The sequence below is a fragment of the Neodiprion fabricii genome, chromosome 7 (genome assembly GCF_021155785.1).
Source record: "Neodiprion fabricii isolate iyNeoFabr1 chromosome 7, iyNeoFabr1.1, whole genome shotgun sequence".
Lineage (NCBI taxonomy): Eukaryota > Metazoa > Arthropoda > Insecta > Hymenoptera > Diprionidae > Neodiprion > Neodiprion fabricii.
Window position 1 is genome coordinate 15,929,122 of NC_060245.1, and position 447,091 is coordinate 16,376,212.

Here is a 447,091-nt window from a genome sequence, read left to right on the forward strand (position 1 = left end):
TTTGAACTAAATGACATACTTCTTGCGCCCACTAATCGATTTCATTGGTCAAATCTAACAGAATAGGCCAATAAAATCGCTTACAAGGAAGGTTGATCTCTCCGATTTTATTTCTTTTGTAATAAGTTATAGTGGAATAAAAATACTAAGCGACATGCTTTTTCTTTTCGTCCGACATTAATAAATTAATTAATTTTTAAACAAATCCGACTGCAAAAGTTTTCTCATAATAAGAAATAAAAAATATCATTTTCTCAATTGGAAAAAAAATTTAAGGCGGTGAGCGGCGCCTAAATATAATTATATTTGTACCAGAAATGATCTAATTCAAGACTCAAAATCTGAAAAAATATATGTTGCGTATGAAAACGAAGGAAATACGACGTGTCTTTCAATTTTCTCGAAAATCAATATCGGGCTTCGAGTCTACTTCTGAACGTTGTGTATATCTTGCCTGTATGCAACAACTAGTCAAATTCAAGTGTCGTGTGTTGCGAAAAAATTTACATAAGAGAAAAGCGGTCATCATGAACGGGCTCCTATTTTCCTAAAAATTTTCTCATTTAAGTATGCCATATTTACCGAAACCTGACCTAACCTAACCTAACCTAACCTAACTGATGGAAGAGGTTATCCTGGATCACGTGTGTGCTTTTATACGTTCCTAACTCCCTTTCAGACGTGAAATAAATTCTGAAGTCGTAGAAGCGGTGAATATTCAAAAGTCGATAATTCCAACCGGTCATGTTTGATGTGTCGTGATTCTACTTATTCATCATTATTCGTAATAAACATTATCAGCGATATACGTTGGAAATTACTGAATTAGGGATGTACACTTTTATTCAAATCACGATTTAAACATCTCTCCAGTCAGTTTCTCACCCCCGATTTCGCACACTTTAATGAGGTTATTTCCCCACTTGTGACGTCACGAAGTATGTATATGAGAAGCTAGTTTAGCGGCGCCTTAATGATTCGTATTTTTTAAAAAACCTTATCATAAAAATTTCACGTAATAATGGTCAAGACACTATAAAACTGATCATATTTTATCAAAATTCTATAGGAATTTGCTATGGGGATTCTCAAAATCCTATAAAAATTCATGAAAATCCACGCGATTCTCATAAAATGTATTAGGAATGATCCACCCTCGTTTCACACACCATAAAAGGTCTAAAAATTTCGAAAAAGAATTTCCAGAAAGGAATTGCGACAACAATGGTGGTGGTGATATATTTGCATAATAGGTTCGGTTAGGTTAGGTTAGGAATTTCCTGAGCGGAAGTACTGCAGCAATGGTGGTGGCGATATATCTGCGTAATATGTTAGATTAGGTTAGGCTTTGTTAGGTTAGGTTAATGTGATGAGCTTGAGTGATTCGAAACGAGCAACGCATATAATAACTCAACACGACGCGACGGCGTGACTTCAAGGCTTATTCGGTATTTGTTTTTCATTATGATCAACAATTGAAAAATGTCCAAGGACCCTGAAGTAATCTTTATTAATTTTATGCACAAATATTTGAACGCTCAGGCTACAGTATACGTTGATTACGATTCAAGATGTTCACGGAATCCGGCGAAGTTTAGGACGTAAAATTTTTATACTCTCTCAAAGAACCGTAAAGCGGCTTTTAATTTGAACAAAGATGAGTTAGTATTAAGTATATACTTTCGTACCGTCCACAGGTACGCCTGTAATCGTAATAGTCAGTATTTCCGTTATATACATCGTGTCGGTAGTTAAATAAACTCTGCAAGTGGAGTTGAGTATTCCAGGGGTATAAGATCAGACGTTGTAAAATAGTTTATTATAATGCCGCTCATTTTGTTTTATCATTTTATTAAAATTCTTTTGAAACATTGCGCTCGGTCAATTAATTTTAATCGAATATCGAAACATTGATCGATCATCGTTTGAGAATCCATGATAAACAAATTACAGTTGAGTATACTAGTAAATATCACAAGTGAAAAATGAATTTATGAGATATATGCAAATTGAGTTGAAGTGGACACACTATACATTTATTTGCTTGCATATTAATATAGTGTTATGAAAATAGGTCACCATGTTATCATCGACATTTTGGAAATTCTTATCGTACGTCGTCGCAACGAGTCTAAGATATACTAAAAACCTGATTAGAACTTGCGAAATTTTGCAATATTTCTATAAGATGCCTGAAAAAATTCAATGATTCTTCGTAAAAGTTTTCCCTCAATATCGAAGTGCACAAAAATTCTTTTCGCAAATCATTACATATTTCGAACTCACCAAGTTCTTTGAAATGACACCCAAAAAATTTTCCTCTCACAATATCTCGAATGCTATTAAAATTCTGGTAATCCTGAGAAATTTCCGTTGAAATTCCTCATCAAAATTTTGAAAAATCCTGAACTATCATAGCATTTACGTAGCATACTAGCAAAAAAAAAAATTTCCCAAGTATTGAATTCGCGTAAAAATTCTTGTGGTCTCCAACTTCCGGGTAATTCTGTTTTCTGATAATAACACGATTCCACGATTTCCGAGAACTTAACCCGTAAGTGCCGCGGGAGAATATAAATTCTCGGTGAAAAAAATGTTCAATTAAAAATATTGGTAGGTGATTTGAAAAGGTGACAGGTAAATGGTATCAAACCTTACGTCAATTCGTTACTCAATAATCGGCCCGCGAGAATTGATCCGCAACAATTAAACACCGCGAAGATTGATCATCGTGACGATCAAACCCTGCGGTGACTGAACCCTGCGACAATTCATCCCTTGCATAAATTGAAACTTGCGGCAAATCATCCCCTCGACAATAATAGGGCAAATATTGAATTATAATTACAACAAACTTAATTTAACACACGAGCATCGGTGAACAATAATTAGCATGATGAATATATTCTTTTTGTATGGAGTGTAGAGATTGAATAATGCATGCAAAGCTGCACAGTGCGAAATCACAATATGAAGAATCGAATGAAACTCATTGAAATAATGAAACCCAAATAACTGTCTTATTATCTGTAACGTAATATGTGAGGGGAACATTTTTTCAATTAATAGATTCGTGTATTGTGGTATGAAAAATCGGAAATTCTTTGCGGTGAGAGAAATTTGGTGGTTACACGTGTACTGTAAACACATTCATCACACAATTTTCGTCACGCATTCTTCGTTACATTTTTAAATTCGAGGATTAAGGAAACCTGGACTACGTGGCGCACTTTTGGGAATTTCAATTTTAGTGTTTTTTTTTTTTTTTGCGGCCAAGTTGATTTTTTTTTAGCTACAACCTTTCATAGTTCAATTTTCTCAATCTCTTAGAAGAGATGAGATATATTCAAATATCTTATCGGATAATTTTCATTTTGTGTTGAACCTTTGTTGATTACTTATGTTGATGTGCAGGTTGATGAGCGAATAAATTTACGGCTACATGTAACATCCGAAGAAATACAAAAGTATTGTGTTTGAGATATGCTCTTAATACGCGCCAACTTACTCCGAGCTTACTGCGGAGCTTTCGAGTTTGTTTTGAAAACTAAGAGTTCGATTTTGTCGTTCAATGTATTCATGGCTGTGATAAACGGTAATTAATTTCGTTGTAACTTTTTACCATCGAATTCCATTTCGTACTTCAGTCGAAGACTAACTATACTGACAACCAGCCAAGAATTCTGCTTAATTTGCTTAATTCAATAAAAATGTGTTTGATTTACGGTTTGTTTTCGTATCCACCTAATTCAAATAACATTATCCTAATTTAGGTGCATTTTACACAGCTTAAGTAAATTTTATTCGAATAAGAGTGATACACCGTCGAAATTTCCACTCTTTTCGTTCATTTGTTTACTTAATATAGCAAGAAAAAGGGTGAGTTTACTCGGTCGGTAAAGGTAGGACTGCTAAATGACCTTAACCGCTGGAATACGCGAATGAAAGTTGAATGACCATCTGTTAGCAAATATTTATGGAACTACGAGTACCCATCGACTTCATTCGATTATCACTGGTCTGCAAGAACAAACTGTTTTCGTCTGCTTGTTATTATTGTGTGTAATTATAATAGATTCGATGCTCTTGAATCGAAATATAGTAATAAAAAATATGTACCACGTATACTTCTTACGTAATATTTTTTTGCAAATAAAACGCTATTTTCGCTTACTTATAATTAAACGTTAATGGTAGCAACGATATTTATAAAAAAAATGTTATAAAGTTGACAATACTAACATTAAAATCGTCAGAAAATCCATCTACCAGTAAAATTCTAGTTATTTTGTAGTTTTCTTTATTTTCATACGATCGATCGGAGTTTCACCGTGAATCTCTTCTCTTTCTAATTTCTCCTTCACAATTTCTCTTTCAAATTCTCTTTCCACGAGTTCGAACTGGTTTTCTGCGTACAGATACTATTTGAATATATTAAAGCAGTGTAAACCCAAAAACCAAACACAGTAAATTCTGAATTTTGAAAAATAAAAAAAAATCATATCGTGTAATATATACGGGTCAGCAAAAGATGGAAACCAGATATAGATTCGGTACATCAAAATCTTCATATCTATAATTCTTTTTTTTTTTTTTGAAGAAGCATTCAGACGCAGATCTGTGTTGTTATATCACACTTGATAAAGTAAACAACGTGTTTAAATTGTATCTTTTATTACGCCATGTTTTAGATTTTCAAAATTACTCATGGATCATTTTGGAGGTATGGTTCTCGACTCATTTAGGGTCAAAAGCATGCGAATCAAGAGGTGAGAAAACAGAAGGAAACAACAATATGCTATCGTTCGTCATTGGCGAACAAATTGAGCACCAATACTTAACCTGTGCAAACGGAGGTCATGCACGTCTGTTTGCCTCGATCAATGAATATGAAATATTATAGTCAGTAGATATATGTAGATACTTGTAATAGCAGCATGGAATAAAATATAGGGATAGGAAAACAGGAAACAAGGTGAATAAAAAAATTTAGTTTCAATCAGCTGCTCGTCAACGAACAACTCAGTGCGGCTAAATAGTTCTCGCGGGGAATCGTCGGAGTATTATGCATATCACAGCATAAAATGTACGTATAATATTTATGTTCTCAGAAAGCTTTCGCCACGGAATTACTCGCAAAAAATCATAAATTCTCGAATTTAATTCACCGAAGATAATCGCCGGGTCTGCAAAATACAATAGACGAGTGAACAGTGATTTTTAGTCACGTGTGAAACCTGCGATCTAGACTCCATTATTGGAAAAAAAAAAAACAGCCACATGTTTCACAGAATCGTAGGCCGTTTGTTTGTGTCGTTTATCGTCGCTGGTCGCATGTTACAGATAAAAAATCAGATGGAAAATTCGACAGGAAATCCAAATCCAAATTATGGGTATACTAAATCCAATTATAGTACAATTTGTTTCGATCCCATATGAACGAATTTGTGTAGTCGATCAGATAGTGTTCTTTTTTTCTTTATCGTATTTATGTGCATATTTTGCATATTTTGTGACCTATCGTTGGTAGTACATGGAGTTAATAATCTTACGTACATATGTATAAAAAAAGTCTGATGCAAATCGTACATATGAGCTGTGGATTATCGCTTTGATAAATTGTAATGTGAAATGTAGATTCTTTGATGATCTTATTACAATAAGATCAGAACTAACATTATGTCTTTCCGGGTATGATGATACACATACCTACATTGTAAAATCTGAAATTATATGCAGGCAGGTGTAATCGAGTCTGACCCTGTACAATTGAATTGAACCGGATTTAAAACAGTATCTAGATATAGATTCGATGTTGTAAAATGGCCGTACAGGTATAACACGGTCTAGTCAGATGTAATTTCAGATCTGACCGTTTATAATTTTATGTGATGGTACATGATCGTATTTCACGACATTCCCTCGGGTGGTTATTGTATTTGATAGCTCACGAGTTGAGCAAAGTATTTTTTTTTTTTTTACCCCGACACTCTTTCTCTGTATTTGCATTATCAAAATTAATATGATCGTTGTTTTAAGACCAACCATTTTGGCAATTCAACGCAGAACTTGAGAAATTTGTGATCTTGTGATTTTGTCTGGTTGAAACGATCGGTTATCCTGCAAACGAAAAATAGCGTGAAGTATTTCAGAGTTATTCTACTTCGAGCTGTCGGTTTGTCGTGTCGAATTGATATCGCGCAAATAATTCACACGTTAATGCACGCCTTGTTGCAAAAATCACTTCGTCATTGTATTTAATGGTGAATTATTGGAAGGAAATACATCGAGGAGTTTGTACATTAAGCCTGTACAAGGTTTTGCTCACGGTCGTCGTCGTGGAACCCGAACCGGTCTTTACTTGTTAATGAATTTTTGATTCGTTGCGTTACGTTTCAGTCGCATGGTATATTCACACGGCATTGGTCTTCGGCTCGACTGTGCAAATGGAAGGCGAACACGTGGGACTAAAAGCGTAACCAGAGTAGAAGGTGGTGAGTAGTTCCGGTGGAATTTTTGGGCCAAGTATGAAATATTCAGAAGAGGAAACCCGGAGAACGGCAGAAAACAACCGGGAAACGTGGTTAGAGTTTTAGTGTTGAACTACGCGAAACGAGATTCTGTCTCCGCTGGATTTGAATTATCCAGGGATTACATCCCTCGGAGAAATTATCCTGCGGTTTCCAGTGACTTGAAGGACGTTGAATATTCGCATAACGGTCTCTTTGCCGCGGATAATATGCGGAGTGTAAGCGGAACGATCGATCCTCCAAAAATCAACGGCTGGATTCGTCCAAAAAGGCGTGGACAAGTCCGACATAGACCATTTGTTAAAAAGCTCAAACTCTACTGTGAAAATTCAAGCTTGAACGGCTGCAAGTATTTCACTGAACCGGGGCGACATTGGCTTGAGAGGTGAGATGATTAAAACGACGTTTACTTTTAGCGGGATAAATTTCGATCCGATTCAAAGAAATAAAGTTAAGGTAAATTGACTCACCGTGCGGCACTTATGCACCTTGGTTTCGTAACTATACGTGTATCGGTATTTGGCACCGTGTGAATTGTAATTAACCGATTTTGATTACAGATTACAGATTACGACACGTGCGTGGTTTGCAATTAAAGTCAAATGAAATACAAATTAATTTTGTATTTTTACAAAAATTGTATTCCATATATTTTGTAATCAAGAGAAAATAGAATGCAGATTACATTTGTATTTCGTAATCGGATAGTAATGAAATATAAGATACAGTTGCAATTAGGAATTGATTTTTGTGATAAATACGATAGTAAAATGAATTTCTAATTATTTTTTCAGTTTTTTGAAAATTGTATTCTATATTCTGTACTCGGGAGAAAATAGAGTTCAGATTACTTTTGTATTTCGTAATCGGATAGTAATGAAATATAAGATACAATTGCAATTAGGAATTGATTTTTGTGATAAAGACGACAGTAAAATGAATTACTAATTACTTTCTCACGTATTTGAAAATTGTATTCTGTATTTTGTACTTAAGAGAAAATAGAATGCAGATTACATTTGTATTTTGTAATCGGATAGAATTGAAATACAAGATATATTTGCAATTAGTAATTGATTTCTGTAACAATGACGATAGTAAAATAAATTACTAATTACTTTTTCAGTTTTTTCAAAATTGTATTCTATATTTTTTACCGGGAGAAAATAGAATGCAGATTACATTTGTATTTTGTAATCGGATGGAAACAAAATACAAGTTTCCGAACTATATGTGTATCACTATTTGGCACCGCGCGATTTGGAGTTAATTGCATTTTTATTACGGATTACAAATTACAACACGTGCATAATTTGTAATTGAAGTAAAATGAGCTAAAAATATTTTTTAATATTTAAAAAAAAAATTGTATTCCATATTTTCTTACTCAGACGAAAATTGTATGCAGATTACACTTGTTCTTTGTAATACTGAATTATTTTATCTCTCATTTCGCCGTAATTACAATGTAATTTATATTTCACTTGGAACTTAATTTATGCAAAATATAATTCATATTTTATTTCACTTCGATTATGATTTCAAAATGTAATTGGCATTTTCTTTTTTCCAATTACAAAATAGGAATGAATTTTCTATTTTACGACTACGTTCAATTGCAAATTATATACGTGATCTGTATTTTATTGTTATTTCAATTACAAATTGTAGTTGTTAGTACATGTCACAATTTTGCTCATCATTGCCTCTAATCTATGTTCAATTTTCCTAGAACAATTTGGGTCTTTCTTTACACCATGACGATTTGTGGGGCGGCTTACGTCGTCTTTGATGTATACGCCGATTACAAAAGGTCTCCAATTATAACAACCGAGGACAATGATCCGTATCCCACAAGTAACGTTGCATTTCCTGGTACGCACTTTATTTCACGCTCTGTTTCTACCATATTTTGTATGCTCGAAATCCGAGGAGCATAGTTTGTAATTATTATCATCTCTGTGATGCAACCATTGAATAAGAATTAACCGAAGCTCGGGTAAATTGTTCTTCTGACACCTTCAGCTATAAATGGTGTCGAATTAATTCTTTTGTCGAAGGACACTGACCATAAGGACAGTAATGGTCATTCACCATCATCTTTATGATCGTCATCGAAGTCGGCGCTTTATTTAGGTACAGGAAGAAAATAACTTTCTTCGATTGTTCCATTAATTAAATATATTACATATTTTTTATCAGGCTTTTTCAGGCTTTGTAAAAATGACAGTCATCCGAGGAAAAACAAGTTTTTAGATTATTACTGAATAAGTTAATATATCGTTACTTAAATTTTGGACACACAAGAAAAGTTTTTTTCACCCGATTCTTGAACGCCGACAATTTCAGAAATAATCGTGACATCATCTAAGGAAGATATTTTTCATACCTGCATGAGATCTGATGAAATTCGATGCCTCGTAAGCATGTGAGGAATTATCCTGATTTTTATGAAAAAATTCAAAACAAGTATTCTATTTTGTCAAAAAAGGCTTTTCTTCTTATAGCATTTGAATTTCTTTATTGCCGATACAATGCATTTTGTAACAAAATAGCTACCAAATATTCTTCATTGAAATGAACTTCTTTCTGGAAATGTTGGCATCGAATGTGAATCATCGGGTGACAAAATAGTTCTTAACGTATCTGAAACGCTCTATCATGACCTATAACGTTGGAATGTTTAATTTTTTTAGATCGGTAAACTGTGACCATTTACTTGTTCCTTTGTTTTTCATCATGAAGGACCGAAGGTAATGAAATTTGGAAATTTGCAGCGTTGGCCTTGTGTACTTTGAACCGAATTAGTTACAAATCTGCAAGCTCATTAGCCGAATCGATGTAAGAATATAATTCGTACCGTAACACACACGGAAAATTATCTCCCTGAATCCCGTCAAGTGAAAGCGTCGTAATCATTTTCTGCATTACAGTTTCAGAGCAAATATTTCAAACTCATCGTCAGAAGAGATTCTGGGGCTGCTCAGGTACTTGGGAAATTTGTACGATTACGACTACGTGTCATTTGAAAAACAGCATCAAGCTCTCCATAATATGCTCAAGGTTTTTTACAACGGGGAGTATGATCCCAATGAAATAATGAAAAATGTTAGTAGCTTCATGAAAATATACATTAGTGTAAGCTTTATCTATCTGTAGTGATTCTGAACAAAAGAAGGTTAATTTAGTATATTAAGGTTACGTAGTACTCCTACCTTTATCGACCGAGCAAACCGCCTATTTTTCTTCCTATATTAAATGAACAAACGAGCGAAAAGGGTTCAAATTTCGATGAGCGTTTGTTTGGCCGTGCGTTGAGCTGATTGTGAGAGCATCTTTCATTTACGTAATTATTGCAATTCCTAGTACAAAAACAGTCTGACGATGGCTCAAATTTATCCACGATTCTTGCCGCAATTGCTCAAAGGATCTCAGCTATGCACTTTTTGCCCTTAAAATGCGGGAAATGTGAGAATAGCAACACGTGTCAAAAAATCACACGTTTTTTTTAACGATTTTCGGGATAGCTGTGACTTTCTTGAATTTCGCTACAAAAGAGGGACACACCGTCAAAATTTGAACCCTTTCCGTTCGTTTGTTCATTTAATGTAGGCAGAGGAACGGTGAGATTGCTCGGTCGGTAAGGGTAGGCGTACTACATAATTCTGCTGTATAGCAATCAATTTGTTGTTGTTTTTACTTCATGTTTTGATACATAGAAATGAAAGTGCACGTCGTTAATTTATGAATTCGATCTTAGCCTCCGAACATAATTGGCAATTTTATTATATGTTTTGTTTTTGTAGCTAAAAATTGAACTTACAATTACTGCAAATTTTCGGCTAGTATAAAATAGTAAATTGCTTTACCATTTACAGCTGCCTTTAAACATTTCTCATAATTTTTGTTCTTCCATTTCGTGTTTTGATATTGTTACATTCAATTTAACTTATTCAATCAATGCGATTTTTATCGACAAGATAAGAAAGTATCAGTAAGAAAACATATTTTTTTGGTGCGATCGAACCCTTATTTTCGAATGATTTTCGTTACTCGGGGTGTTTTCGGGGTTGCTGATCACGAATCTGAAGTCAGAATTTGATAATTTCTAGATCCAAGATGGCGGAGCCAATATGGCGGACGTAAAACCGAAAAACTATCAAAATTCAATGAAACTTGTTACTCGAGGGTTTTTGGAGTTATAAGAATTAACAACGATCATTTGAAGTTGTAAATAAATTGTGATAAGGCTACGACATGGAAGTTTTAAAGGTGGGACGCTGAGAATCCCACCGTGACTGAAAGGGTTAAAATAACGACTCCGTTGATTTTTGTCTCGGGTTGTTGCTCATAATCAGATACAAAATTTCCGTGCCGTAACAGTTTAATATTCGTTTCGTTCATTAAAAATTCATCCATTTATGGAGCCATTCGTCAAATACGTTCACTTTTTTGGACGATTTTAGACCCCATAAAAAAATTGTCCGATGAGCTACTTTGTTAAGTTTCATATTTCCAGCTTCCTACCCTTTCTTAAAAATTCAAGTCATGCCGCGATGAGTTCCAGTGTCGAAGCATCCAATTGGAAATAGGACAATGAGAAAAAAATCGCACAACTTACGAAGCAGGACTTCCTGTTTGTTGCAGGACTGCAAATCAATCGTTTCATTGTCGGACGTAATTTTGCGCATGTTTTGTTTGTTTCACCAGTTAACGCCGAAGTGTCACGAGGTTATTTTGGGCTGTACTTACCGAGGGAAGCAGAGGCCGTGTACGAATCTTTTTACTTTTCGAAAAACCCAGGACGGCTACTGCTGCACATTCAATTACGTTCGTCAGAATGACGAGTTTATACCGTGAGATATTATATTATATATTGTGAACTAATTGCACATTGACTCGTTTCTGATGCATGCAGTTATTTCAGTTAATACCAAACTCTTAAAATTAGGGCATCTGATTACAACAAAACCGAATATCAAAGCAAAGTTTTACGAGCGATAGCACCTGGAGTTGCTACTGGTCTAACTATTTTGATCGAACCATTGCTTGACGATTACTACTACACAATACCACCAGGTAAAGGTTGGAAGGTTAGTGTTGGGCATTGTCCTATTACAATTTGTAATTACATACAATAATTATATTTCAATTTAATCTGCATGTTAATTAAAATTACATGGGTGATTTGTAATTGGGGCAAAAAAAAAAAAATCAAAATTACTTACCAATGTTGTATTGAGGTTGAAGTAAGATGACGGAAAAAATTGTAATGAGTTAAATACAAATTGTGTTTGTTCCTTGCAATCGGAAGTGCATATGGTAAAAATTGTGTTTGTAATTTTTGAGGGATATGAAAAATCTGTATCTGCTAAAAAATCCGTTCAAGCCCTAAATAAGGATCACCCTATTATATACCTATCGGTGTACTGTATTTTGTATTGCATTTAAGCCACGTAGAAATGTGATTTGTATTTTATGCATTTCCTATAATTTTCGAATGATAAAATTTTTCGCCCATTACCATAAAAGCTGTAAGTTTCAATTTCAGCGCTAATCCTTAGTATTCACAATATAATCATAAAAACGCGGCTCCATAAACACTGATCACTGAAATTCAGTAGATTCACAGTAATTCGTTGACTTTAATTTTCTCCATTTATTGAGTCACCAAATATTTACGATTCACGTACATTTTTTTGTCCTTAGATAATTATATTCAATGCAGAAGATTATCCTGATAATCCAAGTGGCGGGGTAATTGAACAAATGATATCCCCGTCAACTGAAACGTATTTAAGGCTAGAAGCGATAGTGTTTTTTACACCTGATGAAATAATCAGTTATCCTGTACGAAAGCGGAAATGCATATTTAATACGGAGCTGCAAAAATTATTCACCGGATACACGTACAGCGATTGTATCGTAAACTGTCGCGTTGACGATATATGGGAGACGTGTAATTGCCTGCCCTTTTTTTTCCCTAAGAGAGGTGAGTGTAGATTGATATTTGTAAAAAAGCTTTGTGCTTTAACGTTCTACTTTTTCAACAAATAAAAAAATTGCTAATAAATAGGTGTACAAAGAGGAAGATAGAATATAATTTTAAGACCAATTGTAGACACTGCAGGAAATTGTGATTGATTGTTTACACGCGATTTCGATTTACAGATGGTCGTAGAACCTGTGATATGACTGACCTTCCGTGTTTGAACAGCAATAAATGTAAGCCTGAACAATTATGATTGTCTAGAACCTACAATTTCGTTCGTTGTAGCTGTGAATCATATGAAACGTATACTAGAACGGAAAATTCACCAGCAATAGTCCTTGTGATTCGGTTCCAAAGTTTGTAGATTTGTTAGAGGATCAATGAAAATGAAAATAAGTGCCTTATATTCTGGAAATTAAGGGTAAAAAAAAATGAAAATTGAAAATCTGCCAGGCATTTCTTTTGGGAGTTTCTAATCGTGTAAGATTTGAACGCAAAATTCACTTTTTGACGGTTCTTACGATGCTGATTTTTGTTTATGAACATTTTTTTACTCCTAAAACTATTCCTTACACATTTTAACTAAGTAAACCTTGAAAATGATTTATATCGCGTCGATCTGAAGAGTGAAAATTTTGAAAAAAACCCCAATAGAGATATCTTCTTTCATAAATCACGAGAGTAACCTTCAATTTAAGATTATTTGCAAAACAAAATAAAAATTATGAAAATTGGTAAACAATATGTACTTGAAGTCCGTTTTTTATTTTCACTTTCAAAAAAAAAAAAAAAATAAAAAAGAAATCATTTCACCAAAATTCCCTAGATGCCGTCGATAAGTAGAATTTCTTTTTTTTTAATAAAGAAATTACTTCACAAAAATTCCCCAGATGCCGTCGATAAGTAGAAGTTCTTTTTTCTTAATTTGTTGATCCGACTCCATTTTCGACATACGAAAACATAATTCGATGTAGAATTTTCCGCTCTACACAACGGTCAAGTCATTTTTCATTTATCTATAGCAGTTTTCGAGGAAAAAGCCAAAAACGTTGAATTTTGTTGTTTTCTTGAAATTCCGGTTATGCAGATCGAAAACGACTTCAGGTTTGAGTACATGAGGGTCGAAAACCCATGGAAACAAAAATGCAGCCAAATCCTGAATATTTTTAATTGGGCTGATTGGTAAGAATTTCAAAAAGAAATGACAATCTCCCCGCGTTATTTAGATGAAAAAACTTCGAATAGTGAGAGCAACTTTTCAACATTACATTTGAAACCCGGGAACAACTTTGAACATGTTGAGTTTTCAAAACATTAGTAGTAGGCATGTGTTTTCTCTACTGAATATTTCTCAAACCGTCCTACAGTCACGAAGTAACAATCTTTTGGTAATAGTGCATCGTTGCATTAACGGTACGCACTTCAACCTGATATACTATCTTTAGTATAATAATTCTAAAAAGACAAGAATCGGACACAATACCTTCAATCGCTAATTCCTATTTTAACTGGACTGGAAACATTACTTTCGAATAACTTAAATTTTCACACACGTACATAGTTTTCGGAACGGCAACCACATCAGGTTAATATCTGCACCAGCTTGCGTATAACAGAGTTCCTAATATATTTTTCTTTGCGAAACATTGTGCATAATACTCTATTCAATATCAGTGATTGGAGACTTGATTTTCTCCTCTCGAGACCAGCTTCCTCAAGGCAAGTGTAAGTATTGAGGAAAAGTTTCCCCATGCAGCGTAGTGTTTGTCAAAATTGTCCCGGGTCCATGAAGGGTCAAGGTGCCGATTGATGGGTCAATCGAACGAAACGAAGCGATTCATCCAAGTTATAGCCGTCAGAGGGAACGAAACCACTTTTCGATTTGGCCAAATTCTCGCATCCATCGATCCGAGGGAGAAAAATAGGCGTGTAGTCAGAGGGTCAAAAAGTTTCCCGTCAGGGCGCTACTTCTGGTTCTGCTCTCATGGCTTCGGTACTGAGCGAAACTTGCTCCATTTCAGCGAAATGGTGGGTCCTCTTTCCTCACGAAGTTCCTGACGACGAAACAAATCTCAACAGTGAAAGGTACTACGGACCGATGAAGTACGAGGCTGTCACAGGCATCGACTGCAGCGAATGTTATCCAGACTGTAACGATGTCCGTTACTTTGTTTCGAATAGTGTCACCAGCCTGCCCACAGAAGCGGATTTTCCCAACAACATTACGTAATTTAAACATTTCTATCTTTGGGAAAGTTCAACAATTTTGCCGGGAGTTTCCAAGTAAACATGGCAGTATCTTGGATTGCCTACCACTAAGGGGAACAAATATCGGTAAAACAGATCAATCGAGTCATAATAATTTTAACATGACCGCGGATCGCGATCACTGAATGCTTCGGCATAGGTTATAAACAACGAGACAACTGCTTGGCCAAATCCACACAAATTGGGAACACGGGCAGTTCTAGCTCACTCGCGAGAACTTTAAAGGCGCTAACTGCCGTTAACTCGGTAGGTCTGTATTACCGATATTTATTTCCCTTAGAGGTAGGCTACCCAACATACCGCGACGTTTACTTGGAAATACCCAGTGTAATTATAAGATGCTAAAATCTGAAAAGTTTTAAACCTTTAGCTCTTACGGTACAGGAGAAACGCTTCGATCAATTTTCAAATTTTGTACAAACTGAGTTTTACATGGCTCGAAGTTTCGACGTATCCTTATCACGAAAAAAATATGAACCAGCATGTGATCGATGTAAAACTGTCGGATTCTTTTGGTCACGGAATCAGTTCTAGGCCTAGTGCTCAGGAAAAGTCAAAAACACGTGTTTTCAGAGGAAAAAATTTTATGTTCTCCAGCTTCGGTCTTAAATTCAAGATTTTTATCGAAAGTTTGTATTTTTTTTTTTTTTTTTGTGAACAAATTTTCTTGTCAAAACTCGATTTCCGTTACGATCAAAGTTTTCTGGATACTATTTCTATTGATATTGGAAAACTTGGTGAGAAAAAATTGGCAGACAAAATTTGAAAAAAACCATTTGATGGGAAAATTTCAACCTATAGAACGGCTGCCTTAAAAAAGAATTCTGTTCATCGCGTGTGATCGCGCGAAATCGAAGGTTCACATTACAAATTTCAAACGGGTGAGGTAAGGATAGGACCATAACAGAAAAAATTCGTCGATCAATAAACAGGGAAAATGGAGCATGAAGCCAAGATTTGCAGCCTCAAAATCCTTTTTGATTCAACTTTCTACTTGCAATTTACGCAAAGTTACAACGTTTCAAATTCGAACCTCTTGTCAGCCAAAAATAGTAGGAGCTTAATTTTTATCACCAGTATATTTCGAAAGCTGTGCAGCGATGAGAAAAAGTTGCATACCAGGTTCTATAAAAATGCATAAAGGGTTCCAACGGAATTGAATTTTCAAAGAACTTGTGTGGTTTTCTTTGAAATATGAAATTCTCTGAAGATTAAGCAGACTGATGGTAGATCCCCACCGGGTACCGAATTAAGCACTTCGATATCACACTGGGTCAAATAGTCCCGTCGTTTGACTTTGGAAATAAATATCTGTAACTGATGAAGAAAGGGTAGAAATTGATCCTCTTCTTCCATCTACCAAACTCGGGTGTCAGAACGAATATGCTCATGTCATCCATCAATTTTGTAAAATAATATTAAAACTTGATAAAGTTTAAACTTTTTGAGTAGGACATTTCATTTTCCCAAAACTAATTATGGATCCTTATTCTAGAATGTTCGAAGTGTGTTCCGTATTTTTTTACTTGATGTCAGACTGCTAGTTTTCATGTAACAGCCTTCTGAAATCCGATGTGGATCAATTTGACCCAGTGTGACAATGAAGGATTAATTTCCATCCAAATTTTTTCAGAATTTCTTCCTTCGGAATTCTTAATAAAGGTTACAATCGATGATATGATACGTTGAAAACCCTACATTTTATAACCGAAAATATTCGAGATCTAATTTTGTCCTACTCTACGTAGACTAAATGTACATTCGCTTAGGCCAGACCGTCTGAATCAAAAATGATTGAAATCTGTTGTTTTTGAATCCAATTTCGATGTTTTGAGTTCGTGTTTTTCACTACAAAGATCTGCAAAGGTTCCCCGAATTTTTGTTTCTACAGATAGCTATCTCCGGAATGAAAAAAAAAAACAAAATACACAAGTAAAGTACAACAGATGTTCGACAACTGTTACATTTTTGAGGTACGATGTTACTCTAACGTAACATTTATCGCGTGTTTTTCAGTCCACTTGTGGGAAATTCATCAGTGAGAAAAATGAGTTTAAAAATATTAAAATCGGATGAAAAACACTTGAGTTTGACCATTTTAAGCCTTTTAATTGTAAAACCTTCTTTCGAATTTTTGATATGTTGCGTTGGGTTATAAAAATTTTTTCAACTTCATTTCCATCACAAATTAGGAATGTTGTTCAATTTGTGCGATTCATCCTTTTGGGATCCTTTGAAACACGTCAAGCCTTAGTTATTATCCTCTTTTTTCGTCCTCTTTCAGGCAGTCGATGCTATTACATTTCATGTCTTCTAGGAATAACAGTAACTCGTCAGATCGCAGCATCATCCACATATATTTTGGCGATGACTCTGTACCCAGATTGAAGCAGGACATCACATATTACTGGTACGAGCTGCTGAGTGAGTGAGCCTTTCCAGTTTTTTCCTCTCTTGCCACATTCGACACTAACAATAAGTACATCATAACAATCACGTACATTAAGCTTGTCAGGACTGCTCTAATCGATGATTTCATTTCATAAAGCAAACGAACGAATTAATCTCGCTTATCCCAAAAAACGACACGATTTTATCAGGAGACCGAAGACCTTTTTTCCGTCAACTCATCCTCCACGTTGAAAATCCACAAGCACTCGCTTTTATTGTAAATTAACAGACATGTACTTGGAATGTGATTCGAATCTTTTTTTATAAAGGTTGAGGATATTTATTCACGTAGAGTGTTCCCGTGAAATGAGTTTTTTTGCGTAAAATAATTGAACGGATCCATTTTTGATCAAAGTAAGGTATTATTACTGGTAATGACCATAAATGGAGGTGATTTTTTGGGTGATCACATGTTTTCTCGTAATTTCAACAATGTTTAAACCATTTAATTGTAACGATACCGGTTTTACTAGAATTTTCCGGTTACTTTAGAAATGAAATTTAATGTCTACTGGAACATTTATTCTATTTGATTGGTTCGCAACATTTTTCAGTCGAAGAAGGCGTCATATTATCACAATATTTCAAGTAATTTACCACCTATTTTTGGTATTTGCTCGCAAGATTAAAACTTGAAATAACAGTTACATGTATGTTTCTCAAATTAATTCAATAGAAAAAGTTTATCACGCTACTATAAAAAATGATAGAAAAATCATTCGTTAGAATCAATCACAGGATTACAATTTTGAAAAAAAAACTTGTAAAAAAAAAAAATTTTTCGATTTCGTTTCTGAAAGCCAGCTCGCAAGTAAAGGAGACTTGAAGACTGCAGAAAATATTCTTAAATTATTAGGTAATATAAAATCCGTGTCCCAGATAGTTCCAAGGTGCTCAGATTAATATACTCGTATTTGGACTCGGTGTTTGTATCGTTTCATGCTTAATATGCAATAACAGCTGCTTGAGCAAATCCAGGATTAGCTTACAGGCACATCGCTTATCACATCTTGCACGGATTGTTCGGAATATTCAGTCGAAATAGAATCATATTTCAATGCTATTCAATTGAAATCCGGATGCATCGACTTTCATCCCATGCGTAGAATTGCGGATGGATTAAGCTGCCACGTTGCTTCAATTGCAAGACGATCGATGTTGTCGAATAAAGTTTGAACTTCAAGACAGGCGAACCATTTACTTGGCAAGCAAATTAATGGTTTCAATTCGTTAGCATTGGTTTCAAGTGATTTTTATTGGCGTCTACCTAATCCAGTAATTTTCGCTGATTCCAAATGTTGTCCATGATTTCTTATAATTTCCAGTGATTTCCGGACAAGATAGAAATCACAAGAAATCACAAAATCACCGAAAATTACACGATGATACGGAAATCAATAGAATTTTTAAAAATTGAAACCATTTATCATTCACGGCAAAATTTACAACGATTTCTATAATTTCATGCAACGCTCCCACGAAATTTCTTCAACTTTCCAGTATTCGTAATGATTTCAGTTAACGCGATCAGTTCCTGGTGATTTCACTGTGAAAAATGATGCGTGTTAAATCAACAAAATATATTTTTTCAAGGTCACGTTTTTCCAACCTGCATCGTCGCCTCCGATTTAACTGAAACTTAAGTTCAATCAATAGATTCAAATTTCTCGACTCAAGCATATTACAATTCGGTGATAAAAATTTTTCGAACCGACACACAGAGCTTTTGATTCAACAAAATATCACGCTCGGATTAATCACGAAATAAGTGATATATTCGACTCGATGCTTTTTTTCTGACAATTTATTCCTGACATTGAAATAAATCAGTTCGAAATTCATCCCTCCGACTGAACATACATTTACTTTACAGATATATATAAATTCCGAAATGAATCAATCGAATACATCTCTCTTTTATTTTGTTTCGACAATTATCGTTGCATATTTTCACAAGATCTATTAACGTCATTTGGCAACAGCTTCTTATTATTGAGATAAACCGCGGCTTGTTAACTAATGGAGATAAAGTTGACAAAAATTCTGCGTGATTTGCGAACAATTAATAAGTAGTTTCGATGTCAGAAAGCATGTATGGAAAATATTAAATAACAATTGGTGGACTTGGACTGAAAATGATTTAGTCCATTCGATTATACGTACGATTCACGTCCATATTTCATTCGTGATACGATATTTTCAAAAAAAAAAAGATTTTGTTCAACGAACACAAGATTACTTTTTTCACCACCCGCAAAGAAGAGATCAAATAACGTAAAGTTGAGTCATTCAAGTTCCGTTGATTTATAGAATGTGATTTTTAAATTTTCTCAAACTTGTGACATTTTTGAGTCAATGACCGTTCATCCAAGACTCGAATCATCCGGCAATGATCATCGCCGTAATGATGATTTCGCCATCAATTCATTGCGATTACAAAGTGAATGGTATTCATATCCGATTGTGTCTCACGATTCGACAACGAATTATTTATTTTAAACGGGTATTCCGGACGTTATGTTTGTGAATTCGCCAATGATCATCGGAGATTTGAATTGAATCAGTACACAACTGGGTGTTCATAATAAATTACGATCGGCTGCTCCATCGGTAATTAAAATACCGAACACTGATCAATCGAGGTTATAAAATAGGGCGATTTGTCGCGGATGAAAATGAATTCATAATTCATCATCACCTTTTTGAATGCAAAGGTTCTTTGGTTAGAAAAGGAAATATCTTAAATATTGACAATATATTATCTGATTTTTAAATAACAAAGTCTCATTGCAGATTCGGTGTCGTTTGATCAGCGTGATGTAAGAATTCCATAGAAAATTTTTGCTAGTCCTTAAACTATTTTCTGACGTTAATAGTAAAACAACAACAACAAAAAAAAAAAAAAGAAAACACAAATCAGTTGAAAAGATGTAATAGTATAATCGTAAATGCTACATAATTAGAATGATTCTTCAACGAGTGGAATTAATGAATCGTCATTTCTCTATATTCGAGATATTCTAGATTATCAAATTATTGCGTAAGCGGTGATAAAAAGAGACGCGAATGTACGTAATTCATTCACATATATGTAGTGTCTACGCCAGGGTGTTTAAAAAAAATAAATAAAAAAAGAATTTGATCTATTTCGAAAAAAAACTATTTTTTCTAAGAATAACACAGGAAAAATAGTTTTTGATCATTCTGATTTTTATAATTAGCTTAATATTTTTGTAGAGAATTGAACGCCTTAGAAAAAAGGTCTCTTGTCATTTTATGGTCAATTTACTCTTTCAAAAGTATGTCTGGGATAAAAAATTATTTACGAACTATTTGGATAGATATTAAATTACTGTAAGTGAAAGAAAAAACAAAACACAACAAATTCTGAATTTTGAACAATAAGCGAAAAATCATATCATGCAATATACACGTGACAGCAGATATAAATTGGTCGTTCGACTTTATTGTTATTATTTTACGTTTTTTGTACGAACTGCCCTGTCGGCCAACCGTTTTTTTTTTTTTTTTATGCTTGAAGGTAACATCGGTGGAATTTGTGGTGTATTCATGGGATTCAGTCTGATAAGCATACTCGAGCTGATCTTCTTCCTCTTAGTTCCGGTATTACCGACGAAGAAGGAAAGTGGGAACAAAATTCAAGACGTCGCTCTCTATTGGGAAGAACTGGGCTCGATGAGGCGGTGGAGAAAACGAGCAGAAAAAAACTGCGGATAGATATGTACAATTAAATCCAGACACGATGCTTTGTGATTCTCAACTTTCGAGGGAATCGGAAAGTTTTCAACGAGCAAAGACGGGATAGAATTAAAACGGCGAATAATCACACCTACGTCAATTTTTCAAGCAAATTTATTTTGATCGCATTGATCGCTGGTTGACGTTAAAAAAAAAATATTAATCATCAAGAGAGGTATTAATAATGCGGGTGAATGAAATTGGCATTTTTTTTAACTCCCCTCACAAACTGTAGCTGAAATTTGTGAGAAAAGGGCAAGGATAAAAGAACGGCGACTAAAAATGAAAAAAAAAAAAAAAAAAATAACTTCAAACAATTCGGTTTAATTGTTGCTCAAGTATCTCAAATAATTGATTTTCATTCGCAGACGTCGGTTCAGTTTTTCTGAAATTTCGTTAAAAACTGATGGCGTTATCTCGCAGAATTTTGATACTTTTTTCTGTCCTAGTTTTCTGTGTTGATGGTGGATGCAACAAAATTTTTCAAACTCACGCATTGAGTCCAATTTTCGAATTTTTTACTCTTTTCGAATACGAACTCGCTGAAAATCTTTTATTCGGACGAGTTTGGGAATTGTAACTCTTTGAGAATTTCAACTTTAAATGAATTTTGCGTTAATTTTTGATTTTTCAAATTTGCACGTAAGGTAAATTTTTAGACGTCGTTTTTTTTTTTTTCTTATTTTTTTTTTTCAAGTATCGTACACACATTGTCACAGGATTTTGCCTAAACTCTCACCTCGGAGTGAGATGGCCTAAATCTTATATTGAAAAAGGGCTAATTTTTTTGTCACGATTATAAAAAATGATCGTTTCTCTTTCAAAGTGTAGCTATTGAAAAAATTCTGTGACGATTTGTCAGCATTTGCGAGTAGATTATGCCAGAAAAATCCGTACATTATGCTACAAATATGAAGTGAAAAACCTTGCAGGCAATGAATTTTCATCCATTTACACTCTGTCAAAATTGCACTCCGTGCGTCGCCCTCGTAAATTTAAACGATGATGTAACAAGCCAAATTTACTCTGGAATACCTCAGAAACGCGTAACTAGAATCTACTAAAATGTTTAAACATTTCCTTTGTGAAAGAAAAAAAAAAATAAATAAAAAAAAATCAACCGAAATTCCCGAAATGCCATCCTAGAGGAATTCACCAATTGCAAAATAAATGCCTGCAATATTCCACTCTGCTCAAGAAATTTTCGACGAATGTAAACGGAGACAAGGTCGTCTCACAATAATCAGAGTCGAGTCGTAAGACGGCGAATGAAATTAGTCGCCCGGTGCAGGGTGCGTAATTCTGACCACTGAGCAACGGGAATTTGGTTAGTTAATCCGATATTAATTTGGACAAATCGTCATTGCGTATGTGGGGTATCCCAAGTATGTTTCGGGAGAAATGGGCTTCGAGTCGCCTCGCTGAGCACATCGCGATTCTCACCGAAACGCGTGCATCGGTTACACGATGCAAGAATTCCTGCTATTCCCATCGTCGCTACGTAATCGCCGATTTCCTCTTAAGTGGCCTGAAACTATTTCAACCAGCGACTTTGACGGAGAACTTCTCCTCCTCCACGCTTCGGCGCGTCGCTGTACGGAAGGATCGATGATCGCGTAACTAACGTTTGTAGTAAAGCTGTACGGATGGATCACGATCGACGAAAAATATGCCCAACATCTTTTTCCACCGTTCGTAAAGCAAGGTGGAGAACAGGAAACAAGCTAAAACTAACATTCTGACGATACTAAAATTTGCTGATATGAAATTTGGAACAGTTACACTGTTAAATATGATTACAAATTTTTTACACCATTTACCGTACGACAGTGTTGTCAAGTTACGAAATCAGGTTGCAATTTTACAAGCTCGGTGTGGTGATGTAAATTCATTACTATGTATTTGCCTCAAATTTACGTTAAAGATGTTTGATTTTACTGAAATTTATAAGGAAACGCAGAAACTTGTTTAAATTAACTACACAATTTACTAATTTGTTGCGTTTGTAAATTAATTAAACAGTGAACTTATGGTCGATTCACTGATCCGTATCCGAATGAAACTTACAACAGAGTGTGGGAAGTTTCGTACAGAAATTTTTCGCAAAGTAGATTCAAAAATGGTTTGTTTTTTTAATATTTTTGTAATATTTGTAGTCGTAATCAGTTACGCTAGTTCCACATAACAATCAACTCTTCAAGCGTCACTAATTCGAAAAGTTTCGCACGTAATACTGGGCCCGAAGAAAAAGGTGGTTGTGAGCTTTTTGCAAAGAATGCTGATTAAAATTAAAAATGTAATCCTTGTAATAATTTTGTAATCAATACAATATTTCTCCAGTCTTAATCACTTACGCTAATTTCACATAACAATTACTACTCGTTCGAAAACTTTCGAAAATAATGCTGGGCCCAAAGAAAACGGTGGTTGTGAGCTTTCAGCAAAGAATGCTGATTGAAATTAAAAATGTAATCCTTGTAATAATTTTGTAATCTATACAATACTTCTCTAGTCTTAATCACTTACGCTAATTTCGCATAACAATTACTACTCGTTCGAAAACATTCGAAAATAATGCTGGGCCCGAAGAAAAAGGTGGTTGTGAGCTTTTTGCAAAGAATGCTGATTGAAATTAAAAATGTAATCCTTGTAATAATTTTGTAATCTATACAATACTTCTCTAGTCTTAATCACTTACGCTAATTTCACATAACAATTACTACTCGTTCGAAAACTTTCGAAAATAATGCTGGGCCCGAAGAAAAAGGTGGTTGTGAGCTTTTTGCAAAGAATGCTGATTAAAATTAAAAATGTAATCCTTGTAATAATTTTGTAATCAATGCAATATTTCTCTAGTCTTAATCACTTACGCTAATTTCACATAACAATTACTACTCGTTCGAAAACTTTCGAAAATAATGCTGGGCCCGAAGAAAAAGGTGGTTGTGAGCTTTTAGCAAAGAATGCCGATTGAAATAAATAATACATTAAATTTTTAACGCACTGTCATTTCCATTTGTCATTAGTTTGAATTTCCATTTACCAATGAATTCATTTATTCATTTCTTTTTTTTTTTTTTTCTTACGGACAACAATTTTCACCAAAGAACGAATGGTCAGGGGGGTTATATTTTTTCATTAAGAATTTTACGACCCTGCCGAAGGTAGAAATTTGGTTCACGCATCATTAGGCAGGTGAATATAGGCCGATTACATCGAAGTGGTAGCGCAGGCTGTGACGTCTTTTGGTCATCCGGCACACACGCCACGGGACGACGTCAAGTTGATGCTGGTTCGGATGCCTGAGAGAATCATTAATATCGCAACATCTGTGCCGGAGGTCCACAACCCAACCCTCGGCCTTCTCTCCTTCGCAAAGCCCGAAACTTCTTGGCTCTCTGAGCGAAAACCCGCCAACGGTTCGTTCTCTTCCACCTACCCTTTGGCCAACGACCCGAAATTCGAATATCAAGTAGTCGCGATATTATGTTAGACATGAAAGCACGCGACGCTTATACTGCATCTCTGCTACTACTCGACGTTGCGATAACGCAGGTTTCTTCAATATTTAAGTTAAAAAAATGTTTCATCGTGTCATGTGATGTGAAAAAAAAACATTGTAAATATTACCTCTTATCTTACCATATCAATTTTATAGCAATAGCCGAAAAACACGTTGTGTATATTCGATCGCTCACTCGTTCAATACACGAATTACCTGTCAAAAGGTGTACAATGTAAAAATTGTAAACGTAAATTGCCTTACATTCGTTATGATTGTTTCTCTGATTTTTCCTTATTCATTTTAAATACTCTCTCACTGTAATTTTCGTATGTTTCGATGAAGTTTGTTTTTCTTTTTTTATTTTTTTAATTGTTTCCCGATATCATTAACTATTGTCGAAGACAATTCACAAGGTTTATGCTTTACTGATCACTGACTGGATTGTGTTGTAACGAAATCCTTGCCGAGAAAATTTATATTAAAAAATTTTTCAAAGAAAAAAAGACAATTATCGGGAAAGGAATTTTTATGTGTGTTGCTCTGAATAGAGGTTTTTTTACAACGTGTAATAAAAAACATGAAAAAAATAGTCATTCTGTTCTGATGTCAGTATGTTTTATTGTATAGTATACTTTAACACCAGTTGATTCGAATTACCATCTCATTCTATATTTTCTTACCTACTCGTTTCTTTTCTCGGTAGAACGATTTAAGGGTTACTGCATCAATGTCTTGTAATACGATGCAATAGCTGTTCGAATTTCAAGTTTTTTGAGAAACGAATAAATTTCATTTATCAATCCACACTCAATCACATTTAATATCTCGAAAACTAATATAATACTGTGAATGCAATCGTAAGAACGAACAATTTCACTCTGAATATCTTTTCTACCATGGCCAAAAAGAGATTGTAAAATTTTAGGGTCTTGAGAATTCCCGACCTAATTCTTATAACCTCGTTTGTAACTGAGCGGTGCTAAAATACAGTGATGGAAATTATTGCATCGTTTAATTTAAAATCAACATAATCCGATTAAAGCTTACAAGTATATCCAATCAACTTCTCGCCCCGAATTTTTCTCCTTGAGCGATAAACTTTCAATTCTTACACCCCTCGAAAATGACAGGGTAGTACCCAACAACTTTGAGCACCGACGACAAATGAAATCCCCGTGAGGCAATTTTTCTTCATTATTCATTTCGGTAATCGACAAGGGTTCCAAGGTATGTACGTACATACATTCAGGAAAATCAATTTGCTTGAAAGAAAAATCACTGTGACTAGGAAAGTATGCATCTTTCAAGGACATTTGTATAGAAGAAAACGTATGTAATGGCGAAAGTTTACTGTATATGAATGTACATATGTGTAACGTATATAAGGTACCGATTCAATGATTGTGTAATTATGAGCGTTATGGATTTGGAATATGGATATAAAATGATGTAATATCTTTGATTAATGTAAAGCAGAGTTTCAAAGAGAACCTTGTCAAGTTTTACGTTGTCAAATCAACGAGCGACAAGATTTTATGGTAAGGATAAATTTGTTACCGTGTTCGAAGTTTCCCACAGGATGATAATGATAATACTGCACGTCTACTCAAATATAATGAATGCGTATAGAAGTCGAAACCTTACACATTAAAACTCTTACACATCATTCAAACGTCGATTGATAAGGAAATGAACAAAATATTAAAGATCGAAAGTTAAATAACTGTGAAGATATGAAATGATGAAACGAACACGCCATTTTTTTGACATACTTTGTCAACCGCAAATTATATCCGAAGTTGACATAATTATTGTCAAATATATATCGTAAGTTACATTCTGGTATTACGTTTTAATCGACGAATTTTGAATTTAGGGTAAACTTTAGAAGGATGGTCATTTGTGATCAGTGAAAGTGTCGATGCGGTTCGTATTTAATGAGGTGTTGGTTGTCCAAAACTTGATACGTTTCATCATTTCAGTTACGAGATGATCGTACAATTATGAGATTCGAAAGCTACGATAATCATTTTAGAAATACAAAAATACAAAGTACTGGAATTACAGAAAAAAAAATGTCGGTGATTCACTTCCAGAGACTCAAAAGTCTTTCAGTGTCATTCGATTTCATTCTACGATGGCCCGTTTAAAAAGAAGGAAAATCCGTTTCAATGACTTTGTACAGAATAGTCGAATATCTCGTAATATAATTAACACAAAGTATCAATTTCCGGCTAATCAACCTTCTTGTCAACAAACTTTAGCTTCGAGTATCCCAGACGTGCGTTAAACAAGTTAAAGCGGCCCCCATACCTGTAATAAATTTTCTCACCAAGTTGTAAAATATGTCAACGTAAGTCAGTATTTCATCGTTATAAGCAACAACGCCAATTTCTTATTCCAAACATTATACATTTTTCGATCACTAAATTTATCGAGGTCGGAATCTGTGCGAAGGATTTACTTAGTTTGATATAGAGGGGTCATTGATAATCTGCAGGTCGATGGATAATATCTGGGCCATGCGCCACTGCGTCGATTTCTTTTCTTTTCTTCCTGCAGCTAATCTTTTTTCTCACTTTTTTCACTCCATCTCTCTGCTTGGCGCCATAAATTCAGTGCCACCATTTACACTGTCCGGAATAGACCTACGGAATTGTGGGACGGCGATGAAACGAGCCTTGGAATAATGTAGTAGGCTCCTGCGTAAACTGAATGAACGAACGTTGTGCACTTATACACACAACAATAGGGTGTTTCCAAGTGAACACCGCTGTATGTTGGATTGCCTACCACCGAGGGGAGAAAATATCGGTAATACAGACCAACCGAGTTATCGGTAGTTAGCGATGTGAAATGGAAAAAAATATAAAAGTTCGATGATTCTGGTAAAAACTTGATCCTCGGGGATTTCTGGGGTCGCTGATGATGAATCTGTTATCGGAATTGAAGAATTGCAAAATGGAGGATCCAAAAAGGCGACGTTGAAGTAATGAAAACTTAGCTATAGTCTGAATAAAACTGGATACCTAAATCTATAATTAACAATAAAACTAAAACTAACCAACCAACCAGCCTTCTCACCAACGTCAGCCTGATGCCAATATAAAATAAGAAGTGAAGCAAATTTATGACTAGTTTCTTCGTATGCTGGGGAACATTTTTCACCCTCGGGGGGTGGCAGACCCAAAGAATAACTTTCGCAATGAAATCAGAGACCCTAAAAACCCATACCGTTGTATCAAATTTCAAATTTGAATATAACAATAAAATTCATAATAAAACTGAAAATTCACCCCGACTCACCCATAATTTCACCCTCAGGGGGAGGTAAATTCAAAAAATAAGTTCTGAAATTAAATCAGGGTCCCAAAACAACCCCGAGTACCAATTTTGGTGTTATTTGGCTAGTTGTGTGTGGCTACCAGTTTTGGCACGAAAACTAGAAGAACTCGTACCAGTCAACTGGCTAAAGTGATTGTATAAGACTCGACTTGACCCAAGTGATTATGACCGGGTAGGTCTGTTTTACCGATATTTGTTCGCCTTAGTGGTAGGCAACCGAACATACTGCGGCGTTTACTTGGAAATACGCTATACGGATACATAATGTATTTGAAAACTCAGATATTTAATTTCAATCATTTCTTACGGGTTTGAGAGTACATTGATGATATACATAAGTATGCGTATATACGTATGCACATACGTGTAGGTTTGCTTGTTTCTTTTATTCTCCTTTCGTAGTGTTGGGGCGGGTTCCGTTCGGAATTTAAATCAGTTCGATATACCCGGTACGATGCATAGGAACGAGACGTGCCTCCAATATGCTCCTTTGTCTTGTTCAGCGATATAAGTACACGTAGGTGGTATACCTATACATACACCTACTAGAAAGGTATCCATATGCAATGTGCCGCACGTGAGGATTTCTATACGAGAATATGAATCCAAAATGTAGACTCGCTGACTTGGCAATTCGCATATACCCGTTATGTTGATCACGAACGATCCTGGCGACCTTGGCTGCCAAAAATAATGTATTTCGTTCGAAGATCAAGGGAAAAGAGATATGAAAGCGTGTGAGGCATGTAATTTTAGGATCCGGGGATAATAAACAGGCGAAAAAAGGAACATGTTTTCATTTTACAGACGTAGCGATATTTCATAAGATAAATAGAGTTTGGACTTTGTTACGAATAGACTCTAGAATTATACACGCAGAAGTGAAGTGATGCATGGTGTTACTGCTAACTGATGATATCGAGGGCTAAAGTGTATTTTAAGTCAAATGTGTATATATAATACACCATCTTCATCTTCCTTTGTACAGTGTTACCTCGTTGTAAGAGTTCGCGTTATTGGGAAATGTCATCATGAGGTCAGAGCCTGGTTGTCGGCACCATTTTATAACCATATAATCTAAGTTTTTAATTTCAATGGAGGCAAATCGTAATTCCAGGGGTGTGAAATTATTCACATCACATAAGTCAATTAAAAATAATAAATAATGTACCAGTTCTACCATCCACACGTGCAAAAACACGGTCAACGATCAGCTGTCAGCCTGGTTGCATTAGTTTGATTTTTCTTCCACCAGATGACGCATTGCAAAGTGACAATACAACGAAGATCGGTGATGGTTATCGACTTACACTTACACACGAAACGCTCCGGTGACGAATTTCTGGGAAGTCTCTTATAACGAGGTAGTAGGTAGTCGACTTCCGCACATATTTTATCATACTTGAATATCGATACAACACATGATTACAGGAATTTAAGCTATTGAAACGATATAACTAAATACAATAGTCAACAAAAATTCACTTTTTGTTCGTAATATGAAAACTTTTAACTGATTATGTGAGGAACAAGGTTTAGTGTAATAGAATTGATAATTGAACATTTTAGATACGAATAGTTTTATTGTAATATGATTTTTCAGTTTTTGAAAAATGAGATTATATATATATATATATAGTGTTACACTACACTAGTCAACAATATTTTGTAACAAGGAGATTGCTTACTAATTTTGAAATACCCATCTAACCTCATTATAAAACCATATTTATTTTGATTTGATCAGGTCTAGTTTTTGTGTACTTACAATAAATACCAGTTAGTGAGTTAAAATAAATGACAAAACATCCTGAATCAAAAAAAAAAAAGAAAAAGGTAACTCCAAACGATAGACATTCAATTTTACTGGTAGTAACTGCAATACAAAAATTAGACCTGATCGAATCAAGTTGAATATGATTTTACAATGAGGGTAGATAGGTATTTCAAAATTAGTAAGTAACTTTCTTGTTACAAAATTTTATCAACCAGTGATATCATCGTTCTTTCCAATCTAACTTTGAATTTAGATTCCTGCTACGCTCTTTAACATTCGCTGCAATTCATTGAATCCTATTACAGTGTTTCGTACAAATCACAACACAGCAAGCCATTTCTAAAAAAGAAACGCGCATCTGATCTTCACCTGTATGTATACTTGTGGAGAACGAATCTGAGACGGCTAATTTTTTTACACTAGACAATTATGTTGGCAACACAGAGAAACCTACAGCGCCGTAGTCGGCCGAGCGTGAAACAAACTCAATCTCAATAATCATAACGTAACCCATGACCGTCGAATCTAACCTTTAGAATGATGTATCAATCCAACAAGTCATCATCCCCGAGGTAATCTAAGGTTAGATTCGACGGTCATGGGTTATGTTATGTTTATTGAGATTGAGTTTGTTTCACGCTCGGCCGACGGTGGCGCTCAGGTTTCTCTGTGTTGCCAACATAACTGTCTAGTGTAAAAAATTAGCCGTATCAGCTTGATTGTCCCCAAGTATACGTAGGAGTCTAATTACACAATTTTGGTATTCTTAACCGACACATTCTCTGAGCAGTAAAATATTTCCGTAGCTGTTGAAGAAATGTATCTGAAATATCGTTGGATTACATTAATAATGAACCGTGTAGGTACTGGTGGAATATTTCCATACTACCATTATATGTATACTATATGTCTGACGTCCAACTCGAGCCCAGATGCGACGCCGAGAGAACTGCATATTGCTCAGATTATGATAAAACTCTGGTTGTGACGTAGGCGTGCATGCAAAGCGGATACGAAAACGGAAGCGCTTCAGCGAGACACGGATAACAAAAATGCTGGAAAGCCATGCGCCGCATTCGGGGCATTTCACGTGAATCTACTTCCGGACCTCGAAAGCTTCGATTTTCTTTCTCTTGCAGGGTTTCGTTACACTATGTGGCAGTACCTTCACCAATTTTGAAAATAGAAATTACTTCTAAAATGAGGTTACTGTATAGTTTTATTGTAATGTGCATTTTTTAGTTAAGGGGGGTTACGACAGAGATTTCATACGACAACGACACAGCCACTGATTCTGATCGGTACACGTGTAAAAAAACCATCCATTTTTTGGACGGTTTTCGAGATACTAGTAACTTTCCTGAATTCCACTAGAAAAGAGCGATGCATCGTCGAAATTTGAGCCCCTTGCGTTCGTTTGTTTATTTAATATAATAAAGAAAAAGGGTGAGTTTGCTCGGTCGGTAAAGGTAGGAGTACTACATGATCTTAATTTACAATAAATTGATATTTTTAATCGGTTTTTTTTCTTGTTGTTATATCGAGTGTTCCATATCCTTCACTTTCTACCAAAGTTTCACTCTACCAAATTCTAAGTAACTGAAGTGAGTATTCCAGATAAAGCAACTTGAATATACATTATATATGTATATTTATATATGTACGCTTCGGTGAGTGCGTACTTCAAATTTAAACGGATCCATTCATATTGGTTAGACTTTGTGATCGGAGAAAATCAACTCGGCGGTCAATTCGTGAAAAGGCTTCGCTTCTGACTTCTGTATAAATTTTCAACAGGTACGATGTCCGTAAATTATTTATCACCCGAGTTTACGACGTGGGGTAAAAACTTGCCGATGCACTTCCATCACGAATGTATAAGTGCATTGAATTGTATACATGTCCGTGATTTTAACCATCTATACTACACGAGGCTTGCCATTCTAACTGTCGACTTTTCTAAGACTTAGTGTCGATTTTTGAAAGACTTAAACATTTCTTTTTTCTCATAAAACTATTCGATTCCATAACTAATATGTTAAAATGGTTTCTTGTTCTGTAATCGTATTTTCGAAAGCTCGAATTAAAAATCAATTTTACCTTTCACTTAACTAGCACATGTTTGTTAACGGAGGGACAATTTTTTTTTGAGAGATTTCTGAAAACATTTCGAAACCTTCAAGTATTCATTTTTGTAAATCCAAAATATGCGAAATATTTGAAAGAACAGACAAAAAATTATTCCATCGGTGGATTAATCTTACAATAATTCCGACGAAAAATGAAAGTTTTGAGAGCTTTGTGAGTATTTTAAGTGGAACTGTGAAAATTTTTTAATAATCGGAATTTAACTCACTAATTGATTCGAGTTCGATTCCTCAATTCACGTGAATCTACGTCTAGTTGCATATTTCTTATCCTTCAATGATATCTTGGAACATTTATGCAAGAAATGTTTAAATGTACTATCACAAAAGTGAATTTATTATTACTGTCTTTATTAAATCGTGAGAATAGTTCTAATGACACGAATCTTGTGCAAACGTATATTGACTCCATGGAAAAATAGGCTTTATAGTGCATTGTTAAGAAAGTTTGTCTGAAATTTAATACACATTTGTTCGAAGCATTTTTGCAGATGCAGTCTATGAACATTCAAACACGGTATTGACAATCAAAGGAGTTTAAGTGTATTTTGTCAATTACATGTATGAATATAAGGATATAATAAGATATAAAGGCATTTCAAGTTGCATGTATATGAAAATTAATAAAAATTGTGAATATCAAGTTAGGGTTATATATTAAATTTACTTCATCGCCAAATTGGTTTCAATGAAAAGTTGTGAAACTCAATATCAATTTGTCTTGTTATCGTCGGAGGCCATAGCATAGAATTAATATACTTCTTATACTCAGTGGGTCGAGTTAATTAAGAAAATTGGAAAAAGTTGATTCAGTCCGGAGAAAAGAATTCTAAATTGTTTCACGTCGAAACAGCCCAAGTCAAGGTGTAATGAAAATGTAAAAAACGACAATATTTGGGGCAAGAGGCTGCTTGCTGTATAAAAATGGCGTACGTAAATTACGATTACAAAGATATTACAAAATGGTTGCACAGGTTGCGGGTATTACAAAACTAATACAAATATTCCATGGTTTTGCACGGATTACAAAGACCACAACTGACTGCAAAATTTCACAAGATTATGAAAAGTTTGCCAAGATTATAGCAAGGTAACATGTATCATAACAAGACCAGTAATATTACAGGGATTACATGGAATACAAGAATTACCAAAAAATGAATGCAAAGATTAAAAGAGATTACAAACTTAACAGGCGATTGTAACGGTTACGGGTATTAAAAGGATTACAAAGATAATATGAGCAACACAAAAGTGTTGTAAAAGGTGAGGAGGAATTACAAAGACGATAAGAAGTAAACGAGGCAACAAAGACTACAAGATTACGGGGCATATACAACATCAATTAACGCCTCGATTAGTGAAGAAAATAAATGACGGTGAATGAAATATCAGTTGCAACGAGGTTGATTTACTCAAAGATTTTCAACGCACATATTTATCCATTGAAATAAGATTCATTGCAATGTTGAAAGAGCGTTTTACAATATTTCAAACTTTTGAATTCAAGGACTTACAATTCACACAGCACTTTTGTCGTGTGCACCGTTTCAACGGATTCGATTTCGCATGGACATTAGCGCGGGAATTTCAAAGCATTTGAAATTACAAAACTCTTTTCGATAAAAATAAGACTTGGGCCAATAATATAAAGACACGTGTCGTAGCGAATGATAAGCAACTTTTTCTTTCAAGACTTGTGTACAAGTAAGTTAAGGAATCTCGGCTTCTTGCACGTCAAAACACATTAAGAATGATTTGGGGATAAACGGGATGTTTGTGCGTGTAAAGAAAAGTTTTTTACGAAACATTTTTAAGAAACAGAAGTAATCAACATCCGGAAAATAAGTATAATACGATAAACTACTTTCGTTAGCTGACATGATAAAAATCCTATTTAAATCCGATTTTTCGTTTTCCAGTTTATGTTGGTACGTATATACGCCCCGTATAAAATGATGTGCTGAAAGTTCAGGGTTTATTCGATCAGCTATAAACTCTCCTGTGATGTGACCTATAAACGGTGTCGCTCCAACGTTGGGTGTCCACTCGAATGTGAATTAATGGCGAATGTTTCGCTGCGTGAAAAAGTTCTCAAATCTGCGAATACACGCCTTTTCGTCATTACTCATCCGCTTCTCTTTAAACCGTTCTGATCTTTTATGCACGTCGTTATAATTGTGCCGTGTGAAAATAATCTTTTTTATTCAACATATTCGTCACTGCCGTACTTTGATTTGCAACATTTCACTGCGTTAATGACAATTTATTTCATTGATCTCCAAGCGATAGGGGCAAAATAATTATGTGGCGTTAGTTGAGTCAATTGATGCTATTAATCTAACAAGCTTCTGAAATAATTCTTCTGTCTCAAACCATTCAACATAAAATCTATTGATTTCACTTATGGAATAAGAAATGGTGTTGAGTTGAAGAAAAAAATGACGGTGAATTGCTTAGAGGTGATACTACTTGAAATATTTCGAAATATAGACGCACAGAAATTCTTTTTCAAGTAATCTGTTCGTTTTTTGATGTTGTTATGATGATTTAAAGATCATCAACAAAGAAAATGATGATAGTTGACGATGCGGATAGACAAATACACCTTTGCATATTCCAGTATTAGACGTATACTAAAAGCAGTGCTGCTTTATCTGTTTCGTTAGCGTTTGAAGAAAAACGTGCAGCGATTTAATGGTCCGTGATAATTTAATTATCTGAAAACGTTCTTGGTAACTCCGATTCCGAAGAGGCTAATGAGCTGCACTTTTTCTTCTTTCTTCATCGCGTATATTCCTGTCGATAATCGTGGAGCAATGTGGGTTAATAATAATCAACAGTGTACCAATTAATAACGCAACAGTTAGATTTAATGATCCCGCTTTAATATAATTATCAAGTTACAAACAATCGTCGGTGTTGTTGCAGAGAGAACTCCGACCACGTGAACATAAAAACTTGTGTATTCCTCGAGTTAAGTATAGTCGGTGAGAACTTATAATGTACAGTGTTTACTACCGGCTGACATCAGTCGTAAATATGTATCATTGACATTGGATAGCCAGTCGTAAGGTACACACGTTGGTTGCGTACCTTGGCAAGCATCGTATGCACGAATGCTCTTAAGGTCAGGTAGTACTCCTACCCTTACCGACCGAGTAAACTCACTTTTATTCTTTCTATATTAAATAAACAAACGTACGGATAGGGTTCAAATTTCCGCCGTTGGCCAGCTGATCTTGAGAGCATCTTTTATTTACGAAATTATTGTAATTCGTAGTTCTCGTTTAGCAGCCGCAATATTGCATGAAAATTCTCATGACGGCCCATTTTACTCCTCATTCTTTCCGGAATTGCGCAAAGTATTTCAGTTATGCACTTTTTGACCCCTGAAATGTGGAAAATGTGGGAAATGGTAACATGTGTCAAAAGGTCAGACATTTTTTTTTAACGATTTTCGGGATATAATTAACTTTCCTGAATTCTGCCAGAAAAGAGCGATGCACCGTCAAAATTTTAACCCTTTCCATTCGTTTGCTTATTTAAGGTGGGGAGAAAAGGGGTGAGTTTGCTCGGTCGGTAAGGGTAGGGCTACTACATGATCTTAAATCCCAGTCTTCCCACTTCCGAAGGTACGCGACAAGCGTTTCAGTTGTAAATATTCAAGTTTTCTTTTTTTTCCTCAAGTTTCCGTCATCCCACGAGGAAATGTGTTTATACAACACGAGCATGTTTTACGCGTTTCTTCACGCGTGTTTTATGTACACGAAGTACCCGGTTATCTAACGGTAGATAATGCCTGGGAATCTTGGAAGTAAATTGTGATTTTTCCTGTACTCCGCGCATGCGCAGTTGCAAACAAATCTGACATTATGCAATCCTAACCTCAGTTTCGTACTTCGTGAAAAAAACGCGTAACACACTCTTGTCATATATAAAAAATTGTGACACTATATATATATACTATTGTGACGATTGAGTCTTACAGGTATTATTATTATACATGTATTATTGTACATGTAGTATCGAATAAACAGATTTCAGATGCGGGAATTATTATACTTAGCATTTAGAATGTAATATATAACCCCCTCATTAATTCCTTATATTCAATTAAATTTACAATAATATAGTGACAACAACAGAATAACAGAAGTACATCTACATGTATGTTCATATCTATTATATACATATACATATATGTATATCATGTATACTAATTTACAAAGAAATATAATTATTCTTAAATTGCTTTACATTAGTACACGATATGATAAAATCTTCACTGTTTGCGACACGAAAGTTCGTCAGACGCGAAATGTCTTTGTATTGTTATTATTAATATACTTTTTCTTCTTCTTATTCTTCTTATTCCTATTATTATTATTGTTATTATTATTCATATTATTATTATAATCATTATTATTCTCATTGTAATTATATTGTATTGTACATAAATACGCACATGCATCCTATAGTATATTCCATGAATGTATTGTATATACATGCGTTGTGCGTAAGACGTGAATTTTTTTCACTTCTTCGAAATTCACTCCTCCAGGTAACATTTAATACGTTGGTATAGACACATAAATATTTATCAGGTATTATCCGAAGGTAGCTCCAGGGTACATTTTTCTGACATTTCTTTTTTTCTACTTGACTGATACGGAAATTGCCGACAGTAAACAAAAATGAAACCAGTATTGCAAAGCTCTTGACATTTGACAAGAGGAAGCTTTTATATATTTGCACTGCGGAATTTAAATCAAGACTTTTAGAGAATAAAGTATGTGGGTAATTATTCGAGAAATATAGTGACGTGAGAATATGTTGTTAAATAAAACCACCCGTGTTCTGAAATTGTGAAAATAAAAAAAAAAACATTTACAAATAAAAATGCAAGGTTGAAATTTAAGGACAGATCTTCTTAACCCTTTGAGTCATAGCGGTAAATATTCGTTCCGTTTATTTTATAACCATTTTTGTGTACATTTAGAGAACTTTTCAACATATTTCTCTGCGATTTTTTTGCTATGTCTGATAGTATACTGATAGGTTTTCAGTACTCGAGAACAATTATTGCGATATAATGTGAATTACTGTTAGAAACAAATAATTTACATCCGAGAAAGTTACCCGTCTACACACATTCATGTTTTACATAAATTATCAGTTTTTGGGGTCACTGATTACGAATCTGAAATCAGCTTTCGAAAATTCAGTATGACATATCGAATCAGCGATCCCGAAAACCCCTGCACGGAGTTTTTTGACCACACTCGATCGAATTTGAAATTTTCGTCCTCCATATTGGATCCGCGATCTTGAAGTTTTTAAACGTGATTTCAGATTCGCAATCAGTGTTTCCAAAAATCATAGAATACTATCACGACGTAAAAGTTGACTCGGTGCAATAATATGCTAATTAAAAGGTCAAGTTATGGTCCACCAGATGAATTCGTTCGATCGGCCTAGCAACGAACTATGATGTAAGGTTAAAAATTAACAGCAGTAAACAACAAATTTTATCTGCGTAATAACGTTTGAGTGATAAACTTAACTGATATGATACGATTGCTTGGAAGCTTTTGTAATTAAACCAAACCACCCGCATCGCTTTCATCAAGAAATATGTAGCCAATGTTGACATTCGCGGAACACCCTGTACGTGTAGTGTTTTCGTACGATCAGCTAGGTAAGTGGTTTTTTTCATTGTAATATATAATATACAATATACATATATGATACCATGTAATAGCGTATGTATACCTATACTGTAGTTCAATTAAATCGATAGCACCAACGATGACGTCAGCTCTGCATGAAAATTCTCAACTAAATTGTTTTTATTGGTCATTGGTCCGAGTCCTGACCTAGCCATAATTCCATATCACTTTAAATTTAACTGTTATTAACTATTGAAATCGTTACTGTAATTATCATCAATTTTAATATTAGACATCTCTTTGATCACACTTGTATAGGTATGTAATGGCGGTAGCAACAGGCTGAGGTGAATTGTAGAAAGCTCTCGATCCGTTGCCAACTTCTCTCGTCCCGTTCTTTATCACACACCACAGCTATGTGTTTATATGTATATATGTATATATAAATTTCAGTTCACTCGATAAGATCGAGCAAACGAATGGACTAGTATCGATACGAGTTTGAATGTATATATATATATTATTTATATTTATTATTATTATTATATATATATATATATATATATACCTACATGTAATAGGACAGACCTGAAATTTTCTTTAGTAGTCCATATCTGTCCAACGATTTAAGTACGTTGCTTTGTCTACCCGCGCGGCCGAAGAGTTTAGCCACCGTTCTCTGAAACAAAAAAGAAAACAAGGATCGCTTGATTATTTTACAGCTTCACCGAGGTCGAAGTTGAAGAACGAAGAATCAACATCGCCGCGAAGCGAAGAGAGAAAAACCACGAGATAAAAAAACCAAAAAAAAAATATATATATGTACCTTGAAACGGAAAGAAGAAAGTAGCGAGAGATGATGTACAAAAACTTTTCTACACTTTTACCGCATTTGCGGCAGCTGCAAAATCAACTAGAGGAATTTGTATTCGCGGCGTGGGTGAAACACAATACGCGTATATAGACATCGCTGCCGCCTGTGGATGGTTTTGTATAACGTGTTACTTCACACCGGAAATCGGAAATACAAAATAACAATGGTGTGAATTGTGGGTTTTTGACTCGTGCAGTGCTTCGCATAACGGAATTTACCACCAGGCTGAATAATATCCCTTTGTCTGCACCGACGCCCATGCTTTATGCATCGTGACGGTACCTACTAGGTAGGTACAGCAGTGCAGCCTGAATATCTAAAGGTGTGTATGTAATTGTTTACGACGGTAATACTCGTACCGAATCGGGAAATAATACTAGAGTGAGATTTAAAATTAGCACATAAACATTTCAGAATTATTACAGCAATTTGTCTTTTATCTGAGCTTATGTATGCAGTTCATTGATGTCATTTTTTCTTCCTGAACCAACAAAATAGATTTTCTTGGAGCCCGTTAGCTTTAATATAGTATCCCTTAATTGTTCCAAATACGATGACTTCAATTCGAAAATTTCGATGTATTTAGTTTGTCAAAATGATTTAGCTAAGCGAGTTCCTTGATTAAAAAAAAGCCTTTCTTGCCGCAATCAATTCAAGTATTGATTCGAGTGAACCTTTGCCATGCGTATCCGAAATTGGGTCAAATGAATATCATTTTCTGAAGTTTATTCATTGTTCCTCCAAATCGCATGTTCGTTGGAAAAAACAATTGGGTACATTGAATAAAATAAGTACAAACGAAGATTTTACATCGATTGAATGCCATACTTTGTTCATCTAATCGAGGCTTGTAATGTGATAGGTTGAATGGTACTAGTAACATAAACGGCCACTAGGCGGTAAACTCTCTCGCTATGGAAGTAGCTTTAGAGATGATTATAAAACCGGGTAGTAGGTTGGAAAGTCGGATACAGATACCCTGAGATAAATCTGCGGTCAGATCTATTTCAAACGAAGAGAAAATAATACCAAGTTTCGAATCATGGAAATTGATATTGACGACATATAAACAAAAACTATTGATACATATTCGACTTATACTTTTACGTGCAGAATAAGTTATGGTGTTTTACCTGATTAGCACTGAGTAAATCCCACAATGTTAGGAGTCATCAGATTATAAACGATATCATTCGAAGAATACGTTTTGTGTGCTTGAATAACTTTAATGTTCAGTCAATGCAAAAGGTTTTTGAAACAGAAAATATTATCACCTGCTTCAAACCATTGAACTTTTGACCCAACAAAACATGATTTAGAATGATCTCAATTTGTTTTGATACCAAATTTTTGGTCACTTCGATCACACATTTTGTTAATACAAAATTCGGATTAATGCGACGAACTCACGCTGTGTTGTCTCGAATAAATTTATCGTCAGCAGGATCATTCAAACGCTTGATTCAATTCTATATTAGATTATCACAAGTATTCTTCTGTCCGACAAAAGTATTTCGTTGCATTAAGTGTTGTGTTCGCTGCATTTGACTGTATCTGTGTGACAGAATAATTATTTGCCTTCGATGGACCAAGCATTCGCAAATCGAGGGCTTGCACGTCGCGGATTATGAATCTGATCGCAAAGTTCGTGGATTTGGAATGGCAAACCCAATACCGCGGACGAAACGTAAAAGATTACGCATTTTGGATGAAACTCAGTACCTACATACCCTGTAATTTTTCAGAACGCTACGTAGCTGCGTCTATAAATTTCAAAATAACGCAACTTTGAGGTAGATCAAAGAATCGATCATTCTGATTTTCTCAACTTTGAGTTCTGATTCGTAATTATACAGACTGGGAAACCACCACGCATCAATTCTAATCCCAATCAAGTGACTTTGCACTTTCATCCGTCACATTAGAACCTCGATTAAAAATTCTCAAATTTTAATTTAAACTTCTTAATCACCGCGACGTTGGAAACCTTTGTTTATGAAATTTCGAGTTCATCAGAAGTGAGACATATGGTTTGCCTCGAATGGTCAAATCACTAGCTTCAATTTTCACTTTTCAATTTTCACTTTTACTTAACCATCCTCATTCCTTATCTACACATTGCAACGGTCATACTGTTCATGAATCACGGTACACCCTGTTAAGTTTTGTTTCAATCAGTGGACTGCGGTATGCGTAGTAGAAAATAATGGATATGAGGACCAGAAACTGGTTTCACGCAACTAAACAAAAAGCCTTTCACGCCGAGTGCACAACTGCCTTCAAATGTCTCTTTGCAATCTCTTAGATTTTCCAAATCTTTGAAATCGTTGGAAATCTCTACAAGTTTTTAAGTCAGGTGTTATGTTTCGTGAAATTTTGTAATATTGAAACCTGTGGCACGTACAAACATTCCGTGCTCGTTATATGTCATTATAGGTGAGTATGAATATCCAGAAATGGAAATCATGTTTTTCAGTCCTGCATTATTTTCCAAGAACCTACCAATGATTACATATGCTGAGGTAGGAAATAAAAAAGCAAGAAACGTGAAATGACCATCCGATAAAAGGACGAAAATTCATCTTACTCATAAAATCGATAAACCGCTTGTGCCTCTATTCATGTACATTTTCCACTCAGGTTGGCATCACTGTTCCACGTACAGATACATGCTTCACTGCGCCATTGAAACGGATGTTGTCACACGCATGAATGATGCCCATCCGTCAAAAGCGATATCAATTGTGATTTTGGAGCCAAGAATTGTTGAAATTTGGTCCACCAGTGTGGCCGCCAAAGTTGAAAACTCAATTTCTTTTCACGACGGATAAATTACGTGCTGAAAGTCTGAATAGTCTGGCAGACCAGTGATTTCATGTGTAACCGCAGACCCAGTCATACGCCCAGTTATTTTACCGTTCAATGCAAGCTTCTTACATTTTTTGTCTGCTGAAATTTAATGCGCACGCGTTACAATCAATTTCTGACTGTTGGTCATCCTGGCAAACAGCCGCTCTCGGATTGCAGCGCGTGCGCGTTAAATTTTAGCAGACGACGGACTATGTGATTGTTGATAAAAATTCACTTTGTAGGTATAAACGTCCGGAAGGTATTACGCTATTCACTACAACCGCGTTTCAAAGATTACCGCAAGTGGCAAGTTTGAAATACTTTTCAAATCGCAAATACATTTCGCTGAAATACATAAGCACACGGAAAAAAAAATTCAGCTCGTGGAACTAAATATTAGATAGTTACTTGTAAACAGTTCGTCGAACTAAACGTTCCGTGTTTGGAAGAGCACTGCATGGTTCGTATAACTGACTGTTAGTCAGCTGTCATAGCTGTACGTTGTTCAGCTCTCTCAGCTAAACAGCTTCGTTCGAAGAGCTAGACCAGAATTTTTCGGCTCCGCTCACAGCGCTTATTATTAAATAGTACAATTATATTGCTATTAGTATTATTTTTCATCATTATTATCATTATTCATTCAGTGTCATTTACATATTTGAATGGACTATTTAAACAGTTATCTATCAATTGTATTTAAATCATACTCATGAAATTTGAAGGTTATGAAATATGTCAACGCACCAGAGCACAGCGCAACTTACAGCTCTTAGAGCAAAACCATTCAGCTGTGAGAGCTGAACAACTTACAGCTATCAGAGCTGACTAATATATAGTTGCTGTAACTACAAGATAGACCGTAGAGTGCGTATAGTTACTGGAGCTGTAGAATACAGCTCGCCGAACAGAATTTTTTTTTCCGTGCATGGTAATCTGGCAGTTCTCAAGTTTCGACTGATTCGTGCCCACGCACATATTACAGATTCAGATACCCTTTGACAGGTGAACTCGTTCTTGAGCCGTGACAGACACGTGATACGCACGCGCAGCCGGTCGGTAAACTCATACCCCGGTCGGTAATCGGATTAGTTGCGAATTCAGTGATATTCATCGTTCCCGAGGCTGGCGAGCCGAGCCGTTGGATCGATTCGATATCCAACGATACGCGTATGTGTTTGTTCGTTTTTTTTTTAGCCACCCACCTGACCGTGTCCATATAGTCAATACGTTATAAAAATCCCCACAGCTTCACAGCCGTCAAATGTGCCAACTTTGAATAATATTTATGTAAGCCGCCTCGGGCACCGAAGGTATTTTAGCCTCGCATGATGCCCGGGACGTTATTAGCGAATGTAAATCAACGGGAGGACTTCTATTCGCAAAAATATGTATCGCTGGAATAACGATGAAATCGTTGGGTACATCGCGATGACGTCAACGTCAATTTTCGACGAACAAACATACCTATAAATAAAATAAAAACGATCCGGAATAAATGAATTCTCGTAAATATAAACGAAGACTAGTGCTGACTCGAGGGTGGGGAATTAAATGAATAATAATGAAAACAATGAATATTGAACGACTGTCATCGATAATTGCCTTATTTCATTCCAACTCCTGTAAACTAAAATATGGTTCCAGTTTTTATCGAGAATTAGCTAAACAGATACGTTTGATAAGGAAATCGTCCGTCGTTTTATACGACCATATATGAGGGATTCTCCGTCAACTCGGCCACTTTTTTTTCGACCATCTCGGATCTGCCCCATAATTGGTTATATCAAAGTACTACTAAAAGGTACTCTATGTGAATTTTTTCAGATTTTTTAATTCGTTACTTGAGAAATTGCCGTTTTTTTTCAAATGAATATATCTCGGAAACTTGAAGTGACTGAAAAAAAATTACTACATAAAAGTTGTAGTTTGTTTATAGCTTTCGAGAAGAATTTTTGAAAAAAATTTTACGTTCCGGTAACGCTGATTTTTTACCAAAAAAGGAAGAAATTATTTTTTTTTTATTCAAAAAGGACCCTTTTTTTTGCTGAAAAAATTACAGTCTTCCAATACGTGTGACAATATCGCCAAAAAATTGCCAGAGTGGCACGGATCGAGGTTCTAGGGTAAAAAAATAAAGCCAAACAAATTAATTTTTTTATACCGGAACCTCGACTCGAAAAAAAAGTGGCCGAGTTGACGGAGAATCCCTCATATGTAGCAAGTTGTTTCGAGTATTAAAATATAAGAAATGCTTTCCACTGAATAATAGGTACCTGGTACAGGGACGTTGCTTTGTATTTTCCTGCTTTCAGAGCACCTCTTGTTATCTCCTTGGTACCTTTTGTTCTTTATTCTATCGACTGCAGGGCTTACGCTCGGTTCTCGAACGTGATCCTATTTATTTTTCAATTCGAATCAACAGATTGCATTTATATCAAAGGAACATCGCAGGCAATGGAATATCCAGCCTAAGGTTATTCACATCGATAGTCTTGATTCGGTAGGTAGAGAATGCTGGAGTGCCAGACATTCGGACTTAATCCTTGACTATTTTTTTCAAAAATTAACAAACCTCACATCAACATTTTACATAACGAAGACAGAACTCGCGCTTGTGAAAATTTGACAGTCTGACCAATATATCTTTTCCAAAACTTTTCGCAAAAACATAACCAATTATACAGCATTGCCACTGCATTGAACATTGTTCACCTAAGTTCCAATATCAAGATCCTTCCAACTATCTTTAAAAATAACGGCGAACAGTCGATAGAGAGCTTAATCGATTCGCAACGTTTTAAATATTCAAAAAACACAGCTGCTCAAGTATAACAAGTAACTTCGAAACAGCGCACTCCGCGTTTCGATCATAAATGATAGATTGGAGCGACAGCCGATTTTACCTGGCTAAACTAGTTTGGCCGACAACTCAATTCTTGTGAAATCCCTAGAGGACCCAGTTTCCCAATAATCTCTCGACGTATCGGCTTATATAATGGTTCTAGGTAAGCCGTAAACTATTATTTTGAAATATGAATCGGAAAGAGGTGAAGATGAAAACGCAAAAATGTGCAAATGGGGATTTAGCGTGACTCGTGGAGGGGGGAGAAAAAGAAGGGACGAATGGGGATGTTAATTAAGTTAATTTTATGAATAATTGCGCGAACGACAATCTCAGGTGTGTAACTTCTTTGCAAATAGTGATGAGACCTTCCCACTCTGTGCTCTTGCATTTTTTCTCAAAACTGATGTACCAAGCTGTGCTGCAATAGTATATTTCTGAGGGCTGCAACAGTCATTGGGTATTAGCACCGTTTCTGATTTTGATGTTTTTGGTAAGATTCCAATACCTTCGGGCTCATTTTCTTAAAATACATTCAACACGTCTTACATTCCAGTTCATTTATAAACTGATTCAGTCGGTGTAGCCAATTCGTCCTCAATTTGTCAAAGCTTCATGCATGTTCCGCACGAAGTTTACCGACACTCTCGATCCTTTCTTTATGTCCTATTTTAGTGCATCCACTATTCACTAGTCTCTCTTCCAACTACTCGACTCCACGATTCCAGCTCTTGCATCGTCGCTAGGAAGACTTCCGGTGAGGTGTTTCCTGCCTAGTACTGGCCCTCTCATGAGCAGGACGTAATTGCGCCAGGCAGGACGAGTGGAAGCACAGTTCGCGCTGCGTTATTGGCTTTGCTCAACCATCCGGTAAGCTTAGCTGGGAAAAGCCACAGCTGAGCCTCCGTCAAAGAGGATATCAAAAAGCAAGCTATTTATGTCCGCCACAGCGGACAACCTCGAGTGTACTTAAGCGGCGATCCATTGAGTCAAATTCGAATATTCACTACGGTAGATTACTTCGGAATACTTAATTATGTAATCACGCATGGTGTTTTCTTCCCATGACAAGCGATGTGCCATCGGAGAAGTAACCAGAGTTCAAGCTTTTCGAGTTCTCGAACCAGAAGCGATGATGCCTATACATCGGCAAAGTAGGCTGACGCTACGAGGTACACTGGAAATCGTTCGAAGAGGTAAGTTGAGACATTTCCTGGCCCGCGGCCGAATGGATGAAGTTTCAAATTCCTAGAGTGCCACAAACGCCCCGAGTGCCTTTGTAAATGCGTCAAAGGAGAGAGAGGAACTTTTATCGTGACGTTGGCCGGTGCAGAACGGTTGAAGCGAAGATAAAATTGGCGCCCAGGGAGATGCGGGCCTTTCTGCCAGATGTTATATTCATCTCGACATTTCGCAGCTATGATACCTCGACAACTGTGGGTGAATATGACACGTCAATTCACGTCGTGAAACGCCTACACAGAGTCCGAGTTAATAGAGCTTATGAAATAAAAGTGTCGCGTATCCTCACGAAGTGCCCTTATATTGTGTATTCAATTTATCGTGATATTTTTCACATTCATGAGTACCCTTATCAAACTTTGGAAGCGGTGTTTCTTCGAAACTTTATCTCCTTCTATTCAGGGGAGACATTGAAGAGATGAAATAAAGGGCTACAGGAAGTTGTTATTCGGCAGGGAATCTAGGAATGCAAGAGTTTGCATCTCTGAATCGAAGTCCGTGCAGTGTCGTTGGATGAATAATAAACACATTCTTGTGAGTCCGTCAAACTACTGTGAGGTTTGTTTTTCTGGTACAATTGTAGTTGTTGTTGGCACAGCACTGCTGTTGTAGAATAAACCGAACATACTATGTACCTGGGGAACTATTGCAAAGTTGATGGATATTTTACATGTGAGATATTGGTGCATTTCTTTAAGATCTTATGGGACGTATATTCTGAACCAAAAGTGATTATCGGTTAGAGTATTGAATACTTCGCGATGAGAATATAATCTGAAAAACATCAATCATAACCAAGATCACAATAAAATTCGATTTGAATAATAATGATGCACAAAAGTTAATAGAGTGTACAAAAAAAAAAAAAAAAATCTCAAGTGATTTTTTTTTTATTTCATATCAAATGAATTCATTTTTTGGAATTTTTGGCGATTTTGAATATTCTATTTCCCAAAATTTTCCAACACTCTATTTATGAAAACGTTCGTTGTTCCATGCCTCTGAAACTTCTTCAATGTAATGTATAACCGTTTCACGGAAACCGGTCCAAAAATTCAGGCCTTCATCCATTTTTTAAAATTGAAAAAATTCTCGCGAACGGGTTTTTCAAGATCTCCGAAAATTCTAAAAGAATGCATATATATATATTTAGAAAAATCAGTGAATTCATTTCATATGAAACAAAAAAAATTTTACTTGAGATTCGAAACATAAATATTTGTTTAAACAATTTATTTAATTGTTACAATTTTTTGGTATTATTATTATCCAAAAAGGCTTATCTTATTAACTTGGTTATGATTGATTTGTTTCAGATTTTAATCTCATCACGAAGTGATCAACATTCTTACCGTGAGTCACTTTTCGTTGAGAATATGCGTTTCATAAAACCTTGACCAATCTTCTGAATATCTTGATCCAATTAGTACATCGTTACACATATTGCCATAGCAGACCCAATTCCGGAGCGCTTTCATTGAATATTTTTCATATGCAAGCATTGCATATCGTCCTTCAAATCAAGCTCTCAGTATCTGAAATTATATTGGTTCCAATGTACGCGAGAAAATATTTGCTCAACGGACATTAATAGTACTACTTTATGTGGCATGCCCGTAAACCGAGTGTTTTTAGGTGAGGATGATGGCGAGCTGAAGCAGAGCCGATGGCGAGAACTCAACACATCATTAGAGCCAAAAACAGTTTACGGGCCTACCCCATACATTATTTTTTACGGCATTCGCATGAAAAAGTTGCTCAATGTTGCCCATTTTCGATATACGAGACGAGGTGATTGAGGTTATGGTGACCTGACAGTTCGGCGACGTTATAGCAGTACTACGCGCATGCGCGCTTCAGTGACTACTTCATAGTGTAGTTTCCACGCGTAGTTCGAACTTCGCATGAAAACTGACATAAAAAGGACTATTTATAGCAGTTCTAACATATACTATCTGAAGTGGCACTTTGCCGATCGAAAGAAAAGCGTCGGAAAGCTTCTTATCCATACCTGAGCCGCAAAAGATATATGAAAGATCGATATTCAGTTTTGAAGACAAAAATTACGTTGTATTATGCAACTTTGCAAACATTCTTAACCCTTTCATGCAAACCTCTTTCCTTACATTCGATTCACTTGAAATTTTGAATGCATTGGCGTTTGGGGTCGCTGATTACGAATCTGAACTCGAAATTTGAAAACACAAAATGGCGGATTCAATATGGCGGGCAATCAAAACCAACAGGAAGAAAAATTTCAAAAAAGTCTGTCAGGTATTTGGTGTGTGTTAAGTTTGTGTAAAAATTTACATTTGGATTTTCATGGTTAATTAGCAGGAAATGTTGTTTTTTTTCGTGGAAAAGTACGAATTTCGACCATTTGTTTACGTGTACTATTACTGAAATAATTAAATAAATAGATTGTATATTTTTTTTAGAATTATAAATATTTCAGGGACCATGTGGAACCGAAAAACTCGGTTGTTGTTACTAACAACGTAGTTGAATAAATAAAAAGTTGCAAAAAGAAGGTGGGACGCTCAGACTCCCAACATAAATTAGAGGGTTGAGGGATTCGGAGAAGCTTTAGGTATGTTTTGTTATTAGAAGTGTGAAGAAAAGCGTTAATCAATCAAACCAGATCGCCCTTTTCAATAATCATTTCTTAGAGAACTAGCTGGCCCTAAACTTATTTTATTAGACTAGAAATTGAATGATCAAGTTGTTGCGATGACGCACTGACGATGATTTTACTTTTACAACAATTCTACCGTCACAAATTTTATAATCTTTATTGCGAAATGATTAAATATTCTCTCTGACTAATTAATTATGAAGTTACGCACGATTGATTTACAATAACAGACTATTCTTTAGAAATCTCGATGCCTTTTGGAATGTGGATGATCGACTGTAATGCTTTCCTAGAAAAATACAGTAACTAGGTAACTACTAATTTGAAAACCGAATAAAATGAAGCAAGATATACTAAATTTTAATATAGTCACTGATCTCAGCTGATCGTTCCGCTGAATCTTCGACTTCCAAGATCGTATAATCTTGAGTAGACGCTAATTTATGCTTCTATATTTAGCGGGTCACAAAAAGTAGAGATGATAGTTGAAAAGTTGCAATTATAGTATTGGTGTTTATAATAATGTCCATAAAGTTTTTACCGACGATCATGCTCGATTTGAAACTTTCATAGACTCTAGTCCCAACGGTCTTATTGCAAAAGTTGGCAGTCAAATCAACGTTATCAGAAGCCTTGAATAAGAATCGAGACGTGTTTGTAAAGTATACGAATTTCTTAAACACTCCATACTGACATCTTTACCCTCCAAGAACCGATGGATGTATCCAACTATAACGAAAAAGGATAGACGCACCGATTACGTACAACACGTCAGGCAAAATGGGATTTTTTTTTACAGCTAATCAATTAATCACAAAGTTTTGAAACGGTATTTTTTTTCACCCAGCAATACTTGAGAATAAGGAATGAAAAACTTCGAGACACGTCGGTTCAATTTGGGAAGTAAATTTGAATCGGGTTTATTCGAATTGGCTTCCCTTCTGGGAACCATCGTTGGATCCACCTCTTCGTGGGATCCACAAATAAGAGCTAGAGAAGTTAAGCAAGGATTTCTTCCTGTCTCTATTTCCCGCTTTCTCCTTTCTCAAGATCGCATGATTAACAGTCTTGAGGAAACTCAGATTCCCCAAGACTTTCAGAGTAATTGCAGAAGGGAGCTTCCACCCCTCGTTTGCGAGTCGAGGATATCCAAGTATATATTTTCGCTTTTCATGGAACGAGGACCGCGTATCTACCATAAACGAATCTTCCGTACCGAATACCTAATATTCCCAAGCACGTTTTCGCCTCAGTATATCCTCGTTGAAACTTCGAATTCAACAACGCCGAAGGTGAGCCTACGTTTGAAATTTATGAGAAATTACTATCTTTGCAGTTATCGATATTGTACGTCCACGCATTCGATATTTGTCGCGCCGTGTTAAACCGAACGCTCATGAAACATTGCCAGTTTTAATTTATACCTGATTGTTTCCGTTCGTTTTACACCGAGAAAAATTCAGTAAAACAGGTGTCGTTAAAAAAACTGTTTAAATATTGTTGGAATTACGAAAAACGAGGTACACGTAACCATTTTGCGATATTGTCGATCCTTTTTTGGTAATTGCAACGCAAAATCAGTTTTCGAGGTTTACTGTACTTTTTTAGTTAAATAAGGATTTATGGTCAATTTATTGTTGCACAAGCATTAAATTTTCCCAACAGTTGCAAGAAAATATAGTAACAGCGATCGTGATGGGAAAGAAAAATAACGGATACTAGACTTTCCGGTAACAAAACTAACTTCATTTTGTACCTAGAACTATATTTTTCGAATGTGGTAAAAAAATGAAAATAGTCAAGGACTGAGCGGTAACCGGAAATAAAAATTTCTCTCAGTGTATTGGCGAAAAGAAGAGATATGTGTCGGAAAAAAAAAATTTACTACCTTTCCATATTTTCAGTATTAGAATTTAATTTCAAAAAGGTATTTTTTTCAGTGTGTGAAGTTTAATTTTTGTAAAAAGAATGAATTAACGATTTTTACGATATTTCATTATTTTTAACGTTTTTAATACGGAATTTACGACGAGGATGTCGCGGGGTCATTTTGACCCCGGTACGCGGTACGAGGGTTAATGCTTTAACCTTCCAGTGAACTTGCTTTCGGTCCGAAACAAAATGCGACTTCGTTTGCTTACGAATTATGTGACAATGCGTTCCATTTTCTCACGTCAGTCGCATCGCCGTTCATTGTCACATAATTCGTAATAGAACTGAACTCGCATTTTGTTTCGGACCGAAAACAGGTTAACCGGAAGCTCGAGGCATTAATGAACATTACTGCACCTCGTCCTGAACACGATCTATATTTTTTCATAAGCTTTGGAGTTTTTTGGATGTCAGATTCTAATATCGCTTATTTGTTCATTTTTTTGAATTCTGCAACGAAAAAGCGATACCCTGCCGAAATTCGATCAAATTCCAATTAATAGTTCATTAACGGAACGTGAGGTTCATCTGGCTCGGTCGATAAAATAGGACTATCACTCGTCCTTAACGGTGGATTCGAGAAAACCAATTATTGACACTCAATCATATCATTCATTTTTACCTATTGCTGAAATACTTACCAACATTTTTTTACAATTAATTCATAAATTTAATCGGTTTCACGTGGCTTGTACGAGCTGGATGCTAGTGAAGAAGTCACCGCGGTTAACTAATCATCAAAAATGAAATTTCAGTCATCAGCATAAAGTATTTCCCGGGTAAAATTTAATCCGACGTGATTTAGGTGAGCCAGCAACTGTTGTTTATTATTGTTGAAAATGAAAAATATTGCGAAGTCAGGGAAAATTGAATATCGTAATCGTGCGAAGATCTCACACTGTCAACACTTTTGTTAATGAAAACTTGCTGTGCGCTATTTAATAATTATAGGAAATTCCTAACGGTTGGAAACCTTGGGATTCTTTTCGGTTGGTAATCTCTCTTGTTAGATAACCGATGAGTGCTGACTGGATAAATTAATTGCGGTAGAACTGACATTGAATCACGGGCATAGCTGTCCAAGCCTCGTGCGTCGTCGCTGATGATTTATACTGACCAATGTAAAATCACAAGCTGCGATAACAATGAGATTCTATAATCGATATGTATATCAACCATATATCATAAGCTAGTTGAGGTGGAACTCGTGGTAATATCGAGAGAGAGAGAGAGAGAGAGCTTTTGAACGCGCGCATCGCTGAATCATTCAAAAACTAATTTGTCCAGGTTAATCTTGACTCTGGCATTATTAGGTATTCCTGTTCATAGCTGGTTTTGCAACATCTGAAATCATTCGCTAATGCTTCTGGTGACAATTGCAAATTAATTTTCAATTTCATCACGTATCAACGGAGTGAATTTACAGCATTATCGATTTTGCATAACGAGCACAGTAAGTCAAACCCCGCAAAAGCACTTAAGGAACTCATATTTGAATTTCGAAATTTAATTTGTCGATTCTTCGTTCGCCAATTATACTGATATTAAGCTTAAATCGAAGCTTCTGACACCTTTGATACGAGATAAATTCTCGAGTCTCTTCAACATTGACCATACGAGGGAAAATTGATGTGAGGATCGCGGACGAGTGCTGGATAATTATTGTTGCGGTAAAAAGAGACCCTGGTAGCTTGCCTTGCTGTACCGAATTCAATTCGGTCCGAGAAATACGAGCAAAAAATGTCTGGCAGTCCTGGCCTCGCTGTCGGCTCGTCAATTCCTTTCTCATCAAAAGTTGATTGAGAAAACATTTTTAAAAGATTTTTAAAACGAAAAAAGGTGCAATCGCGTTGAGCAAAATATTTTTCCACCCAGCTTTAATTAAGCAATTTAATTAATTCTTCCGTTACATATTCATGAACCGCAAAGTGAGTTAGTCAGTGTTAAAATTACTTGACAACTCTCGTCCTCCCCAAAGACTTGCGAATTTGTTACCTACTCAAAAGCTTGATTATCTGTGAAAGTTTCGATAAATCGTCAGTACGTGAATTTTGTTCACACCCTGTCCATCAGCTACAGTGTAATCGTTCGCAAACTATAAAACTAGTAGTAAAGACGACTCACTATAAAATATACGTAAAATTTTCACGGTTGCCTTATTTCTCGATTACCGATCGCGATAAGTTTTATGTTTGTTCGATCAACCGATTGTTGGGAATCGCGATCCCTTCAATTTTACTCGAGATTTGTGCAATTCAAAGGATTCAGATTCGAATACACTTGATACTCGTAAGGGTAACGAACATGCTTATCCGTTTATCAACAACTTGTAACTAGTATGAGTATTGAATAACAGACAGAGTTGAATTTCTGATTGTCGATATCACCGAGTATCGGTATCATTCGAAGAATACGTTTTGTGTGCTTAAATATACTTAACGTTCAGTCAATGCAAAAGATTTTTGTAACAAAAAATTTCATTACCCGCTTCAACCGTCGAACTCTTGACTCGACAAAACACGATTTAGAATAAGCTCAATTCGGTCTGATACCACAATTTCATATCTTTAAAACAAGACGATCGAGTTGCGATCGATCTAATTTTTGGTCATTTAAATCACACATTTTCTTTTACCGCCGTGTAAAAATAAAAATCATTTCGTGATCGTCTTTGCTAAGGCTATGGCTATTTTATCATACAACCGTTTGAGGTAACGAAAGTTGGATTTTGTGACAACGTAATGCCAGAAATATGTTCAATATTTACCGATAATAAATCTGTCTTTAAATTCTGCGCTACGATCAGAATTTTAATACTTTATCCTTGCGTTGTGCGATCGATGGCTTGGTCCAAAGTTTCTCGTGTGAAAATACATAATCGTCATTTTCAGTATATATATATTTGCATTTCAACGTGTTTCCTATTCTCAACGATTTCATGTCACCGTGTGACCTTCTTATCTAACGATTCCGTATCTTCTTCCTGCAAGTTGTTTGCGGCGATAGCAAACGTCGAAGGTGCAGTAGTTGAGAGTCCATTAAGTACGAAACTTGGTACTCTAACTTGAGTAGAACCCGAATACCAGCCCAGTACCTACGATACATTCAACTTAGCACCAGACTCCATACTCCAGACCATCCAAACTCTAAGACTGAATATGCCGGTGTGTATTTCCGTTAGTCCTCTTCCTCCGACGCCCTCGGCGCAATGCACACCCAAAGCTAAAGTCGAGCAAAAGAGCCTGGCGTGTCGGGCACGTTCCAGAATAAGGTCAGACGTGCTGGCGTTTCGTCTGCGTATGCCGATGAGTTACGGTACGTGTGTGTCTAGCATGTCGCACAATCGGTACGATCAAAGATAAGAACTCGAGGCTTTGCGCGTTGGTACTTGAAAATGTGTACGTATAAATGAGAATTTACTTGAAACGCCGGGTTTCATAAAAGCTTTTCTGCGAATTGTATCGTTGGACTTCTGAATACAGGCTCCGACGGATGAGTATTGAGAATATTTAATCGTTCTGCAAAGAATTCGAGCTTTATTCTCAGCATATTTCGTTACAAGTATACGCCAAGCGATCGGACTTTGAGATGATATTTTTGTCGCGGAACGTTTGGGAAAGTTGACTGAATTGGCGTTTTATAAGAGGAATCTCAAGCTCTAACAAAAAAAAAAAAAAAAAAGAAAAAGAAAGTTTTCAGACAGCACGGAATGGAAAACTTGACACTTACTGAGTTGTATTTTGGTAAATTTAACGTAAATTCGTTTTAACAAATTATTTTTTTCGAAACATTCGTAATTTCTACGGAGCAAGGCACATTAGCTACCCAGGTGAGAAAAATGCATGAGATTCTAGTTTTTTGAAAAGCAATTGTAGTTTTCGAAAAGAATTTTCGATATAATTTCATGGTTTTTCATACATAGTTATGGAATATAATGATATCTCGGAAGAAATAGATTCACTGCGATTTTATAATTTTCAGTGTTTTCGTAGAATATTGTGGGAATTAGTTTTACGATGATGGTGTCGGTTGAAGCAAGGTCGAAAATGTCGAGGGAAAAGATTGACTCCGGAGGGTGAATATGGCTGCGCATTATTCCCCTAGCTGTTTATCGCCTGCAGCAGGGTTGGCTCCATAAAAATTGATAAAACGATAGGAATAAGAGCCGAAGCACTTTTACGAAGGTTAGTTTAAAGATGTAAAGCTAGGGATAAGTAGGGGAATGAATAAGTGAACGTGTATCTTCTAGAGTGGGTTGGCCGCAGTTTACCGTCGCCCAAAGCGACTCTAGTTTCTGAAACCGTGATATACTTGCGTCTAGATATGTTACGTATTATATACATATAATGCACATAGACAAATAGGCACAAATAAGTATACAAACCATGGTCTTATATAGTCTAGTCAAAATAGGTGTGAATCAAAAATATTCTGGCGTTAAAAAAAAGAAATTATTTCATCAAAATTCTTCAGATGCCGTCGATAAGTAGAATTTCTTTTTTCTTGATTAAGAAATCATTTCAAGAAAATTCCCCAGATGCCGTCGATAAGTAGAATTTCTTTTTTCTCGATTAAAAAATCATTTCAAGAAAATTCCCCAGATACCGTCGATAAGTAGAATTTCTTTTTTCTTAATTTGTTAATCGTACTGGTTTCCGACATGTAAGGACATAATTTAAGTAGAAGTTTTCGCTCTACACGATGGTTAAGTCATTATTCATCTATCGATGGCAGTTTTTGAAAAGAATGCAAAAAAACGTTTATTTGTCCAGTTTTCTCGAAACGCCGGCTATGCAGTACTCAAATGTCTTCAGACTTCAGTTCCTGAGGGTCAAAAAGCTCGGTACACAAAAATGAGGCTATGTTACGAATATTTTTAATTCAGACCTATTTTGACTGGACTTATCCGCACAGAAGTGAAATGAAGTAGGAAAAATACGTTTGGAAATTTCTTGATTGGGACAATTTGGAATCGAGCACGCGAACGAAGTGAACCTTGAAGAAAATAGGAACAATAAGACTCGTGTTATATGTTCGAAAGCGCAGACTTAGCCGATTTCGAAACCCTTCGACGTGCGCTGATATAGACACGTACGTACAGTACCGTTCAAAAGTTCCGGGCCATTCTTCAAATGTCATTGATAGCTTGTCATAACCCGGCAAAAATGGTATAAACAAATGATAAAGGTGGCATTTTTCATGCCTTCTTTGCACTCACTATATAGACGATGTAGGACACGGTTTTTTTCTTTTTTTTTTTCGACATTCGTACTCTATGGATTATCATTATCTAGCAGGAATTAAGCAGTAAAAGAGATCAAAGAGCAGATTTTTGATCAGAAATCGTATCGAGAGTGATCAAATTGTTAAAATTAAAAAAATACAACCGATCTGTTTCAAGTAATTTTATTTCAAGCGCTGTATGAAAAAAGAAATGACTTTCCGTAGGAAAATTTAGCAAATCCATGTTAAATATCGCCGAGTGAGTGCGGAAAAAAAAAAAAAAAAAGAAATCGTTGAATAATTTTTTGGAAAATGATATCAAATTTTCAGGTTTCCTCTACGTTCGAAGGTTCAAACCTGACATTTTGTCTTTTGTACGAAAATTTGGAAAGCGATCCCGAACTTTTGGAAGGTGCGATATCTACAGGGATGCATACGCGTAGATAGGTATCGAATGCTGAGAGGACGTGTAGAAACTGATGCCTCTTTTACGTTCGAAAAGACCTATACCTAGACACGATTTTACAAAGTTTAAATTTTCAGCTCATGTCTCAAGCCGACTTAACCGAGACTCTTGAGACAAGGAGAACCTGGCTACTCAGCGAAGTTAGATTATCAAGTTTGCTCGGCTCAAACTTTACCCCGTATTTTATAAGGAGACCCTTAATTTTTTCTTAACGCCAGACCGCCTCACGCGTCTGATACAAACGATGCGGTAAAAAATCTTCTAATCATTTTCTCCCTACAGGGAGCAGAGACTTTGTTTTCAGGCTTCCGATCTCGGTTTCGCGAAGAACCTTTTCGTAATTATTATTTTACCACTTTAGTCTTGACTTGAGAGATATTTTACGATTAAGCTTGGGTTCCTAACATACTACATTTGTCTGTACACCGTAATCATATGGGGTAGAGTTTCAAGACGATGATTGATTCTTCAATTCACGTAGGTTTCATGTACAACGTATAACATGAGAACCTGCACAACGATCGGTACAATTCTCTAACGGAATTGGTGTGAAATAATATCCGAATATAATTAGAGCGAATGCGCCGATACAAGTAAACGCCAATAAACAAACAAGCCGTATATTTTTGCATTCATGTTGTAAAACATCCGGAATTTCTGTCTGAAACAAGTAATTGGCAGTAGTTGCGTTTTGCCTTTAGAAGCATTTGGATTCGTCGCTGAATATAAACACAGTATAACATTATCCTATGTTTAGTAACTGTTTCATTTGAAAATCACATCGAGCACTAGATAAAGTATGCATATAAGGATTGGGGTGAATTGTTACAGAGCATTAATTCTACCAATAAGAGAACAGCGCATTTGTTATATTCGAAGAAATCATAGCTTCCTGGTTCAATTTCGTCCGAAATCTTTCGTATGACTACCCAGATTACCAAAATACTGTTTTCAAATATTTTTAATTCCACCTATAATGCCTAATAATATCAGACATATGGATATGAGATTTCGAGTAATTTTGTATACTTGCTAATTCGTTCTGTTGATTTCAAACATAATTGCGATTATAACCAACTCATTAATTCGAGTCGCTTGAGTACACTTTCAAATGTCGGATACACTATTTTTGAAATCTAGTGTACAAAACCCATGAAATCTCTGAAAATCTTTTAACATCTTGAAAATCACGTGGAATCTTTCAAAATATTAAAATATCCTCGAAATCGCGTGAAATGTCTGAAATCCTATGAAATCCTGTAAAACCCGTCGAAATCCTGATAAGATAAATCGAAACGTCTGAAATCTTGAAACTTCATAAAATCCTCAACACTCTACGAGCATCCTTTGAAATTTCTTAAAAAATCCTTATGAATCTTACGGAATCGTTTTGATTTTCCGAGGTCTTTGAAATCACGTGGAAGCTTTTGAAATCGTGCAACTTTCGAATCAGGTGTTTACAGAAACTGACGAACGACCGGTTTTCTAATTCTTTTTATCAATTTCATTGGGAAATAATCTCTGCAACGCATTGAGTGCACTCTTCGCATAATCAGCGTTGCGAGTGGCAAGTTGTTGAAAATTTTCATTAAAAACATGGCGCCGTATAATCTGGGAATTTATATATAAATATAATATACGGGGCTGCTGCGTCGAGCGAGATTCGATGGGTGACTGCCGGCATGTTTTGTGACGAGGGACGAACGGATGTGACGTCACGAATCCCGCCGGATGACGTATGGGTGCTGATAATGAAAGCATGTAATACAAGAGATATGCCTCTTCGCGCTGTTGGCTATTATACGAGAGCTGTATATTATATGGTACAGTTTCCGTTTTGACCTGGAAACCGCCAACGCTTCGCACATTCGTGGTGGGACTGTAAGCCGTGTATTCGCAGAACGGCAAAGCGATACACCAGAAATTATCTCCGCATATCCCGACTATAAATTACGCCCATAGTCACTCACACGGAGAGAATGGAATCGTCCGCAAGCGATGCGGGATACGAACTCATCCCATTTTGACTCGCCCGATGCCTGCGGTGTTCAAGGAGGTTGGTTGGCCAAAAAGTCGATACTTCGTATTAATTTTAGGAGAGGAGTAGTTCTTGAAGCAACAAAATAGATTTTGTTTCAGTCCATTCGCTTCGATCAAGTATCCCTTGTTTGTTTCAAACGCGATGACTTCGATTCAAAAATTTCTATCCAGTTAGTTTGGGAAAATGATTTAGTCGAGCTAATTCCTTGATACAACGAAAGTCTCTCTTGTCACGATCCAAGTAATTGATTCGAGTGAAACTTTTCATGTGTTTCAGAAATCGAGTCAACTAAATATCATTTCATTCCAAGTTTACGCATTGTTCCACAGAGTCGAATGTTCGTTGACAGAAATAATTAGGCAGTTGAAATAAAATAAGTTCATGAATCTAGCCGACAAAAAATTTACATCGAATTGCAAATTTGCATTTAAATTTTCAAAACTGCTTACATCGAGATACTTGGAATCACTGACTCTAGATTGGATATCGGATTTTCAATTTTCAAAATCGCAGACTCGCATGCGAAAAGTAACCTGATTTGTACGACCATGAATTTCACCATAAAGGCAATTTTATGACCTCAACAAGATTCTTCAAATTTCGTATTAACAATTTTCTCAGAAAGTTACAGGATTGCAAGAAGGAATTCGTGAATTAACTTTTGAACGTTACGTTTTACTTTAATTACCTTCATTCGGAATGTTTTTGGCTGCATTTGAATTTCATGTAGATTCTGATCGATTCGACATCCCGACGACCGGCTCATTTTCTGTTTGCTTACTTTTTTTATTCTCATCGAATGTATTCCCGAACAAATAAGCAATTTATCACCCTAAATAATTTGGGAGCAAATAAAATCAGGCATAAACGAAGGGTATCAAACAAGTTTTTTTCACGGCAATCGGCACACGTGATCAGCGAACGAAAAAGCTAACAGAAGTGAGTTTAAAAAAGAAAGTCAATAGAACCAAATCATCCGAACATGTGGATAATATTGATCGCAGTTGTACAAGGGACATTCCATGCCGAATAAAGCAATTTTAAAGTTATTTATTTTCACGTTTATTGCATGCTTTTAAGCTTGTAATAATAGTGTCAAAAACCAACAGATCCTTAAAAAAATTTTCGAGCCATATCGCTTTTAGGTTATAAATATAATTCCAACCGTTTCAAAGCTTCCCCTTTTTCGAAATTTTCAGAGGTTTCCAAAAAAATTTTGTTTTCCTTTTGATTAATTTAATATTTTGCCAATGATCGAATGATTTGTTTTCTGTTCCTTTTTTTTTAAACACCGAAAATCTTGAATGGACAAAAATTGATGCCTTATGTTTTGACAACATCGATAAAATTGCAAGGCATTTCACTCCCTGTGAAAACTATGTTAAAATGTTGCAAATGAAGGGATTGATGATTTCAATTTTTTTCCAAAAGTTTGGATACCAGAATGCTGAATAAACAAAAAACTACATTAAGTTTTTGAGTAATGATTTTTTTGCAAATCTGATGTAATATAGTAAAGAAATCGGCTTGACCTTCTACATAATTTCAGCATCATTTTTATACAGTGAAGGTTGTTTCGAATTTTTCTGAAATCTTGGATGCGTGAAAAATTGAAACTTGTTTATCTGGAATGCTAAAGAGGAGTAAAAAAAGAATGGGAAATAATGATTCCGTTATGAAATCGTTCTCAAGATATTTCAAATAAGAATCAAATTCTTAAAAATTTTCAGAGAATTTCAAAAGTGGCAGAAATTTTGAGTGTTTGTAACTTGAAAGTAATTCCATAAATACTAAAATCTAAAAACCCATCACCTAAAATTATGTCAACAGAATTAAACATGGCTGATTTAGTATGGAATGCATGACTTATTGATATAACAACTGTGAAAATCAGTTTTCTTTTCATCGTAATCAGCTCTCATGCAAAGTGTGAGACTTCTGAGTAAAAAGAAGAAACGCAAATAAAAAAAGGACATACGATATGAAAATTGAATTTAAAAAGAAGTCCAACAAATAACAACGGTAGCAGAAATTTTGAACAGGCAGTTTGACGGCAGGAAAACAAGTGGAAAGAAAAGTATGGCAGGCGTTCATACCTGTCACGATGATAGACATAAAAATTCGTAGTAGATAATAACTGCCGTTGAGAAACAGGGAAGTGAAAACAAACAGAGGGTTGCTTGACGTTTTAGCACTTTGGGGCGGGCCCGTCTCAAAAGCTGCGAGGAACAGATTATTCATATTTGGCATATATACAGCAAACAATAAATATTTTATTCATATTCAGCATACATAGCGAGTAAATAATAAATATGAATAAACTATTACTAGCAGCTTCCCTTCCGGAGGAAGGACTGAAACGTATAGTTGAGCAAAAGCTCCGTTTGTTTCCACTTCTCTGACCTTTGGCATCAAATATTGGTCCAATCAAAATAGGTCTGAATTAAAAATGTTCAGGACATGGCTGCATTTTTGTGTTGCGGGGTTTTCGACCCTCAGTAGCACAGATCTGAAGTCATTTTGAGCTGCACAGCGAAAGTTTCTAGAAAAAAAATAATTTGACTTTTTTGGGTTTTTCTCAGAAAATGCTATCGTTAGATGAAAAATGACCTGATTATCGTGTGGAGCGGAAAATTTTACATCGAATTATGTCTTCGTGTGTCGGAAACGAAATCGGATCACCAAATTAAGAAAAAAGAAATTCTACTTATCGACGACATCTGGGGAATTTTCGTGAAATGATTTCTTAATCGAGAAAAAAGGAATTCTACTTATCGACCGTACTTGGGGAATTATCGTGCAATAATTTTTTTTTTTTCAATTTCACGATGCCTAACAATTTTTCGGCAACCTTTGATTTTCAAATGAACTTTGTATATATGTAGTGCTTGTTATTTCATTGAAATAATCAGAACTCATTGTCACTCAGGAATGCAATATTCTTATTTTGCGAACAATATCGTATAAATTTGCTTCTATAATTACGATTTGTTTATAAAAATTATATCCTTATAACCGGAATTTTTTTCAACACTCCACACGCTTTTCATTCATGCAACATCTGATGAACACAGGAAAAAGTATAGTTCATTTAATCTATTATAAATGTGTTTAATTGAGAAATGTTCTTTCTGGTATCATATATTTGAAATTTTAATTTTTACATTTCAGTTATTTAATTGCATGCAATATTTGATCATTCACATATTAACGAATTTCATTCTCAGCTTCATACGATACGATCCAAATCATCACGTTAATTATGAAACGATCACCCGCTATTTTTCTTTTTTTTTTGTCATTTTTTCAAATAATTGTTTACAATGATTACGTTCAACTTTAATTTAGTAATTTATTTTTTGATGTAGACTATAGGCAAATGGAATTCCATCCGCCATTACGGATCTTCTTCAATTTCACTCACTAAATTTCAATACCCGCGCTCTGAGGAAATACACACGCAAATCAATACGACCAGACGCATATAATCGAAGTCTTCTGAATCTTGAACAAAATATTCCTACTCGTGAATGATCGTTCAACATCACTTTTCATCGATTATATTTTACAAAAAGTAATAACCATCAAGTTGTAGTATGAAATTTTCTACCCTTAAGTGCCGTTATTCCTCAACGGAGAATATGTACAACTTATCCATGATTGTTGAATCTTTATTTTAAGGATTAAGAATTCCGGAACGCAAAAAAACTACAACTCAATCAGAAATATTAGTCTTTCAATGTGCATACATCTTCATATGTGAGTGAAAAAAATGTCATTAGGTTTTTATCAGGACAGAATAGAAGTCAAATATTATAAGTTATGAATATTTAGCATCCAATAAACGTAACTGTTCCCTTCTAAAATTGTTGTGTATCCAGATAATCATGTTTTTCGGATAATTTAGAGTAATTTTATTATGTATCAGAGTTAAAAGGTCAAGTGGGGGTTCCTAACCTGCAAATCATGAAAGTTCCGACAACTATGTTGAATTTTCTATTCAAGGATTTGCAAGGAAGGTATTCCAAGCCGATCTCTCGATTTCATTTTTTTTTTTGTAACATGTTTTAGCAGACTAAAAACTAAGCGACACGTATATTTTTTTACCTACCATTAAACACTGTAAGGGGGTGATAGCACTCTCCATGGTAAGGCATGTAAAGGGGCGATTTGGCATTTTCACCGACGAAAACATAATATTTCTTAACCAGTTTAACTGGAAAAGTTTCCTCATAACGAGAAATGTAAAAATGTAAGCTTCTCAATTAAAAAAAAAGAAGACTGTCGAATCGCCCCTCGACATGCTTTACTTCGGAGGTTGGTTTCACCCTCTTAAAGTGTTTAATGGCAGATGAAAAAAAAATAAGTCTGCTTAGTTTTTAGTCCACTGTAACGTATTACAAAAGAAATCGAATCGGAGAGATCGACCTGGGATACCTTCCTCGTCAGTAATTTTGGTCTTGACAAAATATTCATGATGTTAGCAAATGACCGTCACATCCAAGAGTTTTTATCCTTCCTTTTAGGACAGAAGCAAAGAAATCAGCGCTATTATTCGGGGTGCAAATGGTCAAAACCCAGCAGCTGCAACTGTTCGAAAACTCATTAATAACTGAAATCATCAGAGAACGAATGAGAATAGTTGAAAGGTGGATAATATTGGAAGAAATCCAGAAGTTTGGAAGACTTCGGCAACAGAGGCTTCGACGCTGTCGCACTTTGAACAGTCGCAACTTCCGTAAGAATTGTGTTCGGCGACGCTCGTGAAAATGAATTTGAGAGACCTGCTTCTATACGTCTCAACTCTCGGGGTAAACCACAGAAAACTTTGAGAAGGTTGGACAAGGACATAAATGTCGTCCTTTCTCTCTCCTTCGCTGCGGTACGGACTCCTCCTTGTTTCTTTAGGGTAGGACTTCAGGGTGATTGTCTCTCCCAGACACAGAACACCACTTTGCAGAGTTGCCGAGATCGTAGTTGAGGTTTTCCTCGAAAGTTGCGGGGTAATTCCGAGCTCGTTATGAATCGATCTCCACCAACTTTTCAGTCTCATAGTCAAAGTTCTAGTTTTATTTACACACGCGTCTTACATATCCTTTTTGTGACCTGTGTTCTATTCTGCTTCTTTTTTTTTCAAATCATAATTTACATTCGTACGACTACGGGGAACGACCTTACCTTAATACTGTCATCTCGAGAAAACGTAGCTGATGGTAAGGTGAACCAACCATAGATTGAGGACAGCGTGAGAAACTCCGTTTCCGTCGTGAACAGCGGCTGGAAGCTCACCTGAAATCAGAAACGATGAAATGTTGACAATGAGTTGGAATAACGGAACATGGCAAGTATGCGGCCAGAGTGAAAAGATTTTGGTAACAGATACTGGTAAGTCGGTTTCCGATAATTGTTCACGCCACGGACAGACACCGTCTTTGTATGGCCAATCCGAGTTGAGGATGAGGTGAGTAATGCAAATGATTGCTAATGAAATGGGACACCGTTTGATGCAAAGAAACTTGAAGTATCATTAGTAGTATTAGTTGAAACTTGACAATATTTGTACGACGAAATTTCGAAGTCGCGCTTATTTTGACCAAATTCTTGATCTTTGAAAATGATTTACAGTAACTTGAGTATTGGTCATAGTTTTGAAATGCAAGACAAGTATAGTTGACGGTTTGAAGAATTACGGTAGACTTGTTGTTGGTGGTTGTTTCGAAGGAACATTCGGAAAGAAAATGGAGGGGTGTAGAAGTTTGATCGTTTGTATTATTTGGTGGATTTTTGGAATCGGTCGAAAAATGTCTACCGGAAATGTGATATGAGAGGAGGAGTATTGGTGTATGTGGCTTCTTGGAAAGGATATGTGGATAGAGATCGTAGAAAAAGAAATGTAGGAAAATCCCGAAAAAGACGGGGTTGTGATAACGAAGTCTGGGAAAATTGTGTTTTACGATTGCACATTTGGTTGCCAAATGTGTCGGTCGAAAGTAGAGAAAAAGGATTTTCCTTTTATGGCTGTTTTGTTCCATGGCCACCCGGCTGATGTACCAGCCACTGTCTACGGCGTGCATTATTCTCGTTATTGAAATTATCAAATCAAATTTAAGAATCTATAGGTACGGCATCTCGAATAGTAATAATGTTAGAAAAAGGATTAAATTGATCTAGAACCCTGTGACATGGCACACAACACTATTGAAGAATAATTGTGAACTTGAAGACAAGGTTGCGTAAGTTTGTTTCGTTGAGATCAAAAATTCTTTCAAAGAAACTGCTATACTCTTATCCTACGTTGGAAAATTGCGGATCAAGTGTTCATGTGCATACCAGATTTAGAGACCACACGATTTTGAAAGACATCGTATGACTTCACAACATGTTATAAAAATTCAAAACATTCCGTAGAATGTCGAGGATTTCACAAGGTTGCACTAAATTTTACAGGACTTTTCAAAATTTCACGTGATTCGATCAAATTTTATTGCTTTTTATTGATATTTTTGAAACGAATTATTCGTGGTTGCAGTCCATTTTCAGATTTCTTAAGTTGCCTTAATTGTTCTCGGTGACAATTTCGAGCTGTGTCAGAGTAGCTTCGTCCTTAGTTGCAGCAGATGCTATTGCATCGAGGGGTTATTGATCACTATTTCAGCAAAATGGTGTAGTACGCACCGTAATATTACATGATTTTTGTAATCTCATAAGATCCTGGCACTTTTTACGAAATTCATTGCAATCGTTGGAACCCTTAGCATTCTTCGCGTTAATTTTGTAGCCCTTAAAATCCGTGAAATATTTGTAAACATCATTTTTGCAATTCCTCGGCATCTCTTTGCATTCTCACGTTTTCCTTTGAAAACCATGCAACCCTTACTCCTGCCATTTGTGGTTCATTTTCATCTCGTGTAATCCCTGAAAATCTTTCTGTGATGTGTGTAATCGTTGTATAATCTAAATAACCTCGTTGTAATCTTATCAATTTCCATGTAATTTATGTAATCCTGTTATAATCTGATCAATTTCCATGTAATATATGTGATCACCTTGTAATCTTATCAATTTCCATGTAATATATGTAATTTTGTTGTAATTTTATCAATTTCCATGGAATCTATGCAATCCTGGTGTATTCTTATCAATTTCCATGTGAATATATGTGATCTCGTTGTAATCTTATCAATTTCCATGTAATATATGTAATTTTGTTGTAATTTTATCAATTTCCATGGAATCTATGCAATCCTGGTGTATTCTTATCAATTTTCATGTAATTTCTCCAATCCCTGCAATCACTTGTGATCTTTGTAACCCGTGCAATCTTGGTAATCGTTTGTAATCTGTGTAATTTTACCTACCGTGGTCTGTGCACTCTCTTCGCAATGCCATTCATCTCGGTAACCAACTTCTATTCTTTTTAGTTCTAATCAGTGCTTGCAATGTTGACACAGTGAATAGAAGGCCTCGAATCTTACGGATAATTTGCAATGACATTACGATAAGGCGAGTGAAATTATGTTACATCTACAGAGAGATGTGGAAGCAACGCTACAGTGCAACATAATTTCTGTCCAAAGCCTCCAGGAATCCAGACGAGCGAAGAAGACAGGCCATTAGTGCCAGTTGATGCTCCGCTCTCGAGTAAAGTCGTCTCATCAGGGTGAGTCTGGTTGCCCTTAATACGTGCACGATATCCGGTTATTCGTAAGCGGCTCTCCGTAAATCGATGTAATCGGTGCACGCCGCTCTACCAATTTCTCAAATGCCAATATCGGATTTCTCCTGCTTCGTACGAAGTAATTGTTACCGATATATCTAGTTGCATGACGTTCCATTTTTATAACGAACAAACCCATTCCGCTTGTCGTTACCGTGTGCGGCTGAACACGCCTGGAAATGTTGTTACTGCACAGTCTGTGGTTGTATCAACTTTGTACAACAAGTTTAACCGCACATTCGCAATTCTGTTATTCGTTACGGAATTTTGCTACGGAATTCAACGCACCGCGAACAGAACGAGCGAAGAGAAACGAATACTCAGAAAAATATAAAGCAGTTCGGGGAATTGAATTTCTACTGGTCTCTTATTCTCATTTTCTGCTCCAAAAGACACGTCACTGAAACTTTAAGCTCCTCAGATTGAAGTGAAATCTTAACTGTCTAGTGTAGGGTATTAGTTCAAACAACTTTGGTGTTCTTCACAAAGCTCATTATGCGATAACAATAACAATTCATGTAAATATTGTCTCTTACGAAGATCTAAAATACTTCCACAACTATCCTTGTAATATAAAGTAATATGAGGAACAAAAGCGGATAGTTAAATTTTAATATGTTTATTATATTCTTTTCTCATTTCAGATATTTTACGTAAATTATTGTTATAATGATTTTGCAATTCAAATTCTCGTCAGAAAAATTATGACATCCGGAGCTTTCTTGAAAACGCCAATAGTTTTGACGCTACTTGAACCGATATCTAGGCTCATGGTGAATATTCGGAGAGAGTTTTGGTATCAATGTTTGCTTTATTACTTGAACAAGACAACAAGCCGTGGAATGTACGATTGAAGAGCCTTGAATTCAAATGTCAGCTTCATGTTTTCGGTTTTAAAATTTCTGTTAGATAATATGGGAAACAAGTAATTAATTTGTCTGGTCTGGGATGGGTTAGAAGTGAAATCTATTTTTTTCATTAAATTTTGTCATTCAAATAACTCGAGGCTAGTTGACGAATCAAATCTAAAATCTTTCCGAATTGAGAACAGTCGCATAAGTTGAAACCAAAATCATCAATTCAACTTTCATTCATTTTCTTCGGTTATTTGTGTAACTTGAAAATTACTTAACCCTGCAATTAAACCCAAAATTTAATTGCTCCCGCATTGAGAACAGCTGCGTTTATTGAGACAAAAATCATGAAAACCCGACGATCATTCATCTGTGATGATTATAGTAACTTTCTTAGTCACATATTTTCTCCGAAAAATAGAGTAATCTGCAAAAAAAAAAAAAAAAAAGAAAAGAAAAGTGATTCGTGGCCATTGCCGGTCGTCGAACAAGATTTCCCCGTAAGCCAGATTTGGTGGGTTGATCCTATATCGGACCGAGCAGGGTGATGGGATAAAATATGGAAGGCCGAACACCCGGCTCTAGTCATTAATAACAAAATGGATTAATTCGAGGTACGCCGTAAAGTGCGCCAAACATAGACTCCGTTCGATATAGAGCAGGAAACTGCACAATCGAGGCCCCTGAATTTTGAGTCTCAAGTTTCAAGTTTCGAGTCCAGAGTTTCGAGTTCAGAGAGCGAGTCTCGAGGCCCTGAAGGCTTACAGACGACCGAGGGGGAAGCGAGTTATAATTGAGGGTTAAGGTGGGCGGGAGCCACGGGACAAGAGTAACATCTTGAGGTCTCCGTCAACGTTCACACAGATGTTTTAGACGACAGGCTAGTTGTCTTCGTAAATTAATTATACCAATCTCGTGGCTTGATGCGAACTACCTTGTCTAAGGGTTGCTCCTGGTTAATTCTGCGGAAAACACGTAAGCTCGGTGCCAATAGACGGGTGGCTGTGGAAACGGGGCGCGGAGTGAGAAATAGTCCAATCAAAGTAGGACTGAATTAAAAATATTCCGAACGTGGCTGCATTTTTGTGTAAAGAGGTTTTCGACCCGCAGGAGTTCAAATCTAAAGTCGTTTTTGAGTAGCAAAGCCAGTGTTTCGAGAAAATAGCAAAGTTTGCCCTTGTTCACGATTTCCTCAAAAACCGCTATTGATAGACGAAAAATGACTTGACTATCGCAACATCGAATTATATCCATGCATGTCGGAAACGGAGTAGGATTAACAAATTAAGAAAAAAAATGATTGTTTCACCAAAATTCCCTAGGTACGGTTGATAAGTAGAATTTCTTTTTTCCTGATTAAGAAATCATTTCAAGAAAATTCCCCAGATGCCGTCGATAAGTAGAATTTCTTTTTTCTTAATTTGGTAATTCGATTTCGTTTCCGCCACGAAGACATAATTCGACGTAGAATTTTCCGCTCTACACGATAATCCAGTCATTTTTCATCCATCGAAAGCGTATTTTGACAAAAATTTTTAAAATTGAAAATTTTGCTGTGTTGGCGAAACGCCGACTATGCACCTCAATATTGACTTCAGATTTGAGTTTTTGAGGATCGAAAATTATATACCAAAATTCAAACATTTCCCGTATATTTTTAATTCAGACATATTTTGACCGGACTAAAAGGTGGCGAACCTGCGGCGGCAGAAGGTTAAAAAGGAAAATACGGAGCGTGGAGGAGAGAATAAAATGTGAGGGAAGAGGGAAATTCGTTTTACTCGTGAAATATTTCCATTAGAAGTCGCTCGTCTACTAGACTGCATAATTTATTCCAACGCTGCTGCAAATGCAGGCTGCAGCTGTGCCGAACCGAGAAACGGGAGGAAGAATTTTCGGAATTCCATTCATGCCTCGGATAAAAATGCATTCTATTTCGAGATTTGATCGGATTTATTCAAACTTTCCAACTTTCTCTCTCGACTACAAACATTTTCACATCCATCAAATTACGCACGTATAAAAGTTCATGCGGGAAAAAGTGCTGTACGGCAATCTTGATAATATAACGGGCAATGAAAAACAACCTGAAGCCTTTGATGTAAAATAAAGCTTCGGTGCGATTGAGTCTTATTTTATAAATTCCTACATATTTAACTTTGTAAATTTTTACCTTCGGATGATAGCGGGAAGTGATGGTATAAGAGGTTTCACCAAAGTGGTCGAAATAAGATGTGATTCATATTTACGAATTCCATAATCCGAAAATACGTAGCAAATTTACGTTGAAAAAGGAAAGAAGACTTTGCAAATCTTGTTTCATAAAATTTCCACAGACGTAGGTACAACTTGAATGTATAATTTTTGTTAAAAACTTCACAATCACGATTATTTTCATCGTACTAGGATTTTGGTTCCTTGAATTTTTCGAATTTAATGTACTGATTGAGGTTAGTGAACCTTGCAATCCATACCTACAACGCATTATTGAATTAAAATCTGGAATCCGTATCCATGATAAAGCGAGACGTACTTTTGTAAGATGCATAATACGTCATCCAATCATCAGCAGTAATTTTTAAAAATGGTAATGATAAGTAGAACAGTTAATGAATAGATAAAGCTTATGTTAATCAAAGTGTGCAATCATTTATTTGGCTCGCTTCACTATAAATTGGATAATATTTAAGGCCAAGTTTTTCTTGAGCTTCATTTTTTGAAGTACATATGTACGTACATTGTATAATATCTGTTAAAAGAATCATTCATGATTTTTTTCAAGTTTTTATCACAATTTGTTGTTGAGTTATGAATTTTCGACAAACCAAATATAACTCGAAATAGAAAATTTATACGTTACGAAGATCACCAACTTATTTCAATTACAAAGAAGATTTTTTCAGTTGATAATTGTTCATTTAATTCAAAAACTATTTTCATTTGAAATTCAGAAAAGTTCATGATTTTTGTAAGACCTAATCTTGTCATATTCTTATTCTGGATTCACGGTTCAATACGATGACCTACGGAGCTTGAATATTGTTTATATCTCACTTCCTATGTCTCATGGACAAGCTGAGATAAAATTTTCAAAAAATTCATAAATTCATAATAACAAAGACATTCCTTATTATATTTTCAGTAATTGTAGGATAGCTTATCCGTGCTAAATATATTTGCGGCAAAGTGGGTATAAGCGAAAGTTGGGAATAAGTAACCGGAGGTGAAGATAGATTGAGGAGAAGAGAGAGTGAGAGAGAAAATGGAGATTGGGGTGCGAATGAATGTCTAGATTAGGTTGAGTGCCCGAGATTTCAAGATCCGGAGATATTTCAAGGTTTCCAGACTCTCCCCTAGCGCATTCAAACTCAAGATAAAGAGAGAAAAAGAGAAATAGAGAAGGGAAGAAAGAGAGGTTGGGATATGACGTGCGAGAAGGGAAAGGAGCTCAGGGAATTGACAAATTCCCCATCGATCTTGGACACCAGCCAAACCAACTATTCCTTCTTTAGTCTGTGCCGCGGCAAAAATAAGAGATATATCACTTCCCGCAGCTCGCGGTATCATTGTAGAGAACGGAGGGTCGAGAGTGATCTTTCCCTTAATCGGGGGGCTTCGCTTCGGAGTTTCTTTCTTCCGAGCTACCGCATGTGATCAGTTTCCTCTCTCAATCATTCGGTCCTTGCATGCGTAATTTTCCGTAGAAAAAATATGAAAAAGGAAGAAACGAGAAGCGAATACTGGGTCGGATATGCAGAGTGGAGTCATACCGACTGCACGTTCCGTCGTCTGCTAAAAATTAATGCGCACGCGCTACGATCCGAGCAGCCGTGACGACGTGTGTAACCTCAAAAATTTTGACAGTTGTCACTGGCACTCGTGCTCAACGTCGATAGCTATGAAAATTTTCTAGGTTATGTACATCGCGGTGAACTGTCGCCGAAATTTATGACGGTTGGGCAAACAGCCAGGTGATGTCAGTAAAAAATATTGACATCGAATTATCGATATTATTCTGAAAACATCGAAACATCGATTGTTAACATCGATGGTGAAAACAAGCGCAAAAATTTAAACATTCCAGCTACGGTTGTGAAATGAAAGATGGGCACGAAAAAGTTGAGTTTTTAAATTATCATCATTATTGAAAATAATTATAAAATATGAGAATTTAATATAAATCAAATTAAGAAAAACTAAATTAATTAAATATTCTAATTAACAGTGAGAAATTGAGTAGATGATACAGATTTATTATCAAACTTAGTAACGTGTATTTAATTTTTACAAATCAATTACCGACAGATATTGGAACAGAAATTCAATTTATTCCCGAGTTGACGGTGTCGATAGTTCAATATTTTGCATTGACTATCGACTTTAAAAAACACCGATCAAAAACATCGATAGTCGAAATAACGATGTATATCGTCCATTTCTAGCTCGAGCGCAATAAATTTGAACAGACGACGGCACGTGCAGTCGTTAAGAAATCACTTTGTATATTATGTACAGGTATGCATGTACACAGTATGTATATTTAGAGGGAAGAAAAAGACAAAGGAAAAGAAGTAAGAGTCTGTGACCCGAAGGCTTGTAATTTATTCAGGCAAACTTTTCGTTTCCCACGCAGTTCATTTGCATGATGAGAGAAAGACGGAGAGAAAAATAGATGGAAGTAAAATGAAAAAAAACAAAAAACGAAAAACAAAAAAAAAAAAAAAACAAATGAAACCGTGACGTTATCAACCTCTCCGCGCTAAAATATATCGACGGCCATTTAAACAGCTCCACTCGAATTTTACATGCCATGAATTTGATAGCGACTTTGTCATAACCGTCAGCCGGAGTTATATTTTAGATTTACAACCCTTCATTCCGGTTCGGAGTTTTATCTTTGCCGAAATTGAATTTCTTCCATCGTTTCGCAGCAGCTAGATTCAGGCCGAATCGATTTCCGCAGAATCCGAGAATCGTTATATACGAAATTTTCCGAGGCAGAGAAAACTATTGGATTTCGGAAATTTGAAATTCACGAAAAGTACGTAGTAAGCTGCATCAGGTTAGCAATCGACGTAATAATGTTGTTTTTTCACACAAGTACGTAGAACATTACAATTATTTTTTTTATAGATTTGGTAACTAAGTTTTGACGAGGTAGAATTTATTCACCTCTATAAAAAGATTAGTTGTATAGCCGATCACGGTTAAAGTTTAAATATAAAATTTTCCTAGTGCCCAATACACGATTATACGTAGTTATAATTTATAGGCTATATCGGGATTTGAATGGTACTTTTTGAGGTTTAATTAAGTATTAACTAGTATCTTAATAGAATAATGTAAAGTGTAATTTACGTGCAGAATTTATTTTATTACAAAAGTTGCGTTTGTCGAGAGAGTCAAGTCAAGATTATTGTATGTGTCGGTAAGTAGGAGCGCGTTGTGCGCGGTAGATGACTAGAAGTGTGTACCAACTTGAGTCTAGACAAAGTAGCATGATCGTTGCAGTCCGAAACCGCGCAATTCAACGTAATTCAATTAACTCAGTGAGATAAACGACGCATGAATTTTGACGATCCGTGCTACGAAGTTTGTGCTATTCATACTTGATTGTAACGTTTTGTCATAGATTGAAACCGCAATCAATTACTAATTACAAATGTCATTTGTATCTTACTTCAATCTAATAATAAAATGCAAACATCCAGTTTGCATTTTATTTCGATTTTGTGAGTTCATGGTGAAACGATTTCTTACATAACTCGAGCATGTTTTACACCTTTTCCCATATGTGTTTCCCGTACACGAAGTACCCGTCTCTACGACGGTCGAGTGAGTTTGCGAACGCGTATGCGTGGGGTATACTACGCGCATGCGCTTTCGCGACCAAATCTGACATTACGCAACCCTAACCTCAACTTCCTGATGCGCGAAAAAACTTGTCACATACTTTTTTTATACAAAGAATCGTACGCAACAAAGCGGCAGCGGTCTTTTCGCCTCCCGTATTTACAATAAGCGTTTTCGGCTCAGGGACGTAACCGTGCTGGGGCAACCGGGGCAATGCCTCAGGGCCCCCAAAGTAAGAGGACCTCTAGAGACGGGGGTTAGAAATTGAAGTGGTAATATTTCATTCGGATAATGATAAAAAACACATGTTGTCAGTGATTATGGTGAGCAAAAAATTCTCGAAATACTTTTCAAGAAAAAAAGAAAAAAATTACTCTCTCATGGGACATATCGTAACATGATCGGAGCAAAAGATAAAATTTTGGAGGACTTTTCAAAAACTTGAGGAATAAGTTTACGTAAAAGGGTTTGAATATTTGTAACTCAAAAGCGATTTCATAAATAAAAATAGGATAAATTAATAAAGGGCTTCAGAAATACTTATATTAAGCTAAAAAAAGTTATCAACAAAAATGAAGTGGTAATATTTCATTCGGACGATGATAAGCAACACATGTTTACATTGTCTCTATAAATTTATAGAATTTACGAACTTATATAAAATAATTATTGGATTTCTGTTTCTTTCATTATCCTTATAATTTCCATGACCTTGTTACGTATAAGATTATGCTCCTGATATTTTCCATTTCAAATGTTTATTTCAAGTTAACATTGTAACTGTATCAATAGTCATATCGACTGTATAGTCAAAAATGTAACATATCTTCTTTGGTTAAATGGTAATTTTAGTTTACAGTGTACAGAATGCATAAATCGAATATCTTATTGTTTTATATTGGGAACAAATTTATGAAGCGTGGGAGGGGAGGTTCCAGAAAAATATATTTCATTATTTACCCGGGGGACCCAATTTGCGTATTTCCCTCGGGGCCCCTAAATGCCTAGTTACGCCTCTGCTTCGGCTCACCTACGTCTCATATTGCAAATTTGATCTCGTCCCGAAAAAATCGAGTTTACTTCTTTGTTATACAAATATACTATTCTAACTGACGGTTTTTGCGATAGTTCCTAGCAAGTTATAGACGAAGACTTGTTCCAATTTTTCTTACAAATTTTCGATTGCAATATTATAATAATGGACGGAAGGCTCGTCTTCTTATTATTATTCCTAAGCAGTTCACTTTCGATCGAATTCAAATCCTTCGCTGCTAAGTCTGATCTCACGATTGCCTCTGTTCGTGACTGTTTTACTAAACTGCGGTGACGCTGCTGTCAAACGAATTTACTGAAAACAAGTGACGTGCACGTGTCTTTACAGCGAAAGCAAAGAGCGGTTCGAAAAGTGGTGGGTGGAAAAAAAAACCTGTGTGGGTGAAAATGAATTACCGACAGAGAATATAAAAAGTGGAAGGAATGTAAAGACGGACAAGAGAGAGAGAGAGAGAGAGAGAGAGAGAGAGAGAGAGAGAGAGAGAGAGAGAGAGAGAGAGAGAGAGAGAGAGAGAGAGAGAGAGAGAGAGAGAGAGAGAGAGAGGGAGGGAGATGGAGAAGGGTTTGCTCGATAAATTGAGGCAGTAAGCGACAAAGCAAAAATATGCATTCCCATATTAGAAAATTTTGAAACTTATACCGCCATCTTGGACTTACTCAATTTAAACATTTGCTCATTTATTTTCCAAAATCAGTTATTGACCACTCTCGCGTTCCTCCCATGATTGTTTTAACATATTAATGAATAAATTAGAAATTGGTGCGGACATTTTTTTCTTTTTTAATTTTTACCGACGCATCGCTAATGATGTTTAAATTAAGGCTACTCTATAATTAACTAAGTTGTAACTCTGACTGTGTACGTGATGAAAAAGTAAACAGTGCCGATGCATTAATGAATTAATAAAAAAATATGTTGCTCTTAACACAGACGCTGAAGAGGAATCACCTCCTTTTCTTGTTGTAATTCGAACGAGCACCGGATATGGGGCATTCCGTGTTAAATTAGCAAATTTCAATCCTCACCATTTTAAAGTTTGTTGAAATTATTATTAGAAGACAATAATAAGCCTAGGACCTTCAATTAATTCTATGAAATTCATTCGTGAAATTACTTCTCAGTTACAAATATTTTTCATTTTCTGAAGTTCCACCTCATTACACCCTTAAATATATGACAACATTTGTGATTGATTGTCGTCAGTAAAAAAATCTTAAAATCCTTTTTAAAAGAAGCATAAAAAATCATTCCGCCATGAAGCAAAAGATAATACTTTTGAGTCCTTTTTAAAAACTTTAGGAAAGGTAAAAGGGTTTCAATATTTGTAACTCGAAAGCGATTCCATGAATAAAATTAAGATAAATTAATTAAGGGTTTCAGAAATACTTAGACTAAGCTTAAAAAAAAATCTTTTAAAAAAGTTAAAAATAGGCATCAGGATTTAAATTGGTCGATTTGGCATGGAATCCCCCATAGGTACCCGACTCCAGTGACACGGCTGAATGTACAAGGAAAATAAGTAGCCCTCTATATTACGCTGGAAATCCTGGGTAGGCTAATTAAGAATCAACTATACAGAGTCATCGTTTCATTTTATTGGCAACGTTAATTCAGCCTTCCGTATTTTTTTTTCTCATATTGTGTAAATTATTACCTGAAAACAATATCAGATAACTAGGGCAGGGTTTTAGGCTTGTGTTTTGATTTTTTCTCATTTGATACATTATTACAACATGAAAATGATTTGGTAATGCGGAAATTTTACCCTTTCAATTGCTGTGAAATCGAATATTTATGGAAAACATATTTAGATCAAAAAATTTTGCTTACTGGTTTCTGACCGAAGTGGACTAACTTTTTCATCAAAATTTCACTAAAAGTAATTCGTTCGATACAGGAATATGCTATTTTATTTTTAAAACGTTATTTGAAAAATTGTTTGTAAAAACACCGTTAATTTTTATACTGAGAGAGAAAAATTTTGCCCGCCAGCCCATTACAAGAAACTTGAATGAATGTTAAGAATCAGCGAATAAGAAAGAATAAGAATATCGCAGTTCTAAAAAATTCAGACTCTCTTTAAATATTGAATGAGTTACTTTCAGTAGAATGCTCGTGAAATTTATTCTTTTTTTGGACAGAAACCGTAAACCGATATTTTCTTCGGTCAACAATGTTCAATACCATAACTAATCCGAATGAGCAGGAAACTCTACATAGCCTGACACATTTAGGAACCAACCGATATTATGAGAAAGTCGGTGAAGAGATTATACAAGAATTTCATACAGCATTATAGGGTAAACATATGAGTAGACGAAATCGAATAAAGAATGTAGAGAATGAAATCCGTTTTCCAAAAGCCGTTGCTAACAATCATAATTTATATCCATAAAAAAAGTGGGGCACTAAATTACAGCGTATAGATTGAGATATAAATTCAAAAATTCTTGGGAATCTAAAGAAAGCAAAGAAATAAAGAAAGGAATGAAACACAAAACTTCACACACAGGTATTTGACAATAGAATGTAAAATCCTGAGAAGAAACAAGTAATATAAAATAATATCAGCTAAGCCGTGACTAATTATACTAATGAAAAACCTACACGTATGTTCAGGTATACGTGTACACTCGGGGACAATGAATCTGAGACGGCTAATTTTTTACACCAGACAGTTATGTTGGCTACACAGAGAAACCTACAGCGCCACAGTTGGCCGAGCGCGAAACTAAATCAATCTCAATAAACATAACATAACCCATGACCGTCGAATCTAACCTTAGATTACCTCGGGGATGATGACTTGTTGGATTGACACATCATTCTAAGGTTAGATTCGACGGTCATGGGTTATGTTATGTTTATTGAGATTGAGTTAGTTTCACGCTTGGCCAACTATGGCGTTGTAGGTTTGTCTGTGTTGCCAACATAACTGTCCAGTGTAAAAAATAAACCGTCTCAGATTCATTGTCTCCAAGTGTACCATGATGTATTTTATTCTTACCAAGTATTTTCTTGAGAATACATAACCATCAAAATCTCTTGACCCTTCCAACAAAAATTCATAATTTTTCTATCCCCTTTTTTTAATCTAAATTTTTGAATCCATTTCAAGAATGAGTGAATTGATATTTAAAAACATAAAATACAAATATTTGATTTTCACCTTGTAAATTGATCTCACCTAAAATAAGGGTGGATCTACGTTCTTTTTGTTTTTTGTACTTATCGTGAACCCGGGTAAGTGATACACATCCACAAATGTAGTAGTGATCAATCGGAAACGTCATAATTTTTTTTTTTTTTTTTGTTTTACACAAATTTATTTCCATGTCGCAGTTTCCAAACTGAAAATTGAAAGTTTTTATTTTTGGTTTTCAAGGGTCGCAATATCACAGTAAAAATTCTTGACGAAGATAAAAAACTGTGACAGTGAATCTGTTTACCGAGTTGACACCGGAACGCCCCATATACGTCCATACGTATCTCCGCTCTGTTAAAAATTACGTCTCTTTTTCACCCTTGAACACGAAACCAGGGTCGCATTAGCGTGCGACGTTCGTCAGGGGGAAAATAGGCCGTGAACAAGGCAAAAACCACCTTCCTGCACCCCCGGAGCTGCTCAAACTCTATCCTTATTCCTTAGCCTGTGACGCGAATCTCGAGGGTAGAAGCAGCAGCAACTAAGATGAGCTGTAATTTACGTTATCATCTCTTTTCGTGGCGACTGAAGGAGCTGAGGCTCCCTGTGAAAAGAGGTCACCCTCTCATTTATCTAAACGACAATTTTGCCCCCTCTCCCCCCCCCCCCCCCAAACCCTCGCTGCCTCCTTCTTTTACTCTCTTCCTCTCTCTACACTTGTTCTTTCGTCGTTCTTATATTCTCGTGTTTGTCGTCATTCTCGGATAAAACGGCTGCGGAAAGACAAGAAAGAAACCAAAGAAACAACGAATAAATTTCAAAGAATAGATTTAAAAATTTAGTTTTACCTTCGTAACAAAGCTTGTACAATTTTGTCATGATACATGGTGTTTCCGCCAAGGAAAAGGGGAACATCCGGGTTTAATGAAAGATAGGGGGTTGGCCATATTGCTTTCCATACTTACCTGTTTCCTGTTACTTCTTCCTGTTTGTGATTCTTATCGTTTTTATACCCATGACGTAATGTTATAAAATATCAGAATTCGAAATAAAGTTTCCGTACGTTGAGCCAAATATTAACAACAATACAAGTAAAAAGAAGTATTTGCTGTGTACAGGATACAAGAAAATTGTTTTTGTTTGAAGCTTGATTCGTTTGTAAAAAGCAATTTGAATAAGTGGAGAAATTCAATAATGGTTGAAAAGGGAGAATCGATGTGACATTTGAGACTAAAATCTTTCGGGTGGTTTTTTTTTTTCCACGGCAAAAAATTAATGCTTAGATTTTGCTCCGAAGAAAAAATGTATTTTTAAATTTGAAATAATCTAACATATGTTGACGTCTAATTTGACTAGTAAAATAACAGATCGTTTTCTTTTACTTATACGTGGATACAAATAGGGGTTTAACGGTCTATGAGTTCAAGTTTCCGAAGTAACGGAAAGCTGATGGTCAAATTCCGCACGATGATTATCAACTGTGGTGTCAGACTAAGTTTGACTCAATCATTATTCTTTCGGTAATCTAATCTCTATAAAAAATACATTATATCCAAGAAATTTCTTCACCGCTTTTTGGGTATAATCAAATTCACACGTCAAAAACTGCAGTTTGCATTCATACAACCAATTAACTGTGCATTCAATACAATGAAAAAATGGTTATTAATATTTGATATTGGATTAAATTAGGTTTTACAAAATTTGTATTGCGTTGAAATTAATATTCCAAGGTTTGATGAAATAACTGTGTAAAAAATAATTGAATAGACGTTTAGTTGGATACATCCAGTGACATGGATAGCGAATTTAATGCTGAACCGACAAGGTTGTCATCACAAGATTTTTAATTTAGTTGTAACCTGTTTAGATGATACCACCACTGTGAAGACTAACAATTTTCTTCTTTTTCATGCAACCATTATTGAATCATAATCCTTCTAACATCGTCAAAATTTTCAAAGTTTCCACTTTTTTTTCAGGTTATTTTGAGAGCAGTTCAGTTGTGCAGCTGTCATTTCTGCAAAAAAAAAAAAGGTTGGCTCTTTCAAAAATTGTGGATTTCGAAAAATTAATGCTTGAAAGTTTTACAAATCTCATAAAAAAACTCAAATTCCTTGCGAGAACTTTGAACGCGCTAGTTATTGATAACTGGGTAGGTCTGTATTACCGACATTTTTACCCCTCAGTGGTAGGCAACCCAACATATTTTTGAAATTTATGGCTCAACGCATCGAAAAATCTATTCTGTGAATCATGGGGAAGCAGAAGGTGGTTCACTCACCGTTCAGCACGTGGACCACAACGGTTGATTTGGTCCGTCCGGGGACAGAACAGCTGTAGTTTCCAGCGTGCCTTGGCGTAGCTTTATCGACGGACACAGTGCTCACGACTACGTGGATTTCCATCTCACCGATGTACTCCATCGTTTTATTTTCACTGGAAATAAGTTCATGTTCGATTCATGTCACGATCAGTTCCGATTCTTTGCTCTGCTGACATTCCAAGTTCTGACTCAGCATTGGCAAGTTGCACAAGTTTCATTCAGTATGGCTTACATTCTTAAATATATATAATTTAAGAAAACATTTATATATAGAGCGATCAAAATAAATGTATAATTCTTAAATTCTAAGGGTTTTGAGCTTATTTTCCTCACAGTAGAGATCTTCAGAGATAGTATAAAAAAGATTTCACAAATATTTATTTTTAGTTTGGATAAAAATGTTCGTTTTTCAGACAAATTTCGGGGATCTAGTGAGCTAGAAAAATGTTCAAAGATTTTGCTGTATTCGTGTTCATTAGCATTGGTGTAAGCATCATTGTTGAAGATTTTTTAAATCATGTTTACTCATTTCCTAATTTTTTATTCAGGTCGTGGGAGTGATTTATTTCTCAAGACGACACGTTAGTGAATCTACAAGTTTGACAATTAACATGAAATCTCGCTAGGTATTCTATGAAATTCTGAGTCAACAAAATGTAATATATAAGAAAATTCACGAAAAAGTGAAACGTTTTTGTACATGACGGCCAACTTTGCTCTGTATTGATCTATAATTTACGAGTTGTATTCGATTGAAACTTTCACATTATCGATGTTACAATTAACGTCGTATCAACGTCTTCGGATAACACTGTACGATAGATCATTCATGCTTCTATCAATTTTACAAATACATCGCACAAAGTGTAAACCAATTCTGAGAGGGCCAGGGTTTCGGTCAGGTCGATTACACGTGGAATGCACCGTACAGGGAACTGAGAATAAGTGAATAAGCCGGACTTGTTTACCTGACGTTTTCGGTGAGGGTTTCATCCCCCCTGGTCCACACAAGAGACTCGCCCTCGTCTTCGCGAACATCTCTAGCCTCGCAGCTGAGCTTCAAAACACTTCCGGCTTTGAGGTGTCTTTCCCCAGCGGCGACGACTCTTCCAGCATCGTCGACTATTGTTAAGACCGGTGCTGTAATGATACACAATTCGATGTTGAGTCGGCCTGCGAGTGAATAGTGGCCAAGTGTAGGTATTCCCTTACTTCCCATCCCAGTGGCACTTTGGATTTCTTTGTTCATTCTTTTTGGCTTTATTCTTTCCCCGAGGTAATCACGAACTCTACACTGCCAACGGCAGCGCTACGCCGACGACCCCTTCGTTTGAACCCACTATTATCCCATCGCTGCCCACACGGACAACCTTTTGCCTGACAGAATTTCAATAGGAAAAAAAGGGTCGCAACGGACAATGGTCACTCGGGCAATCCGTTTCGCCTGACGTAATTCTGGTCTACACCTTGTTCTCTCGCTTCGACCAGAGGGCTGGCAATTAGTTGTACCGTAAATAAATCAAAGCGGTTCAAAATAGCTGGAGCTTATCGTCATATAACATCGAAATGTATTTAAAATATAAGTTTTCAAGTGATGATCAGAAGATGATCCATGAATATCTATCACTCGACGAAACTTCGACGCTCAGTTCTTCAAGACTCGCAATCCACACACGGTTTGCATATTTGAATTTATGAATCGAAAATCGCGGAAGGTTGAAATCCCAATAGTACGCTAACAATAAGAAGTTGAGGAGAATGGTGAATCAGGAATAAACACTTTTTATCAATTTTTTTCAGAATAGTAGCATAGTGAGTGATCAGCAAATTGTTTTATTCGTATCACTCAACTACGAGTCGATTGTGCTGCTATTTTCTCACCAGACTGTATGAACAATTTGATCTACCGAAGGTCAAAACTGCGCTTTCTTGTCAACAAAATCTCTCCGCTATCCCTCGAACGTCGGTAAGGGGGGGATGACAGCAAGATTGTTGGTAAAGCAGCATGATTTTGACCGTCGATCAATAAAATGAGTCAGCAGATTGTTGGTAAAGCAGCGTAATTTTGACCTCTGATTGATAAAATTGTTGGTAAGGCAGCGCAATTTTGACCTTCGGGTCGGTACAGCAAGGGTTGATCGCGATGACGTGATCGCGAAGAAGGTTTTGAGTCTGGCCAAGGTATCGGTAAGTATCGGTAGTAGAAATCTTTATCCAGAACTCTCCTTGTATTACTACTACTCACTGTTCTGATTGGGTTCTAAATCCACCAGCTCTGCAGTTAAATTTGCGATTCAGGATAACGCCATACAGAAACCTTTATCGTGTACGTTTTTCATAATTTTACCGAATGTCAGCTCGCTTTTAATTCATAAATTACAGAATTCACTTTGTATATGAAGTATTCAAGTCTATGAAGAAACTACATATTGAAATAGAATATGTCTTAAATTGATTCATTACAACTATAGAATGGTTTCCATGGATTTAAACTTAAACAAAAATAGAATTTTATTCAAATTTTGAAGCTTAATTTAAACATACAACTAGCATGTTTCAACTGTTTGCTTTTTATTCCATTATTTTTCAAAGAGAAGCTTATATCGTTCCAGAGTATAAATCGCAGATTTTGTGGGCATCAAAATAATAATTTCCGAGCTAGTAGCGAAGAAAAAAAGGATCAAATTGATGTTGAAAATAATTAGTGCCGTGTCGAGATCGCGTTTCACGCGACGCGGCGACGTGACGGTTCAAAGCTCGTTCCCGTCCATTCAGCCATTTCTGTTCTTGCACCTCCTACTCGACTCACACGTGCGTCAAATTCCGTCGATAATGGTGCGTGATTATATATCAATTACCAATATTGCGTGATCAATCAACTCTTAGGTTTACACTTGCTGGATGATGAATGACCAGATCAGTCTCAACACTCGACGCCCGGTCAACCGTTGCTACGCTGCCCAGAAGCGTGTCGTAATCATTCAGAATATCTGCACCACTGGTAACCGAAATTGCAGCTTGTCAAATAAATCAATTATTCGGATATGTTTATTTCAAGTACTCGTATTAAAATCCTCCCTCGTTCGAGCTCGTGAATGAAGTGCAGCCGATTGGACGATTGGATGTCAAGTTCACGAATCTAAATCTCAAACTGACGAAAATACGTCAGGTTTAAAACTAGAAAAACATGACGGCAGCTATGCTAAGATATAGTAAAATCCATAAATGCCTAAACCTTCCGGCTAACTTGTTTCAGTCCAAAATAAAATATGAGTTTACGGATGTATGAATTATGTGAAAGGAATTTGATTTTTTGTTTTTTGCGATTTGTAAAACGTTCGAGCATACTTTTTGGAAATCAACAATTTTTGAAAGGTCAAACCCTTTTCACATGTAGAAATGAGAGCTGCATAACTGAACCATTCTTGAAATAACCTGAACGAAAAGTGGAAGTTTTGAAAATTTTAACGAGGTTAAGAGAATCATAATTCAGTAACGGTTGCATGAAAAAGAAGAAAACTGTCAACTGCTGTCAGATGATTTTATTTTAGATAAAAAGGTTACAACCATTTTGCAATTTTCAAGTAAACGTTGCAGTATTTTGGGTTGCCTTCCACTGAGGGGAACAGGTATCGGTAATACAGACCTACCGACTACTGATAACTGGGTGGATCTGTTTTACCGATATTCGTTCGCCTCCGTGTTAGGCAACCAAACATGCTGTGGCGTTTACCTAGGAACACCCGGTATATATCCATTCGCCTATTCGACGATCAGGAACACCGTTACCAGCATTGTTCTCCTATCCTGTAACAGTTCGCCACAACATTTCCTAGGAGTAATATCATTTGCTGTAGCGGTTAATCGTGAGCCTTACGGCACCCCCTTCAGAAACAATACAATTTATAGGCACGTGTCATCTCTCATCTTGCGTGAGATTCGATCAAATAGTTAGCACGCGTGTGTAACTGTCATCAACTACCGGGGCCACTCGATTCATTAATTATAATCGTCGATTTCGCCTCCGGAGGCAATCGCACCGTTTCCCCAGGGTCGAGTCTGTTCCCCACCGTCTATTAACGCCTCACAATTCGGAAAGCTCGACACATACGCATATCGCCAGGATACCACGGCGTTTGATGTTTGTGTACGGGGCATTCCTTGCCAACTCTATCCACGCCTGACCGTCACTACTTTGGATCCGATCCATACGCTGTGAAAAACTTCATTTGTCATAGTTACCAGAAAATTCTAATGAAATATTGCAGTGACAATTGAGTTTAAATATTTTTGCAATTACTACGTAATTAAGTGATTAGAAGAGTAAGTATTTGGTGTGATTATAGTTGCTGATACTAGATTTTCTAGTTAATACAATTTCAAAACTAGGCCGTAACGTCAATTCATCGTAAGCATTGTACGAGTAGTCTTTATCAGAAAAGTAACAACAAATACTAGATCTTCTGATTGAAGTTACGAAATTTATCATCACTTTGTCACCAGAACTATTATACTTTGCGGTTATTCAAAATAATGAGAATAGATCATTTCTGTGTAGTAACCATAACTAAAAATTCTTCCGGCATATTTTTTTACGCTATTGCGACTTACGATTTTTTCAAGTATTCGGACAAGTGACCATTTTGTGGCCACGGGAAAAAAACTACAAAATTCTGTGTTCCACCGTGATAGCTTTCTCCAATTTTTTCGAAGTAAAATTCATACAGAAATTCATTGTGATCAATTTCACAAAATTGGGTTCAGCTGTGCGCATAACGTTGTCGGTTTATCCTAATACGAGCAAGTTTTTCAAAAATAGAAATTTCCAAGGAATGTACAAAATGTGTGGATTTAAAGTGTGAAACAATCGAATAAAACATCCTTCGAGGATCTTATAAATATATTTCGAATTTTTTATTAATTCATGTCATAGTTACTTTCACCATGTAGGTAAAAAAAATATAAAACAAGCGCTTGTTACAATTCACTTTGAAGTTGTTTACGTGAATTCAAATTGTTTCGACACTATTACGACCGCTTTTCATGTAAACAAATTTATTTTCAAACCACTTTTTCCTATGAAATGAAACATGTGATCTCATTTCAATCTCAAGAGCGAACTTTTACCAGATTTCGCAGCAACTTTCAATACGTTAGATATAAACGCACAGTTTTCATCTCACGCAGAGATAGCTGATTTTGAAAGGAAACTAACACAAAAAGTATTCTACTTTCAAATACACGGAAGTTATGACACTTTGAAATTTGAAAAATAATGCAATACGGAATCACCTCTTTTGATGACAAGAGATAGAGGGGCCATATTTTTATATAAATGAAAAAACGGTAAGTTTGTATTTTAAGTATTGCAAGCTGCTTCGAGATCTGATAAGATCGTAGGTACAAAAATTTCGAAACATTACCATCGAGAGACTTCCGTCGATATTTTGAAACTTTTGCAGAAAACATATTTTTCTACGACGTTATTTTTTCGAGTAATTTTCTTGCCTTTATTAAAACGGAACACTCTGTATATATCGAAGTCAGTTAAATTAAATTTTAGAAAGTAGATTGTATATATGGAATAAGATCTGACACTGAATTTCAGAAATTTCTTTCAGAATCTACAAAATGGGTACTTTCCGGAAACAAAGTAAGAATAAACGAAAGAGTCTTGAAAAATGATAGAGACTGTTTTGGACTCAGGGCCAAGGTAAGAAAAAAAATTTGGATCAGATCCAAGTGGTGAGGGTCCGCTGACGGAGTTTGCATGGAATGCCGTATACCTAAAAGTGGAAGAGAGGGAGATGAAAATAAAACATTTTACACCTTTGAGGCTAGACTGAACTGCACGAAAGTATAAATGACCTGCGTCATCGTTCTATTCATTTACCGAACACAAAATACCACATTGATTGTATTCTCATATGTGTAATACCACATGACGTGATCCACCTACGTCAAGGGTGGAGCCTTTTCAAAATTCATTGACGACCCAATTCAGCTTAGCCTATATAAAAAGGTCGAATCCACGAGTTGTATGGAAACCATCAGGTGGGAAAAAATTTCGATTTCAACGCATCTTCGTATAAAGAAAGTCTGATCATTCCAAATAACAAAATAAATTTCTAGATAGATTTTCAGCATCGGCCAAAGACCACGTTTTGTTGCTGGAGAAAGCGGATGGCTTGTTTCAAAGTTTCGCAAACGAAAAAAGCATTTTGATAATATACGGATTATTTCATCAGCAGTTCTGATTATCATTGGACTGGGATCGCGTCTCATAAATGAATTTTGCAGGATAGGATTAAAAGTAAAAGAAAAAAATGGCATAAAAGTGAGTAACGCGGTATTTCAACTCGATGAAAACGGTATTTGAATCTGTACCGCAGGAGTAATAAATGTTGAATCAATTCATAGACCGCAATGGTCATTCGTTCAAATCGACACACAATTATTATTCACGAATTCATCACGGTCCAATACGAAACAGGAATTTAGTGTATTTCAATGTCACAGACATGTTATTTTGCTACTACGATGAATAATTGATTATTACGAATGCGAATGGAAGAGCTGACTGAATTATAGGACTTTGTAACATAAAATATAAAGTAAAATTTTAACTTCAGACCCAAAGTGTTTCTTTCGTTTCTCAATTTCAGGTCGGTTAGACATTTTACGTCGATCACTGATTCTCGCGAAGGCATAAAGAAACTCAATTTGATAGCATAAAAAATTTTGATGTTTCATCTTATATCTCGTTACAAAGAAATGCTTTTCAAGTATTACTAGTCGTTCCAAATTTTCCTACCTCGAGTTTAGAATCTATAATAATTCGATTACTATTTATATTTGTTCAGTTAACGAACAACCGATTACGTTTAAATTGAATCGTCAATCCAAGAGAATGAATATATTACAAATAACGATTTTGGGAAAAAAATTACCTGACAAAATCGTTTACAAATTACAAACTTAACAATAATTTGTCATTGGAATGTTACCGGATCCTGCCTAACATTGGTTTCGAAGTGTCCAGCATAATTTCAAACGAAAAAAATTACCCATTATACCTATGGAAAAGAAAGGTTATAACATCTGAACCAAATTGGTATAAACGCAATATCAAAGAGATGATCCATATTAGTAAAAATACCAATACCGTTAATAGACGTACAGACATGCAAAAGTTATCTATATGTATTTTGATATACTGTAGTTTAAAATTTTAGCGCCTAATAACAATATGGTAATATCTCGCTTTTGACTCTTGACTATCGTATTGAATTATCGATTTTGCTAATAGATCGCAATCCATCCTCTTGTCACTTCCTTCCATCATACCGTTTAATTAACATCTTAGCTGAAAAGGTGGTCACTTATTTGTAAGTAATTTTGTAACATCACTCTCCTGTAACTTAAATTCCATTTCTAAACCTTGTAATTGCCTTTTCTAACATATTTGTATGTATTCATTGACAATATTTCGTCAAAGTCATAAACTGTTATAGTTTCATGCAACCTAATCTTCAAATACATTCTGTCCTCAATAAATTGACGGTATATCGTTCGGAATAACAAATGTACTTATATTCAGAATTTACTAAACAATTTTACTAATCAATACACTGTCTAAAGATGAAGAAACAAATTTTTAGCAAAACATTTCTGTATCTTTTTAACCTGAAGATAGTCGGCGAGGCCCGACCGAAACGTCGATTTTACATGTTGTAAATAAATTAAATTGTTTGACCTTCACTCGACGAAAATTCTTCCTTTCTCTAGAAAAGAAGATTGGAAAAGCTTGAATCAATACCGAACATGAAAAAATATACATTTTGCAAGAGTGAATGTGTCACATTAAAATACATATCAATGGAAAGGATGTTTGCGGATCCCATTCACTTTGAGATTCATGGTATTCCGCTGTCCTTAAGCTACGTAATTCTTTTGGGACACTTTTGAACTTCCCTTTCTCAAGAAAAGCACGTACTTGAAGAGAAAAAAGTTTAAAGCATTAAAAAATTGATAAACAAGTAGTCCTTTTTAAATTTTTATCACTCTAAGACATCCAAAGGAACAACTAACGAGACTGACCACGCATGCCAATCAGCACCAGTAGGAACAAAACTATTCTCAAATTTTTCGTGACAATCAAATTGATTGTTAGTTTCAAGTCTACCTATTACGAAGGTACGTCATGGAATCTCGTGACTGCAAAAGAGATTATATTGCGGGAAAAAATATTGAATTAGAACGCGTCAATTATCAGTTGATCTAACCGGAGCTTGATTGTCGTAACTGGTTGAATCTGTTGCACTGAATTCTGTACGAGGTAAAAGAAACGCCATATGCTTTGAAACAAGCAGAGAATACATTGATCGTAAGCATTAGTATATTAGTATTATAAACGGCCACTAGGCGGTGAACTTTCTCGTTACGAAAGTAGCTTCAGAGATAGTTATAAAACGGGGTAGACTGAAAGAAGTCAGATACAGACAACGTGAGACAAGTTTGTCTTAACATCTATTATAAACGAAAAAAGCATAATACCAACACAATTATAAATGATATCGTTGTAAGAATACGTTTTGTGCGCTTGTATAAGTTTAATGTCCAGTCGATGCCAATGATTTTTGTAATAACAAATTGCACCTACTACTTCAACCATTGAACTCTCGACTTAACAAAACATGAATTGAAACAAGCCCAATTTGTATTGATACAACAATTTCATATTTTTTAAATAATTCGATTGAGGTACGTTCAATAAATTTTCGAGTCAGATCAATCACACATTTTCTTGATGCAAAATTCACTTCGACGCGAGGAACTTGCGCCGTGTTGCCTCGAATAAGTTGATACTCGGCATGATCACTCAAAGACTTGATTCAATTTTAAGTTGTCACAAGTATTTTGTTTTTAATTAAGTAAGCATTGTGTTCGCTGCATCTGACTTTAGCATTCAGTTTGAGTAAAACGAATATCACTCGACTCAAATAACCCTTTTCCGCCGTGTGATACATATTTGAATTGAAAACTATCGAACGTAGTCTTCCGTATGGATTTAGGTCACCGCAGAAGTTAAAAATAAATATATAAAGAAGCAACTCTAACAGGGGACAAGGAAGAACATAAGTATATTGTGTAGAAAGTACCTGTGTATATTAATTTAAGGAAAACCTGCAGGAAGGAAACAACAGAGTTGGAAACAGCAGAGCGTATAAATTGAATAAGATAGTTTCTAGTTGTCCGGTCACGTTGCAGCGCTATACGCGGCGAAATGTGTGTTGGCATTACTTTTTTAGGTTATATAACGTCCGGCGATCATATTCGGCGGCTGCAGAGCCAGCATCGACGAGTATAGCGTTGGTCTACCTACCAATAGGAGAATTATACGCGGTGAGAATAGCGAGGCTGGGATTGCTGAGGATCCCCAAGGATGTGAGATGATTCTCGAAGGCGGAACGGTTATGGTCGAAATGGGGAAAGTCGAAACTGCCATTACCGACCGCGCAACGAGGACACAGCATGAATTTGCTATCGAGACCACGCGTGCAGTGCAGCCCGTTCAATTTGCATACAGGGAGCAGAGATATGCGCCGGGAAAATTCACCTCGCCTTGCCATTATAATATCAACTTTTTTTAACCCTCCTGTGCACCGTTGCATTCTCTGCAGGGATTCGAGCGCCTCGGTGGTAAAATTTCCCCGTTCGCTCTATGCGCGGCAAATAACTTCGCACGCCTTGTAATTCATGCATAAGGACGCGCTTTTTGTAACGACCACTTAGTCACGGAACCGTGATTTCCGCGTGCCTGTATAAGGTATGGAAGTTTGTCGAAACGGAAACACGATGACGCAAAGGTTTTGAAAGTGATCAACCGAAGCTGGTCGAGTTAAATTTAACTAAAAGAGTCTTTGGAAACGTTTTAAAAACACTAAGTTTCGATTGTAATTTTTTTGTAACACTTGTTAACGCTTTAATTCACGCTTTTTTGCGGCTTTTTTTATTTATTCAACTACATTGTTGGTGACAACTGCCGAGTTTTTCAGTTCCACATGGTCCCTGAAGTAGTTCTAAGTCTAAAAAAAAAAACATAACATTTATTTATTGCGAAAACTGTAGGACGTGGTTGAAATTCGTACTTTAACACGAAGAAAAACATTTTCTGCTAATCTACCACGAAAATTCGAAAGCCAATTTTTTCGTAAACCCAACACACGTCAAAAAATTTTACGAAATTTTTCTCAAAGTTTTCTCCTTGTTGTTTTTGTTCGTATGTCCACCATATCGGATCCACTATTTTGATTTTCGATTTTCGAGTTCAGATTCGTAATCAATGACTTCAAAAATCACGTAAGATAAGGTCTTATCAAAATCAAATAACTTTTTGAATTTATGTTCGCCATATTGGATCCGTTATTTTGAATTTTAGAATTTCGAGTTCAAATTCGTAATCATTGCGGCCAAAAGCCGATGTGTGGTAAGTTTCAAGTGAATCGCATTTAAGAAATTTATGCATGAAAGGGTTAAAAAGAAAATTACCGCATTTTAGAATGAGCCTACCAGTGGCGCTTGAGTGGCTAATTTTGTATATAGACTGTCCAGATTAGTTTTTATGCTCGAGTTTTAATCGCCTTACGAGACATATGCGATAAATGTGCGATAAACATAAATTACACCATTTAATTTTCGGATTTTAACTAAAACGCCGGGAAATGTTATTGTCCCTTAAAAGTTTGTATAAAAACATTTTGGGCACAACTCGTTGAGTTTACAATTACTTATAAGGAATTTGTTTTCAAAGACTAGTGTTTCTCTATCTTTAATTCAGGACTAAATTAAGCTACTGGAAGTCATTGGATGTTCAATTCAAAGCTAATGACCTTGGCTACAGAAAAATTAGATCGTATAAAATTATCGGAATAAGTTTTGCACATATCGATAGAGTTTAAAGAATAAACAAAAATCTGTTGTCAAGACGCTGACTTCGCTTTTGCTAATCGCCTTGTATCACGTAAGCTGTATCATAGGTTTAAGATTTCCTCACAGGCAGCTAGTTCTTCGAGGGTTGTCCCCTTCAATATTTCTGTAGACCATTCATCCTTCGCGTACATGATAATATTTGAACTAGCTGCTGGGTCAAAGAACTCATCCTTAATCATAATGAATGCTGGGAACTTGAGGGATAAACAAACACGAGTGTTCAAAGCATGTCTTTGAAGCGTATCTTACCTCGGAGATGGAAATTAGGACGTTGAAAGGGTTCGTGCCTAGCTCATGTTTGGAAGAAGCGTAAGTGTAACTTATATACATATACACGTAGCATCAAGTGAAAATTAATTCCGTTGCAGGACCGAAAGCTAACGTATTTAAGGAGGTTACTTAGAAATGTAAACAGTATGTACTTATTCATAATATACAACCATCTACAGGATGTCCAACTTTGAGCAACTGCAGAGATATAATATTTCGAAAACCAAGCAATCAAGATAATCATGAAAACATGCTTAGGGCAAAAGTTGAAGGGTCTTGAACCACTGGAGAGAAATTGTAATGCCAAGATTTTTTAGAAATTGAAATAGACTTTTTTCGATCGTAACTACAAGTGTAACTGTTCTCAAGACTCACTCACTGTATTTGAATTTTGCTATTTGGATAGTTTCAAATCACCCACCTCGGCACGCTTCGAACTGTCACAATCATTGTCGGAAAACGACAAGTTTCTGGCTCATATACTTATTCCCGATGAAAATTCCAGCTATGACGAGTTTACCCATTCTTGTTTTTCATCACTGCGATGATTTTGATGATTTTTGATTTTTGATAATGACTGGGAGTCTGCGCAAGGCGTTATAAGGCGAACGTCATTTCACATGATCGTCACGTTTCATAACTGAAGTGGTGAATTGCGGCACGCGAAACAATTCACTAGTTAGACGTAACAGAAGTGGCGATACAGTTTATTGAATAACGATAAAAGTAGGAGGTAGTAACCACACAATCGCGTTAAAGAAACTTCTATGCCGACTTAAATAACGAGGTTTATCATCTATCGGTGCAGTTTGGAAAACACTCGTTGGAATGTTGTCCAAAGTTCGATTCAGTTCCTCCCGGTAGTAGTCAATATAATTTATTAGATTAACGAAACTATACCCTCATCCGCTACTTGCAGCGCCTTTATTTCTTGTTTCAAAGTTATAGAATGAAAGGACTTTGAAAGTTACGACCGGATTACGCCGGTTTAAGCTGCACTATAGCTCTATGCTGTAATTTCTTAGTGGTAACAGCACCTTCTTTTCTTACCCTGTGCCTGAATTACGATTAGTACATGGACGTTCTGACGTTAATGTTGAAAGAAGTATAGAACGGTGTATAGTATCGAAGATTATTATTGTTATTAAAACTACGACGCTTTCCCCGATGCATCTCAATTTTCTTTAACCCTTACACAACTCAATTTTTACATGGAATAGATCAGCCATGAATTACTTCAAATTTTGTACATCCCGGATTTTCTTATAGCTGCAGCATGTTTTGACAAATTATTATCTGTAATTTCCAAGCTGCTGTTCAGCCTTCGGAATTCACGTAAAAATACCTTTGGGATTGGAAAGGTCATGATGCACGTGAATGCCATCTAAATTTTTGGCGTTACACACGATTTGCACAAGCTTCAGGTGAAAAAAGAAGCTCTTCGAAACTGAGGAAATATTTTTATAACAGTAATACAAAATTTTGGTCAAAGCCGCAAAACTTTTTTACAGGAACTATCTATATATGACACTCAATTTTTGAGCTATACGTTAATTCAAAACATCTATGCGCTGTAGAAATATAGTTTTTCGAATAGTTGTAGTTAAAAAATTCTTGGTTCGAATAATCTAAAAGTATTCGTGGAACTGATCCATGCAATAGATACTTGATTTGAGAAAAGTGGCAGGAAGATAAAAAAAAAATAAATAAAAATCATCGGGAAGAGAATTATGTGAAATGTCAGAATTGTTTACTTAATCACGTGGCGAAATACAAAAAATTATAGATTTTCTAAAACAGTTCTAAAAATGTTCACCGTTAGTATTTTTTAATCAGAAAAGTTAGCAATCTTCAAGGAGATTGTCTCGCTCAAAATTGATACTGTTGACTAATTTTATTACAAGACAATCGTACATTGAGTGTTTATCGAATTATTATATTCTCAAGGTAAAAAAATCTTTTTGAAAACACAAGAATTATAAATATTGGAATTGCAAGCAAAAGCTTAGATAACGATGGTTCGTTTCAAAACGCTTTAAAAGGGTTGATAATATAGTATATACATTAGGGTGATCCTTACTTAGGGTGTTGACGATTTTTTTTCAGACCATCCCCGAAATCAACTACAAATAATTCAAAAACAATTTCCTAATTCTTTCAGATTTTTATGTCAATTCTAACCCGTGCCAGTAACTGGATGGATATCACCATTTAAAATACACCTGTTTCAAATACATTCTCAGCATATAATTTATTGTAAGAGTAACGATTTTCGAATCAATCTGTAATTGCGAAGATTTAGTGAGTATTAGTACTACTATCTGAGAAAAAATCCCCATCGTCATATCAACCAATCTCGACGAATTGAACACCCTAGAAATTTGATTTTTTCTTTTTATTTATAAGATATGCAATTGTCTAAATTGCTTGGTATGATGATGTGAATTTTTTCTCAGATAGTAGCACTCATGCTCACTAGAACCTCACATTCGTGGATTTTTTCGATCATTATTACTCGTACAGTAAAATATATACTAAGAACGTGTCCGAAACACTTGTATTTTAAATTGCGAAATCCTTCCTCTTACAGGCACGGGTTACAGTTGATATAAAAATGTGAAAAAGATTGTGAATTGTTTTTGATTAATTTATAGTTGATTTGGTGGGGTGATCCGGAATAAATTTGTCAATATTCTAAATGAGGACCACCCTAATATACATTAGATTTCACCCTATGATTGCTCGTTTTATTGAAAAGCCTATTTTCTACTCAATTACTGAAAAAGATTTCCTTTTTTTCGCTAGTTAATTCCGTATTGCCATTTTTTTGTAAACATCAACAAATCGGTGCAATGCTGTGAAATTAAAAATCCAACGATGCAAACATGACGATAATTGCGATTTTAGGGCAACCAACCAGGGGTAGGGATTCATGGATGACTGGAAAATGTTGGCACAAAATAAATTATGCGAATAAAATGAACCTTTGCTGTTAATGAAAAAGAGCTTGCACAAAGTGGCTCAAAATTCAACAAAGACGAGTCGATCGTTAACGTCGACGAAGTGCAAGATACGCTCGAACAATCATCGATAATGTTGAACTTTTGGTAATCAATGGATCCCTTAAATATTTGCCGTTCAAAAAGTATTTTCTCATGTGTTATGGATGGTGTCGATACTATGGAACTTATCTTGCGTAAGCAATCTTCAAATCAAATCAAAAGAAGCTTCGTTTTAACTGTACAATTTTTACCAGTGTTGAGCGAATTTGTAACTGAATAATTACAAATTACATATTACAATTTTGGTCTGGATAAAAAAAAATCAATTACAAATTATCAATTTTAACTGTTCCACATTGGATGAAATTATTTATTCTTATGTTCTCTAGGGAGGGGCAAAAAAATGTGGCAATTGCTAAACTCAGTCTTCGTTGATTCCTAAGAAGAAGGAAATGAAAAAAACCTAACCTAATTAACAAAAAACAAGCTTAACCGCGCTGTATATTTTGCTGTTCCCTAGCTTCCCGTCATCTCGAGGTCCGTGTTCGAGATACTCGAGAGACTTGTTAATCAAGATCTGACTGATTACCTGAAGGCCGATACGCACCTCAATAAATTCCAATTAAGGTTTTGTAATGGTTCCCGAGGTACTCCAGCTGCTCTTACTTATCCTCGATTAGCCTTAAATACACTATCAAAAATCGCACAGTGTCATTACTTATTCCATTCGACGTTACAAGTACCAGGCCACTTCATTCCTGTATGAAAATTATCTGTCTCGACAACGATACCTTATCGTTGGCCACTTTGCTTTATAGGGTCTCTGACATGCTAACAGGATGCATATTAGAACAAGTGCTATTTTTTAAAGAAAAAAACAAAACAAGGGACGTCATTACCCCAAGGGAAAAGAATTTTTGAACCAACAAAATAGATTCTGTTGGACTTCATTCGCTTCGATCTAGTATCCGTCGTTCGTTCCAAATACGATGACTTTGATTCAACAATTTCGATTTAGTTAATATGTCAAAATGGTTCAGTCAAGCGCATTCCTTGATTAAACAAAAGCCTTTTTTTTTTATCGCGATCGAGTCAAGTGTATTGATTCAAGTGAAACTTTTGACGCGTTTCCGAAATTGAGTCAATTAAATATCATTTCACTTGAAGTTTATGTACTGTTCCTCCGAGTCGCATGTTCTTTGACAAAAAACAATTAGGTACTTCAAATAAAATAAGTGCATTAACATAGCCAATAAAAAATGTACATTGATTAAATGTCATATCATGGCGATCTGACCGGAGTTTTTTTGGCGTAAGCGGTTGAATCAGTTGCACTAATTTGTTTACAAGGTAAAAGAAGCACCACATGCTTTGAAACAAGTAGAGAATATATTCATCGTAAACATCAGTATACTAGTACTGTAAACAGCCACTAGGCGGTGAACTTTCTCGTTACGGAAGTAGATTCAGCGTTAGTCCTAAAATCGGTTTTCAGAAGGTGCTCTGCAAGGTGCGTACCTAATCAATCATTGTAAAACGATGCTTGAGAATAAACTGATGGTTTTCGACGACTTTGGTCTCAATCGACTCAAGTCTTCTTAACCTATGATTGTCATGATTTTGAATCACATTGGTTATACAGTTTTTCAGTTATTCCGATCGCCTACCTTGACACGACTACAGACACCGATTTAATGCCAACAAAGTTTGAATCTGAGGTCAAAGCACATTCGCTAACATCACGTGACGACATCCAATATGCCTTTTAAGAATACGAAAGCCACGAGCAAATGGGGCAACAACGATGACTCGTATCTGAAACCTATCAAAAGGAAACAAAACTTATCATTCAGTTCGCAGATAGCTTCTGTATAAACATGACTTGCGGGGTGTCTTCAACGGCCGTCTCGAGTGGCTTGGTTATGTGTTTGCACACGATCCATGCCTAATGTAGGCAGCTGAGAGGAGAACGTAGTGTCGTTGAAGAATGGGCCGCTCCATCTTGTGCGCTGCCACGTATTTATTATATTCCTGAATGGTCAGCTGAAGCACCTAAGGCGAGTATTCTGGACGGGCACAACGAAAACCCCGAGTTTGACCTCCCGGAATTTCGGTGAGCTTCTGTAGAGTGAAAGAGGGTGAAAAATGTACGAGCGCTCATTTTGGCTGTGGATGTAAACAGTCGGTCCCTTTCGAGAATATCGCTGTGGAAAATTTCTGGCACGGTTTTTGCAAACAATTTCCCCGAAATGATGATAAAATTAGATGAAACTTGTTCGAAATGTATTTTGAAAACGTGCTTGGGTATTCTGTGATAATAGACCTCGGATCTTCGTGAAAACAAGACTGGTTTGTAACGTTTGTTACGTATTCACGAATAATAATGTTCGCGGTTGAAATGAGAAAGTGGTTGGAACGGAAAAAGAAATTCGTAGAACAAGAAAGTTTATCAGTGGGATTCCGATACAAGCGTAGGAGACATGCAACATTTTCACCACAAGCCCGTGAACACGTTAATTCAAAGAGATCCGTGGAATAAAAATCAGCCTGATAAATACAATATTTGTCAAATTTATTTGATTATATGATTGTATAATTCGTGAGCTACGGTAATTCATGTAAAATGCAGAAGCAGAAACAATATTACAAACAAGCACTTGGATATAAATTCTTACAGATATAGAATCGCTTTGGAATGGTGAAAAATGTACAAGACACACTTCTGTTTCAATGTCTCGGTAATAATGGAATATTTGATTTTTCAAGATTACACTGCTGTCGCTTTTGATAAACGAATAATAAAAATATGGACTTGACTGTTGGGGAAAAAATCTGTTAAGTAAAATTGCACGAATTTAATGAATTGCTTGCTATTTTCGCGCGAGTTGTAGTAAAAAATAATATTCAAATGTGAGCTCTACTTTATAACTTTAGAATTTGTTTTGTTCTTGCATTCTTGTGTAAATTATCGTAGCTTATGTTTTTTTTCAATATCTTCCATTTCTTTTTTTTTTTTTTTGAACCCTAACTGCCTCAATTTTTTTTTTTTTGATACAACAATTTGATATTTTCAAAAACGACACGATTGAGATACGTTCTATCTAATTTTTGGTCATTCCAATCGCACATTTTCTTGTCAGAAAATTTGCATTATCGAAAGGAACTCACGCTGTGTTATCTTGAATAAATTCATAGTCAGCTTGATCGTTCAAAGGCTTGACTCGATTCTATTTTGAGTTGTCACAAGTATTTCGTCCGGCAAAAATGTTTCGTTGAATTCAGTAAGTATTGTGCGCCGCATTTGGCTATAGCATTTAATTGCATCTTCAGTTGCACGTCTGGTTTTATATTCTTATCCATGTGCCGCATGCTTTGTGTAAAACAAATTTTACCATCACTCACAATCAAATAAAATTCACCAGGGACCAATGGGGACCAATTCTTCCGACTAAAAGAGATATGGAATTGTACAAAAAAAAAAACTGAAATTATAACGACTAAATCCCATATTTGGATGAAAAGTGTATATAAATAATCCAACGATTCCTTTAGCACTGGAGTATTATGCCAGGTCTGCGAACACGTAATGTTCTTGTTCTAGGATATATGAATGTAGTGTAAGTTTGCTGGGTGTTACACAATTTTTTTTTATCTTTTCGACAATACAATTTGCTATTGTCATTGACTGCCACCAAACAAGTTTAGTGGCGTGTCTCCAAAATAGTTTCTTGGAAACATGGTTGGTTTAAAACGAAAACCTCACATATCGCATCACATACGCTTGGCAGATTTGTATACATTTAGAGTTACGTAACGCTAAGGATTCGGGTATACAAACATCTTTGAAGCTACTTTTCAAGCGGGAAAGCGTGCCATCTAGTGACCGAGATCGGTATTACTGTGAATAAATTGTCATTTCGTTTGAAATCGTGAAACATGCGCATCAAAGAATCAAAAAACTATCGAATGGACAAAAATTTTATTTCAGTGAAATAATGTTCATTTCGTAGGAATAATAATTCATTTGTTACAAGCGCGTGTGCAATGGCATCGAGAGTTCTTGAAATCAATTTCAAGGCCATGTTTGCAATTTATCAACTATACGTGATTGTTTAAAACTTTAAATGTGGTATATTTCGCAACTCAAGACCTTTTTCATGGTTTCACTCAAACAAATCCTCATTTACTTGAATGGAATTTTTTTTTTGTTTGAAGTAGTTATGTTATTTGATGAACAAAATAATTTTTTTAAATGAATATATTCAAACCTGTCTTGTGAAACAAATTCTTGTTTCAACGTATTACACATTTCTTTGATCATACTTATCATCGATTATATCGGACTAACATAACATTGAGCCAAATATACTATCTGGCAATAACGTTAATATTTCAGCAAGCGTAGGATTATTGTTTCCAAACTTCCGGTACTTTCGAACCGACGTGTTCAGCGGTTGAGGTTCTATTTCTTTTACGAATTAAACGAGGTTTGTTGATTCAAGCGAAGTTTCCGTTCCGAAAGTTCTAGTTTAATTCCATGAAGTAAATATGTACTTGTTTGAAGTACATTAAACTCGAAAGCATATAGAATTCACATCAATGCATCAATATTTTTGTTTAAACTAAAAAGTGGTTGGTCTTAGTGAGAAATTGTTCGAACCATATAAACTGGAAGTAAAAAAAAAAAAATTAGCTATTCGGCTCGATACCTTTTTTGTCCTCAGTATACAAGTCGAATATATTTTCACGCACGTTTGTAACGTTCATCCGCGTGCTGAACCTCGACGAACCCGACTCGTTGGTCATAAATAACCCTCCATCTTACTTTTACTCTCCCCCAAAATCACCTCTCTCCTTTCATCGTCTATCTCCTCTTCTCAAGCGTTTGAATTCGCGATAGAAATACGTTTTTAATTAGTAGACTTTTCCGAGGGGCCAAAAGTGAACGCGACTGAAAGCGAGAAGGTTCTTTCAAGCAAACGTTCACGGGGCGTGAGTTTCCAAAGAGTTCAGGAAAGGCTACGGTGACCGTTTCATGCGGAGGATAAGATGCCTGAAAAAGAGGTTAATTCGCAACCCAAGACCTCCGGTCCTTGTGTAATCTTTTGCTCGACGGTGGCGGAAAAATGGGCCAAATTTTGTTAGGCCGGATTTCCCACGATTCAAAGTGGAACGAGCGATGCTGCAAAGGGAAGCGAACCCCACTAAAGAGCCAACGCGGTTGCTATTTTGTTGAAGAAAAACAGGACGAGGATGAAGAAGGTGAAGGAAGAGGAATAAAAAGAAGATATCAAAGGTAGAGAAGAAGAAGAAGGAGAAGGAGAGAAGAAAAGACGGAAAGAAGCTCAGGGAGGGAGGGTGGGTGTGTTTATTCGGTGCTTAGGGCCTCGAGGCTCGCAGATAAGGAACTGCCGGTGAATTCTCGCTGGAATCTGGGCCTTGAAATACAAGGCAGTAACCGGAAAATGTTGGATGTTCGGCCCGCGCCGCATTCTACGCAATATAAGTTACCCACCTTCTTTGTATTTATTGGTCGAATAGCGCGTTCCATCTCATGCCTTGCATGAGGCCGTATACCTTGCCCTGCTCACTTATAACCGCAAGAAAATACACCAAAGGCATTTCTTACTCGCTTACGTTCTAATGAAACTTTGTTAAGTCCCTTATACGTGTCGACTGCCCGTCGACGTGAGGTTTTCTCAATTACACTGGTCAACGGTGGTTTTGTTCCCTTTGATATTTGACTGGTCTTGGTAAGATTTGATGTCAACGACCCCAGGAGTAAGCTTAGTTTTTCGAAATTGCCTCCAGTTATTTATTTTGTCGAAATTTTCATACGTGACTCAAAAATCCAATATTGGGATGAAAAATTCGATATCTTTTTCAATATCTGAAGTTTAGGAAGAAATAAAAAAAACATGTCACACATCTTAACGGAGAGAAAGGATTTTTTTATTATTTTTTTTTCCCCCGAATTTTGGTGTTTGAGAACGCAGAATTTACGAATAAAATCATGATTATTTTATAAACCATCCCTGCTCCTTACACGATCAAAACAAATGACATAAAAACTAGAGCCAATCCAATATAATCATGATTTATCAAACACGAAAATTAACGAAAAAAAATCAGGGCGACGGAAGAAAAAAACTTCTTCTCTTTGTTGAGTTGTGTTATCATTGCAACAATCTGACGGAAATGGTTGACGCTTATTGTCATTATTAATTAATTCTAGTGATACAAAGCTGGGAGTGAATCTCGGCCTACATACTTTTGGATGAAACACATCCCGATAATATTATATGATGAGTTACCGAGGTATAGATTCAAAAAAATTGACCAACTTTTCTTTACCTTAACCCATTAGGGAATAACTCACGCGAAAAGTACCCGGTTTTCGACCAGTATCATTCTGTGATATATTGTATTACATCGGGGAATATTGTAACCCATTCGATCTTTTGTACACTATAGTGCACAATCTTGATTTTCGTTTTTCACGATTTTCTCGAGATATACTGCAGATTAAATGATCGCCGAATACATGAAATACGGGCAAAAGTTTTTGACAATTTGACAGCCGCTATTTGTTTCATAGAATTATTCTCATATAACGAGAAAAATGCAAATTTTGAATTTGAGACATGTCCAAAATATCTCAAAATCGTTCAGAAAGTTTTTCTTTACTCAAATAAGGACAATTTGAGTCACTATTTTTATTTTAAAGTGAACAGGTCAAACTTGTATTCTTTCACGCACTAATTCGGCCATTCCAGGGGTAAGAAACACCCTTAAAGTTTTCCTCCAAACATAAGGAATGCAACTCCGAAAGGTCAAAATACCGAGCAAACTATTCTCTATCAATAATACGTTTTCCTTTATTATTTCATTCTTAGAGAAATGTTACGATAGAAATTACGACGTAATTACACCTATGGTATTGTCTATGGTATATTAATTCGACAAGATTTCTCCAGTAAGTTGTACGAGTTTCTTGAGTAGCTTATGGCTTGGTTTTTACAAAATGAAGAGTAAGTCAAGTTCTCCGTTGAGTACTGGCAAGCTTTGTTGAATTTTTATTTAACTGCACGCGTATAACAATCAATTAGTTTTCAAAGTAGATCATTCGTCTTGCATCACCTATGACTGTATTGGGTATAATCTATTTTCAACACCGTTGCGTCGATAATAATTCTAGAATATATGTTACTTATTAATCTAATTTGCGCTATTATTTTCTGTCCTCTTAATCGAGAATTCATAATATTGTCTATTAATGGCGAACAATGTTAATTATAGCACTAATAATAACCTTTTCGGGTACCTACAATTCTATAATCGGATAGTTAGTGCCCATCATTATGGGTGTGCAACCGTCCGGAGATGATCAATAGAAACAATTATGTCAAGCAAAAAATACAAAGTTATTTTTGAGAAATTATACAATGCGGATTTGTGCAAATCAGCTTTAAGGGTGGTTCTTAGCGCTTAAAGGACAAATGAGCGGGTGAGGAAATACTTGTTTGATGTTGTCCAATGCTCTACGGAACATCACAGGACAAAGAAAATCGATGAGGTACACGTCGAGTACTTTAATTTCCTTGTCAGACAAGATGAAATGGTCACGTATTCTAACAATATTCGAACGAATCTATGCGTCCGAACAGAGGCACTTGAATGTCTTCTTTTCAATATCACTGTATGTGGCTTAATGCAGTGTATTGTTCAAAATAAGGACGAACCACTTCTTTACGGTTGAATAGCCGCAAAGGGCTTCGGGAGAGACTTAAAAACAGCCGGAAAAAAGTTGTCCAATTCAATTGTGCTCCTACAATAATATCAAATAATATCCAATCGTTCTTTGGGCACGAAATCTGAGATAACGGAATTGTAAAACATTTTTTTCTTTCTATTAAGGTATGCTGGAAAGGGGGTGGGGGCGGGGGGGGGGGGGGGGGGGAGGGGGTGGTTACCGCTGGACGGTCTAAAATTATACCTATTTTTTAGGTTATTTAGGTTTTTTTTTTTTTTTTTTTTACCGAAAATGAAAACACTTGGCGCAATATGAGTTTGAGGGCCTTTTTTATTTATACTTACAAGAACAATTCAGAATTTTTTCATTAAAATTATTAACAAAATGTAACAGTATCGCGCAGATAAGTAGCGAACGACCACGGTTTCAATCCGGTGGCGTAGATTCCTCGATCAATTTGATACGGTCGACTTCAAATTTTGACACAATCTGTAAAGTTTATTTATCGATTTCAGCTTGCGACTAGATTTTTGTACTTGAATTCCATAATTTTCTTTGTACAAATTTTTTTAACAATATTTTCGTCCAAGAATGACATTTTTTGTTCACAATGATATATATTGTATTTTTTTTATTTTTATTTGTAACATTTGAGCCACAAGCTCCAACCCGAAAAGGTGAATGAAATCCAAAAAGAAATTTCTATCCGTTATAAGTTAGCCAGTGATTTTACGAGATTCTCCAAGCTCTCAAATTTGGCGTCGTTCGCTACTCATATGCGCCATTTTGTTGCTAATTTCAATGAAAAAATTCTGAAATTTCATTGAAAGTATAATTAATAAAGCCCTCAAATTCAAATTACTCTAGGTGTTTTCATTTTCTTTGCAACAACTTCTAAATATACGTACGAAACATATGTACGAAAAATCATCGAATCAGAGTTATTTCAACTAGTATGGTTTTATGATAACGTTCCTATGATCCTATAAGTAGTAGATACGGTATTTAGGAAAATTGTGTTGACCACGTTAGAATACATCTTATGTGTCAAGAGTGTCGGATGACTCTCTGTAGACATTTGAAAACATTGATGTGAAACTGAATAACTGAAGTTCTCATATCCAATTAATGACGGGACTAAACTTCGATGTCATCGTCAGATGACCAAGTTGACCAAGAAACTGGAGTGCGATTTGTTCTCAAGGGACTGAAATCCGTTCGGGAAATTCTCTGTCCTTGTAATCGATTTACCGTACAAAATGAAGACACGCAGAAGTTATTATTGTGTGTCGTTCTCTTGCACAACTGTCTCGCGAGACGTGCGAATCGCTTCGCCTGTTCGACCCACGAGCTCTTCTGTTCTCTTGTACCCACTTCACTGTACGAAATGTAAAATAGTTTTGTGCGAAGATCAGACGCACTGCATAATTGACCATACGACTTTGAACATGGGCACTCTTACAATCAGCAAGACTGGTTCTATGTCTAGGTGGCTTGTTTCATTTGACAATTGGATAAAGAAATTCGAGAACGAACCTTGCCAAGTGTACAGATCTAGTTGGTTATTCGGAAAGCGTTTAATTCCAACTCCTATGGGACAAAAATTTGTTCTATCAACTTAGGCTGTATGCAACTTTGCAATGGGATTGTAGGAAACTCGTTAAACATTCGGAAGTAAATTCATTCCACGTTGAAATTGGGTTGTGCTTTCTTGGGACTTCGGCAGAGTCTATAGTTATAATTGCCTTTCTCAAAGCATGTAACACATCTCCACAAGTCCATGTTCCACATCTTGATACTGTAAATTTGTGCAGCGTGATATACTTTGAGAAATGTGTCGAGGCAGATGTGCTCATCAATGTTCGTACTTACCAGTTACAATCAAGTTTATTTTTTTTATCCTAGGTGGATGCGTCGCGACTTGACATTCGTAAAGACCAGAATCCCTGAGCGATGCGTACTGTATTTGCAGCCTCCAGTTACTGGGATACCTGGAATTGAAACTTGTTGTAATCGCAACAGAAGTGTAAACTTCCAAGTCGCTTCTGTCCGCGCAAATTCGCTCAGCAGAATGGATATATGTGGTGGAACTTCGCAGTGCGGTGCTAATCCAGGGCGGATGAAATTGACGATAATTGAATTAAGCCAAGCTTGAATGCTTTGGTGACATTCCGTACATTATACAAAGGGTGAATTCTCTTACAACTTAGTGTAAAACACATCAACAAAAGCGTTTGCTTTCCGAATGTACAATTGGACAACGTGCAGATACAATTTACGCTAGTTTCTCATGAATCACGTTTGTCTTGACACAAGCAGAGTAATTTTTCAAGTGGTGAACTCCAACGAATTTCGATGGATTCTGGGTACGACAATTTGTACTCATTTCATGAAAAATTTGAATGTTACAGTAGTTCGTATCAACATAGCTTCGTGTGTAATAACACTTTTTCGATATCATGACAAAAAACACGATAGCAAACATTCATTCCATTTTGGATAAGTATCAATTGAGTACCGCACAATAAGCTCAGGAGGAAGGAAATAGCTTTGAAGAAATTACAGCACCGGAGAAATATGATCACCTTACCGAAAACTGAGGCTGACTCGCTGATCGGCGCTGTAAACCTGCCTGGCGACTGTTAGAAGGTGAATCGAATCCTTGATGTGCTGCACCCAGGTCACCTGTAATCACATCAATTGGTAAAAAGAAATGAGAGTCATTGGCGCCCAAGATAAAGTGACGATACGGATAACTCGATAATGCACCAGGGGTAATTGCCTTCTGCAATGTGGGCGACTCTCTGCTGCGTTGCACTGAAGTGACCATTACAGAGTTTGGTTATTAGATAATGGAGACTGTTAAGCGATATGGTTGCTTAATGGACACCACAACGCCCTGCAGGGAGACATAGGATGTTACCATGAAGCGTTCGCGGTATACGGAACATCGGCCTCTTTCTATGCAGAATTTATATTGATGCACATGAAAAACGATTCGAAATATCATGCAACATGTTTTGGAATGAATTATACTTCAATAAATTACCGTAAATTCCAGCACGTTAAAAACTGAAGGTACTGTATCGATTCATATCCGTTCTGCCGTTTGTTCGAAATTAAGGAAATGCGTAACCGGAAGTAGGAGAATTTTCAAAAGATTTGTGACACGTCTTTATCGAATTCTTAACGAATCGGCAGACGTTTGTTTAAATAAGTCCTGACAATACTCTGTAATTTATGGCATTTTGAAGGATTGTTGAAGAATTCAAAAATTCGACATTCTGCAATCATTGGCGACTACTGTGGAACAATTTTTGTGCTTAAATCAGAATTTCAATCTCAGATAGCGTTAGATTGACAACAGGTTGTATTAGATATAAATCAAATAATGTTAGAATGTCACCGAAAAATATTCTACAAAAGTCCAAGCCGCATATATCTTACGATTCATTCAAATCGCTTGTAATAACCGGCAATCATAGTCAACGAAATGTGATCCACAAAGTTACTAATCCATCTCAAATTTCACAAAGTCAACTCTACTTCTCAAAGGTTTCAAAACTTGGAATCAGCTATGGATTGAACGAGCTGTCACTCGGCTATTAATGCAGGCTTAACCAGCATCCAATTACGAACTGTCAAATTAGCTTTCGACAAAGTTTCTCTCTTCATTAATTATTCATCAAAGTCATGATTTACCCTCATAACCATACGATATTCATAGCCATCTCCAATCGTGATTTACTTCTAGAACGTTTCTCTTCAAGTGACGTCTATAAGTATGGACCAATTGGGAATCGTAAATTCAATTCAAAACTCGTGATGTACATTTTTAGTGAAAGATAGAAATGAATATTCGTACTTTGCAAATGTACAATTTTTTAATCCTTGTAATTACTTTTTAAACAAACGCAATAATTGAAGTCAGCAGTGAGATGCATGTTCGTGTTTCCAAAATTGGTAGGGAACGTTCTAATACAAACTACAAATTTCTCATTAGCATAAAATGTGCTAAGATCGCAGTGCACCGAATAAAGTGGATCAGTGACAGTGTCTGAAATGAGAGATTTTTACTACGAAATGCACGTGTGAATTCCTTGATGACAATAAACAGGAACGCCAAGCTTCTTCTGCAAGCTTTTTCATTTTTATGTGTATGAAAATTCGCGCGATTTATATGGAATATGGAAGCACTTGGAAGCGTGTCGTTTTCTGCCTCATCTCTCTCATCTTTCTGCTTTATCTCAGAGAGCTCGAAATTTCGCACTCTGGACAATAGCGTGCGTGTCTTGAAGAAAATGTACTGAACAAATGAAAAGGTTGTTAGAAAGTGTATCCCAATTGTTACTCTCTATTTTTCTTGCATCGTTCATTTTCAATGAAATATTATTGGCTTTGGAAATCCGGAACGGATTCATAAAACTAGATGATAAAGGCATTGAGCCATATGAAAACGTTAAAAAACTACGTATCACAATTCGAAATGCTGAGCCATAATTCTGTCTCACACTTTATAATATTATAATTCATACTAGTGCAATGCTACGTCGACGTGAACTCTAGGTACATAATAAGACCTCGAAATATGGGAAACGAAGTTTCAATTACCTTGGTCAATTTGGTTGAGGAATTTCATTCACTGTCGAAAATGAGACTTTTTCACCTTCATGACCTTTGATCATTGATCGGTAGACTACTTCAATCATGTGTACCGACGTATTGAGTTTCTATTGCACTGTGATCTATTTTCATCAAGCTGCCGCAGACAAAGACTATGTAGATATCCTCTTACACTGAAGGCTCAACGTTATTACGCCAAGATACTTCGGGATATTTACTTACATCAGTGGGCGAATAAGAGACATTAAAGTTTAACTATTCAGGTAACATACTGCAGTAATTCAATTTCTTATTTCTACACTCTGAAACAAGCTATACTTTTTTCAATTGATTACGGTTTCGTATAGTAATATCTTGAATATTCTTATCTCAATTCCGTAATTCGTCTGTTAGTGATACAAAATATTTCACCGGAACTGGAATAACGGAAGTTTTTGTAACGTTGATAAGGGTTCTACAGAATCATTTGCTGAAACGATACGCGAAAATAGAAACGTAACGAAGCAAGTATCTGTTAGAATGGTTCAAAAAACGAACTCAGGAAAGGGAACTGCTTTGTCTGTTAAAAAATTATTGATTTGTCGTGAATATTTACTGACGAATCAAGTAAAAGTGTAAGATACGTTGGAAAGCAAGTATGACGGAAAAGTCGGAGCTCTGCATCAAATTGGAAATAATTTATGAAAACTGTTGTGATTTATTCGTATGGAATTACGAGTAATACCACTATACGGATCTTAAATGAACAAACGCAAGGGGGAATGTCTTCAGCGTTGATCATGGTCGAGGGGTGAGTCGATGAAATACGAGAATGTGTGAAAAATCTCGGTGATTGAGTAGCTAGACGTGGGCGAGACATTATTTTGGCTCAAGATATGATGGATCTTTTCAACAGTCCAAGAAAGACTTGAAACCCGAATAGTTCTTGATGCGTGAAGATGATGTCGAGAACATCGACATTATATTATCCCGCCCAGACTTTACTATTGCAGTTATAGGTATGAAAAAAAAAAAAAAATTATCCGCCTGAACAATAAAATGTTGAGACGAAATCAATAGAGACATATCAAACCAACAACTAAATTTGCAAATGCAAAATGATAATACTTTGATCCCGAAAAGATTCGTCTGCTGTTCCAAATATATGTAAGTACACTTTCTTCACGTGATGTTCAATGTAAGTGCTTACAGAACGGTTTTAATAGCCGAATGCTCCAGGTACATTTGATTGGAAATACGCATTTTATGATACGCAGGACGATGTTTTAGGCAATGGATACATGATAAACAAAACTGAAACCAGGTAGAAGCACTTTTACTCGTATCGCTGAATTTCGTGATACTCATGGTCGGAATTTTGTGGCAATGATAGGATTATTGCGACTGGTGCTGACGCGTTACTGTCACGATGAAGCCATGTAGTGAACGGTTTGGTCTACCAGTTTCCCAGAGGGAATGAGTCAAACTTGACCATTTCGTCCTTCAGCAAACATTGAACGGGATATAAAAGAGGCGGTGTTGTGTTTGGAAGGCTGGCAGCAGTTTGGTAAGATATTATTGGTTTCCGATAATCGAACGAGGAGGACACGACGCGACGCCCCGAAAAGGATGTTATCAAGGACCTCTAACAAAAAATGAAGCAACCTCCAAGGCACCTAAAACCATAAAATGAAAAATAAATGCCAAAAATTATATATTAGTAATCGCTCCATCAGGTCTTGCGATGGTCGATTAAATGGCTGATGTAGCATCTCTCCTTGTACCAAATTCTCGTAGGTTTAGACGAATCTTCAACGTACAAGTGAAGGTTACTTTATGAATGTAACAATTCGTGGCAGCGGTGGGATGAATATACATGTATTTGACACGTAGCAGGGAAATTCAAGGTCATGTAGTACTCCTACCTTTACCGACCGAGCAAAATCACTCTTTTTCTTCCCAAACTAAATGAACAAAGAAACGGAAAGGGTCCAAATTTTGACGGTGCATATTTAATATAGAAAGAAAATGGGTGAGTTCATTCGGTCGGTAAAGGTAGGAATACTACATGACCTTAAGATGAAAGCCACAAATTTTTCATTGGCATAAGATGTGCTAGGATCACGGTACGCAAAACGAACTTTGCATTGGAATACTTCGCATGTCACGTACCATCACTCTTTGTATCAAATGGCGGTGGGTTTCAAACAAATGCTCAACCGATTGACGATAACGACATGGATCGATCATTTTACCAAAATTCAGCTTTCAGTTTTCCATGCGGTTATAATATCTCACCGAAGATTCAAAAAAATATTTAAACCTCGTTTCAGAGTTATATCGACACACAACTTTTGAGTTATTGGAGGTAATATATTGATGCGTATATAATTTGTCGTGAATCGGAAGCATCGACAACCGCTATTCTCTTTCTATTCATCTCTTGACGTCCATTGATATGAGATTACGTTTGATCGATTTACACGCGAGCTTCTAATAGAAGCAGATTTGCCTTTGAAAATTCCCGACAGAAAATTTTATAGCGAATTCAGCCTGTATGGATGTTGCCTTGTATTTCAGAATTGTTTGCCAGTCAATCGCGGTACTACGAAGTGTAGTGAGAATGGTGAGTGGAAATGATTTTTTTAAATTGAAATATTGCATCTTGACGATTACGTGACGATAAGCACTAAAACTCTTCAATTCCGATGCCGAAACCAATCATACGGACTAACGATAAGCCGTCATCTGTTTCAATAAAATTCCATTTTTGCTGAAACTCCGACCGGTTTCATGGAATTAAAACGAGTTTCATTTTATATGCATACTCCACTGGTCATCGGACAGTATGAGTGATTTCTATGTATTGCATATTCTCCGGTTACACGGTTACAAGAATGGACCATAGCCATGATGCATCTGCGATTTTCTACACGCAATTCAAATTTCAATCAAATTGAGCGATATATACTGGAGGATAAACTTCCGATAAGAATTTGTATCACGTTCTAGTTATCGAGGTGAGGTTTAAGTCAAACAGTGTACGGGATGGTGAAGATACGTCGAAATGTTTACCATTTCCGTAAACATTATAATTTCCCGTATACAACTAGATACATATTTATTTATGTATATTTACGCGCGCAAGTTTGCGTGGGTAGGTATATATATATATATACTTGTATAAATATGTGCATACAAATGTGTGGAGAGGCAGGATGCCGTGTCGGAAACTGTAACTATACATTGGTTAGTCGTTTCAAGGATTAAAATACTCGCGCAGAAAAATTGGTTCTATTGTTAGCTGGTGAGTAAGTTCAACTATTACTAAAGTGTTCACATCTGAAAGATACGATAAGAATAATAAGACCAGAAGATTTCACCAACATATATAGATACAAGTTCATCGACCATCCGAATTTCTGACCTTATGATTAATTGAACATCGAGAAGATTTTGAGCTTCCTTTTTACTCGATTGAGATACTTAAGACTGTCAGTTAAACTCACAATCGGCTGAAAATTTTCATATCAACGAGGTAAGTACCGTATTAATATTCAGACCCACCTAATTGATTTTATCAGAGATTTTAATCGGCACTGCAATACCGAAATTATACTCTTCGGAATTACCAGTGATCAGGGGTGGGAATTTTATGGTATCTTCAAGCGAGGCTAAGGCTAGCAGTCAAAATTAACAGCGAAACGTTCTATGTTCATTCGAATAAAGTAGTGACGTACGAAAATCGAAATTTTGTGAAATATTTTGAACCTCCAACACTTTTATAGAATTATGAAGATAAAACTGAAGTGTATTTTTCTATCTACGAAAAGCTTAAACACGCTTCGCTGCTGACTCTGGCATGGCAGGTGGATTTAGCTTCATTATACATGAAGGTACCGGAGATGAATTTGCTGCACTCTCAATGACTTTAGTCATCACTTGACACAATGACTTAGCTCATTATCGCACCCGTGAGTAAGATCACGTAGTTTTCAACAGCTGGTGGTTTCGTGTTAATGACAACGAGATTCAGCCATTTTAATGCTGTTCAACAGATTTTCCTTGCTAAGCCTGGTTTCAGTATAGAAATAGATAGACGTATCGAAGATATATATGTTTTCTGCGTCCTATCGTATTCTACGAATATTATTCAAAAACTATGCAGAGTGTTTTCGCGTACACGCCGAAACATGTTGGGTTGCCTACCACTGAGGGGAACAAATATCGGTAAAATAGACTTACGAGTCATAATCACTTTAGTCAAGTCAAATCGTATAATCACTTTAACGTGACTCTGGAACACGATCACTGACCACTTCAACATACGTTATAAATATCGAAACAACTACTTACCCAAAACCACACAATTTGACAATACGGGCAGTTTCAGCTCACTCGCAAAGACTTTGAACCCACTACTTACCGATAACTTGGTAGGTCTTCATTACCAATATTTGTTCCCCTCAGTGATAGACAACCGAACATACTGCGGTGTTTACCCGGAAACACTTGTTTAAATGTGTAAAACTTGTTTATGTAACGTGAAGTACACTGTGAATGTGCCACGTGTTATTATATTATGAAACCGCAGCAACGTTGCAACGTGGTAAAGAAGTGGAGTCTTTCTAAGAAGTTGAAAATGTTTTTCAGGCAGTTGATATAACATCCTAAATAGGTAATTTAGACGTTACTACGACATTCTCGACAAATTTTTTAGCATGTCAGGTTCTTTGATAGAAATGTTACATAGCTAATTTAGTTAATATAGGATAAGTCTGCCAATATTTTCACATTTCGCCAAAATCTGCCTGCATTTTGACAACTGAGTTTATACTTTTGCTAGATGCTTCTTAAATTGCGTGAAAACAGACGAATTTCAGTAAAATATACCGTGAATTGCGTCAATGTAAGTGGATCAATCCGATGTTAAATTAACCATATAAAATTTTCTCGAATTAATACGATAATTAGGATTCGTAAGGTTACAGCTATGGAAATATATGATTTTGAGTACTTTTTAAAGAACAGTTGTTACATCTTGATTATATTAATTGCGTCATATTTAGTGGTGAAAGTTACATTCCCAATATGATCTCATTCATCAATTACAGCATTTCTCAAGGAGGTGACCAGTTGGCGATTACGGTAAATTTTACAAATTACCATAGAATGATTGCAACCGATTGGGTATTTCAAATTAATGCTACTCAATGCGACAAATATTACATTAGTTAGGTATAAAAAATGTGCGATAAATTCATTAGGAACTCGAATCGTGAAAATCAAGTAAAAACTTCGCTCCTATCGAACTGAATAGTCCACGAACCTCTCGCATCACGCAAAAGTAGCATTGCACATAGACCATAAGATACACTCATTCAAACACATTTGGATCAAATAAAAATCAATGACTGCTATCCACAAGAAAGAATTCGTCTGCAAGTATGCTCGTAGACGGATAAAAAATATCTATGGCCGCGTATAAATCATTGATAGATAATAGCAATGATGGCTCTCTGACCACATTTAAGATATCTATGTCTGAGGCGGCAAAAGCCTATTATAGACGAGGTCATAAGTGTGATAGATTTTTCGACAACGAATAGCTTTCCGTGATGTCCGTTATTGTCATTATCATTATTATCATTACACATGCTATGGACGGAAAAAATTATCATGAGAATGTAGACGGTACATTCAAGACATCTACATTACAGCACTTTGTATCGTTATTATTATGCTGTTTCATGAAAGCATCTTGTATTCGTGAAAATACTGTACGTGATGGAGGGAAATGGTAGTCATTTTTGCATTCGTCATACTCGAAAAACTTGGTATTTACCAGGAAAATCCCGTGAAGCTGAAATAAAATATTTTTTTCGCAGACCTATGTAATTTTAATAGTATTTAAAAAGAATCTCACCGTTTTGTCGTGCAGCATGCCAATTTTACAGTCGAGAAGCACCGTTGAGCCGATTCTGGCAGTGATATTTGTGTCCCCGGGTCCGTCCTCGAAATACGGTCCATATTTTCCCATGGCACTGGCCATCCACGGTATGGTTGGAAAAGTAAACTTTCGTGGATTAGCGTGAGTGCTGGGATCATGAAAATTGTCAGAGTCAATGACGGCCTCAGTAGTCATCGAGGACTTAATTTCGTAGAATGCCTTCGCTGACTTTGGGATGATCTGGTTTTTCTGCTGCCCCGAATGGTCACCGCTCTTTCCCTTGGGATTAATCCCCTCAAAAACTATCTTCGAGTAGGACCCTTTGGACCCCGAAGTCCGTCCGATCTCCTCGGAATCCGCGAGTGGTTTTTTAATCTCCGTACCGAAATCGGAGACACTTTTGCGTTCGCCACCTGCGGGATTTCTTTCATTCGTGCCCCTGGATCCCGGGATTTGAAAGGATATCGCCCTCACGTTTTCGGGCAGCAGAACTGTATCGAGACTTGGAGACGCAGTCCATTCTGTGTTAACCTCCAAGACGGAGAAGGAAACACCGGAGTTGTTTGCTGGTTCGGAAAATCCTCGATTCTCCGAGTCTAAGTCGCTCGGATCACCGGCAAGAATTTCATTCTGCTGATCCCGCGACAGTCCGGAATATTCCTGGTGGTCAAAATCGCGCGTGATCAAGTCCAGAGAAAGTTTAGTCGCTCCTGCATCCGTCGCTGAATTATCTATCACGGAATCAGTGCCGGGGGACAACGTTGAAAGGATGAATTCGTCGCTCATCGACTTTTCCGAGCTCGAATCCTGTACCTTGAAATATTCCTCAAAGTCGGTTTCGATGGTTGAGAAGCCGGTCGGCCCGTATTTTTCATCCGTTTTCTCGTTCGTTGAGTGACCGATGTCCCCAGGGACCTCACCAGTTCCCAACTCTGAAGCAAAAATGAAAGACCTGGTAAACAACTATCATTCAAGCCTTAGGAAGAATCCTTACAACGTTTTTCGATCGATGGCAGACTATTCTTTGGATTGATGTTCCACTTACGAAAGATCGTCTGTCAATTTCAAGAAGGTAACGAGTTGTGGTGACGTGCGGAAAAGAGAGAGACAAGAAACACACAAAAGCAAACCCATACTTGCTTCGGCAAGAATCTCGCTAAAGATAAAAAAGAAAGATGCGATATCACAGTTAGTGAAATAATTGAACACGTTGTTTTTACACGTTCGACATTATCATACTCGGAACAAGAAATTCATTGACATTGATTCATAATGGATTCGAACCAAGCACCTTAATCCTTGATTAACTTGAAAAAACTTCATCCAACTCATAGAAATGGGTCATTAATCATTAATTGGGACTTTTTTAGGCACTGTTTGAAATAAATTCGTAAGAGCGGTAAAAGTGTCTTCAATTTGAATTCACGTTATGTTCTGTGAAGAAAGAAATTCTTATCAAGCGCAGAGAGACTAGGAAGTTTGACATTGATTTATCTAACACTGTACAACTGATGTTTCACTCTAGGTATTCGAGCTTTGGACAAAATATAATAGGGACTTAACCACGTCGTGGATTTTGTGACGAGTTCGTTTATGAGCTTAAGCATTTATAAGCTCACTTCCGTTGACATCGGCTTAAGTAGCTTAAGTGGCTCCCATTTTACTCCCTCAATTCTCTGCTTGCGGTAAACCAAGCATTTATTCAAATTCCGTTGCGAGAAATTGCACACGTCGACCATTACCCCTTTCGGTTGAAAGCCATTATCAGTACGTCACGAAATAAAAAGCCGCTGTGAACCACAATATTATACTTGTTTATAACCGGTTGTGAACGACTAATAACATCCGCATGTTCTTTCATCTATGTCAGTACGATGTACAGGGTGTTTCCGAGTAAATGCCGCAGTATTTAGGCTGCCTACCACTAAGGGGAATGAATACCGGTAACACAGATTTACCGAGTTATCGGTAATTAGAACGTTTAAAGTCCTTACGAGAAATACAAACAGAATATCGGTAATACACACCTACCGAGTTATCGGCAGTTGGCAAATTTAAAGTCATCACGAGTGAGCTGAAACGGCCCGTGTTGCCAAATTGTGTGGATTTGGCCAAGCAGTTGTTCCGTTGTTTTCAATTTATACCGAAGCGTTCGGTGACCGCGTTCCAGAGTCACGTTAAAGTGATTATCCGACTTGACTTGACTAAAGTGATTATGACTCGGTAGATCTGTTTTACCGATATTTGTTTCCCTCAGCGGAAGGCAAATCAACATCTTTCTGCGCTTACTCGGAAAACCCTGTATGTATAATTGTAAGGCTGCAGTTACAGGTAAGGAATTGATAATTGCAGTCCGAAGGGGCACACCCAACTTTTTGCTATTCCTGACAATTTATAGTACCAAAAGAATGGCTGAACAAATTGAGTAGAATCTTGAAAGTATTTTATGTAAAACCTGTCGCTAAACCTTACCTAAGAAAATGAAACTGTGATTTTCACCACCCACCCATTGAACCATAATTCTGTTTTTCTTACAGAAAATTCGTGATACGTGTGTACACGAGAGAAAAATTACAAATAAGTTGACATTCAAAAGCAAGGACAACCTTGTCCCAGTAAGCCGCACGCACTTAGAATTTACGATGCTTTTGTTGGGTTCATCAGGTGGCATAATTCATGAGCTCGTGTGCTGTTCACGGGCTTAGTTCCCTTCCCGAAGGCAATATTCCTGCCTCATATCCTCAAGAAAGGTAGTTTTCAGGTCGGGATAAAATGTTTGCTCATTGTGTTTATTGGCTTAGATTTTGGGAAACTGGGAGCTCGTTTAGTTAATGAAGGATTAAGCCTGCCCTAGCGAAAGACTAAGCCGTTTATACGGGGCAATAGGTAGCCGTCGTCGATTGCGCCGCGGGTAAGGATCTGGACCAATATCACCGCGAGAAGACCGAATTGACTTTCGTCGCCGAGACATATATTAGAACCAGAGTCACGCGACGCGAGACTGGACTGAAGGAAACGAGAAGAAACAGAAACCGTGGAACAAAATTACTCGGCAAAGTAGAAGAGAAAAAAGTGTTCCGAGTATTTTGAATCACATTCGACTAGCTTCGGTGATAAAACCACGAATGAAAGTGAATTGGTAAATTGCCCGTCGCTAGCAGGTGGCCTCTTTTCACCACAGGCAAAATCATAAACTTGAGGAAATGTTCTCTTAAGGGCAAAAGGGAGACCATTTCCCTCGAGGTTGTGCCTAACGATTACCGAATGGTTTGGCTATTGACCAAGTTTTGCAAGTTTGTTGATTTCGAAAGTTTCAACAGTAGTTTGTTAGCATCAATTTTATAAACAATCTTCTAGGGTCCGTCTGTCTCTGTGTTTCATTCTGTGCACTAAGAAATTTCAATAATTCCAGATAATTAAACTAACCTAACCTAACTTAACTTGAGGATTGCCAAATGGTTTGGCCATTCACCAAGTTTTGCAAGTTCATTGATATCGAAAGTTGCAATGGCAGTTTGTTAGTATCATTTTTATAAACAATCTTTCAGGGTCCGTTTGTGTCTCTGTGTTTCGCTTTGTGCATAAGGAAGTCTCAAGGAGAAACCTGACACCTCAATGATTCCGAATGATTAAATCAGGAAGTTGTCGCAAGATCTTTTGGCAGAAGTTTTAGTGTATTGAGTTATTAGGCATGAAGTCTCTCGAGAGTTTCAATTAGATACTAATAAGAGTAACTATCCAAGAAGATGAAAGCAGTTGTTTTAAAGAATTTTTATTGAACGAATTAGTAATCAAGCGCATCGATGTTTTTTTGCAACTCTTTGAAAATTACAATACAATTTTTCAATTACAGATAACAAAACCTATTTGGCTTTTTAGAGAAATGCTGGAAAGCTATTTAGTCATAGATGATCATAATCATATCCTAAACATAATTGTTATTTGAAAGATCAATTTTATCGACCGAGGATTTTTCGTCTGCTGTCGGTAATGGATTTTGAAAAAAAATCGTTCGAAAAGTAAAGTATTTCTCTTAAAGATTAACTACGAAGAAAATGACGTACAGATAATGGAAATGAAAAAAAAAAAATCATTCATAGAACAAATAGCGATGAATAACTCAGTCTTCCTACAAGGACTCCTTCTTTTCATTGTACATTTTTCATTGTTCTAAACAAGTTTTTTCGCATCTGTACTATTTAAAAAAGAGAGCCGTCGTCTTGTGAGTAATTTATTGCAAGCTAGGTCTCAACTCAGCGGTGGAATCTTTTTATTTTGAATAAATAATCGTTCTCTTACTTCCATTAAAGAAAGATCCCAGGCCGTTAAAAAAATCCCAGAAATAAAAAGAGGGTATAAAAGAAAGAAACGGCTCGGAAATGAATATTTTAATTAAAGGTATTACCTGACGCGACCGTCGTCATAGCGGTCAAAATGACGAAAACGTCTAAGACTCGAAGAGCTGTGCTTGGCCACATCTCCGCGCCTTAACGTTCCGCGCTCAGCCCTCAGGAGGTCCTTCTGTCCCGTTCATCTTGACCCTGAAACAATAAACTTTTATTACTCAAGGATCAACGACTACTACGAGTGTTTCCCGAAGTTGGAGTTCATTAAGGGGGCAGATCGATTTTTGGTTTTTTTGCATTTTTGTACACTTTCATCCCTCCTCCGAATGGGTACCATTTGGGTACTAAAAAAGTTTTTGGGGGTCGAAAACTTTTCATTTGCACGACTTTAAACCCATTTTTCTTCACTTTTGATTTGTCAAACTTTTCTAATAATTTCTTGAAATTTCTGTAACTGCCCCACAATGTTGTGTTTTTTTTTTTCGTCTTTTTTGACGTATTAAAATAACATCCGTTCAACGAATGACGGTGCTATCCTTTGTTTTTATTCAATTCTCATTAATTTCCGTACCAATAATCATTTTGCCACCTGATTTCGCCATTTCACTGATGATTTTCCGTGAAGTAACGAACCTGGCTTGAATGGACCAGGTTTTGCAGAAATCGGTACTAAATTCGATACACATTTTGTACGATGGGAGCTAGCGGGGCTTGTCGTTTCACTCAAGGACAGATAAATATTGTGCCTCGCTATGTTATTCTATGGAAATATCCATACGACTTGAAAATATTTCTGTTGAAACCTTCTACTGGTTAAGTACATTTCTATGTTTCAACTTTATTGTTTTGCATCCACGATGAACCATTTTTGAAAACAACCGAGCTCGGATAACGAAGTTAACTGAATTGAGTCGCCTTGCTACAGGTTGTGATGCTGTGGTTTAATTTATCGTAACTGCAACCGTCTGTCAAGAAAGTTTAACTTTGCATTCGAATAACTTTTATCCGAAAGTAATAATGAACAACAAACTACAAATGTAGAAGAATCGACAAGTAAAGAAAGTCAATATTTCTCGTACTTCTTCTATTTTCGAATGGTCTTTCTGGTATCAAACCCCAAACGTATCTAATCTCTCATCATGATTTCATTATACTGTCCCTGATAACGTTAATAACGATAAAGTCCGTCACATTTTGGAGAAAACGTTATCCTTTCTTACAAACAAACTCTATAAGTAATAAATAAAGGTTTTGATTATTATTTGATGCGTAGAATGAAAATTTTTCGATATCAATAGAACCTCAGAAAATAATTTTTTTTTCCTTCGTTGACCTGTGTAATTGTTGTAATTCGATGTACGTACATAATCTGATACGAAATCCATTTTATCTCTTGTGATCCTTTGTCATATTTGCGATCACTTGTAATCTTTGTAATCGTTTGTAACGCAGTATTTCACGGTAATTTTAGCAATCTTTTTGCAATCTCTGTAATCTTTGACGCATGCATCAATTCTTTGTAATTTCTTTGTAATTTACGTAATCTTAGAAATTATTTCTTAATGCGTGTAATCTCGCTACAACCTTCTGCAGTCTGATTGCAGCCGTTGTAATCTCTGTATTAATTTTGTAAGAATTGTAATTTCAATCAGCGCACGCCACTTTCACACGGTGTATAACACTACGGAATACTTTACGAAGTACAGTTCGTCTCAGTATAACGAGATGACAGGTTGAACACACATTCGCGTAAACTTCCGTCTGGGCAAATTGAATGAGAAGAGACAATCGACAGCGAGATTCAAGTGTTCAAATGTATCTGGAGCAACTCGAGCTTCGTTGAAGCTTTGTTGGAAAGTTCCGTTCGCGCAAAGTGGGAGAGTGGCGAAGCAACATTTCATTAACGCTAGTTAGCCAGCTGGAAGCATCCCCTAATGAATTAAACCGTATCTACGTCGGCTAAAGATATCGGGGGCTGGAACCTGTGGACGTTGGATTGTCCCGCTGGTTGAATGGAAAGTTTTCACGAACCCTGCCCGTGCTGTTCTCGGGTAGTCTATTGTCTTAGGCTTGAACCGAAGGAAGCCGAACGCCTTGGACGAGACTTGGCACCCATATTACAATAAGACCGAACTCTTGCCGGGAACGAATAATCTACGTTTCCTCAGGGTTAATGAGTCGACCGTGCATTAGTCGACGAGAACGTGAAGAAATAATAACACAGGCCTGGAAAAAAATATTTCATTTCAGTTTCATTGGATGTTTTTGGTATATGTTATGTTTTCGAGTCTGATGAATAAAAAAATACAAGGTGTAGGCATAAAAAAAGCATAACGGTTATGAGAAAAACCACCGTTTCATTACAATGAACTAAACAATATGTCTTATAAAATTAAACAAACAATTTCTTTATGAAATGTAGGTAGTTAACTTTCCGTGTTGATTTTTTTTTCTTTTGCTACGAAACCATTTCTTCTTCTATTTATGTGACTTCGGTATCGCTTTCCGTTGTCTCTTTTCGTTTGTATTTATTCTCGAGTCTGACTCTGATTAATGTTCACTGAAACTAAGAAATCACTTTTGCATAGGATTTTTAGAATCAAGAATAAGATACCAGGTATCGGGTTAAACGGGAGTTTCACTCCAAATGAAACTACAAATGCGAGTTCAAAAAAAAAAAAAACCTAACGTCATGGAATTTTTGGAATATTTTTCCCAAAAAAGAAAGTGTGAACAAGTATAATTGAGGTTAATAAAGTTGAGTCAAGTCAAAAAAACGTTCCTTCGGTATAGAGAAGTGGGAAAAATACATTCGTTTTCCATGGAAAAGCTCAATTATTAACAACGTTTTAGACACAATATTGTTCTACTTTCTTTCGATAAGAAAACTCTACCGTATATCCGATTTCAAGAAATCACAGTTTATTTCGATCATAATTGAATTATCTACTTTTCTTGATACTAGCTACTTTTCCGTAAATCAGGAAAGGTTCTGAAGTTTTTTCATTCAAACATACTTTTACAATTACGTCAGATCAGTTGTAGACATACCCCCTTTAGTTACAGTAGATTCCAATTCAGACATTTTTCCTCATTTTCAGGATAGAACCGCGCCAAATCGTAAAAATATTGATAACGTAAACTAATTTTCCCGTCGAGCGTCGACGTCTTTTTACAGTTTCTCATTACAGTTATACAATCTTTTGAAATTCCCTTCGAAGGTGTCTTCCGACACACTTACTCGATATCTGAATCATATCATCGTATAATTGTTTTATCCTGGAAAAATGTTGTGAAATCAAATCTGAGTTTCGTTGTAAATCCCCAGTTTTTGAGTTTCGTTTCGGTAATTAGAGAGGATATTGCATTGAAGTTTTTTGGTCGAAAATCGATACGATTTATTAATCTCATTATGAGATAGTCGTACAATGAGTAGATATACATCGAATAATCATATTGGTAAGCTAGGAAGATCTTTTTGAATAAAACAAAAATAAAAAAGACTGCAACTGTCGAAAAGATGAAGCTTAATAAAAAAAAATAAAATGATGAAATACCGATACTAGATTTATCTTGAAATCTAGTAGATTCGTTCTACTTTACTCATTAGTTCTTTTAAAGTCGGTAAAACGCTTTATCTTCTCACGTGGACAACGTTGAATATTTAATTTTACAACATTGCACCGAAATGGATTACGATCAGCACATGTCAATGATGAATTAACTATAGAAGCTGAAGAAAACCTATTTCAGTTATATTGTGTAATATACTAAAATAGTATTTTGAGCTATTGAAAAACCGAGTTAATTTCTAGTCGTTAATCGAAGAGAATCATATTTCTTCACACATACATGTATATGTATACGCTATAAACTATTTGAGCTGCTACTTAATATATTATAGGTACACGGAAAAAAAAATTCAGCTCGTGGAACTAAATATTAGATAGTTACTTGTAAACAGTTCGTCGAACTAAACGTTCTGTTATTGGAAGAGCACTGCATGGTTCGTATAACTGACTGTTAGTCAGCTGTCATAGCTGTACGTTGTTCAGCTCTCTCAGCTAAACAGCTTCGTTCGAAGAGCTAGACCAGAATTTTTCGGCTCCGCTCACAGCGCTTATTGTTAAATAGTACAATTATATTGCTATTAGTATTATTTTTCATCATTATTATCATTATTTATTCAGTGTCATTTACATATTTGAATGGACTATTTAAACAATTATCTATCAACTGTATTTAAATCATACTCATGAAATTTGAAGGTTATGAAATATGTCAACGCACCAGAGCACAGCGCAACTTACAGCTCTTAGAGCAAAACCATTCAGCTGTGAGAGCTGAACAACTTGCAGCTATCGGAGCTGACTAATATATAGTTGCTGTAACTACAAGATAGACCGTAGAGTGCGTATAGTTACTGGAGCTGTAGAATACAGCTCGCCGAACAGAATTTTTTTTTCCGTGTATGATTCATGCTAGTCTGAAACAGATTTAATCGTGTCTCGAGTGAAGCTACTCCAATAGATTGGTGCCTACTCACCTATTTTTTAAATTAATCCAACGGATCATGAGTTTTTACATTTTTTCTTACGTAAAAAACAGATATGCACAGTCAAAAATGACTAAAAAAAAGGGAATTTTTCTCATTTTAAGAAATCTCTAGTTTTTGAGTGATGATCTCTAAAACGGCGAGGTGAAAAAATCTCTGATCTACAGGATTTTTGATTTAGATGATAAGCACGAAGATGAATTGGTGCAGTTATACTAAGTCGTTTTTTTCAACTTGTTTTTGTTTCTTCTTACGCTTCATTCGAGAAGTTAGTTTTTAGCCTCAAACGAAGACTCGTGAAACTGGAAATCGGTAGTAAAATTCTAAAAGATGCCTCATTTGGTTTGAATTTTTTAAACACTCTAACCGAAATATTTCGAACACTATACAAATTTGAAAGCTGTTCTTTTTTGGTTTTCCTAGATAGTCAAATTTTCTGTAAACTAGAAGATCGAGAAATTATTTGTATCAGCTTAGAACACAGTCGAGATTAAAGTCTACAAGATAATAAGCAGTTTCATTCATTTATTCAATGCACTCAACTTTAAACGTTTGTATGAAAAAACAAGACGAAGATTTAGGTATATAGTAGTTTCGACTTTTTCTACAAAAAATTTGATCATCTGCAAAATGAAACAAAAGACGCAATTTCCCAAGTTCTATAGTTTGGAAATTTAGAGTATTTCCAAAATTCAAACCGGACGATTTAACTTTCAGAATTCTGCTTCGTTTGAGGCTAAAAACTATGTTTTAAGAGAAAAAAAAAAGTTTGAAAAAACTGACCCGATACATACATATTGATTACTACTTCATCGATTGTATTTCAATATTTCCGCAATAAGTCGATATTTAACGGCGGTGATTGGTAGGACTTTCTTTTTATTGAGACTCGAGTACAAGATACAGCATTCGGTGATAATTAAATTAGCTGCAGTGTAAAAATCCGATTCGTGGCAGTGCAGTGCAGCCAATATAAATCACCACGACGTGCTGGAATAATCTTCCGACGTATGTACGTCTAGTTTCAGCTGCTTGCACTTGTAGGATAAACGGAGATAGGATTAGTCGTGAAATCGCGACGGGCGCAGACGATTCTTGGGACTAGAGGAACACCCGACTGATGTATTCCATCCGAGGGTTTCGAGGGAAACAAAGCTCGCGACAGCCGGGATCCCGCTATCGTCAAATCGCGACCGATCCTCTTTAAGGTAGTACCGTGATAGCAGCAGTCCTCAACTTCCAGAGAAATATCCCCCGTATAAAACATTATAACTAAAGTAAAAAGTAGGTGAGATACAGTACACCTTTGCGCCTCCTCTCACATGCGCAGAAGTATAAAAATTTTCCCATTGCGTCTTTTGTCTGACTTGGCAACGTTGCATTCTAACTCGGTATCTCTTGCCCCTCAAGCACGTGTTGTAGAGAAATGTATTGTTATGAAATCAATTTGAGGTTAGTTATAATTGGAGACTGAAAATAATACACAATGACTTCGCGATTAAAACCTGTACCGTAACCTATATCCGCAAAGTTCCGACATTTATTTCAATTCGTTGGGCCTTTGTGGCATTTTAAACTTCCCGCGTAGGGCAACGTTGCCAAGTCACTATTTCTCACGGGTCAGGTTATGAGAGAAAGTTTGAAAATCATTAAAAGCAACAAACTTTAGGAATTATTTACAAAAAAATGAATACGGCTTGTTTATGTTTTTTTTTGAAAAAAATTACTTGTTATATCCTCAACTAATAATTCTCAGTTTTTAAAAAAAATTCTAAGAAAAGTATGGCTGTTATTAAATAAAATGCTCACTCTAACTACGGTCGGGATAGGGAATACATGTAAATTGTACGAATTTTGATCGCTAATATTGTAAAATTTAGTACCGCAAGGACTGTTAAAAAAAATTCCTACGTATAAAGGACACTTCAAATTATGTGTATTCAAAAATTGAAAGATATTGTAAGAAAAGTGATTTATCACGGTACTACCTTAAGGCCGGGTAGAGTGACCAGCTTGTAACATCCGACCGGAATAACGATACTTGTTATTCTTTATTACTATTTTACATCACTGATACTAACTAACCCAACTTCAAGTGTGAAAATTTTCTGATCAGAAGCTACCGAACAAGTTAATTAGCTATTTAAAATATCCCTAGACGGAATACTACGGTAAGATGCAATAACTAGAAGTTCAATCACGTGATCAAAAGAAAAAAATAAAATAAAAAAATAAACAATAACTCGAATTCCGACCCGAAAAACTAAAGACTTGTGAAAAAAATAGTAAATACTGAGATTCCATTGATATGAATTTTTTCAGACTTTTGATAATGGCTTTTCCGGAATTGGTTCTTCGATTTTTCTAAAAAATTAATGACAGTGAAAGAAATCTAATAAATATAAGAACATCGTACTAAACAGAATCAATCAAGTACTTTGAATGGACATAAGTACGTGAATCTAGCCAACAGAAAATATACATTTGTCGATTACCATACTTTGTTGATTTAACCGAAGTTAGATTGGCATAAATGGTTGAAGCAGTTGTACTGATTTGTTTACGAGGTAAAAAAAACACCGCATGCTTTGTAACAAATGGAGAATACATTCATCGTCAACATCCGTGTGCTAGTACTGTAAACGGCCACCAGGCGGTGAAATCTCTCGCTAAGAAAGTAGCGTCAGAGATATTTGTAAGACCGGGTAGTCCGCTGGTAATTCGGATACGGATAAGGTGAGATAAATTTGTCATTGGACATTTTGCAAATGACAGATAGCACAACACCAAGTTTCAAATCCTCAAAATTGATATTGACGACAAATCAACGAAGAATAAGTGATGTGCGCTTGACTAACTTTAATGTCCGGTTGATGCGAGAGGTTTTTGTAACAACAAATTTCACTACATGCTTGAAACCATTGAAATCCCTTGATTCAACATGGATTAGAACAAGCTCAATTTGTTTTGGGACAACAATCTCATATTTTGAAAACAAAACGACTGAGGTGTACGTTCAATAACAGATTTGGTCATTTCAATCACACAATCTTCTTGTTACGAAATTCACGTTAACGCGAGAAACCCACGCCGTGTTATCTTGAATAAATTGATAGTTTGATCATTGAAAGTCTTGATTCGATTCTATATTAAGTTGTCACAAGTATTTCGTCCGACAAAAGTACTTCGTTGAATTAAGTAAGTATCGCGTTTGCAGCATTTGACTTTTAGCATTTAATTGAATCAAACGAATCCAACTTCACTTGAATAATCCTTTCCCTCCGTGTATTTGCTAAGTAGAAAAAATCAAGGAAGGGATTATTTTGGGCGACAACCGGTCCCCATAAATACGGTCACAGAATCTAGGACAGGATCTCTTTGTTCGTGACTGCAGACACTATCTCTCAGCACGGTCCATTTACTCTTTCACATTTCTCATCTCTTGTTACGCGTTCAACTTTTCCATTTTATTCTCCAAAAAGTCGCTCTGCCCAAGTAATCAACCAATTTTCTAGTTCCAGTACTCAAATATCAGTTTAGTAACCCCCAAGTTTAACCAAGTCAATATTGACCGAATAAATTCATCTAAATAAACATCAAAATTGTCTTTCAATATCCTTCAAAGTAAATATACAAATTAATTATAACTTGGCAAAGTTCCAAAGTCGAATCCTTCCTGCATCGTTCACTCGCCGGACATTCGACTCCATGGGAATTCCCGATATTTACAAAGGGTTAGAAAAACATGAATCATTTATTCTTCAAGTATAGTCCTTTTCTCGGCTTGTGTGACGATAAAACTAGCGATAGAGTCACGGTCGAATAATGAAATTCAATGCTTAATCAGTACTTGGTGACCCAAACTATGCTATTAACCGTGTGTCTGATTACATTTTGCTATAGATTTTTGTGTCTTTTTAATCCAAACTTGCCAAATTTACTTCACGGTGATTGGTTACCATTTGGTATAAAACTAAGGTTGAAATTAAATTATTTTCATAAAACACTGTGTATCGCAAGAATTACCGTATCACCCTGGTCAAAAACTAAGGAACAAGAAAACAGCGTTTGGAAAATGTCCAAAAAAAATTCCTAGCACAGTTATCAGTGAATGCCAATAAAACAACATAATTTCCACTGCGCGTGAAAAATGAACCGAAATAAATTCGAATAAGCTAAATTTACGGTCAGATATCGACAATTTAAAACAAATGCTTCGCCAGAACGTTCGGAATAATTAAGCCCTGAATTTTTGTACACAAAACGAATGTTTGTGGGCTCATTTTGTTATCATGAAGATCTTCACTAATAGCGACAAAAAAATTTTACAAACGGTTATCTCCGACGTTGATGAAGTTGTATCGATTGGAGGTCGCGATTCCACGCTTGTTTTTGAAGTTGGCTTTGAATATGCAAAGGTTTGCGAATAACCAACGATTACGTGGTTAAATTTGAAAGTTGAATCGTCATTTTAAGATTTGATTTTTGAAAATGGTCTATAATTGCTCAAGTATTATGTCATATTTAACAGGTAATAAAATTCGTCATTACGATGTTGTGTTAAAAATTTTACTCGTAGTTATCGTCAGAGCAAAAAACTTTGAGGTCATTGTGGCCCGGTCTTAATTTTTTTAATACTTGTTTAGAAATTTCATCGAATTCCAACAACTTTGATTCGTAACTCATAGAGCCGAGTTTGGACATAATTGATTTTAGTTTCAGCGGAAACTGCGTATCGTAATAGATTGCGTATCAAACTTGACCAAAATTGTACGAACGGTTTTCATGTCATTGAAGTGAAAGTGTTCAAAAGTACGTTTCCAGCGGAATGAGTGACTGCTGGAACAAATATAGACCGTCAAACTTAAATTTCAAAACTTAAAATGAAAATAAAATCATTGTCATTGAACTCTATAATCATTGGTGATTTACGAACCTTACCCTATTAGTCGCAGCTATTTAAAGTCAACTCGAAAATCTAGAGCAGAAAATCTGACCAATCCCGTTAAATGAGAACAATAAAACAGTTCTCTAAGTAACGTAAAATTGCTTGAATATTATTGGAGAATTTTTGGGGGTCTAGCCAGAATAAATAAGCCGAAAACCATCACAATTGAATGAAACAAAATACCTGAGTTCAATTGTTTTTAATTTTCTAATTATAAAACTTTTTCCGAAGTTATCGATGTCTTAGCTTGTGTTATTCGTATTTGCATTGCAAATTTCATTTCATTCACACTAACCTTCATTGGCACAAATGACACTGTTAAAGATTTTTCAAACGTAACTTTTCATTTCAACGATACAGTTTAACCATCCGTTAATAAACATATATCATGCACTCGGTGAAGAGTCCTTCCATCTGTTTTTCTTATCCGGTATTCTTGCTTGTCTGTTTCTCGATCCTTATCATCATTTTATCATATCAAAATCGTCATTTTGTTCCTATGATTGAAATGCAGGGATTTGAATCCTGTCGTTCCGTCTTACGCTTAACAACTCAGTTCAAAACTCTTACTTTGTACGTCAGTCCCGTGCGAATGGATATCAGTAGAAACTGTACTCCCAATTCAGCCCAGACTAAGGAAGAGTAACAGGAAAATGGGAATCCTAGCTCGCGGATTTCCTTGGTTTGTAGCCGACACGGCTACCAAAACCAAAGGAGTCTAACGTACGTCTCTCCGTGTTCCCTGATCCAAGTTACGGCGAGGAATAATTCAGGGAACAGTTCCTTCCGCCGTCTCGAAATGGGATATATTCAAGTTGAACGCACCCACGCGATATTATCTAACAAGTTCGTGCGAGATCTTGGCGCATGGAATAATTCGTCCTATCTGCTGTGTAGAAAGGCGAATCAAGTAACAGGTGCTAGTTCAGATTTTCATGATAATTACCCAGCTAATTAAAGCAGGAAGAACAATTAAAATGAACGATCACGGTCGAGGAAAGTTTCAAAATATTGTCCATTATTATTCGAGTAATGTGATATTATATTATAACTTTTTGACGTTATACATACAAAGCAACTTTGAATACAGAATCTCGCTCTCATGAATAACATCCGCCATTTTTTCGTCGCTCAAAACTTACCGTCGTAATTTCATACCTCTGACCGTTGTCGCGACGCCTTAAGGGAGCTTTCCAGTGTGACAGCCCCAAAAATCGCTGTTTTTCGCGATTTTTTTTTTTAAAGAAAAAATAGTCTAATCGGTCTGGTTTTTTTTTTGTATATCAATTGGGTATTGAAGAATACAAAACAATTTTTTGAAGATCGATTTATTTATTAATTAATATCTATAAAAATGATGAAACAATTGTTGCAGAAAATGCACTCGGATGTGGTGTCCACGTTGGGGGTCACAATTTTGATCTGAAACAAAAAACACAAAAAGATTATTGATCGGTATATAATTGGCTTTCGTGCTATGGAAGCTTTTTTCTTTTTTTTTTTTTTTGCAAAAATGGCGCCGGTTTGAAAAAAAAGTATCGATTTTAGAATTTTTTTTGGCAGTTTTTTTTACAAAAAAATAGGAAGATGTCAAAAAAAAAAAAAAAAGCTTCCATAGCACGATAAACAATGACGTTAAGAATATTGTGTAAAAAATTCAACTCGATAGCTTTAAAACTCTGCCCTCCAAGTTGGACACCGTTTTGAAAAATGCTGTTTCGAGAAAAACGCGTTCAAAGTTTCAAGTGAGGAAATTTTAGGTAAATCGTTTACTTACGGCCAATCAGCGATGCCAGGTCCGTACAATATCCCTTCTGCTTCTTCGAAAAGATCGTGCTCAATGGATTGTTCAGTCCGACGAGCTGTCCTCGCCTCTTTGCTATCCAGAGACGCCTGGCGGTTTGCTTGGATGATGCGCGCATTCTTGTACTTAGCGGCGAAATCTGCGGCGCTCGGCCCTATCGTGCATCCCATCGTCTTCAAAATTTTTAAAATTGGGTCGTAACCTTCATTGAAGGTGCACACAGCACACTGCGTAGCGATTTCTACTATCTGCTTGCCGCAGAATACGTGCTTTGGGGCTAGTTGCCACACACAGTGATTGATTGATTTTCAAGAATTTAGCACGCCATTCGCTTTTTTTTTGAAAATTGAGTGCGACAAAAAAATAAGTCGCGCGACTAATTTACGGCTAATTAACGGCAAATTATGCAATAGTCCGAATTCACATTTTCGACAATTGGCGAGCCAAGTTCATGTACGTGCAGGTAGGAACGAGACAATAGAAATAACAGTCGCACGGGCAGACGACCGACGCGGCAGCTGTAGCGCTCCGTTGCCTTCTTCCAAAAAATGCTGTACAGTAACCGAAATAATCTGAATTTCGGCATGAAAATTTCAGGGAATATTCGGAAGAGTGTATACTATTCGATAAAGCAAAAAAAAAAAAAAAATCGATTTTTTGAAAATTTCACACTGGAAAGCTCCCTTAAACGACAACTTTTAACGATACAAGTGTAGCTATAATTCGTTCGTGTAGAGAAACTAACAACGTCAGTGGAGGCCGATCCAGCATGAATTCCAAAAATCAATTTTGAAAATTCATATTGTGACAACCGATTATTTGATTCAAGTCGGGCTTATTTCACTCAAAAGTACGTAAATCAAGATTCGTTTACACAATTTTTTAATGGAATCAGTCATTAGAAAGCATTCCTATTGACAATAATGGCAACCATTTTGCTGAGTAACATATTTTGTTGTGTAGCCGTTATTGACCTTTTTCGATTGTATCTGTTTGATCCTTAGCTCTCAAATTACCAAAAAATAAATTTTTAGTGTCCAACGCTCTGTAGCAATTTATTTTAGCCATCGAGAAATTCACAATTTGTGCTGCTAATTTATAATTTTGGAAAATAAAAGTGTCAGTAATTGGGTCTAACCGTGTCAATGACTGGTAAACTTACCTTATCTCGAAACGGGTCAACTTTTCAAAGGCGACGAGTTTGGAGATGAATATTCTTGGATAATTTATTCTGTTAAACCGAGAGAAATTTTTAGTTCCGGTTACCGCTCAGTCGTTAACTATTTTCATTTCTTACCACAATCGAAAAACATAGTTCCAGGTAGAATGTGAAAATTAGTTTTTTAGCTGTTGCCAAAAAGTCTAGAATCCGTTACTATTCTTTCTCATTACGATCACTGTTACTAGATTTTCTTGCAACTGTTGCGAAAATTTCTTGCTTGTGCAAAAATAAATTGAGTGTTAAAGCCTTGCTTAGCTTAAAAAAGTAGAGTAAATCGAAGAAACTGATTTTGCGTTGCAATTACCAAAAAAGAATCGACGATAGCGCAAAATGGTTACGCGTGCCTCGTTTTTCGTAATTCCAACAATATTCAAACAGTTTTTTTTAACGATACCTGTCTGACTGAATTTTTCGAGCTACTGTAACGAATGAAATTTTTCTCAGCGTAGAGACTGTTACACATCTTTATAATTTGGTGTCAAACTAATACTGTATAACGTTGGTTTTCCGAATTGACCTCAATAGATTGTAAATAATTTTATGGCCGAAGCGTCCATTCTTTCTGCAAATAAGCGCTAATTATTTTTGTGGCAATGAGACGGGAAGGCAGGTTTCAATTTACATTCTACCCCATCACGCGTTGTAGTCAATATTGATTTCCAAGCATGACGCATTGAAGTTGATTCAGTCTCAAAACTGCATGATAATCAGGAAATGACTTCGGATAAAATGTACTCGAAGAAAAGGTATCAAATTGTCGTTACCTCCGACATATTTTCTTTCTCTCTCGTTCCTTCTCAACTGGAACGAGAAGTGGAATCAGCTTGGAAATCGAAGCTCGGTTTGGCGTCGTGTTCTATTCTTTGTACGATTTCTTCCTCGAGTTCGTCGTATCGCTCGTTGAATTCGTCTTCCAAGTCGAGTTTGGATGAATTCGGTCCAATAAGAAATTGGTGCGGGTGAAACTCGAGGGATGACCCGTAGACAGAGATGAATAGATGCGACTGTTCTGCCTCGGAGTGATTAATCGCCCTCATTAACTCCTGATTCTTCCGTGCTAACCGCAGTGTGGATTTTCATGGGGGAGAAAAAAATTGGGACCGTGGACAACTAGAAAAAGTTGCTTCCAATTATCAGGTCTGTCAGATGTGTAAAAAAAAGCCGAAGTCAGTAATTGTTACATGTAATGCACCATACATTGTCGTATTTCACTATTTTTTATGTGTTATTCAAGTCGCGAAAACGAGAAGTCGATCAATATCGTGATTAAAGTAAGCTCGGGATGTTTGTAATACTATACTGGCGTCACGCGTACTTCTCTTAAGGTCATGTAGTATTTCCATTCTTACCGACCGAGTGAACTCGCCCTTTTTCTTCCTATATTAAATAAACGAACGAACGAAAAGAGCGACGTACCGTCGAAATTTTAACCCTCTCCGTTCGTTTGTTTGTTTAATATAGGAAGGAAAATGGTGAGTTTGCTCGGTCGGTAAGGGTAGAAATACTACATGACCCTAAATCAACGAGTGGATCCAACACAGTGATGAACTCGGAAACCGGAACACAAAACTTTTCGCCACATGGGTATACGTTATATGAAGCTATACGTGAACTATACAGCCTGCATCCTTTTCTCGGGACTTTCTTTTCTCTCGTTTGATAACGTAGGAAACTTCTGCCTCGAGGCAGTTTTCCCGCTGTGGATTTCCTTTCTTCTCGATATTATTTATTTATGTGGTAATATTTTTCCCTCGTGGCGATTAGAATCTTCCGTTTGGAAGAAATATTTTCATTTCTTTTACACCTGAAGAACTTGTCGTATAATATAACAAAACTATATCCTTCTCGCGGAACGATTTCTTTCTATCAAGTTTCGAAAAGTCGCTCTTGGAATTCGAACATTTCTTGTGTCGGTAAGGTTGGTAAAATGTCATATTATTCAAAATAATTCCATTCAATCGCATTTAATGATGTGAACTTGATCCTGCAAGTAATTTGCAGAGAATTTAACAGATCAAACATTTTTTTGAACTGTTAGAACGTAGATATTAAATCGGATTTTTTCAATTCGGAATTTGTACCTAAATTTTGCTTTCACCGGTTTTCGCAGAAATTCAGTAACTTGTTTATTCGATGTACTTTTGGCACAACCTTTTTTAGATTTTTCACGACGCTCAGGGCGTTGGCTGAAGAAATCATAACACTCAAGATGTTGATCGCAGAACTGTCCGTTTGAGAAACTCACAGACTTCCACAGCGTTGAGAGTTTAACACAACCGACGAGACTCTTTTAAGGATACCGTCAACTTTATCTGCATTGAAAGTTCCATTGAACAATAATTCTGAGAAATAACCGATGTATGAAAACCCTAATGGATCCTAAATCAAAAACTTTATAACAGCTGTAAAAATGAACACACTTTGATGAATATGTGTGGCAAATGGAGTTGAGAAAAACGGAAACAAGCGATGCAAAAATGGAAAAAATATGTTTTGGAAGAGAGAAAATATTGCCATAAATTTAGTGAATTCGCGAAATTTGTTAACGGATTGAGACACTCGTGACTAATTCTGCAAGTCACATTTGTGCGCAGTGTGATGGCATTATAGCGCGTTCTTATCTTTCCTATGAAATTTTACTAATCAAGTGTCGAAGTGTAATTGAAGATACTATTTGATAGATATCAAATTCGTCTTTCAACCTGCAGTTGAGATAAATAAATTGCTCTTATTTTAATGGGATTGTGAACCTGAAGTCAGTCGAACAAAACACACTTCGTTTATCGTATGAAGTGTTCGTTGCAATGTTGAATGTCAAAGAAAAGGCGCCTTTTCTTATTTTTACTCCTCTTCTTACAACGTTTTCAACTCCAGGATGACATTCTATTTCTATAACTACCGAATAAAATGAATTTTACACACAAAATGATGTATGTAACTCTAGAGTCGTCAGATCATCTTTTATTTACCAAAGCGACCTCAATATTGCACGAAAACAGTCTCACGATGGCTCATCTTACGCCTCATTCTTGCCGAAATCGCGGAAAGTATCCGTTTCCGTTCGTTCGTTCATTCAATTTTGAAAGAAAAATGGTGATTCTGCTCGGTCGGTAAGGGTGGGAGTACCAGGTACACAACCTTAACACAAATGCTTCGACGACATGATCATGGCTCTAGCTACCTTGTACCGGATATTTCTCATGTTACACACCCCGAAGTATCCATGAGCCTGATAGTTAGCGATTGGTTACGAATAAAGTCGAAGTCCAGCAAAGTTAATTCTGATACCGATCAGATACGTGGAATAGCTTCGGAAAGTTGTACGTCTTGAGCTAGCGCTGCAACGTTGGAAACTCTACGAAACCCACGTCGACTTCCTGCAGTTCACGGGACGACGTCAAGACTGGAGCATCTGCGGTTACCAGTTCGGATAATAGAAGTTATAATTCGCCGAATGGATGCGGAATAACTTCGGTCATCGCATATAGCGTCAGTTTCAATGGGCAACCAACACCGAAACTTTCGTCAGCGGACCGGGAGAAATTTCTAGTTGCAGATACTATACAGTCTTTTATTGTTTTCATTTAATTTAAAAATCCAGATTTTGCATAAATTTACAATAAGAACATTTTCAACATATTCTGCACTGAAATACTTCTTTTAAAAATCACCTTGGCACCGTTACATATTCAATTTGACAACATTTCACGGATATTATTTATAATTTTAAAATAGCAATACTCAATTAGCTTACGTATTAAAAAATCTGTTCACGCGACTATATGTAGAAAATGGAAATTCCGAATAAAATGATCAATGATAAAGTGAAACGAGCGAATTGACCAAATTTGTAACCATTTTAAGGCAATTTGCAATAAACCATCGATATGTAAGTACTTGTTTACAATTTCATTATCTTCTATTTCTTTATTATCAAAGAGATCTTCGCATAGCTTAACTTAAACAGATTTAATAATTTATGCGCGACCATCTCGTGGTAAAGTTATTAAAGAGTATCAATTTTTGAGTCAACCAACCTTTTCATTACCATAAGCGGCCTTATTTCGCAGATGACTCAATATTTGATGCGACGTCGCCGGTTAATTCTCCAAACATCGTCTTATCAAAGTGGCGTCTATAATCGCCATCAGAATCTCATTTCGTGTTTAAAGGGTTTCTGGGATATGTCACGATCAGCAGAATGTCAAGTTATTTCACGAAATCTTGCCTGTCGATAAGTAAATGAAAAGAAACTCGATGAAAGAAAACTGTGGTATAATAAAAACGAAGGTATTTAATTCCAAGTTCTTATCCTGAACAAATTTTAATGTCAAATTATCACAGAACTAATACCGACGTTCAGAATTTCATATAAACGAGTAATTTATTGATTGTATTTAATTTTATGTTCCACAGAAATTAGAATGAATCGGTTGGTTTCGGACACTTAGAATTCAATCACCGGAATTTGAACGAAGTTATTAAAGTTATAAAACTTACCGTTGCCATATTATTTTTGTGATCAAATGCAAGATTAAAATGAATCAGCCTAATTATAGTTTATTCATTTAATTGGATCTAACTGATTTATATTTAGAAAGTATCGTTATCTCTCCTTGTTACTGCTATTTCGACCTGCGAAAACTTGAACCAAGTGGAATTCGAATCTACAGTTATATCATATTTTGAATACGTTTTGAAAACTTTGGTTGAAATAAATTCTTGCATGTATTTTATGAATTAAACAGAAATGAAGATAGATCCAATTAAATTATACTAATTTCCAGTGAGCAATTGACATTTGTAATTGGTTCTGGTTTGTTCATATTCGCTCACTGGCTTCAATTTTTCATTTGAATTTCGTCAATGGATTCTTGAATTAGCAAAGAATCTTCGATGGGGTTTGGATTTTTATAGAAGATAATCCGAAAAGGAGGAAATAAATTAGATATAGGAATCCCAACGACCGATGGAATTCGATAATGCGAATTGAGAGGAAGAAGTGGAAAAGATATATACCGAATTTTACATGATCCTCCGGAGTCAGAAGAACAGAATAATTTGAGAGCTATTCAAAATATCCCCTCGAGACATTCAGACACGAATCCTCGAGAGCGAGCACGAACGATGATGAGGATAAGGGTGAACCGACGAGAAGGATATGGAGAAAAAAAAAAAATAAAGCCTACCACTGAGTAGAACGGATTCTCCGATAAGAGGAGCCGAAAGGTTTGCTTAAGATGAATATGGGTAGACGTTCGAATAAACCGCAAGGTTATAAATATACCTGCCCACTCCACGGTCACGTCCTCCCTCCACGCAAAGCGTGGGACTTGAGAAAGTTATGTTCGCCACTTCCATTTCCATCCTTGGATTTTCGAAAATTTAGCTTATTTGCGATTTTAACGCGATTGTCACCCATTCGCTTTTGAACAGAGCCGTGTCGTGGTCTCAGGTAAATTTTCGAAGACTCGTTTTACTTCTACGTCAAGTTTGCACAAGTATTTCGCCCGACAAAAGTATTTTATCCCAGCATTGAGTTGAATCGAGCGAATATCAGTCACTTGACACAAATAATCTTTTCCTTCCGTGCAATAACCAGAAATTATGCCGCTGGAAGATCTCGGTTTTATCCTGATTTCGTGGTTTGAAATTTGGAAAATATTGGACAGTTGTTCAATTCGTGATACAGTTGCTTCGTTACTGGAAATCTTGAGTCTTCTTAATCATCAGCAGCGTTTGAAAGAGCGACCCTAAAATCGGCCCCTAATATCGAGCCCGATATAACTTCTCGGGCAAAAGAGATAAATGAACGAAACAAGATTCAAAATAATCGTTGTTCCATGCTGTATCCGTGTTTTCTGTCAGTTTACCCCCTATCAACCCCTAAAAATGGAGAAACTACCCCTGTAATGGGGTGTCAAGTTTTAAATGACTAAGAGCCTAGATAAAGTATTTTTTAATTTAAAACCCTAAAAGTTCAAAAACTACCCTTATCAGAGGGTGGAAAGCAATTCATGACCAAAAACATTTATGATATAGTATTAAATTGTATTTTATCATTATAATATAGTAACTAACTTATTACACGTCAACACGCCCCAACACTTGGAAATAAAAAATTGCACCTATTAAGGGGTGGAAAGTACAGTATGTACAAAAAATATAGAAAAAAGTATTGGATATTTTTTTATCCTTACAGTATAATACCCATATTGTTATACTTACTCAATGCGCCTCAACTCTTAAAAATTAAGAAACTACCCCTAGAGAGGGAAGAAAATAATGCACGTGAAAAATAATTGAAAAGTATTTTATCTACCTCTCTGGTATACAATTACAATTTAATACTATATCACAAATGTTGTTGGTCATGAATTGCTTTCCACCCCCTGATAAGGGTAGTTTTTGAACTTTTAGGGTTTGGAGTGATGATGAGTTAGTATAACTGATGTAGGCAATAAATAATTAAAAAATACTTTGTCTACGCTCTTAGTCATTTAAAACTTCACACCCCATTATAAGGGTAGTTTTTCCATTTTTAGGGGTTGATAGGGGTCAAACTGACAGAAAAAAACCCGGATACAGCATGAAATAACGATTATTTTGAATCTTGTTTCGTTCATTTATCTCTTTTGGTTCAGAAGTTATACTGGGCTCAAAAATAGGGGCCGATTTTGGGGTCCCTCTTTTGGATAACAATTCTGGAGAACGGATTGTACAATTTGCTGATTTGAAAATGACTCTTTTTAACGGTCCGTGAAAGCAATCTGTTAACGATACGCCAAGGTCGAACTTTTTTAACAGACAATCGGCAATTTTTTCCACGAACGTTTGGGAAAAGTGATTTTTCGCATTTTGCGTGTGTCCGACTCGGGGTTTCATGGGCTGTATTTATTTGCGACAAGGTCAGGCAGCCCGCGTGAACAGCTGTGGAGAAAGTGAATGAAAATAAAACTGGATTGGTTCGATTGGTTTTAATTTAGGCGAGGCGTAGGTATAAGTAGAGGAGGAAAATTGGCTATAGCAAGTTGATTGCACACTTGGGTCACATTTGTTCGAATCATTTTTCGATGAATTATTACTCCATGCTTAATCAAAGTTTTAACGTCACGTGATACGCAATATACCCCCAGGCATTCCCGATTGGCTCGAATTATTGGAAAGCAGTCACTGCTGCAATGAAATGAAAAACGTTAGCTGGACATAAATTCGCAGAATATTCGACTAAATTTTTATTTTCTCTGTATATTAATGCTCCCGGAATCATGATGACATTCAAAATGGCTACCGTGTAGGACGATTTGCGGAGGCTTCATTTAAATACGGACAGCACGAGTTGTGGTTCATCGAAATCGGACAAACTTGTCACCTTTTACGTTCAAAAAATGATTCAACTTTGACTCGATCAATTTCACTTCCGACTTTCAAACCTCATACACAATATCAATGTAAGTAAATAAATATACGACAGATGTAAATATTATGCCCTTGACACAAGATTAAAAATGCTCCTCGTCTCATGAGACATGCAAAAAATTGTCTACATAGTTTCAAGAATAGCTTCGTCCTTGTTCTTGAGATATATTTGATATTGAAAATTTCCCGCTGTGAATCTTTGTTATGTATGTACAAAATTGCATGGCTAGGTACTTCAATCATTAAATAAATTATATCCGAATTCCGAAACACCTGTTTCATTTTTTACATTGCTGGGCGAAAAGGGTGAAGAAAATCGAAGACGAATCACGTAGCGAAATGCGTACCAATCTCACAAATCGGATATAAACTGTTTCTAACGATGAAGTAATTTTGTAAAAGTATTCAATGCTCTGCCATTCGTGGAAGTAATTTGATCGAGTTTTCGTGATCAGGTATTGCGCGACCAGCGGATCATCAAAGTTGTCAAGATAAAACACATCTGAAGCAAAGATCTTAAAAGGAACGTAAAATTGGCAATACAATCCGGAAAAATAAAGTTAAGGTGACACGTCCGTTAGAAGATGGAAAATTTTATGGACGCCACAACAAGTTTTTTAAACATAAAATAGCTGGATAATACTTAATCATTTAGTTTCTTAACATGTAAGACTCATCAGAAACTATTTGATTATCTTCAAACAATGTAACTGGTCCAATTCTCCTGAAAATCATGCGCAAATCATGCAACATAACCTCACTTTTTACTTTCAAAGTTGAATATCTTTTTCTGCCGTTTCGCGTGCCGATGCTGTTCTATTAAATCTGGTAATCTTACGAAACGCGCTACGTGAGCTTCGTTTTTTGGTAATACCTACTATTCAGAAATGTCTTCATTCTGAAACAAGAACTTGAGTACTTTTTCTTTGTATTATTTCTTTGGTAACTTGGTCTGAAGTCTAGCATTTAGAAAGGTACGATTGTCAGTTATAACATCATTCGAATTTGAACTGTCCAATTTTCGTCCGGTTTTGCGACAGTGCCACCTTGGTTCATTTTTGAGATAACATAAAAACAAAGAAACGCATTTCTCGTGATTCTGAAATTCGATTCACGCATCACACACACGTATAACAATACACACTTGGGGATGATGAATCTGAGACGGCCAATTTTTTACACTAGACAGTTATGTTGGCGACACAGAGAAACCTACAGCGCCGTAGTCGGCCAAGCGCGAAACTAACTCAATCTCAATAAACGTAACATAATCCATGACCGTCGAATATAACCTTAGAATACCGCGGAGATGATGACTTGTTAGATTGAACCGTCATTTTCGACGATTCGACGGGCATGGGTTATGTTATGTTTATTAAGATTGAGTTAGTTTCGCATTTGGCCGACTACGGCGCTGTAGGTTTCTCTGTGTTGCCAACATAACTGTCTAGTGTAAAAAATTAGCCGTCTCAGATTCGTTGTCCCCAAGTGTACGTTACAGATGTGATATTAAATTAATATGCATGAATATACGTAGTGCAATATCGGCCCAGTTTTCTGATTGTTCGAGACGACGTTTGCTTAATGACGTTACGTCACACAGTTGAGTTATCACAAAGGATTCCCAACTGATGGTTATTACGAAGACCTCCGGACGGATGGCGGATAAATTATTGGCCCTGTTCCCACCGTTCCATTTGAATTACATATCTGGTCAATAATATTTAAGTCAAGCTCTAAGCGCTTCGCTCTATGTACAGTCTTCTCTTTCGCACCGCATCCTTCATTCTTGAGCACGATAAATTACCCACTGCAAACGAGACAAAGCACGTCTGTATACACAGGCATATACATGCATGTACAGGTGTGTATATACCCAGGTGGTTTATCTGCAAAATAGGTAATTTAGCAACACCAACATTTCACAATTACTCTCTCGGAGAGTTTTTGTATGACAGTGCGGTATCTGTCTATGGCTGAGGCAGATTCCAACCACTAAAGGATCATCTTCGTCTTTCCCTCTCCAGAAATAATATACTTGCACGTCGGTGTCTGCGACATTTGGAATGTCATCATGAATATGAAATGCGAAATGTACATTGACAGATATACATTAGAATTCAGACTACGAGATCTCGTTTGCTTTCAACCTGCAGCGAGTACTCTTCAATTCAAATTACTTTCCAATAATGTGTCCAAGTAATTCACCTCAAGGAAACATCCTCTCAGGCGTGAATCCAAACCACGTTTATAAGAGGTGCGAGATGAGAGGCGATTATACTTCTTTGCGGTCACATTAAGCGTATCGAGAACCACTTCAAATATCTTTTCTCGACTGGAAAACTTGTTCGCCTGCGATATTATCATTTACTTTTCACCCCGGTCATAATGTCCCTTTCAAATACAAACGACAACATCTAAGACACTATGAGCAGTAGAAATAATAACAATGACGGTGAAGTTAGGGTAAGACAATTGTTAAGGGAGGTGCACGACACCTTTCCACTCTAGATTCTCGAGTAAACTTTGGAAAAGTTGCGGCCACTTATGCAGAAGGCTTCGCAAATTATCAAAGTCTACACGATTGAAATATGCACCTTTTATTTCAACTTCAAGCTTTGAAATTTTAAAAATGCTCTCTAACCGTTTGAGTTCACACTGATTTTGCTTGAAACTTCGAGACGATGGTTGGTGATAGGTATCATGTCCAAAATACTGAAAACTCATACCTGCATTGAAGTCAGCTAAAACAATACCGAGGAAAAAGACGGTACCTTGGATGAATTGCATCCTTACTAATAGGAACAGAAGTATCGTTATATAACAGTAATATCAACGTCTAGCTAGACGAAAGAACTAGACTAGTTTTTGAAGAGTAGAGAAGCAAGCGTGGAGGTTTGAAGACTTGGGTCTCTGCTGGTTAGGGTATAAGCTTGCATTTCGGGCAAAGCGAGGGCGTCTAACCAAGTAGTGGACGGTCAAAGGGTTCTGCAAATTCAAATTGGGTGCAGTAATCCTAGATCGCGAGGTGGAAGGGTAAGTCACAGTAATACCGTTACAGACTTACGAATTCTATGGTATAACCAAGCCTACGCTCAATTATTCTCTCTGTATTGATACTTTCGACTTACTCTAATCCTCCTTTGTCTCTTTGTCTTTCGAAATGAGATTAACTATTAATTGAGGGATTAAGATTTTAAACTGGCACGATTTCAAAAGATCTTACGTAATTTTAAATATTTCAAACAGATCCAATGAGTTCGTGAGAGTTCACGAAATCACTAAGGATTTTAAAAAATTTCATGGCATTTCCGTGGTTTTAGACAATTTCAAATATTTCGGCGATTTCAGGGGTAGCACGGATTTCACAGGATTTCCATATATTTCATAGGATTTCACAAGATTTCAAAAGATTATACAAATATTTCGTATGATTTTAGTCAATTTGTACGATGTCAAATATTTTTAAAATTTCAGGGGATTTCATAGCATTTCAGAGAACTTCTTGGAAAAGTTTCGTAGAATTTCATGAGATTTAGAATATTTCACAAGGAATCAGGGATTGCAATATTACATGTGATTTCAAAGATTTAAGAACTTTTAAATATTCGGATGATTTCGCATAATTTCCGAAGGTTTCACAATATTGCAGAGATTTCGAGTAATTTTATTCATTTTACGAGTGGCATACACCAGATTTCAAGGGTGGTCAACCCTTCAATTTTCGATTTCCTTTACTCCTTTCTCGCTCCCTCTTTTTAGCCAGCTCGATCGATCTCTGATGAATGGACTCATCTGTTAGATAATATTTTAAAAACGCTGAACTCTAAGTTTTCTTACGCATCACCTTCGATTTTTTTATAATTGCAAACTGGTGAAAATAAACAACGCCAAATCATCAATTGGTCGGTATATTAAGACGGTTGAATGACCGATTCAGCATTGAAAAATACCTAAGAGCAATCACATGTCAACGTGTACGAACGGAAAATTTTAAGGATACCAATTTTCTACAGAATATTTTTTATTATAATTATCGATGTTGATTGATGAAACATGGTGCATGGTAAAATAATTCTTGAAAATAGTTCAAGTAGAGATATACTGTCTCAAAATTAAAAATAACTCGGCTGAGCCGTTTTTGAGATATCTTGGGCACCGCAAAATATATCATCGAGCAAATTGGGGTTAATGGTATTGTGAATAAATATGCTTACTATTAATTGATCCTAACAAGAAAATCTTCTAAATGTAAGCTCGACTTATATATTTTGAAATAACACAAACCCCGAATAAATTCAAGAATTGCATATTGTCGAGGTATAAATTCCCGAAGGGCACCCAGTTGTTTACCCCCTTATAATCTGTAATCTATGGAGGACACATAGATTTGGCTCGACGTCGAAAACCTATTTACAATAACGTTCCAACAGCCAATTTACGCCGAGTATAACCGGAGAGAGCAACTGGAGACACTTTGGCTGAGAGAGGGTCCAACGGCTGGGTGCAAACAGGAGTTTACCGCAAAACCCAAGCACAGCAGAAGGTAACTTGGACTTTGGAGTCAGCCACCCAAGGGTCGAAAAACTGGTGTAGGCGCAATCTCTCTTCCATCGATCTGCCCAGCAGCTGCTGATCCATTCATCAGGGAGAAAAAACTTGGACCCAAACTACAAAGTACAAATGGTATGCAATTCGCTGAGGATGAACGGCTTGTACGAAAAAAAAGGTTACTCGACGAGTTCAGGAAATGAATTAAAATTTGTAAACGCTGTAGGTAAGCTGTATTTGTGGAATCAAGTGGATATCATAATCCTGTAATCAAGATTCACGACTTTTGAAATAAGGAGTATATGTACAAACGAGATGATCTATCAAACCCAGATTTCACGGGACAATGACTTCCACCAGTCAAGGATGAACTCAAAAGAGTGATTGGTAGCTGTAGAGATGCGTGACAGATGAACAGAGAGTGATATCAGCGGCTATAAATACAACAAAGGATGTGGAGGAATCCATTCGGTTAGTGACGATCACCCCGATCACAAACCCCTCAAGTCGGAAACACGTCATAAGGTTGAATGAGCTCCACCGTCTGAGTGAAGAGTCAAGGACAAATTTCCAACAATGTAACTGGGGGCGATGATAGCAAACATCAGTGAAACAACGTACCTACTATGTAATACAAATCAATTTAAACAAATCGGATAACATAAGTAATGATGTTAGTAAGTCTAGAGGTTTTACAATTGAAACGTTCGAAATTATTGAACTCTGGTATTATTTTATAGATATCACTCTCTTTCTCTCTTTCTATATACATTTATGTAAGTATAAAATCTTTTAATTTCATAAATCAACAAATTTCTATATGTTACCCGAAAGACTTTTTGTAAGTTCATATCTTCATAGTCGAAAATCCACAATATTTGTTTAAGGGAATAGTCTCAGATCTGAAAGAATTTTTCTAATAATTTTTTTTTCTTCTTTTTTTTTCCATGGTCAAATTCATTTCACAATTTCCAATATTTTACACATTACATACGTTTTGAAATGAAGCATCAATATCCGTACAAGCTTTTGTTTATAATTCCCTGACTTCCGGTATACTTTATTTTTATATTTCTGAACTAATTTTCTTGTGTGTAACCTACGAATATAATAATTTTATCAATACCCAATGTGCACTTCACCGCAGTGATTCTGAGACAGTTCATTTTTTCAACGTGTCGGTTACGTTGGCAATGCAGAATAAGCCCACAGCGCCACCGCCGGCCGGCCATGAAACAAACTCAATCATTCTAAACATAACATAATCCATGACCATTGGACCTAACCTAAAAATACAAAATTTGACGTTTACAAAGATTGAGCCAAGCATAACATAACCCACGATCGTTTGATCTAAACCAAAAATACAAAATTTGACGATTACAAAAATTGAGCGAAGTGTAACACAACTCACGACCGTCGAACCTAACCCAAAAATACAAAATTCCACCTTTACAAATATTGAGCCAAGCATAACATAACTCACGTTCGTTGAACCCAACACGAAAATACAAAATCGGACGTTTACAAAGATTGAGCCAAACTAAACATAACTCAGGACCGTCGAACCTAACCTAAAAATATAAAAATCGGCAGTCGTGGGTTGTGTTATGTTCAAACAAATATTGAGCCTGTCTCGCATCCGGCTAGCTGAGGCACCGTGAGCTGATTTTGAACCACCTCTTCGAAAAAATGAGCTCAGAATTACGGCGGCAAAGTGTACTATCTCATAATAATATCAATAAAAAGTATCGGTTTTTTGCCGACCAGCCTCCTCAAAGACCCCGAAATACGAGAGAGACGGCCATCAATCGAACTCATTGTTAGTTCGACCGGACGACGCGTGGTAGGGAATAGTAAAAAGTAGCAAAGGGGATGTTTTACCCTCATTTTGCCATTTCCCACCGTCCCTGAAACCCCGTGCGGTAAAAAATTCCTCCACGATGTGTGCAAAGGCGGAAAATGACACGTATGAGGTACACACACACGAAGAACGGCTTGATAATTTTCGGTGTATTATATGTATGCATACATGCCTATAAGAATCTCCGTGGGAAATCAACTCGCGCGACGCAGATGACAAGAGCATTTGCTTTGTATCTTCAACGAATGGAGTTGGAGTTGAAATGGTTCCCATTTCAGCTGTTTGAATCGGACCAATTGCCGAAAAGAGGTGCCGGAATCGCTGTTGTATGCATAATATCACGCCTCAGTGAGCGTGCTTCCTACATTCGTAGGGGGTTATTCCTTTTTCACATTCACATCCGCTGTCCGGAATCTACATAATTACCTGAATCCGTTACAAAGTCACCCAGACGAAAAATAAGCTTATGAGCTTATCGTGAATTGGAAAATTAAAGGGTATCGTTACTGAAACTCCATACTTTTTTATGTACACGAAACTCAACTGTATCAAAAGTTTCGTGAAATAAATATTCTACCGTTTGGTCCCATTGAGTGTATCCGGTAAACACCCTAGATATTTTTTCGAAAAATTTCCAAAATATTGCTATTCTTCAAAAAGCTCCCAGCATCAGACTCTTCCTCATAAAATTTTTGGTAATTACACGACAATCCTGATAGCATAGAAACTGGAAGCTGTTATCCAATTTGGAATCAGATGAATAACTATAAAATTACCTGAATTACCCGCAATTGACAATGTGCATATAAATTTTCAGATAAAAAAAGGTTGATGTGTTGGAAAAACGCACTTCTAAAAATTTGTCAATATTCGGGTGTTATGTCACTTTTTCATTTTGGCATTTTCTTGAAATTTTATTTTTGATTCCCAAACTGCAAATCGGATGGCAGATTTTAATCCTCACACCGCACGAGGATATAGTTGAGGAATGATTTCAAATTGTTATTTGAATAACTTTTTGAATAACACAGTTTCAACGCTATTTTTATCATTACGTCTAATTGACAGAAAAATCCTTGTTCCGCGAAAAAAATGTTGATGTACGTAAAGTTTCGACTCAATAAAAAAAAAAAAACATACACGAGATAATTTGACAGCCAAAGTTGAAACAATGGGTAGGGCACTAATTTTTTATCTGTGAAAGTGGGTTTTGGCAAAACGAGTTCAAGCAATCAACGAAAGATATGTAAATTATTTATAATGCTTTTGAATTGTGTGGCTCGCAAATGTAAGAATATCCGCTGAAGCTTTATTGAACAACTGAATTCTTGGAGCTGGATGTTGAATATACTTATAAGTTTTTAAATTTAGACCACCAAAAGAAGACGACATAACGAACTAGACGAATTTCCAAACCACGCAGGCATTATTAACGACAAGCGTTGTTTTGGATTGAATAATCATCGTTCCACGAGTGGAATAAATTACGTTAATCGGCTGGATTTTATGTTCAAAGAGCGGCGTATATATGCATAATAGCAGCGTGGGCAATGGGAAATAATCGAGTGAAATGAAGCCTGAAGAATTGCCCATTGTTCCCTTTGCTGAGAAAAGAATAAATTCGGCATTGAATTCTGCGGGAGTTTTATTTGGTAATGACAAGAAGCTTTTTTTTTTCACTTCCTCTAGGATGACAAATGGTGTCGTATAAAAAGTCAAAGATATCGCCCTCGTAAATGAACATATATCATGTTTTTTTTTTTAAAACTCTGAGTGATCTCAAGTGTCCCTATAATATGACAAAAAATAGATCGTTCAACGGCCTCGAATCTTATCACGTTTTTCCTGTGAAAAAACTCGCGAATTATGGCCGTCCTCACATCAGACATGCGATAAATTCGATTGCCAAATTTTTCTTCTGCATTTATTTTCGACCAAAAAATCAGAGAACATCGTCAATCTTCGATACATATGATATAAAAACGAATATCAGCAAGACGATTAAAACTTTTGTTAGACAGGTTGCGGGAGCAGAAAAGAAACTGTCACGTATTCTTTGAACGTAGATTTTTTTAATGTTACAAAATTGCAACGTAAAAGGCACGGGTAACAATACTATCTCTACATCTAACTGTTGTGGCTAAGTATTTAAAGGATTACTCTGTCGGTAAGGTCATTAATGGCATTTCCGACAGGTTTGATCATTTTTTTTTTTTTTTTTACACATAAGTTTTGTTAGTGTACAAAACCTCCGTCACATCATCGGGATTCGATTACTTTTTCCAAATCTCACCGGTCTGCCTGGGCTAACCTCGTTTTATGGCAAAGAGTCCGATGCCACATTCTGCGTCTCCGCGAAGCACAGAGAAATTTCCAGCCTTTTTGTCTTTCCGTTTGATTAAACTTTGCGCGCTGAGCACTGTCTGCAATTGCGTATATATATATATATATATATATATATATATATATAGAGAGAGAAAGAGAGAGATACCAATTTCTACGTGGCATGTTCTTATTTACTTTATTCTATTTTTGCAATTTTGCCCTTTTCCATTTCTACTCTTCGCCTTGTCCCTCTTTCGTTTCCTTATATTGCGCTGCTGGGAAATTAAAAACGATGTCCAGGGAAAATATCGATGCTGGGTTTCATTTTTTTTTTTTTCTTACAACCAGGAACCAATTATCGACGCCCGTGTTACCACTCTTCGTGTATCTGCAACTCGATCCACTAGCCATATTGCATTCGCAGCTCAGCCGACTCTAATGATCGTCACAAAATTACTTCGACTGCGTCAGTCGAACGCGTCGGTGGAATGTAGGAAAAATTTCGTTGACGGTGATCATTTTTATGACACATATCGCAACTGCTTAAATCCCTCGTTACGCGTCTTGCTTCATTTCATTCAATTCACTGCAATATCTCTGTACGTAATAAGCATATGTCGGAATTGCTTGAAAATGATATCAATACTTGGATTATATGGTGCATGATTACGATTGAGCACCGATTGTGAGACGACAGAATCTCACAAAGAGCGTTTTGTTTTTCCAGCAAAAGCGTATGTTTGCAAATCAGTCGTTTTCAACAAGTCATGAAAGTTTGATGGTTAAAAATCAATACTTTCTAATAAATTGACTATTCGATAGTCACACATCAAGTATTTGTGAAATTATTATATCTGTAAGCTACAAAGATCTTTTCAAAAATATACATAGGAAGAGACAAATGTAGAGGAAATGATTAAAAATTTTATTTTTTAACATGTTGTTCCGAATAAAGCTAGCCAGTAGAGTAAAACGTAAAGAATCTGATAGATCTTTAGACGTTTTGAATCGACTTAAAATAAAGCATTGTATCTAATCTTTTGTTTCCAATTCCAGCGAAATCATATTTTTGTATTTGTGACGAGACTTTCAAATATTTTTCGTTAAAAACTTTTACTAGTCTCTATTTAGAAGACCACGCTTTATTTCCAACGATAGAAATCGCCGGAAAGTAGTTTAGTTTGTCAAACTGTCGTTTGAGATTTTGTTGAAAATACGCTTTTCCTGCGTTCGGTTCAAGTTTTAACGAATTCACGACCCACGGCAAACTGATTATTTTATTCAGATTCCATTATTGCAACGAGGTGTCAGAAATATATTTCCTATTGATCACACGAGCTATTTGCTCGTCATGACTCGAAACCATTCAGCCCTTTGATTACAAATTGAAATAACCAAAGCACTGTGTTCAGCCGATAATAGTCAAGAGACTGAGTATGACAAGCCGGTAATTGATTCTCAGTAACCACGGCTCAACTAATAACCTGAGCTTGGAGAACGTTGTGCCACGCCATCCGTTAGGTAATCCAGAGAGAAGAACGTATTATTACCTTTTATAGTAGAAATCGTTCGTCACGCAATTCAATAACTGCGAATAATACGCATTCGAGCGCATTACATTTAATCGATCACTCTGTGCAGCTGTGGTTAAATACACGAAAAACTAGAATTATGAAAACTAGGATTTCGGAGATAGATAGCTTGAAACGTTTTGTCGTTATGCGTTCGGTTTGAAACGTTTGTTCCAATCGTAAGGTCAATTTGGGTACTCGAATACATTCCGGTTCCATTTGTCTCATCCATCAACCGTACGGACAAAGCGTGAAAATTTTTTCTCTACATCAGCTATCACATTATTATCCTGATGCTGGAAATGTTCCCAGGAAGCATATGTGAGTCGATTTCCATCTTACGATCACTGATGGATAAACTTTTGTCTGCAGTAGGTACGTAGGCTTCGTGAATGATAAAAACGACTTGGGTGCTGGACTTAATAGAGTGAAAATGAGCAACGGCTCCAGAATTCGGTCTTGGTGATCGTTCATCAGTCTTCTGGGTGAATTCAAGTTCAATTTAACCCGAGGTCAAACGCTGGATAGACTGAATTAATGGCACGCAGGTATCTGAACAGTAATTAACGGTGAACAAGTTTCACAAACGCGGGCGAGGCAATAAAAGATGTAATCCTACGGCAAGGAACTAACTAATGCGAAAATTAATTAGAAATCGATACAGCAGCGTTGGGCTTAGAATTGATAAGGACTGCAAATTGCGATTCGGTATATAAAGCCAGTGACGGAAAATCTACCTTCAAGTATTATCTAGAGCATGTTCCAAGCTTTTGAAATTCCTGCACCTACTGCCAAATTTTACTCTGCATGCCTGAAATTTGTCAAGCAGAGTTTTCGACGCGATTTAGGGGAGATTTATATAGTATAGGTTAGGTTAGGTTAGGTTATGATTTATGCGGGTTACGTTATGTTAGGTTAGGTTAGGTTAGGTTATGATTTATGCGGGTTACGTTATGTTAGGTTATGTTAGGTTAGGATTTATGCGGGTTAGGTTAGGTTAGGTTATGATTTATGCGGGTTAGGTTATGTTAGGTTATATTAGGATTTGTGCGGGTTAGGTTAGGTTAGGTTATTTATACGGTTTGCTAAATTATCGGCACTCGATTCATCGACTTTTATTCGCTCGGACAATAGCGCTCATAGTGTTCTTTGGAAAGTTGTTGGAGTCATTGTATGTATACAACTCGTCCAGTTAGGAGAACCGTCGACCTCCGGGCAATAAAACTGAAGTTCCACTTTGATTCGGAAGTCGCATGGGACGAAGAAGAATCTAGTACTAAAAAAAAAAAAAAAAAAACTAAGGAAAGTTCGAGGGAGAAACTGAGAAAGAAAAACAAAGTGTATCAGTGTACTAGAATACTCGAAGGAACCATGATGCCTGATTTATGTAGTCCCCATTGTCAATCCGTACTTCACGGTGAATCGATGACTGTGCAAAGAAAAAAAAAAAAGAAAAATAAAACACAAGTCGTTCACTACGGACAAGTGCTTTCGACACAGGCGAAGAATTTTTCAGATCGTCAAATTAGAAAAAAAAAAGATTTTACGTCAGGCAGGGACACTTGGCCGACGAAAAAAACGACCGAATCGCGACACGCGCTCGTTCATCAAGTTTGTGCAATCAATTCCAAGATGGAAGCTGGAGTCTTGACGTAAGGCGATCCCGAGAAATGGATCTGGCGCCTGGTATGGCGTAACGAAACCTGATTATAAGGGTGAAATTAGTATTTCGGATTATCCTTTAATTAATTGGTAATTTAAAGCCACTTTAGAGGCTTGTGCTTAAAGCGGTCCTTGTAGTCCAGAAGCATCTGTCTTTCCGGATGCGACAAACGCAGATCTACCGCGTGATCTCAAATTTGATCAAAGTCTTCTGCTCCCTTCGATACGGATTCCAGGTTTTTCTCGTGTCTCTTATCAGAAATAAATCCAAGGTGGCCTAATTCAAAAACCGGTGAATTTCATGAACGCCACAGCAGGACTCAGGTATTATTTAAATTCCTCCATTTTCAACTACATTCTGTAAACAGTGTTTGATATCAATTAGCCAATCCTTTGCTTTCCCAAATTGACAATTATTTTTCTACAAGTCAACGTTTCGTTTCTGACCCATAGTTTTTCGAGACTTTTTACTTTAAGAATAGAATTTTTTCAATTCAACCGAAATTCGACCCTTGTTGTGTGTCAGAAATCTAATCGAAGTTGATTTTCGCGGAGCTTTGTGAAACTTAATTTTATGCCACCCTGTCCGATATTTAAATTTCACCAATTCACAAATCCGTAATAAATTGTGCGGAGAGATCATTGGACTCGAGTTCCATCCGGTCTGCATTGACGGTATTACGTCTAGCACATAATTCTCTCCCACAAACTCGGGCAAAATTTGTAGTTATATTTTCCCTTGTGCATATAAACGGTATTATACATAAATTATTCACAAGCCTGACAAACGTGCGCATTTAATTCTTTGATCAATTCATAGATATACAATTTCACTCCGAAATAATATTCAATAACGGTATTCGAGTGCACGTGAAACGAACCAATTCAATTGGGCTGTCTAAATCCACGACGTGTATTTTAGTTCTAAACATTCAATGATTATGATATTCTCATAATCCGTTTGGATTTGTAAATAAATTTTCGAATAAGTTCTTACATCAAGCGAAAATATGTACGACATTTTATCAGGTTTCTGTGAAAGATTACTAAAGTATACTTGTGATCACTCGATATATCAGTAGGATTTTAGTTGTTTATCCACAGAACGATCGGTTGATTTTTTGGCAACGATGGTGAATTCAACATCTCCTTTTAGATCTAATGCCTTTGCACTATGAAATTTACACATTGCGATATGAAAACCTATGAAATATATTGTAGTTTTTATTATTAGGAATAATTACAATACCGTATTGTAACCATACATCTTTGCAGCTAGTTTTGTATTCTAGTCTTGCTAGAAACTATTACCAAAAAAAAAATAAAAAATGGCTATTTCTACCGGTTTGGTACTTCATGTCAGCGTATCATCAAAAATGGTGATCTTTGGCAGCAATCTGGTAAAATTCTACACATTTTTTTCTCGCGACGTATCGGCAGTTTGAAATAACATACCAAATGACGTGAAATTGAGATCAAAGCCATTGAAAGAATTGACGGTACTTCGTTTCAAACAAACGAACGTCTCCTATGTTAAATGCACACTTTGAAAGTTCCCCAAACTGCACGTGTATTAAAATCTTTTGCGATCAGGTAAATTCGACAACGGTTATGGCACAGATGGCCTGACAATGCACGGAAAAATTTTTCAAGCATAGTTAAAACTTTCGGACGAAATTTGACGAGCTTCAGATAGGATATTAGCAGTGCTGCGGGGATTTCGACTTGAAAGTTATGTCTGAAAGATTTTTGGTACCGTAAAACGTCCTTCCAGTTCGTGAATTTGTTTTATAGTTTTAATTGCACCTCGTTAAAATCTGCGTGTAAATATTTCACAAGCAATCCTGCCACAGATTGTTTTTTGTTTATTTTTTTTTCGCTACGGGGCATCTTGAAAATTATAAAAATTATTCCGTTATTCCATTACCGAGAACAAAAAGCTATGTATCACAATTCCTGCAACTTGCTCAAACTGTGATCTTTATATTTATGCCTAGATTGTTATAGTCTCGCTAAGCGAAAACTTGCTTGATTATTTTGTTCTTTGTGGTAGCCATTATCGATTAAACATATCGTTCCTTCAAAACTCGGGTAACTCATTTAATCGCTGATCGAAAATCTCTTGAAATCACGTGATAAAACTTTGAAGTAATAAAAAATCTTTCAAAATTATACAATCACGGAATCTGTCCTCCACCCAAGCTAACGAATGACGATGATGATGATTGTTTATCCCCTGCACGCGATCCTCATAACTAGCGAGATTTTAAAGAGATATTACACGGAAAAAAAAATTCAGCTCGTGGAACTAAATATTAGATAGTTACTTGTAAACAGTTCGTCGAACTAAACGTTCTGTTATTGAAAGAGCACTGCATGGTTCGTATAACTGACTGTTAGTCAGCTGTCATAGCTGTACGTTGTTCAGCTCTCTCAGCTAAACAGCTTCGTTCGAAGAGCTAGACCAGAATTTTTCGGCTCCGCTCACAGCGCTTACTATTAAGTAGTACAATTATATTGCTATTAGTATTATTTTTCATCATTATTATCATTATTCATTCAGTGTCATTTACATATTTGAATGGACTATTTAAACAATTATCTATCAACCGTATTTAAATCATACTCGTGAAATTTGAAGGTTATGAAATATGTCAACGCACCAGAGCACAGCGCAACTTACAGCTCTTAGAGCAAAACCATTCAGCTGTGAGAGCTGAACAACTTGCAGCTATCGGAGCTGACTAATATATAGTTGCTGTAACTACAAGATAGACCGTAGAGTGCGTATAGTTACTGGAGCTGTAGAATACAGCTCGCCGAACAGAATTTTTTTTTCCGTGTACGTATTCAACGGCGTTGTACGGTAAAGTGGCCCAAGGAAACACGTAACAATAAACATGAACCAGAGAATAAGTGTAAGTGAAGAACGTCAAAGAATGGTAGGTACTGTTGCCAGTGATGCTAAACCGCCGGTGCATAACAATAATTCTTAAAGTCATAAACGTCTGAGATTCAACTGTATTCTTCCGTCTGAGCTACGAATATACGTGTAGGTAACCTAACCTGCTTGCACAAGCTATTCAACGGTTCACGATCCAGTAAAAGGAACCGCAAGCGTATAAATTTTCCGTGTTCTTAAGCCCGACGTAGGGGTTAACTAACTAATTTCGCATCTCGTACGGCAATGCCGCAAATCCTTAGTTTCATCCGCAAGGCTACCGCAACTCTGTTGGAAGTTTAAAATTTCGCTGTTCTACCCATAACATAAAATAGTTGGCACTTGGTGGAAGGGATGCAGTTTATTTCATGTATTAAGGGGGGGGGGGGGGGGGGGGGGGGGTGTAAGGGTTTGCACTTCCGAAAAATCGAATTTTTTTTTTGCCTCATCTTATTGTTAAACATTTCAAGAATATATTCTCAAAATTTTAAGTCGATCTGAGCAAAACTCTTGAAGTTATTGTCTAGTTAGTCTCCTGCCCTTTAACACTATAGCTCTGACAGCAGGTATACAGCTTATTCACTTCTATCGTTCCGGTCCGTTATCCTGTTTTGAGAATATTTTATTTAGTAAAGACAGGTAAGTAAAGCCATAATGACATATTTTATATTTGTATGTATACCGTACACTGTACGATATTTTAAAACGAGAGACGAGCGTCGGTTTGTCGTTGTAGATTCGATGGTGCGCTTGTGATTTTTTCTCAAAACTACCTTTTCAAAGTCCGTGTTCACTGCCATTTAGAAACTACTTGACCGATTCATTTCAAACTTGGTACACATTTTCTACACATAAAACACCTCCCACCAACGTTTAGTTAAAATTTTTTTTTTTACATTGAGGGGGTTTCCCACCCACAAAATGGCGGAATTTTTCGTGGAAAATAGCAGTTTACACTTTAGATGGCCACCAACAATTTTTGAATGAAAAAAAAAAAAAATCATGGAACGTTGGGGAGAGGATTTGATGATACTTTGACTAAATTTCAATGGTTTTTGATTTCAGATAATTTCCGACCGAGATATAGTGGACACCGCAAATTGTTTTTTTTCTAAGACGTTCTGGGGCAAGCTCTGTCACCGGCTTGTTTTTCAATATTTCCGCATGAAAAAATTAAAGAACATTGATAAAAGTATGCTTAATAATGTACAAAAGGTTTGAATACATTTTCTAGATCCAAACTTAAAAAAAAAATTCACAAATAAAGTATTTTTTTTAACACTAAAACCCTTACCCCCCACCCTTAAGGCGCACGGTTCGTTGCTCGGTCACCTTAAAGAGACCCTCGCGAAAAATAAACCTTTTCTTCGACTTTGGCGCAACCTTTTACTTCTTCCTCGTAGCGGTTTTTCCGCAACATAAAAACAGCGAGGAATATTTCGAACAGTATTTCATTTTACGTTATTGCTTCACTACTGCACGGAAAAAAAAATTCTGTTCGGCGAGCTGTATTCTACAGCTCCAGTAACTATACGCACTCTACGGTCTATCTTGTAGTTACAGCAACTATATATTAGTCAGCTCCGATAGCTGCAAGTTGTTCAGCTCTCACAGCTGAATGGTTTTGCTCTAAGAGCTGTAAGTTGCGCTGTGCTCTGGTGCGTTGACATATTTCATAACCTTCAAATTTCATGAGTATGATTTGAATACGGTTGATAGATAATTGTTTAAATAGTCCATTCAAATATGTAAATGACACTGAATGAATAATGATAATAATGATGAAAAATAATACTAATAGCAATATAATTGTACTATTTAATAATAAGCGCTGTGAGCGGAGCCGAAAAATTCTGGTCTAGCTCTTCGAACGAAGCTGTTTAGCTGAGAGAGCTGAACAACGTACAGCTGTGACAGCTGACTAACAGTCAGTTATACGAACCATGCAGTGCTCTTTCAATAACAGAACGTTTAGTTCGACGAACTGTTTACAAGTAACTATCTAATATTTAGTTCCACGAGCTGAATTTTTTTTTCCGTGTAGCTTTTCATAATTCATCAATGGTACAACTAATGTGTAATCAAACCTGCGTAATGTAAACGTTCTGTAGATACAAACTATTACTTAGCTCCACCGTAACTCGAACATGCCGATGTCGCAATTGACTTGAGTTGCGACAAAGTTAAATCGAATCACGGTTTTCTCCCTCGTTCAATCCGTATTTATTCGCCAACAGCCGAATGTTTTCCCTAACTAAATAGCACCTTTTGGGTTACTTCAATTCCTCGCCCTTTTCAGCACCAAGTTTGACTTGTCGAACCGAACTTGTGATACAAATTCAGCGCATCGATGTACGTTTTTTAAACCTTTCTCTATTTTCGTAATCATTCTTGCGATGATTACGGATTGCTTGATTTTTCCTGAAAATAGGTGAGATGGATTAAAAAAATTTCACCCAACAGGGTTTTTGAAAACATTTTAAAATCCCAATTTAATTGAGATTATCTTCAATCAAGTGTTTGCCTATTTTAAAGATATACGTATCAACTATCAACAATGACGACAGGTTCGATTTTGGTCGTTTGATCGTTGAAGGTTGTCAATCCCATGCGGTGTACAAATTTTATACGATAATTACTTTCGGTCGAAGTTACTTTCAGTTTGCTACTGAGGTTCCATTCCAATTACAGGAACAGTCGATGTTTATGCGCTGCAAATATTAGCTGATACGTGCGACGAGACTGAATGTTATTTTATACCGATCAATATCTCTCGTGATAATTGGCACGAGATTAACTGCTTCTGTATTGCGATTGCGTGTAAACGCTGTGTTTGCAAATGCTTTATATTAAAGCAAAATTTGCTTCATTCAAATATTTAATCCCCAGTGTATACAGTGCAGAGGCAAAAAGCTAAGGGATTGAACGTTAATTTGCAGAAAATCAAGAGATTTAGAACAGTTTTAGACAAAGTGAAGCAAAGTAATTAGATTTTGACGAAAATAATCCATTTTTCCCCGATATAACGTCCAATGAAGACAAAGTAAGTTTTATACAAATCAAAACGGTATTGATACAAACTAAAAACGTACAAAATAAAAAATACAAAATTGAGTAATCCCTATAAAATTTCGTTTTGCATTCCAGTCCACAGTTTTGAATTTTTGAAAATTTGATATCAACTTCGGATCCGTGACCTCAGAAACCGTTTACCGAAATCTTCGAGCAGTTTTAAGAATTTTTTTCGAACGCATTTTTTCTGGGTGGAAAATACTTTACCGTATTTCCAGATTCTATAAATCTAAGCTGATTGTGCCGAACGTATTATTGATTCATCTTGAAGTTTTCAATCAATCGGAAATACAACTCATGTAAAATCCACATGGGTTGCAGATGATGAACGAATATCTTATTTGCAAACATGTTCGTGTTATTTGAAAAATCGTGTAAATAGTGATTTTTTAACAATTCGTTGACGAAAAAATAAACTGTTATTAATTGAAACTTGACAAATTATACTGATTTAGCAAAAATGAAGGTTAGTCGATTATGCGATCCGTCCGAGATTATTAATCACTGAAGAACAATGGATAGTTTTCCGATATCTAAAACCCATCAAAACCTAGGTCAGTAATCCATTTTGCTAATAAACTTGATGTATTTTATAGAATATCTTCATTCTTACACTTCTTCGACTGTTTTGTGCACCTGTTACAACCTCAACTGATAAAATGAATATTAATTACTAACCGCAGAATTTAACGTTATTAATCACTAGAGGTTCAACATAATCTGAACATGTTTTTGGATGGCTTGGCTAGCATTTACTAACAGCTCCGAAAACCGTTTTGTCAGGCCTTGAAGCAATATTTTCACCAGCCAGTATCAGACTGTCTTACGCATTCGAGCCAAGAGAGTGCTTTTCACTCTTGAAACACATTTCATATCGAGGCCTTACTACGAGACCCCGAAAACAAGCGAGCAGATGTTGAATAGTCCGTCATTTTTCTTCTAGAACAAACGAGGGAGACTAAAGCTGCACGAGAAGGAGCGAAGCCGGAGGTTAGTAGCAACCTGGTACTCAGAAAATTCGGCAAAGAAGGGAAAGTCACTCTAACGGAAACTATAAACAATAGTACTGAACTCAGGAGTTAATCACTATGTAAAACTGGCGTATACTGATTGAGATTACAAAGATTACAAATTGATTTGCGAGATGATAGACCTTGCATGGAGTTCGCAGAGTTTACAGCAAGATAACGTGGATTACGAAATAATTACCGCGATTACATGTATTACAGACGTGACACGTGATTGATGAGATTACAGGAATTGTAAAAAGATTGCTGAATTCACAAGGATTTTAAAGATGTCACAGACGTGACAAGAGATTTTTTAAAAATTACAAGGATAACGAGAAGATTACAAAGGATTACAGATATTACAAAGATTACCTTACCGATTTCATCGATTGAAAAGACAAGACGTGGAATACGAATTACGAAGGTTACGGAGATTTCAAGTATTGAAAAAACGAAGTGAAAAACAGCATGAGATTACAAAGATTGAATGCAGAACACAAAAGGTTTACAAAAGATCATGACGATTTCAAAGATGAGAATAATAACACGAAGAATAGAAAAAGATTACAAGGGGTTATAAAATGTTTCAAGGATTTTACAACGGATTACATGGATTGAAAGGATTTCAAGGATTGCACAGAAAGCATGCATGATACAAAAAAGTTAGAAACGATCAAGAGCACTGAAAAAAAATTCAACTGATTGCAAGGATTGCTATGATTTCAAGGATTAGCAAAGCGCCATGAACAGACAATGGAGGATGATCACAAAAGATTACATATGCGTTACACAGATTACAAGGGTGTCAAGGGTTGTAAAAATAATACGCAGAATTTAAGGGGATCAAAAAAGATTACAAAAAGTCACGAAGATTACCAGTAATTACAAATATGACATCAAGAATACAATAGCATTGCAAAAGATCACCGGCGGTTGAGAAAATTACAATAGTTCCAAGGATGGCCTATATAAGGTACATAATGTAAAGAAATTGTAAACGATCACAAGATATTTCAAAGAATGCAAATAATTACAAGAATCAATAGGATTTCAAGGGTTAGAAAAACGCCATGAATAAACAATGAGGCACGATCGCAAAAGCTTACGTGTGTTTTGCAAATATTACAAAGATGTCAAAGGTTATGAAGACAGCATGCAGAATTTGATAGAATCAGAAGAGATTACAAAAAATTACGAAGATTATCAGTAATTACAAAAATGTCATCAAGAATACAAAAGCATTACAATAGATTACCAGTGATTGAGTGAAATTACAAGAATTTCATGGATTACAAAAATTGTGAGTCATGCGTGATATTAAAGAGATATCAAAACAGATTGCATAAGATTACGGGGCGTAGGTATGTTGACCAGATTTCAACAGTGATTAACCCTTCACGCTGATCGTATTCTCTTATTCTGTTCTCTGCATTACGGTTCTTGCTGACTTTCCTCAAAAAAAGAAAAGCGTTCGAAAAATTTTTCGAATCACTTATCAAGAACAAGTTATCGAAGATTAGGGAAGAGTGTCAAATTCAAATGCCCCAGGAACGTAATTTGATGGAACTGAAATGAGCAGAATTAGAGTTCTCATTCCCGTGTGGTTGGCTGGTCGATGCAAAGCAGATATCGCGATGCGGGTGGAAGTCTGACGGATAAATACGAAATGCTTTCACTGTGGCACGTTTGAGTTGATTCATGCGATACATTCGCGATTCGGGTCCCCGTGGAATTCCCTTATCAGTAGTCAAGAAGTATATCCGAAAAATTCACACTCTGACAATACGAATGACGCCCTGCAACGTTCCTACATTTTGCAATTCTTGAAAAGTCGGGGTCCATAAATTTTCTTCATCGATCTGAAATCCTCGCTCGTGATATATGTTTGTGAATATGTGTATTTCGTACCGCTTTCTCATCCCCGTCACGCGATTTCAAACCATCACGTTTTCACAACATATACATAGCTGATTCACACCAAATAAATTTATTATTTACATACTACACAAAGTTAAACAGTTTCGATTTTTTTAAGACTATTAAAAAGATGTTGGTTAATAAAACGGATTCAATGCCGTACCTCTTAAAACAATTAAGAAAACAGAAATTAGGTGTGATTCTTGAAATAGTAATAGTGAGACAAAATAATATCTTGGAACGGAACACTTCGCGAAACTTATATGAAATATAAATATGTTTCTCACGATTAAATAAAATCGCTTTACGTAATATTGAAAGATCTCAAAAACTCAAAAGGAGATGAAATAACTATTCTACTATAAGTAGTTTTTTTTACAGTTTACATACCAATTCAACTGGAAATGCTACAAAGTATGATTAAAATCTTTTGCGGTTAATACTTCCTTTTATTCCTAAAATGAATTTTTCATTATCCATAAGCTTGTTCCTGGATCATCCCGGAAGTTTGTCGAGACAGACTTATTTTTCGGATACAAGTGTTTCGAAAACGTAGATCCATTGAAGTTGTAAGAAATCATTTTCAACCGAAATCAATAATTTACTCACATCATCAAAGATGACGAAAAGTAAAAGATGCAATTAGAAGACTGGGAAACCCAATTAGAAAATATTTCCCGACAATTCACGTGATTGACCACACAAATACACATATCCAAGATGTCTATAATGTCGAAAAATTGATACGTTAATTGTTCCCATAAAATAAAACTGCTCAGAAAATGAAACGAGAAAAGTTCGACCCGATTGCGTTGAAAAAAAAAAAAAAAAAAAAACAGAATATTTGTACGTAGCTATTTTTCGAGAAGCAGAAATTTTTTTTTCTTGTGGAAAATCAACATTTGTTTCACAACTTAAGCTCCGGAAATCGGTGCACAAGTGGAGGAATCGCGGATGATCCGCGGCGCTCACTGCAGAATCAGATTCAATTTTCGTTTCTGTTCGATTGAACATATTTGCGTCGTTTCTGAGGCGTGTAGACCGAATTTCGTATCCTTCGAGGTGCCTTAGCTACCTTGCTCAGCTTAGAGCACGTCTGAGGGACATTATATCAAGGACTTTATTGGCCAAGGAGTCAAGAAAATATTGCCTCGACCCAGCGAATTACCCAGTGCGTTCGAAAGAACCGAGGACCCCAAGAAAGGTGAAAAAAGGTATTCGGAAGATGGATGTGGGTATTACACAATTGAAAAACTTGTCACGCGTATATTTCCATAAAAATATTAGTACGGATACTTTAGCCACTTTTGAAGTCCGATGGGAGATTGTAAAAAAAAATTCTAGCTATCCAAGAAGCGAGACACTTTCATATGAATTTTGATTTCGTATACAGTTGAAGTTCAAAATGGTGATATGATGAAAGGTTTTCTTGGAAAATCATTACTTTACAACTTTGAAGGATTATTTGACACTCGGTGAATCTCAATGAAGCGAGTCGTACTCAACTTTTTGGCAACTCGACCACTTCAACGTTATTTAAAAATTGCAAAATGACGATTTTCTATGAAGTGTTTCGTTATTTTGACGTTACTAACTTTAATGGGTAGGAAGCCCTATTGACATCGAGACTTGTCTTCAGGTCTTCGGGATCTGGTACTTCCGCCCTCGGCCTTTGACTAATAGTTCATAGTTACTCCACGAGTCCGAAGGAAAAGCAATTATTGGATTCCACTGACCATCCGCTCCACGAGTAAGGTGCCCTGCAGTTTCACCGCCGAGCTAATACTCATAAAGTTGTATCGATGTAGCAAGCACTATAAGATTCGAGAGCGGTCGAGAAAAAAATTATATTTGTTGAAAGGAGATTACAGAAAGATATTGGTTTACCAATAGACCGGATCACCAATGGACCGGTTGTAATCTTAACATTAACCAGTGAACGAAATAATTGTAATCAGTCGTCAATTACAAATTACAAATACGGTCTGTAATTGAGATTCGAAATTACAAATACAATTTGTGATTGAGGTGACAATCGAGTACACATTAGAAGTATCAAGTACAATTGAGATGATAACAAAGTACACGTTACAAGTACAATTCGCAATTGAGATTAAAATAGCATAATAATTACAAACTACAAATCCCATTTGTAACCGCGATGATGATGGGATACAAATTGCATTTGTGTATAATCTTTACATTGACCAGTGACCGGTGAAATTGTAATCGGTGACCAATTACAAATTACAAATACGGTTTGTAATTGAGATTATAAATTACAAATACAATTTGTGATTGAGGTGACAATCATATACACATTAGAAGTATCAAGTACAATTGAGATGATAACAAAGTACACGTTACAAGTACGATTCGCAATTGAGATTGAAATAGCATACTAATTACAAACTACAAATCCCATTTGTAACCGCGATGATGATGGGATACAAATTGCATTTGTGTATAATCTTTACATTGACCAGTGACCGGTGAAATTGTAATCGGTAACCAATTACAAATTACAAATACGGTTTGTAATTGAGATTCGAAATTACAAATACAATTTGTGATTGAGGTGACAATCGAATACGCATTAGAAATATCAAATACAATTGAGATAACAACAGATTACAAGTTATAGGTAGAATTTGCAATTAAAATCAAAATGGAATAAAAATTACTAACTACAAATCGAATTTGTGTAATTGTAATTATAATAGAATACAAGTTGCATTTGTATATAAATATGCAGTATATACATACTTGGTACATAAGTAATACACAGATACGTTCGTACACAACCATATATCTCTGTCACAGATACCCGCATCAAAGAATTTTTATTATTTTATGCAGATATTGATGATATTAAAAGATTGTAATTGACTCGAATGAATTATGATATTAATTACAATTGAATAAAAGTATCAATTACTTCCAAAAATTGTAATTAAACTGAAATAAAAACTTAATTCCAGTTGTCTTTTTCAATTAATTACATAATTCCACTTCTCTTTTTTTTTAAACAAAAATCAAATGTAACCGGTAGTTAGATGTTTTCCAATGATTCCTTGAATTTCATTTGGCAAATTGCATATGAAATTTGTAATAAAAATGCAATCACTTCGTAATTGTAATTGCACAGTGCCCAAAACTGAAATTAGCTCGTATCTGGACGCTGACCAATTGTAAATTCCAGAAAAAGAGACTACGGGATTAATGCATCAACCTTCGTAATGCTTTTCACGAGATTGAACAGATAGTAACAAATATGTTACTAGGTTGTGATCCGCACGTGTCGCGGCCAAGTGTAGCCCGTTATATATAACACATATTAATACTCTCATGATATGGTAACAAGACAGTGAAATATTACAGCCTTTTGTCACTGAATTTCTTGAGACGTTGCCGCGCGCGAAACGGAAGAAGGATTAGGATGAAAGAGTAGCGAGACCCTCAGGTCCCGGTAAGGGTTCAGTTCTTCTTGCACGCTTACATCGCGTTGTATAATGTATGGATGATCCACGTTTGCTTTGAGGATTATTGCATAATCCAGGTACTCGGCTGCAAACTCGCGGCTTACAGTATGACTAACGTAATCCTGTGATAATTCTCGTCGCGACGAAATTCCCTATTCAATTTCTAGACCACAACGATCACCTTCGGGTTTGTACTTGGTATGGGTTAGGAGTCTTTAAGGGGTATATATATATATATATATATATATATATATATATATATATATATATATATATATATATATATATATGACTAGTTGGTTGGGGAAGTTGGTTAGGTTAGGTTAGATTTCGAAAATTTATGCCTCCGTAACCAATTATTCAATTCAATTGGTGTTGGTTTTCACAAAAATCATGTAGGTACGTAAGGTTTCAGTCAAAAATTGTTTTCATTGTAACCAATTAATGGGACGCGTTGTTACTGACAACAATGTAAACCATTTTGCTCAGTGACATGTTTTGCGGTGCCCACGATGTATCAGAAACTGCTAAACCGATTCACTTGAAATTTGAAGACACTATTCCTAGATAGTTCATCCTCTCTGCCACAAGTCGATGTTTTTTTTTTTTTTTTTTTTGTTTACCAAATGGCGAACGTTTGAAATTAAAATTCGGTTACTTGTCAAAAATCTACGACGTTTTTTGTTTGATTGGCAAGAAAAAAAAAAAATGGGATTGCGACAAAGGCAATTGACTATCCGAGAATATAGTATTCAAATTTGAAGTTGAATCTGATATCAGTTTGATTTTGGCAAGGGCCCGAAATTTCGATACGGTATAAATGGCGTCTCGTTCGGCACAAAGACGTGGCTGCTCAAAGAAAAGTGTAACTTGCAAAAGGTGCGTATCGGTTGAGTTAGAGGGGAAGAAAACCGCCGTGGGGGGTGAAAAAGTGGTGGAGGAACTTTTTCGGAACGCGTTGTAAAATCTATACGTAAGTCGTATCGCTGAAACGAAAGATTGGAAAGATTGGCGAGCCTTTTTCACGGGTATAACGAGCTACCGAGGTGTGGAAAAGCTTGAGGCAAATTGAGCGAGCGGAGAAAAGCAGAGAGAAATCGAGAGAGAGGACAAGAGAGAAGGTGACGAGGAGGAAGGAGGAGAGGCGGGGGTAAAATAAATCAGAAAGAGAGAAAGAGAAAAAAATTGCAGAGAGAAAAAGCAGCTGGAGAGTTTGGAATTCCAAGTTCAGACATGGAGAGCTTGGAGCTGTGAGTAATTCCTATACGTAGGTCGAGCTTCATGGTGGGAAAACCGTCCTCCTCACTCCGGCACGGCCGTTTCTCTCTTCGGGCATTGGCTGAAAGCCTCGATAAGCTTAAAACAAAAAACTTTCTTGTTCTTAGGCCGTAGCAACTGGTGGAGCGGTGAAAATAAAGTAGAAGTGAGAGGCGAGACGGAAAATGAGGGAAGGGGAGGAATGAGAGATCATCCATTAGGACTTAATTCGTGCCAAGTTTCCATTTAAAATTCAAGCAACACTGCAGTTCTGTGCAAAAATTTCAAACTTCAACTTGCGTAATCGGAGAAGCTGTACCAGCTGAATTCACTCTATTTAGGTATCGAACTGTCAGATCTTGAATGTTCAAATTCCCTTTCATGTAGTTTTCCATATTTTTTTTTTTTTTTTATTGACACGTTACCCCCGATTTCAACACAATATTATGCATCGTACTAAGCGTATAAAAATACTTGAGGGATCGTGTTGGTGTAAAATTGAAAAAAAAAAAAAAAAAAAAAATTGGCATTGGCAAATTTTTTATATTTTTTTGCAACATCCGATAGTATAGACGGAAAATTGTATGGAACTGGCATCGCCAATCGATCGTAAGTAGACAATTTATATGAAAATTCCATTCTTTATCTTGCTATGGAAGCTTTTTTTTTGTAAACTTCATATTTTTTTAACGAAAAATATTTTTACCTATACGTTATAAACCGTTCAAAAAAACGTGAAAAAAAAAATAAATAAAAGATACCGTTTGGAAACTTATTTTCTGTTCTTCACGAATGTTTTGATTTGACATAAAAAGAATCAGACTGATTAGCACATTTTAACCATCAAAAAATCATATCGCTAAAATCAGCTATTTTTCGACCCGTTACACTAAGATGATCCCTTAAATCCACGGTAAAAAATCTACGTATTGTATTTTGCGTGTTGAAAAAAAAAATTCGTTACGATTAAATCCACGTTTATTTTCTTAACAATATATGCTGTTTAAAGGACATTTTTCACAGAGTTTAAAAATGTGCAAAATGTGGTAACATGTAAAACCATCCTCATAAATATTTCTCAGTCGGTCGGTTACGTAAGATTATCATATTTACCGATATTTTTAAATCAAAAACCCCACACAAAAGCTCACAGTCATTTTTGTTCAGGTATACCGCACGTAATGCGCGGCATCGCGCATCGCACGAGATTGCGTTCTCGCTTTTCCTCATATTTGTATCGTTCAATTTTACTGATTGTGAGTACCGACAGAGACTCCGGTAAACGTGCAGCTCCATAAGCTGCAGTGCAAATATAGAGGAGCTTTATGCTAAATAATGTTTATCGCGGAAAATGCGCGCCTCGACTTGTTTTCCTCGAAGAATTGATATTAAGGACCGTAAGTTGATTACCTGCGAGCCGACTAACGGGTGAGGTCTGGTTACGACGACTTTACGCTAGGGAATTTCATCGCGTTTCACCTAATCACGGAAACTCATCATGGCAAATGTGTCTCGTATTTCTTTCCCCGTTAAAAAGCGTTCACGTTAAGTTTACTTCCAACTCGCCGTACCTTTGAAAGTAATAGACATTCCACGAAATTTTTCAGAGAAAATCTACGCTGCAAAGTGTGGCGCAAAGTTAGTGCGTAAATAAAAAAAAGAAGCATGTAAAATTTTCAAAGTGTGAAAAAAAAATGTTGTGAAATTTGTTGATCGGAATCAAAATTTGCGAATTCGTTCCAAAGCTCCTCAAAACCAAAACTCTGCAGTCAATTATCGACACATCCGATGGTGTTAATTTATCGTCGAAACTCTTCGCCTAAGCCGTGCAAGTAATCACCGCACTGATTACTCGCGACTATTTCGCCACGACAGATTTGCTGTCACGGGCTGCTTGCGCGAACACGGCTGAAGTTATTGCAAGTATTCGTAGCCCGGTTACAGAGCTTGATACAGCGTAATTAATCTGGGGGTGTAATTTCGCTATCAGAGGACTTGCGATTCTGCCGCGCTTTGATTGTGAGTTTATATAATGCAAGCGGCGCGTTATCTTCACGTGGAAATGTATGCGCGGAGTACCTTCGCATATGTAAGCACGCAAAAGTGTATCCATATACATATACACAGAGGCGCAAATACAGACTGCAGACAAAAGCAAACCAACTCGCGCCACGATTCTGCACAATAATAGTATAACAAAGTCGACCCCCCAGGGAGCAACGAAGGGTATACGGACTGGAAGTTCCTGTAGAAGTTAAGATGGCGGAGGCCAATTTCAAAACGAATACAATTTAACAGAGTTCGCTTTTATCCGGATAAGTATGCCTGCCGCAACGGATATGTGCCCGTATACAATCGGGGTAAAAGCACAATGCAAACTCCGGATGCAAAATGATACGAGAAAAGCTTACGTCGGCTGCGTAATTCATTGGTAACAGGTATTCAAGCCCGGAATCGGTATTGGACATCGCCTAATTACAATACGTAATTCATCCTACACCGCTAAATATGTTGTTAGGGAAAACGAATTACAAATTGAATTTTAATTGTAATTAGGGCGAAGTAATTGACGAATTACATTTGCATTTTGTAATGAGAGTGTAATGGAATACAAATTACATTTCGATTTCTCGATTAGGGCGAGATAAGCCACAAATTTTCTTCGTATTTTTTAATAATTCCGGAATGAAATGTAAATTACATTTGAAACGAGAGTTTAATAAAATACAATTAAATTTGTAATTTGTGATAGGGACGAGATAAATCACATATTACATTTGTATTTTCTAATAATGGCGAAGTGAAATGTAAATTACATTTGAAACGAGAGTTTAATAAAATACAATTGAATTTGTAATTTGTGATAGGGACGAGATAAATCACATATTACATTTGTATTTTCTAATAATGGCGAAGTGAAATGTAAATTACATTTGAAACGAGAGTTTAATCAAATACAATTTAATTTGTAATTTGTGATAGGGACGAGATAAATCACATATTACGTTTGTATTTTTTAATAATAATGAAACGAAACATTAATTACATTTACAATGATACCGTAATAGAATACAATTAAATTTGTAATTTGTGATTGGGACGCCATGAATCACATATTACATTTGTATTTATTAATAATGGTGAAACGAAATGTAAATTTTATTTGTATTTTGTAATCAAGGGGTAATAAACTACAGATTACATATGTATATTGCTGTTACGTCAAAATAGATTACAAATTCCATTTTCGTCGTTAGTCGTATGTCCAGAGTTGTATTATTACAAACGTAATTTGTATTTTTCATCGGCTCAATAACAAAAAAAAAATAGAAGTTTTCATTTCGTTTCGCGCCAATGCCAGCACACCGCTGTGCCCAGTTGTTAATTAATTTTTCCCGCAATACAAAATATAATTGTAATTTGTACACTACGTACCTTCAATTACAAATTACAAATGAAATTTGTATCGTGTTTTCTTCTCAATAAAAAGTCATATTTCGCGATATGTGATTTTTATTGAAGTGATTAAAAATTTTGCCCATAAATGCGACACGCTTTTATAACACAAAGGAGAAAAGAACGTACCGCGAAAATCATAGAGACAAAAGTTTAACGCATTAATCATTCGGCCCAGGTTTAATTAGCGCCGCTTTACGGCGGGCAATTGTAAAGAGAAATGCAACGTGGATTTAATACTGTATAGATTGGACTCAAAGAGTTGAAACTTTGAAGGGTGTCGCCTCGCGCCTTTCGCCGTACCTTTCCTACCTAACAGAGGCACACTTTCGGTCTTCGTAAACGAAGCAAACTTTGGCCAGTTTCTTTGCGGTAAACGGGGGTCTTCTTGAAATGAAAGTTATGAAATTTCTCCTAACCAACTGGGTAACTTTGAATATGAATATTCCAGGAAAGGAGGAGAAACGAAAGAGTATTAAAAAAAAAAAAAAAGAAAGAAACACTTCTCTTTGCCACCGTTTTACTTCTATCCTTGTTGCCAACTCCGCAAACGTTACCCAAGATGATAATTTCTACTCGCCACCGGAAATTGCAGTCCAACTTTTCCAACGTTGGAAGAATTCTGATGCTACTTCGGTACTCCGGTACGTATCGGCTTCAGGTTATTCTCTGATGTCAGTGTGTTTGAATACATTTTATCAGGCCCGTTGAATCCTTTTTTTCACAGACATCAAGAATCTCTGAAGTGTGCCGCAACTCCAATTGGTTACCCACTTTATACCGTCCTCCCACTTCGTCTGCATTTTTTATCTCGAATAATGAATGATGTCCCAAGAATTTTGTTCTACGTCCTCGAATAATTCACCAGTCTTAATTTTCCATGCAGCGAATACATTTTTTTTCACAGAATACCTGAACCGAAAGCTCATTATACTTGTAAGAGGATGTTTTTAAATATCAAAAACAGACAAAATTGAATAAAAAATAATTCTTGCAAGCTTTCTCAAAAACTGACTCAATAAATTCACCGTAATAGGCGGTATACTTGCCGCTTATTTTTAATATTACGTCAAATTTATTCCCCTGATACATGGGTGGCAGGCTTTAAAATCGTTCTTTCGCGCTCCTTGACCCGCGGGATTTATATTTTACGAGACATTAACTCACTGAACAAGCGGAACACACTTTTTCAAGTCCTTGGTTAGCAGGACAGAGTATGCTACCAAATCATTTTCGATTGTACATTATTTTCGCCCACTTTCCGTAACTGTTTATACTTCGTCTGACCAGCCAATCGGAATTATTTACCGAAAGAGTCGTCATGACCGTTATCGACCGAGCCGTCATGACTATTATCGACCGAGTCGTCATGACTGTTATCGATCGAGTCGTCATGACTCTTATCGACTGAGTCATATCGATCGAGTCTATACATCTGAAAAATCCCTAATCCTCGTCTCGCAGGGGGATGATCGATATTTCTGTTGTCCGCAAACTACATCATCGCCCATTTATATTCACGTGGAGCATACCGTAAGCTTACATGCATATATATTAGACGATGCCAGGTTGTACTATGATCTAATATAGTCGGATATACTCTTGTTCACAGTAGCATATATACGCGGGGCTGTTGCATTATTTATAATCTTAAAACAGAATACATCAAAACCTGATAGTGTAGGTATTATATCCAGACTGTATTACAGGGTTGAAGTTAGTAACTTTGACTTAACAATATCCAATGGATAAAAATCATTATTTCGCAACTTGAGAATTACTGTGACGAATAGAGTTGCATTTGTAATGTATCGGTATGGTCTTCTTCATCACGCTTCAACGAATTTCATACATTATAATAAGGTTGCGAAGTGGGTGATAATTTTTCTTAAAAACCCACGACTGTGGTATAAACGTTAAAAACATTTCAAGCTCGTTCTACTTTAACCCCTAGACTCATATGATATATTTGACGAAAATTGTTTGTACATTTTGAAATCTGAACCATATTCTTCGCCAGAGATTGAAACTTCTATCAGAAGGTTCAACTTCATGTTCATCGCAATAAAGCCGTTGAATATCTTTATTTTATTGACGATACTACTTGGACAAGAAATAATGGTTCTCACAGACCGCAGACTGGATACCTGGCATACTTTTCAGCTTATGAACAAACAAACGATCGTTATACGAGGAAGTTTTCGAACTAAGAACGCAATGTTTGAAAATTGAATGAAAATTCTGTGGTTATCGGTTTCGGTCGAACAAAATATATACATAATGATGATTGAAATATTGGGGGCCGAGTTTAATTTACCTTTCAACTTCAAGCAAGATAAGGTGTTACAAAAACTCACTGCATTTGTAACTTTGACTGAAACGTCTACCTGCGGCCAAGGACGAAGCATTAATTCAACCGAACGCGATTAATCACAGAGTTTTGAAAACTTTAGGGATAATTAATAATCCTTTACAATTGAGCATTGAACCTTCTGTAAATTACGAGATTATATTTCGTCCGAGAAGTTTGCAGAAGCGAATATTATCACTCAATATCTATCGCCAAAGTTTTGGGAAAATTGTTGTATACGTGTAACAAGGTGAAAGGCATGAACGCCTTGTCATGGAAGGCGATTTTTTCATTCCTGAAACAGTGAGAAACTTGATATATTAATCAGTTGGATAATACCGGGGCATGGTTACGAATCTTAGTTCAGGCGTGAATTCTGTTAGTTCAAGAGCAAACGAAGTATTTGTAAAAAATGTGTATGAAATTTTATAAAAATCGGACTGAAGATTCCAAAGTTACGGTGTAAAAAATGTTTAAAAATGTTTCGGGTGAACTAAGCACAAAGTTGAGTAATCGTGGACAATTTTTCAAATTCCAAAGCTTTAAATGATGATAAAATGACTACCCCCCAGCCGCATGATCGTTGGTTATTTACCCTTTTCCAAGAATCAGTAGCAGGTACTTCAGAGCTTACTTCAAAAGGTTGGTTGGTTGGAAAAAATCGATACTGTTTAATTATTCTATTATAAGACAGTCGTACATTGCTGTAAATGAGATTTTTGTGTTCCTGACCTACGAAGATCGCTTTGAAAAAATACTGCTAGAAAATACTGGAATTATAATTAAGGATTTGGATATCAATGGTTTGTTTGAAGATTTTTGAGGTTACTCTTTAGTGCCTTATTTTATTCCAAAGACTGTTTCCAAGAAATTTACTTACACACTCCTTTTAATCATGTTAATATCGTTGAACATTTACTTTGACAACACTGCACCGACATTGATTATGATTAAAAAACGGCCATGTATGGAATTGACAAGTAGAAAAAAGAAATGTGCTGCAGTGACTTTGTAGACAGTGGTCTCCTGAATGAAACGATAAAGTGACATCGAACTATATTACACGAATTTCAACTACTTTAAAGCGATTTGAAAGCAACCATCGACATCCAAGCTTTTGTTTATTATTCCGGTATATGCCGGTTTCATATTTTTCAAAAGTTCTTCGTAGCTTACGAATACAATTATATTTGCTGAATATTCAATATACAACCGTCTCGTGATAAAATTCGTAAGCATTGTCAATTTTTCGTTGATCAACCTGTTTAAAAGCCAAGCGAGAAGAGGAGGACCATCTTCTTTAAAAAAATGAAGTTGCCGCAGTTTCGGAATTCCGATTCTTGCCGTGCAAAATTATGCGCACTAGAAAACTCGTTCGCAGGTTTATGTGTTACGCGTACCTACCAACCGAGTTCGAAACAATCAGAATTCCGCTCATTACGAGTGACCCACATAACAGTCGCTCCGTATTACTTTCAACTTGAAATCCAGAAAATTCCAACTCTCGCCGCGTATCAACCGTGATAAAGATTTCACGCGCCTAGCAACAGCAGCAGGTTTCCATGATCAGCGCTTCTCACGTATCCAGTTAGCAAAATCAGATTACCTCCGCAGTGTCGATCGGAGCCTGATCCTTTATTTCATCGAAACTGATTGAATTGGAATAAAAATCCTCCCTACTTTATGTGAGAAACGAGATACGAAATAATATATAGGATTTCAGACTCTTGCTGGGATTGGGAATATTTATTTATTCTCAAGACAAACGTCCATGCAGAATTGAAAGTAACACTTTGCAGGTACTGAGTTGTTGATTTAGGTGATAGAATAGCGTTGTCGTAAGCTTAATTTGGAATGACAAATATACCCACAATAACAAAGAAGAATGCAGAATGCATGTTTGGAATGTTTGGAAGGTTTGGAATAATTGATTACGGTATAAACGAGTTGAAATTCTTATTGTACACTCATCGTTACAGTCACTTGAAGAAGCGATTTGGCCGAAAAGCTTCGCTGTTTTGTACGAGTTACCATTCCAATTTTGAGTAAAATCAGTTCAGCGAAACCGTCTGGAATCCTTCTGATAAAAAACTTCTTCACTGATCCATGTAATCGAAATAACGGGAACATTCCTGCAAATCTAAATTCCAATAGCATAAAGTTGTGCGCTAAAGTACGACGAATTATCTCGAAGAGCATGGAAGATGTAGGAATTTTATAAAAAATTTCAACGTTCACCGTTCCGTAACCGGAAGTAGGCATTGCTTGAAAATCTTGTTGGTATGTTGTCTCTATGAGAAGATTGCACTAAGAATATCCTAAGTTCGGGTGAAACGATTGAACTATTCCAATATTTAATTGCCAAAGGAATTCAAAAATTGAACTCAGCAGACTGTACAAATTTTCGGTAGGTTTTTTCACACCAATAGATGACGAGGTCTCTTCATATCATACTATAAGATACGTGTGGAAAAAGTTTCGTTGAAATCGGTCGATTGTGCGACCTCAGCTTGCCAGTTCGATCCAATATGATCCAAGGTAAAAATTATTGGCTCCATCAGGATAAAAGTTACCGCAAATGGGCTAAGAGCAGAACTGTGTTGTAGCAACGAATGTTTGCTTTCTCAAAATCGGGTAATATCGCCGACATTGGAGGACACTGCAATCTACAACCTGAGGTGGAATGAAACCTTGTCAGGACAATTCTAAAGGTCAAATTGATGCTCCAATTTGTAAGATAGCAAGGAATGGCCTCAAGCATCAAGGAAAAAGGTGCGGGTCAGTTTCGCATGAATTCGTTCCACGAAAAAAAAAGAGGTTGGGGCTGACGAAAAGCAGCGGTCCTGAAAATTTCCTTCATACGGAATGTCCTGTTTCAAATGGAATGCCAAGTATCTTGGGAAAAATAGGTCTCGTAGAAATATGTTTCAGACATAACTTTTTGGGTTTTGAAAGGAAGAACAACCTTCTTAATAATTCTAACAAGGCGAGGTCGAGATCACGTTAAATGGATTGTTTGAAAACTTTCAGATTTTTAAGATCACGCTGGCTTTGAAACAAATCCGACGAAAATGTTTCCTAGGTTAAAGAACTACGAAGTTATGGTTCGTTTGAATTAGAATAGGTTTTAAACCTGGTATAGTAGTGCGGAAAAGTATTCTTTTCTACACCAAATAATGGGGAATCTTCAGATTGAATAGTTGAATGCATTTACTGGAGTAATCTATGGTAAAAAATTACCAGAATCAAAGTCCAAAATTTCGAGGTTATTGAAAAAAAGACACTCTTTGATCAATGTTGCAAAATAAGTAAGAAACAAAGATCAGAAAACTGTATTTTAAAAAATTCGTTTGTTTATACAACTGAAGTGGTAAAACTCTGTGTCATAAATTATATGCCTGAAATAAATTAACATCGAGGATCTTATTTTTTTTAATCCAAACGGCTTCGTAATAGACTATTCTTATATATATATATATATATATATATATATAATAGAGTATTTATCCTCCTTGAACTAAATGTGAAATGATCGCTGAGTTTTTAAAGCTGATTGCAATATTTTTGAATATGACTTGTTACTTTCTCATTTAACTGTCTAGAGGCAACATTTTTTATTGTTATAACTTTGCATCAGTTAAATTAAAATAAATTAAGTCTGCCTCAAGATAATCTGTAAAGGAGGAATGAAAAGTTCCGTAGATTCATCTTTTAAAATGGTCGTACCAAAAATACAGTTTGCTGAAGTAATAATTTAGCAAAACATGGACTTTGAAACGGTCTAAACCTTATTGTAAGAAATAATAAATCCAGTTAAAACGGATACTCGAATGAGGAAAGAAAAAACCGAATACAACTTTCCTCTCATAATTATCGTTCGAAAGCTGCAACTGCTTCCTATGTAAAGTTTATCCTTGTAATCCTTTATCCTTTATCGTTTATCCTTTCCTTTCGCAATGACGAACATGTGTTTAGATTAGAGTGGACCTTAATAGGGTTGTTTTTGATTTTTTGTGCTCCCAGGGGCTTAAGCGCTTTCAAATTGATAAAAATAAAAAAATAAAAAATTTCCCTGAAAATTCGAGCTCTCCACATCAACTCTAAAAGGTAGTCCGCTTTGTGATCCAAGTAACTTATGGAAATAACATGCGAAAAACTTTTTTTTCTCGCAATCTATATTCATTTTATTGTAAGAGTAATAATGTTGAAAAAAATCTGTATCCGCGAAGTTTTAGTGGGCATTAGTACTACGATCTTAAAAAACAATACATATGATCGCATAAGACAATCTAGATGAGTTGCACTTCCTCTTAATAAGAAAAGTCGGATTTTGAGAGTGTGCCATTCGTCAAGATTGCCTCGTACGATGATGAGTATTTTTTTTTTTTTTCAGACAACAGCAGTAACGCAGTAATACAGATTTTTTGAAACATTATATCGCTCTTACGACAAAATATACACTGAGAAAAATAGTTTTTCCCATATTGTTTCCGTAAGGTACTTCGATCACAAAACGGATTACCTTAGAGTTGATATGGAAAGGTCGAATTTTCATGGGAATTTTTTTTATCAATTTGAAATCGTTCAAGCCCCTGGGAGCATAAAAATTCAAAAACAACCGTATTAAGGACCATCCTAGTGTAGATATAATACGTACCGAACCCTGCAGTCCTCGGCTCTGGTTCTCCTCGTTCTACGTAGACCCGAAAGGAAGGCCCTCCGTATCCATAGAAGATAAGCCCGTTATCAGATGGTCCTTCTGAAAATTACCAAAAAATAACCAGCAGCCTGAGTAAATTATACCTGCAGGTTCACCGGGTGAGCACGCCCATAAGCAGAGTAGCGACAACGTCAGAGCGACCAACACGACCGCTAAATGCGGGTTGATAAAAGGTGGACGACAAAAAGCGCGAAGGCCCGGCCCGGGGATTACGGGGCGTAAACCGTCGTTTCAGGCAGAAATAACTTCGGCACGTGTGTCTCTCTCTCTCGTGTACAAAACGTCCGCGTCACTGCCTTTGTACTCCGGTTGTACCTCGAGCTTCGAGCACGATGGGGGCTTATTGTTAGCGGTATTATTATTATCATCCACGATTAAGATCATGTGCATCTTCGTTGTAAAGAAAGGTAGATAACATCCATGCTGTGTGATGGAATTAAATCCGAGTGAATTCCAGTAAAACAATTGAGGATTTGAACAGTTTGAGAGAAGGTTTTATAAACTGAATGCTCACAATTATTGGGCGCAAGATGGCGAAAATGACGCGTACGATTCGTATTCCATATGGCGGAGATAACGAATGCATTTTTTATTCAAGATGGCGGCAATGACGAATGCGATTTGTATTAAAAATGGTGGAGATGATGAATACGTTTTGTATTTAAAATGGTGGAGTTGATAAATGCGTTTTTTATTCAAGATGGTGGTAATGATGAATACGTTTGGTATTCAAGATGGCAGCAATGACGAATGCGATTTGTATTCAAAATGGTGGAGATGATGAATGCGATTTGTATTCAGGATGGTGGAGATGACGAATGCGTTTTGTGTTCAAGATGGCGGCAATGACGAATGGATTTTTTATTCAAGATGGCGGCAACGAAAAATGCGATTTGTTTTCAAGATGGCGGTAATGATGAATGCGATTTGTATTCAAGATGGCGACAATGATGAATACGATTTGTATTCAAAATGGTGGAGATGATGAATGCGATTTGTATTCAAAATGGTGGAGATGATGAATGCGTTTTGTATTCAAAATGGCGGTAATTACAAATTCGTTTTGTATTCAAGATGGCGGCAATGACGAATGTGATTTGTATTCAAGATGGTGGTAATGATGAATACGTTTTGTATTCAAGATGGCAGCAATGACGAATGCAATTTGTATTCAAGATGGCGGTGGTGACGAGTACAATTTGTATACATCAATCTATTGATAAAAACTTTCAATTGAATAAACAAAAACTTGCTAAAAACATAAAACTTACACTTTCAATAGTCCCCGATGCTGCGAATCCTATAAATCATGTAAAATTTCCACGATATTTGAGACATTTCTAGATTCATACATTTTTTCGATACAAAAATTAATTTTAAATAGCCTATAAAATTAGAAATGAAAAGGAAAATCGGACGCATCTTTTTTCGACTATTGTAATTGTACTTTTTCGACTAGAAAATATATTTGAATGAAGGAACAGTCGTCGAAACTTTTTTTTCAGACAGTATTGAAAGTGTCGACAAAATCCATCCCTTAAAAATAAATCTAATGAGTGAAACTTTTTTTTTATGAATTTTTTAAATGCATTTCCACTGGTACAGACAACCGTTCTAAAAGATTTTATATTCTCTTGTACTATGAAAAAGTGATTTTTCTAATTTTATAATAATTTTCTTGGATTCCGTCCCGGAATTCTCAGCAGCCAAAATTTAACGATACGTCGGAATTAGAAAATCGTTACAACAACGACGTATAATAGAATTTGTATTGAATCAAACTTTTTGATATAATTATTTTTTCTCCTTGCGATAACCGTTTGATCGCCAAAATCTGATTTGAAAGAGAAAAATCGTTTGAAACAATTGAAGCATTTTGTTTTTTAACATATGTGTAAAATTTGTCAGAAATTTATTATATCATTCATCTGTACAGCGAACGTTATTTTCAATACGAATTTGTTTGAACGGTTACATTTATCAAAGGCAGAAAGATACCAAAGGGATATTGAAATGCAGCCGAACCAGTGAATCGCGGAATGAATTATTAATATTACCTCATTTTCAGTACAGAACAACATAATAATAGCAGGCAATACGTAAAGTAACCAAGGCTTGAACAAATTTTCACTAGAACTGCCTCACATATACTATTTATTAATATCGCAACATAAATTCATGTCTCTCTTCATATCGTGCGTCGAGATCGACGGTCGCCAATCGCGCGAGGTTCATTAAAAAAACAAAATAAATAAACGCGAGTGAGCCGACTAACTAGCTTTATTTTCGAGCTTTCATTCAAGCCCTAAATCAATACGATCGATGCAAGGAGAGCCGAAATATACCGGTTGTAAAATTTCCCAGGATGGAAGATTACGTCTTTACTTTTTACACCGTGGAACCTTCTACAATCAAGTCTTGTGCCACGTGACGTTTATCATCAAAATTTTTCATTTCGTCGAGCCTGATTCAGACACGAGATCCATCTTGGGTTCCGATCGACGAATTCGAATCGAAAGCTCGATTTGGTGTTGAAACTCTGTAAATAAGCTCGATCAAAAGACTTCGTGACGATCCTCTCTGATTCATTCGCTTGGATTCATTCCTCACGGAGTTGCTACTTGCTTATTTTCTAGTAGTCGAAATCAAACACATAGACAAAGTGGAACTTTGAGATATCGCTTGAAATATCGTTCCACCAATGCTGACCATACTTAAACCATCGGTGGAACTTTAATTCGAATCAACAAACTTGCCGAAGTTAGTGAATAGCGAAACCATCCACCAACTATTACAGGCTATAGTTACTCGCCAGCCTTGAATTCGAAAAGAGGACGCGCCGCGTCATGGTTGCTGAAAATGCAAGGTGGCTCGTTTGAGGGTGAAAACTTGGGGTTGCCGCGCGTCCCGCGTTCGGTTCGACCCTGTTGTAATGGCGGTATAAAGATTGAGGGGGTTCGCCATTTGAGTCAGGTGATCCAGATGGCGCTGAACCCTCTCCACACCGTTCGAATCAGCGGAAGAGTGGAGGTTACGGTGTTATGGTTTTTTTTTTACGGCCAGTCGGATTTCGTATCGCCGGATCTTGCTAAGACGTTAAGAAAATTTACCAATTCGGATCTGCTGGAAAAATATTGTCAACAACTGACCATAAATTTTTGGGAAAAAAATACCACAACTTTTGCAGGTTTACCAAGATCTAAAACCTAGTTTTCCCTGAGATTTTCCCAGTTCTAGTAAGTTACTAAATCTTAAATCGTTCATATTATTAATTCTATATTCGGTTCAAATTCGATTCTGAATGAAAAAAAAAACAATATAACGTACAGAAAAGTGAATTTAAGCCAATTTATTTTTCGACGAAAAAAAGTAAAGCTTTTGTAGTAAACATTTCTCAAAAAATTTCAAAATCGAAATAGCGATAAGGTTTTTAGACGAATACAAGTTTTTTTTTTTTTTTTTTTTTTTGAATTTTAAAGCCAACAATACCTATTTATTACTAATTCATAAAGTTACTTTACAGGGTCATAAGCCACGACGTGTATATAAGCGGTGTTGCTACTTTATGACTGTTTATATTTTAGACCCTTTGAAATTTTCAGTGGTAACAGGATGATTTCAATTTTTAAGCCTCTTCCGAAGGTCTGAAAGTCCGAGCCGTCTCTGATCGGGGATTTACCGGTGAAAGGATTTTCTTCCAGTTTTTATGAAAACAAGATGAACGCAAAGTATAAAATGAGGATGTAATTAAAATCCGCGCTTCTTGAGATTAGGTATTAATATAAGCTGTTGGAATATATCGTACAAATTTATAGTTTACTGTGTTTTGTCTTTCAAGTGAAATATCGGACCCTCGATTACAAAAAACTGATGTTGTAATTATCTTTTATAGAAAATTGCGACTTTTTATAATGTTTTGTAGAAACTGGTATTTTTTTTACGAAATTCCACGGGTTTCAACAAAAAAAAAAATCTGTTTTGTCCCTGTCAGAAAATGTGATTATCTTTTGCCGGAAACTGTAAAATTTCTACACTTCTCTCTCCCCAAAGTTCCACGTTTTCGATCAATTCCCTACGATTTTCAAATAAAATTTCCTAAAAAATTCAGAGAAATATACTTTATTCTAGTTTGGCGTGAAAATTATTTTCACCAGGGAAATCTTGGATGGCACGACGGAACGCCGTTTGGGTTGTTCGAAAATACTTCGGAGAAACAGACGCGGCGATTACCTATCCGGAAAGGGTGGCCAGTTGTTATCTGTTAAACGAAATAAAAAGAGCAGTAATTAGGTCCAGGTGCAGAGGCACGTAAAGTACACACAAGTACGGTCGTTCTTGAGCTTAATTTGAGAACCTTCGTAATTTCCTAACCCTCGTCGAGGGGAGAAAGAATTTTGGGCTCTATAAAAATAAAACGACCGGCAGGATTATTAAGCCTTCCAGCTGAAATCGTTCGGTATCATTTTGGTTGAAAATCGGTTTAGTCGAATATTGCTTTCCTACAGTAGTCGTATTATTTTCACGCGACAATTGACGAGAAATCGCATCAAATGCGAGAGGGATGTTTCATTGCTAGCAAATTAGGTAAGAGCAATTATTATTTCTTAAAGTGCGAAGCGGTCAGTGGCTTTAAACTCAGTTTCATTTAAAGTTTTATTTAATAGATCATTTTTTGATTTTTCAGTACTTTGCAACGTTTGTGTAAATTTTGTTTTTTTTAGTCTTTGTTCAAGACACTTAAGTAACAAGTCGATTGTCCTGTAGAAGGAGAATTAATCAAAAAACTGATTGATACAAAAGACCCATTCAAAATTATACTCGTTACTCGATCGATCGAAAAAACCATAAATTGGAATTGACGCGATTGATCGATTAATCTAACTACCCAATTTCAAAACATTACAGACGGATGTAATCTTTTTTTTTTTTTTTTGCACAAACATATTTTGCTGTTTCCATTTTCCATTTCCAATAATATTCCCCATATTTTTGCTTCGAGAAAAGAGTTTCATTTGTTACAGTTGTTAAAAAATTCCGGTAAAACGGGTGTCGTGAAAATAATCATTTTCATTAAGATAATTTAACGAGATCAAATTGTGGGGTAAGTTGTAAGAAAATGTATCACCTGTCAACATAATGAAAAATATTATCAGCAGATGCATGTTAGATTATCTTTATTCATAGCTTGACAAACTTAATTTTTATTTTTTACCGAGAACTATATCTTTCAGTTACGGTAAAAGCGAATATAATTTAAGACTATAAAAAATGGCCAGAAAAAACTGTCCAATGGTCCGTGATTACGGATCTGAAATCAGATATCGAAAATTCATATATCGGAAATCCAATCATTTTCGATCAAGTTTGAAATTTTCGTCCGCCATCTCGAATTTTTGAAATCTGATTTCAGATTCGTGATCGGCGACCGTGAATTAATCAAATTCACAGAACACTGTCTTGTTGGAAAAGTTGAAATCGGCACAATAACGTGTGACTCAAAAGATCAAGTTATTCGGAGTTGAAGAAGAGGAGAAAAAATCGCAAGCCCGACTCGTTTTTGTACGATATAAATACAGCAAGAGAACAAACTTTTCAATTGTACGATACGTTTCAAGGAGTATATAGTAACTGGAATGAGGCACGTAGGGATCGCCTCATTTCCCGCAAGTGTAGCCAAGGCGAGCGCTTAAGTATACAAGGAGTGAAAACTCCCTTCTTACACGTTTCACGAACCTACCCAATTTACACCGAAGCGATGTGAAAGTTTAGCCGTTAGAATGCCTCAAAGGGGAGTCGTTCTTATCTGATTAAAATGCATCTCTAGACCCCTTGCTTGCAAGCTCAATACGCTCGACGCTTTCAATAATGCATCGTTAAATTCTCACCCAGCCTCGACGCAGGGACTTTCGCTTTTCGCGAGCTTAAGTAAGAGTTTAAACTGTCTTTTTATAATTTTTTTTTCACGAGTACTGCCCTTGACACGATTCAAAAACGATGGAATTACGTTTGGTGAATAAATAATACTCCTTTTCGTAGGTATTGATTTCGCTAGATTTTTAACTCGGCATTTTGATTTTTTTCGAAATTTTTCCAGGTGATACAAACACGTTTCGAAAGTTAAAATTTTCGTGTAACTTTTAAGCTGTTTAAAATTTTGCGTGCATTGTCATGGTTGGATTTTATTTTATTTATTATTTTTTTTTTTTTTTTTATATACCACGGAAATTTTTTTAAGAATTGTAATATTCGTTCAAATAATTTTAAAAGCATTTTACACAATCGTAACATATGTTCCATCTCTCTTGGTACATTAAAAAATTTGCATTCACAGAAATGATTGTATTTAAACGTTTTGTAAAATTGTCGAAATTACCAAATCTTTTTGACTAAAAAAAAAAAAAAAAAAAAAAAAAAAAACATGATAAAACTATATGGAATGTGAAATTAATTTGTTTTCTACGCCTCACCATGATTATGAGAAAATTTTTATTCAATATTTACTTTTATTTTATATAATTTCACTTTCGATTTGTTCTGAATACTCTTGCTACAGTGTCAAAAATATTTGACCCTTGGTTTGAAGATTTTTGAAACATTCGAACGTAGTTTTTTATGATAAAAAAATTTCGAGAGGTTGAAAAATTTGAAATGTAAGGAATAATCATCCGTCATGGCAAAGATGTTAAAACGACTGGAAAGGAAAATGGAATTTAGAATTTTTAAAACGTGGTACAATGAATAGTTTCGTAAATTAGATAACTCAAAAACGACAAACCGAGGAAAAAAATTGGTTTTGGAAATGCTGTTTCACTATCAGTTCAGAGTAAAAAAAGTCAATCTTGGTTATTTAAACGAAAATTGAAAACGACGTGACAAAATTTTCCAAATGACTGATTCATTAATTTGTTGCGACTGCAGAAGAAACGTTTCACCAGATCTTTATATCTGACATTAAAAAACCTGCCAACTTTGGTATAATTGTATACATGTTGAATTTTTTCCGAGAATCAATTTATTGTCAGTTTTATTGTACCGTAAAGTATGTAAAATTCAAGTTTCCAACCCGAGCTAATCATATTCTTTGATATTAATGGGCGCAGCTTCGTTTCAAATGAAAGTACGGATTCGTTCGATTATTCTTATCGATAATAATAACATAAACAACGACATAAATGACGATAACGATTGTAACAGGATTCGCAGCTTGAATCGGCATCGATTCCGATTGCAAAAAAATTTAACAGCATACAGTGCTGAATTAATTTGGCAGAAAAAATAGATCGCGTCACTTAATGGCTACAATTATTTTCCCCGTCAAAGTCAACGTCATCTTATCGTTAGATTTTACTACAAACAAGGCAGCTGGCTACAAAATAATTCGATTGATAAATCAACAATCCCCGAGAATCACACGAGTTCGATTTTCAAATAAACGCGCATCTGCGAAGTGAATTTTTACAAGAAGATAAAAAGAGTACCTCGAAGGTTTGAATCGAGCCAATATTTGCTTTAATACAACCAATCGAGTAAATATTTGAGTAACGGATTGGAATATTTTTAAACCAAATATACGGCAGTAATAATAAGAATTTTCAGAGTCACGGTCTTAAGGATCGTTTATTCTTGCACGGGTACCTGGAAAAAAAATTATGAAAATGAAAACTTGATCCAATTAAGGTAGTACCGTGATAGCAGCAGTCCTCAACTTCCAGAGAAATATCCCCCGTATAAAACGTTATAACTAAAGTAAAAAGTAGGTGAAATACAGTACACCTTTGCGCCTCCTCTCACATGCGCAGAAGTATAAAAATTTTCCCGTTGCGTCTTTTGTTTGACTTGGCAACGTTGCATTCTAACTCGGTATCTCTTGCCCCCTCAAGCACGTGTTGTAGAGAAATGTATTGTTATGAAATCAATTTGAGGTTAGTTATAATTGGAGACTGAAAATAATACACAATGACTTCGCGATTAAAACCTGTACCGTAACCTATATCCGCAAAGTTCCGACATTTATTTCAATTCGTTGGGCCTTTGTGGCATTTTAAACTTCCCGCGTAGGGCAACGTTGCCAAGTCACTATTTCTCACGGGTCAGGTTATGAGAGAAAGTTTGAAAATCATTAAAAGCAACAAACTTTAAGAATTATTTACAAACAAATGAATACGGCTTGTTTATGTTTTTTTTGAAAAAAAATTACTTGTTGTATCCTCAATTAATAATTCTCAGTTTTTAAAAAAAATTCTAAGAAAAGTATGGCTGTTATTAAATAAAACGCTCACTCTAACTACGGTCGGGATAGGGAATACATGTAAATTGTACGACTTTTGATCGCTAATATTGCAAAATTTAGTACCGCAAGGACTATTAAAAAAAATTCCTACGTATAAAGGACACTTCAAATTATGTGTATTCAAAAATTGAAAGATATTGTAAGAAAAGTGATTTATCACGGTACCACCTTAAATTAAATCACATCTGATTTTCGGGCATTCGATATAATTAGATGTAAGCTTTATATCTATCTAATCTGATCTAACTGTTATTTATACACATTTTAATACTAAAACAGACAAGATCCGAAGAGATATACTTACGTAACTATATTTACCCGGATCTCAGATTATATTTCAGCATTAGATCTATATTGATTATACAGGGTGGTCCATTTAACTCGGCCACCGCGAATAACTTGGTTACTATTGATTGTACCGAAAAGTGTCTTCCGGAAAAGTTGTTGCATTTGAAGGGGGAAAATGAGTTTTGGAAGTGAATGTCATCCGAAGGTCATGTTTTATGAGATTTCGGTGTTTGCGATGGTTTTTTAAACGGGGCTACCTATTTTTTTGATCACTACAAGAAAGCTGACATCAAAACGCGTCCAACCATGTGCAACAACATGACCTTCGGATAACTTTCGACTCATTGTGCAAGTATTACTACAGAAATGATATGTAAAGCCAGGGAATCCTTTATTATGCGTATTGACAAGTGTATTCAGGTTTATGGACAACATTTCGAGCACTTAATAAAATCAATTACGTGGAAAAAGTATTGAATTTGACGATACAATTCATTCCCCTTGAATTTTCACCTCCGTTACTTAATCATGCATTTTGGAGTCGAGAATCATCCGAAGGTCACGTTGTTGCACATGGTTGGACGCGTTTTGAGGTCAGCTTCCTTGTAGTGAGTAAAAAAATAGGTAGTCCCGTTTAAAAAACCATCGCAAACACCAAAATCTCACAAGATATGACCTTCAGATGACACTCACTTCCAAAACTCATTTCCTACCTTCAAATGCAACAACTTTTCCGGTAGACACTTTTCGGTACAATCAATAGTAACCAAGTTATTCGCGGTGGTTGAGTTAAATGGACCACCCTGTATAATCTAAGCTGATACGAACGTGTCTGTATAAACATGACTTCATGTTAGTCCATGTGTAACGTTAAATTTAATATCGTATTACGTTATACGTACACCTACAATCGCATCTCGTTACGTCTAAATTGATCTAAGATTTGAAACGATGAGATGTGTTTGAAAGAAACGAGATCAAGATAAATCTGGTTACTTTTTCCCGGTCAGGCTTGTTGAAAAACAAACGTCTCATTAGAATCTGGATCCGGAAATAGTGAAATATGCCGTCTTGCAAATCGCATAACGCTGCTCTGCCGGCAGCTGCGAACTAGATACATTAATTAAACAAGTAGCTGCACTCAAGATTGTCCAAACAAGACAAGCAGCAGTTGATTAATCAGGGATACATGTATGTTCGTAGGCGACGATAGTAGTCCTCCAGGATTTCATGACGCGGCACCCGAGCTATCCACTTTTGACGAAGCTAGAAACTTCTAATCAAGACACTCGATGGAGAAAAGAAGCGCGAGAGACACGGTGAGACATTGAAATACAAAACACCTAACGCGTTTCATCCTGAAACATACACGGAAAAAAAAATTCTGTTCGGCGAGCTGTATTCTACAGCTCCAGTAACTATACGCACTCTACGGTCTATCTTGTAGTTACAGCAACTATATATTAGTCAGCTCTGATAGCTGCAAGTTGTTCAGCTCTCACAGCTGAATGGTTTTGCTCTAAGAGCTGTAAGTTGCGCTGTGCTCTGGTGCGTTGACATATTTCATAACCTTCAAATTTCATTAGTATGATTTAAATACGGTTGATGGATAATTGTTTAAATAGTCCATTCAAATATGTAAATGACACTGAATGAATAATGATAATAATGATGAAAAATAATACTAATAGCAATATAATTGTACTATTTAATAATAAGCGCTGTGAGCGGAGCCGAAAAATTCTGGTCTAGCTCTTCGAACGAAGCTGTTTAGCTGAGAGAGCTGAACAACGTACAGCTACGACAGCTGACTAACAGTCAGTTATACGAACCATGCAGTGCTCTTCCAAACACGGAATGTTTAGTTCGACGAACTGTTTACAAGTAACTATCTAATATTTAGTTCCACGAGCTGAATTTTTTTTTCCGTGTGGTTTACAATAACGTGTGAATTATAATCGATCGATGGATCGATGTATTCTTGTTTAATCGGTATTGATACGCGTGCACTTATCTCTCTTTAACCCAACCCACTGAACACGTTTATAAAAATTTGATGCCAATTTGACGTCAGAACGACGTCGTGTAATCTTTCATCACATCTTGAAAATGGTCGCAAAAAATGTCACTGTAGTGCCAAATTTAAGTGAAACCAAGATCGTGATAACGGATTTTTTCACCGGGATTGCCTTCCATTTTTCCTTTCTTACGATCCAATTAAAGCTCGAGTACGTTTGACTCAAATATCTCGTCCACGATTTATCGATTCACCCTGGCCACTGTTCAGGAAAATCTTATCGACGTACCGTTTATACCTAGAAACAAAAATGCAGAAACTCGATCTGAGTATCTGGTAAAAAATGATGACATGACAAAATCACCAGACTAGTTTTTGTTCTCAGGAGATACTGGGTAACGATAATCACTCAACGAAACGTGTGCTTCTATACGTCACAAAAAGAAAACGTGTCTCGCAAGCGTGGGTAGAAATTTTTTTCAATCAACAGAATTGTCAAAACTCGATTAACGCGAAGAACGTGGAATTTGTTCAACGCAAAATCCGTTAGTTTTATCTCTTGACGAGAAAAAAAAAAGAAACTCGTGGGATTTGACTGTATAAATCTCGATTAAAAGAAAAAAAATTCATGTTCACGTGGGCAATAAGCCTCTGGAGGTTAATAGCTATTATGGCTTTAATCTGCAGGATATTTCCCGTTTGTAAATTCTCCTTAATACTAATCTCCACTGCAAACGTGATTTCGTGCAACGATGTATATCCCCTGTGCACGTAAGCCTTTCGAATGGTTCACTTATATATATATATATATATATATATATATATATATATACAAATTACATATGAGGTATTCCACTCCAAAACTACCTACGCCTTACCCTCACCATCGACGATTTTTTTTCATTTTCCACTATGGCGTAGAGTGTACGCAAAAAAAAATCTTTCACAGAGTCATAAAGTTTTTTGGATCACGGGTTTGATTTTTTACAGTTCTCAAAAACATGGAAATCCAATTTTTGTATGAACAGCACCAATCGATGGGCTTCGAATTTTGAGCTCTCGTGAATGCTTTGTAAAAAAAAAAAAAAAAAAAAAAAAAAAAAACAGACGTAAATGGAAATGGGCAAGCTTTTGGTTTAGAAGCTAGAGTCGAAACAAGTAATTGAAAAGTAAGATAAACCTAATTCAAACGTCTGTTCAAAAAATAAAAATCAGTGTTTAATTCGGTTAAAAAACACTGATTTTTATTTTTTGAACAGACGTTTAAATTCGGTTTAATTGACGAGAAACGACAAAAATCGTAAATTCATTTTCAAATAGAAATAACGCAAGCGCGAATTGATTGCCTACTTAATTTATTATAAGTTTATTGCTCGTGACGATAAAAAAAAATACGATGAAAATAGTTGGAAAGTCTAATCGAGTTTGAAACGGATTCGGAATGTGTTCCGCGATCTTTGAAACTATCCTCACCGCTTAATGAAAATTGAAAATCATTCTGTCTGTAATTCGGTTCTATTTGCGTGAAAATTTTTGCGAGATTCTAAGAAATTTTCAATATTATTTCTGCTTTATATGCTTTTGAGTGGTGGGAAACAAAATTCGATTCAACCAAACTTTGTCAACCTAAATTTGCAGTTGTTTCACCCTAAGTGGAAAATAAAATCGAATCTAAACGTATCGAGTTCCTGTTTCGCAGAAATTGGATTTTATTTACGAGCTCTTGATTTACCTTGATTGCTATTTTCATTTCACAGAGTTGCAATATTTTCTCAACCCGTTCAATCAGCTACACAGCCAATTAATGCAACGTACACCGAGTACAAAACTTTTTTTGCCACCGCAAACGAATAATTTGAAGTGCGACGCGGGTTTCATTTTTGAAGTTCGCGTTTTTCGTAAAAAAAAAAACCAATGTTGTCTTTATTTTTTCGGATCAAATACACTTTTTCACATAAATCTTCGCCGTTCGTCTCGATGTTCCTAAACCACGTGTATATTTGAAAGGTCGGAAGAGTTTTTTTTTTTTTTTTACCGACATAGCTACACATCGAAAATGTCGTTAAAATTTCCAGTCTTAATTTTTACGAATTATTGAAATTGTATATATAATCAAGATAAAAGTGAGGGTTGTAAATAAAACGAGAACATATTGGGCTAAAAATTCCTTTGAGATGTCAAACCTGGAACGTATAATGAAAAAACTACTTTCTTCCACGAGTTTGAAAAAAAAATATACTTGTTCCAGAATTGAGCAAAAAAAAAGCGACCAACGTAGATCCGAGGGTAGTTTATTTATGTATAATTTTTGGTGCGCAAGGGGATGAAATTACGACCTTGAGGTGTTTTTGACGGGCGGTGGAAAGGCAAAGAGGCGAAGAGGCTGAGAGGAAGGGAAACAACGTAACTCTGCCAAGACCGACGATAATTCTGGAAATTATCGCGAAAAGTCGTAAAATGTTTCATTGCTCTACTGACGAGTGTTTCGCGAGTGCCGGAGGACTGCTTTTTCTACTTTTGGCAGTCCTCGCCTTCAGCCTCGGATAAACAAAACGGCCCCTCTTCTCATTGCAAGAAGTAAAGCTGTCGCGAACATTATCCGCTTGTCGGTTATTTCGAGTCAGAGATACGCGGAGGATTTTTATTACGTGCCGTGTATACGCTGTGAGTGCGAAATCGTGTGAACATAAAAATAGCTGAAAAAAATGAGACTCAAGTCAAACCGCACTTAAGTTTGGGTATTTGGAACGATTTGTCTTCGTATAATGAAATATACCTAATGAAACGTTCGAAACCCGCGAAATTTGAACAAAAACGCGTTATTACCACACTGAGATAAATTTCATTTGTTACAGTAACTGGAAAAATTCAGTAAAACAGGTATCGTTGAAAAAACTGTTCGAATATTGTTGGAATTACGAAAAACGAGGAAAAACCATTTTCCTCTATTGTCGATCCTTTTTTGGTTATTGCAACGCGAAATAAGTTTCTGAGGTTTACTCTACTTTTTTTTTAGTTAAACAAGGCTTTAACGTCAATTTATTCTTGCACAAGCATTGAATTTTCGCAACGGTTTTCATTTTTTTACCTAAAACTATGTTCTTCGGTTGTGGTAAAGAATGAAAATAGTCGAGTACTGAGCGGTAAACGGAACTAAAAATTTCTCCCGGTGCAATCAAGTGACATTTTAAAGCTAGTACATTTCTGCGTCGATTTAGTTAACACTGATATTCAACTGTTTGTAACGGTTATTGTTGATTTGAAAAAATTTTTTATTACGTAAGACACAAGGTGTAAACTATAAAGAAAATTGTTCAAACTTTTGTATTTTCTGGATGAAAAATCAATAAATGTTGCTTTGTTCTAGAAATTTCAAGTGAGTTATCCTCCATTTATGAAAACTGTACACGTATACCTTCTTTTTTGATTAACAAGTAAATAAATCAGAATTGTATAAATAATATAATTAAAATTTTAAATACTAGATGTTTTCAATCATTCATTCATCCATCCATTAATTAGCAAGATTAAAATACGCCTTTTCTACATATAATGCTCAATGTCAAATGATTTTTCTCGGCAATTTTTCTGTGACTAGTCCTTTCACTAAACAATAACAGTTTTTTTTTTTTTTCCTTTTTTTTATTCATTCATTCATTCACGCACGTTGCACGATTACTTTCGTATTTTATTTACGTAGTAGACGCGCCCTCTTTAAACTCTAACATGTTCATCCAATTATTCATGAATCATATAAGCGATTCCGTTGATTAGAGGCTCTCTGAAAATCAAGTGAGATGACTTTTTTCCGTAGATTTTTAGCATTTATAGTTTGTCACAGAAATGATGAATAATACAGGATGTTTATCAGTTATAAATAACGGACCATCTCATTCACCAACGAAATAAAACCAGGTTTAAAAAAAAAAACACTTTTCTTCTTTCCATAAATATTAACATTTGCAGGAAAAATAATCTGTGAAAACCGATCGAAAGTCAATATTTGAAATGGATTACAGCACGAATCGGTATAAATTATTCTATTTTGTTTGTAAAGTTAGGCGACCGTTCGGGTGATACAATTAATATTTTATTTGGCAGTTTGCTGGGTGGGATGATAAAAAAAAAAAAACAACAAAAAAACCTTGATTACCGCGGAGAGAAATAGTCGGTAGTCACGTTTGAAAATTAATTTTTGGCCGCTCAGCGATTCAATTGAGCGGCAAAAAGTCATTTGAAACTTTACGATCGTACTTCAAACGTCAAACCGCGGTTGGCACGCTGCCTAATTTCTTTTAATTCGTACGGTGCCTGACGTAACTATTATTCCGATTAGTTTTGAAAATCACAACGTATTTAAATATTTCCGGATTTCGCGATAAATAATTAATGATTTATTGCAATGTATTTTTAATTGAAGCGACATAAAATAGAAACTTTCTACCGTTTAATCATTCGGATTCTTTACGCATATAATTTCACATAATTTTGTGATAATTTATCTAAATTTACGAAATCATGTAAAATTATGTCAAACTTAAATTTTTTTCAAAGTTTTGTACGATTGTATAAAATTTCACAGAGTTGGATTAAATTATTCAAATTCATTCGAAACTTACATTAAATTATAAGAAATTACGTAAAATGATACGATTGTAATTTCGTATAAATTTATCCGATCTTATAAAAACATTTTTTTACGGGAATAAAATGTGATTCTTTTTTTTTTTCTAATTAAAATAGTAAAATGCGAGTTTTCAAATGAATTTCTATAATAAAATACGACACGATTGTTCGGCACATTATTCTCGTCCGAATGACAAATCAAATTTGTAATTTTTAATTAACCGATTAGAATTTTGCCCATGAAATTTCTACCAAGTCTCTTTGCCCCAAGTTGGCACTTGAATTAAGTTGAGCTGCAACCGTTGCATAAAAGATGACTCTCGTGAAATGTCAAGTAGAATTTGTTCGGCATTGTATTCCAAGATACGCTCTTCAAACAATCATAATAAATCTAGATTATGAATAAACATTATGTTGATGGGAAGTTTGTACGTCGGTTGTAAACCGAGACGAATTTGTAGCATGCTTCCGTTATTACCTGAAATTGGTTTGCGAATTTGGCAAATTGCCGAATAAATATTCCTCCGAAGTGTGTCCTGCAAGTCGTCCAGTATTTCCGCGTTCTTAATTAATCCCGCGTTTCGCTTCGACGACATTGAAAATCTTTACACAATTTCTACTCCCTTTTTTTTTTTCCTTCAATTTTTACCCATAATTACGAATAACCTGTTTCGGGGGGTTGATTTCGAGGATAGAGAAAAAACTTCTCATCACCCACGCAGAGTGAAGATTCCGAAAGCAGTGAAAGAAAAACATGCCGCATATGGCATGGCGGAAATTTCAAGAATTCAAAGAATACAGCGCGCGCATTTCCAGCCGAACATTTCTCACCTACTAGATTGGAATTCCATTGCCGCAAACTCCATCTGCATCGGCTTGGGCTACGAACTGAATCCAATATTGAGTCACAATTCGGCCCGGTTTGAAACCGATTTACAGGGGGTTCCCATGTAAGAGCAGTAAAAATGATCATTCCATTGTTTTATCGGGGCTGGACTAATAACGAACCGAATATAAAGAAACGAAACGTGATCGAAAGCTGCAAATTTTCGCTTTAAGAGGGAAAAAAGTAAAATAGAAATTTCAATATCTTAACAACGAACTCCTGTACTCGAAATTACTTAGTAGCTATTATCGCAACACGATGCTTATTTATTGTTATTATTGAAATATTCATATTTGTTGGTTCCCGATCTCTCGTTTATACAAACAACAATGATTGTTGAGAATTTTTCTTGCTTCTCTTTTGGCTCAGATTTTACATTGATTTTGCAAATACTTTAAATCGAAGTATAAACGGATCATTGTCTTATGTACAAGACAAAATATAATTGTCAGTTTTTTCTACGCGACGGCCTGTTTTCACCGTTACCGCAACGACGCGCGTAATATTTTTCCAGGGCGTAAGTCGGTGCGATAAGGTGAACGGTGAACAGATCCCTTTGAATTTACATACTTTGTGACCATGCCTGCGTTAAACGTAAGCCTAACATTCTGCAGTAACATCTTGTTACGATATTTCTTACTCAATACGCAATAGAAATTCCTTACGAGGCGAAATATATCGCAGCGGGGGGATCATTTTGAACCGAGGGATGGCCATAAAAGGGCAAATCGTCAACGGAGGAAATGATTATTTGATTAAAGTGATATTCGTTTCGTTTAACTAAATGCTATGGTCAGATGAGGCGAACACGATACGCTTACACTTAATTCAACGAAGTACTTTCGTCGGAAGAAATACTTGCGACAACTTAACGCGTAATTGAATCAAGCCTTAGAATGAGATCACGTACCTCGATGGTTTTATTTAAAAAATTTGAAACTGTTGTATCAAAACAAAATTGAGCTTGTTTGAAATTCACGGTTCTTTTGTGTCGAGATTTCAACGGATTGAAGCAGGAGAAGCAATTTGTTGTTACAAAAATCAACGGCATCGACTGAACATCGGTATTATTCAAGCGCACAAAACTTATTCTTCGAACAAATTTCATTTACAATTTTGTTGACTCAAAACTTCGTGTGTTAATACCCGATATTTTTTCATGATTCAAATTCGACAACTTGTTGTAGCAAATGTGGGATTATAAATTAAACATACGTTAACAGCGTTTGATCATTTGCCGTCATTGTCAGTTTCGATGATCCGAAACCTTGGTATCATGCTCTTTTCGTTTACAATAGATGTTATGACAAACTTCTCTAACGTTGTCTGTATCTGAATTCCTAGCGGACTACCCGGTTTTATAAATATCTCTGAAGTTACTTCCGTAGCGAGAAAGTTCGCCGCCTAGTGGCCGTTTATAGTACTAGCATACCGACATTTACGACGAACATACTCGCTACCTCTTTCAATGCATCTGGTGTTTCTTTTACCTCGTAAAAAAATTACTGCGACCGATTCAACCGCGTTACGTCTTTGAAATTCTTGTGCACCATTTTGTAGAGAAGGTAAAAATTTGAAAAAAAAAAAAAAAAAATACGGCTTAAACGCGAGTAATTTTTTTGCCACCAAAGTAAAGTAAAAAAAAAAAAAAACAAACAAAAAAACTTGCCCTCTCGAATAAGTCAGAACAATATGCATTCACGGGTCTACTTTAATCTTCCATTGTTCTTTTCCGTATTCCAATCTTTTTCCGTACTACAATCTTTTCCTCTGAACCTCGTCTGCTGCTTCTTCTTCCCGGGCATCCTTTTTCTCCCCACGTATTCTATACCGAATGTACTTATCTATTTTCTCGCAATCTCCCCGAGCTTCGGGGTCGTTCCGAGCGGAGAATTCCTGCATCGCAGATCACAAGCTGAACGTCAATATACCCGGTTGTAAAACGGGATGAAAGTCATTGCGGAAATGAAACAATATTGAGGTAATCACGACGGGGATTGCACAATGCGCCGACACAACTATCTGACTTATATTTATTCATACTGCAAACCTTGTTACTCTGCAGCGGTAATTTATGCGCTGTTTGTGTGAGTGAAAATTGGTTCGGGATCATGCAATTACACTCTACGGAATTCGCATCATCACGGTTCGGATACCAGCCGTTCCACAATGGTTTTCGCTCGTTTGGAAAAAAAAAAAAAAAAAGACACTGCAATTTCACAATTTCGCAACGAAATTTTCCACACTAATGCAATTCCTCGGTTTTTTTTTTTTTTTTTTTTTTTTTTTGTGCATAAAATCGTAATATAATTTATACCCTTCAAAAGTGCTTTTTTACTGATCATAAATCACGCAGGTTTCGAGAATCCACTGAAAATTATGCCAGCCTGTTACTTTTGTTTAACTTCTCGTCGCTTTGAGCTTTACTCGATAACATTTTCTCACGCCGTGTAAAATTAACAATTCGTCGAAAGTTGATTCTTCAATGTTTGAAATTTCACAGTATTCAAAAAGCATTTTAACTTTTGGATGTACAATTTCATTTTGAATATCCATAATCTTGTATACTTTGAATAAATTTTTTTTTTTTTTTCTTCAAATTCAAATTGGTAATCACCAGGATTATTGTAGCTTCCGGTGTAATATTCGGAGGTCATATATTGCGAGGAATTTGAAGATTCTAAATCTAAATTATTGATTCACGAGAAAAAATACGAACTTCTTTGAATGAGCAGAATAAGGAATGAAAAAAATTATTCTGATTTTTAATCTGATATTCAGTTGACTCATTTCGTTGAGTCGAAAAGTTTTTTTTTTTTCACAGTGAACTTATTCGTGGTTTGAAATTTAACCCCTGACAGGCAATATCCAAACCGTATACACCTCGTGGTAATGAGTGTAAAAAATACCCAGAGGAAATTAATTTCAAATATCTCAGGTTTTAATAAAGCTAGCGAGATGTTTCTTTTTTTAATTTTAATTTTTTTTTTTTGGTTTTCTTTAATTAAAGTTGAAACAATTCCTCATAAAATGGCTGTATTATGAAAGTAATTAACTTGAAATAAACGAATAAAAATGATCGTTGAAGGGGTTCAATCCCCACAGTCTGCTCCAAGGGTGAGGTACAAGATTTTTTTGAGAAGGAAATTTTACCTTCATTGCCTGTCAGGGGTGATTAAAAAATGTTCATATTAGGAACGGCTCAGAACCATTTCGAATCAACACAATTACAAATACACTCCTCAAAAGTATCATCGTTTTGCAGATAATTTTTTGCACTCATACCGGAATACAATTGAGATACAAAAAAAATGGAAACTGAGAGCTTTGGTTGAGGAGCTGCATGGGTTTGGAAATTTCAAAAAATCGATGCAACATTTTTTTTTTTTTTAATAATACGATAAGATTGAAGAATATTTTCCCAATGTTTCATCTCACTAAACTTGACTGGCCGGGAGCGTCGCGGCTATATGGTTCCTTTCCCAAAACTATATTTTTGAAATCGGTGGCCACGATTTCTCAAAAACTACGGCACCAATCTTATTGAAATTTGGTTCAAATTTGACACACTTTTTCCAGATAGGATCGACTAGTGAATGAACGTAAAATTTTTATTTTCATCGATAAAAATTTATTTTACAAGTCAACAGATGGTGCAATGTGTACTTTTTATCAAAATCATACTTTTTCACAAAGAGCTTTGCCAAAAAACAAAATTGATAATTTTTTTTTTTTTTTGAAATCCCTTGTTTATTGGCTAGCTAAAAACTCACCTGCCAACAGAAAAAAAACTGTATATTTTTTATTTTAAATAAAGCTAGCGTGATCACCGCGAAAATACTGAGTCTCCAAAAACCAGTTCCGAACGGCTGGATTTTCAATATTTTTTAACGAAAATATTATGAAAAAGCGTTCAAATATTGTTCTCTCATACGCCTCAAGCTTGTATAATATAATTCTTTGATTACATTTTTTTGAAATTAGAGAATACGTGCGTTTTTTTAACCTTTTGAAACTCGTGCAACCCCTGAAATTATAATTAACGAAATATGCGTTACGTTTCTTATTAAATAAACGCGGTAAATAAACAATGTTTCGTGTTAAATATTACTTTGTTTGGACATTATACCCGCATAATATAAGGGTAATGGGGGAAAGGGGTAGCGGTCGAGATGGTTGTTGACCTGAATTTAGCATGGGGAATTTATTGTTTTCCAACGTTGGATCGATATTTCGGTGGTATGCCGACCACGACCATTCCGCCAATGCTTGGCCGACTAATACTTATTTTCTCTCTCCAGCGAGGACTCGGTACGAAAATCGTTGGAGAGAAATAGGGCGATGGAAATTAATTTCATTGCTGCCTTTCCGATTCAAATATAAACGAAGAAGGGTGGGAAGTGGTTCGATTGACCCGCGTGTGCTTCAACGACCCGAATGCCTTCGTGTTTCGCCATTCTTTTAATTTCATGTGTGCCTAGCGACACCCGCATGCCCGCTTGTCTGTCCATCAGTACGCCTCTCCCCCCGACTGTCACCACCAGCGACGCTTCGAAATCTGGACGCGAGGAATTAGAAGCGGATTCAAATTTTATGGGGAAATAAGGGGAGAAAAAACAGCGGTTTATTGAATGACAAGGAACGGAAAACTTGAGCAGTTTCGACAGGGACGATACTTATCGTACTCTTGTAATCGGATTTCAGAATTTTTATGGGGAATTTTTATAAAAAATTTCTATGGGAATTTTATGGGGTTTTTTTTTTTTGAAAATCTTATGGGGTTTTGTAAATTTTCTAAGGGGAATAGGTGGTGGAGTTTTCGTGGTACTTTGGGGAATTTACGTAGTGCATGTCTTCGGGAATTTTACAAGGTTATGGAATTTTTCATTTCATTTCTGTGCTGTTTCAAACACTTCTGCTTCGGGAATTTTTATGCGGACTTTACGGGATTTGAAAAATTTTCATGGGGTTTGACAAATTTTTGCATGGGATTCTCATGGGGATATATACGGGGCATAGAGGAAAGTTGAGATTTTGAATTTGCTCCGTAATTTCTTATATGAAAGTATTAGTCAGAAAATACAGCCCCTTTTATTGGTAAATTTATTCGACAATCTCTGTCGGATATAATTTAATTTCCTATTTCCGAAACACGCGTCGTCTAAAATCTGAAAATTCTGACAAATTCAGTAAAAGATATCAAAATTTTTAACCCGTTGTCAATAATGGAGTCTTCATTACTGCGAAAGACGTATAATTTTGAAAAAACTACTTATAAATATTTATAAATTAGGTATCCTCGAGGGCAACGAAAACCCCATTTTTTTATAGGGAATCTTAAATTGTGTTTTTTTTTTTTTTTTTTTTTGCAAGGTTTTACTTCAATTTTTTCATAATTGTGAAAATTGACACTTGGGAAATATGAAATTAAGGTATAGCTCAGATAAGGGTGGTTGATATAAATATTCAAAAAATTTGAGCAGTATTTTTCTACCAACAGTATTATACAAAAAAACCTTGAGTGAATCTGAAATTTAAATTTCTGATGTTGATCGATACCTCGTGGAATGTCCCATACATATAAATCAAAAACCAAATCAATTCAGATGAAATTATGATCGAAAACGCTCAATTGTATTTTTTGGTGTACCTAATTGAATATAATTGTTGCCACGCACGCCGAATCTAAAGCCAAAATTAACAATTCACGTAATGAATGTAGGAAACAAATACAGAAGTAATTTACTGACTTTCTCGCGTGGTTGAAATTGTTCAAGAAATCGTCAGTTAAATCGGAGATGGTTAAGGTTAGAAACCGTTTGAGCTGAGATGGATTACCCCCAGGAAAAAGTTTTTCAATTAAACTTTATATCCACTGCCGTATTTCCATAAAAATTATCTTTTCGATGGTACGGATTCTTTTTTTCCAAGTTCTAAATTACGTACGGGAAATTCCTTCTCATTTTGCGACATTTAATTAGCCGTATAACTCTGAAAGTAACGGAGATCTCGGATAATCTCGTTCCAAAAATATTTTCATCGAAACGTATAAAGTTAACGGAGCGAAAAGAAAAAAAAAAAATAGCGTTTCCAAGTATAAAATCACGATTTTTAATGACACATTTTTTGAACCGTTTTTCGGAAAATCCTGCGACCGTTTCACATGTCAAGAAATTTATGTGATAAAATAAATGATTAGCATTACAGTGGTTTGAAAAAATGCGTTCCTGAATCCACGAAAAATTTTAAAATAAATAAATAAATAAGGTTGGATAAGTGAATCGTGATACTGCTGCATAACCGCAAGTTTGCCTTGCATCCACGTTTTGACAATTGGGCAATTTGCAATTTTTAACCAAGAGTTCAAAGGTTGTTTGAAAATTCACCCAAAGTCCCAGAGAATGCACTCAATGTGAATTCGTGCCTCCCGTTTCAAGAGATATTCATGGTGGGGACGTTTTTTTACCTCTGGTAATTACAAAACGAGCTGTAATTGGATTGCCACTCTCGGGAATTTGTGGAAAATAATTACTTGTAATTATATTATCGTACCCGTCCACGTTCGCACGGAAAATATCGATAAGCACGTTGCAGAAATTTCTTTAGATAAAAAGAAAATGGTAATGTCGAGATAATTACCCTTGCACAATAGTTAATTTCTATAATTTACTGCGAAAGCTTGTCAAATTTTGATGATATTTTATACACGCTTTACAATTTTGCAGTCTCTCAGGAGAAGGATTTAACAATCGTGATTTGCTCTAATCACATCTGATTGAATCCATTCGGATCCAAATATTTTTTCTGTCCAATCTTATCAAAATCATTTATCGATCCTTTTAGATGCGAATAGATCTAAAACCATACGTCATTCGTAGATCTGTACGGATATGAATATCAGATCAGGTAAAGACTAGAAATCGTTTTTTCTTTTTTTTTTCATAAGACTCACTTGTTGACACAAGTTAAGTCCAAAAATATTCTACGGCTTATCCGAACGCACCGAAATACTTAATTCGTCTTCTGTAAGCTTTCCTTGTGAGTGAGTTGCGACATCTAGCGGTGTTTCAAGCAGAGTATTTCATAATTTTTCTCAGATATTCATAATCTTACAGAAAACTATTCTTAAAATTTTTTTATTATATTGTAGACAATTGGTGATGATTACAATTTTCCGTAATATTGCGTTTTCTACGAAAATATGGGCAAAAAAAAATAAATAAATAAAATAACGATTCCTACTAAAAACAACGATATTTCTACGCTGTCCTATTTTCGCGTAAATGATTTTCACCAGAGACGCCGCATTTAAATTATTTTATAAAATCGGTATATAAATTTCATGGGTTTTTGAACTTTTACGTAAACGAATCTAATTCAAATGCATCTATGCTAATATATAATAAATATGCCGGATATCTTTAGTTACATTATAAGATAAATTCAATTGAAAATTTGAGAAAGTACGGACCGTTCACAATTTTCAAAGATGCCTAAAAGGTTGCTTAAAATATAAACAGAGGAAGTGTCGATTATACTAATGGAATTATTTTACTCGCGTGAGAAACGATCCATAATGTATAAAGATTGGCGAGTATCTGCTTCGCCGGTCTTCCTGTCTCTGTTCCTGCGGAACGTTTTCGTTTTCCTCGGCATTCTCATTTTCACAATACGTAGAAATTATTTATTTATTTAATTTGCCTGTTATTTTAAGCGTTATTGAGACGAACGCTGTTCGGGCAAGCTCCGTTTCCCAGCCACAACATACATTCCATTAAATATTCGAATAATCGATTTTCTCAGCATCTTTCAGGAATATATATTCAGGATTTGTGTAGGCGGTAAGGAAATTACGAAGATTGGAAAAATAGTAAGAGATTGTGCACTGTGAGATAAATTGAGCGCAAACAAGGCGAGAAGGGAATGAAAAAGTATCAAGAAACCTGCGAGTAACTGAAGATGAAATTTTAGTTATGACGTGGAAATTTTTTGAATGAGATGAAAATTTGCAAATTCATTGTTATGCAAAAAAATACGCGAAAAAGTACGATGATTTTTACAGCAGATAGATGTAATAATTCGATACAGTGGAGAAAAAAAAAATCTGTTCCGAGCTATATTGATATAATCATTTTTATTGTAAATTTTACAAATCGGTTGATTGGTTGCAAAATTTCAATGATGCGTATTACATTGATAACTTAGACAACTCACATTTCTCGTGTATCTCGAGTCAATCAGTGAAATGTGAAATGGTGAGTTAGTTTTTTAATCCATCGAAAGTAACGTATTTCTAATATCAATTCACGCCACTGTGAGTAATTGTTTTTTCTCTGCTTTCACATCCATTGTTCTATATGTAATATATGTGTAGTGTAGTAACCTATAAAATTACTCGAAAATAAGGTGTGATTGAAATTCCAAATTTAAAAACTTTCACAAACGTCAAATTGCGAATTTTTTGGTGGCGAAACTTGAAGTAAAAAAATCAAACTTTGACGAAACGTCAAAGGGAAAAATTCCAAAAGCGTGTAATTCCGACGAGTCAAAGTTCCGAAATTACGAAAATGAGAAAATTGAAAAATCTGAAACATCGAAATTCCACATGATCGAAGATTTTCAGTTCTGTGAATTTCTGGCTCGATGAAATTTCATCACTTTGACCTTTTCTTCTATTGGATTTTCAATATTTTTAAGTTTGGAATCCTGGTCATTCTGATTTTCGGTTTTTCGAATTTTCCCCACCCACTCGTTGAGTAAGCTACGCTGCGTGAATATATTTTAATACTCCGAATTTTACTCCATCGTAACGTGAATTTTTTGGAACTCTGAACCGTCGGCTTTCCGACCATTCAAAACTTTGTCGTTTCGTTAAAGTTTGATTTCTGTACTTCAAGTCTCTCGATCAAACAATGGGGAATTTAAACGCTTTCGGAACTTCAACTTCACCCCTTGAAAATTTTTATAGCCATAAATTATCGAACAACAGGAACAAATGCAAGCAAAATCAATAGCAATTAAAATATTTTTGACATGCCCAATTGTGGTTTACGCGTATCGATAATTTTTTTTCTTTTTTTTGTTCTCATCTCCGAAAGCATACACGCCTCAGTGGTCGACTGTAAAACGTCACAAGGATCAGCTGCCAATAAGAATGGTCCTCACCGATCTACGGATCGCTGTGTAATTGTAGAGTAGCGGGAAGTTAGCTAACCGCGCGCTTGACCCAAATCCGATCCGGACGCTCTAAAGCTAATAATGCAGACTGCCTTTAATTACCCGGGAATTAACGATCCGCTCCAAACGGTTCGGTGTCGTTATTCCCCGACCAAGTAATCGAGAAATAGTTTTACGCTGGTTTGAAGTCGTCTCGTTTTTTGCTGTACGCCTAAAAAAGGACAGCTTCTAGTTGACGTTGAGACGAACCCTGTTTTCTTTGGGTTGGTGATAGAAAATTAGAATGACCGATGATGAATTTTTAAACGTATACAGAAGTCAAGGTCTGAAAAATTGTTACTGGCAAAAATAGGCTCGTCAGAATTAATGAAAATATAGTAATTAGCCAAGACTTGGAAAGTGGGAATAAAAATTTAGAAAGATTACACCGGTCAACACGATTTTTCGGTTTTGGTTTCTGCATGTGAAATTTTGGTTTCTCCTACGTTACAAATGAGGGAAAAAATTATTTTTCTGATCAAAGTTTGCTTTTGTAGAAACGATAGGAATTTTTGAAATTTTCAAGAAAAATGACTGATTTTTATATTTTTTTTTTTTTTCTATAATTGTATTTTAAATGACGATCAGAAAAGTTTTTGCGGAACATCAAAGTCTTTTTTATTCAAGAATTGTGATAAATAATTATAATATGCAATTTGTAATCGGGATAATCAAAGTGCTACCATCTATTGCTCATAAAATGAATTAAAATCTTTAAAATGTTTATCGACGTAAATCAGACAAAAGCAAACTTTGAAAGCTAGAAATGGATATTTAAGTGTTTTTCGATGTCTGGAATCAGAATTCAAGCATTAGAACCGAAATGCAAAAAAAAAAAAAAATAATGTTACTAAATAAGTGAAAGGGTTACGATATCCGATACTCAAAGATAAAGGAGGTGTATTTCATGTAATTTCAGAATGTAGAATACCGAAGTCCAGGAAAGTCAAAATGTTGAATGGTCGAATATAGAAAGCCAACGAAAAAATAAAATGATCACATAAAAGAAAAGGGCCGCAATGTCGAATATTCAAAAATGCGAAAATCTGTTTCACAGAATTTCAAAACATGGAATTTTAAAATGGAGGAAAGTCAAAATTTAAAAATGTCGGATTTCTGCTACATTCTGCTTTATTCCGACGATTATATATTTTGCTGTTCTGTACCTGACCTTTCTAAATTATAACTTTACTAAATTTTGACGTTTTCAAACTTCCACATTTTGCGATTCCAAATTTTCTAAAACCAGAATTCGAATTTTTGAAAATTTTCATACCGCAAACTCTCCCATCTCTTGATGTTTCAACGTTATTTCCCCCATCCGTGATATGGCTTGCAACATTGTTAATCATTCCGACGATCCCATATTTTTTCACATCCTATACCCAACCTTTCTTTGTTTTGACTTTCCTCTATTTCGATATCACGATTCGCTTGAACCTAATCTTTCAAACGTAAAATTAATCCAGGCCAGTGAAAAACATTAGAAAACTGGCATCGATCAGTAGAAAATTGAAAAAAAAATCGCCCTTTCATTAGAAGCGCTTCTAAACACAAAAAGGCGATTTTTTTCAATTATCTACCGGTCGATGCCAGTTTTTTATATACATTTCTCACTGCCTTACATTAACTTTCCATCAATAAACTCATTAACTTTCCGCCGGGAAAAGAATTTTTTTTCAAAAGTTCAATCAAATTTCCAAAATTTGGCTCACAAGTTAAAACAGTTTGTTATCCGATTTCAAAATAAGAAAAGAAAAAAAATCCTCAACATTTAGACCTCAGGAAACGCTTTGGCACAAAAAAAAATCAAAAGTTTTTCGCGTCTTTGAACATTTGACATCGTGGGCCTTCTTCTTGCGTGGCCGTTCTAAATTTTTCCCACCGCCCTTTCCGAGTTCTCTTTCAATCCAAACACTGGGAACTTCAGGGTGTAAATAAATGAGGAAAGGTCGCGTCGGAGGAATGGATATCAGTCTAATTCCTTTCTGATAACCAATTCTGGCCGAAGAGGCGTCTTGACCCGAAACCTCAAGGGCTGGGAAACACAAAAGAACCTTTGACGGTTCCCGAGGGTGATGAAGGCGACGGCCAATAGGATCTGACGGCTTGACCACGTGCCCCAGCTATTTTCACCACGCTTGCAGCGGGAGGGTTTCGTTGCCAAATTTTTTTTTTATTTCAGGCAGTTGGCTATCCATATACATGTATGTACGAATATACATGCGGAATTGGGAATACAGCGGAGTTAAGGTGGATAAATAAAGAGTCGGAGGACCGGGAGAGAAAGTAATGTAGTAAAAAAAAAAAAAAAAAAAACAACGATAGAAAAAGTTTTTAGAAAGTCAGTTTCTTCTCGAGTGTCAAAAACTTTCTCAATCTCTTTCACCCTCTCAGTTTTATTGTCGCCCTTTCCTTCCCCCCCCCCCCCACTCCTCCCGCCACCTTCCGAAAACAGTTTTTACCCAATCTTCCCGAATTTTCTAACGGATTCCTTTCCACCAGACGTTGTTAAATTATCAATTAAAATAAGGGTAGTTAAAATACTGTAGGAATCTCGAAGCGTGCTCGAAAATGCGAACTTCTCTCAGCGGTAATTAGCACCAAGTTTACAATGCTGGGGTTTTTATTCGTGTCGTTAAGGGAAACCTTTGAATTCCTCTCCGCAGTCTATATATATTTAGATCGAATTTTTCATTAATCGTTTCGAAAATTAATGTCGCTGCTTTTTTAACAGAGATTTGCGATATTTGCAATACGGGAACGTTAAGGTTGTGCAGTACTTCTACCCTTACCGACCGAGCAGACTCAGCCTTCTCCTTCTTACATTAAATAAAGAAACGAACCGAAAGGGTTCAAACTACGACGATGCAATCTCTTTTCTAGCGGGATTCAGGAAAGCTGCTCATATCCCGAAAATTGTCAAAAAAAAAAAAAAAAACAAGTGTGTGGTATTTTGACACGTCTTACCGAAAGGGTGAGTTTGCTCGGTCGGTAAGATTAGGGTTGGAGTACTACGTGACCTTAAATAAAGAAAGATATATCGGACGTTTCACCGCGCACTTGATCAAAAACTTCCTTGAATTGATATTTCGGAAAAGTTCACCTTTGCATTAAACAAACAGGCACACATTCCCATCGAAGTATCGTCGACTTTAGAAATGCAATTTCAAAATGTAATTTGCAATTTATTCCGCCCCACTTGCAAAAAACAATGTCATTTGTATTCTCAGTTTGTCTTCGTTCGCGTTAATTGCAAATGTAATCTGTTCTAAGAATGTAATTAATAAAGAATTGTAATTGGTCGATACTGTAGGAATTCTTGAATTCCTCGATTTCCGAATATCCTCACCGCAATCCAATGCACATAATGCGTAACATTGTGTCACTGTCGTTATTTCCGACATTTGTTATTCCCATACAACGGATTAACGGACTTTTCAGCGAAATCACATTGCATGAGACATAAAGTTAAACGTGGCTGCGATTTAATACCGGAACGATTTATATATATACATATATATATATTCTTCCCACTGCAGCCGTGAAATCGGTGCAATTCTGGCAGCAAGTACAGATAGCTTCGAGTCTATTTTACCGTCCGAGCATAAAAATGCTATTCTCGGAGCAAACGAGCTTGCGGTTTGCACATGCTCACGGAGCTGAATCTCTTCGTGAAGAAGCGAATTCGGCCGCAAGCACGATTCCCCGGCAAAGCCTAGCGAAGCTTTTTCTTCCAAAAGCTTCATAATATCAGGCAGAGCGTAACCCGCTGCAATATGGTGCCGAAATATTTGCTACACGGCGAGCCAACTGGGTGGTGGAAAAATCGTGAGGTCCTTCTACATGTTTATAGTGTATATATATATATATCCGACACGTGTCGCAGTTACGTATCTTGCAGGAGTTTGTAGAAGAAAAAGGGGGGAAAAAGGCTTCCGCCAAAAAAGGAAGGGGGGGGGGGGGGAGGAAGAGAAAATGAAGAACCCGGAGATCCGGGCTCGAGTGTGTTTCGTTCGTATTTTGCTTTCGACGTCGTAAAACAAGCGAATTACAACGTCAACCTGGGCTGTATGCCTTTTTTTTTTTTTTTAACCCTTTAGTCCTATCCCACCTGCTGCCGACTTGACGACCCGCAGTTTTTTTCCACGATACAACGTCTCTATGCTCGGATAGCCTTGATGAAAGAGAGATATGAGAAAAATCGAACACACAAATCGCAGCTCTGACAGTGTTATCGTTTACAACCTGTTTGTAAATAATAGTTCCTAAATTTCGCGTTATTGCGGGAAGTTTGAAATGTACTTTGTAAAGTGGTCGTCGATATGCATGGCGTTGCGTAGCACCTGAGTATGAGAATTTAATGAAAAAAAGTACTTCGAGTATCGTGTAAATTTATGCATGTTCGTTACACACCGGTCGTAGAAAGTCGGTGGGAAAATAAAAAAAAAAAAAAAACTGTTATTCAAAGTGCCTATCGTTTGTTATGTTTGAATTTGTTGTTGAATACACTTAACTTATAGCAAGCCATATTTCAAACTGATTTGGTTACCTGTTTGACATTGGTGAATTATTCTTATTTCTTTTGACAACCCTTCCACAAAGCTCAGTTGTAGATAACAGTTTGGAAGTGAAGCGATCGATTCTAAAGTGCCAGCGGACAATTATTAACAGACATTTCATTCGTTCGTATAGAGACAATAATTCAGCTGCCGCAAGCAAAGTAATCGTGCGTAAATATTGTCGATTTATGTGACATCCAGTGTAACCGTCTAGCATGAAGATCAACGAAAGGTAAGCGAAAACTTTTATTTCAAATACTCATTCAAGCGTGATCTCAAGAAAGTCGTGTTTACGAATTTCGTCTTTGTACGAGCGTTGAATTATTGTGGCAAATTTTAGTTTTCCATAAATAAATAATAGCCGACGGAAATCCAGCCCGTAACAGTTAAAGACGGTGTTGATCGAGTACTGTGAAAATGTATTTCTATCGCGAACTGCAGATTTGTTTGATTTGAAAAGCCGAGCGTATCCATCGTGTATCGAATGGTTTCAAAGAAGCACTTCACTTTTCACTTTTTCAACGACTCGAGCTTGGATAAGGTTCACATTTCAAATCATTGTCGACTTATCTATTCATCAGCATTCTCAGTCTCGTGCAAGTTTCAGAAATTTTTATAATCCCGATTCATACAGACCATAGTTGGTCTCGGTGTTGTTAAAGTTGTATGCAAGCAATGTACCTGTTAAAACTTCATATCGAGATTATTCCTTCCATTAATCAAACCTTGGTGTTCACTGCAGACAAATTACACTGTTTTAAAAGAGGTTTCAGTTCTTCACTCCGAGAGAATAAACGAGAGCTGCTTCAAAAGCGGAACTCTTTTCTTCCGGTAATTGCTGCTCATCAATGATACAGTCCGACTTAAAATTGAACGAACTTCACGTCGACTTAAAAATGTTGAAATGCTGTGAACAACTTGCTGAAAGTACGAAAGCTAGTTCAAAGTTCTGATCAAAATCGACGCCAAGTCAAGACCATATTTGCCTGGAGACCCGAGTGCCGGCTCTCAGGACCCAATCAATTATCCCATCAACCGGCAGAAAGGTTGCTCTTCAATATCGTAATAACTTTTATCCCGAGGGAATAAAATTGTAGAGGTGACGTCATGCTGTTCAAAATATTTTCCAAACCGCGTGGCTGTACAAACTTTCAGTACCATTTAGATACAGAAAACAATCGGGAAGAAATAACGGAGAATAAAATCGGTGACGCGTGCAATCGGGAAACGCGAGGTATAAGTCGGATGTTGATGCAGGGAAAGGAGGACCAACTGAAATAGTAAAAGATACCGCGACGTAATATTCGAATGGCTCCGAGAAGGTATCGGTTATGTGACTGTCGGAAAAGATTGACAGAAGAACGTGAATGTTGGCGTAGGATGAGAGTTAGAGAAATGGGACGTCGACAAGTCGCGGAAGGAAGATTCGTGTCGACAGGAACGACGTATTAGCTACCTTCCCTTGTGGCTGTCGATCACCGGTAGAAGAGCTCTCCGACAGTGGACTCTCATCCGGTTCCACCTTGTCTGGATGCCTGATGAAAAAATAATAATTAAAAAGGGTTGTATCATTTGTTTTCATTTTTTCGAAAAATGTCCAAGTTCTTTTCTTCAATTCTTCCACTCGCTGTTTCTCCGTGTCAAAAACCAAAATATTTATCATCCTTATTTTTATCGACATATCAGTGAAATTCAATGGTAATAGTCGGATACTTGAGGAACGATTACTTCTCTGAATATCTCATAAACGTCTCAAACAGGTAATGTTGTCATCTGGTACACATATGACCTGTAATCTTGCGTAATCCTTGTTATGTGTTGTAATCTCACAAAATTCTTCCGATCTTTGTAATCCGTTATTATTTCCTGGCTTCTTCGTGTTGCCTTTGTGATCCTTGAAATCCTTGTAAGATTTGTGGTCCATTGAAATCTTCAGTTACTCTTTTCTACCCTCAATATCGCCCATACAACCTCTTTTTACTCGTTATATTATCTTTGTAAGCATTTGTATTCTCCTTGCAATCGTTGGTGTCATTTTGTAATCTTTTTTTAATTTACTTGTAATCTTTGCAATCGCTTACAATCTTCTCAATTTGGCGTGTAATCTTTGTAATAAGTTTGTATTCTGTTTTGTATTGTACTTGTAATCTTTGCGATCACTTGTAATCTTTTTGTATGTTTCTTGTAATCTTTGTGATCGCTAGTAATCTTCTTGTATTTTACTACTAATATTTGTGATCGTTTTGTAATCTTTTCGTATTTTTCTTGTAATACTGTAATCACTTGTAACCTTTTCGTATCTTATTTGTAATCTTTGGAGTGATTTTTTAATATTTTTGTATTTTACTTGTAATCTTTGTGATCACTTGTAATCTTTTCATATTTTACGTGTAATCTTTGTAATCATTTTATAATGTGTGCGATCTAAGTTGTAATCCTTGCAATATCATTGCGATCCCTCCATATTCTTCACGTCATCCTTGTAATCCCGTTATCCTCAATTACACCTTTGTAATCACCCGTTAACTTTATTAATCATGCTCTCTTAGTAATCCTTGATATCCTGGTAATCTTTGTAACCATTTCGAACTTTTCATGCGATTCCTTTGTATTCTTCGTGCTGTCTTTATTTCTTGGTTTGCGTTTTGGTATTATTTTAGACTCTTCCATTACCACCTTTCTCATGTAATTTTCATATTTTTACCGTATTTACCGTATTTCATTTTTGTAATCTGTATATTGATCTATTTATATGTAATACGTATGTAAATGTGATATGTTTTAGATGTAGCGTGAATGGCGCACGCAATGAACTTGACATGAAGAAACCGTATTTCTATATCCATTTTTAATTACAGAGTTCCTTGAAAACTTTGTAATCCACGTTATATTTTTAATAGTTTTTTAATCTATGTAATCTTGCTGTAATCCGTGCGATCTTTCTAACTTGTCATCTCTGTAATCTTAACGGTGTAGGCCATTTTTAAATAGCTATTAATTCCTCTGAACATTTTCCATAAGGAACGTTTGACCGTTCAGAGTGCCTGTAGAAATACCTGCCTGATTGAATCTGGTTCATATTTGCACGATTTCTGCTGTCTCTTCCGATCTTATGTTCATTCAGATCTTCTGTATCATGCTATTTAATTACAGGTACCTACCTTACCCGATATTACCTGTAATATTAGCTGCAGATCGTCAACAGATTTTCCACCGACGAGTTTTCAATTAGATCAGGCATATTCTCATGTGTTTATATGTAATACGGTAGAATAAATAATTCAAGAACGGGTAATAATATAGAATCTGCCTCTGCCAAAGATTCGTGCTTTGTTTTTGGCCTGAAAACTTGGTAATGACTCAAACATATTTTTAACACCAAATTAATATTTTTACAATTTAAAGTATATACATCCAACAACGTATGTTTTACATTTTATCTATTACATCGACATCTGTTTGAAACAGCTGAATGATAAACAAGTACAGCTAGAAAAATGTTCGAAATAAAAAAAAAAAACAGAGGTGTTTTATCCATTCCGGTACTCTCGCAATATAGAACACGACGTTGTTATAAATTCGGAAAAATATCGTCAGTCTGGAAGCGAGTTATTACAGCCTTGATTGTGTCACTCCACATGCTGCTGAAGTCACGATAAACGATTTTCCTCGTGTCTAATCCGCAAACTCATTTATTTTCTTAATCGATTCATTGTGGCAATCAGCTCAAGGCTGCGAGGATGGCTCGACGTCGAAGCTACGAGTCGCGCTTCTCCGTCTATCGGATTTATTATACGTTATACTATATGTGTACTACATATTAACTTGGCATCTCTTGTCCCCACTTCTCATCTCGATCTCGTCCTACTCCCACAATCTCATCGTCTCACAGGTTAATTACAAAAGTCGCTGAGGAGATGAAATTGTTGCTCAGTTATGATAATAGGGCATGGAAACTTGCGGGGACTCAATTCAAACCTGTATTACGAAACCCCATTCATTCCTTGTACACACGTCTTCACCCCCCTGTCTATCGGAGATTAATAGTGTCTCAATGTAATCAGCCCGACGCATCTTCGTCACGATTTCATTGTATTCGGGAAACTTCCTTACAAGCTCCCCTCTTAAGGTCATGTAATACTCCTACCTTTACCGACCGAGCAAACTTACCCTTCGAGTAATACGTGAAAAAAAAGGATGAATTTGCTCGGTCGGTAAGGGTGGGAGTACCACGTGACCTTAACTATAAACCGTAACACGTAACGCGTCTAATTCCAGAAACAAATTAAGCCAATTAAATTTCTTTCCAATTTAGCCAGCTCTTGCAAATTTTTTGTTTGTTCATAAAAAATTCAGACTCATCGATCCGGCGGTTATTGATCGTGAAATTTACCATCATCTCACCAACGCTTACAAGAACTTTTATTTTTCGTTGGCCAACTGTCTCGGGACGTATTTTTCGTCTTCATAGAGATAGACGAAGGAAATGCGTGGAGGACAGCTGAAGAAGCTGCTGGTTGGAAAATAAATTTATCAACCCTTCTCTGAATAGCACTTGATTCTAGATTCGAAGGCCAAAGAAGACCTTTGCCGATTTCCACTCCGCTATTGCAGGCACCGGAAATCCCATAATCGGAAATGGCAATTCTTTTCGTATTTATGTATCTTGGTCCCCTGTGGGCTTCGTCTTTCATACAGAGACGTCCCTGCGTACCTTTTTCCTCTTTCCTGCTTCCTCCAGACCTCCGTTCGCCCCGTCGCATCGTCTTGGCGGGCATTTTACTACCGAGCGTTATCTAAATTGCGGTACTGAAGTCTTGTACCTACCCCACTTTAATATACCTTGTAACGTGGCAAATGGTTGCCTTGGCACTGACCCTCCCTGCAACCTACCAAATTTCAAACGATCGTATCTTTCTTGCTTTCCTCTCGAAAGGAAAACACCGAAGGTTTACCTCAACGATTTTCTTCATTTATTGTCGGTAACATCTTGTAATACATCCAAAATTGTTAGACAAGTAATGTTTTCACGTGCCACTTCGGCCGTTTAAGGGGTAAAAACAACCCGTCAAGTTTCCACCCAATAAATAAGGGATGTGAACTTGGAGTGTAAGAATACTGAAAATATACAATCTTTCGATGGTGAATAATTTCCAATTCATTTCAGCAAGGAATTTTTGGTCATCATCGTAATTTTTAACCATAAAAAATTTACTTTAATGGGTAGATTTTAAGGGAGGTTTTTACTCCTTGTACGGCGAAATTTGCAGATGAAAAAATATGCACTGAATGTTTTTGCATGTACTGCGACATATCGAAAAATAAAGCAAAAAATTCAGGTACACCTCGGGTACTTTTCTTGTCAATTCTCAGAGTCGTAGAACCAAGGTGATACCAACTGATGATGTTTAGTTTAGAATTTAACACATTCTTACTTACTGATACTTCTTACTTTCAATTACAAAGGAAAATTCCTCGCAATAAAATGCGGGGTCATATTTTCAATCCTTCATTCAATTCCAATAATATGACAGTATAAAAACTGCGACAATGCAAGTAAAAAATCATCAAGACATCCTTTTCAAATATTGTTTTACATCGTGTAGAACACAATGTAAAGTCATCAGCGAAAACTTAAACTAACTTACTTGTTATTATTTTCATGGCTATAAACAGACATTTTCTTTCATTTCCTCGATCCTTGTTGTAAAGAGAGCATTACATAATCGTCAAATGAGATTCCTAACAAGGCTCATTTATGAAAAATTATTCAAATTCGGAAGCAGATTAGCATTTTTTTTTTTTTTCAATTTTATTCCGAACACCTTGTGAGAAATAACTAATTCGTGAAATTGGTGTCAGAGGTGGGATATTCAGTCCAAAATGGCAGTTATCAGGTTATAACCATTTCACGACAATTACCGAGATGAATAAGAGGTTTTCTTTTCGAGAACGAAGTAAATTCTGACTCGACTAATGAACCACGTAACTAAGCCGAAGAATTTTCGTTTCACCAAAGTTCAAATGGGCTGCGCGTACTGGAAATAAATCATCGACAATGTTATTCGGAAAAGCATTTGATGTAACACACGCGAATTAGATGCAAATTGGGTTAGCTACACATGGAACAGACTGGAATATATATTTTTCGTTCACGTCGGACGAAAATTTATTCACCTGATTCGATAATTAATCAAATGTTGAGTGTCGTGTGGGTAATGCTGTTCGCAACCCTCTTTCAAACCGTCTCAGTATTTTGATATTTGATATAAATTTTTAAGAGTATACAGTATAATGTATCTGATATTTGGATAGCTACTCTGGAATCATTAAGACTGCATAAAAAGTAAATAAATATTTGATGTCAATTTTTTTCATCGAACACGAACCTTCTCCAGCACTGAACTGATATTTCGCTGTCCGAATCGAGTTCTTTTCTTCTTCTTTCTCATAAATATGCATATCAGTGGGAAAAGAGTTTACTTACCGTTAAGAAACGTATGTTTGGATATAGCGAAATAAATTTTTCGTTATTATTACGAAATTTTATTTCAGCCAAATAATAATCGATAACAATTTGTTAACAGTTAGCATATCATATTTGGCTCAACTAAAACTTGATTATAATAACGATACATTTATTTCACCGTAGCCAAATTAATATATGTTTATAACAGTAAAACAGTAAACTGTTTTCTCAATATAAATATCGTCAATACAACATTGAACCGTGAAATGAACCGATCCCAATATATTCCTGTCAGATCGAAAATTGATATCTCAAATTTGTAAAACGAAGTTTTATGACAGCACAAGATATCCAATTTTCAAAAGTAATTGTAAATAATTTTTGTCACGATATATTCTTTACATTTTATAATTCTCATACACATTCTTTTTTCAACCCATGATATTAAATCTTTTTCCTCCGTTCTGGTGTGAAAAATTCATTCCAATTATAATTCTTTATTATCTCTATTAATTTTCGAAATTGCGTATCTTTTGCTGTAATAAAACATTGGTTTTCGGAAAGGACTCATAAGTTAAGCAATATTTTACTAGATTCTTGCGAATTCTTTCACATTCTTCAAAAAATGTACGTTCCGTAAATAGCAAATTAAATCACATCTCAGAATCAGAAAAATTCTCCAATTATCGTCCAATTTTTTCTTGCGAAAAATTTTCGGCACATATCCAAAATTTCAATTTCCAATCGTCGCCGATACTTTGTGCAATGCGATAATATAACGGGTATAACCTAATATACACATCGAGTGTAGAAAACGTATCGCGTGCATTCGCGTCAGATTCCGATGTCTATTTCACGCAGAGTCAGGCCTGAAGAATAAATTCGACCCGGGGTTTAAGAAGGGACACATCGCCTCACCGCGTTACAGTACGCCATCTTTGTGAAGCCGGGGGCGTGATTTGGAGAACTGAAAGCTTCGCGTAAGGATTTCGACTTTCCCCATCCACTTCTCTCTTTCTTCCTATCTTCTACTTTCATTTCCTCCGAAGCCTGCAGGTATTCCTACGCCTTGCAGAGATCCACTTATACGCCACGGAATGGTCACTCTGTGTACAGGGTAATCCAAAACGAATCGAACACCCACGGACGAACGTTCGCCACTTTGGATTTTCGAAAAAATCGTGTCTCTGCCAACCCCGGATCTGGGAACCATTTTTAAAGGTACCAGCAAGTAAAATTCCGTATACACGGAGCCACTAATTATTTTTTATATATTTTTTTCAATTCTTGTGTTCGTGGTTTTGGATGAGAAATAATGTCCCACGTCGAAGAATAATACCGGCAAAATCTCACCGTGTTCGAAATTGATATGTTTGAACGAAGAAGAATGTTGAAAAATCCATGAACAAAGTTTTTTGAAATACTTCAACAGGACGTGCGAAAAAATCGGCGAATCTTGATGTCAATTATTGAAAGAGGAAATACGTTTTAAGTTAATATAAAACCACTAGAATGCCCTTTTTCTTACTACTATGTTCCTCGATTTCATGTTTTCTGACTTCCACTGTCATGAGATATAGATCTAGGAATAGCGAGAGCAGCAGAACTGAGACAGGAAAGTAAAAAAATATTTATACATATTAGGGTGTTTCAAAAAAAGGCGGATTTTTTTTTTTTTTTATTCTTACGGTGTCCAAAAATTGATAGTATACCTCAAAACAAAAATTTTGACGCCAATATGAGCTCTTAATATCAATAGTAAGGTTTGCCTCTATCCATTTTTTTTTATTTTCCATTTAAATAACACGGGAAATTTTTTTTTTTTTCATTTTTGAATTTTTATTACTTTGGAGCGGTTCATCGTAACAACAATCAATTCAAGAATTCCTTTCCATCCGTCTAGTTTCTCAAAGTTCGTTGTATGAGAAATCCGACAAATTCGAAGGGTAGCATATCCTCGTTCGATGTTTCTGGAATACCATATATGTGGACACCAGAAAGGTACAGGGGTACGTGTATGGTGTTGGCCTGCGGCGAACCCGGCGTTTAGAAGCTTTTAACGTCGTTAAAGCTTTTTAAGCTTCACATCACGTTACCTTTCCACTCTCCCTCCCTTCCTCCTTGGCATCTCCACGTTTCTTGCGGTCCCTTTTCGCTGGCCAACACCAGGCTGAGACAAGTGCGACAATGTTGTAATACGATTTATGTTAGTCGCAATGTCGTATCGAGGCAAATGTTACAAATCAATTAAACTATCCGCCTTATTTAAACCGTTCACGTCGCAACCAGTTTGCCACCAGCAATTTGGTACGCACTTTGTACCGTTCCGAACAGTCGAACATTTCGCGTCACATTTCGTCGACTGATCATAGGAAGTTATAAAAATAAATAATGCCAACCCGGTATTTTTACCGAGAATGCGACAACGGATTTTCTCAAAGCGGAAAAAATTTTTTGACCATTCCCCCAAAAATTTGATACCTTTTTTGGTCAATTTTTGAGTACTTTTGGCTAATATTTTTTGCAGATATTTGTCGCAGATCAAATCTGTGGCCATATTTTTGTTTCCTGATAAATTTTACTCTGAGAAATCGATTTTCAGCCACTTCGTACATAAAAAAAAAAAAAAACTGTACGTAGTCAAAAGTACCCAAATTCAAATTAAATTGTTGAAGACTTTAAGCGAAAATTACTTTCTGTAACAAAGCAATTTAATATCTTGGCTTGAATTTTTTTTTTTTTTTGGTCGTTCACTCAAGTGTCTTATCCAAGATGAAAAAAGTTGCAGCAATAATTTTTTATTTCAGAGTATTAATAAATTTCAAAACTGCAAAAAGTGAAAAAAATGACGTTTTTTGTTAAAAAAAAATTAATAACTTTTTTAATTTTTGACGTTTGGAGCTAAACAATTAACTGTATACAGTCGATGTATGATATTCTTAAGAATAATTCAGGTTTATTATGTCACTCGAAAAAGAAGTATTTATTTTGAAAAATGAAACGAAAAATTTTTGGTAAAAAATAAAACACTCATTTTTTCAATGATCTGGATTTATTTGTTCAAAAAAAAAAAAAGATTGTTTGACACGGCAATTGCTTGAAAAGCTTGTTTACATAATAATTCACAACGGAAAGTCGAACGTAGATTATACGAAGTTTAAAGTAATGAGAAATTAAATATACACAACTTGACGAAAAAAAATCCCAGTAGCTTAAAAGACTGGATGCTGACTTTGTCTTCTAATAAATCTCGAAAAACAGTCGAAATAATTCTGGAGCAAAACAAACATACTTTTGTCTACTTTGCAACACTGCTACTCACAATCAGTCTTATCCGAATGACGTTCGAAGGAAGCGATACGTGTCAATAAACGGCGCTATGAGTAACATTTTCAAACTTTCAAGTTCCGAAAATCTCGATTAAAACCCCTCGGATGATTTTTCTGAAGAAAAAACCGTACAACATTACCGACACGTGATATAACGACGAAATGACTGTGAGAATCGAGGGTTGAAATCGAGCCTAACGTGACAGGAATTCGGGGAAAGCGTTCGAGTTCGTTTTCATAGAGGGAAATCAATTAATACGACTCCCCCTCTTATTCGAACCACTCAACGACCCTTGACGGCAATTCAGAAACGTATGGAATTAGCAATAATTAGCGAAACACATCTGCAGCGATGCCGAATTCGGGGGTGGGTAACTAATTTTAACCGAGGACAAGAACAGCGTGCGTTAAAACTTTGTCTCGTCGCAGTTGATTCTATTTCCGGATTATGAAACGAGTTAATCTCCGCTTTGATAATTGCCCCTGCGGTGAATTTCGCAGCACGCGTGGGTGGCGAGGATCGAGATTGACAGCCAGACACGTGGATCTAGATCAAGCAGCGCGTGATTGTGTGAAATTTATCAGTTATTCCCCGGAGGATATAATTTCTACGACCTATGAACACAAATCTCACTTATTCCATATTTTTCTACAGATTGTGTTAACAAATTTTATCGAGTCAGTTTGCATTGATACGTATATTCGCAAGCATCGTGGAAGTCGATTTAAATAAGAGACGTGAAAGGAATTTAGTTGAATCGCCGAATTACAATAATAAATATTCAATTAATTTCACTCACTGAATGTAATATATTTCCCTTTTTTTTACTTCGACTCACAGCGGTGAATATGGTAAAATGTAAGACAAGTAAAATTCCGATTAAATATGTAGGTGAGATAAGAATTTTCTCGGTAATCGAAGCGAAGCAACTTCCAAAGTAAAGTGTCGAGGATTTGAAATTTCTAAAAGAAATTAAGAAAGTCTGAGTCGACTGTATTTCCTGAGAAAAAAACTACCGACGAATGCGGAAAACGAGAAAAGCTGGAAACTAAAGTTACAAGAAAACTTGGAGTAAGTGTCGTATTTAAAAGTTAGGTGACTCAAGTCGACCGAAACGAGTAAAGTGCAGAAATATGCGAATAAAGAACCGAATGCAAAGATGATCGATCAGCGAGCCATATTGCAAATAGATACGTAACTGTTCAAAGTCACAAGGGCTAATATGATACAAATATGAAAAATATCAGGTTTTAGAGTAATCTCCTATTAAAAAAAAAAACAAAAAAAAAAAGCAAAGAAACGAATCCTGCCGATACCGGAGAAATTTGAAACGTGATGGATCCTGACTTGTGTTGAATTTTTCCGTTCCAGTTATCTTCCTTTCAAACTTCAAGGGACCGAAATAGGATTTGAATGCAAAAAGGGAGTTGGATAAAACAAAACGGCTCGATGCCGTCCAGCTCTTAAATTCGCAAAGAGATGCATGATTTAGCAGGTTTTAAGGGAAGAAGGGAACGGCAAAAAAAATGAGAGGGAAGCCAATCGGTTCGAATGACAAGTAACGAGGACAGAGGACAGAGGACGGGAGAAGATCCTGCGTTTAATTGCTATCGATAAACGGCGCTGGAAACTTGAGGCGATTCAACGGCGAATCGAGATTGACGAGAGTGATTAGCGCCTCGCTTTGCGGCGTCGCAGCACTTTTAAAGCCACGGAAAACGGTCGAGGAGTTTTTGGCGGAAGGAGGTCAAACTAATGTTAGAAAATCACCGCTGCAGGGTGATCAATCTTCGGAAATGACGGTTAAACTGCTGGACCGAACGCGTATAACGTATTCGCAAGGTGTCGCTGGCATCAAGAAAGAACACACACGAGGAAGTCAAGAAAGGAAGGGGATCGTGGAGGTGGGTGCTGGGATTGTAACGTGGATGTAAGACAGATGAGAGAAAAATCACCCTCGCTATTAGAGCCAATTTCGATCGGTTTCAAAATAGAAGAATGTATCGATACGATGTTTGAGTTGTAGAATGGAATAGGAAGCTTCTCGTACCGTAGCGACGAATGCGGTCGGATTCTACGGAGCAAATTTTCTAAAGACTTTATTCTACGGGAATATTTTTCTGCTGAAAGGAATTCGAGATTTCAGTTCAAAAATAATCCTCCATGGATTATTCTACAGGGGAATTCTACCGAAGAATATTTTTCTACGAGAGAATTGTTTGAAGGTATATTTTTCTACAGAAAAGAATCGAAGATTCGCGTCAGAAATAATCCTCCATGATTTGTTCTACAGGGAAATTTTTCTAAAGAATATTTTTCTGCGAGAGAATTATTTGACGGAATTTTTTTTTTTTTTACTCAAAGGAATTCGAGATTCACATCAACAATAATTTTGCATGACATATTCTACAGAATATTTTTCTGCTGAAAGGAATTCGAGATTTCAGGTCAAAAATAATCCTCCATGGATTATTCTACAGGGGAATTCTACCGAAGAATATTTTTCTAGAGAGAATTGTTTGACAGAATTTTTTTTTTTTTACTCAAAGGAATTCGAGATTCACATCAACAATAATTTTGCATGACATATTCTACAGAATATTTTTCTGCTGAAAGGAATTCGAGATTTCAGGTCAAAAATAATCCTCCATGGATTATTCTACAGGGGAATTCTACCGAAGAATATTTTTCTACGAGAGAATTTTTTGAAGGAATATTTTTCTACAGAAAAGAATCGAAGATTCGCGTCAGAAATAATCCTCCATGATTTGTTCTACAGGGAAATTTTTCTAAAGAATATTTTTCTGCGAGAGAATTATTTGACAGAATTTTTTTTTTTTTACTGAAAGGAATTCGAGATTCATATCAACAATAGTTTTGCATGACATATTCTACAGAATATTTTTCTGCTGAAAGGAATTCGAGATTTCAGTTCAAAAATAATCCTGCATGGATTATTCTACAGGGGAATTCTACCGAAGAATATTTTTCTACGAGAGAATTGTTTGAAGGTATATTTTTCTACAGAAAAGAATCGAAGATTCGCGTCAGAAATAATCCTCCATGATTTGTTCTACAGGGAAATTTTTCTAAAGAATATTTTTCTGCGAGAGAATTATTTGACAGAATTTTTTTTTTTTTACTGAAAGGAATTCGAGATTCATATCAACAATAGTTTTGCATGACATATTCTACAGAATATTTTTCTGCTGAAAGGAATTCGAGATTTCAGTTCAAAAATAATCCTGCATGGATTATTCTACAGGGGAATTCTACCGAAGAATATTTTTCTACGAGAGAATTGTTTGAAGGTATATTTTTCTACAGAAAAGAATCGAAGATTCGCGTCAGAAATAATCCTCCATGATTTGTTCTACAGGGAAATTTTTCTAAAGAATATTTTTCTACGAGAGAATTATTTGACAGAATTTTTTTTTTTACTGAAAGGAATTCGAGATTCACATCAACAATAATTTTGCATGACATATTCTACAGAATATTTTTCTGCTGAAAGGAATTCGAGATTTCAGGTCAAAAATAATCCTCCATGGATTATTCTACAGGGGAATTCTACCGAAGAATATTTTTCTAGAGAGAATTGTTTGACAGAATTTTTTTTTTTTTACTCAAAGGAATTCGAGATTCACATCAACAATAATTTTGCATGACATATTCTACAGAATATTTTTCTGCTGAAAGGAATTCGAGATTTCAGGTCAAAAATAATCCTCCATGGATTATTCTACAGGGGAATTCTACCGAAGAATATTTTTCTACGAGAGAATTTTTTGAAGGAATATTTTTCTACAGAAAAGAATCGAAGATTCGCGTCAGAAATAATCCTCCATGATTTGTTCTACAGGGAAATTTTTCTAAAGAATATTTTTCTGCGAGAGAATTATTTGACAGAATTTTTTTTTTTTTACTGAAAGGAATTCGAGATTCATATCAACAATAGTTTTGCATGACATATTCTACAGAATATTTTTCTGCTGAAAGGAATTCGAGATTTCAGTTCAAAAATAATCCTGCATGGATTATTCTACAGGGGAATTCTACCGAAGAATATTTTTCTACGAGAGAATTGTTTGAAGGTATATTTTTCTACAGAAAAGAATCGAAGATTCGCGTCAGAAATAATCCTCCATGATTTGTTCTACAGGGAAATTTTTCTAAAGAATATTTTTCTGCGAGAGAATTATTTGACAGAATTTTTTTTTTTTTACTGAAAGGAATTCGAGATTCATATCAACAATAGTTTTGCATGACATATTCTACAGAATATTTTTCTGCTGAAAGGAATTCGAGATTTCAGTTCAAAAATAATCCTGCATGGATTATTCTACAGGGGAATTCTACCGAAGAATATTTTTCTACGAGAGAATTGTTTGAAGGTATATTTTTCTACAGAAAAGAATCGAAGATTCGCGTCAGAAATAATCCTCCATGATTTGTTCTACAGGGAAATTTTTCTAAAGAATATTTTTCTACGAGAGAATTATTTGACAGAATTTTTTTTTTTACTGAAAGGAATTCGAGATTCACATCAACAATAATTTTGCATGACATATTCTACAGAATATTTTTCTGCTGAAAGGAATTCGAGATTTCAGGTCAAAAATAATCCTCCATGGATTATTCTACAGGGGAATTCTACCGAAGAATATTTTTCTAGAGAGAATTGTTTGACAGAATTTTTTTTTTTTTACTCAAAGGAATTCGAGATTCACATCAACAATAATTTTGCATGACATATTCTACAGAATATTTTTCTGCTGAAAGGAATTCGAGATTTCAGGTCAAAAATAATCCTCCATGGATTATTCTACAGGGGAATTCTACCGAAGAATATTTTTCTACGAGAGAATTTTTTGAAGGAATATTTTTCTACAGAAAAGAATCGAAGATTCGCGTCAGAAATAATCCTCCATGATTTGTTCTACAGGGAAATTTTTCTAAAGAATATTTTTCTGCGAGAGAATTATTTGACAGAATTTTTTTTTTTTTACTGAAAGGAATTCGAGATTCATATCAACAATAGTTTTGCATGACATATTCTACAGAATATTTTTCTGCTGAAAGGAATTCGAGATTTCAGTTCAAAAATAATCCTGCATGGATTATTCTACAGGGGAATTCTACCGAAGAATATTTTTCTACGAGAGAATTGTTTGAAGGTATATTTTTCTACAGAAAAGAATCGAAGATTCGCGTCAGAAATAATCCTCCATGATTTGTTCTACAGGGAAATTTTTCTAAAGAATATTTTTCTGCGAGAGAATTATTTGACAGAATTTTTTTTTTTTTACTGAAAGGAATTCGAGATTCATATCAACAATAGTTTTGCATGACATATTCTACAGAATATTTTTCTGCTGAAAGGAATTCGAGATTTCAGTTCAAAAATAATCCTGCATGGATTATTCTACAGGGGAATTCTACCGAAGAATATTTTTCTACGAGAGAATTGTTTGAAGGTATATTTTTCTACAGAAAAGAATCGAAGATTCGCGTCAGAAATAATCCTCCATGATTTGTTCTACAGGGAAATTTTTCTAAAGAATATTTTTCTGCGAGAGAATTATTTGACAGAATTTTTTTTTTTTTACTGAAAGGAATTCGAGATTCATATCAACAATAGTTTTGCATGACATATTCTACAGAATATTTTTCTGCTGAAAGGAATTCGAGATTTCAGTTCAAAAATAATCCTGCATGGATTATTCTACAGGGGAATTCTACCGAAGAATATTTTTCTACGAGAGAATTGTTTGAAGGTATATTTTTCTACAGAAAAGAATCGAAGATTCGCGTCAGAAATAATCCTCCATGATTTGTTCTACAGGGAAATTTTTCTAAAGAATATTTTTCTGCGAGAGAATTATTTGACAGAATTTTTTTTTTTTTACTGAAAGGAATTCGAGATTCATATCAACAATAGTTTTGCATGACATATTCTACAGAATATTTTTCTGCTGAAAGGAATTCGAGATTTCAGTTCAAAAATAATCCTGCATGGATTATTCTACAGGGGAATTCTACCGAAGAATATTTTTCTACGAGAGAATTGTTTGAAGGTATATTTTTCTACAGAAAAGAATCGAAGATTCGCGTCAGAAATAATCCTCCATGATTTGTTCTACAGGGAAATTTTTCTAAAGAATATTTTTCTACGAGAGAATTATTTGACAGAATTTTTTTTTTTACTGAAAGGAATTCGAGATTCACATCAACAATAATTTTGCATGACATATTCTACAGAATATTTTTCTGCTGAAAGGAATTCGAGATTTCAGGTCAAAAATAATCCTCCATGGATTATTCTACAGGGGAATTCTACCGAAGAATATTTTTCTAGAGAGAATTGTTTGACAGAATTTTTTTTTTTTTACTCAAAGGAATTCGAGATTCACATCAACAATAATTTTGCATGACATATTCTACAGAATATTTTTCTGCTGAAAGGAATTCGAGATTTCAGGTCAAAAATAATCCTCCATGGATTATTCTACAGGGGAATTCTACCGAAGAATATTTTTCTACGAGAGAATTTTTTGAAGGAATATTTTTCTACAGAAAAGAATCGAAGATTCGCGTCAGAAATAATCCTCCATGATTTGTTCTACAGGGAAATTTTTCTAAAGAATATTTTTCTGCGAGAGAATTATTTGACAGAATTTTTTTTTTTTTACTGAAAGGAATTCGAGATTCATATCAACAATAGTTTTGCATGACATATTCTACAGAATATTTTTCTGCTGAAAGGAATTCGAGATTTCAGTTCAAAAATAATCCTGCATGGATTATTCTACAGGGGAATTCTACCGAAGAATATTTTTCTACGAGAGAATTGTTTGAAGGTATATTTTTCTACAGAAAAGAATCGAAGATTCGCGTCAGAAATAATCCTCCATGATTTGTTCTACAGGGAAATTTTTCTAAAGAATATTTTTCTGCGAGAGAATTATTTGACAGAATTTTTTTTTTTTTACTGAAAGGAATTCGAGATTCATATCAACAATAGTTTTGCATGACATATTCTACAGAATATTTTTCTGCTGAAAGGAATTCGAGATTTCAGTTCAAAAATAATCCTGCATGGATTATTCTACAGGGGAATTCTACCGAAGAATATTTTTCTACGAGAGAATTGTTTGAAGGTATATTTTTCTACAGAAAAGAATCGAAGATTCGCGTCAGAAATAATCCTCCATGATTTGTTCTACAGGGAAATTTTTCTAAAGAATATTTTTCTGCGAGAGAATTATTTGACAGAATTTTTTTTTTTTTACTGAAAGGAATTCGAGATTCATATCAACAATAGTTTTGCATGACATATTCTACAGAATATTTTTCTGCTGAAAGGAATTCGAGATTTCAGTTCAAAAATAATCCTGCATGGATTATTCTACAGGGGAATTCTACCGAAGAATATTTTTCTACGAGAGAATTGTTTGAAGGTATATTTTTCTACAGAAAAGAATCGAAGATTCGCGTCAGAAATAATCCTCCATGATTTGTTCTACAGGGAAATTTTTCTAAAGAATATTTTTCTACGAGAGAATTATTTGACAGAATTTTTTTTTTTACTGAAAGGAATTCGAGATTCACATCAACAATAATTTTGCATGACATATTCTACAGAATATTTTTCTGCTGAAAGGAATTCGAGATTTCAGGTCAAAAATAATCCTCCATGGATTATTCTACAGGGGAATTCTACCGAAGAATATTTTTCTAGAGAGAATTGTTTGACAGAATTTTTTTTTTTTTACTCAAAGGAATTCGAGATTCACATCAACAATAATTTTGCATGACATATTCTACAGAATATTTTTCTGCTGAAAGGAATTCGAGATTTCAGGTCAAAAATAATCCTCCATGGATTATTCTACAGGGGAATTCTACCGAAGAATATTTTTCTAGAGAGAATTGTTTGACAGAATTTTTTTTTTTTTACTCAAAGGAATTCGAGATTCACATCAACAATAAGTTTGCATGGCATATTCTACAGATTATTTTTCTACAGCATATTTTATCTAAAGAATATTTTTCTGTAGAAAGGAATCAGAGATTCGCATCAGAAATAATCATAAAAATATTCCGTAGAACGATTTTCCTGTAGAATTATTCATGCCGGATTATTTCTCATGTGAATCTCGAATTCCTTTCTGTAGAAAAATATATCCGTAGAAACGAGTCTGTAGAACATTTACTCTGTAGAACTTATTTCTGGAGAAGCGATCCTCTTCCGTAGCAGCTTAGTTATCTGTCATCTCAACTACGACTTATATTTGTAAATCGTAAATATGATTCGTAATTGAGGCGAAAAATGTTGAGACGAATTACAAGTATGATAATTGTAATTTGAAATATAATTTGTAATTCAGACAACGGACCATGAGACGAATTATAACTTATATTTGTAAATTGTAAATGTAATTTGTAATTTGATCGAAAGATGTTGAGGCGAATTACAAATTATATTTGTAATTTGTGAATATAATTTGTCATTGAGACGGTACTAAAATACAGATAACATTCGTATTTTGTCATTAGAACGAAAAAAATAGAAGTTAGATCGTATTCTGCAATCGTGGTGAAATGAGATACAAATTACATCATTAGTTTGTAGTCAGGACAAAATATAATAAAATAAAAAATTAGATTATCATTGTGTCACATATCGTGAAATGAGATGAAATCGAACTTACGTTTGTACTTCAGAATTATGCCAAAATCAAGTAACCGACATTTGCACCCCGTAATTGCGGCGCAAATGAATTACAAATTACGTTAGCATATTGCAATAAATTGTATGCGATGAAATAAAACACAAATCATATTTCTATTTCGTACTAGAGATACAACGAAATCCAATATAAATTTTACCCCCGTACAAGAAGTTTTATATTCAATGCGATCATTGATTGGATGAACAAATGGAAGACGGATTAAATACAGATATTGACTGCATTTAAAAATCGTACAAAGTCATCCGAACAGAAATATGAATTACCTGAAAAAATTAATATCCAAACGAAGTTAACTACTGATCACACACGTGATCTTTATTTCGTTTTTCTCTATCCAACCTGTAATTTGTTGTATCCGAAATACGAATTCCTCTTGTAATGTACAACAAATGAAACCGTCGCTTGATTGTTGAAATTTTTTTCTCTCACGTTGCCGGATTTTATGCTGAATCGATAAAGGTCGCAAATTCATCGGCATTGATCAACGTTCCAGATTTCTAAACGTTCTACTTATCGTGGTTTGCCAGATGTCACGATATTTTCCGCTGTTACTAATAACCTTTTCATTTTTTCATTCGATTCTACTGAAAATCAGTAGGGGTAGAAATTCTGAGAGCGTGAATTCGCCTTAAAAATTGTAAGCTTATTCAAACGGTCTCCGAGTGAAAGTCTTGAGTCTCGAGGTAAAAAAAAAAAAAAAAAAGAAAAAACAGAAAAAGGAAAGGAATTCTTTTTTGTCCGTCGTCCTTGACGTTTAACAACCCGTGTGTCACAGGGTTTATTTAGTCCAAGTTTTTTACGAGTTGGTAATACCAACAGAGTTTACTCACTCCCAGTTATGCAAATTTAATCTAAAAGTATTTTACTCTCCGCTTATTTTCAAACGGCGGGTACGTGAAAGAAACAATTTTTTCTAGCGAATGCCGGTCAGTATGTTAATTTTTTTTAAAACGCACTTACTAAATTGTTCGTTATCACATCAGAGAAAATGGCTGACCATATTTAGTTCCGCTGGAGGGAAAAATTAATTATTAACGTTGAAATCTAAACCAGGTAATATAATTATTTTAATATAATTATAATATAATTATGTAATTATTACACTTGTAATTTCTAAGCGATTCGATAGAAGTGTCAGTTACAGTTGTAATTTGTAAATTGATTCGAAAAAAGTGTCAATTACAATTGTAATTTTCCTAGTGAAACAGTTGCGTTCGAAATTTTTCAAAATGTCAAAAGGCTTGCGTGGAATTTAAATTTATCTTCACCGATAGACACGATTTTTGGTAGAACCAATAGGTTTACAAATATACCTAATATTTCCAAAGTTGAAATGTTATTATTTAGTAAATAGCAATAAAAGAACTTCTATTAAGTATATTAATCTGTGACCGCTAGGAATTTTTTTTTTTCCCCTCTTCAAAAATGAAATTTTTTACTAATTAACAAGAACCTTAGGCGAGAATAGTTTTTAAAACTAGGACACGATACGTTGATCAAAGAAATAATTCACGTACTATTGTAACTGAAAATGTAGGTATTATGTTTCACTTTTCAGATGCAAGACATTGTTTCATTTTCATTGTGATAATTATATGCCACTTAATATCACATGCATGGATACTTTCTCTCTAATTGTCAGAATTTGATAAAATTAGAATGTCGTTACTTCTTCTTCGTATTATTTCGTCATCGGTTACTTTTTCCAAGGTCACGCATGTAGGAAGGAGATGAACGTCAATTTTTATGTATTTAAATATGAGCAAATGTTCCATTCAAAACGATTTCGAGTAATTTCTAACCAAATTACTCTCTGCCAGCGACGGAAATGCGGATTGTACCAGGAAACGGAAGTCGAAATAACGTCAAACTCTCGGAGACGTTACGGTGGTGGAAAGCTTGGCGCGTATGTTGACTTTGGAACTCGGAAAACTTGTTAGTCAGCCACCCCTAGTTGCTTTTAAAAAGTTTCAGGAAAGTTTCACCGAAACCCTGCAGTCAGCCTCGTTCACACAGTCGTTATGCTCCCGCAACATCGTATTGCTCTCCAACGTTATGGTTGTCGGAAATATCTGGACGTTCTTTTGCCTCCGTGCAAGAAATGTGTATGGAGCATTCCACGCCAAATTGCGCACCCTGCGACGGTAAACATTTTGAACTTTCTTTTTTTTTTTTTAATAAAAAGAACTACGCAAGTATAAAAACAAGTCCTTCCCTACCGTTCTTTGAAGAATTATTTAAGCTATCTAGAACGATGTCGATTTCATTTTTGAGTAAATTAACGCTTGTTAATACAATGTTTTTCATCGTTCATTGGCGGTACAATAAAAGCTCGTGTAAAGAGTTTAGATTCGTTTCGTTATTCCGTAAAAAAAAAAAAAAAAATCTCAAAATTCATTCGACATCTTTTTTATAAGTTATCCACATTATCTTGATGATGATCATTCAATTTCTGGGAAAATTCACGCTGATTCCAACGACGATCTTAAAACGTAAACAACAATGCGGTTCCCATTTTTGCCAGAGAAATCTAAATTTTTCGTCCCAATAATTCCGACAGACTTATGATTAGTTGTGAGGTATTTTTTTTTTTTTTTTTAACACATTATCTAATTCTGACAAATCGGAAGAAACACGGTCACAATGAAAAGAAGAATTTATAACCACAAAAACTTTTTTCGTACAATATTTCTTCGTTGGCATCTTTTTTTTTTTTTTTTTTTTTGAAAGCTTAAACGAGCCGACCAGCATCCCCGGTAATTCTTGGCCAAGAACAAAAAACCAAATTATCTTCGATCACGCATGAGAACAGCTAGAGAAGTGCGTAGAAACTTTTTAAAATATTGATTTTTATGAAAATCCCGCGTTATTGAAAATTATTTCAAAATTGCAGAAAAAATTGTCGGGGTTAAATTATCCCGTTTACAAAATTTCGATTCACTCCATCAGTCCGGGTAAAAAAAAAAAAAAACCCAAAATTTGTCTATTTTGTTCCGATCACGGAGAGCAGAAATAAATTGTAAATACAATTTTATCGATCCTTTTTATCGGTGAATCTATTTATATATATTATTTCCTTTCTTCTTTCATTGAAGATTTTTTCCTCGTTTCCGCGAGTTTCTCAATCGCCTCTGATCTGTTCTCTTTGTTATGCACCCTGCAATTTGTACGTACGTGCCCTGCTGCTTCTGCACTCACTCTGCAACGAATTTGCTCCGAAAGTTCTCTCCTTTCTTCAACAATCCAATCTTTAGTTATTCTCCATTCATTCCCAACTCCTAAACTCACAATGGCTTGAGCCACTCTCTCTCTCTCTTTCTCTGATCAAGATACTTCGGTACCTTGTTCTTCCGTTGTTGTTAACTTGATCTTGCCAATGATTTGTACAGCGTGACGAAGAAAGATGACTATTTTTTCCGTTCTTATCCCTCTCAAATGTTAGGGTTTCGTAAAAAAAAAAAAAAAGATTCTCTCAAAAGATGAACTCGTCTAGCTCAATCTAACAGATTGCTATTTTCATTTTCATTTTCCAACCACTCAAACATGGGAAAATTTCACTTTCGGTTGATGGTTGAAATACTCGTACACTGTTCAATGTTTTTCAAATTCAGCCATAGGCCCTTGGAGCTAATATTTCAAACTTTCCAATGTTTATTACAGCCATCTTAAAACTACGGATTTTTACCGAAAAAGAAATAATCGGTAGTTTTCAATTGTGTGACTAGAAATACGTGAACATTCAGTGTACTGTCATGATTTAAAGTAATTCTGATTTCCAGCAGGCCTGTGAACGCCAAGTCCGTCACTTTTTTACAAGACCACCGTATAATAATAATTATATTTCAAGTCTGCACCGCAGCTCACTAAAAATTCTTTCTTGTTATCTATCCTAGGATCACGATTCGAGACTCAGAGTACCGAGAAATCGAATTTATTTTCATTCCTTCACTTGAGCCGAAAATTTCTGACCAGACAGCGAGAGGTCAGCGTAGCTTTTTCTCAACAATATAATATGATATGTATACCTTTTAAGAAGTTGATGTAAATCATTCGTAACCGATTATACAGAATTTTAATTGAAACTGAATTGTTGACAATCTATATGAAAAACAGTAAACAAACAGCTCACATCAACTCAAACGTTATTCTATTTTTATTGAAAAAGTAATTTCTTGCAACAAAATACTGAAAATGTGCAAAATAAATGCTGCGAATCTCCGCGAAGATGTAAATTTTCAAGCACAACAGCGCGACGCAGTCTTGTAAACTTTAAATATCGGAGATTCGATTATTCTATTAAAGCTGCAAAATTCGCGAATAATCATCGGACATCAATGACGTCAAATCCGATCGTCCTCAAATTTTACATACCATTGCATTCTCACGGTACAAAATTTTTCAGCTCGACTTTTATATTCAACTCACGGTTACTACCAAAGAACAATTTGTCCATTAAGGGGGAGGCCTGCTTTAGAGGCTTCAAAAAATCTATTTTTTTTTTTTTTTTGCATAAATGTCTTCCCAAACTATCCAAGAATGTGTCCCTAAAATTTCAGACGCAAATTCGAAATATTTTCGGAGTTACAGAAGAAATAGTGAGCAAGCGTCGAGCAGGTATACGAGCGGTTTTTTGAAGTTTTCAACCATTTTTTTGAAGAGTCTGAACCAGTTTTTTGAAGTTTTGAACCAGTTTTTTGAAGAGTCCGAAGGGCAACTCTATGGACCAGGAATCGCTGATTAGCATATTAATGCGGTAAGTTCAAGAAAATTACGATTTTTTATGTACGAAAACTTTGACGCACGATTTCTCCGTTTTTCATTTTTACTCTTTTTCCTAATTGGCGGGAAAGATAGGGAAAAAACTAAACGTCCTATCGAAACGAGACAAATTGCATTGTACTCGGGATGAAATTCTCTTCTAGTTGAACCTTAAAAACCTTGAGAAAGTTAAGATTAACCCACTTTTTAAACAGTCTAAAGTGAATTCTTTTCCCAAGAAAAATGAATTTTTTTTTTTAATTTGCAAAAAATTGTTGAATTTTTCACTTTTTGTGAAATTTTCTTGGTTTAACTAGAAGCTATACCATTGAGAAGTAAAAATTTTTTTGGTTTCTTTGTTTCAGATGGAAATTGCGACCTGCACCTTTCCCGCCGCACGACAAATGCTTACTCGAGACGCCTCGGTGAAATGCTTTTACCAGGCATAATATGACATGTATCCTAATGAAAAAATTCGAGAAGACTGTTGAAATACGTAACAATAAACCCTGAAAGTTTCGTTTTAATCGGATATTTCTTTCCTTCCCAAAAATATTCTCGACGATTATCTTTCTAATTTCTGCGTTATATTGTTATACTTGGCATTATCATCATCACTGATGGATTCGCCGAAGGCTTGTGAATTTAATCACCGTCGAAGCATCCTCCCTTATATGTTTATATATATATATATATATATAGGCGCTAGCAGGCCTCGAAATCAAGGGTACCTAAGACAGGGATGAAGTTACGGGAGACCGCGGGACAGGGATGCCTGGATTTAGGTTCTCGGCCGTCGAGGAGCGAGGGTTGGGTTTCTGGACTTAGAACGCCCAAAAAGTTCTTTTACAAATCAGTAAGCCTCAAGCCCGCCTTATCCGCTCTCTATATTACGGGAAATCCCTCAAAAAATTGGAAAGCGATTGGTATCGACCGACACCCGCCACCATTCGAAGCGATTGAAATTTAAACAGGCGGAAAAACGAGTTTATTTTACGTATAGCTGCACACGGCGTTACCAACTCCAGGTTTTACGTTACTCTGGCGTAATGAAAAATGATAAGAACAAAAAGAACGGCGACAATATGGGCCCGATTTTTATAACATGTTACAACCCATTTTTATAATTAGATTTCGGAAAACCTTGGGATCATTTCTAAACATCAAGACACCGATGAAATTAATTTGAATTAGTCGGAGGAGAAATTTTAATGAAATCGTTCTTTGATATTAAAGTTGAAGAGGAAATTGGAAAAAAAATTCTTTCCAACTCGATTCCAAACTTCTCTGGCTTTGTATGAAGGGTTGATTTCTCTTCACAGAGGCATCTCTGTGTAACGAAATTGTTTATCATATCGATTTGAATTTCTTTTCATCCAAACACTTTTCACTTGATTAGCAAAACATGCGGGCAGTAATTTCGTTACGTGAAAATGATGCCTGCATACGTTTGCCAATTGTTTTTTAATTACCTACGTAAGATTCGAGTACCGATTTTAGTTTTGATGACATATTGTCAGGTGTCATCTTCTCGACCGTTTCATTATTATTGTTTTAAGACAATGCTAGAAAATATAGATTCCTTACAGTCCGTTATTACCGGTCGTCCAATTCCCGAATGGCTTATCAGCCAAGCCCAAAAACTCCTGGACAGAGTTTTGTCTCCGGATTCGATCGAGTTTTAAATTTTCATCCACCATTTCGAATTTTTATAATCCGATTTCAGATTCGTAAAACCCGTATACATATGTGCAGAGGGGTAACTTTTTCGAATATCAATTTTTCCTTCAATTATCAAGATTTTTTTCAATCAATTTCTTTCCAACAATAATTATCCTCGAGTATTGAAAACCTGTTAGTATACTGTCATAAATAGCAAAAAACCGCAAAGAATTATGTTGAAAACTTGTCCAAATGTACAAAAAACGGATGTAAAGTAGGCGGTAAGAATACTTTACACCACGACTCGAGGGGTCAATGCGAACTAAATGTATCCTCCCTTAAATTGCCCGTGTAGAATTTCGACGAAATGACCCGGTAGGTACAGATAAGTTCCGAAGTACCTACCAACGTATACAGATTATCTCACGTTGAATACAGTAGATCGTCTGCGATATCCGGTGATTGTCAGGGATACACAAGGCGAGGGGAAAATAGAATAATTAGATAACACGACGCCGACGTCCACGGATTGAAAGAAATAAATTCCCAGCCCTTGGAGATTGGACCGGATGCAGGTGAAGTCACGGAGTCGATATATCGAGTGGATATAGAACCTCCCCCATCGTCCCTGCTCTCATTTCCCGCCCCCGCCCCTCCTGTTCTTACACGCAGATATATCCGAGGCAGAGTCACGCTTGTGTTTGGCCAAGTCCGTGTTCAGGTACCTGGGTGTGTACCGTTGTATGGGTAATGTAAAGGTTTTACCGTACTTACGTTTTAGCACCCTGTTTTCTCGAGAATGCTGACGAGGTGCTAGACCGAGATGACGGCGATGGGAACGACGGGGCGGGAAGAGGGCGAGGAGGTGCCTAAGTAAGACCATGTAAACAGGTTCGAGAATCTTCGATACCGAAATCCTAGATCCTGCAATCCCAACGGTCAAATTGTTTCTTGGTACTCACAGAAATCGTGATTCGCATAAAGTATACGCAAATGTAGCAGGTACGGTGGAAACACGAAAAAATGTTAGCACCTTTGAATTGATCGTCGAATAAAATCGACGTTGAACCTGAACGATTAACCCTCCGTGCGAATATTCATTTTTTACAGTTTTTTTGTGGTACAGTTTTTCAAAAAATGAAAACCAAGGACTTCATCTGAAAGTGTTGGCTACGTTGGTCAAAATTTTATAGACTCAAAAGCTTTGAGGCATTGTTCGTAAAAATTAATGTCTTTAAAATGACTGTTCCGTAAAAGATCCAGTATCAGCCATGAAATGGTAATGAAATGGAAGTCTGGGCAGCATTGAATCGACTCGTTATTATCAATTCACATTTGATAATCTTGTGACAGAATTTTAGAATCTTCGTTTTGTTTTTAATGCTCAGAAACCGTTCCTTTCAATCATTTTACCCATGACAGAAGAAATTGTATGTGTTGCTTGCTTGATTATGTAGAACCTCAACCTTGATTTAATTTTTCCACTCACCTTGATTCTACAATCAATTAATCGTTTTCCAACCATTTATTTCCTGGATTTGACATCCCGTAACCGATCCTGACTTCAACATTGAGTTTGTTTTACAGAATTTTCGCATTGATTAAAACAATAAGTCTGCAATTCAGAAATTTTATATGTCAATTTGTTTTTCGTACTATATTTTAACCGAATAACTTGTTTCCACTGACCTGCCACGCTGATTCTCGAGTCCTCGCCTTTATTACTTGACTTTGCATTATCGCGCAATTATAATAGCTTTTCCAGAAAAATTCGATCATCTGATACTGAAATTATTCCTCGCCTCTCGCACGTAAAATTTCAGATCCCTTCAGCCGGTGGTGCGATAAGTTGAGTTGACAGCCTCTACCGGCTGAGTTGAAAATAAGAGCGTGTTGAGCTGTGTGCGTGTGAGAGGAGCCCGGTATAAGACATCGTCAATATTGATCTTCGAACGAAAAAATATCACTCTCGGTATTTTGTACGCCGCAAGCCCCTTCTTCAGTTATCAACTTGACACACGCACTTCGAATCCTCTTTATACTATTTTCAATCGGAAATTTTCACCCCAGTGCGTCTCTCGGTGTCGCAGAACACCATCTGCTACTTATACCGATTCGTTTGACAAAGTCATTTCAGACTATAATCAAATGACGTGTCATTTCTAATATTTTTCGAACTTGCAGATCTCTGGATTTCTAGTATGGGTACGAGAACGAAATGATAACAATTCGCGAAATTAACCTGTCTACTAATCTACGTACTGTCCACGAATTAGTTACGTGAAATGTGATTTTTTTTCAATTCAAACGTCAACTACGAATTTTTCACAGTCCTCAGAATTTAAAATACACGAGAGAAAAAATTTATATTCACGTGCTACAGCAATCAGTTTCCGCGACATATTGGCCCCAATTGATACGTCACGTTTTATCAGTGTAATATCAAGTATTTTTGAGTAAAACGAAGTGGAATCCTTCTTCGCGCACCATGCACAGGCGCTGAAAGTTACGAGTTAGTTACCTAACCTAACCTTTACCGTACCTTTCATGTCCGATCCACCCCAGCTATTCTTCGGTAAAAGATTAATGACTTTCTTTCGATACCCCGAAAAGGATTCTATCAAATTGAAGTAATAACGAAATATTCTAATTTGCTGTACACGTCTCAAAATATTTCAATACGATACACTCGGAGTGGATCCCACCCCAGCATTGAAACTGGTTCTATATCAATTGCTGCTCCGACGAGAATTAACAGTGGTTTTTGAACCTTTCGAAATGAAGAATCACAGAAAATATTGTCAATTTTCTACGGAGCAGCATGTAAAGAAGTGTTAAGGTAAAAAGAGTTTTAATTCTAGGGTGGTATCCACCCCGTGTGTATCGTATTGAATTATTTTGATGTGTGTACAGCAAAGGCTAACCTAACCTAACCTAACTTTTAGTCGGACCGACGTTCTAGCATATAGTCTGAGTTCCTCATCCCAGGAACAACGGATTTACCTTTCGGTATTGCATCTCACTATTGGCGTTAGTTAGCCGGTAAGGAATAATGTTAGGTACAGCTAGGTTTCTCTACTTTTCTCAACCAGGGCTTGGGACCGGCTACGGCAGTGAAACCTTGTTGATACGCGTCTTCCCGTAACCTAACCTAACTTAACCTAACCTAACCTAACTTCGACGCATGCGCACGTGCACGATGGGGCTTTTCTCGCACAGCTACGAAACGCACTTCTCGATTTATACTCGGATTTATACAGATAAGGTGAGCTTGGCATATTTCGTGTTGAGAAAAATTTGCCATTACAGGTGTAGTAAGAAATAGAGTTCGTTACTGCGCGGAATGTGACAATCCCGAAGTCGTGCGAATGCGTGATACTCGCCCTTCTGTTCGCCTTTGACTCCCCTTCACACTCGTTGCGCGTGCATTGTGACCTTGACGCAATAGTACCGAAAAACAATATTCCGTTTGCGTCAATTTGAATGGTTTACGTAAAATTGACTGAAATTTCGGTGTCTCTAGACGAACTACAACGTCATTGAATATCAGTTATTCATGTGTCACGTACAAATGATTGTTTACTTAATTTGAAATCTTTGCCGTCAAAAATTAGATTTTCTTCTTACGTTCTACCTGTAACAAGTATTGGCGTAATGCATTGTATTTTACCATTCACAGAAGGAATATTTTCCAAGAACCGGATCACCCATCCCACCGCTGCCACCAACGTTTTATCTGATTGTGAATTAATTTTGCAATTTTATTTCTTCAAACCAAAACCTCTATTTGTAGAAGTTATTACTACTTTTTTTTCCAAAATACCCTGAAAGACATTTTAATAATTGTATTTGAAGAGGACATGGGTAACAATCTGTAATATTTGTTGGCTAGAAAAAGTTTGCTTATCCCTGCGTAAATCTTTTATGTTGTGAAATTAATATCTTCTCGATTATGTCACATACTCGCCAACGTCATGGAATATGAATTCCCAGTGACTGTTCTGTCGGCAAAATGGTTGGGCAATCTTCTTTTGTTTCTCTGGCAGCTGTAGTAGGGTAATAAAAAAGTATCGTTCCAGTAATTGGGACACGTCTACGCGTTGAAAGCGAAACAAAAGAGCCGCTAATTTTTTACCAGCCGTAAAAGGTCGTCCAAAAGAAATGGAGAACGTGGAAAGAAAAAAACTTTGAGGCTTTAATATATGAATACACCCGGTTTCATTTACGTGGGTAAGTGTTTCTTTTGTTCTTCTGTAAAACCTCTTCGCCAAACCCCCAAATACTTAATTGTTTGTAAAAGTACCTCTGCGACTTACAACAAATCTTACTTTTGAAAAATGTAACGCAATTCTTAACTTGCCGATTTGTTCATTCGCTCCGGTTTTGTAATTGCTCTAGCCTAGGAAGTAGAAAATTTTTTTTTTCAACGGAATTTGCAATCTGCAGACGATACTGATTAGTCGATTCGATGAGACTCATAATTTGATAGTATAAACATTAGGGAGGTTCAGAAAAGGGCCCTTTTTTAAGGGCCCTTTTTTTATACTCCTGCCTCAACGACGTTGAAATTTCGAAAAGGCTATTTTCGAGAATTTCAAAATTGAGATACCTTAAATCCTCCGGTGGCTATTTTTTGTATGACGAAACAAAATTTTTTGTAAAACCTGACGTATATGCGATGTTTTTTAGTACAGAACAATCTATGTTGAAATTTGTTAAGACTAATTTATTTAAATGTCAAATTTTAAAACATTTCACTACTCTTTATTATTCTTGATGCTTCATAGCGAACAAGAGCTTACGCGAAACCGGAGAAATGTCAGCCAATATTGAATACTACCTGATCAAATTATAATTTTTTTTTTTTTCTTCGAGACTTTTCGAAAAATCCTTATAACGTGACGTTTATTGTTTTTTTTTTTTTAAATCTTACTGAAAAATGGATTTCGTGAATTGCAAAAATCATACGTATCTCAGGTTTAATAGAAGTTTGTGTTTCGTCGTACGAAACACAGCCACAAATTATTTAAGGATATCTCAATTTTGAAATTCCCGGAAATGCCCTTTTTAAAAATTTCGACATCGTTGAGGCAGCGGTAAACAATTTTTGAGTGAAAAAGTGCAAGAATCTCGTAGAAGAGCGAAATCTAAAAAAAAAAGTCCCTTTTGTAAACCGGCGTAATAAACATGGAAGTTAGGATCGATTGGAGCCGTCTTTACACTTTTCAAATAAACCGAAACGATGAAATACGGCATCCTTTCGGATGACGTGATCAGTGATTTGAGCGTCACAACAAACTTGGCTGCTGGTCGTAATGGGAAAGTGCCTTTTACCGTCGCGTCGTCGGGAGTTTCGGATTAGATATACATGGCGTGTTTCGCAGGCCGCAAGTTTCACGTTTCATCAATCATTGGCTGGTGCAAACACTTTAAAAAAGTTCTTCCGATACGAAACCCTCCCAAGCTGTGGTATAGAAGCTCCCTAATTACATATTTATGGGATCACGCTGAAGGAGAAAAAAAAAAAACCTTCAACAGTTTTTCTCCTCCTCATAACTGTCAAACGGCATTATTAATCTCGGAATATTCTACCGAAAAAGAATAATCCCTAGAGAAGTTTGCGTTTTTTTTTTTTTTTTTTTCTTATCCTCACATTTTCATCACTGTCGTTCGTTTTTTTTTTTTTTTTTTGTCTTTTTTTTTATTCCGTCACGGTTTCAATTTAACACCTTCCACATATTGTGTATACATCGTTATATATGCACTTTATAAGGCAATCTTGAATTTTGGCTCGATAGATTTTGGTCTTGAGCTAATTATCGCAGTTCTGATTTGATTTCATGCAGCTATCTGGTTCCCGACTGTTTTTACAAATGAATAAAGCGAATAGTTGCTGTAACTTTGCTGCCAGGCTACAATGAAATGTAAATTTCAAATACCATTGAGTAGTTATTAAATTCTTACATAACCTACGTATGTATTCAACTTTTGGACGGTATGGAAGAGACGAAAGAAGACCTCAAAGTGCAAGTATCCCAAATCGCTCCCTGACATTCCCTACTTTGGCCGGTGGTTTCAACCCCTCAAAGTGTTTAATGGCAGATGAAAAGAAAACAATACGTGTCGCTTAGTTTTTAGTCTACTAAAACATATTACAAAAGAAATGAAATCGGAGAGATCGAGCTGGGATACCTTGCTTGTTAAGTGACAGAGAAACAAAATTTAATTGACAAAGCAAAATACCATAAAATCAAATAAAATTGAATAAAGGATGGTGATAAGGCTTAGGGTATGTTCCTTTTTTCACTACAAGTACTGCCAGCGTTCCGATGTAGGGTTACAGCCCTACTGCTAAACTCCTATGACCACATCAAATCTAATACGTGCTGTGGTTACTTTAGCCAGGACCAAGACACAGATGCAGTTGAACCAACAAAGTGGCAAAAGGCGAGGGAATTTGGCGGTTAAATTTGACGGGACTTCGCACGTTGTCGAATATAATCTGTATATATTTCTGTGTGGTGTCTGTTATTTCATGATGGATCAGTTCAAAGAAATATATTTACACAAATGTAATTTATATGATGGAGGCAATTTTTTTTAGTTTCTTTTTCATTTATTTTTGCTGTTACATCATTTTTGCAATTGCGTAAAATAGTGTAAAATATAACCCATTTAAGTCATTCAATAAACATTTACCTGCAATGATGTTACGAAGGAAAGGATAATTCGGTTGGTTCGTTCCATTCGTACACTTGAACCGGTTAAATCTCGTGAAATATTTTCCACGTCATCAACGTTGTTAATTTTGGGCACCATAGTGGATTTTCAGTTAATTTCAGGTTATAATTGACAGTCGAAAAAAATTACAAGATCAACCTCGTGGTCGGTACTGTGAACCGTTCCATTTTACAGTGCCGCAAATACCGAATTCTGTTTCGGAACAACCTCCGCAGCATGGATTTAGAGAGATAGACTGCATGGTCTGTGCATCGAGCTGAAGCCGTTATTGGAAAAAGAGAGAGCAGCAGCTGGAGCCGACCCTCTATGTTGCACATTTTTGGTGTAATTTGCACACAAGATTGGCGTATTCTTTTTTTAAGAGCTACTTTTCTCACGCGTTTTGCCACAAAACCCCATAAAAAGTAGTCTAGCGATGGTAGATCCGGTGAACGAGGTGGCCAAGCTGCAGAAACGCCTTGTCCTGTCAACTATTTGCCAAAAATCTCACTCGTCGTTTGGCTTGATTAGTCGACTATTTTCATACTTGTATTATACCGTGTGTGCATGAGGAAAGTGCGCACCCACAGCTGTTAGAAAATATCCCTAGGAATCCAACGTTACTCGGAAGAAGTTATGTTCGCAAGGAAGGCGCGAACTTTTGGTAAAGTATTTTTTTAATAATGATTTCCGGATTACAGTTGTAAATTGACCGTTGAAGGAATCCGATGATTCGATTGACACGATTAACATGTGTCTGATTTATTTTACTTCGTATTAGCTCCGAATCGACGAACTGTTTTTCGTAACAACACCGACAGCAGTTGCCCGCAGGTAACGGTGGGCTCCTAGGGACATTTTCTGACAGTTGCGATTGGTATTGCCTCGTCTGCTCAATCAGGCGGCAACTGTCAGCCAATGAAACTCAAACGACTTAACGCACGCGCATAAGGTGCGCACTTTCCTCGTGGACACACGGTAGGTCACCGAACTCGCCTCAACGTCAGTAATGATGTCATGAAAACCAAAATACGTGTTTCGATTCAAAAAAGTGGAGTTGACCCTGACGTATCGTTGGCTCTTTCGCTGAAAAAAAATTGCGACGATTCCGTGAAACGTCGTCCTCGAACAATACGAGTTTCGTTTAAAACTCATTTAGATATCACAAATGCTTTTCGAATGTTATTGCTCTGTAACTCTTCAAGGGATCATCCTAGTATACAATTTTCAAAAAATACATACACATACTTTTTCTTGCTTGCATTACCGGTGAGTATAGACGGGACATTGTATGGACCTGGCATTACAAATCGGCTAATCGATCATCATTAAACAATTTAGATGAAAATTCCGCAGTCCAAACTTTGAACGCGTTTTTCTCGAATCGTGGTTTTTTAAAGCGGCGTAAACTGCCAAAGGAAGAATTTTCAAGCTATACGTCTCAAATTAGGACACAACATTTTACACGCTGTTCTTTAATCTTGATACGTAAGCTTTTTTTTAAATGCTTCACGTTTGTGTTTTATGAGAAACTGTACGAAAAAGTAGGTCAAACACGATAGTTTTTTTTCAAACCACCGCCATTTTGCCACTTTTTTGATTGAAACAAAAAAACACTCCCATATCAAGGTAGCGGCATTCATATTTACGCCCACAACCATCTGGACTCCATTTTTTCTAAGACGTTTCAACTGCTAAGAAAATTGTAAAAAGAAAAAAGAAAACCAAACGTTCAACAATTTATTTTCTGTTCTTCGTGAGTGCTTTGATTTGAAATGAAAAATCAGACTGATTAGCGTATTCAACCATCAGCTATGTTTCGACCTGTTACATCAATATGATGCCTTAAAATCGCCACCCTGTATAAACAGCGCCCAGGTAACGATAGCGTCTTTGCATTTCTTTCTCTCTCGGTGATGCGAATTTCTTACAGACCGCTTGCGGGAAGGTTAGCTACGTGGTACGAGACATGAGAACAAATGTATACGAAACAAAAAAATTAGAAATATTCTTTACAAGTCTAGTTTCGACCGTATCGTAAGCCTTGATTCTTTGTCACTATCATACGGGATCTGCGACAGGGTGAAGCTAGTGGTCCATGAGATACGCGAATAAAATGTAATGTCACACATGTATAACTTTGTCATTTTAAGAGCGAGTTCGTATCAAAGGACTTCAGCTATGTACACTTGGGTACAATGAATCTGAGACGGCTAATTTTTTACACTAGACGGTTAATTTGCCTACAGCGCCATAGTCGGCCAAGCGCGAAACTAACTCAATCTCAATAAACATAACATAACCCATGACCGTCGAATCTAACCTCAGAATACGTGTCAATCCAACAAGTCATTATCCCCGCGGTATTCCAAGGTTAGATTCGACAATCACGGATTATGTTATGTTTATTAAGATTGAGTTAGTTTCATGCTCAGCCGACTGTGGCGCTGTAGGTTTCTCCGTGTTGCCAACATAACTGTCTAGTGTAAAAAATTAGCCATCTCAGATTCATCGTCCGCAAGTGTACATCCAGCTTTGGCAAAGTTTACCTTCCCGCAAATTATACTGTTATATAAAATCTATGGTTTTACATTTCCAACCGTGAATTTAGGGCAATGATGTGTATAGATAAGTCTAACTCTCACGCCATTTTGCCATAATATAGCGGGTCTTGGGAAACATCAATATTTCAAAAGTGAAGGTATGCCGGGGTCATTTTGTAAGAATGTCAGGTAAGATATTCAACATAGTTACCAAGTGATTAAATCTGGAATTCGACAAAAAGACGTTGAGATGGTCGAACAACCGTCGATGAGACTTCTAGGAATTCCAATTACACGTTTTTAAGAATACTTCCGAAAAAGATGAACGCAGTATTTGATTTAACGAATCTTTATTCAAAAAAATCGTAATCAAATACGTGAATCATATTCCTCAACACTTTTTCAACTACAATACAATTTTTTATAAGTAAAACAAATTTCGAATAACTCAATTAACGTATCTCTTTAGAGAAATTCTATAACGCTGGATTCATGATGGACTCCCAAGGTTGATTATTGTTCCACAAAACCAATTTTATCGACTGAGGATTTTTACCATCAGTCGGTAAGTGATTGAAAATTTATCTGCGCTGTGTTCATCCGAGAAATAAATTCTTTCTTCCAGAGGTTGACACGATTAAAATTACAAGCAAATAATAGAAATTGGTAAAGCTTAAAGGTTACATACGGTATGAACCTTCGTTACAAAAATATCAATCCTGAATCCAGTTTAAAACTAATTCGCATTCTCAATTGAAAAAGGAAAACGACAAGATGAAAAAAAAAAAAAAAACAAACAAACAAACAAACGTTTGTTCACGAGTCGTACGGCAAGTTTTTAAATAAATCTACATACCTGGCAAGCAAAGGAAAATGTAAAAAAAAATCGTTGAAGGGATGTTAAATTAACGAGCGTACCGAAAACTCGATGGTATGCATTATACATACAGTCACCGAGAACTGGCAACGTAATGCTCGGCCCAAAAGACCTAAAGGGATATGAAATGTAGCCCCCGGAGAACACTTTCTGGCATTATATGTTATATGTACGCAGGAGTTCCAGGTTCCAGCTGGGTGGGCTTAGCCGTTATAGTGTGTAGCAAAGTTTACACACATAGCGTACATTCACAGGCCGGTGAACACATACGCAGAAGTGAATAACGCGTGCGAAAGCCTTGACCCTGAAGCTAACGCAAAACCGTACTTAACAGGGTCAAGAACTTGACGGTGGAAGGAGGACTCAGGACTAGTTCGGAGATATTAAACGGAGTGTTTGAAGGAAACTTCGATTATAACACCTAAGCTAATTACATGATTGATGGGAGATATTTACTACCTGCTACTCGGAGAAGCTCACTGCAGTTTATGTGTGGTAGAAGCCATTATTCATCGACGACCGCAATTATCTTTGCAGTGTCTGTAATTTGGGATACCTACGCTTCGGTGTATTCGTGATGTAAATCCGCGGATAAGGAATTTTAACGCCCACTACGCGGCGGTGAAATATCGTGCCTTCGGGTTGAGTTTGTTGGATGTTTTACTAAAATTTCACACCGAATTATCATGGAAAAATGACTGGATTTCGTTCCGACGGATCCACTTGTCTTCGGAAATTCTTTCGGTGTGTCCAAACCACCCTCAGCCAATATTTAAACTCTTATCATACCTCGGCTTTGTGGTACCGCAAACATATAAACTAACCCTTCCAGACCACCACCAAAAATTCAAATATTTGAACAGTTCTAGTCCAATCCCCCAGCAGTCAGATTTCTCATAGATCTATATGTCAAGCCTCGGAACCCTTGCATTGTAAAACTTTCTAAACCACCGGATATACATTCTAAACCAAAAGTGAGTCTCGTTGACAATATTGAACGCGTTATGATAGGATGAAAATTTGAAAAAAATAAAACACAATAAAGACGATAAGATAATTAAATTTGAACAGTAACAGTGCTCAAAGGTATCAATGAATTGTTTAAACAAAACATTGTGTAACAGTTTTTGAGGGAATATTTTTCTTTTGTCATGTGAAACGAATGAGTTGATTTTTCTGAATACGCATGGATTTTTAAAGAATTTTGTCATTGTTCTGAAATTTCCGTTCTCGAAAATCCATAACGGCTGTATTTACGAAACTATTGGTCCAATGCTCCGGAAACTTCTGAATTTTATCATACAATGTTTCTACGAAAACGAATCCAAAACTCACGGCTTTTCGTCCATTTTTTCAAAATTTAAAACTTTCAAACGCGGAAATTTCAAAATAATGAGAAAATTCCTAAAAAATTCACGTGCGTTCAGAAAAAATCAACGAATTCATTTCACATGACAAAAAAAAACATTCTCTGAAATCTGTTGATCAATGTTTCGTATAAACAATTTATCGATAACTTTTGAGGAGTGTTATTGTTTAAATTTAATTTTCTTATCTTCTTTATCGTGTTTGATTTTTTTTCAGATTCTTATCTTAACACAAAGTATTCAATATTGTCGACGAGACGACTCACTTTTGGTTGAGAATGTATATCCTTACGGGTGAATCGGTCGAACCGTCGGAATGAAATATCAAGAAAAGATAAGAAATCGTTGAAAAAGAACTTTTTATTTTCATCATTTTTAACAAATTCGGATAACACCAGTTTATGCAGATATTCAAAACTTTGAGACAAAGTGTTATAATTATTTTCTTTTCTCTCTTTCTCTAGTTTCTGATCCATTTCCAATGTTTTTCGGCTCATTTAAGTTTTGAATATTTTTTGAACGATTTTCTAATCGGCTGGCAAAGTAGGCCCAGCAAAATTAAAAAATCGGACGAAAGACACTGCAGAGTTTACTTATTTCAAATAGTCTTATTATAAAACATCTTTTCAAATTGTTGACATCTTAGCTTTTGCCATTCGAATTTGCTGGTATTCATTTCAATACATACCCTTTTTTAATTAACATTCACCGTCACTGATGCAAATAATATTGACGGAGAATTTTGAAACGTTTTCGGCGTTTTTGACTAACTTTTCATTCAGACTGTTCGGTCGATTCGTGCTTAGCCTGTAATCCAACATAACAAAGTTATGATCACAGTCGCAGAATATTTGCTTGAATTTTTACAAAATCAACCGAAGGCCTGAGTGAGATTGAAACACGTTCAGAGCGGACAAAAAAGCACTCGCGTTTACACGCCGAGGAATTGTAAATGAAGTTTTGGAGAACATGGCTGATAAAATATTACGACAAAACCTCGATCTGATAAAATCAACCGGAAGACTTTCATCAATAATGGATGAAATATTCGATACTTCAAGACTGTAAGAACAAGTCTCGTTGCCTATACAAGGAATGTTTTTTAAAATTTATGTATTCACGAAACCGGGGACGACGTTATTCACGATCACTCAAGATGTTTTCGTCAGCTACATTATACAGCCCTTCATTTTACTGGATGATCGTTTTCGAAGGAAGAGAATGATCTTTGCTCTTGTACCTGCGTTTAAAAATAAATGAAAAGCACAGTTTTCTACACATTTGTACAGTGAAAATTAACATTGCGGCAAATACGTTGAAAAAATTATGTTCATTTTCATAGCACTAATCAGGGCATAATTTTCAACAAATTTTTAAATTCAGAAATAAACGAACTGATACGTTTTAATGCGTTAAAAAAAGAAAAAACCAAATGCTGTTTGGGAACCATATTTTTCACTTTACTACGTAATTGCTACGCAAGTTAAAAAAACTTTACTTCACTGTAGCCTAGACTCGTTTAACAGTTGATTTTATTCCCCTTGTAAAATCATGTCATTCGAATAATTTTCAACTTGATCAAAATTTATCTTCTAATTATTACAAGCAATAATATATAACATATTTAATTCCACTATAACGAAGGACCTCTTTTCTTTAACAAAAAATAAATTTGCCTTATTTGAAAATTAATTTATCGACATCGTTTTATAACCCACAATATTTTATAATAAGTCTAGTATTTTCACTGTTAATCTCGAATAAAAGTCAATTTTTACACAATTTCAACTTTAACTTTGAACGACTTTTGAAAGAGTTTTGTTATCAAAAAATCATAAGAGACTTTTTTGGTAGAGAAATATATATACTGCATATTTAGGTACATTGCCTCGTTACTGAGCTACAAAATTCAGAAGTAACTGAAATTATTTTCGCGTGTTAATTAAATGGAAAATGGAAGATTGGGATCAGGGCGCACTAAATATTAACGTTAAGGGCTAAAATTATAACAAACGTCTTCCTTGTATATCCTTCCTATAATTATTAAACGCGTAAATTTTAAAATAAAAAAAAGTGTTCATTTTTTGTTTTTTGGATCACCCAACTGTATACACACCGCGATATTATTTTCGAAAAATACAGTCAGAATTGTCGCAATCTCACGAATCCTCAATCGTAGGTAATCATGGTGAAAGATGGACAGTCATTTAAAAGGGGGGATTGTTAGGGGAAGTTTAGTTTTATCGTCCCCGAGGAACGTCACGTGCCGACTACCCTTTATCGGCATCTGTTTAGGATTATCGTCGAAGTAAAACGCGGAGAGACTTATTGCGAGGGTGGGGCCAATTCCGCCTCTCTCTCTCACTCTCTCTCTCTCTCTCGAGATTCTCACCCTCTCGCCTTTCAATTTACCAGAAAGTAAATAAGTGCCGACACTTATTTGGAGAAGTGAATCGTCGGTGGGAAAAGAAAAAAAAAAAAAAAAAAGGAAGTTAGAAAGCAATCCTGCTCCTTACAGAAGTGAAAGAAAGAATTTTCCAGTCGAATTCATTTCCATGAATTATTGAATAAAATATAATTTCACTATCGTGTACGTCTGGATTGAGAACAATTATGTATTTCTTTCGAGTCAATTACAAAGTTAAATTAATCGGGAAAATTTTATACAAAATAATGAACTGGGTATAAATATTCTAGTTTACATCTAGGATATAATGGAACCAAAAAATCTTCTCACACGTTTTGGCTTTGAAACTGAAACTTTCAAAGCTGTCATAAAGATCAAGCAACGACCCAGAAATAATATCTCGTGGAATGGAATTCAGGTTTAATGAATTGGAATATTTTATATACATTATCGGATAATTCATTGTCGATTCGAGAAGCGGATTTCTCTTGGTCTTGATCCGCCCCTCTTTCATAAATTTTTAACAGGGCTGTGCGATCGATAGATCAATCGTAGATTATTACTGGTAATTGTTTTTCTATTGATGCGATTAATTGACTGATCTGGAAAACAATTTGGCAAAAGGGCGGATTAATCGATTGATTGAAAAAAAAAACGATTACTTGGAAAAATCATCGTTAGGAAAAACTGATGATAACCTGCAAAACGAAGTAATCGCAAAAAGAATGTACAGGAATAACGATTATTCAAACAATCACTTTATCGAAAAACGATTGATGCGAAAAACTATTTATTGGAAAAAACGGTTAACGAGAAAAATTATAAATTGGAATAACTGTTTACCAGTGAAATAATTAATCAGATAGAGGATTAATCAGAAAGAGGGTCGGTCGAAAATCGATTAATTGAAAAGTGATTGCTAGTCAAGACTGTTACTAGTATAAAGAGAAAAAAAAATAATAAAAACTAAATCTGTAAATTTAAACTCAAAAACTCAATAATGTCAAAAATGATTAATAGAAATACAGTTTTATTAGATAAACTTTGCTTTTTATTTCAACGTCGCCGTAACGTGCTGCTTAAAATATCAACCAAAAACGTCCAGACTTACTTATCAACGTAAAAAAGACAAAAGCAAACTTCATAAGTAACGAATGAAGATTTTTAGTTATTAATCGACGTATAGAATCAATATTTATTCATACAAACGAAAACTAAAAAAAAAAACAAAAAATTTATTGACCTGCGTAATCCGTTCACTAGAAAAAAAAAAAAAAAAAAAAAATTACCTAAACGAATCGTAGTCTAGAAATAATGGATTAATTTCGCAATGCTAGTTTTTCTACTACAATTTCAGTAAAAGATAAACGGAACTTCTAACCGCAGTCAATAATTCACAGACGAAGTTTGTTCCGAGGGCGCTGAAGTAATACAGTGAGGTGATAAAAAACAGAGTCCTGCTATTTGCGTGATGTATAAATACGCGGTAGACAGACGTGAATGGTTCGTTTCGGATTTGGAAAAGGCTTGAGAAAGCTAATTTTATTTCAGGAGCGGGTTCAAGTGTCGAAATCGCGGCTTTAAGGACCTTTGACTTGCCTGCTGCATTCGCTCGCCTCCTTTTCCTAGAATACTATCAACGGGAAAACGGGGGAAACGAACGAGCGGCTCAGCTCAGCGAGTTGGAATAGGATATACGCCGGGAAAGAGAGAAATGCCGGATGATCGATACCTCTGAACGAACATCCGGATGATTTTTCAAACCGCACCCCTGCGGAAACTGACGCAGCTTACACAACGTTGCGAAGATTAAGTGAACTTTCCTGAATTCCGCTAGAGAAGAGCGATGCAGCGTTGAAATTTCAACAATTTACGTTCGTTTGTTTATTTAAAGTTTATTCGAATAATAAAACTTTAAAGTTTATTTATCGTAACACCTTGTCCGCTCGAAATTCAGGATCATTTTCTCCAATTTATCTAAGAAATATGAATTAATATTTTTTTATTCTGTTTTTCGCGCATGGTCACACAAGTCTTGAAGTGCGAGGAAAATTTTTTTTTGTTTTTCAATTGTTTCGTAACAAAATGGCGGTGGAGAGGCTGATGAAAGGGAACTTCTTTTTTTCAACAAGCGACTACCTGCAGGTCGCAATTTTCAACCTAGATTAAAAAATAAAGATGATTTTAAAAGAAGATGCCAAAATCGGTTTTTCACGTTTTTTCACCTTTTTCTTTCAAATTGACACCATTTTTGCCAAAATTAATATAACAGACTAATCCTACGTACTTCACTGGATTTTGGCAGATTCTTTTAAAATCTTTCGCGGTTTTTGTAGTCGCCCGTAAAAAAAAAACGAAAATTCCTTTCATCAGCCGCTCCGCAGCCATTTTGTATTAAAGTAGTTGAAAAAAAAGAATTTCATGTACTTGAAGCCTCATATCAACATGTATGAAAAACAAAAGTAAAAAATAATAAATCATTTTTCGTAGATAAATTGGAGAAAATGTCCCTCAATTTCGTGTATTGTATACAAGGTGTTATTACTTCTTTAAAATTAGGAAGAAAAAGGGTCAGTTTTCTCGGTCGGTAAGGGTAGGAGTACTACATGACCTTAATATCTAGGTACCACTTTTGCGTACGACTGTAAACATAGGTGAAAAGCGTTTGAAGTGAAGTTACGGCGAGACGAAGACTCGAGAAGTTCTGAATTATTGCGATCAAGAAATGAACAATTTTCATTCGTAAAAAAATTGAGAAAAGCTTTTTGAGAATGTTTAAAAAACATCTAAAAATATTGTTTTGCGATAATGATAGTAAACACAAATGAAACAACTCCTCGTTCATGTAAGTAAAATGATTCTGACATGATACGAATCGTACAAGCCAAGGTATGAACAATACGATGAAAGATTTTACAATTATACCGTTTAAATCGATAAAACTCTGCTGATTTAGATCTGATTCTAATAGCTTTAGACACATTTTGTTCACCATAAGAATCTCAGAGATTGCTCGAAATTTGTTTTACAAATATTTATCTCCGGAGCTTATTGTTAGTGCATAAGATTTTTTTTTTCTTCGTCGACTTCCTCTAACTTTTGATTACGACAATATTCATTTCAATAAAGTCATTACATGTCATTCTCGATGATTTATATCCCCAGTGGAATCTAACGGATTGAATGCTTCGTTAGAATTGCCTGTTGATGTATTACATAAATAACAAATTACAAACGCGTAAATAATGTATGAGTAGTATTGAAGAATGTCGGGGCGACTATTCGAAGGCTTAGGTGTACTTTTCCATTTTGTTAATCTCGTTTCAATTTTTCATAACCTCACTTTTAAGCTTTGAAGTCGAATAGCTTTTGTTTGCATTTGGTGTCCTGATGTTTTCTACTGAGATTTAAAATCTTCATGCGACAATCAGTGTCAGCCTTGTTTTTGGCGATATCTATTTCTGAGTAATATCTTCATCGTTTAACGTAAATCTACCAAGTCTAGTTCTCCCATTAAGGTTATGTAGCAGCCCTACGCTTACCGACCGAGTAAAGTCACCCTTTTTCCAATGCACCGTCGAAATTTGAATTGTTTCCGTTAACTTGTTTATTTAATATAGAATAAAAAGCGCGAGTTTGCTCGGTCGGTAAAGATAGAACTGCTACATAACCTTAAATCCTGTGTTTTTGTACGTTCTATTCGTGTTACTTGATCGGTGTCTTGGTTTGAATCATATATCCGTTTACGTCAGGTATTACCCGTCAAGTTTCTTGCGAGTCTCTGAAACTATCCTTAGATTTTCTTCTAACGCGAAATACCTCTCTTTTCCGTACAACCCCTATCAATCAGGATTTACGTCAAATCTTTTGTAAAATATCCCGTGGATTACTTCTGTAAGTTTTGGACCACTTTATCTTTCGTTAACTTGCCTTGTAGCAGCGAGATCCCAAACTTTGGTAAGATTCACAAGGCGTGATATTACAGTAAAACAATTAACAAAGCACAATAACAAGTTCGAACAATTACCAGAGCAGAATTGAAAGTTTCAAAAGCAGCGTGGTGCAAGTCAGAAAATTTGATTTCATAAATCCACGAAACGAAACCCGCTCTTTTCTTCGTTCAATCTCCAGACCTTCGACCCTCTCAGAGTCCGCCTTGTTTTCACTTTATAGCTGAGAGCGCGGGCACAACGTATCCTTATTATGATTTTGCTTTTCAATTTTTTGTTTTATCTATTCTTTTTTATGACAAGGATACCAAGTTGCCAAACAATCTGGGCGTTTTTATGGAAGCTTCTGATTTGAACAAACTCGCAATTTTATATCGTGGGCAAAGTTGAAAATGAAAAAAAAATCTGTCATAAAAAACGAAACCAGCTGCATGGCGTATATAGGTATAAGTTGAAAGCGTACACTATGATGTTACAAAAATGAGAAATCTTTTTTCATTTTTCAAACGCACGTCAAAATTATGGCTGAGGATCTCAAATAGAACACCTCAGCCAAATGTAAGCTCTTATTATTGATATTTAGAGGGGCTTATTATATTCTTTTCACTTTCCATTCAAATAACACGTAAAAAAAACACGAAATTTCTTTATATTTATATTCTCGTGAACGATTTAACTTATGAACTATGTAAATGCAAATTCTTGCGGTAAGTATCAGGCTCCATAAAAAAGTACGGAGATAGAATTTTCCTAACTCTAGCCGATTAAGAAATATTCGCTTATGCACATTGAGTCATCTTAAATATTTCTTAATCGGTTAAAGTTGAAAAAACTCTATCTCGGTACTTCTTTATAGAGCCTGAAATTTCCAATAAAAATCTGAAATTAGATAGTTTATAAGTAAAACTTTTTACGAGAAAAATAAAATAAAAATTTTTCCTTGTTTTAGCCTGTTTTTTTTTACGAGTTATTTGAATGGCAAATAAAAAAATACAATAAGCACCTCTAAATACCAATTTTAAGAGCTCATATTTTTCTGAGACGTTCTATTCGAAATGCTCTACCGAAATTCTGGTGCACGTTTGCAAATAATAAATAAATAAATAAAAAAAATTTTGTTTTTGGATTAGCCTAGCGTATACGTGTCAGTGGGCTTAAACAATTTCCAACCAGGTCAAACATTCTTAACCCTTTCAGCCTCACCGCAATGCGTAATGCATGAGGCATACGTTACGTAACCCAAGCCTAAGTCTGAACGTCGCGCGTCGTCTGTCGTGAAAAGTGGAGAGGATAAGGATACGGAAGCTAGAAGATAGAAGCGCGGAGTGGGGGACGATGAAATCTTCCCTTGAAAGTGGGTTCACTTGTTGGAGCTCTTTTCGTACTTACAGACAGACGGTTTCCAGCAACGGAATAGCCGCACTTCGCAGATTTACACATATCTTGAGTTAGTTTTGACGTAACTTTAAGTCGCACCAGCATGTCAAACGGATGAAAGTAGCAGATATTAAAACTTGGATAGCAAAAAATTTACGCCTTGACTTCGTCACGTGCGCGCGTACATAACTTTCAACCAAGTCGTCGAACAAATAATACAAGAAAACAAATATCGCAATTCTGATCCTAAGTAATTTCATTCGAATTGAAAGAGTTGAAAGATTTTAAACGATCAGATAGTTCATAAATGAGTTATGTCTGGGATAACTTATTGAATTAATAAAAATGACGCAATTTTTTTTTTAATGCTCAAAAGTCTACTCATTCAAATATTATTATCTGGGTTCTGATTTAATCCATATTATCTACACCGAGTATCGTAATTTTCTGAAAGATCTGAATGAAAAATTAAAAATAAAATTGGGTTACGTGTTGAGGTGACGGTGATCAAGGAAAACCGGAATTTCATACCTCACGAGTAATCAGACAGCTGAAACTGATTTCGAGTTTACATCATTGGTACCTAATTACGTTGCATCCCAGGCAAGCACAAGATATACATACATGCACTCTGTTTACACGCGTGAACCACGCGTGCACATGTGTACAGAGCATTTGTACGCGTACTGGAAACCAATGTGGATATTACCTGCATCCGTGGTGCCGATCGGTACAGGGCGTGTAGTACTATTGATATTTGCGTTTGACGATCGTGCAGAGTCAATGCATCCAAGCTTAGCAGAACTTGGACTAGACAGCCAAGGAACAGTTTCAGGATATTAGAGTTGTTAAAATATGTTCTATGAACGGTGATTTTCGCAATTTCTACAATTTATTCGTCATTTTAATCCTAGTTGCTCTTTCAGAAAAGTGTTCTTTATTACCGAACGGTTTTCTCCTCGATCATTTATCGACCGAGGGCGACAGATCCTCAGTTGATAAGATCGATCTTCGGGAATAATAATTGACCTTGGGAGTTTATTGCCCATGTATCGTTACGGGATTTTTTAAATTTGTTTTCTCTGTTTGTGAATACAAATAAACTGTTGGAGAAACTTGCTAAAACTGGTGAACGGTAAAGTCATCCATCAACCATTACGCAGTCTCTGTTTCAGCAGTCTACATATCCTTTATGCGCCGAAACTCAATTGAGATTAATTTGTGATTACGTATTTTGGAGTTCCCATCCACGATATCCTTTTCGAAAATTCCCTCGAACAAAATTCCCCTTCCACAATATTATTATACGTTTATTAATGTTCACACAATTATTTATTTATTCATTTGTTTATTTGATTAATTATTTACGCATTTTTTTATCCGCTTTTAATTTATATGAATTCTACATCCATGGGAAATTGTATCCGGGGGAAATTTTATCTAGGGGAATATTATCTGGGGGAATTTTATCCAGCGGGGATTTTGACCAGCCACCTATTTTGGTATAAAATAATACTATAAAGTTCAAGCTAGTTGCATGCAAAATGCGAAAAAAAGATTACTTGCAGAATAGGTGCACTGCTGCCAATGAAATTTACACCAGATTCGACACTCTATACTCTTAGTGCACTCTGAGTAGAGGTAATAGAGTTTGCATGTACTCCTCTGTTCTTTGTAACTAAGAACATTGGTGCTCAGGATTCTTTCATTCAATTTGGAACCAGTTTTCGCTGGCACTTTGATTACACGAAGCATAACGTCTTTCAATCACAGTACTATACGATATTCGAGATTAAAATGATCAGTTCTTCATCTCCTAATTTTTAGGTTTGAAAGTAATCATAGTGAGAATAATGTTGGCAACATTTGTGCATTATTACTTAAATTTCAATTCCTTTTGTGTCATATAAACTACTTGTTTGACCGCAGAAAACAATTATTTGCGCTTGTATATTTTTGTATCACGATATATGATTATAACCTCAAATCTCACGACGTTGCATTTGGATAAAAATGTAATGACTTAGTTGTGAATTCAATGATATTAATCTGTCAACTAAATTAAAATTACAAGCATTGCGATTTACTGTTGTTATATTTAATATTAAGTTCCCCTTAAATTATAAAAATGTATGTAAGTATAGATTTTTTGAACTCTCCGAGAAACACTTTTTGTCGACCTTTGCTTTGTACCGAAACGTCAGCGATTTCGAATAAACAGTTTGATCTGCGTTTATACCGACGAAGTTAATTTTTTTCATTAATTCTATGGTCAAGAAAAATTACATGCATTATGTATTACATGCGTACAATTTAATATTCAAGTTCAGTAAATTGTATCACAGATCCTTAGGTAGTAAAGAGAAAATCAATGTTATTGACTGAACTAGGTCACAGGATCATTTAAATCGAACGTCAATTTCACTTGATGCCCGTTTGCGCATATATTCTGGGTCAAAGAAAGGAAAAGTTTAAACAATAAATCTAACGTGAAGTTAAAACTTTTCAAGCTTTTCTTAGGAATAAAATCTTGGTCCACAACCTTTCAACTTTTACTTTCTAGGCATATATAGAAATGTTCGGTACCGTGAGAAAATCATTAAAAACTTCGTGCTAGTTCAATTTTTATTTCCAGTTTTACGGTTGATTTTTTTTTCATCTCTATCTGAGTGATGCTCCAATATTCTGAACAGCTTCGCGTTGGAATCTAATCTATGGTGTGCGTGTGGGCCACATTAACAATTTTTATTTCTACGGTGATTTCTCGTCGCATTTCTGGTAACAGTGCTCGATTTGTTTTTTCTTTTTCTCTTTCGTCTTTATCGAATCACTTTATTCCTTCACTGTCGTGAATTTAGTAAAATATGTTTAGTACGACTAGATTTTCAGTAGGTTTATATGGGACGTTCCATAAGAAGTTAATTAATTTTAACTGTAACCATTTTTGATTTCGCCAATGCTGCTTGAAGTACTAATAATGTCTTTGATATCACCATTTGCTTTTAAGAATTTTATTTTGACAGACTCTCTTTTGGATTATCAATATTCACACCTTACCAAAGTTTGAAATCTTTCATAGCAATACTTAAAAAATTCTCAGTGATTGCATTTTCTGTTTCAACCACTTTCAGATTCAACCCATAATGGAAAAATTGTTTCGTCTAATTTCTTGGCGCTTTGAAAATTTTGTTCCTGTAAGAATTGGTGTTCAACGTTTTGAGAATATTAAAAAAGGTCCGAAGCATTTTTCACTCTATGAAAAGTACGTTGAAATTGCGCGGAGATCATGAAAATCACTGTTTCACAATGTTTCATCATATTTCTAAAAGATTGTACTCAAAAACAGTGTCCATACATTGTAAAAATATTTAACGAATTCACAATAATTATTATTCACACTATTTCAATTCATTTTTAGTCAACCTTACAACTGATTTATTTATCATACTATTTCTCAGCCACTCTGATCATTTGGATTATTTTTCATTAGGTGAAAGATATTCCTGATGTTGTTTTCAAATTTTTAAAATGTTAAACGTTGATTTTTACACGGACCTAATTTTCATACGATCAGAACAGAAAATTACATTTTTTAAAATAGTTTATCGCAAATTTCAAAAAAGGTGTATCTTTGGAAAAGTGTGAATGTTTATAGTCAAAATGTGCTTCTATGAAAACAAATTGAAACAAAAGGAAATTTGCAGTTTCCGAAATTTCCCATTACTTGAAAATGTATCAATGCGATTTTTTACTCAAACTACCTTTAACTTTGAACTTCGTAATTAATGCGCCAGTATTGTCCCAACGGTAAACAATGGAAAAAATTCTGGAGAGATTGTTAATTGGGCCCAATTATTAATGTAAATTAAAAAGTGAAAAACGTGGTGATGGATCTCGATTCTTCATCGTCTGTACGAACATTCGCGTATCCGGGATATATATCAGCGGGTGACTCGTTCTCCGAGCGATTTGGTGAATTCCTCTTTCCGTGGGTCGGGTAACTGGATACGTAATGGCATAATGGAATAAAGTTTTCCACTCGGTGCGATGGGGTCGGAGTGACATTGAACTCAGGGTTTGTCGCGACGAACGGCACGGAAGCATAAAGGGAGAAGAGGGCCGTCCTAAAATCGTCGGGAATTCTGGATGAGCGCGGCCAAGTGTCAATTTGTTTAACGCAGGTTGACCGCATTCGACATGTTGAAATGAATACAATGATTCTGGCAATCTCATCAGCTGCACGACAGATCGCGAAAAAGGAGGGCGTAGAAAAGTTAATCGAGTTCCAGAATTGATATTCCCCGAGTGCGAAATAGACAAGAATGCGAAAATAATATAAAGAATTATCACAAAACGGCAGCAAGCGTGGAGTTTCTCGGTGTCGAAGGTGAATAAAGTCAAACGCAAATTTTAACGTTTCAAATAATATTTATTTAATACAGTAACATAATACAAGGCGAAACTTTCTTAATGAAAAGGAAAAACAGAAGCGCAGTAGCGGTATAATTTATATAAGGTTTCCATAACCGAGATATTATCCATTAACAACAATCAAAATCCAAAGTAGTCAGCTCAGTCATCATCCAAATAGTAACAAGTTATTGTTAACCTTTACATCGTAATCCAACGCAATCAATCATCAGTTACATTTTCAATGCTCAAGATTATTTTTCTGGTTCTTTCGGTGACGCTACTTCATCAAAGTTCAACAGGTTATTAAACGATAATAGATGTAAACGAAAGACACGTCGTCGCACCAGAAACAAGGACGAAGAAAGAAAGGTTGGATCACTAATCGAAGATGATGTGAAAGGAAACTCAACCTTGGTTATATTTCTAGGGGAAAACATGGTGCCATCATCGTTGCGTCAACAAACCTAACCTAACCTCGTAGTTCTAAATGTTAGATCCTTTGCCGTGAAAAGGGTTACTTCAAGTGTTTGTTGGAAATTAAATTGTAATATGAATGGCCGCAACTTCTGGGCAATGATAAATATCTATAAAAATTTAACCATGATTGGAAAGAAAGATACAGTCCTCAAAATCATTTCGTTTGTTCAGCCTCGGTCAATTCATCATGCTCGCTATCGTCTGCTAGTGATACTACACGAATGTTCTCATCTCCAATGTACGCGTGTAATCATCAAGTTGCTCTGGTGCAGATTAACGCGTGCATATGACCAGATCATCCGCACGGAACAGATGATGGCGGTGCCCCGAAGGCAATGTCGCAAGTAATTAGCGCTCATCGTGTGATATAACGGATCCGAAACACTGCTCCGATGCATGCACCAGTAGGCAATTGAATGCCATTTCGATGACATTTCGCGGCCAAGTTTCGACAGAAACCCAACCCAATGAGGCAAGTGGACCCAGTTCAACGAGGTTAAAGTCAGTAACGTTACCACAAAGAAAACATTTGGAAAAAATCACTATTTCATTATTTTTACATAATGGTTTTGAGGGAACTAGGACTGAAAAATATGAGCATGTTTTGTTTTATTACGGTTTATTGGAATTCAAATCGTTCCAAAATTGCGAAATAACGATTTTTCCACAGCGCAAATCGTTACGGTAACGTAACACTAACTTCAACATGATCCATTTCATCAGTCCTGAATACAGAAGATGGAAGTAATTTTGTGTTTTATTATGGAAAATATGAGGTGGTTGACAAAGCTGACCGGTATACTTTGAAACTTGAATAATATTTAGAGAATGGCCAAAGGCATGGCTTACGAGCTTATTCCTTTGTTGATGGAAGTTCGCTCGGAAAAAGCGAATGAAGAGATTAACAATTAGCGGTGATATAAAATCTCCGGCTAACGTTCCAAAACCAGAATGCATTATCCATTTGGGGCTTGATTCAACTTATTGGTATCAATTTCTAGCAAAAAGCTGATCGAAAGGAAAACCATTCAACTGCGCATCAGTCAGAGCAAATAGAAACTGACTGTTCGCGCTTAATTGAAAAGGACACGTCGATACGTTAGGATGCCAGAGATTTTTTATTGAGCGTGTTGTGTTTAAAAAAACGTGTACGCGTCTTAATATACAGTTTGGTCAGGGTTCCATTCATTCAAAAAACTATAAAGTTTCCATGAAGTATTTTGATGGCAACTGTCGGTTTTTGATATAAATTCATTGAAACAAATGATTTGAATAAGGATTTAAAAGATAATCAGGTTCTAACATGTGCAAAGGGTACGAAGTTTCATTTTTACAATCTGTGGATTGTAAACATGACCGAACTCTAGGTTTCGACATGTAATTTTTCAACGAATGACTATCTTCAGTTTGACGAAAGCAGAAAATTCGTGTCACTGAAATGTTAAGAGCGAGTTGGGAATTCGAAAATAGCTAAACCACCATCTTATCTGACAACTGGAAACAGGCAAAGTCGAACAATTCGTGCAGACCAACTGCACAAAACCGATTTGAGGTTATGAAATTTTTCCGTAAAGTATGACTAACGCGGCTCTCATAAAAAATCATCGAAGATGACAATATTAACGTAGGAACACACGGAAAATTTCTTAAAAATCAAAACACGTAGTATTTCGCTTGTGATCGAATTCCACTGCGCGGAGAATCACCAAAATCCATCGAGGTCAACCCTGGGATTTTCCTTGTAATCCCACCTTGTCGAACTCGACCAAAGTGCTAGGGATATATCATATGCCGTCTGAAATCTTGCTAGCAAAAGGAAAGCCGTGTTTTCCCGCGTAAGCTTTTCAATCTGTTTGTGCAATATCGTGTGGTGGTCACATGGCGGTAATAATGCGCGTGGAACTCGGGTTATTTGCTGCAGCAAACTGGTGACAATCTATCCACGAATACTTTCACTCTGGCTGGCGGGAACGGAGAAGCTTGCAAAAATACAAAAATACTATCTTTTTATTGCAACATATAGTTTTATGGAAAATATGCAGCCGGCCACTCGAAAGATTGTGGCATGAATCAGTCTCAGAAGATGTTAAAAAAAATGAAAAAAAAAACGGGGGAGAGAGAGGAGCAGTTCGATCGGCAACAAGGGTGATTTACGACAGCAAATACATCACCAGTTTGTCAGGTCTGTAACACAGGTCTGCAAGCAAAAAATTACACAGGTTTTTTATGCTGTTTGTTTTTTTTTTTTTTATTTGTAGACTTTTACGCACTGCAACGGTGAAAAATACTAAAAAAAATTCCATCACGTCAGGTTTTTTTTTTGAACTCGTGTGTGTAGTTTCGTTTAGAGTGAAGCTCTTGTTTAACTCGTGATCTGGTATCTTATTATTGATTCTAAGAATCCTATGCAAAAGTGATTGCTTAATTTAATTTAATATGTATCAGGGTAAGAGTCAAGAATAAATACAAACAGAGAAAGAGAAAATGAAACGCGGAAGCGTGTTCGAAGAAGTTTGAAAGAGAATAAGGAAAGGTTCCACAGGCGACAAAAATGAATACGAAATGTTAAGTACTCACGTTTCATGAATAAATTATTTGTTTAGTTTTATAATAAATATTATTCAGTGCTTTGTAATGAAATGGAGGTTTTTTTCATGCAAAAACCTTGTATTTTGCAAAAATACTGTACGTAATGGTGAGAAATGGAAGTCATTTTTGGATTCATCACACTCGAAAACACAATATTTACCAAAAACATCCAATACAACTGAAATAACATATTTTTCTTCATACCTGTGTAATCTAGAACCTGCGACCTTTTAGATAACAACTAAAACTATCTACTACGTGGGGTCCAGCAAAAGATCCGTAAATAATTCAAGAAAATTTTCAGGTTATTGAAGGACATTCGGGAAAAATAAAAATACACGAACGCAGAGGTTGCTGTACATAATCAGCGTGACATACGTGATACACGTTATTTCTACTACAAGCCGTTAGTAGGAAAAAACTAGGAACACGATTCGATGCGAGAATCGACTTTTTGAAAACAGATACTCAGTGAACGCAAATAAATGTGTAATTCGCAGTAAACCTTAAGAATAGAACATCTCTAGGACAGACGAAAAATTCCAAGGACATTTCCAGGACCTCAACGTCTTCTAGGACCACTGAACACCATCTTAACACTAACGAGAACACAGTTCGAACTCACCTTTCTCTGGTCCATGGGATATGGTGATGACCCTGTAAAATAAGATATTGTTTAATCGTTCCACAACCTTTTTATTGGATACATTTCGAAAATTTCGGGCTTGCTTATATGACCTAACGCAAACATCGCGTGAAAAATATTGTAACTAGAGAAATAACGCAATCACAAAAACGCAATTCATATGTGAACCTCATATGCAGAAAACTACTTTTACGACTTTAAAAATTCAACGTTTTTTTCAAATTTACCATTGCCAAATTGAATTGACATTTTCGTTTCAGTATTCGTCGACATCTGAATTCCAAGTCAGAAGTCTGTTCTCCCAAAATAAATTCAAACGAAAGATCTGTTTAAAGGTTGACAGTCGAAATATAATTTTAGAATGAACAATGTTTCTTTCAGATGACGGTTGAAGTATGTCCTAAGATGATAAATGATGAAAAATATTTGCCGTTCGAATTCGATTCAGAACAGATCGTTCCGATGAGTCTATAATAAGCAGGTAAAAGTTCATTGTAGGTTACAAAAACAACCGACAGCCGTGATATTCGGAAGTGAATCGAGTTTGAAACGACCACCCTTACATATTAATGTGATCCGTTTTCTCATGCAAGTTTTAATAGTTTCAAGCAAAACGCGGGACAAGAGAAAATCTTTCTTGCGATTCCCCGACGTGCTTTCACATCTCCATATTCATTTCACACACGTGAATGACGTTAATGGTGGAGTTGAAGTGCATCGAGGATATAGTTGAAAAAGAATGCTCTTGGAACCCTGTAAATCACGTTCCTTATTATCGCGAAACACTGTAATTTTCTGGCTGTAAGCATATTCGGTTTTTTCCCTATTTCAAGTATAAATAATTTCACCGGATCCAAATTCCGCTTTGCAAAAAACGAGAAGTTGTTCTATGCCTCAGGATCAGTGCCTCGATAAGCCCCTAATTTTTTTTTCCCGAAACGAGGAACCTGCCGCTCTGATGAAAACACGTTTTTTGCTTGAACCTCGGTACGAGCGAGGATACAATTTAATCTCTTTGGTTCGTTTCATTTGCTCCGCTGTTGCGTAATTAAGGATAAATCGGTTGGACCGTCAGGATCACGTATCGGGTAAAACGGTAAACCGGTTGAAAAATCACTAGCAATGTTATTTGCTTGTTATTTATTTGTTACAACGTTCTTTGAAACCGAAAATACAAAAAACATGTTCGCCGAAATGAAACTTAAGACAGTCCTTTGCGCGACTGAAATTCCCAGAGGTGAATTGAAGATCGCATGGTTTCTCAAGATGTCTGTATATATAAGTAAAATATGACTCTAATTCGTGGATGGCGTGACAGAGATCCTGCGCCATTACCAAGGAAACCGCGTGACGGCTTCTCATTTCGCTTAAATACTTCTCACCCGCGAGTGAGAACCCAATTTACTCTGTCCTTTGTTTGGATACTTGGTTAATTGAAAACTGTCTCGAAGAACTGACACTCATTCTAGTACGGTGTTAAATTTTCAAAGCCTACCTTCCCCATTTTTAATTCACAAATATTGAAGGACAGCAAAGAGAAAATGAAAGCGAAACATTTCTTCATAAATAATACGCACACTCACGGAACATCGTGTACAGCCACTGTCACCCCCGGAATAAGCAGCCGAAGTGACATGTTCAATTTAGGTTGGTAATAGTTCGGGTAATGTAGGGATCTGCTAACTCGAGTGCGTGCAAAATAGTCCGGTCAAAATAGGTCTGAATTCAAAGTATTCGGTATATGGCTGCATTTTTGTGTATAACAGAATTTTCGACCCTCAGGAACTCGAATCTGAAGTCATTTTTGAGCTTCACAGACGGCGTTTCGAAAAAACAGCAAAATTTGAGGTTTTTTGCGTTTTCCTGAAAAACTGCTATTGATTAATGAAAAATGACTCAACCATCGTGTAGAGCGGAAAATTCTACACCAAATTATGTCCTTATATGTCGGAAACGGAGTCGGATTAACAAATTATGAAAAAAGAAATTCTACTTATCGACGGCATCTGGGGAATTTTTGGTGAATTAATTTCTGGTTTCTTAATTTGTTAATTCGACTCCATTTCCGACATACGAAGACATAATTCGACGTAGAATCTTCCGCTCTGCACGATGGTCAAGTCATTTATCATTTATTTATAACATTTTCTTACGGAAACTTAAATTTGAGTTCCTGAGAATCGGAAATCTCTATACACAAGAATGCAGCCATATCCCAAATAGTTTTAATTCAGATCTGTCATGTCTGGACTAAAATACGAAGCTAGTGAGCAGATACGCGCTGGAATTAGCAGATCCCTACATTACCTACGCTATCGCCAACCTAAATTGAGAGTGTACCCGTTTGAATCATTCGTGATTTTATAGTCATGCATACCTGCATACAAATCGGGAAATTCGATCCAGTCGGTCAGCGATGTTTCAAAGTGTAGTGTAATCCGTGGAATGACTCCGAACCGAACACGTGATCGTGCATCGTTCTACGAACAGTATGCAAAATAAAACGATTTGAGCCAAATCTAAACTAATGTTCACTACTGTAACAAGCATTGTTCAATTTCATTTATACACCAGGTTCACAGTAGCAGAACAAACAATTACTCGAATGCAGAGTGTAACCCGATTGAAAACGCATTCCCAGGAAACGAAAAGCTCGTGGCGAACCTGAAACTTATGCCACGTGATTCTTTCTCTTACTCGCAATTAAACAGGTACGAAAAAAAAATCTTTCCGAAATGTATAACGATTTAATTTCTTTTCACGTTAGAAACAGATGAACTGATATTGTTCAATGACACGAGACAAGAACAGGATAAGAAGAAAAATTGCGGTATCGTATACAGCTGTTTCTCAGTAAAATGCGACGGAGATTTAAGCTGTATTTCAAAATGTAAAGATTCAAAGAACAAATGTAATATGAAATATTCCGTTCTGTCTCCAACACTAACAATTTCCCTGCATCACAACCTCGGTTGATGACGTTAGAAGTAAAAAATGTATTCGGTTCTCTCTCTCTATCTCTCTCTCTCTTTCTCTCGCCCTCGTTGAATAATTCGACATCCGAACCAGAAATGCGCGTAGCGTTTGACCCGGTAGAAAATGTGGGATATTTTTACGACAAATGTCGATGAAATTGAAAGAAAAAGAAATATAAATAAGACAATAAGAAAATTTTCATGGCAAATGGTAACACTTATCGACCTCGAGGCTAACATCATTTCGTTTAAACTTTGTTCGTTTGTTTTATTTTTTTACCGACGACAAAGGAGGGGGACACACATTTCATCTTTTCACCCACAGGGCTGATATTTTCACAGTTATGAACAACTTAAGTCTCGAAAAAATTATATAAATCACCGTGCACAGCCTGTTTTGATGTCGGCTCTTCAGCGGTTGGTATATTTCGTATGAAATACCGCTTCTCTCAATTTTGTTAATATTATTCAAAGCATCTTTTTTCAAAATTGAAGATAAAAATTTACCGGTGAATTTATCTGTCAATTTCCCCTTACGATGAAATTTTATCGAGCCTTATTTCGTCCGATCTTTCCCAACCAGTTTTATCGCCTACCAAATGGCTCATAAACCGATCGCAGGTATGGTGTAATCAAACAAAGCCATAAAAAAAAATGTGGCAAACATACGCGCGCTGATTTTTGCATGAGTTTTAGATACACTGGGGCCCAAGATTCTTTTTTTTTTTTTCATCTCTACCAAGGGGAAAAAAATCTCTAATATCGTGATGATCATTATGACATGGAAAAGCAATGGGATAAAAGCTTGAAAGCTCACAGACACATTACACTTCTTACACATTTCGCGATCAACAAATTTATGTCTTTCTTTCAATTTTCCACTCTTTCCGCACTTCTTTCTTACGGGTACCTAATATATACGCACAATTGCAGTCCATAAATTTATGAAACTGCAGTGGCATGAAAATTCAGGTAAAAACGTACGCAAAGTAAAAATATTATGGGAATAGCAGGGGGAATCGATGTTGGAAATTAGTTTTATACATGATTCTGTGATAGTTAAATTTGAACAAATTTATAGTATTATATGTGATTTTGTTGGGTAAATTTGATGTTGAAACACATGTGCCACAATCTTTTCTCTTCCTTTACATATACTCAATTTTTGTCGTAAGATATATTTGTACATGTAGATTGTACACATTTCTACGCTTATAAATATAAATTGATACTTGTTTTGTCTACCTTTTGCAAAGACACGAATCGTTTACTTTTCATTTCATTACAGTTTAATACACATATAATGTATAAAGTGGGGCTATAGATTCGCTGTGATTCTTTCTTCGCTGCTGTTTGTAAAAATTTGAGGAACAAGAGCACCTTCATTCACTCTGTCACTAGCAATAAGTTCATCCGTTGTACGATTTACGTTCAAATTGTAACGTTATGGAAATGATGTAACGTGACTTGTGTGTTGTTTCAGGAAGGATTGGTATTGGTATAAGTGCAGGTATTATATACTATAGATATATATAGGGTATTCCGTTTCAAATAAACGGCCCATGTACTTCATCCTCTTGTATTTCATTCATTTTTTAGTATCATGTTTTTAACGGTCCAAAAAGGGTCACGGAACTTTTTTCAAATTTTTGAAGCCACTGGTGAAATTTGAAAAAAAATTGAAAAACCAATTCCGAAAACGCCATTTTTTTTTAATTTTCAAACAATTTGCACAAATTCTATGATTTAAAATGTGATTTTTAAACACCACACGACAATGGGATCTCAATATCAACTATTTTTTTGCAAATTTTTAGTTTTTCCAAGTCGGAATTAATTTTATTTATTTTTTTTTCTCCTTCTTTTATTACCCGGTATAAATGGATCATGGAATCATGAAAATGATGCAATTCTGAATTCTATTTAGATCAAGACATGTTAGGAGAAGAAAACAAAAATTTCGACATGAAAAAACTAGCGATTTATCAAAAAAATAGTAAATTTTGAGATCCCATGATTGAGTCATGCTCAAAAATCACATTTCAAATCATACAGTCGGTGCGAATTTTTTCAGACCCAAAAAATGACGTTTTCGTAATCGGCTTTGCAATTTTTTTTTTTTGTTAAATTTCACCAGTTTAAAAAAATCGGAAAAAACCCCGCTACCTTTTTGGGTTGGCAAGAACATCGTGCTAAAAAAAAAAAAATTAAAAATCGAAGGCGGTGAGGTACACGGGCTGCTAATTTGACTTGGAATGCCCCATACGTACAAAAAAGATAGAAATGACTTGCAACAGAAGAGACGTAAACCTAGAAAGAGGAGAATCTGAAAGCAGAAAGTGGATTCGATACCTAAGCCGTGTGATCCATACAGGGGCTCAGGGATTTGTCAACAACATGATACCTGGCACAACACAGCTTAGCCATCGTGTTTCGAGTGAGTCAAGAAGGCGGCAGCGTTTTTAGTCCGCCTCTGAAAATCTAAAAGAAACTTTTATTCGGTCTTTTGTATTTGTAGAGAGTGCAAACACACGGTTGAATGTTAGGTGATAGGTAGGTAAGACAGCAGTTCTCGTTTTGATCCGCTTTGAAGACGACGTACCGCGGAAAAAGAATGATACAAAGATTACAGCCGCGTTAAAGAGAGTAAAAAATAATTACAAAGATTACACAGATTGAAAACATTACCGGAAATACAAAATAATCGCATAGATGACAAAGATTTCAAGGACTTCAATAATTACATTGATAACATGAGGGGTTTTAAGAGGTTGCAAAAAAGAAGAAATATACATTACAATGGATTACAAAGATTACAAGTACGTAACTGCGAATAGTACCAGAATCAGAAGAATTGTATGTAAATTACAAAGATAACTTGGAGAACACGAAGAGAATACAAATGACTACGTAAGATCACGGGAGATTACAAACGATTACATGGATTTCAACGATCACAAAGAAAACTTGATCTATACGAAGAGATTATAAAAGATCACGAAAGATTGCAATAATATAACGCATCAAATATGTCAAGGATTACAAAGACGACATGAAGGCTACGAAATGATTTCAAAATATTACAAAGATTACACGTGATCACAATCTATGAGATAACAAAGATTGCACAAGTCATAGACCGAATTACAAAAGTGATTAACCCTTCGCCTCGTTTTCGTTTGATTATGATTGAATTTTTTTTTTGTTTTTTTTTTTACTCTTCAGCTGAATACAAAGGGGCAGGAATGAATATAATACTCTTAATATGAACAAGAATCCTGAAGAGGATGCTGCTATAGAAATACTGGCTACGATTTGTTGGCAGTTCTAAAAATTTAAGGGCAATCCAAAGCAAATTACGAGAAATATCCTTTGGAGCAGAGCCAAAATTAAAGGTGAGGTAGCGTTAGGGGAAAACCTAGCGAAATGTAACGTATACGATGAAAGAAGGTGAGTGGTGAGAAAGTACTAAATTAGGGTAAAAGTGTTTCTAATTAAACGAACCGAAGTGTCCTCGGGGTGCGACGTGGATTCAAGTATTTATCGGAAGTACAGTCAGCTTGAAAAATCGTTGAACCGGGAACGTGAAAAAAGAAACGCTTACAGAGTGTAACCGAAGCTAACCAGGATGCGTCGATAATTAATGAAGTACCCTTGGCGCAAGAAAAAATTTAACAACTGCATCATGTAAGTCACATTATTCTGTAAGTACTTTGAATTCTGATAAACGATAGGTGTTTTTATTGATAGATGAATTTTCAGCAAATCATCAGAGTTGTATTTTGGATTATTTTGAAGGATGATAAAGTAATGAAACAAAGTGAATTCTTCGACTTCGTTTATGATAAAGTGATTACAGGTGAAATTCAGGTTTCAATATTTTATGCCGGTCCACATAGTCCTTTTTAATTACATTGAATTCGACTACCTTCAGTTATAACTTTTGAACCTCTGTTTTATTGCGTTGTTCTTTCAACACATTTTTGACCTGGCTGTACGTCGGTTACGTCTTACGTGCGGTAATGTTAAAAACGTATAAAAAGTCTTAGAACTTGACTAACAGTAAGTTGTATCGATTTAAATTAGAGAACTAAGCAATTGGAAGACTAAAAAAAAAAAATAAAATGAACAGTGAGTTTTTATCGAAATAAAATAGTACATAGTTAATAATCACAGACGGATTACATTATCACGCAACATAACCTCACTTTTTATCACAAAAATTGGATACAATTTCATATCATTCCAAGCCGTAATGTTCTTCTGTAAAAGTAAATTATCAAACCGCGCTAGCCTACCGAGATTAATTCTCTCATTTGATTTTTTGTTGTAATTAAAGTTTTCCACGTGGAGAAATATGGAGGTCAGTTTTAATCTGCATACTTCAATTTTAATACAGTCTACTTTCATTGGTTTCGTGAAGGTAATTTGTAAAATTCAAGTTTATGGTCATGTAGTACTCCAAACCTTACCGACCGAGCAAACTCGCCGTTTTTCTTGCTATATTAAATAAACAAACGAACGAAAAGGGTTCCACAAAAGAGCGCTACGAAAGAGCGATCCACCGTTAAAATTCGAACCCTCTCCGTTCGTTTGTTCATTTAATATAGGAAAAAGAAGGTCGAGTTTGCTCGGTCGGTAAGGGTAGGAATATTACACGACCCTAAATGGAAGCCTTACACTCCGGACCCTCGGCATTGCCGGAGTTCGTACCATATCTCGATTGTGCAATAGGTATCGTGATTAATTCTGATCAAAAGTTTCTAGAATCACGTTAATATTCCTGCACGCATGAAATATGGGCAGAAACTTGAAATCAGGTGTAAATATCATCCTCACGCGTATCAGCCTGCGAATTACTTTGGTTCTCCAGCGAAATTGTTCACGTGTAGTAGGACAAGGTGTACGTAAATACACGTTAAAATTCATTTAACAACGGAATAATAATAAAAAATAAATAAAATAATTAAAAAGAAATCCAAGAAGATGGTATATCTGCAACGCAGGTATATCTCGCCGGTCTCATTTTTTTTTTTCTTCTTCCTCTTATATTACTTCTCTTTTTCTCTCGGATTTCAAGAGCCCCTGAAGTTATGTGTTTCGGAAGTATAAAAAGATACAGGATACAGAAAACATTACGGGCTTTTACGGGCCTGAAAGGTTTTTCTAGCTCAAACTAACGTCTGCGTAATATTCTCAATCCCAAATCCGCAGGGATACCAACTCACCGAGCTGTGATAGTTCCGCATATCACCGCCTGATTTCAAATACAAACCTATGTATCGGTTATACCCTGGTGTATTCCTTTCCAATGTAATCGAACCGAAGTTATACTTTGATTTCACTTCGATTACACTCAGATTTCACGGTATAGTTAGGAATTTTTCACACTGTAATCGCATTAAAAGCTTACCAAAGTCACACCGAAAAATTACTGAAATAAAAATTCTCGACTACGTCACTAGAATAACACCGAAATCGAAAAGGTTTCGTGCTCAACTGAAATTACACTGAATTCTGAATTAATACCTGTAACTGAAATTATAGTTGAAATATACCGATATTGAATAATGGGAGAATATTTTTGTTGAATTTTAAAAAAAAAACGACTAATTAGCGATGTTTTAGCGATACTAGAGTGGATTTTCCGAATGTAACTTTGGTAAAACCGGAGAGGAAAAATTTTACAACTACGCCGAAAAAATTGACTGGAATTTGAGCGATTACATGAAATATATATCACTCCGATATAACTTATTTTAGGATCCACTGAAAAACACTCTAACAACACTGTGGGACCGTATCCCCCAGGGTATTCCGTTACGGTTACTTTTTTTTTAAAGTTAATCACAATATTCGGCCTCGTTAGTATAAAATTAATCCTATGGAAAACCTGACACTTTTCAGAATGTTTCAAACTTTTAAATAACAGTATCAAGTTATACGGTGAAATGTTAAAACGGAATAAAAGAACGATGCCAATTAACTGTCTCCTAGAAATTGGATAAGACAAAATTGTGCCGCGTAACGCGATACGGAAGAGTAAAAAAGAAAGATAATAAAAATCAAAATACAAAAACTAAAAGGTAATTAAGCAGAGATCACGTCAGCAGAACACGGTATCATTTGCTTGATCGCGAATGAAATTTAGCAGCGCGTAAATCGTGAGATTTGCGTCTTAGAAGTGAAACAGTCATTCAATGCTTTGCAACTGTGCAAGCAATTAATAAAGGAATGTATTAAATGTGTCGAAATAAAAACACGACCATCCAGAGGTTGAAGAAACGCGAAACAAGTCAGAGCTAAATTTTATACATTTAGTATAAAAAGTCTCTGCGATCAGTGATAACGATTAATACCGTTTACTAGTTTTGCCCACAACTATTTTTTAACCTTAGCTGACGCTTTTCGTTTAAAAAGTTTATTGGCAAATCGGTTCGTTGTCTGAAAATGGCAATGATCAATTTATTCATACTTTATTAAACATTAATCATTAACACACATTAGCATTTTCGGCAAAACGTATATTCGTTATTCATCAAGTATTAAATACATTATATATCGTCTTTCTTCTTAAATGCATGCAATAAACATTTTACATACTTGCTAAGGCATTATTGTTAAGCAATTCATGCATTATTAACCCCTTTTTTTAAAGAAATAAATTTCGCTGTGCGAAAATTGTAGAATCATACGATTTCTTTGGATACCGTTAATAGGTGAAAAAATACTTTGCTGAACGAACGAATAAGCCATCGCAGAATAAAAACGAACGAGTCTCCCTAATTTTTAAACTTGTAACAATGAAATGTTGACACTGTAACCGTGGTTCATAATTCTAGGGTGTATTTCTTATTTTTTCTACTCTTAAAAAATTCTACTGAGCTTACAAAAACACGATAGATCAGTAAATCCATGACGTAGGACCAGCTCGTAATGAAATTAATCAAAAGTATCAACTGTCGGCTAACCAATCTCCTTGAATAGCTCCAGATACACCACGTGCTCCTTTAAGGGAATCGATTTGGAATGAACAAACCCAACGGCCTAATTGGCCAGGGACGATTAATGGGGAATCAACCAATCGCTTCAAAATCAGAATTCAACAGAACGAATGGGCGGTGAGGTGAAACAGATCGATCATTTAGGCACTTCCAGTATAATCCGCCGCAGGACATTTCGCAAACGGGAGTTATCGTGTTATTCCAAAAAATTCGATCTCAAAGTTATAGCCAATGTCTACTTTATAAAAAAAAATTTCCATTCAATCGGAAAATTTAGCACCAGGTAGTGATGCGAGGACACTATCAATAGTGTTCAATCGGGATGGAGGTCAAATTTCCAAATGACTAAAACGTCGACGGATCGAAATCACGAAAGTCAAATTAACGAAAGTTTAAAAGGTAAAAAGTCCGTTGTAACGATTCGTATTGGAAATATGTACTAACATAAGACTTCAGTCACAATCTTTTTCGTTCATTTTCAAACATCGTCACCGTCTTCTATACATATCATCTATATATCTCACTGAAAAATCTCTCTCTTCTCAATTTTATTTCACGGACAATTTTCTCCTCGCTCTACGTTTTATCTTTTTATTTATACATGTGTGTGTTATTTGTTATTTATTATGTGTTTTTTTTTTTTTAAACTATCAGGATAAGTTTGTTAGATCTACGACGAGTAGTGTCCATTTATATTATAACAATAAAATAACGAATTTAAGAATGGGTGAATAAATAAAAGAAATAAATAAATAGAACTTCCTAAAATTATATTAAGTCTGATTTTATGTTTTTGTGTCTTTGTCTGATTTTATCCCGTAGATTGTAGAAGAACTTAAAACCGTTACACCATATATACGAGAAGCTGTATTGTAAAAAGATGAAAAATCGAAAACCCGAATATGTATAGAAATAAATTCGTGCCGAAAATAGTTCTTAAGAATGAGCAAGGTTGTGAAGGGGGAAAAAAAATTGTCGATTTGAAAAAATAAATAAATAAAATAAAAGTCGAGTGTTCCAAGTTTCATAGTCTTACTTTTTACGGAAATTCAAAAATGCGAATCTTATCAAAGCTCATTTATACAGACGGGTCAAAATAGTGAAATCATATCAGCTACCAGTTTTAGTTAATAGACGGCAGTGGTGTCTACCAGCATGTCATTCAGAACTTTGGCCCTTATGGATTTTGACAATTCAACATTTTGAAGATAAAAATTTCACTTCTCTTGAATTTTGATTTTCGACGATTTTTTTTTCGGTTCATTAGCTTTTCAAAGTAAAGGCCGTTCTTAATATTTGAATTCATAAATATCAGAAAATTCACATTTTGTGCTTTGTTCATTCCGAATGTAAACTATTCTGAAAAACCTTTTTTAAGTAAACGACCTGTCGGTAAAACAGTTATTCGATTTATTAATTTATCGAAACTGAATTTTTCATTTCACTGATATTTCGTTACTTTAGAATTCGCATCTACAAAATTTCGAGTTTTCAGCCAGTCGGCTTTTCGATCTTTCGGAAATGTGGCCCCCACCATTGAACTGACAGCAAATCGTGTTCTGTACAAGTCTGCACCATGTTATTTTCTACATTGTAGGGATCAAGATCCGAGCGTATGTACACTTGGGGACGATGAATCTGAGACGGCTAATTTTTTACATCAGACAGTTATGTTAGCAACACACAAGGTCCCTACATGAGACAGGTCAAGACACGCGTGTTCCAGTTTTTCTCACTATAACGTGGGCAAAAATGTTCTATGCACGTTCGTCCAAAAAATATCAAACTTACATTACCACATCAACCAGTTTTGACCAATCTTGCTCAATTTTTTGAGGTTAAGCATTAACGAGTTGCGCCCTTGGTGTCCTGACGTTCACAAAATAAATAGAAGTACGTATATATTTTGAGGTTAATCATTGTGACAGTTCAGGAATCAGAACCACACCGGGTGCTTTCCATTTAGAGCACAATGTGACACAGTGTACAAATTTCTATTGTAAGCGGCCAATCCGGGCAAAGGAATAGACCAGAAATGTTTACACCGTGTCGTATTGTGCTCTAAATGGAAAGCATCCATTGTCATACGAAAATTTTGGCGCATTCTCACTAATTTTTTTGCCGACGCGTGTCTTCACCCGTCTAATCTAGGGACCTTGGCAACACAGAGAAACCTACAGCGCCATAGTCGGCCGAGCGCGAAACAAACTCAATCTCAATAACATAACATAACCCATGATTGTCGAATCGTCGAAAATGACGTGTCAATCTAACAAGTCCTCATCTCCGCGATATTTTAAGGTGAGATTCAACGGTCATAGGTTATGTTATGTTTATTGAGATTAAGTTAGTTTCGCACTTGGCCGACTATGGCGCCGTAGGTTTCTCCGTGTTGTCAGCATAACTGTGGAGTGTAAAAAATTAGCCGTCTCAGATTCATTGTCCCCAAGTGTACTTTCCATCACATTGCAAGCCTGAAAACGCAGTGATATCGTCAATCACGACGGATCTTGCGATATAAGTTCGCGGAGCGCAACGAGTTGTGGGAACCTGGTTTCGTGACAGGAGTTATTAAGACCTCTGCCAACAATTTCACAGCCCATTGTAGCCATGCAGCAGGAGAAAATAACTACTCTGAGTGCTTCGCCGGTAATTCTCTCGGACTATAACCTACAATAGCGATAAATTGTTTCTGTACAACGTCGTGAAACGAAGACCGAAGACTTGATTTGTGGAATACAGTGCACGAGTTAATAAAAAAAAGGAGAACGAAGAATTCATGAATAAAATCATGATTATATTAGATTGGCTTTAGTTTTTATATTATTCTAGTATTTTAAGAAGGGAGATGGTTTGTAATACAATCATGATTGTATTTGTAAATTCTTCGTTCTCAAACAACAAAATTCACGGAAAAATCAGGGCAACAGAAAAACTTTTTGATCTATGCTAAACTGTATAGTATTTATTTGACAACCTCAAGATATTGAAATAAAAATAAAATTTTTCATCTAAATATTGCGTTTTTGAGTCATGTATGAAAATGTTGATAAAATAAATAACTGGAACCAATTTCGAAAAACTAGGCTTATTCCTAGGGTCGTTGACACCGAATCTTACTAACGCCACTCAAATATCAAAGGCAATAAAACATCTGTTGACTAGTGTAATTAGTCGCTGAAAATTGTGGTGCAGAACGGATCAACGATTACGAGAATCCATCTGAAGAGTGAGCGCTGATACGCTGTAATTTATTTAAAAATTACTAGGTAACCAGTTGAGATCAAATGGTATCAGATCTTATCGAAAGGTCAACCATTTTATTGATTTTAACTGTAACTTGTTGTTAGTTTGTTTTTTTCCGCTTACATAAAACACAGCTATAATTTGTATTTTGTTTCGTTCTAAATGCAAATTACAAACATCTTTTGTATTTTCGTTTTCTGTAATTAAAAAACACACGTGCGATTTGTATTTCATTTCACTCCGATTACAGATTTCAAATGCAAATTGTAATTCGTATCACCCCGATTGCAGTTTACAAATGTTACGGTTAATTTAAATAATATACAAATATGATTAACTACAAATTGTAATCGGATCCAGCCCAATACTGACATGAAATCCATCTTTTCTACGAAACAAAAAATTTCAGGCGATTAATAATAGGGAAAAAGAAACAAAAAATCCGATAACTTTTCCAACAACGATATGTTATTCCTTTGGTTTCAGCAGCAGAAACGTGCCCTGGAAATCCAATCACACCGCGTACTGTATCGTTTCCCACGAGATCCGATAATTAAAATCACATAACATGAATTGAGTGAAAACGTAAATATTTTTATTCATTCAATTGTTTTCTTTTTCTATTTCTTCTGTGTTCTAATGAGACGAACGCGTTTGCCGATCAATCATAGAAGCCACGAGCCAAAGACGAGACTGCGGTATAAATTGGTCAACATGAGACATCAGTTCTGACGACGATGAGGCTAATTGTAAGATATGAATATCACGCGACTCGTCGAGGTCCCGCGGGGTTGACGGATAAGCAGCCATTAGCGAATTGCCGTCATGTAAAAATGAGCAGGCGTTACGACAAAGGAGGATAAAAGTAGAAAAAGTTAGACACGAGCTGCGACATCCCTTAAGTGATACAAATGACCGGGAGGAAATTTGACGCGGTAGCTACGTTAACTTCCGGATGTGCAATTAAGCCCGGGCGTGTAGGATAGATTTTGAGCATTATTCCACGGATGTTTGGTGCTGGGGCGTTTCTGGTTTTGCGATACGGAAATGGACAGTTACGGGAAAGTTGTCGGGACGTTATTGCGAAATTTATTACACGGCGTGTAAGTAGCGGTGGAAAAACACTGCAGTGTAAAAAAGAAACATCGCTTCTTCTGCGGCTCAGCCACACTACTCTGCAATGTCCCTTGGGAGGTATAAACCATAGAGTATTACTGCTGCCCCATGGTAAAGTGTAGGTAAGATTAACGTTGTAGCATTTGAATTATGCGCCCATTCGAGTAATACAATCACGGTCAAAAGCCAGACGGGGTAAGCTGCCAACTATATAAACTCCAGACAGTTAATACAAGCCCTGGTTTCTAATGCCTCAAATTCCAATCCCTGGGAGATCATTTTCAACGGGTCGTTGAGATAATATGCTGTCATTATTATTCTATACTACGGTATCCCTGAAGGAATCTTCGATAACGGGCGTTCCATGCCAAATTAACCCTTTGACGCATTCATTTTTCCCTACAGTCAAATTCCTTGAAACTGGATATATAAGAGTTCTCGAGTTCGCTGATTTAAAAAATGAGGTCAGATCTGAGAAATTTTCAAAATTCAATATTGCAAATCTAATATGGATGATTCGAATCAATTATTTTTACTTACAGTCCGCCATATTGGATTCACCATCTCATACTGTGAAATTCGTCGTATTCGTTTTCAGCAACCCCGAAAACTTCCGAGTAACAAATTTCAAATCAGATCAATTTTTGTACATTCAGTGCGTCATATCGTATCCGCTGCTTTAAATTCTGAAATTTTGACGTCAGATTCGTTTTTAGCGACCTCAAAAACCCAAGATTATCGAATTCCACGTTTCTAGTCCCCGTAACCTTTCCACAATTACACTTATTACGTAAAAACAGACATTTTCGACACTTTGTTTATTTATAGCGCTCACTATATTCGCGGAATCATGATAATCCTCTTACAACATCAACATTGATATCTTAGAAGTCCAATTAGGTAAAATCAAAAAAAAAAATTACAGCGATATCTCAAAAATGTACATCTTGAATGTACATTACACTATTTTTTATTTTCTGGGAACGTTTTTAGCTGATAGTAGAATCACAAGCCATACAATTTATTTTCTCTTTAGTATTTCTTATTAAATTACTTCGAAGTTAGTAATATTCTAATCTTTTCAGAGTCTTACATCTTTCCAAACTTGAGAAAATTTTATAATAATTCCATTTTTGTCTCGGTCATTTCAAGATTAGTCCCGTACGAGTTGAATGGTTCGGAAAGTTTATAACTGAAAAGTAATCCCGTATAAGAATCGAAAACAAAGCAAATTAAAAGTTTAAAGATTGTTTATAAGTCCATTATTTTCTATTCTTTTGCGTTTGAAAAAGATTTCCGCAGCTTACGAGTATAACATTTCGATAAGTATTCTATGAACGACTACCTCGCGACAATATCAATAAATAACATCAATTTTTGCCCAACCAACCATCCTAATTTCCTCTGACTCTCGTAACCTCACCACCAAGATATAATAGCCAATTTCTGTGGTGCACTCATCAGTGAAAAAATTTAGCCTCACGTTTACGCTGTTGCTTGTCCCCACATCCTGATACTCTCCTCGTTTTATACCAAGTACCTAACATCGGATGATCTCTCGAAAATTGAGCATTCGTTTTTCCTCCTCGACGCGCATGTATTTTTATACTTGAACCGCATCGTTACGCGGATATCGAAGTGAGGTGATCCTCTCTCAACTAGCACATTTCACACGGGTCATTTCATATCGAACCCTCTAAACTCTCCATAACCTTCGAATCGAAATTGACTCATGTTTTTTACAAAGTTACCCACTTCTCTGAACAGCCTTCACAATTTATTCTTCAATTTTGTTTTTGCGACGTTTGATTGGCCTCTTTCAACAGAATGTTCCGAATGGGCAGGAATCGCTATCGAAAAAGGCTCAGATACATGACTTTTATTCTAACATCAGAGTCAATCAACAGCGAATTTTTTTGAAAATTGTCAAGAATCCCACCGCTGCCACCAGTTGTTACGAAACAGGCGTCTACTATGGATAATCTAGCTCTGTGCTCTACAGAGTTGAAGAGTTGATTTGTTGAGATTTGGAATTGGAAGTTGGAATATAAGTCGACTGGTTGACTTGTCGGAAGATGGATTAGAAGTATACTTGATGAAAGGTATTACCTCTGGCCTGTCAGCCACACGTCTTCCCCATGTTTTCTGGTCACTGATCACCTACTACTCATACTCACGAACTCTACCACATTCTTTGCAGTAGCCTGATAGTTACTTGTTTTTTTTTTTTACAGGTTGTTTCTCGAACATACGAGATAAATGAATCTAGGGAGATTTCTTGATGTCCTTGGTCGATGAATTAAAAAAAACATAAAATGACGTTTCACCCTTTGGAGGGGGGGGGGGACGTAAACTTACATTTAGTTAAACATGAAATGACTTCAGTGTCGATTACAGATTACATCGTGAAGAAAGTAGCAAGTACGATATGGACGTTGGGTCGTCATCTACAAGACAGGTTAAACGAAAATGTGTTAAAATCCTTCGACAGTGAAAACGGAAAAAGTGGACCTTACCAGAGTTGGTAAAAATATGATTTTGTATTTTTCTGGTTCTTTAGGATGGATTTTTATAATTGAAATTTAATAAAGATTAGATAATTTCAGATTGTAAAACTGATGCAAACCGTTCCAAGTCAAAGTGCTAGCATGAAGAAACAGCCGTGATAAGTTGAACCGTGAGAGAAACGACCCGGGGTCATGATAATTCTAGGGGGAAAAAGATGAAGACTGACATGGTGGCGCTGACAAATCTAACTAGTAAAATAGAGTTAGATCGACAACCAACCTAACTTTATAGTCTCTTTTCTGACCTCTTATTTCCATCCGGCCTCATCCTAGGCCTCGATAGCTCGTGCCACTCGATATCACTCTTATTCAACTACTTTTATACCCCACTATTCTGAAATCTTGCAATTTTCCTACATTCATACGCTTTGTCTCTGATTTACTCACTTCCATTCCGAATTTCATCAAGTATGCTTCTAATTCATCTTCCAACAAGTCAACCGGTCAAATTATATTCCAACTTCCAATTCCAAATCTCAACAAATCAACTCTTTAGAGCATAGAGTTAGCTCGACGATCCTAGATCTCTGTCCCGTAATAACTGGTGGCAGCGGTGGGATTTTTGACAATTTTCAATCCGAGCCCTTTTTGACAGTGATTCTTACTCATTTGGAACACTCCATTCAAAGAGTCTAATCCGCAATTGGCAAAACAAAATTGCAGAATATGTTATCAAGCTTATTCACAGACTTTTACCATTTTTCAAATGACTGTTCGGAAGTTTTGCAACGTTCAGCGGTAAAGGTCAGTTTTAGAAAATATCCATCTTTTTTTTTATAATTCTCTGATACTGGTTTAACCATGAAATTATCTTTGAATAATACCCTTCAGAGACATTTCTTTGAATACTCAATATTGCACTTTGTAAGTGAAATTTAACTAAAATACGGAATTATCCGAGCTTTGAAGACAAATTTCACTATGAATTACTAAATTGATGACATGAAGTTTCATCCGCGTATTCGATGCAAAAGAGTCGAGACGTGGACCAAAAAATTTGATACAGTTACACTCGTAAAATGAACACGAGTACCTACCTGAGTAATATTAATTACAAAGTGGTAGAGTTTTCGCTAATGAAACTCACTCGCCTAAATTCCACGGTCATTTTTCACCCTCTTCTTCTTTTCGCGTAGTCATAGAATTACTTTCGGTAACCGCCACTTGACTCATCCTACACATCAAAGCTAGGCATTCGGGAAACGCATACCTCTTTCGGACTTCAGAGTTAAACGTTTCAAATAGCTCAGAGTTCCAGCGAAGAAAAATTTACGAGCAAACCGCACCCAAAAATTTCCCTTTTAAATCCTGGACCGTCCTTCTCATGGTACGAATTTAATATCGCGGCAAGTATCCTGCGGATTACACAGTATTGCGCTTCGTTGGAAAGTCGTGGGAAATAACTAAAACAATTCCGACAGCTGTCGTAGTCATGAATTAAGGATGTGTGGACTCTACGGTCCAGTCGAAAAATTACTCAAACGTATGAATAATGAAATTGGAGATGGGGGTGGTTGAAAAATTTTGAAAATAGGGGGCTAATATCGAATCAGCAAAAATCTGAAAATCTGTATTACAGAATTTTGAAATTTTTAAAAATATAAAATAAAAAATTGTATAACTACTAAGGTGAGAAGTGGGAAAAGTTAAAATACAGAATCATAAAATTTCTAACGATTCCATGTTTTGGCTATTATAGTTATACTTTGACATTTCTGTATTTTGACTTTCTATGTTACAAAATTTCTGTGAATTAAAATTTCATACTATGGACTTTCGTGTTTTTGAAAATGCGATATTGCGGCACGATATTTAATTTTGTATACATGTGACGGTTTTGAGATGAACTGAGATCTTACGATACAAAATAATCCCAGGGAAATTTTCGAATAGATATAAGACGGTTTAATACGGGAGCACGTATTTCTAAAATATACTTTTTGGTCCACATTTTTCTACATTTTTCACACTAGTCGAAGTTACTTGGGTAAGAATATCTCGAAGCAAACAAAATGAGCCCTGATCCGTTAAAATTTACCAAACGAAGCAGTTTTGGCATCCAAAAGACGAAGAAATTATGCAGCCTTTTGAAAAATCTTAATAACAAAACTGTCCGGACTTGATTATACAATTTTCAATATCTTCTTTTGCATTCCGAAGAGATTCCTTCGAAAGAATTCTAGTCAACTGATTTCGGATTCATTTTTTAAAACTGCATTCTATCATTTTTACATTCGCCTGATTTTTCCACTCAACAATTTTGAATCCAAACAGATGAATCAAAGTTTCTTCCTTTTTATCGTAGAGTTTCAAACTCATCATTGGACGAGAAGAACAAAAATTGCAATTCTAACGCAAGGATCGAATTAGACAAATCTCATCTCCATCCGACGATCCAACGACTTCACGGCTTTCGCCTCGTAACCCTCTGACATTAAGGGTTGTCTCTTGATCCTGAAGGTGTCCACAGAGGTCATTTAAATTCATAACCTTCCGCCAAAATGGTTTCCTCGTTTATACTGTATAACATACATTCGAAATGATTCAGGCTTATCTTGAGAAAATTATACAGAAACACAGTTCAAAATTTCACACAAAAGTTTGAAATGAAAGTCTCAGTTTTCCTTTTATCGCTTTTGCCGAAAGAGTTATCAACACATTTTATATTATTTCGCATTAAAGGCCTATGAAATTTTATCATTCAAACCCAACTTCCGACATTCTTGTACCGATTATTTTTCCCGTATTTACACCTTCGATATTCGAGTGAAAAATGCAAATATGTGATTTATTGAAACGAAACTCGACGCCCAAACTGACTTCGAAAGTAATTTTCAAGCGCTATTTCCAATTACATGTGGACTTGAATATGCCCAGGTAAAAACTATCCACAATAAATCATAGCCAAGTATATATTGGATTCAGTAATTTCCAATTTGATCGATAAGCGAAAGAATTTCGTTAATTTTAGTGTTTTGAAGAAAAAAAAAAATCTGTCACGTCGAAAACTTCGGAATTATTAACATTGAGACGAATTTCGTTAAAATAAACTTCAAGAGTCTTGATATTCGTTTCCAACTATATACAAATAGACACAAAAGCGAAAATTCCGGTGTCTCGAAACTGCTTGTTGCACAAAATGTCGTATTATAGGTACGTCTAGGTATGAATTGTAGGTAAATACATTTTGGAAGGTAATTTCCTTTAGCGGAAGCCACAAGCTCAAACGCGGCTCGAGCAACACATCCGTCACATTTTTTTTTTTTTTTTGATTGAGCGGATTTTACGGACGTCGTTTTTGTATTTTCTACACTTTCCATATTACACCGACCCTCAATTTCGATAACAAAACAAACCAATACGAGTGTCATTCGCAGGGCGAAAGTCCCTAAAATTCTGCCCCTGTGATGCGTTGTTTTAAAATGCTTTCGTAATTATCAAATTGTTCGGTACAAAGCTGCCGGAAATAATTTGTTTGAATAACGTTTAATTACCGGTATGTGTTTTGAATTATTCGTCTGTCAAACTCAAGTCATATCGCTTCGAAATTGACTTTCCGGTTCCTCGAAAATATTTGACGCCACGAAATCAACGAAAATCTACTCAATGGAACAAACTTCAGGCCATCACAAATTCTAAAAACTCAGATTCGCGGTGCTCCGTTTTTTTTTTTTTTATTTATTAATTTTTTCCCTTTCTCTTCTTATTTTTCACGCATGAAACTCGATATGAGAGCTGCAACTGCTATGTCACAAGGCGATCAAGTTCTGGTATAAAAGCCGGAGGGAATCGCTGCGGAGTCGAGTAACTCGGGATAAAATTATTTTCATAAAGTACAAACAAAAGTATTTCAATGAATCTGACGTTGTTCTCATTATTCCTGCTTTCCGTAATTTTTCCGTTGAAATTGCATCCTGCACAAGGAGAAAAATTTTAATCAAAGCTTGCGTAAATATGAAATCTAGATTAAAAAAAAAAAAAAAAAAAAACGAAAGACAAAAATACTTCATCGAAATGCAAATGAATGCAGCATGAAAATGCAGTTTTGTTTTTCTTCGATGCACGTACAACAATAATAATAATAATAATAATAATAATAATTCTACCAGGTAATTATTTCTCATCAAAACTGATTTTATTACGTGAACAAAATGTGGGATCGAAATGTATCAAGTAACATATGATTACGAGGAAATACTTTTTAGATGAAAAGGGCAAGCCAAAAATGACTAGTAAATGAAAAGCGTGGATGGTAGAATGAGAGAATTTTTTAGTTCCAGTTACCGCTCATTCATTGCCTATTTACAACAATGAAAAAATATATTTCTAGGTAAGAAATGAAAATTAGTTTTCTAGCTGTTACCGGAAAGTCTGTTATACGTTACTGTTCTTTCTCATTACGATCACTGTTGCTATATTTTCTTGCAATTGTTGCGAAAATTTAATGATTGTGCAACAATAAATTGATCTTAAAGCCTGGTTTAACTAAAAAAGTAGATTAAACCGAAAAAATTGTTTTTGCGTTTCAATTACCAAAAAAGGACCGACAATAGCGTAAAATGGTTACGCGTGCCTCGTTTTTCGCAATCACAACAATATGCGAACAGTATTTTCAACGACACCTGGCTTACCGAATTCTTCTAGTTACTATAACAAATGAAATTTTTCTCAGTGTAAGTTTGAAATTGCGTAGGTAATGAAGAAACGGTAATCGTATTTGAAAAAAGGCAAAAATACAATTAAAACTTTACGCTCAACAGCTCGAAGCGAAGAGGCACTTGTTACGCAATATAATTGTCAAGGGTTGACTGCATTGCGCGAAACAGCCAAGTTTCTATACCTATATATACCTATATCAGGCCAATTTCGCGAAACAAAATTCAACCGAAAGTTTGACCGAAAAAGTTTCACCTGCCGGTGCGCGAAATTGAGGGTCCGAGGAACGCAGTAATTCTCATTAGAAGAATCCTGAGCGTGAGGAAAAAATGTGCTGTAAATAATTGGCCGCTAGAACTCGTGAAGTTGAACCACGTATGTTGAGAACGAATTTTTTTCCGATTTATATTACATGGAAAGTTGGATGAAGTAATCGTGAAAATCTGAGGCGGATGTGTGACGAGGCCGAATTAAGTTACACTGTAAAAAATGATTGTCGATTTACGGTACAAAACGCTAGACATTTACTGTAGAAATAAAAGTTGTCAGTTTACGAAGCCGGATTACAAATTTACGAATTCGGTGAAGTGACGTAAACTACCGTGCATTTGTCTTAAATTGACAATGAAAATTTTTTTCATTTTACTAAAATTTGTAGGTAAACCAAAAAAAAAAGAAAAAGTAACTTGATTTTACGAAATTGTGTAGTTGATTGAATAAATGATAAATTTATGGTGAATTCACTGATTCTTAGCCGAATAAAACTTTGAACACAGTGTAGGAAATTCCATACAGAAATCTTTAACAGTGCAGTAAAGTTGTTGTAATGATTCACGTTTCGAAAACCCGTTATTTCGTAATTTTTGAAGAATCTCTAAAACGCATTGTATTACAATACGGCAAACCTGTAATTCATATTTTCGAAACTTGGCCACTTTTCAAAGTCGATATAAAATTTCGAAACGGTAATTTTTTCACCTAACGTTTCGTTAAGCTAACGTCACTAACATCAGCCTCGTGACGTGTGGCGGATTTTGAATTGTTTTGACCGCGTATTTCTTCGATCGATCGCAATTTTTTTTTATCGCAAAGCTTACGTAAGAAGAGTAAAATAGGTGTATTTTTATTAAGCCGAAGAATTTTCTTCTCTAAAATTACAGAAGATTCAATTTTGTTGACAGAGGCACGTATGAATTGGCAACAAAAGTCTTTGGTTATATTTTTCACAGAGCGATAAGCAAACGCGTATTTTGAAGCAGAGAAAAGTGACTTTTACAAGCGAAATTGTTTTTTTCGCCGATTTCGGGTATGGATCCTAACGTGAGAAAACAAATTGCAGAAATCTTCGCTCCAATTTATGAGATAGACATTTTTTCCAGATGGAAACTCGATGCATTCTTCTTTTCAATAATCACCGAGAAACTGATACAATATATTTTCTAAATGCCTACTGCCTTGAATCAAGTAATCTTACATTTAACGATTTTATTACTGTCTCAGTTATCAGAATCAAAAAAAAAAAAAACGCGATCCGTCCAAAATCCATCTTGAAAAAAATATTCACCTCACAGACCCGAGTGAATATTTCAATTTAATATCTTTTTTCAATTTTTAAAAACCCTAAATTTTGCAAAAAAAATAAAATTCGCATAAATATTTTGATTAATCGTAAGAATTTAAATTCTTCAATTTTTTGGTTATCCATATATTTCTTACCAAAGTTGCACCAGAAATCGTTTCAAAATAAGCGACGAACCCACTTTTTGGCAAATCAGCAACGTTCGGTAAATTTTGAGAAAAAAAATGCATGATTTTTTTTTTTGTTTTCATGGATATCTGCATCCGAAAAAATTTCGACCCGCTGAAAAAATACTCGGTCAATTCTTATCCGATTTAAGGGGGAGTTGGCCATACCTAAAGTACATAGGTACGTATTATAAATGTAAAATGCCCGGCAACCGCCGTTAAAGTTGATCTTGCGATTAGCGGAGCTACGTTGAGCCGGATTTTCCCGGGCAACATTAACTCGATCCGTGAAGGCCGGTATAAGCTCTGGGTAAAAACGACGAGCGAAACGTTGCCGCGTTACCAGCAATGACAACGTTGTCGAAAACCTCGGAGATCGGGACACACGCGGTGGTTTCAGCTTGAATTCCGAGAGAGAGAATTCCTTTTCCGGCAATCCCGGAAGCGATCCAATAGAAATTTCAACCTAGATAACGTCCCGGTGAACGCTGATCACCTATTTCTTAGAACTTGATGTTGCAGTTTCAGATGCCAAGAGGAGGATAAATTTTCGCCGAATCTCCGATTTGCCCAACTTTACGGGCGACGATTATAATCGCCTCGCGATTTTCGGCCCATTTGAAGCCAGCTGTGAAGATAAATTTTACTGAAATTAATTGGTAAGAAACTATCGATAGAAAAAACTATTAGTGACAAAAGAAGTTACGTGCTTGCTGTTAGACTATTCAAGGATGCACTGGCTATAAATTCTCAATCAAAAGTGAATCGCATCGACGATATTGAATATTTTATAATTTTATATGATAAGAAAATTAAATTTGTATAATAATAATAATAATAATAATAATAAGGTCTACAAATTATCAATAAATTGTTTGAACAAAAAGTTGTTTAGTCAAGTTTTCGGAAATGTTTTTTTTTTTGTCGTGTGATACGAATTCGTTGATTTTTCTGAATACACATGAATTTTTAAAGAATTTTCGTATCGTTCTGAAAAAAACGTTTTCAAAAGATTTTTTAATTCTGACAAATGTAGAGATAATGGTGAATTTTGGATACGTTTCCGTAAAAACGTTGTACGTTGGAATTAAAAGGTTTCTGGGGCATTGAACGAATATTTTCGTAAACACAGTCTTAACAAATTTTCGAAAACAAAAATTTCCAAATAATGAAAAATATTCTTTAAAAGTTCACGTGTTTTCAGAAAAATCAACGAATTCATTTGATATGACCAAAAAGAAAAACACATTCCCAATGAATTAGTTAAACAATATTTTGTTCCGACAATTTATTGACAACTCTTAAGCATTATTATTGTTCAAATTTTATTTTCCCATCACCTTTATTGTCATGGATTCTTTTTTAACTAGCCAAATTACGGTTATTTTTCTTTATATTTTCTTTTAGTTAGTGATTCGAGGATTTTTTTATTGTTAGTACAACAGTCCTACGCACAGGTTTTTGTAACTTACTGTAAGTCGTTACGTTTGTACTTTCATGCGAATAAATTTGTAATTTATTACTGGTAAATAAATAATGAATAATAATAAATATCCCAACAGTTGTTGAGAAATTTTTTAGCAACTGACCGATGTCTGTTTACTGTTGGACAATTTTTTATGCAGAGAAGAGAGATTCGTAGAATCTTTCACCCATCGAGACCATTGGGTTAGTCCAAGAAAAGGCGAGACTATGTATTTGAGAAAATTGCAGCATCTCGAATGGCGGGGTAAAATAATGACGAATGATTGGTGGTGCAATTTGAATAAAAAGGGGTAATAGAAGGCTGAAAACTGACGGGAGAAAAGTCTCTGATGGGCTTGAAGTACACAGATGTGCAAGATTGAGGTGTCGTGTAGATTCATCATGATAACCATACTGTAATGAACGGAAAATAAAATTCAAAGGAAGAACATTGCGTATGAAAAACATCGTTCGGAAATGAGAACTCGAGGCATATTCAGTGAAAGAAACTAGATGATGTATCAGGAGATGTGCAAAAGTAGGATCGTTTTGAGGAAATTTTAACGGCTCAAAGTCGACTTTAAGGATACATGTTTTTAAATAATTTTTTCCAATATCATGGAAGTGGTGAATAATTCTGAAATATCTTTATCAATTATTGTTAGACTGCCAAAAAGAAAAAAGTTTCAACGAAATTTCAATGTCACTTCATGACACATTTAATTGATAACTTCAATTCTCGTCCATTCCTCCATAAGAATTCTGTGAATCGATACAGAATTTTAATATGGTGATTGAATTACGTAAAATCTATTGAATTTCCAAATTTTATCGAAAACTGAATGTTAATTCTCGTATGGCTGGAACTCCCTTAAATAGCTTCTTGGATCGTGAAACTGCAGCAGGTCTCACAAGTCAGTGCATCGTCTTGTTGTTCATGTAGGTACCATTATTTCCGAAATAATGGTAGAACAATACTTCATAACCAAAGTGCTATGCCATAACAATGTTCCTAAAACAAAGTTCAATAAATGGTGTTTGCACATCTTCAATTAGGGCAATGTATAAATTACACCGAGACTTATACTGGGTCTTATACTTCTAGCACACGGCAATTGGTGCCGATTAGAAGTCCCAACAACCGACACTGGTTGAAGTTAGACTAACGAGTCACGTGGGTGATGGCTTGTTAGAAACAAAAATTGAGCCACGTGGTGCAACGTTGAAAAGTTTAAGCGCATGCTCGTGCACGTGAACAAAATTACGACGTGAGAGAACTGTAGGTATCATAAAATTTCTCAGCGATAACGCTGAATAGAAAGCACGCGCCAGGTATATCATCAAAAAGAACTCGAACAGAGAGTATCAGATTTCAGCACCACGGATTTTGCCAAAATTTCTAAGGGGTGTTTTTTCGTCCCAAGATATGGAAGTTCTGATGCGTTCGATTCGTTGGGTCTTCCTTCGCTCAATTTTCAATAGAATTAGATTGTCGAAAATCTGCAATTCGAACTTCACCGTGGCTTTGGAATAATAATAAACTCGTTTACATTTGAATCTGTAAGAACTTGCTATAGAATATAAAAAAGAGGACAACGGAAATTAATATTTAAGGCAAAAATACACAAGAGGTTTCGTTTATTACGGCATTCCACTCATTGAACTGCTAATTTAATCAATTTTAACCGGACTGAATAAAAGCCCAATGGATGAAACTGCACACCAGAACTTCCTTATTTTTGACCGACGAAACACCTCTTCAAGTTTCAACAGTATCCGTGTTCCGGAAACCTGACACTCTCCATGTCGGTTCTGTCACTTTAGCGCCATGACATGTACAGTGAACCACGTGATTCGTTGGTTCCACTTCAGCTATTGAAGCGCTGGTGTCGATTTCGTCTGCTTCCAATCGAGTCATGCAGATCAAGGATGCTGGTCAGCCATCCAGTCAGTACAGACACCAGTGGTAAGTTATCACTGATTGAAAACCAAGAAAGTCCCAACGTCGACGAATCTTCGCACCGATTTTACACGCAATAAAATGAGGCTAGGTGATATATTCTCGTGACAGTCGTTACCCGTCAGCCATTGTTATCCTTGACTGCCACATAAAGGTGTCCATCCATCCGTCACTTACTCCACTGTGTTGACAGAAAAAACAAAATACGTCCGAGTCTCGCGGAATCCAAAATAAAACCTCAGAAACTGGGACATCGTGCGCAAATACGAGACGTGCGACAGAGTTTAGAAAGCCTTTATTTCTGACAGACAACGCTCGTCCCAGTCAGCACCGCTCACTTCATGTCGCCAAAAATTCGATCTGACAAGATCTCGACGACTTTGTCTAGAGGTCTTCCAAATCCTCGACGACTAGCCTGCGCAAAGGCTAACCAAAGGCGCCAAGGGATGAGCACGAACGGCTTGATCCTGCGGTTTCCCGCATCATTTAACCCGAGTTTCCCTTCGTAATATGCACGAAGACATTCTGGCCCTTGAATGTCATCAATTTGGAAACTTAATCAGAGGTTTAATAAGGGGTGGAATTTGTTTTCTTAACCCCAGCAAACCCGGCGTGGTGGGTATGCTTTTAGATGGCAATTAAAAGGGTATCCGGAGTAAGTGTATGTATTATATATTCGTGGCCTATGGTAAATATTCTCAAATTCAAACAGCTTTAAGCAAACCCCAGAGAAGAATAACAACTTCATCCCGCAATTATGCATCTCAGTTTCAAGTGTAGTCATTGGATATTTAGTTATTCGACAAACTTACGTACCTCGGAACATTCCATGTATAATCGACCCGAGCGAATCCCGACCCTCTCTAAACCGCTTGAACTTTGCGAAACGTTTGTCCTACAAAATAGGTATCCCAGATCAATCTCTCAGATTTGATTTCTTTTGTAATATGTTATGGTAGACTGAAAACTGAGCGACACGTATTTTTTTTCATCTGCCATTAAGCACTTTGTGGTGGTGAAACGACCCTCCAAAGTAAGGCATGTCAAGAGGCGACAAGGACATAATATTTTTCAACTAATCCAACCAGAAAAGTTTTCTCATAACGAGAAAGAAAAAAATGGAACATCTCCAACACCCTGGGTTTATCAGACCCTGTTCATTTTTTGATCGCCTATAACTAAACAACTGCTGAACCTTTGTACTAACTAAAATTTAGAGGTATACTTTCAAATATGTTGGAGTAATTTACAAGTATTATAAGTGTCTTTGATGTCTTTAAGATACTTACAAAAATTTGCAAAAAAAAAATAGGTTTCAATTTCACATTCCATTAAATTCGACGTTAAGTACACACATGGAGCATCTAGACCCTGCTCTGACTTCAATCGCTTATCAACAACGACTGATGACTTCGCACGCTGCAGAAACTATCTAAACCTATAATCGGAACATCGAACTATACCTGTAAGGCTACGATACCGCCTTTTTTTTAAATTCCCGAGCGTTATTTTCGGTCAAAGTCGATGTATGGATCGAGATCTTTTGTCCTTCCGAAACAGTTTCTTGGCGGTTGTTTCGCACGGTTAGGCATAAAAATATTACTCAACTTCTACAATAACGTGATAAGAAATTCTCTTCAGACTAGGAGTTCTCTGAAATGCAATCATTCTAATTCAACCAAGAAACCCAGCTTATGAAAAGTAACCAAAATCATACGGTGAGCTGTAATAGTTGTCAATGTGATTATACAATATAATTTTTGTAAAGTGATCGACATTCGGAGTGCAGATCATAGATGGAGCTTCATCTAGATTGAGAGATAGTGATCGAATTAATAGATGAAAGTTTTTGCAAATTCATTAAAAAAATTTAAATAATATCAAAATTACAACAAGAAGAAAAACACTAGGATGGGAATTTTGTGATCGGTGTTCAAATCCTATTGGAAGATTTCTTTCTACTAGTCTTTCATGCTCTTTTTTCTGCTAGGTTAAAATTTCTCACTTGAAACTGATACGGACGTAGATATCTGATCCCAAGCTAAACGCGCGTCTATCTTTACTCCATTAAGCTAAAAATCTTTATTTTCTCACAAAGAATTTACTCCGTAAATTAAGGTTCACAGTAATTTCTCCAATCTTGCAATTACTGAAGATCCCCATTTTTTTTCTCGCATGAAACTTAGGAAATCGTATTATTTATCATAATCCACTGTTATACGCACCAGCAGAAAAGTAAAATTGAAAATCGTGAAGTGGTCACGAATGAAGTGGCTAGGTCGAAATGGTTGGGATTCTCCATATGCATATCTGTGATACCATAAGTGTGAGCTTTATGGCTATAGCTCTAGCCGTCTGTATCGCCTTCGAATGCTCCATATAGGTATACTTCCCTTTTCCACCTAATCCGTATGCAGACCCCGTTGTGTATGCCAGCATTTCGCTGTTGTGTATGACGACCATCGAGTGGTTAGCCTTCCATGTGTGTGTTGGTATAATCGTCGTATCTTACGCCTTTCATGTGACCGCGTACTAACCGGGCCTCAGTGCATCATCCTGCATTACCCAACACACGTATTCATTCGTAATAAATAAACCATAGTTTCCGGGACATCTGTGTCATCCTAATGCTGGGCTTTACTTGACTGTTACCAACTTCAATATATGTATATTGTAACGATTCAAGTGTACCTGCGTAAATCATAACAAGGATCGAACAGACTTTGACATCTCAGCCAATTACACTCGTCTTCTCGAAAAGTTACACTCTCTTTGCGAAGCTCTCTCTGCTAATCTCTTTTGTAAGCATGACGTGCTGAACCGTCATTCGATGAAATGTGTTAGGAAATTATAAGTGGAATAACAACTGTACCAATATGATAACAAAAAATGTCTACTACATCGTAAACTACAAACGTCAATGACTCGGTAAAGAGTAAGCAGACTAGAGAATCAGAATAAAAAAACTGCTCGTCAAAGTTGGGAAGGTGTGAATAAAGTCGATCAAGTTAAACTTAATCGAAGGATGCCTCCTTAGGTTACAGGAAATTTTTTAAACTACGGGTTTTCACTAAAAATGCGAGACGTTAATGATTTCAGAGTGAAGCCATAGTTGTATTACTTGCCCAATGTCAAAGCCACACTCTTCATCAATTTTTATAATTCAGGCTGACTTTTTTCGAACACAAATTCTCTTTTACCAAGCTATCGAGATTTGATTACATTATTTCGTTATTTCCATCAATTTTTCCAGGACTATTTGCCCATTTCCTGGTTCAACCAATTCTCTAGACAGCACAAAATCAGACGCATCTGGAGTGAATATCACAGACCTGTCCTTATTGAGTCGATCCACTGTCGGTCGCCGGTTGGTTGTAATTAATAGTGTACCCAAAAGCCGCAACGAGAATTTCACCCTCGCCTCAAATACAGCTCTACTAATTCCAACCCAATATCACTCACAATCGCTATCTGTTTCCTACGAAGATTCCAATTGCTTTCAATTCTATCTCTCTAAACAATTCACGTAGCTCTTGGCGAGGGTGAAAATAGATTCTAGTGGCAATAAAGATATACCCACATAACTTTGCTACTCTGATTTTTGCTTCGTCCCTTATCTTCAATTATTCAATATTGCGAATCAATCATTGATGGAATCCTTTTTCCCTGCAGCAGTACTATGGAAGTAATGATTCATCCGATCTGTTTCCAAGGTATCCAACCCAACATTGACAGCCACCTTTTATCCCGGCGTCCCTTCGCTGGGACCTTTACAAGCATATTAGAAATTTAGAGAGAGAGTCAAAGGAAGAGAAGTCATTCTCTTTTGACCCGTCTTTCGAATCGGCTGGACCAGGTCCATCACTTTAGGTTACCTTTGTGAGTGCTGCTTATATGACCTTGTACCTAATTGGGTTCGATTTCCTTAGTGTAAGGACCCTGGCAGCTATCGAATGTAAGTGTTGCTCCTTTTCCCAGGCATGATCAGCGAATCTTGACTTTGACCGATTGCACATCTCGACACTCCATTGATGTTCTTTGAATCGAGTTTTTCCGACGTACATTGTTCAAAGACGGAACCGTGAACAGGGTGGAAAAATTAGGTGTCTGAGATTGCGTGCTGATGGAATGATAGTGCGGAAATCTTCTTCAATTCTGTATTGATCATAGTCAAGATTGGCTAATCATGCTCGGGAAAGCAAGAATGCTGATGAAAGAAAATCCGACCTTGGATCAAGAGAACGTCGTGCTTGGTAATGACATCTGACTGTGCAAACTGACCGATCATAAAACACAAGAGATTGTGACTTCTACTGATCAGTGATAAACTGACGAGAGAATTGAGGAGCCGTAAAACTGCAAATACCACAAAAGAGTGGCTGTAAATACAGGACACGATATGGAATAATCCGTGCAGTGCACGACGATGATCTTATCACGATCTTCTGAAACTAGGAATAGACTGTTTTAAAAGCTCAAACTAAAGTGCATACACAACACATTGACATATGGGGCATTACATGACATCACGATCAAGATTCTACGTCGATGTCTCAGGTTGACTTTGTAATTTTTTTTTTTTGAAAGTACTTTACTAAAAACTCGATCGCAATATTTTTCAAAATTTTTTGACCCAGCGTATCTGAAGTATGTTTTAAAAATGTGAATAAAAACCCAGTTTATAAAATCTGAAAAAATCCGGAAAAAATCTTATAAAATATATCAAAATGGTTGACACCTATTAGAAGAGGAAGATTTCATAACTTCAAAACATAAATACGAAAAATGAAAAAAAGAATTACATTACCGTTGGATTGCATTTTTGACATCAGAGACATTTTCGGCCCTTATTATAATGAGGTTTATGTTCATTATTATGTGAAAAATGCAATCCAATAATAATAATTCTATTTTCCCCATTTACCTTTCGAAGTTATGAAATCTCCAACTTCTAATAGGTGTCAAAAATTTTTCTACATATTATAAGATTTTTCTGATTTGTTTCAGATTTTAGAAAGTGGGTTTCTTTTTTTACACATTTTCAAATCACATTTCACATACCCTGGGTCAAAAGACTCTAAAAAAAGTAGCGATTTATTTTTAGTCACGTACAAAAAATTATAAAGCCAATCTAAGACATCCACTTCGAATCTTGATCGTGATGTCATGGAATGCTCCATACATACCCATCTTACATTTCTCATCCCCTGCATTCGGGAGTTGGAAAATTTAAACGCTATTTTTTTTTCCTTATCTCAGGCACACTTCTCCTTTTCCGCATCTTCGCAATTCCGCACGCAAAAGTCAAACGAAACGTTCGGAGTGGGCTCAACAGCGCGGCATCTGGTAAATTTCTGCCACTGATTGATGGTGTTCAGTTCCAAAAGCTGCAATGAAGTACTTCAGGTATTCGGAGTTTGGAGTCCGGATTTCAGAACTATGCGCGAAGACTTGGCACTAATAAGTCAGAGCTGCCGAGAGGCGCAAGTTTCACTGGAGCCAGATTCCACCCGAGAAGACGCAGAGATGATAACCCGTGCAGTTGGCAGCCTGCATTCATGCACGTACGCTTTGCCTTTGAACCAGACTTGCAGTCAGCTATGCATTTGATAATAATTCAAATCGGCGCTAAAACAATAATACACAGGAATTTCTGTCGCCGGGGTTTACGGTACGTAAGATGTTAATTATCCCAATATTGTACAACGTACGTTCTACTTACGTGAAATACATACGTTGGAGGTAGATGAAAATCAACTCGTACTATATGCACGGGCAAGGATGAAAATGCAACTTCCCAGACCAATATGAATTTTTGCAATGGACTACTTAACTCACCGAGGCGATTCCAACGGCATACATATTTCAGATTCCATACTCAATTCTCCTCTACCTCCATTCCTCTATTTCTATTCGATTTCACTCCGATGTCCGCGAGAGGTATGCACTTTACATAAGCTCGGCTTGCCCGTTTGCCTTTATAAAATCTGCTCCTTTCCTCGCGATTTATCAAATCCATTCAATTTCCGAAGTTTAAAATGTCCCCAGAAGTTGAATGAGCTGTCTAAATGTACCGAAAATTAATAGCGAATTTGTTTAATGTTTCACTATGAAAATTGAGGACACTTCGTAACTGATGCAAAACACTGAAAACGAGTCTGATACACATATGCAGTAGTTGAGAACACTCGATGTAATCCATCGTTCAATTTATGGTACGACTAGGTACGAACTTGGCATGAAAACACAAAAGCTGGAGAACGAAGCAGAACGATACAAGCTTTTGAATTTCCAACAAGTGAAGAGTCCAAGTTCCAAGTTATCCGAATCTTTCGTATCGCTTGATGCAAAAGTGACAAATTAATTGTTTCACGTTGAACAAGAAGCGCAAATTTCCGAAAGCTCATCTTTGTACAACAATGTCCAGTGATCGTGACCCAACACCGATCAACTATAAATTTATTCAAAGATTACAGTCTAGACTTTTGGGCGTAGTTGAAAATGCCTAAAAATCATATTTGGCAACGGTTGGCCACAATTGAGGTATTATTTGCAGATGAAATTAGAATTTACTTCCAAGTTGCTGAACTCAGGGTAAACTGAGTTATGGATGGCGGGGTAGAGTATAAATTGTTAAATTAGTTCCGAGTTTGTATTCGCACAAAGCAGTGAATATATACATATGTATACCAATAAAGTCAGGTTGTAGATATAATATTTTGGACTGCCCGGGCAAGTGAACTGCAAATAAGGTTGTTCAAAAGGTTTTTCACTACACACATTGGTCTCACGGCTTGGAGTCGTAGCATTATACAACCGGCTGGACCGGGTTTCATTAAACGTCTACATGCGAATTTATCCAAATAGTCTGTAAGAGAAGGTACTTTGGGCGTTCATTAAAATTTGCGGGCCGACGCTCGCTCGCTCAAATAATTCACCCCAGCGAGTTTCGCATATAATCTGTAAGCACTGTGATTCTCTCATAGAATATTCTAGCCAAAGTTCAGGAAAAGTTTGTACTTTGGAAGTGCGCGCGTATGCGTGTGTGTGTGTGTATTTTGCACGGACCAGAGTTGTGAAACTAATTTTCTACGAAGAACACAACATGCTGCAACAAATTTCTTTATCGCAGAAAGAAGAGATTGATCGGAGACAAAAGTTCTTGTAGAAAAAACATTCTTCCGTCAACTTTAAATTGCCGATCTTCATCAAAGCAGGATCAGGCATTTTTTTTTTTTTTTTTTTTCATTACCGACTTCTTTTGCAGAAAATTTAATTTTTCACGGTTTAGTTTTCATTGATAATACCGATGTGTGAATACGATGATAATAGACTAGTTTCAAGTAATTTACTACGAAGAAATGGATATATTATCATTTCATAACTAGTTCGGGAAGTGATGTACATAAATCCATTATTCGTTACAGAAATAATGCACATGCGATGTTAAAAGTAGATTCCTTGTCAGACGAATCGGTTGTATTTTTTATAAAAAATTAAGTTGTTCTTTAAATCAACAACTCACTACTGAAATTATTGCACACTTTGCATCTGCGGCGAGGATTTTGGGGGCAGGTGAATAGTCAAATTTCCAAAAAAAAAAAAACTTTACTACTCCTTATGCGGTCAAATGATAATGTCTAAAACGTATTTTTTGAATCTGGGACTGAATATTCAATCATTACATCGAACTTATGAGTGAGCAGCGCACCTCATCCTTAAAAGGTGCCTTCGGGCAACGATTTGATGATGAGATGCGAGCCCTCTCTCCTCTCCTCTCCTCTTCTCTTTTCTTTTTTCTTCTTCTTTCTCTTTTTCCCGCAGTCATAAATTATTTTCAAGTCGGGCATCTGAACGTTTTTACTTCAACGAAATGCACTTTGCTGATGTTACCTAGTTTCCAAGTTAAGGACATGTAGTACTTCTACATTTACCGACCGAGCAAACTCGCCCGTTTTCTTGGCAAATTTAATTTTGAGCATCAAAGAACGCACATAATGCTTTTTTTATTCAGCGACTCGTACAGGAAAAACTGTTTTCAAAATTACGCGATTGCCTCACACCTAAAACTCTTGCATTTTTCATAAAAATCGTCCCACAAATCACCCAACATAACCTCACTTTTTACTTTCGAAAGTAAATGTCTTTTTATAACATTCTTCCTCTCAAATACTGATCTATTTGGTTCATCCAAAGATCACCCTTGCATAAATCTCCGTAGTAGTCAACAAGAAGATTGATGCCTTTCGTGCACGGGAAAGAAATTTTTTTTTTTCATAATTGTTCAAACAGCTCGTAAAAATCAACAATGATAGGCTTTTGATTCAAGTTAGATAACTTTTCGCAACTCGTTCTCAGTTTCTTCTGGCAAATTAACATTTTAACGGCAGGGAAATACGTATCAGTTCAAATCGAGATTTCATTGGACGCGAAACTTATAAATAAGTTCAATGAATTTCTTATTTGGCGTCCCTAATTTGACTGCCGATCGATATATCGATAAGTTAAACACCTCGATTCATTATTGGCTCTTTGCATAATTACAGCTTCTGCTTATTATCGTGCTAATTACATTCTACTCCGTTTCTTCGTCAATTTTATTTATATTACTACATAAATGAGAGGTGAACAACCGATGAACTCACATCTGCAGTAACGAAAGCAAAGCAAATAAATCTCTGAATAAACAATTAGAGTAAACTCTGATTGACAATAAGAAAATAACTATTCATTCATCGCTTTGCATCGTTACTCTTCTTACATTCAAGTCCAACAAAGATTATTTCGATCTTGCGGAGATTAGGAAAAAAATACTAGTCTTATTCCGCCATCATTATATTCAGGCCACAAAAATTTTGTATCACCGAATTTCATCAGTTACATATTTCGACGTTTTCAGGTTTCCAAATAATTACATCACGATAACTATTTTCCTAGATTCTCAATTATTTACGAATTTCCTACGCATCCCAGAAGCCGATTCAAATTTCGCGTATAGTAAAACATGAAAGGATTCCTATATTTGTACATTTACATGAAACTTGCGCGAATGTCTTTCTAATGTTTGCAAAATTTTACATAACCTATACATATATTTTTAATTTATCCATCATATGTTTATTCGGTTGATAAGATGTTGCACGTATACTTTAATTAATGAACCAGGCATACATTCGGTGATTTGATAAACGTACAACCGCGAGGGGATGAAAATGATTTAGATTTTGGTATCGGAGGAGGTGTTCGAATCTGGGAATTTTCATCGTTAGCCTGCGGCGATATTTCATCGACTAAAAGCCGACGGGCGGTGAAAGAAGGTAGAAGAAAAAAATATTGAACCGCGACAAAGTTTAATTCGTTGGAAAAATTGCTTCTCCTCTAAACGACGATTTCAAATCATTACGCGTTCTTTTTCCCAGCGGTGAACAAATTGCTGAGAGTATTCGGTACGCCTTCCCTCATCTAGCTCCGGTTGCCTGGAATGACTCCTCCGGATTGTTCAATCGATTGATGGGTCGTTCGTGGTTCAGGAATAACGACGGAACCGCTTCTTTTTCCCCTAGCCCGAGACCCTTTCCAATCCGAAACCTCATCGCGGCGCTTTTCGCACATCAAAATCAAATTATACCTTAGCAACGGTTCGCCGAAATTATTCTTAAATTATCATGAAAATTTTTCTTTGCATACTTCGGTTTATTTTATTATTTTATTACAATGTTATGAATAAACATGTGAGAAAAACAAGGTATTTTCATGAATGCAACTCGCTAGCGGTAAAATTTGATCATAGACGTACGTGCTAAATACGCTTGGAATTCATTTGTTGACAAACAGAGATTTTAGAATGGTCATTAAATTTACAAAATTCAATCCATAAGGGTGGTTTTTACCCGCTTTAGGGGTGCGTATGGATAGTATCGGGTGTTGCACTTATTCCGGCTTAAAACGGTACTGTCTCAAAATCAATATTCATACAAATGTCATTCAGAAACACTGTCTAAAACAATGTTAACAATTCACCCCGTCTTCACCGCATTTTATGGGCTGTTTTTAATTTTATTAAATTTTTTACATCGGATTTGCATTCCGCGTCGAATAAAAACATAGAAAACGTGTAATTCCACTTCCGTGAAAAAACATAGAAAAAAATAAAACAACTGAACGCGTGACGGAAAAGATTAAAGTCACTAGATTTACACGACCGTTAATCGTCACTTCGTATTAACGTTAGAAGAATAATAACGTAGCACGTTGTTTCAGTCAACCTACGTATCACGATATGAAAGATCAAATTTCCGGCGCGAAAAATGAGGGGGAAAAATTCTCCTCCTTATTCCGACAATGATGTGTCGTCGGTCTTGCTTCCTTGCTCTGAGGGCATCCGGATAAACAGAATCTAAATCCACTATTTTTCAAAACGTAAATGATTGCGGCTCCCTTGCGTCGGGGTGTTGGAAAAACTAATATTTTTTTTTCGTCCACGGGGTGAAAAAGTGGATGTCCCGCTATATGGAACAAAGACTCCCAGTCATAACTCTGGGTTATCGCTATGTTCAAATTTCACATCCGTATAACGTAAGATGAAAATTCACACGCAAACACACACGTGTGCATCACGTATGCATGACGGCTTCGAAGCGCCCTTTTTCTTGCCACTTTTTTCATCGGCTTCGTATCAGATACCAATCCTATACTATCGGATTCTCAATTATTTCTTAACCGTTTGACTGGCATTGTATCAAATACGATCAAAAAAAAGTTGTGCCAATTTTGCTCATGTATCATATATGATCAAATCGAATAACTTTCTTGTTTTTTAACCAATTTGAATGAAACTTGGTGTAGAATGGTTTTTGGGGTCACTGAAGCTGAATCTGGCAATAGAATTGCAAAATTCAATACGGCGGATCCAAAATGCCCGACTCAAAGTGGTTACAAGTTTTTCTTATGATGCAGAGATTTCAGAAAAAACTTTATACAGGGGTTTTTACCGTCACTGACTACGGATCTAAAGTCAGAATTTTAAAATTCAATATGGCGGACTCAATATGATTGAGCAAAAATGACTTGTTGTTGTTTAATCATTTTTTGAAATTTTTCATTCACCCCCATTCTCAATTTTAGGAGTTAAGAATAGCAGACGAAATTAGAGTATCCGCTGCAATTGCCCCGATTTAAATACAGAGGAATGAGAAAGTTGTAAAACAGCATGCGAGTCATTTTTTGCATAAAATCCGTTCATCCGTTGAAAACCACTTCCCTTTTTTTTTTTTCTGTACCTACCAACTAGAAAAACGTGTCCTTCTGTCTTTTCTTTCGACATTACGTACTTGAATTGAATATCATCAAGCTGTCCGGTTACCAATGAATATAACTCGTCGTCAACCATTCGCCATTTGTTTATTTAATCGCGAATGGCGAATTCTAAACACAGAATATACTGGCCGTGTTCAGCCCTTGGAAATGCGGATCAAGCGCTCGAGAAGCCCTGTAGACTTGCAGATTTTCTTGTTCGCGTATTTTCCGTACGCGTAACGAGTTGATACCGCGCCGTGATAAGACGAAGTAATCTTCAAAGGGATCTTTGTCTATGTAAGGGTGATGGGAAAGGGAACAGCAACGAGACGATAGAGCGTGGGTGTTACATATTGACGAGATCTAATTCTATCTCGTGCAAGTTGCGATCCGTTGCGTGTGATGAATACCTAACGAGTGACTTTAATTGACCCTCCTCCGGATGGAGACTCGGAGAGCCTGGCGGGGAAAAAATGTTGTATTGCGGAACTGAAGTGGCAGCAATCATATCAGAACCAGAAGACGAGCAGCTTTGATCTTTAAGTACTTTGATGTACGCTTTCCGAGGATGGTGTTTCAAGGCATTATAGAATCCATAAAAACAGTACGGTAATTTAATGTAGTCCCGGGTGGAATAATTAGTGTAAGAAACATGCGGAGTTTATTGAACGCTTTGACATCCTGTCCGTAAAAGATCAGCCGGCACTTTTATCAAAATTTATTCGTTTATCCGGACACAATTTGAACGTCAACGCACTGGTAAAACAAAATCAAACTCCGCGTCATAAATGTAAATCAAAAACTAATAAGGACATATTGTACGTATGTAATTTTGTGCTGATCGTTTATGAATAATGACTCGGATTCTAAAATTCTGTCTTTCGATAACACTATAATATCGGTCAACATTTTTATTTTATCGTTATCCACTTACAATGGTCTAATATAAATTTAAGGTAAAATTCCAGTGTGTAAGTTCTGAAAAAAACACACATTTCTTTGGGGGGTGAATGAATAATATGAGGTTTGAGGAATGTTTACTGCATAGTTCATATATTGAATAGTTCGTCGAATTGTTGGAACTAAAAAGCCCCATTGGCGAGACCAACTTTCACCCAAATTAAGTCACTTTTTGTATGTTAATACGCCACAGTAATTTCTGTTCAAAACCACGGTTTCCAACTTTCCGTCCGAAACAACTGAAATACCAATCAACCAGCGCTTTTAATTCTACCGTTTGTTGAGAACTTTTTTACCAGCAATAAAAAAAAATCGATTCAAGCTCACTTTACTCGCGATATAGCAGCGGCTGCTACAATCTCTGATTCTTTCATTTCCAGCTTGATATTATCCCCAAGTAATTGACGGAGTAATTTCTTTACAGGTAGATAGACATTAGATTTCTCCTTCGACCCGACGCACGTCGCTGCTTGTACACTGACATTAGGTCAGCAAAAAGCCTTACGACAGGAAAGAAAAAAAAATGTGAATAATCAAATACCGAGATTTCGTTCCACGAGAATTCCTTCTTTCACACTTGGCAATCACTCGTAATTTCCTTGCTAAAAATTTCTAAAAAAAAAAAAAAAAAAAAGTCACCACTTTCCGAAAGATTACACCGCACTCCCCCCCACCCCCCATTGGGTTTAATTTGAGTTGCGTTGCGCTGAAGCAGCGCGATGGAAATCTGTGCACCACGATATCCCAGCAACGGTGGTGGACGTCTGGGTTCTGATAAGTTTCGTGAGGCGGAGACCCTTAGCAGTCAAGGTATAAGCCAACTGACGTGAGTAGTTGTTCCGCACGGCAATTCTCACATATGCTCAGGACTCGGCGTCCATGCCCATTAATATATGATTATAAGTGCGGGGTGGAAACAAATGACAGTCACGCTTTACCAGGATGAAGCATCTGACCCGTGGGAAATCTTAAGGCGTCCAACGACGTGCCGTTTGCCTCCTCGACCCCATAACTTAGCACACCGTCAAGTTTGCATACAAACCCCGTAGGCATTCGAACCGACTACCGACTACCGACTGCTTGTACAACAGAGAGCCAAACGTAGCAGCAGCAGGACTCTCGTCATTAAAGAGGCATAACTGTTATCCGACTCCGTGACGCCAACTTCTAAGGGCCTCGTTGTGGGGTGCGGCTTCATTTCACCACCCGCACGCGGTTACCGAAAAAGGACATAAACCCGGACGAGCGGCAGTAAGCCGAATGGCTAGCCTTTCGCCGCTAGCTTCACGTCGTTGGATGCTTCGCCTTGTAGGTACACAGGTACCTACTCTCTGCATCGCTATTCCCCAGCGGGTTTGATACAGGTGGTATTACTTGTTCGCTTGATGTTTCGAGAGTAAGTAGCTGAACGTATGGCCCATCCTGTTAAAACCCTTTCATTCACAGCTGGATGCTCAGCGTACCGCCTAAAAAATTTCCATGTCCTAACGGTATCACAGTTTATTTAGAACTTGAAATGATCTTTGTTACTTCGTATTACTATTTAAATGTGGAAAAATCTAATTTCTGCCAGAATCATCGAATTTTTTATAGTTTTTTCGATCTTACATCCGCCATATTGAATCCGCCGTCTTAGATTTAGAAATGATCAAATTCTGACTTCAGATCCATGATCAGCAGCCCCAAAAACATTCGGTTTACAAGATTCGGCCATAATCATCGAATTGTTATAGTTCTTTCGATTTTACATCCACTATATTGCATCTGCCATCTTAGATCTAGAAACCATCAAATTCCGATTTCAGATTCGTGATCAGCAGCCCCAAAAACCTTCGGTTTACAACATTCGGCCATAATCATGAAATATTGATAGTTTCAAGTTTTTTGGATTTCACATCCGCCATATTGGATCCACCATCTCAGATTTATAAGCCATCAAATTCCGACTTCAGATTCGTGATCAGTGACCCCTAAAACCCCCGGGTATCCAAGTTTCGGCCAGATTCATCGTATTTTGATAGTTTTTTCGATTTTACATCCCCCATATTGGATCTGCCATCTTAGATTTAGAAACTGTCAAATTCTGATTTCAGATTCGTGATCAGCAGCCCCAAAAACCTTCGGTTTACAAGATTCGGCCATAATCATCGAATATTGATAGTTTCGAGTTTTTTGTATTTTATATCCACCATATTGGATCCACCATCTCAGATTTAGAAGCCATCAAATTCCGACTTCAGATTCTTAATCAGCGATCCTAAAACCCCTCGGTATCCAAATTTCGGCCAGATTCATCGTATTTTGATAGTTTTTTCGATTTTACATCCACCATATTGGATCCGCCATTTTAGATTTAGAAACCGTCAAATTCTGATTTCAGATTCGTGATCAACAGCCCCAAAAACCTTCGGTTTAGAAGATTCGGCAATAATCATCAAATATTGATAGTTTCAAGTTTTTTGGATTTCACATCCGCCATATTGGATCCACCATCTGAGATTTAAAAACTATCAAATTCTGACTTCAGATTCGTGGCCAGTGACCCCAAAAAGTCCCCAAATAAAAACATTAAGTCCAAAATATTGAGTGGAAATATGTATGACTGAAAGAATTAAAAATGAATCAGCCAAAACCGTCTCGATCGTCAGTTATAGGAAGAGAAGAGAAACCGTTTGAAAAATCTCAAGCAGCATTATAGGTGAATACGAATGAAACGACAATCCTATTAAGTGATAGAAATGATTCTGAGCAAACTCGGATAACACAAGGTGTTGTTGAAAAAAAAAAATCATATTTCAGGAAAAAATCGTCAGACATTGTTTATTATAAAAAAAAAATCAACGGTATATGCCGACAAAATCCTAGAGAATCCAGTTATGAATGCACAGTTTAATTTTGAAGACAACTAGAATTGAAAAAGGTTTGTTCCAGTTATAAGTCCGCCTAGTTTTAAAAATGTGATTTTGAGATAAATCCGTTTAAAGCTGACATATTTAAAATGAGGCTGATTTTGTATCAAATGATTTAGAAATTTTTGTTACCCCTAATCGGCGATTCCTGGGTCATATGGAAAGACTCAATATAATGTTTATAACTTTTTTAAACTTTAGAAATTCGACATCTGCTTGGGCCAAAATATTTTTGAAAAATGTAGGTACAATAATATGCAAAAGTAAATCGATTACTCGAAAATTCTAGAGTGACCTAACCATTAAGTGACATAAAACAACTTCTTTAAAAAAAATTGACGCAGTCCAATATTGACTTATTTTTCGATCAAATCTCGTTTCAAACCAAAAAAATATCGGAAAAAATATGTGTTGCAAAGATTTTTGGAAAGGAGGCAATCAAATATTCGTCATCGTTTAAACTTGGGGCTTAGTTATTATTAATCGGACAAATGTTCAGAAAAAAATCACTAATTTGAAAAGAAATTGGATGACATTTTTTTTGCAAATTTCCGATTTTCATACGATGAAGGACATGAACCATCGTAAGGATGAATTGGGCCATCGATGCATCGGTGTATAAAAGTCCTTGCGGCACAAATTTTGTATCAAAACTTTTTTTTGATATAACATGAACTTTGATTGAGAAAAAATTGAATTTTGGATAATGACAATTTTTTTTAAAACAACCTGTATTGGTACCCTTAAACTGCGATGTTTTTTATCCAATTCCTATGTTTCTGAGCTTATTTTAATCGTCGGAGTAGAATAGGACGAGACTAGTTGAGCAACTTTTCACTTAATCCGTCATAACTCTGAAACGTTGCATCAAATTTAATTGAAATCTATAATGTCGGATTCGTGATTCATCCTTCTCTAAACGCTCCAGCAAATAAAAACCATTTGAGCTCTGGTTTAAAAGTTATTGTCATAAATGTGAGACTATGCGAGACTTGATTGAATAATAATTTTCTCGAATTCCCGATAGCAATACAAAAAAAGTTTACGACTTCTATCGGTTTTTGTCAGGAATAATGACATTTTCGGAACGGTTAACCGTGAATGAATTATTTAACCGAGCTCTTTTTTGTCAACCTAACTCCTTTTAAAATAACACAAGCATTATAGTGAGTAAATTTGATAGGATTTAATCGGGACTGTGGGAGGTGGGAGTTCTAGTTACCGGACAGTGAGAATATATCTCAGACTTCCAATCGTTGCCGAACGATAAGTTCGGTCCTCGACCATTCGCTCGATCTCTTTATTGCGCGTCAATCACGTTTCCTTGACCGAGGGTAACTTTTTTACGATTCAAGGCAAACGATTCTTCCGCAAGGATATCATTTCGAGGATCACATAAACTCGTGCTCAGATTGCCATCACTTATCACCGGCCACTTGCATCACGAGCCAATCAGACGAGGAAAAGATTCTCAAATATAATCAAATCTTCAACACGGATAAGTAACTTGCTCAGGGGAGAAAATAAATTGATTAATAATGGTAATAATCAGACCTGATCCCACCAACTCAATCTTTTTCCTGATTTCGCTAAATTCTGAGAACGACCGAGCTCGAATTTTCTATTCGAGAATATCACTGCATTCATTCTTGACAGCCCAGTCAGGATAGGTCTGAATTAAAAGTATTCGGGATATGACTGCATTTTTGTGTAGAGGGGGTTTTACACCCTTAAGAACTCAAATCTGAAGTCATTGTTGACCTGCATAGTCGGCATTTTGAGAAAACATTAAAATTGAACAGCAGTTTTTTGCGGCTTCCTCGAAAACTGCTATCGATAGATAGAAAATGACTTGATCATCGTGTAGAGTGGAAAATTCTGCATCGAATATATGTCCCCATATGTCGGAAACGGAATCTGAATAACTAATTAAGAAAAAATAAATTATATCACCGAAATTCCCCAGATGCCGTCGATAAGTAGAATTTCTTTGTTCTTAATTTATTACTCCGGTAACGTTTGCGACATATGAGGAAAAAAAATTATTTCACCAAAATTCCCCAGATGCCGTCGATAAGTAGATTTTCTTTTTTCTTAATTAAGAAATTATTTCACCAAAATTCCCCAGATGCCGTCGATAAGTAGATTTTCTTTTTTCTCAATTAAGAAATTATTTCACCAAAATTCCCCAGATGCCGTCGATAAGTAGATTTTCTTTTTTCTTAATTAAGAAATTATTTCACCAAAATTCCCTAGATGCTGTCGATAAGTAGAATTTCTTTTTTCTTAATTTGTTTAGAATTATCCGCTATACACGCTGATCGAGTCATTTTTCATTTATCAATACCAGTTTTTGAGGAAAACGCAAAAACAAACTTCAAATTTTGCTGTTTTCTCGAAACGCCGTCAAACAAAAATGCAGCCATATCCCAAATATTTTGAATTTAAACCTATTTTGACTGGAATATCAAGATGAGTTTCCAACCATGGGTATCTTACCTCAAAATGCTTGCCTAGGCGGCCCCTATACACCCTGGAAGTGTGTCCAGAGTTAACATAAACACCCTGTATACACAAGTGTCTACACATAAATATATCGTGTATATAAATACATCGTCGAATGCATTACATGGAACGAGAAAGTTCCTATGTACTCTGCTCTGTACCGTAACGTAGCAAAGTCTGTAACTTAATTAAGCCAGCTGGCCGCTCTGGCGCGGCGGCGAGTTGTGAATTGCACGAGGCTGAGTTGAACGAATTTTATCCTCCCTCTTGAAATGATATGATAGTACGTAGCGGAATTATTACAGGTGGATAAATTTTGTTCTTGAAACGTTATTGGACTGTGGTATACATTTACGGCGTGTAAGACTGCGACAATTTTTTTCTGTATCGATTGCAAAAAAAATATCCAGAGTAAAATTGGCCTGACTCGAGTGGGATAAACATTACCAAAATATTCAACCTGTATTCATACTGTTTTTCTCAATTTCAATGTTTCGAAAACGGTTTTTCAATATTTTGGTATTTGTTCAGCAAGCTTTTTCGTGAAATTGGTAACACTTGTGACGGTGTTGTGAATTGGAAATTTACTTGTATGTTAAGAACAATTACCAGAATTTTAGCGATTGAGGAAGTCTGAAGATCAAATGGCTAACGAAAAATAAGAAATTTCGAACAAAAATTGCCAATCACAGCTGTGCAATTGAATCCTGCGACTTTCACGAAATTCTGATTATTGACTTAATTCTCTACTAATTCTCTACTAATTCCCTTTTTCCCATATTCTGTCAAGATGGATGTGAATCACTTTGGAACAATCACGTTTGTTCACTCAACAAATACCAGAATATATAAATATATATACATATATATATATATTTTAGAAATGTATTTTGATGAACTTTATAGAAATAAAGAGTAAATCAAGGGCTTCTAAATCAAGTTAGATATAGTTTGACCAACATAAGTTATTTAAGATGAAACCTCTTTTTGTCCTACTAACTATGTAATCGAGTTTTCGTAAGTTGAAAATTCGTCCACGTTGTCCTGCAGCTTCAACATTTTGCCAAAACTCTTTCTTTCGCCCCGTTAGTCGTAAATTCTTTCTGTATTTATTTCTTTTCTCTTCCGTTGGACGACAAACAACACAATATATATATATATTGATCAGAATATGCTGTGGTAAGAGAAATAGTATCACGAAATACAGAGAAAATAACAGAATTTAATCGCTCGATCAAAGATTTACATATCAAAACAAAAAATAAGAAATACCAAATGACGATGGAGAATATTCGATTTTGGGCGATAGTTTACGAATAAAGTAAAGAATTATACGCAGAATCAGTTATCGGCGCGTTCAAAGAAGAGAAAAACCTGCGATGGAAAATGTTTTGATGCGTAAAAACGTGGCGGGAGAATCAGTAGACACGGGAACGTTTTTCAAAAGTCATTTAAGTGCTTGGCGTTAAATTGTTGGGCAGAATCTCAGTGCGCAGATCTATGCGCAAATAACAGGGTTTCTCTATTGCCTATAAATACGAAAGCTGAGGATTCGGGGATTTTGTATGAAAAACAGTTGCCAAGGGCACGAGAGATTAGTTGTCGAAAAAGCGACGATAAATTTTGAAATATGAGTAGACGCTACGCTCGCTGTGTCGTTTCCATTTTGTTTATTTTCCCTAAATTATCGCTTCCGTCGGTTTCGCCTCGTTCGTAGCGTGTCGTCATAAAATTTCCACTATTACACCATATACGGGTTTGTGCAGTCTGCACCATTGGGATTGAAAACTGTGAACTGAACAGTGAAAATACAGACGATACAATTTTTTTTCTTTTTCCTTCATTCATTGGAGAATTATCATGGCAGATAACACTCGTCTGCAATCAAAAAACTGCACAGGTTTTTTTACACTGTTTCTTACAGATTTTTACTCACCGGAAGGGATAAAAAATACTTAAAATATTCTATCACGTCAGGTTTTTTCTTAAACTCATATTTGTAGTTTCATTTAGAGTGAAACTACCGTTTAACTCCAAATCTGTTATCCTATTCTTGATTCTATACACCCTGTGAAAAAGTGATTTCTTACTCTCATTTAATATGTATCAGAGTGAGACTCGAGAATAAATACAAACAGGGAAAGAGAAAATGGAAAGCCCAACCGTGTTCGGAGACGCATAAAAGAGAAGAATAAATGGATTCGTAGACATAAAAAAATGAACACGGAATGTTAAGTACCTACATTTCATGAAGAAATGGTTCGTTTAATTTCAGAAGAAATATTGTTTAGTTCATTGCAATGAAATGGTGGTTTTTTTCATTACTGTTACGCTTCTTTTACGCCAACGCCTTGTATCTTGCAAAAATACTGTACGCCTTGGCGGGAAATGGAAGTAATTTTTTGATTCAGCAGACTCGAAAACACAATATTAAAACATCCCATGCAGCTGAAATAAAATATTCTCTCAAAAACCTGTATAATTGTACCATAATTTTTAGCAATTGTAAAGCAGTTTTACTCGCATAATTACGAAAAATGGTATCAATTTGTTCGATTCGGAGTTATAACAAATTTTGGTGTCAAAAAATTATCAAATCTTTTAATAAATATTTATTATAATTTCTCTTGTTCAATATGGTACGAAAATAAAATGGTTCAGCTGCCCCAGTTTCTAAAGAAAGCATGACAGATTATTATGTTCGTTATACTGTCGGTGAGATGTAACTATATCCCCAACACATTCATTAAATTTTCATCCCTTGATCCACGAGAACAGTAAATTACTCCATTTTTTTTTTTTTTCTTCTCGGCCTGCAGAATAATCTATTACTGTATGCTTTCACGATAATGACACGAAAGTCCCGTCTCAGCTGACCCGGTATTATCCTCTCAAAATGAAACTCCCTACATTATAAGCTTCACTCCACAATGCAATGGTATCAGAAATACCCAGCCATTATCATCCCCCCACTTGTGCTGCATTGTTACGTACAAATACGTCATAAGCATAATGGCAATCACACCATGGAAACAGTAATTGAGCCCGTTATACACACTAAAGGTCTTCAGGTATAAGAAATCCGGTGCAAGGTTCAGATGATTTAAGATGCGTATGATTTTTGATGACAGTTATAAGTATGTACCTGCGTCATATTCAGTCTAGAATTTCAACAGCGGATGGATAAACCATTCCATGTTTACGAGAATGAACTTGATAAGGTCACTTTAACGATGCGTATTTAGTAAAAGTCGTTACTTCGCACATTTAGCAATGTCCAAAATTTAGTAAACCGTGATAAACAAAACATACTACTCTTATTTTGAAAACCTAACTCCGCGAAAGTCATTCTAAAATTGAGTAATAATGATGTTCTCCCTTGATGTTTCGTTACGTTAACTTTACCAACTTCAGCCTCATTCCCGTTTTGCCAAATGATTCTATTCTATATGTAATGACAATAATGCTGTGATGGGATCTTGTTTATATAATCGGTCGAAACAACAATTTGTGAAAAAAATTTCACGAAAAATGGCGCAAGTTTCATACCTTCATCGAATTTTTATCCCCGTCCTTACAATGCTTGATGGTAAATGAGTCAGAGAATTAGGAGTTTATGTAAATGGACAAAGGCGAGTGGCGCGGGAGGGAGGAAAGGGTAAAGGGCAGGTCAACGAGGTGTTGAAATAAAAGCGTGACCGAACAAATTTTTGAAAAATAACGTCACTGAACCTAATCTATTAACATTACCTAAAAATGTCACTCTGATAACGAAAAAATCAGTATTTTAAAACATTTTTAACCAGATCACACATAAGAGATTCTTGAGTTTCGTTTGTATAGAAATTTTATCTATCTATGATCAATGTACCGTTTGTTTTTTCTGCCCTATCCGTCGCTAGTCATTGGTACATAAGATTTGATTAGAAAGAAAACTCGTCCCAGTTTTGATTCCAAAAAATAGTTAGCCACTGGTAACCTATGAATCAACGTAAATTGTACATCTGTGCTTTTTAAATCTCTGTTTTGTGATCTTTTGCTAGTCACTGGCACGTAAAACTTGATTAGAAAGGAAACTCGTCCCAGTTTTGATTCCAAAAAATAGTTAGCCACTGGAAACCTATGAATGAAGGTAAATTGTACATCTGTGCTTTTTAAATCTCTGTTTTGCGATCTTTTGCTAGTCACTGGCACATAAAACTTGATTAGAAAGGAAACTCGTCCCAGTTTTTATTCCAAAAAATAGTTAGCCACTGGAAACCTATGAATGAACGTAAACTGAACATCTGTGCTTTTTAAATCTCTGTTTTGTGATCTTTTGCTAGTCACTGGCACGTAAAACTTGATTAGAAAGGAAACTCGTCCCAGTTATGATTCCAAAAAATAGTTAGCCACTGGAAACCTATGAATGGATGTAAATAATACATCTGTGCTTTTTACAACTTTGTTTGGTGATCTTTTGCTCGTCACTGGCACGTAAAACTTGATTGGAAAGAAAACTCGTCCCATTTTTTATTCCAAAAAATAGTTAGCCACTGGAAACCTATCAATAAACCTTACTGTACATCAATGTTTTTAAACCTTTGTTTTGTGATCTTTTGCTCGTGCCATTGGCACATAAAATTTTATGAAAAAGGAAACTTATTGCAGTTTTTATTCCAAACAAATAGTTAGCCACTGGAAACCTATGAATGAATCTTTGCTTCTTAAACTATTGTTTTGTGATATCTTCGATCAGACACATTTCTCACCTCAATGCACATCCCATAAATCCTTAATAACTTGGCCCACTTTGAATAACAGTAGGATACCCTAACGAGACCAGGTACAAATAAGTACTAAACATATCCCGCGATATATCTGAAAGACGTTATATACTCCATGAATAGGAATTATATTGAATGACTTGACTTAGTATCTGTTGGATGTTTAAGAGAGCTCGTATGAGTTAATCCTTGAGTGCTCGTCGCCTTTAACCACTCTTACCGTTAGGCATAGTAAGCGCTTTATACCCTCACTCCAGTTACAATGGATTCTACCATTTCGAGCAGTTTGAGCACTCGTGAAGGTTTGAACCTCGTGCTCTCCGGAGTGGGTTTTAAAAGGCACTATAAATGCTCGAGTACTGACAATAAGTATAAGCTATGTGAAAAACAGTACCTAATTGAGATCTCCACCAGTAATGGACCCCATTTGATGCTAACAACACAGATCTGTGAGCAAAAAACTGCACAGGGTTCATATGCTGTTTCTTACGAGTTTTCACTCGCTGAAACCGAGAGAAATGCAAAAAAAAATTTCATCACGTCAGATGTTTTCTTGAACTCGCGTTTGTAGTATCATTTAGAGTGAAACTACCGCTTAACTCGAAATCTAATATCTAATATCTATCTATTTAGAATCCTGATTCTAAAAATCCTATACAACAGTGATTTCTTCCTTCCATTTAACATGTATTAGAGTGAGACTCAAGAATAAATACAAACAGGGAAAGAGAAAATGGAAAGCGGAAGCACGTCCGAAAAAGTTTGAAAGAGAAGAAGAAAAGGTTTCATCGTGGATAAATGGTTTTTTTAATATTATAAGAAATGGTTTTTAGTTAATTGTAATGAAATGGTGGTTTTTTTCATTATTGTCATGCTTTTTTATGCAAACACCTTGTATCGTGCAAAAATACTGTACGTCATGGAGGGAAATGGGAAGAATTTTTTTCATAATTCACTTGAACTATTTGCAATCTGTGATCTTTCCAACTCCAGCGTAACCCTGATGAAAATAATCTCTAGACGATATTCTACTAAAACACCAAAACATAGAAAATCGTAGTCTTTTATAGATTTGTCATAGAAAACAATGACTTATTCCGAAAAATTGCAATCACCTATCAATATCTCTAACTAAATATAAAACTAACTTATGGCCAAAAAATTGAATCGATCAACTCCGTTAGTTTTCATAAAGAACTACGAATATCAACGAAACATTTACATAAAAGATAGTTTTATATTTTATATTTTATTTCATACAAAAATCCACATTTCAATGTACTCAGTTATAATTTGACGTAGATAATTGTAAAAAATTGAGAGTTCTTGAAAGTATTCAGAAACTCTACAACTCTGAAACAAAAGAAATGTTTATCACGAAATTTCACAAAAGAATACTAATTTGTAGAAATGACTCTGTATAAGATTGCGAATGTCTGAAAGAAAGTGTGAAATACGAATGTTGAACCATCCGCTAGAGGTCGCATCTCCCATACAAGGAAAACATATCAAAGACAAGTGTATAAAGCTAGTAGTTCTTTGGGATTAATTGATTGAGTTTTTCGATTAATCGCTTTTCCAAATAATCGATCAATCGACGGTTTCGATTCATATACCGATTTACTCGCAAAATTATTATGAGACAACGTCGGTTAATCGATTAATTTAGATCGTACATTTTTATACTCTGAATTTTTGAACTCACCCTGTCTCAATAGGATCTTGTTCTAGATTCGTTTTAGTTACCCAGTGAATATTTTTGGGGCCTGCAATTTAAGGGAAAGGCTATAGATAAAGTAACAAAAGGTAACGAACAAAAGGGTATCTGTATTACCTTCTTCCTTATAGTGCTCGTAAGTCTTCGAGTTCCACTGTAAAAGCGGAGTAGTTGCCTGAGACAAAGAAATCCGGTTTGATCTGATAAATGAAATAATATAATGTTAAAAAAATTGAAACTGTGGACTTTAATCAAAATAGTAATCACATAGATATTTTGACAATATGATATCGATTTTACACAAAATGGTTTTTTCGATCAATATTGAAGAGCTAAATGGAATTTGAAACTTAGACGACCTGCAGATAATTCAGTTGTAAACGAAATTGAATTTATTTTTCTATCAAAAAGTGGCTGAAAAAATAATCCGAAATATTCCCCGAGATCCTTTTGGGTTTGTGAGAACATGGTACTAAAAAATAATCAGAATCGAAGAGTGTGAGGTATATCGTCTGTCAATTTCACGTGGAATGCCCGACATATATGTAAAGAAAGAGCATTTCTTAAAATTGAATTTCCCGCTCACTTACGAACGTGGCAAGGATAAGTAGACACCTACTTATACGGTAGATAAAACAAGAGTTTAGGAACGACCGCGATTAAATAAAATTGTTTTTGAAAAGTTTTATACGTAGAAAGACATCAATGGAATAATATACTGTAATGTGGTTTCTTTTTGTTACAGGTAGTAGTAGGGAAAATAGTGTAAATAGGACTCAGAAGCTAATGAATTATACAACGAAACAAATACTTTTTGCTACGGAAACTTAATATGGTTTGTTTGGTGGTGTCAAATTTCCCTAAACTAAGCCAAGGAACCTTGTATGTATAATGTATAATGTATATGTGTGAAACTGTAATATGTATGTATATTACCCAGCAACTCGGTAGAGAGAGAGAGAGAGAGAAAGGTGCTGTTAACCATACCTGAAGGGAGAATATATTTGTTTCGCTTTCATCACGTTTAATACAGTCTACTCGACACAGCTGTGCCACTCCTGTTCCTCATTTCTAATTTTCCACCCAGCTAGTAACAGCCGGGTATTTACCACGTCGCCTAGTCTTGTTCTCCAAAATGGCTTTCAACTTCCAAGGGTATTATATTATATTATGAGATATAGGCGCGACAATCAACAGTCGAATTTCGACATGGTTACCCATAATTGCCAAAACCGTCTGATTGCGAATATAATTAACAATTCGAGAGGGCGATGTTGATGTCAGACTTTAATTAAAACATAACAAGAGTAACCGAGTTCAGAGAAGCAACAAAATCGTACATATTTGGTATTTATCAAATTATTACAATATTACTAGGATACGATGAAGATCTGTTTAAAAATACGAAAATAGAAAATAATGGAATTACAATTTGTTTTTTTGTTTTAGTTTTATTACCTTACCTTTTTAGTACAAAACTGGAGTATCAGCAATCTAGCGTCGCAGCATTTCTTTGAAAAGAAAAAATTTTATTTGAATTTTTTTTTTTTTTTTTTATTCTTCTTTTAAACGTTAAAAACTGTATTCTTATTCAAAAAGCGTTGGGAAAGGTTATCGACGTATTTGATCATGAATTTGGGAAACAGCAATTCGTTTAAACAAACGATCTCATCTTTGTTGTTTTTCCTGAAAGTATCTAGGTGGAATTCCTAGAAATTTCATCTCGATAAATCGTTCGAATTCCCTAAACTTCCAGACGAAAATCTGGTAAGAAATTTCTGATTCAAACGGTTGGAATCTTTTCTTACCAAGCTGCTATGTACTTTAGATTTTCTAGCAAACGGAATGAAACACAAAAACAAAGGAACTCGGAAAAATTGGTGAATGGTCAAAACGTCCACCAATTACTGCAAAGTATCAGGTCTCCGGATTCCGATGAAACTTCTTGGTGTGTTTATTTGGTCCAAGATATCGAGGTCCAGATGAATATTTTCATCTAATGGGTCTTCCTTCGATCATTTTTTGATAGATAAAGTAGTCAAAAATTCGTACAAATCATTTCGCTATTGCTCTGAAATAATACATGCATTTACACTGGAATCTATGAGAACCTATAATTGAAACTTCATCTCAGGACAACGAAAAATCATATTAAAGGGAAAAATACGGTAGAGAACATGTTTAGAATGTTATGGCATTTCGCTAATCTAACTGGTGATACAATCCATTGCAATCCGAGTGAAGAGAGATGAAAATATACACGCACACGAACACAGAGTCCATATTTCGGACCAAGGGAACGAGCCTGGAAGTTTAAGCAGAATTTATGATCCAGAGGCTTGATGATCTCGATCTTTGTCAGACGAAAAGTTTCCTAACCAAAATGTTTGAATCCTTAATAAATCACCCTGTCGACGTTCTCGTAGTTACAATTTTCCATCGTTTCTCCCTAATTACACCTGTTTAGTATTTATTTATTTATTTATTTATTTATTTTGGAAGGAAATTGAATATCTTCCGGCATTACGTTTTATACCTACCGACGTTCATCCCTGAGATTTTCTGGGATTTCGGTAAAATTAATTGCGCGCCGGAATTATAAGTGGTTACTACACGGAAGTCCTAATTTGCGTGGCCTTTTTTCTTTTTATTTTATTTATTTTTTCTTGGTATTCGTAAAAAACGAACGTCACTGATCTACATTTTGCAATTTCCTCCAAATTACATCAGAGCATTACGAAAGTTTCGACGCGCGTTTTTGGTAAACAAGTTTAAATTTGATATATTTTGCAACGAAATATCGAAGCCAGGGGATTAAACGCTATTATTTTTGACGTCGGAATACATTTATTATAGAGCCAGAAAGTGCGACATAGAAATAGAGATCTGCCGGATCGTACAATAAACCACCCTGTACTCTTCATTTCTTCATGTCACTGGAATATTTGCATAAATTAATCTCTGATAGAGGAGTATAACGGCTTTGTGCAGAATAACGGCGGAATCCGGGATACAGTGAGAGAAAAATGAGGTTCGTCTTAAAAGAAAAACCCCTTACCTTTCGGTATAATATATTATGTACATTATATATTCGTACATTGATCTTTGAGTCTTTTTGATCGCCCTAGGAACGCAATAAGATTCATTGTTCCTCTGAATTCATCGGTTGTAGAGACCTTTTTCAATCGTACCTCGACGACTGAAGTGACACAACTCAAAAAATAGCGTTTTTTAGTCAAGGAGGAAGGCAACTGTAACGAAGAAAGAAATAATCGATATTTAAGAATTTTTTTCACATAGATAACTAAACAATAAAAGGATCGGATTGTTGGCATGTTATTAAGATGGTATTTTTATTAAAAAAGTTCTTAAAATGAACAAAGATGTGGGCCTTGACTGAACGACTAGTAAAAAAATTTCCCCTTCATTGTGGCATTGATATCTCGACAAAGAGTTATGTGAAAATAAAAAACAAAATTTTATTAATATCTATACAAATGTAACCGTCGTTGTACGTAGCCTTTTTTTTACACAATAATGAAAAAGGCCATAAACAAGAGCTTTAACCCTTACTTGTCACCTTAGGGTGTAGAAATTGACTAAAAAAAATTTAAGCAATAATAATAATAATTTTTTTTCAAAATACGTATTTTTTGTAAGAATAACCATTTTTGTTTTAAATTTATATAGCATTTTTTCAGTATATTTAAATTTAACTTTTGGACTGTATTAACTACACGATCCTTCGAACTAAACTTTCAATACGTTCTAAAAAAATTTCAATTAAAAATTTATTGAAAACAAGTTTAATATACACTTAATAAAATACCAAAATCTAATCCCTTTATTACTTAGTTACACCTGTGAAAAAATTCGTAAGATTCGGTTATTTTGTCGGCCGACACAGTTGCCTTCCCCCTCAATACCACATCTTGATTGCTGATATTCGAACTTGTATAGTTGCCAAACTTGCCACCAGAGAGCAGAAATGTCGCTATCGCAGCGCACCGGTTTCGAACCGCTTCATCGTAAACACTGTCTCTTCAAAGTTCGTACGTCCAATTTCACACCGGTCAAGCTCGAATTGTAACGATTTTTAAATTTGTTGAAATTCAAAATATGAGAGTTCTCTGGGCTATAAAAAAGACGGAACTCAAACACAAAATGTCACAGCTTAAAAAAAAAAAAACACAATTCAAAAGTCAACAACAGTGACACAATTTAAAACACCTTCAGTTCCAGGCATTAAGGACACCTCAGTGCAACCAAATGTCTGCCAACTTTGATTCGCATCATTCTGTAGGGTGTGAATAAACTTTTTGGTATTAAGGAGGTATTTACAGGAATTTCAGAAAATTCCTAGATATTTCAGTTAATTTTTTTTTCTCCTGTAGGAATCATTAGATTCTTATTCAAATGTATCAGAGTGATGTACAGAGTGCAATTTTAATAGAGTTTAAAAAGGTGCAAATTCACTGTGCACAAGGTTTTTCACATAACATACGGATTTTTCTTAGATCATCTACTTGCAAACAGGGCTGCAAGTTTTTTAATGAAAAAGTGATGCGTTAACCATTACTTTTTCGATTCATAATGAAAATAATTTCCATTACGACATTAAATTATTTCCATTATGAATTGACAAAGTAATGGTTAATGCATTACTTTTTCATTAAAAAATTTTGCAACCCTGCTTGCAAATGCCCACAAATTGTTATAGGATTTTTTCAATGGCTTGATTTTGAAAGAAAATGGATCATTTTTCAGAATCATGATAAAATCTTTTTTTCAATATAAAATTTAGGGTATCTCACTACCACGTGAGAATTTGAACAAATCCCTATGACAGTGTGTGAAAAATACTTAAAAGACAACGTGTAAAGATTTCAAGTGAATCGATGAGAAACTGTAGAAGAAACCTTTCGCGCAAGTTTGAAAAATCAAAAGTGAAGAAAAATGCATTCATAGTTTAAATTCTCTAAGAGAGTTGCAGTACGCAGACTCATACAGATTAAAGGTATTTGGCCTCCAAAAATTTTTTTTAGCGCCAAAATCGATACCGGCCCATTCAGAGGAGGGATGAAAATGTACAAAATACCAAAAATGCTCCCCGGACAGTTTCCTTCAAAAATCAATGGATTAAACTTTTTGTTAAAGAGTTCGGGTTTTATTGTTAAATGAAGTGTGGTTTCTGTGACTGTGACTAAATCGTTCGACTGCCTGGGGGCTTATTACTGTTCTCGAACGAGTTTACTCACTTCTCACATTTTCATCTCACGTGAGTTTAGTCACTCTATTACGGATCTCTCGAGTGAAAATGTGAAGTAACTAGGCACTTCCGGTATAGGGATCTCACATTTTCACGAAAGTTGACTCCATTTTGTCAGATAACCTATAAAAGTTGTTGCGAATGTCAGAAAGAATTGTTGAAGAAAATGAACGTGACAGAAGTACAATATATAAAATATATAATAAATGATATAAATATATATAAGTTACATTGAACGGGTCTGAGGCATCGCATAGTGTTCGTCTTATTCTGAGCATTCAATTTTCGCGATTTTGCATAATCACGATCGCTAAATTATTCATTGTACAACTTCCCACGTATCAATAACTTTTACTCTTTAACCAACAAATATGGAGTGATCTTCGTTCTTTGATGAAACCGATGGAACTTTCAGGCAAATCCAAGCAAATTACGCTCACGAGCATGCGCAGAACGATTCTCGACACCGAATTTCGTGACGAGTTTATTCACGTGGATAACCTCGTCTTTTCACCTCGTGAGATTCACCGTAATAGGGTGAGCCACTCACTTTCGACATTTTCACTTGATTCGAGAACCGTAATAAGCCCCCTGCTCTCTGTTATACTTTTAGTGTTCTAAAATGTTCCCGTTCCGCCTTTCCTAGCTGAGTCGCTTCTGCATGTTTTTACTTTACTCTATGACGTAACCTACTCTGCATTACCGGTTGATGATAAAGCAATCCGCATTGCCTTTCTTTCTTAACACTATCGAAGGTTTGATTTTTCTTTTTTGCTCGTACTGATTTCTGAATTGTGTCACGCCAATGTCGCCGAGGTGGCGCGTTTTCAACTTCTCAAGCGTCCCGGTGATTTATTTGACCGAAGTTCGGACTGAAATCCCGTGGAATTAGCGGAACTAGCCGGCTGTCGTCGGCTGCAGCGGCTTGAATTCGACTCCAGCTGCATGTGCAGAGCTAACCCTCCGCATTTTCACCGAAGATAAATTCTAACAGTCTGTCGCGAGACAGTCAATACGAGTTTGGTTCTCTGCAGGTGACCGGATCTCAAGCTCACCGATTTCTCTAACTATTAGCTCAAATTAGCTGCGTGTAGGTATTTGACCTGCCAGCTGTAGGTATACGGAAAGCGAATCCCTGCACTCCTGACATCCGAAAGCTTTCAGCATTCCGGAGGATATCCTAAGCCCTACAAATCCTCTATGCTCCCGATAGACTTGCCCTGCAAATCAACGCCCCGAATCTCAACTTCGTTTCAGCTGACCGTGCACGTTTACGGTGCCTCGAGGCTAGGTGCTGGGTTTTAAAGTTTTCCATCGACATATACGTGCGGACGTAAGCGCAAGCATTGGCATTGGCTTGCGGACGAATCGGTCGGACGGATGCAGGTTTAATCAAAAGTTGGGAAACGAGGAAAAACCGTTGATAAAATCTCCGCTATCTCTCTAAATTTTCATGGAGTAAAAAATGCGCAACTCGCGCCATGGGGTGAATATTTACTTTATACGAGTAAAATATTCACTCGATTTGGAGTTGCGTAGTTTTTACTCTCGCTTCGTGATTTTTCACTGAATTCGAGTGGATTCTCACTCCAAGACCTTAAGGGGGGGGGGGGGGGGGGGGGTAAAGGTTTCAGCGTAAAAAAAAAACACTTTTTTTGTGAATTTTTTTTTAAAGTATGGATTGAGCAAATTTATTCAAACCTTTTGTACATTATTGAGTATACTTTTAACAATGTTCTGTAATTTTTTCATACGGAAATATTGAAAAACAAGCCGGCGACAGAGCTTGCCCAAGGACGTCTTAGAAAAAAAAACAATTTGCGGTGTTCAGTATATCTCGGTCGGAAATTATCTGAAATCAAAAACCATTAAAATTTAGTCAAAGTATCATCAAATCCTCCCCCCAACGTTCCATGATTTTTTTTTTTTTTTCATTTAAAAATTTTTGGTGGCTATCTAAAGTGTAAGCTGCTATTTTCCACGAAAAATTCCGCCATTTTGTGGGTGGGAAACCCCCTTAATGTAAAAAAAAAAAATTTTAACTAAACGTTGGGGGGAGGTATTTTATATGTAGAAAATGTGTACCAAGTTTTAAATGAATCGGTCAAGTAGTTTCTAAATGGCAGTGAACACGGACTTTGAAAAAGTAGTTTTGAGAAAAAATCACAAGCGCACGATCGAACCTACAACGACAAACCGACGCTCGTCTCTCGTTTTAAAATATCGTACAGTGTACGGTATACATACAAATATAAAATATGTCTTTATGGCTTCACTTACCTGTCTTTACGATAGAAGTGAATAAGCTGTATACCTGCTGTCAGAGCTATAGTGTTAAAGGGCAGGAGACTAACTAGACAATAACTTCAAGAGTTTGGCTCAGATCGACTTAAAATTTTGGGAATATATTCCTGAAATTTTTAACAATAAGACGAAAAAAAAATTCGATTTTTCGAAAGTGCAAACCCTTAACCCCTCCCCCTTAAAGAGAGATATTTGATAGTGCCATCACGATTTGAACAACGTTCCAACTATGCAGTAGAAATTAATCGTAGCAAATACGAATAACACTTTCCAAGATATCGTTGATAAGTTCGTGACCAGGATATGTTTAAAAATTTACAAATCCGTCGAAGTAGCTCATAATTTTCAACTTAATGTTTATTGAACAATCGACGTTTTCGACGAGCACCTGCCAACCAGCTACAGGCTAGAATAACAATATTACAAGATTGTAATGTAATTATTTTAAATGTTTAACATGACATTATAGAGAAATATTAATACTTGACAATTAGACGATTATCCAAGATATCAACAATATGACAAAAGGTGTTATGATTACATCGTTCGAAATGATTTTGATTTGACCCCAGTATTTTTATTCGATTTTAAAGCTTTTGGGCTTATTTCGTACGAGGATACAAGTCTGCAACCAAAAAACTGCACTGGATTTTTATACTGTTTCTTATAGATTCTCACTCACTGAAACCGGGAAAAATATTCCGAAAATTCCATCACGTCAGGTTTTTTTCTTGAACTCGTGTTTGTAGTTTCGTTTAGAGTGAAACTCCCGTTTAACTCGAAATCTGGTATCCTATTCTTGATTCTAAGAACCCTATGCAAAAGAGATTTCTTTCTTCCATTTAATATGTATAAGAATGAGACTCGAAAATAAATAGAAACGGGGAAAGAGAAAATGGAAAGCTGAAGCGTGTTCGGAGAAGTATAAAAGAAAAGAAGAAAAGGTTTCATAGGCAAAAAGAACGAACACGGAATGTTAAGTACATTTCACGAAGAAATTGTTTCATTACTTTTACAAGCGATACTGTTTAGTTTGTTGTTATGAAATGATAGTTTTATTCATTATTCATTATTGTTATGCTTATTTTATGCAAACAACTTGCATTTTGCAAAAATACTGTACGCGATGGAGAGAAATGAAAGTAGTTTTTCGATTCAGCACACTTGAAAACACAATATTTACGAAAAATATTCCGGACAGCTGAAATAGAAAATCTTTTTTGCAGACCTGTTTGACTAAGATCCCCGTAAGTGGTCTGAAAACATTTAAGAAACTCCACATTATAGTATGTTTCAAATGCGTAAACCTATTTTTATCCAGTCGAGTAGTTCATTTTTTGCAAAAATCATTTGAGACGATTTCCGAAAATTAGTATGATGAATAAATAAGCCTAAAAACATTGGATTTGGTTCAAATCCAACAGAGTTCGTATGTTTTGAGCGTTTTAATTATAAAACCTTTTCTCAAATGATTAATATCACGGCTTGTGTTGTTCAAATTTGCTCAGATTAATCACTAATTTACATATTCGGGATGTTTTTTCATTCCCGTTCAATATTACGGGGGCAAATAGTTTTCCAATGTTTTTTTTTTTTCCTTTAACTTTTGATTCAGACTCTTTTTTACCAGCTAATTTTACCAGGACCAGTCATTGAAAATAGAAATTTAGCGAAAATCGAAATTTCTTTTTCGTACCAGCTGAGTGATTAAACGAATCCGCATTCCTGCACTATTCAATACTCAAACATTATCCCGTTTGTCTCGATTAAACTTTTTTTTTTGGGGATTTATCTTTTGGGTTAGCTGTAAAGAAAAACTGCTCCAAAAGCTGAGCGAAAAACGTATACCTAAATAAATATCGTTGAAGTTCGGCATACAGGTAGGCAATTTTTTCGACGACTCGTGCCTATTCCTTTGCCAATTTTCATACCACTCAATTTCTATCGAACCCTGAGGGTTTGCCTTGTTGCATATAAACACAGGAGGTTTGCTGAGAAATGAGCTACGGGCAATAGAGCGAAGGGCGGAAAGGCGAGAGCGAAAGTGTTTTGAATTTGGAAAGCCAACGTAGCAGTCAGCAGAGGAACAAGGTTACAGCAGGAAAAGGTTTTACGTAACACGGCATCACGGACCAGCCGGAAAAGCCCGGCTTGAAAAACAAATAGCAAGAAAATTCAGAGTTTACCGTTGCCACTTATTTTTTGTAGTTTTTCATTCGTAATATCCTCCATTTATATACGGCGTCCGTATATTTCATACGGAGGAAAGTTTCGTTCGAAATATCGTCGGAACATTTCGAAACTGATATTAAGAACCTCACGTTTGGTTTTTGAAGATGTCTTTTGAACTTCTTTGGCATGGTTTTATTTATTAAACTAATTTTTAGGTATCAACTGCCGAGATTTTTTATTCCACGTGGTCGCTAATATAATTCTTAGTCTAAAAATAAATATGAAATTTATTCATTTGTTTATTGCAAAAATATCACGTGCAAACAAATGGTTCCCAATTCGTACTTTTCCATGTAAAAAAGCATTTTCTGCTAATCTGCCCTGAAAATCCAAATGCCAATTTTTGCACAAACTTAACACACACCGAACAAATTTACAGATTTGTTCAAAATTTTTCTGCCCGCTGTTTTTGTTAATCCGCCATATTGGATCCGCCATTTTGAATTTTCGAATTTCGAGTTCAGATTCGTAATCAGCGACCCCAAAAGCCCGTGTCTGAAAAATTTCAAGCAAATCGCACGTAGCGAAAAATTAATACATGAAAGGGTTAAACGTAAAAAATTATACTTTGCAACTTTAATTCAAAGTAAAACTTATCTTATTCTGATACTCAATTTATTCGTTTTACGAACAGCCCGTAGAGATTGCAAAACGATAACCGAGGAATACAAAAAAAGTTATAGATTGACATTGTTTGTTCGGTTGTGTGACTTGTGTGTCCATTATTTTTCACAAATTATTTCGACCATATTTCTTCACCCACAAATACGATTTTTTACGTTGCGCATAAAGCTTTCGATTCAAAAATTTAACTCATACTTTTACCATAGCGTTCTATTTGTTGTTTGGTAGTTATTTTAGTTTCTAATTCTAATCTTTTTCATTCCTTCTGTTATTGCAAGTTCTTTATTTCTTTTATCCCGCGCTGATTCAATTGAAGTATAAAATATAAAAATGCCTGAGCTATGAAACGTTGATCACAGACGCAATAGGAGAGTTATTATATTTGAAGGGATAAAAAGGAATTTGAACTGTTCCGCTATAACAGTTTGGTATGTAAAAGACTTACTGTTTCGAGGCACAGTAAAATTGATGAAGCAAATTATAAAGTTTGCTCTCGAATAAATTACCAGCGGAGTTGGACATTTTTTTCCCGGATTTATTTTTAATTATCCGCTTGAAATGATTGTGGCATTTTATAATTTACAATTTTGTAACGGAAAGGTAGCAGAAAAAATTGTTCGAGTCTAAAATTCCGACGAGGCTAATACCTACTGCCGAGTTTTTGAATGAGCAGAATGGTTGGACAAAAATTGATAGTTTTTATCAATTATACTGCGAGATATTAATCGTATAACATTGAGTACCTATCAAATTGTTATGACTCTAATCTACGAAGATTTCTTTAAGAAAAATTTTTTAAAAAATGCTTAAATATCGGAGCACAATTGCAAATCGCGAAAAAATTATTAAAAATCCAGTAAATTCGTTCCGTTTCACTTTACGATGGCTCATTTCATTTCAATTAAATTATCACCGTTAAATACCTATTTGACAACATTCCAGCGATATCATAATTATGATTAACAAATGGCAATATTGAATTGACCGCTGAATAAGGGAAAAATCCCCTTGTGTAAAATTGTAGAAACGTCTTGTACATAACGAGCGATAAGGCATATGGAGATCGAACGAAATTATGAGATTATCGACAATTTTGAAGCGATTTGACACGACGAATCGTTATCGACCGATAAGTCAGTTATTCCCAAGGATCAATTTTATCGACCGAGGATTTTTCGTCATCGGTCGGTAGGTGCATAGGATTGAAAAAAAAAACCGCGAGCTGATCGTTCGGCAAACGCTTCCTTCGTCCGAAAGATCAACCGTGTATCAAACTACGGCAGAATAATACAGACGAAGTAAAATAGATTCACGGAAAATACTGGGAATAACTGTGACCCCCTATAACCGTTTCTCATCGGTCTTGATTCTTTGTCACGGGCGTCGGTCCGTGGTCGACCGGCCATGCACCAAATAACCTCCACCTTGGTAGAAACAGAATTATTGCTTCCGATATGATTTCATCCTGGCTCATATTTTCAGCGGTCAGCGCTCGAACGATTAAGCCCGAACGTTCGTGGCGAACAATGCTTCTCGTGAATCTATGCCTCGGTCGGTATATGTAGGGTCGGTAAGGGAGGGGGACAGGCACACGCTGCAACCGCGTGTAAGTTATCTCTCCGCTCTTCGCGAAACGCCCTGAACACCCACCCTCCCCGCCCCTCGCGGATACCCGGAACGCCGAAACGTGAGATAGAGGGGTTGAACGATGCTGCGACGCTTGGCGCCGTTCCAGAAACGGCAGATCATAACAGTTCGATACGGGACGTTGGAAGCAAACCTGACGAAAACAGGGGATATCTTTGAGGCGTGCTGTCGTCGAAATTATACGCTTTCAATTGTGCCGGGAAGTTGCAACGAGCACGCGTAGCTTTAAGGTAGTACCGTGATAAATCACTTTTCTTACAATATCTTTCAATTTTTGAATACACATAATTTGAAGTGTCCTTTATACGTAGGAATTTTTTTTAATAGTCCTTGCGGTACTAAATTTTGCAATATTAGCGATCAAAAGTCGTACAATTTACATGTATTCCCTATCCCGACCGTAGTTAGAGTGAGCGTTTTATTTAATAACAGCCATACTTTTCTTAGAATTTTTTTTAAAAACTGAGAATTATTAATTGAGGATGTAACAAGTAATTTTTTTTCAAAAAAAAACATAAACAAGCCGTATTCATTTTTTTGTAAATAATTCTTAAAGTTTGTTGCTTTTAATGATTTTCAAACTTTCTCTCATAACCTGACCCGTGAGAAATAGTGACTTGGCAACGTTGCCCTACGCGGGAAGTTTAAAATGCCACAAAGGCCCAACGAATTGAAATAAATGTCGGAACTTTGCGGATATAGGTTACGGTACAGGTTTTAATCGCGAAGTCATTGTGTATTATTTTCAGTCTCCAATTATAACTAACCTCAAATTGATTTCATAACAATACATTTCTCTACAACACGTGCTTGAGGGGCAAGAGATACCGAGTTAGAATGCAACGTTGCCAAGTCAGACAAAAGACGCAATGGGAAAATTTTTATACTTCTGCGCATGTGAGAGGAGGCGCAAAGGTGTACTGTATCTCACCTACTTTTTACTTTAGTTATAATGTTTTATACGGGGGATATTTCTCTGGAAGTTGAGGACTGCTGCTATCACGGTACTACCTTAAGTGAATACCTGTACATACAAACGATGAGAATGTAGGCTCTCGGCGACATAGGTCGAAACGGAAAACTGTCGATTAATCTACGTTTCGGCCCTTTGAAGAGGGCCCTCCTCGGAAGATAATAATATATTTATAAAGACGTGAGTTATGCAAGAAAAAATTAAAACCCCTGACAAGCACACTGGGGTACAAAGTACCCATCCCAAAATTTTATTATGTTATAATTCTCTGTAGGTATTTAACAAGAGGCTTTCCCTGCCACCGATATTTTACTGAAACCTTGAGGAAGCGTGTTCAGTTGCCGTTGGTGAGATTCAGTTGTTAACGACACGCAGTGAGCGCGGAGCGTTGTGGGTACTTTTGTTGCTGCGATACAAGAAATTTGGGATAAATTTATACATAAATTGTGGAAAATATTACAGACCCTACGAAATTTGTACCGTAGATGAACAAATAGTAATAGCTTCAAAGGTAGATGCATTTTCAAAGTGTATTTATCGAGCAAGCCTGATCGTTATGGTATTAAATTTTTTATGTTAAATGGTTCTAAAACGTCGTACACGATGAAAGCTGTGCCATATCTAGGAAAAACAACGCAACGAATACGTAACGAACCACTTCCAAATTTTTTTGTGAGATAATTAGTAGAACCAATTCGGGGTTCAAATCGGACAGTTGTGATGGATAATTGGTTCACCTCAATTGGTTTATTTCAAATACTCCTTGACGAATATAACGTGAAGGCAATAGGTACTATTCGTAAAAATAATTAAATTCCACATAGTTTTACAGAAAAGGCATCACCATCAACAACTGAATACCGTTTCGCAAATAATCAAACTTTATTATCTTATGCTCCAAAACGAAATAAAATAGTTTTGATACTTTCAAGTTATAGTACAAACACCGAAATTGATACAGAAACAAACAAACCAAAAGGTGGAACAGATTCATTCGATCAAGCATGTAAATTATATACAGTTGCACGTCGGACAAGAAGGTGGCCATTAAAAGTTTTTTATGGAATGTTAAACGCGGCTAATGTTAATTCAACAATTTTATATAATTTAAATCATGTAGAGGAAAAGAAGACCAGATTGATTTTCATTAAAGATTTGTCGTTTGAACTAATAAAGCCTTGGCTAATCAGGCGGTATGGGACTGTACAGCTACGAAACAATATTGAAAACGCAATAGCTCAACTTCTCAACTACGAAACGCCTGCCGTTAATTATTCTGAAGTCATACCAATACCCAAAACAAGATGTCCATGTTGTCATTACTCATTAGGAGTTAAAACAACGATAATGTGTCCGCAGTGTCAAAAATCTATGTGCAAAAGACACCGATGCCCAATGTGCGTAGAGTGTTGTAACAAAAATTCAACTTGAAATATATTTTGTGTGTTTATTCGTATTTATGGTGCTGGAAAATAACAATCGCAATGAATAATAGATCTTTGATTTATTTAAAAACCTGTCCTTTGTCTACTTTTCAGAATACGTCACTTTAATGTATACCAGTTGTAAAATAATTATACTTTTTAAAACGGATCAAAAAACGGATCTCACCATCATTTAGAGCACATCTCAAGCTTTCCAAAACACTATAGTTTTTTATATTTTAATCTATTAGAATCAAAGATACGGCATGAAAACGGAAAAATCTCAAAAAGGCACTTTTTTCAGATTCGATGGTATTTTTATCTATTTCAATTAACACCAATCAATTATACGTTGTATCTATTTTGCGCAGAATTGTTTGAGCTTTAATTTGAAAAAAAAAAAAATCTCTTACTTTATTAGGGACCAAGTTATTTGAAAACGAATTGTGATGGGAACTTTTCACCCTCAATTCCTGAAGAGATATACCGTTTAGATGTGTGCTTATGTAACCAGAAGAAGCAAGAGAAAGCAAAAAATTAAAAAATGTTACCATTCTGACACTTATATCAAGTACGTGAGTTATCCGCGGAAACCATAATAAACTTTCCAAATGGAACAAAACGTCAGGAAAGTTGGAAAACCGTTGTGAAAAGTCAAGTCAGAAGAACAGCAGAATGTCGTCAATCTGTGACGGAAACGAGGTTATGAGCTGTCACTATCAAATGAAATCGACACTGCAAAGAAGGAAGAGATCGCTAACAATTCGGAATAGTTAGAAACTTTAATTTTCCATGAACGAATTTATTTACTGGACTTATTCAAAAGCAAATTATGATATGCCTCAATTAAATTGTCAGTGTCAGATGTAAGATTAACACAACTATTACCATTGACAATGTTGAACATTTTCAAAATCAGCCTTTTTCTGTAATATCTTTCACGACGAAGAATCATCGTTGAAATTAAAATAACGATCACGATCAATCTTATATTACGACAAGGCTGTTTGTTTGTCTCTATTCGCAAAAATGTTCCTCTTGTGCTCATTGACTACGATTTTTCAAAGTCTCTCTGATTGATCGATGTAACATTGGTCTTTTCACCTGGCGAAAATATGTTACCTTATAGGTGATAACGAGGCTATAATATGTATAGGTATAAGCATCGGCATATGGAACATTACCTGCCAAGTCGGCCAGGGTTTGACCTCACCATTCTTAACCTGGTTGGAGCGTGCTTAGGTGATGGTATAGCACCTCTAATTGCAAAAGCTCTTCATTTGTATTCCACCGCTGTCGGGTAATGAATATTCAAATATTTTTATTCTCATTTTTTAGAATCTCGGAAATGCAGATCAGCTCCAGATCATTCTTTTATATTTTTATGTACACGTCAAACAGTTTAAATTCCCTAGGATAAATGTTTTAGCATTTGAGAATTGTCTTGAAGAGTATAAAATCAATTCGACTCCATACCAAATATGTTGAAATACGATACGAACAGTGGATTTATTTGTTTCACCTTCTGGACGATAATTCTAGCATATTTTTTACACTACAATCGAAAGGATTTAAGAATCTTTTCAAGATCCTCTACTCAAAAATAGGCGCATGAAAAAAAGAACCGGTGGTTTCGGATGAAGTCTATAATCACTTAAAACAGTTGCAGGTAAATTAGAAATATTGCTGAAATTGGAAAACCTGGTCAAAGTGAGATGAATTGCCTTGTAATCCTGTGAAATATTTAGCAAGTCTTATGAAACTTGCTGAAATCTCTTAAAATCCACTGAAATCCTCTGAAATATTTTGAAATTTTTTGTAATTTTTTCAATCTTTTGAAATCCTTTAAAATCACTAGAAATCTCTTGAAATCACTTTCAGTCCTTTGAGATCCTTAGAAATCTCCTAAAATAATCTGAAATCATTTGTAATCTCCTGAAATCTTTTGAAGTCTTTAAAACCTATCAATATCTTTCAAAATCCACTGAAATCATTATAAAATCATTTGAAATCATTCGAAATCCTTAGAAATTCTTCAAGTTTTCAAAATATTAAAAGTCTACTGAAATCTTTTGTAATCTTTTGAAATCTTCTGAAATCTCTTGAAATCTTCTGAAATCTCTTGAAATCTTCGGAAAACTTTTGAAACTTCTGAAATGTTTTGTAATCATTTGAGATCTTCTGAAATGTTTTACAACCTTTTCGACTCTTCTGTAACGTTTTGTAATCTTTTCAAATCTTCTAATATCCCTGAAACCTTTTGAAACCGTTGTAATCTTGAAATCAGGCGAACGTCAAATCCATGAGTGATGACCCCTCGACCGCACTTTAGCAAGCGTGAAACTATTGAGGTGAATAACTCGAATCCCTGACGCTAAAAGTAAATACTGTACATTGTAATCAAACTTTTGTAATTAAAATGATGAAGGTTTGAACTGCCAACTAGAAAGTTTGAGAGATCTAAATTAAACAGGCCATTATTACCGTCAAATAAATTACACGTGAGAGGAAAGTCATGAATAAGACATAATTGCGGACAGTTTAGTGTTGGGCATTGTACCCTGTTAATGGTAACAGCTAAGACTCTTTGTGTCGATATTTACCCCTTCTAAATGTGTCTCCATGGGCTGTTCGAGCTGACAAATGGCTTAATCTGACTAAAGTCCTAGGCTGGTGATTAATTTTGAGCTTGGATCCCCCGTTGCCGAGGAATAAGAAATGAAAGATGACGTAGCATCGGTAAATGTTGTCAAATAAGTTGGATAACTGTGTTGTTTAAACAGCTTTCTGTAGTATAATTCTACAATTGTTTGTAAATATGAATGAACTTGAGAAATGATTTCAATGTGAAATTGAAATAATGAGTCCTAGGTTCGCTCGGAGATCAGGTTTTAGATCGACTTCAGCTGTGGTAGTTTCAAAACAAGACAAAGAGACGAACGAAAAGATCTTCCTATCGTCAAAAGTTTGAAGAGCCGTTAAATAAGATCTTCGGAAAATTTCTGCAGGTAAGCTCAGATAAGAAAGCATGTTCGTCCTTTCCTTTGTTTCTCTTTTCATTCTTTTCTTCGCAGTTTGTCCTGATTTGTTCTGAGACAGCTCTCGCTGACTTTGACAATACATGGGAAGGTGGCACAGTCCGGAATCTCGATCTCCTCTACAATACGGCGAGATTGCGAAGCGAAGGTAAGAAGGTATGAGTAGATAATATCGCTGGACCATTTTCCCCATAAATTCCCAGAGCCATAAAACGTTTTATCAGGAAAACTGCTCGAATCCGGTCACGTTTAGTCCTTTGACACAAAGCTTAGTCCTTCGCTGTATCTCTTATGTATACATGTGTATCGCAGAAGCTGTGACAAAAGACTACGGCTTTCCGGAAACGAGCCGAGACTTTCAAATTAAGCAGACTGCGTGTAAAAAGATTTTTTCTCTTTTAAAATTTCATCAAAGCCCGCACGCTCTGTACGAAATGATTAATGATGTTGGAAACATCGCTCTGGCCTTACGGGATACAAGCGTTTTGAGTCACTTTGGTTTGTTTATTATCCTTGTTTTGCGAAATTTAAAACATTTCATGGTCCTGAGTGGCCCAAGCTACTGTACGTAAGTTAGAAATGTTTGTACATCTTTTTGAAAATTTCAAACAATGTTATAGAACAACATGAAGGCTCCAAACGACATGAAAAACATGTTTAATTTCGATGCCAAAAAGTTATGTGTTGAGACAACTGAATTTTTGCCATCAGAGAATCTTTGTTAACGAAAAATAATTACCAAATATCAGGTTCAAACTGATATAAACTGCATGAGTGGAAAATGCTTTGCGAAGATTCCAAAAATTGGTTTCTTTCCTTTCTTTTTTTCACTAATTTAAAAAAAAAAAACACTTCGTGGTATAATATAAGTAGGTACGTGATATCAAACGTCACAGAACACAGATGATGAGAAAAATTCTCCCGATATTATTCTTCCTTCCATTCCGAACCTTCGTCGCAAGCTAACCTTCGGATTATTACAACACCAGTCGTAAGACGGATTCCTTTAATCAAAGTGTCGACCTGTATTAATTTTCAGTAAAACCCAGTCACGTACAAGGAGGGTGATATCAATTTTTCAAAGATACGTCGTCACATCAAAGGCCAGGATATCAAACGAGCCATTACATGTATGAGCGAGAAATGTTCAAGATGGGCTCGCTTCGTCGAATTACTCAAAGTTTAACTGCACGATTCAATCTTACCGCCGAGAGTAAACATCGACGGAATTTTCATTAAAAAATTGACGCCATTGACTGCAAATATTCTGCTCGAAATATCGTCCGTCAATTTAGTCTAGACAATGCTTAATAGATTTGATAAGAAGATTCCAGTTTAATTATAAATGTATACTAAAAATAATGAAGTAAAACTTCTTTTGTCTTTCAACACCTGAAAATATCGAAGATTCGATGTTTTCACATTTTGTACCAATGACGGATAACCGGAGAGGATAAAGATAAAAACACAGGTCAAAATTTTGGATTCGCAATACAGAAAGCGACTAAAAATGAGACTCGGTTTGAAAATGGTTTGGATATATGTAAACTGAACGATAATTAAACAACAATTTCCCTCGGGTTTGGCCTGCGTTTGTGTAACGAACGTAGTTCGTTTGAAGGGTAACCTCCTTCCAGGTGATGGTTAAAGTCAGAATCCTCAACCAGGCGACGGAGGCGAAGAAAAATGAATTTCGGTGAAGAAAACCCTTCCCTTAAAGGGATATCATTTATCTTAGTGCTCATCGTTCTTCCCGGGCACAGTGGGATGTTTCAAGGAACAATTCACCCAACATGTGAAGTATCTACTAAGCAGCAGTCGCCTTGACCATTATGACCCAGAGCTGGAAGCTCGAGGCTGCGATGAAACATTTCTGACCACTTAGGCGAGGTTATTGTATCACTGATGTTTCATTAATGTTTGCTTCCACACTTGCAGGGTTGTTTCACGGAGATGTTACACGAGCAATTCAACACATGTTAAAACTGCCTGCATTTATAAAATTTAGGGTACATTTTGACGAGATCCGTCCGCAATTTAGGGCGGTCCTTGAAAAGCTCATTTTTTAAGTTTGACTGGCTCACCTTTCAAATTAGGTCCAAATTATTCAAAAATAATTCTCTTATTTTTTTAGTTATTTCCCAGTTTAACCTCTTCAAGGGTACATTAAATCTGCTGCATAGGTTTCGATCAAACTTGGTACACATGGGTTTCTTGGGTTACTGACTACGCATGTGAACCCAAAATTTGAAAATTCAAAATGGCTGATCTAATATGGTGGACCATAATCCAAAAAGTTACTCAATTTTGATGATCTTCGGTTCTGAAGGATATTTGAGGTCACCGGTTACGAATCTAGACTCGAAATTACATAATTCAAAATGGTGGATCCAATATGGTTGGCCAAAATCCCAAAAGTCACTTGATGTCGCCATATTGGATCCACCATTTTGAATTTTGTACTTTCAAGTTCAGATTCGTAACCAACAGCCTTGAAAACCTCCAAGCGCCGAGTTTTATCGAAACCAAATGATTTTTTGGACTTTAGTCCGCCATATTGGATCCGTCATTGAGAATTTTCAAATTTCGAGTTCAAATTCGTAATCAGCGACCCAAGAAAATCCCTGTACAAAATTTTATCGCCATACGTTGAGTGAATTCAAAGTCCCCTGAAGGGGTTAAATGGGGGAATCCACCCTCTTACGGGAACGGGTGAAAATTAAGATAAAAATCTGAAAAAACAGGGGAACTATTTTTAAGGAAATCCGCCTGCACTCGGGCCTGATAATACACTTTTGTAAAATACACCTTGAATCGCATAAATGTCGACGGAATTCTGTAAAACGTATCACGAGTAGCATAAATGCCCGGCGATTTTGGTTTAGAATGTATTTTGAATCGCATAGATGCAGGCGGATTTTATTGAAATGTATTATGGATTGTATAAATGCAAGTGGATTTGCCCTGGACGTTGAATTTCCCGTGTATCGTTTCGACCAAATAACCCAGTTCAAGTTCCTTGGCGAAAGCGGACTTTCAAATTTCACCAGAAACGAGCGAACGGCATACCTGAGCAACGGAGAGAAAGAGCCAACAAGTAGAAACAAAAAGAAAACTAAACGGAACGAAACGTTTCACATCACGTACCGCCAAAGTATATGATACTTGCATGCAGGTACGTAGAGCTAAACCTGAAAGAAAATATAAAGAAAATAGTGGATACATGTCTGAAGTTGAAGTTTTGAAGAAGAGAAAAGAAGACAAACTGCATGAACTTTTCCTCGGCGTAAATGCAACGAGCATGAGGTATGTCCAATCACATAGAGCAGAGAATTACTTTTCTTTATACAACGAATGTCGATTCCATTGCAATATCGTTATTCTCAGAGTTGTTATTTTTTTCTTTATTTCACAGTTCGACTCGAGTAACAATTAAAGATGTCAGGGTAAAATAGAAAAGTCAAAAAAAAAAAAAAAAAACTCGAGGATTACCCCGTTCCTGGCAACGAACAACACGAATGTACGTAAAAAATATTGACAAATTGTTTTTTACTTTTGGCAAAAATAAATCTAAATATTATCCTCAAAGCCAATTAACCTCTCGGAACCTTTGGTTATTAAATGAACTTTCATCGCGCCAAGCAAACGGCTGAATCCTCACATTTCTCTCGACGATAAAATAAACTTTCCAAGTCCAACTAATTGTAAGCCCATCATGGCTTCCGTTAATTAACTTCTTTCCTACCTATATCGTATACATACAGGTATAATTAATATGGTATATTTACGGAGGACATAATAATTCGGCATATTGATAAAATTATTTCCATCGACACGGAATGTGCCAAGAACGTGTTGAGGAAACATGTTCCATTTGGAATTTTCAAATAAGTTGGAAATACTTCTTTCCGTTTACTTTTTTCTTTTTTTTTTTTTTGTTTTTTCAACCAACCTTTGCCACTTCCACCTGTATCCAATTTCGTTTTGCAACAATGACGGCAGGTCAAAAGCAATTCAACGTTCATATATCAGCGTAAAAAGTTTATTACTACGCAGAGAGTGTAACGCCGCTACGAATTTTTGTCAAAAGTACCGTAACTGCTTTTAATTAGAGCAACAACTTTGACTGCCCTATCGCTCTGCGATAATCATTACTAGCATTCAATTTCAATTAAATTACAATCAAAGTATCAATTATTCGTTTTCTCATACCGCATCATTTATTTAAATACTCTAAAATTGTCTGGCCTGTAATGTAAACCGAACTGTATAAGCTCAAAAATTTTTATGAGGTTGAAATTAGTAACGTTAACGTAACGAAACATTGTCGGGGGGGGATTACCATTCTGCAACTTTGTACTGACTTTCAAGTACTTAAATTTTCAAAATATGAATACCGTTGGACGAGTTATATTAACTGTTATCATCAATCGGTATTATCACAGCATAGAACTTCGCAAAAATCTCCTTAAGGTAGTACCGTGATAAATCACTTTTCTTACAATATCTTTCAATTTTTGAATACACATAATTTGAAGTGTCCTTTATACGTAGGAATTTTTTTTAATAGTCCTTGCGGTACTAAATTTTTCAATATTAGCGATCAAAAGTCGTACAATTTACATGTATTCCCTATCCCGACCGTAGTTAGAGTGAGCGTTTTATTTAATAACAGCCATACTTTTCTTAGAATTTTTTTTAAAAACTGAGAATTATTAATTGAGGATACAACAAGTAATTTTTTTTCAAAAAAAACATAAACAAGCCGTATTCATTTGTTTGTAAATAATTCTTAAAGTTTGTTGCTTTTAATGATTTTCAAACTTTCTCTCATAACCTGACCCGTGAGAAATAGTGACTTGGCAACGTTGCCCTACGCGGGAAGTTTAAAATGCCACAAAGGCCCAACGAATTGAAATAAATGTCGGAACTTTGCGGATATAGGTTACGGTACAGGTTTTAATCGCGAAGTCATTGTGTATTATTTTCAGTCTCCAATTATAACTAACCTCAAATTGATTTCATAACAATACATTTCTCTACAACACATGCTTGAGGGGCAAGAGATACCGAGTTAGAATGCAACGTTGCCAAGTCAGACAAAAGACGCAATGGGAAAATTTTTATACTTCTGCGCATGTGAGAGGAGGCGCAAAGGTGTACTGTATCTCAACTACTTTTTACTTTAGTTATAATGTTTTATACGGGGGATATTTCTCTGGAAGTTGAGGACTGCCAGGGTAAGCAAAATTTCCACTATTTATTCATCCGGTTATTACGAATGTGGAAAAGGAATTTTCTCGACAACAACTGAAAACCGTCGCCGATGTTTGAACTTTCCCGCGGTAGTGAAAAGGAGCAAGAATAACCGTGTCTCGGTGGAAATATTCGAAAGTTGATTTTTACTCAGCCGTTTCATCTTCTTTATTTCAGTAACTCGTGGTGGCGGAGGTCTGCATCTGACCCTCGTACAAAGGGGCATTACGAATCGTTTGCAGACAACAGAAACTCTTATTGCTCGAATTGGTAACCGATAAACCTAATTGCTTTATTGGCCAAATGCCGTTTCCCACGATTTGGGTCGCCTACTCCGGCTTTCTTGTTGTCGTTCCCCATTGCCTCTGACAAATTACATCGTAGATCAAGCATCGTTGTACGTTCATGATACGTTTCTCAAAATATCCAACATTTGTCTAGAAAATTCTCTGCGATGCGTATGAGAGATGTGCCGTCACTACCGGTCCGTTTATAAATCAATACGAAAGCCCGACTCGACGAGAATGAGAGAATTTGAAGAGAGTTATTTCACGTTCGCAAGAAACAGCTGCAAAGATACGTTGGAACGGCGGCGAACAATTCCGAAAACAGGAAGAGGCAAGCGCCGGATCGAAAATGATCCTCTTCTCTTTATAAACGGAATAATACTTCGGAAGACGGTAGTTAGCTCGGTACTAATTAAAAGTTGAATGTGTACGTATAATAAAGAGGTTCGACTTACGTGCTTATAAATGCCCTTAAGCACTTCCGAAAGTTGGATTGATCTTCAGGCAAAAACGCGGCACAGTACGCACAATTTTATAGAACCCTAACAGGGGCTTAGACCATCTTAACCTTAAGCTTGTTCAATTAGCGTAATAACTTGGGATGAAAGTCTGCTCTTCGGTTCACATGATGTTGCAAAATTTAGTCGATGGGTATTTGAACCAACGTTTCAAGTTGTTGAGGAATGACGTTTATCATAAAAAAAAAAAAAAAAAACGTTTGAAAAAATCTCTGGGAACGTTGTTTGTGCCAATGACAGTGAATGCGAATTGAAAAAAATCTTTATTAGTTACGCGTTATGAATGAATTTGAGAAAATTTGACCGACGCAAACTGAGATATCAACAATTTGAGAAATGATTCAAAGACGATTAATCATAGTGTTGAAAATCATTGAACTCTGATATGTTTGATTAAATTGGAATGTTTAGGGCTTATTTTGTTTACCAGAAGGATCTCCAGAGATCACCTGAAACAATTGTTTACAAATGTTCGTCTTCGGAGTGGATGAAATTAGGGTTCAACACATTTCTGTTGTACAGTTTGGCAAACAACTCGCAGAGATTTCTTCGAAAAAAGTAAGTCCTAGAACGTTAGAATTGGCTAGAAAAGCACGAATGTTTCATCACTTTAAAGGTATTAATTACGCACTGATTGTACAGGTTTACAACATTTTTTTTTACTTCAGTTTATATTTAAATAAATAAATTTTGATTCGATAAATTGAATAATAACCGAAATTCTCATGTATTAGTAATAAAGTTTACTCTTGTCTATTTTACGTTGATGAATAATCACCGGTCAACGCGAATTTTGAGTCTCGGTTCTAGATGTTAAATTTTGATTTCTTCCACGCAAGTAATAATAGAAACAACATTATCACCAGATAAAGTTTGCTTTTATAGAAACCAGCCTGATATTTTGGATTTTAAGAAAAGTAACCTATTTTATCAAACATTTATTGTGAATAACGGTCGAACAAACTTCAGTTTCGCATTTGAATTTTTCAGAAAAAATTTATTCAAATGCCAATAAAACTGTTCAATCTTTGACGAGTTACGTGGCGGAAATAAAAATTTGACATCTAGAACCCAAACTCAAAATTCGTGTTTGAACGGTGTAATTTCGTCAATGCAAGTCAAACGGATATCTTCCTTTCAAGTTCAAAAAAAAATGTCGTTTTTGCTTGTGCTTTACTGAAAAAAACAACGTTCGGTTAGCGACATCCAGCCACTTTCAGGCTATACAAAAATTATTTATTATATACGTGTTCATTTTGAAATGAACATAAATATATCTTCCCAAAGTGAAAAAACGGATTACAAGACATCTCTTAAACGTCCTTTTAGCAAATTTCAGTTTCGTGCTGTTCGGCAAGCAAATTTGAGACGATTTTTTTCAACGTCAAGTTGAATTGTAAGAGTGAATTACTTCAGACTTTTGAAGATGATAAAATCTCGGTAAACAAGTATAAATAAGCGCAAATCAAATATATACATGGCGAACACACTCGAGCATCAAATCAAGTCTCAAGAGCTTGCGGGTATACGTATAAGCTCTTGAGACTCGAGACTTGATTCAAGTATACTTGAACTCGAACTCCACACAATTTACTACATGACGCAACTGTATTATATACAAATACATAATACATCGAGTGTAAACCGCGATCAACGAAGACTTTTATCACTGCTTCGTGAACACGATTCGATTTATAATCAGCCTTGTTATCACAGAATTAATTGGCTACCACTTTACACAGCATTGGAACGGATTAAATGATAATTGTTTAATCGAATCCGTAAATTCACAAATCGATTAATACCCTGCAGGCGTTCGGTATCGTCGTTCCTGATGATCTTTGGGGATACGATGTAATCTTGAACAGTGTACTTGTGATCGGCGACCAATCTACTTCACTACGAAAAAAATCATGTCTGATTCGATTGAATTTTACAATGCTGGAAACAAACTGTATTTCCCAAATGATGGAAATTTGCTCTTACAATAAATATTGTCAACCATTTGGTTTCGGAAACTTTGTAATTTCGAAAATCATTCAGCCTCAGATATTTTGTAAAGCTGCTCAACTATTGCAAAAAGAGAGAAAACCGTTTATTAGCTCTCCAGCAGTGCTGTTTGTATCAAAGATGATAAATACGAATGAAACAACATACCTACTTACTATACTGTGAAATAAATTGGAGCAAATTCGAATGACACAGACTAAAATATCAACGGTTAAAGAAAAGGTTTTATTGTTAGAACGATTAAAACGATTTAACTCTGGTATTATTGACATGATTTTCACGTTTTTCGGCTCGTTTTTCTCGCTGACCAGATCCCCACAAATTGTTTGGAAAACACTCGAGAAGACTGTGGATACGGTATAATTATAACGCACATTTGTCGTACCGTGCTTACTAACAAGTATTTTTACCCCCTCAGAATAAAACTGTTCGTAAAATTCGACGGGGTATTCATACAGTTATAGATCAAATGACAAGTGGTTGCAATGATTTCAAGCGATTTCAAGCTGTTTCGAAGGATTTCGTACAATTTCATGCGATCTCAAGTAATTTCAAGCGGCTTTAAAGTGGTTTCCGATTTCACGCGATTACACGTGATTCCGAGTCATTGCAAGTGATTTCAAGCGAATTTAAAGTGGTTTTCAATTTCAACCAGTCAACACACGTGCGATTTTATGCGATTTTAATCGATTACACGTGATTTCACGCGATTACACGTGATTTCGAGTGATTTCAAGTGATTTCAAGCAAGTTTAAAGAAGTTTTCGATTTCAACCAGTCAACACACGTGCGATTTTATGCGATTTTAAACGATTACATGTGATTTCACGCGATTACACGTGATTTTAAGTGATTTCAAGCGACTTCAAAGTGGTTTTCGATTTCAACCAGTCAACACACGTGCAATTTTATGCCGTTTTAAACGATTACACGTGATTTCATGCGATTACACGTGATTCTGAGTGATTTCAAGTGATTTCAAGCGAGTTCAAAGAAGTTTTCGATTTCAACGAATCAACACACGTGCGATTTTATGCGATTTCAAACGATTACATGTGATTTCACGCGATTACACGTGATTTTAAGTGATTTCAAGCGACTTCAAAGTGGTTTTCGATTTCAACCAGTCAACACACGTGCAATTTTATGCCGTTTTAAACGATTACACGTGATTTCATGCGATTACACGTGATTCCGAGTGATTTCAAGTGATTTCAAGCGAGTTCAAAGAAGTTTTCGATTTCAACGAGTCAACACACGTGCGATTTTATGCGATTTTAAACGATTACATGTGATTTCACGCGATTACACGTGATTTTAAGTGATTTCAAGCGACTTCAAAGTGGTTTTCGATTTCAACCAGTCAACACACGTGCAATTTTATGCCGTTTTAAACGATTACACGTGATTTCATGCGATTACACGTGATTCCGAGTGATTTCAAGTGATTTCAAGTGATTTCAAGCGAGTTCAAAGAAGTTTTCGATTTCAACGAGTCAACACACGTGCGATTTTATGCGATTTTAAACGATTACATGTGATTTCACGCAATTACACGTGATTTCGAATGATTTCAAGCGATTTCAAAGTGATTGCTTTCCACAGCAGTTTGCGATTTCAATAAATGAATACTCCCCGTCGGTAAAATTGTTCTAAGGCGATCTCTAGAGATATCTACGGTAATCGAAATAAGTCTAAAAGCATGAAAATGGGATGAAAAGCACCGGGGTGCAATCGCGACGAAACATTACAATTAAATTCTTGATATCTCGGTTCAAAGTAGATATTCTCCTGTCCGGAAATTCGCAAACGGTCTTTTCCTTCTGAACCTAACCTTTCATTCAGACGACCGAGCGCATATTTCATCCCTGAACCTTTGTGATTCCCTCTCAGTCCAGCCGTGGCAACATTCCAGCGACATTCGATAACTAGGTGGGATACTTGATACTTACTTGCACCACGTCTATTTAGCGAGTAAGCAAACTTGGAAAGTTCTGTCTACGATAATACACCCTCTGCAAGCTCGGCGTAATAAATTCACCGGAAGTCGCAGTACCAGAATTGTATGTCTGCGGGTACAGCATGATTTTAACAACTGGCTACCCGCCGTGTTTTGCCTCGGTTTCGCCAGCCCGGAGCCAGATATAGGTTACATATATATACATATATATATATATATATATATACATATATCTGTATATCATCTGCAATATATCACAGCCGGGCTATGGCTTGAACGGGAAAACTCCCGCGGGGAAATATTGTCCCTGATCCTCGGCCGAACCGAAGTAGGAGAAATACCACGTTAATTTTATGTCACAGAAAAATCCTCTCGCTGACAATGAGCTATAGAACGAACTGTATTATCCACTTCGTTCCTCCTCAACCCACATCTGCGTGTTACAAAAACTCGTTATTTATTGTTATACGCGAGACGATTTTCCCTACCGGACTATTTTCCGGAGTGTGTAATAATTTCCGAAAATTGTACCGTACGAACCGTAATTTAAATCACTCGCTAGGTTCGGGTAAGGGAACGTTTAAATATTACGTCACGCTGTTTTCGGCCATTTTCAACTTATTGTAATACGACGGGCAATGTTAATTGTCGGATCGCAAAACAAATGAAACGTAATATTTGAATGACTCCTGAGTGATTTTGCAAATTTCTGCATAAATTTAAAATTCAGCATTAAATTTCGCTGATTTTCAACCGAGGTAATCGACCTTGTGAGAGAGTATCCAGTGGATGAAACACGGAACTTGGATCAAAACAATTTCTGCGATATTGAACGGAGAGAAGGGAAAAATATTTTTAAAAATCGTAGAGAATCGTGAATATCGACTTTTGCTCAATTTTCGTAAAAAGATTTCAAAATCTACTGATATCTAAAATGATGCTATAATTATGTAAATTCTTGTAGAATTTTACGAATTAGGCATACGAAAATTTACAAGTCGATACAAACAATTTCACTTTTACGGAGACAGCTGTAGTTTGGTTGGAAATTTTTTTATCGAGTGTTGAGGAAATCTACAACTCGAAAAGGAAGAAATAATTTTACATACAATTTCGCGGACAAATATCTTGAACCACCGCTCCAAGTCGCAACTTTCTCGCAGAGAAAACTGACCCAAGAAAAGTTGAGTACCCAGCAGACGGTGGGTCTACATTCAAAGACTCCTCTTGTTATCTTTTGATTACAATCTCCGTGGATTTAGAGAAGCTGTAGTATATTTTTAATGTCACCCTATCTCGCTAGGCAAGTTTTAGGGCGAAAAGACGTATCGCTTGTTTCTCTGAACCAGGAATTCTACGGTATTCTACAAAATATTGCAACAAGTTCCAAGATCGATGTATACCAAAAAGAAAAACGATCGCGAAATTGCAAACCATTCTGAAACTATGATAAATCTATGAAAAACACTAAACTTGATGAAAAATTGTGTGCAAAAATTATGATCACGTGTTTTGAACTTCTCGGAAAATCGTGCCAATTTTTTTACCTCAACTTTGGCACCAAATCAGTGGAAGTGGTTCTAAATATTGTAAGCGATTGTAAACGAGGCTGTGGAACGTAAAATTTAAGTGTTTTCAAACGATAGCGATCTGCAGAAGCGTTTCGTTATAATATTGTACAACACTTTGGGTAATAAAATAAGAAACGGAACTCGGAACGAGGAAAATTTGAAAAATGTTATCTGAATGCTAATTTCGAGTCTTCGGACTGTGTCGATTTACTCTATTCGGCATTTTACATTCTCGGAAAATCTTAATCGCTGTCACTGATATTATTTGAAGATAATTCGCACGCGTCAATTTTCGCGTACGCAAAAATGACGAGTTTCAGAAAGCTCATCACCTCTTCTTACCGTCATTATCGTATCCAGTATCATCATAAATGTCACATGGACGGAGACCCAGTGTCGGATATTTCACTCGCTTGAAATGTTCGAGGCTAGCTTATACGGAAATTTCGTTTAGCCAAACTTCGTTTTGTGATTTATGTAGGTCGCGATATATCATGATCTCCACGATTCGCGCTCACACACACACCCACCACACAATACTCTGCTATTCTGCTGACAACAAATCGTACGGATTCCAGAGGTTCGGAAACTGTCAAATATTGCCAAATAATGAATAATCGGAACGTCGCAACAACTTCTACCTGTGTTCAATTTTTATTTCTCCCAGTTATCTGTTGGGTCACTGAAGAAAATCGTCAAACTCAAAAGCCGCAGTTATCGTCTAATACGTACGTTTTGCAAAATTTCTTCAACACTAATGTCACAGATTTTTATTAGATACTGTTAGATCGAAATTCTGTTTCTATGCTCTGACATTCAGATCCAACCATTGAATATATAATATAATCCAACCACGTATGATCTGATCTATTCTGACCTATCTGTATAGAGTTGGATTTGATTTGATCCAACAGCATAATACACAACAAGATCTATATTCAAAAAAAGTAAGATCTAATTAGATATGAATACGTCTAGTTATATTTCCCCGAAGTGCACAGTGAAGAATGTTTGAATACACAGGTCTGCAGCCAAAACACTGCACAGATTTTTTATACTGTTTCTTATAGTTTTTTAGTCACCGAAATCGGGAAAAATATTTCGAAAATTCCATCACATCATGTTTTTTTTTTTGAACTCGTGTTTGCAGTTTCGTTTAGACTGAAACTTCCGTTTAACTCGAAATCTTGTATCCTATTCTTGATTCTAAGAATCCTATACAAAATTGATTCCTTACTTTCATTTAACATGTATTGGAGTGAAACTCAAGAATGAATACTAACAGAAAAAGAGAAAATGGAAAGCGAAAGCGTGTTCGAAGAAGTTTAAAAGAGAAGAAGAAAAGGTTTCGTAGGGAAAAAGAATGAACACGAAACGTTAAGAACATTTCACCAAGAAATTTTTTGTTTAATATTACAAGAAATATTGTTTAGTTCGTTGTAATGAAACGGTGGTATTTTCACATTATTGTTATGCAAGCACCTTGTATTTTTCAAAAATACTCAACGCGACGGAGGGAAATGAAAGTAATTTTTGTATTCGTCAGACTCGACAACGTAATATTTACCAAAAACATCCCATGCAGATGAAGTAATAAAACATTATCTCGCAGACCCGTGATACCTCCGGTATTTTGCTTTCTACGCGGAAAAGACACCGAGGAAAGTGATAAAAATCGAAATGTGCACCATAGTGGGTACAAGGAATCCTACTCTCACCTCGACGGACGCGATTTTAACATTACTGTTAGTTTATGTGTTTTTACCGGCACGGCATTCTTATTTTCCACATATACAAGACACGTGCATATATCTTCCCTCATTCTTGCCCCTCGTTTTCCTTTTTCCCGTTACGGTGCCTGCAGCTCGAGGAGGCATGAATAGCGAATGCGCGAACTAGAAAGAGAAATGTCCTTCCGAGATTTGCCGGCGTTCGCGGGGGGACAGCGTTTGAATTGATCACATGGTGCTGGTAAATGGAAGCCTGGAGGCATCAAATTGTGTGCGACGACCAAACGTGGGGGAATCCTCACCGACGGCGCTCCTTTCCGCCCGAATCCCATAGCCAGGAGCGAGGTTTACCCTGGTATACCTATGCCGGCGAGCCTTCCCTCCGCGTATAAACACACGGGATCGAGCAGTCCGCAGGGTGGAAATTTTTTCCTCGCTGCAACCCAAACAGGAATCAGAGTTGACAGTCCGGAGTCCGTTCGAAATTTCAGCGTTATGAAAACGCCGCTGGGAAAATAGGCAGCTTATATACCGAGAGGATCTCTTGAAAGAACCTGATCGTCGTCTAGTCTATATGCGTAGCCAACCTTACAAAAATTTTACTAGCGTCCAGTGTTGCCAGCGAAACCCAGTGTTGCCAGCGAAACCCAGTGTTCCCAACCGTAACATAATTATAATACATGTCACATAATTTGACTATAACTCGTAAATGTACTATAATTTCACGTTCACTGCCATCACATGTAAATTGTTCCTCGTTCCGTTCCGTTTTTCTTCCTCGTCGATATTTTGCTAGAATCTTTTCTTTCCCCCCCGATTCCCCATAATCGCTGTTCGACCACGAGTCCGTTTCACCAAAGGAAAAAAGACATTATTTAAATAAAATAATTGAATTTGAGTGTTCATAGGTGTTTTTTGTTTCTTTTCACGAATCAATTTTACGTTATTCAGGTTTTCTGAAAAATACTAGAATTTTCTTATGCGTACGATAATGCTACGGCCCTGGCCACATAATTCTGATCGACGGGGTTGGGAACGCTGGCGAAACCTACCATAATTATGAAAACGTACCATAATGGGTGCTTTCCATTTACTGACTCAAGTCGACTTGTGTCGCTATTTCTGGTGTATTCTTTTGCCCAGATTGGCCGGTTACAACAGAAATAGCGACACAAGTCGACTTGAGTCAGTAAATGCAAAGCATCCAATTTGACGTCTCGTATAACCATGTAATATGACTTGTTGGATTGACACGCATTCTAAGGTTAGATTCGACGGTCATGGGTTACGTTAGGTTTATTGAGATTGAGTTAGTTTCGCGCTTGGCCGACTATGGCGCTGTAGGTTTCTCTGTGTTGCCAACATAACTGTCTAGTGTTAAAAATTAGCCGTCGCAGATTTATTGTCCCTGTACATTGTCATGACATGTGTACCATAGATCACAAATGTTTGTATAAAATTGTAGATATGCATAGTTTCTTTTTTTTTTATGAAGAATTGTTAATTTTTGTTAAAAAATTATAGTATCTTTTAGATTATTCACTGAAAAAATACAAATTTTCATGAAAATCTACAGGATAACCTCGTTTTATTTAATAAAACTGTAACTGTTTTTATTCAAGTGTAGATTTTCATATGAATTCGTGTAATTAATTTTACAAGAGGTGGCGGAATTTTGTCTTTGTTTACGCAGAGATTCGTACTATTTACGAAAATTTACCGAATCTTGTTTAAATTTTTTCGAGTAAAAGATGTTTCCTTTTTTTTTTGCAGATGATTTTAGACGACAGCACTTTCTTTTTGCAATACTTAATTAGATTGTGTAAAAAAAATCCGCACAAGAAAACAATGATTTTCTATCACGTTTCCTGTATTCCCATAAAATATGGTAGAAAATATTTTCACCGTGATAATTTGAAGAATGTGTTTGCGGAAAAATATCATGCACCGAGTCCGTGCTCGTTCGTAAATCCAGTCATGCACTCCACGTGTATCAAGATCTAGTAATAAGTTGAAGTGCGAGGATCCGTCTCAGGAATTATATAACGATGATGGCCGGTCGGCGAGTCGACTCGAGCCAGTTAGGTAATACAATTTTCTATTTTGTCCCATCGGGGTAATGGAGGGCACCGTGCAAAAGCCGAGAACCTCGGGAGAATTGGTTGGGGTCGGTTGGCGAAAGAAATTAGAGTTGTTAGCAGTGGGGACGGATCAGCGAAACGAGAAGAAGGACCGAGTAAGAAAAAACAGATGAAGAGAGGACCCGGAAAAACATGACTGGGGAACTCTCTATTAAACCACGGCATGAAAAAGGCTGGACATCATGTGCAGCGATGTGAATTATTCGAGAGGACGAAGGTTGGCCGGATGAGTCACCAATTTCATTTCAATTCATACTGTTTTTCACCTAAGGTGTTCGTCGTATCCAACCTTAGATAAGATTTCCACAAATCATTTCACTCAAAGCTCCACAATAGTCCATTCAATCGGAACTAAAAAAGATTTTTGCCCTACAATAGGTGGGGTAGAAATACGTTATTTATTTTAGAAATATGTTATTCAGTGCCAGGCCTCGATAAAAAATCTAGCGTTTGGAATAAAGTACAAAAAATGGTTTTTTGCAAAATAATTCCTCAACGCTCGATCCCACGACAGGAATGTTTAATAAAAATTTGAAGAAGACTGAATTCCCTACATTTTTTGTAAAAGCATATTTTTTGTCAGTCTGACGTATGACGAAAAATTCGTCCAACACATGAAAGCAGAATTTTCTAGTATTCCCGTTATTCGTGGCAATAGTGATGATGGAGCGAGGATTCTTATTTTTACAAGTAACTCAGAGATGATGCAGGAAATTTTTCTCAGAATCTAATCAGATCCGAGTTGAATTAGTCAAACAAAACCAATGACTCAAATGCCATCTAAATTGGTCGATCCAGACACAGAAGTTCCATTTTCGAGAATATCTGAGGAATAGCTCAATTTATTCTGATCAAAATCGAATCACTTTAAGTTTAGATTAGCTGCATCAATTAAGACCAAAATAATCAAAATCCGTTGCAGTTCATTTTCCAGATATCGTCGGACAAAAGCTCATCACCATTGACCTCCAAACGCGGAGATCTGGTGATAGCTGAACTTTATATTTTCAGAACGATTATGAGAAAATTTCCCGATTCTCTGATATCACGGGACAGAAAGTTGAAAATATGAATTCCAAATTACTCTAGGGAATAATCTAGGGATAATCTAGGGAATTTTCTCGACTCCTCTGCACCTACTTTTTTTCTACTTTTCGTTCAAAATTCAGAATCGTCACAAAAAGCGTAACGTGTTAAAATTTAAGGTCGTGTTCGTAAATTGACTGACGGTACTGAAAATTCCCTAGGACAGAGTCAGAGCTATTCACGAACTTGGAAGTGCAAAAGAGATGAAAGATTGCTAACAGTACTGTCGGTCAATTTTCGAACACGGCCTAAATGTAACAAATTTGACAATTATATCTTTTCATATGCAAAATATCAGGCTTAGTCATCGATGATATAATGCAGAGAAAAGATATTGGAATTCTGCTTTGTACGCGGAATCTAGTGAAACAACTAGCCTCGGTAGACTTATATTAAATAATAAAGATACTTCAAAAATCACGTATCCTAAAAAACAAGGATTTCATCGTGTGTTTCATGAGGATTCTAAATTTAGTAAAAAACAAAAAATAAGAAGAAGCAAGATTTTGACACTGAATAGTATAAATATAATTTGAAAGCTATAAAGAAGTGAGGTTATATTGCTCGATTTGTATAGCCTTTTCATGAGAATTGTAACGAGTCGCAAGGTTTGGGTCAAACAAATAGTTCTTAAATGAGTTTTCTATCCAGGACAAGTAAGAATGAGCTCTGCTGTGTTGCCGACAGAATTAGCCACTTCGTGATGATGCGCCACCTTTAATGAGGTGAATAACTTGATTTGGACGCCCAGTCAGGAGATTTTCTCGGACCCCGGATCCAGAGGGTTTCAGAGTCGCATTGTTAGGACAGAAAGAAAACCTGACAAATGAAACGTGACAAATCGAAAACCATAATAATGGCAATTTTCTCCAAGCATCTATAGTATCATAAATTCCTATTCAGTTGCGAATATTCCATTCGAAATAATCTGTGTTGTACAGGCTGTTCCAAGCCAACTCACCCAGCCTCTGAACCAAACTATTTTTAATTTGTTTTTTAACAGTGTATTCCCCATGCGGAACACCACCGGTAGTTTGATTTCAAATCTTCTGCTGCTCGATGGTAGATGATTGAAATATTAAAAAAAGAACAACGATTTCCTATCTAAAAACCTTGACGTTTGTTGAAATCATTTCTATCGAGGGTTCGGCAAGGGTCTGCGAAACATGGCAACGGAGCTAGGATTGGCTAAACTCTCCCCAGAGAAACTGTAATGGGGTTTGCAGTTTCCGAGTACACCTGAACCTGGGGTCAAACTATGCGAAGTATGCTCGTAACTGCGGCTGGAGTAGTGAATAAGGGAGGGTGGAGGGAGGTCCTGTCCTCTCCACGCTCGCAACCAGCTCGACCACCCGGCTCTGACGTCACTTATTATACCATAAACACGTTCGTCAACGGTGGTCAAGGATTCCCCTATGCGGTCTACGCTATGTGCACCGTTCTAATTGAGCGACAATGATCACACCGAAACCGAGGAAGCCACGTTTGGTTTATCAGGCTTGACGGAACTACAGGCCCGACTTTCAAACAGCGCCTCTAGCGGCAGGAAATTTGGACTCCGCAGAATCCTTATAGGAATTGGTTCCTCGTCGAATTGATTGGATTTTTACTATGTTTCGGTACATATCCTCGCCATCAAAAGTTATCACGGATCACAAGTCCCAAAAATCACTAGTTTCCAAGATACTGGCTTCGCAAGAAAGGTGTATGTACAGATTTTTTCATACCAATGGTTTTACTGACTTTCATGAATTATAAAGCTTCAAGGGGACTTTTAAACAGCGCCTCTAGTGGCAGGAAATTGGAACTCCGCAGAATCCTTATGGAAATTGGTTCCTTGTCTAACTGGATGGATTTTTACTCTGTTACGGTAGATATCCTCCTCATCAAATGTTCTCATAGAGCACGAGTCCCAAAAATCACTAGTTTCCAAGATAGAGGTTTCGGTAGAGAGATGTACAGATTTTTTAATACCTATGGATTTCCTGATTTTTACGAATTATACAGCTTTAAAGGGACTTGAAATCAAACACATCGCTCAAAAAACTGCGCGGGTTTTTCTCTAAAATAGGCAACTAGCTCTGATTGATTCGATCGGTGCATTGATTCCGTCCATGAACTCGCTGGTTTATTGGAAGAACGTGCAGCGTTAGATTTCGCGTGAAATACGAGACCCTCCGACTCTTGCAATAATCGACTTGTCCTGTTTTTCACGCGTCTGCGGAGTTTCTGCGAATCGGCTGTGCAGTTTTTGAGTGATATATTTGATTCAAGTCCCCCTCGAAGCTTTGTAATTCGTTAAAACCGCGTAATCCATACATATCAAAAAATCCATAACACCCTTCCGAAGCTTATATCCCGGAAACTAGTGATTTTTAGGACTTGTATCCTCGAGAACTTCTTATCGGAAGGATATATCCTACAAAATGCTAAAAATCCAGCCAATTCGACCGGGAGTCAATTTTCATAAGGATTCTGCAGGGTCTTTTCGGGAAATGTTTTGAAACGAAGATCGTGCTTCTTGGTATCGCTGCAACCCTCGATCCTTTGTGGTCTTATCGTAATGTTGCACTTCTTTAACGAATTTTTGTTCTTGTAGGGTTAATAAACAAACAAATACCGTCAACTAATTCGAATATACTAATTGGCTAGATACGTTGCATTATTATTCTTTTCGTTCTAAGCGATCAACCCATTTTTCACTTTCGGATTCTTGTGTCGAAGATTGAAGGCCAGTCGTCGGAAATTGCCCGAAACAAGAGTACAAGTTCAGTTTGGTAATTCGAGTTGTCGCTAGCGTGCAAACGACGATCGAGTTGCGGACCAATTAGAAAAGTGATACAAAGTCGCTTCCTTTGTGAACCCCGAATTTCTCTCTTTCTGATAAATCACTTACAGTTGCACGTAGAGATAACTTTGTACAATAAAACTACAAGTTCGCACAACTGTTGAAAACATCTTGAAACTCGAGGGCAGAACAAATTGGTTTTTATAGAATTAAAAAAATTCATCAAGATTTTCATAGAAAATTGTAGGAATTTTTCACCAATATAACTAATTGTTGAACTCTCTTGACGCAATTCTTCAAAGATTTAACAAACGTTTGCCACGTGTATAGTAAATTTTAATATCTGTGCAATTAGCATTGATTCACGTAAAAATCAATACAAATCCTTCATGTTCTAAATCATCTTGTAAACGTAATTCATTTTACTATCTGAAGATCCCAGTTACAGTCTATAATAAAAAAAAATGATATCAAATGTCCAACATTTTTTACACCACACTTGTACGTTGACAGAAATGATTTATGTTCACCAGTCAAGCTAATTGAATTCGAAACACAAAATTCTTCGTAGGTGTTACTTTTGTTTTCTGCCAACAAATGAAAACTCCTGACTTGAGAATGAATGAAAAATAATGGTACTGGCATTAATAAAAATGTAAACAAACGCTCAGGTATAATTAATTCAAGCCGTGTAAATACATTTTCTTATAATCAAACATCTCTGACAATGAAACCGATAATTTCCACATTTTTACCGTCGGTAATTGCGGCACAAGTAATAACATTGAGATTGAACGACCATTGCAAAATTTAATTGCAAAAAAAAAATTCGTTCTCATTACTTTTAGGAACGAAGATACGTTAGAGAACTGCAAAAAATTCATCACCCGTTTTTCTTCAAAGAAACTTGGAAAAATCTTCTGATCTGAGAAAAATTCACCCATTGTTCTTATGATGTATTCTCTCGAAAGACTTTTCGCACCGTAGACCTGATTGGTAAAAAAAAAAGTCAAAGTTACAGCCAAAGAAGAAAAAGTTTAGAAGTATTGGATATAAAAAATTAAAACAATCTTTCGTCTGTCTGACTTGTTATTTATATACGGCTGTTTCTTTCTCTTAATACCTAGCGTAGAATTATTTCTCACGGCTGACCCGTTCGACCTGTATAATTGTGATAAATAAATTGAGATATAAGATAAAAAAAGCGTCTCCTACCTTTATTTCTGCTCAGCTAGCCGGTATTCTTGCTATTTATAACACTATCTTCTCCGTCGGGCATATTTCACATTCCGGAGCAAATCCTCACATCATTCCACGTTCCTAATTAACCTTTGTATTATTTTATTTATTTTTTTATTTTTTTTTTTATTAATTTTATTTAATTACTCTCAGTAATGTCGTTTAATTGTGTCGAACCACACACGAATCAATGATACAATTTTTCGTAATTCTCTCGTCGGTGATCACAAGGTATTTTACTGCACGAATTTTATTTTATTATTTTAACGATTGTTTGTGTACTTAGTTTTATTTTATTTTTAACATTTAGCACAGATTCACCCACCGACTACACAAAAAGTTTGTCCTTCAATTAAACCACGAATAACGGTTTCAAGTTTTGATCCATCAATTCACTGGCACCATGAGACCTGAACCACTTTTAAGCTGCAAAAAATTTCAAACATTTCGCAAAAAACAACTCGAACCAAGCTATGGGTGAAGAAAAAATGGGATTTCCGGAAGTTGCTAACGCGTTTCCACATTGAAATAATTAGTTGCGAATTAAAATATGCATGGACGCGGTGAGTAATTATGGCGAATAATATACAGCAAAATTAAACTGAATTAAGCGTATATAAAAATGAATATAGAACGCGGGATTTTTACTGGCTCTTTTTAATTAAGCGGAGCTTCGGGATCCCCGAAAAATTTCGAGGTAACGAATTTTCATGATGTTTCTTTTAATTTTCTCACATTTAAACTTGACTAAAAGCTACATTTGCTCATCTTGAATTTCCCCCCAAAAAAAGGCAAATGATCAGCTTTATTTAAAGTGAATTTGGTACTTTGATTTGCAGTTTTGTGAGGCTCGTGATTTCAAATATTTTTATTTTTTTTTTGTTCCTTTAAACTCTCGGCAGTTTAATAGTGCAATACCGAATTGAGACTGCAAGATCGGGGGCCGGTAAAAATAAAGTTCCGATAGAGCAAAAATTCCCAAAAACAAAGTTTCTAAAGAACAAAATTTCGAAAATTAAAATATACTCACACAGCGTAGTTTACTCAACGACTGGGTGTAGAAAATCAGAAAAAACCGGAAATCAGAATAAACAGGATTCCGTAAAATTATCGAAAATCCAAAACAAAGAAAGATGAAAATGCTGAAATTTCACCAAGCCACAAATTGACAGAACTGAAAATCTTGGATTATTTAAAATTTCCATATTTCCAATTGTTAAATATTCTCATTTTCGCACTTTCGGCATTTTGTCCTTTCGGAATTTTTCGCTTTCGGGACTTTGACCGTCGGGTTTCGGACCATTCGAAACTTTGACGTTTCGTCACAGTTCGATTTCTTTACTCCAAGTTTCGCCGGAAAAAAATTCGAAATTTCGCGCATGCGGAACTTTTCAAATTCGGAATTTCAACCCCGCCCCCGAGTTCGACATCGAGAGGCCGATACACTCGAATTCAGAGGCAGCCTGAGAGCTAAGCGCTGAACGGCTCAAGTAGTACAGCCAACGTTTGGTCGGGCACTCGATCAGCCAAGGCGCAAGGCTCAAGATTTTGGCAGCGGTATAATTACGAGACACCGAGTCCAAAATTAAGCGAGAACAAGAAGGTCGAAGCGAGCGAATCGTGTTTCACCCTTTTTTCCCTTCACGAGCAATGACGTCGTTTCAGACTTTGAGAAATAATGGAGTTTGTAGTTAAGGTTGAGCACGCGGTCGTTGAGAGAAAATGGAAAAATCTAATCACTCACTATTTGCAGTTTTCAACAATTTTCCAAACTTTTCTTAAAGACCACGGAAGAGCGATCATAAACCCTATGAATTCTCATAATTTAAACCAAATTCATCGCTCAGGAGAAGAAAAAATTCCAATGTATACGATTGAATGAGGTTCACTTGAAAATTTTTAAATCCGAAATCAGGATGATGAGAAATTTGGTTAGGTTAGGTTAGGTTAGAAATCTGAAGATCCGAAATGAGGATGATTAAGAATTCGGTTAGGTTAGGTTAGGTTAGGTTAGAAATCTGAAGATCCGAAATGAGGATGATTAAGAATTCGGTTAGGTTAGGTTAGGTTAGGTTATAAATCTGAAGATCCGAAATGAGGATGATTAAGAATTCGGTTAGGTTAGGTTAGATATCTGAAGATCCGAAATGAGGATAATTAAGAATTCGGTTAGGTTAGAAATCTGAAGATCCGAAATGAGGATGATTAAGAATTCGGTTAGGTTAGGTTAGAAATCTGAAGATCCGAAATGAGGATAATTAAGAATTCGGTTAGGTTACGTTAGGTTAGGTTAGAAATCTGAAGATCCGAAATGAGGATGATTAAGAATTCGGTTAGGTTAGGTTAGGTTAGAAATCTGAAGATCCGAAATGAGGATGATTAAGAATTCGGTTAGATAGGAAGTGCAGCGGAGGAAATTATAAGCAGCCGGTGCAAGGAAGAGCGGAAAAGAAAACCGTGAAATTGAAATAAATAACTAAACAGTCGGTGCAGTGACTTTATACGGAAGACTGCGAAGTTGGACAGAAGTTGACTTTGTTGGAGCCAGGTGCCGGCTTTATTTGAGACTAGACAATATTTACTCGAACGGATGAACAACTGACTCGGGCGTATAAGCAAACGAGTGCGAAGAGGTGATAAATTTGTTCCGGGCACAAATCAAATAGACCGGATCAAAATATTCCGTCACCTAACTTAGAGGAATTAATAATTTAAGGAGGTTAGTTAGCCAAAAATCGATGTCGTTTATCGATATTATCACAGGGCTGGCAGTGTTCAAGTCGTCTCGAAAAAGTGAAAAAAGTGACTGTCAGACATAAAAAAAAGCAGCTCAATAGTAACAGATCATAATTAAGAACAGTAATCGAACGAAAAGTTTTGCCACAGTCTTATTCGTTTCATCAGAAATAGCCATATTTTCAGTTCTGTCACTGCATGCGGGTTTTCATTGCTTTTGACATCTTTTTCCGCATTAAAAAAATTCATCATTGTACACGATATTCAGTAAATGAGTTACAAGTGATCGGTACTCTGATTTATGAATTTATTGTCCCTTCGGGCAAAACATTTCGATAAAGAAACAACGAACAATGTTGTCATAGTTGATTTTCCGAAATAAAACTGAAGCTAATTTTTCCTCTGAAAATATCATAACGCCTAAAAAAAAAAAAACAGAATCTCGTCCATGGTGGATATCACGTAAGAAAAAAATTGTGCAGTAAAATTTTTTCTGCACGAAACTCAATTGCGACCGAAAAAGTAACTTGAAAGATCATTTCAAAGTAACAAAAAATGACTCAGTTAAAAAAAAGTGAACAATAGTTAGAAAGGTGACTGACCACCAGCCTTGCAATATCATAAGATAGTCATTCGTCCAATTATCATGCACGTAAATTTTGAAGATTTCTTTAAATATACAAAAATATCTAATGCTGAAACTGTATAAACAAAAGCTCAGATGTTGATTCTTTATTTCAAATCGCTTCGCAAAAAGGTTGAAAATCTAGTGAATTCGTTCGATTTCACGTCGCGATGGCTCATTTTATTTAAAAAAAAAGCATTGTCTAAAAATTCACCACATCACTTTTTTCATCGTCTTGGCATCATTGAATATTCAATTTTGTAACCATAAACCAATATTCATTATCATCAAGAAATTAACTGCTGAAAAAAAAGAAAACTTAATTTAAATTGAACAAACCTGTCAGATTTTCCAACAATTTTGAAGCGTTTCGACATGAAACAACGACACATGAGCTTTTTTTTATAATTTCACAATTTAACATTTTTTTTCTTCGCCAAGACATCTTCGTAGCATACGGATATATCAATCTAACGAATATCTATTGCACGACCATATCGTATTGAAATTAATAAGAAGTATCGATTCTTGGCAAACAATCCTGGCTAATACTTTTTTTCTAAGCTAGCACAACATCCGCCTGATCTCGAAAGAGTTTTCAACCAAACGAAACTTCATTTACGTCTAACTGCATGCAGCCTAGCCAGGAAGCTTTCAACCACGTAAAACAAGTACACGAGGTAAGTAAGTAAAAGCTCCGAGGAGAAACTTTTCACCCTGCATCACAATATACATATATACCCGTATAAATTCTTATCGACATCGATTCGTGGACTGGATTCGAAGCGTAAGTTTTTGCGGATGATGGAAAATTGATCATTTTTCAAAGCACCTCAGTTTCAAGGTACGAAAAATTTTCTAATCGTAAGACAGATCGTAGAAAATGACGAAAGTCAGTTTAAAAAAATAAAACGAAAACGACATGAAAATGGTTGTAAAGCACACTAAATTAATCACTGGAGTATCCACGTTGATTTTTCTACTTTACGATGTGTAGTTTGTTTCTTATTAGCAACAATTATATACACACGAATTATACGAACCGATCAGGTTTACGAAAAAAGTTATTGAAATCGTGTAACAGTAAGTTCTGAAATCTGACAATCGTTTATTTACTTTCATATATTACACGTTATTCGTTTATGAATTTTTAAACATTTGTAATACTCGCGTACCTATTTCGGCTTGTTTTTCTCTCTCCCTCTCTTTCATTCTTTCCTTCTTTTCAACCCCCTTTAACGTCGATTTATACGCACAATATGTTTGACCGCACAATTACGGCTCACAGAACAAATAAAGACCACCAAATGATTTCGAGTCCGGGTTAAACGCGATATCCGGTCTCGCGAAACGATCGCGGCGACGATCAGCCGCTGACTGAAACGTTGGTCCATTTTCATCTCCGTCTCACCCCTCTCGCACCCTCTTTGAAGCCCCTTTGCGCAAACCTCCGACACCGACAACCCTCAACCCGGCAAGCTTCGGTGCCGTCATAGCCTGCCACGCCTACTTGCCACTGCTATGCTGGCCGTCCTTTACACATGCATTCGTGATCTTGTCTTAGGTCAGTTTTTTAACGTTTCGACCCTTTCCCGATCTCCTTCTCGATTTCTTAACCCTTTCGGTCGCGCGATTCAGTTTGATTTTCGAGTTTTCTTGGGCACGGAAGTGCAATTGTACGTCAATCCTGTTACGCATCTGATGTCGGCAATTTAATCAAATTACAAAACAACCCCTTAAAATGGGGGTGAAAAACGGGTGAATTATCAGTTGTATAATTTTTGTTCTTGTATTTTGTACGCGAGAAACACGAGCATATTTTTCTCGAGGTTCAATTTAGAGAATTCAGCCAGTATTGGACCACACTACCCTACATTGTTACTGAAAGTAATTTCTTTTCTTACAGTTTGATATAAAAGGGCGAACCCGCTAAATATACAAAATTTTTACCATTATCCTTTTTCTTTTTGGCTCAATTGAAATTATATGGAGTATTTCATGCCAACTCAGTAACCGATTATCACATTCGTGTTTGAAAAAATTTCAGTCAAAAGGTTTTTTATATGATCACTGTTTTCGATTATTCTTTCCCAAGTTCTGCAACTCTCTCATGATTTTGTTAGATTTTGTCTCTCTCTCTCTCTCTCTCTCTCTCTCTTCGCCGTTTCTGAATTCCAGAAAATTAGTATCAAACAGCGCTCGTTTTTGGAAAACTGAGAATTTAAAAAAAATGAAGAAAAAACATTTACTTCTATGGTGCGATGACGAGAATGCCGATAAATATATAGAGGTTTAAAATTAAAAGGACCACCACGTTATACTCATTTACAAAACAGTGAAGCATTCCGCAAGATCCGGTTCATGTCGTCACTCGAGGGTCTGCCTTGAATTGGAAAATTTGGCGGTAAATCAAAGTAATTTTGTAAAGTCCAGAGGATGATTGAAAAGAAATAATGTTCAATGGAAAAGTGAACGGTGATATAAAATCCATCTGCCGTTCATCAACGTATATTCTCCGGTGGCTGATCGAATGAACTTCGATTGTATCCACGTCCCTATATATTGACGGAATTTGGGTTACTTTTGTATCTGACACAGCCGACCCGTTTCATTCGTATTTCATCCTCGGTCCTGATACGGCGAGTATAAGTAAAAATGTGACGAGTGGATCGACCGTGATAAGTAGAACTAAAAAAAAAAAAATTGTTTGAACCGTCAATGATCATGCATTTCTTCAAAATTCTAAAATAATAACAAATTCTCACCGCAGCGTTTTGAAAAATCAAAGCTATCCGATATTTGTTTCGTCTAATTTTACACCGTGGTTCAAGAATTGACAGGTCCGAATATTATAGAAGTGACGTGATCCTTTTTCTATGAATAAGAAATAAAATTGAAACGAATAATTATTTTATCGCGCTTATTTCCGTTCCTTAGAAATTCAAAACATTTGTCTCTTAGCAGTAAAAATCTCGACGGAATTTAAATCATTCATCTTTCATTGTTTCAATCGAGTCAACTATGTGATTCATTCAAATCTTATGTAGTTGTAGCAAACGAACACTTTTGTATGCAGTATGTTAATTCAACACATAATCACAAGCCTAATATATGTCACCAAAAATATTTCATCACGATTAGGATGCGCAATTTTTTTTTTTTTTCAAACGTTTGCAAATAACTTTTAAACAAACCACGAAATACATCTTCTCTTTAGTTGTCACATTTACTGAAACTTTGATCTAGTCTGCCAAACTTTGTAAACGATATCATAATCCGGATATTAATCAGAGCTCCAATTATCTTTGACTAACCCCCGATAAGCTTTTTTTTTAATTATTTTGTAAGCGTATTCGTCGAAGCATCAGTTGCGATCGATGATCGCTCAAAACAGCATTCTTTCTGCGTTACATTACCTTCAACTATCTGAATTCTATTTCAATTGGATACATTTTCCACAAACTCACTGTAACAGTTTATTTTACGTAATTTTAAATCAATACAACGATATTGATTTTGAACATCGAACAGGAATATTGAATAATTGGCTATACTGCAAGAATAGAAAAATCGATTTTACTGACTCGCTAAAAAATAGTCATCTGAACATAACGAAACATCGTTTAGCGAAATCGAAAAAATCCACTAGATTTTTAACCACTCGAATGTCGATAACTCCAGTATTTTCTACTTTCTTTACATTTGAAAACATGTTCGGAACTTGGTAGAATAATTAGTTTATAAACAGGCCATAAAATTATAATAAAAAATACCGGTTTTTGGAAAATCAACCTCCTTAATCCTTTACAGTAGAGCATCTCGTATATGAGACAACATTTTTAAATCGGTTATTCAAGACTACAAACAATTTTTTAGCTTTCGCTGTAATTTTTATTTCATTTTTTTCTTGCATAATTGGACTTCTAAGATGTCAATTTTGATGTCTTAAGAGGAATTATCAAGATTCCGCGAATATAGCGAGCTCTATCAATAAAGTGTTGAAAATGGTTGTTTTTACAGAATAAATATAATTCTGGGGAGGTTATGGGGACTAGAAAAGTGGAACTCGGTAATCCTGGGTATTTGGGGTTTGCTAAAAACGAAGTTGGCGTCCCAATTTCAGAATTCAAAATGGTGACCTAACATGGTGAACTGAATATATAAAAGTTGATCCTATTCGATCATATTATACCCGGCATTTTGAATTTTGAAAATTTCTCAGATTGGGCCCCATTTTTCAAATCAGTGAACTCTAGAACCCTTATAACATACCAACCCAATTTCAAGGAATTTGACTGCAAGGAAAAATGTATGTTTCAACGTATTAAATGAATCTTTTTATCGTTTTAATAATTTATTCAAGTGTAGACTTGATGCACACTGAAATTGGTTTCTCTTTCGGCCACCAGATGTCACGACCAAAGTCCCAATAAATCTGACAATCTTTATGAGACAGACAGTGTGAGCTTTGTTTTTTATCCATACCTGATTTTCACAAGAATGTCCATTATTTACGACAATAGTACCGAGTCTATTTCTCCTATTGCATCCAATGTGAAAATCAGAATTTCGATTCATGTTATTTTAATTTTAAAACGTCCCGCTTTCAATGATTTCGCGATGATGCCGCCTTAAGGGATCGTCTCAGTATGAAATTTTCAAAAAATCGTTTTTTTTTTTGCATTATCGTATAGTATACACTGTTCTAAACATTCTCTCAAATTTTTAAATCGAAATTCAAATTATTACGGTCGCTACAGCGTTTCATGTATAAAGGGAACGGTTTTTCTACCTGCGCGTGTACTAAGGTGCTTAGGTTCTATAACCGTGCAGAATAAACTGTCCAAGCATTTCAGTTCGTTTTTGACATCCACCACGGATAGACATACGAGAGAAACCCCCAAGAAAAAAATCAAGACCCGGCATCGCCGATTGATCGTAAGTAAACGATTTATCTAAACTTTTCCAACTTCAATCTTTAAACGCGTTTTTCTCGAAATGGTGTTTTTCAAAACGGTTCCCACTCTCAAAGGAAGAGTTTTGAAGATATCTATTTCCAATTCTGAGAGAACATTTTAAACGTCATTCTCTATCGCGCTATGGAAGCTTTTTTTTTTCGAAAACTTCCTATTTTTTTTTTACGAAAAACTATCGAAAAAAAAGGACCAAATTCGATACTTTTCGTTCAAACCGCCGCCATTTTGTCAAATTTCAAAAAAAAAAAAAAAAAACCTCCATAGCGCAATAGCGACTTTCCTACAGATTAATAATCTGTTCGAAATTTTCGTTTCAGATCAAAATTGCGGCCGCAATCGTGGAATCCGTACAAGACCTTTTTTTTTAACCTGTGATTTCAACAATTTATTTAACTATTATATACTGAATAAATCAACGTAAAAAAAATCATCTTGTATTCGGCATGGATGTATTTATTCATAAAAAAAAACCAGACCGATTAGTTTATTACAACATTAAAAAAAAAAAATCGCTAAAATCAGTGATTTTTCGAAAGGTCACACTGAGCCATGAGACGATCCTTTAAGTATGTCACTTACGTATAGTTCGAAAGCGCCGGTTAATCCGTGTCTTGTGCTCAGTTAACCTCTCTTGCTGCATAGAGCGAAGGGGATGAGGGGAACTTGCCACTTCGGTTGTTCGTTTCCTACATGCATGCATTCAGCTGCGTTGCCCTGCGTCGCGTTGCGTTTGCTGATATCCGCACGCGTCAATGCGGTGCACTGTAATTTCCATACATGCGGAAACTGAGCGGATGTAGCAGACTATGGGGGATATGCGGCTATTGTCGAATGGCTGCAAGGGGTACACGAGTTGCGTGGAAGCATCGAGAAAGAAAATGGAAAAACACGACACTCGCACACTACATTTGTTCTCATTAGTTGAGAATTTGTGGGACATACGCTCATGTGAAAAAAGCGTTGAAACACAAGGTGCTGGAATAGAGGTTGAAAAAATGTCACTGATTGTAAATAAACCGATGAACTTTTCGTTGCAAACAATAGTCAGCAACGGGTTTTCCAACCCCAAGCCTATGTCAGTTTCCAAGAAAAAAATATGAGAACACTGAAATAATGGTACAAAAATGTTGTAACGCGAAGACGCGTATTTTTAATACAGTACAACCTCTCAATAGTGCCGTTTTCCCCACAACCAATACCACACTCCGGTATTTTCTGCAATCTCTCTCGACAATTCCGCTGGTGAAATGCACACATACTTACTTCAGTGATTCGGTAGTATCTACGTAAATGGAACGCAAAGGTACGAAAACTTTCGAAAATCTTTCAAAAAAGTTGTAACTACACTGTTGAGAGAGTCGAGAACTAATTCTCGAGGACGAGGGTTTGTAGTCAGAGTGGGGGAACCGAGATTCTGACAAATTTATGCCCCTCGCATCACAGCCCGTGAGCGGCTCTATTGAGAGGTTGCTCTGTATATTCGAGTCCGCGTACCCCCGAAAGAGGGCGACGGCCTTCGAACCAGCTCTGACCGGCCTATTTCGGCAGTTAGTCAACAACTCGCGAAAAGCAAGCAACGTGTGAATTTCGTGTAGTAGGTAGAGTCGAGTGCCAGTGTAGAAGTGTGTGTGAGGTGTGCCAGCCAAAAGCCGAACATTTAAACGAGAGGACATTCTGTGGAATCACCAATCACGAGGTAATAAAAATGGCGTAACAATCACAGCTGACAACGTATACCATCCTGTGTATAAAGTGAGGTTATGTTTCGGGAATTAAAGGAGTCGCAAGGTTTCAGGCATTCGGATAGATTTTAGTGGAGTTTTGTAGGAGTAATAACTAAAGCGATAACGTTGTTCATCTTATTGGAGGTTTAAAAATGCGTCAATTTAAATAATATCTGGGCCCGGACGCAGCGCCCACGGAATTCTTTCATTATATTGGTAACCCTGCCACCTTAATAAAAGTTCATTAAATTTAACAGAAAACGGATCACCTCCATAGCGAAACGATTTAACTGAAGAATGAGTCACTTTAAATTTTGCATTCATGGACTTTTGGGGTTGAAGCTTAATTCGAAATTCGATAATTCATAATCGTGGATCCAATATGGCGGACGTAAATTCAAAAAGTCATTTGGTTTTGATAAAAGCTTATGATACACGGATTTTGGGTCGCTGATTACGAATCTGAACTCATAATACAAAATTCAAAATGGCAGATCCAATATGGCGGACAAACAAAAACAAGACAATTTTTTAACAAATTCTGTAAAATTGTTTGGTACGTATTAATATTGCGTAAAAATTGGTGTTTCGACTCTCATGTTAAGTTATCAGAAGATGCTTTTTTGGTGGAAAAGTACGATTTTCGACCATTTGTTTAAATGCGCTATGTTTGCAATAATGAAGAAAATAAATTTCATCTTTTTTTTAGTCTTAGAAATATTTGAGAGACTATGTTGAACCCAAAAACTCGGCAATAATTACGAAATAAGTAGTTTAATAAATCAAAAGCTGCAAAAAAAAAGTGGGATACCAAGCGTCCCAGCGTGAATTAAAGGATTAACAAAACCCTAACATGAATACAATCAGTTAAGAAGAGGATTTTATACTGCAAATAACCTCCCTCGCTACTACCCTCTTTCATTCCTAAAACGTTTTCTTCATTTTTCCTAAAATTGTTTCCAATCATATAATTTTATTCGTTACATAGTGTTATAATTTCTAAAAAAGTTTTTAAAGACAACTTACAAACTGCGTTGGAGTGCTTCGAATGTTTTCCCTGACACTCTGTACGATAATGCTTATCGTTTCATCATTGGCATTTTTCCATGAAAAAGTTTTGGTTGTCCCTCACGAATGAGAAATAGTCGACGAAAAGAGTGCCGAGTTTTCTACGCAGATTTGTAGAAGTCTCTTTATCGCTTCACCTACACAACGACGGTCGAAACTCCTACGTGTACGTAATCTTGCGGCATCCCTGAGCGTTGGAGCTTTTACCATACGAGATAAATCTTGGAGTTTAGAGATATCCGCAACACCAGGGATACATTTGTCACCATGACGAGGGACCGGGTCGATCGTTTTCAAGGTCAACGATTACTTGGGGCGGATTAAAACGATGGGGATACGTCACGACTTCCTGAATATTCCAACGACCAAACTTCACCTAATTCTAAGCTACCATAATTAATAACACCCTGATCCAGCCTCCCATTTTACATATCAGATGTACACTTGGGGACAATGAATCTGAGACGGTTAATTTTTTACCCTAGACAATCATGTTGGCAATACAGAGAATCCTGCAACGTCATAGTAGGTCGAGCGCGAAACAAACTCTATCTCAATCATAGACTTATAAAGATAGACTGAGCGCTCTTATGAGCCGCATGAAGCAAACATTTAAGAGACAGAAATATGCAGGGAGTACTCCTTGCTCTCTCTGACGATATTTGTGGTGGAGATCGAGGCGGTAGAGGAGAATGAGGCGAAATTATGCGCCTATATCTATAGCTGTTCCACTTCCACTGCTCCGTTGTCTCCCACCATGACGCCGATTGAATAGAGAGAGCAGTACTCCCGGTATATCTCTGTCCTTTATATGTAATTGTCAGTACCTCTTATATGAGCGCTCAGTCTATCTCTATAAGTCTATGATCTCAATAAACATAACATAACCCATGACCGTCGAATCTAACCTTAGAATACGTTTCAATCTAACAAGTCATTGTCCCTGCAGTATTTTAAGGTTAAATTCGACGGTCATGGGCTATGTTATGTTTATTGAGATTGAGTTTGTTTCGGGTTCAGCCGACTATGACGCTGTAGGTTTCTCTGTGTTGCCAACATAACTGTCTAGTGTAAAAAATTAGCCGTCGCAGATTCATTGTCCCCAAATGTACCACCATGCCTCACGTGTATCATTAAAAAAATCATCAATTGACACGTAGTTGTACTTTTATTTATTCATTTTAATTATTTTATTTTTTTTTCCTCATCTCTTCAATCGTATTGGTGTTACGTAAACCTGCACGAACAGAAAACGTAACAATTTCTAGTTTATTAGATTGTTACCTCGTGGTTTCAAAGCACTTGCGAAACATTCTAGTTCCTTCGATTGACAATTTGGTTTCCAACTGTTAAATTTATGCCTGCCTCCAGTGAATCGCTCTTCGCGCAAATCTTTTTTTCTCCTATAGATTTCGTCGCTATTATGTGCCTTGGCTGATTTCCAATTTACCAAGTGGTTTCCATTCATGTTCAATAATTTCTCAGCGTTCTAGGTAATTTGATTATTTGTTGTGGGTTCTTATTATAGTCTATCACATCCGGAAGTCCTTGAAAATCATCTGAAATACTAAGAAATCATTGGAAATCAAGGGTAATATTGAAAATCAATGAAATCACGTGATCAGATAGAAATCACCCAAAGCCAATGATATTGAAATCATTGGTTTGATTTCCAAATGAATCACCTCGCTATATTTTAATGTCACACGTCCAACTCAAAGCTGGCTTTACGGATTTTGCTCAAAATTTAAACAATTATAATATAAATAAAAACCACACCGATTGAGACCAAAGTCATAAAAGCCTGTTAATTAATCGTGAAGTTGTTGGCTGACAACAAACTGATCGAAAACGTAGACGTCCATCGGGAAATGATCCGAGGTGATTTTCTAGACATCAATCATGTAGATCGAGTGAAAACTAAACTTTTAACTATCAGAACAATTACAATAACTTCTATGCATAGTTCTGTTTTTCTTTGAAATAAAGAGGTTTGAAAAAAGGATAATTGTAAAAAAAAATAGACAAACGCTACAAGACTTGATCGTCTTTCTGAAATTTCTCGAAACATCGACTAACTCAATTCTCTCGTTCGTTATACGGCAATGGACAGCAGAAGAGAGGCGCGGTGCTATTGGATTGGGTTCCTCTGCCTATATTCAGGCAATTCTGTCATTGTCAAGTAACACTGTCGATCGTGACCACGTCACCATATTACCCCGGTCGGCGGTCACCGTCGCTCTCGCCTGTCGATCATTCATTAATCTACCCATTCTTCACGCTGATATATCCGCTACGTAAATGTCTACAATATTCTACTGAAATATGAGAGCTCTGAGCATAAAAAATCATAGAAAATCGTTACTTTTTGTTGGTTTTTCGTAATTACAATAAATAAAATAAAAATTGAAGTAAAACCCCATGAATTATATAGTGAAAAAGTATGAAGAACTCTTCTCATCTTTTGGGTATAATATTAGCCGATTTACAGGATCGAACGTAAATTTGTGAAGCCCTTGAGTCCTTACACCATTAATCTACACGCTATATGTACAAAGCAATTGTGACTAAATTTAAGACGTTTTTTGAAATACAATCTTTTTTACCCCGATGACTTTGTTGTTTCAAGTATTTCACGCAGTCCAGCAATTGATGTTATTTGATAGTTAATTGAATTAATTCGCAACTGTTTTAATGCTCTGCGAAGTCAGTGGAAACAGTAACGAAAGAAACCCTTACTACAAGCAATGAATTATCAGTTTTGTTGATTTTTATTCTTATCGTAAACAAGAGTATTTCATCTTCGACCCAACGTTTTCTTTTCGTTACAGAAACAGCAGGTACCGACTTAGCAACATATTTTCGAAGGTTTCCCATAGTTTTAACAAACTCGAAACTATTCATTGGTATGTTAATATTTTTCTCAGACTCGTCATCTCATTATTTTCGTGAATCGAGGACTGAATATCTTCGTATCATTCGACCCATATTGTTTGAGCGACTTTCAAAATTTGATGACTTTTCGGCAACCTCGTACCCGACCTTAAACGTTATCTTCAAACTTGGCAATGTATTGCGCAGTAAGCTTCCTTCATGATAACCTAAATTCAACACGAGGATGTATCCAAAACAAGCTTTGCATGAAACTCAGAGAATGTCAAGTCGAACAAAATACGTCACCTGAGATTCAGAACTTTGGACTTCCCGTTTACAAACTCGTTTTAAACTGATAATATTTGTGAAATAATAATAAAAATATCTAAAACCTGACTTTAGATTCGTGATCAGCGACCCAACGAACGTTTCGGTAACAATTTTAACTCGAGTCCGTTTATCGATTGTCTAGATATCATCACTTTCATTTTATTCTCCCTAATTTTGTTATTCAAATAATTTGAAAAGAACCAAGCTGATCAAATCTAAAAATTTCCTTTTTTTTTCTTCTAAAACAAAGAATGGGAAATTAAGAACGATGTAACAAGAAGCGATAAAGAAGTTGAATAAAAATGAAAAAGAAAAATAAAACAGAAATATACGTGTTGTTAAAAATGTTCCTTTGGACAACGTTTTTGTCTCTTTTATTGGTGACAACTTTCCTCAACGGAAAACATACTATAAGCTACGTTGGAGATCGCAACGCTGCACGATCTCTCCCCCTAAGATAACTTACGGTACATATATGTACCTAGGTAAGGTGTCTCTTCTTCGTTGTATATACAGGTAGATACGTCTACTACACCTGGTATACGTGCTCGGGCTTCGAAATACTCGACAAACCAAATCGAAATCCCGTTTACGATAGGAATTCTATCAAAGTGAAACTAGCTCCATTTATACTACAGCTGCCCACGCTACAGCTTTTCATACGATTCTCTTTCATTATCCCGACCCAGCTATCTCGTCAAGCTTTTAATTTTCTTTCGGTAGGGGAGAAAATACATGATCTATAGATATTTTCTTTCAATAAAGGCAAAAAGAAACATGGCGATGCGATTATCTCTCGGGATATTTTATATTTTGTATCCGTAGTAGACGGTATTATTCTGCGTTGTAATCTTCGGACGAAAACTAAATATTATTTCTCTTTCGGAAATATTAAGAAACAGGTAGAACAGATAGAACAGATAGAACGTCAAACCAAAGTAAAGCTTACCCGAAGGGACGAAAAACTCGAATATACCGGACCGTAACAAGGAACCCCTATTAGCTGTTCATATAATCATATGTTAACAGGAAATAGAAATTCGGGCGATTAGTTACTGCGGTAAACGGTAAATTCGAAGAAATCACGGCATTAAAGCGAGAGAATTGAATTAGCGGCCAGCGCACTCACCCTGTAATAGCCTCATTAGCATCTGATAACAGAAATATAATTTTTAGTGTTGCTAAATTTATAAAAAGCATGTATTCTAAGACATAAAGTAATAGGATTTCAATTGTGTTCATTTATTCGATATCTATATGCATAATACAAGTTTGAATTACGCGCCTTTCCTAAATAAAAAAGCCAATTTTTATGTATCGTGGCAATGTATTAAAAATAAGCCAATAAAGTCAATATATTGGAGATGGGGATTCAAAGACTTTTAAAAGTATTTTTTAGATCTAGAGCCGTATGAAAATTTCACAGTGAATAAAACAAGGAGCATATCGATAGCGCACAGAATCAAATGGGCGCTTGTCTCCGCAATTTAGTTTCAAAGCAAGAGGACAATAAGTGGCAAAGTTTGTAGAATGTAGAGGCACTATCAATCTATTATGGATTAACTATGCGTCGTAAACATGATTCTGTCAAAAAAATGAGGGACTATTGTTTGCACTATTTGCCAAAACGTAATTGGGTCGTATCTTTATGCTATCGTTGTCTGATGCTGCAAAACATACTCGACTGTCTTTTTAATCAACCGAAAAGGAATAAGAGCAGGAGAATTTGAATGTAGACAGAGCAATTATATGAAGCACGCATCGCAGATTAGAGATAAATACAAAATAAAACTTCAAACGCTTTAACCTCAAAACTACATTTTCCAAACTGGTCGGAATCATAACTTTGACAAATCCTCACACATTTTACTGTGGCTTTAAAATTACGTTATCCAGAGAAGCGCGTAGAGATTTGTGATATATAATGAACTTTTTTTCTATAAATAATTTTCCGTGTAACTTTTTATCGTAAAAAGAGACTTTATTTCGGCCGTGCAACACTTTTACAAAACACTCCCCGAGCTAATCTTATATAGAGATGAAAGTTTGTTTCGGTGGTGGAACACTGCATATACAAAGAGATCTCTTTGGCTGAGCTCTGGCACCGCCATTTCGTAAAAAATAATGCTTAAAACAATTGAGACTATCTTTAAACTACGCATAATAAGGACATCTAAACAGATTATGTATTGCATTGTACTATGTTGTTGTAAAAAAAATCTCGAAATCAGTCTTTTTTTCATTTTTAGAATAGCGTTCATTGCTATATCAAAGTGACTACTGAGAAGAAATAATTCTGGTTCAGTGAATTTGTGGAATATCATTTTCCGAATAAAATGAGCTTTGTATAGGGTGAAATCAAACTAATCAACCAGATTTTCCACCATTTGTAGTGATTTGAAATGAAGCACTGTAGTCTAAACTTCCGTTTGCAAATCCAGTATATTCAATTTTTGCACTATCTTTGAAGAGATCTGTGTAATTTGGAAATATAAGAATTCGATGAATACTGAAAATACGTATAACTCGTAACTAAATTCATATACAGTACCTATTGTTTTTTGACCGACCTGCAGCCTGCTTAAATTAAACAATTGCTAATGAAAATTGATATCAGTGCAATCTTGAAAAATTAAATATTCGACATTACCCACGTGATGAAGAAAATTATAGTCTTCGTGGGGATTTTTTAACCACTGAATATACGTGAACCTGATGAGTTTTTATAACTACATGTAGTCCTAACTTTCGTGTACTTCCGGATTGTATGTACCACCGCCGTCCCTTCGTACTTATCCTGGTGAAACGAGATTCTACCGTAGACGAAGAAGCTGCACACTGTTTTCCGTTGAAAATTATGCAAAACTCTGGAGGAAAATTATAAAAGGAGATAAATTAGCACCACTTCCCTCTTGACGCCGTTAATATAACAGCCTTAAATTATATGCAAATAGCACCGCGTAAAATAGAAGAAACAGGAAAATGACAAGGACAAGAACGTCGACCTGCATATTCCAGGTAATGACACAACGTATGTCCACGGAGGGAATGAAAAAAGGAAGATAAAACTGAGTGGAAAAAAAGACCTCATAAGCATCTCTTCCTCAATTTGTTCTTCCATCACATTTTTTTCGATGGCTGCAGTGATTTGATATACCATATTTGATAAAAGTATGAATCTCAATAACTGTGGATCGACTCTAGAATTTACCTGGGAATAAAATTTTTTTGCATACAAAAATACGAAAGCTATTTTTTGTTGCTTCTTTTCTTTTCTCTACTCTTCTTCTGGTCCCTTCTTTCCGCTTTCCTGTGCTACGCCTTTCCGTTTATACCTCGGCTCACTTTTACTTAGGTTTGTTTTTCGTTCACTGTAGGAAGTTCACTGGCAAAGACAATTTCATATTCACTTTCATATTAGAGTACCTATAGGTACCCGCACCTACATGGCTCTGTAATGAAAAGCGCATCTTTGTGTACAATTTTCGCGCCACCAGCTACCGTACGTTTTATATTTACATGCACAGCGCATAGTCAAGGAGACAAAATTAGTAGACTAAAAAAGAAGGGACGAAAAAAAAATGTGAGAACACTTTGTCATGCGGATGGTATTTAAGCTCGTTCTCTACCCTGAGAATTGCAAATTGCCCAGTATACAAAGTCTGGGGAGGAAATATTCGTACCTCGACTCTACGACACAGGCTGTGGCATGAAAAGTTACAAAATGAAGGATTAAAACCGAAAACCGTTTCTTTTCACCAATAATGATTTTTAGAATAATTTTCATTCATGTAAGCTTAATCAAAACAAAATCGTTCGACGATGACAATTTTAAAAAAAATTTTTTTTTAACCTCCAACTAATAGTACTCAATTATCTGCAACGTCGCAAGAATGAAGTACATTAATTACAATCTTTTTAATACCAAACGTATCGTACAGTCTGTCTGTCCTTAATTCCTGTGAAGGCTACAAACTTTATTTCGTGCCTCATCTATACTTCTGATAATTTCTTGATTACATTTTAGTACTACTTTATAATATTAAGATTGGCTAAATTGGGTAATTTGTTTGAAATTTTTTTCCATCCACTCAGGAGTTCCATCATCCCTAACATTTTCAATATGTCCCGAAAAGTATGAAGGAGAAAAAAAAATTATACAACACGGAGATTTCCTTTTTCTACGAACGTTTGAGTGAAAGACAATTTACATTTTTCCCCATCCCGGATGTGAATTTCAGCGATTGAGCATAACATTCAACGTTTCCAGTCGATAAGGCACTTCTTTTTACTGTGAATTTAAAAAAAAATGTACACTAACGGGTCCGCAATGTTCAAGAAAATTGGCATCGCTATTGCGGCGCAAGCGCCTAATTGTGAACATATAATTCATCGCATGTAGTTATGGTTGCCTGTATGTAGGCGTCCGCGCGCGTAACAAATTGCCTATCACACGGCGGATATCGCTAAAATATGTCTAAAGAAGCACAAGCAATTCAATTCATTGCTTTTCCAACGTTGTGTCAAGAAAGAACACTCGAAATTAACGGAGATTTTTTTATCGAGACAACCATGCAGTTAATGAGTATCACAAATTGACGACGCATTTCATTCCCTTCCTCAAAGTTTGTTCACCCCAATGAAAGCATCTGTGCTACTTTGTACGAATCAATAGAAACTGATAGCATTTACAAAGTGTTACTCATGTTTATCACACGATTTCGTGTCGCTGGTATCTTTTCCGGGCAGTGCAGAGTTTGAAATTTGCATACTAAATATGGGATTAAAATTCTAGGACGAAAATATGAATACCCGACTAATCGTTATGCATGGAATTCACAGTCTCTTGAAATATTGACTTCCGCTTCATTTTTATCTCAAGTTTCCAGTCGCATGGATAAGTGGCATAATGCATTTGAATATGTGACAAATCTCAAGAGACAGGCGAGGCCACGACTCAAGAGTATCCCCCTGGCAAATGAGGAGCTCCTGACTTGGTAATTGCATCCGAAGAAAGAGCTTAGCCGTTGAACGGTGAAGAGTAAGCAATAAAGTGCAAGGAATACATTAAAACGAGTGGCGGACATTAAACGCGGAAAGCATTTTGTCCACGAGGTTGAAGCTGGTAACGTTACTTTAACGATGCATGTTCAGGAAAATCGTTAATTCGCAGCCTTACAATTGTCTGAAATTCGACTGATCAATCACAACAAAGAAAACGTGTTCATATTTTGAAATAACCAACTCCTTGAAAGTCGTTCTGAAATTGTACAACAATTCATTCCACGATTTGTCGTTACCTTTACGTTATACTAACTTCACCTTGGTTTTTGTCCTCGCAAATGCGAATATACACCGATGCACTAACTACATTATCTACTACCAGACATGTAGATAGGATTTATTCATTCTCTCAAGAAGTCCAATTTTGCAGTTAGTTCATCTTACACATTTCTCATTCAGGAGTAATTTTCCAGTTCATGAGTGAAGTCAAACAAAAAACCGCATGTTCCTGAGGAATACTATTAGTGAACGAAAGAATGTTCAAAAAGTTTTTAACACAAGGAAAATGAACCGAATTGTTCAAGTTGCCCGAGGAATCCTTATCAAGTGGTGTGAAAAGTGCCGGAGTATTTTGGTATCAGATCGATCGTAGATTTACGACTCTCCGATGGCCTGGCCAAGTGGTCAGGCCAAGTACAAGGGCGTGGTGCAGGACATCACGACCCAAGACGTGCCCCTTTGGGATATTTGATGACGTGCATCTTAGTCTTCGAAAATCTACCTACCTATGTGCACCAGTTTTTTTTCTTATTACTATTTATAATTACGTTTGTCTGTTACTAATTTATAATGTACCTACCCAATGGGTGCTGTGATTGGCCTTTTAAAATTATAAATGAAACCAATATTTGATCAAGTAAAATGAAACCGGATTCCAAGAACTTTATGTGACTTTAAAGGTTTCAGATATTTCAGATGTTACATGATTGTAGAAGATTTCACGGGAGTTCAGAGAAATGATTTTATGAGATTTCATCATTTGTGTACACCATATTTCAAGGGTAGTCAGCCCCTCGGGGTCATACTGGCATAAAAGGGCGCACAGCTATGGCCTCGGTTGGTAAGGAGAATGTAGCGTCATTTACGCGTGAAATGTTTCAATCATAATCTGCGTAACATCAAAGCAAGTTAAAAACAGCAGCTTGTTGTATAATAAGGTTATGAAAAGGAAGGGTGATTTACAGTGTGGATTACAAAGAGTTTCTTATTCGTGCTGGGTTGAAAATAATCGACGAGGGTCTTTTTTAAAGTGACCTGCACCTGCAGAAAGAAACGTACTTTATAGATCGTTTTGCCAATTAATTATCTAACAAGAATATCAGCAATACTTTTTTATATTTATATGCCGTACAGTATGTTGCTAAAGGACGATTTCGTATTCGACGAAGTTTCGAAGAAAACTTACTTTTTGACAAAAAATGCAAATAAATATTTAGATTCTTCTGTACAACTTCTATGCAAATCATCTATTGAGTGCGATCTCTAATTGTTTGACAATGAGCAAATTTAACAAATATTAATTGTTGACATTGCAAAGCATGTAATATGATACGGATAGTAAATGTAGACTGCAATCAAAGTAGAATAACAATAGGATAGTAGAAGTATGAACATAGCTAGACAGCAATTTTGAAATGAATATATTCTGGTGGATCTACAATTGCATTCGGACTTATTTAATCCCTAGCCACCCAAATGTTGAAGTAAATCCAATAATAACCCAAGGTCGTTTATCTGGTATATATTTCACGATAATAAGAATTGGAAAATAGCAGTACTGAAACTTTACGGTATCTGGCATTATTTTAACTTGCGAAACAAATCATAACAGTTTTTATTTATTCTGTACCATTAAACAGCGATTTTCAGATGATTGCCTAACGGACACTGACATAATAAAATCAATGTACGATGTGTAACCGATGTTACGATTGTTTACAATCTTTACAAAATAAATTTGACACCTACCTATTTATTTTCTTCTTTTCAACTCCCAAGGCGCTAAAATCACAACCATATGCATTATTAATTAGAAAACGTGCGTTACAATAATTTGTGCCTATGCAAAAATCAAGTATAAACACGTTATCCAAATTTCGGCAGTTGTATTGACGCGAAGCCGATCAAGCGGAAGCTTCGGTGACACGTGGGATTCAAAATTCAAATGACAATCAATAATAGTGCGGGTATCGAGTATGCATATGTAATGCGTAATATCGTAGTCGCATGTCTTGATGGATTTCGAAATGCAATTAGCGCGAATGCCAATTATTCGACGGAGGCCTATAATTCCAGGTCCAATGATACATCGCCGTAAATTTATGCCAGGATCGTGTTATGAATCAACTGTTAGCAATGCGGACTTCACTCCACCGCCTTTACAGGATATTAATTTCATGCGTAACATTTGATTGTATGATTCGTATACGTACATGATAATAGTTTATACAGGCGAACGTACAGCGAATGATATATATTTTTCAGCATTGTTATATCCCTAGACACATTAAATTGACAATAAATTGCTTGTTTGGGTTTACGATTACTCATTGTTACCTGGAATTTACGAAATATTGCATTAGCTGCTGGACCTTGAAATAATCACTAACAATGATTGAAGTAAACGTGGTTATGTACACTTGAAAATTTGTTCTCCACAGTCGGTAAGCTTCATTTTCACATTATAGGTACACTTGGGGACAATGAATCTCGAGACGGCTAATTTTTTACACTAGACAGTTATGTTGGCAACACAAAGAAACCTACTGCGCCATGTTCGGCCAAGCGCAAAACTAACTCGATTTCAATAAACATAACATAACCCATGACCATCGAATCTAACCTTAGAATACGTGTCAATTGAAAAAGTCATTATCCCTGCGGTATTCTAAGGATAGATTCGACGGTCATGGGTTATGTTATGTTTATTGAGATTGAGTTTGTTTCGCGCTCGGCCGACTACGGCGCTGTAGGTTTCTCTGTGTTACCAACATAACTGTCTAGTGTAAAAAATAATCCGTCGCAGATTCATTGTCCCCAAGTGTACTTGTCGTTATTCTCGACAAGTTGAAACTACAAATAACTCAATTATTGGACTTGGATGAAAATGACCGAAATTTCAGATAACACGAAAGTTGGACGGGCCAAAGTCGTGATCCAACTCGCTTCTTAGTTCTACGTCCATGACCTTCTCCGGGTATCTTCGAAAACTGCGACCATTTCCTAGACCCCAAATCCCAAGTAATATCACGAAATATACCAACATCGTAATATAGTGCCGAGAACTGCACAGCTATCAGCAGACGGTTGCAGGTAAGTTATAAATTATTTTTTAAATTAAATATGACACGGTTGAAACCTCACATTTTTTGCCACTAGACGTCATGATGACACATTTTAGTTCCCAACGTAATATAATGGTTAGTAATGCAAAAATGTAAATATGTTGTAATGTAATAATGTAAATTGCAGAGTTATCTTCTTCTTCTTCTTCCGTTTTAACGCTAATCGGGATCTGAATTGCAGAGACACAGTAATGAATTATCACCTATCAACATGAATTTTGAGTCTGGGTTCTAGATGTCAAATTTTCGTTTCTTCCACGTAACTAATAAAAGAAAAACTAGTTTTATCAGATAAAGTTTGCTTTCGTAGATATTTCTTTTTTTTAGGAAATTAGCAATTTAGGATTTTAGGAAAAATTACCTATTTTTTAATTGAACAAACTTTTGTTCAAAAATAATAATTAATAACAGGTCAACAAAAAATAACTCTTTTGTTTTGAGTTTATAATTGAATAAATGAATTTTGATTCTGTCGAATAATAACCAAAATTTTTATTTATTACTTATAAAGTTTGCTTTTGACTTTTTTACATTTATAAATAAGACAAAAGCAAAGTTTACAATTAACGATTGAAGATTCATTCAATTGGAAAATAAATGAACAATTTCAATTAACTATCGTTGATTTTGAATAATTTCTATCGATTTCTACTTTATCGTCGTGTGATTTTCTTTTAGTTCCAACGTTCCCAATGATTTCAATGATTTCCGATGCTTGCCACTCGAATTCCTCAGGCCTACCACATGATTTCAATTTATTCGCAAAGATTACCAATGATTGCAATTATCTAGATCGTCTTCTCGTGATTTCAGAGAACTTTCAAGCCATTTGGGTTCACTGTTCAAAATTTCTCTACGAAACTTCTTAAACTGTATTGAAAGTTTTATTCGGCTACGAAACAGTGAATTTACCATACATATGACTATTTAACATACAAATACAACAAATTTAGTAAATTCAAATTACTTTTCTGTGCTTTTCCTATAAATTTTATATAAAATTAAAAATTTTTATCCTAAATTTAAGACAAATACATAGTAATTTTCGTCGCTGCAGCGAATTTGTAAATTTCCAACCTGATTTCGTAAATTGACAACTCTCTTGTACTGTAAATGTGTAGTAAATTCACAATAATTTTTAATGGTAATTCCTTCGATTTACAACCGTTAAATTTACAACTTCCTCGATTGAATGGCCCCTCGAAGAGAGTAAAACAGAGAGAGAGAGAGAGAGAAAGTGAGATTACAGCGTGAAAAAGCGCCCTACGATAGGTTTCTCAAATTAAAATAACTTGCAGGATAAACCTAGGATGCGAACTGGTTTAGCCCATAAATTATGTCGATCTTATCTACTATATAGATAAGAATATATCAATGTCACCGAGACGATTCGTTTTAAATGCAAATAGGCAAGAAACACTTCTGCTGTTCAAACCAAGTCACCAGGTGCTGAGCTCCACGCAGGCGGCTCACTTCTTCTTCTTCTTCTTCTTCTTCTTCTTCTTCTTCTTCTTGTTCTTTGCAGCGGCAAGTTCTGCAACGTGCATCTCCCCCCTTTCGATCCGTTTTTTTTTTACCCTCCCCAGATCTATTCTCTTCTGGTTACGTCTTCCGCTACCTGTGATTCTTATTTTCTTCGATACCCTCGGAAATTGAAAGAAAATAGTTCGACCCTGCGTCGGCAATTCGCATGCTGTGTTGTAACGCATCTGTGTTCGACATCGGCTACTGACTATTTTTTTAGGCAAAGGAACGTTTTATTATTTCAGTATCGACTACGGCAACTTTATATTTCACGTAAGGGGCATTCTCCGTCAAAAACGAACTGGAATAGTCATTTGAATTTTTGATTGCATCAAAATTTTTATGGATTATATTACACGTAAGATATTTATAATATTTATAATATTATGTAAAATATTTAAGCGACAGCAAAAGTAAGACAAAAATATTTAAGAATAAAAAATTTCGTTCCAGGTACAGATTTATTATTTTCATGATTTTCAATTACCTCGGTTTGTAATTTTTTATTGATAGTTTATTTTATAAGACAGTAAAAATCATACTTATATCATACTAATTGCAAGTCATTTCATATTAGGGTTTTTTTTTTTTTGAAATTTCGATAATTTTTAAAATTCTGCAAAAATAGAAAAAATTGTTTACCCACGACGGGGCTAGGCAAAAAATTTGTGAAATAAGAAATAACTTTTTTGATAATTTAAAAAAAAAAAAAGAAACGAAGGATACAATGTTCAAAATTAGATTTTAATCTATGAATGGAAAAAAATCTGGTGAATAGTTTTTTGATTTTTTTTTTTTTTGCATCACATTATTGAAGAATTCATTGAAAAACACACAGTTTCACAAAAAAAAAAAAAACATTCAAATTAATGCATTTTAACAAAAGTTACGGGATTTAAAGAAAAAACGTTTTATACTTTGAAAAATTCGTACACCTCATGAACGGATGAATAAAAAAATTCGGGTGACATCTTGGAACTCTTTTTCATAGATTTCAACAGATTTTAAAAAAATTAAAGACCAAAGTAAAATTGCCAATTCCGACGGACGGTAGGTTGAGTTGGCATGGAATGCTTTATATATAGTAATCGTAACAGTCTATTGAGATAAAGTATCGGTATCAGGTAATCAAATATCACAAACTTTGAATCGATTGCTCATACATCGCAACAATATACTATTATACTATAAACATAACAAAAACCAACGATAATTTGTCGTCTTATACAGCTACTTAGATTGTTTGCACCATCTCCAGGGTATTTGATTATCCTATATACTTGTTAAAAAAATAGGAACTTATATAACAAACGTAAATGCAACGGAATAACCAACGAAAACGATTCGTGTACACGTATTAAAATTAAGGTCATGTAGTACTCCTAACTTTACCGACCGGACAAACTCATCCCTTTTCTTCCTATATTAAATAAACAAACGAACGAAGAGGGTTCAAATTTTAACGGTGCATTCCTCTTTCGCAAAGGAATACATGAAAGTTACTCATATCCTAAAAATCATCAAAAACATGTGTTACCATCCCACGTTTCCCGCATTTCAGGAGCTAAACAGTGCATAGTTCAGATACTTTGCGCAATTTCGGAAAGAATGAGGAGTAAAATGAGCTGTCTTGAGACCGTTTTCATGGAATATTGAGGTCGCTAGATAAATTAATTTCGTAAATAAAAAATGCTCTCACGATCAGCCGGACGCACGGCGATCCAAGGAACAAAAGTGCGATGCACCGTCGAAATTTAAACCCTTTCCATTCGATTGTTTATTTAATATAGAAAGAAAAAGGGTGAGTTTGCTCGGTTGGTAAGGGTAGGACTATTACATAACCTTAATCACAGACAACGCATTTCTAGATTTTAACGTTTGATTCACAAATCGACATTGATGATTCGTGCTTTCGAATCATTCATTGAAGTCACGGCAAACATATCCAAGGACTTGAAGGTAACTCTGGCTTGTAAATTTTTCCTCAAAAACTTTTCAATCAGATGTTTGCTGTAAACGCGATTTGGCTCTTCAATTTCCTCGTGAACGTTAGCCTCCCTCTTCGTAAGAACCAAAGTGTTCCAAGGCGCCCAAGTCGCCTCTTTTTGGAACCTAACCAACGCCAGCTGATGCAAATCTGTGCACTCCGAGATTCCTGACTTCCCATGCCAAATAACCGTCACCAAGTGCCGGATGCCCTTCGGTCCTATCACGAAGGCCACACTATCGAAGGCCTTCATCTTCGCCTCGTGTTTCCGCACCCTCCGCAGCATCTCGTCGAAGGGCTCGTGCACCGGGCGAACCGAGGATTTTGGCGCGATATTCTCGCAGTTCAAGCAGGTCGAAATCCGCTGGTGCCTGTTGAGGCCGAATCTGGTGATGGCCAGAAGTTTCCCACATCTTCCGCAAACTCGGGTCATTTGGTTTGTTATTACCCGTCGTCCCCCTGGTGAAAATGATCTCTTTTACAAACTATAAGGAAAAAGAGCGAATCTTAATAATTCATCAAGAACCGTAGTTTTTGGCAGTTTTTAGAAATACTAGTTCATCGAAAACTACCACCATTCATAAATATCTATGACAATTGACAATGTTTAACATAAATTCACGAAAATATACAGCTTCCATAAAACGTAATACCGTTGCGTGGATTTTGGTAGAAACGTATGCATATCTATGAAGATCTAGAATTGAAATCATGAGAAATAGTTCCGCGTACATTTCAAGAAAGTAAAACAGAAAATCTATGAAAAATTACCACCGTAGTTGGAATGGTTACTTTCGATCGAGCAGAGCAAAACTACGATGATCTACGAAAATCTAAGCTTGGAATTCGAAATGTTGAAAAGTACAACATTTCGTAAACTCCATAAATTCTCATAAAATAGTACGAATTTTTCCGAAAAATTTCGATGATCGAAAATTTTAGGATTCAATTTAGATCGATAAGATCACGAATATGTATGAGAAAGTATGAAATGCTATTTTTGAACCACCGCTAGATGTCGCGTCTCTCTCACAAGGAAAACTTATTGCAGACAAGTTAAGTTCCGAGCAAAATTCGAATTTACATTCGAAGACTGATTTTGTCATTTTATGTTCGTGAGTATGATCTAGACGGAATTAAAGAATCTGTCGTACATCGATAAACTCACTTTATCTAAAGAAGTGACTCTCATGAAAAAACTAACATTGATTATTCTGTTAACCGAGGAATCCTACGATATTCTACAACAAATTGCATCCATTTCAACATTTGATATAAGAAGAATGCGAGTCAATCTACACTCATCTATTAAAAACGACGATAATCTACGAAAAGCTACGTATTGTTACGAAATCCAAGTACAAAAACTAGGAATCGTCCCAAATCCTATACTTTTTGCATAGAAATTTTCGTAAAAATTCGTATAAATTTTCATGGAAATTCGTAGAATTATTTTCACCAGGGCCTTGATTTAACGCAACGGCTTCTTCCTCTGTCCGACATTTGGCGTCGCAGGATGTTTCTTTCCGTATGAAATAGAGGAACGCCAATTTCAAGCGAGCCCTCAATTGCTCCAGCATCGTCTCGTGAACGTTCCTCGATAGTAAGCAGAGCTCTTGATCGATGAGGTAGATTATTTCCAGTACAATTTCACACGTGTGAGCCTTAAAAAATTCCTTGATTTCGAGAAGCAGATTCAAACGCTCTTTGACCGTTAAACCCATCCGCGACATCGACTCGTACAACCTTTTGTACTCTTTTGCCTTCTGTACTCTAAGTGTTTCCATAGAAACGGTACATCCTCTGTATCCCGTCCAGGTAATCGGCTTTGTTCGACGGATCAAAAACTCCATGTTACGTCTCTCCACTTGAGCCTGCTTCACCTCGGTCTTCATCCTGTCGATCGCTCGGAGCAGTTCGATTTCTTTCTGCAATATAACCGCGTGCGCCGCCATCTTTGAACACTTCATGAAAGTCCGGTTCGCCCGTTCAATTTCCTCGATCCTCCAACGATCCACCAAATTGTAGAGCATTTCAAAATCGTCCCGAGTTCGCGGTTTTGTCGAATTTATGATGTGAAGTTGTCGCCTGTTTCCATGCTGCTCTTCAAACGTCCTGTAAAAACTGACATTCGTCCTTACCAGGTTGCGAAATATCGATGCGAAGTGTCGTATCATCGCACGCGTCCGATAAGCTCTGTAGCATTTTTGAATTTTTACCGCAAAGGCTTCGAGGTTCTCACTTGAAGCGCCGCCATCTTGTAAAACGTCTTTCCTTTGTTTCGGTTCGAACTTTCCCGCCAATAAATACTTGTCCGATATCCTGGGTATATGAATTCCATTTTCGAACGTTTGACTATCTTTTTCCAAAGGCACTTCCGTCGATTTATCTGCAAACACCGTCGTTTGCGTGTCTCGACTTGTCAGGGAATCCCATGATACTTTTGGATCTCTTGGACGAGTCTGAGTTGTCGCGTTGTGATACTCCCTTTGAGTTCTCACATCTTTCCACCCACCGAGAAACGGCTTTTTTGTGCTGTTGTCGACAATCTCTACTACGATCACCATTTCTTCAAGTTAACCAACTCGCAATTTATTCGCATTTCAGCATCGGTTCCTTCTATTATACCTGAGCCCTGAGAAAAATTTCTTTTATTATACAGATACTGAAAAATTCTGGCCCCTATCCATTGTTCCTCCGGCATCAAATTAATCATCACAATACCTACAAGAGACTACAGTATGGATGACCGTAATCAAGAAGAATGGTAACGTACTTGTCACAGGTTTTTTGCAGAAGTGAAAAAACGTAATAGCATTCAACGAAGATTACGAAATAACATTATTCTTTATCACTTTTCACCTTATGTGCTAATAAATAGCGTTAAATGAAGATGTTTCATTTGCAGATTGCACGTTGAAATGTATATAATTTTTACACTGTTGACAGATCTAGATTTACAGCTGATAACGTTACAGGATCTCACGAAAATCCATTTGGTTTTAAAATTGTCTGGGAAAAGTTATGAGATAAATCAAATAATATGAAAATAAGCAATAAACAAAGTAGTTTTTTGTGCAATATGAATTGCGACGCTGATCGTGAGTTGCGAAGAAAAATAGCGGTTATTTAGAGTTTGTTTTCCATCACGAGTCCACGATAAGTCATCAATCGGTACAGATAAATTTTCCAGAACATGATAAGTCAAAAAAAAAAATCTCAAATGCACTTAGCGCGTCCAATTTCTTCTTTAGATACCGTGGAACTACTAACAAATCGTCGTGCAACTGCCAGATAAGCGTCGAAATCATGCGGTTGCTAAGCCCGAATTCCGATGTTTGATCAATCCTGCAGACGCTACAGGTATAAATTTGACCGTACCGTCATAGATTTGGTCTCAATCAACAGCGCGGTGTAAGGATGAAACCACAAAATTATGTGCAAGTTTGAAGGAAAATATTTATCTGGACTCTTGAGCAAAACAAGAGCAAACGTTCGATCGTTGAACAAGTTATATCGTGGTTGTTCGAAAAAAAGAAAAGCACTATTAAAGTGTCTAATATCAACCACAGGCATAGAGCACGGACTGCGCATTAGAGATAGAAATGCATGCGACCAATATCTGTTTCTTTCCGGCCATAAACGTCACTCTCCTCTTAAGCGCCGCTGGTGTGAAATTTTTTTGCGAAAATGGATAGAAGAAAAAATCAGATGAGTGAGAGTAGAACTCACGTCCTGAGGGATCCGTACAAACTTAATTATTTTCTTTGTGGGATGTATTAACAAATTAGCTGCGAGTGTCAAAATATGTGACATAAATGGCCGTATATATCTTTTGATTGCATTGCCTTAGAAGCTTGAATTTCTTACACCTCCAAGGGACCGTAGAACTTAGTATTTGGTATTAATTTCAACTTGATACTTCTTATACCCGTTCCTGAGAAAAAGGGTCTTGACAGGCAGACGGACAAGAAAATGGTCCTATAGGGGTTGTTTTTTGTCCCTTGAGGTACGGAATCCTTAAAAGACATTGAGTGTTGAGTACGGAAATAGTATATCGTGTGAGACAAACTCGGACCTTTCCGAGTCCTGCGTCAATTTGCAATATGAGTCGCAGGTCAGCTGAAGACGTATATTGCAAATATTCGAAGGAAAAAGACCGTTGCCTCTTTGTTGCACATGATTCTTTATATAAAAAGAGTATGTTACGCATTTTTTTACGAAGCACGAAATTGAGGTTAGGGTCGTGTAATGACAGATTTGTCCGCGACAGCGCCTGCGCAGAGTATTGAAAAGACCACTTTTATGTTCTAGGATTCAAAATTGGTCTTTTTAGTACTCTGCGCATGCGCATTTGCAGACTCACTGTACAGTCATAGAAACGCGTACTTTGCGTACGGAAAATGCGCATGAAAAAATGCATAAAACATGTTCGCGTTGTATAAAAATATTTTTCTTATTATATTTATCTTATCAACCGAGAGTTTCTTTCCTTTGTTCATTATATCAATTACTTAATTATTAACGTCGACGTGTTTGAATACAAGAACTTGACCTCACGTTATGACATTCCATTCACATATTGTCAACTGTATGATGAACCAATCCGTGGAATAAGACTATTCATTTTTGATTCTTGCCACCTCCGATTTGGCGTTGCCAAAAACGTTCGGTCGATATTGCGACTGTTGTTAATTGTTATTAACGTTTATGTTTTGTACGAGAGCAGTCATTATAACGAGTTAATTATCGATCGATGTAACTCAGAAAATGGAAAGAATGAACTCCCGAGATAACAGGGGTCGCACTCCTGGGGGTGTGATTGAATACTTGCTTGGTTCAAGTAAAAATCCCAAAGGCGCGGCGTAAGGAGTAAACGCAAGATGCTACGAGCGGTTCTGAAAGACAGAGTGCTATTAAGAAGAAAATGGGGTGAAAATGGAGTGAATTATCAAAATTGTTTTAAACAGTGTTCTTGAATGAGATTTACATAAATATTTATTTTGAGACAGTACGATTTTAGGCCGAGAATAGGTGTAACCCACAATACTATCTATATGCACCCCTGAGGAAGGTGAAAACTACTCCTATGTACTGAGTTTTGTAAATCCAATGGCCATTCTGAGATCTCTGTTTGTCAACTAATGAATTCCAAGCGTATTTAGAATACGTTTATTATCAAATTTCTCCGTTAACGAATTACATTCACGAAAATACCTTTTTTTTCCATATGTTTACTTATAACAATTGTAAACAATTATGAATTCACAAAAAATTCTAATCATTCCAAAGTTTAAGTATTTTTGCACCTACGAATGGAAACAAATGCAGGATTTTGCATGGAATATAACAAACATGACAAATAAAAGGTGCCTCTGCAGTGGCTTCTGTGACTGAAGCTCACGTTTACCTCGATGAATAATGCCGGAAGAATAAACTTGCTTACGTGCTCTAACAAATGTCGTGACTGCTGGAAAAATCTGAATCGCCAGCAGGTGGCGCCACCAGCAAACGAAGCGATCGAGCTGAAAACCGAAGCGCGAGAGATCAATTCATCAGTTCACCACTAAACACCAGAGGTGACGAGTCGCCCGAAACGATCGTAGTTCCTTTTACTCCTTATTTACACTGCCCAGAATATAATGAAAATTACTTTGAAGTTACTTGTTGAACAATCTTGGAGGTTTTTCATCTTCTCGCAGTTAAAAATTCTTGTATAAACTTTCTAAACTCGGACGAAATACATTGCATTGATTCTTAAATAATCATCATCGTATACACTGAAATCAGCGGTTGTATACGACTACAATCTACAATTTTTCGGGCAGTCGTGTGTTCTCGATATTTTTATTCCCGACTCAACCAATTAAAGTTCACTTTTTTTACCGGAAAAGTGGGACGAAAGTTGGATATTATTCCCTCTTTACTTTTTTCCCCTCATCTATTGCAAAAAAGTAGCATTATTATTCCTCATGTGCGGAAAATGTGAGGTCGTATTATTTCAGTGTGTCTGGTTTTTTCTCTTTCTTTTACATTTCGAATCACATCTCTCTGTATTATTATAAACTTTAAGTAAGCTTATAGTTTTCTGACCGATATATCGCACTTACACATAAAAGGAAAACATTTTTTAAGTCAATAAAGTGATCAGAGTTGAGTCGGGAATAAAGTCCCAGATGTAACACAGGAATAAAAGTCTATTATTCCCTTGTTACATAATGCATCTACTATTACGGAAGGAATAATTCGATGGTATAAAGTTGATCCTTTGACTGTAAGAAATCGATTTTTAATTTTCAATCTTGAATAATGATGCGGGGTACATAATTTTTTTCATTATCCAACGTTCGGCGATAATCCACCACCTAAAAATCACGCTAAGCGTAACTATGAATTGCTTTTGGAGCTTCGTAATCCTTTCGCTTTTGCACCATGTAAAATCGCGAAGATTCTCGGTAGTGTTTCTCGAAGACGACCAACTCCCTGTAATAAATAGTTATCAACGGTAAACACAATCCTTATGAAATTATCAAGCACTGAATAAAAACTGGTTATTAAACCTGAAATGACTTTTGGCTTGCTCTTGAGCTAAAAATATTTTCTCAAGCAAGCTCTGAGCGTAAACTGTCCGGAAATCTTTGATGTAGTAATGAGCCTCGGCTTCCTCCTCAGTTAGTAAAATGCAGTTCCATGGTGACCATTCGATATTTATATCAAATCTACCAAGTCGTAATTTGAAAAGATCGTCGTTCTCACTTATCACCGATCTACCGTGCCAAATGTTGTTAATCAAGTGATATATTCCGGGCTCGCGCAAGATGAAGATTAGGCTCGAAAAGCAATTCCTTTTCATTTCATCTTCTCGTATACCGTTCAGCAGATACGTATACAGAGAGAAATTTATACGGGCCTGTTTTCCCTCGACCAATCTCTCACAAGCTGAAATTTCCATCGATATTGAATAGAACATCTTAGGTGAGTAGAAAATTTGCTTACGTAATAGTTACAAGAAAAGTGTACAAGAAACTACATTGAGAAGATAAACTGTGTGAAATTTTACTATTCCAAAATTTTTCAGACAAACTCTTTTTACGGGTTTATAAAACCTAACGAAATCGAATTTTTTAATTATCTCCATATAATGATTTTTTTTAACAAGTTTCAGATATTTAAATAAAGTTTTCCAATACCAGTTTTTTCAGTTCACAAGTTATTACGAATATTTACGATTATTTCCGTGAAATAAAATGTATGTGTATTTAAAAAATTGAATGTTTATGGGGGAGAACGGTTAACTATTAATCAGATAAACAAGTTCACTCATCAATTAAAGAAATTTTGCAATCTTATTTCAACCTTGTATGAAAAAAAATCTCAAATTTGAATAAACAATTTACAAAACAATATCTTCCACAACGCAAAACCGAACAAACTCACGAAAAAATAAATGCTAAACGTATATTCATACTGTTACCTGAACAAAATAAAAGTTTCTTCATTCTCACGTGAGCCGAAAACCTGTGATACGATAGCATCCTAAAACAGCGTCTACAAAACAACATATTTGTTTCCATAGGAAGTCTGAGATCCTCGCAATTTTGATCTCGAGACATAAAGTCATCCTTGCAATTGCACCTGCAATTTTCACTATTTTGCACAAAGTACAGAAACGAATCTGCGGAGGTGAAAACGCATATGAAATACAAGCCTCAGAAAAGATATGCATTATATGTTCAAGGAGGTTTCAAGTTTTTTACGTTAATACGTACGGTAAAATGCAAAAATGTTTGAAACCTTCTGTCTAACTTGTTTTTTATTTTCGGTCCAAAACAAAATACGAGTTTAATTCTTTACGAATCATGTGACAATGCTTCCCATTTTCTCACATCAGCTGTATCGCCAGTCATTGTCACATAATTCGTAAAGAATTCAACTCGCATTTTGTTTCAAACCGAAAACAAGTTACCCAGAAGGATAAGGCATTTGTGCAATTTACTGTACATTAGGGTAGTCTTTGAAAAGGGCATTTTTGACTTTCGACCGGCTAACCTCCAAAATCAGTTCCACATAATTCAAAAAGTCATTCGGTTTCGATGAAACTCGGTGCCCGGAGGTTTTCGAGGTCGCTGATTACGAATCTGAACTTGAAATCACAAAATTCAAAATGATTGATCCAATATAGCAACATCGATTGACTTTTGGGATTTTAGTCCATCATATTGGATCCGCCATTTTGAATTTTGTAATTTCCAGTTCAGAAGATTGGTTATCAGCGACCTCAAAAGTTCTTTGAGTACCGAAATTCAGGAAAATCGAGTGACTTCTTGGATTATGGTCCACCATATTGGATCCACCGTTATGAATTTTCAAATTTTGATTTCAGATGCATAGTCAGCGAGCCAAAACCTCCCCGAATACCAAATTTTATCGAAATCCGTTTGGCAGATTTAATGTGCTCCTGAAGAGGTTAAATGGGGAAATCAACCCTCTTGCGGGCACGGGTTAGAGTTGAGATAAAAATCTGAAAAAACAAGGAAATTATTTTTGAATTATTTCGAGCCGATTGAAATTCAAAAATGGCCTTTTTAAGGACCACCCTAATGTACATACAACAAAGTGGTATTTCAAGATGAAAACAAAATACGATACTGCACTCTCAATTCTTCGCCTCAATTGATTTAACCATTTGCTTCTGACTCCACGACTCATAAGCGTGATTTCCTGATCGATCAAATAGACCAATTCGTTAACCGCTTGGCAGTGATGATACTTTAGTGAATTTTTCAGCATCACTAGTAGCTCCGTGCGTGATTCGACAGTCGAATTTTCACAGCTCAAATTGTCATACAGCCGTTTGAATTCGCGAGCACGTTGCACTTTGACAGTGATCATCTGCGTGGGTTTGCCTTTGTATCCGTTCCACTCGATTGGCGCACAGTGAAATGTTAGAAACTTAATTTTCTTCTCTTCCAGAAACTCGGTTTTAACGTTTTGCTTTAATTGATCAATCTCCCTTAACATGTCCACCGATTTGTTTAACAGCATCACATTTGCCGCTCTTTGGGCTCCCTTGAAAAATATGCCTGCAACCCGCGTCATCTGGGAATGTTTCCACTGATCCATCAAGTTGTACAACATGTCGAAGTCGAATCTCGACGACGGATATGTCTTTCTTATAATGTCGTGCTGATGCCTCCTCCTATTGCAAAGGATAAGAAGAAAGCACGTATCATCTGAGAACAGGCATTTAGGATTAAGAGGAAACGTCAGTGAAACTCTAGGCTTTTTCGATTTTCTTAAAACTTCAACTCGTAATTAAACTCCATAAAACAAGTAGTTTTCACTCAGTTCCGAAAGCTACGTTGGAAGGGTTAATCACTCGTGAAATCTGGTGTACACTTTTCCGGAAATCTTTTGTAATCCCTGAAATTTGACTTTGAAAAAATCCTTTGAAATTCCATGCAGTCTCTTGTAATCTTTTGAAATCACTTTGAATCTTTCGAAATTCCATAAAGTCTTTTGTAATCTCGTAAAATCGTCTGAAATCATCTAAAATCTTTTTAAAACAATTAAAATCCTTTAAAATCTTTTGAAGTCATTGTAATCTTGAATACAGGTGTACGTCAAATCGATGAGATATTAACCCCACGGTTACGTTCCATGTGTGACCAGGTATTATTTAAAATAATGTAAAGTGGTGCTTTACGAAAAATGACTTGCGTTACAATTCTTGTCGTAAAAAACTAAAAAAAATCTACAGCTATTGGAGGAGCGTAGGGAACGAAAGTTACCATGAAAAGTTACCAACAAAAAAGCATCCAATTTTCCCAATAATTGGCAATTGATAATTTTTGAAAAAAATTTTTATTCGAATTTATTTGAAAAACGCCACTTTGTCACGGTATTTTACATAATACCTGGACACATATGTGGAACGTAACTGATTGGACCCGAGTGAAAATCACTTGTTTCGTGGTGCTTTATTATCAGTTCAAATTTTAAGCGAATCTGAAACAGTCTACAGTTTTACTGACATGTCCCCTTAAGGATGCCCTGGTGAAAATAATTTCTGCTATAATCTGCGGAGACACGGAAAAAGAGAAAATCGTAAGATATCGACTTTGCTTTTTTTATGTAGAATTTTCAAAAAATCCCGTCATCTCCAACTATCTACAACAAAATGAAAATCAAATGATCTGAAAATTTCAAACGTACGAATTTCTGTAAAAAATATTACGATAATCGACAGTTTTCTACAACAGAAATAAAAAAAAATCCTCTAGCCTTAAAATTAAGAAACAAATTCTGTGAACTTTTGTAAAATTGTATAACGAATTCATTCGAAAATATACAATTTTATAAATTCAGTGATAGTTTCACGTAAGTAAATTGCGAAAACTGCGAGTTTTTACGAGTCCTGCGGAAATCTACAACTCGAAAACATGAGGAAACTGTTTTTCATAGAATTACGGAAAAAAATATCAATTTCCAGTAACTATAAATATATATAGTTTCTCTATAAGATTACGGACATCTTTCAAGTATTTTCTAAATTAGAAAAAGCTCCGAGGATTGAAACCAACATTATCCAAATTCGTTCATTTGTTTTCCAGATGGTGTCGGGTAAAAAATTTATCAGCCACGCACACACAAACACCCGGATGTCCACCCGAAAATGATCGAAAAAGATTCTCGTAGAATTTGAAAGGTCGAGATCTGGTGAAAACTCAATTTTTCATTTTCGGAGTGATTATAACAACCGGGTGATTTTCAGCTTGTAATATTTCATGATTTTCTACAAATAATCTGCAATAAAACAACCATTTCCTACGATTTTCTAGTTTTTCCCGATTTTCGTTAAAAAAAAACTTTACTTTTTCTCAAACTTTCCAAAAATGTCGTACTTTTCGGTGGAGTTTATAAAAAATTGTACTTCTCAACGAAATTCTAAGAATAACACGAGAAATTTTTTTTGTCTTATCTGGATCCTAAATTGTAATTGACATTCATAGAAAATTGTGGATTTTTATAATTTTTTTTTGTATAAACTAGTAGTTTTTTACGAAATTCCACGAGTTTCTACGGAAAAAAATATACATATATACGTTTCTTCCGTGTAGAAAATTGTAATAATCTTTTTAAAAAAATTGTAAATGCACATCATTTTTCGTACAAATTTGCAATTTTCTATGCAAAATACTACAATTTTCAACGATTTTCCAAAATTTGCCACGCTCTCGGACAATTTCCTACGACTTTCGAATATTTCCTACAATTTTCAACGAATTGCACTTTATTACAGTTTGACGTAGAAATAATTTTCACCAGAAAAGTGTCACCTTTTGAGACAATGAACATGCAGTGTTTTACTTGTATGCCAAAAGCCTTTCTTCCTCGTGCCGTTTGCAGTCTGCCACGAATTGTCGATAAGTGGCAGCAGACTCTTTTATAAATCTGGCAATTCGGTATGCTCTGTAATATTTTTGTATCATCGTAGCTTTGCCTTCGATGTCTAATTTCGATTGCATTTCATCGTAAGTTTCGTATGGTTTTGATCCAACGTATTTATCCGAGACATTTGGAACGTAACAATCTTCACTGCGAAAAAATAAGCGTGAAAATGTAGCCTTAAAGTTCATTCATTGCTGGATCAAACATATAAAATCAGCTCTATAATCTATATAAAGGGTATTCCACACGATTTGAGTTACCTTTGAACATCGACACACACCTTCGACTTTATATTTTCATTCCAAAGTTCTCATGGATCAAAATTGGACCGCTTACGAAATTCAAGAATTTTCGACTGAACTTAGTTGAAAATTAAAATGTTGTTACAACAAAAACAAATTGGTCAATGAATTCATTTTGAATACAACTGTAATGTCAAAAAATTTCAAACTTTTTTTCCGGATTACTATAAAGGAACAACAAAAGAAATTCAAATTATAGGATAGAATTTTTCGACTTCTGGGAAGACATTATCAGGCGTGGATCGGAGGGGGATCTCTTGTGAAGTACGTAATTTATAAGAAAATAAATTTTAATCATGTGATATTATTCCGTGGTAAATTGAAATGGAATTTCTTCATCTGGAGGAAGACGTTGAGTGTTGAAAATATTTATTGATTAAGAAAGATTATATAATTGAAAAAATTTTCGTGAGTCTTTTTCAAATTATTTTTCGTCAACCAAAGCGTTTTCGTAAAATGTCGAAGTATTTCTTTTTTCAAAAAATTGGATTGAAGACAAATCCATCGATCACTTTGTTTTTTCAGATACAACATTCCAATTCCGAGACAACACGAATCGAAAATTCTCGGATTTTGTTAACCGTCAAATTGTAATTCTTGAGAAGTTGAAGACGCTCGTTCGAATAATTTTTAAAAACAATCAGACAAGATACTCGCACACAGTGTAATAAAACCCTGTAAGGGAAACTAAAATCGAATGAGTGTCGAAGGCCAGAGGTGGAATGGGGCCCCATAAAACAACATAATCCGTTAATTACCGCCACATTTGAGTTGCTCGATGGACAGGCGTTTCGGTAAATCGGGTCTTTGTTTCCACCGTTTGAATAGGTCTTGTGCACTGAGAGTTCCATGGTATTCGTTTCTGTCGAGGCCCGGTTTGAGAATTTGCATTTAAATATTGAACGCCGGTAATCTTGTGCCGCCATCCGCCCAAATAAGGTTTCTTTATCGTACGATCTTCCACTTCCACGACGAGAACCATATTTTATATATTCTCGCCTTTTTCAATCTCCAATCAGTCGGATGTAAGGTAAAACAATGTTTCCGATTACAGAGAAAATAAAAAAATGATGTATTGCATTCACGGGTTTTTTGTTTTTCGTTTCTGCGTAACACGAACCGACGATTTATCGTACAAAGTTGTAATAATTGTATACTTCAATTATGCTTAGATACTGGCAACTTGGATTTTTGATGAAATAATAAATACTTGGAAAAGTGTCAATTTCACTTTCGTTTCTGTAATTCACCTAGTGTTTTGTTTTCATTCCTTGATATCGCCTGAGAATGAACAAAACAATCGATCACTTTTCAAACTCGATTAATCGACTGACTCGATTATTTTTCCTCGCAATCGGTTTTTGTTTTTTCACTCTCATGAACGATGCAGTACAATATCAGTTTATGTGGGTTTGTAACATTTTTTAAAAAAGAATGGTTGGGACGAAAAATCTGAAAAAAATGGTGAGTGCTTTTTTTAGGTTGTAGAATCATATAAAAAATAATGATGCAAATTGGCGAGGGTCAGGGAAAATGTCCTCTCAGTTGGCATGGAATACCTCATATACATATGTATCGATATAAGTTGCAGACACCACCGAAAAAAAAAATAATTAAAACGTCATTATTTGCGCCAATTATTGTAAACACTCATAATTCAACATACCAACTACCTAACAAGATTGAATCTGAACAATCTCGAATACGACATAAGCTAAGATATTCACAATTTGAGAACAATTTTTTTTTAAGCAGAATGTTAAAAATTACTGAACTCTGGTATTTTTAATCAGATTCTAATGTTTTAGCGCTAATGTTTTTCTTGCTGATCAGTTCCACGCAAGATGTGTGAAAAACCTTTATGAAAATCCCCATTACAGTATATAAATATCATTACTGACGAACATCTGTTGTAACGTACTTACAAATACATATTTTCGTCTACTCTAGAAGTAACTATTTCTAAACTTTTTTCAGGCAATCTCTTGAGATCTATATAGTGAATAAAATAAGCTCAAAAACATTATACAATTGGGACTGAGATTGGATCTAAAAAACACCAGAGCTTAATCATTTTTAAAACCTTACAATGGTTGTCAAAACATTTTGTACATCTTTAATAAACCTCAAAGAGTGTCTTATAAATTTTCCATTGCAAAAAACATTGGATTCAGATGGAATTCTAAAATCGTCTAGGAAGTACATTTTGGCACAAAGATTGCAATTATTTTCAAAAGTGGATGTAATGTAAGCCCGGATTTCTTGTGAGCAAGACTCCAGTTAAACCGCTGACCAACACACCTCCGCTAATTATATAATGTAATAAATAAACGCTTATTTATAAGTTCCATTACTTCATCATTGACGAAAGTAACGGGTCAATCAGCACTGTGCGATCATGACATATCTAAAAAAGCAATGAGCTTAATGGCTAAACCTGGCGCGTTACTCTTTTCGCAACTTTTGATTCAACCGATGTGGCTCATTCATCCTGAAAATTACACACACCACCAATCTTCTATAGTCAATAAGTTACTACCGTAACTTTAAAACGGAGAAATTGGATATCCCTTTAGTAGATAAGGCAGATACTTGTAAATTTGGTGTCCTATGTTTGGCGGATGATGCATTTTAATGCAAACACAGCCCGCAGTAAAGTGACGAGAGAGAGAAGAATAAAATGAAACTATTTCTAACAATGGATATTATAGTTTATTTACAGAGATACAGAAATTTTTGTCGTGAATGCGAAAGCATGAATGGAAAGAAACATACAAAGAATTTTAACATTTTTTACAACTTTCAAAACAGTTTTAATAAATATGAAAATTACTTGGACGCATAACTAATCCTCAAACAAAAACAATAGACTCTCCATAATTCAATAACCGTTTGAAAAGAAATTCAGTTCACTCTGATATCTATAAGTAAATTTGAGTAAAGTTTCGTTACAAATTCAAAAAATCCGCTCTTTCAATTCCTACCGCCATTTTAGATCACGTGCTATTATTCTTTCCTGATACATGTTATACTATCACTCTGTAAATTTGCTGTCAAAACCTACAGAACATTGAGTAAAGCACAACAATCACTCACTGAAAAAATACATTTTTTTAATGGATGAGCACAATTTCTGGACTTTTTCAAAACCATAAGATTCCCTGACTAGTCTCGGTTTACTTCCAAATCTAGAGCTGCCCTGTGAAGTACGTATTCGTATAGTACTGTATGCAAGGAGAAGCTGGGCCGAGAAGTAGGTATGGAGAGTCCACTGTAAACATATAGGTATGTATAACTATTGTATGTAAGGGAATTTATTGAGGTAACTATAAAACAAGCTAAGCGAGTTTAATCAACGGAAAATGTTGGTGGCACGAAAAATCGAAAATCGGGGGTTCCGTCGAATCCTTTTTATGTCCTCCAGCCAAAAGTTTCAGGACAATAAAATTCGTCTTCGATACTTTGAGTAAATCATTAATCTGAAAACAATTTCGAAATATTAAATTAGCAAAGATATTGTATTAATGATTTCATTGGCACTTTGTGATAGACCAAGTGTATGTATATTACCTGATTAACTGTATGCACATTTGCTGGATACAAGGACAGAGCACTTTCTAACATATTTCTAGCCTGATGAAAGTGTCCGCAACCAGCCAGGTACTGCTTTTCACTTGTAACAGTTTCCTGTATTGCAAAAGAACACGTGAGTATACCGATGTATCTGAGCCGGTCCACAAACTTATGACCAGCTTTTAAGGGTTAAAATTTCAATCCGGCTGTTGTTCGGATATGTTGTAGTGTTCACTAAGATATAAAAATCCTGCATTTTTTAGATCTTTACGTAACCGGTCTTTTACGAGACTAGAACATATCCATATTGCAATCAGATCGAAATTTTTATCCTATATACTATACATGTATACTTTACGAAACTATGGCACAAAATCTCCCAAAAAATCGGCTCAGGAAAATATTTAAGAAATTGCATTTCCCTCGGCAGTTTGTCTGCTGTCTTCTAATGTGACTTATAGAAGTTCGATGTTACTTTTTACCTACGATTTACACAGACTACTAACTTACATCTCTGTTTAACATCTGCCCACTTGTCATGTCTAGAAATTCCTGATAAGGAACTGGTGGAGGAGTTAATAATGATGCAAAAGGCAACAACCTGTGCTCGTATCTCACTCGCTCCGAGTCAAACTGTGATTCGGGTAGAGGAATCTTTTTATCCATTCGAAATCCCATCAACGCCTGTGAAAATATCACACTTTAGACGAGGTTCATGAATGTCAACATAAATAACGGACAAACAGCGTCTTTGGTTATTCTTCAACTCATTTCAACAGATAATTTTGTAAATTTATAAATTAATTGATTCGAAAGAAATATTACAGAATCAAAAAAAATCTTGACCTTGTAGTATCCGCCACAAATATTCTGCATAGCTTGGTACATTAATATTTCTAGACTGTATGGTCTAGGGGTGGATTTTTTTTTCTTATTTTTAGCACTTTTTTTAGCCCCTCTGCCTTTGTGAGTTTCACTATGAATATCTTGTTCCATGAGAAAGGAGTCCGCTCTTGTGATTGCAGACATAAGCCACCCGTATAAAAACTCGTACAGGTACCAAAATATATAATGATACTCATGGACCGAATATAATTCCAGTTCAAAACCACTCAGTAAATACATAACCATCACACGCAACGTGTGGTACAATATCCATGTGCCAAAATATGCCAAGTGTGGCCTTGGAGTGTCGCTTTTCAAAGATAGTGTGTGCAGATATGAATCCACTCTTTCAGCCTGTAAAAATTAATTTCAGGATCAATGCACTGAGAAAAATCTCATTTGTCATAACTACTTCTAAATTTTTGCATAATGAGTAACGATACAGTAACGGTACAACTACATTTTCTGGTTATTGCAACGTTAAATCTATTTTTTTGTTGAATAAAGCTCTAACATCAATTTATTGTAGCCTCAACATCGAATTATTACGCAAGTTACAATAAAATATAGTAGGAGTGACCATCTAATAAAACGAAAAGTAACACATACGAGATATTCGGGTTGCAGTTACAAAACTCTTTTCTATTTTTTATCCCGAAGTACATTTATCAGTATGATGAAAAATAAAAGTAGCTAAGGACTGTATGATAACCACAATTAGAAATTTTTCTCAGTGTATTACTCATCAATCGATGAACAGTAAACAGGAAAATACTACATAATAAATTGGCAGTTATTTCAAATCAAGTGATATTACAGGACATTGCTTCAATTGCATGACTCTTTTCAGTTTTCTCAACTTTTTAAACTCCCAACTAGGGCTGCATTGATTAGCTGAGGTTTAAACTCGACTTGACTACTCAGTATAGATTTTCTGCAAATTCTTTCACTTTTGCTACAAATGTTGATGTTTCTAGTTCAAAATACCTCATCTTGTAGAGCAGCAAAGTCTTCTAACAAATGGGCCAGTTTATCTCTTTGCCGCGCTCGATTGTGTCCACTAAGTTGCACTAAACTACCGAACAAGCATACACAGTGGCCCAAGAACCCATCAACATAATCCTTTGCTTGGTGATTCTGCAGTAGTGTGATTTTCGGCATTAATGCTGGAGGAGCAATAAAAGCCCTAGCAGCATCTCTCAATACATCACCGAAACTTTGAGTTCCAAAAACTCGATTGGTTAGAGGCAGGTAAACGATTTGTAGCATGGATCTGGATAGTATGCATGGGCTTTGGCGTGAAAACTCTAAAAAGAAATCCTAAAAGCAGGAGCATTATTTGTAATTTGTGGAAAAGGATTTTTTTTCACATTTCGCACAATAAAGTAAATTTTCTTACGGACTTGATAACTCATGAACGTTGTTACTATAATTGTTGTACAATCAAATATGTTTGTATGTTATTTGATGACCAATCTATTTACCAAAGCGCCGTGGAAGCTAGTGTACCCCGTTATTTTGCTGACCGTTTTCAATCGATTTAATAATTCATCTATGTACTCCAAGGCCTCACTTCGTGGTTTGATTTTCGTGTATCTTGGAAACGTTGGAGGCAATAACCGCTGATTTACCATAGGGTCAAAACCCATAATGTTTGGATGATCGCCTGAAATAAGGATTGACGTCATTCTACAAGTTTTTCAAAACGCATGTTTACAAAAGTCAAAGAAATTTAAATTAAAATCAGTAGTTATCTAATACTTTTGCATTAGAGGAAAAATTGGAATTTGCAATAAGATCTTGTCAAGTTATGAAAATAATTTTTACAGTTTGCAAATTCTTTAAACAGTACAGTTAAATAGTCATAATCGCTTGTAAACCTAATTAACTCAGGTAGAAAGTATACTAACATAATTCGTCAGCTTTTACACCTCGAGAAACAGTTTTTATCATGACCTGCATCATGTCAGAGCAGTTTGATAAAAGCCTTTGACAATCAGCCAAGTTTTGATGGAGCTGCTCTTTCCTTCCCATGAGCGACAGGGTTTGATAAAACATCTTTGTGAACCTTATTCTAGCATATAAGGCCAGAGCATCATTATACTGTGGAAAAAAAATCAAATTACTCAACGTTCGCAGTCGCAATTCTGTAATCATTCATAATTTATGTTCTAGTTTGAACGACTCAGTAATCGACAATCTCGACTATGATGTGATTATACTTGGACAAATAACTCTCGAGTTGTAATAAAGTAATAACATCGTAAAATCTTAGGATACAGCTAAGCGTATCGAAGATACCACAAGTTAAAATTTATAAAACATTTTAATAAAATGCAAGAAAAAGGACTTACTTCTCGATTAGACTCATCATCGACTGGTTTTATTCTACTTTTTCTGTGCAGTTCCTCTTCCACCTCTTTCAGCATTGCTATAGTCTTTTGCTCTGTAATATCCTGTTGTAATCTGTAGCCATATGTTACGCTTTGGAAATCTTCCTCCTCAAAAACCATAGCCTTGTTAATACAGTCTTTAATAATTTCAATAATCTTATAAATTGCATAACAAAATGTTCGCAATGACTTGTCCAATATTTGACCTGGCTGATGCAAGTACAAATTAGTAAACACAGTTTGCGCCAAACTGTGCCCTTCAAGCCAAGAGACTATGCAAGAATACGTCGAATCAATGATTCCGATCACTTCGGCCAAGGTTAAATTATCCAATTTTAATGCCCCAGAGTCTACTGCCTGTTTGAACGAATATGGCTTGCTGTTTCCTCGATTGCACAACATCCCGGCGTCCATTTTTGGGTCCATCATTTCGATAGCAGACATGGCTTCAAATAGGCCGAATAATTCATCGTGCAAAAGTTCACCCAATTCCAAGCCTGAATATAGGTAACGTTAGTCAATTAAATTACAATAATTGCAATCCGTCAATCTTTCGGAAGATGGTCACAAAAAGCTTCAAAAGTATGGATAAACATACAACTAATAATTTCTAGAATACAATGAGAATACTGCTTACTTTGCACGGAACTGAAGAAGTCATTTGTGATATCAACCCAGTTGTATGTCAGCTGGTCGAAACTGAAAGTTTAAAACAGAAATAAAGACGAGCTTGAATTACGTACAGTCAATGTCATGAATCATTTTTTAAAACATTACCATATTGCATCTTCAGAATTACCTTACAGGAGTCAGATTTTTCAAAATAAGATTATATTTTGCCGTATTTCTAGTCTACTGAGTGCCAAACGATTCTAAAGTTACGACATACATGATTTTTCTTAAAAATGTAACGTTATATCAACGTTACAAACTTCATACTCATAAATTGAATACATTTTTTTTCAATTTCCTGCCATTTTACAATCAAAAGACGGTGAAAAAATTACTTCGATTCCATTTAGATAGAAGGAAAATAGAATAATTAAGTAAAACGTGTTTTGTATAGAAATAGCTTTGGAGTATGGATTGGGGTTGACTTATTCCTAACCTAAAAGTGACAACATTTTCGGAAGACTCGTCAAATCGGGTTGTTGGATGAAAATGTTAACTTACTGCATTTCTTTCTCGTGAATATTTTCAACTAGATCTCTTGCCAAAGCTGTCATTTTAAAAAATTACTTCATTAGATATTATAATTAAACCTTCCTATAATATTTTCCTATTCCACTGCAATAATTTGCAGCACATTCGCGCCTGTAGTAATGTCACCGATATAGAGATCAGTCAGTAATGTCCACAGGCCAATCGCTTATTCCCACCATCTACCAACCCATTTTCGCATAAATCCCTGCTTTTTTACGTTCAGCAATGGTTTTCACCCTGGCTTTTACTTTTTACTTTCCACTGCGTTCGTCCGTAAAAAAACACAAAATACAGATCGCTTGGTTGTATATTTCTTACGTCCGTGCATTTTTCACATGATTTTTCGCATTTCGAGAATTTTTACCTAGGACCCTAGGAAAGAAGATTTTACCCACGGACAAGCCACGGACTTAATTTTACCAACTGAAAAATTTACCCCTAGACAGCGCTGGTTTCTTGTATCTAAAATATCGCCAACTTTAAAATGAAGTATTACTTAATGTATTTTTGTTTTCAGGAGCGTTACGTATATAGAATTGTCAACAAAACACAAATATCACATCTTTAGAACATAGAATTTCGTAGTTCAACACTACAATAATATGAAAATTGTACGTTTTTTGTGACTGTAACTATAATCTTCATTTAACATGATCTTCGTTCATTGCTACCGTAACCAGAAACTTCATTGTAGACAAAAGCTTTTGACTATGTATACGTTGACTGAAGTATAGTCTTCAGTCAACGGACAGACGTTGGGTATTATTATGTAGAGACGATTTCCGCGATTTCAAAACTCCCGCGGCCGCTCAACCGCCTACAGCCAATCAGAATCGTTGATTGGAGGAACCACATAGGGAGTTTTGAACAGTGGTTTTCAACACTGAAACACGGTGGATTTCGGAAATCAGAAGAAAATTGTCTTTATTACAGCTTAGGCCGTGTTCGTAAATTGACTGCCAGTACTAAAAATTCCCTAGGACAGAGACAAAGCTGTCCATGAACTCGGCAGCACAAAAGAGATAAAAGATTGTTGACAGTACTGTCAGTCAATTTTCGAACACGGCCTCAGTCACTGACCCATGCTTCAGTGGAAATGTCACTTCTGCGTGCGTCTGCCTCACAGACTTAACAATCACTTAAATCTCGTAATTAACTTTTCTCATTGTCTACAAATCAATACGCCCACAATTGCCCTAAGGGTTCCGTTTAAAAACGGACTGAAACACGAAGAAAGTTTCTTTGCAAACTTTATCAGGGATATTTCCCTGCTTGTAGTTACATCCAGTGGAAGGTAAAATCTCGTTCCTGGATTATTGGCATTTGTTCATATTCGTATTATGCAGGCGGTGAATAAAAACTGATAAAAACTGAGCCTTATTATTTCGCTAACGTTACAACAAACAACATTTTGTTGATAATTTACTAGCCAAATGCATTACTTACATTTTTCAAAATCCAACTTAACCAAAAAGTGTAAACAGCTATTGCTGACTAGTTTCATACACACATCGCAAAATACTTGAAATCACTGAATAACTCCTATAACAATTTTCCAAATTTAAGATTTATATTAGGCTACTTTTCTCATGCTGTTATCAGTCGTTTAACATCAATTACTTTCATTACATTCCTCATTGTAATTCAGTTTCAGTCTTTAAAGATCGACTGCGTCTGAATTACATCGTATATCTTTAAATAAGTTTGATATATTGTTTTGCGACGAATCCTCCTGCATAACTTTAATTCTAATACATTACGTTATCATTTTTTTTTTTAATGTAAAATCCAATGCAGATCCAAATTTCTTGGACTTGTGTTTGTGTATCCACCTGTATTTAAATCCAATTACAATTATTGTTATTTAAATTTTAAAAAAATTAAAAGCTTCGTAGCTGTTAGACTTTACTGCGCTAATCCTAAATTTAACGATCTTATTTCATTTTGAATTATCCATTTACTATGTTCTTTTCATTTCGAATTAGACTGCAGTAATTAAAATGAGTACGCTTGTTGAACTATAAATTTTTTTCAGAATAGCAAAATAATGCTCAAGTGGAATTTCTAATTCAATTCAAAAAATTCAAAACTCAAATATAGTATACCAGAAGTTGCGAACAAAATTGTTTAGCTTTCCATTATATACTTATTTATGTTTACCACATTGTAGAATGTATTATATTATTGCTAATATCCAATTGCAGCAATTTTTCACTTGTATTTTTTCTCAACTGTTAGCTTACGTAAGTTATGACACAAAAAATAATTATGCCCAAATTTATCTACGTTTTTTCTAGATCAAAACTCAGCGATGTCATCAACGGAGCAACTGGCGATTGTCCAATCGAAATTCACGTCGGGTGAAACAGTAGTTATTGTATCCTTCTTGTTGAATGAAAAATTTGAATAAAAGTGAAATGAAGAGTTTAAAATAAATAAAAATAATAATTTATTGCGAGTCGTGCAATCTTGCACTCAGCATTATAATTTTCAAAGACGCAAAAAGTATCTGAAAAATTATAATTTGGTAATTTGGAAAACCTGAAAAAGTCAGGATATTATACAATCCAAAATTAATAACCATCCCAGAAATTCGACTCCACTTCAAACTTCAATACATTTATATTGAAACTCATACCAAAGTTGAAAAACTTGGGTCATGTTTTAATAAAGCAAATATCAGAAAATGCAATAAAAATTTGAACATTCTAATATTGTCTAATAAATGTCATTATTTTACAGAATCTGTACGCAGAAGAGTATTCAAAATTTGAAGAAAAAAAAACCTGATTTTGAATGGTACAGAAACTGAAACACTTCTACAATGTTAATGACATCGTAACAAAAACTTGAGTATAAAATTAAAACTAAAAAGTCGTGAAAATCAATACCTGTATTCAAAATTTAATGGACATGAAAAATAAAACTCAAAGCATTTTAGGTTTTTAATAAACTTATAGAATAGAACTGTCACTTTTAATTTTTTTGAAACTCTAATAACGTTGATTCCAACAGATAATGAAAGTTCCTCTGTTTATTTCGTGCATTGTCAGAAAATGATGGTATATTTGAGTAACGAGTGATTAGAATCAACTCAGAATTCGTGTCCCTGGTAGTACAAACTAAGTATGACCTGCAAGATTTCTGTATATGCATAAATATAGTTTAGCAAGTTGTAGCTTCGGAACGATCGTTTTGAGCGCAAAGTTTTGCTGGTATTCTTTATTTCTTATTCGATTATCTAGTGGCGTTATTTTTTATTTTATTCTTCCAGTTACTACAAAGTCCATTATTTAGCAATTCAGTAGTTTAGCAAGCTGTAGCTTTGAAATGATCATTTTAAGAGCAAAGTTTCCCTCGACCTTTTTGTTCCTTATTCAATTATCGACTGGTAGTATTTTTCATTAATCTTAATACCGATGCAGAGTTGAAAGAACATATTTTTAGAAGTTATCTATCCCTGAAGAAACCTCACTTTCGCGAAACCATTGCAACCTCAAATTTTGCATCAACATCTTGTATATAATTACAAGATTAAGACTTAGTTTCAGCAACAATTACCTTGGTATTGGTATAAAATACATTTCAAGCAAAACTTTGCTAGCCCCAGTAATGTAACGTTACCTGATATGAGACCAGTCTTCATAGTGAAATATCATTCATATAAACGAGAGATTCGACTCTAATCAACCTTGCATTCTTCTATAGTAGAAACTTCTCGAAGTATCTTCCAGAAGTGATTCGAAGCTACGGCGAAACTACTGCGTAATTGATTAAAAAAAATGGACTTTGTATTGGCCTTAAAAATTTATTTCAAAATACGACCTCTGGTTGATCGAGTAAGGAACTAGGAAGTCCTATAAAACCTTATTGTCATTGTCAGGACAATCGTTCCGACGCTGATGCTAGTTAAAGTTCATGTGTTGGATATATGGTACAGAGAAATGAAAGCGAGTATGGCCTTAATAAAATATCAGGCGATGGAAACGCCATTAATCCAAGGATGGTTGAGAGCAGCCAGAATATTAGCTCTAGTCAACAAAGGTTCCACACATGCCTTAGTCATCTTACTCACATCGAGAACTCCGCCTAGAGTGTTTAGTGATCTCACCATCGAAAGAGTTCTTCCCATCGATCAAGACTTCAAATGCGACATCAGTGAGAAACAACTTACATTAATTTACTTTTTAACTTCTCTGTTACTCTGCTGTAATATAATGTTTAATTTTGTTGTTTATGTAATTCACTCCTCAACATTACTCTCCTGCGGCAATGAAAAATTCAATTTACAAAACACTGTAAACAAGTTGTTCCTTACGCTTTAGTCATGGAATCAATGTTTCTACGATATTTAACCAATTCTCACCAGCGTCCGTACCTAAACACAAACTAACATTATGTCTCATTCAAGATACAGATGAGACACAACCAGATGGGTCGGATGTGTTTTTGAACGTGTCTTCTCGGAAGCTTCAATTGGTGTTTGAGATGAAACCAGGAGTAGCAACCAGTGCCTTAGTCTCAGAGATATTCCGAGCTTTTGATGGTACAGTATGAAAATTATTGCAAATGACACTTGGCAGCGGAAATTTGATTGTTCGTGTCATCTACACTAAACACAACTTCAAAAGTTGCCAAATAAAGTTGTGTCAAGTTCGTGTTCTCTAGAAAATGTTGACAAGTTGTATGGAATCTCAAGTTCAAAAGTTCAAATAGTGGATTTAAAATAAAAACACAATTTGTACTCAATTAATTCATGATATTGCAGTATTTCAATAGCGACACCAATAAGTTATGATCTGAAATCAAAGATACTGTACGATAACGTTTAAAATATGTCAACGGTGTCGTTGCTACGCCTCAAAATTAGCCAGTGCCTAAAAAAATTTAAGAATACTACTTGCAATAATATTAACAAAATTTGGAATCATTTTTTACCAATTACCAGAAATTTATTCTCATAGATTTGATGCGATGAAAGAAATTAACAAGTCGGAATTTACTTCCGATCATTTTGGAAAAATTGTGATTATAGTTTTATCACTGTTAAGATGATCACGTACAATATAGAATTTATCGGTAACTTTGGTTTCTGTTAAACCTAAAGTATAATTGAAATCGTAGATTACCAAAAGAGTAAGAGTCCACCGACGGAATATCTATGGATCCAGAAACTGACTGGTAGTTCAAGGAACTTGGAGTCTTCTGCTAACGATGCCCAGGACGGGTCTGATCCTGTAAGTTCCGTGAACATATTCACCATCAAAATATGTAATCGATTCATAGTTGATACACATAAGCTAGTTCAGATTTTATTTTTACGAAAGCCGTGACTTTCATTACCCCATAAACAGATATTTAATCGGATGACAACGCAATCCATTCGGTATTCTCAGATTACGTACATACTGTTATTATAATTTCATTTAATCAATAGTTGATTATTACTTACTATGTAATTTTCAGCCGACAAACTTGAAATACCCAGTAAATCGGAAGTAATAAAATTAGGGCACAGTAGGGACTCAAATAATGAAATTGATTAACCATTCTGTGTTGTACTTTATAGTCAAAATGTCTAGTTGCTCACTCAAAAAAAAAAAAAACATGTTTTTTGGCAATACCCGAGAATCTACGCTCGCTTAGATTTTATATACGGAAAGACCAAACTTCTTCACACAGTAAACATTAGCTCAGTTTTTCTGAAGACAAGAAGAGCTAAAAATTGTAAGACAAAAGTTCATTTCAAAAACGTGATGGAATCGATCGACCTGTTACTTGTAAACGGTAAAGCCCATAAGCCTAAAAATTTTCAGATTTTTGTATCCTACTATACGACTTTACATATTCAAATTACAGCCAGGTAAAAATTTTCACCTCGCAAAAGTGTCCAAAATTTTATAAATTGGTCCTTTTTTTACACATCCTTTTTACATTGCCGACATAATCCATGGAATCCTCTTTAACAAATTAGCAAAGTTTTTCTTAAACGCTCGGATGTGGTTAGATTCATTGATAATACATTTTTCCTCGTAACGTACACTGGCTATCTTTACTTGTGGCTAAAGTAGAAAAAGTGTTGCAAAATATGTACCCAGTCAGACACTGGCACCCAAATGTGTTGTTTTCTAGTAGTCGTGCAGAAATGGTATTAATATTAACACTTGATTTATTGAAGTGAATTGTCTGATGGTAACAAAAATTTTTAAATCTGATAGTGAAACAACGAGCTTTGCAAATTGTTGGAAAGTTCTTATAAGTTTTTAACTAGAACATACAATTTTAATTGTTTTTCTATAAAGGTGTGCGTTGTTTGATTCGTCTCCGAACAGTGAATAGTAAAATTGAATTTATTCATTTATTAGTATACATAGTACAAAGTTTATATTCTGACGGGGGTACCATAAGAAGGCACCCGCATTCAGGAGTGGAATTATAACCTAGCTTATTACTGAAATTACCTAATTAAACAAAAAAGAATTTATTAAATATCATAGAAAAAACAAAATATGACATTTCAATTGATTAAAAACCTTTTTCTAACAATTTTTTTCTAAAAATTACAAAATCTCATTTTTTACGTCTAAATCTTTAATAAAAAAATCTCTGATGTATAAAAAAATATTTCAACTTGGACAGTTACCTTTAAAACGAAATTTTTGTTACCTTTCAATAGCAACATGTGCCAGATGAAATTCTTGCTACCTTATAAGTAATTGCAGTCGTACTAAACTAATCATGAAGTTTTGCAAATAAGTACTTTCTGAATCGTAAGATTCGCTGGCTCAAGTACCACTTTGCATTTAGCAGTAGAAACAATTCTTGCAGAAGACGGATATCTAGAATAGAAAACCAGAAAAATTAATCAATTTACAACTTTATCATGGATTCCGTGCAAATATCATACATTTTGAAAAATGTCGAAAACTTTTTGTGCCCAGACTATTTCTTGTTACTTGGCATAGCTTATACGTTTACGCAAGATTGATTTGTGTTTGGATTCCTTTTATCACCGTCTTTGAACAATACACTTTGAATATAGTTTTTACAAAGTAAAATTTCTCAGCATATTCAATAACACAGGTCACCAAAAATCAAGAGAGTCCTTAATATGGTATAAAAATTTCATGTTTCTGACCCAACGAACATCATAGTCTTTAACGATAGATAACAGATATAAATTAAACCAACTGCCAGAGATCGTTTCTATAAAGTATCAAAAAAAAACTTACCAACCGTCGCGCAGGTTCATTTTTAACAAATTTACACAAAATCAGCCACCTATACTTGACAGTTGCAAATATACTTTTTTTTCATATCGTTTTGTCTTATGATTACAGACTAAATTGCTTTTCCGTATAAGCATAATAAGCATTTTTTGATCGCAATAATAAAGTTCAACAAATTGTGGGCACCGTTTTTCGTTTTTCTTGACGTAAACGTCAAGAAATTACATTCCGTTATCGAGGCGCAACAAAATTTCATCAGGATCTGTCCTTCCGGCCCCTTTGAGATGCTTCCTTCCTTCTAATTATGCACAATTGTCAATGCCTCTATTCTTGTTGAGAGATTGAATGACTCATTTTCCAGAATACCTCTGGAAACAATAATAATCATTGTTCATTATTTACAGTTGGTCGAACTGGAAAGCCCCGATCTTGTCGTTCCAAGACAGAACATTGCCAAGGGTAAAGCGCCAGTGGCGGCAAGGGAATCTGTGGTTCGTTATCAGATGGCTTGTAAAGAGGAAGACTACACCTACACTCAAGTCTTCAGGTTAGCTCATTTTATTTTAAATGTAAAGAACTCTCATCACTTGAAATCCACGATTGCAAGTACTATCTAATTTCATCATTCTTGGTCAAATTTGAATACTTCAATTAACGTTCTGGTTAGAATGTTTATAGGTACGTGGAATGTTAATGGCCAACCACCAAACGGTATATCTTTGGAACAGTGGCTCAGCTGCGATCAAAAGCCACCGGATTTGTATGCCATAGGATTTCAAGAACTAGATTTGAGCAAAGAAGCGTTTCTTTTCAATGATACACCACGGGAAGAGGAATGGTGGTAGGTATACAAATATGTCAAAAATCGATACATTTCACTAATTTTTTTACAAGACAACCGCATATTTATTTTATAACTTTTAAAGATCTCTTTCAAAATACAAGTATAGAAATACTGGGATTATAAACAACGATAGATTATATTTGATATCAATGCTTCGTTTTAAATCGTTTCAAAATGGTTAAAAATATAGTAAATTCATTCGATTGTAGTCTACCACGGTTCGTTTTATTCAAATACTACTTCCTGAAATTAAATTTAAAAACAGAGGAAAGAGTGCTATTCTAGAGTGAAATCGAACTTGTATTGTAGATTTTTAACAATTTTGAAGCAATTTTAAATGAAACATCAATACTCAAGCCTTTGTTTATAATGCCAGTATTTTCAATTTTAGTAGTTTCAAAAAAAACTTTATAGCTTACAAATATGATTATTTTATAAATACTCAACTTATGACTATTCTGTAATAAAATTAGTAGAACACAGGTCTCTAGAGGCTAAAAATAAACGTGAAATTCATGGATATTGATTAGAAACTGATTCAGCTGAGATCATTAATTTATTACGGCAAACTTAATGCATACGTTACACATTACTTACAATTTTTCTAAACCCAACCCTGCGGGTGAAACGCATATCCCCAACATACAAAAGTTATCGCTGTTTAGCACGGCACCATTGTTAACTAATAATATACTATTTTTAGCCAAGTCGTCACCAAATATCTTCACCCGCTGGGAAATTACCATCGGATAGCTGTAGTCAGATTAGTGGGCATGATGCTAATCGTCTTTGCTGAAGAGAAACATGTTCCATTTATTAAAAGTGTGTCTACCGATACCGTTGGTACTGGAATCATGGGTAAAATGGTACGTTAATAGAAACTTCTTTTCAAGAAGGGAATGTTAAAATTTGTTAATTTTAATGTGATACGGAAAATTATTTTGATAGCATTTTACAGCTCTGCCATTTTACTTCAAATAACTGTTTCTCAATTTTATACTTCTCAAAATTGATTTTTTGCAAAATACCTTCCACTACCAAAACATCTGTATCATTGCTGTATAAGAATTGATTTGTTCTTAATTTTGTACCATGATGGCAACAGTCACTTTCCATCAGCAATGAAGTGAAACCTAATCACTTGCTCGCACATATTTTTTACACAAGCTTTTATTTTAAATTGGCAAAAATTAAATACGAAGTTAAAAAACTCCTTTACAATTTTTGAGTAAATGATATTAAAAACAACGATTTGGTCAATCTTATTCATTGCAGGGAAACAAAGGCGGAGTGGCTCTGAGCTGTTCAATTCACAACACATCCGTATGTTTTGTGAATGCCCACTTGGCCGCGCATTGCGAAGAATACGAAAGGCGTAATCAAGATTATGCAGATATCTGTGCAAGGCTTAGTTTCGCAAGATACGTTCCACCGAAAGCTCTCAAGGACCACGAGTAAGTTCTGGAATTAGTAGAAAACATTAACAAAGAGATTCTTTTTTACACACGCTGCATCCAGCATTGTAACGAGGAATTAAATTCAATGTGAAAATTTTATTTTAACCAATTTTTTTTTCAGTCAAATATACTGGCTCGGCGATCTAAATTATCGAATAACTGAAATGGAGGCATCTGTTGCAAAGCATTATATATCAGTTGACAATTTTGAGCCTGTTCTTGCCTTTGACCAATTGGTGCAACAGCGCCAGCTAGGCAAAGTGCTTCAAGGCTACCACGAGGCCGAAATTAAATTTAAACCCACATACAAGTACGATCCAGGCACAGATAACTGGGACTCAAGGTTGGCATATAACTCCGTGTAAAGGAAACAAATTTTACGGGGGGGAAATAAATAGAAAAACTGTAAAACTTGCGATTAAACTATCGCTTTCTCATCACAACGGAAAATACCTCTCGAATACTTGTCTTCTGAATGATTTCCAGCTCGAACAAAATTGAAGTTAGCATTGACATGATAGTTAAAAGTATCTATAAAAAAAATCAATTTCTAGTAGATTAGAAGAAAAATTTCGGAAACTCTTTATTAATTGGGAAATTTTTTAATAATTTACAATGCTGAATAATGAACTTCAGGGGGTGAATACAAGACGACGGTAAGAATTGATGGATGTTGAGAATTTATATCTCGATAATCAGTTATTCAATTTCAATGTAGTTTTCTTTTATTCGATGTGCATATACATATACGTATGTACATCGAACTTAATCTACCTTTTTTTTTTTCATTAAAATCAATTGATAGGCAGCATTGTTACTAAGAATAACGTCAACCATCTTGCTCGATGAGATATTTTGCACTGGTGTACGATATCTCAAAAACAGTTCAACCAATTTACTTCAATTTTGGAGACAGTATTCATTGACAGTTTATCCTCTTTTCTATGATACTTTAGTTACATATTTAGCCTAGTTGAAGGTGAAAAAATACCAGTTATTCATAATGTGTGTATAGTGAAAAGGGTAGAGCTCCAGCCTGGTGCGATCGAATTCTTTGGAAAGGAGATGCTATCTTGCCAATAGAATATAGAAGTCACTCCGAATTGAAGATTTCGGACCACAAACCTGTCAGCACGATCTTTGATTCTCAAGTAAGATCATGTACTTAACAATATTATGTGAAAATGTTTCTCTTTTGTTCAAACGTAACTTAAGCGTTTATTATTTACTATTTATAGATAATGTCTAACTGCAGGAAGATTTTGCTCTATTTTGATTAAAATGCTTACATTTTTTTATACTTTATTTTCTCTTTCATCTCCAACTCGATACCAGCGAATCGTGAATAATTTTGAAAAATGTAAATACCTGTTTTCATGGTAATTCGTGATAAAAAGTGTATCCCAGGTTAAGAGGGCCCAAATGCGGGATTTTCAAACTATTCAGAAATGTTTCTTAGATCATAAGAACATGTGTCCAGCGATTCAAAGTCAATAACCCCAACCCCCATTTCTAGGGGATAACTAAATTACAATTCGTGCATTTGATTTTTTATCTTAAAACTCAATACACGGATTCTTATGAATTTATCAATATAATGCCGCAAGCTTCATCAAATAGATATTTTGACGATATTATAAATTCAAAAGTGCCTGCGAAATTTTGCTTAGCACAGTCATCTCGATTCAGGCATCAGGCGGGAGAAACGGCTTAGCATTTGAAAGAGTCTACGGGAAGACGCCCAACCAAACGGTTTATAATTCCCCGTAGTGATTGTTTAATCATTGTAAACGATAATTGAAATTAAATTAACACATCGACCTCGCCAGTAAATATACGTACGAATCTTGACGTGTAAGTCAAAAATAAAAAACAAAACTAATTTACGAGATCCAAAGAATCAACAATTTTTACAAACTTCTTCGCATTACGGAATCGCCGCGAAGAAAACTTGAGAAGACCGTGGATTCCAAATTTTATCGAAAGATTCGCAAAATCACATAGACAATTACACGACGGAGCTGCTGCCGAGTATTAAATCAAGGGATAAGTGATTTTTAATATATTTATGACTGACCAACTTTTTACATCCTCACTATAGACAATTTTATATCCCAGTGTGAATACCGGCGTATTTTATCTTAATTTATTTGTGAATGTTTGGAATGAATGTGTAATTTTAATCGTTAGAACAATGGACAGGATTTAAAGAGTTTTTATATGTTATTTATGTTTTAGTTATATTTCATCTACATGTTATTTATATTTTATTCATATTCGCTTTATATTTTATTTATATTTTATTTATATTTCGTTATTTCCATTTATAGTCAATGTCATATTTATTATCGTACTCGTCATTTTTTTTTAGTAAGCCTGTCCATTTATTCATATTTTTTCGTTCATGTTGACAATAGACTCAAATTCTTCACCGTCCCCTGATTGACATATATTTTTGACCTCCCACATTAATCAGAATATAGGCAAAAACAAAAATAAAAACCAATATTTGCAATATTTATGTCGTATTCCATTTTTTCTTTATAATTTTTTGACAAAAAATGTGTGTTACCTTTCAACTAACTCCATCACAGTTTTTTATTTTTTTTGAAAATATAACTAATTAATTAATTACTATGTTTTTCAGATCAGAGTAATAGACATGGTTAATTATCGGAAAATACTTGAAGAGGTAATGAAGAAATTGGACAAATTGGAGAACGAATTTTTACCTCAAGTGATGGTTGATACAACTGAGATTATCTTTGACACACTCAAATTCTTCGAATCGAGTAAAAAAGAGCTAATTATTGCAAATACTGGCCAGGTCTGTGATATTTAAAACCCAGAACAATGTAACGGAACAATTTGTGTCCTCAATTCTGTTACTTTTATTAATATATACTTCAGTAAAATCCATATTTGCTAATTATCTAAACCTTTATTTTTATTTATTTCTTATTTATTCAAAAATAATGATGTCACAAACAATCTTTTGGAAAATTATTTAAAATCTAAAGTAGGTGTCGGAATGGAAATTTTTTGAGTAAATTCTATACTATAATAATACGCACTGAGAAGTAACTACAAAGAAATTGTACATTCTCTGTCTTTAACAATTCAGACAAGAGATTTATGAATTCTAGGTTCCTGTTCAATTCGAGTTCATAAAGAAGCTCGATGATATAAACTATTGCAAAGAGTGGTTAAAGATAGAGCCCTACACAGGCTTTATAAAGCCAGGTAAGAATACTTCACTCGCAGAATATTATAATAACTATATCACAGTATTATGATATGGAATTTTTACTTATAAATGTATACTTTTAATCAGCAGAATATTACTCATATCGTCGGTGATGAAACACTATGTTCACATGACCGTTACAAACAATTAAGATTTAGCCACTTTGCATATTTGCTAATTCCATGTTTCAACAATTGTTTACTCATTGTATCAGTTACATGCTTTTTGTGATATTTTTTTACATCAGAAACATTTCCATAGGTGAAAAATGTGACATTCAGCTTGAAGTACACGTTGACAAAAAGTCTGCGTGCAAATTAAACTCTGGCGAAGATAAACTGTATGATATTCTCGTTCTACATCTTGAAGGGGGCAAGGATATATTCATCACAGTTACAGGTTTGTACTTTAATGTTAGTTGCAAAAACGATTTCAATATTGTAAAAGGGAAATCGCTTTAGTCTTGTAGAAAAGTTTTTCAGCTCAGAAGTAAATTACCGATCATATTATCTGATGCACGTATAAAATTATCAACTTGTACTCATCTCGTTTTTAAAGGTCACTAGCTAGCAAATTAGCCTCTTTAATTATGATTGAATAAAACTTTGTGTAACAATATAAAAATAACTGAATATCACATATTTAGGCACTTATCAAAGAAGTTGCTTCGGATCATCGATGGAAGCTCTAGTTCATATTGATGTTCCAGTAAGGGAAATTCCCGTCGGAAGATTAGTAGAGTTGGTGAGTAAAATCATTGACAATTTCGTAACTTCTTGATGTTGAAAAAGAACCAAGTGATCGAGAGATTTGTTCAAATTAGGAAAAGTAAAAAGGTAAATTTGTAATTCCACAAATTATTGGTCAACGATCATGGGCCAAAATTTGGACTTGAGAAACTGGCAGATTTCTTTTTGGAATGAGCGCGAATCGGCTCAGGTCTACTTTATACTGTATGATTTCCCATAGACAACAAGTCCTAAAAGCCTAAGATTTGGGTACATAAATTCATCTATGAAATCTCTAAAAGTGATTAAAATTACTGCAAAATCAAAAGTTTAGCCTTTGGATTGTTGACAAATCATTCGTGGCATAGCGGAAAAGCGTACCTCCAATAATGGTTGGAGTGAAACCAATTTGAACTATGGTACATTACAAATGATAAGATACGCAGAAAGCTTATCTAACGTGAATAAATGACATTAATTCGTTTTCTCTTCAAATCGAATAAAGTAATTTCTTTAAATTGTTAATGATGATATTTTTTACTCTGTCTCAAGGAAAACCATAAAAACCTAACGGCAGAACGATATCCCATACCAAAAGAGATCTGGCTTCTAGTCGACAACCTTTACAGGCATGGAATAAAAACAAAACAACTCTTTGAAAGTCGTGGATACCACTCCGAGATCATTGCTATAAGGGATTGGTTAGACGAGGGGAGTCAGGAGTCTATGCGTATCCTTAAATATTACAAACAATAGCAAACCAGTAATACAATTACCAAATAAATGTTTTAAAGATGACAATATAACTTCATGCAAATAATCAAATGTCATCCATTCGATATTGAATTAATTAGGTGTATACACAATACATTGAAAGACAGCAAAATAATTGAATCGTAGTGATATTAATGCCCTATCGAAACTTTTATGCTGACTTTTTCGTTAGAATATCAGTATGGATCGATCCACCAACTTTTGGCCAGCTTTTTAAGCTAAAAATTTCGATTTGGCTGCAATGCGAATATGTTATAGTGTATAAAGGTTTAACAATCCCGTGATTCTTGGGCCTTTAGACGTCATCGAATCACGTTTTCTAATTGAATCAGTCTTCGAATTTTCAGCACTTCCGATTGTCGGGGAGAGTGTGCTTTTTTTCATTCTCTATAAAACGAAGTTTGATCTTCAAATCTGATATCCACTCTGATGTGGATCAACAGGAACTGTCAATCATCACGTTCTGTTCTAATTTTCATTCCTATATATACACATATATAATATATATGGAGACCCAAAATGTAAAAGGTTTTTATTTATTTGTGTGAAGAAGTACAAATTCAGATAGAATACGCATATTCAAAAAGTTATGTATCCCTGGTTATAGTCCAAAAGTTCCACTCCTTTGCACACAAAAAGTTGAACTATTTTTTTTTTTTTTTTTATGCCTTCACATCTGTGGACTGAACATGTAAGAAAAACGTGTTTTGTTTTTGATGCATCCTGATAATGGATTTTACATCCGAAAAGATCAAACTTTTTTACGTAAAAAACGCATCAGGTCATTTTTGATTTCTTCTGTGGAAAGAAATGTGCAAAATTTAGAGACAAAGGCTCAATTCGAAAAACTGATCCAATTGATCACCGTAAGGAAGGATTTGGAAATTAAACGATTTTCATGCCTTAATACACACTATGACATATTGAAATTGCAGCCAGAGTGAAGTTGTGAACTGAAAAAGCTGCTTGACGGTTGACGAATCGTCCTGTATACCCAATTCAGCCAATCATAGAATCAGAACTAAAATATGCTACAAGACATGAGCTTCATTTAAGGATCTTCTTTGGATGAGCTTCCTTAATGCAATTGATATCGCGCATTTTGTCTTCTCGATATGAATAATACATTGTCCTCGCGTTTATCAGCTCTTGTGGGAACACATTAGGGATGCCTAGGTAGAGCCGTAACCGACACCCTTAGCTGTTTTATAATCATTATTGCTTCCTTAACATTAATGACTCAGCTGGCTCTGTACATTCCGTAGCTGAAGCATTTTTGCTACTTCTGGAGTCAACAGCCGAACCTTTAGTTCCATATAATCTACACAACGTCTGCTTGACCGCGGCTACAAACTACTCGCAATGCAAACAGGTAATATGAGCGTTACTCAGTTTAGAATAAAAATGGTCATTGAAAACCAGGTCACTTTACTTATCCTCATTTGATTTTTTATTCAGATTGTGATGCAGTTGCCAGAAATTAGAAGAACTGTCTTTATTTACATTTGTTGTTTCTTGCAAGAAATTTTAAATCACACGCAGGATAATTTTCAAGATGCCAAAACACTCGGTGAGTTTGAATCAATTCATTGATCTCAAATACTTACGTACTTACTTAATCAATTTTTTTGTTCTATTTTTTAGCTAGTTTGTTCGGATCTATTTTCTTACGTGATCCACCAAGAAGTCGAGATGATCGAAGTCAACGGAGTAGAGCAAGTCAAGTGACATTTGATCGCAGGAAAGCAGCATTTGTCTACCACTTTATGGTCAATGATCAAAGTGACTTCATTCTAGGGCGATAAATCTACATAATAATCTACCCAGGTAGAAAATGAACTTGCCAAATTGGCGGTATCCACGAATAGCTCATTCGGTTGAACTTCGGCCACTTGAATAACGGTAAAAACTAATTTTTTAATGCACGTCAGCAAGGTAGGAAGATCTCTTTATAATTAAATAATTCAAACAGTTATATAACTTTCCTTCTAGCATGCGTAATGACATAATGATATAGATCAGCATTTCGAAACAAAGGTTTTTAAAATAGGAAAATTCAGTTGCCAAGAGGAAATTAGAATGAAACAAATTTATGGAAAAACACTGAGAAAACAATGTTTCCTTAAATTTATAACCTACTACGGGAAATTTTCGATTCTATTTGTGCGTCGGTAAGTTCGAAATGAATATCAGATAGAGCTTACAGAAAGCGTATTTTGAAACGAGTTGTGCGAACTCGTAAAGAAGTTTTTATATTTTTTACGCAACATGTTAGTTGTACAACTAGCATATCACCCTTGTCTAGCAGTAAGAATTTTTACAAATCAAATCCGGCCTCTAACTTTGTGCAAAAAAAGACAATTTGAATATGAAACTGATTTTTCCATTATGAGTAAGAAAATTGCTTTCTTTTCGTGCAGCTTGCGCTATTTATTCATAATTAAGCTATCTATTCATAGCTGTGCTCTGTATAAGACTTGCTTTCAGTGAAACGCTTTGAAGCATTTAAGAATTCTAATATTATAAAGCTTAAACATTCAGCGATTATAAATATGCGTGCAATATTTAGCTACGTGAGGCATAGTGGAGCAAATTAGAATAATTGACGTATTCGACTATTTGATCAGTGATATATCACGTTTTATACCGGATGATAATATTATAATTTATTACAAAAATGTAGTTGCTATTTAAATCAGAGGAATCTGTACTTTTTGCTGTATAATATTCAGCAATCACAGTAGAGGTTGAAAAATTTTTCCCATGTATCTACTAGTTGAATATTTTCTGCTGTGCCTTTGATTTTAATCCATTGTCTCGATCATTGAAACTTTGTCTTTTTGGGACTATTGTCGTCTGCTGCCACTGAATTGTAAGCAGTGGAGCTGCCAAGAACAATATAATCATCTCAAATGTTTTTGAAACTTAGTCAGACTAAGGTCAACGTAGATTGTGAATAAAAAACATTGGGTTAGTCCAAAGAGGATAATTAATTTTTCTAATATTGTTACTCAACTTCATAGAACGTTTTGCATTTGCGTATATCAATCATCTCATTTCAGGAGCATTGCCTTTTACGTAATTTCATTCATTGTCAGATTATTGTGATGATATGTAAACATGAATGTAACGATCATGGCTCTTTTTACCAAACTTATAATCAGTAATCACGGTGACAGTCGTTTTAATTTTCGAACGTTTTTTTTTTTTTTTTAAGTGAACCACATTTGTTGTTTACAATTGCTAGCAGATTTGGTAATAATTTTACAACTCCCTTCCTAAAAATTACTACCGCACTACTAGGGTATTTGTTTCTTGTTTCCCAAGATAAATTTGCATCAACTGAAGTATCTGCGACAAAAATTCGAGCAACATTAAATCTGGCAATCCAATTTGTTTAAAATTATATTTCTGCTAAGATTTAATCGTTATGTCGTTAGAAACAACACACTTTAGCGTTTCAAATTTACGGACCGAACTTTTGTTTTGGTCCATTCACATTCAAAACATGTCGAATTCAAGATGTAGAAAGTTTAGTATATTTTTCAGCCAATTTTTCCTGTAATAATTGCATCATCTTTCGTTATGATAAGCAGTCTTGTGAAGTACTTAGATCCTAGTATATTTTACGTATCTCTATTTTGGTTATTCTCTTCTCATAGATTACCTACGCGTAGTAGGTACTGTCTGTAAGTACCAGTAAATATAATGCAACTTTTATGACGTCGATTAGCAAAAAATTGATTCTAGAAAAGTTTCAAATCGACTGACTCTTATCACAAAACTAATTCACTTTACACAGAATACTCTGCAGATGAATTAATTTATAATCTTGTGAGTACCTTAAAATTTGATAAACTTCTAACCCAGTAGTTTGTATGATGCATCATACATGCATTAAAAGGACAAGAGGATAGAAGTTTACGAGAAGACGAAATAATCGGCCCCAAGTCATTAACTCGATTTCAAGGCGTGATATATATTTCTAATATCCAGTTCATAAAACAGCGATACGATTTAAGCAAAGTAAAAGTAACCCCATAAGCAAGATGTCATTTGCCAGAGAAGGAATGTAGACGTAACATACGTAATTACTTATATTCATATAATTTCAATAGTACCTGTATTAATAATAATTATTGTGAAACTTAATTTATGGAATAAGGAAGGATGACAAAAATTCATTCAGCAGTCATTTTCTGTCTAATAAGATAATTTCGAATACAATAGATATTTAGTATTCGCGAATCCATTATTAATTTATGTATCTCATGTATCACGTGTTATATAGTATCTTCATTTACTCTGGTCTTCTACTCTAATGTAGTAAAATAAATCATTTTAACCACAAATTGTCATTTATACACGCGAGTATTCTGTAAGATACCTATCTCAAACTGTGCGAATGTTCATTACTTCTATACATGAAAACCATCATCAATAGAATAAGACAATGCTACAAAATTCACGTCAGTGAACGAATCAAACATTGAACTTATCAAAGATACTCATATTTTCTGTACTTCAATTAGGATGGCATGAGTTGGAGTCACGGATGAAAGATTTACGTATTTCGTATCAAAAATTTTATTTTATAAGATAATGTGAGAACAAAAAAAAATGACAAATTTGGAACAGTATTTTGTTTTCTCTACATAAAACTAAAATAGCATACTTATGATGGTTCGTAAAACATGATCTTAGATATCAAGGTTCTAAATATTATTCAGTTCAGAAAATATAATACGCTTAAATTAACGCTTGCATCAAATAGGGCACGAGTCTTCGAAAATTTAGATTGAAAATAAAAAAAAAAAAATATTCCTTCTAGTTATACTTATCAATTACAGGTGTGTTCAATTTTTTTCACTATGTTGGAATCATTTCCCATATTTCAATTGAGGCATCGACTCGGACTATAAAAGCTAAAAACAATGTAGAGATTCAAAGACTCGGTACTCGATATGTTTGAATGATGAATTATCAATAGGATTGTTTGTGCGTGTGTATTACTGAAAATGATGGTGAATATTTACAAATATCAAGTGGTTTCGGGGATGTAGAATAAAGTGGTTCTTTATAAAAAAAAAAAAGGAACATCTCTTTAAAATTGAAAACCTCCCGGCTGATTCAGGTCTGTGGCTTGAAACTCTAACTGCCCATTTGTTGTTGCCGGTGCAATATTTGTCTCTTCGGATTCCTGAAAGAAGCGATTTAATTTTGAGTTTGATCATGAGGTTTTCCTGAATTTCCATAAAACGCTACACTTGCTCTTTGGTAAATTCAGAAGTCATATGTTTTCAGTACTGTAGAGAATTCTAGTGTGAGCTTACCGAATAATGACTTTGCTGTCAAATCATGAAGAATAATGTCAAATGATGAAATTAAAATCGCCATTATGTGAGAAAATAATGGCATAAGTAATGATTATTGAGTAAATACGACGAAAGTAAGAAAAGAAATCCGTTCGCCAAGACTTCCCAATAAATACTTTTACAATAATTATCCATTTACGTAGTTATCAATTACATACTTTGTATTTTTCAAGATCAAAGCTTCGGTATCGAAATGCATATATCGATCCATGTAATGAGCTTATTACCTCTATTATATATAACACTAATTGACCGTTGCAGTGTCGTAAGTTGAAATTGGGTACAACGGTTGTTTTCAAAGTTTTCAAACCTATCAGTCGTAATTTTGAGGAATTTTCATTTACGGAAAACAACTTTTCAAACTTCATAAATAGAGATAATTTTCAAATTATATTCGATCACGACGATACACTACATACTTGATTAGATATTTTCAATTAACAAATTAAAACAAGGAGAAGTATTGTTGACGATAAACGATAAACGAATGAGAAATTATTGGAGAAAATGTAAGATTTAGGGGTTAATGAATACAAGAATTTGAACACGCAAAAAAGACATAAAACATTTCTCACCCCTTCCGAAAAGAATGTATCAATCAGAACCATGGCCTGTTGATAAACTTGTCCGTTTTCATGGTGTTGAAGATTTTCCAGTTTGTCAAGACCCCCAACCTCTTCAATCAAAATGGCGACACGCTCGACTTCGCCCATTTTTTGAGCAGCATTGAGGATGTTTTTCAAACCATCCAAAACAACAAGCACAGTCTTCCAATCCTTGGCCTCCAAAAGCGCACAGAAGGGCATCAGGACTCCAAGCTGTACGAGATGGGCAAGTTGCTGTATAGAGCCCCCTGAAGTCAAGTTTGTTACGGCCCAAGCAGCCTCTTTTTGAGACTTGAAGTCACCCTGAGAAAAATGGAAGACTTTCAATTTGACACAAATAAGCCTCTACATGGACAAACAAAGTGGAAAAACATATCAACCATGAAAAAATGAGGATAACAGTTAAAACTGTTTTCTATAAATTTCTACATTTGTTAGTTTTCTGTGTTCCACCACAAGGTAAGATCATCTCATAAAAATTTGAAAACCACCACCCGTTTAAGGGTGCCACTCATCTGGAAAACTTGAAAATGCCAGGGGATTGCGCTCGATATTGAAAGATCAGAGAAATGTCTGATAATTTCGGTAAGTACTTACAGTTTTGCTCAAAAATGCCGTGAAATATGGTTTTCAAAGCAAAATTCAAATTTACAAACTATAACTAACAATTTAAAGTAGCTGTTTACAATTTATTCCAACACCAGCTTGGAAAGTTCAATTGAAGAGTGTGCAGCATGCACGCAAAGTTTGTATTGGGAACGTTCAAAATGATTAAACTTTGATGCTTTTTATCCGATTCTAGTGTTTGAGGGATTCTAATGTTAGTTCTCTATGTTCGCCATAGATATCTCCAGAAAACGGGTGAAATTTTTTCACAAGCATAGATAATAGATTTGTGTAGGTAAAGATGTTTATCTACAAATACATTTGCTCGTTTTAACTGTTTTGAACGTTTTGCTTATAAAACCTGTCCTTAAATTCTTCTTATCTCAGCATGTGTAATACTAAATTGCTCAGATTCACTTCCGGCACGTAGTAGGGATGCCGTTTTATTCATGTCCCCTCTTAATAGGGTTATTTCTTTAATCCTTGTTATTAAAATTCTTCAATTGATTCATCCTTAAGGGCAACTTAGATTCAATATTTTTACCGTAAAATTACTGATAGTTGATTAACTAAATGTACAATATACGCTCCAGTAAAGCACATTAACACATGCTCTTATTTGGAAGATTAGCAGTTTAACCACAGAATAAAATTATCAGCCTTCAGTCAGGTCATGAATTATGGTATTACTTACGGTTTGAAGAACTTGTATGAGGGGAGGCAGAAGACCAGCATTAATAACATGCTGAATTTGATCGGAGTTTCCGGCAGTGATGTTGCTGATTGTCCACGCAGCTTCTTTCATGATGTTCATTCGTTTGTGTTGTAACAACACAGCTAAGTGTTGCAATCCTCCTGCTGTAATTATCGCATCTGTCTGAACGTCATTGCCTGTGACAATATTTCCAACTGCTCTGAGCGTAGGAGTGAGCACACTTGTTGTAGAGGAGCCTAGCAGTCCGACTAGCTTTGGAACAACTCCAGAATCGACGACAGCTTGTATCTTGTCGTTGGAGCCATCGGTAAGATAAGAGAGAGCCCAACATGCATCAGCTGCAATTCAACGATTTTTGTAAGATAATGGTACAAATATTAATTTAACGCCCTCTATTACCACTATTTGTAGTTGAAAGTGGCATTTGCACGATTCTGCAGCAATGAACCTGAGTGAAATTAGTAATTAAGAAAAAAATAAACTGGGATTCTTATTTGTAAAAATGATATTGTAAGAAATAATTCAAATAACATATGTGCTAAGTTTAGGAAAATATTTGTGAAAAAGGCTTACGCGAGAAGTTTTTTAAAGTTAGAAGGCTTATTTTGAGCCAAATAAATCGTCATCGTAATAGCAAAGAATTTGAAACTTGCAATTGCAACACAGCTAGTGATTTGTTTTCATTGAATCTTCGTCCTAGATATATTACTAGAAATGTCTCACTTTCTGGCAGTTGCTTATCACATATTTAATACTGTTACAAACGAAAGTTATGTTTTATTTTAGCCCAAAAAAAAGTACGAATTCAGTGTAAAATGTGACAATTCAGGTAGTGGGTTTGACTTTTTAAAATCAGCTCACTCAAATAGTGCAACAATGAGTATTGCCGTATCAATGTAAACTGTGATTGTGCAAATTTTCATGCTTGTAACGAATTTCTCACTCGTTTTGAGCAGATAACGTTTTCCCACAACAAAGTATCAAATTGGAACCAAACAATGGATTCCCTATATTTTTTTAAAAAATTATAGTACGATGACTGAAATTAAATTGAAAAATAACCTGTGTCTAGTCACCTTTATTAGCATTGATTGAAATAAGCTATTTCCCAAGCAAAATACATTCGGTATAATATATGAGGTTTCGTTGGTAATGAAAATGTTCTTATATCAAATTTTAGTAAACAGGAATTCATCTGAGTATGGCAATCCTACAATGATGTGGCAGTCTTTCATAACGATCATTCTGTACCTAGTATTCATTTATTTGCCAGATCCAATTCTCTTTTCAAAAGATTTCAGTAACGATTTATGAACTGCAACTGGATCAACTTAAATGATTTGTACCTTTTCTGAATTTATTGGAAAGGAATCTAGTAGAACTTTTACAATTTCACTTACCCAGTATATCGTCGTCTGAATAGCTAAGGAGACGATTTAACACTGGTAGACAAATTTTTACATTTTCGAAGTCTGGTGGTGGATTTTTGTTGCGACATAAATTCGACAATGTCCAAACAATGTTGCGAACAAATGTTACCTGTATAAAAAAAATTGACTAGTATTTAACTGAACGGATGTTATCTCAAAATTAGTGAAAGGCACACAAATGTTAGTCAAATGACGAAGATTAAAAAAAAACCTAGCCGCATATAATACTCACTGGAGTATCAGGCTTCACTAGATCCAGAAGCAATGGGAGAGATCTGTGAGCTAAAACCAGATCACGGGCGACATGTCCATCACCAGCGATGTTTCCTAATGCCCAAACCGCCTGCTCAGCCACATTTGGGGATGGGGATTTGAGCAAGGCAGTCAGACGAGGGATTGCGCCATGTTTAATAACTACGTTTGTTTGCTCTGATGTACCTGAAGCCACATTGGTCAAAGCCCAGGCAGCCTCAAATTGAAGAGCCGGACTGTAACAATGCTTGGTTAGTATAAGTTATTGTAGTTTGTTAAAAAATAAAAAATTCTACGCACAATCTCAAAGTTCCAATATAAGTATAGATAGTTAAGGGGATGTATGGATGAAAGTAGGCGGCTAAACAAAGTGGATAAATTTTAGTAATTTATATCTAGACAACTAATTATTCAATTCCATTGAAGTTTGTTTCATTCAAAAGTATATAAAATCTCTTGGATATGTATTTTATTGTCCACAACTGATAGGAAGCATTGTTATCGACGTTAATGTCAACCATTTCGCTCGGTGACATGTTTTGAGCTGCCCACTATATCTAAAAAACAGTTCAACCAATTTACTTCAAATTTTAAGGCACTATTCTTCCGTACTTTAGGATCTTTGACATGCTCCCAAGTTTTTTTTTTGTTTTTCATTTTTTGGTTTTTTTTGCCAGTGGAATACAAAAAAAAAAAAACCTAAAATTTTTACAGAACATCAACTCATCACTTTTTTTTTTAACTCGGACCATAGCAATGGGGATCAACGTTTCAAAAATACTTTCTTCAATTTTTAAACTGTTTTTGGGACATCGAAAAACATGTAATCGAGCATAATTATTGACGTTATTGTTATTAAAAGTGCTTCCTATTAATCGATTCTAATAAAGAATAAAAATGTAAATGAATGTCAATCTACATACTTTTGAGTAAAATAAATCCCAATCCTAAAAAATAATTAGCTTTGGAGGTATAAATCCCCAAAAGTCACCCATTTTTTCAGCTGTATACACATATTTTAAAACCCCTTAATAAGTTTTGTCGAACTTTTGCAGTGAGGTGCCATTAGAATTGACAGTGGTAGGATGTGTTTAGCTAAATGCAGAAGAGTAATAAACTGACTTGTGATCATGGCTAAGAAATTCGACGCAACGTGGAACAATGCCTTGGCGAATCAGGGTATCAATCGGAGGCTTTTTCTCTCTGCTCAACATCTTGCGACAGGCCTGCGTAGCCTGAAGTTGAGTAGGCTCATCACTGGAATTCATTCCAGTAATAATTTCCTCAGTACTCAGGTTGATTGGAACTGCTGTCTCATTCTCCCCTGGGGGGCTCTGGGGCTCACACCCAACACTGATGTTCCGACGTTTCAATAACTGATCATCTCTTCTAGCCTTGCGCAGCTCAACCGAAACCTCGTTCCTCCTCCTTCTGACATCCTTGATTAAATAGATAACAATTTGTACAGTTATAAACTTGCCCGATACGAGTAAATATCAAAATAGAAGTCAAGTAAACTTTTTTTAATTTCTGCATAATTTGATGATATCCACTGAGATGGTGATTGCAAAGATGGACTGAATAGATGACATCTGTTACATTGAAAACTTTAACTTCCACAAATTGATCAACGGTATAAAATTGATATTAAAAATTATCCAAGTTCTCTTGCTAGTTTATGATATAAAAAAGGTACAATTTGTGTAAAAAATATAATATAATATTTGGTAAGAATTTGCATAAACATACTTTTTGAATGGTTTATTTTGAAATCTTCGATATCAATAGAGTGAGCACTCAACCATGAGCATGCCAATAACTTTGTAGAGCCAGGTGTTCAAGGGATTAGTCAGAAGTTGGGTGTATTTTGAAAACAGGTTTATAACTAAGCATGTGAATGAATACATGTCTATACAGGAAATTACATATAGATTTACATTATTGTGTGACTGGGTGATTAGATGCTGAATTTTATTTCATTTTTAATTGATAAAAAACCTTCTTTTTTGTAATGATTTAAAGATTCCATTTAATCAGTAAATTTGAAGTCATCACAGACTTTCTTTCAAATCATTTCTGTTGGACAGTACTGTCTGGTATTAATTAATGACTACAGTGTTACATATTGATCAGTCACTATTAGACTAGTACGAATTTTGTTTCAGACGTTTATCAATATGTTTGGAAGAAACTGATGGTAAATTATTTGTCGATACATTAGGGTTCAATATTCTGAGATAACAAAGAAAAAATGGATTCAAATGATATTGAAAATCTGGCTCGTATGGGTTGAATAAGTACCAAAGATAAATGTTATTGAATTGCAGATAAAATGGATGGGTAAAGAATAGCAATTATCATATGGAATTAAATTAATATGGTTTTTATACACATTCACATAATTTTCTTAGTGACTAAAATCATTTGAGTTTATATACAGCAGGATTAAGTTAGTTCCCGCAGACTGACTTCAATATATAGCTGAAATCTTTATAACTTCTATCGGATGGGTTTGCAAAATTTACAGTATTTTCAAAGACGACAGAATGGCAATTACTTGATATGATCAAATACGATGATACCTTTTGTAGAAGTGCTTTGCCATCGTTGTGTATGATGCCAAATTCTCACTAGGATCTTTCATATTCAGTTATACAACACAGCTTAGTGAAATTCATTTCCTTGAATTTTTAATATCATAAATAGCTTTGGATTAAAACTGTTATGACGTTAGAAACAAAGGTAAATAAATTTTTACTGGCCGTGTAATGTTTAAATGTGGAATATATCGAGGAATCAGCCATAAGGGTAGCAAAGATTTTCTAAGTACATCTATTTTTTTTAACGAGATTCGTTTGCTAAGAACATGAGGGAGTACAGAACAAAGAAAAAATGTTGGAATTATACAACACAGAGACGACTGGTCCAGGGAAGCAGAATATTTCCAGTAAAAGTGAATCTGGTTGTCTGGATGGAAATGAAAATGAAGAAAAGACAAATCTGAGAGACAACTTTTTTGAATAATAAAATGAATGCGATACAAATAATTGCAAAATATACGTACTTCATGCTTGTTGTGGTTCTTGAATTTAGACAATCGACCGGATCCGTTTTCCTCTGGGGTCGGCATTGTCTGGAAGATGAGATGTTAGAAATACATAAGAAATCCTATCTTCAAAAGAGTTGTAAAATTGGTGAGGAAAAAGGAAAGTAACGGTTGCACGCGTGACGATCCGTGTTGATCTTGTTTTTGAAAGAAACGTTACAACCCCGAATTCGCGGATCGACAAAATAACCCAAATGGATTGCAAAAGATTTAAGTAAGAAGAATATAATCCTTACACGGGAGAAGAATACGATGCACGTTGAATTATTTTGAAATATTCTTAAATCGCGATCCCGCGCGAAAGTAAGCGATCGTTTGTCAAGCGATGGCCGACTCCACTCGACTCGGGCTTCAGAGATTTGAAGATTCAGATTTCTGTCTGGACCTGTTGCGCCGTTAACTGAATGCCGGATTTGCATCGCTGTAACAGGGTTGCCAGATAAATAGTACCGCAAGTTGCCATAAGGTGCGTTCCGATAGCTTCCACCAAGGTCCCTAGATGAGACAGGTAGGTAAGATACACGTAGGTAAAAAAATTAGTGAGAATGCGCCAAAAGTTTCGTATGACAATGGATGCTATCCATTTAGAGCACAATAGGACACGGTGTAAACATTTCTGCTCTATTCCTTTGCCCGGATTGGCCGCTTACAATAGAAATTTGTATACTGTGTCACACTGTGCTCTAAATGGAAAGCACTAAGTGTGGTTCTGATTCCTGACCTGTCACAATCATTAACCTCATAATATATGCGTGCTTCTATTTATTTCGTGAACGTCAGGACACTAAGGGCGCAACTCGTTAATGCTTAACCTCAAAAAATTGAGCATGATTGGTCAAAACTGGTTAATGCGGTAATGTAAGTTTGAAATTTTTTGGGCGAACGCGCATAGAACTTTTTTGCCCACGTTATAGTGAGAAAAACTGGAACACGCGTGTCTTGACCGTCTTGACCTATCTGATCTAGGGACCTTTGCTTCCCAGTTAACAATCATTTATCTCTTTTGCGCTGCTGGGGTTCTTGAGTAGCTGTGCCTCTGTCCTAGGGAGTTTTTAGCGTTGCCTATTTATTTCAGAACGCAGCCAAAAGCAGGCGCACTATACTCACACCCAGCCCCCTGTCACTCCGTGTTTCAGAAAACGAGTCTATGTTGTCACACTCGGTAGAGAGCGTTAGTAGTACAGTTGCACGGTTTGCGCGATTACCTTTACGGCCTTTACAGAGTGCAACCCACTGATACAGTGGTGCAACCCGTGCAACTGCACTACTAGCGCCTTCAATAAGAACTAAAATTATATGACATACTAGGTTAGTCTTTTTACTTTTTCGCTCGATCTAGTTGCAGGGGGCTGCTCACACCGCGGGCGCACATGTAGACAAATGTAGCCAACCTCACAATCGTGGAGTCTTTGCAAGGAGCACCAGCGCAAATGTGTAAGTACCGTGCTTGTCACATTAGTCGTTCAAGTTAGGATTATTTTTTGTACATATATATACCATCAAGTATTATTGAAATCATTTTGTTTTTCCATTCAATCGATTCTTCGTTTGTCATAATATTGTTTCCTATTGCTTTATATTATTCGTTCTATAGTGTTACAATGTATGTGGAACTTTTTGGAAAAGTTGTATGAAGGGTAAAAGTGATAAAAATTTTTCAAATTTTGCCGTATAGAAACATACAGTAATACGTACGGGGCATCGCAATTTTCCATGTCCATCATTTGAATATGAAGTCCTGTAAATTCCAGATTTTTTCATTAAGCCATTTCCAAGATATCACTCCAGTTTGTCAAACATAAAAACTTAAATTTGCTCTTAGACACAATCAACAGATTATGGATTTGATTTTATTAAACTAGATATCATAAGTTATTCAATACATGTATAAATGCAGTCTATAATTATTATCCGAGAATGGCAAAAACCAAGCTTTTTAAGAAATATTAAATAACAGAAATCTTTTCTTAATTTAATTTATAATGAGTAAGATATCATGATAATCCTAACTATTTCAAGAAGTCTTATATATCAGGATATTTTATACGACCACTCGAGCTTCCAAAATTACTGGATACCCTTTGCAGCTCACATAATTGGTTAGTTCATTTACATTTTATCATCTGTGTATACAATAATTTCTCACGCCTGAGCATATTACTCATGATGTTGTTACATTTGGACACATAAATTGTAGTTCACGTAATGCATGTTCCTATTGTCTTCTTGACGGCATCACGAGCATATGGTATATATGAAAGGGAATACCATGTCATTGCCAGTGACTGTATGATTATAAATATGAGGGCTAATCCAGCTTTATGGAACTGCAAATAAAACATAATACAGTTATTAAAAAATAAAAAAATAAAACAACAAAATTGGTAATAGAGTAAATACATTCAACCATTAACGTAAGGTAATCGTCCATACAAATTTATTTGTAGGAAATGTAAAATATTAAATCAATGACATAAAAATTGGAAAACACAATTTAGTATGCATTGAAGCAATGAAGATCATTGCTCCTGAAATTTAGTAGAACCAAAAATAGCAATTATACTTGTTTGCATATTTTAAAGGGATTTACAATGTTTCTTATTCTTTGTCACTTACCGCAAGAGCTGATGTCAAGGTCATTACAATGGAGAAAAACACGAGTATCGTTGCTATAACTCTTGTAGCGGCAAACATTTTTTTAACTTGATTAACTGGCCCCATAAGGAAACAAGTGCTGTTGTGTACAAACAAGAATAAAATTACTGATTTCGAGCATGTTTCGAGTGAGAAAAACATGAGTATCTTTGCTATAACTCCTGTAGAGGCAAACATTTTTTTAACTTTATTAACTGGCCCCATAAGGAAACAAGTGCTTTTGTGTACAAACAAGAATAAAATTACTGATTTCGAGCGTGTTTGGTTTTTCACATAAAACTATATTAATTTATATTATTTTTTGAGTTGCAGAGATTAAAAGCAGAATAGTTGACTGATTCTCAATATCATGCCAGTTATAGAATATACTAGGTATAGAATGTCAATAGCTGGGGTGCAGTGAATTGTAATTTCGATATCTCATTGAATAGAAAATATAAAAAGTGATTTATACCTTGCTAAGGAGATGATATTCCCAAGTGTGTAGAATATAGCGAACACTGTAAGTCCTTTGCTTAAAAATAAAGCAAACGATCCAAGGAATGAACAAAGAATACCGACTATAAAGCAAATTGCAAAGCCTTTTATTCTTGTTGACCAACTAAGCGTTGTTGAATCCATTACCTAATAACCAAAATGCTTTTTAACACAATTTCTTTTCATAGCTTCGATTACATTGGAACAAAAAAAATTTACGGGGAACTAGCAGCAGTGATGAATGAAAAAATACTACTCCTAAAATATCAATTAGTGTTTTGCACGGGACTTGCATAGGAATACATGTAACATTAACCCTATTTGTGAAGAGCTAGATTGCAGTAAGTTTACATTCCTTAAAATTTGTTCGAAACCATAAGTGGGTGATACTTACCACGAAATCTACATTTCCCTAGCAGCAATAATGAAATAAAATTAGCACACTAATTATTTTCGTGACGGTTTTGTTTTATTGTTTACTTCACTCAATTAGTCAATGGATATTTAAAAAACTTCAATTTCCATTATTTCGTGGGCCTGTTTTGTGTTAAATCATAGGATGGCAAGAAAAGTCAATAAGGTGAACACGGTCTACAGATTTGACAATTTCTAAATATCTGATAGATACAGCAATTATGTACTCAGGGTGTCTAGCGCTAGGATGCTATGAAATTCGTCAGAAATTCAGATCTTTCTGAACCAGAAGAGAGGTTTAAACTGAATATAAATTACTCGAATGAATGAAATGTGTAATGTAGACGTGATCAGGCCTGTATTCTGCGACTTAATCAGTTTAAAAGAACCAATCTTCAATGATTGTGAAATAAGATAATATGCACCGAAGAAACATTTCTGCCATCATATTGACAAAACAACAGCAAATAATTAGAATTCTCAAATGGAAAAATCCTGAACTTCCAGAAATCAGACAAAGTTCCCTTAGAATTTTCTAAATTTTCTTGAATAGTTAAATTCCCTACAAGTGTCTTCTATTAAAGATTTTGCTAGATACCTTGTACCTCATAATTCCTGTATTCATAAGAAAAAAAACAAACAAATTATGAATAAAAAAATAGCGTGAACAACTTCCAGAATCAATGGAACCCAGTTCTTAGAAAGTAGATTGAAATACAGATGCTTACACTGATGAAATTAGTTTTAAATTTTGTTGCACTAGTTAGCATTATTCTTGTAGTTGTCCGTTCAAAGCTCTCATTAGTTATTCTTTACGATGAAAATAGTTTTTTAGTGTTCATCAAGTATAAATGAAGTAGTAAAGTGCAGATAGTCACCTGTGTTATGATTCCGCTTTCTTCATCACATTGTTCATCACCGCTGAGTGCTTTCCTTAATTTATCCATGGTGAACCTTCCTGTATTACTTAGTCGTTCTTTGTTTTATCCTAGTAAAGGATTGCACCTCGTCTTACGATTTTCTGTCAATAAAAATAACATTATATTCGAATTTTTAGAACTGTGTCGAGTCAGTACCTTTAGGTTATGGATATTCTACAAAATATTTATATTCAAGTTCATATCACGTTTGATGAAGATTTGCTTTTATGTATCAAGTAGATTATTCCGACTTACATTGGATGCTTGCTAAGTTGTAAATCAAAATTCGAGCAAGCAAGTGTAACTGTGTAGAACATTATTGGTCATTTCATAATTCACAGTTGACAGATGACACCGCAAACGTATGCATATATATAGTGAATTTAAAAATGACGTGCCAGGAATCTCTAATGTCAGAAATGCGTAGGAACAAGCATGTGACAGTATATTCTCAGTTTGAGGCGTGACAGAACAGTTTAGATAAGGCGGTTTGCAGTGATTTATCGAGGTAGGTTATAAAATTAAAATAACATTAGCGCAACCCCTTCTTTCTGATGTATGTATATATGTATGAGTGTACTAAGGCATACGTACCGCTAAAACACAAGGCATGAATATACGTCCGTTATACAAGGTACGAACCGTACGAATACGAGAGCAGGATTTTGATTGCGACTTGTTGCACATATAACCCCGAGTGACATCGCGGGAGTTTACTCCCTCAGCGCAGTGTTCCAGGGGTGCGTTCCGAACTACCTAGCAGTGCTAAAAACTTCCTAGGACAGAGGCAGTGAGTCATGAACTCACGGGGAACTTTCCAGCAAGGAGACACAGTGTGACGTTACACGGTCGAACACTGTGCCTTGGTGCTTGTTGGAACGCTTTGAGGTTCTTAATTCAGTCACTAGAGTCCGCTCATGCATTATACAAAAAATCTAGGAACACTGAGCGCTCCAGGAAAAAAAAAACATTTGTGAAACTAGTGTAGATTATCATTGCATTTAATAAATAAATATAAACAATACCATGCGTCGAAAATAAAATCTCTAACTAAAAAATTGGTAGCAATGAATCCGACACAGTGTCCAACCATGCTCCGCAGCTGTGTTCGACTGTGTCGTTCTGTGTCGTTGTTGGAAAGCACCATGTTCGACACAGTGTCGCTCTGTGTCGTTGCTGGAAAGCTCCCACGGTGTTGTGACGTCGAGCGGCAATTCTCGAATTTTCCAGAAGTTAGTCACTGGAAATCGATGGTGAAAATACAACTAGACACACACAGCTGTGTGACGTTGCGTGTGTGCGCTCTCTTCATTGCTTGGTAGGGGTACATTTCCCCTCGATTTGTCAGCTGACTTGGCATCGTTCGGCTTCCGTCGCCATCCCGACACACCGACGTGCACCGTTGACGTTGTGTGAGATGCGCGCAAGCTGCTAGGGAAGGGGTACTTTTTACTCGCTTTCTGACAGCACTGGTCGAATTCCTCAGTCCGGAAACAACCGTGCAATAGATAGGACGTATGAGAATCCCGCTCCGCAGATTTCGAGTACCGGTTTCTCTTCTTCCTGGATCCTACGCTCCAGGTCTGCTTCCTGGTGTAACTCGACTCAGGACAGGCGCTCCGGGTCCGCCACCTGGTGGATCTTGACCTCCAGGACAAACGCTCCATAGTTCTGGTTGTCCAGGTCCTTACCCGATGACTTTTGACCTTCCGGACTAATTTTCAAGTTTCCAAGTTTGATTATTGAAAAAGTCATGTTTTGTACTATCAAACCAATATGCATACTTTAGATAACATTTTGAATCGAAAACAAAACTGAATGACCAGGATCAACAAATTGCAATTGGTGAGTGATGGTAATTGGCATTGCATATATAGGAATACATGACAATAACGTCGTTTGATTACTGTGTAAAGCGACAATACGTATGTATGTTTATACACGGGATCAAAGAGAAAAGAATATTCACATGCATTTTTAATATTTAAATAGTTAACTAGATTATGGTTTATGGAATTCTATGTGCTATTGGCATAGACTTATAAAGATAGACTGAGCGCGCTTATGAGCCGCTTGAAGCAACCATTTAAAGGACAGAAATATGCCGGTAGTACTTCGTTCTCTCTCTGATGATATTTGCGGCGGGGATCGAGGCGGCAGAGGAGAATGAGACGAAATCATGCGCCTATATCTATAGCTGTTCCACTTCCACTGCTCCGTTGTCTCCCACCATGACGCCGATTGAATAGAGAAAGCAGTATTCCCGGTATATCTCTGTCCTTTATATGTAATTGTCAGTGACTCTTATAGGAGCGCTCAGTCTATCTTTATAAGTCTATGGCTATGGCCGTTGATTTCGGAACGCGTCCTTCATGGAGTATGTGTGAATGTGTGTATGTATGCATACATACGTTTCGATATAGCTTTCAGTGCTGTCCACAATCTCTTATCTCTTTTGCCCTGCCGAGTTCGTCAGTGGTTCTGCCTCTGTCCTGGGGAATTTTTAGCGCTGCCAGCTAATTTCGGAACGCACCCATAGTAGCTACAATGGAAACGTGCCGGTGATACTGCCAGCCCATAGCTTACATGCTAGTCTAGTATACATCTATTACACACAGCTAAAACGTCATCAAAATGACGCCTTGTAGATCTGAATGCAAATTACAATAAATACCTCGAGAGACTTGTGTAACTACTGGAGTTGTAATAAATCGACATGATTCAAGTGCCTAATAACAAAAACGAATCGTTAGCATAATTCTTAACCTGATGAGTTGAAAAGAAGTTGCCCCTTTGACACGAGTAGTCAATATACCTGCAATTTTGTTCATGTAAACATTACTGAATATTTTCGTCTTTCATACGATTCTGTCAATATTTTGGAAAATAAATAAACCGTAATTCTCGTGACTCACAGTTATTCCTACGGTAAGGTGAAAGTGAAGGTTTAATCTTATCTACGGAATACGCCACGACACTTCATAAACTCATCTAGTATAAGTCTCACGTAGCGGTAAGCTCTTATCTACCATTTGTATATCACATAAATTCTGCTCTACTATTCTGTTACTGTATTCAATTCTGCATCATATCTAACCCTGTAACTCCTTCTGTATGTAATCTTCCAATTTTCAATTATTTTACATTGTTTGCAAAGACGGTATTCACACACTTATACCTGATGCACTTACTCTCTCTGTATGCGTGCATATATTACAAGCGTACGTATCGCGTAAGCATGTATACGTATATATGATCTGTACTTATCGCAGGCTAAGTTTGCGACGAAAAACTGTATAGGTATGTATGCGCATATACATGTATGAATGGAAGCTGGAAACTTGCGGTAGTGCATCAATTAAGTTGGTAAAATAAAACAAGTAGTTAGTAAACATCAAAGCAAAAGACTGTCCGCAACCGCGATCTTCAGAATTTACGGTCAGATGGTTCTTCGCTAATTCTATTCGGTAGGACACGAAAATTTTTTAGGTTATGCTGTTTATAGTTGTTACTGCTTGAGTGAATATCGTGTCATATTTACTCATTCCGAGACAGTATTTACAATGACTGCTTTTTACATGAAATAAGTTGATTCATTTGTTGAAATTGACCAAATTTGTTGCACTTCATTAAATTCACATCAAGTAAAGAACTTGATGATTCCGCAGTGAGGCGTAAACCTGACCTCTGTACTAGGTATACTTAAAACTACACGTCTATCTGTCTGTTTCGTATCAATAACCCTGTGAATAAGTCTTTTGAAACAAATTAAAATTGAGGTTTCACCACTTCTCTAAAAAACCAATGTAATACATAGTCGGCTAGTGGAATTTGAGTTGAAGATGACGTTCGTTGTTACATCATTCTAAAAATTTTAACAATAAGATATATCTTATATGTTCGTAGACAATATATGAAGTCAGTAAACAGTTTAAATATTGCCTTCAAAATCATGTTTGGTTGTTGAAATTATTTAATTGCCAACACTGATCGAGTTTACATAGTTTTTTATTCTAGCAAGTGAAAAATAAAGAGACTAAAGATTGTCATGATTGTCCGAAAATATTATCCGATTTCTATTACCTAATTGTAGTACTTATCTTTTATACTAAGGGTCAAATTACTTCTGATCAATAAGAATATTTAAACATTAAGTTTAAGTTATATCAAATAGTAATATCAACATTCAACATCTCGACTAACAGAGAGTTAGAAAAAATTGAATTTCTCAGGCAAATGTGTTCTAGAGGATATTGTGATATATGCCAAAAACCTGGGTACCTTTCAAACTTTGAATAACTTGCCGCCTCAAATTATTGAAAAAATCATAATAGATAATTATTGAAGGTTATTTATGAATAATCGATAAAGTTTTATAATCATTTTTGCTTCGTGATCAAATTTGACTTTTCTCTCGACTCGCTGTAATGTATTTACAAAAGATATTATATATGTATATAAAGGTACTATTTCATTGCTTCTTTGCATCAGAAATTGTTTATTGTTCGCTATAGCAGGTTAGTAATTAATTGCTGACATTAGTGTATCATGAAAATCTATCCTTTTATTCATTACAGCATGTACTTACACTTTCAGATAGAACCGAAACATGTAATTACAACGTGCAGCAAGGAGCTTACAGATAATTTTGGAAACTCTGCTTAGTCTTCCAATACTTGAATATCCTGGCTGTTACTTGTCTTGCAATGGATATTCGAAGGCGATGAAATATACTTGTGAAATTTGATGCAAGTGAGTTCATTCATACTCTGCATTCGTCCTTGAATAATAAAGTAAAGTTTTGTTTATAATATGCTTAAGTCTTTTAGTTGGTCAGTTTTTAGTTTTAATCAACTTCTTCATAGTTATTTTCATGGTACTTTAGAGTATAGACTCGGTCATTTAACTACTACTCAATTCCATTTTTATATGATTTGTTCATATAAGATGTTTTTTTTTTTTTTTAACGTAGTATGCAATCGACGTATTCATAATAAATTATGTGTTTTGATTGTTACTGTAACAATTCATTGAAATGTATGAGACAATACCGAGAGTTTTGAGTAAAGGCCCGAGATGTAAATAATGCGATGCCGACATGCAGTAAGCACCTAAGATGTACTTTCGGTTGTTTATCAGCTGGCAAAAGATCGTTTGCGTCGGGATCCTTCACGGAAAACTCTCAGTACAAAATTGAAAATATCTTGATCAACCGATGCGAATGACTTGTAATGGAAAGCAACATAAATTCATATTCAAAGTACATATGTATTACTATATTCAGAACGCGTTGCTTCAAGTAATCTTGAATCCAATGACATTCATGATAATAGTTTTTCTAATTTCAAGATACCTTCAGAGGTGCTGAGTGTTTCGGCATAACGATCAAAAAACGAAATGGAGCAACAAAACATGGAGGGTAGTACGGAACAGACTGGGAATAGCAACTTCAATGAGTCCATAAGCAATGCGACATGTAAAAATGTCACGCTGAAAGAAGTAGCTCGGCTTCATACAGCAAATCAGGCTCTGGATACGCCTCCTCAAGATATTCTTATCGATCATTTGAAAATTGAACCTATGGTTACAGAGGTAATTACAGAACCAATGGCTGTAGTGATGGAAAATCATGAAAATCCACTAGATTTCCCAAGCAGCAAGAATTGCGACCCTAATAACGAATGCACGTTTGAAGTTGCTGAACAGATGGTTGAAGTAGTCACTTCAGTTGATACTTCCGAAGTTGATACAGAGCTTGTAGCAAAAGGAACTTTGGATGATTCATTGAAGGAAGAGACGAGTCAGTTGATCGAAATGAAAACAGAGAACATTTCTGATTTGATGCATCAAAATCTTTCTTTTGATATCGACGATTGTGGTCACCGGGCTGTCGAAGATGCAACTGTTGTTGAGGAAACTATACAAACTCACGAACCTTGTGACCCAAGTGTGATGAGCATTGTTGAAGAAATAGTTACGACAAGTAAACAGCCGTATACTGTAGAAATCCAAGAGGAGGACAGTTCGGACGACAGAGAAGGTTTTGTAACGAAAGAGTTGGTTTTGCTGGAAGTTGTCGAAGACGGTGATGCAGGGGTAGAAGAAAACGATGCCGCTGTTGAAGAAAGCGATGCAGCCCTTCAAGAAAGTGATGCAGCTGTTGATGAGAATATTATTGAGTTAGAAATTGACCAAACGCATGACTGTGTGGCCACTAGCAGTGAGCCTATTTCGAATGAATTATTCCTGTCTAAAAATCACGATAATGAAGATAACAGTCAGTTAGTTTCAGATAAGTCAGAAATCAAAGATGCGTCACCGGAAAATGACAATGAGGATCATGAGAGTACAACAATTGTTAGCGTTACAATAAAAACTGACCAAACCGCTGAAATAACAAGAAATGAGAAATCATCCGTCGAATCGCAAGTGTTAAGGAAACCAGATAATCACAGAAGTGTTATCCAAGAAATTGTTGATGATTGGATCGATGATAACAATGACGATATACCCGATTGTAAACACAGCGCAAGCGACTCCCATGATTCTGTAGAAATTGAATTGAAAACTCTATTGGCTGACGACAAACCTACCCACAAGGGTGATAAAATAGTTGACGACAGTTACCAGATTATAAATAAAAGTTCAAGTAAAGAAACAGTCAATATAAAAGAGAAGAAAATGCGAAAGGGTACTGAATCTGTCGACAAAGAGCGTGTAAATGGGTTAGAAAGTGAAACCAGCAAAGGCGGCACAACTGTTGATGAAACCTTGGTGGCGATAAAACCTGAATCAGTACCTGAAGCATTAGTTCGTGTAGTCAGTAAGCCAACGACCAATCGGTCAGGGGTTACTATGATATCAAAAAAGAAGCAACAACCTACCAGAGCTGGAGTAAAAGTGCTGGGACGGCATTTAATGAGTCAAATCGCATCTAAGGCTGATGTGACAGAAGTTATACAAGAACGTATTAAGGAAAAGCAGAAGGAAATTGATCTGCCACAGGGTGGTGATATATTGTTTGTAAAAAAAATCACGCAACGTTTATCGAGCAAGTTATCGGGTGCTTCGACTAACGCTCTGTCTGCAAAGATATCATTCTCTGAACCGTCCAAGATGTCTTCTGAATATTATACTAAAAAATCACCGGCCAAAGATAAAATAATGGATGTCGCCGAGAGAATTGAAACTGCTGATAACAGAGAATTACTTGCAATCTTGGAGGGTGACGTCGATCCTGACTGGTCAAATCTCAAACCCCATACAGTTGTTGAGTCGACTAAGAGTTCAGAACCAACACCAAATACAACATCAACACCAGTGAAACTTGATCCGTACAAAGAAAGGGAACTGGCCTTGAAGCAACTCCTTGAACTCCCGAGTATATCTCTGAAAAGGCACTCAAGAAAGAGAAGAACATTTAAGCCTGCACCAAGCAAAGTATCCTCTGACACTGATGAAACTCCGCCAAATATTAACGCTGTGCAGACGACTGCATCTGTCGTTGATGCGGAAAATATGCAGACCGAGCCTGCGGAAGAAGAAAATCCACCTCCAACAATCGAATTGGTAGTAAAACAAGAAAGAATGCAGGTCAGCGTAGAAGATCATTCGGAAGAATCACGGTCTGGTAGAAAGCGAAAACCGACTGAAAAAGCTCGTGAACATGAGCAAAATTCATCTAAAAAACAGAAAGTGTACAAAGGAAAAGTGGCTGCGCAGAAAAAACCTAATAAAATCGAAACGTTGGTTGAGGATTCTGTTCCGGAAGTCCCAGCAGTTGAGACATCTGTTGATGAAAGCGAAGCGACATCCGTAATTTCAAAAACCACAAGTAGGAATCTTCTTTCGAAAGTTGGCCCGACGAAAAATCGAATGTATCAGTCTAAATCACAGAAAATGGGGAAGAAATTAGTTCAGACTATTGGAAAGCGTAATGTACCAGTAAAGAAATTACTTCGCCAAAAATCTTCTACCAATGTTACAAATGCAAAGTCTGTTCACATGAAATCAAAATTCATCTCATCCCCGAAAAAATATAGGACCCCCATCAAACAACAGCAACAACAACAACAACAACAACAGAAGGTACAGAAACAGTTAATGGAAGTATCTTCGAGCGATACAAAACCCAAGAAGAAGTCAAACGAAATAGATAAACTACTTCAGGACGAAGGAGTGGTCAATTTGTTGTATGATGTTGAACAACCGGAAAGGAAACGTCTGATTCCAATTACAAAGTCCCAAACGAAAGTCATGGACCTGCACAAGGTGCAACGGGAGCTGAAAATCAGAACAAAATTAGTACGAAATGCAGTATTGCGACTTCGTACTTCGGGGGGTAGCCCAACAAAAATATCGAGATCTAAACGAGGCACACAACAAATTAACCTGCCTGAGAATGAAAACAGAGAAAATGAGCGTATCAAGTCAACTCGGTCGTCTGTATCGTCCTCGGGTGATTTTATATATCCAGCCAAAATCAGAAACGCTGCTGATGCGTCAATAATTGTAAGAAGGCATTCGTCCAGCTCATTTTCAAGTACTTCAGGAAGTCCGAGAGTCAGCATCGATGGACCAGACAAACAAACAGAACCCAGCGGAGCTGAAGAAGGTCCAGCACACGTTACGAGATCTGCGAGGCGACGACATTCACAAAACGAGAAGAACAAACAATCGACTGATACATTATCACCGCACAAAAAAGTTGGTGTCAGTAGAAAAAAATCAACAGAAAGCACCGAGCATGAGTGTGTTGTATCCCTTGAAAAAGGTATTACAGTAGCGAGTCGTCCAAACTTGCGTGCAGATAGTAGAAGTACTGAAAAACTCAATAAAAATATTGAGACAACTGATATTGGACAGGCTAACAGCCACGTTTCTGGAATTAAAGTATCAACTAGATCAAATGGGGCATCTTTGGAAAAAGAAGTGACGAAAATGAAGAAAGGAACAAAAACGAAAGCAGCTGCAAACAAAGCAAAAGACGCTCTTGAGTATGAAATGGATAATGAACAAGAGGACAAACTCTCCGCTTGTTTAGCTGAGGCAGTTTCCGCTCTTTCAAATGTTGATGCAACTGCTGGTAGTTCTGGAAGTACAATTGTTCTCCGCAAACTAAAAGGTAAGTCGCTATCATATCTAAAAGTAGTCTATCTTGTTTTTCTTATGTTCAGTTGGCTTACCGACAATTAGGGTTACAAAATCTGCTCTATAATTTCGAGAAACGTTAATTTATCTACTTCAATCTTGCATGAAATTATCTTCCAGTTTTACCAGTATGATCAGTATTTTCAGTCTTCCAAGTAGTTCATTGAAATATGTTCATTTTTCATCTTCGAACCAATTAGTTTGATGATATTTTGACCCAGTTTTGTCAAAATTATGCGTTATTGATAACATCATCAACACCTGCACGCTAAAAGTCATTTACATCCTGAAAAAATCTCTGACGAGTTTTTACCACGTTTTTTATTCACGTCGAGAAAATGATTGTTAACATCAAGTTTTTTTGGACTCAAATGATAAAAATATATATTCAATTTACTTGTTGTGTTGTAAAGAATGTATTTTATATGCAGCACCTTCAAATGCAACCAAACCGACTGATAAAATACAACCTGACTTGCTAGACCAGTTTAGCAGCAATGAAATCAATCTGCGACGACACGGCAATATCGTTGAATTAATAATGATACCATCATCTAGCAAATTGAAGAATGGAATCACCCTCCAGGTAGGCCGTATTGCAATCTAAGTTTGTACTAAGATTTAAGATTTTTTTCTTTTTTTTTTTTGCACAAAAAAAAACAAGACCTGTAACCACACTAGATTATATCCATGTATATAATCTATCAGATAACCGAAATGAGTATGAGAATGAACCAATTGAATATATATTAAAGGATTCAGTAGTATTGTAAAATGAAATATGGAATGAAAGAGAGTAATGTAACATTGTCAAAAATAGTACATATATTACAGAAATGAACTAATGCAATAATAATATGAATATTTCTGTTTGTTCTTCGTAGCTAATGCAGGAACTTCGCGAAGTGTTATTGTTGCTGAGAAGGGACGATGGTTGTCGCGTAGTTCTTTTGACTTCCACCGGAACAAGTTTTTGTGAAGGTCTAGACCTCTCGAATCTAATAAATTCTGATAGAGAAGAACGTCGAGTCAATGCCGAGGAACTGGCTAATGGGGTCAAGTTAGTATTGTCATAATCAACTGATTTATACATCCCAATAACATAAAAAGAAAAGAAAGCATCCGAAATTGCATGTCAAATTTAAATATAGACTTTTGGTATGGACCACATTTTGATCCTCACTTGAATATTAAAATACAATATTTTATACGAACCACTTATATAAAATAATTCAAGAAATAATTTCGCTACCTGCCTCAACATCTCCACAAAGTACAGATGTAAACACGAGTGTGTATTCTGCCTATAATTCAAAATATTTGCCATTCACACCATCTTACTGTTTGATTTCAGGGAGTTTATAAAGACGTTAGCTAATTTCAATAAACCCATAGTGGCAGGGATACATGGAGCAGCTGTTGGATTAGGTGTTACGATGTTGCCTTTATTTGACCTAGTCATCGCCAGCGACAAAGCCACATTCAGTATGCCTTATGGACAGCTTGGGCAAATACCTGAAGGAGCGGCCATACTTACTCTGTCTCAAACTATTGGAAATACTGTTGTAAGCACTTTCTAAATTTATTCTTTATCCCTTCAAGAATTTCGTTCATCCACAAATCTGCTGTGATTTCGCCTCAGGTAGAACTGTAATAAAATATTCCCATCTTATTATTAAATACTAGAGGTTTTACTCTGTCACAGGTGCACCTTGCGTCTTCACTCTAGTGATTGTTCTGAGATATGTCGGAGAGAAATGAACTTATCTAAGATAATTATGATTTGCTTCGAACTATCAATTGTCACGCTAACCAATCTGTGACTTGGGATTGAAAAAATTCTAATATAAATTTTGCCATCAGTAAATGTAGCAACTTTTGAAATAAGCCTTATTTCAGGGAATATGCTTACAGAAAAACTTCACATGACATTGTTACTGTTAGTAAGATGCGAAACAAATACTAGGCAAACTCCAAAATACTCTGTAACTACATGCCTCATTTTATTTTATTGTAGACAAGTGAACTTTTGCTCGGTGGAAGAACATTGACGGCTAGCGAAGCTCTAAGGGCAGGACTTGTCTCCCGGGTTTTATGGCCGGACCGTTTTCAAGGAGAATTGATACCTTCCTTGCGAGCCATGAGCGAACATTCATCACAGGTGAGAGAATAAGTGTAAAGGAGGGTATTTGTGCCGTTAGTTCATATTACATAGATTACTCAATTCAAGTGTGATACTTTGGCTTGTTGCAACTTGATCCGTTCCTGACATTCAGTTGACAAACATTGTTAATTTTCAACTCATTAAAGCTGTAACAGATGTAGTCCTTGAATATTGATGTATTTTTTATAAATTTTTATTAAAACATGAAGCGTTTCACCAATTTTGTATGCACATCTGAAGAAGCACAATCGGATTACTCCAAAGCCAGAAAAACAATTTTTTTTTCCTTGTTTTGATTGTTTTCAGTACGCCCGTCTAGTGTTTCAAATTTAAAAAATTTCAAACCTTGAAAAGGAAATACGTCATGAAAAGTCCACGTTTGAATTCTGACGTCTAAAGTGTCCTTAAGCAGTAATTACTTCGTTGACCGAAATATGTTTTTGCATATTATCTCGCAGTTTCATTTGTTACCAAGTCGTAATTCCTGTTTTATTTGATAAAGTACTTCTGCTATGTACACAAACAATAATTACAAAAAACCAAAATACAAAACGTAGTTAACAATCGTAAATAACGAACTACTTGAAACAATCCATTTTGTAGGGTACAATTAAGTATTTTTTAAATTCAGCTTTTACTGCTGCTTTATTTTTGGAAGTTTTAATTTTCAATATTCAGTTTGAAGGAAGGCTAAAACTTAAAACTATACCGTCAATCTCTTTGAAAATGAATTCCTATCAATTAATAAATTCAGTCATCAAGTCATCAAATTATTACAGAATTTAATGAGTATGATGAAAGTATAAATTTTTTTTTTACTCTTCCGATCCATTTCACAAATTAATGAAAGACCCGGTACTAAATTTTTTATCAAATGAGCATCTTTAATTATTTATCGTTGCAAAACTGAAAAGTTTACAAATCAGAAACGTTTTATAAATTCTTGAGGGATAGTAATTTTTAAGATCAGGTGTATAATTTCCGAAAATTCCAATCTTCCTAATGAATGAATTCACTTAAAACCTCCAAGTCAGGTACATATTTCAATCACAAACTGATCAATTTTTCGCCAATTCTCATAATCTGGTATAAATGTTACGCATCATCTCTTATATTCAACTTTTTAGAATACTGTAATAATGAGTACAAATTTTATAGTCAATGGAGGCGACGAAAACATTGCTGCGACACAGTTTACGCAAGAAGTTAGACGCTGCATTGGAGTCCGAAAGTTATCTGTTGATCCAGCATTGGTGTTCTGCAGAATGCCAAACGTTGATAAAAAATTATTTAGATGGTAAAGGTCACTAAGTAATACAGCGCATTTATTATGGATATAGTGTATTATATATCTTTATATATATATTATATCTAATGACAAACGGAATTAGGTAGTTCAGATTTATTTCACACCGTATTCTGTGTAGAGTACTGGTATATTATATACATATAGAATACATAAATTTTAAGGAAACGTATCATCAAACCATGAATACAGTGTACCATAAAATTACTCGTTTGGTAATTTTTCATATTCTATGTTAAATTTAATGAATAACAAAGGCGTTTTCATCATCTGTAAAATTTCATGAACTGTATGTGACAAAAACTAGTTCAAATTGAACACTGAATTATGGTTAATTTTGAATCAATCTATTAGAATGGCATTAAAACATTTGTTAGCAAGATTGTCGTTGAATTTTTTCACAAACTGTTACTACAATTTATGATTTACCCTTAAGTAAGTTCAGGAAAGCAATTTACTACATTACTAAGTGAAAAAAATGAATTTTCGTCAAATCCAAACTGTTTAAAAAGTACTGTTTTCTAGTATTTAATGATGGGATTAATGACTGTAAGTTTCAAAGAATCACATTTCCGTTTTGAAGCAATTAATGTATTGCATGAAGGTCGAGACATCAAAACACTTTTTTATTGTGTTAACGTTTCAGCCCTGAAACGTGAACACAACAAAAAAGTGTTGTGATGTCTCAACCTTCATATCCAAGAATAATGTTATTCAACAATTCACCAAGGTCAAGGAAAAAAATCGTCTTCATTAATGTATTGCATAAGATATTACAATATTATAGTTTTGTTGCTAGCGCACCAATATAGGATTATAAAATTTATTTTTGTGTCTTACTTCCTAACGTATGTACTCGTTGATAGTAAATACATACATTAAGAAATTCTATTTTTAAGAAAAATGTTTATATTTAATATAAATTTGAAATTTGACTCAGCGTTCACATAAATATATATTTCTATATACTTGGTAGACTACATGGATTTTTTTCATGCAAGTGGACGTCGTCGAATTTATTCAACTAACCATAGATCACTGTCACGCCTTCGTTAACCATAACTTACTTATTCGAACAATGTTGTAAAAACAAAACTTGTATACACAAGTTCGTTGGAGTAAGTTTGGTACGATATTTTCGGCTGAAAAACTAGCTATATTTCCAAAAGTAAACTACAAATATGTAAATTAAAAATCGGATTTCAAGATAAATTCACGCAAACTTGCCTCTGTGCGGATTATTGTTTGTAGAAATATGAAAATTGTATGCAATGGAAGAAATGTAGGAAAGAAATCATACTAGGTCTGTCAAAACAAGTTTGAAATGAATTGGTCTCAGATTTGTCATCGGCTACTTCCAGAATCCTAGCAAACGGCTGCGGGTAAGTTACGTAATGGATTTTTTCTAGAAAATAAGGTTCCATGAGATCAATTGAATGTATTGTGGTTGCTAAATGAATACTACCCAGTTATTAATTGATATTTCCGCCTTACTTCCGTCAACAACTCGACTACTTTGTAGTCTTCATGAGTATCAGTGCCTAAAAGTCGACTTTTAAGCATTAGTGTTTATAAAAAAACTACACAATATTCTCATTTTTGATAGGATGTAGCAGAAAACCTGGGAATTGTGGTATGTGCACAGAGGGAAAGGTTATGTTTGAATTTTGCACAGTTATACGATGTTCTTATCGGGACGACATTCGAATAGGCGTTTCAACAGTTTCTTACTTCTGCTTTTAACACGGGGCATCGCTAACTCTGAAATTTTCCGCGAAATTATAAACGAGAAAATTATACATAAGTTTCGCAGCATCGATATTAATAAAGTTACGATTCAGGTATGGTGAAAAAAATATGAAACAATGGGTGGCCGGTAAACAATAGCAATTTGAACTACCGCGTTGGTCCGAAAAATTGAACTGTCTGGGGGTAAAGGTATAAAAAAGAAAAACATCTCAGACCCAACTGCCGTACGAATTCGCACGAATATAATTTCCAAATATTACTAAAATGAACGTGAACTCTCGCGTAAATGTGTAGTTCTTTACATTTCTGTGTGTTTTCGAGGTGTCCCTATATACTGTATAATACATGATCGATTTAAAACTAGCAAACAGCTGAGTTAACGCAAACTGAACATAATGAACTTATTTTAAATCAGGCAATGCAATACAGTTCTAAATCTTTTATTAATCGCCGGACGTACATTCGGCATGATAATTCGCTGGCTGTTTCCTTGACTTTATAATTTATGTATGCTGTGTTCTTCACTTGAACAAGATGATTCTAAAACTGGTTTTACGTTATGGCAAATTCATCGGTCAGCCTTCGTTTGTTTATTTCTATTTGTAGTCAATTTTATAATGACGCATATGTGAATATAGAGAAAGGAAATACTACGCCTAGGTGTAAATATTTAATACATAAGTCGTGGGCTAAGGAGAAGTTCAGACATTCGTGCGATGCTACCAGTCGCGATGAAGCTGATTTTGCGATTATTTTTACTCAGCAGTGTTGTTTATAGTCAAAAAGTACCATTCATTGAGTTACCAGCTTTGGACTCAGGATACCATGTCCATCTCGGCAAAGAATTTATCTCGGAAATGGAATGTATCAAAAAATTGGACAGTGTTTTAAAGGCTAGATGGACAGAGGATTTGAACCAAATCCCAACATCAGACCTTGGCAATATTCCTACGTACCCGTGGGAAGATAAAGAATCAATCTACGCGAAGTACAACACGTTAGAAGACGAATGGCTAATGGAGGGAGGTTTGCCAGAAGAAAAAATAAATCGATGCATTAAAAAGATTGTATCCGACGTGATGGTTCCTTTGACGAATCAAGATGAGCTCGATTGTGTCGCAAAATTGCTTTCCACCCATACCATAGAAGAGACTTATCATCAACGTCATTTTGAAGATTTAGTGAACACTTCGTCCGTGGAACAACTGCCGTTTCGTAAGTTTATTAACTTCCCCGAGATCGTCGATCTTATTTTTCAAAATAGACAACCCAGCTCTTGGACTAGCCTAGAACGACTTGTATACGCACATACGATGGGTTACGTGCTTACGGACACAGACAGAAATCGTCGCAGCTACTTTACAACTCAGAATTGCGATTGGGTAAATTTAAAAGCCCTCCAAGAGGCGCCGAGTGAAGTGTCAAAGCTAGACGAGTTTTCGTCACAAGTGCGTCACACGGTTAATAAGCAACTAGCCGGGAAGTTGGTGAAATATTGGAACTTGAATGCAATTCTACCAACGGACAGATATGAACTCTGGAAGCAAACCCGAGAAAATATGACGATTATGCTAAAAATGGAAGTCGAAAGGCTTAGTAATGAAATACGCGATCCTCAATGGTTATGCGAATACGCCACGAAACTGGCGACAAACTTCATGGAGATGCAATCGAATATTTTGCTAACCGAAGGACCGCCTATACGTTTGAAATCGTCAGACCTCGCGTCAAGATCCAGAAGAATTGAGGAGGCTTTGGCAGAGCTGAATGACACGCGACATTCTGAGATAAGGAATCGAGTGAAGAATATTGCCGACGAACAGGAAAATGGGACAAGGTGTTTATCTGCGTTTCTTCATTTGGTACAAAATCATAGAAGATATCAGCTTGCTTCAGCATTTGTAGATGAGGAGTACGCGTATCCGGAGATATTTTGTAAAAGTGGCCTCAAGAATCCAGGCCTGATTCAATTCACTTTCTGCAATTGTGTTGGAAGTTTTTGTGTTTCGCATTCCTTGGCTGCCCTCTTTGCGGAAGAATATGTTCTTGTAAAAGGATCGGATGGCATCTATAAAGTTGTACGGAGTGGAATTATGAGTAAACGGAAGGTTACACATTGCCATACTTTGGGTAATTCTAACAGGAATTAAAAGTTACATTTTACGCACTGCAAGTCTAACTTTCTTCTCCGATCCATGAACCCGAACTCTTGTTCCGAAATATCGACCAATCCTTGTAGTTTGTTTTTTGAAATCTCATCTGGTTAATTTAATTAATAACGAAATATATGTATAAATGTTCACTAAATTTACTGCTGAAAATCTACTATGTGTTACTATTTTTATTGATTATGTTCACTCGTAATCTGTTGTTTTTTTGTTACTTTTGCGCCAGTTTTATGTTGATACAACAATGAATTAATGTTAATGCCTTATTTGACCGAAAAATTGGAGTGAGCTAAAAATATAATACATTTATCGTTGGTATAACTAGAAAATATAGTACTTACTGACAACTATAATCACACTAAATAGTTTCTTGTACCAAATTTTACTGTAATTTTTAAAATGTTTGATACAAAATTTTTTAGCATCTGTAAAGAATAAAATTTTTTTCACTGCAATCCAAAGAACTTTACCTATGATGTTAATAGCTTGGAAATACTGGATGTAGAATTCTTTGCAAGAATTATAGTGAATCATTTATCAATACATATTAATTAATTGTGGAACTGTATGTTTTTAACACAAAGTTTTTGGCAAGTTTGTATACTTGAATAGATAGAATATGCAAAGCATTCAAGAATTCTTTTAGTTTCAAATTCAAAAGTGTAACTTGAGTGCGTGAAACAGATGAATGTATGTTCAACGTGTATTGTTATTTATATTTTATGAAATAGCGAATAATAACCTGTAACGAATCATTTTTAAAAAATCGACATTTTGTATTATCAGAACACTGTCCGAAGAGTGGTAAACAAATGAAATAGACCGTAACATATAATTATTTCTACTAATTCCGAGCTCGCGAAATATTGTTTTTATTCCAGAACGTTCCGCTACGTTAACGTTCGGAGTTCAACATTGTGATGGAATTGGAAAATGACGAAAAAGTTTATTCGCCGTATCGCATTGTTTACGTATATCTCAAAGATAAGAATTTATTATCAAGGAATACAGAACTATTCTTCTATATCTTTATTGTTATAAAAAAAAAAAGGTAAGAAAATACATGGAAGCTACCGTCAACCTTCACGTGCCCTATGCTCATAAATATAAGCAAAGTTCCGCCTTAGAAATGTGCTCATTCTCATTTGGATTTTCATTTTCATTGGATTTAAAACATCATTTATGATTTTTCCTGATTTGTCAAATTGTATAGTAAAATCAAGACGGTAGTTGGAACATTAACGTAAAATTACTGTCTAAATACAGCGTCCAACCTGACAGAAGCACACAACCTTTATCCATTCGAATCGGCTAAAAGTTTGAGTATAAGGAAAAACATGAAAAAATGATGATACATTCATTTTCCATACATAGAAATATACACCCTATGGACCATATACAGTTGAACTTCCGACTTCTAATTTTCCGACTTTTCTTTATTGGATTGACGTCGGGTGCATTTGGTATGTGAGCTTAACCTCAATTCTTCTGGCGCTAAATTTACCGCTTTTTGAAAAGAAAGCTTTGATGGGCATTACAAGGCATTACCATCTGATCCTTGGCACGATTCTAAATTCGGCACGTCTTGCCTGCAGTATATACTGAAAAAAGTGGCTTTGTTCAGCCGGCCGTTTTTAGTAGTAAATAATCGAGGTCAAGCATTTACGGCTAGAGTTCCTGAACCTCTCAGAGTAGTGCCAACTACCTAGATGGCGAAGGACATCAACACTCGCTTTGAGAGTTTTGTAGTTTAATAATGATCAAGTTCACGTTTTTTGCATACTTGGATCTGCAGCAGTTATTACGTAGATTATCGATAATGTCATGGCTATGCGGCATATTACTATAATTCACATTTCAAAATAAGTTTGAAATATTTTATTGGTTATAGTGAAGGTTCCTAACTAAATTGTAGTTGTTTATAAAAATAATCGAATACAACTTAATGTACCTATCGATAAAGCTGGAACCTCAAATGTATAGGTATGTATATCAGGAAGTGGGATAACACTAATTAAATAAATGTTTGACAACAGGTCGGTTGTAGTGCACAAAAAAAATAAAAAATTTTCTACGTTATACAATTTATTCAACTTCTTGTAAAATTCAAATTTGAGAATACGATTAAAGTTTCGTATCAACACAATAAATATTTTACTGGCAATAAAACTCCGTACATCAATAATTCGAATAAAAGTACACATTGTTGTGTCATCATTTTTCACTCTGCAACGTACAAAAAGTTGGAAGCAGAAACTGACCAATTTTAAAGTTTGATTCCTTCTAACTTGGCATTGCTTGATACAGAAAAAAAATCGACGCACTCCATCGATCGCATTTATAGCTCCAGATAAATTTCGAAGCATACCATATATACAACCGTAAACTCATAGATAACTGTATACATATATGTATATTCTTTGAATTAAATTTACACTAGTCAATACAGATTGGGTACAAGGTTTCTGGTTTACGGTTAGAATAATAGTTTTCTCTGTGTTTTGGAGTATTGACATTGCTTTCCACCACTTTTGGTTTTCTCACTGACGCACTTATAATTATGGGAGATTTTTCTTCTGAAAATGGATATAGTTGCAACAGCGTTATGGACTGCAATCTCATTTCTCAGAATCGAACGTGTTTTACAGTAACTAGTAAGTATACTCTACGAATCTGTTACAATGATAAAGTTTGACATTCTATCGTTTGGATATCATCGACCAGTGCATTTTTAATATAGAAGAGAAAATATGTGACATTGAACATATTTTCGGTAGATGAGTAAAATTTCAAAAAATATAATTCCCATTCGCTAAAGTATGGCAGTGTATAATTTTTCGTTTACTCTTACTTCCGCTTCTTACAACGTGGTAGGTACCATCGGATCTCTGAGCAATCACATACTCGTTTGCAAATAGGGCCGCGAGAGGGTGTGCGATACAAAAACTTCCGATACAATTGCAAAATGTAATTTGAACCAAGCCAAAGTTCTGGGATCTTCCTGTGCAGTATATCTCCGGATACGAGTAACGTTCGTCAATAAAAGCTGAAGCAATATCGTATCTCCTGTGATTTTGTACGAGATGTAAGAATGCAAACATGCACGTAGTTCCTTCTTCGTATTTGTCGGCGATTGTCTTTATCGCGGAGTGTCGAAAATCGCGTAGCTTTTCCAACGCCTTTTCAACGGCTCTGGCCTTTGACGCCACGTCCGAGACTTCCAAATGCACCTTGGATTTGTCTTCCGTCATTAAAATGCTCAATTGTTCATCAGAAAATTTCAAAGCAAGTTTTGTCGCATACTCGCACAACCATTGAGCGTCCTTCTTCTGCTTCCGCAGTTTCTCAACCTCTTTTTCAAGCTTCGTTAACATGTCTTGACGAGCGTTCAGCCATCGCTCGTACGTGTTCCCGGATATGGTTGAGTTCAGGTTCCAATTTTTAACCAGTTGACCGGCGAGCTGTTTGTTCACTGATCGGCGAACTTGCGACGTAAACTCTTTGAATTTTGCCGATTGGCTCGAAAGTTCTCGTAAATTCTTTGCATTCACCCAATCACAGTCCTGACTTCCAACGTAAGTCCTCCGCGCTCTGTCTTCATCCGTGATCAAATAACTCTCCGCGTGTTCGTACAAAACTCTTTCCAGATCCGTCAACGTATCTGGATTTCTATTTTGAAACAATATTTCCACGAGCTCGATGAAACTTATAAACTTACGAAATGGAAGTTGTTCACCTGCGGTGGTTTTCAACAAGCTTTCGAATTCCTCCTCGTTGTCAAGCTCTCTGACTACGTGAGTCGAAAATAACTCATTGAGACAGTCTATCTCGTTTTGACTCATCAGGGGAACAACTTCTGATACTATATTTCGAAAACACTGATCTATCCTCTTCGTTGGTAAATTGTCATTCATTAACCATTCTTCTTCTAGAGTGTCGTACCTCGTGTATGATGATCCCTTAGCTTCCCACCCAATCTTGTCAAGATCTCCAAGATCCATCGTTGGAATTTTCTTCATTTCTCCCAACCATTTTACTTTTAATAAGGCATCCAAATTTTTCAAGCATTTTACTTCGGAAAAGTATTTTTCACCAATATTAACGGGATATTCCGGGTTGTTATTTGGCAAGTCGATAAACGATTTCGTTTGGCCGTACACAACACTGCTGAGAACTGATAGCAAAATTAAAATCATGGTTCCACCGCGACTTAATAGTCTCTACGCTTTCAGAGTCGGCCGCGTTATACAGAAATATGTCCACGCGATCTTGCTTCGCAATTTTAATATGATAGGCCACCAATAAGCGGCTGCAAATTATACAAATGGTGATTCGAGCGGAGGCTAACTCCCCTTCACCTTTCGCGCGTAATTATTCATACGGATGTAAAACCAGTTTCGGTACGATTGTTTAGTTTAACTAAGAGGATGAGCAAGATAGCAAACATCGTACAATCAAATAATTTTATTTATCAGGTTTCTACAGCGATGTTGTTTTCAATGGAATGGATGAATTCTGACACTATTCCGACGTAATTTTGCGAGAGGAATCGATTGAGTGCAGTCCCAATGCGCTGCGATTGTTGTATGAAAAGTTACAGCCGAAAAACGAAAACCAGTCTTTTCGACATTTTTCAGCAGGTGCTTTGTCCTCCGCCATTTCTCTCCTGTTGGTCGTACGCTCTTTTCGCTGCGTTTTCTGAGTTCCTCAGGGTCCAATTATTCAGGAAAGTGTCATACAAATCGAATCGGAGACGCAAAATTTTCGGTCGAAAAATGAAGGAAAAGTAAGGCTAACCCCTTTACATTTTTGGGGAAAATTGTTGCGATTTTGAAATGTGCTGGAATGGATATATTCTGACACTATTCCGACGTAATTTTGCAACAGAAATCGATCAAGCGCAGTCACAATACTCTGCGATTATTGTATAAAAAGTTGCAGCCAAAAAACGAAAACCTGCGTTTTCGACATTTTTCAGCAGGTACTTTTTCCTTCGCCATTTCGCTCCTGTTGGTCACACGCTCTTTTCGCTGCGTTTTCTGAGTTCCTGAGGGTCAAATTAGTCTAGAGAGGGTCATGCAAATCGAATCGGAGACGCAAAATTTTCGGTCGAAAAATGAAGAAAAAGTAAGGCTAACCCCTTTACATTTTTGGGGAAAATTGTTGCGATTTTGAAATGTGCTGGAATGGATATATTCTGACACTATTCCGACGTGATTTTGCAACAGAAATCGATCAAGCGCAGTCACAATACTCTGCGATTATTGTATAAAAAGTTGCAGCCAAAAAACGAAAACCTGCGTTTTCGACATTTTTCAGCAGGTACTTTTTCCTTCGCCATTTCGCTCCTGTTGGTCACACGCTCTTTTCGCTGCGTTTTCTGAGTTCCTGAGGGTCAAATTAGTCTAGAGAGGGTCATGCAAATCGAATCGGAGACGCAAAATTTTCGGTCGAAAAATGAAGAAAAAGTAAGGCTAACCCCTTTACATTTTTGGCGACAATTGTTGCGATTTTGAAATGTGCTGGAATGGATATATTCTGACACTATTCCGACGTGATTTTGCAACAGAAATCGATCAAGCGCAGTCACAATACTCTGCGATTATTGTATAAAAAGTTGCAGCCAAAAAACGAAAACCTGCGTTTTCGACATTTTTCAGCAGGTACTTTTTCCTTCGCCATTTCGCTCCTGTTGGTCACACGCTCTTTTCGCTGCGTTTTCTGAGTTCCTGAGGGTCAAATTAGTCCAGAGAGGGTCATACAAATCGAATCGGAGACGCAAAATTTTCGGTCGAAAAATGGAGAAAAAGTAAGGCTAACCCCTTTACATTTTTGGGGAAAATTGTCGCAATTTTAAAATGTGCTAGAATGGATGAATTCTGACACTATGCCGATGTAATTTTGCGAGAGAAATTAATCAAGCGCAGTCGCAATACGCTGTGATTATTGTGTAAAAAGTTACAGCCAAAAAACGAAAACCTGTGTTTTCGACAATTTTCAGCAGGTACTCGTTCCTTCGCCATTTCTCTCCTGTTGGTCACACGCTCTTTTCGCTGCGTTTTCTGAGTTCCTGAGGGTCCAATTAGTCAGGAAAGGGCCATACGAATCGAATCGAAGACACGAAATTTTTGGTCGAAAAATGAAAACAAAGTAAGGCTAACCCCTTTGCATTTTTTGCGAAAGTTTTCGCAATTTTCAGGAGTGCTGGAATAAATTCATTGTGGCACTATTCCGACGTAATTTTGCGAGAGAAATCGATTGGGCGCAGTCCCAATACACTGCGATTATTGTATAAAAAGTTACAGCCAGAAAACGAGAACCTGTGTTTTCGACATTTTTCAGCAGGTGCTTTTTCCTTCGCCATTTCTCTCCTGTTGATCCCACGCTCTTTTCGCTGCGTTTTCTGAGTTCCTGAGGGTCCGGTTAGTCAGGAAAGGGTCATACAAATCGAATCGGAGACTAAATATTTTCGGTCGAAAAATGAAGAAAAAGTAAGGCTAACCCCTTTACATTTTTGGCGAAAATTGTCGCGATTTTGAAATGTGCTGGAATGGATGAATTCTGACACTATTTCGACGTAATTTTGCAACAGAAATCGATCAAGCGCAGTCACAATACTCTGCGATTATTGTATAAAAAGTTGCAGCCAAAAAACGAAAACCTGCGTTTTCGACATTTTTCAGCAGGTACTTTTTCCTTCGCCATTTCTCTCCTGTTGGTCACACGCTCTTTTCGCTGCGTTTTCTGAATTCCTGAGGGTCGAATTAGTCAGGAAAGGGTCGTACAAAGCAAAACGGAGACGCAAAATTTTCGGTCGAAAAATGAAGAAAAAGTAAGGCTAACCCCTTTACATTTTTGGCGAAAATTGTCACGATTTTGAAATGTGCTGGATTGGATGAATTCTGACACTATTCCGACGTAATTTTGCGAGAAGAATCGATTGAGTGCAGTCCCAATACGCTGCGATTGTTGTATGAAAAGTTACAGCCAATAAACGAAAACCAGTCTTGTCGACATTTTTCAGCAGGTACTTTTTCCTTCGCCATTTCTCTCCTGTTGGTCACACGCTCTTTTCGCTGCGTTTTCTGAGTTCCTGAGGGTCCAATTAGTCAGGAAAGGGCCATACGAATCGAATCGAAGACACGAAATTTTTGGTCGAAAAATGAAAACAAAGTAAGGCTAACCCCTTTGCATTTTTTGCGAAAGTTTTCGCAATTTTCAGGAGTGCTGGAATAAATTCATTGTGGCACTATTCCGACGTAATTTTGCGAGAGAAATCGATTGGGCGCAGTCCCAATACGCTGCGATTATTGTATAAAAAGTTACAGCCAGAAAACGAGAACCTGTGTTTTCGACATTTTTCAGCAGGTGCTTTTTCCTTCGCCATTTCTCTCCTGTTGATCCCACGCTCTTTTCGCTGCGTTTTCTGAGTTCCTGAGGGTCGAATTAGTCAGGAAAGGGTCGTACAAAGCAAAACGGAGACGCAAAATTTTCGGTCGAAAAATGAAGAAAAAGTAAGGCTAACCCCTTTACATTTATGGCGAAAATTGTCGCGATTTTGAAATGTGCTGGATTGGATGAATTCTGACACTATTCCGACGTAATTTTGCGAGAGAAATCGATTGGGCGCAGTCCCAATACGCTGCGATTATTGTATAAAAAGTTACAGCCAGAAAACGAGAACCTGTGTTTTCGACATTTTTCAGCAGGTGCTTTTTCCTTCGCCATTTCTCTCCTGTTGGTCACACGCTCTTTTCGCTGCGTTTTCTGAATTCCTGAGGGTCGAATTAGTCAGGAAAGGGTCATACAAAGCAAAACGGAGACGCAAAATTTTCGGTCGGAAAATGAAGAAAAAGTAAGGCTAACCCCTTTACATTTTTGGCGAAAATTGTCGCGATTTTGAAATGTGCTGGATTGGATGAATTCTGACACTATTCCGACGTAATTTTGCGAGAAGAATCGATTGAGTGCAGTCCCAATACGCTGCGATTGTTGTATGAAAAGTTACAGCCAATAAACGAAAACCAGTCTTGTCGACATTTTTCAGCAGGTACTTTTTCCTTCGCCATTTCTCTCCTGTTGGTCACACGCTCTTTTCGCTGCGTTTTCTGAGTTCCTGAGGGTCCAATTAGTCAGGAAAGGGCCATACGAATCGAATCGAAGACACGAAATTTTTGGTCGAAAAATGAAGAAAAAGTAAGGCTAACCCCTTTGCATTTTTTGCGAAAGTTTTCGCAATTTTCAGGAGTGCTGGAATAAATTCATTGTGGCACTATTCCGACGTAATTTTGCGAGAGAAATCGATTGGGTGCAGTCCCAATACGCTGCGATTATTGTATAAAAAGTTACAGCCAGAAAACGAGAACCTGTGTTTTCGACATTTTTCAGCAGGTGCTTTTTCCTTCGCCATTTCTCTCCTGTTGGTCACACGCTCTTTTCGCTGCGTTTTCTGAATTCCTGAGGGTCGAATTAGTCAGGAAAGGGTCGTACAAAGCAAAACGGAGACGCAAAATTTTCGGTCGAAAAATGAAGAAAAAGTAAGGCTAACCCCTTTACATTTATGGCGAAAATTGTCGCGATTTTGAAATGTGCTGGATTGGATGAATTCTGACACTATTCCGACGTAATTTTGCGAGAAGAATCGATTGAGTGCAGTCCCAATACGCTGCGATTGTTGTATGAAAGGTTACAGCCAATAAACGAAAACCAGTCTTGTCGACATTTTTCAGCAGGTACTTTTTCCTTCGCCATTTCTCTCCTGTTGGTCACACGCTCTTTTCGCTGCGTTTTCTGAATTCCTGAGGGTCGAATTAGTCAGGAGAGGGTCATACAAAGCAAAACGGAGACGCAAAATTTTCGGTCGAAAAATGAAGAAAAAGTAAGGCTAACCCCTTTGCATTTTTTGCGAAAGTTTTCGCAATTTTCAGGAGTGCTGGAATAAATTCATTGTGGCACTATTCCGACGTAATTTTGCGAGAGAAATCGATTGGGCGCAGTCCCAATACGCTGCGATTATTGTATAAAAAGTTACAGCCAGAAAACGAGAACCTGTGTTTTCGACATTTTTCAGCAGGTGCTTTTTCCTTCGCCATTTCTCTCCTGTTGGTCACACGCTCTTTTCGCTGCGTTTTCTGAATTCCTGAGGGTCGAATTAGTCAGGAAAGGGTCGTACAAAGCAAAACGGAGACGCAAAATTTTCGGTCGAAAAATGAAGAAAAAGTAAGGCTAACCCCTTTACATTTATGGCGAAAATTGTCGCGATTTTGAAATGTGCTGGATTGGATGAATTCTGACACTATTCCGACGTAATTTTGCGAGAAGAATCGATTGAGTGCAGTCCCAATACGCTGCGATTGTTGTATGAAAAGTTACAGCCAATAAACGAAAACCAGTCTTGTCGACATTTTTCAGCAGGTGCTTTTTCCTTCGCCATTTCTCTCCTGATGGTCACACGCTCTTTTCGCTGCGTTTTCTGAATTCCTGAGGGTCGAATTAGTCAGGAAAGGGTCATACAAAGCAAAACGGAGACGCAAAATTTTCGGTCGAAAAATGAAGAAAAAGTAAGGCTAACCCCTTTACATTTATGGCGAAAATTGTCGCGATTTTGAAATGTGCTGGATTGGATGAATTCTGACACTATTTCGACGTAATTTTGCAACAGAAATCGATCAAGCGCAGTCACAATGCTCTGCGATTATTGTATAAAAAGTTGCAGCCAAAAAACGAAAACCTGCGTTTTCGACATTTTTCAGCAGGTACTTTTTCCTTCGCCATTTCTCTCCTGTTGGTCACACGCTCTTTTCGCTGCGTTTTCTGAGTTCCTGAGGGTCCAATTAGTCAGGAAAGGGCCATACGAATCGAATCGAAGACACGAAATTTTTGGTCGAAAAATGAAGAAAAAGTAAGGCTTTGCATTTTTTGCGAAAGTTTTCGCAATTTTCAGGAGTGCTGGAATAAATTCATTGTGGCACTATTCCGACGTAATTTTGCGAGAGAAATCGATTGGGTGTAGTCCCAATACGCTGCGATTATTGTATAAAAAGTTACAGCCAGAAAACGAGAACCTGTGTTTTCGACATTTTTCAGCAGGTGCTTTTTCCTTCGCCATTTCTCTCCTGTTGATCCCACGCTCTTTTCGCTGCGTTTTCTGAGTTCCTGAGGGTCCGGTTAGTCAGGAAAGGGTCATACAAATCGAATCGGAGACGAAATATTTTCGGTCAAAAAATGAAGAAAAAGTAAGGCTGACCCCTTTACGTTTTTGGCGAAAATTGTCGCGATTTTGAAATGTGCTGGAATGGATGAATTCTGACACTATTCCGACGTAATTTTGCAACAGAAATCGATGAAGCGCAGTCACAATACTCTGCGATTATTGTATGAAAAGTTACAGCCAAAAAACGAAAACCAGTCTTTTCGACATTTTTCAGCAGGTACTTTTTCCTTCGCCATTTCTCTCCTGTTGGTCACACGCTCTTTTCGCTGCGTTTTCTGAATTCCTGAGGGTCGAATTAGTCAGGAAAGGGTCATACAAAGCAAAACGGAGACGCAAAATTTTCGGTCGAAAAATGAAGAAAAAGTAAGGCTAACCCCTTTACATTTTTGGCGAAAATTGTCGCGATTTTGAAATGTGCTGGAATGGATGAATTCTGACACTATTCCGACGTAATTTTGCAACAGAAATCGATCAAGCGCAGTCACAATACTCTGCGATTATTGTATAAAAAGTTGCAGCCAAAAAACGAAAACCTGCGTTTTCGACATTTTTCAGCAGGTACTTTTTCCTTCGCCATTTTGCTCCTGTTGGTCACACGCTCTTTTCGCTGCGTTTTCTGAGTTCCGGAGGGTCCAATTAGTCAGTAAAAGGTCATACAAATCGAATCGGAGACCCAAAATTTTTGGTCGAAAAATGAA

The 447,091-nt window shown here is 35.9% G+C and overlaps 9 protein-coding genes and 3 long non-coding RNA genes across 27 annotated transcripts; 6 read left to right on the plus strand and 6 right to left on the minus strand.

Annotated features, from left to right (window-relative positions):
- The first annotated feature begins 4,947 nt into the window (after window positions 1-4,947).
- Window positions 4,948-21,489, plus strand: LOC124186210 (sodium channel protein Nach-like). 2 transcript variants are annotated; one of them, XM_046577709.1, is made up of 13 exons: window positions 4,948-5,086; window positions 6,400-6,915; window positions 8,263-8,405; window positions 8,880-8,958; window positions 9,276-9,371; window positions 9,464-9,638; window positions 11,241-11,386; window positions 11,482-11,623; window positions 12,240-12,522; window positions 12,702-12,755; window positions 14,544-14,748; window positions 17,108-17,214; window positions 20,783-21,489. In XM_046577709.1, exons 2-13 carry the CDS (start codon window positions 6,740-6,742, stop codon window positions 20,977-20,979), a joined length of 1,803 nt encoding a protein of 600 aa, XP_046433665.1. In that variant the 5' UTR covers window positions 4,948-5,086; window positions 6,400-6,739; the 3' UTR covers window positions 20,980-21,489. The 2 variants fall into 2 exon arrangements, with proteins under 2 accessions (XP_046433665.1, XP_046433667.1); XM_046577711.1 differs by lacking the exon at window positions 8,880-8,958 and having other exon boundaries at window positions 9,308-9,371.
- LOC124186222 lies at window positions 5,986-34,756 on the plus strand. Its single transcript, XR_006871602.1, has 3 exons — window positions 5,986-5,999; window positions 21,000-21,011; window positions 34,641-34,756. It is a non-coding gene; the product is annotated as an uncharacterized LOC124186222 (long non-coding RNA).
- Window positions 34,647-347,474, minus strand: LOC124186212. 10 transcript variants are annotated; one of them, XM_046577716.1, is made up of 13 exons: window positions 347,287-347,474; window positions 343,781-343,892; window positions 342,727-343,176; window positions 253,747-253,778; window positions 171,479-171,580; window positions 115,475-115,610; window positions 111,046-112,001; window positions 103,108-103,202; window positions 102,390-102,508; window positions 79,469-79,640; window positions 78,459-78,613; window positions 62,730-62,840; window positions 34,647-38,125 (listed from the first exon to the last, which is right to left on the minus strand). In XM_046577716.1, exons 6-12 carry the CDS (start codon window positions 115,545-115,547, stop codon window positions 62,740-62,742), a joined length of 1,671 nt encoding a protein of 556 aa, XP_046433672.1. In that variant the 5' UTR covers window positions 115,548-115,610; window positions 171,479-171,580; window positions 253,747-253,778; window positions 342,727-343,176; window positions 343,781-343,892; window positions 347,287-347,474; the 3' UTR covers window positions 34,647-38,125; window positions 62,730-62,739. The 10 variants fall into 10 exon arrangements, with proteins under 10 accessions (XP_046433672.1, XP_046433669.1, XP_046433671.1 ...); XM_046577713.1 differs by lacking the exon at window positions 343,781-343,892; XM_046577715.1 differs by lacking the exons at window positions 343,781-343,892; window positions 347,287-347,474 and adding an exon at window positions 347,155-347,262.
- On the plus strand, window positions 316,839-318,674 carry LOC124186221. The gene is made up of 3 exons (XR_006871601.1): window positions 316,839-316,959; window positions 317,677-317,882; window positions 317,977-318,674. It is a non-coding gene; the product is annotated as an uncharacterized LOC124186221 (long non-coding RNA).
- A 21,424-nt stretch (window positions 347,475-368,898) lies between the features above and the next one.
- LOC124187052 (IQ and ubiquitin-like domain-containing protein) lies at window positions 368,899-371,569 on the minus strand. Its single transcript, XM_046579299.1, has 2 exons — window positions 370,462-371,569; window positions 368,899-369,461 (listed from the first exon to the last, which is right to left on the minus strand). Exons 1-2 carry the CDS (start codon window positions 371,567-371,569, stop codon window positions 368,899-368,901), a joined length of 1,671 nt encoding a protein of 556 aa, XP_046435255.1.
- A 3,810-nt stretch (window positions 371,570-375,379) lies between these two features.
- LOC124187053 (IQ and ubiquitin-like domain-containing protein) lies at window positions 375,380-381,737 on the minus strand. The gene is made up of 5 exons (XM_046579300.1): window positions 381,514-381,737; window positions 380,373-380,600; window positions 377,647-378,201; window positions 375,563-375,769; window positions 375,380-375,485 (listed from the first exon to the last, which is right to left on the minus strand). The coding sequence occupies exons 1-5, from the start codon at window positions 381,735-381,737 to the stop codon at window positions 375,380-375,382; spliced, it is 1,320 nt and encodes a 439-aa protein (XP_046435256.1).
- A 1,721-nt stretch (window positions 381,738-383,458) lies between these two features.
- Window positions 383,459-388,950, minus strand: LOC124186209 (N-alpha-acetyltransferase 35, NatC auxiliary subunit). The gene is made up of 10 exons (XM_046577708.1): window positions 388,780-388,950; window positions 388,244-388,305; window positions 387,568-388,103; window positions 387,124-387,316; window positions 386,698-386,879; window positions 386,201-386,533; window positions 385,175-385,567; window positions 384,839-385,012; window positions 384,326-384,442; window positions 383,459-384,234 (listed from the first exon to the last, which is right to left on the minus strand). The coding sequence occupies exons 1-10, from the start codon at window positions 388,830-388,832 to the stop codon at window positions 384,094-384,096; spliced, it is 2,184 nt and encodes a 727-aa protein (XP_046433664.1). The 5' UTR covers window positions 388,833-388,950; the 3' UTR covers window positions 383,459-384,093.
- Window positions 388,951-389,870: 920 nt separating this feature from the next.
- Window positions 389,871-407,440, plus strand: LOC124186205 (inositol polyphosphate 5-phosphatase OCRL). 4 transcript variants are annotated; one of them, XR_006871595.1, is made up of 20 exons: window positions 389,871-390,103; window positions 391,107-391,186; window positions 392,787-392,967; window positions 393,221-393,355; window positions 393,934-394,046; window positions 396,443-396,585; window positions 396,706-396,879; window positions 397,586-397,748; window positions 398,158-398,336; window positions 398,461-398,682; window positions 399,355-399,490; window positions 400,987-401,166; window positions 401,486-401,582; window positions 401,848-401,985; window positions 402,233-402,330; window positions 402,867-403,044; window positions 404,333-404,460; window positions 404,547-404,658; window positions 404,733-404,990; window positions 405,081-407,440. XR_006871595.1 is itself a non-coding variant. In XM_046577701.1 (19 exons), exons 2-19 carry the CDS (start codon window positions 391,121-391,123, stop codon window positions 404,891-404,893), a joined length of 2,604 nt encoding a protein of 867 aa, XP_046433657.1. In that variant the 5' UTR covers window positions 389,871-390,103; window positions 391,107-391,120; the 3' UTR covers window positions 404,894-407,440. The 4 variants fall into 4 exon arrangements, 3 of the variants coding, with proteins under 3 accessions (XP_046433657.1, XP_046433659.1, XP_046433660.1); XM_046577701.1 differs by having other exon boundaries at window positions 404,733-407,440; XM_046577703.1 differs by having other exon boundaries at window positions 393,227-393,355; window positions 404,733-407,440.
- Window positions 407,441-407,657: 217 nt separating this feature from the next.
- On the minus strand, window positions 407,658-415,611 carry LOC124186211 (importin subunit alpha). Its single transcript, XM_046577712.1, has 8 exons — window positions 415,414-415,611; window positions 415,136-415,204; window positions 413,194-413,510; window positions 412,052-412,307; window positions 411,790-411,928; window positions 410,369-410,727; window positions 409,039-409,371; window positions 407,658-408,288 (listed from the first exon to the last, which is right to left on the minus strand). The coding sequence occupies exons 1-8, from the start codon at window positions 415,594-415,596 to the stop codon at window positions 408,193-408,195; spliced, it is 1,752 nt and encodes a 583-aa protein (XP_046433668.1). The 5' UTR covers window positions 415,597-415,611; the 3' UTR covers window positions 407,658-408,192.
- LOC124186220 lies at window positions 412,184-413,583 on the plus strand. Its single transcript, XR_006871600.1, has 2 exons — window positions 412,184-412,322; window positions 413,127-413,583. It is a non-coding gene; the product is annotated as an uncharacterized LOC124186220 (long non-coding RNA).
- A 1,377-nt stretch (window positions 415,612-416,988) lies between the features above and the next one.
- On the minus strand, window positions 416,989-420,462 carry LOC124186216 (vesicle transport protein SFT2B). Of its 3 annotated transcripts, none has more exons than XM_046577729.1 (6): window positions 420,238-420,462; window positions 419,602-419,744; window positions 418,704-418,721; window positions 418,287-418,456; window positions 417,794-417,911; window positions 416,989-417,504 (listed from the first exon to the last, which is right to left on the minus strand). In XM_046577729.1, exons 2-6 carry the CDS (start codon window positions 419,668-419,670, stop codon window positions 417,376-417,378), a joined length of 504 nt encoding a protein of 167 aa, XP_046433685.1. In that variant the 5' UTR covers window positions 419,671-419,744; window positions 420,238-420,462; the 3' UTR covers window positions 416,989-417,375. The 3 variants fall into 3 exon arrangements, with proteins under 3 accessions (XP_046433685.1, XP_046433686.1, XP_046433687.1); XM_046577730.1 differs by lacking the exon at window positions 420,238-420,462 and adding an exon at window positions 419,899-420,172; XM_046577731.1 differs by lacking the exon at window positions 418,704-418,721 and having other exon boundaries at window positions 420,238-420,457.
- A 1,784-nt stretch (window positions 420,463-422,246) lies between these two features.
- LOC124186203 (formin-J) lies at window positions 422,247-433,718 on the plus strand. Its single transcript, XM_046577696.1, has 8 exons — window positions 422,247-422,656; window positions 424,240-424,395; window positions 424,993-428,767; window positions 429,225-429,379; window positions 429,678-429,853; window positions 430,148-430,358; window positions 430,811-430,954; window positions 432,116-433,718. Exons 3-8 carry the CDS (start codon window positions 425,041-425,043, stop codon window positions 432,266-432,268), a joined length of 4,566 nt encoding a protein of 1,521 aa, XP_046433652.1. The 5' UTR covers window positions 422,247-422,656; window positions 424,240-424,395; window positions 424,993-425,040; the 3' UTR covers window positions 432,269-433,718.
- Window positions 433,719-447,091: the final 13,373 nt, after the last annotated feature.

Coding starts and splice junctions, on each gene's coding strand:
- LOC124186210 (XM_046577709.1), top strand. CDS start 6,740: ATGCGGAGTGTAAGCGGAACGATCGATCCTCCAAAAATCAACGGCTGG. Junction 12,756..14,543: donor GTGTTTGAACAGCAATAAAT/GTAAGCCTGAAC, acceptor GCTCCATTTCAG/CGAAATGGTGGGTCCTCTTT. Junction 17,215..20,782: donor TTACTGGTACGAGCTGCTGA/GTGAGTGAGCCT, acceptor TTATGCTTGAAG/GTAACATCGGTGGAATTTGT.
- LOC124186209 (XM_046577708.1), bottom strand. CDS start 388,832: ATGACAGCTTTGGCAAGAGATCTAGTTGAAAATATTCACGAGAAAGAA. Junction 386,880..387,123: donor TGTAAAAGCTGACGAATTAT/GTTAGTATACTT, acceptor TCCTTATTTCAG/GCGATCATCCAAACATTATG. Junction 385,013..385,174: donor TTTGTGGCGGATACTACAAG/GTCAAGATTTTT, acceptor ATATTTTCACAG/GCGTTGATGGGATTTCGAAT.
- LOC124186212 (XM_046577722.1), bottom strand. CDS start 115,547: ATGTGGCCAAGCACAGCTCTTCGAGTCTTAGACGTTTTCGTCATTTTG. Junction 103,203..111,045: donor GCATGCTGCACGACAAAACG/GTGAGATTCTTT, acceptor ATGTGATTACAG/GTGACCTGGGTGCAGCACAT. Junction 78,614..79,468: donor ACCCTCACCGAAAACGTCAG/GTAAACAAGTCC, acceptor ACTTATTTCCAG/TGAAAATAAAACGATGGAGT.
- LOC124186211 (XM_046577712.1), bottom strand. CDS start 415,596: ATGCAAATCCGGCATTCAGTTAACGGCGCAACAGGTCCAGACAGAAAT. Junction 415,205..415,413: donor GCATCGTATTCTTCTCCCGT/GTAAGGATTATA, acceptor CTCATCTTCCAG/ACAATGCCGACCCCAGAGGA. Junction 413,511..415,135: donor AGAACCACAACAAGCATGAA/GTACGTATATTT, acceptor TATTTAATCAAG/GATGTCAGAAGGAGGAGGAA.
- LOC124186203 (XM_046577696.1), top strand. CDS start 425,041: ATGGAGCAACAAAACATGGAGGGTAGTACGGAACAGACTGGGAATAGC. Junction 428,768..429,224: donor TGTTCTCCGCAAACTAAAAG/GTAAGTCGCTAT, acceptor TTTTATATGCAG/CACCTTCAAATGCAACCAAA. Junction 430,359..430,810: donor AAACTATTGGAAATACTGTT/GTAAGCACTTTC, acceptor ATTTTATTGTAG/ACAAGTGAACTTTTGCTCGG.
- LOC124187053 (XM_046579300.1), bottom strand. CDS start 381,737: ATGGTTCTCGTCGTGGAAGTGGAAGATCGTACGATAAAGAAACCTTAT. Junction 378,202..380,372: donor GAAAGGCTTTTGGCATACAA/GTAAAACACTGC, acceptor CCTTTGCAATAG/GAGGAGGCATCAGCACGACA. Junction 375,486..375,562: donor CAAGCCAAAAGTCATTTCAG/GTTTAATAACCA, acceptor TATTTATTACAG/GGAGTTGGTCGTCTTCGAGA.
- LOC124187052 (XM_046579299.1), bottom strand. CDS start 371,569: ATGGTGATCGTAGTAGAGATTGTCGACAACAGCACAAAAAAGCCGTTT. Junction 369,462..370,461: donor TGCGTTAAATCAAGGCCCTG/GTGAAAATAATT, acceptor CATTTTCACCAG/GGGGACGACGGGTAATAACA.
- LOC124186205 (XM_046577701.1), top strand. CDS start 391,121: ATGTCATCAACGGAGCAACTGGCGATTGTCCAATCGAAATTCACGTCG. Junction 398,337..398,460: donor AAAGCTCTCAAGGACCACGA/GTAAGTTCTGGA, acceptor TTTTTTTTTCAG/TCAAATATACTGGCTCGGCG. Junction 404,659..404,732: donor TCAAGATGCCAAAACACTCG/GTGAGTTTGAAT, acceptor TCTATTTTTTAG/CTAGTTTGTTCGGATCTATT.
- LOC124186216 (XM_046577729.1), bottom strand. CDS start 419,670: ATGGATAAATTAAGGAAAGCACTCAGCGGTGATGAACAATGTGATGAA. Junction 417,912..418,286: donor AATATCATCTCCTTAGCAAG/GTATAAATCACT, acceptor TGTACACAACAG/CACTTGTTTCCTTATGGGGC. Junction 417,505..417,793: donor CCTTGACATCAGCTCTTGCG/GTAAGTGACAAA, acceptor TTTTATTTGCAG/TTCCATAAAGCTGGATTAGC.